Raw genomic sequence first — 481,998 nt, forward strand, 5'->3', positions numbered from 1 at the left:
GGAGGGCTAGGACACCAAAGATGGAGCTAAGGTTCCAGGATCAAAGGGGATAGGGGCAGCTCTTTGGATACCGGCACAAGGGTTCCCTCTTTATATGCAAAAGGTCACGTCTCAGACACACTTGAGTAACGATCCCATTTTCTAGTTCCCAGGCATCGTAGGGCAGGGATTGGATGGTGATCTGGGCTTAGGAAGGCAGAAAGCTGTTTTGTAGAGTCCCAGGAATGAGGGTGCTTCAATTGGGCAAAAGTGAGCAGCAGCAGCAGCATTTTAGAAATAGGGAGAGATCTTCCCAGGAGTTTTGGCTTGTGAGGCAAAATAATGAAGAGCAACGGATTGTATAGGAAAGTGTTAGGTTAAGCCTCAGATAGGAGCCCAATTCCTCATAGAATTCTTTTATGCTAAAAACCTTAGCCTTTGCCAAGGGGGATGGCCTGGAGGTGTGTTCTTTTGGAGGAGGGAGAATAAAGCCTTTGCTTTAAGAAATTATTAGTATCATAGATGTAGAGCTCTATCCTTAGGGGTCAGGTGGCTCAGTGGATATCGTCAAGCTTGGGAATCAGGAAGACCGAAATTTGAATCCTTCTTCCAACTCCTTACTAGTTGTTTGACCCGGGGCAAGTCACTGAACCTCTCTCAATCTTGGTTCTCCCATCTGTAAAATGAGGGAATTGGATTTAGGAACATAGATTTAGAAGTGGAAAGGGCCTTAGGACTCACTGGGTCCAATACCCTGATTTTAGAAATCGAAGAAACTAAGGCTGACATTCAATGACTTGCCCAGGGTCACATAGCTAGTAGATATCTGAGGTAGGATTTGAAATCAGGTCTCTCCGACTTTTAAGTACAATATTCTATCCATTAGGATAATTAGCTGCCTCCTAGTTTACAACTTTCCCTTGATAATGAGCTAGCATTTCCATAGTGCTTTAAGGTTTGCAAAGAGCTTCTACCTATACTATCTCTTTTTATCCTCAAACCTCATTTCAACTCCATGAGGTTGATGCTGTTATTTGTCCAGTTTTATAGATGAGGAAACTGAGGTTCAGAGAATAACAATAATAATAGGTAATATTTACATAGTACTTACTATGTGCCAGGCACTGTGTTGTGTTTTACAAATATTATCTGTTCTTTCATAACAACACTGAGAGATTGGTGCGATTATTTACCCCCATTTTACAAATGAAGAAACTGATGCAGACAAAGGTTAAGTGACATATCAAGGATCAGACAACTAGTGAGCATGTGAGATCATATTTGAACTCAGGTCTTCCTCCTACATGAGCTGATGCAACGTGAAAGGTACTGTATACAAAATAACAGCAATATTGCAAGATGATCTGCTGTGAATGACTTGGTTATTTTCAGCAATGCAATAATCCAAGACAACTCTGAAGGTCTTATGAAAAATGTAGTTTATCTACAAAGAGAAAATTGATGGTGTCTGAATACAGATTGAAGCATAATTTTTTTTGTTAGTTCCTTTATCTGAAGTTTTGTTTTTGTCTGTTTTCTTTCATAACCTGGCTAATGTGGAAATGTTTTGCATGACTACTCATGTATAGCTTATATTGAATTGCTTGACTTCTTGTGGGGGGGAGGGAGGGAGGAAAAGAATTTGGAAAACAAAGTCTTAAAAACATTTTGATGTCAAAATTTGTATTTACATGTAATTTGTGAAAATAAAATTCTAAAATGAAAAAAATAACACATTTAAGCAGGGCAATATTACTTAACAATCTTAAATTTAGTCTATATTTCTTTAAAATAAGCTTTACAGGGGCAGCTAGATGGCGCAGTGGATAGAACACCGGCCTTGGATTCAGGAGTACCTGGGTTCAAATCCGGCCTCAGACACTTAACACTTACTAGCTGTGTGACCCTGGGCAAGTCACTTAACCCCAATTGCCTCACCAAAACCCCCCCCCCCAAAAAAATAAGCTTTACATTATAGATTTGTGGTTTCATGTAATACTCTTTATGTTCTTTGTATTTGGAAATATTTATTTGTTGATGTTTGTTAAATTCATAATAAAAAAGATTTTTAAGTGAACCCAGGTCTTCCTGACTTCAGGTCTGGTGCTAAAGTGACTTGTCCAAGGTCATACAGAAAATAAGCTTCTGGTTCAAGGATTCAAACTTGGATTTTCTTGATTCCAAGTCCACCATGCCACCTAATCATCACATATCCAGCAAGCGATTCCAATTTATTTACAAAAAGAAAGACTAGCATTTGCAGTTAATAAATGCTTTTTTATTCATTCTTTTAAAGTCCTAATAATCAATATATCCACTGTATATATTTTAGTCAGAATCATACAAACCAGGCATGGAATGTATTTTTTCTTTTTTTTTTTAATACTATTTTCTTTTTTTCCCAATTACATGTAAAAACAATTTTAAATATTTGTTTGTTTTTAAATTTGAGTTCCAAATTCTCTCCCTCCCTCTCCCCCCTCCTCCCTGCCTGAGATGACCAGCAATTTGATATAGGTTACATAAAGGCAATCACACAAAATATATTTCCATATTAGTCACAGTCATGGAATATATTGTAGCAGTCAGAGTTGTTGGCATTTATACTTTAACAAAACTATGCCCAAGGTCAGACTGTTCTCCACTCTGCTGTCCAGCCTCCTCTATCTCTCCCTTAACTGTATTTGCCTTGGGCATAAGAATTCCTAGTATTATCTCCGAGTGGCATGACCAGATCTATCCATAATTCGTGCTTAGCAACTGTTTATTGATTCCTGGATTACTTCTGGCTTGAGGTGGGCAGTTGAACTTCCCCTAAGCTCTGAGGGTCTATATTCTTCTCTATTCCAGCAGGTCCCCCTGGAGCATCTGGAGCCATGGAAGAGGAGGGAATGAAAGATGCCCTGGGGTGGTGTCTCTGCTACCAACTGCTCAACACCTCAGAGTACCAACCATGCAGGCTAAAGGGAACTGACTGTCATGGGATCCTCAACAACTGGGAAAATAGCACAGAAGTCAGGGGAAAGAATTGTACACCCGGTGATAAGGGTCAGGACTTCCAAAACATCAATGATTCACTGAAGACTGTCCTTGCATCCTGTGGGGGTAAGACAGGCTGAGCATAGGACCAGCCTTGGCAATTTAGCAGTGTAGCCAGAGCAACTGATATGGAATCAGATAGCCTAGGTCTGAGTGCCGAGCCTATAACAACTAACTACTACTCGCATCACCAGTATAACTTTGGGAAAGTTACATCCCTTCTCTGTCTCAGTTTCCCTATCTATAAATCAAGTAGACAATCTCAAAGTTCTCTTTAACCTTTAAATCTCATAATAAATATGACTCCCTGGCTCATTATTCAATCTTCTCTCCTGGTGATCTTATAAACAACTTCTTCTCCTCTTCCTCCTCTTCCTCCTCCTCCTCCTCCTTCTTCTCTTCCTTCTGGATCTCCTCCTCCTCCAGCAGTTGGGGCTAAGTGACTTGGCCAGTCACACAGCTAGGTCAAGCTGATTTAGGAGCTGTTCCCTAAATTTAGCTTTCCAGTTTCCACCTTGGTGCTTTTGCATAGGCTGAGCCCAATGCTTGGAATGCCTCTTCTCCTCACCTCTGCCCCAAGAATGCCTTACCCTTTCTCATGACTCAGGTAGGGACCTGTATTGGCACTAAAGGGACCGCCCTTCTGAGGCCCTCCAGTTGTCAGTGGTCTTTTCCTCTTAGAATTCCCATATTCCTCTAAAGAAATGCTCTGTCTCTCCAAGAGAATGTAAGCCCCGTAAGCATAGGAAGCACAGTTTTTCTTGGACTATGAACATTGGAGATACTTTGTTGAGTCGAATCCCATTTAATCTAACAAACGTTCGCTAAGCACAGACGAGGTTCAAAACACAGTCTTTGCTTTTAGGGAGCTGACGATCTCGCAACCAGGACACAGGTACTGCCTTGCTAGCTTCATGCTGGAGTGCTCCGCTCCCACCCAGCCATTCAATTCGGTTAAACAAGCATAGATTAAGTTCCTACTCTTTGCAAGGCATGGTGGCTAAGTGATGCAGTGGCTAGAACACTGCTGGGCTTGGAATCGGAAAGACTCATCTTTCAAAGTTCAAATCTGGCCTCAGAAACTAGCTTGGGCAAGTAACCTTAGGCAAGTCACTTAACCCTGTTTGCCTCAGTTTCCCCATCTGTAAAAATGAGCTGGAAAAGGAAATGGCAAACCACTTTCGTACCTTTGCCAAGAAAACCCCAAATGGGGTCAAGAAGAGTCAGACAAAACTGAAAAACAACTAAACAACAACAACTGTGCTGGACACTGAGAATACAAACACTGCTTAGAGAAAGCAATTTGAACAAATAATAATCTGAAAAGATAGGCTTTAGCTAGAACCTGAGGGGCTGTTAATATCGAACACAGAAGTTTATACAAGGTGGGCCCAAAGTCACGAAGAGGTCTGATGTTTTAATAACTTTTGAAAATTATTTTTTTCTTTATTTTTTGCCATTTACAAGATTTTTGCACATGATGTAAATTCATTTCCTATATATACTGTATATGATGCTATGATATTATGAATAAAAAACAAAAAATAAAGGAGTTATTAAATATTTGTGACTTTGGGCCCACCCCATATTTGGCTCTGGATGCAATAGGGAGTGGCTAAAGCTTCTTGACTAGGGGAGTGACATGTTTTATCCCTTTACTATGGCCTTAGGAATATCACTTTGGCTGCTTTGAGGGAGATGGATCAGAGAGGGAAAGAGACTGAAAGCAGGGAGACCAATTAAAAGGCTATTCCAATACGACATCAGATTTTTAAAAAATTGTTAATCTGTTTTACTGATTTTTTCCTCTTTTTCTTCCCCCCCCCCCAAAAAAAATCTTTGTTATAAGGGATAACTTGGTGGGGGGAGGGGAATTCAGGCTGAAAAAAAGCCATTGGGATCATTTTTTGTAGCTCTATAAAGTATTCCTTTGGTAGTTTGATTGCTCTGCTATTACTGATTAAGTAAATTTGTTTAGGTAGCATGATCATTTTTATTATATTGGCCTGGCTTCCCCTCTGCTCTAGGTTCACAGAAATATAAGAGTAACTGGTTCAGTTATCTCAGCAGGGAGGCAGGAAAAGGGCTGGGAGGGATTATGAGTGACAGTAGTTTCAAAGTTGTTAAGGAAACAAAGGGCTCAGGCCCACTAGAGGCCCAAAGAAGGTTGGCGTTTATCTCCTGATGTCATTATTTCCTGATTGATCTTAGATGCCTTCCTCCCTTCCCAACAACTTCTCTATTCCACTCCACCAGGGCAGAGGCCTCTGAGCTAACTCATGTCTCTGAGGAGCCAGTTCCAAATACCAAAAATCTTGCCTTTCTATCTTATTGGAAAGGAGCTCCCAGCTACAAGGGCTAAATCATTTGCCTCTACTCTAAGAAAAGGAAATTAGATTGCTATTAGGGGAAGCTTTTTTATTGAATCCATGCCCAGAGGTCTTAGGATAAATTATATTGCAGTGTTAACAACCTGTCACAGTGAGTTATGGTCTTGGTACAGAACTTGTGGGAGATCAGACTCTCACCCCTTATTCTCCCTCTTCTGATCTCCCTACACAATAATGATAAAGAACAGGCATCAACTCCCACCAGAGCTGTAACTAGGATGGAGTAATAAGGGCTTTTCCTCAGGGCATCAAAATTTAGAGGACACAAAAATTTAATATATGCATTCATTCATTCGTTGAGAAAGAAGGTGCTATAACTAATTTACTGTTTTGCATACCTAAATTTCTCATAATTAGTTCTAGTATTATTTTAATATTTTGTATTACAAAGTTGATCTGAGGGCACTTTCTAGTGGCTTGCTCCAGGGACATTTCCTGCTACTTACCTTGGCACCAAATTTGCTAGCTCCGTCTCCCACACACCTTCCTTCCTACTCTTGCCAACTCCAAACCTTTCTGTGCTTCCAAACCTAAAAATCAATGCAACAAGCATTTATTAAGCACCTACTGTGTGTGGAATGCACCATTCTGGATGCTAAGGGAAATTTTAAAAAAACTATTTAGCTAAAATATGGTACTTTCCCTCAGGGAGCTTATGACCTAATAAAAAGACAAGATGCATGCAACAAATTTATTTAATTCAATGAAAAATCCTTTATTAAGAGCTTATTTTATGCAAAGTCTGGTAATAACCTTCTCCCACTGCACAGCTAAAGTGCTTTCCACACCCTGCCTAATTCCTAGTCAACCTTCTGCACCATTGTAGTTGTACCATCAGAGCTCCTCCTCACTGATGACACCAAACGACTCTTTGCCTAGCAGAAAGGGCAGTCAATTTACAGACAGAAGTCTTGGAATCTGATCTTGGCTCTTCCTCTTACTAACTGTGTGACCTTAGTCAAGTTATTTTATATCTCTGAGTCTCAGTTTTCACATCTGAAAATAGGGGTAAAGATACTTGTCCTAGCAACTTTAGCAGACAGTACAGGTGAATTGCTTCCTACGTGGCTGGCAAGGAAGCATTCGCTATTTTAAATGTGTGTTTCCCTTAATATGATTAGAAGAATGCTAGGCTTTTAGACCTGGGCAAAGATCTAGAGATTCTCTGTGCTTATTTAGGAGCTAACAGGCTGCCACCTTCTTTTCTTTCTCCTTCCAGGAGGTGACACGACCACCATACAACCAATGTATAAAGGGTATGTAAGAAACCAGCATGGAAGACTGGAGATCTTAAGGGATCAACCTTGGAAGAAGGGGCCATCTGCTATGCACAGGCTGAGGACAGATGGTCACTTTGGGGACTGGAGGAGAGAGAGGCCAAAGAAGTTGAAGTAGGGGAAACCCAAGGCAGGGAGCGTATGGAGGCTGGGCAGGGTAATCGCACGGAGTGGTTACTGACACTAAATGGGGAGGCTTTGCTCATTTATTCTATTTGTCTCTCCCCAGCCCTGACTTCTTCATCATCATTCTTGCCTCTTCTGCCGGTGTGCTCATGCTTACCCTGCTCTCTGTAGGTATCATGTCAATGACACTGAAGAAGTGGCGGAATAGGAGTGAGTTTCTTTGGCGTTCATCAACTATTTATTAAAGACTCACTGTGGTGGGCAAGGGATAGTGAATTGGATCAGCCTACCTGGGAAGAAGGGAAGGGAAGATTGGATTGACTGGAGTGGTATGCTTCTGTAGAGGATAATGGACATGTGAGCTGACTTCTAGACATGAATGTCTGACACCCTATTCTTCAGGGTTCTTGAGCACAGTGCAAACTGGTTGTGCAAATAGGTTTAGTACAAACACTAAATGGGCTTATAGTACAGAATCAAAAATTTTTAGGACTTTAATTATTATAGATGTAAGAAAATGATGGAGAAAATGTTAATAATTCAGGTTAAACTTAGAAGTATGTTTTATTTTTCAGAGATCTAGTTGTTAAACATTTAATAACACATCCCTGGTTGGACCACATGGTTTTTCTATCTTTTTTGTTTGTTTGTTTGTTTGTTTGTTTGTTTGTTTGTTTGTTTGTTTTTTGCAGGGCAATGGGGGTTAAGTGGCTTGACCAGGGTCACGCAGCTAGTAAGTGTCAGGTACTCCTGAGTGATGATGGCTGGTGCTTTATCCACTGCGCCACCTAGCTGCCCCTCTATCTTTTTTAGTACATTTTAATTTTTAAAAAATTTCTGATTAATTCTTGACATGTACATTTTTTAAACATTCTTTGATAAAAATTTTGAGTTCAGAATTATCCCCCTTCCTCTCTATTCTCCCCCACCTCTTAGAAAAATAAGCAATGTGGTATCAGTCACACGTGAAGTTATATAAAACATACTTCCATATTAGCAGGGCCAAATACTTATGTAGAAAACCACATATATGTATAACTGTTTAACTGAATACACTGAGGCCCTCTGGTTTTATTAAGGCCCTATAACTATCAAGGCCACAAGTAGTCAGTCAGTAAATATTTGTTAAACACCTACTATGAGTCTGGCTTGGGGCAGCTAGGTGGCTCAGTGGATAGAGTGCTGGACCTGTAGTCAGGAAGACCTGAGTTCAAGTCTGACCTCAGACACTTACTAGCTGTGTTATCTTGGGCAAGACACTTAACCTCTGTTTACCTTAATCCACTAGAGAAGGAAATAGCAAACCACTCCAGTATTTTTGCCAAGAAGACCCCATGGACACTATGGTTCATGGGGTCAAGAAGAATCAGACATAACTGAACAACTCAACAACAACAATGAGTCAGGTACTGTGATAAGTGCTAGAGAAACAATGAAAGGCCAGAAAACAATTCTAGCTCTCAAGGAGTTCATAGTCTAATGGGGAGACAACACGCCAACAACTATGTACAAACAAGCTTTTACTATTGTTGAGTCATTTCACTTATGAAATGTCTTTTTGACCCTATTTGGGCTTTTCTTGGTAAAGATACTGGAGTGGTTTGCCATTTCCTTCTCCAGCTCATTCTATAGATGAGGAACCTGAGGCAAGCAGGGTTAAGTTACTTGCCCAGGGTCACACAGCTGTAGTCGTAAGTGTCCAAGGGCAGATTTGAATTCAGGAAGATGAGTCAGCCTGCCTTCAAGCCCAGTGCTCTATCTACCTAGCAATGTACAGGCTAAATTGGAAGTGATCAGTTCAGACAGTTCAATGAAATTCTACTGTCAAAAATGTTGTTGTCTGGTGGCTAAGCATCTCTGGGGATGAATCATCCTAGCTTAATGTCTCAGTGACTTGCCCATGGTTCCCAGGACAGTATCTGTCAGAGACTGGATTTGAACCTGTCTTCCAGTTCCAAGGCTGGCTCTCTAAGCACTACACCATGCTGCCTCTCTGTATATAATAGACACTTAATAAATACTTATTGGATTGGAAGTTTACAATTTCCACCCATTGCTCCTGGTTCTTCTCCCTGGGACCAAACAGAACAAGCACAATCCCCTCATCCATATAAGACATATAAGTTGCCTGAAGAAAACCATCGTGTTCTTCCCAAGTCTTCTCTTGTCCAGGTTAAGTATCCCCAAGTTGCTTCAATCAAATGAATGTCATCTTGAGAACCTTCCCTATCCTGGCTGTCCATTCGGAATACTCTCCATCTTATCAATATCCTTCCTAAAATGTGGTAGGCAGACACAGTGAGCCATTAGAAATGGACGATGGTGGGGGATGTATGCTGTATTCATCAGTGATGATGGTTATATTGAAACCAACTCTTAGTAACTTATTTTAAACATTTTCCTAAATTAATGGATCCATGATTACATTATTATTACATGTATTATATTATAATGTTGTTATTATTGTTATACCTCCCCTATGCACATACCAGTACAGATGGAAACCACTCTGTCCCTTGTCATCTCGCATAATTATTTCTCATATCTTTCTTTAAAACCTCCACAGAAAGAGGCAGCTAGGTGGCGCAATGGATAAGGCACTGGCCTTGGATTCAGAAGGACCTGAGTTCAAATCCAGCCTCAGACCCTTGACACTTAACTAGCTGTGTGACCCTGGGCAAGTCACTTAACCCTCATTGCCCTGCAAAAACAAAAACAAAAACAAACAAAACCTCCACAGATGCTCTGAAGTCTTTCCCTGGTTGGTTGGTTAGTTGGGTAATTGGGTTTTTCCCCAGCATTTCACAAATGATAATGAAGGATCCAGTCTCTCTTGAGCATTTTAAATACTCAATATGACACAAAATGAAAAGAGAATTTATTAAGCACTTACTATGTATGAAGCCAATGGACTCTGTCCTGCTTAGTCTCCCCATGACACCTTGGGAGCTGAGCTAGATATCTACAGGGATGTTCCAGTAGCTAGTGGAACAGTTAGGCTGTCTACATGTCAGAAAGGCAGAGAGATGGCACAGTGGGGAGAGTGCTTGATTTTGAGTCACAGAGTCCTTGGAAACTTACTTAAGGAGAGACACTAGGCAAGTCACTTAACTGCTATGCCTCGATTTCCTCATCTGTAAAGTGATGCCATGGACAGAGCCCTGGGCCTGGAATTAGGAAGTTGTTTAGTCATTTTTCAGTCATGTCTGACTCTTTGTGACCCCATTTGGGGTTTTCTTGTCAGAGATACTGAAGCGGCTTGTCATTTCCTTCTCCAGCTCATTTTATAGAGGAGGAAACTGAGGCAAACCGGGTGAAGTGACTTGCCCAGGGTCATGCAGATTCTAAGGTTGGGTTTGAATTCAGGCCTTCCTGGCTCCAGGCCTGACATTTTATCTGCTGTACCACCTAGAAAGACCTGAGTTCAAATCCAATCTCAATCACTTAGGTCCTTTACCTCTATTTGCCTCAGTTTCCTCAACAGTAAAATGGGGATAATAAGTGTTACTCTAAGGGCAGCTAGGTGGCGCAGTGGATAGAGCACCAGCCCTGGAGTCAGGAGGACCTGAGTTCAAATCTGGCCTCAGACACTTAACACTTATTAGCTGTGTGACCCTGGGCAAGTCACTTAACCCTAATTGCCTCATTAAGGAAAAAAAAGTGTTACTCTCTTAGGATTGTTGTGAGTACCAAATGAGATAAGATTTGTAAAGCACTCAGCACCTTACCTGGCATATAGCAAGCACTATGTAAATGCTACCATTAATAATGGTACCATTGTTTTCATAATAATAATTTTTTAATAATGAAGAGATTGGATTCAGTGGCCTCCAAGGCTCTCAATCTATGGTGCCATGAGTCACGTTAGAATCCAAACCCAGACCCAGTCAGTTCTGGTCAGAGAACTACCTTCCTTCTGAGAATCAGGAATTAAGATGGGACGTTCCAACTTGGTCACACCCATGGGGTGGACCAACACCTTTAAGGGATGAGGTTGCCCTTTTTTGTTTGATTATGGGCTTTGTTTATTTTTAAGGGATATTTAAGAAACTGAAGAGATGGGACAACTTTCTCTTCAAGTCCAAGGTAAGAGAAAGCCAAAGAGTAAAACCAGGAAGTACCCCCTGAATATCCAACTCAAGCAAACCTGCTATTTCTTAGACTGACTCAGACCTAGACAGTGGACAAATACCTGCTAATCTCATGCAAGCCCTTACCTTGTTTTTAGAAATGATATCACACCAGCAAGTAATTATATTGGAACTATTTTACAAAAACATTCTAGTGACTGAACAATGGTACCTCAAGGTTTGGGGAATGTTATAACAGAGTGGTCGTTATTGTTAATTCTGGTCTAGAGTTGTCAGTGGTGGGAACTCTCTGTATGCAAACTCCCCACACTGAGCAAGTTAGCCACTCATCTATAATTTATAAGCTTCATTGCATAGGACAGTGAGAAGTTAGGTGGCTTGTCAATTATCACACAGATAGCTGAGAGTGTTGGATTTGGAATCAAAGGACTTGGGTTCAAATCCCACCTTTATTACTTACTGTTGTGACCTTGGGTGAGTCACTTAATTTAAGTTCCCTGGGTCTCACCTTATTTATTCATAAAATGATGTGGGAATGTGGGGTTATATGACCCTTGGGGGTCATTTCTAGCTCTAAACCTTTGATTTTAATATCAGGGGCAAGACTTGACTCCAGGTCTTCCTGACTCCAAGGCTGGCCCTTCATCCACTACACCTGGGTTTGATGATGATGTATTAATGATTCGATCATGAAATGACATGGAAAAGTTTGATGACATTCATTCATGAGCTACTTGAATATCATTAAGTACAACTGAGCATCCTGGAAACAAAAGGGATATGATTAATTCCCTTTGCCCAATCAAATTCACCTGCCTTTTCCCTTGCTCTTTTCCCCCAGCCCCAAAGTTAGCCTCATCCCTCATGATCTCACAGTGAGAAGTCAGCATTTCATTATCAAACAGATAAATCAATGTGTCTTTCCAGTGGTCTTTCTAACAAGCTGTTCTCTCTTGGAAGGCTGTAGATTACCAACCCGATACAATATATATCAATGTGATTAACCTGGTTGTGCAGAAAGAAGATGAGTTTGCCATTTATGCCAATGTACCTAGCTTCCAGTGGCCCAAGAAAACCTTACCTGTTATCACCTATGCTCCTGATCAAGTGGAGAATTCTTCCATTGTATTCCTCTGATGGGAAACCAGAAGCATGTTCTGGAATGAGGGGATGCAGAGATGAAGAAATACAAAGAAGATGGTGGAAGAGGATCGCCAAGCTTAGCACAATAAGATGAATTTTCTTTAACTTCCCCACATTACTCATGCTTATAGGGACAAAGATGAGAGCATGAATTTTTCTAAAATGTCTTGGAAATACAGGGTACATCCTTTAAATGTGACAGACAGCTTAAGCCTAATTCATCAGTGGCACATGAGAGAAGTGGGGACACTACCACTCAGCAGCCCCAAAATGTCCAAGCAAAATGTCATTCTGTATCCAAGCTGGAAGTAAAAAAATCAAAGACCAAATAGCTGATATGATTCCCTCCTCAATTCTTGCTATCCCAGGGGAAAGGGGTGAGGAATGGGGCTGGGGGCATTGGGAAGCAGCAGAGTACAGTGGGGAAAATGTTAGATTTGGAATCAGGAACCAGTGTTCAAATCCACAGGCACTTGTGTGACTTTGGTCACTTCACCTCTGTGGGTCTCAGTTTTCTCATCTGTAAAATGAAAGCATTGGACTAGATCTGGGATTCTTAACCCAGATTACTTTGGGAAGCCTGGTGAAGCCAATGGACCCAATTTCAGAATGATGGTTTTAAATACATAAAATAATTTGAGTTCATAGAATAAAATGCTGACAATTACAAAGGAAAGCAATGATATTGAAATTAAAACATCATTTTATTTTATTTTGCCATTCACATTCACGGATTCCCTACCAGCAAGACCTCAGGTTAAGAATCCTTGGACTAGGGGCTGCTAGGTGGTACAGTGGATAGAGCACCAGCCCTGGATTCAGGAGTACCTAAGTTCAAATCTGGCCTCAGACACTTGACACTTACTAGCTGTGTGACCCTGGGCAAGTCACTTAACCCCAATTGCCTCACCAAAAAACAAAAAACAAACAAAAAAAAGAATCCTTGGACTAGGTCAGAGGTATCCTGAACCAGATTAAAATGTCGTTGGGAAATATTTAAGAAAACAAATGAAAAAAACAATAAAATGTGGCTAACATTACATTTTGTTTGGTTTTTTGTTTTGGGGTTTTTGTTTGTTTGTTTTTGGCAGGGCAATGAGGGTTAAGTGACTTGCCCAAGGTCACATAGCTAGTAAGTGTCAAGTGTCTGAGGCCGGATTTGAACTCAGGTTCTCCTGAATCCAGGGCTGGTGCTTTATCCACTGTGCCACCTAGCTGCCCCCTCACATTACATTTTTAAAATAAGCTAACACACTTCCTGTAGAGATCCTTATGTATAGACAGTATCTGGCACATGGTAGACACTTTATAAAATGTTTTTGATTGACTGATTGATCAGAGGTTCCCATTTCTATTTGAGGTTGATACCACTGGACCAGAAGACTTTCAAGGGCCCTTCTAACTCTAGAACAGAGGGTCTATGTTCCCCACAACCATGCTTCTGCCTCCTCACCCTACGCCCTATTTCCTGCTATGTCCTGACAGGAGCCATATGAAATGAAACAACAAATGAAAGACAACCAAGTCATTGAATCACCCAAACTACCCTCCTTGAGATTTTTCCCTACTTCTTTTATAAGCCAACCCCCAGAGATGTTGGGGCGATGGCCCCCTTTCCTCTATTGCTGCTACTAGTCTTTACCCAACCTTTAGGGGGAAGGAAATCAGCATTCATTAAGCACTTACTCTGTACCAGGTGCTGTGCTAAATGCTTTACAAGTTGATCCTCACAGACAACCCTGGGAGAGAATTGCTATTATTATCCTATTTTACCATTGAAGAAACTGACACAGGCAAAATGGAAGTGACTTGCCCAAGGTCATGCAGCCAGGAAGTATCTGAATCTGGATTTGAACTCAGATTTTCCTCTCTCTAGGCCCAGAACTCTATCCACTCTGCCACCTATTGCCCTGCACTCTCTTAGCCTTGGTGTGAGCAAAGAACCTTAATCCTCTTAATTTACCAGAAAGGGGGGAGGGGAGGAATTGGATTTTTCTTTTTAAAAATTTAGTGATCTGTTTTATTTTTGTGTCACTTTTATTTTTGGACATATTTTTCCTCCTTACTACCAGTAAGCCATCTCTCGTAATATAGTTTTTTTTTTAAAAAAGAGAAAACAGTTCAGCAAAATCAACTAATATATCAAACTTGTCTGACAGCATATATATATACATGTATATCTGTATGCACACATACACATGCATGCAGGCAGGCAGACGTGCAAATTCATACACACGTATATCTATGTACTCTGCACCTCTGGAAGAAAGGGAGAGAGGTGGTCCATTTTCTCATCTCTCTGAGGCCAACTTTGTGCCTTCATTCTATAGCATTTAGCTTGGGTTTGAGCTCTTTCCATGTATATTGTCACAGTCCCTGTAACCTCTTGTATTCTTGGTTCTGCTTACTTCACAATGGATTGCTATTTTCGTGACTTCTACTCTGTCTCTACTCTGTCTCTATCATTTCTTAAGGCAATGCAAACATTTATTAAGCATTCCTCTATGCCAGGGAATGCTGAATGATGGGGATACAAATACAGGCAGAAAGAAAGATGTTCTCTGCTCTCAAGGAGCTGACATTCTGATGGTGAAGACAATACACAAAAGGGTGATGGAAAGCAGAGGGATGCAGGGAGGGGCAGGGCAGGGAGGGAAAAGTCCAGAGAGTCAGTGGCAGAGTCAGGAAGGAAATGAAGCATGGCCAACCTGGGCCTGTCCCTACAATGGAGCTCCCAGGAGGAACTTACTAATGGGAGAAGAGGGGGCCAGAAAGATGGAGGAATATTCCACAATGAGAAAGCCCCAGATGCTAAGGTAAGGTCCAAGGTGAGAGAGAGGCTGAAGCAGGGTGGAACAATAATATTCCATTACTTTCATGTCCCATAATTTGTTTAGCCATTTCCCAATCAAGAGGCATTTACTTTGTTTTCAGTTCTTGTCTACCACAAGTACTTCTGTAAATATTTTCTTTCTGTGTCTGATCTCGTTCTTCTATCAATTAACCAGCAAGCACTTAGGAAGTTACTACTATGTGCCAGGTTCTTGGAGATTCAAAGTAGAAATGAGGGAAGAGAACATGTACATATACAAATATATGTAAAAATACATACAAAATTGGGGGCAGGGGCGGCTAGGTGGCGCAGTGGATAAAGCACTGGCCCTGGATTCAGGAGTACCTGAGTTCAAATCCGGCCTCAGACACTTAACACTTACTAGCTGTGTGACCCTGGGCAAGTCACTTAACCCCAATTGCCTCACTTAAAAAACAAAAAAACAAAAACAAAAACAAAATTGGGGGCAGCTAGATGGCACAGTGGATAAAGCACAGGCCTTAGATTCAGGAAAACCTGAGTTCAAATCTGACCTCAAGCACTTGACACTTACTAGCTTTACTAGCTGTGTGACCCTGGGCAAGTCACTTAACCTTCACTGCCTGCAAATATATATGTGTGTATATACATGAATCCTTCCCTAATACCCCCAATTTTGTATGCCTTCCTTCTGAAATTGTCTTGCACTCATTTTGTATGTGTGTGTGTGTGTGTCAGAAGGAAGGCATACAAAGCTGGGGGTGTTAGGGAAGGATTCACGTACAAGGTGGTACTTGAAGTAACCTTTGGGGTACATGCCTGTTATCTATGGTGCACACACAAAACCAATTACTTATGATAACTAGTGCAACAGAAGCACTAATTAAACTTACTCCTCTCAATGCTAGCAATCAAACTTTACTAATCAAGTGCATGTAAAAATTAGTTTAAGTTATCTACCAGACAGTACAAATATCAGTCCCATTAGGGACAACCCACTAATCTGATTCATTAGGGTTTCCCCCTGAGCATGCGTCATACCAGTGCTCAATGACAAGATTCCCTGTCTACCTGGCCAGAGACCATGAGTCTCCTTGCTTTGCCTAGCAAGCCTGCAAATTTCCATCAGTCAATTAGTACTTCCCTCAATTGAACATGGGAGATGGTTATGTCTCAAATGCAGAGAATGCAAGAACCAGCCTCAGTGGCAACCTAAGGTCAGTCTGAAGATGGGAGATCTCCATGGGTTGCTTATAGTTCTAGAAATGGGAATTAGCTAGTTCTACCTAAGTTTTGACTGGTGATTGATTACCTGAGCTTATGACGAAAGGAATTACCAATCAAAGCTAATATTATTAGCAAGTGTCTAACGGTTCTTTACCAGATTTGGGGGATACACACATCATTGCCAAACTAAACAACTTAAGTCATTATCTTATTACTTACATGACAGCTACTGAGTCAAAAAAAAGAAGTCACATGGGTAACAAGTAGCAGAGTTGGGAGATCAAGCCCATGTCCTCCAAACCCCAATCCATCACCCCTTTGGGAACCATTGTAGCTTTGCTATTAATGCACTGAGAATCTAGCCTTCTATTCTACTTGTCACCATTTTTTAAAACCTTGAGACTCTATACAATATTTTACAAACAATTAGGCTTCTCCACCCAACTGAGAATCTTGAATATTGATATTCCTTACAGAGGCAGAAGCTAGGAAGGTTGAAAATAATGAAGAAATAAGAAAACAGATTGACTCATAGTAGGTCTGATGTCATGCCTCTGTGGAAAGGGAGTGAAGGGCATTTGGGTAGTTTATGTGCCTGAAACGGGAAGAGAAGGGGAAAAGCATTTATTTACCCCCTCCTATGCGGCAGGCACTGTGCTAAGCACATTATAAATATTATCTCATTTGTTCCTCACAACTACCTTTAGGGGCAGGTGATATTATGATCCCCCATTTTACAGTTGAGGAAACTGAAGCAGGAAGGTTAAGGGTCATGCCCAAGATCATATAATTGTTAAAAAAAAAAAAAGATCATATAATTGTTTCTGAGGTTGAATTTCCCATCTCTAGGACCAGTGCTCTTCTCCACTTCATCACCTAGCTAACGGGGAAAAGACCATGGTAAAGCAGAATGAGCACTGAAGTTTGAGTCATAAGGACCAGATTCTAGTTCTAAGTATCTGAATCTCTGTTGCTTCATGTACAAAATGAATGTAATAATATGTTACTGATTACTATATATTAAAAAAAGGATGATCAGGATGCTCTCAGAAAAACCTGGAAGACTTCCATGAGCTGATGTAAAGTGAAATATACTGTATACAAAGTAACAGCAATATTGTAAGATGATCTGCTGTGAATGACTTAGTTATTTTCAGCAATGCAATGATCCAAGACAACTCTGAAGGACTTAGGAAAAATGCGATACATCTACAGAGAAAGAACTGATGGTACCTGAATGGAGATGGAAGTATATTTTGTTGTTGTTGTTAGTTCCTTTTTTCTAAAGTTTTTTTGTCTGCTATGTTTTGCACGACTGCACATGTATAACTTATATTGAATTGCTTGAGTTCTAAAGGGGTGGATAGGGAGGAAAGAAGAGAATTTGGAACACAAAGTTCTAAAAATTGATGTTACAGGAGTTTTTTTTGAGGCAATTGGGGTTAAGTGACTTGCCCAGGGTCACACAGCTAGTAAGTGTCAAGTGTCTGAGGCCAGATTTGAACTCAGGTACTCCTGACTCCAGGGCCAGTGCTCTATCCACTGCGCCACCTAGCTGCCCACAATTTGTTTTTACATGTAAGGTGGGGAAAAATTCTAAATAAAGAATTTAATTTAATTTAAAAAGAAAAAATAATAATACACTACTGAATTCCTACAGTTGTTATAAAAAGTGTTTTGTAAACCTTAAAGCCTTCTGGAAATATGAATTATTATTATTATTATTATCACTGAATGTGAGGGGACACAAGTGCATGCAAGGAAGAGGTAAGAAAGTATGGCCTTACAATTTTAAAAGAGAAAATGAGTGGCCTCCTCCCCCAACTAGGTCATGAGCTATCAGTGGGAACTTCCTGTGGATGTTATACCCATATTTATCTTCTCCCAGATCTCCCCCATACTGATTCCTAATCTTACACCAAGGGGGTCTGTGTTAGTTGAGCTAGATGGATTTTTTTTCTTTAAACACAGTGATGGGGGTGGAGATGACATACCATTCAAACCAGCACATTCTATAGTTTTATTGATGACCATTGAGAGACAGCTTAGTGTAGTTTATGTGTAAAAAAGACCTAGGCTCCAGTTCTACTTCAGACACTGTCTGGTTGTATGACCTTGGAGAAGTCCTTTAACCAGTCAGGGGCACAGGCAACTCTCTTAAGACTAAATTTGCCTTACAGAAAGAGTTACCTCATTGACTTCCCTATGCTAGTGAAATCACAGGTTTATCCCCCCCTGCCCCAATCACTTTCCATCCATCCAATTAATACTGTTTGTTATTATATCACATTCGATCCCAAATATGTCTCCATTCTCTCCCCTGCCTAATAAGCCTTACTTCATAACAATAATAAAGAAATTAAACAACTCAGTAAATCCAATGGTCCATCAGTCAAGTCTGGTGGCATATCCAGTCAGCTTCCATAGACCAGAAAAATGGCTGACTTTTTTTTTACTCTGGACCTGTGATTCCATTAGTATAAGGAACTTCTGATGAGAAAACTCCCTCTACTAATGCAGATGAACTCTCTGCAATTTATAATCTTAGAGATTTACTTAAGTCTCTAATAGGTGCAGATAGGTGGTACAGCAAATAGAGTGCTGGGCCTGAAGTCAGGAAGACTCATCTTCCTGAGTTCAAATCCAGCCTCAGGCACATACTAGCTGTGGGCAAGTCAATTTAACCCTGTTTGCCTCAGTTTCCTCATCTGTAAAAAGATCTGGAGAAGGAAATGGCAAACCAATCCAGTATCTTTGCCAAGTAAATTCCTAATGGGATCATGATTGAACAAAAACAACAAAGAGGTCAAATGCCTTGCCCAGAGTCACATGACCAGTCTGTATCAGAATTGGAACTTGAACTCATGTCTTCCTGACTCCAACAAAGGCTTTCTGGTCATTGCCTACCATGTTGTCTCTTCCACATAGAAGACTGTAAATCACAAAATATCACAGTTGAGGGGGCAGCTAGTTGGCACAGTGGATAGAGCATCGGCCCTGGATTCAGGAGGACTTGAGTTCAAATCCAACCTCAGACACTTGACATTTACTAGCTGTGTGACCCTGGGCAAGTCACTTAACCCTCATTGCTCTGCAAAAAAAAAAAAAATCACAGTTGGAAGACCCCTTGGAGATCATAGTTCAACTTTCCCATTTTATGTGCTCAGAGCATGATCAGGAGTTCTACCTGTTACTGCCCTATGGGAGAAGAGGGATACAGGAAGTGAAGAGAAAAGACAACTGAGGTACAGTGGGGAGGTTCAGAGAATGCCCTCTCTAGGGTGTAGTTTCTCTGTATGTAAAATGAGGTGGTTGGACAAAATTATTTCCAAGATCCCTTTCAGTTCTGACATTCTATGCTTCTGTGGGGATTATTGTCTGGGGCTTCTCTACCCAGACACTTAAATGAACACAAGGGACATGACGCTTTGGATATATAGACATCCATGATGAGATCTTTTAAAGGACTAGTGAACATTCCAAATTGGTATTCACTCTGCAAAAAGAATGTAGACACACATCTGTACAGTGTGACAAAACCTGTACGTCCCAAACTGACTTTATGAATAGTTAGCCTATAGAAAAATTATCAAGTATGAGAGAGTCTATTCCTTGGATAAAAAAATCTACCATTTAATTAGCTGTGTGACTATGGCTAAGCCACTTAACCTTTTAAACCTCTGTTTATTCATCTACAAAATGGGTATAAGGATATCTGCTTTACCAGGCTGTTGGGAAGATCAAATAAGATCATATATATGAAAGGGAATACTAAGGGATCTATAATTTTATCATCTAGGGGAATTCCAAGTGTGGAAACTCTCAGGATGGGAACTCTCTCCACTATTGCAGATTGCATACTATGTATGATTTAGTATTATGTCCTTAAGAGCTGCTCTACCTACAGAGAGGTTTTGTCCAGGGACACCCAGCTAGTAAATGCCTGATTGAGATAGATTTGAACTCAGGTCTCTTTGGAACCAAATCTGGAACCCTAAGCACTATACTATGTGCTTTTGTATTTGAAATTATTCATTTCTAAATAAATGTTGGGCAGCTAGGTGGTGCAGTGGATAGAGAACTGGCCCTGGAGTCAGGAGGACCTGAGTTCAAATCCGGCCTCAGACACTTGACACTTATTAGCTGTGTGACCCTGGGCAAGTCACTTAACCCCAATTGCCGCACCAAAAAAAAAAAAAAAAAAAGCTAAATAAATGTTGAATGAACGAATGGATATTGTAGAGAGAGTACTTTCTAACTGTAAAATGCTACATAAAACTGATATATTATTTCTTTTCAATCACCTGAGAACAAATGCTCTAGGCCTCAGTGTCCTAGTCTATAAAATGGGGGTGGAAGAATCTTGAGAATCCTTGAATCTCTCATTGTTTCAAAAATATAAATGTGAATCCTAAAGAATCCTAATCTGAAAAGGAACAGTGGGACAAGACAGAAATTATTTTTTTGATCAGAATGTAACACGTGACCCTTGTCTTTCTCTGTGAACCTGTCTCAGGTTATGACTACCCTGCCTATTAGCTAAAATGGTATAGCGGTTGAGAAACATGTCAGCAAGTTTTCTGAAATTATCTCCCAATCTGACATATGTATATTTTTAGCACCGGAAGCCAAAAACCTCAAAGCCCTCCATTTGACTTCCCAAATCTGGGCTCCCTGGGACCAATGGTGTAACTTGGGGCCGATCATGCCCTGGGCCTTCCACTGCTGAGTGAGGGGGTTGAACTGGAGATATTACCTCAGGGTTGAACATTCCTATTCTTCAATCCTAGGAAATGGATAGAAAGGAGGGAATTTGGGGAAGATGTTAGTCATGAGTCACAGGTGGTGTTTACTGATAATTACTCTCCTCTTGGGAATGTTGATGTCCATCTACACAGAAGAAATCCATTAAAATACAGAGAATTAAGGGGAACACTTACCTTTCAGACAGCCTCTTAGTCAAAGAGAAATGTTAGAGTTGGATCTGGTCTTTAGTCAACAACCACAATAACAACGCTGTTTACATAGTTAGGGGCTGGATCAGATCACCTCCCAGGCATCTGGGCAGGAACTAGGGCCTCTTCTGATGACATGCTCTACAGCAGGGCTTCTTCAACTTTTTCCACTCATGACCCCTGTTACCTGACAAACTTTTACGCAACCCCAGGTATATAAAATAGGTATACCTAACCTTTTACTGTTGCCACATTTTTATGACCCCCACATTCAGTTATGCAACCCTGGGTAGAGTCTCAACCCATAGCTCAAGAAGTTTTGCTCTAGACCCTTGCTAAAGATCACATGTGACTAGAGAGGCTCCTGGTTCATCAGTTGGTCCCCCTGATAGGGGGGAAGGGAAAGAGAGGGAGAGGCCATGCAAAAGAGGACTGGTGACTGAGCCAAGGAGAGCCACCTGCTCTGTGGGCCCCGGGATGTGAGGGGAGATGGCCTCTCTTGAAGCAAACCAGCTCTCCCTGAGACTTCCAGCAAGGCAGGGAAAGGAATTCCTCTCCCTTCCCTGCAGTGGTAGTTATAGCAGTTACATGCACATGATATTGAGAACTTGTACCTGTCTTGGTGAGCCTGGGACTAGAGTTCAAACCCTCTTCTACTTTGTGGTCTTCTTCTTGAGCATGGGTGATCCAACAGTGATACTGAAAGATGACTATTCCTAGCCCTGGCAGTAACTTGGTGATCCCAAGTGGTCAGGAATTACTGGGTATTGACTGGCAGCAGGAGAGCCTTCTGGTAACAATACCCTTCCAGGAGAGAAAAATGATTACTGTCAGGAAGATGAGGTATGCCATGCCTGGCCAGAAGTTCTGGGTCTTGAGTTGCTACCTAGGAAAGATGAACTGAGAGAAAGTGAAATCTATTCTGCAGACCCACAAATCTCCTGGGCAGCTTCTCTACTGTGGACAATGCAGTGGACAGAGCATTGGGTCTGGAGTCAGGAAGACCTGAGTTCACATTTGATCATTACTGTGTGGCCCTGGGCAAGTCACTTAACTTGTGTTCATCTCAGTTTCCTCAACAGTAAAATAAGGATAATAATATAACCTTCCTCCCAGAGTTGTAAGGAGGATCAAATGAGATAATATTTGTAAAGTGCTTGGTACATAGTAGGTGATAGATAGATATATATATATACACATATAACATGACATATCTACCAACATATATATGTGAAATTACATATATTTATTTCTATAATATGTCATATATAAAATAGAATTTTCTGAGAAAACCATCCAGGAAAAAAAATTAATTAAAGTCTTTTCTGGTAATTTCAACTCTCTTCCTTACTGAAACCTGTGGACCATCCTACTATGACAGGGAAGGAGCATCTAGCTGCAAAGAAATATATCCAGTGAAGGGCAGTTTTGCCTTTGGGTTATACAGTATGGGCCAAAAGTCATACACCTTCATGACTGATGTTTAAATAACTTTTTGTGAATTATTTTTTCTTTATTTTTTGCCATTTATGAGATCTGATTTTTCATACATAATATAAATGTTTCCTATATATACTATATAAAATGCTATGGTATAGTAAATTTTTTTAAAAAAAGGAGTTTTTAAATATTTGTGACTTTTGGCCCACCCTGTGCATTGGAGTTGAGGGGAGGGAGTATTCTTCAGGTATGATTTAACAGCGTGATCAAGAAAACACATCTTAACTCTGAGATACGTATGCTATATAATTACAAAGTAATGAGACTGCTTCCCAGAAGCCATGGGGAAAAATTGGTTGTATTACTTTATAGTCATACCCTGTACAGAATCCTAGAATATTAATTCCTATAGTGTCTTTATACAGAGGAGGACCCTGAGATCCAGGGAAGAGGATCAATCTGCCCAAGGTCATGTATCAAGTTCATAATCAAAGAGAACGAGAACCCAGTCATTCTGTAGATGGAGGGTTACACTGTTTTCACTATATCATGCTGTAGCCACAAAGTTACAGAGAGCATGCCAGTTTGCTAATCTCTGCTATCTACCCAAATTGTGCGTAAGAGAGCCCAGTCACATATGAAGAGTTAAACAGATAGGAGCTTCCAGCCCTCATCTCTTCTTGCTTCACTAGACTTTCAGATTGCTATCTTCTCAAATTGCAGCAACATCCTTTACTCTAGGAAACTACAAAACACTCTGTGAAAGGAAAAGCTCACTCCAGGTAGGCCTCCAAGGTGGGAGAGGGAGGCATGTCCAGGAGGCTGATGCTGAAATGCAGAAATGGAATGAATTAGGGTGCAATGACGCTGGTCTCTGGAAGTGTTTTTGTAACATAGGGGAGAGCAGACAGGTGCCTAAATGAGACTCAGGGAGACCCCAAATGCTTCTTGTTACTGAAGTGCAAGGGAAGAGATTCTCGATACCTGAGCCTCAAATCTGCAGTGGGGATGCTGAGTTTGGGGCAAAAAAGACCAGGCTTTGAAACTATCATTCATTGGCTGTAATCTCTCTGGGACTCAATTTCCTCATCTGGAAGAGATAGCATGGTGTAGTAGACAGAACATTGAACCTGGGCTCAAAGCCAAGCATTGACATTCACTTGCTGTGTGTACTAAGGTAAGTGACTTAACTTCTCATAAGCTAGTGTCTTCATCTGTAAAATGAGGCTAATAATACTGGTACTACTTCCCTCAAAGGTTGCCATGAGCAGCAGGTGAGCTAATGAATGTATATGAAAGTATGTGGCACGTTGAAAAATGCCTTATGAATGACAGCTATTAGTATGAGGCAATCCAGTGAGTCTTCCAAAAATCTCCCACAGGCTGTCCTTTCCTACCATATGGCAGCTTTATTATGGGAGAGAGGAAGCATTTGCTCTGAATGGAGAACCTTAGCCTGGGTGGGAAGCAGGAGACCATATTCAGCAGAGAGTAGATATTCAATAACTATTTCTTGACTGGTTTTTATTCTATCTCCACCATTTACATGGCTGACCTAGCATAAATTATTTAACCTTTCTGAAACTTAGTTTTCTATAAAATTTTCTATAAAATGAGGAGGATAATCTCTGCCACTTTCCACTTCCACTGTAAGGACTGGCTAATGAAATTAGACAACAAGCACAAAGGAATACACTTTTTCCCGTTATTCCTGATGATTTACTTTCTGCTGGAGGAAGATCAGGCAGACTTCATGGAGGTGGCACCTGAATTAGGTTCTTTCTAAAATATAAATAAAAGTCAAGCTAGCTACGATATTAAAGGATTGGAAAACTCATTGTTAGAAGGACTGTGGGAAGATCCCCACAATAATTCACCTCTGATGAAGCTGTGAATTGATTCAACTGTTTTGGAAAACAATTTTGCATAAAAAGATACTTAAATTGGTTATAATTTTTTTCTTGCTCCAGAAATTCTCCTGCTAGAATGACAGTTTAAGGAAATTCTTGATAGCAAGAAATGACCCATATTCACAAAAATTTCATAGCAGCATTATTCATGATACCAAAATTAGGAAACAAAACATTGGTCCAATTATTGGGGAATGGCTGAACAAATTATGGTATATGAATGTAATGGGATATTACTGCTCCATAATGAATGGCAAATATGAAGAATTCAGAGAAACACAGGAATACCTGGATGAAGTAATGCAAAGCCAAAAAACAAACAAAAACCATATCAGAATGACTATAATACTATAAATGAAGTCAACATAGAGAAACAATGAAACATCAAATAAAATGGCCATTTTAGTGCTTTACTCTCAAAGTGAGACACAAATCTCTGTTCTGTTAATAATAAATAAGATACGGGCAGTGGGGATTTACTTGGTAATGAGCTTTGTTTGGATGTTTGTTGGGAAGTGTTAGTTATGTCCAAATAAAATATATCCACAAAAAAGATTGAATTTTTTAAAAAAGATGAATGACGGGGGGCAGCTAGATGGCACAGTGGATAAAGCACCGGCCCTGGATTCAGGAGATCCTGAGTTCAAATCCGGCCTCAGACACTTGATACTTACTAGCTGTGTGACCCTGGGCAAGTCACTTAACCCTCATTGACCCACTCAAAAAAAAAAAAAAAAGATGAATGACGAATGATACTGGGCAAGTCAATTGTTGCTTTCTGAGCTTTGGTTTCCTCATCTGTTAAGAAAAGGAGTTGAACTAAATGATCTCTAAGTTCCCTTCATGGAATTTGGGCAATTGGGAGGTACTGCAGCAGCAATGTATTCCAACTATTGCCATATACAATTATGGACATCCCATCTCGTGTAGGTCTGAAAACCTACAATGAGGGCAAACTCACTGCCTCCTGAGGCAACCCATTCTACTTTTGAGTAGTTCATTGTTTAAATATTTTTTTCTTACATAAAATTTATTTCTTTGTAATTCAATCCATTTCTGATGTTACTAAGGTCGGAGAAATGACCTTACACATACCAAATACCTAATAAATAAATTTGACCTCCAATTTCTTTATGAGCCTCTTTAGGCAGAAGTATCAAACACATAGGTTCCCAACTGAACCAGATTAAAATGTTAATTGGGAAATATTTACAAAATAAATAAAAATATTGTTTAAAAATTTAAAACTAAGTCAATAGGCAGCATCAAAGATCCTTATTATAGATTAGTGACCCCGTTTTAAAATTTTTTGAAACTATCTTTGTTCTTTCTTTTTTTAAAATAATAAACATTTTTATTTAAAGTTTTGAGTTTCAAATTTTATCCCTTTTTCTCTCCCTCCCCTACCCCTACCTCCATGAGGTGGTAAGCAATCAGATTTAGGTTATAGGTGTATGATTATGTAAAACATTACCATATTAGTTATTTTGTATAAAAAATCTTGAATAAGAGAAAAAATGAAAGTGAAAAATAGCATGCTTCAGTCTATGTTCAATCAATATCAGTTTTTTCTTTGAAGATGAATAGTATGCTTCATCATTAGTCCTTTGGTATTGTCTTGGATCATTGTATTGCTGAGAATAGTTGTCATTCAGTTTTTCATCAAATAATATTGCTGTCACTGTGCACAACGTTCTCCTGGTTCTGCTCACTTCACTATACATCAGTTCGTATAAACCTTTCCAGGCCTTTCTGAAACCATCCTGTTTGTCATTTCTTATAGCACAGTAATATTCCATCACCATCATACACCACAGCTTGTTTAGCCATTCTCCGATTGATGGGCATTCCTTTGATTTCCAATTCTTAGCCCCCCCCATTTCTATCTGAATTTGACACCACGGCTTTATAGGAAAAAGTGCCAGAGAGAACCCCATTACATATTGATTGGTGAGGATACTTATTTACTGATTAACTGACTTCTGTATGTGGGTCTATGCCAAGCCCAACCATAGTTGTTTGCATTGAATTATTAAATTGAACTGAAGTTACTGTAGATAATTCTTTTTGAGTCTTAACATTTGTGTGCCTCCTACAAGATGACTTGGGTGACTCCCTCAGGTATTAGAGCCCCTGAAATCATTTTGTATTTATTTTGCATAAATCTTGCATTTACTTATTTGTGTGGAGTGTGATACATTCTTGTGTCTATGTTTCACTGAATTCTTCAGGATTTGCCATTGCTTATGCAGCTGTAATATACTCGCTCAGCTACTGCCCAATCAATGGACATATATTTGGTTTCTCTGCGTGCTATCCTCCCCATGTAGGATATAGCTTCTGGAGGATGAGGATTTCCATATAGCCAAGCACAGTGCTTGACACATAGTAGGTGCATTGAATATAATTAAATTGAATTTTCATAATAATACCCCTTTTTTTTTTAAGTGAGGCAATTGGGGTTAAGTGACTTGCCCAGGGTCACACAGCTAGTAAGTGTTAAGTGTCTGAGGCCGGATTTGAACTCAGGTACTCCTGACTCCAGAGCCAGTGCTCTATCCACTGCACCACCTAGCTGCCTCCATAATACCCCATTTTTATAGACCTTACAGACAGGTGGAATATCTGCCAGTGGTAGTTAAAACTGAAGCTAAAGGGAAGCTAGCTGGCGCAATGGATAAAGCACTGGCCCTGGAGTCAGGAAGACCTGAGTTCAAATCTGATCTCAGACACTTGACACTTACTAGCTGTGTGAGCCTGGGCAAGTCACTTAACCCCAATTGCCTCACCAAAAAAAAAAAAAAAAAACCCCACACAAAACAAAACAAAACAAAAAACTGAAGCTAGTTTGGGGGATACCTGCCCTATGATCTGTATGGACAGGCAAATCCCTAATTTGTGGGCTTCTGTTACCATGTGCCTCTTACTTGGGTTTTATAGTGATTGACAAAGGATCATAGGATGTAGAGCTAGAAGGGGCTGTAGAGATCAAATAGGCCAACTTCTAAGAATGAGAAAACTGAGACCCAGAGAAGACATGACTTATCCAGGGTCATATAGTCATTAAATATCAGAGCTAGCATTAGAACCCATGCCTTCTGATTTCAAGTCCAGTGTTCTTTCTGTTATATCATATTATTACTATGCATCAGGGGCAGAGCCTGTAGGTTTTATATTCAGGGCCTTCACCACTCTTCCCTCAAGTCTCGCTTCATCTGGCTAGACACCTACCTATTTCTGTGTGTCTCCTGGTGTGTGAGCTTGGGGGTAGATTCAAGCATGGAGTGGGACCACTTGGAGCTGCTTGGGACTGATAGATGCATGAGGTGTAATGGAAAGGATATTGAGCTCGAAATAGGAAAGATAGAGGTTTATTCCTGCCGCTGACACTTACCAGCTCTAAGAAAATGGAGGTCACTTTAACTGCTCTGAACCTCAGATTCCTTAGTTTAGCAAACATTTAGTAAGCATTTGCTAAGTGTAAGAGCTAGGCTTTGGGAATACACAGATAAACCATCCTTGCCCTCAAGCAGCTTGTGTCCTAGAGAAGGGGGTAGAAGGAGGGGAATTGGGGAGAGAGGAACGGGGAAGGGGGGAAACGGTGCTGTGGGACCCACACAACATGTGCACAAATCAGTATAGTTCAAAGAAAGCTGAGGAAGGAGGGGAGCAACTAGGGGGATCAGGGACAGATTCACAAAGGAGGTGGCATCAAAACTGAATCATGAAGGAAGATGAAGACCCTGATAGGTGGACAGGAGGAGGGAGTGCATTCTAGGTAGAGAAAATAGATGTGCGAATGAATATAAGGAGATGGGGAATGGGGCGTCAGGTTTCGGTAACTTCTAGCTCTCCATGTTGGCTGTGACTTTGAGTCTATGAAGAAGAGGAGAGTAATACCAGGTAGGTCAGAGCTAGTCTATGAGGGGCCTTAAATTCTAGGCTGGAGAGGCTCCATTTTATTCTATGTGCAAGGGGTATCCAGTCAAAGTTTTTGAAGAATGGAAAAATCTGGTTAGACCCATTAGGGAATATTGTTTTAGTAGCAGTAGCAGTCGATAAGCATTAAGCATCTAGTATGGCCAGGCTCTGTGTTAAGAAGTCCTGAGAAGTTAGAAGCAAGGAGTTCAACCAGGAGTCTACTGGAATAATCTACGAGAGAGGTGAGGAGGGCCTGATGTAGGGTTGTGGCCATGTGAATGAAGAGAAGGGGAGAGATACCAAAAAAGTTGTGGAATTAGACACAGCAGAGAGAATCTTCATCTGTAAAATGTGTATAGTAATATCTATAGTCCATCTGCAAAATGGGGAGAGTAACAGCACTTACCTCCCACAGCTGTTGTGAGGATCAAACAAGATATTTGTAATGTGCTTGGTACATACAGTGCTTGGCACATAGTAGGTGCTTTATACATGTTGTTATTATTTAAGAATAAAACAATGGTGTAGCTAAGGGACTTTACAAACTTTAAAATACTCTGGAAGTGGCAGTTATTATTATATTTCACCCAGATCATTCAGGCCCATTCCTTGCATTTCAGGAAAGGGTATGTTTTTAGTGTTCTTCAACTCATATGGCTTCATGTCCATTGAAGTTGCATTGGTTTGTTTCATTTTGGAAAGGGTATGGGGGGGGGGGCGGGGAGAAGAGTATATGGGAAAAACAATCCATCTACAGAGAAAGAACTGGTGTTATCTGAATACACATTGAAGTAAAAATTTTTTTGTTAGTTCCTCTTTCTAAAAAAACTACAACAGAGTATATGAGGCATTTCTTTCTGTGATCCTAAACCATATGAATCCAATAATACCAAATGCATATCCTAGCATGTGATACAGATAAGTTATATCCTTTTTCTGAGTGTCAGTTTCTTTATAAAGAATAACATTTTAATATTAATATGTTTGATATTAATTTTAAAGAATTATTTAATATTTTAAAGAAAACTTATAAAGAGCATTCTTTTCACTACCTGCCTTACAAATAGGAAATCCTTTTCTAGAAAATAAACTGCTCCAGAAATGTGGGCTATTATTTTTGGTCCAGACCTGTGATTATATCAGTTTGAGGACCTGCCAGTTTAGAAACTTCCTCCACCGGTACAGACATGTCTATAACTTATAATGTTAGAGAATTGCCTGGGCCTCTGAAATTTTAAGTGACCTGCCAGTGGTTACAGTCATGGGTTCAAAACAGAACTGGAACCCAGATCTTCCTTATTTCAAAGCCAGCTAGAGCAGGTATTCCTAACCTGAGATCTGTGAACTTATAAATTTTTATGTTAAAATTTAAAATATTTTATTAAATTTTTATTAAATAATTAAAATAATTTGAATTTAATATAATTAAATATAATGTTAAATTTAATTTAAATGTAAATAATTAAAATTTTATATTTTAGTAGTTTTTATTAAAATTAACAAGGTTTTATAGTGATGATACTATAATTAATTTTCTTTGTAATCCTATGTATTTTATGCATTTAAAAACATTCTTTTGAGAAGGGATCCATAGGTACCACCAGACTGCCAATGGAGTCAGTGACCAAGAAAGTTAAGAATCCCTGTGCTAGTTATTATTGTCATTATTTATTATTTTGAGCAGAAGCGTTGAACACACCATCCCCTATCAGATGCATTTATTCCTCAATACTTCCCAGTGCTGCCTAAACGAGATTAAAATATAATGGGGGGGGGGCGCAGCTAGGTGGTGCAGTGGATAGAGCAGCGGCCCTGGATTCAGGAGGACCTGAGTTCAAATCCGGCCTCAGACAGTTGACACTTACTAGCTGTGTGACCCTGGGCAAGTCACTTAACCCCCATTGCCCTGCAAAAAAAAATATATATATATATATAATCAGGGGGTAGCTAGGTGGCACAGTGGATAGAGTACTGGCCCTGGATTCAGGAGGACCTGAGTTCAAATCTGGCCTCAGGCGCTTGACACTTACTAGCTGTGTGACCCTGGGCAAGTAACTTAACCCCAATTGCCTCACCAAATATATATATATATATATATATATATATATATATATATACACACACACATACATACATACATATATATACACACATACATACATACATATATATACACATGCATACATACATACACATATATATACATATATCTATAATCAGGAAATATTTAACAAAATAAAAAGATAATTCAACATAGACATTACATTTTAAAACTAAGTTAATGTGTGGCCACAGTGACCCATATGTAGGAATTAGTACCCCCCCCCCATTTGAGTTTGACACCACTGATTTAGAGCTTTTTAAGCAGATTTGATAGTTTAAAAACCTCCTACTTGATTTGAAGGTTACCGAGTGGAAACTCGATGGAAACATCCAACCTAATCTTTCTCACTTACCATTGATAAGACTTCCTCTTCGGTCAGATTGACTCTCCCCTGAATTAGGCCTCCACTGGATGACCTCTCACCCAAATCCCAATACAACTCCTTCTTCAACCGGCTCAGTTCCCATGCCCTTCATGATATTATCCCCAGTAGAATGTTGGAATCAGAAATTATTGTTGTTGATGTTTGTCTTTCGTTCTCAAAGAGGACCATGACATTGGGGTGATATCATGACTTGTAGTCAATTGGATTAAAGTGACGGAGGGCTGTGCAAAGTCACCAGCCTCACTTTCTTCTCCAGAGCTGTCTGGATCCAGTGGCAAGATATAGATCAGGACGATTGGAGATGGCCCTGGATGTTTAAGGCAATTGGGGTCAAGTGACTTTCCCAAGGTCACACAGCTAGTAAGTGTCTGAGGTGAGATTTTAACTCAGGTCCTCCCAGCTTCAGGGACACTGCTCTATCTACTGTGCTAACCTAGCTGCCCCCATAAAAATTAGAGTTTGCCTTAGAGATCATCTATTCCAATCTACTTTTTTTTCTAGTTGAGGAAACTGAGGCTCAATCAGGGGCAGTGACTTGCCTAAGACCCCAAAGGAATAAGGAACAAAGTTCATGCCCTCTGACTCCAAAGCTAGTGATTTTACCACTATATTATATAACATATTTCCCTTTCCCCTAGAGATTGGAAATAGTGTTTTTGACCTTGTATTCTCTGTGCTCAGCAAAGTGCTTAATTAACCATTGTTGATGGACAAGCCTCAGCAGATGTGGGTAATGAATGGTCATCCTGATTGGTGGGCTCCAGGAATATTGCCCAACAGCATCACTTCGATGGCCAGGATTTTCCTTTTCATCTGCCCATTACATAACAGAATCAAAGGTCAAACGGTCTTTGGCCTGGTCTATCTCTCTTCCCAATATAAACTCCATAAGCTGGGGAAGAAGGGCCCACTACTGTCAGGCAGGCCGTTGGGGGCTATGAAACCTAAGTAATCTGTTTTTATTTTCAAGTCATCAAGTTTCATTAGATTTCTCCTGTCTCCTCCCTTCCCCATCCTAGCCTCTTTCAGTGCTCCATTCTGACCTATTTTACAACCACTCTTTTCAGAAGCAAACTCAAAGTGAAACCTTCTGGGGCAAAGAGAGGGCCCATTTTGATCATTTTGACACAGACTGCAAATAAGACCCCAATCTTGTTCTTGAATCAAGGAAAGAGTTTTTATGGAAGTTTTGAATAAAGGCCGAAATTTTGGAATGGACTAGTTCAGGTACCAAAGGAAACTCCTATCCTTAAGGCTTCCAAATAACAAGTAATTTGAAGTACCCCATCAGGCAGGGCAACTGCACTACTATCAACCCAATTAATACATCTCAAGCATCCTAGAAGAGAGGCCTAAGTTCCCTTTCTTTCTTTCTTTTTTTGTGGGGCAATGAGCATTAGGTGACTTGCCCAAGGTCACACAGCTAGTAAGTGTCAAGTGTCTGAGGCCAGATTTGAACTCAGGTACTCCTGAATCCAGGGCCAGTGCTTTATCCACTGCACCATCTAGCTGCCCTAGTTCCCTTTCTTTATAATGGAATGGGGGGAAGGGGGGCAGCTCAATTGCAGAGTGGATAAAGCACCAGTCCTTGACTCAGTATTGACCTAAGTTCAAATCCAGCCTCAGACACTTACTAGCTGTATAACCCTGGGCAAGTCACTTAATCCCAATTGCCTCCCCCCAAAAAAGAAATGGAATAGGGGCCCCCTAAATCACATACATACACACACACACACACACACACACACACACACACACATTCTCTAACAACTTGAGTGCCCTTCAAATACTAAATTTGCTTTTTCTTGGTGGGTGGTTTTCGTACATTATCAAATGTTTATGCAATTGCATATGACCTTAATGAGCAGTTGGAAACTATTAAGTGTTGAAATAATGGTATGTTGCAATGTCTATTCCTCATCCTGTGTTGAGTCTTATCTCCACAATTTCCCCAAAATAGATATGTAGATCTGACCAAAAAAAACCCAACCCTACTCACCAATATTTCTGTCAACATCTCAGTATCTTTACCCTTGAATTCCATTGTTGAGGACATCGTCATCTTCCCAGCTCCCAGGCTCACAGTCTATGTATCATCCTCAATTCCTCTCTCATTCACTCCACATATTCAATCTGTTGCCAAATCTTGTCATTTTTAACTTCACAAAATGTCTCTCGTTTGTCCTCTTCTCTCTACTCCCATAGCCACCACCCTAGTACAGACCTCATCAACTCTTGCTTAGACTATTTCAATAGCCTTCTAATTGGTCTCATGCTAGAAGGCTTTGCCAACTCTAATGTATCTTCTACCCAACTGCCAAAGTGATTTTTTTGAACATCTAAGTCTGACAATATCACTCACCTATTTAATAAACTCCAGTGGCTCCTTGTTACCTCTAGGATCAAATACAGATACAGAGTCCTCCATTTGGCATTTAAACCTCTGTACAACCTGGCCCCTTCTTACTTTTACCATCTTCTTTTATCACAGTTCTTTTTTATTTTTTTAGTGAGGCAATTGGGGTTAAGTGACTTACCCAGGGTCACACAGCTAGTAAGTGTTAAGTGTCTGAGGTCAGATTTGAACTCCGGTCCTCCTGAATCCAGGGCCGGTATTCTATCCACTGCACCACCTAGCTGCCCCACTTTTACCATCTTCTTACACTTTGATCCAGAAACACTATTCTTCTTGTTGTTCAAAACTCAACAAACTCCATGCCTTTGTATCATCTGAACCCCACTTTTTGCTGCTGCCCCTCCCTGCTATTGGAGGAGAGTCCCTGCCCTCAAGGAGCTCACAGTCTATTGAGAAAGACAGAATAAAAGTAACTATGTATAAAGAAGACATAAACAGGATAAGTTGGAGATAATAAATATATGGAAGGCACTAACATTAAGAGGGAATCATGGGGCAGCTAGGTAGCGCAGTGGATAGAGCACCAGCCCTGGAGTCAGGAGGACCTGAGTTCAAATTCAGCCTCAGACACTTGACACTTAACTAGCTGCGTGACCCTGAGCAATTCACTTAACCCTCATTGCCCTGAAAAAACAAAAAACAAAAACAAACAAACAAAAAACATTAAAACATATTTTTTAAAAAAGAAAGAAAGTAAGTTCATTGATGGCAAGGACGACCTTTTGGGGCAACTAGGTGGCGCAGTGGATAGAGCAACGGCCCTGGATTCAGGAGGACCTGAGTTTAAATCTGGCCTCAGACACTTAACACTTAGTAGTTGTGTGACTCTGGGCAAGTCACTTAACCCCAGCTGCCTCATCAAAAAAAAAAAAAAAAAAAGGTAGGAGGGGGCAGGTTGTAAATGTCTTTGGATTGGGGCAGCTAGGTGGTACAGTGGATAAAGCACTGGCCCTGTACTCAGGAGGACCTGAGTTCAAATCCAGCCTCAAACACTTGATACTTACTAGCTGTGTGCCCCTGGGAAAGTCACTTAACCCTCATTGCCCCTCAAAAAAAAGAGAATAAAAATCTTTGGAGATTTTATACAGTCATACCTCATTTGATTGTGCTTCACTTTATTATGCTCTGCAGATCATTGTGGGGGGTTTTTGGTTTTTTTTACAAAGTAAAAGTCCGTAGCAACCCTGCATTGCGCAAGTCTGCAGCACCATTTTTCCAACAGCATGTGCTCACATCTTGTCTCTGTGTCACATTTTGGTCATTCTTGCAATACTTAAAACTTTCATTATTATCATATCTGTTATGGTGATCCGTGATTAGTGATCTTTGATGTTACTATTGTAATTGTCTGGAGGCGCCAGAAACTGTGCCCATATAAGATGGAAATTTTAACTAATAAATGTGTGTGTTCTGACTGCTCCATTGACCAGCCATTCCCCATCTCTCTCTCCTCCGGCCTCCCTATTCCCCAAGACACAACAATATTGAAATTAGGCTGATTAATAATCCTACAATGGCATCTAAGTGTTTAGGTGAAAGGAAGAGTCGATCTATAAGGCAAACTTCATTGTTGTCTTATTTTAAGAAATTGCCACAGCCACTTTAGCTTTCAGCAACCACCACCCTGATCAGTCAGCAGCCATCAATACTGAGGCAAGACCCCCCTCCCCCCAGCAAAAAGGTTATGACTACTTGAAGCCTCAGATGAGGGTTGTCGATTTTTCAAGGAATAAAGTATGTTTAATCACTTATTAAACTACAGCATGGCGTAAATATGGCTTTTATATACATTGGGAAACCAAAAACTTCGTGTGACTTGCTTCATTTTGATATTTATGGGGCAGCTAGGTGGTACAGTGGATAGAGTACTGGCCCTGGAGTCAGGAGGACCTGAGTTCAAATTCAGCCTCAGACACTTGACACTTACTAGCTGTGTGACCCTGGGCAAGTCACTTAACCCCCATTGCCTCACCAAAAGAACCCACAAAACCATTTTGATATTTAATTTACTACAGTGGTCTAGAATAGAATCTGCAGCATCTCTGAGGTATGTCTGTATTTGGGAGCCTCTGGAGTATATTGAATAAATGGTTGGGGGGGGGGCGGGGTGAGGTGGGGGGGAGGGACATGGTGACATAGTCAGACCTGAGATTTAGGAAAATTAATTTGATAGCTGAGTGGAGGATAGACTGGAGTGGGGAGAGACAAAGTAGGGAGACCAATTAGCAGGCTGTTGTAGTCCAAGTATGAGGCTACAGAAATGTGATCAGTTATGATGATTAGTGATTAAGTGAACTTTTTACAAAGCACCCTGAAGCAGTGAATGGTGTGCTAGGCTTAGAGTCAGGAAGTTCTGGTTGTCAAAGATAGTTTGTGATCTGCATTAGTGGCACATAGTAGATGCTGGCAGTTCCCTGTGTTAAAGAAATGATGGGGGGGGCAGCTAGGTGGCGCAGTGGATAAAGCACCGGCCCTGGATTCAGGAGTACCTGAGTTCAAATCTGGCCTCAGACACTTGACACTTACTAGCTGTGTGACCCTGGGCAAGTCACTTAACCCTCATTGCCCCGCAAAAAAAAAAAAAAAAAAAAGAAAGAAATGATGGATCCTTTGTGTAAAATAAGGTAGCCATGACCAAAGGCAGACTCCTTGCCTTCTTGGGAAACTAGAACCGAGGCCATCAAAGCATTTGTCTTTTAGCCAAAAATTTTAACATATCCAAAATAAGATGAAAGTCATGTGTTTAAAATGTATGCCTGGAGCACCTAGGTGGTACAGTGGATAAAGCACTGGCCTTGGATTCAGGAGGACCTGAGTTCAAATCTGACCTCAGATACTTGACACTTAACTAGCTGTGTGACCCTGGGCAAGTCACTTAACCTTCATTGCCCTGCAAAAAAAAAAAAAAAAAAAACCAAAAAAATATATATGCCTAACCTGTCTTTTAAAAAAAATAAGTTTTTATTGATTTTTCTGTCTGTTTAATCACTATGTTTATTCCAAGTATCCCCTCTGCCCCAGAGATCCATCCTATATGGCAAATAATATTTTTAGAGAGGAAAAAAATCAGCACATTGATTAATACATTAAAAAAAGTGTGGAAAGGCAGAGCCAAGATGAAGGAGAAAAGGCAGGGACTCAACTGAGCTTTTCCCAGAATCCCTCTAAACAACTTTAAATAATGCCCTCAAGGGGGCGGCAAGGTGGTGCAGTGGATAGAGCACTGGCCCTGGAGTCAGGAGGACCTGAGTACAACTCCGGCCTCGGACACTTAACGTTTATTTACCAGCTGTGTGATCCTGGGCAAGTCCCTTAACCCCAATTGCCTCACTAAAAAAAAAAAAAATAAAATAAAATAATGCCCTCAAATAAATTCTGGAGTAGCACAGCCCACAAAAGGATGGGGTAAAACAATTTTCCAGCCTAAGACAACTTAGAAGGTCAACAGGAAAGATCTGTTGCATCTAACTGAGAGTGGAGGCCAGCAAAGGCCGTGTCCCAACAAACCAGCAGTAGGCCTTGTAGGCAATTGAATCAGTAGTGGCGGTGGCTGTTTCCAGGCCTCTCAGCCCACAGACAGGGAGAGGGTCAGACAATTGGTCAGAAGGAGATTACAGGGATCCCTTTGCTGGTACCAGGAGCAGGACTCTGTTGCATTACCCATACTTGGATGTGGGTGGCAGTCCTGGGTGGCAGTCCCAGGGTGAGGCGCACACCAGAGATTGTAGCCACATAGAGCAGGGACCCTCATCAAAGTTCCAAGGCAGAAAAGAGTGCTTTTGTTCTCTTACAAACCAGAGCACAGGCCAGGAGGATAGTAAACACACCTCTCCCTAGATCATATCACCTTGGAAGAACTGAAAACTTTACAGGTTCCCAGAATTATCTCTGAAAACAGTTACACAAAAAAACTTGAAATTTAGGACAGTGACCTCTCCACTCCAGAAGCAGAGCTCCACTTTAGCATAGAGTAAAAGTCAAGAGATAGGCTGGAAAAGAAATAGCAGAAAAGGATTTTGACTATTGGAAGTTATTATGGTGACCAGGAAGAGATCTCATGCTCGGGGCAACTAGGTGGCGCAGTGGATAGAGCACTGGCCCTGGAGTCAGGAGTACCTGAGTTCAAATCCAGCCTCAGACACTTAACACTTACTAGCTGTGTGACCCTGGGCAAGTCACTTGACCCTAATTGCCTCACCCAAAAAAACAAACAAACAAACAAACAAAACCCATAAACATAGGGCATGGGTGTGAATTGAATATGATGAGATAATTATCTAAAAAAATATGAAGGGGTGAGAAAGAAGAATGCACTGGAAGAAGGGGAAGGGGAGAAGTAGAATGGATAAATTATTCTTATAGTCATATGAAAAAATGCTGTAAATTGCTTTTGATTACAGAAATACAAATTAAAACAACTCTGAGCTACCACCCCATACTGATCAGATTAGCTAATATGACAGAAAATGGAAATGACAAATGTTAGAGGGTATGTGGGGAAATTGAGACACTAATGCACTGTTGGTGAAGTTGTAAATGGATTCAAACATTCTGTAGAACAATTTGGAACTATAACCCAAAGGGCTATAAAACCATGCATATCCTTTGACCAAGCAATATCAGTACTAGGTCTCTATCCCAAAGAGATCAAAAACAAAGAAGAAAGGGATCTATACATATGAAAAATATTTATAGCAGCTCTTTTAATGGTGTCAAAGACTTGAAAATTGAGAGGATGTTCATCAATTGGAGAATGGCTAAATAAATCATGATATATGGTTGCAATGGAATACTATTATGCTATAAAAATGATAAACAGGATGCTCTCAGAGAAACATGGAAAGATTTACATGAACTTCTGCAAAGTGAAATGAACAGAACCAGGAGAATATTTTACATAGTGGTAGCAATATATGATGATCAACTTTGAATGATTTAGCCATTTTCAGAAATACTGTGATTTAAGACAATGATGAAAATGCTACCCAACTCCAGAGAAAGAAATTGATGGAGTCTGAATGCAGATTGAAGCATACATTTTCTTTACTTTATTTTTCTTGGGGGTTTTTTGTCTTTGTTTTCTTTCATAACATGGGAATATGTTTTGTGTAACGGCACATGTATAACCTATATCAGATTGTTTGCCTTCTTAATGAGAAGAGGAGGGGAGTCAGTGGGGAGAGAATTTGGAACTCAAATTTTTTTTAAAAAACCCAAATGTTAGAAATTGTTTTTACACATAATAGATGGAAAATAAAATACTTTTAAAAATTTAAAGGCTGAAAACATGTGCAATGTTTGGAACCTGTGGACTTCCCTTCCATCTCCAGGAACGGGTAGGTTGGAAATTTCTTCTCATATCTTTTCATTGGAGTCTTGTTTGATCCTTATAATTGGGGGAGTGGGGGAGGAGGGAACAAAAAGGAAGAACTGCACTCCCTTGAAGAGACCTATCTTGGAAGGTCTATCTTGGAGGAGAGGAAGGGAGAAGTAAGCATTTACTAGCATGGTCCTGTACACAACTACCATGATTGAAAGCTCTTTGAGGATCCTCAATAGCCTGCCTTTAATGAAAGCACCACCTGTTTTGAGATACCTGTTTTTTCTACAGAATTAATGACTGTCCCTCCTTTCTCCATCCTGAATCCTTAGCTTTTCTATATTTTGTTTCAAGTTCAGTGAATCTCTTCTATTTTTATTCAGGGCACATATGATTGCAGACACAGCAGTCTCTCTGGGATGTCATTCTGCTACTGCTCAAGAGATTGGATTTTTTTTGTCATTTATCTACAAGCCTGACCTTTCTCTAGGAGAAAAGAGATGGACAGCTCCATACAGTCACTTCCTGCCTAGTCTCGGTCCCTCTCGGCTTTCTCTGAACCCTTGACCCTTGCTTCATCAGTGAAACTATTGGACTTGTGATATAATTGAAAGGAGAAAGGAGTGGATCAAGATCGAGAATGTGCCCATCAGAGTTCCAGACAGGAAGAATGGGGAATAGGAAAGAGAAAAGGAAAGGAGAGGACAGGCTAGGACAAGGAAGGAAAGAAGTTAATGAGTGGAGAAAAGAGAGCAGAGGAGAGGAGGGGAGGGGAGGGGAGAAAAGGAGAAGTTAGCATTTATCAGCATGGCCCTGTATATAACTAACATAATTGAAAGCTTTTTGAGGATCCTTAATAATTTTTAAGAGTGTAAAGAAATCCTGAAACCAAAATGTTTGAAGCATCTCTCTTAAAGTGAATTGGTCATCAGCTTATGTACATATCTCCCCATGGTGTGTCACCCATCTTGATTGGTGTGTGTGTGTGTGTGTGTGTGTGTGTGTGTGTGTGTGTGTGTGTGTGTGCCTGAGCAAGCAAGCATCCAGCTGGCACTAATCCTGGAAATGCTTCACTTTGAAGTAACCTAAAATGGATGCTGGTGTTGTATCCTCCCTTAGATTAGGTTGCTAGGAGAAGCTCAGAATCACCAATACTCGAGCACATTTGTAATAATTGCTGGAGGTTACCTGGAAATGACAACAGAGCAAGTTCAGCTGAGGGCAGTGGGGTGGTCTAAGGTACACTGCATATAGGAGACACAAGTCATGGGACTTATGAGGAACAGGGAGGCTGGGGTGTTTGAAGGGGGAGGACTGTGAACCAGATGCCTTATTCGGGAAGAGGGAGAGGTCTGTAGTTGACAGCTACAACAAATTGCTTGAGTTCTTGTGGGTGGGGAGTGGGAATGGAGGGGGGAAGAGAAATTGAAACACAAAGTTTTTTAAAAATTGATGTCAAAATTTTGTTTTTACATATATTTTGGAAAATAAAATTCTATTAAAAAAAAAACAAGGGGCATAGGATGAAGTGAAGTTTAGAAGATGTGAGGGGATCGCTAGATAGCAGAGGGAGCCACAGCAGCAAGGCCTAAGCCAGTCTAGCCCTGTGTCTTTAGGTTTGGGAAAGGAGGAATAGCCAACCTCGGAGAGAATGCCAAGAGATATTGGCATGTTTGGGAGGACCATAGGTTTCAGTGAGTTCTTCAAGATGGAAAGAATGTGAACACAGAGGGATGTATTAAAGTTACGGAGAACCCAACAGAATAGGAGGGCAGGGGAGGACAAGAACCACTGAAGAATAGAGCTCAGTCTACTCTGTGTGGGGTGGGAGGAAGTCAATGTAAGCTGTCTTTGCCCTGTTCCCCAGTTCCCAGTTCCAATTTTGAGTCCTACTAAGTCTGGGTATCTCATGTGGCCCCAGTGTGGTGGGTCTGCAGAGAGGTTCATGGCATTTCTAGACTATCCAAGAGAGGCAGCAGGGCAGTAGATGGGGGAGTAGTCTAGCTTGCAGCCAGGGAGGGTCTCCAGGGAAGACCAGGCTCTCTCTCAGAATTATTAGCACTGATAACAAGGGTTATTAATCTGGGGTTCTTAGACCTCAGGGGACTGTAAATGTATTTTAAAATTGTTTTTTTTTACCCCATGAGGTATTATTATCATGCCCATTTTATCCAGCCTAGGTCCTCTGACCTCTGCTTCTTACGTTCCCTTCCTTCAAGACTCAGCTCAAATCCTTCCCCTTGCAGGAGACGGAGTTAATCATTAATTTGTGAAATTATGAAATGGGGACAGGTACACCCAGGTCGTTGGGAACTTGATCGGCCACAGGAAATGGGGTGGCAATCACACTTTAATAAGGCATAGAGACAAGCAGCAAAAAGTGGGGAGAGAGACACAGAGGCAGACAGTGTGGAGACAGGGAATTATATGGTGAAGGAAGGCAGTCAATGTGAGGAAGAGGGTAGGGAGGTGAGGAGACAGAAAGTATCATTTATGAAACCATGGATTAGTGTTGCGAGCACTAGGCAGCATGGATCCAATGGAGATAGAGGGCTCAGGGGCTGGAACTTTTCTCATTTTTAAAGGGTTTATTGGGGAAATAGATCAGCTCCTATTTGTGCCACTTGGGGGTTAGTTCATTAACATATCCAAATCATCCCAAAGTTATTAGCATCTTAGTGCAGTTCTGTTGGTCTAGAGCTGGAGAGGTCTGGATTTTGTCTGGAGTTTACATATCACTGGACCAGAAGCCTTGGCAAGCAATGTCTAGGTGGTTTCCCCTGATTTAGCACATATTACCCAGCATGTGAATTTTAATTAATACCTGATACCATTTGTAAATAATGCTCATTTGATCTTTGGGATGGTTTGTGACTTCCAGGCCTTTTATCCTCTTAAGATCTACGTAAGCTAATGTGGTGGGACTAGATGGCTTCTAATGACCCTTCTTATTCTAGATTTAGGATCCTGTGAACATCGAGAAACATACAAAGTCCAAGGAAGAGAAACTTAAATCCAAGTCAGTGATTTCTAGTAGTAACAGCTTTGCTGTGGGATAGTAAGTGCTTGAAGAGTCAGAAGGGTCAAGTGCCAAAAACCTGAGATCAGGAGTGAGAGCATGTAAAGTTTATCCTGCATACTTTCTCAATCTGTTTTTCTCTTGATTACATTGCTTTTTCGGAGGACAGAATTTATTTTAATGTAGCCAAGAACATATGTCTTGTTTTTAATAATTTCTTCTTTCTATTTAATAGAAAAAGTCCTCTCCCCTCTATAACCGAGGTAAATTCCTTAATCCATTTTCTTCCGTTTTATTTATGGTACATTTTTGAGTCAGTCCTCTGGCAGAAATTGACTGTTTCATTTTTGCCTTTCTTTGTATTCCCAGTATATAGCCCATTGCCTACCCTAAATAAGTGCTTGGTAAAAGCTTGCTGACTGAGGTATGTGGTTTAAGTAGTGTGTCTAAATCAGTTTCCGGTCAAATTGCTAACTGACTTTCCCAGTATCTTTATTAAAAAATGAATTCTTGGGGCAGCTAGGTGGCTCAGTGGATAAAGCACGGGCCCTGGATTCAGGAGTACCTGAGTTCAAATCCGGCCTCAGACACTTAACACTTACTAGCTGTGTGACCCTGGGCAAGTCACTTAACCCCAATTGCCTTACCAAAAAAAAAATTTTTTTTAAATGAATTCTTTCATCAATTTTTATTGACTATAGGATAACCAAACACCAATCTTTCTTACGTATCTGGTATCTCAAATCCTCATTAGCTTTTTTTTCAGGGCATCCCTTGATATTCTTGCCAATTTGTTTTTCCATATAAATTTCTTTATGATTTGATCCAATTCCATGAGAAAAAAAAGTAACAATCCTTGCCTTGGTGATTTGATTAGCATTAAATTTAGTATATAAATTAATTTGGGGATGCATTGTCATTTTATGTGCTTATTAACACATTAACATTTGCTGTCAGAAATTGAAGTTCAGTACCTATCACTATTTTTTTAAATAGAATTAATTTTTATCTTCTTTTAAAATAATTTAATACATCTTTATTGATCTTTTGTTTTCTATTTCACCACAATTTTCCTCAGTATCTTTCTCTATTCCCCTCCAAGAGAGTAATTCCATAAACAAATAGTATTTTAAAGCCAAAAAGAGGGAAAAATAATCATAACTGATTATACGTACATACATCAAAAATATATATATACATGTACATACATTAAAAAGTCTGAAAATATGTGTAATGTACACTTGTAGACCTACAGTCACTGTAAAGGGGTGGAGTTGGGGTATCTTCTTGCCTCTCTCTCTCTCATGTGTGCAACATGCTTGTTCTTTGTAACGTTCATTCTTTTAAATTTAAGGTTTTTTAAAAATTATTTTAGTTCCAAATTCTCTCTCTCCCTCCACTCCCTTCCCCATCCATTGAAAAGGAAAGAAATATGGCATTCATTCTAAGTAAGACATCATATAAAACCTATTTCTATGTTAGCCATATTCCAAACCAAGAGTCCTAACTGTGATGCTTTGCCTCCTGCAGATCATCCAGAGAGAGGACCCTGGCAGCAGCTGACAGTCTTCCTACCTGCTCATTCTGTCCCCAGAGAAGCCTGAGCACCAGTGAGGACGGCTATGGAGCCCATACTGAGGCTAGTGCTGGGAATCATAACCCCCCTGAACCCCTCTCCCCACTCCCACATAGCTGGGTCTGGTTTCTGGCTCCAGCTTGATTGGGAATGGGTTCTGGGCCAACCGGAAACCGTTCCCCAGCCTCTCTCCACTTAATCCTCCTTCCTCCTAGTCTCTGCCATTTATGAAGGGGAAACAGCTTCACAGAGGTTTTTAGATGACCTGTGCAGGGTCACAAAAGTGAATTAAATCCTGACACTTCCATATCTCATTAAGTAGCTCAGCAGATTGGCAAGCAGTCAGGGTCCGGGGGAATTGATGCAGCAGCCACGGCATTCAGTTACCCTTAAAGGTTCTAATTCTGATCCTCTTCCCCCTGCCCCTCAACCTGCTTTTGTTTCCAGCTCCATGAATGTTGAACTCTGGCACATCATACTGATTGAAGTGACTGCCTTCCTCCTCCAGGCTGCCCTCCTCTTAGTCCTATACATTTTACTCCGAAGGCAAATAGGTAATTTTCTTTCTGTTTTCTTTTTTTCCCCAATCTTTATAGTATTTTATTTTTTCCAGTTACATGTAAAGATAGTTTTCAATATTTGTTTTTATAAGATTTTGAGTTCCAAATTTTTCTCCCTTCCTCCTTTCTTTCCCTGTCCCCAAGGCAGAAAGTAATCTGATATAGGTTATATATGTACGATTACATTAAACATATTTCCACATTAGTCATAAAATGTAAAAGAAGAATCAGAACAAAGGGAAAAAACCTCAGAAAAGAAAAAAAGTAGAAACAGTATGGTTCCATCTGCATTCAGATTCCACAATTCTTTTTTCTGGATGTGGAGAATATTTTCCATCATGAGTCCTTTGGAACTGTCTTGGATCATTGTATTGCTGAGAAGAGCCAAGTCTATCACAGCTGATCATCACACAATGTTGCTGTTACTGTGCACAGTGTTCTCCTGGTTCTACTCACTTCACTCAGCATCAGTCCACTTAAGTTTTTCCAGGTTTTTCTGAAATCTGCCTGCTCATCATTTCTTATAGCACAATAGTATTCCATTACATTCATATACCACAACTTGTTCAGCCATTCCCCAGTTGATGGGCATCCCCTCAATTTCCAATTCTTTGCCAACACAAGGAAAGCTGCTATAAATATTTTTGTACATGTGAGTCCTTTCCCACTTTTTATGATCTCTTTGGGATACAGACCTAGTAGTGGTGTTACTGGGTCAAAGGGTATGCACAGCCCTATAACCCTTTGGGCATAGTTCCAAATTGATCTCCAGAATGGTTGGATCAGTTCACAATTCCACAAATAGGCAATTTTCAACAAAAACAACCCAGGTGTCTCTGTGCCCAGGACGGAACTTAACTATTTGGTATCCAGCAATCCCAACTTGCAGAGTCCCCTAGAGTGCCAAGGTCTTGGCACCAAACACTCTTGGCACCAAACATACTCTCCAAAGGGGCCCTCAGAAGAAAGACCTTGCTCCATTGCAGGGCCCTGACACAATTTCACCTGTTTCTATGTATGAGGGATGGGGTCAGCACAGAAGCCAGCCCCAACAGAGATATAGTTCATAACTCATCTTCCAAAGAGTATCATAGTGGCAGTTGTACCTCACATCTCTGGGAGATATTAAGGTTCAGCAATGGGGGTTATAGTAAGAGGAGATCATGGAAGGACACCCTACTCGGGAGGATATGACCTGGGACAAAGCCCTGTTTGCCCTGTACAGTTACAGCTCTTCCTAATAGTTAAGGACAGCTAGGTGGTACAGTGAATAGAGAGGACTAGAGCTGGAGTCAGGAGGATATGAGTTCAAACCCAGGTTCAGACACTTATTAGCTTTGTGATTCTGGGCAAGTCACTTAACCCCTGTTTGCCTCAGTTCCTCAACTATAAAAATGGGGACACATTGGAGAATGAAATGGTAAACCTTTCCAGTATCTTTGTCAATATCACAAAGAGTTGAACATGACTGAACGACAACAAAAAAAAAGAAAGGAAAACCAAACTAGGCAAATAAAAATTATAAAGATGAAATAAAGGAGACTGTTAGAAATTATTTTACCCAACCATATGCTAAAAAATTTCAAAACTTAGAAGAAATATATGAATACTTACAAAAGTATAAAATACCCAGATAAACAGAATAAGATATAGAAACTCAAAAAAATCCAATTCCCGAAAAAGAAAATTTTAAAACCATAAATGAACTCCCAACAAAAATAGCACCTGTGAGGAAAAAATGAAGGAGTTGTCATTGTTTAGCCAGTTGCTAAGAAATGGACTTGAACTGAACAAGAGAGTGTATGTCAACCACAAAGGAATACAGGCACCTAATGGGCTCCTAAGGGAAATTGTAGAAACACCAATAGAATAAATCTGTTTTGGGGGGGTTTTTTGCGGGGCAATGGGGGTTAAGTGACTTGCCCAGGGTCACACAGCTAGTAAGTGTCAAGTGTCTGAAGCCGGATTTGAACTCAGGTACTCCTGAATCCAGGGCCGGTGCTTTATCCACTGCACCACCTAGCCACCCCCAAATAAATCTGTTTTAACTCCTTTAGGTATCTGTTTGTTTGAAGGTAGGGGATGAGATGATATGACTTCTTGAGAACCCATCCCACCTCTAAATAACTAGTTTTCTAGTACTCTAAAGAAAGCAGTTGGGTAAAATACACTTGGATAGAAACAAGAAAAGTCTAAGGTCAGATATTAATCACCAAACATTGTCTCTCTAGCCAACCACTGTGGTCAAATGGTGAAAGCTATAAGTGCCCAGGTACAGGCGCCAAAGAAGCCAGAAGGCAATAATGATACACCTGCTTTGGAAAAGACAGGGTCTAAGAGGAATGTTCCAGGTCCTGCCCTGTCTTATAGGGGTGAGTAAGCCTACCTTGCTTTGGGGTCATTAGAAGTGCTAGTGTTCCCTCTGGATGCCTTGGAAGGGGTATCCCCTTTGTTTACCTGCACCCCCATCAGTCCCTCCCCCTTTTCTCAAGAAGCTGAGCCCGACCTTGATTTAATTTATGGCATCTAGCCTTATGTCTTACAGTAGTATACCAGTGTCTTCCTTCCTTCCTTCCTTCCTTCCTTCCTTCCTTCCTTCCTTCCTTCCTTCCTTCCTTCCTTCCCTTCTTTCTTTCTTTCTTTCTTTCTTTCTTTCTTTCTTTCTTTCTTTCTTTCTTTCTTTCTTTCTTTCTTTCTTTCTTTCTTTCTTTCTTTCCTTTCTTCCTTCCTAGTATATACTTTATCTTATTCCAAAGAAAGTATATAACACAAAGGACTCCAATCCAAGCTCACAAACAATTAAAACAACTTTCTTCCCCTCTCTTTACTTATAGTACTATCCTGAAGTTGAGGCTCCCCGCAAAAAGGAAAGAACTGGGTTACAGGGTGGGAAAGGTAGATAGGGGGCTTGCAAAGGAATTGTTCCCCTTCTAGCTCACTAGACTAGTTGATCACCCTCACTTTCCACTTCCTTCTTTCCTACTCATAGGCTGCTAAATAGAGCTGGAGGAAGTCACAAAACCATGTTGACTGGGTTCATGACAAATTTATGTTATCAGATCTCAACTGGGCTTTCACTATAGCAAGGCAATGCTTCTGCTACACCCTAATCAGTTCTCTTTTCCACTCATTGCAATAGCTGTCTCAAATGTCTCCTCTCCTTAAGCCTCCCAAACCACCAACCCCCCACCTCTCTACTCCACTCCCACCCCCTGCCCCAGCTAAAGGCCTCACTTCATATTACACGGGAAAAAATGAGGTCATTTGCCTCCAAATCCCTCTTCGCCCTTTTTTATCTCAAATCCCCTTGTCATCCTCATTCCCCACTATCTGCTCCTTTACTTCAATCTCTGATGAAGAGGTGCCCCTTTTCCTTGCCAAGACCAACCATTCTGCATATACCCCCTTGAACCCCCTTCTATCTTTTCCAACAGCCTCCCACTATTGTCCTCCCTACCCTAATCTTCAATTTGTCTCTATCTACTGCTTCTTTCCCTGCTGCCTACTAAAAAGTCTGTCTCTTATTCTTTTAAAAAACATTTTATTTTTCCCCAATTACATGTAAAAATAATTTTAACATTCTGTTTTTAAAAAAATTTTGAGTTCCAAATTTTATTTCTCCTTCCTTCCCTTCCCCTTCATTGAGAAGGTGAGCAACTTGATATATATTATACATGTTCAGTCATGCAAAACATTTTCTTATTAGTCATGTTGTGAAAAAAACACAGAAAAAAAACCCAAACCAAGAAAAACAAAGAAAAATGTTAAAAGTATGCTTTAATCTTCATTCAGACCCCATCAATTCTTTCTCTGGAAATGGATAGCATTTTTCATCATAAATCCTTCAGAATTATTTTGTACCATTGTATTGCTGAAAATAGCTGTCATTCACAGTTGATCATCATATTATATTGCTGTTAGAGTGTAAAATGTTCTGGTCCTACTCACTTCACTTTGATCAGTTCATGTAAGTCTTTTTAGGTTTTTCTGAGAGCATCCTGCTTGTCATTTCTTATAGCACAATGGTATTCCATCACAGTCATATACCACAATTTGTTTAGCTCTTTTCCAGTTGATGGGTATCCCCTCAATTTCTAATTCTTTACCACCACAAAAAGAGCTGCTATAAATATTTTTGTGTATATAGGTCCCTTTCCTTTTTTTTAAAAAAAAATCTCTTTAGAAAAAAAGACCTATTTGTCCCAAAGGACTAATGATGAAGCATACTATCCACTTCCAAACAAAGAACTGATATTGATTGAACACAGATTGAAGCATGATATTTTTCACTTTCTTTCATTTTTTATTCAGGTTTTCCTATACAAAATGACTAATGTGGTAATGTTTTACATAATTGCACATGTATAACCTATATCTGATTGCTTACTACCTGAGGGGAAGGGAGGGAAGGAGGGATAGAATTTGGAACTCAGAACTTTAAATAAAAATGTTCATTATCCAATAAATAAATTAATAAATAAAAATTAAAACAAAATCTTTTTGGAATACAGATTTAGCATTGGTATTGTTGGATCAAAGCACAGGCACAATTTTATAGCCCTTTGGGCATGGTTCCAAATTGCTTTCCAGAATGGTTGGATCAGTTCACAACTCCACCATCAGTGCATTAATATCCCAGTTTTCCCATATTCCCTACAACATTTATCCTTTTCCTTTTCTGTCATATTGTCCAAGGAGGGAAGGAAGAGAAGAGACAGAGGTCCTTCTCACTTTACCACAGAGAAGCCCAGAGAGATTAAAAGTTAGCAACTCCAGGTCACAGCTGGTAGAACTGGGTCTAGAATACAGATCTCTTTGACTCTCATGTACCTACTAAACTTGTATATGATTGTGTATGTGAGTGTCTTAATAAAAGATTATTAATGTTTATGTTGCTAATCAATTAAGCAAATGAAATAATGTGCCTATCATAAAATCTCAGCACATAAGAGCTGGAAGAGACCTTAAAGATCAGTTGATCCAGCTCCTTTCATTTTCAAGGGAGGAAACTGAGGTCCAGAGAGGGGAAAAGACTTGTCCAGGCTCACACAGAAAGTTAGTAATAAAGCTGGGGAAAGGACCTGGGTCTCCTCTGTCCCTACTTTTTAGTTGCTTAACATCATGGAGAATAGAAGAGGCACCACAGGATTGAAGACAAGCAAATGTTCTAGATTTCCAAAAAAGGTAAGAGAAGAGAGTTTGAAAATTATAGATCATTGAGCTTGATTTTGATCCCTGGACAAATTCTAGAAGATTATCAAAGAAATGGTGATTGACTATTTAGAAAAGATTTCCTTTGAAGAATTGTTGAAGAACTGGTCTTGCAGACTAATCTTAGTTTCCTTTTTGACAGTTACTACAGTGAAATACTATAGATATTGTTTGCCTATCTCTTCAGTGAAGCATTTGATAAAGATTCTTGCACTATTTTTATGGAAAAGACAGAAAGATGTGGGCTAGAAGATAAAGCAATTAGATGGGTTCAGAACTGCCTGATTGGTTGGATTCACATAAGAGTCCTTAGTTCAGTGGTAACTTGGCAAGAGTTATCTCCAATGGAGTATTCTAGGGAACTGTTCTAGGAAAGCTCTTTCACATTCTTGATCAAAGAGCATAGATAAAGGGATAGATGGTGGCCTCATCAATTTGTAGATGACACAAAACTGAGATGGATAGCTCCCACTCTGGGTGACAAGAGTCAGGATCTAAAAAATATCTTGAGAGGCTAGAACATGAGGCAGAATTAAATGTGATGAAATTCAACTCAAAAATTTTGTGATTCTTCAGTAGTTTCAGCTCCCTAGTGCTTTCCATTTGGCCAGGATGCTATCTTCTATTTTTATTGCTCTAGGGCTGGCAAATCTGGTGGCATGACAGGAAAATTCAGGAACCATCCACATAACGAAAGGAGCTCTTGCCTCTACAAATGAATGACCCACCCTCTGGTTCACTCTCTAAACAGTCACTCACTTTTCAACTCCCTAGGGGCTGATGAATCTGCTGGACACTTATGGTGCTATCTTTTCAGTTTTCCTGTAAGAGAAATATGGTCATCAAAATTATTTGGAGCTGGGGACAGCTAGGTGGCACAGTGGATAAAGGACTGGCCCTGGATTCAAGAGGACCTGAGTTCAAATCCGGTCTCAGACACTTGACACTTACTAGCTATGTGATCCTGGGCAAATCACTTAACACTCATTGCCCCATGCCAACAAAAAAAAAGGAAAAAATTATTTGGAGCTGACTCATATCTATTTGCTGGTGCATGAGGCTTTGCTTTGAGTAGGTAAGGGAAAGAATGGTCTTGGGACAGATGAGAAAAGAGGATTCCTCTGAGGTACCTTTTAGTCAGGGAACTCAGAGGCCATTGAGTCCAACTGCCTCATTTTACAGACGAAGAAACTGAGGTCCAGGGGAAGTTTAGTGACTTGCCCAATATCAACCAGGATAGCAGGATAGTAATCATAGAAGATAGATAGATAGATAGATAGATAGATAGATAGATAGATAGATAGATAGATAGATAGATAGATTCTCTCTCTCTCTCTCTCTCTCTCTCTCTCTCTCTCTCTCTCTCTCTCTTTTCCCTCCCTCCCCCCATCTCTCCAAGCCTCTCAGTTTCCTTCAGGCATTACCTAAAGTCTTACCTTCTACAACAAGCCTTTCCTTCCCTAATCTTACTGTATTCCCTCTAATATTATCTCCCCCTTACCCTGTATATATCTTGTTCATACATAGCAGTTGGCATGTTATCTCCCCTTGGTCTCTGAGCTCCTTGAGAGCAGGAACTGTTTTTTGCCTTTCTTTGAATCCTTAGACCGTAGTACACAGTAGGCACTTATCAAATGCTTGTTGACTGGTTGAAGTCAAGCCCTCAGTCTCTGGAGCCAGAGCTCTTTATGTGTTGTCTCCACCAGCTTTTCAAAGCCAAGTACGTCTAAATGTTTTTCACTAACCTCCAGGAACAGAACAAAATAGTACTAATTCATGTTTCAATATCTCTTAAAGACTTACAGAATAATTTCCTTACATAACCTTGTGAAGTGGAGATATGAGGGACTGAGATAATGAACTGATGGGCTGGAGGTGATTTACCCAAGGTCACAGAGTGAGTCAGCGTGTGTTCAAACTCAACCCTACATCTTGTATGTCCTAATCCAATGCTCTTTCTATCAAACCAGGCTGCCTCCTTTCAATCATCTTCCTGGTTTAATGCCCTTTACACTGCATTCCGGAAATAGGGATAGTCATAGTTGCCCTCCAACTTCTCAGTTTTGCCAATAAAGTCCTCTGCATGGGGGGTGGGAGCGGGGTGCTGTAGCAAACTGGAGCTGATTGTTAAATTTTCAGCATGAGCCTTTACATCTCAGAAAACACATTAGGAAATCGGGGCTTAATTTATTATTTGTTGACTATCTAGATTTAAGAGAGAAAATGTTAATAATCAGATTAAATTTAAAATTATGCAGTGGGTACATTTTCCCCCAGAGTCAGTTGTTACATATTTACCACCATTCCCCTATTTGTAAACCTTAAAGAGGGGCAGGTAGGTTTATAGCCATAATGCATAGAATATTCGTTCTGCAGTTAGGAAGTTCTGAGTTCAAATTTTGACATTTATTAGTTGTATGACCCTGGGCAAGTCATTTAACCTTGATTGTTTCCACCAGAACAAAAACAAAAACAAACAAACAAAAAACTTGAAGAGCCTATAATGTGAACTATAATTATTATTAAGATTATTGGGGGGGGCAGCTAGGTGGCGCAGTGGATAAAGCACCAGCCCTGGATTCAGGAGGACCTGAGTTCAAATGTAACCTCAGACACTTAACAATTACTAGCTGTGTGACCCTGGGCAAGTCACTTAACCCTCATTACCCCGCAAAAAACCAAAAAGATTATTTTTATGCCTATAGGGCTCAATCAGCCATTTGACCAGGTAGTATAACTGGAACTAGAACTTGGTTTTCTTTAGGTAGAAGTAGATGTCTGTGACCAGAGCCTGAGAACTGAAGTTTGAATCCGTGTTTCTACTGCTTCTTGTGTGACCTTGGCCAGATCACTTCCCCTCTGTGCCTCAGTTTCCTCCTTTCTTAATGGAGAGGGTTGGACTAGAAAGCCTCTTGTCCCAAATGGGATCCCAGTTCTGAATCCAACGTGCCACTTGATCTGCCGTCCTCTCTCCCTGCTCCCTCCCTCTGTTCTCGTCTCTTTCTCTGTTGTCATTCCCCTTCTTGCTCTCTCCGTCTCCCTGCCTCTCTGTCTCTTTCTCTAATTCACCCTCTGCCCTTCACTGTCATCTTTTCCAAATCACCACCCTCCATTCCCTCCCATGTCGATCAAGGCTTTGCCTTCCATTGTATCACCAGTACTTAGGATATAGGAAGTGTTTAACCAATGTATGTTGAGTGACTGTTTCTCCTGGAAGAACGACCCAAGTCCGTCATGCTTTAATCCTATGACAGTCTTCTCTCACCTAGATGCTAATGGCAGTGACAGTGATTCATCCTCAGACAGCTCTGACAGTTCAGAAAGCTATCCTCCAGCTTCCACCAGCAAGGTAAGAGGCTCTTCCAGGAGCCAAAGTATCTATGGGAGGAGCAAGTCCCCCCACCCCGTAGGGTGGGCAGAGTGGTTCAGTCTGAGAGGAGCTGGCATGGGAAATAGCTATCTCAGGATGAAATGGCCAAGGAGGTAGGAGCAGGGGACAGAAAAGAAAAGATCCTGTTGGATGTGGGTGGTCTGATTTCCACCTCTAGGTTTGAACAGAAAGAGACAGGAGGCAAAGGGAGGTCTGAGTTGACTCCCAAAATGAATATGCTAATGAAGAGACCACTGTCCTGCTCTCTGGGGTGCAATCAGGCCTGTAATCCTGGTATCATAGGGAGACAAGTTCCTGGGCTTCTCTCTGTCCACTCTGTGAACCACCCTCACAGTCCACCCCTGCTCACATACCACTTAAATAAATTACAGTTATCCCTTCCACATCACAACTTTCTTTGTCCCAGTTTCAATATATCACAGGTATAAGCAATTAAATGGGATTTGGGGGGAATTTTGTGGAAGTCCCTGATGACCCAGATTCTATGGCCAAACACAATGCAAGTTTTACAGTAAGGTGCTATACACACCCAATAAAAGAAAAAGAAAAAATTCAGACCTCTGGTATGAAGGGAGGGCCCAAAAATTTCACATGGGTTTTCCAGATCTCCAGGGCACTGTACCCCTAACCTCACAATGTGGAAGGGATAACTGTAATGTGGGTTTCGGCTTCTTTTTCTCTGTGTAATCATTCCATTGCCCCTACCCCGAATATACTAAGAGATGGAACTTTTATGCTAAGGTCTACCTAACCATCCCATTCACAATGGGAGTTGGGTTTGGACTCCCAGTTTTCTGCCTTCTTTCCGGTGTTCCTAGGCACTCAAGGAAATTAATTACAGCACCCTGGTCTTCCCAGCCACTGGTTGTCGAAAGACTCTGTCTCCTGAGGACTATGAGAACATCAAGGCAGCTGGTGATTATGTCAACGTGGACCCCAAGAAATGTAAAATTAATGCCTGGAATTTCAATTGCTCCTTCTCTGAGCCAGTGGAGTACACAGAAGTGGCGATGTGAATCCCGACAACCAAGCGGGCCTCTCTCCTCTACAAATTCTTGGATTTGAGTAGAAAGGTTTTCTTCACTAATGAGCACAAGGAAACAACTTATAGAAGAATTCAGGTTAGAGGCCAGGTAGAACGGCTATCAAGATGCTAAGACATGGAACTTTGTTTTTTTTTTGGTGGGGCAATGAGGGTTAAGTGACTTGCCCAGGGTCACACAGCTAGTGTCAAGTGTCTGAGGCTGGATTTGAACTCAGGTCCTCCCGAATCCAGGGCCAGTGCTTTATCCACTGTGCCACCTAGCTGCCCCCTACATGGAACATTTTATTAAAGAAGGTATTAGAATCCATTCCATCCCATCCAAGGAGCACATATTAAATGCCTGCTGTGTACAGAAAACCACACAGGGTGGAAGGGGAGATCCAAAGTTTCACGGTCCCTATCCAGCCTAAGCTCTTCTAATGGGATATAATGCCTACAGAGATAACTATGCTAGACAATAATGCTGCCTGTCTGGAGAAGTCAAACTAAGAAAAGAAAAAGAGATAAAGACAAAGAAAAGAAATAAAAGAGGGCCCTTGAGGCTTTTTTTAATGCAAAAAAAAGAGAGAGAGAGAAGGAAGGACAGAAAGGAGCACAGACAAGCAGGAAAGCTTTGAAAGCTGCAAGTTGGATTTATTGTATGCTAAAAAAAAAAAAACAAAAAAACCTCAGCTGTGCAGAGTAGAGATTCATAGTTCTGTGTCCAATCTTCTTTTTCTATTCTAATATACATATATGTATGTATATTTCTATACATATATACACACATATATAATGAAAATGCCTTTTTATTTTTTTGTTTGCTAAGTTCAAAATAAAAATAAATGATAATGCTTTTGATGCTACATAAATGCCTTTATCATTTTTTTTTTTGCAGGGCAATGAGGGTTTAAGTGACTTGCCTAAGGTCACACAGCTAGTAAGTGTCAAGTGTCTGAGGCTGGATTTGAATTCAGGTCCTCCTGAATCCAGGGTTAGTGCTTTATCCACTGTGTCACCTGCCCCTTGTCATTTATTTTTAAAAGTCTGTACATGGGACAGCTAGGTGGCACAGTGGATAAAAGCACCGGCCCTGGATTCAGGAGGACCTGAATTCAAATCTGGCCTCAGACACTTGACACTTACTAGCTGTGTGACTCTGGGCAAGTAACTTAACCCGCATTGCCCCGCAAAAAAACAAAAGTCTGTACAGTACTAGGTGGCAGGCAGTGTATACAGTGCCAGTTCTGAAGTCAAGAAGAGCTTGGTTCAAAAATGACCTCAGAAGCTTACTAGGTGTGTGACCCTGGGCAAGTCACTTAGCCTCTGTCTCCTTCTGTTTCCTCATAGTACCTACCTCCCAGAGTTGCTGTGAGGATGAAATAGGATGATATGTGTAAACTGCTGTTGTAATTTTTATTACTTATGCAAAATCAGATTTTTGGCATAAGCATGTGTTGTGCTTTGTCAGAGGCTTTTTTCCTACATCTATTGGCATGGTCACATGACTTTGGATGTTTTTGGTTTTAATGTGATTAATTGTGTTCATTTTTTTCCTGTGTTAATTGTTGAACCATCCTTGTATCCTGGGGATGGTTCCAACTAGATCATAGTGCATGGGGTGGGGTTGGGGAGGGCAAATTGCTGTAATCTTTTGGTGAGGATTTTGTTGTAATGTTTGATTTGATATTCATGAATGATTAAAAAAAGAAGTCAATTAAAAATTAGAGTTCTGAGGATTACTCACAAAATATATGGTCCCCATAGATGTCATAGAAACTTGAGAATATCTGATATAAAATGATTTGGCAAATGTCCCTGATGAGTACAAAGGTGAGTGAATGAAGGATGAGTCTTCTAGGGAGACTGGGCTAATGAAACTTTGGAATGGACTAGCAAATGAGTTGAAACAATTAGCAAAATGGCTGGAAAGCTGAACTAAGTGAAGCAGTGGGGTGCCTTGGGAAAAAATTGGAATTGGAGTCAGGAGAGATCCGGATTTGAATCCTGCCTTTGTTGCTTACAAGCAAGTATCTGACCAGGTGCAAGTCACAACCTCACCGATCTTCAGTTTCCTTTTCTTTAAAAAGGGGACAAGATGTATATAAAGTGCTTTGTAAACTCTAATTATATTCCTCTCTTGTGCATGTAAGTCGCAAGACCTAAATTTTCTCAAAATGTCTATAATAAATAGTTATATTAGGAAAGATTGAAATTACTTTCCTGAGGATACAAAATTATTAAATAGCTAGAGTTACTAATGAACAACCTATTAATTAAAATATTAACAATGAACAAACCATAACAATTTATTAACTGGTAAGTAGAAATAATTTATTAATGGATAAATATTAATGTTTTATTGACAAGTCTAATAAATGTCAATATTTTAGAAATAAATTAACATTGATTAGTAAACAATTATTTATTGATTAGAAATTAATAAGTGTTCATAATAAATACATGTTGATTATTTATTTATTAATAAATAGGGACAGGACCCTAAATGTCAAATTCGTAAATGGATAGGCAGATGGTACAGTGGATAGACCCTGGGTAAATCACTTTGCTGCAGCCTCAGTTTCTTCATCTGTCAAATCAGCAAATTAGGTATACAGTGTGATAGATACACTCTGTTCTGGGAGATGAGAGCACTTTAGGTACTAATAAAAAGCTTTCCTTAAAACACTCCTTTAAAGTAACTAGCATCTATTATGACTTCTGGATTATTATTGGGTTTGGAGGTGGTAGAATTACAAGCAAATGGGAGAATCCCAAAGGAGCAGATATTGGCTGGCTCATAAACAGTGAGGCACTTTCAGGACTATGGCGCCATCTGGTGACTGCAGGCTGAACTCCCAGCTCCTCTAGGAACCAATTGTTAACTCTCCTTTGGAGTGGGTTGAAAGGAGGGGGAGGAGGATGAATGTGCTCTAATTCCTCAGAACCTCCTATCCCATGTTACCATTCATGCTATTTCTGTATTTTTTTAGGTGAGGCTAGCCTCACGCCTGGTTATGATTTGGGGGTGGGCGGGAAGATGAAGCTTTCTTTGCCCATCCTCTCTCCAACAAAAATCTTCCCTAACTGCAAGATGATTCCTAAAATTCCTCTCAGTGGATTAAATGGGATTAATCAGGGACACAGTCTTTGCTCTGCAGAGAGTTTAGGCTTAAAATGAAAATATTGGGCAGCTAGGTGGCTCAGTGGATAAAGCACCATCCCTGGATTCAGGAGGATCTGAGTTCAAATCTGGCCTCAGACACTTGACACTAGCTGTGTGACCCTGGGCAAGTCACTTAACCCTCATTGCCCCACAAAAAAAAAAAAGAAAAAATATTCCTGGGAGCTGTAATACACTCATTTAAATTCACACAATGGTATATATAACTTAGAGGTGGGCCTTTGCAGAGTAAACTTTTATAGCATAGGGGAAGAAAGAGGAAGGACATTCGTTGCTGTTGTTGCTGTTGTTATTTGTCCTTCTTGTTCAAAGAGGACCCTGACATCTAGGTGATGCCATGACTTGCAGTGAATTAGATTTAAATGAGGGAGGGTTGTGCAAAGTCACCAGCCTCACTCTCTCCTCCAGAGTCATCTGGGTCCAGTGGCAAGATATACATCAGGATGACCGGAGATTGCCCCGGATGTTTAAGGTAATTGGGGTTAAGTGACTTGCCCAGGGTCACACAGCTAGGAAGTGTCTGAATTGAGATTTGAACTCAGATTCTCTCAACTTCAGGGCCAGTGCTCTATCTACTGAGCTGCCTAGCTGCTCTCATTAAGACCTTATTGTCTTATTGTCTTTTTTTTTTTTTTGCAAATCCATCAGTTAATAAAACCAACAAGTATTTATTAATTAAATTCTATGTGCCAAGCACTGTGCTAACAAGGGATACAAAGAAAGGCAAAAACAGTCCCTGCGTTCAAGGTGTTTACATTCTAATAATCAAGAAAATATGCAAATAATTAGGTACATACAACATATATACAAAGAAAATAGAAAGCATTTTAGAAAAGGTAATCAATTTAGGTAACATAAGAGTGGATTGTTTTTTGAATGTTTGATAGAATTCACTTTTTTTAAAATAAAATGGTCATTTTCACATACAATAGTAAAACAGAAAGCTAGAATTATACTCAAAACTTCAGACCTCTTTATTATAAATTGAATTCACCTGTAAATACACACACACACACACACACACACACACACCCCTTTGGGAGTTAATTTATGGCTTATTGATTTCTTTTCTCTAAAATCAGGTTATTCAAATTTTCGATTTCTTATTTTGTCGATCAGGATTTTTTCCATTTCTTTAGGTAGTCATTCACTTAATGGGTTGATCACTTTGTGTTGATATATAATTGGTTGAAATTGCTTTGTAACAATTTCCTCATCATCTGTTGTGAATTTTCCTTTTTCCTTTTTTATTTTGATAACTTGGTTTTCTTCTTTTTAAAAAATATAAAATACCATTTCTTTTTCTTAACTCCTTCCCCTCCTTTCTCAACCTTCTCCCTGCTGCCAAGGCTAAATTCCCTAGTTCCTTCAACATCCTGATCTAGCAAGCTCCTCATTTGACAGATGAAGGAACTGAGGCCCAGAGAAGAAAAGAGATTCTGCCTCTCTACCCCAAATAAGTATGACAAAACGACACACGAAGCCACATTCTCTGACTCCAAATCCAGTATTCTTTCTATAACACAACATTACCCCCATCATGATTTTGATGTGGGGGTCATGCTAATTCTACATTCCTCCTCTTCCTCTTTACCCAGCAGGATCCATAGAACTGTGGTGACCCCAGTTAGGTGCCTCCAGAGCCTGCCTGAGGAATTGTCCTCAACAATCATGATATCATAGAAAGCGTCCTGGGTTTGGAATGAATGGACTTGGGTTGAGATCTTGACCCTGTTATTTTTGTCTTTTTATTTTCGTTTTTAAATTTTTCTTGATACTTTTTGTTTTTACATCACTTTCATTTCCTAATCCATGTCTCCTCCCTTCTTTACTCATCCAGCTATATAGTCTTGCAGCAAAGAATGAGAGAACAAAAAACAGTTTGGGAATACTTCAACAAAGTCTAACAGAATATTCAATATTCCACATACATAATTCCCCATCTCTGCAAAGAAGGGAGGAAGGTACATCTTCTCAACTTCTCTTGGAGAAAAGCTTCCGACTTTGCTACTTATTACCTACCTGTGTAACTGGGCCATTCAATTCACTTTTCTACACCTGTTTCCTCATCTGTATCTCAACCCTCTGTTACACTAATGATTTCCTTTAAGCCTAGGAATAATGTAACGGCCCCCTAAAGTCTACGTGGTTCCTTACCTATAGGAACTTTATCAGAAGAAAAAAAGTTCATCAGTTCAATTGCCAATGCTCTGGACTCCCAGTTAGGAAAATTTCTAACATTTGGGCTTTCTGCCTAACTATTTCTACTGGTGTTTTTGTGGTAGAGGGAAGATTTAGTTACTGGAAACGTCTGGATATGAAACAGTAGGTTATATTATAGTGTCTGTCTGTGGAACAGCAAGCATGGGGAGGGGATGTTGAGGAAAGAGCCAGTGTTTTCTCAGAACTGATTTGAGTATCCTCCACATCTCCCTCTCTGTCACAGCTCAGTTCTATCTTTGCTCCTCAGGGGTTTGTTCTACCCTTTCAAATGAAAGACATCCAGCTAAACCCCTAAAAAGGACCTTCTTTCAGGGGAAGGAGAGGCTTTAATACCATCTTTGGCTTCCTTCACACCCCCCACACACACACACACACACTGGTCAGAAAAGGGGTGGGGGGGCAGCTAGGTGGTGCAGTAAATAAAGCACCAGCCCTGGATTCAGGATGACCTAAGTTCAAATCCGATCTCTGACACTTGACACTTACTAGCTGTGTGACCTTGGGCAAGTCACTTAACCCCTATTGCCCCACCAAAAAAAAAAGAAAAGAAAAAGAAAAGGGGGTGGGGGACAGCAGGACATAAATTTAGAGCTTTACAAAGTCAAAAAAATAAAACATGCCTATGGGGAACTTCTTCCAGCAACCAAGAACTATGAATCATCCTTTTGCCATATGTGCCCCCCCCTAAGCTAGAGCCCACTTTCCCCAGGATTCTGTAAGTATTCGTAGAAGAGTCTATCACAGGGGGCAGCTAGGTGGCACAGTGAATAGCACACCATTCCTGGGTTCAGGAGGACTTGAGTTCAAATCCAGCCTCAGACACTCGACACTTACTAGCTATGTGACCCTGAGCAAGTCACTTAACCCTCATTGCCCTGCCCAAAAAAAAAAAAAAAGGAAGAGTCTGTCACAGACTTTGGGGGGTATTTTGTACCAATTGTTTTTAATGAAAAGTACCTCCTAAAAGCTGCTTAGGGTTGGCTGACTAAATGATGGTCAATTGATAATCTTAGGGTGACACACACCAGTGGGGATTCAGGCCAATGGCATTAAAGAATCAGCTCCTATCCCTCAGGGATACCTACCCTAGAGTGCTGAGGGTGAGAAGTCATCTTGCTCTGGAACCCAAGACAAGAGCTTGGGACAAGAGCTAACACAGGTTATATGTAAAATGCAAGGGGGAAGTCAAGCTAGATCAGTGGTTTCAAACTCAGAAACAAATCTCTGGAGACAACATATTGGCTTAGAAAAAACAAATTAACATTATCTATGTTATATTGTATAAGGCATCTAGGTGGTACAGTAGATAGAGCACTGCTTGGAATCAGGAAAACTCATATTCATGAGTTCAAATCCAGCTTCAAACACTTAGCTGTGTGACCCTGGGCAAGTCACTTAACCTTAACCCTGTTTGTCTTTGACAACCACTTCATTATCTTTGTCAAGAAAACCACAAATGGTGTCACAAAGAGTCAGATGCAACTGAACATGGTATATTGTATTTTTATTTATCTTATTAAGCATTTTCCAAGTACACAGTTATTCAGGTTAGGCCCTTCATGGGCTGCATGCAATCTGCCCAGCAAATATGACACTTCTGAATTTGGTGATCTCTAATGTACTTTCTAACTCTAAAAGCTTGATTGAGCACATACCAAATATGTTCCCTATAGTGGCCCAGGGACACTTCAGTGGATGGTGGGGTGCATGATTTCCTAATCCTTGGTCCTGGGCCTTATTTTCAGATAGCTGAATAATATTGTATTAGTCTTGGCTCTCCTAGTTCTAGAGCAATTAAAGCATACCTCTTGGGAATGAGACCCGCCTGCCAGTAGTCATTAAATGTAGGACTTCTTGACCAATAAGAAGGAAAACTGTAGTTGAAAAGCAGCCTGGGGAGGTTGAGGAAGGTCAGGAAGGGTCTCAGAGGCTCGATTAATATGGGCAGAGACAAGAGATAAGAGACCCAATATGACCGGACGGACAAAGAGGATTACATCTCAGTGAGCAAATGTGAAAACTGTCTCAAACCAAGATTCCAGGACTGATGCAGGCCTGATACAACTGGCTTTTGGTATTCACACCATCCTCAGATGGAGATGTTGGGAGAACTCACACATACAGGGTCATACAATGTCTGATTCAGGAGTCAGAGGTCATCCAGTACCACTCTGCATTTTACAGAGGAGAAAAATGAAACAGAGAGGAAGAGTCATTAGAGCAATCACCCAGTCACTCCACCCACGTCTTATCTCTAAAGCCATGGATCTTTCCACTGCCCCATAAAATGAATTCAGCTTTTTTTCCCCTTTAAATAAAGCCTGAGGTGGCACTGACACTAAAGCTCCTAATTTTATTTTAAAAGCAATACCATCTGTAATCAAAATCTTATTGGAAAGGGATGGGAGGGAGCGTGGGGCAGAGGAGTCTGTCCAAAGAGTCAGGAGCTTCTAATTGTATTAGAGGCAGAATGGCTGATTCCTCTTTAATTCACAGCAGCCATCAACTGGCAGGCTAGATCAGAGCAGCGAAAGGTCAGAGACTCATCCTTCACAGTAGCCTTTCTAGCCCTGTCTACAGAGATCAGTTCTCCATGAACCTGGTTTTGTCAAGAAAATTTATTCTAATGACTATCTTTCAATATAAGCGGTTTCCTTTGAAGTCCTATGTATTTTAGTTTATACATTTTAAAATGGTATTCTACAAAGAGCTCCGAAGGCTTCACTAGATGGCCGAGAGGTCCAGGATAAGAACCACTGCTCCAAGGCAAGGTTGGCCAATCTGACCCAAGGAGGAGCCAGAATTATCAGCGCTGCTGACAGGGACAAGACCATTGTTTCCTCCCCAAACAGTAAGAGAGTTGTTACTATGAAAATATTTTTCTCTATTGCAAAGTTAGTTGGAGTAGCCTAGTGAATGTCTATTTTGTATTATCATTTCTGACCTTTCAAAGGTCACACCCATCTTAAATCACATCAGTACAATTCACAATGCCTTTTTTTTATCCTTCATAATTACTTCAAGAATCTTGATGTCCCACAGTTGCCCAGGCTTCTGGGATAGGATCTAGACTCCCTGCTTTAGGGGTAAGGAGATTATTCAGGGCAGACCCAGAGGTTGCAGTGACCCAGGCCCCATCAGGAACAAGCATGAGACAGGTAGAAGAGGTTCAGCTCAAGGCTTCCTTGACGGGAGCTGAAGAAATCCCTCTCTTTCTCTCTTGTGCTTAGGAAGTCCTCCTTACACTGGAACATAGCTCCCAAAGCTTAATCGTTATCCTTTCTTCCCCCTTGCTGCTCCTCAAAGTGTTTAGAGCATTGGTATCTGAATCCCTACTTAGAGTTCATTGGAAGGGACCTTTGAGGTCATTTATTCCCACCACCTCATTTTACAGATAAGTCTCAGAAAAGCAAATTACTTGCCCAGGGTCACACAGATACAGTTGTAAATAGCATAAATGGGGTTTGAACCCAGGTGTTCTGGCTCCAAACCCAGTGTACTTGCCACAATGAGCCTCTTGACCCCTTCATTTTTCCTCCTTCATCAGGGTTCCATTTCCCCACAGTCTTCTTTTCCTGAATGGCTCCAGTTCCTGCAACCACTTCTTTTTTTTTTTAATTTCCTTTCCCTTTTTCTTTTTCTATTTTTTTTGGGGGGTGGGGGGCAGGGCAATGAGGGTTAAGTGACTTGCCCAGGGTCACACAACTAGTAAGTGTTAAGTGTCTGAGGTCAGATTTGAACTCAGATCCTCCTGAATCCAGGGCCATTGCTTTATCCACTGCGCCACCCAGCTTTCCCCTCCCCTGCAACCTCGTCTAAGGAGAGAATCACACCAGGTTCCTCATTCCTAACTCAGGGTGGTGACGTAAAAAGATTGAATTTGGATATGGGACAGTAGAGATCAAACCCCAGGTGCACCACTGACTACTAATATGACCTTGAGCAAACCTTAAGCTCTCTGGGTCTTATTTTGTTCCTCTATAAAATAAGAGCTTTAGACTATGGTCTTCAAGGCCCCTTTCAGTTGTAAATTCCATTGTTAAAAGATTCAAGCAAGCTCCTTCAGGCTTCATAGTGGGCTGATTCCCACTTCATCTTACCTACTCCCAAGAATAAAGAATAGTGGCTCAGATGTTGGACCTGGAATCAGCAAATCCTACCTCAGATACTTACTAGGTCTGTGACTCCAAACAAGTCATTTAGCCTCTCTGTGACTCAGTTTCCTCATACATAAAAAGAGGGGGCTTGGACTTTGATGGCATCTAAGTTCCCTTCCAGATCTAAAATACCCTATAACCTTTCTAGTTTTATAAGTATAACGCCTGGGGGGCAGCTAGGTGGCGTAGTGGATAAAGCAATGGCCCTGGATTCAGGAGGACCTGAGTTCAAATCCAGGCTCAGACACTTGACACTAGCTGTGTGACCCTGGGCAAGTCACTTAACCCTCATCGCCCCACAAAAAAAATAAAATAAAATAAAAATAATCAGTATAACCCCTATAGTGCTAGCCAAGAGCCAACACCATTGAGTTTCTGGTCCTTTTGGTCACATTTAAGTTTGACATTCTTCCAGAAATCAGACCTGGGCTGATCTTTGGTCATGCCAACCTTGAGTCTGAGACAATGAGATCTCCCATCACCACTGAAGCTTGGAGTTGATCAAAGACACACTAACATCCTCCTCTACTGGAACTTCCAAATGGTTATGGGGTAGGGTCTACACAAGTTCTGGCAAGACCTAGCAGGGTTGTGGTTGTTTGTCCTTCATTTCTGAGGAGGACCTGTGACATCATGGGGTGATGCTTTGACTCATGCGTGAATTGAATCTAAGTGAGGCAGAACTGCACAAAGTCATCAGCCTTACTCTCTCTTCCAGAGTCACTGAAGTCCAGTGGCAGAACAAAAGTCAATAGGACTGGCAATGACCCGGGATGCAGTGGGTGACCTTGGCTTCTTTGATGCCTGACCAAGCTCTAAATGTTCCACAGCTCTTGCTTCAGCCATCTTAGTAGCCGTTGGAATAAATTGTTCTCATCTGCCCATTCTGCTGGGAGAAGTCTTCACATGCTTTGGGTAGACACCCCCTTACTCACTGACAGTTTTGAGGCCTGCTGGTTACCCTCAACCTAGTTTAACCCGTCTGTTGATAAGGTTTACTGAGGTGTGGCCCTTGTGCATGCTACAGCTTCTCGGAGCCACAGGTGAGAGTTGAGTGCTGGGTAGCCACCAGAGGTGGATGAGCAGCCCTCATACCAGAGGGGCTAGACCTCCCTGAACACCCCATACACCAGGGTAAAAAGGGTTTGAATACAGGCCTAGTGAGAGCTTGTATGTCTCTGATCTGGATGAAGTTTGGTGAAACTTGTCCTCAGGCTGACCCCAGGACAATGCATTCTTTCTTTAGCCAGAACACTGCTCAGATTGTCAACCAAGCTAAAGTGGAGGAAGGACCTCCATCAGTCAAACCAGAGACTTCTGGAAGTTTTGAAATATCAGTGAAGGAGGGGCAGCTAGGTGGTGCAGTGGATAGAGCACCGGCCCTGGAGTCAGGAGTACCTGAGTTCAAATCCAGTCTCAGACACTTAACACTTACTAGCTGTGTGACCCTGGGCAAGTCACTAAACCCCAATTGCCTCACTAAAAAAAAAAAAAAAATCAGTGAAGGAGAGGGTGGGGTCTGCTGTACAGGACTGAATCTCTAGGCTCCAGAATGGATGAGGGGAACCAGCAGGAACTAGGTTGAAGAGACAAAGTCACATCAGGTCATCCTAAATATGCATATGTTTGAAGCACCCCAGGAGGACATAGAACCCCTGGATGGTGCAGCTAGAATTTCTACCTGAAAAGGGAGTCCCTCTAAACTCATCCCTACCCTTCTCCCAGCTTGTACTAAGTAAGTCTGGGGGTGGGGCAGCTAGGTGGTACAGTGGATAGAGCACTGGCCCTGAAGTCAGGAGGACCTAAATTCAAATTCGGCCTCAGACACTTGACACTTACTAGCTGTGTGACCCTGGGCAAGTCACTTAACCCCAATTGCCTCACCAAAAAAACAAACAAACAAAACAAAAACAAAAACAAAAAAAAAGTAAGTCTGGGGGATGGACACATGGCTATCCCCCAAAATGAAAGGGTGCTGTCTGTCCCTCCGGGGATTCTTCTAGAGGGCTCTGGTCTCAGTAATGGTATCTTGGTTGGGAGCAAAGGAATCCTTCAGGTTCTCCTCTGGCTGGGCGCTCCCAACGAGGCTGAGGTGAGGAGGGTGGCCCACTCGCCGGCTGGAGAGGCTACCATTGGAGAGCTCCCTCTTCAGGTTGGTTCGAGACTGCCCGAAGCAGGAGAGGTTGCGCATTGGAGCAGGCAGCAGGTAGCTGCTAAAGCACATGTAGATCCAGGGGTTGCAGCAGCTGCTGAGGTTGCCCAGGAGCATGGTGATGGTGAAAGCCACATTGGTAGAGTCTGCTAAAGGAGGAGCACAGAGACAGTAAGGGGTCATGGTCAACAAGTGCTGGACACGGATCAGGAAGGCCCCAGGTCAAATCCTACCTTAGCCATTTAAAAGCTGTGTGAGGGGGCAGTTAGGTGACGCAGTGGATAGAGCACCGGCTCTGGAGTCAGGAGTACCTGAGTTCAAATCCGGCCTCAGACACTTGACACTTACTAGCTGTGTGACCCTGGGCAAGTCACTTAACCCCAATTGCCTCGCTAATAAAAAAAATAATAATAAAAAAAAGCTGTGTGAGCCTGGGCAATTCTTTTGAGCTCTCTACACTTCAGTTTCCTCATCTGTAAAATGGGAATAATAATATCACCTACCTGTAGGGTAGTTGTGAGAATCAAATGGGATGACATATGAAAAGTGCTTTGCAAAACTTCAAGTCAGTCAGTCATCAAGTATTCATTAAGGGCATACTATGTGCTGGGGCACAAAGAAGCATGTGCTCCTCTTCTTCCTCCTCCTCCTTATCATCGTCGTCATTATCATCATCATCATCGGAGGAGGAGGAAGAGCCAGAACTGTCAAGTTCTGGGGCTGGTGCAAACAATAATAATGACTACAACAACATTTGAACAATTCACGTTGATATAGGGTGTTCCCAAAGTCCTAGTAGGGTTTTAAGCTTTAGACTTTGGGGACCACCCTGTATGTGGCTTTAAGGTTTATAAAGCACTTTCCTGGTAACATCTGTAAGGTGTGTCAAGAGCAAGGATTATTATCCTCATTTTAAAGATGGGGAAACTGAGGTCACCCTAGCTAATAAGGGCTGAAGTCTAGTTTCATAACCTGGCCTAAGATCATGGAAGAATGGAGCTAGAGCTAGGAGAGAACTTGGAGGTCACCTAATCCAAACCCTTCTTTATACCAATGAGGAAATTGTCTTGTCCATTGTCTTATAGGAACAAAGTAGCAAGGCTGGGGTTTGAACCTCTGGCCTATGAGTCTAGGCCCAACACTCTTTCCACTACAGTGAAGTATAAAGTGAAGTCAAATAAAATAATTTATTTATAATAGTATAATGCAGTTACTAAATATATGTGTGAAAGAGTGTATGTATATATATTTATTCACTTATTTATGTGTATAGTTTGTATATTTGTGGATATATATGGTCTATATTTATGCATATAAATATATATAGTTTATATGTGGTGGCAGTGGTGTTATTGAGTTATTTTTCAGTCTTGTGTGATTCTTTGTGACCCCATTTGGGATTTTCTTGGCAAAGATACTGGAGTGGTTTGCCATTTTCTTCTCCAGCTCAATTTAGGGATGAGGAAACTGAGGTAAACAGGATTAAGTGACTTGTCCAGGGTCACACAGCTAGTTAAGTGTCTGAGATCAAATCTGAACTCAGATTCTCCTGACTCTAGGTCTGGCATTCTATCCACTGCGCCACCTAGTTGCTGGTGTAGTCATTTATTTTATATAAATTATATATTATCTTATTATTTATTATTTTATCATTTTATATGGTATACATATTATATATTATTATATTAGTCACTACCCAACATTGTTATTGTTATCAAATTATTTTATTAATGAATTTATTGTTTTATGTTCTATTTTGTTAAATTTTATAGTTCTATAGCTTTCATTTTCATTTTTATTACTACCATATTAATATAGGAACTGAGCAGCAAAGCCAGGATTCAAATCCATGTCCTCCAACTCCAGGTCTCATACTCATTCTTAATACTGATTATAACTATTTTAATACTTTAGTGGTTTGTGATTTTTGGCAGGTAGCATGATGCCTAGCATACAGTAGGCACTTAATAAATGCTTGTTGCCTGACTGATTTCATTGTGGTAGACACCTCCTCCACCAATCACAATTCCTCTAGTTTAGATGATCTTTCAGACTTCCCATAGCCAAAAAAATTCATCATCATGGGGCCAATCTGCCCTATGAACCTTGATGAGCTTAGCTAGACTGAGTTTTAGAATGGGAATGTATGCATAATGTATCCCTTAGCCCCCACTCAGAGCATGTTCAGCTTGGTAGGATCTAGCAAAACTCATGTTCTGCTTCTCTAACCTTTGTGAGCCCAAAGATACTTCCACATTATGTTACAGCATCCAAGGAGGGCTGCAGTGCAGGATGCGTTTATCATTATTAGCTATATTTTTGTATTGTATTGTATTGTCACATTGTGTCCTGTTGTGTCACAATACAGTATGGCAGATAGGTGGCACAGTGGATAGAGGGCCAGGCATGAAATCAGGAAGACTCATCTTCCTGAGTTCCAATCTGACTTCAGACACTTACTAGCTATGTGACTCTGGGCAAGTCACTTCACCCAGTTTGCCTCAGTTTCCTCATTTGTAAAATGAGGTGGAAAAGGCAATGGCAAACCATTCTAGTATCTTTGCCAAGAAAACCCCAAAAGTAGTCACAGAGAGTTGGACATGATTAAACAACAAACTATTTTTATCTTTATGCTATTTTATGTTGTATTGTGTTATAAATCATATTATACTATGCTATATATCAAGCAGCTAGGTGGAGCACTGGATAGTGCCAGGCCTGAAACACTTACTAGCTGTGTGACTCTGGGTAAGTCACTTAATCTTGTTTGCCTCAGTTCCTCATCTGTAAAATGGGCTGAAGAAGGAAATGGCAAACCACTCTAAGTATCTTTGCCAAGAAAACCCCAAAAGTAGTCACAGAGAGTTGGACATGATTAAACAACAAACTATTTTTATCTTTATGCTATTTTATGTTGTATTGTGTTATAAATCATATTATACTATGCTATATATCAAGCAGCTAGGTGGAGCACTGGATAGTGCCAGGCCTGAAACACTTACTAGCTGTGTGACTCTGGGTAAGTCACTTAATCTTGTTTGCCTCAGTTCCTCATCTGTAAAATGGGCTGAAGAAGGAAATGGCAAACCACTCTAAGTATCTTTGCCAAGAAAACCCCAAATGGAGTCACAGAGAGTCAGACACGACTGAACAGCAACAACATTCATTCATTCTCTCATTCTCTCAATCACTCACTTGCTCTCGATCTCACTCTCTCCTTCCCTTGCTCTCCATACCTACCTATCTACTTAACACTGTGACCTTAAGAAAATCACTTAACCTTCCCTAGGTCTCAGTGTCTTCATCTATAAAATGATGAAGCTGAATTAAATTGCCTCTGGAGTCCTTTCTAGTTCCAGATCTGTGATCATTTGATCCTTTAGTTGATCTCACAAACCCCCAGTTTTCTCATCTTAAAAAATGGGGGGGGGGCAGCTAGGTGGTGCAGCGGATAAAGCACCGACCCTGGATTCAGGAGGACCTGAGTTCAAATCCGGCCTCAGACACTTGACACTTACTAGCTGTGTGACCCTGGGCAAGTCACTTAACCCTCATTGCCCCGCCCCCCCCAAAATGGGGATAATTCCTATAGGACCTACCTCCCAAGATTGTTATTAGAAAAGATCAAATGAGATACTATACAGAAAATGCTCAATGAATGCTAAAGTGCTATCAGCTCTCATTATTGTTATTATCAATAGCCCCAATGCATCATAGTACCTGTCCCTGTTTAACTTCAAAGGCCTGAGGGAAGTGGAGGAAGGATATACTGAGGGGGAGGAGGAGGAGGAGGAGGAGGACCCTTGTTTTCCATCCTCCAAATGAAATTTATGCCACTCTGAATTCTACCCTTCCCAACACATACCCTCCAAACTCAGAATCCTGAGGTCTAGGGGACTCTTTTTCAATAAGGATGGTTGAACTTTCTTTTCCATAGAATATTGAGGCTTACAGATTCCTTTCCTCAGGAACTCTGGGAGGCAGCTATTGAAAGCATTATTATTCCCATTTTACAGATGAAGAATCTTAGTCTTGTTGGGGCAAAGTGACTGTCCCATGGTTACACAACTAGTAAAGTCAGAGCTGAGATTCAAATGCAGATTTCACCTGACTGCTAAGTCTCCTCTTTCCACTTTGTGAATTCACCTTTTCTTTTTTTTTTTTTTTTTTTGGTGAGGCTATTGGGGTTAAGTGACTTGCCCAGGGTCACACAGCTAGTAAGTGTTAAGTGTCTGAGGCTGGATTTGAACTCAGGTACTCCTCATTCCAGGGCCGGTGCTCTATCCACTGTGCCACCTAGCTGCCCCGTGAATTCACCTTTTCTAAGGAGACAGAGAGAGGGCATGAACTAAATCAAAAGTGTCAAACCATAAACTGGATCTACCTATATTAGATTAAAATGTAACTGGGGAATATTTAATAAAATAAAAGTACAGTCGAAGACAGATAATGTTAATATGTAGTTTTCTAAGTCACCATGCAGCTGCAGGCATCCTAATGTATGGTTTAGTCCTCCCCCACCCCACCCCTCCATTTTTGAGTTTGATACCACTGAACTAAATGACCCTCCTTCCCAGGAGTTCTCAGCTATGGGAGAGAAAGGGACTATGATATTTAGAACTGGAAGAAACCTTAATGATCACCTAGCCTAACTCCCTCATTTTGCAGATGAAGAAATTGAATCTCAGAGAAGTTACATGACTTGTTCAAAGTCCCACAGGCAGCCAGGATTAGATCCAGGTTCTGGGAACTCAGCTCCAGTGTTTTTGCACTTCTGGTTTATAAGGGGTCTTGAAAGGCCCTCAGGAGGTTCCTTTCCCAGGATCTCTTTCTTGAGGACAACTGCTGAATCCTATATGTGTAAGTGTACATTGTATTGTACTGACACAGTGTTGGAAAGAAGCTCAGGTGTAGTGGATAGTATGCTGAACTAAGAGTCAAAAAAACCTGGGTTTCACTCCCTCCTCGGACACTTGCTAGCTCCATGACTGTATCCATGTCATTTAGCTTCTCTGAAACCCAGTTTCCTCATCTGTAAAATGGAAATAAAAATGGTACCTCTCTCACGGTTGTTGTAAGCGTCCAATAAAATATAAGTAAGGGGCTTTGCAGACCTTAACCGTGATATATACATCTTGGCAGTAAATCCTTGGCTGCTTTTTGGAGAGGCCCACCATCTTGCCTCAGAAGAAAGCTTTTCCTTTGAGGCAATGGCCAGGGGAAGGGTGTGGTATCCAACCTTCTCTCCCCCCACCCAACAACCACACACATACCCACTTGCCTTCGTCAGGAGCATTCTCATCCCACACTGACCACATCTGGACACTGAAGAAAGGTGCCCAGCAGGCAATGTAAGCCAACACAATGACAAAGGTCATCTTCACAGTTCGGATCTTCGCTCGGGAGATGGCACTGATGCTGCTGACCCGAGATGGCAGACCCCGGCTGTCCCCAGCTAGAGCCCGAAATGAGGCACCCCCTCTCGGGACAGCCCCTCCTCCTCTTCCTCCTACTCCCCAACCCTGAGTCTTGCCCTTCAGGTTTTTACAGATCTCATAACAGATGAGGCTGTAACAGGCTATAAGTATGGCCACGGGAAGGACAAAGATGGCTAGTGTGGTCCATGTAATGTAGGCCTGAAGCCCCCAGGAAAAGCGGAAGTCAGCCCAGCAGTCCAGCACCCCAGTGCCTTGGCTCACCTCCCTTAGTGAGAAGATGAAGACCTGAGGGAGGCTAAGGGCAGCAGCAAGTAGCCAGGTGGCAATGATAAGAGGGTAGGCAGATCGGCTGGGCTGGTGGAGGGTCCGAAGTGGGTGGCAGACAGCTAGATAGCGGTCCAAGGTCATGACTAGCAGCATGTAGGTGGAGGCAAACATGCTCAGGGCCTGCAGGTACTTGACCACCCGGCAGAGAAGGTCAGACCCCTGGAAACGGTAGGTGATGTCCCACAGCAGTTGGGGCAACACCTGGAAGAGAGCCACGCCCAGATCAGTGAGGGCTAGGTGCAGCACAAACAGGTGCATCCGGGAGCGCTTGCGGCCTGGCCAGCCCAGGGCCAGGAGCACCATTGAATTGCCCCCAGTGGCCAGCACCAGGATGGTGGCAAGCACAGCGATCTCCACTTTGGCCAGCTCCTCATCCCGACCCAGCCAGGGTGTGGTGGCATTTGGGGGCAAGGGAGAGCTCCATGGGGTCGTGTTGACAGTTGTAAGAGGGAAGTTATCCATGGAATGGTGTATAGCAAAGTATAGGAGGATGAATGAAAGGAAGGAGAGGAGAGAGATGGAGGTAAGGAAGATGAAGGTGTTTGAGGGAGTGGGGGTGAACAGGTGGCAGGGGATGGAAAGAAAGCAGGATGGGAGGCTAGATGGGACAAAGGTGGCTCCAAATAAAGGACTCGTAAAGTGGGGAAGAGGAAGAAAAGAAATTAGGGAGAGGAAGAAGAGTTTGCGGATGGGGAGAAACTGCTACAGAAAGGAATTAGATGAAAGTGGAAATAGATGAGAAGTGGAAATAGAGGCAGGGTGTGTATTTAGAGGTTCAAAAAGGGAAGGGAGAGCTGGCTATGAGCTTGGAGATTCAAGGAAAGATAAAGAGGGAAGAGGCGCCCAAAGAACCATCAATGGACCAGTGGGGTGCTGCGTAAGCAAGCAGGAAGCAGAGAAAGTCACCCCCACCCCTAAATTCCACTCCCCCCCAACTTTCCTTGGGAAGCTGTTCCACCAGTGCCCAGCTCCAACTCCCTGCCTCCCGAAGCGGGGATCCCCACACCTCTCTCGACCCAGTGGGTCTCAGGCCGAGCCCACCCCCAGGTACCCACTGCTGCAGTCCGCGCTCTGCTGCTGGCTAGCAGAGCCTCCTGTCTGGACTCTGCGGGTCTTCTTCGGGGCGGGGCGGGGCGGGGCGGGGCTGGGTTGGGCTGGTTTATATATGGTCTTGGGGGGCAGACCCTCCTTCCCCTGGTTGGCTCCCGCAGCGAGAGGCGGGGGCGAGACTAATCAACCTCCTCTCCAGGGAGAAGGATCGGAAAGCAGAGCGGTTGGGGTGTCAGTGAAAGGGGACGCACGGATTGAGGCGTGGGTGGGAGGGGGAGGACAGAAGGTCGCGGGCAGAACAGATTTATATCAGCCGTCTTCTTCAGCGCAACACCAGGTAGCCTGCAAGGCACGTGAACGCGTTTTGAAAACCAAACACATGTAGTGGTCATACGTCACCTATGCACACAGGAACGACAGGGACAGCAGGCTCCTGGCCCACAGAGGCACAGGCCCCCCGAAATCGCCAATGAATTTGGAAGCTGGTTTGAAGGGGAGGCAGCTCAGTCCAATAAAGTTTCTTCTTGCCCTTTTGAGAAGTAGATAACATTCCTATCAACAATCCCCCCCAAGGTGGCAGAGGTGGGCAAGGGGGATTGGGGAGGGGGAAGTTGCTGTTCTGATATATCCCTACAGAGAATGGAGGTGTGAGGAATGAAACATAGGGGGCAAGGAGCAAGGGCTGAGCAAGGGGTGGTGGGGTGGGAAATAAGACTTGGGAGGTCTGGAAGGACAAAGAAAGGCTAGAAGCACATGGAAGTGGACTAGAAAGATTGAGGTACAACAACCCCAACAGGGAAGGACTGACTGGGGAAAATGTGTGTAAATATTGGAGTGTGTGTGTGTGTGTGGGGGGGGGGGGGTGTTGAAGAGAATGTCCTGGGAATTAAGTCTGGAAACATGGAAACTTCCACATGTTCGAGTCTGGTTCTTATATTTAATAGCTATGTGACTGGCTAAAGTTCTTTGCACCTCAGTTCCCTCATATGTAAATGAGGAAAATAATACTTTCACTATCTCTCCTAGGCTTGAGGAAGGTGTTTTGAAAGCCATAGGGGCTATAGAAGTAGGAGCTGATATTAATACTTCAAGTATCTGGGAGGCGCCCTGTGAGTGCCGTCAGCTGGGGGAGTGTTAGGAGTTGTCAAGGCCAATGTTCAGATGATGGGTCTTTCTGAATTCTTGTCCTTCACACAATCACAGACTCTCACAGGTGGAAAGGACCTCTGAGGTCACTGAGTTTGTCCTGTACCTGACAAAGTTGTTGTTTGTCCTTTGCTGTTGAAGAGGACCATGAAATTGGGGTGATGTCATGATTTGCAGTGAAGTGGATTTAAGGGAGGGAGGGCAGTGCAAGGTCACCAGCCTCACTCTCTCCTCCAGAGTCATCTGGGTCCAGTGGCAAGATAGACATCCGGACAACTAGAGATGTCCCTAGATACCTTCAGGCAATTGGGGTTAAGTGTGCCCAGGGTCACCCAGCTAGTAAGTGTCTGAGGCCACATTTCAATTCAGGTCTTCCTAACTCCAGACCCAGACTCTATCCATTGCTTCACATAACTGGCCAAGCTGCACAGTAGAGTGTGTGTGTGTGTGTGTGTGTGTGTGTGTGTGTGTGTGTATTTGTGTAAAAGCTTACCACCAGGCGGGCAGCTAGTTGGCAAAGTGGATAAAACACTAGCCCTGGATTCAGGAGGACCTGAGTTCAAATCTGATCTCAGACACTTGACACTAGATGTGTGACCCTGGGCAAGTCACTTAACCCTCATTGCCCTGAAATGAATGAATGAATAGATAGGTAGATAGATAGATAGATAGATAGATAGATAGATAGATAGATAGATAGATAGATAGATAGATAGATAGATAGATAGATAGATAGATGAATAAATAAATAAATAAAAACTTAGCACCAGAAGGGATGAGAGAGTGAGACAGAGAGACAGAGAGACAGAGACTGACTCTACAACTGGTCAGATCTCACCTTTCCTGACATGTTTATTGGATAGGGCTGTTATATTATTTTCAACAGAGGCTCAAGTGGCACAAGAGATTATTAAGAATCTACCTAGGGCATACTTGGAGCCAAGCAGACTGTCTTGTCAATAAGTATAGATGTGCCTGTTTGAAGAAAATGCATAACTAAAACCCAAATTTCCAAAATAATGAGGGAAAAAATGCCTGACACACAGTGTGTTGTAGTCAGTCTTTTACACACATTATATCAATTATATAAATTAATCTTTACCCTTCATGGGTATCATCTCCATTCTACCAATAACAATATGAGTTTCATGTAGTTTAAATGACTGGCCCAATGTCATATAACTAGTAAGTGGCTGGGAATTCAAGTTTTTTTATTATATTGATCTGTTCCTCAGAAACAAACAGAGCAATTTCACCAACCAATCAATAAATGAGTTGTTGATTTTTTTTGAGTACCTACTGTGTGCCTAGCACTGTGCTAGGTAGTACAGGAAAATCAGAAAAAGTATAAGACGTAAATCCAACCCTTAATTGGCATATGGCTGTAATTTGAGGAGTACCAAAAAGGCCTCCACTCTGCCCCCAGAGCATCTCACAGCACATAGATCACAGAATTCTAGAGACTTTGGACATGACCTAGCCTGTTTGGGACAAAAGATATACCCATTAAAACAATGATGAACAATATAAGATGGTATGTAAATGAGAGCTACAGGCTCTAAATGCTGAGAGAGTACAGAAGAAGAAAATTGTTGTTGTTCACCCTTCTTCCTTTGCTCTGGAAAATCAGGAGGATGATGACTTGCAAGTGAATTAGATTTAAGTGAGGCAGGGCTGTGCAAAGTCATCAGCCTCACTTTCCTCCAGAGCCATCTGGATCCAGTGGCAAGATATAGATCAGGACGACTGGGAATGGCCCCAGATGCACTGGGAGACCTTGGCCTTCAAGCACTGGAGTCTAGGGAGGCCTCACTGAGGAGGTAGGTAGTTATTCTCCATAGAAAGTCACTTAACCCCAATTGCCTCACCAAAAAAAAAAAAAAAAAGAAAAAGAAAAAGAAAAAAGAAAAGAAAAGAAAAGTAGCTCTTTGACAAAGAGGCTTAGGAGAAGACAACTGGGAAATCTAAAGCTAAATCCTTAGGCATCACTTCAAATTGAAGAACAAGTATAATTGGAGAAATAACAAATGAAAGGGAAGGGAAGATTTCATTTACGCAAATTTAATTTGCATGCCACTAGTTCAGGAACAGACCCTATTTCATAAATCAAGGTCTGCCTGTATAGAATACATACCAGCCTGCCCAGCTGCTTTTAGTATAACAGCTCATATTCATGCTGAGTAGTAGTGAGACAGAAAGACCTGGGTTCAAGTCCAGTCTCTGACATACCCTGGCTATGTGACCCAAAGCAAGTTATTTAACCTCTCAGTGCCCCTACCTCCCAGCCCAGGCAATTCTCTAGGACTATAAATTGCAAAACAAGGGGCAGCAAGGTGGTACAGTGGATAGAGCAGCGGCCCTGGATTCAGGAGGACCTGAGTTCAAATCCGGCCTCAGACACTTGACACTTACTAGTTGTGTGACCCTGGGCAAGTCACTTAATCCCAAATGCCTCACCAAAAAAAACCAAAAACAAAACAAATAAATTGCAAAACAGGTGTTGATCTAATTTGAATGGGAGTTACCTTCCCAAGAAAGAGCTCCTTACAAGGACGAAATCACAAAGATGGTCTCCTTCCCCTTCCTCCCTAAAGAAAAAGCTCCCATTCATGTCACACTGCTCCACACTTTGCCAGTAGCACAGATATTATTATCTTTATTTTACAGATGAAAAACATTCGACTCATAGGTTAAGTGCCTGGCCTGTGGTCAGATGGCTTAGTCAAAACTATAATCCATAGCCAGGTCTCCTGGCTCCTAAACCCAAGGCACTTTCCACCCTAACTCATTGCTTTTTGCTTTTTCCAGGCTTTCATGATTTGGAGGGAAATGAATGATCTCAACATTCTTTCCTACATTACAACTGGCCCAGGCTGAGTTCCAGCGAAGAAACTAGATGATTGATTCCCACAAAGATCGTGTTCTCTAAGAAAGAAGGTTGGTGACATTTCCCTCTTGCAGCCTTTCCTGGGAGCCGTAAATTGAGAATGTGTTTCTCTATATAGCTTTCTACCTGCAGTAAGCCTGTTCTTGTCTCAGAACTCTGAATAGTGTATATGTTGTCTCCCCCAACTAGACCGCAAGCTCAGTGAGGGCAGGGTCTATATTTTTATTAATCATATCCCCACTGATTAGCACAGTGCCTGGCATCTTTTGTTAAGTTCACTTTAGTCATGTCCAACTCTCCATGACCCCATTTGGGGTTTTCTTGGCAGAGATACAGGAGTGGTTTGCCATTTCCTCCTCTAGCTCATTTTACAGATAAGGAACTGAGGCAAACAGGGTGAAGTAACCTGCCCAGGGCTGGATTTGAATTTATGAAGATGAGTGTTCCTGATTCCAAGCCCAGTACGCTTATCACCTAGCTGCCACCTGGCACACAGTAGGCATTTAATGAATGTTTATTGGGTTATTGGATTGCATTGTTCTGATTAGATCTCCGGTCATCAGAGTTAGCATTTACTACAGACTCTGGGATAACTTCCAAATGAGTACATGGGTTAGTTATCCAGTTCCTCGGTCTGTCTGCCCAGGAATGGTAACCCCTAATTCACATCTCTATAAAAATCCAGGAGGAAGTAGAGTTGTTAGCATTGGGGACATTATAGGGACTAATGTACCTTTTACTGCCCAGGAGTATACATTGCTGACATCAGTATCCTTGCATTCATTGATTTAAACACCAAAAGGAAAGGGAGTCTGTCAACGGGAAACAGGGCAAAAGGAGTAGGGGGAGGAGAAAGATAAGAGCAGGGGAATGGTGGTTTTTTAAGCAGACAGCTAAAATTATCGCTATATAAAAGAGGCCCCTCAATTTCTGCCCCAAAATATCAAATAGTGTCTTTCACTGCTGATGTCTTTTGCCTCTGAGGTTACTTTGTCTCCTCTACATATATTATATGTACCTAGATCTTTTCATTAGGCTCATTACGTTCTCTACAATCTTTATTTTAGTTCTTTATATTCTTCCCCATTAGGATGTGAACTCTTTGAAGGCTGTTTTTGTCCACCCTTCAGTTTAAAGAAGAAAATAACCTGCATTGTCACGGAATAAACACCAAATAAAAGGTTGTTCACTGATTGATTGTCATTAGAGCTGGAAGTGACTTTAGAGCCCATACCTCCTCATTGTTCAGCTAAGGAAACAGAGGCCCAGAAGTTAAGTCATCATTTTATGGGGCAGCTAGGTGGTGCAGTGGATAGAGCACCTGCCCTGGAGTCAGGAGGACCTGAGTTCAAATCCGGCCTCAGACGCTTAACACTTACTTGGGCAGGTCACTTAGCCCCAATTGCCTGACTAAAAAAAGAAAAAAAAATCATCATTTTATACTGCCCTGTTTTAATTTTTCAAACACATGCTACAGCCAAGACTTTGGGGAGGGTGGGCAATGGGGATTAAGTGACTTGCCCAGGGTCACACAGTAGTGTCAAGTGTTTGAGGCTGGATTTGAACTCAGATCCTCCTGAATTCAGGGCCGGTGCTTTATCCAATGTGCCATCCAGCTCTCCCCCAGCCAATACTTTTAAAGGAAAAAAACAAAACAAGATCCAGAGAATCATAATATAGTCAAATTAGCAACTGACCTGGGTTTGAGTGCTGATCCCTATTGTTTTGTGATTATTATATGACTTATTAGTTGTGACACTTTATCTCTGAGATTCTATTTCCTTTATTTGGATAGTGGGGATAGAATTGTAGCATTTTAGACCTCAATTAGTCCAAATTCCTCATTTGAGTTGAGGAAACTGAGTCACAGAGAAGCAAAGTGCTTTAAAAGAAGTAAACAACTCATAAACAGCATAGCTGAAATTAAAGGGGCAGGTAGGTGGCGCAGTGGATAGAGCACTAGCCCTGGAGTCAGGAGGACCTCAGTTGAAATCCAGCCTCAGACACTTAACACTTACTAGCTGTGTGACCCTGGACAAGTCACTTAACCCCAATTGCCTCACCAAAAAATAAATAAATAAATAAAAATCAAGGTGTTCTGATTCTTAATCTAGAACATTCTCCATTACAACTTGCCAACTTGCCTAACTGAAGATCTTACAGCCTTGTGATGAGGGAAATGGTGTAAACCTTGAAGGTTTAAATAAATGTGAGGGGATTTTTTCCCTCCAGAAAGGCCAATGATTTCATTTTTGCAGGGAAATCTTGATGAAGAAATCACCTCTACCAATATAGATGGGCAACTCTGTAATTAACTGTCTTAGTTGTTTAAAGCCACTGGAAGAATAATTGATTTATCTAGAGGTTATGCAGCCAGTATATGTCAGAGGAAGAACTGGAACTCAGGTCTTCCTAACTCCAAAGTAAGCTTTGTATCCATTAAGAAATATTGCATATATATATATATATATACATATATATAACCTATATCAGATTACCTGCTGTCTAGGGGAGGGGGGAAGGGAGGGGAGGGAGGGAGAAAAATTTGAAATTGGAAAGCTTGTATAAACAAAAGTTGAGAACTATCTTTACATGTAACAGGAAAAAAATACTTTATTAAAAAAAAGAAATATTGCAAAAAAACATCAATAAGAAATATTGCATCTCCAATATGGCCTATTGATATTAAGATACATAAATTCTGTTGATTGTAAATTGAATAAAATTAACATGTAAAATTTTAAAATTAGAAAGAAAAACCTATGCTCACTAAATGAAATTGTAAACTTGCAGAAATGATAATATATGGTTTTCCCCCACCCCCAGCCAAAAAGCGCTTTATGATGTAGCTCAATGTTACAGTGGATAGAACACTATGTCTGGGGTCAGAAAGACCTGAGTGACTCATGTGTGCCTCACCAAGTTCTCTTTTAACTTGTCTTTCCCTTTTTCAATGTTTTTGCCAGGCAATGTTTCTTATAGCCTGACCACCATCCTCTTCTATAAGATCTTACAAATGTGTTTATTTTTTAAACAGGCATTGCCCTTGACTGGCATATCTACTGGCAAGGAAATTAAGCATTTGATGCCTGGGGTGGTTTCTGGCTTCTTTTGGATTCTTTGTGACAATTTATTTATTATATCAATTAAACCTCCTCTGGAAATAATAACAGTCTATGTTACTGTCTACTCTTTTATCTATTTCACATTCTACATGTCAAAAGGTTGTTTAAATAGGTCAGGTTGGGGGCAGCTAGATGGTGCAATGGTAAAGCACTGGCCCTGGATTCAGGAGTACCTGAGTTCAAATTCGGCCTCAGACACTTGACACTTACTAGCTGTGTGGCCCTGGGCAAGTCACTTAACCCTCATTGCCCTGCCCCCCACCAAAAAATTTAATTAAATAGGTCAGGTTGACATTACCTCAACTGCACATCATATGTTTGCCTTATTTTTATACTTAGATATTGATTTTGATCATTACTTTAACCAGTGGGAAGTCTGTCCATAGACAACTGATTCAGAAATAACTTCCACATCAGCAATCAGTCATTTTCTGACTGTTAAAATAAAACCAATTTCATGTTAATGATGATACTTGGTGCTATGTACAAAGCCTCCTGACTCTAGTTTTGAAGAAATTATGCAAAATATATAGTAACTCAGTCAATAAGAATATGAAGTATCTACTGTGTTCTGAGCACTGTGCCAAGTGCTGAATTTGTATAGATGTGAGGCTTCTATATAATCTAAAAGCTTTTGACCACTCACATTTCTTACTCCTGAATCATATTTTTCAACATGTTTTCCACTTTCCTTTCCTATACCTACCTTTGCATTGAAGTCACCAAGTATATGTTAATTTAATTTATTGGAGCATCTTATTAGGCCCTTCACAAAATGTCTCAACCTTCTCATTTTTGGCAACAGATGTTGCCACATAAGCCATAGTATTTTTTTTCATGGTGGTCTTCTTGCAAACGCTTATCCTGAGCACTGCAATTTAAAATGACTAAATGACCCATGAAATGATATTTCTTGTTGCCTTTGGATGCACAATAAAACCAACCCTTTTTTTTATTTGTCTCTCCAAGGAGAACCTTAGAGCTACCCTTTCATTTAAATGCAACTACCTTTTTGCATTCTAGTTTCAGTCATTTATAATAAGAATGTCAACTGTGATATATTTTAGATCCTCTAATAGTACGTCCACTGGACAAGTATGGTCACTAGACAAAGATCTACTATTTAGGGGACCAACAAATAACTTTATATTTAGAGATCATCTAAAAACTCGGAACCCTCTGCCCTTGTTCTCACTATTCTGCGACTGTCACACAAGGTAGATGCATAGAACGAGGACTGCTTTGTGTTTTCCTTTGTTTTTCAATCACCTGATAGACAGGTAGACTTGGATAAATCACTTAAACTCTTTGAGCATCAGTGATTTCATCTATCATATCGTATTATTTACTTGTATAGTTTGCTGAGATCCCTAGATTTTTTAAAAATAGGAATTGTTTAGTGATATCTCCCCCATCCTGTATTTATTTGAAGTTGATTTTTTAAAATTTCATTGACATCTTTTGTTTTTATATGACCTACATTTCCCAATACATTCCCCCCAGAGTACCATTCCTATGAATAAAAATGAATTTTTTAAAAAAGAATAAAAAACAGTTCAGCAAAAAATAAAAATGAATTTTTTAAAAAAGAATAAAAAACAGTTCAGCAAAGCTAACATCCTATCAAGCAAGTCTGACATTATATAATGCATTCCTTACCCATAATTTCCTATTTCTGCAAATGGTTGTGGTATATTCTCATAACCCTTCTTTGGGGTCATGTTTGCCATTATAATTTTATAGCATTTGGTTTCAGTTGTTTTGTTATTGTTTTTTTCCATTTACATTGTTGCATTAATGTATATTGTTGCCCTGGTTCTGCTGACCTCACTCTGTATCAGTTCATGTAAATCTTCTCATGCTCATCCGTATTCACTCTGTTCTTATAGCACATTTTATTCATGTACTACAACTTGTGATTCCCCAATGGATGGACATGTGTTTTGTTTCTAGTTCTTTGCTGCTACAAAAAAGTGCTACCATAAACAGTGGTATGTATGGTATTGACCTCCTTAAAATGTGAACATGATTGTTTGAGACCTACTTATACTGTCAACAAAGGAATTGAGATGAGTCCTGCATAACTCAGTCTTAATAAAGCCATGATGACTTAGTGATAAGCACTTCGCTTTCTAAATGTTCATCTACCACCCTTTTTAATAATATAGTCTAGAAATTTGGCAGGGATAGAAGAAAAATCCATAGCCTATAGACTCTACCTTCTTCCTTTTAATGAAAGGGTCTGCAGCACCTTTCCTTCTCTCCACAATATTCAGAGATTTCTGAAAGGACCTGAGCAATCTTATTTGCCAGTGTTTCTTCACTGCCTGGGAATGTAGTTAGTCTGGGCCCATATATGTGATCTCACAAAGGATAGCTAGATGATATGATACTTTGTCACTTCCTCTTTAACCATGTTTTTGCATTCTTCCCAGTCCACAGTCTGTACTCCTTGTAAAAGTGAAAAAAAATCAGAAGCAAAATAAGTTAAATAATCCTTAATTAATAAGAGTTCTTACCATTGTCTATTAACATCATCCTATCTATCCATGCAGTGGTCCCATCCCTTCTTTGATCTTCTTCTTGCCCTCCAAATGGTTTTTTAAATCCTGTTCAGGTATCCTCAGCATTCTAAGTCAGTCAAAAATCATTCTTTTTTAAAATAAAAATTTTATGTGCACAGTGACAGCAATATTGTTCTATGAGCAATTGTGAATGACTTAGCTACTCTCATTAATACAATGATCCAAGAAAATCCCAAAGGGCTAATGATGAAGCATACTATCCACCTCCAAAGAAAGAACTGATATTGATTGAACAGAGACTAAAAAAAAGAGTACTTGTGGATTGTACATATATAACCTATAGCAGATTGGTTGCTATCTTGTGGAGAGGGCAGGAAAGGAAGGGAGGGAGAAAAATTTGGAATTCTAAATCTTATAAAAATGAATGTTGGGAGCCAAGATGGCGGAAGAAAGGCAGTGAGCTCCCGAACTCATGACATGATCGCTCAAAAAAACATCCAAATTAATGCCATAGGAAAATGCCCAGAGCAGCAAAACTCACAGAAGAATGTGCTGAAATCATCTTCTAACCAAGAACGGCTTGGAAGGTCAGAAGGAGGGAGCTGCTGTGCTGATACAGGAGTCGGGCCCAACCCCACAGTCACCCTGACATAGATCCAGTCTCAGGAAGTCCTCACCAGAGAAGGAGACCCCCAGAGCCTCTGAATCAGCTGAAGCACCAGTGTCATCTGGAACTAAGCTCACAGTTTGGTGAGTGGGCTGAGCCCTGGGCAGGAGAGAGACTACAGGGATCTATGCTGGTGCTGAGGCAGAACTTGAATTTTACACCACTGCTGAGAACCAGGAGGTAGGCTCCAGTAGCAATGGCCCAGGTTGGGGAGGGTCACAGGCTCGTGGGAGTTAACAACCACAACACACAATAAAAATGAATGTTGAGAGGGCAGCTAGATGGCGCAGTGGATAGAGCACCGGCCCTGGATTCAGGAGGACCTGAGTTTAAATCCGGCACTTAACACTTACTAGCTGTGTGACCCTGGGCAAGTCACTTAACCCCAATTGCCTCACCAAAAAAAAAAAAAAAAAAACAACCCCACAAACAAAATGAATGTTGAAAACTACCTTTACATGTAACTGGGGAAATAATTAATTAATTTTTTAAAATTAAATTTTTATCTATATCTTTCTTTACCTTGCCTAATTTTTCCATTGTATCCTTCCCCATTCTCCCTCTCAGAGAACTATTCCATATAACAAAGATTTTTTTTAAAAAATGGGAAAACAGGGGCAGCTAGGTGGGGCAGTGGATAGAGCATGACCCTGGATTCAGGAAGACCTGGGTTCAAATCCAGCTTCAGACACTTAACACTTACTAGCTGTGTGACCCTGGGCAAGTCACTTAACCCCAATTGCCTCCCTTAAAAAAATAATTAAATAATCCTTGATTAAAAAAAAAATAGGAAAACAAAAATAAGTAAAATTAATAAATAAGCTGACAGCATATGCCATTTGCCTTACCTGTGAACTTTTCCCCAGCTTTTTCAAAGGAATGATGGGAAGGTCCCATCTCATATCCCTTTTTTGGAGCCAAGTTTATACTTTGTAATTTTTTAATATTCATTTTTCATTGCTTCATTGTGGTTGTTCTTTCCATTTAATTGGTGTAATCACTGTGCATGTTGTTTTCTTCACTCTGCTTGCTTCACTTTACATCACTTCATATGTCTGAGGCCAGATTTGATGTCAGGTCCTCCCTAATCCAGGACCTGTCCTTTATCCACTGTGCCACCTAGCTGCCCCCCACTTCATATATCTTTCTATGTTTTTCTACATTCATCATATTCATCATTTCTTACAGCACAATAATATTCCATTCCATGACAGCCTGAGGTGTTTGGGTTTTGTTTTTTTTTTTAGCTCTATTTCACTGGATGTTTCCAGTTCTTTGCTACTGCAAAAAATGTCTCAGCTCATTCTTGACTTGAGCACTTCTGACACAATTCTTACAAGATTTTGCATGGATAACGTGTACTCTTTCCTCGCCTCTGCCTCAAACTCAGTTTAAACATGAGAACATGAGGCCTTTCCTGAACCACTAGAGACACTAAGAACCTTTCCAGTCCTCAATCTATGAAACTATAATCCTTTGGAAGATTCTTGGTTAAAATGGCTACGAGATGACCTTGAGCATCTGATGTTCTTTGTGTGTGTTTGTTTTCCTTCTCCAGGTGCTTTGTTTGCCTGATGATGGATCTAATGAGAATCAGCTGGTAAAACCTAGGTGGGCTCTCATGTCAACCTGTTCATCTCCCATCAGCTGGATGGGGTCTGTTCCAAGATGAGTGGCCCGTTCAACATTATTGCTATTTTCATTTTCCTCAAAAAAAAGAGATTCTTGGCTCTGTTTAGGATATAGGCAAATGGAATATGACTCAGGTGGGATATTAGCCTCCCCTGGCCAAAAAAAATCTTCTCTAATGGCTGACAGCTGAAATCTCTCTATTATAAATTCATTATTAAAAATCAACATTACCCCCCTAACAGTCTAAGATGGTTAGTGGGCTATGTCACTGTCTCCTCTGGCATTAGAATCTCTTAGGAAACAGGGTCCTGGGACTGTGGGAGAGCATCCTGGCTGTTGCAGGCAAGGCTCTGATGATGCCTGAAAAAAAACTGAAAGTTGGAGTCGTGAAAACTTTCCTTGTCCTTGGCTCCCTGAGCCAGAGTTGGGGAGGGTTATTTGTCTCCAAGGCATCACTCTCACAGCTTTCCCATCTGGCCTGAAAGTTGTTTACAAGCTGTTCCCCTCTCCCAACACTTCTCAAGCCAGTTCAGAATTAGTCAGTTAGTCAGCTCCTGTTCTATACCTGTTATGTAGAGAGCCCTGCACAACTATAGGTAACACAGGGTGAGGAAAGAATCTGCTTTGGGGGTTAGAGGAAGAGTCTAAAGGGGGACCCCCAAGAGCACAAAAATGATCAATAATCATAGGTTTAGATATGGAAAGGACTTCAAAAGCTATCATTTCTTGACTATCATTTTTATAGGTGAGAAAACTGATGCCTACAAGGGATAAATGACTTTTCCAAGGTCAGACAAGTTGTTCAGTCATTTTTCAGTTGTGTCAGACTCTTTGTGATCCTATTTGGGGTTTTCTAGGCAAAGATACTGGAATGGTTTGCTGTTTCTTTCTCATTTTACAGATGAAGAAACTGAGGCCAAAAGGGATAAGTGATTTGCCCAGGGTCAAACAGCTAGTAAGCATCTGAAAGAAGATTTACTTGGGAAGATGAGTCTTCCTGATTCCAAGCCCAGTACTTAATCTACTGCACCAAGTTGAAAGGATCAAAGTCAGGATTTGAACCCCAGTCCTCTGATTTCAGGGTCAGCCATCTTTCCACTAAAACATACTAGGTGATAACGGGAAAAAAAACCACACAATTCAGTGCTATGTTTCAGTAAAGAGGAGAAAACAGTAAAAATTGAAGTGAATTTCTGAACACTGGACACTTTTCAGCTGGGAGAGGGAAAAGAGCAGGAAGACATTTTCCAGTCAACTCTAGACTAGTTAGGCAGAACTGTTCAAACAGTGACAAAGTTCCATGTTTTACATAGATGTCTAGGTTCTAAAAGAATTGGGGGGGGGGGAGGGGAGAAATTGCTTTTAAAATAATGCATTACTGGGGCAGCTAGATGGCGCAGTGGATAGAGTACCGGCCCTGGATTCAGGAGTACCTGAGTTCAAATCCGGCCTCAGACACTTAACACTTACTAGCTGTGTGACCCTGGGCAAGTCACTTAACCCCAATTGCCCCGCAAAAAAAAAAAATGCATTACTTCTGTCTGAAGTTTCTTTGGGGCAAGTATCTAGTTCAGTACCCCCAAATTATTGGAGGTTTAGGAGGGGGCTTTTAAACTTTATTTTTTCTTCCCAGAAATAGCATATTTTTTTACCTGTTAGGAGGTGTATGACTATAAAGAAGTCATTTCATTTCTCTCACTCTCATTAAATCCTGGATTTAGAACTTGAAGTGACCTGAGAAGTGGTCCAGTGCAACCCCCTCACTTCACAGACCAGGAACTTGAAACCTAGAGGAAGTAAAATGATTTGCCCAGTGTCACTCAGCTATTTAGTATAAAAGGAAGGTTTCTCTAAAAGGGGAAAAATACTTACTTTCACTAGTTGGCAAGATTGTTGTGGGGAAAGTGCTTTATAAAATTTGAAGCACTTTATTGATATTATTAAGGATACCTACTAGGGGGTGGCAACTTTGGAGGTGATGAATAGAGATTGGCAGAGACAAAGGCCCAGTGACGTGGGAGGATAGGGGGCCGTGGGACACCTTAATTCTGTTTTGGAACCAAATAAGTTGGGCACAGAGTATGAGCTCCTTTGAAGGCTGATGATTTGGCAGGCAGGGCTATTGTCTCTCAACTCTTGGCTATTATAGGTTGTCTCTGTTCCCCTTAGGCAACGGACTGAGGTATGAACAGTTATCATTGCAGAGCTCTTGGGCTCCTTAAGTCTAGTATTTCCAGTGGCCCTGAGTTCCATTTGAGTTCCGGGCTCTTAGACTGTCCTTTGTACATATATTAATGTGTTGTCATATAAAACAGTGAGTCCCCCCCGCCCCGTCGCCGTGAGTCACTAGAAATGCTTGAACAGATGCTGATCAATCACCTGTCAGAGGGATTCCTTCATTGGATGGGGGTGGAGGTGGGTGGACTAGATGACCTTTAAGGTCCTTTCCACCTCAGAGATTCTCCGAAGTGAAAAGATCCTATCTCTCTGTCCCTATGGTTTTCCTAGTAACAAGTCTCCTAGAATACCCAGATATTTGGTGGGGGAGGAGAGTGGAATCAGGATGCTCTCTGCAAACTTACCACCAAAGACAGGTCACTGTACCCAAACCTATTATTCATAATATAAGTCACACTTTCCCCACCTTCTCTCCAAAATTAAGCTTCAATAAAATTCAAATATCGCCTGTAATTGGGGTTATTGGATTTTGTTATCTAGTTATCTCTTTTCCCCCTTCAAAGAAAACTCATTTTGGGAAGGAGGATGATGGCCTATATTCTGACCAACAGGGAAATTCGGTGAAAAAAAAAAAAACAACCCCTAAGAAGAACATTTCTAACCCTACGGACTGGGCCAAACCCAGTCAAAATTGAAAAATAAGTTTGTGGTTGGCACTCTCTTATGTGTTGGGATCACATCCATGTTATTGCAGTGAGGTGGTGTAGTCATCATAAGCGCTGGACCTGGAGTCAGGATAGATCTGCACATCTAACCCTCTATGGAGCCTCAGTTCTCTCATCTGTAAAATGGAGATAATAATAGCACCTACCTCTCAGAGCCAGTTTCGTTAATAAAATGAGATGACTATTTCTTTTCTTTTCCTTTCTTTTTTTTCTTTTTTTTTTTTTTTTTGGTGGGCAATGAGGGTTAAGTGACTTGCCCAGGGTCACACAGCTAGTAAGTATCAAGTGTCTGGGGTCAGATTTGAACCTAGGTCCTCCTGAATCCAGGGCTGGTGCTTTATCCACTTCGCCACCTAGCTGCCCCCAAGGTTACTATTTCTAAAGCATTTTGCAACTCCTAAAGCACTAGATAAATGCTAGTTCTGATCATAATGATCAGAACCAATAAGAGCTAACACATACAGCCTTGTACTACTTCTGCTGTTAAGTCAGAGGTCCTAGATTCAAATCCTGCTTGTCAGTAAACTGTTTTGTCTTGGACAATCAATCAATAAACATTTATTAAGTTCCTACTATATGCCAACTTCTTTGAGCCTCAGTTTCCTCATCTATAAAATGAGAGGATTGGATTAGATGACTTCTAAGCTTCCTTTGGTTCTAGACCTATGATTTACATAGTGCTTCGTGTCTTGCAAAGTATTTTGTCAAAATTGTTACAAGGCATTGTCTCATTTGAGCCTCTTAACAACCCTGTGAGGTATTATTCCCATTTTACAGATGAGGAACCTGGAGTTGAAGGAAGTTAACCAAGTCACTGACCACAGAGGGTCACACAGATATTAAGGCACAATTTAAACTCGGGTCTTCTGATTCCAGTCCCAGCACTCTATCCTCCACACTACCCGGCTGCCTCTCAGGAGCTGGAGCTAGGTGCCAGGAATGTGGTTTTTCCTTTGGGGATATTAGGGAGGGTTGAAGGTGGTTTGGTTGGAAAGTTTCCATACAGGTAAGAGGACAGAATCATCCTGAGAACTGGATCAGGAACTGGGAGCAGCAATCATAGAGATGGAAGGGTCAAAGCCATAATTAATGTCTGGAACAAAAAGAAGGGCAAAAGCAAACAACCAAATCCAAGGGAAAAGGGCACAGGGGTATTGAGATTCATGGCCAGGATCTGGGCTGCAGGAATTCAGTAGGCAACAGGGGACCAGCCAAGCCAATCAAAGAGTGCTTTCTGTTGGTCCCCTACGCTCCATCATTATCTGGGCACATGAATGTTTTCTGCTTTGCTGGATTCCATGAGCTCTCGCCTTCCAGCTTCTGCTGAATTTGCTTGAGCTGGCAAGCTCCCACCAGAGCTACCCTCATTTTGCTCTATGGCTACAACCAACTCTAAGCCATGACAGACCCTGCCCTCCTTGGACAACCAGTGCCCATACCGCACGGCCGTTCCTCTTCCCTGGGCAATGCCCCAGGATCCCAAATTATGATTTTCTCTTTCCCATTAAGCTGCTTAAGTGTCCGGCTCTTAGCCACCTGTCACTGAAGAAAGCTCATATGGACAACCTACTCACATTACGAGTGATGTAGGGAAGGAGTGCCTAAACCTGCAGTCGGGAACACCTGGGTTTGAATCCCCACCAAAGACACTTACTAGCTATGTACCCTGCTGTCAAATGAGATTACATCTGACCTCCAATGTCCCTTCTAACTCTAATTCTATAATTGATGCCAGCATAAGCGTGGAAGAGGGCATAGAAATGGGAGTCAGGAGAACTGGATTCCACTTTGGTTTCTGCCATTAAATCGCTGTGTGACCTTTCTAGGCCCCAGTACCCAACTCCACTTCCTGGGCTACCTGGCCTCTTGTTGTTACTCAATCATTTCAATCATGTCCAACTCTTTGTAACCGCATTTGGGGTGTTCTTGGCAAAGATACTGGAATGGTCTGCCATTTCCTTCTCCAGCTTATTTTACAGATAAACTGAGGCAAACAGAGTTAAGTGACTTGTTTGGGGTTACACAGCTAGTAAAGATCCAAGGCCAGATTTGAACTCAGAAGAGTCTTCCTGACCTGGGGCCCAGCACTCTATCCACTTCACCACCTAGCTGCCCACACCTGGAACATAGTAACTGCTTAATGGCATACACTCATTAAGTGTTAAATGATTGACTCCCAGGTCACCAAGTCATCTTCTTCTTGACTTATTCTGTCACATCAGAGTCCTTCCTAAATTGTGGCCCCAGAACTGAACAGAATCTTCCCAATGTCTTCTGACCAGGGTAGGATAAAGTAGAACTGTGACCTCTATCATCTTAGATGTTGTTGTTACTTTAGAGTTCTTTGTTTGTATTTCATCTTCCCAACTAGACCAAGTTACGCATGTCCCCAGATGGTAGGCACTGTGTCTTATGTGTTTTGGGGTATCCTCTCACTGTCTAGCACTTCACAGTTGCTCAGTGCTCAGCACTCACCGAATTGAATTAAATTTAACTTTATAATTATTTATTAAGTGCTTGCATATGTTCTGTACAATAGGATAGGGATGGAACAAATTAGTTTGTGAATGAAATATTAGCATTTATGAATGAAGTACAGGAAGTAAACAGTCTTAAACCATGGAAAGGAATAAAAAGTGATAAAACAATCTTGGTGCTAATAAATACCCTTAAACACTAAGGAAAAAAGTAATAACATTCTTAAAATGCCAAAACCAATCTAATGGGGAGGGTGATGCCATGAAATAATCTGGCAGTGAGTCTAAGGAGATGAAAGAAAATTCACTAAAGACTAGGCAAGTGACAAAATTGGGTAGTGGAGGGAATGCTGGGCTTTAAGGACTGCATTCGAATCCCAGCCCTGACACTTTAGTAACAGTGAGAACTTAGAACTTAGAATAGCGAGAGTTTAACTCCTTGGCTGATTGGGGACAGTGTGCTATGACTGAGCCATGGAGTTGGAATCTAAAGGCCTGGGTACAAATCACTTATTTTTTATATGACCTTAAGAAAATGACTTGACCATGGGGCAGCTAGGTGGAGCAGTGGAGAGAGCACTGGCCCTGGATTCAGGAGGACCTGAGTTCAAATCCAGCCTCAGACACTTGACACTTAACTAACTGTGTGACCTTGGGCAAGTCACTTAACCCCAATTGCCTCACCAAAAAAAAAATATATATATATATATATATATGTGATATTTGGGGCAGCTAGGTGGCGCAGTGGATAAAGCACTAACTGGCCTTAGATTCAGGAGTAACCGAGTTCAAATCCAGCCTCAGACACTTGACACTTAACTAGCTGTGTGACCCTCGGAAAGTCACTTAACCCTCATTGCCCTGTAAAAATTTTTTTTAAAAAAATGACTTGACCATTCTGCATCTCAGTTGTCTCATCTATAAAATGGTGACAATAATACTTGCCCTCTACTAAAAAAAATTTTTTTTTCCTGATGAACTTTTGGCCACAGCAACTCAAGGAAGACTGCCTTCCAGGGCTTGAAGAGGTGGTTCACTGAGGGATCACTTATGCCAAGGAAATCACAGATAACAGGAGTAAATGAAATAGAATCATCTGAGCTGTCCGGGACATCAGAGGTGATCTCATCCAACCTGTACTTGAACTACCCTTTCCTTGACTGCATCCTTAAAAACATCCCCTCAGTCGGGGTTTGAAGATGGCCAGTGACAGGGAAGCTGCCCATTTCACTGCTGAGTAATTCTAATCATTAGCAAGGTCTGCCTGTGTCCTCCTGTTATCTGGCTGCCTCTCCCTGACTTCCATTCACTATCCCTAGCGCTGCCCTCAGGGGCCAAGCAAAGCAAGCTTAATCCTTCTTCCTCTTGACAGTCCACTTCAGATGTCTTTTCATCTTCCAGTTCTTCTGACTTCCTTCAGCTGAGCTTCAGATAGATCAGAGGGTCATAGACTCAGAGCTCAAAGGGAATTTAGAGTTCTCCTGTTCCAAATATCTCACCATACAGATGAGGAAACTGAGGCCAGTGACATACCCAAGCAGCACAGAGACTAAATGGTCTCTAGAGTCCCTTGTAGCTCTAACATTTTATGATTCTGCAGAAAATAAATAAAAACTAGGCACTGTGCAATGTAAAAGGGATGAGTACATTTGTTACCAGTGTTTTCTTTTTCTTTTTCAATCGGGGGAGGTGGGAAGGAGAAAAAAGGGCTTTCTTATTGAAAAAGTTAAAATTAATTTAAAAACTCAAGAGTTTGGGTAAAAGGGAGAAGGACAATGTGGTGTGGTGGACAAAGAATTGAATTTGGAACCAGCAGATCTGAGCAGAGGTTCAAATCTTAGCACTACTTTTTTTTTTTTTTAGTGAGGCAATTGGGGTTAAGTGACTTGCCCAGGGTCACACAGCTAGTAAGTGTTAAGTGTCTGAGGCGGAATTTGAACTCAGGTACTCCTGAATCCAGGGCCGGTGCTCTATCCACTGCGCTACCTAGCTGCCCCAGCACTACTTTTTAATAACAATTATTAAGCATCTATTATTTCTCTCCTCATTCCTCCCTCCTTTTCAGTTTTCTTTGAAAACTCGGGTAATGAAATGGAATGAGAGCCAGGAGACTTGGATTCCAATCTTATCACTTTCACTTACTATTTGTGTGACCATTGATAATGGGACAGCTAGGTTACAGCACTGGGTCTGGAATCAGGAAGACTCATTTTAATGAGTTCAAATCCAACCTCAGACACTAGCTGTGTGACCCTGGGAAAACCACTTAAAACTATTTACCTTAAGTCCTCATCTGTAAAATGAGCCGGAGAAGGAAATGGCAAACTGCTTCAATAGCTTTGCCTAAAAAATCCCCAAAATGGGGTCACTAAGAGTTGGACATGAATGATCAATAATAACAATGACCATTGATGAGTCAGCTACCTTCTCCCTCTGATCCTGAGGTCCTTTCTACCATAGGTGAGTTCTTCCTGAAACCTCCATTTTGAGGAAGGACCCAGACCAGCATATTCACTGGCCTGCCTCCTTCTCCCAGCTCTTTAGCTTCCTTTTTTATGTATTGTCTTCCTTCATTAGATTGTAAGTGCCTTGAGGGCAGGGGAGGTCTTTATTTTTGCCTGTATTTGTATTCCCAGGGCTTGTAGTATTGTGGAACATACTGCTTCCCTTCCAGGGTCACAATGAGGATCAGCTAGTGAGGTGGATAAAGCACTTCTTTTTTTTTTTTTTTTTTTGGTGAGGTAATTGGGGTTAAGTGACTTGCCTAGGGTCACACAGCTAGTAAGTGTTAAGTGTCTGAGACCGGATTTGAACTCGGATCTTCCTGACTCCAGGGCCGGTGCTCTATCCACTGCGCCACCTAGCTGTCCCAATAAAGCACTTCTAAAACCACAAAGATCTGTATAAATGCGAGTAAGGGTTATTATCATGGTACCCATTAGACAGATGACTGTTGAAAGTGCTTAGTCAGCACTCCCACCCCTCCATGTAGATGAACATGACAATCAGACACTGCATGGTTACCCAGACCTATCACAGTCATTCTTCTCTGTGGATTCCTTTATTTTTTTGTTTATTTTGAATTTTCATTCTTTGCCTCCTTGCCCTTTTGCCAGCTCCTCCTCTGCTCCTGTTTCCTACAATGATGGTCTTTTGCTAGTCTTTCTCCACTACTCTACTACCACTGTCATGCGCTCCAAGGTGAAATCTGGGGGCCTCAGGCTCTCTCACTGATTTACGAGGTATGGATAAGGCACAGGGATTCAAAGGAGAGCTAGTAAGACTATGAGTCCCCAAGCCTGGAAATAAAGGAAAGGAATAAGCTCCCATTATGTGCCAGGCACTGAGCTAAGCACTTTACAAATATTATCTCATTTGATCCCCACAACAGCCCTGGGGAGTAGGTGCTATTATTATCTCCATTTTACAGGTGAGGAAACTGAGGCAGACAGAGGTTAAAAGGACTTGCCAAGTCATACAACTAGTATCTGAAGGAGGATTTGAATTCAGATCTTCCTGATTCCAGACTTAGTATTCTGTTCACTTATGTCACCTATGGTACTATGGTAGCACAGTACAAGAATGAGCATATTTAATGAGCTACTGTGTATTTGGCACCTTAACAGCACTCAATGTTGTGGAAGGAGCTCTGACCGGGTTTGGGGGACTAACTCACCCAAAGAATTGGAGGCTCACAGAAAATCTTGCAAACTAGAGAGATTTGTTAGAAGAGAGGAACACATGACCAGGAGGCAGAATTAGGATGGAGACTGCCTCTCCAAGTGGAAAGAGAGTTGATCTTAAATCAACTTTATGTTAGCAGACAAAGAAGGCTACATGTCTAGTGAGAGCATTGCAAAACAACTGGGGAGTGGGTGCCTAGGGTTTGAATAATAGGCTATCAATAAGATATGCAGCACACATTCTGCTGACCAAGGACTCCATATCTCCAAGGTATGGAACTTGCATATCATTTTTGTTTCTTGCAGACCTTGGTATGCTTATCTGTGTTTATACCATAGATGGAACTGTCTCTTAAAGTACCAGGGTTGATACCAGGGTCAATGTGTTCCAGCTACACTACATTCATGAGGTAGGAGGCAGAGCCACTTTTTACCTCTTGATTCTTTGGCTTCAATGTCTAAAGTTTAAGGATAAGGGTGTTAGGGTCTCTAAGTGTTCTTGGGGTTCTTCATCCCACTACATCAGGACATGTGGGTCATTGATTCCCAAAGAATCTCAATCAAAAACCACAGTTTGAAAAGTGAGGAGGAGAGGGGAAACAATTTGTAAAAAATAAATCAATTCAAGTTTTTGCACAAACAAAAGCAATGCGGCCAAGATTAGAAGGAAATCAGAAAACTGGGAGAAAAAATCACAGCAAGTTTCTCTGGTAATAACCTCATTTCTTAAATATGTATAGAACTGAGGCAAATTTATAAGAATACAAGTCATTCCTCAATTGATAAGTGGTTAAAGGATATGAATAGGCAGTTTGCAGAAGACGAAATCAAAGCTATCTATAGCCATATTAAAATGCTCTAAATAGGGGCAGGTAGATGGCACAGTAGATAAAGCACTGGCCCTGGATTCAGGAGTACCTGAGTTCAAATCCAGCCTCAGACATTTGACACTTATTAGCTGTGTGACCCTGGGCAAATCACTTAACCCCCATTGCCCCACAAAAAAAAAAATGCTCTAAATCACTTTTGATTAGAGAAATTCAGATTAAAACAACTCTGAGGAAGCTATCACACCTATCAGATTGACTAATATGGCAGAAAAGGAAAATGACAAATGTTGGAGACAATGTGGGAAAATTGGGACACAAATGCACTATTAGTGGAGAACTGATCCAACAATTCTGGAGAGCAATTTAGAACTAAGCCCAAAGGTCAATAAAACTATATACCCTTTGACCCAGCAATACCATTACTAGGTCTGTATCCCAGAGAGATTTTTTTTAAAAAGGAAAAGGACTGGGGGCAGCTAGGTGGCCTAGTGGATAGAACACCAGTCCTGGATTCAGGAGGACCTGAGTTCAAATGCGGCCTCAGACACTTAACACTTACTAGCTGTGTGACCCTGGGCAAGTCACTTAACCCCCATTGCCCTGCAAAACCAAAACAAAACAAAACAAAACAAAAAAAAAAAGGAAAAGGACTTATATGTACAAAAAACTTTATAGTAGCTCTTTTTGTGGTGGCAAAGAATTAGACATTGAGGAGATTCCCATCAATTGGGGAATGACTGAACAAGTTCTGGTATAAGATTGTGATGGAATACTATCATGCTATAAGAAATAATGAGCAGGATGCTTTCAGAAAAACCTGGACTTACAGAACTAATGCAAAGTGAAGTGAGAAGAACCAGGATAACATTGTATACAGTAACATTGTATGAACAACTGTGAATGACTTAGCTATCCTCAGCAATAAAATGATCCAAGATAATTCTGAAGGACTCATAATGAAAAATGCTATCCATCTCTCAAGAAAGAACTGGTGGGGTCTCTATGCAGATTGAAGGATACTTTTAAAATATCTTTCTTTTCCTTTTCTTTTTTTGTCTGTGTTTTCTTTTACAACATAATATGGAAATATGTTTGCATCACAGCATATTATATAGCCTATATAAAATTGCTAGCCTTCTCAATGAGGGAGGAGGAAAAGAAGAGAGGAAGAAAATTTGGAACTCTTCATTTATTTTAAAATGAATGTTAAAAAATATAAAAAAACAAAAAAATTTAAAAATTAAGAACATTTTTAAAAGAATGTTAAAAAATTTTACATGTAATTGGAAAAAAATTTAATTATGCTCCCACCCCTAAAGAATAAATCATTTCTTACCATAGATTGAATAGGAAAATGCACAATTAAGAAAAGAAATAGCAACTGTGATAGCTGGCCTATTTGAAATTGAAAATATAGATGACTGTCTGGAAAAGATATGGCAATGATTATGGCCTTGTTAGCTGAAGTGAACAGTTCTGATTCAGAAGAACTCCGTTCAGAAATTCCTTTTGAAACTGAGGATGAGAACAATTTAACAGATGTCACCAGACGCAGCATTATGCATCTCAAACCAAAGAGGGGAAAACCAGACAGGATTAAAAATTCAGACAGTATAATGAGCAAATAGGTCAAAGGGGAAAGACATTTACAGCATCTGACATTTTTCCCTGATGTCTTATGAAATTCAAGTTTTTATATATCTTCCAAACCATAAAATGATGTCATTTAGTGCTGTCCATATTGTATGATATTTGTGCTGCTTATATGTTTTGCTAAAGATTATGTCTAAAAGGGGGTTTTTATTGAACTTGAACCACTAACCTTGACCCTTGACCTATTCTTCCTGAATACTTAAAATATTGAATTTGTTGGCATCCTCCTACCATATTAAAAAAAAAAAGTCATGCTCTATTCAAATGCCAACTTAAGAGATATTCAACTTATTTTTTAAAAAATAAAGTTTCCTAGTCTTGCACTGGGCTACACAGTTAAGTTTCAGGCCTGGAGTCAGGAAGACTCATCTTTCTGAGTTCAACTCTGCTCTCAAACAGTTACAAACTGTGAGACTCTGGGCTAGTCACTCAACCCTGTTTGCCTCAGTTTCCTCATCTGTCAAATGAGCTGGAGGAGGAAATGGCAAAGCACTCCAGTATCTTTGCCAAGAAAACCCCAAATGGGGTCATGGAGAGTCAGACATGACTAAAATGAACAAATAATAACAAAGGATCTGAGACAGGATTTTGAATTCTTACCTTCTTGATGCAAAGACCAACATTCTATCTACTGAGCCAGCTAGTTCTTTCTTCTGTGCTATTTTTGTATGTGTTATATTACATATGTGTGTGCATATATATATATATATATGCTATATGTGCATTCACATGTACATATACTCACAAGCCTATACATATATAAATGAGTATGTAAATGTATGTATATATACATATGCATTCATATGTGAAGCATAGAATATGCATATATGTTATAAGTAATTAAATCTATGGATCTAGCTATCAAAAGATTATGTATAGAGATGATCTAAAATGATAAAGTAGAAAGAAATAGCTATTTTGACAAGTAAAACTATATGTGGTGGCCCTATTACTGTCCCTAGTATAGGGAAAATTAGCTGGGGTTTCTAATATAGTTGTTACTTAGAAATTAGAGGCTACTGGGGGCAGCTAGGTGGCGCAGTGGATAAAGCACCGGCCCTGGAGTCAGGAGTACCTGAGTTCAAATCCGGCCTCAGACACTTAACACATACTAGCTGTGTGACCCTGAGCAAGTCACTTAACCCCAATTGCCTCACTAAAAAAAAAAGAAAAAAAATAAATTAGAGGCTACTGCACCAGTTTTAGGGCAATAAGCATTTATTAACGTATATTAAATATTAGTAAAGAGAGAACATGTGGAGTTCAGAAGCCCTACATACCTAAAACAAAGTACACGCCCACCACCTTGGAGTCTCAGGCCAAAAAGAGAAAGTTCCTGTGCCAGTGAGAGCGGAAACTACCTGTGGGTCCAGAAGAGAGGTGGTCCCTACTGTAACAATTGGAATGACGCCACCTGCTGGAGACTTGCTGTAGCAAAGCTCCACCATGAAGAGAAGGCGTCTGAGGACAAGCCATGTGGTCAAGGTCCTTAGCGTCAGGAAGTGATGTTTGCTTGTGGGTACTGTCTATCAAGGCTACCAGCCAATCAACTTGAGGAGCCTCCCATTTCTGAGAGGAGGACACGAAGTAGGAAGCGGATGCTGGCAGAGGGGTTCTGTCTCTTTTTGGTTCCTCACCTTGCCATGGTGGGTCGGATGATAGGGTCTCTTAGAAATACTTAGATTTTTACCTTTCTATCTGATCCTAATGCTCTTTAATAAATATTTAAACATTTAAATACTCTTGCTAAAGCTTATAATTTATTGGCGACCACTCATTAGACTTTAGATAGTTTAGCTAAAATTTTAGCCCCTTACACTACACACCACTCCAAGCTAATTGGCCAGTATCGCCCAAATCCATTGGTTCACTGGATTTGAGGGCAGTCCATGAGTAGAACGTGCTGAGGTCAGAGTTCAGATCCTCTGGTGGGAACAAAGCTTTCAGGTAGGTGTGGTTGTGAGTGAGGTAACTCCCTGACTGGGCTGACCTTAAGAAAGGTCAGGCCCAGCTCTATTATTAATAATTTTCTCACACTATGCTTCCTCAGAGGCAATTGGGTGCAGCAGAAGATAGAGTGCTAGTCCTGGGAAGGACTAGCTAAACCTGAGAAGAACCTCTGTGAAGAGGTTCAAAGTCAAGTATCTCCATCTTGCCTCAGTTTTGTCATCTGCACCTACTGTATAGGGTTGTTGTTAGGGTCAAATGAGGTAATATTGGGGGCAGCTAGGTGGCACAGTGGATAAAGCACCGGCCCTGGATTCAGGAGTACCTGAGTTCAAATCCAACCTCAGACACTTGACACTTACCAGCTGTGTGACCCTGGGCAAGTCACTTAACCCCCATTGCCCTGCAAAACAAAAACAAACAAACAAACAAACAAAAACAAAAAGAGGTAATATTTGTAAAGCATTCAGCACAGTGACCGGGCACATAGTAGGTGCTATATAAATACTCCTTCCCTGCCTCTTCCCTCTCCCTTCCCAGTGCAGCTCCACTGCCACTGACCCACCCCAACTACATGGACAAAGCTCTCAGACAAGTGCCAGACCAAGTAGTGATCAGAAATCCAAGTAGAAACCACAGTGCATCATTTTTCCAGCACAGGCTCACAAATTCGACCCACAGGAAGTGACCAGGGCAGAAACTGTGGGATGAGAGTGATCCAGGATCTTGTAGTCAGGCCCTGGGAGCAGCCCTTGGGCCTGGGAGATGCAATATGCATAGCTCTAACCTTCCATCTCCATCTCCAGATGGAATCTTGCAACAAAGAAGAGGTCCCCCAGATGCCCTGGGGCTAGCCCTTTTAGCCAGGAGAGGGAGCTGTAGGGAACCAGATAAGACAGGTGGGGATCAGCACAAAGCTTCAACTGTCCCAGCTGGCCCTAACCCAAAGTCCCAATCAGAGAAGTAAGGCTGGACAAAAAACACAAAGCTATTGTAATGTCTACCTCCCAGCACCTGCCTCCCAGGCAGGTTTAAGGTGTAAATGAGGTAATAATTGTACAGCACTTAGCACTGTGCACACAGTAAGTGCTTTATAAATATTAGCTACTGTGATGATGATTCCAGGAATCCACACTATATGAACCCAGAAAAGAGAAAACTCCAAAACATCCGTAAGCAAGAATTCAAAGAAAAGCCCATTTTAGGCACAAGCAGAGTAGGATGAGCAGGATGGGGAAAGGTCTGAAGGCCATGGCATATAAAGACCAGTTGAAATCGTCATGAATATTTAGCCTGAGGGGCAGCTAGGTGGGAAGTGGATAAAGCACCGGCCCTTGATTCAGGAGGACCTGAGTTCAAATCCGACCTCAGACACAACACTTACTAGCTGTGTGACCCTGGGCAAGTCACTTAACCCCCATTGCCCCGCCAAAAAAAAAAACAAACATATATATATATATATATATATATATATATATATATATATATATATATATATATATATATATATATATATATATATATATATATATATATATATATATATATATATATATATATATATATATATATATATATATATATATAAAATATTTAGCCTGAAAAAGGGAAGACTTAGAACAACATGAGGGTTGTTTTCAGGTAGTCAAAGGGCTAGGATTTGAAGAGGGATTAGGCTTGCTCTCTTTGGTCCCAGAGAGCAGAATTAGGAGTAGAAGGAAGCTCCAGAAAGGTAGATTAAGACTCGATGTGGGGGGCAGCTAGGTGGCGCAGTAGATAAAGCACTGGCCCTGGATTCTGGAGGACCTGAGTTCAAATCGGCCTCAGACACTTGACACTTACTAGCTGTGTGACCCTGGGCAAGTCACTTAACCCCAATTGCCTCACCAAAAAAAAAAAAAAAAAAAAGATGATGTGAGGACAAATTTCCTCTAAGTTAGTTATACTCAAGTAGAAAGGGTTGCCTGGGGGAGGGAGTGGTTTCCCCCTTCCTAAAGGCCTTTGAGAAGTGTCATATGGATACTTGTTGTAGATTCTTGTTTAGGCAGGTTTGATTTGATGGCCCAGGAAGCTCTCTCCAAGCCTGATATTCTATGATTCTGTGAAAGATGGAATGGTAGCTCTAGGAAGAGATTGCAGGGGTAGCCACATTGATATGGCTGCCGAGCTTCATAGAGTTCATGAAGTCACAGGAATAAGAAGGAGCAGGAGGGAGCTGGCCAGGGGATGATTTCTCTAAGCCTCTGTCTCTTCTTGGCTCTGCCTGAGCTAATTCACAAGATATTAATTTACAGCCAGCAGCTTAGTTTCTGGGTCACACCTCGTGTTTTAATGAGGGCCCAGCTTTACAGCTGTGTGTCAGCTGGAGGGGAAGTGTTTGTTCTGCCAGCCAGTTGATGTCCAAAATCTATCCTCAGGTTGCAGGGTCCTGAAAGAGCCAGGTACGGGGCCATCACCAGGTGCCATTTGAAAATTTCATTATGTGTCCTGGGGAGTTTTCACCTACTTGTCAGTCCCTGGCAGCTCAGCCTGATTGTACCTGGCAGGTAACTAGACACCTGGGGAACAAAAGAGCCCAACAGAGACAGGACTTAGGATGATGTCTGTTCTGGACAGGCAGGTGCTGATTCTCTCTCTTTCTCTCTCTCTCTCTCTCTCTCTTTTTTGGTGGTGCAATGAGGGTTAAGTGACTTGCCCAGAGTCACACAGCTAGTAAGTCACAAGTGTCTGAGGCCATATTTGAACTCAGGTCCTTCAGAATCCAGGATGGGTGCTTTATCCACTGTGCTACCTAGCTGCCCCCAAGTGCTGATTCTCTCAGGGCAGGGAAAGGGAGGTATCTCCCATCGCGTAGGTGATCTCTTTGTCACTCTGAACGGTGATTACAAAATATATTTAAGTGGAAACCAAGTCCTCCCAAACAATAAATAAAATGGTGGCACTGCTCTAAGATGGTCCTCTGTCCTTTAAACCACTTCCTTATGAAGAGGGAGGCAATCTATTTCTTGATTTTACAAAATGAAGAAAGTGAGGCCCAGAGAGTAGAAAAGGCTTGTCAATGATAGAGTTGAATTTATAGTCCAAGGTTTTCTCATCTGGTCTGTCCTGTGTTTCTGGCACTAAATCAGCCTGAAGTTCTTATTCCCTGGAACCCTTCTCCCATTCATGTTTCACACTTGCCCTTCTTGAATATCTCATTTATCCTGTATTACATTAACAGGAGTCCTCTGGTGTATAGGGTAGAAGTGGGGGCTAGACAGGGAAAATATGACATGGGAATTTCCTAGGACATGATGGGTCCTTTCTTTGTTTTTAAGTAGAGTCACAGAGTATTAGGGGAAATGACTGGGGAGGAGGGGTTGGGGGGAGCAGGGAAGGGAGAGGAAGAAGGAATGTTAAACTGAGATGTTACCCATTTCCTCCTATAATCCTTCTTTATTACCCTGAGGGGAGGGAGATAATTCTATCTTCAATTGGATCTGTGATCTCATCAATTCAGGAATTCTCTCCAATAATATATTTCCCAGGCCAGTCTCTTCCAGCCCACCCTAGAGGATTCTTGTCCATATCCTCTATAAGTCTGCCACTGGGGGAGTGGGGGGTGGGGAGAGATAACTGATGTGCTAGAGGCCTTCCTCAATTTGGACAAAATAATTTTTTTTTTTTTTTGCCTGAGGGTACCATGGAGTTTTCTGGCTGTCCATCTGTCATCATTTGCCCTGGCGCCTTGACTAGCCTATCTTATCTTCTTGTATTCCCAGACTAATGTGGAAATTTGCATTATCCTGTCCAGGTTCTCCTGCTAGTACCTACCTAGTGTTTTTGTGCTTTAAAAAATACAGTATATCGGGCGGCTAGGTGGCGCAGTAGATAAAGAACCGGCCCTGGATTCAGGAAGACCTGAGTTCAAATCCAGCCTCAGACACTTGACACTTACTAGCTGTGTGACCTTGGGCAAGTCACTTAACCCCCATTGCCCTGCCAAAAACAAAAACAAAACCAAAAACAATACAGTATATCATAGTCAGGGATGTTCTGGATCTAGCCATTAAGAGTTCATGAAAGTTGATTATTAAATTTCAGTGCGAGCATTTACATCTCAGAAATTGGCAACCACCAGAAATTTGGGTTTGATTTATTGTTTTGTCGATTGTCTAGACTTAAGAACTGATGAGAAAATGTTAATAATGAAGATTAAACTAAAAGTGTGCAGTTTTTGTTTGTTTGTTTGTTTTGGTTTGGTTTTTTTGAGAGCTGGTTGTTAGACATTTACCAGTACACCCCTGGTCATAGCAGAAAAAAACACAGACTTTGGAATTGGAGGACCTGAGTTTGTAGTCAAGGGATCCCAGCACTACTACTTGCTACCTGTGTAATTTTAGGTAAATCATTAACTCTTTCTAGGCTTTGGATTCATCTATAGAATACGCACTTTGGATTAGGTGGTCCCCAAGACCACATTCAGCTCTAAATCCTACAATCCACAGTCTCTGGCTCAAAAGAACCTATAAAGTATCAAGTGGCGGAGACCTTTATGAAGGTCAGGGGCGGTGGTGGAGAATGGGAGACTTGGCAGCAAGTTGTAAAGATCTAATACCCATCTTGAAATCAGAAGATATGTTCATAATCCCATATCTACTCTTTGCTAGCTGAGGTCAGAGGATCATCGCTCAAGAGGCCATTGAGTTCAACCTATTCATCTGACAACTGAGGAACCAAACCCAGGAGAGAGATTAAGTGACTTGCCCAAGGTCATGCAGTTTGTAAGTAGCAAAGCCAGGGTTGGCACCCAGCTGCTCTGATTCCAAACCCAGCAGACTTTTCTCTGCCTCTCTGTGACTATGGGCAAGTCACTTTAGCATCCATGAGCCTCAGTTTCTTCATCTGTAAAAGGGGATTATAATAATTGTGCTCTCTGTCTTACTAGGCTGTTTTGAAGAAAACACTTTGTAAATTGCAAAGTACTACATAAACATCAACACATTAATTAATTAAATATTATTTATTATCATCATTCATAAATGAAGGACAGAGGTTGACCTTTTTAAAAAAATATTATTATGAACTAGAAAATCATAAACAAACATTTCCACTCAGAAAGCAGGCCAGAAAGAGGATTGTATATGAATCTGTGGATCTATTACATACAGCTTGGTTTGGTTTTTTTTTTTTAATTTTTTTTTTGCGGGGGGGCTGGGCAATGAGGGTTAAGTGACTTGCCCAGGGTCACACAGCTAGTAAGTGTAGAGTGTCTGAGGCCGTATTTGAACTCAGGTACTCCTGAATCCAGGGCCGGTGCTTTATCCACTGTGCCACCTAGTTGCCCCCTAATCTTAAATTTAATGTGATAGCAACATTGTCCTGCTTACTCTGTCCCCTTCTATTCCTTTCCGTGTATTTCTTTAAAATGTTTCATTAAGATTCCTTACTTTGTTTTCTTCTCTTTTTATACTATCATGGTCCCTTCTCTCTCCCACCAATGCTCTATACTACTCCCCTCCCCCCAGCCAAATAAAAGCCTTTCCTTGTATCAAATAAATATAGTCAAGAAAAACCAATTTGCTTGATTGGTCATATAAATCCTACTCTGCCATGTGCAGACTGTCACCTTGCCACCAGGAAGTAAGAGGCATGCTTTCTCATAAGTCTTTTGCAGTGATAATTGGTCACTGTGTTGATCAAAGTTCTAAATCTTTCAGAATTGTTTTCCTTTACAGTATTGTGGTCATTATATAAATAGTCCTGGTTCTGGTCCCTTCACCCTGCATCGGTTCATACTTCTCTTCGCGGATCTCTCTGAATCATTCCCTTTGGCCATTTCTTATGGGGTAATAATATTCCATTACATTCATATGCCATGATTTCGTTCAGCCGTTTCCCAATTATTAGGAACCCACTTTGTTCCCAGTATTTTGCCGCAGCAAAGAGGGCTGCTATAAATATTTTTGCACATATAGGTATTTTCCCCTCTGTCTTTGGTCTCTTTGGGGGTAAATGCCAGTAAGTGGGATTACTAGGTCAAATGGTAGGCATCATTAAGTATCTTTGGGAATAACTCAAAATCGCTTTCCAGAACGGTTGGTTGGACCAGTTCATAGCTCCACCCATTGCACATTAGTGTGCCTGTCCTCTCATAGCCCCTCCTGATAGTGCTACTTTCCATTTTTGTCATCTCGGCCAATCTGATGTGTTTGAGATGGAATGTGGAGCTGACCATAACTTGGCTTTCTTCCTCTGGAAACTATGTGTTCACATGGTTTCAATGAGGGCAGCTCTGCGATGCCCAAGGCCTTGTTTCATGTCCATGATGGTTTTACCATTCCTCCTTAGTATCTGACATCGGAGCCTCGGTTCCTTCATTTCACACTGTAGTCATTCAAGTGAACCTCTGTCATCCCTGCCCCCCAACCTCCTTCTGACACCCTGATATCCCACACAGGGTGCAAGATCCCTGACAAAGAGGACTACAGTGACAACCCCTTTGACCAGAAATGCATCTCAAGGTAGCTTGGAGGCTGATGCTCAAAGTCAGGTGGTTTTTTTTCTATTTATTTTTTGTGCTCGATTGAAACCATCTAGAGGATGCGTGTGTATGTGCATGGGTGCACTTGAGCACTATCTTTTCCTGGATAATAGCTAAAAGGCTGTAGAAAGCTGTAGGCAGAAAGAGATCAAAGCAGTCTTTCTCTCACTGGCTCTTCAGGGAGTCTGATGTACTTTAGGCTGATTAGATTTCTCACAGCATGAGGGTACGGAGAAGGAAGACTGGGAATAAGAAGCCTAAGGAAGGCTCTAAGAGCATCTTTTACTGTGGAAAGGGTGGTGATGTGGAAGAGGAAGATTTGTTCCGGATGGTTCCGGAGGTCAAAGACATCCCGAGATACAAGTTACAGAGAGGCAGACAGCGGCTAAATATTAGGAGGAACTCCTTAAGAATCAGAACTACCTGATAACAGTGTGAGCTGACCTGGAACATAGCTCATTCTCCATCAAATCAAGCATTTGGTCAGATGCTGGGTAACCACCTCCCGGGGATCATGGGTCTAGAGTTAGATGGGACAGTGGAAAGAACCTCTCTCAGAGAATACTTCATGGGATGAAAATTAGACTAAATGACTAAAACTAGGTCTAGAGCTAGAAGGGCCTGCAGAGGCCACTTAGCACAACCCTCTCATTTTACAAGTAAGGAAACTGAAGTAGAAGGAAATTAAATGACTTGTCTAGGGCCCCACAGGCAATACTCTTCTGAATCAGAATTTGAACTCAGGTCCTTTAGACTCCTTAGTCAATTCTCTTTCCATTATACCATGCTGCCTCCCTAACATCCCTTCCAAATCTAAGGCCTTAGGAGTCGATGGTTTTAAGATTCTAGAATAAAGCCTAAATTATCACGTAAGATAATAATAGCCAACAATTCTATGATACTTAATATGTGCAAGGCCCTGTGCTAAGCACTTTATAAATATTATCTCATTTGATCTTTTTGTTTTTGTTTTTAGTGAGGCAATTGGGGTTAAGTGACTTGCCCAGGGTCACACAGCTAGTAAGTGTTAAGTGTCTGAGGCCACATTTGAACTCAGGTACTCGTGACTCCAGGGCCGGTGCTCTATCCACTGCGCCATCTAGCTGCCCCCCAAGATGCCTTTTTAAAAATTTTTACCAGTCGAGAGTGAGTTCTCTGAGCTCCTGGAGTACATTGTTAGTACCATTCATTTGGGATTCTTTATCATATCCTTACAGATGCTTAGAGCTGACAGATACGGAAACTGAGTTCCAGAGACAGGAAGTAAGTTATTCAAGATTACTTAATTTTTACATATATATATATATATGTATATATATATATATGACTTTTCATATACATAAGACTTCTGCCAAGTTATAATGTAAGATCTTGTAAGAAATGACAGAATGGAAAGAACTCTGAACCTGAAATCAGGAGACTTGGGTTTGAATCCCCACTCCAATAGTGATTAGCTCTATGACACTGGATAAATCATGATTATAATATATATATATATATAAAATAAGGACTTTTGAATTAATAGTTGAGGAATCAGAAAACTATGGCAGCCTAGCCAAATCCTGCCTGCTGTCTGTTTTTTTACAGCCACCCAACTAAGAATTGTTTTATGGTTTTAAATAGAGTTTTATTTCATTTATAAATATAAAAGCTGGGGCCAGCTAGGTGGCACAGTGGATAGAGCACTGGCCCTAGATTCAGGAGGACCTGAGTTCAAATCCAGCCTCAGACACTTGACTCTTACTAACTGTGTGACTCTGGGCAAGTCACTTAACCCTCATTGCCCCACCCAAAAAAAACCCCACCACAACTTTGCCAGAATCAAAGTAATCTTGTTGTTTGTCCTTTGTTCTCAAAGAGGATCGTGACACCACGGTGATGTCATGACTTACAGTGAATTGGATTTAAGTTTGGGAGGGCTGTGTAAAGTCATCAACATCATTCTCTCCTCCAGAGTCATCTGGATCCAGTGGCAAAATATATATCAAATCAACTGGAGATGGACCCAGATGTTTAAGGCAATTGGGTTAAGTGATTTGTCCAGGGTTACACAGTTAGTAAGATTTAAACTCAGGTCCTCCCAACTTCAGGGCGCTCTATCCACTGCACCACCTAGCTGCCCCATCTATATCTATATCTACATCTATAGCAATGGCTTAATCCATCCTGCTTAAGAAAAAATGGGCTTGGGGGCAGCTAGGTGGCACAGTGGATAAAGCACCAGCCCTGGATTCCAGAGGACCTGAGTTCAAATCCGGCCTCAGACACTTGACACTTACTAGCTGTGTGACCCTGGGCAAGTTGCTTAACCCTCATTGAACTGCCAAAAAAAAAAAAAAAGGAAAAGAAAAAATGGGCTTAGTTTTATCATCACCTATTCTTGATGAAGCTATGCTGGCTCTTAATGATCATGGCTTCCATTTTTAATACTCACAAAATACCCCTTTAACAATATATTATTGGGGCAGCTAGGTGGCGCAGTGGATAGAGCATCGGCCCTGGAGTCAGGAGGACCTGAGTTCAAATCCGACCTCAGACACTTAACACTTACTAGCTGTGTGACCTTGGGCAAGTCACTTAACCCCAATTGCCTCACTAAAAAAAAACCCAACAATATATTATTGGGGGCGGCTAGGTGGCACAGTGGATAAAGCACCAGCCCTGGATTCAGGAGTACCTGAGTTCAAATCTGGCCTCAGACACTTGACACTTACTAGCTGTGTGACCCTGGGCAAGTCACTTAACCCCCATTGCCCTGCAAAACAAACAAACAAACAAAAACAAAAAACAATATATTATTAATTGTGAATAGATTTTAAAAATATTTTTGAATGAATATATATTATTATATATTACATATTAATTTGAATATATTATTAAAGTTGAAATTAAGTTCATTGACTATAATTTGAACATTCTGTCCATATTCCTTTTTTTGAACATCAGAAACACTTCCCTTTCCCCAATCCTCTTCGAAGTCAATAATCATTGAATAAGCACTTACACTGTGATACTTACACTATGATAAATGTTGAGGATACACTTGCTGAGGGCCCCTGCCCTTAGGAAGCTCATGGTCTCATGGGGGAGATGATATGTACATAGGAATGCACAAGATATATACAGAGGAGATGCAAGGCAACCTCACAGGAGGAGGCAGTAACACCTGGGTGGGTGGGTGGGTGAGGTGGCCGGGGAGACATCAACAGGTGAAGGTGAACTTTGAGCTGAGTCTTGAAGAAAGCCAGGGAAGTTAAGGTGAGGAGGGAAAGCAGTCCAGGGATGGGAAAAAGTCAGCTCAAAGGCATGGAAATGGAGTTCCATGCTCAAGGACCAGTAGGCCAGTGTAGCTAGATTATGGAATGGATTATGGATCATGGGAAGGAGTGAAGTGTAAAAAGACTGGAACAGTGAGAAAGGGACAGGTTATAAAGAGCTTTAAATGCCAGACAGAGAACTACATATTTGTTCCTGGAGGTAACAGGGAGTTTATTGAGTAGGTGTGGTCAGACCTATGCTTTAGTAACTGCATACAGGAAAGAGGATGGATTAGAGTGGGAGAGACTTGAGGCAATGAGACTATTCTGATCATTCAGGCAAGGAGGGATGAGGGCCTGTACTAGGGCAGTAGTTGGATCAGTAAAGGGAAGGATATGTGCTTGAATGTGAAAGATGCTGTATAGGTAGAAACAACAAGATTTTAGTGTGTGAGATTAGTGAGAATAGAGGAATTGAGGATGACACTGAGGTTCCAAGGCTGAGAGACATGAAAGGTGATGGTGTTCTTAACAGTAGTAAGGAAGCTGGGAAGATGGGGAGGGTTTGGAAGAAAGTTTGTGAGTTGTTTTGGACATGTTGAATTTGAGATGCCTATAGGGCATCCAGTTCTAGATGTCCATAAGGCAATTGATAATGAGGGAATGGAGCTCAGGGGAGGGCCTAGAGCTGAATATATAGTTCTGGGAATTGTTTGTATAGAAACAATAATGGAACCCAAGGGAGTTGGGGAGTTGGGGAGATTTCTAAGTGAGAATGTAGAGAGAGGAAAGAGAAGAGGGCTCAGGATGGAGCCTTGAGGGAAACTCATGATTAGTGGACATGATGAAGAGCCAGCAAAGGAGACTGGAAAGAAGCAGTTAAACAGGTAGGAGGAGATTCAAGAGAGAGCAATGTCATAAAAACCCAGGAAAGAGGAAGTATCCAGGAGGAGAAGGTGATCCCTATGGTAGAGAGATGTCAACAAGGATGAGGATTGAGAAAAGACCATTAGGCTTGTCAACAGTTTCATTCTATTGCACAATAAGGGTGGAAGGGAAATGAGAGAGAGAGAGAGAAGAAGGAGGAGGAGGAGGAGGAGGAGGAGGAGGAGGAGAGGACAGGAAGTGGAGGCACCCGGTGATAACTTTCTCAAGGGGTTTAGGCAGGAGAAGGAAGAGAGATTTAATGATAGAGAGATAGAGGTGTGATAGCTAGTTGGGGATGGTAGGATCAAGTGAGAGCTTTTAAAGAATGGATGTTGGGGGCAGCTAGGTGGCACAGTGGATAGAGCACCGGCCCTAGAGTCAGGAGTACCTGAGTTCAAATCCGACCTCAGACACTTAACACTTACTAGCTGTGTGACCCTGGGCAAGTCACTTAACCCCAATTGCCTCACTTAAAAAAAAAAAAAAAGAATGGATGTTTGTAGACAGAGAAGAAGCTAGTAAATAGAGATTGAAGATAGAAGAGAAAGGGGATGATAATTGGGGAAATCTATTGGATAATATGGGAGGAGATGAGATCAAGGGGACATGAAGAGAAAGACAACCACTTCATCTGAGACTATGGAGAAGGAGATAGTGGAAGGAAATGCTGAAATGAGAGGAGAGAAGAAGAATTTTTTGACGAATGGCCTCAATATTTTTTGGGTGAAATATGAGGCTGGGTCTTCAGCTGACAGGGCAAGGGGGAGGGATGCCAAGAGAGGCCTTCTATTACCTATGACCTTTCAAAGAGCATGTTCCCCACTTCTTTCAGTACCCTAGTATACAGTTAATTAGAGTTTGGTGACTTGAATCTAAAGAGGGCTGCTAAATTCTCTCCTAATTTCTCACTTGACTGCCAAAGTCTTTCTTGCTTGTGTACCTTCTCTTGTGTACATAGGCTCAGATGCATATTTAATTTCTTCAACCAATCTGAATACATTTACTGTGTTTGCACATTGTGTACACCTTTGCTAGATTAATTCTGTAACTCTATCCAAGAGGCATTCTCACATGATAAAGGCATTAGGATTCAGAGTATCTTGTTAGTTATATTCATTAGTGTTGGAGTGGGGGACACCCCTCTTATACCTACTGTTTGCTGGTCCTTGATCTCAAGGAACTTACTTTCTACTAGAGGGTGGGAGAAGATACAACATAGTTACACTGATATAATGCTTTAAGGTTTACAAAATGAATTTTTCCTGTGCTACTTCATTTGATCCTCATAATAGCCCTTAGAGGCAGGTATAATTATTATCTCCATTTTACAGATAAGGAAACTGAAGCTCAGAGGTTAAGTGATGTGCCTAGATTCACACAGCTAATAAGTCTCTGAGGGAGTTGTTAATCAGGTCTTCCTAATGAAAGTCCCGCATTTTCTCCATTATGGATAACTAGTTCAGAACCAGTAAGCAAATAAAAAGTAACACACAGTAATTTCAAGAGAGAAAGGAGGCTGAAAACTAGAAAATCCAAGAAAGAATATGAAAAGGTGAGAAAGAGATTCTATGAGGTGGAGGTAAAGAAGGAGTCTTGCCTTCTGGATATAGGGACAATTTTACAAAGACACCGAGGCAGGTATTGGGATGTCATGTACATATAAGGAAAAGATTGCAGAACTGCTTGATTGGAACTGAGAGCAAGGGGGAATAATGGGAAATAAGATTGGAAAGGTAGGAGGAATATGAAATAAGATTGGAAAGAGAGGTGGGAACCAGACTGTGAGGGGATTAAATGCCAGGCTGAGGATTTTGCATTTATATCCTAGAGCCAAAAGGAAGACATTAATTTGGAGGGAGTCCCTATGTCCAGATTTCTATCAAATTCCCATTGGGGTGGGCTAATGCTTTGAGACTCCATTTGGCCCAGGACAGGTAACTTGTTCGGCTGTAAACAATGCTGCCCTCTACTGGCCCCACCAAAAAAGTAAATGAAAATGCTAATGGAATATAAACTCCTTGGCTAATGGGAGAGATTCATTAGAGTCATTAGTGTCATTTCATTTGTGGAGAAATTAGTGAAGACCCAGTGGGGAGAGTCCAAGGGTCTTTCTCCAAGTGCAACCAGGAAAGTGACCAGTAGAAAACATGGATTTAAACATTTTAAGAAATTTTTTACAAAGAAAGAGAAGTACAAATGCTGGAGTCCCTACAGAGTGCACTGACAACCAGTGAGTTCACCCATATTGCTTTGGAGAGGTTAGATCGCCAATGGTGTGTCAAACATTCTTTCTTGCTGAGTCTCCATAAATGCCATTCTTTTCTTTTTTTAATTAAAAAAAAACTATTTTGTTATTCCAGTTACATGTAAAGATAGTTTTCAACATTTGTTTTCATAAGATTTTTAGTTCCAAGTTTTCCCCCTCACCAAGACAGAAAGCAATCTGATATAGGTCATATATGTACAATCACATTAAACATATTTCCATATTAGTCATGTTGTGAAAGAAGAATCAGAGCACAAAGGAAAAACCTCAAAACAAAAAAACAAAAGCAAAATCAACCAAAAAGTAGAAAGAGTATGGTTCAATCTGCATTCAGAATCCACAGCTCTTTTTTCTGGATGTCAAGAACATTTTCCATCATGAGTCCTTTGGCAGAGCCAAGTCTATCACAGTTAATCAATGTTGCTGTTACTGTGTACAATGTTCTCCTGGTTCTGCTCATTTCACTCAGCATCAGTCCACTTAAGTCTTTCCAGGTTTTTCTGAAATCTTCCTGCTCATTGTTTCTTATAGCACAATAGTATTCCATTACATTCATATACCACAACTTGTTCAGCCATTCCCCAGTTGATGGGCATTCCCTTGATTTCCAATTCTTTGCCACCACAAAGAGAGCTGCTATAAATATTTTTGTACATGTGGGTCCTTTCCCCTTTTTTATGATCTCTTTGGGATGTAGACCTAGTAGTGGTATTATTGGGTCAGCTTTATAGCCCTTTGGGCATAGTTCCAAAATGTTCTCCAGAATGGTTAGATCAACCTGAGTTCAAATCTGACCTCAGACACTTGACACTTACTAGCTGTGTGACCCTGGGCAAGCCACTTAACCCTGCCCCCACCAAAAAAAAAAAAAAAAAAAAAGAGTGGGCCAGAATGGTTGTATCAGTTCAGAACTCCACCAACAATACATTAGTGTTCCAATTTTTCCACTGCTTCTCCAACATCATAAATGCCATTCTTTTCAAGGGTAGCAGAGTGTCAAGCAGGTGAGATCTGGGGGCAGCTAGGTGGCACAGTGGATAAAGCACCGGCCCTGGATTCAGGAGGACCTGAGTTCAAATCTGGCCTCAGACACTTGACACTTACTAGCTGTGTGACCCCTGGGCAAGTCACTTAACCCTCATTGCCGGATAACGAAGAAGAAGAAGATGGAGGAGGAGGAGGAGGAGGAGGAGGAGGAGGAGAAGCCAGGCAAGGATGTGCTCATGAGAGTGAGCATTTATACCTCAGAGATCATTAAATGACAGAAATCAGATATTGGTTTCTTGTCTTGTTGATTGTCTAGACTCAAGAAAGTGATGGAGAAAATGTTAACTGTGCAAGATTCAGCTGAAAAGTACATTTCTTTTCAAGGAGCCAATAGATCATTTACCATCATGACACTAAGTCAGAAAACCCGCAGTCAATTCCCAGATGTTATTTGCCAGCTTTATAACCTTAGACAAGTCACTTAATATCTTTGGGCCTCAGTGTCCTTCTCTATAAAATGTAGCCTGGTGCATCAGAAAGAGGGCTGGGATTGAACTCAGAGAACAAAGGGTCAAATCCTGACTCTATCCCTTACTACCTATGTGACCTTGGGCAAGCCTGGGGCAGTCTCATTTTAAAAATATATAGGGAACTGATTCAGATTTATAAGAATAAAAATCGTTTCCCAATTGAAAAGGATGTGACTAGAAGTTTTCAGAGAAAGAAATCTAAGCTATCAACAGCCATATTTTTAAAATTCTCTAAATCACTAGTAATTAGATAAGTGCAAAGTAAAACAACTCAGAGATACCATCTCACACCTCTCAGATTCGCAAAATAAGCCCAAAAAAAGGAAAATTGCTAATGCTGGAGGGACTGTGGGAAAACAAGCACATTAATACACTGTTGGTGGAGCTGTAAAATGTTCCAGTCATTCTGGAAAACAATGAAATTATCCCCCAAAAAGGGGATTACATTGTGCATACCCTGGGCCATTGTGCATGGCCCAGTAATACCATTACAAGGTCAATATCCCAAAGAGATCAAAGAAAGAGGAAACATACCTACATGTACAAAAATATTTATAGAAGCTCTTTTTGTGGTAGGAAAAAATTGGAAATTGAGGGCATGCCCATCAATTGGGGAATGGCTAAATAAGTTGTGGTATATGAATGTAACATTATTGTGCTGTAAGAAGTGTTGAAGGTGGTAGTTTCAGAGAAACCTAAGAAGACTAGTTTGAACTTATATAATGTGAAATGAACAGAACCAGGAGAACAATTTATATAATAATATAATGATTAATCTGTCTAAATAGTTCCCTGCCTCTCAGCAATACAATGATCCAAGACAATTCCAAAAGACTCATGATGGAAAATGCTCTCTACATCCAGAGAAAGATGTATGGAGTCTTAATGCAAATGGAAGCATACTGTTTTCACTTTTTGTTGTTTTTTTTGTTTCTTTCTTCTTTCTTGTGGTTTCTCTCTTTTGTTCTGATTCTTCTCTCACAACATGACCAATGTAGAAATATATTTAACATGATCATAATATATAACCTTTATCAGATTGCCTGCTGTCTTGGGGAAGGGGGAAGAAAATTTGGAACTCAAAATCTTACAAAAATGAATGATGAAAACTATCTTTACATGTAATTGGAAAAATAAGATAAAATACTATTAAAATGAATAAATTATTAAATAGATAAATGAAAATATCCCTGTCATATGGCATTTTCTCTCCCTCTCCTTCCTTCCTTCCTTCCCTTTCTTCTTCTTCTTCTCCTCCTCCTTCTCTTACTCCTCCTCCTCCTCTTTCTACTCCTCTTCCTCCTCGTTCTCCTTCTTCTTTGTCTTCTCCCCCCACCAACTCCTTCTTTTACAGGAATCATGGTAGAAAGAGAATTGATTTTGGAATCTGTGGGTCCAGGAAAGTATGGCATTATGGAGATACCGTTATACTCATAATCAAGAAGTTACAGTTTGATCTCTGGCTTTGATACCAGTTGGGTGACCCTTGGCAAGTTAGCTAACCTTTCTGGTTCCCATTTTTTCAGCTGAAAAATGTGGGTAAAAACATTTGCATTCCCTACATCATGAGGTTGTTGTGACAGAAGTGCATTGGAAACTGTAAAGTGCTATATAAATATGACCTCTTGGTATTATCTAGGTTCTTCTATTTACTAGCTGTGTATAATCTTAGGCAAAATATCTCCTATACCTGGGCTTCATCTCAAAAATGAAGAGATTGGGAAAAAATAAAATGAAAATGAAAAAAATAATTAAAAAAAAATAAGGGATTGGGCTAAAGCTCTCTAAAGTCATCCATCTTAATTTCCCTTCTGGGTACTAGATATAAACAGGCTGTTGTTGAGAGTATCAGGGTAGGATGCCCTTAGAACAGGTGCCAAGCTACTTCTTGAATGGATATAAAAAATGCCAAAGCTCAGAATTAATATCCGGGGGAAGATTCAGCTTCCTAGAGAGTGATAGCTCCTTCTGGAAGAAGGAATAATAGTGTTTCCCAATGGAACAACTTCTCCTGATCTTTTTGTCCTTGGTTTGTTCTCTCCTTGGTTCATCAATGTTAGATTTGACTATTATAGGTTCCATCAGTTTCTCTTCTTCCCTCAGGGACACCATCTACCAACCAGAGTGAATGTGTGATTTGCCAGAGGTTCTTCTGATAAATAGCTAACATCTGACAAATATGCATGACTTCATTTGTTAACTGTCTCAAAGAAACTGGGTCTAATTTAATAGCTCAAATAAATAATTTATAAATCACACTACCACTAGATTTTCTCCCTTTCTCCAGATTCTGTCACCTCCTTGAAGCATTCACAATTCTGCCTAAGAAACAATGAATGATCCTAGAACACTTTTTTTTAATCATCATCTCTTGGGATCACAGAATCAAAGGAGCAGTTCCTCTAATAGTGTGCCCAAGACAATATTTAGGTGGGTGGCACAGAGGATAAGAGCTCTGGACTTGGAGTCAGGAAGACCTGAGTTCAAATCTCATCTCAGGCAACTTACTTGACCTCTCTCCACCTCAGTTTCCTCCTCTGTAAAAGGGAATTTAAAAAAATAGCACCTACTTCACAGGGTTGTTGTAAGGGTCAAATGAAATAGCATGTATGTGTTTTAAAAACCTATACATATGGGCGGAGGAAAGGCAGTGAGCTCCCGAATTCATGACACGATCGCTCCAAAAAACATCCAAAAAACACCATAGGAAAATGCCCAGAGCAGTAAAACTCACAGAAGAATGTGCTGAAATCATCTTCTAACCAAGAACAGCTGGGAAGGTCAGAAGGAGGAAGCTGTTGTGCTAATACAGGAGTCAAGCCCAACCCCACAGTCACCCTGACACAGATCCAGTCCCAGGAAGGCCTCACCAGAGAAGGAGACACCCAGAGCCTCTGAATCAGCTAAAGCACCAGTGTCATCTGGAACTAAGCTCACAGTCTGATGAGTGGGCTGAGCCCTGGGCAGTGGGGAGACTACAGGGGTCTATGCTGGGTGCTAAGGCAGAACTTGGATTTTACACCCCTACTGAGAACCAGGAAGTAGGCTCAAGTAGCAGTGGCCTAGGTGGGGGAGGGGCACAGGCTCTTCGGAGCTAACAACCACAATACACAAAGCTGGTTGATTAGCACGTTGGTCTGGGGTCATCTAGGACCAGGAAACAGGCCGGGCGAGGGAAGAACCTGATCCTCCTTAAATCATACCACCTGGGACTTCTGAAGCTTGGGATACTGCAGCCTGGAAACAGTGCCCCACTTTAAGAGGCTAAAAGTCAAGTAAAAGAAAGGCAAAATGAGCAGACAGAGAAAGGTGAAGACCATAGAAAGTTTCTTCAGTAACAAGGAAGACCAAGGGGCACCCTCAGAGGAAGATGTCAACATCAGGGCCCCTATATCTAGAGCTTCCAAGAAAAATATGAATTGGTCTCAGGCCATAGAGGTGCTCAAAAAGGACTTTGAAGAGAAAGTTAGAGAGGTAGAGGAAAAGATGGAAAGAGAAATGAGGGAGATGCAGGAAAGGCATGAGAAAAATGTCAACAGCTTGAAAAGTCAAATTGGCCAAATGGAAAAGGAGGTACAAAAGTTCTCTGATGAAAATAATTGCCTAAGAATTAGGATTGAACAAATGGAAGCCAGTGACTTTATGAGAAACCAAGACACAATAAAGCAAATCCAAATGAATAAAAAAATAGAGGGCAATGTGAAATATCTTCTGGGAAAAACTGCTGACCTGGAAAATGGGTCCAGGAGAGATAATTTGAAAATTATTGGTCTACCTGAAAACCATGATCAAGGAAAGAGCTTAGACATCATCTTCCAAGATATTCTCAGGGAAAATTGCCCTAAAACTCCAGAAGAAGAAGCTAAAATAGAAATTGAAAGAATCCACTGATCACCTCCAGAAAGAGATCCCAAAAGGAAAACTCCTAGGAATATTATAGCCAAATTCCAGAGCTCTCAGGTCAAGGAGAAAATATTGCAAGCTGCCAAAAAGAAAGAATTCAAGTACTATGGAGCCCCAGTCAGGATAACACAAGATCTAGCAGCTTCTACATTAAAGGACCAGAGGGCATGGAATATGATATTCCAAAGGGCAAAAGAAATGGGATTATAACCAAGAATCACCTACCTAGAAAAACTCAGCATAATCTTTCAGCGGAAAAAATGGGACTTTAATGAAAAAGAAGACTTTCAGATATTTGTGATGAAAAGACCTGAACTGAATGGCAAACTTGGCTTTCAAATATAAGACCCTAGAGAACCATAAAAAATTGGAGCTGGGGGACATACCTGGGGTCATACAGTGGGTGACTGTCTTGTGTCTGAGGCTGGGTTTTGGTTGGGATCCCCCTGGGTCCAGGGTTGATGATTTGTCCACTGTGTCACTTAGCTAGGTGATGCCATCTTTAGGGTTAAATTGAGGGGTGAATGGGGCAACTAGGTGACACAGTGGATAGAGCACCAGCCCTGGAGTCAGGAGTACCTGAGTTCAAATCCAGTCTCAGACACTTAATACTTACTAGCTGTGTGACCCTGGGCAAGTCACTTAACCCCAATTGCCTCACTGAAAAAAAAATCTTAAATTGAGGGGTGAAGGGAATTCACTGGGGGAGGGGAAAGGAGAGGTGAAATCCTACATAAAAGAAACAGGAAAAGGCTTATGGAGTGGGGGAAGAGATGAAAGAGGAGCAGGGCAATAAATGAATTTTACACTCATCAGAAAAGGCTCAAAGACCTTAAACTCATCAGAGCTGCCTCAAGGAGGGACTAACAGACACACCCGACTGGGTGGAGTAATCTATTTAATCTGGGCAGTAAATGAGCCTAACACCCATCAGAATTGGCTCAAAGACCTCAATCTCATTAGAATTGGCTCAAGGAGGGAATAATCTACACACTCAATTGGGTGGAGTAATCTCTCTAACCCTGCAGGAAAATAGGAGGGGAAGGGGATAAAGAGAGAGGGACAAAAGAAGGAAGGGCAGAGTGGGGGAGGGGACAAACAGAAGCAAATCCCTTTTGAAGAGTGATAGGATGATAGAAGATGGATAATAGAATAAATATCATGGGGAAGGGAATAGGATGGAAGGGGAACAGTTAACAATAATAATCATGAAAAAGAGAAAAGGGGGGGAAATTGTACAAAAAATATTTATAGCAACTCTTAGTGGAGGCTAAGAATTGAGAATCAAGGGAATGTCCATCAATTGAGAAATGATGGAAAAAGCTGTGTTATATGATTGTAGTGGAATGGTCTTGTGCTACAGGAAATGACAAACAGGATGATCCCCAAAAAACCTGGAAAGACTAATGAACATCGATGTATAGTGAAGTAAGCAGAGATGGGAGAACATTGTGCATAGTGACAGCAGTATTGTTCAATGAGCAATTGTGAATGACTTAACTATCAGCAATGCAATGATCCAAGACAATCCCAAGGAACTAATGAGGAAGCTTACTATGCACCACCATAGAAAGAACTGATAAAAAGAATACTTGTGGGGGCAGCTAGATGGCGCAGTGGTTAAAGCACCGGCCCTGGATTCAGGAGTACCTGAGTTCAAATCCAGCCTCAGACACTTAACACTTACTAGCTGTGTGACCCTGGGCAAGTCACTTAACCCCAATTGCCTCACTAAAAAAAAAAAAAAAAAAAAAAAAAAAAGAATACTTGTGGATTGTGCATATATAACCTATATCAGATTGGTTGCTGTCTAGTGGAGGGGGGAGGAAAGGGAGGGAGGGAGAAAAATTTGGAACTCTAAATCTTATGAAAATGAATGTTGAAAACTACCCTTACAGGTAACTGGAAAATAAAATAAATGTTTGTTGCTGAAAAAAAAAACCCTATACATATGCTAGCTATTACTACCCCTCTCCCCCAACTTTGATCCCTTGATGTCTTCCACTAGAAGCAGTTCAGTGGTGCAGTGGATAGACTGTCAGTCCTGGAGTCAGGAAGACTCATCTTCCTGAGTTCAAATCTGGCTTCAGACACTTATTAGCTGGGTAACCCTGGGCAAGTCACTTAACCCTGTTTGCCTCAGTTTTCCTCACCTGAAAAATAAGCTGGAGAAGGAAATGGCAAACTGTTCCAGTGTTATCTACCAAGAAAACCCCAAATGGGGTCATGAAGAATCGGACATGACTGAAATTAATGAACAACAGTCTCTTCCACTATCACCTATATAAAACAAATAAGTTTTTCCTCTCATGAGCTCTCCCGGAGCACTGAAGTTGAGGGACAAACTCATAGAAATCAGAGTACATTGTCCAATAAAACTGCTAATCAGCCCTTGATTGCAAAATCCTATTCTTGGGCATGAGACACAATGTACTTCAAACATCTGGCAGGAGCCCATTCAGGTGCTGATCTCATCATTTATGGTACAGGTCTGAATCCCTGCTTAGTCTCCCCTCTTCCCCACTGTCCACCCCTGTCCTCGGTCCTCAGTGTGCTGTGCATGATCCTATGATAATCATAGCTATGCAAACATTGATCAAGCCCCATCCAGTGCCTTTTTTTTTCAGTGCCTTCTTTATAAACAGTCCAAGAACTATAAATCACCACAAAGCATTTCATCAGTATAGCATAGCAAAATAAAGCACAAAGGGAAAAGCCCATGGGAGTACAATCTTTTATAGATTCCCATAGGACTGGTGGGAGATGGGACAGTTCCTGAACTCCTCCTCCTCACAGGTTGAATCCCAGCTGGAAAATTTTTCATGGCACACTCCTTAAAACTCCATCTCCCAGCAAGCAGGGGCTCCTTCCTGTTGTGCTCCATGTCCCCTCAACTTTTTGTTTGTTTGTTTGTTTTGTTTTTGTTTTTGTGGAGCAATTGGGGTTAAGTGACTTGCCCAGGGTCACACAGCTAGTAAGTGTTAAGTGTCTGAGGCCAATTTGAACTCAGGTCCTCCTGACTCCAGGGCCGATGCTCTATCCACTTCACCACCTGGCTGCCCCTCCCCTCAACTTTTGACATTCCTCTCTGCCTCCAAGTGTGTCACCTCTGTTGCCTTTTCTTAGATTTTCTTAAAATTTTCTAAACTTACTAGCTGTGTGACCCTGGGTAAGTCACTTAACCCTCATTGCCCCACCAAAAAAAAAAATTAAACTTGGGAGTAGCTAGGTGGCGCAGTGGATAGAGCACCAGCCCTGGATTCAGGAGGACCTGACTTCAGGTCCGGCCTCAGACACTTGATACTTACTACCTGTGTGACCCTGAGCAAGTCACTTAACTCTCATTGCCCCGAAAAATCATCATCATCATCATCATCATCAAAAAGCACATCTTCATAGACATAATAGAATACAAAGAGAATTACATATGAAACCGTGAATCTCCATTTTAAGTACCTTGATTTTAAAAAAAGTATAATAAATTCTATATGTAACTTTCAGAACTATCCTAGTCTGTGCTCCCTTCTGAACTTCTTCCTATTGTCTTCTGTATATTTTTGACATCAGTATTTCTACCCCTTCCCCACCAAAAATAAAAACAAAAAACAAAGAGAAAGAAAAAAAATCCTTGTAATAAATAAGCATAGTCAAGGAAAATAAATCCACATACTAGTCATGTCCAAAAATGTGTATCTCTTTCTGCACCTTGAGTTCAGCACCTCTAGGTCAGAAGGTAGGTAGCATGTTTCATCACAGGGTCCTCTGGAGCCAGAGTTGATCTGGTTTTTTGTTTGTTTGTTTGTTTGTTTGTTTGGTGGGGCAATGGGGGTTAAGTGACTTGCCCAGGGTCACACAGCTAGTAAGTATAAAGTGTCTGAGGCCAAATTTGAACTCAGGTCCTCCTGAATCTAGGGCAGGTGCTTTATCCACTGCATCACCTAGCTGGCCCCAGTTGATCTGTTCTTAATGAAACCTGGACTTGTCTAGACATTCCCAAATCATCTAATGTCCCCTACCACGTAGTTGGGTATCGCCTCCTTTGATCGACTTTGTTACCTGAACAGGCGACCCCTTTGAAACTGGCGAGATGGAGGAGATTGCTTTCTCTTCCTGACGCTCTTTCTGGCTCCCACTCTTTTCCGCTGTGTCCATTGGGTGGAGATCACAGTTTACCTAAGGTAGAGGCCTCATGAACTCAGGGAGAGGGGAAGGACTTTCCTTCCCCTATTCTCCCTCTCTTTTAACGGGGATCAGAGATATGGGTCTGGGGGTATTTGTTTCTTTACTGGATTGTTTGTCATTTGTCCTTTTTAGGTTTGGGTGCTGGTGGTAACTTCTGCCGGGCACAGGAGTTCAAGCCTGGCTCCTTGGAGCCAGGATTCCAGGAGGGAAGGTACAGCCAGCCAGCCTTGCAGGGAAGCCCCGAGAAGCAAGAGTGCCTGGCACTTGAGCCCAAAGAGGGTTTTGAACATGGAACTTGGGACCGCGTGCTCTTTTGGAACTGAACTGAACTAAACGTTCCCCCCACACACACACACTCAGAGATTAAGATGGTACACAGGGAGAAGGAGATTATGCCTCCCATGTGTTGGGAGTGAGTTTGTATATTTGTGATTATACCTCCTGAAGTAAATATTCCTTTGTAAAAGCTAACAGTAATTAAATGGAATTTGGGTGCAAGGGACCTACCTGTACATATGAGTAACACCATCAGTGGTGGCTGGCGCCACTTTCAGAGAGCCTAAATACTCCCAAATTTCCTTAAGGATAACAGAGAACCTTGGGGGAGGGGTGAAAGCTAACCTATCTGGCCTTCCAGGCAGTGAGAGTCACAGGGGTCATTATTACATTTCCTTTCATAGTCGTCTTTCTTTACAGTGTTGTCTTTGTACAAAATGTTCCTCTGATTTTGTTCATGTCGTTCTGCTTCAATTCATACAAGGCAAGATTCTCTATGATTGAGATAATTTCTTATGTGTTATGGCAGGAAGAAAAATTTGTTTCATCCAGACAAATTATTTATTTGGCAATGCATGTAGGTGGGATCTTGGTAACAGAGGACCCAGAAGCTTGGTTTCTCACTGTTAATATACACTTTGAAGGGAGTGAAAAACTGGATGTAGAGATTAGGACATCTGGTTCCTTATTGGTGCAGGGGATTGGGAGACACAGGAAGAAGGGTATTCTTGTGGTCAAGTAACAGTGGGGAGGGGGATTAAACTTGTGCAGTCTCTAAAACCAGGTGACACATGAAGTTTAAAATTTAACTTCAAGGGGTAGCTGGGTGGCACAGTGGATAGAGCACTGGCCCTGGATTCAGGAGGACCTGAGTTCAAATCCAGCCTCAGACACTTAACACTTACTAGCTGTGTGATCCTGGGCAAGTCGCTTAACCCCAATTGCCTCACTAAAAAAACAAAAAAACTAAACAAAAACTTAACTTCACAAAATGGTGGATAAAAGACAAAATGGAGTCACTAATGCTAACTTTTAATATAATGTATGGCATAAAATATTCCATTACATTCATATACAGCTAGGTGGTATAGTGACTAGAGTGCTGGACCTGGAATCAGATCAAATTCAATCTCAGACACTTACCAACTGTATCATCCTGGGCGTGTCACTTACCCTCTGTTTCAGTTTCCTCAACTATAAAGGGGGATAATAATAACATCTACCTCCCAGGGTTAGTATAAGGGTCAAATGAAATAAAAATTGTAAAGTACTTGGTGCAGTGCCCAACACGTAGCAGGTGCTTAATAAAAGTTTATTCCTGGGGCAGCTAGGTGGCGCAGTGGATAAAGCACCAGCCCTGAAGTCAGGAGGACCTGAGTTCAAATGTGACCTCAGACACTTAACACTTACTAGCTGTGTAACCCTAGGCAAGTCACTTAACCCCAATTGCCTCACCGAAAAAGCAAAACAAAGAAGTTTATTCCCTTTCATTCCTCAATAATTTGTTCAGTCATTCTCCAATTGATGGTCACCTCCCTAGATTCTAGTTCTTTACTTCTCTCTCTGTCTCTCTGTATCTCTCTGGCTCTCTCTCTCTCTCTCTTCTAAGTTAAAGTGAAGACATTTTTTCCAGCTACCATTATAGCCCTAGTCACTAATGCTGAGATCCTGCTAATTACCCTGGAGTTTCAACAAGCTTCCCTGCAGCATATAGAGATACTTCAGGGGGTGGGGAAGAGATGGCCTCCTTCATGCAGCCTGTCTGCAGCTCCATCCAGGTTACCATGAGCCTCACGCATTTTAGTACTGGGAATTAGTAAGAATAAATCCAGCCTCCTTTCTTGCTTCTCTTCCCTATCTCTCATAACTGAATCTTCATGTCTTTGGAAGAAAGGTACAAACTTAGTCCCAAATCATATTAATAAGAAGCAGCATGGGTGGTGGGGTGGGGTGCCTGCTTCTCTCACGCAGAAACAAACTCAGCATCCCCTTCTTTTCCTCTGACAGGCCTGGGTTTAGGGTCTCAAAAATGTGAATGAGGAAATGTGGATAGTCTACAGCAAACAATCACCAATCAATGAGTCCTTCCATTGATAGGGAGCTGGTCTGGGGCATAATACCGAGCCACATCATGTCTGAATGCACAGGAACACAAACAAAGCATCCAGTAATCCAACAATGAGGCCAAATGCCTGGGAAGGAGATGAGGTCAGTGTGGTAGGGTGCAATCTTTTGTGCCTTAAAATAAAGCCTCAGTCGAGTCCCTGGCACCTGCTTTAGTGAAGCTTTAAGAGCAAAAAGGCCCTTAGAGTAGTGGAAAGGAGGGGGCAGCTAGGTGGCACAGTGGATAGAGCACCAGCCCTGGAGTCAGGAGGACCTGAGTTCAAATTTGACCTCAGACACTTAACACTTACTAGCTGTGTGACCCTGAGCAAGTCACTTAACCCCAATTGCTTCACTAAAAAAAAAAAAAAAGTGGAAAGGAGGGCCAGCATTGGGGGGCCCTCAAGGAGTCTTCTTTCAAAGAGTATTTAGATTGTTGCCAACTCCTCTGGGTGGGTATGACCTCATGGAAGGGAATATTATTTGATCCAGACTTAGGGTCCTACCACAAAGTCTACTTGCTCCCCATGGGAGCAGAGAGGAAAGGCATTCTGGTGCAGAGAACACTGGTCACAGACACATCCTGCATCTGTGCAGCCTTGGGACATTTATCTTCTCTGGGTCTCAGTTTCTCATCTGTATAGCAAGAGGTTTGACCTACACTGCCTCTGAGGTCCTTTTCGGCTCTAAATCTATTCTAAAAATGCTAGATTGAAGGTAAATAATGCAGAGAGGAGTGTGCTCTGGGGGTTTGGAAATCTTGTCAGCTTCAGCAAATCTCCATTTGTCAGGATGGTGGGCGTCTGATGAATGTTAATGAGCATGGAATGGAACGTGTGCTTTTGAACCAATTACAGAAGCTTTGCTTCCCTACACAAGTCCTGAGCTCCTTGGAGGGCTATAGAGGAAAAGGGGGTGAGGTGGGGGTTCCATTTATGGAGCAGATTTGCATCTGGGTACCCAGTCTTTCTCTAATAGCTGGTCCCTTGCTCCACCTAGTGGATTTCAGGATGGAAAGCTGATGGAGGTGAGGGAAGGTGGGGAGGAGGCCATGGCTTTTTTTTTTTCCCTTCGATTTTGTTTTTTCTTTTAAACCAAATCTGGACTTCTGACCATTATACTTCTTTATTGGATTTACTGGAATTCCCACCCATGCCTCTGTTCTCACTGGGTGGGCTCCCTCATTTATTTCAATTAGACCCAAAAGTATAGCTATGAGCATTTAGGTCCAATCTCTGCTGCATTCCTGTCTCCCTCTGGTTAATATACAAATTATATTACATGAGCAAGAGACCAATATTGGCCAGAGAGAGGCATATTCCAAACATAATTATGCCTTTTGATCACCAAATCCAATCAAATCAAGAGCAGGTCATTTGACTAAAAATAATTCTACCCTAATGGCCTGCCTACTGTTCAATACTTTGGGGGCTCCTCTGAATAATAATTAGTAGAATGGAGTCATTTGACTCCTTCCTAGGGAGTTGGGCTGTGTTTCATGTTGGAAGTTACAAGGCAATTTGAGCTGATACAATAACAAAGTAAAAAACAACAAGGCCAAGTCAGGAACTAAAGGAATTTAGCAAAGGCCTTTTTAAAAAAACAAAAACAGATTCCATATAATGAGAGATAAAAGCACACATCAGCAGAAGACCAAGTCAATCTTGCAAATAAGTCTAAGAAAACTCTGGCAGCCTATTTTTATATACCAACCTCCTCTATCTCCAGCAGGTGTAATAATAATTGCAACAGCATTTTGAGGCTTACACAGTACTTTCCTCTCCATAATTCTGTGAGGCAGGGGTTTTGAATAATATTAGCCCCATTTTATAGAGGAGGCTCAGAGAACTGAAGAGATGCATTCAAATCAGACAGCTAATAAATGTTAGAGCCAGGATTTGAACCCAGAGCTCTCCTCAACCCACATATGCTACTATTTCCACTAAACCAAGGCATATGGGCAATATACCAAGAGGATTTTCCAACATGGTGAGCAGGGCCTGCCCAGGAGAGTGATGAGACTAAAATCTCATTGTAAAGAATCACAGACAACTGAATTTGTTGTTGAGTTGCTAATGGGGCAGTGTACAGATACTCATTTGAATAGCAAGATAGGTAACCTGACCTAGGTATGGGCAGATAGGATTTGTCATCCTTCCAGACAGGCTCTTGGTTTGTTGTAAGAGATATATAAGAGATCCGCAGCTGTCCTCCCTGGGGATGACTTCATTGGATTGACTTAATGACTAGTCGGTCAGATGCCCAGATTCATGTGAGCAGCAAAATAAAACAGAGCCTAAGTAATGATTTTGAGGTGGGATATTTTTTTGGTTGCAATAATGGTAAGTGCATTGCTGATTAAGGTACATGAGACATGTAATTGCTTGAGCTCCCAGACCAGCCATCAGACCTGGATTATCCAGCCTTGATCTAATACCAGGCAGAGGGCCCAATTTCAGCTATGCAGCAGAGGCCTTTGAGAAGTTTCCAGAGCTAACTGGCATTTAATCAATGCAAACACCATTATAACACCTAGTTCCTATAGCTACAGGACATGACACTTTTCAACAGCTCAGCTCCACAAAGTGAGAAGTTGACTTGGCTGACAGAAAAACTATACGCCCAAGGCTATTGCCTCAGTTTTGGTCATAGGTTGGGTTGGGGTAAAAAACAAACAAACAAACAAAAAACCCAGAACAATCTTTTCAGATTTATGCATCCAAGCTGGGTATGGTGGTACATGCCTGTAATCAAAGATACCAGGGAGGCTAAGGCTTGTGGGCCTCTTGAGCTTAGAAGTTCTGAACTGGAGTAGACTATGCTGATTGGATGCCCATACTAGGTCCAGTATCAATATGGTGAGCCCCTGGGGGATCACCAAATTGCCTAAGGTGGGGTTGAATTGTTCCAAGTTAGAAATAGAACAATTCCCATATCAAAGCATGTCGATCAGTAGTGGGCTGGGGCTGTGGGTAGACCCTGCACCTCTAGCCCATGAGAGATAGGGAGGCCCAGTCTTTAAAAAACAAAAAAAAAGGAAAAACATTTTTTTAAATGTATCTCAAGGTATACCCTTTAACTATAGGTATTCCAGGGGCAGCTAAGTGGTGCAGTGGATAGAGCACCGGCCCTGGAGTCAGGAGTACCTGAGTTCAAATCCAGCCTCAGACACTTAACACTTACTAGCTGTATGACCCTGGGCAAGTCACTTAACCCCAATTGCCTCACTTAAAAAAAAAAAACTATAGGTATTCCACAGGACTCTGTACTGGGCCCTTTTCTCTTCTTCCTCTGTACTATTTCCCTGGCTGAGCTCATCAGCCCCCATCTCTGCACTGATCATTATCTCTCTCTCTGTCTCTGTCTCTGTTTCTGTGTCTCTGTCTCTTTGTCTCTCTGTGTCTCTCTGTCCCTCTCTCTCTCTCTTTACATATAACCTAATTTTACTCATGCTTGCTTTGGTATGGAGAATAGATCATTCAGTAAAAACTTACAGTACAAACCAAACATGTCTTACCATATACAACTTTTAGCCTACAGTAATGATGTACCTTATGTCCATTGTACTGATCATTCTCAAATCCACCTATCCAGTTCTAACTTCTCTGCTGACCTCCAGTCTCACATCTCCAATTGCCGTTCAGACATCTGAAACAGAACATCCAGTAGTCATCTTAAACTCAGTATGTTCATACCAGAACTCATTATCTTTCCCCTTAAACCTCTCCACCTTTTACCCTCCTTGTTATAGAAGGCAACACCATCCTCTCAGCCCCTCAGGCTCACAGCCTAGGTGTCATCCTTAACCCCTTACTATCTCTCATCCTCTATATCCAACCTGTTGCCAATGCTTGTCTATTTCACTTTTGCAATATCTCTCAAATGCATGCCCTTCTCTTCTCGGACAATATCATCACTCTGGTTCAGGTGCTCATCACCTTACACCTAGACTATTGAAATGGTCTGCTGGTGGGCCTGTTCGTCTCAAGTCTCTCCCGGCTCCAGTGCAATTCAGCTACCATAGTCATTTCCCTAAAGTGTAGGTTCGACCATGACACTCCCCTACTCAATGAACTCCAGCGGCTCCCAATTACTTCTAGGATCAAACACAAAATCCTCTGTTTGGCATTCAAAGCCTTTCTAACCTTTTCAGTCTGCTTATACTTTATTCTCTGCCACATACTCTTTGATCCAGTGACACTGGCCTCTTTCATAAATAAGACACTTCATCTCTCAGCTCTGGGCATTTTCTATGCTGTCCTCCATGAATCATCTCTGCCTATTGGCTCCTCTGACTTTCTTTAAGTTTCCTCTTCTACAACAAGCCTTTTCAAACCTCTCTTAGTTCTAGTGCCTTCCCTCTCAGAATTATTTCCTGTTTAGCCCATTTGTGGCTTGTTTGTACATATTTGTTTGCTTGCTTTCTCCCCATTTAAGCTCCTTGAGAGCAGAGATAATCTTTTGCTTCTTTCTGTACTCCCAGCACTTAGCCCAATGCCTGGCACATAGTAGGAGCTTAATAAATGTTTATTGACTGGGGGGAGGGGGCAGCTAGGTGGTGCAATGGATAAAGCACTGGCCCTGGATTCAGGATGACCTGAGTTCAAATCCAGCCTCAGACACTTGACACTTACTAGCTGTGTGACCTGGACAAGTCACTTAACCCTCATTGCCCCACAATAAAATAAAATGTTTATTGACTGCCATTAATCTTTTTAGGGGGCCAAAACTCCCATCTTCCTCTTCATTTTCTGTTTACAAACGTACTATGGCAGAACACCCATCTTGGTGTTTAAAAGAGAAAAGGATTCTTCTGGAGGGAAGGTAATTGCCAAACCTTTATCAAGAAAGCACTGAATCATGAAAACTCAGAGTTGGAAGGGACTCACTCCAGTGGCCATCTATTCAACCTGGATAGGGATTGCCTCTAAAATATTCCCCCAAAGTAGTCAGAAAGCTTTAGCTTCTTCAAGCTAAAGTGAGGGGAAATCTACTACTCTCAGGAAGCTGCCCATCCATTCCACTTTTGGACAGCTCTAGTTATTAGGAGGTTTTTACTTAAATTGAACCTAAACCAGTTTCTCTGCCACTTTCACACAATACTCCTAGCTTTGCCCTTTGGGCAGAATTTAGAGCTTTCTGCTCTGTTTCTAATGAAAAAGGTATTAGGTATTTTTTTTTTTAAGGCTCTGCCTCCCCTTCAACCCCAGAACGTTATGTGAAGGGCTCTTAAGCATAACAGTTGGGGGAAAAAAGAGAGAAACATTTCCTACTAAATGAAAATAAATTGTCTAAGTTGGAAAGTTATAATAAGCAGTCCTTAGGAAAGCTGGAGAGCTAAGGCATCAGAGATCTTTTCCACAATGTCAGCTCCTTCAACGGGTAGTCCTATACTGTATATGCTATCTTGTTTAAAGACTGGCTTTGCAGGTAGTTAACACAAGACTGTTTCTTTATTCATTCGAAAGATTTTATTATTATTATTTCTTTTTTTTTGGTGAGGCAATTGGGATTAAGTGACTTGCCCAGGGTCACACAGCTAGTAAGTGTCTAGTGTCTGAAGCTGGATTTGAACTCAGGTCCTCCTGAATCCAGGGCCAGTGCTCTATCCACTGCGCCATCTAGCTGCTCCAAAAGATTTTATTAAGACGATGAAAATTACTCTTCCAGAATGTTTCCTGAGGTAGACAGAGAGACTCAGAACAGAGCTCCATCAGCCTAGTGTTTGCTAATCTTGCCTATGACTGCACAGCTCACTCAAGTTTACCAAGCTTGGCCTGTGGTTTGTAATCATTTCCCATTAGACAGTTTGAGTTTTGAATTGGGGTGGGGAGGAGCCACTAAGGGCTGAGCCCTTCAAAGCCTTTCATGCTTCCTTTTCCTCCGGCTGCCATCTCTCTTTAAGCGAGTTGTTTTTCTTCGGGATACTGACAGCTTGAGTCCTCCGGGTAGCATCACGCGAGGGAAATTAGCTCAGTATGTCTCCTACTGCCTTCCATCTGTAGCATGGTGTTTTTAGGGATTTGTGAGCAAGCCTACAGAGCAGTTTTGATAAGATGGGGCAACACTCCAGTCTCTGAAACAGGAAAAGATCATTTCCTCTAAAGAGCATGTTTTAAAATACTTCCAAACAGCCTGCAGATTCACCCACGCATGTGCAATCTCCTTGTAACATACAGGAAGCTTTTTGGGTGTCAAAGTTAGACTAGCAGGTGGTCCATCCGTGCAGCAGAATTATGTCCAGGGGATAGAGAGAGCAGACTGCTCTGAGATATTTTGAGGACAGTTTCCAAAAATGAGTCATGCTCATGTGCTTGCCACTTTAGGCCCGTAATGGGGACAGGTAGGCATGGGGGAAGGGGGGAGAACTTCAACTGTAGCCATATCTGGCAGATCCAAATAGTCTTTAAATACTTGCTCGTCTCTTCTTCTATGAGTCTCAATATTTTTGAGACATGAGAAAATTACTCTGGTAGTTCTTTTCCCTCCCTCACAACACAAATAGGCCCATCACAATGAGGGAGTGACTCCCTCTAAGGCAAGCCTGCCTCAGCTCCCATGCCTAGTAGGAAGTGAGTGTAAGCACCAAGAAAACATACACCTTCCTACCTTCTTTAGAGCATTTAGCAAAAGCTGGACACTTAGGATCAAATATTTTCTGCTCAGTCAAGTTAGAAAAGGAAACCAGACTAACAAAAAGTATTTTGTGCCTAGAATGGAATACATTATCTTAGTAAAATGACTGATTAGCACAACCACCTACCTTCCCTAGCACACAACTGGTGTTCTGGGTTTTCTGCTGAACACTGATATGTCCCTTCTGCAAAGTTACAGAGAAATTCTTCATTTAGGAAAGACACTGACAAACTGAAGGCATACCAAAGAAGGTGACCTTGGTGGTGAGGGAACTAAAAATCACACCCTACATCTGAGCATCAGCTGAAGAAACAGGGAAGAAGGGAGGGTGTGATGACTTTCTTTGTGATTCTCTTTTTGAATATTGAAAAATCTGTCATGAGGAAAATCATTTGCCTGGCTGAGAAGGCAAACCTGCTACCAAGGGAGAAAATAGATGACATTAATGTAGGTCATTGTCATAGAGAAGTAGAGGTTAACATTTGTCGTTATTGTCATGCAGTCGTTTTAGTTGTGTCCATGACCCCTTGTGGGGTTTTCTTGGCAGAAATACTGGAGTGGCTTGTCATTCCCTTCTCCAGCTCCTTTTATTTATAGATGTGGAGACTGAGGCAAACAGGATTAAGTGACGAGCCCAGAAATATCTGAAGGCCAGTTTTGAAATCAGAAAGATGAGCCTTCCTGTCTCCAGGCATGGCGCTCTATCCACTGCCCCAGATTTTAATAATAGCTAGCATTTATATAGCTCTTAAAAATTTACAAAGTGTTTTATATATAATATCTCATTTGATCCCCACAACAACTGAAGTAAGATGCTATTACTTTCTCTATTTTATAGATGAGGAAACTGCGGTGGAGGTTAAATGACTTGCCCAAAATCACACAGCCCCTGTCTAAGGCAAGATTTGAATTCAGGTCTCCCTGATTTCAAGCTCAACACTCTCTCTCCACTGTGCCACCTAGCTCTCTAATATAAGGAAAGACTTCTTAATGGACGACCTTTGTAGGGATACTGGATTTCTTTAAAAGGAGGCTGAATGACCATTTGTTAGAGATATCATAGAGGGAATTCTTTCTCATGTACGTCTAGATGAGTCAGAGGTCTTGTTCAACTGGAATTTCTATTATCTTAAGTTGTATTCTCCCTAATTTAATAGAAAGTTAAACAGAAAACAAAGTATTTTTACTTATTTTTAAACATAAAAGTATTTTATTATTTTCCAGTTACATGTAAAAATAGTTTTCAACATTTGTTTTTATGAACTTTTAAGTTCCAGATTTTTCTCCCTCCCTCTCTTCCCTCTTCCCTCCCCAAGACAGAAAGCAATCTGATATAGGTTATATATGTACAATTACATTAAATGTATTTCTCCATTAGTCATGTTGTTAAAGAAAAAAACTCAACAAAAAAGTAGAAACAGTATGATTCAATCTGCATTCAGATTCCACAGTTCTTTTTTTTTTTGGATGTTGAGAACATTTTCCATTCTGAGTTCTTTGGAATTGTCTTGGATCATTGCACTGCTGAGAAGAGCCAAGTCTATCACAGTTGATCATCACACAATGTTGCTGTTACTGTGCACAATGTTCTCCTGGTTCTGCTCACTTCACTCAGCATCAGTCCTCTTAAGTCGTTCCAGATTTTCCTGAAATCTGCCTGCTCATCATTTCTTACAGCACAATAGTATTCCATTACATTAATATACCACAATTTGTTCAGCCATTCCCCAATTGATGGGCATTCCCTTGATTTCCAATTCTTTGCCACAACAAAGAGAGCTGCTATAAATATTTTTGTACATGTGGGTCCTTTTCCCTTTTTTATGATCTCTTTTGGATACAGAAATAGCAGTGGTATTACTGGGTCAAAGGGTATAAACAGTCCCTTAGCCCTTTGGGTATAGTTCCAAATTGCTCTCCAGAATGGTTGGATCAGTTCACAACTTCACCAGCAATGCATTAGTGTTCCAATTTTTCCACATCTTCTCCAATATTTATTATTTTCCTTTTTTGTGATATTAGCCAACCTGATAGGTATGAGGTGGTACCCCAGAGTTGTTTTAATTTCCACTTATCTAATCAGTAATGATTTAGAGCATTTTTTCATATGGCAATAGATAGCTTTGATTTCTTCATCTGAAAACTGCCTGTTCATGTCCTTTGACCATTTTTCAACTGGGGAATGACTTGCATTTTTATAAATGTGATTTAGTTCCCTATATATTTTAGAAATGAAGCCTTTATCAGAAACACTGGCTGTAAAAATTGTTTCCCAACTTTCTGCTTCCCTTCTAATTTTGGCTGCATTGCTTCTGTTTGTACAAAACCTTTTAAATTTAATGTAATCAAAATCATACATTTTGCATTTCATAATATTCCCTATCTCTTGTTTGGTCATAAATTGTTCTCCTCTCCTCTCCATAGATCTGAGAGGTAAACTTCCTCTCCTAATTTACCTATGGTATCACCCTTTATGTCTAAATCATGTACCCATTTTGACCTTATTTTAGTATACTGTGTAAGATGTTGGTCTATGCCATACCATCTTCCAGTTTTCCCATCAGTTTTTGTCAAATACTGAGTTTCTATCCCAGAAACAGTCATCTTTGGGTTTATCAAGCAGTAGATTACTATAGCCATTTACTACTGTGTCTCCTGTGCCTAACCTATTCCATTGATCCATCACTCTATTTCTTAGCCAGTACCAAATAGTTTTGATGACTGCTACTTTATAGTATAGCTTCAGATTTGGTACAGCTAGCCCACTTTCCTGTGCATTTTTTCATTAGTTCCCTTGACTTTTTGCTCTTCCATATGAATTTTGTTATTATTTTTCCAGCTCTATAAAATAATTTTTAGGTAGTCTGATTGGCATGTCACTGAATAAGTAAATTAATTTAGGCAGAATTGTCATTTTTATTATATTAGTTCGGCCTATCCATGAGCCATTGATATTTTTCCAATTATTTAGATCCGTTTTGATTTGTGTGAAAAGTGTTTTGTAATTGTGTTCATAGAGTTCCTGGATTTGTCTTGGCAGGTTGGCTCCCAAGTATTTTATATTGTCTACAGTTACTTTAAATGAAATTTCTCTATCTCTTGATGCTGAGCTTTGTTGGTCATGTATAGAAATGCTGATGATTTACGTGGATTTATTTTATATCCTGCAACTTTGCTAACGTTGTTGTTTCAAGTAGTTTTTAAGTTGATTCTCTTGGAGTCTCTAAGTATACCATCATATCATCTGCAAAGAGTGATAATTTTGTTTTCTCCTTGCCTAGTCTAATTCCTTTAATTCCTTTTTCTTCTCTTATTGCTAAAGTTAACATTTCTAGTACAATATTAAATAATAGAGGTGATAATGGATATCCCTGTTTCACCTTTGATCTTATTGGGAAGGCCTCTAACCTATGTCCATTACATATAATGCTTGCTGATGGTTTTAGGTAGATACTGTTTATTTTAAGGAAAGCTCCATTTATTCCTATGCTCTCTAGTGTTTTGTTTTGTTTTTTTGCAGGGCAATGGGGGTTAAGTGACTTGCCCAGGGTCACACAGCTAGTAAGTGTCAAGTGTCTGAGGCCGGATTTGAACTCAGGTACTCCTGAATCCAGGGCCTGTGCTTTATCCACTGCGCCACCTAGCCGCCCCCTCTCTAGTGTTTTTAATAGGAATAAGTGCTGTATTTTGTCAAAAGCTTTCTTTGCATCTATTGAGATAATCATATGATTTTGGTTAGTTTTGTAATTGATGTGGTCAATTATGTTGATAGTTTTTCCTAATGTTGAACCAGCCCTGAATTCCTGGTATAAATCCCACCTGGTCATAGTGTATTATCCTGATGATGAATTGCTATAATCTCCTTCCTAATATTTTATTTAAGATTTTTTGCATCAATATTCATTAGGGAAATTGGTCTATAATTTTCTTTTTCTGTTTTGGCTCTGCCTGGTTTAGGTATCAACACCATATTTGTGTTATAAAAGGAATTTGGTAGAACTCTTTCACCTAGCTTTCCAAACAGTTTGTGTAGTATTGGAATTAATTGTTCATTAAATGTTTGGTAGAATTCACTTGTAAACCCTTCTGGCCCTGGATATTTTTCCTTAGGGAGTTCATTGATGGCTTGTTCAATTTCTTTTTCTGAAATGGGCTTATTTAAGAATTTTATTTCCTCTTCTGTTAATCTCAGCAGTTTATATTTTTGTAAATATCCATCCATTTCATTTAGATTGTCAAATTTATTAGCATAAAGTTGGGCAAAATAGGTCCTAATTATTGCTTTAAATTCCTCTTCATTGATGGTGAGTTCACCCTTTTCATTTTTGATGCTGGTAATTTGGTTTTCTTTTTTCTTTTTTAAAATTAGATTAGAGCCAAATTAGATGAGAGTAAGGTCAAAACAATGCTCACCCCTCCCTTCTTTCCTTCTATTGTAATAGATCTTCTGTGCCTCTTCACTTGATGTGATTTACCCCATTCTGCCATCCCTTTCCTCTTCTCCCAGTATAATCCTTTTTGTTTCCCCTTAAGTTTTTTTTTAATAACATCACATCAGAATCCACTTATACCCACACCTTTTGTCTGTGTGTACTCCTCCTATCTGCCTTAATAAAGATACAGTCCTCAAGAGTTACAAGTATCTTTTTCCCATGTAGAGATGTAAACATTTTAACCTTATTGAATAACATGGTTTTCCCTCCCACCCCCACCCTTTTTACCTTTTTATGTGTCTCTTGAGTCCTGTAGTTGTAGATTTTCTTTTCTTTTCTTTTTTCTTTTTTGCAGGGCAATGAGGATTAAGTGACTTGCCCAGGGTCACACAGCTAGTAAGTGTCAAGTGTCTGAGGGCAGGTTTGAACTCAGGTACTACTGAATCCAGGGCCGGTGCTTTACCGCTGCACCATCTAGCTGCCCCCTAGATTTTATTTTCTGTTTAGTTATGGACTTTTCATTAGGAAAGTTTTAAAGTCTCCTATTTCATTGAATGTCTATCTTTTCCCCTGAAAGATTATGATGAATTTTTCTGGGTAGTACATTTTTGGTTGTAATCCCAGTTCCTTTGCTTTCTGGAATATCATATTCTAATCCCTCTAATCCTTTAATGTTGAAGCTGCCAGGTCCTGTGTAATTCTGATAGTTGTTCCTTGCTGTTTAAATTGTTTCTTTCTGGCTGCTTGAAGTATTTTCTCCTTTACTTGATAATTTTGGAATTTATCTACAATATTCCTTGGAGTTTTCCTTTTGGGGTCTCTTTCAGGAGGTGATTGGTGGATTCTTTCAACTACTATTTTATCCTCTGATTCTACAAGTCAGGGCAATTCTCCTTGATAATTTCCTGAAATATGGTATCTAGATTCTTTTTCTGATCATAGATTTCAAGTAGTCCAATAATTATCAAATTATCTCTCCTGGATCTGTTTTCCAGGTCAGTTGTCTTTCTGATGAGGTATTTCATGTTTTCTTCTATTTTTTCTTTGTTTTTATTCTCTTTGACTGATTCTTGGTGTCTCACAGAGTCATTAGCTTCTATCTGCCCAATTCTAATTTTTAAGCCATTATTTTCTTCAGTAAGCTTTTGTACCTCTTTTTCCATTTGACCATCCCCCCAACCCCCCCAATTTGGCCAATTGGTTTTTGTAGGGAATTGTTTTCTTCAGTTAATTTTTGTGCTTCCTTCTCCAAGCTGTTGACTCTTTTCCCATAGTTTTCTTGCATAACTCTCATTTCTCTAATTTCTTTTTCCCTTTTTTCTTCTACCTCTCATTTGATTTTTTTAAATCCTTTTTGAGCTCTTCCAGGAAGGCTTTTTGGTCTTGAAACTAATTCATCTTCCCCCTTGAGGCTTCACATGTAGGCATTTTGAGAGTATTGTCCTCATCTGAATTTGTGCTTTGGTCTTCCCTGTTGACACAGAAGCTGTCAATGGTAAAGGCCCTTTTCTGTTTCTTACTCATGTTGTGGCTTATTTTTTTACTTTGAAAGTTGAGGTCTGATTAAGACTGAAGATGGTGGAGGAAAGGCAGTAAGCTCTTGGAACTCACGAGATGATCACTCCAAAAAAACCAAAACCCTCCAAATAATACCATAGGACAATTCCTGGAGCAGCAAAGCCCACGAAAGTTGAGGTCTGTTCCTGAGGCACTGGGGTCACTGTTTCAAGGTTCTTATGCTGGTGGATAGGGGCCTGGTCACTGGCTTTCTGCTCTGAGGCTTTCATGGCTTGCAGATTCCTCACCACCCTAGACCTGCTCCCTGTGCTGGAATGGCTTGGTCTAGTTGCACCCATACTGTGAGTGGTTTTCTATCTGGCTCTTTGCCCACTCAGCCAGCTGGGGTTGGCAGGTCTCCCAACTAGCCTGCCGAGTCACCAGCCTGCTGAGCCAAGACCCATGAGCCTCAGTTGCTCATCTTAGCTGCCGAGCCCACTGCGTCTGTACCGTTCCCCATGGCGCAGGGCAGGAACAGGGGGACAGGGTTTGGCTGGAGACACAGCAGCACGCCTGCGCGTGCATGAGGGGCTCTGCTAAGAGAGTGGGAGGTGGGGGCAGAGTCCGAGGGAGGGCGGACCACACATTAGATTTTTTTTTCACACATTAGATTTTAAACATCACAATATATAACCCATATCTGATTATTTGCTGCCTCAGGAAGGGGGGAGGGTAGGGAGGAAAGGAAGGATAAAAATTGGAATCCAAAACTATAAATAAAAATGTTTATTACAGGGGCAGCTAGGTGGCACAGTGGATAGAGCACTGGCCCTGGAGTCAGGAGTACCTGAGTTCAAATCCAGCCTCAGACCCTTGACACTTACTAGCTGTGTGACCCTACGCAAGTCACTTAACCCCAATTGCCTCACCAAAAAAAAAATGTTTATTACATTAAAAAAAGAAATCATTCAGTACAACCCTTTTGTCTTATAGAAGAGGTTAATGGGTCCAGTGATATAAGCAGTGAATATGAAAAAGAACTTGAACCCAAGTCTTTGGACTCCAAATCCTGAACCTTTTCATTGAACCATGATGCTCCCTCCCCAAAGTAAGAGGCCATTTAGGAGAAGTGATTGCACATTTACATACTAAAACCCATAGGGATTTGTCAACATAATCCTGGAGATAATATCTGGAGCCTGCATTTTGCCTCACTTTGAATTTGGGGGCTATGCCACTCTTCTATCCCTCAGTTTCTTTATCAATAATCAAAGATATTCCTATTTACCCATACAGTATTATTATTATTATTTTTTTGGTGAGGCAATTGGGGTTAAGTGACTTGCCCAGGGTCACACAGCTAGTTAATGTCAAGTGTCTGAGGTCAAATTTGAACACAGGTCCTCCTGAATCCAGGGCCGGTGCTCTATCCACTGTGCCACCTAGCTGCCCCAACAATATTATTTTAAAAGCACAATTAAAGATATGGAAAGGCGGGAATTTTTTTGGTAATGACTTGACTCTCCAAAATATTCAATATTCCTAGTCATACCACAGGGATGGATTTTCCTCCTACAGATTTGACAAACAATTCTAAAAAAGTAAGTGAATATGACTTAGATCTCCATTTGAGGCAAGAAAATAGGGGATGGTTTTCTTTCATTCACATGAAGGTTAAAGTGCAAAGTCTCCTTTAGTGAATTCTCCATTGATACAAGCATGTTCCATCTATGTCATGTATGCTCCCTGAAAATCTACTAGTTTACTAAAAGTTTTTAAAATTCCAGTCATTTCCTAGTCACTAAAACAAGGCAACACAGATTCTTCATTATATGAATTACTGACTTTAAGAACAGCTCTTTCTATATTAAGTTAGTAATTTTTAAGGCCTGTTGATCATGAGAAAGTATTCATAATATTGGGCCTTTGAAAGTAAGTAGCAGCAGAGCTGAAATTGGAGGTTGGGAATGGAGGGAAAAAAATACAGATATAAAGGCACTGTGGGTGAGTTGATGATTCACTGTCTCTTGATCCTCAGCAATGACAAACTGCAATAGGGAATAAAGGGGCAGAGCCCCACTGCCAACCAACTGCTATATCTAAAGCAAAGGGCAGAAAAGAGAAGGTAAAAGGGGTAGAGGTAGGTTGAGGTTTTCCAGGGCAAAGGAAATAAATACAATTTCCACAATAATAGTTGTCAGTATATCACAGAAAAGTCCCTATCCACAAAAAAAAAAAACAACTAGAGAATATAATTTTAGAATAGGGTCAGACATGAGCTAGATGTTTTGGGGATAATTATAATGTACAGAATTATTGAAACCCATGAGTCAGCCAACAAGCATTTATTAAGGTATGTTATGTGCCTGGCACTGTAGTCCCTACAACTAGTGTTAACCTTTGAGTGATATTATTATATGGTTATGAATCATCAAAGACTAAGATCTCAGGAGAATCCCATTTAAAGGTGACCTTGTTATTGTTTTGTACTTCATTCTCGAATAGGCCCAGGACCCATGACTGTGAGATGATGGCATGATTTGCAGTGAATTAGATTTAAGTGAGAGACGGCTGTGCAAAGTCACCAGCCTTACTCTCTCCTCCAGAGCCATCTAGGTCCAGTGGCAAGATATAGATTAGGACAACTGGAGATTGACCTGGATGTTTGAGGCAACTGGGGTTAAATGACTTACCCAGGATCATACAGTTAGTAAGTGTTAAGTGTCTAAGGCCAGATTTGAACTCATGTCCTTCTGACTCCAGGGCCAGTACTCTATCCACTGTGACACCTAGCTGCCCCTGAAGGTGACCTAAAAGACAATGGAAAGATTTGTCATGATTGTAAATGAAAAGACATCATCAAAGATTTATATGACCTACATTTATAAGAGATGACTTGTCCATGGATATTGAGTCAAGGATAATAATAACTGACATTTATATAGCACCTCAAAGTTTACTAAGTTTCTTGCAATAATTAAATGAGGTAAGTGCTATGGATATTATTCCTATTTTACAGATGAAGAAACTGAGGTTGAGAGAGGTTAAATAATTCATTCAAGGTCACCCAGCTAGTAAATATCTGTGGCAGGATTAAAATTCAGTTCTCCCTAGCCCTAAGTGCAGGGCTCATAACCACTCTGTTGGTTAGCCTGAGTGTTGCATTATTACCCATGAAATACCAAAAGACCCAGAGGAACGTGTCCAGCATGTTGGCTACAACTTCTAGTAAGGATTTGTGGACAGGCACAGATAAGAGTCACACCAGATGAGATGGCCTGGAGAGGTTGCATCTCTACTAGTAGACAAAGTGGCCTTATTGATGAGTCCATAAATCCAACCACATCTACCAACTCACATTTGTATAAAACTTTAAGGTTTAAATGTCCTGTGATGTGATGAGTAAAATCTAATGTGTGGTTGCCTTTTTCCTATCCCAGGTGTGGGGGAAAACTAGCTAGGGTTTACTTATAAATTAGAAGCATTAGCACCAGTTTTGGGTATTAAGCATTTATTAGTGTAAAAGAGAACACCTGAGTCAGAAAACCAAGAAAAAGCCTATCTATCCTAGAGGAGAGATAAGGGTTCAACCTGGCCTGCTTCTTCTCCCAAGTTCTCTGCCACCACCAGCCTGTTTGGGAACTGAATTGAGAGAGGAAACAGCACTTCCCACTTCCTGCCTCCCTTCCCCAGAAGAGGCCATCCTTCAAGCTGATTGGTTAGCATCACCCAAATCCATTGGTTCACTGGACTTGAAGGTGGTCTTGTGTTGAATTCAAAGTCCTTAGCTTCTGAGAACAATACCTTATTGAGGGCCAGCCAGGTGTAGTTTCAATTTAATTATCTTTAAGTAGGTTAATCAGCAAAGCCAATCAATCTCAGTCTGTCTCACTTAATTCAATCAATCTAGATCAATCTCCTCTGGTTGGGCCCTTTGGGTGTTGGCAAATTCCATTATTTTCTCTATCACTACTGCCTTGGCCTTACTTTTTCTCTTAAAAGAGTCAGCCAACCATTGACTTTAAGCAGGACAGGGAGGGGCAGCTAGGTGGTGCAGTGAATAGAGCACGAGACCTGGAGTCAGAAGTACCTGAGTTCAAATCCAGCCTCAGACACTTGACATTTACTAGCTGTGTGACCCTGGGTAAGTCACTTAACCCCAAATGCCTCACTAAAAAAAATTTTAAAAAAGCAGGACAGGAAGCAGAGGGACTCGGTTGAATTATGCTCTTGCCACAATCTCTGCTTCTACACTGAACTTTTTATCTCCTCTAATCGAATCAGTGAGAAAGATTGTGTAAAGAAGCAAGTACATAAACACCCCTCATCCCTCTTATCTTCCTGGTGACACTTTGTCAAGTGCTGTAGTTCTGCATGAAAGCTTTCATTCCTTCCTCTCCAACCCCCCAGTCTTCTCTTCTAGGCCAAACTTCTTTAGTCTTTTGGAGAAGAGACATTGACACTATCAGATGATATATTTTAGGGGAAAAAAACAACATTATTTTGCTACTTGTACTATTATTTTGAAAAGCATCCTACAGCTTAGCTTGAAGCCAGTGATTCTGTCCAACATCACGGATAAGGTCTATGCTTTGGGTTCAATTCTCATACCAGTGGCATTATGAAAAAGATGTACAACTCATGTTCAAGCCTTGGCTCTGATACTTACTATGTAACCTGAAAAAAAAGGCTGGGGTAATAGAAACAGGGTTGGATTTGGACTCAGAACCTATACCACTACTTGTGTGATCTTGGGCAAGTCATTTCACCTGAGCCTCAGTTGCCTCATCTGCAAAATGTTTCACCTATTTGAACCTTTCTTCTGTAAAATAAGGTTAATGCCTGAACTACTACTCTCATAGGGTTATTCACCCTAAACCATTATAAGCCGTTATTACTGAAAACTATTTTCATTTTGCAAGGCAATGAGGGTTAAGTGACTTGCCCAGGGTCGAACAGCTAGTAAGTGTCAAACGTCTGAGGTCGGATTTGAACTCAGGTCCTCCTGAACCCAGGGCTGGTGCTTTATCCACTGTGCCAGCCCCCTGAATACTATTTTTAAAAAATTACCCATCAGCTGAAGTCCTACCCTCTTCAAAGCCTCATCATGGTATGGGGGTAAATCTAAGTTCTCAAGAAAGGCTGTGTCAACAGAGAGGAACTTGGAAGGTATAGTAACCTGAAAAGACTAGACTAATGGTCTGGTGACTGTTTTGAACTGAGCCTGTTGATACCCCACTACAAAGCTGTCTACAAGGTGAGGATTTTTTAACCATGACTGCTCATAACATCTACCTATTAAGTCGTGGAGGGGTTGTGATCTGTGTCAGAGGAGAAAGTACCAAAAACTAATGAAATTATAGACTTTTAAAATAGCAATATTATTATTATTTATCAGTTTATTCAACCTTGAAATTGAGAATTGAAGTCACATGTCCTCATCCAGGATAAGTTCCAATGTGTGCTGGATAGATAGTTAAGAATACTACCTCTTGCATTCTATTATTTGTGCAGCTCCAGGAGAAAGGACAAGTTTTTGTTCCTTTTTAAAAAAAAGGATGTTAGCATACAACAATAGAACAGTATTTATTTGCAAATCCGTAATTCAGTCTGTCTTGGAATTTCAATTGCCAAAGTGTCTCCCGTGCCAAACTTGTATGACCTGATGCAGACTGAAGTAAGCAGAAGAAAACAATATACATAATAAATACAATAAGGTAAATGACACTAAATGTACAATAATGTAAACAATAAAAGGGAAAGAACATTAACATGAAGGTGAATCCTGAGTAACTGTAATGACAAATCTTGGCTCCAAAGAAGAGAAGAAGGGCAACACCCTTCTTTCAGTAGAGAGAAAGGGAGAGGGATTATGAATATGTTACATACTGTCTGACACAGTGTCTAAGTTGTGTTGCTTAACTCTTTTTCTTTGTTACAATGAGGGGCTCACTGGTTCATGGAAGGGTGGATACCTGAAAATGACTGTGACAAAATAACAAAAGGCAACAATAAAACATTTTAAAGCTTCCCAAGGAGATATTTACAAAGGTATGACAAACATTAACTTTACTTACAACAAAAATCCAAAAGTTTCGTTACTTTTTAGTTCTGTGTGACTCTAAACATGTGCAATTTATTAAGGGACAGGCAAATCACTTCTTAGTTTTCCCTTCTTTGTGTGACTTGAAGAGTAAAATTATCCACCTAGATACTGAAATTGACCATTTAGAGAGGATGGCAAGGGAAGGGGAAAGAAGTGGACAGAAGCAATCATAAACCAGGATTTGTAATGGCTTCTGATGAAGCAGATATACAACATTTGAAAACAGGAGGTATTGAAACCCCTTAAACAAACCCAGTTAACTGAATTTCTTTGCAAGGCATCAAGATTTTTCCTCCTGAGAATGTTGCCACATGGAGCAAGTTTTCATTTACTTATGAACATAAGAAGTCTTGCTCTGGAGCAGAGAGATTCTTCACTAGAAGAAAATGTGACAGTTAATACCTATGAAAACCTGACAGCGTGCTTTATTATCACCTGTTAAGACTTGGAATATCTTTCAGTACCACTGTACTTGTCCTAGCAATTTAAAATTAAAATTATTTGGCATCAAAATCTCCTTAGATTAGGAGATGAGAGAGCACAATGACACTTGAAAGAGATAGAGAATTAACTCCTACAGGAATCTAAGAATGCATATGAAAAAATCTGCAGAAACAAATCAAACTAAGGTAGCTGTTGAGTAAATCAATGAGTATATAATCTTTTCTGAAAAAAAAAACTGTCTATAAATCCTTTGGTCTGTTTATTTACAGTTTTAAAGTCCATTCATTAATATATGTTTTGGGTTTGTTTCTTTTTTTAAATAAGAAAACGATTTCTAATACAATATACACATCACTGTTTCCATTCATCTGATACATTCCTCCTCGAAAATGTCTAATGTGTCTTCATCTGTACTTTCTTCTGCTTCTGGCAAGTTGCCCCAAAGTAGCAGATTTACACCTGAAAATATAATGTCATCAAATTACTTAAGGGTGGCAACTTTCCATAGGTTTTAGAGAGCTAGGATAGACCTTAGTGACCTCTAAGAGTTCACCTCCATCTCATTTTACAGATTAGGAATTTGAAGCCTACAGATGGAAAGTGATTTGCCTGAAGTTATATCAACAGAAATAAGTAGAGCAAGGATTTGAACCCAGGTTTTCTGCCTCCAATTCTAGGACTCTTTCCATTATAGCACATAGATTCTTTGGTCCTGATGCTTAGTATGTTTTTTTTTAAAAAGATTTCAAAATTGTGGTTTAGTCAATATAATTATCCTATATTTAATTGTTCAAAAGTAAATTTTACACTAAAATATAAAATGATAACTTTTTTTTTTTTGGTAGGCAATGAGGGTTAAGTGACTTGCCCAGGGTCACACAGTTAGTGTCAAGTGTCTGAGGCCGGATTTGAACTCAGGTCCTCCTGAATCCAGGGCCAGTGCTTTATCTACCGTGCCACTTAGCTGCCCCCCCCCTTAAATTTGAAGAAATATACTTAAATTAGGAATTACATTCTAAAATCCCAGTACTGGAAGGGATATGAAATAGTCCATTTAGCTTCACGCTAGGTCTCCAAGCTTAATAATCTGACAATTATCTAATTGATTTCCTTTGATTTTCAAGGCTGGAAATCTCCTAGGACCTTTTTTTCCTTTTTTTTTGGTTAAGTACTTGATTTGATGAGTGATTAAGTACCAGCACATTACTGACATGGGCTGGTTGGTTGGTTGAGTATATAGAATAGGACCGGAGCATATGCCTTCAATTAAAATGGAAATAGCTGCAACCTTTTCTTCTTATAGATATGGCAGGTTTTTGTGTCAGTTATAATATGATGCAATCTCAGAAAATGGCAGGTTATAGTTTAATCACGCCAAAGTGGTACAGTTTTTTTAGTAATTGTCATAGGATCAGATTGCAGCAATAGAAAAGGAGAAAAAATAGAGCGGCCACCTTTAAAACCCTTTTGAGACTCAGATTTCACAGAAATTCATACCTACACATATATCCACATGTTAAAAAGTGGCACAACTGGTAAAGAATAAGAATCATTCTAGACACAATGGGTACTTTAGATGTCATACATAACTTGAAAGTACTCAATTGGAAAAAATGTATACTAAAATTTGACTTCTAGAGAAGCTAATGGAGATCAACAGGAGAATAAACCAGAACAGTAGATCCTGGCTTGGTTCAGAATGACTACTAAGCACAATAATGCCTGGGCAGGGCTCTCAGATCATCTTGTTCAAAGGACCCCTTGAAAAAGGATTCCCTCAGAAGAGGGCAGCTAGGTGGTGCAGGGGATAAAGTACCGGTTCTGGATTCAGGAGCACCTGAGTTCAAATCCGACCTCAGACACTTGACACTTACTAACTGTGTGACCCTGGGCAAGTCACTTAACCCCCATTGCCCTCATAAAAAAAAAAAGGAGAAAAAAAAAAGAAAAAGGATTTCCTCTCTCCAACATATCAGATTCAAAGGCCTAAAGGAAGGGGGAACCCATTATCTATTTTGGGGGGGGGGGGTGAGGCAATTGGGGTTAAGTGACTCGCCCAGGGTCACACAGCTAGCAAGTGTCAAATGTCTGAGGCCAGATTTGAACTCAGGTCCTCCTGATTCCAGGGCCATCTAGCTGCCCCGGAACTCATTATCTATTGAGGAGACCCAGTCTCCTTCTGGACAGTTCTAAATCTTTGGAAGGTTTTCCTTAGAACAAACCAACATTTCCTCCTTTGCAGTTTCCACTCATTATAGTTATGACCTATGGCCAAGCAGAGCTCATCTAATTCTTCTTCAGTCTGACAGCCCATCATGTACATGAAGACAGGCATCATGTCCCCTGCTAAATCTCTTCTTCTCCAAGAGAAACATTCCCAGGTTCTTCAACTGCTCTTCACATGGTTTGAACTCAAGATTCTTCACTAGCTGTGAAAACAAGACTAGATTTGGAGTCTGGGCTGAAATCATAACTCTGCCATTCACTATCTGTGACCTTGGACAAATCACTCAACCTTTCTAGGCCTCAGTTCCCTAATTTGAATAATACTATAGACTACTGGGTGGGTTGATCTAGGGGACCTCTAAACCCTATGACCCTGGCTGCCTTTCTTTGAACTCTCTTTAGTTTATCCTTGCCCTTCTTAAGATTTGGTGCCTACATGAGATCGAATCTAATAAGACAAGATATGGCAGGAATCAATGCAAACATCTACATTTGGGTTAAAAAAAAACACCAGGTGCACAACCAGAAGATTGAGGGTATTGTTAAACAACTGCTCTGGGGAAGACCTGTGGGTTTCAGTGGCTAGCAATATTTAATACTACAGATGTGGTCTGACCAGGTTATGGTAGCACTATCACCCATTCCTGGTTGCTGGGTCTCTCTTGGTTTACCTTAACTTTCTTATCTGCTCTATTAATCACAATGTTGGCTCTTACTGAGCATGTGGTCATTTAGAACCCCCAGATCTTTTTCAGACCAGCTATTGTCTAGCCACACTTCATCTAAGGCTGGATTTGAACTCAGGTCCTCTTGAATCCAGGGTCAGTGCTCTATTCACTGTGCCACCTAGCTGCCCTAGTTTATTCGTTATTCTGCCTGGCTTTATATCATCTACAATTCAATAAGCATGACATCTATGCCTTTATCCAAATCATTAGTAAAAGGGTTAAACAGACAACGAAGTATTAACTACTCTTTATTTCTAGCCATTCAAACAGAATTTTGTGTAGTTTACATCTCTCTAGTTTTTCCACAAGAATAACATGAGACAATAAAATTTTGAAAAATTTAAGCAAACTTTCACCAGGTTAATAACCCTGTCCAAAAAAGAAAGGTTGGGGGCAGCTAGGTGGTGCAGTGGATAGAGCACCGGCCCTGGAGTCAGGAGTACCTGAGTTCAAATCAGGCCTCAGACACTTAACACTTACTAGCTGTGTGACCCTGGGCAAGTCACTTAATCCTAATTGCCTCACCAAAAAAACCAAAAACAAACAAAAAAGGTTGGTTGAGCATGACCTAGAGTTTAGAAATGGCACCAACAAAGTATACTTGAGTTTCACAAAGTCCTCTGCCAAAGGCTTTCATGAGATCCTTAGTAGAAGATGAAGTAGGGGCTAGATGATGGTATACAGTAGTTAGGCAGATCTGGAAATGATTGAATGAACTAAAGAATAGTGATAAATGTATCCATTCATCCTAGAGTGAGGTTTTAGTGGAGTGCCCTTATGATCTCTCTATAGAGAGATCTTTTAGGTGTTTATCAGTGTCTTAGCTCAAGGGATTGATGGCAAGCTCATCAAGTCGGTGGATGACCTGAGGCTAAAAGGGAAAACTAACATACAGATTGCCAGAATAGCCTGAGGGCAGCGAGGTGGTGCAGGGAATAAGGCACCAGCCCTGGATTCAGGAGGACTTGAGTTCAAATCCAGCCTCAGACACTTGACACTTATTAGCTATGTGACCCTGGACAAGTCACTTAGCCCTCATTGCCCTACCAAAAAAAAAAAATGGCCTGAATATAATAAGGTGAAATTTAATAGGTAAAACATGAAATCCTATACTTGAGTTTTTTAAAAAATCAACCATACAACTAGAGAACAGAAGAAAGTATGATTAAAACAGCAGCTTTGGTGGAAAAGATCAGGTTTTAGTGGATAGCAAACTCAATTTGCACCAACGAGGGGACTTGGCAGCCAAAAAAGTTAGTGACCATAGGCTGTATACTAAAGATATAATAATACTTATATAGTGATTTTAGGTTTGCCAAGTGCTTCATGTGTGTTATTCCATTTGATCCTTACAACAACCTTGGTGCTATTTTTATCCCGACATTACAGATGAGAAAACTAAGGCTGAGAGAGGTTCAGTGGCTTGCGTGGGATCTCAGAACTAGGAAGTGTCAGAAGCAGGATTTGAACTCAGGAATTCTAACTCCTGATGTCAAGTCCAATGTGGCCTAGTTCAAGGAAAATGATAGCCTCTTTAACCTTGTCAGACCACATGTGGAGTATCGTTTTCATTTCTGGGTACAAATTCAAGAAGTATATTGACAAACTGGAGTTCATCTAGAGGAAGGTAGTTAGACTTCTGAAAAGGACTAGAAGCCATACCATTGACTTGAAGGAAAGAAGATTTCAGGGGAAGATAACAACTCTCTTAGAGTATTAAAAGGGATGTGGAAGAGGCGGGGTATCTATCTGGTTCCACAGGGCAGAGCTAGGAAAATGTGTGGAAATTGTGGGCAGATAAATTCCTAATAATTAGAATTTCTAGAGTTTTTTGAGTAGAGGATGGATGACCATTTGTCAAGAATGGGTTAGACCAGATGACCCTTGAGGTCTCTTTCAAACTCTGAGATTCCATGATCTGATTCAGTGTTGGACACACTGAGCTTGGAGGGGTGGACATCCAACCGAAGCCATCCGGTAGTGAGTCAGAAATTGGAGCCTGTTGCTCAAGTGGGAGGCAGGGGCAGGGTGAGGGTAGAGATCTCAATTAGGGAGTCATCCACAGAGAAGAGATAGATGAAGGCATAGTAATCACCAAGAGTATACAGGCAGATGAGAGCTGAGGGCAGAGTTTTGGGGAACTTCTACATTTAGAGATCAGGATGAAGAAGAGGTAAGAGAAGTAGTCCTCGGCAGTATGAGAGGGATGCAAGGGTTCAGTTTCATAGAAACCTAGGGAAGAGAATATCAAAGGAGGGAGTCAACAACAGGGTTAAATGCTATTAGGTAGCTTCAAAAGGACTGAGAAGGTGCTATTAGATTGCCAATTAGGCTGTTATGACATTTGAGAGCAGTTTCACTAGGATGCAGAGGACAGTACGGTGCCGTGGAAAAGAACACTAGGTTTAGAGGTGGAGGGCCTCAACTTGAACCCTTGCTCTGCCACTTACCCCCTGTGCTAACTTCCACGGGCCTCACTTGGTGTCCCTTGTCTGTAAAAATAAGAGAGCTGGCCTAGATGACCTGCAGATGTTCCTTTCCAGCTCTAAACCTATTAAACCATTACAGAAGCTTGCCAGGGGTTGCGGAATGAGGAAGTAAATGGATGCTGTTTATACCCTTCTTCCTTGACCTCGACTGAAAGGAAGGAGAGATGATATAGTAGCTCAAGGAATTAGGAAGGTCTTAGACCTAATATTTTCTTTTTGGTCAAGGAATTGCTGATCGTGTTTGAAGTAGCCAATGGAGAGGAAAAGATTGAGATGCCAGGGTTGGTGAGAAGGGAATGGGAAGAAAGAATGAGAAACAGCATGAGTTTGAGGATGATCTTGGAGAATATGAACAAAGTGGTAGGTGGAGGGTTTGGCTTTTCAGAGGAAAGCCAACATCTCTTCTAAGACCGGAGAGCTGGAAGATAGAAGAGGTAAAGATATAGAAAGGTTGGGGCACACATGAAGGGGTTGAGGAAGTCCATTTCTGATTGTTTCCAATCTGAGAGCAAGGGGGTGAGACTAAATTTGGTTGTTTAGAAAGAGTGAAAGCATTCACTGTAGGGAGTGTGATAGGGAGTTGATCATGAGATGACTAAAGACTGCAGAGCAACAGTGAGGACTGAGTTAGGCTTAAACATCATAAAACTTGTAGAGGAATCAACTAAGTTTAGGAAAAGCTTCCCAACTTTACCAGTTGTGAAATATTAGGACAGGTTATCTAGGAAGGCTTTGTAAGCTTCTTTGCGAATCCTCCTTAAGAAGGGAAACAACAATCTTTCTTGGATGGGTTTTAGTCTAATATTGCCTGGAGTGGGGTTGGGGTTTGGATGAGACATCATTTTGAAGGCTGGGATTTTCTAAGCCTTCATGGATATTCCTTTGATCCTGCTACCCAGGAGACTTGCAAGGATAGTTTCCATGCCATCAGAAGCCGGTTTCTAGAAAAAACTTGCTTCAGTTACAATATCAGTGCTCCGAAGGATTCTTGGAGTCAATACTCAGGGACATGAAGTAGTTTAGCACAATTGTTTCAAAGGAGAAAAATAAACTAAGAGATTGGATCTGACAGAAGCAGCACCTTCCTTTCTCTGTTAAGAAGGGAGGAAGGAAATCCTGTGATACATCTGTTTCTCATGGATTAGATTCAATGTGAATGGAAGAATGCAGTGCTTTTATCTTTGAAAAATTAACCAATATTAAAGTAAAATTTTTAAAAGCCCTGTGTTTTGAATACAGGAAAAATGGTATCAAAGCAAAAACTTCCCTTAATGTGCCCCATGTGCCCCATGATTAGCACCAATATACATCTGGGGGCTTAAATTAGGAGCTTAAATCTCACATAAGGGAATTCAGATTGGCACTTAAGTGTAAACAGCCTGTTTTAACCACTAGATTCTCAATTAGGACCTTGAATGATGGCTTGGGAACCAAGGCTAGGTCCCAGGTGATGACTGTATCTCAGTCTATAGAAAAGTCATGTGGGGAGGGCTCAGGTTTTTAAACCATTTTTAAAGCCCAGTGTTTTCTTCTTCTAAAAATCCTCACCAAGCATCCTAAATACAAAAAATATATATTTTAAAAAACGAGCAAAGTAAAACCTTTTGGTGTTAGTGCTGGCTCAGACCATCAAGCTTTCTTCAAAGCCAAGATAACATTAGACAATTAGAACAAGGATTTACGTGACATTGAATGGCTCTAAGCAATACAAAATGTATCCATGTAAATATCCATAAAGCATTGGCAGGATAATTTCTTACCAAAATAATTAGTAAAGGTAAAAATATTTTTTACAGTCAAATATTTACATTCTCTTCACTTAAGTACCAGTCCTCAGTATGGGCAAATCATATCAAAATTGTTTTTAAATCTGAGATAATATTTTTTAAAACCCCAGAGGTAATCACATGGCTTTTTAAATCTAATGTTCTTTTAAAAATTGCTCTGGGCTAGAGCAATTAAAACATTAATCAATTTTTTTAAAATCTAGGCAACTTTGGACCCTTAGACAATAAGCACAAAAATGATCATGGACTTTTGCTAATACTCTCCCTAAGTGAATGTTTGAAAGGAAAGGATGTAAAGTAGTGATCTCAGGGTTTTATTTAACATAAGCAGGGAAATTGATATCTCAAAGTCCAGTAATTTAGGTTAGGGGGAGCTTCCTGAGAGAGGTCATTGTTAAAAATAGATGAATTTTCTATGAATGCAATATGCAATAACATTTTTACTTTATTAGTACTCCAGGAACATATGTTAGCTAGTGATTTTAAATATTTTTACCTAGCTTTATCCTAACCCTGCTAAGACACCCCAAAAGAATCCTTAAGCTGACAAAGGACAATTTGAATTCTGTTTGTGTTTTATAGTTAAGAGAAAGAAATCTGTGGATAATGTTTCTTACCAGTGGAGTCTAACCGGTTGATACCAAAAACTGCTTGACTATGAAACATCCAGAAATGCCCATTGTTGCAGGAAAGAAGGCAGGGTTTGCATGGAACGATCACATGGTAACCTACAATGTTCCCACTAAAACAGAAAAGAAGAATCATCACCTTGTGAGTAATATTTATTCAGTCAATAATGATTTATTAAGCACTTTGCTAAGAGCCTGAAACTGTGCCAAGTGCAATAAATAAAAAGACAACAATGAAATAGTCCTTGGCCTCAAGGAGTTTCCATTCCCTTGGACCTTCAATCAAAGCTACTTGTAGGGAATATTGTAGAGGGGAGTCTTAATTAAGCGATGGACTGAACTAGATGGCTTTCTAAACTCCATTCCCACTCTGGAATTCAGATTTTGTGATCTTAGTGTATTAGGCCTAGAAAGGCCCTCTGAATCTAACCAAATCCCCTTATTTTACAGATGAGGTAACTGAGGACATGGAAGAGCTAGGAAGTGAACTCAGCTATCCTTCTACACCTCCAAGGGATACAAAGAAGGAAAGTGTCTGGTAAAGGCATGACACTGGAGGGGCTATCTTATGGCTATGTCTACACTAGCAAAATTAAATAATGAATTGAATCAATGTAAACAGATTATCTGTATAATTTTGGTCTCAATTCCTACCCCTTCTTGTCTCCTAGCCCTTCGATAATACAAGTTTTGGGGGAGGGGTGAATTCAGAGAACCACATATTTAGAGCTGGAAAGGTCATTAGAGATTATCTAGCCTACACCTTTTTATATAGGAGAAAGCTGGGGTCCAGCCCCAATAGGTGTCTAGCCCATGGTCACAGAAGATAAGAAACAACAGTCAGGATTTGAATAGAATCTTTCTGGTTCCTAGTCAAATATTCTTTCTTTTTTTCTTCTCTAAACAGTTTCTAGATTTTTTATTTGTGATTACTAAATATTATGCAATAATTTAATAATACCCTTATCTCAAATACCTGGTTCCCCAAATAATGCAACAACATGAAAGCTCTAAAATATCTCATCATATAATGCTCTTCAATCATATCTTTTAATAATTTTACTTAATACATGCTGTGGAGAAAATTGTTTGTCAGTTTGTCAATGTGCCTCCAGGCTGAGTGTAAGCAGGGACAGAGATAAGAAGAGAATATATTCTGAGATAATTTCTAACCCCAAAAGAAGTTCTAGTGTAGTTTGAACTATAATCTGCAAATAACAGAAAATACATATAAAATATTAATTTAGATAAACCAGTCTTCTTTCCACTAAGTTGCATTGTTCTGATTGTCATACTTTACATAGATCACAGTGATAGGTACCATATGTAACAAGTTGCAGATTACATAAAATTGGGATCGACAGCTAAACACTTGGGATAATGAACTCAGCAAAAGCAGCATGGCACATCAGGCAGAATGCTGGTTTTGGAGTCAAAGATGGGTTCAAAGTTCACATCTGATCTTTATTGGCCGTATGATGATGGGCAAGTCCTTCATGCTCTCTGAGTCTCAGTTTCCTCAAATTTAAAAGTGATAATAATACCTGTAGTGCTTACCTCATAGTATTGTTTTGAGGTACAAATGAGATAAAATAGTAAATTGCTTGACATATTTACAAATGTAAGTTATTCCTAATATGACTGGCTGGAATGGCAGGTTAAAGACAACAAGACACAATTTAATAGTGATGAGTACAAAGTTGTAAACTTTGGTTTAAAAAGAAGTACTATGGGGCAGCTAGGTGGCGCAGTGGATAGAGCAACAGCCCTGGATTCAGGAGTACCTGAGTTCAAATCCAGCCTCAGACACTTAACACTTACTAGCTGTGTGACCCTGGGCAAGTCACTTAATCCCAATTGCCTCACTAAAAAAAGAAAAAGTACTATATGAATAGTTGAAGAAGATTGTAGGGGTGGGGCGATAGGGAGAATGGGAGAACATAGTTAGCACTTTGTGTGAAAAAGATATAGGGGTTTTGCTAGACCAGATTATTCAGTTCAACAAACAATTTAATTCAACAAACATTAAGTGCCTATTGTATATAAGGTACAATGCTAAGTGATGGAGAGTATTGTGCTAGGCGATGTGGAAAGAGACAAAAACAAAAAGTCCCTACTCTCAAGGAGCTAACATTCATGTGGGGCAGGGGAAGAAGGGAACTTACAAGACCAATATGAATCATAAGTGTGATGTGGCAGCTAAAAAAAGAAAACATGATCTTGGCCTGCATCAACAGATGTACAATATACAATTCACAGAAACCCAAATGAAATGTAGATCTTGGGTGCTGTGTACAGTTCTGGGTATCACATTTTAGCAAGAACATTGACAAACTGGACTTAAAGAGGGTGACCAGTATGCTAGAACTCAAAACCATGCTATATAAGGAAATTGCAGAGAAGGAGATTTGAGTTCAATTTAAGGAGAAACTTCCTAACAATTAGAGCTATCCCAAAAAGTAATGGGCTGCCCCAGGAGGCTTCTGGTTCCCACTGTGGGCTAAGGGCAAAAGGAACTGGGACTAATTAGCCCAGAGAAGAATGAGCTCAGCAGGAACAGATAGCAGTTTTTAAATATACTGAGTTGTCTCGTGGAAGAGATTTGACTTATCCTACTTGCCTTTAGAGGTAAAAAAAAGTTACAGGGAAGCAGATTTCAAATTGACATAAATAAAAACTTCCCTATGAATTAGAACTTCTCCCAAATGCAATGGACAACTGGGATGGGGGGTGGGACTAAGGAATTTTGGGAGTTCAGGAATCACTACTGTTTTTCAAGTAGATGAGTGATGGGGACGTCACAGCTGAAATTTCTAGACTAGATGACCTCTGTTTCCCTGCAAATTCTAAGATTCTAAGTAAAATAGCTGCAACTATTTTTATATTATTACATTCCCAAACTTCTGGCTAATATTTATTCATCCTTAATATCTGTTTAAAAAGCAGACTACCTTTTGTCTAATTTATTATTTATACCTGAAGCAATATTTCTTTGCTACAAGAAAGTTCTAGTATAGTGTAGTTGAACTATAATCTAAGAATAACAGAAAATACATATAAAATATTACTTTAGATACACCAGTCTTCTTTCCATTAAGTTGTATTGTTCTAAGGAGTGTCATAACTTTACATAATCACAGTGATAGGTACCACATGTAACAAATCTGCAGATTACATAAAATTGGGAGTGACTGCTAAACACTTTTGATAACAAAATCAGGAAAAGCAGAATGACACACTAAGCAGAATGCTACCCAACTAACTCATTTCTATTTTTATTTTATAGATGCTCCACTAAAATCCCACTCAATGCTTTAGCATGAGACATCTGGGTTGTATGGACTGGGTTCTTAAATGTTATCCCAAGTAGAATGAAAGCTCTGGAAGGTCCTACCAGGTTGGAAAGGCTCTAAACCCTAAGTTTGGAACCAAAGATTGTCTTCCAAGGAGTGGTATACACAGAAACTCATTATCAGAAGGTTGCTCACCACATAATTCTTCTTCTCTCTCTCTTTTTTTTTTGGGGGGGCCAACCCTATTCATAGAAGCTATCTATTATGATGGTTTGGAGCTTCACCAGTGGAAGAGACAGTTACACCAATGAAATGACAGATCCTTGGAAGTACTAAAGAGTCGCTTAAGATTCTACCTCCTTCAAAAGTATCCTGAGCAGGTAGACTTGAGTATATTCTCCGTGAGTAACAAAACATTCACTATGTCTTCTTTTGTAGTTCTCAGAATATAACTTTTTTAGAGACCCAGCAGTAAAGAGGCAGTATGGTGTAGTGGAAAGAACAACAGAATCGGCATCATAAGATCCAGGTTCAAGTATTGACTGCTTGGAACTAGCTATGAGACTTTGGGTAAGTCACTATGCTACACGGGCCTGTCTGAGGCTCCATTTCCTCATTTATAAAACAAGGATAATCATACCTCTACTATGTTTTTCACAGTTCTGTTGGGAAGATTAACTGAGTTGATGTGTATCATGGGCTATGAAAAAGTAAATTAATATCATATACCAGCAGTGCCTCTCACTTTGGTGTTTAGCTTTCAGAAGGCAGAGCCATGATTTCCATTTGTTCTCTAAAATACCAGGATACTCTGGATACTACTACTAACTACTGAAAAAACATCATTAGCCCTGTGGATCCAAGGTTTCTGCTACCTCGAGGCTCTAGTGTGATTTTGGGTCCCTGAATGTTCTAGTTTCCTGTTGCCACCCCACAACTGATCCACCAGATGGAGAAGTAGGAGGACATGTGTCCCTGCAAACCAAATACAAGCTGGCTACTCTAATTTTAGACTTCACTGTTTTTGAAAATGTTCAAAAGTAAAGAAAATCTACAAATGAATGGTGGAATTTGCAAGAATTTTCACCCTCCTCAGTGTTAGCCAGTTGATGATAGATCTGAATTTTTCACAAATCATTCTATTATCTGGTCATATGTTGAACTCAGCCAACATGGTGGAATTATTTCAATGACTACTTACTTCTCCTAGGATCTTGTAGTTAGAGCTGGAAAGGGCTTTAGATGCCTTATTTTACAGGTGACAAAACTAAGTTATAGAGAGGGCAAGTGAACTGCCCAGGGTCACACAGTCAATCAATAAATGTCTGAGAGGTAGGATTTGTATACAGGTGTCCCTGACTCCAAGTCTAGTGCCCTATGAACTTCACTCTGCTGTCTTTCTTTTCATGTCTTTCCACCATACTTCATCCTGAACTGAGGATAATTTAATAAACTTTCCTGTAGTTATTTTCTCTGAATGGCTTTTCAATGTGCCCTTCACAGGGAACAGGAATCCACAGTTCAACTCACAGGTGGCAACCAGTGCTAAGTTCAACCCACTGAATTTCACTGTAATTGAGCTTTAACACTTGTCTTCCCAATCCACAGGTAAAGTGAAACAGTGCCATAAATTACCATTTTAAACAGGCAATGTCCTTCAGTTTGCACTGGCAGATTTCAGTAAAATAACAGGTTCCAATGAAGTCCACAGCACTAGAAGGGAAAACAGGTAAGGGTAGTTAGTTGTCCTTTTGATCAATGAAGCAGCACTGATTTGGTAGAGTCAGAGGCCTGGAAGAGACCTTTAAAGAGCCAGCTAGTCTACCCCACTAGTGGCCCACAGGCAGAACTACATTGTATTTCACAAGGGCCATTTTTAACATCTGCCAACTTGTCATGAACTTCTAATAAATCTTTCATTTTTTCTCTTTCTAGTCTTCATTGATCCACATATATTTCAACACATTATTACACTCCCATCTCTCACGAGCTAACAAGAACAGCAATCAACATGAAGGTCTCTGATTCTGTTCCAGACCCTCTGGCACTAACTTGTAAGATCACCAGTAAGCCAGTTGTCTTTTTGAACCTCCACTTTCCCTGATTCTAATATCAACTGAGAGACAATGTGATAAAGTGGACAGAGCACTGGACCCATGAGTCAGAAGTCTGGCTTTGCTGCGGACTAGCCCGTGGCTCTGGAGAAGTTGAGGAACTTCACTGAATTTCAGGTTCCTCTTCTGCAGAATGGGGATAATAATATTGATACCACCTACCTCACAGAAGTATTATAGGAAAAATATTCTGCCTACTATAAAGTGCTACATAAATTTGAGCATCATCACCATATACTTACAATTATAATATATTTATTACCATGGTCACTATACAGATACATGGACTATATAGGGGATATAGCAAAAGGTTTTGTGTGTGTGCTTCTAAAAAGTATTAGATAATAAAACACAGAATTTATGGTTTCAAAGGCCAGTGAGAAGTAATCCAACCCCATTCCTTTGTCTGCAAGTAGGACCAGACAAAGCAAGACAGACAGATCAGAATTTGTCCTATTTTGAAATACAGATAAAAAGATTCCTTAATCCCATTTGGTTACCTTTTATTGCACTTGCCAATTATCATGAAATTATTGTTCTAGTAAATCTTAGTGGTTCTTTCTATTTTAATCCGTTTTCTTTGGTTCTGTCCTGAATGGGAATAAAGAATAGCTGTTTGCTACCCCTGAGGCCAATTATACTCTCAAAAGTACTCCTTCATCTTCGTGTTCAGTAAAGATCAAAGTTTAGAAAATAATGAGGAGCATCACATAGAACTTGTCCACTAAATCATTGAATACTAGATGCAATGAAACAGTAGGGCAGGGTGCCAGAGTTTAGACGTAAAGGCTATGTGGTCCACACAGCTGTAATTGAACTGGAGTCTTGAATCATAGCTGACCACTATGACTAAACCACAGACCATGTCCAGACATTTAGCCCACTCAGTTTTGCTCCAAGGGGATCATCAGATACTAAATCTAAGGTTGGGAGTGGCTGGCACTCCAAAACGATAACCTCATTTTTGTCTCCCAGAGGGCCGGTCTTAACTCTCCCCTTCTAGTTAAAGGGCTATCATTGAACTGAAATCTTCTTACCCCTAGTCAGCTTGACTTACTTGGTTGGAGGAATGTCTGTAGAATAAAGATCTATCTCAGTGTCTGCCAGCAAGACAGCCTTCATTCCCCTAGAGCTGAGCACTTGCTTACAGAATTTGCAGCACAGGATAGATACACACCGGTTCTTGAAGCTATAGTTGCTGGTAGACATGATGACTCAAGAGAGGATTAGGAGAGAGGGTTTTGGAAAAGGAAGCAGGGCTTGTGCCCTGTCCAGTCCAGGAACCCCAAACTGGAAGATTGGAAGTAAAGCCTTAGGCCTGAGCAAGAAATTAGACCTTTTACCCAGACTGAGGGAAAGGTACCCGTAGTTCCTTTCTCTGTGGTAGGAGCCAGGGAGGGGGTAAATTTTCTTTCCCCCTTAACTGCTGGGGGGGGGGTGCAGAGAAGATGAGCTGCTGAATTGTCAGTACCTTTTTTTCTTAGCTGTTTTCCCCCCTTCTTCCTAACTTAATAGCTTTCCTTTTTGTCTCAGTAACTATCTTTTCCTCAGATTTCTCTTCTACACTCTCCTTTATCTCTAAAGCTTTCTCCTCTCAGGCCTCCTCAGCCCCTGTTTTCTTAAAGCCTTCACTTCCCCCAGGGAGTTTTGCTCAGGGGTTTCAGATCACTTCCTCCCAGGGATCTTCTCTCCTAAATTCCGGTTTACTCCTCTTTTCAGGACTATCTACTCTCAGCTCTATTTCTCTCTAGGGTGACCCCCCTTTTTTCTGTGTCTTCTCTTTTTTGCCCCCAAATCTAGTTCTCCCCCTTAGGGTTTGGAACTTTGCCTCCTTACATGGATTCTTCAACACAATCTCTCTCAAGAGGTGTCTCGGAGGGTTCACCCACTCCCTGATGGGCCTGCCGGGAACTCCCTCTGCCTTCCAGGAGATACCTTTCAATACTCTCTCTGCTAGTCCTCTCTTTCCTTTCCAGGAGGGTCCTGCTCTCTCCCTCTGGCAGAGTTACTTGCCTCCCTCTGCGGGTCGCAGGATGGGTGCCCCTCCCAGCGTTCTCTCTGGCGGTCACCAGGAGACCCTGACTCGTTCTTTTCCTCTCTCTACCCACGTCACTCTCTCTTTCCCTCTGGATGCTTTCCCTCAGCTCCCTCTCCCTCCTTATGTTCCTCCTCTCGGCTCTCTCAGCGTCCCTCTGGATAGAGCCCCTCAGCTCCCTTTCCCTCCTTATGTTCCTCCTCTCGGCTCTCTCGGCGTCCCTCTGGATGGAACCCCTCAGCTGCCTCTCTCTCCCCGCTTGCCTCCCCTCAGCTATCTGTTCCTCCCTCTGAATGACCGCCCTCAGGTCCCTCTCTCTCTCGATCAGCCTGCGCTCGGACCTCTCCCTCTCTGGCTGGATAAACTCCCGTAGGTCGATCTCTCTGGAGAGCCGGCTTTCGCCTCGTTCTCTATCTCTTTGGACGCTGGCCCTGGACTCTCTATCCCTGAGCCAACTTAATTGCCTGCTGTCGGCCCGCTCCCTCCCTTCCTGGACGACACTTCTCAGCACCCACTCCCTGGCCCTGGCAAGGGTCTCCTCTACTCTCTCGCGTTCTACGAAGAGGAGCCCGCTGGAATTCCTCTCTCTGACGGGGGGCCTCGGGTAGGAGCGTTCCCTCTCTTCCTGGACGACACTTCTCAGCACCCGCTCCCTGGCCCTGGGGAGACTTTCCTCGTCTCTCGCTCGTTCGTCGTAGAGGAGCCCCCAGAGGTCCCTGTCACTGCTGGGGGGCCTCTCGTCGGGGAGCTCCCTCTCTCCTTGGAAGAACCTGATCGAGTCTCTTGGCCTGTCTGGGTACCTCTCTTCGGCTCTCCCCCAATCTTCCTGGGCTACGCCGCTTAGCTCCCTGTCTCTAGTCCTGGGGTAGCTCGGCTCTACCCTCTCCCTCCCTAGCGGGGCGTCCTCCCTTAGGCTCCTCTGCCGCTCTGAGTACCTGGTTTCGAATCTCTCCCTCACTACTGGGGCATCCGCCCACAGCTCCCTGTCTCTTCTCGGGCACCGCCACCGACTTCTCTCTCGCTCCTGGATGGCACCTCTGAGCTCTCTCTCCCTCCAGTAATGCCTCTCCTCGAATCTCGACCTCTCCTCCTGGACAGTCCCCCGGATCGCCCTCTCTCGCCCTAGAAGCCTCTGTTCTAGCCTTGCTCTATCTTCCTGGATGATCCCCCTCACCACTCTCTCTCTCTCCCTGGATAACTGCCCCCCCAGCTCTCTCCCCCTCGAGGTTTCCTCTCCTCAGCTCTACCCTCTCTCCCTGGACGCCCCCCCCCCCTTCCCTCAACTCGCTCTCTCCCCTCGAACTGGATGCGCCAGTCGCGCACGCGCTGGCGCGCGCCCTAAAAAAGACAAGGCAGGACGGGGCAGTTCGGTTCGGCTCAGTCCTCGCGGGATTCCTGTCACCGGACACGCCGTTTTCACTCTCCTTTGGTTTTCCTGACCGGCTGTCAGTTTGAATTACCAACGTCGCGCTCCTATTGGGGGGGACTGTGGGACACGCCCTCTTCCCCCATTGGGAGATTCTGGACACGCCTCAGGGTGAAAAATCTTGAGTGGAGGAGAACCTTGCGCAACCCGCCCTGGCAACGGTGTCTGTTCGGTCCTGCTTGTCAGTTGGAAGAATTTGGCCACGCCCCCAATTTTGATTGGTGAACTTCAAGGAGGTTTAGGTAAATCTTCGCTTTCGCCCCGGTGAAAAGGAAAGAGTACGCCCTTCGAGCTTCCAATTGGAAGACGTTAGACATTCCCCTCAGAGTCTTATTCTCTATTGCGAAAATTCCCGCAACGCCCCGCCCCCTTGTCACGACCCAATTGGTTCTATCTACCCTTTCGAGTTCGCGTGTAGTTGCTGAGCATCTTGTTCCCACCTCCCTAGTTTTTTTTTTTTTTTTAACTTTAGTTGGATGCCTGGAGGGGTAGGGCTCATCCAAGACTCCGCCCTTGCATGATAGGAGCCACGCCCTTTGATTTCCCCAGCCCAACCTTCCTCCTGGGTAGGTGTGGAGGGGCGGGATCAGCTTTTTTTGTAATGGCTCGGGCGTACGTCAGTCGAGAGGCGGCGGGCAATGATTGGCAAGCCGGTGCGTTTGCTCCCCCAGATCAATCCGTAGAGCAGGCGGAGGCTCGCCAAGGGTGTGGGGGAGGGAAGAGAACTGCAAAGTAGCGGGTGGATGGGCGGGCCCTGAGAAGGGAAAGCGTTCCCGGGGCCGGGGGACCCAGCCGCGCCGGAGCCAGGTAAAGGCTCCTTCCTTCTCCCCTTTCTTCCTCCTGGAATCCAGGAGGGAACCGGGGACTGGGGAGGGAAGGAGAGAGCGGCATCCACTGGCCTCTTGGGTTCTTCGCCATCCTACTGAGCGGCAGCCAGCTGTCCAGGCTCCGGGAGACCCTTCCAAAATCCCTCGTGCACAGCCCCTTGATCTCTCTTGGACGGCGTCCGCGGCGGTGCCCCCGGCGCGCCTCCTAAAGCCTCTTCCGACGTTCGCCGGCACCTGACAACCCCCCCAGTGCCTTCCCTTGCCGGGAGGCAGCGCTGATTAATTACCCACTGCCTCCCGAGCCCGGCAGGCGGCACCGTCAGCCCGTCGGTCGGCACTCGGTGCACGCACAGGGCTGGGCGCCTCGTGCCTCACTCTTCCCAGCGCGCTCCCGGGAATTGCTCCCTGGCTGCGGCCCCTTTCCTCCCTCGGTCCAGCCCTCTAACTTGCAGCACTCAGCTCCCCGGCCTGGCCCAGTCTTCCGGGATCGGGCAGTCCTCGCCCCAGGAGCGCGCCGCTCTCGGGGGATCAGCCGAGAGATCGCCCTCTCCCCCCACCCTCCCCCGCAGCCGCCTTCCCCCAGCCAAGTGGAGAAACCCACCTCGTTCCCCTGCATCCATTCCCCCACCCCCCTCTTCCTGCCTCCCGGAGCCACGCCGTCCCTCCTCCCTCCTTGCTTCCCTCCTCCTTTCCTCCCGCTGTCCTTTCCTTCGATCGCGGGAAGGGGGAGACACTGGCGGGCTTCTCTCGCGCTGCGGAGAGGGCAGGCGGGAGGGAGGAAAGGAAGGAGAGGGGCGCCCGAGGGTCTGCCTGCCCGCACGCCTCGCAGCCCGCTATGCGCCCTGGCTCGCGCTGGAGCCGGCTCGCGTCTCCCAGAGCCTTCCTTCTGTCGGGCACCTTTAGGGGGTGAGAAGCCGGGCCTGGAAAATGCGCCCCCCGGGGGAAGAGGGCTCCAAGATCTGGAATTTGGCGGCAGGGATGTGGCTGAGAGCGCTGGTGGAGGAGGGGGCTCCCCTGCTCGCGAGGGGCCGATCCCCGCAGGCGCGAATGGGGGTGGGCAGGGGCCTGGGGGAAAGCAGGCAAGCAGGCTCGGGGGGCGGGGGGGGGGAGAAGGGGAGGGAGACGAAAGCTGAAGTCAGGGCTGTCCTCCCGCGCTTTGCTGGCCGTGTCCTGGCCGGACTCTGCGGCCCTGTTTCCTGCCTCTGCCGGCCACATTTTTCCTCTAGATGTAGCCTGTGCTGAGTAGGGTCCCCCCCGCCTTTCCCTGCAGACCTCGCCCTCCCTCCGACATCCCTCTCCACCCCCCCTTTACATTTGCTGCCAAGGGAAGCTAGTAACCAAAAACAAAACAAGGAGGAGGAGGAGGAAGGGGAGGAAAAGTTGTGCGCTAGTAGCTTGTCCCTGCTGGGATCTGCATCCGCACCCCCCCCCCTTCCCCTGCCCTCGCCTTTTGATCGCCCTTTGATGTCTGGGGGAGATACTGGGGTTGGGGCGGGGTCCAATGGCCACCTCGGTTGTGAGGGGCCTTCGAGGTCCAGACCAGGAAGGCTTTGGCTGGGGCTGGGCACTGCTCAGGTTTGGCAAGATTTGGGGCGGGTGGGGTGGGTGGCTGCGGCAGTTTGGTGGGCTTAGGCTGAGCCTCTCTGCAGTCCTCCTCTGGCTGCAAGCGAGCAGATGCTTTGAAGTGATTTTGTCTCTTTAAATTCAGAGGGAGCTTCCCCTTTCTCTTGACCTTGCTGCATCTCTGTCCACCTCCCTCCTGCCCACCCCAGGAGCATTTTGTGGAGGTGAATGGGGCTTGGCCTCAGCCCTCCTAGCTTGGGCAAACGTCGCCTCCCCCACCCCTAGCCTGCGTATATGTATCTGCACTCCGGCTGATCCCCCTTTCTCCATCCCCCCCCCCCTTTTCCTGCATTTACAGGCAAGTGAACCGAAGAAAACGACTTCCGATCCTGCATTGCTGCTGCTCTCATTTGGGATTTGATTTGCATCATCTCAGGAGCCCGTAAAACCAAACAAAAAAAGAAGCAACCATCCAATCACCCCCCTCCCCCCATACACACACATACCTACAGACAGACACACAGACACACGCCCAGATACACACCCACACCCTCGCACTGACACTGACACTGACACAGTCAGGCGCACACAGATCCCCACACCCCCACACCATGTTGTTGTGCGGAAGGACTTCCACTCCCTGCCTGTGTCGTTGATGTCAGTCCCCAGGACAGCCTCCCGGCGCTGCGGCTCCCCAGGCTGATGCTGATGCTGATGCTGCGGCTCCGGGCTCGACACTAGGAAACAAGCCGCTGCTCCGCCCCGGCCCCCACCACCCCCAACATCTGCATGTTCCCGCCGAACTGGCCGCTTGCTGCCTCCCCAACCGGCAGCCTTCCTACGGACTGAAGCTCCCCGGAGCGCTGGATTCTGCTGGGAGACCCATCGACCCTTGGAGGAGGAAATCTTGAGGATTTTAATTTGAGTGGTCGATTTTTTTTTTTCTGGTGGATCTATCCATTCGGGAGCTGAATTAGGAAGGAAACATGACGTCTCCGGCTAAATTCAAAAAGGATAAGGAGATCATAGCAGAATACGATACTCAGGTCAAAGGTAGGTGATTTAAAAAAAATCATTGTACTTCTCTACAAATCTATTCATATGTATTTGTGTGTGTGTATCTATATATATCTATATACATGTATATTCACATATTTAAATATAGCCTATTGTGGCTCGTTGGGAACGTTTCATTTCCCTGGATAGAGCAGGTGGGGGAGTTTTATTCAGAGAAGACTGTCGGGGTGAGGGGCAGAGGAGGGTGTGTACCACCCAAGGATGGCAGGGCTTGGGGTCACAGGCACTAATGGAGATTTTCCAGAGCTTTAAGGTCTGCCCGGAGGAGCCGGGCCATCCCTGGAAGTGCCTCCTTTACCTTGGCTAGACTGGTTGGGGGGGGGAGGGGCACGTGGTCCTTGGAAGGATAAAAGGGGCAATCTGCCTTTGGGTTTGGGTCTTTAAAATGATTGAGATCTGACAGGTGTTTGGAAATGCATTTCACAGGCTGAAGCCTAATCTGAGCTGGAAACGTGTTCTCTTTGGAAAGCTCCTGCAGAGGTTGGGTTTATAAGGGTGGTTTTTTCTTTTCTTGGTGTTTTGTTGTTGTTTTTTTTGCCTACTGCAGTTATTTAAAACGTGTAAGACTTGTTATGGTATTAGAGACAGTCCAGGAACATCTTCTGCGGCTAGGCATACCTGCCTGGTCGCAGGTAGCCCAGCTACACCTAGGATTAGCCAGTTATCTTGAGAGTTGAAATCTAGGCACCCACCTCCATACTCTCACCCCCCCCCCCCAATTAGTATATGGTGCCTTGGGTTTTAAATTGAATTGTGCATCCCCCAGGGTTGTGGCTCTGGAAAAGAAAAAGAAAGGTATAGGTTTAACCCTTTGTTCTTTTCTTTTTTTTATTTTAAAGCCCCGAATTATTTCCCTGCAAAACAGGAATGAAAATGTGAACTTGTAGAGGCAAGTGACCAGTTCTCAGTTCTTCTAGGTCCACTGATAGACCTGACTAGTGAATCCCCTTTCCTGTAGCTCATTCCCAGATTCCTCACTTCCCTTCATTTCCTGGATTCCTGCCTGTTAATGAGGAACACATAACCTACATTTGTGTGGCTAACCCAACCTGACCAGCGAATCAGTCACTAGAGATAGCCATGTGCTTCAGTCTAGTGAGACATCAGCTGGGGGATGGGAAATAGGCCTTGAATGTTATAACACATGGCTGGAAATCTAGGTTTTCCTTTGTTTCAGGGTAGAGGGAAGTGTCCCCTCCTCCTTTCCCTGAATCTATGTTAGGAAAACCTTTTAACCACTGAGAGGACTTAGGGAGAGTTTTGTAACCCTTCCTTCCTCCAACCAAAGCTTGGGAGGGTTTAAAATGGGAAGCCAGTTGATCACTTCTGCTGGAGAGGACTTAATCTGCAGTTCCCACCATACTGGGATCTCTTTCTCTCCTCAGTTAGTTCGCCTCTAGAGTGTGCTCTGAAGGGGTAGATCGACTGACTGAAAGCCCTAGTAGGTTTACAGAAGGGATAGGGAGCTAACTAAATCCTAACCTAGATCCAGTTGTGCTGGGCTCGGGAGGGGTGTGGCTGTGAGTTAGAATAGAGTGAGGTCTTGGCCTCTTGTCCTGGTTGATAAGCCCTGACTCTTTTTGCAAACAATAGGGCGCTGGCCTTTTGTGTCCTGTCCAGATTTGGCTGCATTCTGCTGGTTGGAATCCCCCCTCTCATTATAACCAGGTCTGTCCCTCTCCTTCACATCCTGTTCAGACTGTTTCCAGACAGTTAATAACTCCCCTTTTCCAGGTTCTTCTCAGAAGCACCCCCATTTGACTAAGGGTGCAAAGTGATTTTGCACATGTATTTTTAGGAAGCTTCGGGACTGGAAAGGTGTTAATAGAGAACCATCTCAGCTAACTGATCCGGTTGGTAAAGGAATTCTGGAAATTCTCTTCTGTGTCTCAGAGAATTAACACTCGAATATTTACAAACACTGCTCTCTGAGATGATGTCATGCCATTGGATCTTTGAGGTTCTTTTAACCTTGCCATAGACAGAAGAGTTTTCTTTCCCTCTGTCTTTTCCCAATGACATTACATAGAATCATAGACTCGGAGAGCAAGAAGGAACCATAGGAATAATCCAGTCTAAACCTCTCACTTTGCAGAGAGGAAACTGGCTCAGAGATTAAGGGATTTACCCAGGTCACACAGCTAAATTAGTGGCAGAAACTGGGATCGGAACCCAGGTCTCGGAACTCTCTGTCCAATTCGCTTTTCACTATCAAACGCTGCATTTGATCTACTAGGTACTAGGAATCCAAAACCAAATGACAGTCACTGTCCTTTAAAGAGTTTACAGTCTCATCGTTGTTGCCCTTCTCTGCCTGCTCTTGTTTCAGAGTCATCTGAATGAAATGTGTATCTTTGGGAGACCCTCTCCTCTGCCTTCTTTGTGGCCCCCAACCCCTCCCACCTTGCTAGTCTTTGTAGCCATGTGGGGAGGTGCAGCACTTTTGGGGCTCATCAATCCCTTTGTGGTTTTTGCTGGAGGCTACCCTCTGAGACAGCCTAACTTGTCTCCTTCCTAAAGACAAGAGCACTGTTCTTTGGCTTGTTGGGATTCGGATCCCTTTAGTAAAATTCAGGTTTTTGGTGTCTGGTCAAATTCACAGCCGTGCCTCTTGGGCCCCTTGGTTTCCAGGATGTTGGTCCCTTTGCTGGATTTGAGCTGATACAATGCTGAGGTGTAGGTAATGTCACCAAGGCTGGAAAGGGTAATACTTGGATGAGTTAATATAACTTCATGTAGTCAGGCTCTTGTCATTTCTTTGCAGAGTCCTCTCTGCCCTGCCCCCCTCCCTCCTTTTTCATACTCTTTTAAAGTTTTTATAGTCTCCCAGAAAGCTCATATTGACAGTGAATGCAAATATTCCTGGAGGAATCGTCTGAAACAGAGTTGTACTGTTGTGCCTAGAAGTAAAAATTCTCTTTTTGAGAACATCGTGGGCATGTGTGTTTCTTTCTTTCTTTCTTTTTTAGGGTTTTTTTTTTTTTTTTTTGGCCATAGGAGAACAGTGTGTGTGCTCCATAGAGCTGAGGAGTGAAATTCTGCGATTTCCATCTGGAGCATTTTGATAGAATAAGCTCAGCCTTTTTGCCTGGAACAATTTAACTCTTTCAGAACGTGCCCCCCCCCCCTCCTTTTTTTTTAAACAAGCAATGGATGAAGCCCAGGCCTCAGTCATGATCTGTGTGGGTTTTCAGATGTGTGATCGATGGTATTTGAGCAAGTTAATTCCCCAAGGAGACTCCACTGCCTCTTGCCCATGCCAACAGAGGTCTTTGCTGAAGATCCTTTTTTCCCCAGCCCCTCTCCTCAGGGAGCTTTAAACATAATCAGTTTGTGTAATAAAACAGCAGTAAAACATCTTGCCCTGAATAGCCTGGTGGATGTTGTTGGGGCTGATTTTTCCCCCCACAGTGACTGAGGGTCTGGTCATCTCTTGACTTGGGAAGAGAGAGCCTGGTTGCACAGGCAGACTTTTCTTGGATGAAAATTAAACAGTTGGCAAAATTTCAGATGCTGTGCACCTTTCAGTAGAAACATGCCTGCTGGTGGGGAGGAGGGATAACTTGGGAGGGAGGAGAGGCAGTGACTGGAAATGGTGTAAGGCCCTTAACCTTTCTAAATTAGGGCGTTCTTCCAGGGAATGGGAACAGAAACTTGTTTTGGTGAAGCCCATTCAGTAGTTACAGTCACCTCTTCATACTTGCCCCATTTCATTGTAAGCTGCCTGCTTTAAAATTGGTTGGTCAAATCATTCACCTTTGTTCCTGCAGGAGTAGAATTTCTTTCTAGCTAGCGTTTGTCTGCTTTCATTGTAAAGTGTGGCTGACCTGGCAATGATTTGGCGGCAGGTGGATATCGATAAAGACTGCGGGTTTAGACTTAGGAGGTCTTGGGGTTCAAATCCTGACCCTATTCCTTTACAATCTTTGTTACCTGGAACAAATGACTACATCTCTCAAGGCCTCAGTTTTTTTCCATCTGTAAAATGAAGAGAGTGCAATAAATAATCTCTAAGGACCTATCCCAGTTAAAAATACTATATTTTATAGTATTTACCCCTATTTTGCAAGCAACAGGTACCCTTCCCTGACTTACATACATATGAAGGATGCTGACTGACCACTGGCTCTGTTTCCTCCTCCCATTCCCTTAAGCTTCTTTTCCTGGGAATTCCATTCCATTCAATTCATTCCTCCTTTTAAGGTAAGTTCTCTGCTTACCTTATACCTGGGTCTCTGGGGGCTTTATTAGGGATGTGTTAGTATGCTTGAGGGGAAAAACAATAGATATGTGGATATTTACTATTTATAAATTCAAGTCAACTAGTGTAACTAGCAGTTGATCCAGATTATCTGTTGTAGAATATGGTAAATTTCCTTTTGAAGTTGCTTGTTTTAAAAAAATCAATAATGGTTCAAATTGTCCAGGCTGGCTGCTGGACGGCTTGGTTCACCTTAATGAAAAAAGCCAATAGTGTCTCGGAGAGCTATGGGGTTAATGATTATCTCTTAGCTATTCTGTTTATTTATAAGGGAGGGCAAAGCTGTTCACAGGTTTGGCATCAGAAGGGACCTTAGAGTTGCCTCATTATTGTATAGGTGAGGAAACTGAAGGCCTTGGGGGAAATAAAGCCCAAAAAGAAAGAAGTAGCAGAAGCAGAGTTTGAACCCATCACCTTTTACTTAATCCAGACACTCTTTCCAGTAAAGTATCTGTTTTCCTATGAGTATTATTTATATAACCCTCAGACCCTTTGAGTCTCTTCTGTAGTGTCTGAACATGACCCAAATTGTTTGTTTTGTGGCGGGGAGAGTTATAAATCTAACTTGCCTTGCTTTTGACAGCCGTTCTTCTACACATCTCTTTACCCTGTTGAAGGCCTTTCACTCTGTGACCTCAGCCTATCTTTCCCAGCTTTATGGAAATGAGGCAGAGAGGGTTAAGTGACTTGCCCCAGGATCACAACAGCTAGTGTCAAGTGTCTGAAGCTGGATTTGAACTCAGGTCCTCTGAATCCAGGACCAGTGCTTTATTCACTGCGTCATCTAGCTGCCCAGTTTGCTCATCTTTAAAATGGTAATAGTAAATAATGCCAGCACTGTCTACCCTTCAGGTCCTGTGAGGGGAGGGCACTTCACATCCTTAAGTGTTTGCAGTTATTGCAGTTATTGCATTAGTTGTTCCAGACACTTTGGACCTTCCCAGAACACACATCTTTCTTTCTTCCCTAGTTCTGTCTTCCTGCCTGTTGCCTGCCAGGCAACATCTTACCAAAGCCCAAATCACGACTCCTCTTCTCTACAGTATTTTGCTTGATTGCCCCAATCGACGAGTGCTAGCTTCCAGGTTGCACCCCCACCATGCCAAGCCTGTGGTAACCCATGCACAGACTTTTCTCTTTGGATGGGACCTGGGCTTTCATTGGCAGGGGGTAACTCCTTTTTTACCAATGTAGGCCAGGACCTCCTCTGCAGCTGTTGAGAATGGCTAGGGAGTTGTGGGGGTGGGGGGCAGGGCAGTGCAGGGCAGGTACTGCCCTGGCTTACTTCACTAATATGTTTCAAAGGCTAGGCTTGAACTAGGGTCTCCTTGACTATTCACTTCCTGCATACTCTTATGTTAAAGAGATTTACTATACTTTAATTCCTTTTTAATTAGATTGTAAATGAGGGCAAGGACCCAGATCGGTTCAACTTTGTATCTCCATAGCACCTTAGGGTGCTTGGCTTGATAAATGTTTGTTGACTGAATGAATCTGTGCTGAGGTTTGGGTGTGTGTGCTGGGAGGGCCTGGGTGGATGGTGGACACCAAAGTCTCTCCCAGCCTTTGTCACAAATGGGGAACATTGATTTGCAGGCTCCTGAGGCACTCAGAGTTAAACTTTTAGAATTGATCAAAGGACCTGAATCACCTTTGAAAGCAAGAAAATCTGAATTGTAGTATTCCCAATAGCATTTCAGATTAGTCAGAAACTTTCTGTAGGCAGAGTGCAAAGCCTAGCAGATTTTGCAAGTGTGAAGTGGATCCCTTTTGAGAAGGAGTTAAAATAGGGGCGATCTAAAAAGAATGTTAATTCCCCCTTCTCCAAGTTGAGGATAATGTTGCTTGGTTAGGAGCAACTTCCATGATGTGCAGGAGGGAGAAATTGACAAAGGGAATCCTTTCCTTGGTTCTTCTAGTTATTTGCAACTAAGTGGCCTTGATCTTAATTTTTTCATCAGGAATTGATGGCTCTGGACTTGAAATATGCATATCCTTAAGGAAGGAGAAACAGCTGGGTAGTGAGGCTCCTCAATCTTGGTGGTTATTTTAGGATGCCATCTGCCAGGGAAAAAGGCCATCTTTTTTTTTTTTTTCTTTCCTCTTTGCCTAAAAATGTACTAAATGTTCGAAAAATCGTGGAACATATAGTTCATGTTGATGCATTGCAGACCTCAGATATTTGGTTTAAAATCACGGGCACGATGGGTAGGGCCTGTTCTACTGGGGAGAAGATGGATCCCCTCATCTGCTGTTGGCTGGGATGGTGTAGATTTAGAAAAAAACAAATTCCAGAAAACGATGGAGTACGTGGTGGTTTGGACATGACATCCTGTGATGCGACCCAGGAGCCTTAAAAAATCCATTCTGAATGGTCGGCAGCTACTTTAAAAAAATTTTTTTTTTTGGGCAATTGGGATTAAGTGACTTGCCCAGGGTCACACAGCTAGTAAGTGCTGTGTCTGAGGGCAGATTTGAACTCCGGTCCACCGGAATCCAAGGCCAGTGCTCCATCCACTGCGCCACCTAGCTTCCCCTGGCAGCTACTTCTAACAGTGAAGTCCTATGGTCCTGAACCATCTTTTGTGAGAGGATTGAGCCATACTTTCTGGGAGATGGTGAAAGGTGCTCTTTTGGGCTATGAGGCTCTCTTTTTTGTTTTGTTTTTGTGGGGCAATGGGGGTTAAGTGACTTGCCCAGGGTCACACAGCTAGTACTCTTCAAGTGTCTGAGGCTAGATTTGAATCCAGGGCTACCTAGCTGCCCCGAGTCTCTCTTTGCAGTAAATATTAACTGCACTGCACAAAATCCACATGGTACTCTAATAATCAAATCATTTAGTGTATTTTCCCAAACGTCTAAGTCCCTCATACCTGACTCATTTGGTAAGACTTAATTTTTCATGTTTTCATGTTGAGGATCTGAGTTTATCTCACCGTCAAAGCATCCTAAGAGCTGAAAGGGACCTGAGAGATCATCTATTCCAAATGGATTCCTCTGGAAATTGACAACTCAGGAGGTGAAGTGACTAGTGGCAAAGCTTCCACTGCACCTGAGTCTATCGATTCATAGTCCTGTGTGATCTTTTCACTAATTACAGTTCCTCTCAATTCACAAGCCTTGCTTTATACTCATTGAGTCCTACAACCAGTAGTTCATGACAAGGGTTTCCAGTGTTTTGAGGGGTGTGGAGCTACTTGCAGTTTCCTCAGACCCTAAATTGCTGTGGAAGAATGCTTATAGGACTGGTTGATCAGAGTGGAGGTGGGTCCTCCCTGAAAATTCTGCCCATCCCTGGAGAGGGGTGTGGCACATAGTTTGGAAACCTACCAGGTTGGTGATATACCAATAGGTTGATGTCCTAGTGGGGAAACCTGACCTAGTGATATGGTGAACTGTCAACATTGAACTGACCCAGGAGTAGAGTTAAAACTGAATCCCTAGGGTATTTTCTCAAAATCTCTTATCACTGTTATCAGAATAATTATGTGCAACCTTAGCCTTTTAGTTAGTACAGTGAGTTACGTAGTCAAAAAATTGTTCAATAATCAAATGACTCTGATTTCATTAATGTGGCTGCGTGGTGCAACAGGGGATCAGGACCCCTTGATGCCTGCCCATTTTATGTAACTCTTGTCCTTAAATAACCACAAGGGGGGGATCCTCCCAGTGTGCTTGGGCCCCCTCCCCCATCTATGTATAATCCATTCTTTTTCTTGAGCACATTCTGGGGTCTTCATTGTTCCCTTTTGTGTTGCAGCCCACTTATACCCATCCATAATGAGCCTTTCCATTGCCCTTTGAGTGAAAAGAATCTCCTGTTAGTTGTTGGCTTGGCCTTGTTCTTTTGGATGGGTAAGAAGAGTTTTGAGCAGTTTATAGTATTGCAACTGTTATGTTCAGGACTTGAATTAAAAGAAAAAAGGAAGTGTGATTACAAATATTTTTTTGAGAAGTAAAGAAATGGATTTTAAAAGCCATTTTTAGTGGTGAGTAGACTAATAGGGGCTATGGAGTTGGTGAAGATTTTAACCTAAAGCCTTCTAAGTCACTCAGTAAACATTTATTGTGTCCCAGGCACTGTGCTAAGTACTGGAGATTGAAAGAAAGACAAGAGACAATTCTTGCCTTCAGGGAACTCACCATCAAAAGGGGAGACAATATGCAAACAATTATGTACAAACAAGATAAAGACAGAATAAGTTGGACATATTCTACCCAGGAAAAGTGGGGCCACTGGTGTGGAGAGAGGATTTGTTTTAGGAGAGAGATTAGGAAAGACTTTTTATAGGGTGGTACAAATGTTTTGGTGTTCTTAAAAGTAGCTTGATAGTATCTTGGCTCAATTGTTCTTCAAATACCAGTTAGGTCTACTATGAGGATAGCAGACTTGAGTTCTGGAAGAGAGAGAGTGAGGCTGATTTTGCATAGCTCTGTCTCACTTCAAAAGCCAGTGAAAACATGGACCTTGTGATATCTTTGGTCTTCTTCCAAAATGAAGGATGAACAACAATACTTGAACAAGCTCCATCACTTACCAGTTATGTGACCCTACCTAGGTAAATCACTTATCTTCATTATGTATGAGTTTCCTCATCTGTAAAATGGAGATAGTAATTAATTTTTGTGCCTACTTAGGATTCTTACAAAGATAACGTGTTGTAACCTGTAAAGCCCTGTGTAACTGGTCTACATTGAGTAAAAATTAAGACATAAAAATGATATTCCATTTCCAAGCTTTGTTAAAAGTCCACATTATTTTCTCAAAATCAGGACCATTCAGGAAAATCCTCAAGGCAGGGTGCAGTAGAAAGAGCTTTGGATTTGGAGTCAAGGCTGGAATTTGAATATTGACTCTGCCACTTAATACTTGTGAAACTTTGGGTAAATTGTGGAACTTTTAAAATGTAAAATGTCAGGGTTGGACAAGATGACCTTTTGGGTCCTTTCACCCTTAAATCTATAATCCTATCATTTCCCTATACAAAATAGCTTCTGTGTGAATTATGAGGACCTATTCTAATACCACAACCTAAGTATTTGCTTTTATTTTCAAGGTATGAAAAAGATAATAGTCCTTTGTTCTGTTTCTAAGTACCTATTACCAGCAACAACACTAATAATAATAATAGCTAACATTTATATTGTGCTTTAAAGTTTGCAAATCACTTTACAAATATTATTTCTCATTTTATCTTCCTCTGAGAAGTAGGTGCTATTATTATGAAACCACTGAAGCCGGAGATTAAGTGAATTGTCCAGGGTTATACAGCTAAGAAGTATATGAGGAACGGGCAGCTAGGTGGTGCAGTGAATAGAGCACTGATTCCGGAGTCAGGAGGACCTGAGTTCAAAATGGGGCCTCAGACACCTAATAGCTGTGTGACCCTGGGCAAGTCATTTAACCCCATTCCCTGCCCCCCCCCCCCAAGGTGTGTGAAGCTGAATTGGAACTGAGGTCTTCCTGCCTCTAGCACCATCTGTCTTTCCAGCTCTCTCTATTTATGCACTATACATATGTACTGATGTGTGTGTGTGTTTATATCTATCTCTGTTTACCTATATCTGTATGCTCTAAGACTATGTCCTATTATACATTTTTTGCAAGTCAGGATGACGTGGGTTTCATTTCTGCCTCTGACATATGTTCCCTGTGTATCCTGCACAAATCAACAAAATTCTTTAGTGCCTTAAGCAACTTTCTAAAGAGCAGTTATTTGCTGATCAGCGCTGATAATCATTTTCCTCAATAGGAGTTCCCTGTACCCATCTAAGGTCCAGGTGTGCGCTCTCACTCTGTCTCTGTCTCTTTATATTTTTATATAAATTTTATATTAGTTTATATATATTTAGAGAGATATCTACATGCCTTTATATAGAAAATTACATGTATATAAATATACACATATGTTTATATATACACATACATTTGTCTTCATATATATCTATATGGAAATCTTGATATATAAAATTACATGTACATAGAGGGATATTTATGTGTATTTATATAGATATATACATATGGTTTTCTATATCTTTTTATATGTTTATATATATACACAGAGATGTCTTAATATATAGGTCTAATATGTCTTATCTAGAAATGCTATTATAACATTTCATTATAAAACATAAATAAGTTTATATGTATGTTTATACACATTTGTCTTCATATATGATTTCTAATATGGCTTTCTTTATATATGTCTTTACATATACAATTATATATGTGTGTTTATGTATACACAATATGTCTTCATAGATATATGTCTAATATGACTTTATATAGAAATAAATGCCTTTACATATAAAATTGCCCTGGGGGAAGGAAGTACGGAAGCCACTGCTAAGATACCATGTGATCTCCACCTAGTTATTTCTCCTGCTTAGGGTTTTAAGGCTTCATCTAGAAGCTAATGGGCTTTGTGTTTTCAGAGCTTGTTGGAGTCACCTGTATCTTATCTCTTGATCTCCACATCTATTCCATGATTTGTGGTAATGTAAATTATCTCAGCTTTGCCCTGTCAGCATTTCACTCCAAGCATTGAAGCATTTTGTATAGATTTTATCTGTTAGTTTGATTCACGAAATTCAGAGAATGGATGTTTTTAATCCATTTATAGCATCACCTTGAAACTCCTGTCCCTTCTCAAAAGGCCAAGACCGTCTTTGCTGGCATCATTGTCCTTACCGTAGACCACATAACCTTCCGTTCACATCTTGACTTCACCATTGCTTTCAGAATGCAAATGTCTCTCCCACCTACTTCTTGCTCTCCTAAGCATGGGCTTTTCTGTGTGCAAAATCGTGCTTGTTTTGTGTTTATTTTCCTCTGTCCTGGCCCTGGGGTGCCATGCTGTTAGTCCAGAAATCTTAGCTATTTTGCATTCAGCAGCAAAATAGTTAATCATTGATGTAGCCAAAACAGAACCTTCATTTTTAACCCTCATATTCCAAACCATGCTTCCCTTACCACCCCTCTGAGAAGGGGGAAAAAGCCACATTCCTGCAAACCTTAATGTAAAACGATCTCATGTTTATGAGAGCCAGAGTTATTTGGGAGTGATACTTGTGTCCTGGAGGCACAGTGGGCATGACGTGAAAGCAGGGCTATGTGGCCTGCAGAGATTGCAGATAAGGCTGTAATGTGTAATTGAGTAAGAATTTGAAAAATTACTCGATAACATGAGGAGCAGCAAATCACTGTTTGTGCTTTCTTGGGCTCGAAAACTATTTGGAGTGGGAGCAGAGGAGTTGGCATTGTCTGCAGGGCATGGGAATCCCTTCCACATACCCACGTAAAATGTCTCTGGAGTCACAGAATTCCCAAACAGGGCTTATGGGCATTAGAACTGGAAGGGACTTTGGTGGCCACTTCTTTTAGCCCCTTCATTTTATAGATCAGGAAGAAACAGGCCCAGTGAAGTTAAAGGCTCTTCCCAAAGGCACAGTAATAAAAAAGAGCAGACACAGGATTTAAGTTCAGGTCTTCTGACTAATGGCAGTATATTCTGCCACCTTATAGGCTTGTCATTAGCCAAAAAAAAAAAAATCCAGAAATGGGACTGTCAATGCTCTTCCTAAATTCTTGAGAGAAGAGGATGCCATCACTTCTCTGTCTCTTTCTCCAGTGACCTACAATCTTAAAAGTTCTGAAGATTTTATTGCGGTTTAACCTACACCCAGGGCTTGAGGTAGGATAAAAAAGGAAAGGGTGATGATTTCAACTCACTCATTTTTCAGCAGCTGCTGCCACCACACCCCCTGCACTTATATTTCCAGTCTAGTGGACAGAGATTGGGAGGGGACAGATGGAGGCAGTTAGTTGCTGATGACATTTTTTTCTCCCACCCAGCCCCAAGGGGTTGGCTCCCTTCCGCATCTTCTCCTCCCTACCTCATTTTCCTGCCCCTTAAAGTGCTGCTACATCTTACTGTTAAGTAGGACAGCTAACTGTAGAAGTACCATCCCAGAGTACCTTTCAAATCTCAAAATAGACCATTCTTCATTGTCCTACATTTCATTGTGGGGATTATCTGAGATAATCTGGTGTTGTCCCTTGTGTCCCAGGATATTGGACCTAGAGACAAGCCAAGGGAACGTCAGGGCCCTCTGTAGTACTAGTTCACCTTCAAAAACCAAATGGATTGCTGTGTTCCACATGATGTATCTATCCATCAATCAAGAAGTATCTATTGAACACATACTGTGAACCCAGTCTTGAAAGACAATTCTAACATCATAGATTGGAACTGGAGTCATCCATTATTTTATAGAGGAGGAAAGAGGTCTAGCAAAGCTAAGTGACTTGCCCAAAGTCATACAGATAGCAGAGAGAGAGAGAGAGAGAGAGAGAGAGAGAGAGAGAGAGAGAGAGAGAGAGAGAGAGTGCGTGCGAGCGAGTGCGCTGACCTTGAAACCTGAGGAGTTGTGGTTAAGTCTTCTCTGCCATCCATGTGACCTTGGGCAAGTCTCTTCAATTCTCAAGAATCTTAGCTTTGTCTGTAGAATAAGAGTTTTGAACAAACTGCCCTCAATTCTATTCAATTCAGCTAACATCTACTAAGTGCCTACTGTGGACAAGGAGGTACTCTGCTAGGTACTCTGCTAGACAAAAGGAGCTCTGGAGGAGATTGCATTCCACTGATGAGTTCTAGACATCTGAACGCTGAGAGATCTGGTTGATGGGGTTGTAAAACTACTGTCAGTGATCTGAAAGCGGTGGAAAATGGGATAGGTGTTATAAGGAAGTGTCATATCAGTTTTCAAAATAAGGAAAAGAATAGTCTACAAACAGTAGGGTCAGTAAGCTTGACTTCTATTCCTAAAAAATTCTAGAACATATTATCTTTTTTTTTTTTTTTTGCAGGGTAATGGGGGTTAAGTGACTTGCCCGGGGTCACACAGCTAGTAAGTGTCAAGTGTCTGAGGCCGGATTTGAACTCAGGTCCTCCTGAATCCAGGGCAGGCGCTTTATCCACTGTGCCACCTAGCTGCCCCTTAGAACATATTATCAAAGGGATGGAGAATGAAAATGTAGAAAAGGAAGCAGTGATCACAGAAAGCCAGGGTAGCCTCATCCAGAAAAGGCCATGCCAGACTAACCCAATTTGCCTTTTTGACTGGTATACTATGGATACTTTAGAGGGGATCAAGGCTTCTTAACCTGTGTAAAGGGTTAAAATTCTAACTATACTATCTAAAATCTAATGAGTGGTCACCAATAAATTATAAGCTTTAGCAAGAGTATTTAAGTATTTATTAAAGAGCATTAGGATCTAATAATCAGAGGCAGCTAGGTGGCACAGTGGTTAAAGCGCTGGCCCTGAATTCAGGAGGATTCAATACCTCCTGTGAAACTGGGGACCCCCCCCCCCACCCTGCATCTGAGCACACACCTCCAAGCTAATTGGCCGGTAGCCATGATTGACAGTATCCATGAGCAAACTTCTCTTCCCGACGCTAAAGAAAGCTGGCTTGCCCTCAGACGCCTCCTCCTCATGGCAGAGCTTTCCTACTGTAACTCTCCAGGAGGTGGTGTTATTCCAATCGTTACACCTGGGGTACTTAGACTTGTTTTTCAGAATATTTTGATAACTCTTTTTCAGTACAATTGGTTTCCTTTATAGTCACACATATTTTATTTTATGCATTTATTTAAAATCATTATTCTGAGAAGGGGCTCATGGGCTTTATCCTCTCACCAAATGAGGCCCATGTCACAAGAGATTTTTCATCAAGATTTTATCAAAGCATTTGACAAAGTCTTTTATGTTTTATATGTGGGTGAAATAAAGAGATGTGGGCTAGAACAGGGTTTCTTAAACTTTTTCTACTTGAGACCCCTTTTTGCCCAAGAAATTTTTACGTGATCCCAAGGCATCTAGGTATATAAAATAGGTATACATAACTTTTTACTGTTGCCAAATTTTTCATGACCCTCCACATTCACTTATGTGACCCCATATGGGGTTGCAACCCACAGTTTAAGAAACCCTGAGCTAGAAGACAGTAAATTCAGATGGGTTTGGGGACAGGTTGTGTGACTGGACTCAAAAAGGCAATTTGGAATTAAGACATAACTGTGGGGCAGTTAGGTGGCAAAGTGTATAGAGCACCAGCCCTGGAGTCAAGAGGACCTGAATTTCCAATCTGGCCTCAGATACTTGACACTTACTAGCTGTGTGACCCTGAGCAAGTCACTTAACCCCAATTGCCTCACCAAAAAAAAAAAGACATAACTGTGTTGCCACAGATATCTGACCTTCACCCTATGCTGTCTAATAGTTTTTATCAGTAACTTGGACGAAGACAGATGACAGAGTGAAGTAAAATAGCTGACATGTTAGATGACAGAGTCTGGATTCAAAAAGATGTCAGTTGGCTAGAACATTGGCTACATCTTAGATGGAGTTTAAGGGACAGATATAATCTTTTTTTTTTTTTTTTTTTTGGGCAAGACAATGAGGGTTAAGTGACTTGCCCAAGGTTACACAGCTAGTAAGTGTCAAGTGTCTGAGGCTGGATTTTAATTCAGGTCCTCCTGAATCCAGGGCCTGTGCTTTATCCACTGTACTACCTAGGTGCCTCTGTCACCTAACTGCCCCTATCTTTTTTCTAAATTTTAAAAATATGCATTGATACATTTTATTTTTACATGCTTTTCTACAAATACCCCCAGAAGGCCTTTACAAAGCACATTCTTCCCAAACAATTAGTTTATTCATTATGAACAGAGAAATATGTTTTTTAGCCTTGGTGATAAAGTATTGATGTTGATTTGTAGTTGATCAGAATTTTATCAGTTAGCCTTGTTGACTTGACTTACCCTTCTCGTCATTATGGACGTATTTGTTTGGGCTCGGCTTTTTTCATCCTATCTCCCTTCATACAAGTAGGTCCATGTTTTTATGAATTCTTCATATTCATCATTCCTTTTCATTCATTCATCCATCCATTCTACCTATGTGATTTTGTTGGTGAAGGACATGTCCCTTGAAGAAATTTCCTTTGCCAATGCAGATTGACAACTGTGCTGAAATTTAGATAGTCTTAGAGAATTGCCCGGGGCATTTGAGAGGTTAAATAGCTTGCCTGGTTCACATAGCTAGTATGTATATTAGGTGTAGGGCTTGAGCCCCGGTCTTCTCATTTCTGGAGGTCAGCTGCCAATCTACAGCCTGTCTTTGAGTATTCCTTTGGCACAGTGATATCGCATTATGTTTACATGCCATAATTTATTCAGCCATTTCCAATCTTTGGGAGCATATTCTGTTTTTGTCTTCAAGTATTTTAAAGGCTGGCTGGGAGGAGTAGTAATTAGACCTCATTGGCTTGGCCACAGAGAAGCCTAGTTAGGCTTAATGTAAGGAAATCTTCCAGCAGTTAGAACTCTCCCGAAGCAGAATGGGTCACCTTGGCAAGCAGCAAATAACCACTTGGCATTGTTGGAGAAGGGATTCTAGGTGAGGGGTAGGTTGGACTAGATGGCTCCTAAGGCCCTTTGCAAGTTTTTGATTCTCTGATGAATAGTGTAACAGGAGGTTGGAAGAGTAGTTGGAAGGTAGTGTTAAGAGTTTGGTGGTATTGAGTTTGGCCATTGTCAAAGACATTGGAGAGGTATTTGAGCAGAGGCATGACATGATGCAAGCTATTTTTAAAGATGAATTTGGTGGTGGTGTGTAATTGGGAATTAGAATAAGTGAAGTCTGGAGGCTGGGAGACCTGTTGTAATTAAGTGGTTGTTGAAATGATCCAATTTTGAGATGAGACGTCCTGGAGGATTGTGGGAATGGCAAAGGAGGGATAATAGTAGGAGCACTTCCTAGTTCTCCCCTGAACTCTGAACCCACATTTCCAGCTGCCACCTGGACATGGTGAAAAACTAATATCAAGCTCAGTATATCCAAAATGAAATTCACAGGGAGCTGTGGTGGGTTACTGGGAAGTATACTGGATTTGGATTTAGGAGATTTCCCACAAGACCCTGTTATGTAATGAACTCAATAGCTGTGTGACCTTGGGAAAATCACTTAACCTCTCTGACCACCCATTTCCTAACCTATAAAATTAAAAAAAAATTTTATTTAAAATGTAAATACAAGATGAGAAAAGAAAAAAAGAAGCCTTTCCTTGTACACAGCAAAACACGAGAAGATTCAATATTAAAAAAATAAATTTCCATTTCAAGAAAACCTATGCAATAAATACTACACATCGTTTTCATCTGTAAAATGAAAATAACAACACTTGGATCACCTACTATGGAAAACACTTGATAAACTGGAAAGCATTAGATCAACATTTGCTGACCCTGCTTTACTCTCCCCCAATTGCCTCTCTTCTGAACTTCCTTATTTCCCTATTTTGCTTTTGAATTGTTAATTTTCTGTTAATGGTGTCAGCATTAGCCCAGTCCCTTTGTGCCCTCCAAGTCCAAGTAGTTTCCAAGTCTCCGTTTGTGCTTTTAGTTGCCTAGCAATTAGTGCTTGTACTACCTACCTGAGAAGATTGTTCTGGGGGGGCGGGAAAACCAGACTCCAATCCCACACAATACAGGGTGTCCCAAAAGTCTTGGTATAATTTTAAGCCACTAAGTCCATTAAAGCTAAAGTTGTACCAAGATTTTAGGGACACCTTGCATAGACATTTTTTTTTTAAGGGCAACGGGGATTAAGTGACTTGCCCAGGGTCACACAGCTAGTAAGTGTCAAGTGTCTGAGGCCGGATTTGAACTCAGGTCCTCCTGAATCCAGGGCCAGTGCTTTATCCACTGCGCCACCTAGCCGCCCCTTGCATAGACATTTTAAAGTGGGGTTATTAACAACACGAATAGGAATGACTGACCTTGCCCCCATTGTCTCTACTTAGACTGTTCTAGAAGTTTCCTAGCCAGGTCTTTTGCCTTCATTTTTTCATCCCTTAATCTCTCCACCTCCCACCCCAAAAGTGTTCCAATCCATTCTACTGAGTAACATTCTGTGGCTATGAGTCCAATGACCTTGCAGGAGAACCTTGAATGACTTCTGTCATCCAAAGCCACCTATAAACTGACCCCAAAGGACCCCCTCCCCCATCCTTTACGTTCTGGTCCAAGTAGACTATGCACTAACCATGTCTCGCTCTTTCCCATGTGTGTGCCTGGACTGCCCTCCACCTCAGCTGCTCTCCATGTATGGATCTCTGAGCACGTCGCATCCAGTGTGCTTTTATTTCTAAATGTCAGGAGCCCTTTCCTGGTCATCACTGCATCCCAGCGCCCAGCACAGTTGCCTGTCAAGTTCTAGGCTCCCCCTGAATATTTGTGAAATTTTGGACTGCAAGATTGTGTGTGGTGATTTAAGGAAAGGGAAGAGTCCACAAGAGATGATTTTGAAGTCTGAGTGACTTCCTAATGATAGTGTCATCAGCAGAAGGCTGCCAATTTGGAGAGGCAGATGATGCTTTAGAAATGTAGGAGATGTCAGTAAGTAGTTACAGATGTCATTGACCCCCAAATCTCTTTCATCTGGGCTGTCTCAGTTTCCCTCCCACACAAGCTAAGCTGTCGAATGCTGAAGAATGAAGAAATACAAACTAGAGGACGGCCTGTGGAAATGGTAGGTAACTGGCCCCCCTCGCTGTCTCCCTACATTGCTGTTTCAGAAATGTTTTCCTTTGAAAGGAATTTGGTGATCCAGGGTAAATAGAACTTTCTCTCCTTGCTCCCTCCAGGGGGCTGCTGAGCAGGGAGTGGAAAAAGGTGAATTTTGTCCTGACAGCCTCCATCGATAAACTTCCTTCCTTCCCTCGTCGCTGAGGTTCTGTGGAAAGAGGTGGGAGGTCACCTCTCTTCTGTGGAAGAAGGGCATTGGATGAGGAGTCTGTAAAACTCAGCAAAACCAACAGCCTTTTGCCTTCCTCTCCTAAACACACACCTAGAAGCTTGGGAGAACATTTAAATAGAAGAGTTCCAGAAAGGTGAATAGAACAAAGAGTTGACAGGGAGATTGAAGAGGAAGGGAGCAGTGGGAAAGGCTGGGTTCAGTTGAATGTAACTGGGTGTTGCTGTTTCGGGGTGTGGGGCCAGGGAGTGGCTGATCATCATCATTTGAATACCTTTGGGCTGGTTTGAAGGAGGCTGGGGGTGCTGTGATGTTCTTATAGCTCTGTGTGGTTTGGTGAGGATGTCTGCTTGGAATCTCCAGTAATTGGTTGAGACCAATTAGGGGGAAAATAGATTTTCAGTAATGATATTGAGCAGGTCTGATGAATGCAACCCTTACAACGGGGTCATTGAACTTCTTCTGTCATCTTGGTTCATGGAAACTGGGTCAGAGCTTTAGAGCTAGAAACCACGTTATCAATCATTTCATCCCAGTCCCTCCTTTGTGGTGGTGTTCAGTCATTTTTTCAGTTGTGTCTGCCTTTGTTGACTCCATTGGGGGTTTTCTTGGCAAAGATACTGTAGTTGGTTGTCATTTCCTTGCATAAAGTATGGATGGTTAAGCTCATCAGATTTACATATGACACACAGTTGGGATGGATAGGTAAGAGTAGTTGACAGATTCAGGATCCAAAAAGATCTGGACAGGCTTAATCTACTAAAATGGAATTGGGCTTAATCTACTAAGATGAAATTCCATAAGGATAAATATAAAGCGTTGCATTTTGCCACAAAAATTCACTCTAAAAATATGGGATTGAGGGAGGTGTGGATAGTATCTGTTGTTCTAGGAAAGAGCTGGGATTTTAGTGGACTACAGACTCAGTATAACTTCAGCTCATTTTACAGATGAGGAAACTGAGGCAAACAGGGTTAAGTGACTTGAGCCAGAGTCACACAGCTAGTAAGTATCTGAGGCCAGATCTGAACTCAGGAAGACTCATGTTCCTGACTCCAGACCTGACACTCTATCTACTTCACCACCTAGCTGCCCTGCCCTTCCATTTACAGATGAGCAAACAGGCCCAAAGAGTTGAAGGTACTTGCTTCGAAGTCCACAGGTAATAAGCAGCAGAAGTAGGATTTGAATCCAGGTCTTCTGACCCCATAGCCAATGCTCTTTCCACTACAGCAAGCTGGTTACTTGTGCTTACTTATCATGCATGATATTGGAGCAAGACAGATTTATAAATAGCGTAGATCCATCCTTGCCACAGAGTCTAAGCCACAGGAAGCACATCTGAACTCTGTGGAGGCTTCCCCTGCGTAATGGGAGTCCTTTTGAAAAGGTTGTTTTAACCCAACCCATCCACACCACATTCATTCATTCATTCATTCATTCATTCATTCATTCATTCATTCATTCATTCATCCTGAGACCATTTATAAAGTGTTTTCTTTGTGCAAATCACTCTGCTGGGCACTGAGGGAAGGCGCTTGCCATGGGGACAAGTCTGACACACAAACTATTCAAACACTGAAACACAGAATAGAATGTGATAGGAGCCTGAGGGAACTGCAGGGCACCGGAAGAAAAAATATTTCTGATTGGAAACATGAGGGAAGGTTCCAGCAGTGAGATGGAGTTCAAAGGACGACTAGAGATGGGGGTGGGGTGGGGAGGCATTCTAGGCATAGGGAGGGAGGGGCTTAGGAAAAGAGGAGGGAGAACATTGAGCTCCAGGTGGCCAGACTGTACACATGGATGGTAGGTTCTTGGAGATGAGTCTTGGAGAGGCAGTGAGGACTAGGTAATTATATGTGGGAGGCTCAGGAGGGGACCTTTTCTCAGTCCTCATAGGATCTAATGAGATAATGTATGCAAAGCACTTGCAGACCTCAGAGTCCTGCTTAAGTGAGAATCGTTTAGCATTATTATGTTGTCATTATTATTATTGTTATCACCACTCTTCCCACAGCAGCTTTGTGATATGGGGAGTACCAGCAGTAGTATGCCCATTTTGCAGATGAGGTCAGTGAGAGGTTCCGACCTGCCCAGGATTGCAAAGCTAGAAAGCATCAGAGCCAGACTCACACCTAGGGCCCCCTGCCTCCCCAGCCTAGCGCTCCTTCCTATATACGACGTCGCCTTAGCTTTCAAGACTCCTTGTCCTCCTTCCTCTTCTCTGTATACTTGGCTAGATACATTTCCTCTTCTGGAAGCCTTCCCCAGAGTTCTCTTCTCTGCCTTCTTCCTCAGTTTCAAGCAGCTTCTTGCACCGATGAAGGGGAAGAGTCCAACATAACCCCCAAGAATAGGTGATGGGTCATGGACAGAAATAAGAAACTGACAAAAGGCAGGCTGTTCCCATCTTAACAAATAGATTTACAATAAAAATCTCTCAAGTAAACAGACTTCCCAGCTCTCACTGATGCCCATCTCTTTAGGCAGTGTTGAATACAACTAAGTGGACTAGTTGAGGTCCCTTTTCATGCTCATTCTGTTATTCTCAGGACAGTCTTTGGGATTTGTTCTGGGTCACACCTGAAGTGACATGCTACATCATGCTTTCCCCTTATTTGTCCCCCTCCAAGATCAAATTGCTGTCACACAATTTTGACAAGTTCCACTTACAGATTTAATAACAAAACCCTTTAAAATTTCTTCAAAACCCGTTTCACTAAGTTCCCCCAGAACCCTTTTTTTGACTTTTTTTTTTTAAAGTGAGGCAATTGGGGTTAAGTGACTTGCCCAGGGTCACACAGCTAGTAAGTGTTAAGTGTCTGAGGCCGGATTTGAACTCAGGTATTCCTGATTCCAGGGCCAGTGCTCTATCCACTGTGCCATCTAGCTGCCCTAGAACCCTTTTTTTGTTGGTAGCTACCTAAGCATCCTAGCAGAATATTTGTCATAACCTCCAGCTGGAGAGAGGAAGCTAACATCCTTTCGTAGGTCTATCTCGGGGATACTGTACTATAATGTGAAATTATTGTTTCAGCCCAGGCACAGGAAACAGGTCTTGCTTTTGGCAATCTTGAACGAAAGAGAAGTATGTGTTAGAACTGCCCACTCGATCACATGTAGGGCTGATTCCATGAAGACTAATATATTTTTACAGATCAAAGCCCCTTTATGCCATCTGAGGGAGGCAGGCATTCCACTCTTAACTCTCCTTTGCTTGGTTAATAGGGTGTTTTTTTAAACACTGGGACCTCAGAACTTTTTTTTCCAAGAGTCCTCTCCTTACTCAGTGAAAATCCTACTTCAAATAGCAGCTCTCTAATACCGCACCTTCACTTTTCTCCCATGTGCTGATGAAAGCTGATCTAAGCTCTACAGCAAGCAGGATTTAGGGTTGGCATTCGGAAGAACAGTGATGAGATAGATAGCTGTCAGACAGGGTGGCTCGGAATGTCCCACCCTAGAGATTTTGAAAGGAAAATGCAGCGTTGTCCTTTACTCCCCAGCCTCCCTGTGTGATCAGCTGTCGCATCCTGTCAGATACAGGTCCACAGAGTCATGTGCCCATCCTCTCTTTCCTGCTCTTGGAGAGTCAGTGGAAGGATGTGGGAGACCATCTTCTATGGGAAGGGAAGGTCATGTTCATAATCAGCCTGTGAAACCCACAATTCTGCCACCACACTAGTTTAAGCCTGGACTAGCTAGTCTAGTGACCTTTTCAGCTCTCTTCCCTGCTTCTGCTTTTTTATACAGTCCTATTCTTCTTGATACAGTCCAGTCTCCAAAATAATACTCACAGTGCCCAAGCCCGACTGCTCAAAAACCCCAAGGAATTCTCTCCTGTGGTTGTGTTACAGGAGAAGAAAGCCTCGGATTAGAAGACTAGATATCTGGGTGCAAGTTCTGGCTCTGAAACTTATTTAGCTGTGTGATCCTGGGCAGATCCCTTAACTTCTTTGAGTTTGTTTCCTCATCTGGAAAATGGGGGTAATGAAATGAAATTTACACTCTCCCCCTCTCCCAGAGTTGTGAAGAAAGTACTTTGTAAACCTTACAATGCATCTCAATGTGAGCCATTATCACAGAAAAAATAAAGCTCCTCAGTCTGTCATCCTGTCTGACCGGAACCTACCTTTTCAGCTTCACGACACATTATTTCCCCTTACTCCTATTTCCACAGCCAAGCTGGGCACATCTGGATATTCATGCAGGCTTTCCCCATGCTTAGAACTACCCCCCCTCCCCCCCATTGCCACCTGTTGGCTTCATTCTTTTCCTTCAAGGCTCAGCTCAGATGAGACTGCTTGCCTGAAGCTTTCCCTAATCCCCCTGCTAAAATCGACTTCTTCCTTCAGTTTACTCATAGCATTCTGTTTGGATTTCTTTTTTGCCTTAAAACCCCCCAACATTCTACTTCCTATCTTGCCATTATCCCCCTACTATTGAGTGTCACTTGATGGCAGGGGGTCCTGTCATTTTCCAACTGTATCCTCTATCAAAAAGAGCATTTCATATTGTAGACCCTTAAGAAATATCAGTTGACTTCCTAGAAATGTGTGAGTGGGGTCCTGGAGGTTGGAGATTCCATATTGGATAGTCTTCCATTTTCCACATATGATCTTTTTCATCAGGGTGGGATAGATCCTTCAGCTGGTTTCACTCTTCTTATTAATTAAAATGCCTTAAGGTCTTATCTGGTACTCATATCATCCTGGATACTTAAATCATTAACAATTCATTAAAACTCCTTTGCCCATACTCATCTTTGACCTAGCTGAATGCCGGGAGAAGCCTGGGTGGAGTGGATACTTGCACTGACTTGCAGGTCTTGGCCACACCTGCACAGCTCCCGGCATTCTGGCTGTCCAAAGGAGCCTGAATAAACAGACTAATTGGAATGGGGGACCGGGCTTTAGCTGGTCCTTGAAAGGAAGGGCGGTGGCTGCGGGATACAGGAGGGTTTTCAAGGACCTGTCTTTTCAACCTGAAGCACTCTTCAGCAATTGACATCTTGACTCATGTTCTTTGCTGAAGCATTTTTTTTTCTTTTAGGGGCTGGATTTGAATGAGTTCTTCTCTTGCCGGAGCTCTTCAGTTGTTTTCTTTCAGAAAGCTCAAAATGCTTTTACCTCCGGGTTTTTTTTTTTTTTCTCTTTTTTATCTCTTCACAGCATCTTTTCAAGGACAGGAATCATTATGTATATAATATATCAGTGGATCAGCCCAGGCCCAGAGAGGCTAGGAGATTCATCAGGAATCATAAGATCATTCCTGGGTGGGAATCGTCCAAATTCCTCGCAGATAGATCTGGGGTTCAAATCTGGTTTTTTTTTTGTTTTGTTTGTTTGTTTGTTTGTTGTTGTTGTTTTTGGTGAGGCAATTGGGGTTAAGTAACTTACCCAGGGTCACACTGCCAGTAAGTGTTAAGTGTCCGAGGCTGGATTTGAACTCAGGTCCTTCTGACTCCAGGGCCTATGCTCTATCCACTGCGCCACCTAGCCGCCCCTCAAATCTGTTTTTTTTTTTTTTTTTAGTCCAAATCCAGTTTGTCACAATTGTGACAGGAGCAGAACTGGGAACTTAGGGACCATGTAGGCCCTAGCTGCTCCTGCCGCTGCTTTTTTTTTTGTTTGTTTATCTATTTTATTGTTTTTTCCATTTTCCCCATTGTTTATCTTTTTTATTGTTTTTTTCCATTGTTTTATTCAATTTTTTAAAACTTTTGATTTTATTAGTTTCTCCTTTGACTTTCAGGATTTCCAATTTTGTGTGAAATTGGGGATTCTTAATTTTCTGTATTTTCTTTTTTTTAGATTATGATTTGTATTTTCTACCAAATATAATATAATGCAAGATAATTATAAATGTACTGATTACACATTTTAAATATTATATGTATTATATCCCAAGCTATTAAAGATTTCTGTAGCAGTGCTAAAGTACATAATTTGATCGATCAATCTATCTTATCTATATCTATCATCTGTCTGTCTGTCTATTGAATCTGAAGCTATTCTAGATGTAACCATTAGAATGACTCCACCTGCTGGAGAGTTACTGTAGGAAGGCTCCGCCATGAGGAGAAGGTATCTGAGGGCAAGCCATGCAGCTTTTCCTTGGCGTCGGGAAGTGAAGTTTGCTAGTGGGTACTGTCTATCAAAGCTACCAGCCAATTAGCTTGGAGCTGTGTGTGCATATGGATGGGATGCTCCCAGTTTCACAGGAGGCTTCTGGGAGAAAGGAGGAAGTTTTGGGTCCTTTTTGTTCCTGACCTCGCCATGGCAGGTTGGATGATGGGTCTCTTAGAAATAGTTAGATTTTTACCTTTCTCTCTGATCATTAGATCCTAATCCTCTTTAATAAATGTTTAAAAGTCTAAACTCTTGCTAAAGCTTATAATTTATTGGCGACCACTCATTAGATATTTTAGACAGTATAGCTAGAATTTTAGCCCCTTACATAGATTTCTCCAGAACTGAATTAGGCCCTAGCTTGAACTGTGGGTCATGACCCCACATAGGATTGTGTAACTGAATGTGGGGGTTGTGAGAAATTTGGCAATGGTAAAAGGTTATGTATGTCTGTTTTATATACCTTCATGCCTGGGGTTGAGTAAAATTTTCTCAGGCAAAAAGGGGTCGAGAGTGGGAAAAGTTTAAGAAGCCCTGACCTCAGCCAACCTCCCCTCATTTTACAGATGAGCAGACTAAAGGCCAAGGAAATCAAACAACTTGTTCAAGGTTACACAGCTACTAAATAAGTATTAATAATAATAGCTAGTATTTAGATAGTGATTTAGGTTTGCCTCTCATTTGATTCTCCTGACAACTCTGGGAGGGTAGGTGTTATTATGATGCTCATTTTACATTTGAGGAAACCAAGGGCAGACAGGTTGAATAACTTACCTAGGTTCACACATCTAGTGACTATCTGAGGTCAAATTTGAACTCAGGCCTTCCTCATTCTAGATCCAGCACTTTATCCACAGTACCACCTAGCTGCCTGATTAAGGGCCTCTCCTATGGTTCTCATCCTATTTCTTTTTTAACAGTGTTTACCTGCTGTGTGCAAAGGACTATGCTAGGCACTAATGGGTTGAGAAATTTAGATAAGGGCTGGCCTCTGCTCCTACTGCCACCATACTAGGTTAAAGCCTTGTAATCAATCTTCTGTGGGCACATGCCACATACGCACACTTACTTCAAGCATCTGTGATTTCATTACGTGAGTTCTCCGTCAATGTAGGTTGTGAACTCCCATTCACCTTACTTAGGAGATGGTCTTTATGAGTTTTTGTAGCCCCAGAAGCTCATTGGAAGGGAGCCTTTTCCTATTTTTTTGAGCCTGCTCCTCTTTGGAAGCTGTCCTCAAACCTGCCACCCCGAGCTGTCTGAGGAGGTCTCCAGTTGAGAAACATACCCATGTAATACGCATACATGATCAGTGTGTAAGCCATGTGGAAACAGAATGGTCTGAGGAGATTTACTTTTCCTGAAAGGACATTTCAAATGCTGGTAATTTTTGTGCACTTAAAATTCCTTTCATATGCCATATTCTTCATGCCTCTTAAAAAAAAAAGGCTGCCTACTTGAATTGCAAAACTATTTGTCCCTGTGTACGCTGATCAGCTGCTATTTGGATGGAGGGCAGAATGCTCAATCAATCAAAATGTTCTGCTGCATTGACATGTTTTGTAATGGAAATGAAAATGACAGCCCTTTTTTCCGTCAATCTAAATGAATCACTTTCTTGTAGATCAATGGTAATGCTGGTACTATAAGCCTTGCAGAAAATGAGTGCTGGTTATTAATTACAGGGTGTCTGATGAGAAACCTTTTGAGCTGACTTATGTGCCATGCAGATTTCTTTCTTTGTGATACATAGAGGGAGGGCTTTAAATTCTTTCGTAGGTACAGGTATATTCCAGACAGCCTCTGGGGGTGTCCGACCTCAGTGACATAGGTAGGCAAAAGTGCCAGGACAAAGGGTGTGAGTTCTGTAAACTGCACAGGTTAGGTCCAAAGCTATGAATCGTTTACTGAGTGCTTTCTATGTGTCAAGCACTGTGCTGGATAAGCACTGGGTATACAAAGATTTAAAAAGAAAAAGAAAGATTGAAAGAAAGAGAAAGAGTCCCTGTCCTCAGGAAACTTACATTCTAATGTGGTAAATGACATATATACAGACCTTGAATAAATTAGTTCATTTCTCTAACCCTCAGTTTGCTCATCTGTAAAATGCAGATATTGGACAGGATGATCTCTCAGGTCCCTTCCAACCTCAGGTTCTGCTCTTTGACATTTACCGTGCCTCATATACATGTGCGGATCAGTTTTTAAGTGTTCCTCATAGGTGCTCATCCATTTTCTATGCCAGTACTTTGAGGGATCTTTGGAGGCCAGTGGGTCTAACCCCCTTTTTTTGGGGGGGGGGAGTAATGAGGGTTAAGTGACTTGCCCAGGCTCACACAGCTTGTAAGTGTCAAGTGTCTGAGGCCAGATTTGAACTCGGGTCCTCCTGAATCCAGGGCCTGTGCTTTATCCACTACACCACCTAGCTGCCCCCTAACACCCTCTTTATACACTTGAGGAAATTCAGTCCCTGAGAAGTTCAGTGATGTGCTAGGTCCTCAGGTAAGCAAGTATCTGAGTTGGAAATTAGAAAATTAAGGTCCTCTAACTTCAAAGCCAATTTTCTTTCCACTCCTTACTTCCTCAGGCTGATGTGTTTTCAGCCAGTTCTACTTTTGGACGACATTAACTGTTAGGAAGTTTTTCCCTAAATGTAATCTAAATCTGCTTCACTGCACTTCCACCTATTGCTTCTAGTTCTGTCTCCCGGGACCAAACAAAACAAGCCTAATCCCTCTTCCACATGGCAGACAGCCTTTTAGATATCTGAAGACACAGCTTTTGTGTGCGACCCCTTTTCCTCTGCCAGTGAGTCCTTCAGCTGAGCCATCCTGGTTGAATGGTTTGGATGTATTCTGGCTTGTCAGTGTCTTTCCTAAACTATGGTGCCCACAACTGAATACATGACTCTAGATGTGGCCTGACAGGGCAAGGAACAAGATGATCGCCTCCCTTATTATCCCAGATGTAATTTTTTTAGAAATTATGGATTAGAGTGAGAACCCTAAAATGTAGGCTCTAGAGGTGTCCCTGAAAACGGATAAGTGAAATTAAGATTAGGTGGAAGAAGAGTCTGGGCCCCTTTTATGGCAAAATATTAGAGCTAAGATATAGAACTGGCTGACACATCTTGGGTGTTTTTACTCGAGTGTCCTTTTTGTAGAATAGACACCATGGGGTGGTTAGGCAGCCCTGCAAGGATGACAACTTTTCCAGGCCTACCTGAACTTAATTAGCAAAGTTTACAGCTTTATTACTGTAATTTTCTGGTATTACACAGTGTGATTTCAGGGCTGTTGGGGAAGGTGGCTCCTTTCTACCTCCCACCCACCAAATCTCCCTTATCTGCTTGCTAATGCCTAATATTAGGTGCCTTGGCCCTTGAGCATTGTCGAAATCTAAATTGAAATCCTTCTGAGAGTGAGAAGACAGTGAATCATCATCAGTCTTTCATTCCATAGTGGAAATAAGTTTCAGATCCAGTTTTAGTAACAACAACTTACACAATACAAAAACCGTAGTTTCTCAAAGGCAGTGTGGAGCCCGAATTTGGCCAGAGAACTCAGGTTTCAATCCTAGCACTTAGGGTCAGTGACCTCAGAAAAGTCACTTAACCTCTTGGGCTGAGTATCTTCATTAGTATAAAGTTGTAGGCTCAGCCAGAATTAGCTCTCTGCTTCCTTCCTGCTCTGGGAAGGTGCTTGTATTGGGAGAGAAGGGGATTAGGCCCAAGAAGTGTTCCAAAGGTGGAATGCAGAGGAATGGGTGATGCTAGTTTGGATATGAGATGAAGACCAGGAAAGTGGCTACAGTGGCCCCAGGAGTCGGACCAGGGGAGATAGGGGAAAGAAAGAACCGTGGGATCTCTGGCTGAAACAGTGATGTCAGAGGGAGGAAGGTAATTTAGAAGTAGAAATGTAGTTTCAATCTAGTCTCCTCTGCTGGGCAGGACCAAGAGCAGTGCTGTAATTCAGCAGTTTCCCCTTTGATCCTTTAGAAAAGACGCAGCTTCAATTTCAAAGACATGTTTCTATGTTTTTCCTCAGTGTTCTCTGGCAATGTGTACAAGGCCAGATAGTGCATTTCCTCAGTAAGGGCGGCGTGGATCGCTTCTCAGTGGCATCCAGCACGGCGTTTGCATCCTGTGGCTGTGCTGGTGCGATCTTGTGTCTATCACTGGGAGCCAGAAGGGCACCTCCTATTTCCCCCACCCCTGCTTCCCCACCCTCCCCCAAGTCTGCAGCATGTAGAGAGTGAAAAAGGGATGAGCAAGCAGAGCGGAGGGCTGCCTTCGGATTATTGAAAAATCAGCTAGTTAAACAGCAGATTTATTTTTTTCTCATTAAGGTCACCAGGAAGTCTATGGTTTTAGTAGCCTAAGGCCTAACCTGTGTGTAGCCTGCTAGTATGGGTGAGCATCTTTTTTAGTTACCCATGGCTCAGAAAGGTTACAGTGTTTTTAACTCTCTCCCTGTCACTGAAGGCTATAGAAAGATTCAGGATCTCCTTGCCAGAGGAGCTTGGAAGACACGAAATCACGTTCTTGATCCTGTGGGCCTCGTGGTGTTGGTTAGGAGGGGGGCATGATGACCTTCAGAGGAGCCCAGAAACACACACAGCCTGCTAAGTCTCCTCCTTGGAAACCAGATTTCCGCTGCTTAGTAACATTTCCCAAGGGTCTTAAGCAATCTCAAACCCGTTTCTGGTGAATGGATTCTGAAAAAGTGAAAAGCCCAGTGCAGAAAATGAAAACAAAAATTGCTGTCTCACCACAGCAGCAGCAGCAGCAGCAGCAGCAGCAGCAGCAGCAGCAGCAGCAGCAGCAGCAGCAGCAGCAGCAGCACCACCACCACCACCACCACCACCACCACCACCACTCAGAGGAGGCTCTGGACCCAGACTCTCCTCTCTGCCCTCGAGTTAGATTAATGAGCCATTTCACCCTTGCTGCCTCGGAATCCAGGCTTTTGATCCCCTGTTTGTGATGTGGCTGGGGGAGCTTGGAGGGGTGCTGGGCCACAGGTGTGGCATGGTGTGTCAGAATGGCATCCCTTGGTGTGGGGCCTTAGGCTCTTAAGTCTTTCCAGAAGGTTCTATCGCCCAAGCCCGCAAGCTGGGGTGTGAGCTTTCGGCATGGGTTAGATAGAATTAAGACAAGTCTGTCAAAGAAGTGGATGGCACCGAATGATGGGGCCCTGGCTTTGGTCTTCTCTACTTTTTCATGCCCTCTCTTCAGCCCCCTCCTGGTTTTTATTTCTTCGCTAGCCCTATGTTACTGTTAGGATCCCCGTTGGCATGGATCTGTTTATATGCCTCCTTAGAAATTTTCTTCTCCCTGAGTCCTGACTTGGGGTGGTTTCCACTTGTATGACTGGCCTGGGGCACAGATTTTTCTCCTGAATACTTATAGCTAGGGCTTACCTTGAAACTGTGGCCCGGGAGTATTGATTTTCCTCCAGTTGTCTGCAGCTTTCTGTGGCCTTGCCTACAGGAATAAGAATGGATTGTGGAGCACAAGCTCTCTCTTTCCTTGCTGACTACTTTAATCAGAAGTTCTTTTTTAAGACCTGAGCCTGGGATCATACCCCTTGTCTGGCCCTGGACAGCTGGTGGCCCTCCTTCCTTCAGTCTCTGATTTGCTGCCCAGGTCTGCTCTCTTGGACCCTGGTGGAGACTCTTTGACCTTCCTTTCCCTCCACGGCACCCCAACCCGGCCTCTGCATGGGCTCCCTCTACCACTGCTAGCTCAGAAAACAGTGGGCTTCCTGTATTTTGTCTGCCAGCAAAGCTGCTCGCCCCACGACCCATGTGACAGCTTCACATGGCTGATTCCAGTTTGCTTGCTACAGGAAGAGGGGAGCGTAGGAACAAAAGACTCAGTTGAGAGCCCCCCATGTGAACATCTGGAGTAGTCATCGGGAGGTGCGGGCAGGGGAAAGCTGCCGAGTCCTATGGAGGGAGAAACAATTAGAGGATTGCAGAGGTCACAGGATGTAGCAGTGCTGTTTAGATGGAAACCTAACTGGCGTTGCATAAGCATGCTCTCCTCCATTTCCCACTGGAGTTCCATTTCTAAAGGCCTTGTACCTCTGCATGCCCCCAGAGCTCTTTCCATAGCTGTGGAGGAGAAGCAAAGAACTGCAGGAAGTAGGATGGCTTACAGATGGCCCGGCATGGAGGAAGGGATGGGAGGGACAGACGTTTTTCCTCCATTTCTCTGATGCTCCCTCATTACTGATAGACACCTGAGGAGATAGTGACCTTGCCTGACTAGCCGATATTTTCACCCAGGACTGTGTATTCAAGCCCATTGGAACCATCCATGGGATTAAGTATCTCCCCAAGGCTTCGTGGCAGCATTTGTGCCACTCCTGGGCCTAACATAGGAGTCCCAGCTGGGAAGCAGATTGTCTCAGCTGCCCCTGAAGAACTCAGAGCTGTGAGGTTATTTCCTGCCCTTCTCCATTATTAGCATTTTCCTGTTCTCTACCACACATTTTCCTTTTCCACAGGAAGTCTCAGCGGCCTTCCTTCCCACATAGCATTACCTGGGCCCGGAGAGGCTGCTCTTTTGTTTTTCTGATTGGTTTGTGGGACTTGGAGATCCTCTCTGTTCAGTGGCAGACCTGGGTGAAAACCCCTCCCTCTATTCCCTTGCCTTCAGGTGGGTGGCCCCATCCTATCTTCGACCATCTATGGAGAGAAATCGCACAGCCTCTTTCAGTAACCTGTTTCACATTTGGCCACTTGCAGTCTTGGGAGGGTTTTCTTTCTGTCTGACTTAAAAACCCCTGCTGAGGTTACAGACCATTGTCTTCCATTCATAGACTATCCTTTTTTTTTTTTTTTTTTTTAGTGAGGCATTTGGGGTCAAGTGACTTTCCCAAGGTCACACAGCTAATAAGTGTTAAGTGTCTGATGTTGGTACTCAGGTACTCTTGACTCCAGGGCCGGTGCCCCAACCACTGTACCACCTAGCTGCCCTGGCTATCCTTCTTGATGTAGAATTTGACTTAGAGATCACCTAGAGTAGTAGACCCTAGTCCTCAAATCTGACAGTTGAGGAAACTGAGAGAGGTGAAAATAACCTGCTCAGAGTCTTGCAGTGGCAGAACTATTACTGGAACCCAGGGTTTCTGAATCCTGGTACAGTGAGTGTTCTTTCTCCATTCCTTCCCTGCAGGGCCTAGCCATCACGATGGGCAGCTAGGTGGCATAGTGAATAGAGCATTGGTCCTGGAGTCAGGAGGACCTGAGTTCAAATTTCACTTCCAACAGTTACTAGCTGTTTGACCTTGGGCAATTCACTTGACCCCAATTGCCTTGAAACACCCTGGACCATCTCCAGTCATCCTGATGTATATCTTGCCACTGGACCCAGATGGTGGCTCTGGAGGAGGGAGAGATTGGGCTGGTGATTTTGCACAGCCCTCCCTCACTTACATCCAATTCAGTACAAATCATGACATCACTGCAATGTCATTCATGGTCTTCTTTGAGCAAGCATTATTATATGCTCGTTGAGTGTTTGCAACTTAGGGATTCCACTTTTGAAGAGGCAGGCTTGGCATTGGAGGTCTTTCAGTGAAAGCCTTTTGGTAGGTAGGGCAGACTTGTTTCTGGAGTCAGAAATGCTGGAGTGCCCAGGGCTGGGGCGGGTGTGGGGTACAGATCAGCCAGCCCTTGAACTGTCACATGGGAGCATTGAATTGACCACCTCTATTTGGTTTCTAGCGAGAGAGTTAGGGATGCTTACACAACGTCTTTGCCTCTGATTGCCAAAGAGAGTAAAAATAAATGTCATCAGCAAAGATTTCCTTAGCCCTTTTCCCTTCTAACCCCTCTCCTTTTAAAAATATTGGATTGTTCTTTCCTCTTTCAATAGTGGTTTTTTTTTTAAATAAGTTTTATTTATTGCCTGAAACTGTCCTACAGCATATTTGGCAGTTTTCGTATCTGTAAAATGGGGATAATAATAGCATCTACTTCACAGAGTTTGTTGTGAGAATCACTTTACATAAATAGTGTTTTTCAAACCTTAAAGTTCTACATAAATGCTAGCAATTATTATTCTGGGTTTGGAACAAGTCTGTTAAGGCAGAGAGGCTGGTAGAGGTTGAGTTTAGGAACAGTGGGTAGTCTGATTGAGGTTGGAACATTGAATGTGTTATGTGGAATAATGTAAAATAAGTCAGGAAGGGGGCAGCTAGATGGTGCAGTAGATGGTCCTGGATTCAGGAGAACCTGAGTTCAATCTGGCCTCAGACACTTAACACTTACTAGCTGTGTGACCCTGGGCAAGTCACTTACCCCCAATTGCCTCAACAAAAAAAAAAAGAAAAAAAAAAGAAAGTTAACTGCTGAGGATCTTTCCAATTCTAAAACTCTATGTCTGTGTATTATCCAACTAGAAGGTACCTTTAGAGGTCATCTGGTTTATCCTGCTGTTTCAATTCAGTACTACACCTCAGCCCTCCTGGATGGCATGTTCTCCTTAATTTTATTTGTTTGTTTATCCGTTCCTTCATTTATTTATTTATCAGTCATAAAAGTATTTTATTATTTTCCAGTTACATGTAGACATAGTTTTCAACATTTGTTCTTATGAGATTTCTAGTTCCAAATTTTCTTCCCTCCCTCCCCTCCCCCCTTCCCAAGATAGCAAGCAATCTGATATAGGTTATATATGTACAATCGCATTAAAAATATTTCTGCATTAGTCATGTTGTGAAAGAAGAATCGGTAAGAAAAAAACCTCAAAAAAAAGAAAAAAAAACCCAAAGTAGAAACAGTCTTGGTTCAATTTGCATCGAGATTCCATAGTTCTTTTTTTCAGGATGTTTTCCTTATTTTTATATTCTTTTTTTTTTTTAAGTGAGGCAATGGGGGGTTAAGTGACATGCCCAGGGTCACACAGCTAGTAAGTGTCAAGTGTCTGAGGTCAGATTTGAACTCAGGTACTCCTGACTCCAGGGCCAGTGCTCTATCCACTGCACCACCTACCTGCCCCTTTTTTTATATTCTTTTTTTTTTTCCTTATTTTTCACCTTTAGTAAAGATTTTGTTGTCTTATTTAACAGTCTTCAATGTAAGCAGGAGATTCATCAAAATAATGTCCTCCTTCAGAACATAGAACCCCACATCAGGTTCAGGTGTTCCCTACCTGTATTGGAGGTGGGTTCTCTGTGTCTCTATGTCATCATGGTGACTTGGGGATCTGGGGTGTTGTAGTACAGCTGAGCATCTGTCCTCGGTGTTCAGCCTCTGCACACAAACATTGGGATCTCATCCCCAGAAAATATGATTAACATTCTGTCCATCTGTGGATTATGTGTGTTATCAGTGATGAGGTCACCTTCTTGGGTGTGTGCTCTGGGAATGCAAACTCATTTTACTCTCAACCTAGGCAGAATATCATGAGGACCTCCAACACAATATAGACTTGTCCTAAGGTAAATCAAATGTGGGTATGTGTCACACATTTGCACATGATAGGTGCTCTGCAGCAGTTTGAGCTGAATACATTGGTTGCACACAACTGGTGCTTTAAAAGACACAAATAGAAAGAAAACCTTTTGGTATCATCTGTTGTTGTAGATTTTGTATTCCTCCTGCCTACCTCTGTTAGCATAGAGAACAGAGGCTGGATCCCCTTGAAGATGGCTCTGCTGTTTAATTTCCTGTCTTTGTATGCCCAGAGCCTAGCATAGTTCCTGCCCAGAACAAGCATCAGGGGCTTTATCAACACCTGCTGAATCACACGGGTAGTGAGATGTTTAGGTTTTAAAGCAATATATCTTATTGGAAAGGTATTTTTAAGAATAATGTTGACTTGTCACTCTTACAAGTGTTGACTCCTGATATCCTGAAGTTTGTCCATAACATTTTTTCCCCTGGAAGATGGCAACAAAAGAGTGGATTTTTATTTTGGATGGATGGGTCAGGCCTTGTTTGTTCTTTTTTTACAAAGCCTTGGGATGAGGGGTTGAATATAATGAAGACTTTGGTCATGCCTGCAGCTGATCTTTTCAGAGTGATTTTTGTCCACATAGAAGGTGCACCATACCCTTGTTATAAGCTTGGGTGTTTTTTTTTTCTTCCTCCTTGGGAGACAAGTAGGCTTGACCCTTGGAACTGTATGGAAGGAGGCCTGAGAAGCATTTTCTGGGGGAAGTGGACGCATGCAATCTTGTTTCTGTGGGTCCATGTGGACACTCACCTGACTCCAGAATAGAGATTCCTTGTTGCTGTGCCTTGTCTGAATAGCTCCTAGCAGGTAGAAATGACAGTGAGAACAAGGCACTTCGGGACTTTAGATGATGCCCATCATCCCCCACTTCCACCCCTCCTGTGAGTTGGAGCACCCTTGGTAAACTCTTCTCAGTGTGTTACTCTGTGTATGCACAAGTCGCATGCTTATGTCAGAACAAACAGCCACATGGGGGGGCTCTAAGGGCCTCAGACAGCTCCAAAGGGTCAAGCAGAAAATAGAGGGGTTTGGTTTCTGGGTAATGTGCAAAGCAATGGTTTTTCTTGCTGTTGTTGCTTGACACTGGATTGGTTGAGAGCTGAAATTCAAGAAGCTTATGTGGTCTTTCTACCCCTCTTACTCCTTTTCTTACTCCTTGTGATTGAAGACATAGTTCTAGGATTTAGGGGTGAAGAACATCCTGTAGACCATGGGTGTTTAATCTTTTTATGAATCATAGATTCTTTTGGTGATACTCTGGTGAGGGTTATGGATCCCAGAAGAATGTTTGTAAATGCATAAAAGAAAATACTTCTTTTATTAGGATGATAGAGGAAACCAATTATAATTAGATACAGTTGTCAAAAAACCCCAAATACACAATTTCATGAACCTTGGGTCAAGAATCCTTGTATGGATCTTCTAGTCTAACCCTTTCATTTTGCAGTTGAAGAAACCAAGACTTTGAGAAGGCAGAGGACTTGCCCAAGGTAGCAGATAGTCAATACAAGGGCCCCGATTCCAGTCTTACAAATAATCATTTATCCAGGGAGAATAATGACTGATGTCAGATTTTTAAAGGCATGCTAGTTTGTGTCTTTCTTCCTTTGGACTTCCTGACCAAAGAGTGAGCATGGTTTTTTGTATTTTTTTTTTAACATGTGGAGGCTGGTAAATAAACACTGCCTTCCAAGACTGAATTAATGATTTGAAAGGCAGGCTCCTTCCTTTCTAGGCAGTCTGAAGGAGGGTAGGAACCCAGGAGTAATTGCCTCTACTCTGTAGTTAGTGATATTCTCCCCAGGCCAAGAGCCTTTCATTCAGGAGAATTAATGTGGGGTTGGGAAGAAGGATGCACCAGGAATGCTGATGGTGATCCAGTGTCCCTACTGGCTTCAGTTTTTTTAGGTGGGGTAATTTGGCTTGTCCATTAGGTTTACACCCAAATACCTTAGTCCAATTTAAGTAACATCATTAGCTAATTTTTTGTTGGTTGGAAAATCTTATCTACAAAAAACAGCCCAGATATTAAATTCAAGCATCTCAGCAATGTTTCTCAACAGAGACCACATAAATGGCCACTTCCCTATTTGCTTGGAGTGGAATTAGAATTTGTGACAGGTGTGTTGAAAAGAATGGAAATTTTAACCATACTTGGTGTCATAAATTTAGACCTTGAACTTCAGCTTCCCTAGGAAATGGAGGACTCTGTGAATGGGTGTGAGAGTGAGAGTGAGAGTGAGAGTGTGTGTGTGTGTGTGTGTGTGTGTGTGTGTGTGTGTGTGTGTGTGTGTGTGTGTGTGTGTATGCATTTATGTGTGGGGTATGATTTTATTGCTCATTTGTAAGGCTGAATTCTTGTCTGAGCAAGCTATTTGGGCGTTTCTTGGGATGCTCCCAATTCCTTGGAAAGAGAGAGTAGTTAACTTGATCCTGAAATCTCCAGATTTTACTCTGAGCTGGATGATACAAGGGGCACCTTTGGTACTTAGAAACTGGGGTGAGAGTTTCACAGCAGTGTCAAAGCACATCTATTCTTAGAAAGTGCTACTTATTTGTCCCATCCTTCGTTGGAAGTCACCTCCTGTCTTATCTCATGGTTCCTCTGTATGGGGCACCATTGGCAAGTAAGTGCCAAGCACCCAGCCAGGGAAGCAAACAGCTTCTTTTTTATCTGAGACCTCAGTTTCTGAAATGACACTTCTTTAGTCTCATACCTGGTTTCTTGCTGTAGAAGGCACTTAATACATTCGGGCTGGTTGGATGAATGAGCCAGACATTGCACAGTTCTCTCAGAACCTCTAGCCTAGTTCTAAATGTTAGCACACTCCCTCTGGGTGTTTATCATTGCTTTCAGGTATAAGTAGGCTCCCGAAGCAACAAACAAGGCCAAGACATAAACTGGGACAACTGTCCTGGCTTTGGAGTCTGTTTTTGTTTGAGAGAGAAACACAGGATCAATTTAGATTCAATATAGATTGGAATATGAATTGGTGCTCCATCCGTCTGCCTCTTCCTCTGTCATTGATAAGAACAACTCCTATCATCTTCACTTAGTGTGTGCAAAGACATGCTATACAACCTGCTGGTGTCCTCTGCTTAGTGGTAAGAGGGCAGGAACCTTCTTGAAGTGTGTATGGGGGTTGGGGAGAGGGGCGTCCTGTCATCTGTGCTTGCTCTCATCCTCAGCATGCATCTAAATACATCAGCAGGAGACAAGGGGAAAATGGTGTCATGGGAATTAAGAAATAAAATGAGAATCTTCCCCAATAGTGTTTTCCTGTTGTTGGTGGCCTAATTGAATGTCACCCCAGGGACAGCTTTACTCTGGGCCTCCCAGTGGCCATCAGCCCTCCAAGTGCTTTGGGACAAAATGTGCTGTAAATAACTGGAAGCGATTAATTAGACGAAATTCTCCTTTTTCCAGGCCTGGGTTCTTGTTGCCCAGCTTAAATCTCTTCCCATTGGGAAGATAGGGGCAGATGCAAACTGGTTTTATTAGGCAGAGATGCACCTCTCCCTCCTTCATAGCTTCAAAAGGTAGGACAGCTCTCCTGCACCTCTGTTGAACTCCTTGCACTTGGGAGAAGAGAGGATTCTTTCAGCGTTAGTTTTCCTTTAGAATCGACTCTTCCATAGTTAACAGATGTCTCAAATGTCTAAATCCTAATAGGTGCTTGGGGGTGTGGGGGTGTGGCTATGTGTATTTTCTTCCTTCGCCCTGCTGCCCCAACCCTTGGCAGTGAGCCCAGATGCCTTCCCCTCCTCCTGATCCTTTAATTCAACATTTAATCCCCTGCTTCGATGCCCATTTGAATGATTTCTTCTGCCTTTTCTTTGGCTATATCTATAGGAGGTTTTTTGCCAGGCCTCAGAGGGGGATAGCACTGTCTCTAGATAGATAAGTACCTGCCTTCCAGAAGACAAATGGAAAGGGTTTCCTTCTCTTACACAGAGTTGCTTCCATATTGTGGGGGTTTCAGTGTGCCCCTTTTGCTTTGGTTTCACTTCCTTTGGTCTCAAAGAGCTTTCTAGACACACCAAGTAAGAAAAATCAGTAGACACCAAGCAAATGTTAAATTGAGATGGGAAAAAGATGCCGCCAGGCTCTACAAGAGAGTAGGAGTTTAGTCTGAAATTATGGAGTGATTTTGATTATAAATGTTGAGTCCACTTTTGGCTTCTCTGCTGCTGTAAACAATGCCCCAGTCCATCCTGATGACTGTTGTGGTTCCAAAGCATGTTAGAGAAACTCGTTATTTACTGGCTCCATTTTATATGAGGGTAACTGAGGCCCAGAGATCACAGGATGATTTAGTGCTGGATGGGGCCTTCCAGATTGTCTAGTCCAGTCCCATTACCTTATCAATGGAGAAGCTGAGGCCTAGAGTGTCGGAATGGCTTAGCTGAGATCAAGGTCACGAAACCTTCAAAAAAGTAGCAGACAGCTGGGATTTGAATCTAGGTCTTCAGACCCCAAATGTGGTCCTCTTAACACAACATGCCGTCTCTCAAGTGACTTTTCCAGGGGCCCACTACAAGCCAGTGATGGAGACAGAATTCCAACTCTAGGCTCTTATTGAGTTCTAAGCTTGCCTGCCTGGTGTTCCAAGGTCTTTATGAGTCCCTCCATTGACAAATTAAAGGGGACCTGGGAGCTACACTGGAAGGTGTAGCAACTTGGCCAACGACGGATTTTTCCTTCTCCCTAAACAGAACTGACTGAGTTTGTGGTCCGAAAGAGAATGAGGGCATGGATTGAAATTCCTCCCTTGAGTTTATGGCTAGTCAGTGGCCAGAAGTGAGACTCAGACAGTCTGACATGTGCTCCCACCTTGTACCTCTGAGTATAATGCTCCACTTTAGGCTTAAAGAAGGGATCCTATGAACAAACTGCACTTGCTATGTTGTGCTCTGGCATGGAATTTATCCAGGCGTTGCCTCTTTGCAGTCAGGGCATGGAATTAAGACTGGTGCTCTGTGGCTGTTTGAAAATATTTCCATTTACCTTGGAGAATGTACAAGTACAAGGTTTCATACATACATAGGAGAAAGCAGTGAATGAAAAGGCTGTGTACACAACAGCATGAACGGGGGGCTATTCTTAGAGCTCAGATTTGGAAGAATGGGAAATGAGAGTGCTGCAGTCTGGGGACCATTTTTGCCCCCAAGAAAGGGGTAAGAGGGGTAAGAGTCATAGAGAAACTCAGTTAGTCTATGCTAGGCCTTCCTCTTTTGGTCAAATCTATGTTTTAGGTCTCTTAATTGAAAGAGACCCCCTTTTGAAAAGGGGGAGGAAAGGTTGGGGAGGAGGGAGGGAGGAAGGGAGAGAAATCAGATTTTTTTTAGGGCTTATAGAATTCTGAGATGGACCTCCTGCTTCCAATCTCCACCCCACTAAGACCCCTAAACAGGGAGCAAGTTCAGTATAGTACAAAATTACAGAGCAGCTTCCTCAGGCTCAGTTTTGTTATAATTTTGTCTACAGAAGAGCATCTAAAAGACACTAAGGCCAGAATAGGCCTTAATATGACCCTCCACTGTTAGAGGGGAGGAAAATTAGATCTGGAGAGGTTAACTAGCTTACCTAAAGTAACACAGATATTAAGGAACTGAACTAGGATTTGAACTCCGATTTCTCTAATCCAAAGTCAGGGTCCTTTCACCTTTTTTTGGTGTTGGTAGTTGGTTTTTTTTTGTGGTTTTTTGTGTTTTTGTTTTGTTTGTTTGTTTGTTGTTGTTGTTGTTGTTTTTGCAGGGCAATGAGGATTAAGTGATTTGCCCAGGGTCACACAGCTAGTAAGTCTTAAGTGTCTGAGGCTGGATTCGAACTCAGGTCTTACTGAATCCAGGGTGGGTGCTGCTCCTTTCACCTTTAACATATGCTGATCATACTCCTTTCATTCATCATCAATTTTAAGTGCTTTTTAATGTGCAATTTGGACTGAATTTTATGCTAGATTATATTTGCTTTGGTGTGTTTACTGGTTGGAATGATGATAAATGTCCCGTATAATAATACAGAATAGGCCACAGCGATGATGGACTTGGTGGATACTCAGTAAACCTTAACTATCAGTGCCTGGAAATGTAGAAACTGCCTGATGGCTTTTACATCTTTAGCCAAGACCCTGATGAACAGTAGGCACCTTATCTTGCTTTTCTTCCGAGGAAGCATAATGTTGGTGGTAGTGTTCATTCCTTAGCTGAGCTATGCAAAGCAAGTTACTTATAAACCTACTCTTTGTTCTGTAGGTAATTATAATCTAAACTGAACACCACCTGTGCATTCAGAATGACCTATAAAATTGGTACCTGGACATTCAGTACTTGGCGTGGTGTGGGATGAGAAGGAATGTCTTCAGGATGGCCTCTTGGGAGATTTCATTAAAAGGCTAAGATCAGTGGTGCAGAGGATCATAGATTTGAAGCTGGAGTACACTTGAGAGGTCATCTAATCTAACCACTCATTTTACAGATGAGAAAACTGAGGCTGGAGAGGTCACAGATTCAGGATTTGAACCCAGCTATTCTCACTCCAAATCCATGGTTCATTTGGCTACACGAGGATAAACCCTTCCTTATTTAAAAAAAAATTATTTATGTATTTGTTTGAGGGTTAAGTGACTTCCCAGAGGTCACAGAGCTAGTAAGTGTCAAGTGTCAGAAGCTGGTTTTGAACTCAGGTCCTCCTGAATCCAGGGCCGGTGCTTTATCCACTGTGCCACCCTAACTGCCCCATTCCCTATTTTTTTTAAGCAAAGGGTTGCACAGACCATTCTTCTTCTCATTCTTCCTCTCATTTGGGCAAACCTTTATTCACCCATAAACTATCCTCCAATTTAGAAGGAAGATCTCTTCTACTTTGAGAGATGATGCTTGGGAATCCTTCTTAAGCTTGCCATCTTCCCTTCTGATTTTTTTTTTTAAGTGAGGCAATTGGGGTTAAGTGACTTGCCCAGGGTCACACAGTGCGTATTAAGTGTCTGAGGCCGGATTTGAACTCAGGTACTCCTGACTCCAGGGTCGGTGCTCCATCCATTGTGCCACCTAGCTGCCCTCCCTTCTGATTTTTTAAAGAGGTATGAAATCAGCCTTGGGAAAGTGCAGGTGGTTGAGTCGACAGCCATTAGTCTGATACACCATGCTCTTACTAGTTAGTATTCTCACTTAGGTGTTGGAAACTCCAAATAAGTACATTTAACTGAAGGTAGGAAGAAAGTAGGGAAAAAACCAACCACCACAAAACAGCAGGACCTTGTGTTGTCAGCCCTTCCTGGAAAGCTGTAGCTCTGTCCTTGTACAGCCGTAGAGATGGCCTGCTGTGAATCTCTTGTGGACCTGGGCTCCATGCTGCCAACCCGAATGAGTTGTAAAGCCTTTTAATTGCTGTCATTTCCAGCCCAAAGGGATTGTGAGGACATGTCCATGTTAATTTGGCTGTCGTATTATTCCCCTTATCTAGGTATTATCATTGCACTGTATTTTCAATGATCATTTTTCTCCCCTCCTTTATGTTAGTTCTTTGAATGAGGTCAGAGGTTCCAATGAACATGTGTTTCAGTAGGGAGCAGAAGGGGGAGAAAACTGATCTCACACATACATAAACTTAGCAACTTTCTCTGTTGAATTTGATGAAATTTAAAGTTCTTAGGAGTTTGAAATTTGCCAAGAGGTGTATGCTCTGGAATCCAGACAGTGAGTCTTTTTTGACTATAGAGGGACCCCTGTTAATGATGTGCCCTCCCTCCCAAACTGCCTTGAATGTATATTTATTTAATTTATGCTGTATATATTTATGTGTGTATTTGCTGTCTTCTCCATTAGGATGGGAGCTCCTTATAAAATGGGATTGTTTCATTTGTTGTACTTGTATCCTTAGCACCTCTCATGGGAGGTGTTTAATAAATTCCTTGTTGATTGATTGATTTCAGCTTCTGGGCACCTGGGCTTTATGGATTCCCCTGTTAATGGCTTGTGGCTTGGAGCTACTCCATTTTCCTAGCCCACAAAATTAACAACACAGGTGGAGAGGAGTTGGTGGCTAGTATTTGGAGTGGCCGACTGAATTTTAGAATTCCTGGATTCTCTTTCAAGCAAAAGGACTTTGCTTGGTGGTGGGGTAACCCTGCTGCTCCCATTTTCCTTTTGTTAAAATGAGCCTGATTTTCTTTGCTCTATATTGCACAGGAATCCAAAATGGACACACGAGCTTTTGTTGATGAAAATGCATATTGAATAAAAAGAAGGGGTGCCTGATAGCCCCTACAACTGGGAAAAATAGGTGCCCATTGATTAGAGAATGACTGAACAAATTATGGTACATGAATATGATAGGATATTACCACACCATAAAAACCAAAGGCTTATATGAACCGATGCAAGATGAAGCCATCAGAACCAGGAAAATTATGTATACAATGACTATAATAGTGTACATGGGAAGACCAAAAACAGCAACGTCCAAAAAAATTGGAAACATGTCTGTGTAAGTGTAACAATCAATGGTAACCTCAAAGAAGAGATAGGAGAATGCATTTTCCCCTCTTCTTTGAAGAGGTGGAGCAAATGTAATAATACCATTGGACCTAGTTGTTTAGTTTTGATTTTTAGATTAGTTCTGATAAATTGCTTCTTTTTGTTCCTTTATTCTTTGTTGTAGAGGATGGCTCTCTGCAGAAGATGGGGAAGGGAAGAAGGTTATATGGGGAAATGAAGATGATATAAAAATAGATTGATAATTTTAAAGGAATATTTAGGGAAAATGCATTTTATTAAATTTTTTTTTTTATTTTTGTTGAGGTAGTTGGGTTTAAGTCACTTGTCCAGGGTCACACAGCTAGTAAGTATTAAGTGTCTGAGGCTGGATCTGAACTCAGGCCCTCCTGAATCTAGGGCCAGTGCTCTATCCACTGTGCCACCTAGCTGCCCCAGATTTTGCATTTTGAGATTCTAGGATCAAATTGTGATTGAGTATTTTTAGGTATTCTCTATTTGATTCCTCTTGTTGAAAGCCCCGTTTATAGCAATCTCCGTTTGCCTTGTACTCTACATAACCCTCATATGGTAATATGGCTAGTGAACAAACAGAATCCACGGGAGCCTGTTTGACTCTGTACATTTGGCAGTTCTATTATTAGATCACAATAACCGGAACAAAAAGCCTTTGACTTTGCATCCCATTTGAGCCATGTGTGTCTGGATGATGTGTTTCATTTGAGAAAGCGGGACAAAGGACTGGGCCTCCTCTCTGTAGTTCACTGGGCCAGTCATGCCATGGTCCACTGAGACTGAGTCTTCCTCTGATTCCATAGTTTGCACTGGGGCAGCCTAACTTAGGGTAAAAAAGCACCATGAAGGAGTGGAGAGAATGCTGAACTTGAACTGGAGGACCTCAGTCAGACTCTCAGCTCTGCCATGGATGCTTGCTACCTATGTGACCTTGGAAAAACCATTTAAGCTCTCTGGGCCTCAGTTTACTCATCTGACAACGAAGTCATCTCTAAACAGTGGTGTGCTCCTATGTGATCACCCTGGAAACTGGGAAACACTACAAATTCGAGTTTGATTTATTGTTTTGTTGATTGTCTAGACTTAAGAAGTGAAAGAAAATATTAATAGTGCAGATTAAACTTAAAAGTGTCTGGTGTCCTTTTTTCTTTTTCTTGGAGAGTAGTGGTTAAACATTTACTGCACACTCTTCCACTAAAAACCATTCTGGGCCTAGAGCTTTGATCCACAAGACTCAAATGTTGTTGCAGGGCCAAAGTTGGAAGAATACAGAGTAGTTGGCTTTAAGGGTAATTAAGATGTTTATTTTCTTTGTCTTTAATGGTAACCTCTCCCTGAAAAGTCATTTTCCTTCCCTTCTTTGCTCTTGAGATAGGCCATTGCAGCAGCAGCAGCAACATTTAATGTTTATTAAGTTGGATTTCTTTCCTAGAGTTACCCGTGGAACCTTTGTGTACATGCACTTAATCAGAGCAATCTTCTGGAAAAGCCTTTGATTTAAAATTCTCATTGTCTTAACAGTTATTAAATACCCACATGCACTTGCTATATATGTGGTGTACACTCAGTTTTGTTTTTGTTTTTGCAGGGCAATGAGGGTTAAGTGACTTGCCCAGGGTCACACAGCTAGTTAAGTGTCTGAGGCTGGATTTGAACTCAGGTCCTCCTGAATCCAAGGCCAGTGCTTTATCCACTGCACCACCTAGCTGCCCCCTTGTGTACTCACTTAGGACTGGGGAAGGTTTTTGTTCATCCAGAGCTCACATTTCATATTGTACATTAATTTCTTAATTTTGAAAGCCCTTTAGTAATAAGGAGATGGTTGTAAGAGCCCCAGACTCTTTAATAATCTTGGTTTTTTTGTTTTGTTTTGGTAAGGCATTTGGGGTTAAATGACTTGCCCAGGGTCACACAGCTAGTAAGTGTCTGAGGCTGGATTTGAATTCAGGTCCTCCTGACTCCAGGGCCAGTGCTCTATCCAGTGTGCCACCTATAATAATCTTAATAGCAGCCACATTTTTATTTGTTGTTGGTGGTATAAAAATAACCATCATCATCATCATCTGTAGTTGATGCTTTCTTCCTGGTATGGGACTAAGGCAGGTGGGTTGGGCAGTACCAGGTGACATAATTCTTCCCCATTTTAAGATGAGAAAATTAAGGGCAGAAATAAAGTAGTAAGTCTGAGGTCATTCAACAATATGTCCTTGACACAACTGGAAAATGGTCTGGTCTTTTTGATCACAATTTAGAACCGGAAGCAATCTCAACCATTATCCATTCAGTTTACGTTTGAGGAAACAAAGAGGGTAATGGAAGGGAAATGACTTTCCCAGGGTCACACAAATATGAAATAGCAGAGTCAGGCTTTGAAACTGTCCCAGATTCTAAATTCAGTGCTCTCTTTACTCTACTGCTTGGTAGATTACCTAACTGTAGTAGTTTGGTACTAATGTCCTTTTTACTCTTATTATTTTTAATTATTTTATCATTTGTTTTGTTTTCCAGGGGTGGAGAAGGTGGGAAGGAGGACTAATGGGATGGTTTTCACAATGCCACATAATTGATGTTGTATTGTTAGTTTATTCCTACAAGATTATAAATGATATAACCAAGTCTGTCAGCCACATGTAATTTATAATCTATGTAAAGTACTTGACAAGCAAATGGATATAGAAATATTTTCATAATTATTTGCCATTATTTGTGAAATCATAAGCACAGACCAAAAAAACTCCCTAATGTCACATCATGTGATCCTTACAGAAGCCCTGTGAAGCAGGTATTATTTTATTCTTATCTGTAAAATAAGAAAACTGAAGTTTGGAGAGGTGAAGGGGGCTTGTCTAAGATCTTAAGTCCAGGGGTTTTTCTAGTAAAGCTTCCTGCCTCCTGATAGAGGAGATTGCAAACCATAAAGTAGTTTATGGCATTACTGGCAAGACACATATGAAGAATGGATTGGGGGAAGAAATCTAAGCTGTTCATAACCACATGAAAATCAGAGAAATATAAATTAGAGCATCTCTGAGATTCCACCTCACACCCGTCAGATTGGGAAAATTGATTCAAAAATTGAAAATGATAAATGTTGGAGGGACCTAGGGGAAAACAGGCATGTTGATGCACTATTAGTGGAACTGTTCATTGGTCCATCCACTTTGGAAAGTAATTTGGAACTGTTCCCCAAAAGTTACTAAGCTGTACAGACACCTTTGACTCAGCAATACCCCTACTAGGTCTATACTCCGAAGAGGTCAAAAAAGGAGAGAAAAGTCTGACATGTATGAAAAATATTCATGGCAGCTCTTTGTAGTAACAAAAACTGGGAACTAAGTGGGAGCTTATAAATTGGGAACTGGCTGAACAAATAATGGTATGTGAAAGTAATGAAATACTATCATGCTGTAAGAAATGAAGAGAAGGGTTTCAGAGAAACTTGGGAAGACTCACCTGAACTGATACAAAATGAAATGAACAGGATCAGGATAACAATTGCCACTGTAACATCAGTATTGTAAAAAAGGGTCAACCTTGATTCTAGAGGGACTGATGTTGAAGAATGCTGTTTACCTTCTGACAGACAGTTGAAAGACTAATATGCAGAGAAACATTTTTTAAATTTATTTTTTGACTATTTTTTGTGGAGTTTTTTTTTGTGTGACAATGTTTGTTTGTTACAGGTATTTTTGTTTCTGTTATAGTGTCAAGGGGAGATGAGAGGGAAAAAATTAAATTCCTAACAAATGAAAAAGTGCAATTTAACTTCTAAAAAAAGAATATCTGGATAGGATTTGAAAAAGTGGAATGGAGAAGGCAGTGTCCCTGGTAGGGAACAAATATTCAATTCAATGAATATTTATTAAACCCCTACTATGTGCAGGAATTGCAGTTGTGTTAGTTGTTGGGCATACAAAGATGCCTAAAACACATTCCTTGCACTCTAGGAGCTTACAGTCTAGTTGGAAAGGTAAGATCTGTGTGCAATACAAAAATATAATGCAAAATGTGTATGTAGAGGTACACTGGGCTCTGTGAGATCTGTGGAAGAAAAGACCACTCTAAAAATTTATTTATTTATTTTTGAAAAGACCACTTTTCAACTGAGTTTTTCAGGGAACACTTCACAGGTGGTATAAGAGCTGGTGCCTGGAAGATTTCAGAGGACAGAGTGTTTATCTTTCTTAACTTTCTAAAAAGTTAGGTATCCCTTTGTGATGTTGTCCTTCCCTTGGACAATGTGGACATTGCCACCTAGCCAGATAGAATGCCAAGGAAGAACTAGCAGAGACTTTTTAAAAACATATTTGAACATTAGTCATATTGTAAGAATAGAATCAACATAAAGAAAAAAAACACCATAAGAAAGAATAAACAAGAACAATAACAAAAAAGCAACAACAGTGAAAATAGTATGGTTCAATTTGCAGGCTCCATAGTTCTTTTTCTGGATGTGAAGACCATTTCCCATCATGAGTCCATTGGCATTGTCTTGGATCATTGTATTGCTGAGAAGAGCCAAGTCTATCACAGTTGATCATCATACAATGTTGATACTATGTATAATGTTCTTGTGGCTCTGCTCATTTCACTCAGTATCAATTCATGTAAATCTTTCCAGGTTTTTCTGAAATCTATCTGCTTATCATTTCTTACAGCATAATAGTATTCCATTACATTCATATACTACAACTTGTTTAGCCATTCCCCAATTGATGGGCATCTCCTCAATTTCCAATTCTTCGCTACCACAAAAACAGCTGCAAATATTTTTGTATATGTGGGTCCTTTTCCCTTTTTTATGATCTCTTTGGGATATAGACCTAATAGCGGTATTGTTGGGTCAAAGGGTACGCACAGTTTTAAAGCTTTTTGGGCATGGTTCCAAATGGTTAGATCAGTTCACAACTCTATCAACAGTGCATTAGTGTTTCAATTTTCCCACATCTTCTCCAATATTAATCATTTTCCTTAGCCAATCTGATAGGTGTGAGGTGGTACCTCAGAGTAATTTTAATTTTCATTTCTCTAATCTGTAGTGATTGAGAACATTTTTTCATATGGCTGTAGATAGCTTTAATTTTGTCATCTGAAAACTGCCTGTTCATATCCTTTGGCCATTTCTCAATTGGGAAATGACTTGTGTTCTTATATATTTGATTCAGTTCTTTATATATTTTAGATATGAAGCCTTTATCAGAAACACTGTAAAAATTGTTTCCCAGCTTTCTGCTTTCCTTGTAATCTTGTTTGCATTGGTTTTGTTTGTGCAAAACCTGTAGTCAAAATGATCCAATCTGCATTTCATAATCTTCTATCTCATCTTTGGTCATAAATTCTTCCCTTCTCCATAGATCTGACAAGTAAACTCTTCCTTCCTTTTCTAATTTGCCTATGGTATCACCCTTTTTGTCTAGATCTTGTACCCATTTTGCTTTACTTTGGTGTACTGTGTAAGATGTTGGTCTATGCCTAGTTTCTGCCATACTTTTCCCCAGCAGCTTTTGTCAAATAGTTCTTGGGCAGCTAGGTGGTGCAGTAATCCAGCCCTGGATTCAGGAGAACCTGATTTCAAATCCGGCCTCATACACTTGACACTTACTAGCTGTGTGACCCTGGGAAAAGCATTTAACCCTCATTGCCCCACCAATATCTATATATCTATATATAATTAAAAAAAATAGTGAGTTCTTATCTTGGAGGCTAGTGTCTTTGAGTTTATCAAACAGGAGATTGCTATATTTATTTATTGCTGTGTTTTGTGTGCCTAACCTATTCCACTGATCTAGCTAGTACCAAATAGTTTTGATGACTAGCAGAGATTTTTGGTTTTAATGGTGCCTAGGTGACTTTAACATTGAGAATTCTTGCCTTAACAAATGCAGTACTCCTACAAAAAAAAAAAGCAACTCGGGTGCATGCTCTACAGATTTTAGGTCAAACATTCCACCCAAAGAATAGCATATTCAAGTATATCCCATTGATTTCCTGTAGGTTTATTTTGTAGCATTGTAGGCTTTGTATTCTGTGGTTATTAATAATTTTAACTACTTATAATAATACTTAGTAAGTCACTCTCTTCCCCCCCCCCAATTGTTAATTGCATAATATAGATATTCTTGCATGAGTTCATTATACCTATGTCACAGATGGAAATGCTGAGGCACGGTGAGATTTGGTGATAAGTCACTGAGGTCAGTGATAGTTCTGATTTTCATAAAAGTGCCTCATTAGCTGATTTTTCTTATCAGTATTCATGTAATTGTAATGAGTTATAGAGTGGTTCTTTGTAATGAAGTAGTCAGACTTAACCACATGGTATCATTACCAAAATCTACCCATTAACTTACCCTATTTGCCCTCTAGGCTCAAAGATGACTGCCAGGCTTCAGATTTCTTGGCTTTCCGATGTAACCAGCTCCCCATTACCTGTTAGGAAATCCACCTTGGAATTTCACCTTATAATTAAATTCTGTAGATGTTCTAAAGGGTTTTCTAAATAGGTAAGAGCCAGTGAACACTCACAGTGAGAGAAAGAAGATACAGAGGTCGGAGTATTTTTAATTTTTATTTTTTCAGAAAGTCTTGGTTTCTGGAGGAAGAGGAAAAAACTAGAGAAAGCCATTAAAGTGAGTTAAATGGATAAAGGTGCAGCCAGGAGATAGTCAGCCAGTGGTGCCTTCTCCAAAGCCGGTGCCGGTGCCCAGGATGACAAGGCAGAGAGGAATTCTGATCTCGAGTGGTAGAAATAACATCCACACTGTTGGATTTTTCACTGAGCCATCTACACTGGGCACTTTGAGACCAGTGATGCACATTCCTGAGATATCAGACAAGGGTTAAGATGCTTTTGACTCTTGTCTGTACCATCCATTTAGTGAGGCCGTGTGTGGTATGGGGAATGAAGAACTGGCCTTGGAGGAAGAGTTCTAGTTCTGCTTCGGATACATGTTGGCTCCGGGGCCCTCAGACAGATCCCCCAACCTCTCAGTGCCCCAGGCAATTCTCTAAGACTTAAATTACTGAGCAGCTGCTAGCCTGCACTGCTAGAGAGAGCTTCCTCACTGCTGGAGGTCTCTATACAGGGAAATCACTGGTCCAGCCTGTGATCTTGATACTGAGAATGTCAGCTCTGGGAGGACAGGGGACTAATTTTAATTTCCCCTCCTAGAATCCCCCCACTGCCTTGTATACAGTGGACATTTAGTTAGTAAGTGCTTCTTGAACTGGACTGAACTTTGTGGGTTGGGGCATCAGACCCATATAATTTTAGCCTCCTATAGTACCAGGTGCTAATCTGATCGGCCATGTGACCCAGAGCCTTTCCTGGAGTCTCCTCAGTAATGAACAGAAATCTTGAACTGCACCCTGGGAGCTGCTAGCAGATGGGTGGCCTTTGGTTGGCATGTGGAAGACAGAATTGAATTTGGACTATCCCAGATGTGATAATGTTGAGGGCAAGTGACGTACCATGTACCCTCACTCTGCTGCTGCTGGCAAGAGATGCGCTGGGCACAAAGGAAACCAAGAACCAGGACCCTTTGCTGCTCCAGTTGCTTCATTACATGTTACATTTTGAGCGTCCCCCATTTAAATCCAGCTTTCTTGATGAATGGCCAGACCAGCTGTAAGCCCTCTAGGCCGGAAGCCCTGATCCCATCTGCCAACTGTTCGTTTTTCTTGACCAACTTCCTTCTTTCAGGAGTCTGCATGTGGTCTGTGTATTGTGGAGCCGTCAGAAGGGTGTAGGGGCAGTTCTTCAAGACAGTTAGTCCTGGCTGTGCTGTGTGTGTGTCCTGAAGCTGGCCCCTTGTCTCTTTCCAATTACGGGGGAGCATTTTGTCAAACCAGGATGAAGCGAGAACACATTCAAATCATATAGAAAGGCCTTGTGCATCTGTCAGAACATGTTGTGTGAGCCAACTGACTGTGCTGTAATTGGCATGGCATAAAACACGGTTTTAAAATATATTTAGTTTCATGCCATCTGGTCTATGATATAAAGTGTGCTGATTTAAGTTTAAATGGCCCTTTGATCATATAAGAAGAATGTGTCATATTTAAATCTACTGCCTCCTCCTGGGGACACACAGCATTGTTCTCCTGGGCCGGACCAGCCACACAAAATGTAGATTCTTGGTTTCATCTGGTTTTAGCCAAGCAAAAACCCTGTCCCCCTTAATTCATGCAGATGTATTTCTGCTTTAGCTTTGAAATACTTTCTCTGGATGCTGGCTTCTAAATGCTGCCTTTGAGTTGTAAGGTACTGAGAAGTGTGGCAGCATCCTGGCTGGACTATTTAAATCTTGCAGACAACTCCTCTTGGCTCTGTAGTTCCATGTCCCTCCAGATCAGGCAGAACAGATACAGCTGAGAGAGATTAAATGCTCTCTCTTAAGAGACATGGTAAGTTTGTGGGGTTCCTGGCATTGGGGCCCTTCAGACTGTGCTAGTGGAATGTCCTAGTCCCTTCCGGAGCCTAGGACACTGCCCCATGGCCTTTGACCAGCTAATCAGAGCCAAGACTCAGCAATCCTCATAGCACTTGGTCAAGAGGAGACGTGGTGTCAGCAGCTGTGTCCACAGCCCACAGACCAGAATGGTCTGAGGGGCTTGCCCCACTTTGCCTTGCATATTTTCTTTCCCAAAGAGCTAGAGGAGCAGCCTCAAGGTCAGGAGCACTTAACCTGTTGTTTAGGGAAATTGGGGCTTGTCTGGCTGGACTGCCGAATTCCAGACTCTCGTTCCGGTCGCCAAAACCCCAGCCTACATTGATCTCAAGAAGCAGCTATTGAGTCTGTGGAGGTAAAAGGCCAGGATTTGGAATTCTTTTTCATTCTTTGTCTTCCATCCTGAAGCATATGCCATGTGGTTTTGGCCAGGTTTTTCTCCTTTTCTTTGCTGAGTAGCAATTTAAAATTGGCTGTTGACTTAGACACAATCACAAGGAATTTAATCCAACCTTGGAAATAAAGACAAGCATATTACCAGCCCACACTACTAGCCTGCCCTCACCCTCGCCTCCCTTCTCCTTATATCTTGGTAGGGAAAAGAAGGACATTCTGAATCTTTTCTTCTGGTCAGACAGTTGTTATGAGCTGTCCTAGGAGAGTAGGTGAATGGTGGTGTCCAGGGCTTTTGAAAGGTGTCCAGCTAGTTAGGCCAACTTAGGATCAGTGTTTATATTGCTGACATCTAACCCCACAGATACAAGTGACTGCCAAGTATTTTTTTGTTTTGTTTTGTTTTGTTTTGCAGGGCAATGAGGGTTAAGTGACTTGCCTGGGGTCACACAGCTAGTAAGTGTCAAGTGTTTGAGGCCGGATCTGAACTCAGGTCCTCCTGACTCCAGGGCTGGTGCTTTATCTACTGCGTCACCTAGCTGCCCCGTGACTGCCAAGTATTAACACGTTTGGGGTGACCCTATGACACCGGGGTCTGGAGTCTGTGGGGAGTATACCCAGGGACCACAGACTCATTCCTCTTCCACTCTATAAAAATTCCAATACCCTGGGGTGGGGGTGGGGGTTTCTGGCAGGCCTGCCTAATCATTTCTCTTCCAGGAGATGGAAGGAGACAACCTGTCCTTGTGGATTTCTATCCAGAGCCTTAGAGACATCTATGGAGTCTCCATTTGTAAATGCTGAGCCCCCAAAGGGCTGCAGGGTCTGAGTACCTGGCGGGATGACACTTTCCTTTCTTTCTTGTCCCTGCAGAGCTTTTCTTAGAGGTCTGGAATGAGACTCGATAGGTTGTGCTTTCTTTGCTGTAAAGCTTGTTTGGCCATAGTGGGTCAGGATGAAGTTTTTCTGAATCTTTTGCTAGCCGGTTATCCAAGTGGTGAGATTATGGTGCTGTAAAAATATGCACCAAGCCCAGGGCCTTAGGTGGATTACCAGGAGCCTTTTGAGCACAATGTTTTGGCCCCTCTCTTATCCTAGCTAGCTGCTGTTTGAGGTGCTTTGGATCCGTGAAGGTGGGATGACTTGATCTTGACTTATGTTTATTTCCTCTGGGGTAGCTGGTGGGTTGGAGCTGAACAAGGAGATGGGGTGGAGTGTTCTTGACCCAGGGCTAAGTGAATAACTTTCTTTTCCTTTCCATTTAAAGAATTCTGAACTTAAACATGAGCAAAAATGAGCACTTACATAGACTTAGTAAGACAGAGACGGTCATCTATGAACTGTGACTCCATTATATACAGCTTGCTTTTCTTATTATTATTATTTCTTATTCTTATTACAGTAATTGAATAACCTTCCCTAGGATTCTGTGAACTCCAGCATACTCTAGAATATAGTATTTTGGGCGGGCCGTCCTGCCCAGATGGATGCTGTAGCACCAGAGAGGTGATAGAGTTCTGAGCATCTGTCCTGAGTTTTGGTAGATGGAAGGATGTAGTGTATCCTTGAACATAGTCTTGGCAGTGGGGTTCTGGGTGGAACAGCCGGCTCTGGGGACCCTGGTTGAGCTTGGCTTATACTTGATGGGATTTCTTTCTGGTGCTTCAGAGCCTGAAAGTCACTTAGTCACCTTCATAACTGGGTATGAAGCCATGCTGAATAGCATCTCACATCAGTCCTTTGGAGGGGCTGTGCCTCTATAGAGTTGGTATGTTATGTTTTTGCTGCTTTATTCCTTTGCCACCTAGATTACAAAGGTGGGAGAGAGAGGAGTGCCTAGTAGGACCATAGAATTGATGCATGGAGATTGCCAAAGGACCTGAGAAGCCACCTAAACCTAGTCCTTCTCCCTCGTCTCCCGCTCTTGAGATAAGAGAACTGAACATTTCACAGGCTTGCTGGGAGTTTGTTCTTGTTTTTTCTGTTGCCCAAGATCATGTAGATATTACATAGCAGAGCTGGTAAACCCAGCTTCTTTGACTAATCCAGTATTTTTGCCACTCACTATGCTATGACCACTTCCAAATGTTGGGAGGTAGAGGAACTGTCATTTTCCTATCCCAGGAACTTTAACTGAGGATGCTTAGGGGAGTCTGAGGTGGCAGGCTGGAGACAGAGCAAGCATGGATGCAACGGTTCGTGGGCTGTTTGCTCAATTCTTGCCTAGTCCCTCAGTTAAGTCACTTTATGCAACAGGAGAGTGTGTAGTCATTCGGATGACTCGAAGTTGCATTTCATTTGAGAGACTTGGTAATTTATAGTCTATCAATTCATGATGTTGGAGATAGCTCAGCACAAAGTCTGCTAAAGCAGAGTCTATTACATTAGAAGAGAAATCCAGACAGAGCAGTCACAACTAGAAGCAAAATAACCTACCAACACAATCCAAGCTAATGAGACCTTGCAAAATGAAAAAAACGACTTTGGAAACCAGCCCCGACCTGGGGGGAAAAAAAGGATGAGAGTCTCCTTTCATTTCCTCTTTGATTACCAGAACTGTCCCCTCTTTAGCAAAAGCCTTGGCACATAGTAAGATCTGTGTGTGTGTGTGTGTGTCTCTCTCTCTTCCTCCCCCCATCCATCTCCCTCCTTTCCCTCCATCTCTCTTTTTCCTCCCTCTTCCTAGTGTAGGAATTTGGGATTATGTGTTCCCCTAGAAAAGCTTGAATCTTGGATATCTGTCTGAATTAGAGGAAAGCTTTTCACCCTTAATGGATGTTGAAGGATTTCAAAGGGCAAATGGTATGAGTGTCAGCATTTTCACCTGTGTTGATGAGACAGGTAGGCCTGAAACAAAAATCCCAGATTGTGCAGTGTGGACCTATATAGCTGCCCAGATAACACTGCTGTATCAGTGAGGGCAATCTAAAATGGGTAAGTCTAAATATAAAAAATACTTATACCTTTCACAGTTATGGAGGGGGGAAATCATAACTAGATTTAAAAAGATCATAGACAACAGAGTCAATAATACTGATGATTATGTAAAACTTAAAAGCTTTCACATTAAAAAACCAATGCAGGGGCAGCTAGGTGGCTCAGTGGATAGAGCACCAGCCCTGGATTCAGGAGGACCTGAGTTCAAATCTGGCCTCAGACACTTAACACTTACAAGCTGTGTGACCCTAGGCAAGTCACTTAACCCCAATTGCCTCACAAAAAAAAACAAAAACAAAAAACCCCCCCAAAAAAACCAATGCAGCTTGAACCAAAAGAAAGATACATACAGGGGCAGGTGGGGGGGCGGGGGGAGGATCTTCACATTGAAAATCTCTGATAAAAGTCTGACATCTTAAATCTGTAAGAAATTACCAAAATAGAAGACTGAGAGTCGTTCTTCAATAGCCAAGTAGTCAAAGGACATGAAAAAATAGTCCTCAAAAGAGTTAATAAAAACGACTTATAAATGCCCGAAGATATTAAAAATAAGAAAAAATCTGAGGTTAACATCTCACACTGATCTAACTAGCAAAGATACTGAAAGATGGAAAAAGTCACTCTTAGAAGGGTCCACGGAATGACAGATTTGCTAATTTACAACTAGTAGAGTTGGGAATTGGTTCAACCATTCTGGAAAATAATTTGGAATTATTCAGCAATTCATTGAGCATTTACTCAGCACCTGCTGTATACTAGGCACTTTTTCATATTGAGGATGCTTTGGGGACAGCTAGGTGGCACAGTGGATAAAACACTGGCCCCCTAGATTCAGGAGGACCTGGGTTCAAATTTGACCTCAGACTCTTGACACGTGCTAGCTGTGTGACCCTCATTGCCATGCAAAACAAAGCAAAAAAACAAACATTGAGGATGCTTCAGTGCCCCATTGGATGTGGATATTCCCTCCTGTGACACAGATTACAGCCCATCCATTACTGCTGATCAGTCCTATGTGGCTCCTACTTCTGTCTTCCTCTAAATTCACCATAGAGGGTCCACCCCACATACTGGAAATTCTGTTCTTTTAACATGTGGCTACCAATGGAACATCTCTCCATCTGTTATCTCTTATCATGTAACTTGTGCTACATGGCCAGCCTATCTTGTTTTTTTCTTTTTCTTTCAGATCAAACATTTCTCTGATATCATTCTGTATTCTTTTCTGTATGATTCCTTCTTTGTAATATTTTGAAGCTTGTTCACTCTTACCATGTACTATCAGCTGTGAGGTTACCCCTGTGGGTGATCTTTGCCTTCCTTTTTTCAGGCTGCAATATGCCATGACTTCTGGCCATACAACCTCAATGGAAGAATGTCAGTATTAAAGAAACGCATCTCTCATGCGGGAAGAAGCTTGTTAATCAGGCCTATCTTCCTCTTGGTTAATTCTGGGCCTGGCTTATTGTCCATTTGTAGTCTATCCAGGATTATGTGTTGATGGGCAAACATGTACAGTTGAATCCTCAACATTTAAGCACTTAATTTTTTTTTTTTTTTTTAGTGAGGCAATTGGGGTTAAGTGACTTGCCCAGGGTCACACAGCTAGTAAGTGTTAAGTGTCTGAGGCCGGATTTGAACTCAGGAACTCCTGACTCCAGGGCCGGTGCTCTATCCACTGCGCCACCTAGCTGCCCCTAAGCACTTAATTTTTAAACTTAAAGCTTTCCCTTGATTTAATTAGTAACCTTATTTTCACTTTTGTGTTCTTTCTTTTAGGTTTAATGTATCAACATTTGCATTTTTTACTTTGGCACTCTTTTCTAGGAACAATACCAACATGAAGGTTGAGGATTGATTGTAGATGCTGGGGATACAAGGATTAAAGGGGGGGGGGAGGATTACTTCTCTCCCCCCCCCCCAATTAGAAAAATTACCAAATCATTATGGCTCTTGACCCAGTGATCTCACCTTAGGAATTGTCTTGCCTTATTACACTGTGAGCTCTTTGAGAGCAGGAACTGTTTTTGTTTTGTTTTTGCCGTTTTTTTCATAAACTTAGAACTTAATAGTACAGTGCCTGGGGCATTGTAGGTACTTTATGCCTGTTGACTAACTATATCCTAAAGGTGATTTACAACAAGAAAAGACCCCTGTGTTCAGAATGTTAACATGGAGCATTATTTGGGACAACAAAGACTGGAAACAAAATAATTGCTCAGTTGACTGAGCAAATTAGAACATATGAATGGGATGTGAGTATGCTGTAAGGAGTACAGACTCTTGGGAATCCAGGGAACCATCAGAAGACCTGTATGAAGTGATGCAGAGTCAGGAAGGTAGAGCCAGACGAGCGACATGCCCAAAGACTGCGGCAGTGTAGATAAAGGCCGAATAGAGAGGCAGCAGAATTCTGTTCAGGGTAACACACTGCCAGAATTAAACGATGCATCCCTCTGTTGAGAGCAAAACTGTCTTCATGGTGAATGTACTTGAGTATTTGGGTCAAAACAAAACAACTCAATAAATATACTAGAAAAATATCTGAGGCACAGGAAGAGCCCGGAAAGTTGAAATGGATGGATTTGGAGTCTGAGAACTGGGGTTTGGATCCTGGTTCTGCCACTTAATTTCTTTGCTACCTTGGTCAGATCACTTCATCTCTCTGGACCATAGTGTCCCCATCTGTAATATCAGGGAGTTGTCCTACGTAGCTCATGAGATTTCTTTCAGCTCGAAATTGACAACCCTATGTTTTTAGACTCATCCTATGATGTTATTGTCCCTATGATGTTATTGTCGTGGAGCAGGCCAGGAGATAAGCTTGCTCTATCTATGCAGATCAGCTCTTTTCTCTGCACTTTATGGTCTTAGAGAACTGCCTGGGGACTGAGAGATTCCCTGACTTTCCCAGGGTTACACAGCCAGTGTATGTCAGAGGAGCCACTGTTTAGGTAGATAGAGAGATACAGACAAATAGATTGATGGATAGAAAGAGAGAGAGAGCTGTCTCTAGACATAGAGATAGGAAATACTTTTCAGCCCCCTTTAGGCAGTAATGGCTTTGAAACTCAGCTATTACTTGGGAAATAGGACATGGACATTGAAGACCAGGCCATTCACCAAAACTTTTATCTGAATCATTCACAGTAAACAGCCTGGATGGGTTGGAATTATCCTTATCCCTTCTTACTTTGAGGAATGTAAAATTCAACTGACAAGATCAGAATTTTCCTTTAAATTGGGAGTTGCGTGAGAATGTCTGCTTCCAGGATGACAACAATAGTAAAAACCAATAATCACTAGCCTTTATAGTGATTTAAGGGCTGCAGATCACCTGCCACTCGTCTCATTTGGATTTTAGTGACACCAGACAGTCTAGGTGACCCCTGCAGTTTACCTCAGAGAAAGTTTGTTGCAGAGAATGGATGCCTTGCGTGGTGGTGGGCTTGGAGTGTATCTTCTCTCCCGGTGATCATCGTCCTCTCTGTAGGATCGCTAGTGCAGCTTTGTGGGTCTAGTGCACCAGTCAGCTTTGGATAGATAACTCTGTCTACCTGGTGATGCAGTAATGTTCCTGGCCTCTGAGCTCTGCCGTTAGTCTTCATCTGAATTGATCTAAGGAAGGATGTTGTTACTCAGGAGTGGCTTGTTGTGTTTGGGGTTTTGTTTGCAGTGGAACCCTCTGAGATTAGGGGTAAGTGAAGGGCTTAATTTTCTTCATTTTGGTTCCAATCCTCTTAGCACACAAAGCTAGATTAAATCCTTGACATGCCCTGAACAATGGCCAACCTCTCCCTCTCTGTTCATTCTTCTTGTCCGGGGAAGGGGAACCACGGAAGTGATTCATAAAGGGCATTCATTTCCAAAGTGGCCTTGAGACAGTTGTAATTCTAGACTTGGGCAAAAACTTTCCCCCCACCCTTGACAGTAGCCCATTATGAAAACAGAGGAACAAAACCAAAATTGTAATGGGAGCCAGGAGCCTTTCCTTGCTGTGGCGCCCGGACTTTTCCTTTCATAGACTTTGAGAGGGACACGCTAACACAGCTTCATAAGTCATCGACAAACTTGAACAGCCCTTGGTTTTCTCCCGCCTATCCTTCCTTCAAGAGGAGGCAGGGAGTATCAAATTAACGCAGCCTTTTTAGCTATCCTTCTGGTTGAGATCGTTAATCTGCAGGTACATGAATATTTGCAAAAGTGACTTAACCTTTGCATCTGTAATCATAGCAAATATTGTTTCTTAAAGTGTGCTGTTGTGTGATGTGTTAATTATCAGGAGATTGTTTCTTTTTGGGGCCCCTTGGTTGATAGATTCGAGGTATATGCTGTTTGTGAGTAAAGAAAACTGGGTGAATGGGAAAGTGACTGACCTCCCTTCATAAGCGTTAGTATGAAGGTGAACTGCTCCTTCTGTCAGGTTTCTTTACAAATAAATCCTCAGGAAATTTTAAATTATGAAACCTGCTTATGGCCATTTGCTCAGGAAGCCTGAATTACTGATCACTGCAATTACTGCCGTGGCAGCTGTATAGCAATTTAACAGGATAATAGTGTATAAGATAAATTACACTTTAGGTTCTTAATGGCTTGGTGCTCAAAAGCTGCTGAGGGAAGGAGGAGGAATCTCAGAGCCCGGCTTTGTAAAACAAGGCAGTGGGCCAACGTAGCCATTACAAGTTGGAATGAGTCATCTGGTAACAGCCTCCCTAGTCTTGTGTTGGGTAGACCATCCTGTTTATTATAGACACTAAATTGGGTTAATTCTCTTGTTTGTCTGCCTGCCCCAGTGGGTGTAAGTTATATGTGTATTGCTAATTGGCTTATTTAGAGTATATCCTCTTTCTCCTATACCTATGGATATCTCCATTCCGGTCATCCTGGCCTAGACATGGCCTGCCATCATTTGCCTTCATGCTTTTGAACAGGTGGTTCATCTTTCGTGTCTGGAATGTTTTTTTCTGTTTGTTTGTTTTTGCAGGGCAATGAGGGTTAAGTGACTTGCCCAGGGTCACACAGCTAGTAATTGTAGAGTGTTTGAGGCTGGATTTGAACTCAGGTCCTCCTGAATCCAGGGCTGGTGCTTTATCCACTGCGCCACCTAGCTGCCCCCTTGTGTCTGGAATGTTGCTACTCTTCTTCACTTCCTCACTTGTGGAATCGATGTCTGCCTTGCTAAGAAGCCCAGCCCAGGGGCCACCTGCTACATGAGCCTTTCCTTTTTGCCCTCCCTCCACTTCCTCCCCTTACCCCTGGCCACTCGAGACATCCTTAGTGTTCTCTCCTGAAAACTTTGCATTTACTTGTCTGTATCCCTCAGTAGATTACAAAATAGTGTTTGGATTTCACAGACAGATCCGTGCTAGGGAATTAGTCAGTGTTGGCTGAGTTTTCTGTGGAGACACAGAAGTGACAGAATAACTTTACAAAAGTTACTGCTAGCCTCTGGGGGACATTTTCACAAAACTAGATAATATCATAATTGGAACCTCAGAAACCCGGGGTTCTCACTCTGGGGTGTGTCCTGGACCTCTTTGGAAGGCTGGTGAAGCCTAGTGACCCCTTCTCCAAAGCCTGGATTTACAGACACAAAATACAGAGGACTACAAAGGAAACCAATCATGCTGGAATGTAGTTAGCAAAATGTATTTTGAAAAATAAACTCACGGAACCCAGGTAAAGACCCCCTGATGTAGACTAACCTGCCCGTGAACAGGTGTCCACTCTGTAGCATCTCAGACAAAGGGCCATCCAGTCTTTCTTGGAATGACTCCAGTGATAGAGAATTCATGACCGCTTTCAACCTTTCCTCCTACATCAATCCTGTGGGGCCAAGTAGGAGAAATCTGATTCTCCATTCATATGACAGTTCTTCAGATCATTGTAGGATTTAGCATTTAGTATAACCTTCTGATTTTAGAGATGAGAAAACAGAGACTTGCACAGGCCTAGGGACTTGTCTGTGGTCTCACAGCTAGCAAGTAGAGCCCCTGAGATCCAAACCCACGGCTCCTGACTCTTTCCAAAGTAATTCAGCTGGCTGGACCCCCTTCTCTCTTACATGCCTCTCCTCTACCACATCACATCCCTGTCCTAGGAGGGCCATAGAGGATGGCATCTCTTGAAGATAGTGATCATGTGTCTCCCTCCTGTGTTTTTTCTAGCTAAACATCTATAGATGATCCTTGGAGTCTCCTTCCAGATTAAGATCATTATTCCTGGGGTCCCCAGTTCCTTCATCCTCCAGTCATCATATCCAATCCGAGCCTCTCTTCTGAGCACCAGTCATGCGTCCATAATTGTCTATTAGACATTTCAAACTGGGTATCCCAGAGACACCTCCAGCCCAGAGTGTCCGAAGCAAACCTTGTTATTTTGTCCCCTTCCCCTCTGCAGGTGGGAGTGGTACTGCCATTATTCCAGGCTCCTGGGTTTGTAAAACTTGGCATTATGCCAAGCTTTTTAACCTCCTCGCCGGGAGGCCATAGTATGTTATCAGCTAGTTGGCAGATCTCCTTGCCCATATCTCCCCAACATCTCTCATACCCAACTTCTCTCGACTTACACAGCTTCCATGTGAGTTCAGGCCCTCATCACTCCTCACTTGGCCTCTCTCTTGGTTTCCTAATGGGATTCTCTTGCCTCCAGTTCCTCTCCATTCCATCTTTCCTCCACAGAGCTGCCAGTGATTTCCTGAAGCGCGTATCTAGTCATGTTGTTGTTCCCCTCCTCAGTAACAGGAGTTTATTGAATGCCCTATTGCCTCAAGGATAAAATACAAACCTTACCCTTTTTGGCTCTTAAAACCCTTCATGTGCTGGTTCCAAATTATCTTTCCGGCTTTGATATAATATTTCCCTTCCTGAATTCTGCGGTCTGACCAGACTGGCCTTCTCCCTGCTCCTCACACACAGCCTTCCCCCATGCTGGTCCTCACTCATGCCTGGAATGATCTCTTTCTACACCTTGGCCTCTGGATCCTTGTTTTCCTGATACTGCTCAGTGCGCAGCACTTGATCCCCAGCACTGCTGGTCCCCTCCTTTCCTCAGTACCTTGTTTTTGCTTATATATGGATGTGCTTGTTCTCTTCTATATAATGTAAGCCCTGGGAGAGCAGGGATGGTTTCACTTTTTTGCCTGTCCCCTCAGAGTGCCTGTAGTAGGTATTTATTATTAAATACTTGGTTGATTATTTCTTGTCCACTCATCATCACAGTTGCCTTCCTGCGGTTTGTCAATGTCCTCTATAAATTGTGATGCTCAAAAAAGAACACAATACTTCAGATGCAGGGTAGCCTTAGCAGGTTGTATGATGGGACTGTTACCTCTTACCCCCTCATTTTGTACACTATGTTTCTGTTCATATAGCCTAAGCTTGCATTATCTTTTATGGTTGCTGTATCATACTATTTACTTCCATTGAGCTTGTGATCCACTAAAACCCCCCAAGATATTTTTCAAACGACCTACTCTCTAGCTCTGCCTCCCTCATTCTCTTTCTGCATTAGTCATGTTGTGAAAGAAGAATCAGAACAAAAAGGAAAAACCTCAAAAAAGACAAAAGAAAAACCACAGAAGTAGAAACAGTACATCAACCAGTATTTCTAGCCCATCACAATCCTTCTCATTGGTCATTTTATCACCTAATGGATTAATAATTTCTACCAGTTTCCTCATTTCCAAATTTGATGGGCATACTGTGGCTATCTTTATCCAAGTCACTGACTAGAGTGTTGAACAGCACAGGCAGGACATAATCAACCTGCTGTGAATTCACCCAACTTCGGTCTTATCTAGCTCACATTGCTCAAATGTGAAATGTCATTAGAGACACTGTCTTAATGCTTTGCAGAAATTTAGGTGCATAATGTCTAGAATTCACTTGATCTCCTCCTGGGCCACTGCTAAACTTGTGTAAAAAAGAAAGACATTTTTGTTCAGTCAGCAGTGAAAATAACAGATTGATGAAATAATTGTGTTGGTAAGAGGTCAGTCAGTCAGTGTTTATGAAGCTAGCATACACATCAATCTCTCAGCAAAGAGAGTAGAACTTCTCAGTGTAGGAATGTGAGCTTTGTTTTGTACTCTGTTCCACCCTGTAGTTAGAGAAGAGTCATTGGGCCCTGGGTGACACATGGGGAGGTCTTTGAGGCATCCAAAAGAACCAGATTTAGAAGAATCGGTTACACCCTTACCCATATTTTGGAAAGTGTTTCATGCCTGCTCACATTTTGAAAGGCTTACACATGCCTGTTATTGATCTGGTTCCCTCATTTTGCAGAGCTCAAAGCACTTAACACTATTATCTAGTTTATTCATACCAAAGCCCTTGGAACATAGTAGGGAGCAATCACCTGAGTAATTTTTCTCTTTCTTGAAGTTTAACCAGCATTAAAAAGCCTTAATTGCCAGTGTGTTGAAAGCACAACGTTAGTACTAACGTGAATTAGGATGACTAGAAGCTCCCGTTGGCAACATCAGAAAATTGTAAACTGCAGAAAAGAGAGCTTGGAGAAGGCAGCCCAAGGGTTAATCCTTATGGCCAAGCAACTGAAAGACAAAAAAAACCCCAACCCCAAACCTGTGACATATAAAGATGAATTTGAAAGTGCATCTGGTGTGACCTACTGGAGTTAATCCATCCAATTGAAGGGAAGGAGGAGACTCCTGAATAGTGTGACTGGTACTTGTACTTACAGTTCTAGCAAATCCGTGGAGCTGGGCTTAGAGGAGGCAAACATATTGGCTGTATTGGAAGAAGGTGTTAGTTACCATGGCAACTTCAGAACTCATTTGGAGCCAGCTTTGTGGCTGGAGGTTATCTCACTGTGTCCAGGTAGCAGACTGTCAGATAAAGAGACCTGTCTGGCAGGAATTGAATTTGCTCTAGTATATTCTTAGGAAATATCTAGGTGAATCCGTCCCCGGGCTGTTCTGCATGGGTAGATTTCTCTTTATTGGGACCAAATGTTGTCTCCAATTTATTGTTTAGAATCTTTGGTCACATGTTTTAGTGGGTGAATATGTAACTATCTGGAAGTGGCTGCACTGAGTTGCTCTTTTTTCATCCAGAAACAAGACATGGATAAGAAAACTATTAGAAAATTTCCTGCTCTTGGTTTCCTTCATCATTTCTGGGCATATGGTAATATCAGGCACTGAGTACTCCTTGGGTAAAGCAAGATCATAAACGTACATTAATCATTCTGTTTGTGCCTTAATGTAAATTGCATAATTAACCTAGGGATTTCCTCTTGATTGGGCAATTAAGACATATTACTTTTCTGCCACTGCTTATGCTAGTGCTATCTCTTTATGATAGTTTAAAAAAGCTGTTCGTGTCAGGGTGTGGTTCCTACTGCTATTATCTTTGTTCCTTTTCCCTATGTACAGTTAAATAGGGAATCAGAGGTGGGCTGGAAGGATTCTCATTGAGTCTGTCTTTGGGAGGAGCTGCTCTTAAATTAAACTGTAGTAGAGAAATAACATGTGGAAAAGGAGAATTGCTCACTGGTCCCAAAAAGCAAATGAGCACTTCCCTCGATCCTTGTTAAAAGTCATGGATAGTCCTAATGTATCTGTGGAATCCAGGATTCTGGCAGTGCGATTGCAACTGGAGTCCAGAGATAAAAGGCATTGTTGCACTGGATTTGAGCTTGCTTGTTCCCTGGCAAAATCTAGCACCTGGAATATTTCATTCTTTGAAATATTTTTCAAAATTCTTTGAAATTTCTTATGCACCTTAGAATGACATTGATATGCTTTACATTTTTGTAAACTAATTAATATCTCCTCGTATCCTATAGAGAGAAAAATTTTTTTTTTCTGGATCTTGTCCCTTTGAAGGGCATTCATTAGCTCATATCTCTCTATCCAGATAAAATATTGGTTAATTTGATTAAAAAAAAGAAAGAAGAAAACCAGTATCAAATTACCAGTATCAAAAATGAAAAGGGTGATGTTACCACCAATGAAGTGGAAATTAAATCAGTAATTAGGAATTATTTTGTCCAACTGTATGCCAATAAATTTGACAATCTAAATGAAATGGATGAATATTTACAAAAATATAAACTGCCCAGGTTAACTGAAGAGGAAATAAAATCCTTAAATAAACCCATATTAGAAAAAGAAATTGAACAAGCCATTAATGAACTCCCTAAGAAAAAATCCCCAGGGCCAGATGGGTTCACAGGTGAATTTTACCAAACATTTAAAGAACAATTAATTCCAATATTATACAAATTATTTGGAAAAATAGGTGAAGAAGGAGTTCTACCAAATTCGTTTTATGACACAAATATGGTGGTGATACCAAAACCAGGCAAAGCAAAAACAGAGAAAGAAAATTATAGACCAATTTCCCTAATGAATATTGTTGCTAAAATCTTAAATGAGATATTAGCAAGGAGATTACAGCAAGTGATCACCAGGATAATACACTATGACCAGGTGGGATTTATACCAGGAATGCAGGGCTGGTTCAACATTAGGAAAACTATTAACATAATCAACCACATCAATAAGAAAGCCAACCAAAATCATATGATTATCTCAATAGATGCAGAGAAAGCTTTTGACAAAATACAACACCCATTCCTAATAAAAACACTAGAGAGTTTAGGAATAGGTGGAGCTTTCCTTAAAATAATAAACAGTATCTACCTAAAGCCATCAGCAAGTATTACATGCAATGGAGATAAATTAGAGGCCTTCCCAATAAGATCAGGGGTGAAACAGGGATGTCCATTATCACCCCTATTATTTAATATTGTACTAGAAATGTTAGCTTTAGCAATCAGAGAAGAAAAAGGAATTAAAGGAATTAGAATAGGCAAGGAAGAAACAAAACTATCACTCTTTGCAGATGATATGATGGTATACTTAAAGACTCCTAGAGAATCAACTCAAAAATGACTTGAAACATATCTATCTATCCATCAATCTATCATCTATTTGTCTGTCTATCTAATATTTGCGAAAAAGCAGGGCTCAGGGGAGGTCCCCTCTTATAACTCTTTTCTGGGCCTGACCTTTGTCATTATACTTTCCACAACATTTTCAGTTTCTCTTATTTTGTTGTGCCTTCCATTTATTCTGTAGTCAGTGCTTATTTTGTCCTGCTTCTTTGCTTCACTTTGGATCTGTTCATGTCTTCTTATGCTTCCCTCTAGTCATCCTATTCATTGTTTGATTTAGTTGTGCTTTATATCTCCTGTAGTCGTCTGTTCTGAGCTCTTGTTTGGTGGCCTCTAAGGTGGTCCAAGATTGGTGAGCTATGCTGGCTATACTCACACATGTGGGATATGGAACAGAAATGGATGGGAAATATTTATTTCTTGCATAATGTGATTTTAGTTGAAACAACATGACTTGAGACTTTATTCCTACTTTCTATCTATGTCCACAGTAAAAGGCTTGAGAGACTGGTTAGAGCTTTTTGTAAGAAAAAAATTAAGGGTGGGACAGAGCCAAGATGGCGGAAGAAAGGCAGTGACTTGCCTGAGTTCTTCTCAGGACCCCTCTAGATACCTTCAAATAATGCCATAAGACAATTCCTGGAGCAGCAGAACCCACAAAAGCACAGGGTGAAATACTTTTCCAGCCAAAGACAACCAGAAGGTCGGCAGGAAAGGTCTGAGAGTGGAGCACAATCCAGTGCTGTCCTCACCAGCACAGACTCAGCCCCAAGGAAAAAAAATTAATGAAGGGTGAAGTGTAGACATAGAAGTACAGGGACTTTGGTTGATGGCTGTGTGTCCCCAAAGGACCCTCTCCACAGCTCTGCATGGCCCACACACTTCCCTCTTGGGGGAAATGAAACTGATCTTTTGAAGTAGTAGAAGGGAAGGGAAAGTAGGCAACAGTTTCTATTTCCCCTTCCTTGATTTTCTATAAAGCTGGCTGGATGTCCAATACGGTGGATAGGATACTCAAATACCCAACTCTGACCTCAATCTGGATATTCCCTCCAGTGATCCAAGTCATAACCCATCCATGCCCTCCTGTCTTGGGTCACTTATCTCCCTTTCCTCCCATAATTTCTCCAGAGAGAGTCTGTCCAAAGTGCTGGAAGAAGGGGCTCCTCTCAGTCAGTGAGGTTTTCCTCAGTTTCTCGATGTCAAGAGAATAGCAATAAAGTATTTGGGCTACGTCCCTATCATCCTTCACCCTCACCATGAGACCCAGGAACATCTTTTACTCCTGTCCTCCCTCTTTTATCATTCCTCATTGTTGATACACTGTTACAGACTTCTCACCCCCTTTCCTCTGCCCCAAGGTGCTTCTTGCTGTGGCATGCTCATTTTTAATTTTGGGAGACTTTCTCCCATGCCATGCAGCTATCATACAACAACACTGGGTATTGGTATTAAAATACCCATCCAAGTGGCCCAGTGGGAAGTCAGCAAAAAGTTCCAATCCAGCTTCATGTACTTACTAGCTGTGTGACCCTGGGCAAGTCACTTCACTTCTGTCTGCCTCAAAGAAGAGGGACACTAGGCAATCACAGTTCTTTGAGGGGACATGTTATGGTTATGGGGGTTGGGTTTGGGTCCTGGCCCTGACGCTTATTGTCTCTGTGTCCTGTGCACTTCACTTGGCTAAATTTTAGCTTCTTCATTTGTAAAGTGCCTCACTTACCCACCTCACAGGGTTATTTCAGGGAAGGGACTTTATCAATCCTACAATTTTATATAAGTTTGACAAAACGCATCCAAAGAGTATGGACGACATACAAATTTCCACAATGTTTTGCAAATGAAAATGAGTTGTGTGGATACTTGCAAATGAGTACATGACTGGTCACTTTTGAAAGAATCGGTCTCCGGCCCATCCCCGGAAATGAACTGACAATCTCTTTGCTAGAGTCATAACTTTTCTACCCTAGATTTGCCAATGAATTCTGAGGCCCACTTTGGACATTTTGTCTGGAGAGAGCTCTGGGGGAGTAAGAAACATGGGTAGAAGAAATAACTTAGCACAGGAAACTAGAACATCTTTAAAAATATAGTGGTGTGTTGATATATTGTAGATTTCCATGCAGAGATGCATGCCAATAATTTAATGATGTGTACAGAAAAGTTCCCAATTCAGAAGCCCTAAAATGAGTTGCAAGACAAAAAGTCTCAAAGGTGAAGGCCAAAAATAATGATCATGTTACCTAAGGTCTCATGAATAATTCAGCTTGGCTTAATGCTTTTTCCACCTTGGAAATAAAAGCTGAAATATTTGGCATAATGCTTGCGAGTTATATCCCTTCCTTTTGGGAGAGGGGAAGGGGAGGAGAAAAAAATAAAGAATCTTTTCATATGTCTTTGATATATGGAATCTGTCAGCATTCCACTTCTCTGGCAGAGTGAATATACAGAGTCCCAAACTGGAACTCTAAAGATGTTGCTTTAAAAAATCACTACTTGGTGGGTGTGGAGGCTTCAATCTGACTTGAGAATAGGTTGAAAATTCTCTCCAAATCATCGGAAACTGTGAAGTTAGGGAGATACCAAATGAGAATGAATGCTTTTTGTGATCTCCTTGAAGGCAAGAAATATTACACCCTGTTTCAGGATGTGGTTCCCTGGAGAAAAAAGCATGCTAGCACTAGAGATGTGTATCTTGGTTCACGCAGTGTGTTTGTAAAAAGTTATGTGTAAATCTAGATTTTTATTAATTTGATATTTTAAATATGCTAAGGAAAACCATGAAGTGAAGGCAGCCTTTTGCAAACCTAAAGTTTGCAAAGAAGAATAAAGAAGATAATCCCTTTTGTCTCTCTCTTTCCTTCTCTCTCTCTCCCTCTTTCCTTCTCTCTGTCCCCCCCCCCCCCAACCTCCTCGAGGTTCACATGGAATTGGATCTGTCTGAACTGCACTCTCAGCTCACTTGCCTGTGCTAGAATCCCTGGCTGCCATGAAGGCTTAGATCCTATGGGAAGCTTTTCCTGATGTCCCTAATTATCAGTCCTCTCTCCTGCCTCAGACCATTACACACATACTTATCCATTCCAGTGTTTCTAGTCTCCCCTCCTTTTTTTTGTTTTTGTTTTGTTTTTTGGGGTAATGGGGGTTAAGGGACTTGCCCAGGGTCACACAGCTAGTGTCACGTATCTGAGGCCAGATTTGAACTCAGGTACTCTTGAATCTAAGGTCGGTGCTTTATCCACTGTGCCACCTAGCTGCCCCCCAGCCTCCCCTCTTTTAAAGGTGTGGGTTGGTTTGTGTTTGTCTCTGTGTCCCCAGAACCAAGCAAGAGTATTTTGCTTTGAACAGTGGCTTAAGAAGTTCTTGCCCAGTTGGATTGGCCTGCCTCTTCTCCTTGCTGCTCCCTTAATTTTGTTATTACTTTTCCCTTGCTGAGAAAGACTCTGGGTGGGGCAGCTTGGTGGCGCAGTAGATAGAGCACCGGTCCTGGAGTCAGGAGGACCTGAGTTCAAATCCAGCCTCAGACACTTGACACTTACTAGCTGTGTGACCCTGGGCAAGTCACTTAACCCCAGTTGCCTCACCGAAAGAAAGAAAAAGAAAGAAAGAAAGAAAGAGAGAGAGAGACTCTGGGAAAACCTCCTCAAGGCTTTTCTTCTGCTCTGCCCCTTAGGACTCTGGCAGCAGTAGCCCCAAGAGGTTCACTTGACAAGTGGATCTCAGTGACCTTCTTCTTTCCCAGTGACTGCAATTTGTCCAGGTTTTAGGGGTCTGACTGGGGAAGGGGTCCAGTCAGCTTTGCCACCTTGGCTCCTCAATGAATCCATCTGGGGAGCTATAACTGACTTAGGGAGTTGAACACTTGTTCAGAGGAGCTGTGGGTATTCAGGCGTTAGTACCTGGCTAAGGTTCCAGGAAGCAGCTATGACTTCTCTTCCCTTTTCAACTCTCCCAGGAAGTAGAGAAGGTTAGTTACTTCCTAAAGAGATCTGTCCCCCCTTCTGTATTGTGCTTTTAAATTTCTTTAAAAAAAAAACAAATCCTGCCACACTGTTCTCTGCCGTCGGATTTCCTGAGCTGGAAATAACAAATGTTTGCCTTGGAAAAGCATACCTGCCTCTCCCTGCACTGAATCCTGGGTTTCCTTAAAGCCTCAGCCCCAGTAGGACAGTGATAACATCCTCCTGTCAGGACCAGTTGGGGGGGGGGTGCTATTCCCAGCCATTCTGAAGTCAAGGAAGATCCCAGGGGGCAGCAGTATAATGTTCATTTGATATACCCTGGGGTAAGAATTCCCCAGTGGGCTCTACTGCCTTTATATTAGAAAGCTCTAATCGGTCTTCCTCAGTGTGTCCATATTAATATTCTTAATCAATCAAATCTTCAAGGACTCCCTTTATTGAGTACAAGGTACTGTACTAGGCCTCTAGGGACAGAAGTGGCATTTTTTTCCCTCCACTAACCTGTATGCTAGTTGCATTCTCCATTCCACCCCCACCCCCCCAATTCCCTCTAGATTTTCAGTCGGGGGGGGGGGGGCAGAGGCGCATAGTAGGCACTCCAGGAATACTTGCCCAGATGTCATTGAGCAATAGTCATGGGAAGGGAGGGCAGGGGTGTGGTGAAACTACTGGAGATTTTTGCCAGAATCCTGGTTCCGGGGCAGGTCCCAGTGTGGACAACAGTTTGTTACAGCTTGCGGGCCCAGAGGAATAAGGGTAGTGGTCTCATGCTGACTGTGGGGCAGCCTGGTCACTATATATCTGTGTTTAAGGACCAGACGGACCAAACATTTAACCAAACAGTTAAACCACCGCAGTGAGGCTGTCTTCCACCCCAGGACAGACTTTCCCTACCAGGCACACGGAAGTTGCCACCTCCCTTGCTCTACTTCATCTCTGGACATTCTGTTCTCCATTCCCACTGACCTCCACGAAGGTGAAGCCAGAACAAGGCAAGAGAGGGTCGGTGTGACATTTTCCATAGTTCTCCACTTTCTCTACCTAATTCATCTCAAAGCCAGTGACAAGAGCAGGCCAGGCCTCTTATGGTAGCTTGTAAGTGGGTGTTAGACTGGGTGTTTAGCTTCCCTTTCTATATGGAAATGTGCATTAGCTATTCAGAGACTTAATCTCCTAATGATTTGTGTGTGTTGGTAAAAGGGAAAGACTTCATTCCTGCCTGGTATACTCAGATGTTCCCTTTGGTACACTGATGGCAGGATTTCAAAAGCAGAGGACTATTTAATTTAATTTTGCAGATGGCAGGAGGTTCTGCAGGAAGCTTGGTCACAATATGCCCCCTCCCAGGAGGCTAGCTTCAGTAAATTCCTCTTCAGCCCCAGAGGCTGAGTTCTCTGAAGCTGCCAGAGGACCTTAGATGTGGCAGAGCCAGATCTTTATGCCTACTTAGCCCCCTCCCTCCCCCGCCTTCCCCTTCAATTAAAAAAGGGAAGAAAATTGTTTGGGTTAAAAAACCAATGGCTGGAATTGCCATGGCTGCTGACATATGGATTATAAGCAGCTACACATTAACCCGTTCCCTCTTTAATTGTTTTATGGCCATTATCCTCCCCAAAGTGTCCCCCTGTGGCCAGAAATTGTGCCTAGTGTTGTCCTCCGGCTACATGCTGTTTGTGCTTGCTGGTGAGAAGTCGACCAAAGATATCTTCTCTGGAAGATGTCTTGCCACATCGTTGGCTGAGGTAGGGAGTTGACTGGTGAGGAACCTTTCCACCTTTCATTCTGATTTACCTCTTTATCTCAGCAGATGAGCACAGTTGACATTTTATTTTAACTCCTTGTCACGCAGCAGTAGAAATACTTCTCAGCTGAATATTTGCTGTCTTATTCTATCTGGATTAGAAACCCAAAGTAGCTGGCCTTTGGGACTCAGCTGGGCTCTGAAAAATGTTCCTTACCAGTTCCCTAAATGCCTCCTGGGCAAATTGGCACACAGAAAAGGTCTAAGATATATTCACATCTGACAGTACAGTAAACCTTCCCATTAAACTGCTATAGGAAGAGCCATGATTTGGAGTCTGGGGACCAGAGTTCCGAAGTCAACTCTGCTCTGTCACTTGTGTGACCGGGGCATCCTCAGTTTCCTCATCTGTATAATTTCTCACCTGGATGTACCACTTCAGGGTTTCTCTGACATTCCCACCATGGCCCCAGAAGCTCATTATTGGAAAAATATCATCATCTTGGAAAATCCCATCAGCTATGGGGTCATGAACTCCAGAACCTCCCATTTAAATAATAAGCTCAGCTCAGCACTTCTTGTTGCTCCCATGGCCACACTACTTGGGGCCTTCTCTGACTTCTTCCCCCATACTCGGGCACCTTCCTTGACCCTCCTCCTCTTTTCGGCTTCCATTTGTGCCTTGTCTTCCCCCAGGGCACCGTAAGCTTCTCCAGGGCAGAGACTGTCTTTCTTGTTTTTCTCTTTGTATCACCTGAGCTTAACACAGTGTCTGGAACATAGTAGGCACTTAATAAGTATTGACTGACTGACGGATTGGATGTGATGATCTGAGGCCTCTGCCAGCTCTAAACGCTGCAATCCAAAGTCTTGGCAATGGACACAAAAGGAGCTTCTTCACTCCTTGATAAAGAAGGCTTTGTTAACAAACAAACAAAAATCTTTATAAATCATCCAGATGCAGTTGCAGGGGCTTATTTCCAACTTCTCGCAGAATTTATTTGCTTTTATTTGGTTGATAAACAGGGTGCTCCTTGGCAAAGTTGTAGAGTCTCCAGAGTTTGCCCCTAGACTCGTTTCCTCCCACGCCTCACCCCCTTTCTTACAGACAGCCTTGTTCAGAACTGGGAGTTGGCCATGGCTCCAGTGGAGGTTCATTGTTAGGTGCCCTCTCTGGACCCTCCCCATCTTCTCCTGTCGGAATACGGATTAGCTTCGTTGGTTGTATTTGGAAAGCACGGACTATGTCTTGGTGTTATTTAATACAACATCCTTAGTTAATAGATGAGGAAACAGGCCCAGAGAAGTTAAAAGATTTGCCCAAGATCATAAAGTAGTTATCAAATGAGAGGACATACATGTAAAGCACTTCGCAAATTTTAACACATTATACAAATGTAAGCTGTGATTATTGTGATTATTGTTACTATTACTACCACTGTTGTGATTGTTAGCCATAGGTCGGATTTGAACTCAGGTCCTCTGGCTCCAGAACTGGCCCTCTTTCCACATCTCCTCCATTGGATACGTATTTATTGATTTCTTGTACTTTTGATAACATGATTTTACCCTGAATCTAATGATATATTTATTTGTTTGGCCTTTTTTTGGGGGGGGGTGGGGCAATGAGGGTTAAGTGACTTGCCCAGGGTCACACAGCTAGTAAGTGTCAAGTGTCTGAGGCCAGATTTGAACTCAGGTCCTCCTGTATCCAGGGATGGTGCTTTATCCACTGCGCCACCTTGCTGCCCTTTAATGATATATTTATAAGGCAACTCTCTTTTACTCTGCCCTCACATCAGACAGCCTTCAATGTATCCCAAGGCCTCCTCTGTTATTTCTGCCTCTGACAAAAAGTATCCTTGGAACACATCTTCATTAATAGGAGCATTAACGTCTTCTTTCTGTTATTTTTATCACCAGCTCCAGTACTCCAGTACTCCAGTAGCATCATTTTTGGAGCATTTTGCAAGATGTCTTTAGAGACTGTAGAAGTATGTAGTGCATTCTCTTTCTGCATAAGGCAAACCTTCTTTGGAAACCGCGGATGGATAATAGGCAAACCCGGATTCGGCACAGCTGCTCACCTCTTTCCCAACTCCTTGTGCTTCTTTGTGCTGGGAAATAAAGTAAATGGTGTGTTTTCCCCAGGGAAGATAAGGGATCGTTTCTTCCAGATGAGCATTATTCCATCATTTCTGCTTGATTTTTCCAAAAGAATACAGATGTTGTCTTTGTGATTTAAACAGAAAAACAAACTCCAAATTGCTTTGTGAAACATTAACCAGAGAATAGGTACCTGGGCTGTCCTGGAAGCTGAAATTGCTTATTGTCAAGTTGATGAGAATAAAAGAGACATGAGGGTCACAGAGAAGCATTTGACTTTGTGGTCTTGGTGGGAATTCAGAGTGTAATGTAGAGTGACAGATTTTGGTCAGGGAAACACCATTAATGATATTTGTAATCTTTCTGTGAGGGAGAGGACATTCTGCCTGAATATTTTGTGGTTCAGCTCAACAGGAACTGGGCTTGTTGTTTCTCTGCTCAGAGAATTGTGCAATTTTTAGCGGGAACTCCCCTCTGGAGGCTGCTGAATGGGTGGGGCAATGGATAAGAGAGCACACTGGGCAGAAATCTTTCTTTAGGTAGTGACCTGGTATTGCTGGACGAAGAGATAAACATAGTTGGCTCTCTTGGGAACTGAACTGAGTGCAGATTCAGCATCAGAGATAATGAAAACACCGCTCAAGAATTCATTAGGAATTAGAGGAACTTCTTCCCCCAAAATGTAACAATGCCTTGTTGGTATGAAACTTAACTCTCATGGTGGGGAAAACCCAGTCTATTGGAAAGGAGACTGAAGTGACTCAGGGAATCAGAATGGAAAGAGACATGTGAGAGGCTACGTGGTATAGTGCAAAGAACACAGGAGTCAAAAGACCTAGGTTCGAATTCTGATTTGGTCACTTTCCTATCTGTATGGCCTTATACAACTCAGCCCCTGTGGGCATCCAGTTCCTCATCTGTAAAATGAGAGGGTTGAACCAGCTGGTCTCTAAAGGCCCTTCTGGGTTAAATATTCTGATTCTGAACAAATTTGTTCAGTACCTTGTACTTACATTTGATTCAACACAGCCCCACCCAGAGGATTCATGGAGATGCGGAACTATGCTCTTTGATAGCTTTCAAAAAAATATGGATAACTATAATGTGAGGGTCTTTTCTGTGATCGATCCCAGAGCCTTTGAGGCTGTCAGCTTCTTGAACCTCTTCATCATGCCATGAGATCAGTAGAAGGCATAATTACAACTACCTGTACTGGAAGGCAAGCCAGAGTATTCATCCAAGATCTAGAATCCAATCTTCTTGACTCCTGGCCTATATCTCTTTGATCTCAGACTATGTTGCCTTCCTCTAGATCTTTACTATTGCTCAGGGACCATGAATTTAGACAACACTGATAGAGAACCTGCTCTGTGTAAAAAAGTATTGTTCTAGGCACCAGGAAGGGAAAGGAGCTACATAGATCACAAAGATAGGGGTTTCGTCTAGACTGTGTAATGAATGTGGTTTCAGTGTTTTGTTTTTTTTTTCAGTTAGCTGGCCAACACTGACCACTGGTTTTGCTCTGGATTTTGATTTTACTCCAAGCAGGTTTCAAATGTGTCGATCTCTGAATTTGGAATAGCAGAGTCATTTCTCAGAGGTGTGAAACAATCAGGCAAAGCTTGCAGCTGGAGACTCACTGCATGTTTATGAACATTTTACTTGCTCTTCATTGTCTAGTTCCTTTGACCTGAGTGAAAACAGCTGGTTGAGCTCCCAGCCCCTCCTTGTGTTGGGAGCCTCAGACATGCCCAGTATAAATTGGGCATCTGGTACACTGTCTAGATCTCTCCACCCACTCATCCACCAAATGACATTCAGAGCCACCTTGCCTATTTATGCTTGCTGGGGATTTGTACAGATTTATTTGACATTTCAGTCATTTCAGCTGAGGAGGTTTGACTCCTTGAATGCTGGCTGGGGAAGCTACTAGCTGGGTGTCACAGGCAGGGAGTAGCCCTGAAACTAGAAAATCATCCTATTTCCCAGGATCCTCCCTTTTCTTTGGCTTTGCTCTTCCTTGGAACAGTTGCCAATAGCCTTGCTGTTCTTGAGTGATACTTAGAAAGTGGCCAGCTGAAGCGGGCTCTAAGGCAGATGGTATAGCCTAGTGGAAAAAATCTTGGACTAACAGGCAGACTTGGAAGACCAGGTTTCTAAACCCAGCCAGCACTGGAAAACTTCCATGCAGCAGGCCATTCAAAGTCCCATAATGCCAATCTACTAATTAGCATTTCCAGGACTGGTGGGCCATATTTTCTTCCATCCCCTCCCCTTTCTTTTTTTTTCATCCAGACCAGTGATTTCATTGTTACAGTATTCCCTGTAAAGAAACTCTAAACCAGTAGAGATTGGCAGTTGCTATGCAACTGTGAGTCTTTGCCTGGGATACTGAGAGACGTGTGTATGTACATATGTGTGTGTGTAGACATAAGGTGTATGTGTATGTGTGTGTGTGTATTGTGTATATATTGTCTTTCCCCAAAGAATGTAAATCCCTTGAAGGCAGGGATGGGTCCTTTTTTGCTTTTGTTTCTCCAGTGCCCAGTTCAATCCCTGGCTTGTAGCAGGAGCTTAAGAAATCATGATTGATTGATCCCTTCTCCATCCCTACTACAAAGAGTTCAAAAAGTGGCAAGTAGCTTTCCTAGCCTAGCAGACCACTCCTGGAAGCAGGGGGTGGCCATCAGACCATGGTCCCGGCTTAGCTCTGTCACTTATTCCCAGGATGTCAGAAGCTTGTCACTTACGCTTTCTGGACCTCAGTTCCTCCATCTGTGAAATGAAGAGTAAGCCTTCTACTCTCCCTGCTTCGTCGGCAGCTTGTATATGTAAAATGACATCCTGTAGTGGAAGACAGATGGCATCATTTACAGTCTACAAAGACCCTTGCTTTATTTGAGGTTCCTTGATAGAAATCGACTTCCCTTGTAAGTGCACTGCTGTTACTGGGCCCAACAGTCAAGCCTTATTACATCCTTACTGTGCTGTGTGATTCCAGTGCCCACACCCATAGTTGAGTCTAGTTACACTATAATATCTACCTAGAAACATGCAATTTATCTTCAGATGAGAGCTTGACTTCTCTCTGTCTTAAATAGAATTAATACAGATGTGATAAGCACTTTTTGGTTTCCATGCCGGGAGGATTGCTAACAGTGACTGAATCCTAGCATCTCTGGCTTTCGATCTTACTTGAGAAAAAAGTGGGAACTGAAATTCATTGAGGCCTCACTCACTAAGCCTCATTTTGTCAAGTTGCCGATTCTCACTCTCACTCTGGAAGCCTGGTCTTCATATTCCTTTGCTCAGCTCTAGGCAATTAAAACCTTTGCTCCAGGGAAGCTTCCTCCTACTAAGGTTTCATTAATTTTACAAATTGCATCAGGGGACATTACATTGTATACTCTTTGAGATGGTCATAAATAATGAAAAGAAACAACACTTGTCAAAATAAAGCAAGCTGGCTGCCTAGAGAACATTCTGCCTTATTTTTTTAAGTTCCAGGTTTTTCCCCATTTGCAGTTGCCTCCAATTTCACCTCTCCCCTTAATCTTCTCCATCACTAATGTGTGCCAGAGAGGACCAAAATTTAAAGAAGTCATAATTTGATCACTGTGTGTACTCTGTCCAGGAATGTATATAATAAGCCTTCTCTGACTTACTGGATGATCTGGGAGAGTTTTATGAGAGGCAGCTTATAGTAGTGGGGAGACCCAAGTTAGAATTTCACCTCAGACAGTGATATTTTGATCTTGAGCAAGACACTCAATCTGGCTCACCCTCAGTTTCTTCATCTGTAAAATGGAGATAATAATTCTTCACTTTATTTTTTTCTTCCTTTTTTTTTTGGTTTGAATCTTCTTGAACAAAATGACTAATATGGAAATAGTTTTACATGATTGCACATGAATAACCTATATTTACTGTATCAGATTGCTTACTGTTGGGCTGGGGTGGGGGAGGGATAAAATGTGAAACTTAGAACTTTAAAAAATATAACAAAAGCTAATTGTTTTACATGTAATTGGGGAAAATAAAATATTATTTTAAAAAATTTTCAAAATAAAATGGAGATAATAAAAACCTACTTCATAAGGATGTTGTAAGGCACAAATAAGAAAATATAAGTGAAATGCTTTCCAAACCGTAAAAGCTATAGAAATGTTAGCTTTTATTGTTATGAACCCCAAATTAATTACCATATAAGCCACTTGGTGATGAGATCCTTTGAACTTAGATTGCTTTTCACCTAACAGGCACCCTTTTCATCACCAGGCCCATCCTCAAAGCCTTTGCAGACCCACAGCTGTCAGGGCTTGTGTTTCATTGGCATATCCTTCTTGGAGCCCAGGGTCACTTGGGCACCAGGCCACAGCAAGGCATCAGTCAGAGGAGGCTAAGAATGAAAGGTCTACAAATGCAAGCTGCTCAAGAGAAAGTGACTTTGCAGAGCGGTAGTTTTGAACTATGGGCAAGCACCTTGAAAATTTGATCTATTAAAAGCTTGTACTTGATGAAAAAAAAAACATAGAAGAAAAGATCAGTGGAGCAAACTAGACAAAGAAGAATCAGAAATAATGGAATTCAGTAATCCAGTGTTCAATAAACCCCACAGCATCAGTTACCTAAGAAACAATACCCTATTTAGTAACAACTGCTCAGGAAATGGGAAGGCGCTTTGGCAGATGTGGGGTTAAACTAACGCCACACTATATTTCACGATAAATTCAAAGTGGACATGTGATCTGAATATTAAAGATCATACCCTGAAAAATTTAGAAGAAAATTAGGTCATATATCTTTCACAGCTATGGCTGGGTAGATGGGGGGGGGTGAATTCTTAACCAGACATAGGATAGTGGCAATTAATTACAAAAGATAACAGATAATTCTGAAATTGAATTTGTAATGAAATTGAAAAACTATTGCATGAACAAAATTAATACAACAGCTTAAGAAAGGAAGCAGTTAACTAGAGAAAAAAATCCTAGTATCAAATATTTGTTATAAGGACCTAATATCCAGAATAAACAATTAGCATAATACCAAGGGCTATTCCCCAGTAGAGAAGTGGTCAAAAAAATAGGAATAGTTTTGAAAAGAATAATCTCCTGTTGTTTGGACTGTTAACCCCATGAAAAAGAATACTCCAAATTACTAATAGGAAAAATATAAATTAGAAGAACCCAGATTTTGCACCTCATACCCAGCCAAATTGGCAAAGTTGACAAAAGATGGGAATCCTCAATGTTGAAGGAGTCATGGAAAGATGTTGTTGGTGGAGCTGGGATTTGGAGTGGCTATTCTGGAAAACATTCTAGAATTAGATAAAGAAAGTGACAAAAATACGTACCCCAAGGAAGTCACTGACAAAAGGAACAACCCCTTGTACACCAAAATATTTATAGCAGCATTTTTTTGTGGTAGCAAACAGTAGATACCCATTGGCTAGAGAATGGCAGTCATCATGAAAATGATGAATCCTTAGAGGCACGGAAGGACTAATATGAACTGTTACGAAGTACACAATGACTATGATGGTGTAAACAGTGGGGAAAGGAGGAAAAGGTAATGTGAAAACTATATGTGTGTGTGTATGTATACACACATATACATACATATATATGTGTGTATCTATATAACATATATATTTAAAAAATAAAATGTAGAGAAGAAAAAACTAAAAGATAATATGGTCTATTAAAGAAACCCATGGATTCTTATGGTACTAATTTCTAATTTGTCTAGTTAATTAGCACATCAATGTGGTTGAACACTTGTTGCCTTTCTTGATAATGGTTTCCTTTGATCTCCCTGTCTCTTAATTCTTTCCCTGACATTCCTGTTCTGTGTTGAGAAAAGACACCCAGTGCTTTCCATTGTCATCATTTGAACAAAAAAATCCAGTTTTCCTTCCATTGTCCATGAGCTTTCCTGGGAAAATGAAAATTTTCTTTGTCTACTTTGGAAATCACCATTACCACCCCGACTCCCCTCTGACAGCCCTGTCCGAATGACCTTCGGAGGTTTACTTAGGTTGACTGTTGTGAGTTTACTGCTCCCAAGTGCTAGTTGGTGCAGTGAAAGTAACCTCTGGGGCATTTTTTTATCAATAATAATTCTCCCTCTCCTCTTCCCCCATATTGACAGGAGCTGTAATTTATTATTATAGGTGAGATTTAACAAACAAGACTCTTGACACTAGCTTAATTTAGCAGCCGTTAGATATCTGACCCTCTGTGATACGTGGATTCCAGCAGCAGCATCCAGTTTTGCCCTGTCCTTTCTCAGCAGCTCCATCAGAGCAGCAGGGCAGGGTGGTTTGCACTTCTACTCCTGTATTATCTGTTCTCCAAATCTCCCATCAGATCATTCTGAAGTTGAACCTTTTTGGAGTCACTTTCAGAAATCCCTTTATAATTAGGTTTTGTCCAGCCTTGGTTTTTTTCATCTGTGATCAAAGCAGTAGAATGGCCCGTTTCCTGTTCCATTTGAATTTTTAAAACAATGTTATTTCTTTCAGTGATTCCAAACATTTACCTGATTAGACTTGTACCTAGAAACTTCCTGACCAATGGATTCTTTCTGACTTCTTCCCCAGACACTTTATGCTGTAGCTTTTGTTTCAGTGGAAGAAAATTAGGATTGTCAATTCAATCATTAAATACTTACTGCAGGCCTACTATATGCAAGGTACTCCAGGGGCCATGATGATATCACCCTTACCCTCAAGGGACTTATCATCTAGTTAGGGAAATAAGATATGGATATGAAAAGTTAGTAATACAAGGTAGTTCGTATGATAAATGCTAAATGAGTGGCATAGGTAATAATTATTTATAGTTCATAAAACAGAGAAATGAGCCATCTAGTTTGACCAACCATGAGGAAAAGGCCCAGAACAATAAAGTTTGCATTTCAGCCCATCGGGACAAAGTAAGCTTGGGGAGGTGTCTCCTTCAGAGATGCAGTCATATTTCAAGGGGATCAAGCTCTAGATTGTTTCTCCTAGGTTCTTTTGCCTTGAACCTCTGAGTTATCTTTGGCTGTGAGGAGGCTGTGAGGAGGCTGTGGGTGACCACAGGAGGTATGCAAAATTAGGAAACTGAAACTTGAAAATGAACTCTTTAAGACTCTTTTCCAAGGCAGTCCTTTCATTGGGCAACCCTGTTGCACAGACTGGAATGCCTACTAGTTCCTGGGCTCCCAATGATTTCTGTAGATTTGTGTGACTTTCAGAGGGATGATTCAGTGTGCATTTTTTTTTTCCCTTTCCAGCAAGAAGTGAAACTTAGGCTTTGTCAGATTCAATAATAATCACAAAGAAGTGGGTGAAGGTGGTTTTGGGGACTCTGGCTCTTTATTCTTTATTGGTCATGGGGTTTCTAGAGTCTTGGAATCCTAGCCCTAGAGAGAACCTCAAAGCGTCTAGTCTAACCTAGACCTGAAGCATGAATTTCATCTGCAACATTCTTGATCAGGTGGTCATTAAACCTCTTCTGCCTGAACACTTTTAGTGAGGAGGACCCCATGATTTCCCAGGACACCATTCTAGTCTGGGGTAACTCAAGTTGTTAGGAAATTCCTCCTTTCATTAAACTAAAGTCTGCTTCCTTGCAATTTTCAACCATTTGTCTTTCATCAGAGTTTAGAAATCTTGGCCATTGCATGTACAGAATCTTAGCTTTGTATTTGGTATCACCTTTCAGAAGACATTACAAACAATGTGACCCATGTTTAAAAAAAAGGAGTTGGGGCAATTTGATACAGCCTTCATTGTCATCTCTGTCTTTGGAAACCCTTTCCTTCTGGTGAGGTACAGTTCAGGTTTTACCTGCTCCGTGAAACCTTTCATACCCCCTTGGAGCTGGAAGTAGACCTCTCCCTCCCTCCCTTCCTTCCTTCCTTCCTTCCTTCCTTCCTTCCTTCCTTCCTTCCTTCCTTCCTTCCTTCCTTCCTTCTTTCTTTCTTTCTTTCTTTCTTTCTGGCAATTGGGGTTAAGCGACTTGCCCAGGGTCACACAGCCAGTAAGTGTTAAGTGTCTGAGGCCGCATTTGAACTCAGGTCCTCCTGACTCCAGGGCCGGTGCTCTATCCACTGTGCCATCTAGCTGCCCCCAGACCTCTCTCCTTTCTTGAATTTCTCCTAATGTTTTGAACCTCTTTTTTTGTCTTATCATATTCTAATTTGGCTTAGATCATGATGAGGATCAAATGAGATAATATATACAAATGAAACTCTCAATTATATAGAGCTTTAAAGTTTCATTTGTATATATTAATTGTGAGTTGTTATTACAAATGAGAAGTGGTGTTGCTGTACCCGAATTTGAATCTTTCCTCAGACACCTGATTTTATATTCTTGGGCAAGTGGCTTAAAGCAGTTGAGAGCCTCAGTTTCCTCATCTGTAATATAAGTATCATAATAGCACCTGCCTCACAGGATCAAGAAAATAATGTGTATAAATAAAGGGCTTTGCAAAGGTTGAAACAGTAAATAAGGTGGTGGTTGTTTTCATTTCATGTCTGTCCCCACTGCTGGATTGTAAACTCCAGGGCAAGGATTGTGTCTTTCTTCTTTGAATCTTAGTCCTGTTTCAGTGTAATTCAAATTGGCAGCTTGAGAATCTGTTGGAACTTTTAAGACTTTTCTGAGGGCCAGTTTACTATTTTCTCCCAATTAGTATGGCCTGCCTACCACCATAGGATTCCATTGTTCTAGAGAGGCATAATAAAGCCTTACAAACAAATATGTCAAGTTTGCTGACCTGCAGCGTTTGGGGGAGAGGGGAGGGTTAGGTAAGAGATTTCTTACAGGACCTACACTCTAGAAGCTGTCAGGTCTAGGTTCTAAACCGTTTTTACATGTGTGTTGCAGTGTGGCTCTCTTTGGCCATTTGAAGCCAATTGGGGTTAAGTGACTTGCCCAGGGTCACACAGCTAGTAAGTGTCAAGTGTCTGAGGCCGGACCTGAAGTTAGGTCCTCCTGAATCCAGGGCTGGTGCTCTATCCACTGCGCCACCTAGCTGCCTCTAGGTAGACATTTTAAATCTATAAAATAAAATACATAGGATTACCAAGGAAAATACAGTTATCAAAACCATTTTTTAAAAAAGTTCTGGAACTCCAGAACTCACTTCCTGTAAGAGTCGCCTGGGGTACCAAGAAATTAGGTGACTTGCTCAGGGTTAAACAGTTATATGTCAGAGGTGGACATTAAACCTGGTTCATGTCTCCCAAGGCTAGCTCTAGGTCATCTTGCCTTAAGGAAAAGGCTAGTTAAATGAAATCAAGCTTTATTACTAATCTCCTGCCGAGAGAGTTTTTCAGAGGGGAATCAAAGTTGGACTTCAAAATGTATGGAATGCAAAATTTGGTCCTAGAATATGGATGGCCCTTTTATATTTTTATCACGGTGGGGGTAGGGACTCTGTGCTTAGGTTTCCCATTCTCTCTAGCCTACCAGCAACCATCTTGTCACAGTCCGGGTCCGTGCAGTTCTGTGCTCGATGCTTTACAAAATGAGTTAAACACAGTAGCTACCTGCCAGGAATTTATGATCTCATTTTCTCCCAAATCAACTCCACTATAGCATTAAACAGCTAGAAATATAGTTTGTTTTGGCACCATTTTCCTTTACCTATTTGGGCATCATTCAGTAGCTTGGTGTAATGGAAAGAGAGTTGAACTTGGAGTCAACCTTTTGGAGTCAAGTTTGTTTTCTAGCTCTGACCACGAGGGAGTAAATCAGTCCCTTTCCCTCTGTTACTATTTAGACAGTGGGCCCAAAGTTTTATGTTTAGTTTTTTTCCTTCTATTTTTTTTTCCCCTCTCAATGGAGGAAGCTGAGCAAAGGAGGAAAATTTTTGTTGTTTGAAAAAAATCAAATTAAATTTTCAAAAATAAAATGGGATCCCTTAAACGTATTACCTACTTCAGTGTTGTTGGGAAGAAAGCATATTATCATTAGTAGGTAAAATATTTGTCGCTTTATTCATTGATTTCACTTTGGTCTTTAGGGGTACCCTGCTTATTCAAGCCTCTAATAGTAGATCAGAATAATTACATTGGGGTACATATCCCAAAGGAGCAGCCTGTCATCCTCCAGATGGTTGGTTTGTTCGACAGGTTAAGGCTAGATTTTTTTGGTTTGGGGAATTTCTTTCTTAAATATCCCAGGCATGGCGGTAGGGTTAAAATGACTAGTTGAGCATTTGATGTGACATCTTGTTCATTTGGGAACCATTTGCCTCTGACTTGATATTGAGTCACTTCAAAGAGCCTGGGGGCAGTAGAGATGATGAAAGTTCAGTGAGAATTCCCCTTCATCCTAACGTCTCCCCAGTTCTTACCCTTTGATTTCAGTTACTTCATTCCACTGCTTTGCAATCACTTGACTTAGGGGCCGTAAAGAAAGAAGGGAGGAAAGAAGGAAAGAGAGAAGGGAAGGGAAGGACTGTCTGCATTACCAAGAAAAAGGCACTGCGTTGTTGATAATGATTAATGTTATTTTGTGTAGTGATTTTCCACTTTTAGAATTCATTTACTTGCTGTTGCCTCTGCACTATTGCCTGAAAAGAACTTGGGAAAAAAAATGTTTTCCTGTCTGTTAATTTAATAGACCCCGGAATCCTTCTGCATAAATCTGTAAGACTAATCTTTCTTTTTTTTTTTTTCTTTTTTTCTTTTTTTTTTTGCGGGGGCAATGGGAGTTAAGTGACTTGCCCAGGGTCACACAGCTAGTAAGTGTCAAGTGTCTGAGGCTGGATTTGAACTCAGGTACTCCTGAATCCAGGGCTGGTGCTCTATCCACTGTGCCACCTAGCCACCCCCAAGACTAATCTTTCTTAAAAACCTTTTTCCTCCCCTTTTCAACTGTCAAAAACTATCAATGGTTCCCCATTGCCTACTGCAAATCTAACCTCCTGGGCTTGACTTTAAAAATATATTTATTTTATTTTTTTATTTAACAAACACTTGATCTCACGCTTACCTCTCTTCTTCAGTAAGACAAAAACCATGGTAATGAATATGCATAGTCAAGCAAAACACATTCCTCATTGATCAAGTCCAAAATCTCAAGTCTCTTTACATTTTGAGTCTATCACCTCTCTGTCAGGAGGTGGATAACACACTTCATTGTCAGTCTTCAGAAGTTGTGCTTGGTCATTGCATTGATCTGAGTTCAATAAGTCTTTCAAAGTTGTCATCTTTACAATGTGGTTTTTGTATACATTGGGAGCTCTTAACCTTTTCTGTGTCACAGACCACTTGGGCAGTCCTCTCAGAATGTGAACTCCTTCATAGAATAATGTTTAGCATGCTAAATACATAGTTTTATAAAGACATTGAAATATAACCATCAAATATTAAAAGAAATAACTTCACAGATCCATCTGTAAAAGCCCCTGGTATAAATCATTCTCCTGGGTTTGCTCACTTTACTCTGAATCAGTTCATACAAGTCTTCCCAGGTTTCTCTGAAACAGCCTCTTTTGTCATTTCTTATGGCACATTAGTATTCCATTAAATGCACATGCCACAGTTTGTTTATCCATTCTCCGATTGATGGGCACGCCAAAATTTCCAGGTTTTTACCACTACAAAAAGCTGACTAAAATATGGAGCCATCGAATTAGAGCTAGAGGGGACTTAGAAATCATCTAATCCCACCCCATCATTTTACAGATGAGGCAGTTGAAGCTCAAAGAGATTAAGTGACTTGCCAGAGGACACATGAGTGTTTAAGGGGCAGAGCCAGGATTCAAACCCAGATTTTTAAACTCCAAATCCAGTGTCCTTTCCACTGTAGGACGTAGCCCTGATTGATCGCCCTCTCTTCTGGGGTCCTGTAGAATTTAGAATTTATACTGTATAAATTGGCATTCAAATATGGATTTATGTATGCATATGTATATATACATGCATATATACATATATGGGGGAGAAGCACCTGTGTTGTTCAGCTTTGTGCAAGGGATACTTTGGAGGATACATAAAAGCAAGGACCCACAATTCCTGCCCATAAGTTTTACTTTTTTTATTTTTATTTTTTACTTTCTTTTTACTTTTTTAAATTTATTTTTTAAATTTATTTAAATTTATTTTATTTATTTTTATTACTATCTATCCTGGAAGGTAAGAGTAACTCACAAAATAATCTAATTCCCATCCTTTTTCCCAGGGTATATGAAAAGGGGATGTAGGAGGAAAAAAAAGAGTTAATAGAAAAACCTAAGACCCAAGCTTTTTTTTTGGGGGGGGGGCAATGGGGATTAAGTGACTTGCCCTGGGTCACACAGCTAGTAAGTGTCAAGTGTCTGTGGCCAGATTTGAACTCAGGTACTCCTGAATCCAGGACCAGTGCTTTATCCACTGTGCCACCTAGCCGCCCCAAATTACCCAAGTACGTCTTTTTTTTTTTTTTAAGTGAGGCAGTTGGGGGTAAGTGACTTGCCCAGGGTCACACAGCTAGTAAGTGTTAAGTGTCTGAGGCCGGATTTGAACTCAGGTCCTCATGAATCCAGGGCTGGTGCTCTATCCACTGTGCCACCTAGCTGCCTCAGATCCAAGCTTTAATTCAGATATTAGCTCTCAAAGGGAGTCAGACCCCAGTTAATGGATAACTTACAAGTCAGGATGCTAGGTTTTCATACCCACAGTAATCAGTACCCATAACGGGAACAGAGGGAGCTAGGCCTAAGAATATAAACTGACAGGCTATAGAAATTCTAATGAAAAATGAAGAGGTTTTGAAACTAGGCATGGAAATCAGAAAGGAACATGCACAGAAAAGGCCAAATTTGTCCCTGGATTTACCTTATGAGGTGTAAACCCCAAAAACACACCTCCAGAGAAAAAGGTATCCGCCTTGGGGGTTGGCTTAGGACCCCAGCAACTCCAAATTAGGATACTATAAATAGAACTGTCTTCCCTTTCAGTATTTGAGAGATACCTTTCTACTATTTTGGTTCTCTCCCTGTGGTCACCCACAGTATTGCAATAAAACTTGGGAAACTGAGTCACTGAGTCTTGTAATTCTTATGGGACAACTCAGGATCAATTTGACCCCAAATTCCAGCCCATATCACACTGAGGCTTCTGGGACATTCTCTCCAGGTACTTGTCTCCTTGTCAGGTGCCTCCCTGATAGAGCCTAAGACCGGAGCCTGAATCCTGCATCTGGTATCTCTCTTAGCAGTGTGACCCTGGACAAATTGCTTACCCGATCCTTAGCCTCAGTCTTTTTTTCTGGAAAATGGGAATGATAGCAGCTTTTACCTCCCAAGGTTGTGAGGATCCGATGACATATATAGCCAAGTCCGGATAAGTGCCAGTGGTGACTCCCCTGAAGCGGGTGCATAGATTTGAATTTGAAATCATTTTTCTGGGGAAATTCATTATTCTTACTAATCAGGAAATATCAGTAAGTTCCAGAGAGTCAATACTTTTCCTTCTCTGTGTTTGTGTCCCCAGAATCTAGCTCTGGTGCCTCTCCCAAGGTGCAGGCACATTGTTGATTGATTGATTAAAGGCATTTATTTCCTCTGAGCTTCAGTTTCCTTATCTGTAAATGGGGATAATCATGCTTTGACTTCCAGTCTACATCACAGTCCTGATCAGAGGATCACATGAAATCACATCAGTCACAAAAGCTTTGCGGACTTGGCAGTGCAGTATCAATGTCTGCTGCTCTTACTGTCGTGTTCTCAGACAGTAAACTCGCTTCTGGGTGGGAATTGTGGATCCTTGCTTTTATGCATCCTGCAAGGTATTCCTCGATCGAATATCATTGGAGTGGCACTCCAAAAGCTCCAAAAACCAGACCTGGGTTCAAATCCTCTGTAACTTCGGATGAGTCATTTCCCTTCTCTGATCCAATTTCTTCTTAAAAAGAGGGGCTTTGGGGGGCAGCTAGATGGTGCAGTGGATAAAGCACTGTCCCTGGATTCAGGAGGACCTGAGTTCAAATCCAGCCCCAGACATTTGACACTTACTAGTTGTGTGACCCTGGGCAAGTCACTTAACCCTCATTGCCCTGCAAAAAAAGCAAAAAAACCCAAACAAAACCAAAAACAAAACAAAAAGAGGGACTTTGAGTAGATGAGCTAGCTGGTCCTTTGCAGTCCCAGGATACTCTCCTGTAAATAAAGGGAAAGAACCCTTATGTGTTTGGCAGAGTATGTTTAGCAGTTAGATGTAGTTTTGCTGGGCAATGAGGGTTAAGTGACTTGCCCAGGGTCACACAACTAGTAAGTGTCAAGTGTCTGAGGCCAGATTTGAACTCAGGTACTCCTGAATCCAGGGCCGGTGCCATGTAGCTGCCCCCTAGATGTGGGTTTTTTATAGGAAAGAATAGATAAGAATGTGGATCATAAGATTTAGAGCTAGAAAGGACACTCTACCCCCCACTTTTCCCTATACACACACCCCTGGTCCTCTTCCAGATGAGACAATTGAGGTACAAGAGTGACTTGTCCCAAGGTCACATAAATAATAACTGACAGAGCAGGAGGCATTCCCGCCCAGGCCTGGCTCCAGATCCAGTGATCTCTGTGTGGGTTACTGGTAGATACAAGATGGCAAGCCCGAGGCTCAAGTTCTGTAGAAAGGGAAACCTGCAGTAAAAAGGAGGGAGGCCAGACTTGGCAGCTCCTTCGGACCTTCTTCTTCCCTAGGCACTGTTTTGTAGAGGAGATTACCGATAAGAACGCTTAGTAAAAGATATGCAAATAGAGCCTGCTGAAGGCCTCAATTGTGCTCTGATTTGACAGATACTAGAAAGGTAATGGGATTTAATTTTACTTCTATTACTGAGGGACAGCAGGTGTTTTTTGAAAAGACTTAAACCAGCCAAAGCTGGATTTGTGAGGAAAAGCCTTTGATCGTTATTATTAGAGATATTAGAGACAGATATCTTTTATTTATTTTTATTTAGACCATTTATGAACACTGAGTGAAAGACTAGGTGATGTGCTATATACAAAACACATGCCTTCTAGGGGTGGGGTGGGGAGAGAGAGAGAAAAGTTTAGGTAGTGCTATAACCTTTGAAGGAGAAACAAAGAAGAAATAAAGTCTTTTGTTTCCTTTTCCCCTTGCTGGGTGTGTGATTTGACAAAGCCTGTTCAGAAAGGGGAAGGGGGTCCATGAATTCAATTATGACGAATTCAAAGGGTTTTTTGTTTTTTTTTTTTGGGGGGGGTTGGGTTTTTTTTTTTGTTTGTTTTATTTTTTTTTTTGCTGGGCAATGAGGGTTAAGTGACTAGCCCAGGTCACATAGCTAGTAAGTGTCAAGTGTCTGAGTCTAGATTTGAACTCACGTCCTCCTGAATCCAGGGCCTCTGCTTTATCCACTGCGCCACCTAGCTGCCCCATGATGAATTCAAAGGAGGGAAGAGATTGTCCTGAGTTGAGCAGGAGCCCACCGAAGATTTCTCCAACTGTAGGAATGTCCTGGCCTTATTCAGAAAGTAAAGAACAACATTCAGAAAAAGAACTATGGAGTATGAATGCAGACTGAAGCATACTATTTTTCACTTTTGTTGTTGCTTTTTTGTTCTTGTCCTTGTTTATTCTTTTTTTTTTCTTTTGTTCTGATTAGTGTGGAAATATGTTTAACATGATAGTAATGTATAACCCATATCAAATTGCTTGCTGGCTTTGGGAGTGGGGAAGGAAAGGAGGGTGGGAAAAAAATTTAGAACTCAAAAAAATATCTTTACATGTAATTGAGAAAAAAAATTTAAATTAAAAAAATAATATATTAGAAAGGAAGGAAGGGGGGGGAGAGAGAGAGAGAAAGAAAGAAAGAAAGAAAAGGAGAGAACTTTTACACTGCTGCCGTCTTTAGGGCCTCTGACTTTATTTCTGCTGAATGGTTAATGTCCTGAAGAATTGGGCTTCCCTTCTTCTGTCTCTTCCCCAAAAGGAATGGTGGTAGCTGGGTGTGTTTAGTAACTCAGACTTGGCCAAATCTAGAATTACATTTTCTCCAGAATGCTGTGCTAGCTCTGTCTGGTGAGCACAGTTCAGGATGGGGGATGCCCAATGAACATTGTTTGCCATGATGTGCTTGATGTGGATGCCCCTCTGAAATGATGAAATGGTCATTAGCCAGTAGGGTTTAATGGCCGAGCCAAGCCTGGTGCCTCCTGGCTCCCACAATTTGTCTTAGGCATACTCAAGTGCATTTGGAAATTGAGGCACACCCGTACAAAGAAAGAAATGGGAACCATAGATTCTTTCCTCATTTTTGGTCCCCATTTTCTTACCTTTGGGGTATTTCCCTCCTAACTAACAAGAACAAATCTAGTTTCATTATTGACCTAAATATCTGTATGAAACACTAACCACAGATTGGCTCTTATGCACAAGTATCCCCCTCTTCCTCCTCTCAACCACTGTTGTCCCCTTTTCTGTTTCACAGAGTGTTTCTGTAAACGAAAGCCATTTTCCAGGAAAAGCCTTTTAAACAGAACAGAAAGGAGAGGCAGGCAGAGGACAATACACTTGTTTGCAGTGTGGAGCTTGGTGTTTTCTCCTGCCGGGCTTTCCTTGGGCCCACCTGGGTCCGTGGCTTTATTGGCTGTAGCCTGTTCTCACGACTTTGCTAACTTACCGAGTAGCTGAAGCAAGGATTATAGACATGGGCATTGTCCTAAGAGTTATTAGTTTTTGGTATAATGCTTGAGGCTGGGATGCATAGGCAGGGAGAAATACCCAGGTCACCTTCAGGCCAGAAACGTCACGATTCTCTGGGCTCTTTTACCCTTATATAGTTGGAGCTAGTCCTGCGGCACCTTTGGGCTTGGCTTAGTCAATGGTCTGGGAATGGAGGGTTGGTTTTTCCTGTAAGATATAGCTGCTTCTAGACACCGATTTGATTTTCGTGAGCTGATTGGCTTCTCCAAATATAATAAGAAGGGCAGACTAGGACCCCAAAGCCCCTCATGCTTCCCTGGAACCCACTTCGATCAGCTGTGAACTAGATTTGGAAAAAAAACCTTATATGAGTTGAACCCGTGTTGGGACTGAGGCAAGGGAAAGGAGAGGAGGGGTTACAGGGAATCCCTCTAAGCTTAGACAAGCCCCTCTTTTCTTCTCTCCTCTCCCATCTCCACCCCTGAGTAGAGCTGCCTCCTGCTTGGGCATGAGGCCCGTGTGTGCTGGCATTCAGCGGCCTATTGTGTGCAGAGACAGAGAGCTGGCATGTCTACCATGCAGCACCCTCCTTCTCTCTCCCCCACCCCCCAACCTCCTGTATTATTTTTCTTTGCAGCAGCCATGAAATCCTGAGGCAGCACATTCTGTCTTGTGCAGAGCTCAGGCCACTTTCTGTCTTGATACAACCAGGTGCAACCAGAAGGTCTAGATTTCGATATGTGTGAAGTGATCATGTTCGTGTTCTGAGGGAGAAGGCAGGGGAGGCTAAGTGCCTCTGACCTTCAGGAGGAGGGGAACAGGACATCTCCCAGGAACAGGCGGAATGCTTCCTTGAGTTTTTCTTGGCGGGGTGGTGGAATTCTCTTCCTTTGCCTGCCTTTAACCCAGTGCTGAATGACCTAGGGCTGTCTTTCACATGATTTAATAAAAAAAAAAAAACACATTACTTCCTCTAAACCCACCCTTCAGAGCAGCTCTAGGAAGCGGGCACAGACAACGGGCAGGGAACTTCCAGAGTGAATCAGTGGGTTAGGTGAAACCTAACCATAATTAGCCCCCAAACTGGGGGAGTTGAAAAGGGGCAAGTGCCATTGTTCTTGAGATACTGCTCTGTGGTCATTGTCATTTACCCCAGGAATGGCGTCTACATCAGTGCCCACTCTCCTTTAGTTCCCTGTTCTACTGCCAACCCCATGAGACTGGATACAGAGCTGACTCATTCTGGGTTTTCAGAGCTACCTAACCATTTTCCTCCCTTCTTTCTCCCTTGGAGCTGCCAGTGCTAACTGGCCGCAAGATGACCCTGTCTGGACTGAAACTGCGCCCCAGGGCACTCCTTGGGGCCTTCCCTACTGCTGCCTTCCACACTCTCTTCCAGTCTTCGCCTTGGAATAGGCACACAGCCCAGAGAGGACACCCCTCTCCCACAGCCCTCAGACCAGCCTTTCCAGGGGTCTGAAGTGAAGGGGTTGGGGGGACGGGGATGGTCATCAGCAATATTTCAGTGGCTGTTCCCTTCACCCTGTCTCCCCCAACTCCACCCTGCCAAGGCACAGCAGAGAAGGTGACTAGTTTAGGCCAGCTTTTACCTTCTTGCAGCTCCAGGGTAAAGGAAGGGAGGACCCCTGACTATTTCTCTCCATTCTATCACTAGCTTGATGTTGACTGGGCCAAGAGGCAGGCAGCAGATCAGCCCCCTGTATGAAAGCCTATTTGTCTGGATGGGTACATGTGCACTTGTGTGTACTTGTACGCATGTGTTCGCACATGTAAGTATGTGTGGCTATGGGGGAAAGCTAGCCAAAGGTCTGTGAGGGGCCCCAGTGTGCCCAGGGATTCTCTTAAAAGCAACAGCCAGCCCTGCATAGTGAGAATATGTTCCAAGAGACACCTGTTCCTCTCCTGTATGTTAATGAGAAGTTGGCAGTAACCCATTAGCTGAACTAGCTGTGGACTAGGGGGAAGGATTGGTCAGCAGTTCTAAGGGTTCACTGCTGCCACTTAAGAGTCACCAGTTAAAATAAGAAACTGAAATTCTTTAGGCTGAAACAGTTCCCTGGTCACTTGGTCAGCAGATCAGCAGGTGGGATTAGCTAGCTGGGCCATGGGCTAAATAACTGTTGAACTATTAGAACTGATTCATTGGTGGGTCTTAAGACTTTGCTCCCTGGCCTGAGAAGGTGAGAGGAAAAAGCTGGCTGGCTGGCTGGTTGGGGGGGAGGGGAGGACTACAAACTATAATTCCCATAATGCCAGACCACTAACTAGACAATTCAGATTTTCCAAAGGGTGGGCACTCATTAAAAGGGCATATTCCTGGGGCAGCTAGGTAGCACAGTGGATAAAGTACTAGCCCTGGATTCAGGAGGACCTGAGTTCAAATCCAGCCTCAGACACTTGACACTTACTAGCTGTGTGACCCTGGGCAAGTCACTTAATCTTCATTGCCCTGAAAAACAAACAAACAAAAGGGCATATTTCCTCTGTTCTAGTTTTAGCCTAGGAATAAGCAAGCCAGAGAGGATGCCCCTGGGTACACTAGGAAATCTCCTGGTGCCCTCAGATCAGCTTTTTCAGGGAGGTACCAGGGGCAGGGATGGGGGAAGAAGGAAGATACAGATAGTAATCAGCAATATTCCAGCCCCAGCTGGAGGGCGGGGAAAGGCAGGACCCCTGGCTATTTCTCTCTGCTCTACCACTAGCTTGAGGTGAGCCAGACCAAGGTCTTGATCAGCCGAGAGACATTCCTAGGAGAAGGTTTGGCTAGTGCTTTGAGCAGAGCAGTGCCAGATGGGTGCTTTCTGCCCTCACCTCCTTGCTGGCTAGAAGGCATCGCAGTCAGCACGTGTCTCTGATCCTGGATTTATTTGCCTGCCGTTCCCCACCGCCCCCCTGGCAGCCTAGGCTCTCCATGCAGACACAGTTCCTGTCCTCAAATGACTTATCAGTGCAGTGGCAATACCGTTCCAGAATTGCGGCAACGAATACCTAGAAAAACTTGGAGAGTGTATGGGGAAAGGCAGAGAAGATGGGCCCTGATTGGTTGATTTCTTTGGGAATGGGCAACTCCTTCCACTTCCTAATAGGGCCCAAGGGATGGATCCCTGGTGAAGATACTGGGGTTGGGTAGCCAGGGAAAGGTGGAGAAGATAAGGACTGCAGTCTCTGAGGCTGGGATGGGGGAGAGATTGGATGCTGCATTGTATAGCCCTGCAGTCCTTCTGTAAGCTGGAAAGCAAGGTGGCTTTGGCAGTATCCACCTTCCCCAAGGGTGTCAGAGCCGCCTGCCACACTGAGATGTGATTGACTTCTGTGACAGTGAGGGATTTATTTGCGGCCCTGCTTGGGCAGCAGGTCAGTTGGCATCTGGAGCCACCAGTATTTCAGGTCAGGAGGGATGGTTTGCCAGTTCTGGCTAAAGATGGTCAGAGATCTTGCCAAGCTGTGCCCTCACCTAGCAGTTTGCCGAGGCCTGATACGATGGAAGAAAGGAGGCTGTAGGGGTTTAGGAGACATTCGTCAATGCATTGACAATATCCCTTTCGGACTTGGTGACTTGACATTTCTTCAAAGACCCTGCAAACAGTGAATGAGTTTGGACAACAGATAAAGCAGTAGACTAGCATGTTTGATTCTTGGATCACAGTTTTCAAAGTATCCTGGATCTTGAACTGGAAGTCATAGACCTATCCTACCCCCTTTTTGATTACTGAGGAAGCTAGACTTTAGGGAAATTAAATGACTTGCCCAAGGTGACATAGGCTGTAGTTGTCTGAGGTAGAATTTGAATCCATGGCCCTGGACTCCAGTTCTAGTATGGTTTTTAAAAATCATACCATCCTATCTCTAAATTTCATTCCTTTTTTTTTTTTTAAATAATAAAGTTTTGAGTTCCAAATTCTATCCCTTCTTCCCTTCCCCCCTCCCTGAGGCAGTCAGCATTCAGATATTGGTTATACGTCAAATTTCACTCATCCTTAGTTGTATCTCTGTATCATCTTGGGCAAATTCTCTCCTTTCTCTGTCTCAGTCAAATAGTTCTATGGCCATAACTATTCCTTTTGGCCTCTCTGGGCCCCAGTTTCCTTCTGAAAGGAATGAAGGGGTTGGACAAGACGGTCTTCTATGAATCCCTTTAACTCTCTCTCAAGTGGGTAGGGATAAAGGTCTAATGTGTAGACAGTATCTACACAGTTGATCCTTCTGGCTCTGTTGAATCTTGGTCGACTACATTAAATGGTGCCCCAAAAGAAGAAATGGTGTTTCTGGAGGTTTTCCATATCTTAGGACTTCTGGGATGACAGAATTTATCTCTTACCTTAATTACCTTTGACCTCTCTTGGGGACAGATAAATGCAAAATGTTGACTGAACTGGAAGAGTTCTCATTTACTAAGGGTCTTCTGTGGGTGGGTAATGTGCTGGGCCTTGGGACAGAAAGATAAAAAATTCTCTTGTTCTGCCCTCAGGGATATTATGTTCTCCTGGGGGGTGAGGGCTAAATGGGGGAGAAGTAGAGTCTGCACTGAACCTCAGAGGAATCTGAAAGGCAGAAATGAGGAGCTTATGTATCTTGGGCATTTGGAAACACGTTGAGTTTGGGGAATGGTGGCTAAGTATCCACTTTATCCAGAACCTAGAGTATGCAAAGAGGGGTAATAGGAAACAAGCCTGAAAAAGTAATCATTGTCCCTTTGGAAGATACTAGGCAGCCCTACACAGAATATTGTGGAAGCGGGGAGACCTGTTAGTGGAAAGAAGGGGACAGCAATAAGGTACGGGAAGGTGCAATCAACAAGCCTTGGCAGCTGATTAGATCCAGGAGGGCATGGTGAGATGGAAGAAAGGATCAAAGGTCACTTCAGAATTTTGAACCTGGGTGCCCTGGAAGTGGTGATGCCATCCATAAAAATGGGCAGGTTTGGAAGAGGGATGGCTTTAGTAGGGATAAGGATGATCAGTTCAGTTTTGGTCACGTTAGGTTATTGGGGGTTCTCGATCTAACCTTGTTCATCTATTTCCATTGCAGAGATCCGTGCCCAACTCACGGAACAGATGAAATGTTTAGACCAACAGTGTGAGCTACGAGTACAGCTGTTGCAAGATCTTCAGGACTTCTTCCGAAAGAAGGCTGAAATAGAGATGGACTACTCCCGGAACCTGGAGAAGCTCGCAGAGCGCTTCTTGGCCAAGACTCGGAGCACCAAGGACCAGCAGTTCAAGTAAAGTGTTTCCTAGTTTCCCATTTTGGAATCTCCTGGGGAGGCTGGGTTTGTTGACCCCTGGTTATTTCAGATGATTAGATCAGCATAGAAAAGTGCATCAGAATAAATTATGAGCTATGAGAATGATGCAGTGTCTAGCAATTTATGCTTGGTGTATCTTATCTGCCATGTTTTTTACCTTCAATGTTTGTTCTGAATTAAGAATATAGAGGAGGGGTGGCTAGGTGGCGCCATGGATAGAGCACCGGCCCTGGAGTCAGGAGTACCTGAGTTCAAATCTGGCTTCAGACACTTAACACTTACTAGCTGTGTGACCCTGGACAAGTCACTTAACCCCAATTGCCTCACTAAAAAAAAAGAATATAGGGGAGACAAAAGAGCCCTTTATCTGCTTCTGAATGATGAATCTAGGAGTCACGCTGGATGAACCCATATGACAAACCTGATCGAGTTAGCCTGAGAGTTTTCTTCAGATATTATCACATCAGGATCTCTTCTTCATAATTTACCTTGGATTTGTTTTTGGTTTTAGCAAATCCAGTATAGGTAAATTTAGCTTTTTCATAAGCGATCAATTTGAGAACAGATATGTGTGGCAAATTTTGATAAATATGGAGGTGGGTCTCAGGTAGTATAGGTTGAACTAAATACCTTTGACCTCTCTTTCAACTGTGACATTCTCTTGTCTACTGTATAAAAAGATTGAAAGTGGGATTCATTTAATTACAAGGATTTATTAGTACACTTATAAGAAAAAAGATTTGAGTTTTAAACATCTGTTTGTAGAGCATACCTTTCCTTTATTTAGTAGCTCTCATAGATGTATGGAATGTTTTAGGGTTGGAAGAACACTTTTTGTTCCTACAGTTCAGCCATATTACTTTATAGATATAGAAACAGAATGACAGAGAGACCCTGAGAATCCCCTAGGCCAACGCTCAGGCACAAAGGATGAACCTGCTTGTTGAAGTCTTCTATAATCACTGTAGAGGATCCTGGGCTTGGGAGCCAAAGGAGTTGGGTACTTTATGAAATCTGGCTCGGGCTCTACAGCTGTGGACAAGTCACTTGAATTCTCTGACCTTTTTTCCTTCTCTTAGCACCGTGCTTGGCACATAGGAATTGTTTAATTAGTGCTTCTTAATTCCTCTACAAAATGGAGATCAGACCGCTTTGACTGTTGGCCTAACAAAGATTGTTTGATGGATCAAAGGAAATTGGATAGATAGATAGATGGATGGATGGATGGATTGATTGATAAGTGGATAGATAGATATTAGCCCTTTGTACTTGGTGAAGTGTCACATAAATATAAGATTATGGTTATAATTGTTAATGCACCATTTCTGCCTCTCCTCTTGTGTGCCCATCTTTGAGGGGTTACCTTGAATGAACTCCTTTGCCAAAATCAGCCATCAGGGTGTGTTCTCCAAAGAGAAGGAATGAATATTTACTCAGTGATAAGGTATGCTATTAAACTCTATTTTTATCAGCTAATCAGTGTGTCCCAAAAGTTTTAGTGTAGTTTAAAGCTTTAATAACTTAAAAAATATTAAGGCTGTTTTAAGCTTTGGTAGCTTAAAACTTTGGTAAAACCAAGCAGTTGGTTATATGGGACTGGAATTCAGGAGGGAAATTAGGGTTGGATTTCAGAGTTATCTGTCATGCCAAGGGATGCTAATCCACTCATGGGAATGAGAGAAGATGTGGAGAGAAAAGAGGGACAAGGACAAAGAGTTGAGGGAAGAGATACCCATAGTTAACGGGAAGAAGATGGATGATGGTCCAGTGAAGGAGATTAAGGAGTGGTCAGATAGATTGGAAGAGAATTAGGAGAAAGTAGTGCCAAAGAGGTCAAGGGGACACAAAGGCAGGTAGGAAGAGGGGGGTGATGACAATGTAGAAGCAATAGAGAGGTCAAGCAAGGACCAAGAAAAGGCCAGCAGATTTAACTGTTCAGAGATCATTGGGATCCTTTGGAGTGTATTTAAGTCAAGAAGTTGGGTCAGAAGCCAGATTTTAAAGGGTTGAGAAGTGAGTGGGAGGTGAGGAAATGGAAGCAACAGATATAGGTAATGTTTGCAAGGGGTATGGCTCTGGAACAGAGATGATATAAAAGATGGCACTTTGAGGGGCTAACAGGGACACACGAGGGTTTTTATTGAGGGGAGGAAGCATGAGCATGTTTGTGGCATCAGGGAAAGAGCCAGTGGAGAGGGAGAAGTTGATGATGAGAGAGAGGAAATGATCAAAGGAAAAAGGTTTTGGAGATGTTGAGGGGGCTGGGATCAAGAGACCAAATGGAAGGCAACACCTTCCTCAGAGACAGGAGCAAGGGACGAGAGGATAGGGGATAATGTAGCATGCTTTTGAGGTATGCATCAGAGGATGAGGCACCTCATGGCAGGTGGCCTTTATTTTATCAGTAAAGTGGGAGATGGCACAGTAGATAGAGTGCTGGACCTGTAGTCATGAAGGCCTGAGTTCAACCCAGCCTTCAGCACTTAGTGACCCTGGGCAAGTCACTTAACCTGTCTACCTTGGTATCCTCATCTGTAACATGAGGATGATAATACCCACCCAAGGCTGTTGGGAGGGCAAAATGAGATCATATTTATAAAATGCTCTGCAACTTGAGAGTGGTCTATAAATGCTAGTTATTATTAACAATGATGATAATAGTATTGTTGGGAAGATAGGAAAAGAAGAGAAGATTTGGAATAGCCAAAGTGTCTTGTATAAGAGAAAATCAGTCAATGAAGAATTAAAGTTTTGCTTTGTAACAGTGAGAGCCCAGTCGATAGGTAACACAAATTTATAATGAAACTGGTTAGTACCAGTTAGTGTGATTGTATGACTTTTGCAAGCAGCATTCAGCATAAATAGAAGACAGGAGGCACCAGCCAAAGAGACAGTGAGTAGAGCAGAAAAACCAGTGGATCTGGAACCAGAGAATCCAGGTTCAAATCCCAGGTTTGCCACTTATTAGCTGTTTGACCCTGGGCAAGTTGCTTGGCCTTTCTGGGGGTCAGTTTCCTCACCAGTAAATGAAGGGAGTTTAGATTAGGTGACTTCTAAGGTCCCCTTCAGTCCTAAATCTGTTTTCCTAAAGTGGCTGGGGGCTGTGGGAGGCAGGTTCCCAAGGCTGGTAGTACAAGGGGGGAAGGGGTACAAAAGTAGAGAATAGTATATAGCTGAACTAGTCACCTAATGTTGTGTTGAGACTGTGAAAGAAGACAAGTGAACGGGCCAGAGAACAGGGAGGGATGGTAGGATGCCTCAGATGGTGATGGTGGTGGTAGTGGTGATGGTGACGACGAAGATGATGAAGTTTGTTAACAGCTGACATATTTATAGGGCTTTAAGCTTTGCAAAGCACATTTTATTCACTAACTCATTTGATCTTGATAATAACCTTGTGAAGTAGGTTATTATTATCCTCATTTAACAGATAAGCCTCTTACATAGTAGATAGATGTAGTGCTTGGGGTTAGGAAGATCAGGGTTGGCATCTTGCCTTAGACAGTTATTAGCTGTGTAACCCTGGATCTGACATGGCCAGTGGGTAATGAGGTAGGCCCAGAATCAATGAGGAGGAAGAGAGTGGGGCTGGATTGCTTTTGGGAAGTTTAAAAGAGCTTTTAATGACCTGAAGCTTCTCCCTTGTGAGACCAACAGTCTTCTGACATTTTTGTACTGTTCTGAGTCATGGAACACCACTGTCTCCAAAGAACTGAAATTGAAGATTGCCCAAAGGGCAGCAGAGAGGTGCATGGAGGGCGTGAGCAGGATGCAACCTCTTACCAACAAAGAATTAGGAATTAGAAGTGGTGTAAAGGATGCCATCAAAATACTGATGAGCTAAAAAGATGGACTAGGCATATGGGGGTGGGGGTCCCCCATGGAGACCCCCCCAGGCCTCATGGGTATCCTTGCAGTGTTGAGAGAAAGCAAGGAAGCCCTCCAGCACGTTGGGTAAACTTTAGGGAGGACATGAAGGAGAGGTCCACAAGGTGGATGATAGATGGGTTGCAATCTGTATCATATGAAGGAATATTAACACTGACAAGATCATAGACCCATTTCAGAATAATTGGCTTCCTGAGGGCACACTGGAAAGGGAGTCTAGGAAACTTTTCATTTATTTCTTTGTTGTTGCTTTTTGTGGGGCAATGAGGGTTAAGTGACTTGCCCAGGGTCACACAACTAGTAAGTGTCAAATGTCTGAGGCTGGATTTGAACTCAGGTCCTCCTGAATCCAGGGCCGGTGCTTTATCCATTGTGCCACTTTGCAGCCCCGGCTTTTCATTTATTTCGTCGGTCTTCTGTATTTCTTTATCTGTGAACGTGCTGCATCCCCCCAAAAGAATGGATGCTCCTTGAGGCAGGGACAATCTCACTTTATATTGGTTTCCCAGAGCTTAACACAGTGCTGGGCACACAACAGGCACTTAATAAATAATTGTTGGTTGATTTATGGATGGCCTAGAACTGGTAGGACTGAGATGATGCCAAGTGACATTTTCAAGGGGAGCTTGACAAGACTGGAACCCCATCTCCAGGGCGCGGTCATGGGAAAAAGCAGAATCAGTGCCTTCCTGTCAGCAGTGCCTCCTTTTTGCTTGGGTGCTTCTGAGTCATGGAAGGCTGACAAGGAAGAGAGCAGGATTTCCTCTGGTGAGGGAAGGACTGGGGTCTGTGGATGGCAACTAAGTGTTTGAGTTTCTTTATGGTTCTAGACTTGGGATGTATGGAGGAAAGCGTCGGCCTTTGGGGTGTGAGAGGAAGAGGGGCATTGTGTCCCAGGGGAGAGGCAGAGCAGTTTCCCAGCCCCTCCCTTTACAGTGTAGCCCCTAGAGCCCCGTTATTCTGAAAGGGCTCTAGGACCATGTCAGCACTGACATTCCCTCAGATGAACCAGACGCATCTGTGTCTGCCCGCCACGTGGAACTCAGGTTCCTGCCTTCCCCACAGTTCACCCAGAAGCCCCCTGCAGGCACCCACTACCTCCTTCCAGAGCTGTAGCAGCTGCTGGCCCAGCAAGGCCACAAACATGCCGGTTGTGCGGTTAGGAGATCAGCCGCCAATCTCAGGGGAGATGGAGACTGTTTGCCCTTGGGATAGAGCAGCTGCCTGCCAGGGCCAAAGTCAGTCCATGTGGGTCTGCCCCACCCTCTGCAGAACCCATTTCTCACCCTGGCTGGGTTTCAGCCACACATATTGGGTCAGGCTGGGTGTTTCATTAAAGCTTCTAAGTGCCTGCATTTTAGGGCATAAGCAGCTGAACTGTCTTTTCCCTCTTTTCTTGGAAAGCTTCTTTCCCTGGAAACCGCTAGCTAGCGGGTCACCTTGAGGCTCTGCTCCCTGCTCTGCTTTGATCTAGCGCACCCTTTGTCCTCTCCCACACTGAGCTCAGTTAGGGCATCCTCATTAAAACCCCCTTGGCTCAGTCTCCATCGCACCGTCCTTACCCTGTCTTCTCCTCTCCCTCTCATTCCTCCCAGAAACCAGTTATTTATAAGATGTTGCCAGCTTGGTTGCAGACGATCTTCTTATTCCCCCTCGGCAAAGCTAGAGATGGTGGCTTCTCCTGGCCCCTTGACCTGGGGCCCTGCAGTCTTTTGTTGTCTATATGTGCCGACTGGGTAGATGACTAGCTTTCTATCCTCCCAGATTGATTTGTAAAAAAGAGACAGCCTGTTAAATGGTGGCAGAAACCCTCACCGTGAAGATGTGATTGCATTTACATTTGGCTCCTCTTTCATTCCAAGCCTTTGATTGTCTCTTTAAAGTAGGAGCTGTGTTAATATTGCCCAGCAGGGCTTTAATTGATGCTGTACTGCATTTTTTTTTTTCTGCTGCAAATTACCTTTCAGTGGTCTCTTGCTTGATTTGATCCCCTACTTTTAATAGCTCCTCACTCTCCTTTTTCTTGAGTTTTTAAAGGAATACTCCTGCTATCTCATCCCTTCTGTGGCTCTTACCACTCTTGTGCTGCTTTGTAACCCATTAAGGACACCTCCATCATCATCACCATCAACAGTTAATTAGCACCCCTGGTGCAAGGCATTTATACTAAGTATGAGCCGTCATCCCCATCCTTGAGGGAACGGAGAAATAAGAAAAATAGCAGAAATTGACAAAGCGCCTTAGGGTTTGTGAAGTGCTTCACATTCATTATCTCATTCTATGTTCACATTCCCCTGCAGTATGTACTATAAGAAATTATCGGGGCAGCTAGATGGCGCAGTGGATAGAGCACCGGCCCTGGAGTCAGGAGTACCTGAGTTCAAATCTAGCCTCAGACACTTAACACTTACTAGCTGTGTGACCCTGGGCAAGTCACGTAACCCCCATTGCCTCACTTAAAAAAAAAAAAAAGAAAGAAATTATCCCCTTCTTACAGATGAAGGAAATGAGTTAAGTGATTTGTTCATGCCTATAGAATTAGTAAGGTTTTTGTTGTTGTTCAGTCCTTTTTCAGACATATCCAACTCTCCACGATCCTATTTGGGGTTTTCTTGGCAGAGATACTGGAGTGGTTTGCCATTTCTTTCTCCAGCTCATTTCACAGATGAGGAAACTGAGGCAAAAAAGGTTAAATGACTTGCCCAGGATCCCACAGCTTGGAAGTGTCTAAGGCCAGATTTGACTTCAGAAAGATGAGTCTTCCTGACTTCTACTTCTCTGTTATCTAGTTGCCCTTAGTAAGTTTTAGAGGGGCAGTGTTCAAACCCAGGTCTTTTTAGATCATAGTTCCCCTAACTCCTCAGGAATTTATGATGCAGTTGAGAAGTGAGATGTACATATGGGGAAATAACCATAGTACAAGGCAGGACGAAATCAGTTGTAGAATAGATGAGTACTGTAGAATTTCAGAGGACAGAGCAATGAGCTTCCAGCTGGCCTGGTCAGAAAATACTTCATGGAAGAGGTGGGATTTGGCTTGGGCCTTGAAGATGGGTAGGATTTCAGGAGGTGGGGAAGGTGGGGAGAGACTGGGGAGAGAAAGGACATTCCAGGCATGCCTAGAGGCCAGCTATTGCTCTGTAATTCATCTCTCCTCAATTTAGCTCCTTGAGAAGATCTTGTACACTTGGTGCTTACATTTTCTTGCCTCTGACCCTCATCTAAACCCTCTGCAATTTGACTTCTGACCTCATCACTCAGCTGGATCTGCTCTCTCCGGCACTACCAGTGATCTTAGTTGTTAGGTCTAATGGCCTTGTCTCAATCCTGCTCCTTCTTCTTGACCTCTTTGCAGCATCTGGTACTGATGGCCCCTTTCCCCTCTCTAGGTTTTCATGCCTTTGCTCCTCCTCCTCCCTATTTCACTATTTCTCCTCAGACTTTTTTTTTTTTTTAATGTTTTTGGTTTTGCAGGGCAATGAGGGTTAAGTGATTTGCCCAGGGTCACACAGCTAGTTAAGTGTCAAGTGTCAAAGGTGGATTTGAACTCAGGTCTTCCTGAATCCAAGGCCAGTGCTTTATCCACTGTGCCACCTAGCTGCCCCACCTCAGACTCTTTTGCATGACCTTCATCCTGGTCATGCCCTCTCACTGGCGGTGTCCTCCAAAGCTTTGCCTTGGCCCTTTTCTCTGGGCCCGGTTTTCTCATTTATAAAATGAGAGACTTGGGCTAAATGACATGGCTTTACACTTGTGAGCCTTTGAAAAGTGAGGAAACATGCTCTGGATACTATTTCTAGACAAACTAGGCCTGAGCATAGACATGTTCTGATAAAAGAAATAACTCACATTTATATTATGTTTCAAAGTTCTTAACAGACTTTGCTCACACCCATCCTGTTGGGTAGGTACTTCATTTTCTATGTGATCCCATCGATGTGTATCTTTTCTAGAATCAGAGAATTTCAGATGTGAAAGGAACCCCTGAGGTCATCTAATCCAAAGCTTCTTAAACTGTGGGTCTCAAAAAATTTGGCAGGCAGTGTTTGATTTGTATACCTATATACCCAGGGTCGTATAAAAATTTCTTGGGCAAAAAAGTGTCATAAGTGGAAAAGAAGTCGTGATCTAGTCCTTGCACAAAATACTCGAGCCATTATCCAGTCTTTTCTTAAAGGCCTCCAGTAAAGGGAACCCACTATCCCTGGAAGTAGTACATTCTTTTAATTAAAAAAAATTTTTTTGGGGGGGCATATTCTTTTTTTAAAGACATTTTTATTTAAAGTTTTGATTCCATCCCTCCTTCCCTACCCCTTCCCCAAGGCAGCAAGCAATCAGATACAGGTTATACATTGTAAGGAGCTAAAAGTTACAACATGTGCAATTATGTAAAACATGACCATATTAGTCATTTTGTATAAGAAAACTTGAATAAAAGAAAAAAGTGAAAAACAACATGCTTCAGTCTGTGTTCCATCAATATCAGTTCTTTCTTTGGAGGTGGAGAATATGCTCCATCATGAGTCCTTTGGGATTGTCTTGGATCATTGTAATTGCTTCATCAAACAGTATTGTTATCTCTGTGCTCAGTGTTCATCAGTTCATACAAGTCTTTCCAGGCCTTTCTGAAATCATCCTGCTTGTCATTTCTTCTAGCACAATACTATTCCATCATCATCATATACCACAGCTTGTTTAGCCATCCCCCAATTGATGGGGGATTCCTGTGATTTCCAGTTTGTAGCTACTACATAAAGAGCTGCTAGAAATATTTTGGAAGTAGCACATTCTACTACTGAACAGCTATAATTGTGAAGTTCTTTAGTCAGTGAACTAACATTTCTTAAGCACCTACAATGTAGCAGGCACTCAGCTAAGCTCTGAAGAGACAAAGAAAGGTAAAAAACAGTCTCTAAGCTCAAGGAGCTCACATAATACTGGGGGAGACAGCATGCAAGCAACTAACTGTGAATGAAGGATCAGTTGGATCAGTTCGGGGGTGATCTCAGAAGGAAGGCACTGCAATTGCTTCCTTCAGATTTTTCTGAATGATTACTATCTCTTGGTGGCTCTGCACTGTTCAGGGACATAGAGATAGTCATTGTAATGTCATCCCCAGGACTTTGTGTGGTGTATTCTCCATGACAGTGGTCAACAGCTTTGGTGAGCGTGCCTGTTTCATACACCTCACGGGTGGGATATTAATAATGAGAAGACTATTGATCAAAAGTCTCTCATTGCCTCTTTTAAGGAATCTTTGCAATTTTAACAGGTGCAGATGAGACACTTTGAAGAGAGCCTGTAAGGAAGCATCTTGTTTTACTGAATCAAAAGCTTTTTTTAAAAAGTCAACTAATCATAAGCACAATGGACTCTTCTTTTCTTGGTACCTTTCAGCCAATCATGGGACTGCACAGATGTGGTCTGCTACATAAAATTATTTTTGAAACCCTGCCTGCTCCTTTCTCATACATTTTTCTAAACTGCTCTTGGTGTTTAGATTGTTTTCACAAAGATTTTGTAGAGATGGCAAAGTAGGCATATAGGCTAGTAGTTATTGATACTTTTGATCACCTATTTCAGGAGTAATAATGTCCATGATTTTTCCTAAGCATCTATTCTACACTCCTTTCAAGCCTTGAGAATTAATTCTTCCACCTCATCAAAGCTGTGCTCAGCTTGGGGCTCCTCTGCTTTGGATTATTTGGTTTTATACAGTGCTCATTCTGTCTTTGTTTTCTTTAATGTCCTTTCTTTTCCCTCATGTGACACCCCAAGAACCGTGATGCTAGAGTCCAAGTATGATGGAGTGAGCGGTTTATTTTAGAAGTTTTGACCCATCTTCTCCATCTTTAATTTTTCTGTTGTCCTCTTTCCCATCTTGACTTTTTTTTTTCTTTTGGGTGAGCCATTTGGGGTTAAGTGACTTGCCCAGGGTCACACAGCTAGTAAATGTTAAGTGTCTAAGTCCGGATTTGAATTCAGGTCCTCCTGACTCCAGGGCCGGTGCTCTATCCACTGTACCACCTAGCTGCCCCTCAGTCTTGACTTTAAATGCCCTTGGAATGATCTAGTTTGAATGGGTCTTTCACAAAAATGTCTTTCATTTGTTTTTTCTTCCACAGCTTCTCACTATTGTATTGCTCATATTTTTCTCTTATTCTCCTCCATAAGATTTTATAAACAAATATATATATTTTAATCTCATTGTCTTTTGCTGCAATATTTCTGTGATGTATGTAGCAGAATATTATTATCCCCAGTAAAAGGTGTGTGTGTATGTTGGGGGCGATGATTGAAGGTGTTTTAAGGAGGGAAGTGATATGGTAAAAGGGTATTTCAGATAGACTTACCTGATGGGGAAGGGGAAGAGCATGGCTCTTAGAGGTGAGGATACCCATCATTAAAGAGGCTGTTTCAGAAAGCCAGGTGTGAGGCGAAGAGAACCTAGATTAGGCTGGTGACAAAGGTGATGGAAAAGAAGGAACAAACAAGAAAATACTGTGGAATAAGAAGCTGTAGAACTGTTTGTAAAGCTCTGGGATGAGCCCTGAAGATAGAAAGACCAAGTGGAGAACACAGGAAGGGAAGGGTAAAAAATGATTCCAAGCTTTCCAGTCCGGGTGATTGGAAGAATTTTGGTGTCCTTAATACAACAGGTAATTCAGGAGAAGTAGCAGGGTTATTTTTTTTGGGAGGGGGGGGAATGTGACTTGCCCAGGGTTACACAGCTAGTAAGTGTCAAGTGTCTGAGGCCGGATTTGAACTCAGGGCCTCCTGAATCCATGGCCGGTGCTCTATCCACTGCACCACCTAACTGCCCCCTGAGGAAGTAGCAGGTTTGGGTGAGAGAGATGGGGGTGAATTAGATTTTAGAAATGTTGTTTGAGGCAGCAGCAGGACTTCTAAATGGAAATGCCCCAATAGATAGTTGTGAATTCTAGTGGAAACAGAGTGAGTGGAGGAGGCAGAGAAGGGGGAGGGTGGAGGGAGAGAGATTGCAAGAGGCAAGATCTTGCTTTTATGTCATGTATGGCATTTGACCTGTTGGGAGGGAGAGAGGCTTAAAAAACAGAACCATGTTGTTGATGGGCTATTTTCATTAAAATCCCAATAAGTGGTGCTTTAAAGGTTTCCCTGGAGTGTCCGCTCATTTGGGAGTGCTAGGGGGAGGCTCAAGAATCTGGTGTGCCATCCGGCTTTCCTCCCTCCCCTCTATTGGGAGGATGCATGTACTATTGAAAGGGGGATTCTTGAAAATTCTGGGTTCTTGGTCCTGTTCCAGACAAATAAATGGGCACATTCTGTACAGTCACTTTGTTCCACCACTGATGTGCTTCCTCCTCTGAAGCCAGGCTTGGAGCTATTCATCAACCACACCGGACAGCGTTTGACTGAAAAGCAAAAAACCTATTGGCCTAGGGAGTGCACTACAGCTGTGATTGCAAAATAGGAAAGGGGTGGAGGGCCAGAAAATTCCCCTCAAGTATGGGGTGACACTGGATAGGGAAGTAGGCAGCAACATGTGGCTTCCGGGAGAACCCTTGATTTCTTGGGACTAGCGTGTCAGTCATCCGTTTTGGACACGTTTTTGGAATGATTGGTTTCCTTGGGGAAGGTTCCCCCAGATGCAGCATCTGGCATTGAGTGAGGACTCGATTCCCCTCCCCCTGTTCCAAGATGCCTTCACTCAGGCACAAAGTAAAGGTCCCACAGCAAGGTGACTTAATTGGCTTGGCCTGGATTAAAGAGTGCAGTGTGTCTCTTAGGTGATAGACGGATCCCTGGGGATCCTTGTGTGGGTCCTGCTCTGAGCTGTTGGAGAGTTGGGAAGGCTCCTCAGATGGGAATGAGTTATGATGAGACATTGAGTCATTCAGTTATTTAAAATAGTGGGTGGCTAGCTGTTTCTTTTCAAATGATTGGGGGCCAGACTGGGTTTTTCTTGAGGGCGGTCCATATTAAAATGAGCTGTACGGGGAGAACGTCAAGAGGTCTAGTGGAAGACACACCGCCTGAGGGCAAAGGCACATTAAAATCACTGTGGTTTTAATCCCCTCACTTCTCTGGTCTAGATACTAAGAGTCTTATCTCCATTGTACCTTTGGGCTGGTTCTGAAAGAGACCAGCTAAATTCCTGAACTAAACTCTCAGAAGTCAGGGTGAAGAGAAAGTGTCCCCCCAAAAACCCTATTATTAATAATTTTTTTTCACAATATGAAAGTGGAAATGTGAAGGGACCTTGGGGGCCCAAGAATTCATCCAGTAGCCATTGGCTGGTTAGTCATAGCTTACACGTCACTGCCATTTCCTTCTTCAGAAGGAGTTGGCTCTGAACCAGAGTGCTGGTCCCCTTTTCACCTCAAGGACCGTATCCCCCTCCCCTGGCCTCTGTAGCAGTGCTTCATTGCACAGACATACTGAGAGGCATGGGGCTTCTCCTGGAATTGTGTGGCTACTGCCACTCCCAACCCTGGATGGTTATGCTATGAGGTGCCTTGTAGTTTAATGTTGGTTCCCATGTCACTTTGGAATTTTTATCCTCATAACACTTAAAGGTAGGAAATTGGTCAGATAATTACCCTCTCCTTTCCTTTTCCTCGTATAGCCAGTAGTTACTCCTAATTACCAAGTTATTATGTTCCTGTAAAAGCGCGAAGTGGAGGCTAACAGGTCCCAAGTGTAACCTAGGAGAATGAAAGAATATCAGTCCCACACAGCCTTTCCTCAGCAGACGGAACCTTTGTAGAAAGCTGGAGGCAAATGCAAGGCATGCATTTCTCTCTACAGAGAGTGTAATTGCAGTTTTCCCCATTCTCCCCTCACCCCCAAAAGCTATTTAGATGTTTTCCTTTGGCATGTGGGATGATGGAGGGTTAGTTGGAAACAGTCTGTTTCAAGAAAGATGAGTATGAGGTTAGGTATCTAGTGGAATCCCTTGCCCTGGAGTGTTAGTAGGCCTCCAGCTTGCCAAGGCACAGAAACAAAGCTTCCAAGGCCGTGGTGGGGAAAATGCCAGGGAGAAGGTTTGCCAGAAGGGTTTTCAATATATGTCCTCCCAGTTCTTGTTAACCTAAATCATTCCATGACGTCTTCAGGAAGAGATGGGGTGTGGGAGCAAATAGCTCTGGATTGAAAGTAAGTGGTTTGGCTATGATATCTTCAATTCTCGATAATTTGCAGCCAGTAAAATGAATTGACCTTGTTCTTTAAAAGCAAGAGCCAGGTCATCTTTCTTAGTAGCTTGGTGTTTAGTTGTGTTGGGTTTAGAAAGCAGGGAAGGACTTGATCTTTTTTTTTTTTTTTAAGGATGTTATAATTAAAAGGGGAATTTAGGGCTATTAAAGTAACAAACACAGGGATTTTTAAAAATACGAATGATATGTATAGAAAATCACTAAGGGGAAAGGAAGGTGTATTTGGGGTTAGTTGGAATCAAGATCATTTTAATTAAGGAAAATTTAAAGAGGCAATAAATATTTTTTCCATCAGAAATTGTCCCCAAGATCAGACAGAAATAAGGACTCAAGCAGCTAATTCATCCGTTTTCAGATCATGTGTTTAGTTAGAGACTGTAGTAAAACATTCGATCTTCCATTCTACTGCAGGGTGAAGGTTGGGGAGGGTTAGGGTGGGGGATTTGGAACATGTGCAATTCTAAGGATGTGGTGATCGTCTGAGAAACCTTGGAAAAAACAAGGACGATCATTTTCAGGCAGATCAGAATCTTTTTCACTGCTTGTGTCACTTAGCGGTTACCAAATCTTCACCATCCTGCCCACAAAAGAATCGCCTCATGGTTTAAACTCAGGAAGGATCAGTGCAGATAGACCTTTTCCTTAATGTATTCTGAGCACAGCTGGATCAAGGAACAGGATTAGGAAGTGCCCCAAACCCACCAGATTATCTTTTGCAGTAGGATGCTAAGCACTTTGCCGATTTCTGCCTAAGCAGGCTGGCTGGGGCATCCTAGCATTCAGTTCAGACGTCGCTTCCCTGGCAGCCTCTGTGTTAAAAGTAGAGGTTGCCGAACAAGTCTGGCAGCTCTCAGCCTGAGCCCTTGTAAACAACAGATGTTCATAACTAAGTTCTTGGGGGTGGAGGGGGGGGCAGGATAGAGCCACATATCTGTCGATGCTTGACATTCTTTGAATTTATGGGCTGCATCTTGGAGAATTAGTGAAATGGGGAAGTCAGCGTTGATTTGAATCTGCCCATGTACAGGTGGAAATGAAGTCTGGAGTTCATTTCTTTAGAAGACAAAGTACAGGATATTGAACTGGGTGTATGCTGAACAAGAGAGGATAACCCAGTCAGCCGGCAGCACCTCAGCTTCAAGGCACATTTTATGTATTAAATAGCTTTGCTGGGCTATGATTTCTTAGCTCTTGCCTTATTTCAGCTCAGCTGGCTGTGGGTGGGAATGTGGGTGTCCTTCCCGACCACAGACAGACACACACCTATTTGCATGCAGAGCCCAGTCTCCTCCTAGTTATTATTCCCAGTCAGACTCCTAGGTTGTTGTTGGGGGCTGGGGGGTGGGGGGTATCTAATGATACTTTTTCCATTGTTTATTTTGAGGGGAGAAGAGGGGACTGATTCCAGGACTTTTGCTGCTGCATGCTCTTTTTTGTTTGTTTGTTTGTTTGTTTTTAAAGACCAACCAACAATAACAAATAAATACCCAGGAGCCTTCTACAAGAATTTAACTCCCAAAAAGCCCACCACTTCTGAGGTCTGTGTTGGAAATGAAGATTTAAGAATACAGTCGCCAAATTCTCAATGGTGAATTAAAAAGTTGGGATTTCCCAGTAAGCTGAAATCAGAAAATATTCTATCATCTCTTGGCCTGATTTGGGGCTCCTGGTTACATACAGGAAATGGGGTTGAAATCTTCACCAAAACCATCCTTGATTTTGGGGTACCAAAAGCCTAAAAGCAGAGATTTTGTTCTACATTTTGTTCTACAGTCAGATAGGCAGGCAGTAAATTTATACATAAATTTAATACATACATTTATCCTAAGTACTTATTATATACCCCATACCCTAATATGTGAAGATTGTTTTAAGAGAGAGGTGTATGTGTTTGCAATCTATGTACCAGAACTGCTTAATTGTCCCTTTTGGCAGGACCTATGTATTATATATGTGAATAAGGCAAAAATATATTAGGTTCTACTAGGTCAGTCATTACCATTACCAACAAACATTTACTGAGAATTGGGATACAGCCCTTATCCCTAAGGGGACTTATAGCATAGTTGAGGAGTTAGGAAATACACATAAAAAGGTTAATGGTATGTGATAATGCATAGTGTCAGATTAATTTAGTAAGTTTATCTAAACTTCCACCACCACCTGAGTCAAGCTTTGTCAAGCATTTCTTAGTAGTAAAGTCCCTTCAGTTTCTTGGGGACAATAAGAAGTACTTGACATGAGAGAAGATAATTAGCTATTGTTTTAGGCAGTGAAAAGGTAGCCTCCCCACGCAGAGATCTTCACAAAGACTCCTACATGCTGGGGAAGATGGTTCGAGAAAGACCAAATGCCCAGGAAGGGCCAAGAGGCATCTTCCCAGGTGCCCCTGCTCCCTGGGTGGGGTCTGGCACCACACAGTCCATCACATGAGATTGAAGCCTTTCCAGTTCTTTTCCCAGCCCCTCCCACCTCTCTGTCACTGTTCTCTGGCTGGGAGTGGAGCTGAGGGAACCAGCAGCCTGCTTGGTCTCCATCAGAATTGTGGTTTGTGATGCTAGTGACTGTTTACTAGCAGCTGATCTAACTTGCTTCACGTGGGACCCTTGGATGAACTTGAGCTGGGCTCCCAGAGGTGAAACTCCCGGGCATACTCACTGCTTTCTGAATTCTCGGAGCATTAGGCTGTTGTTGAATTCTCAGCTAGCTCCGTGTTCCAGCTCTCCTGCTGGTTCTCTCTCCTTTGCTGTCTTCACTCTGACACTTTGACCTCTTTCATAGTTGTCCTGCCTCAGTTCCAGCCTGGCTATTTTCTCCCCTCTTTTAGGACTTCCTTTCCATATTCCTCTCATTCGGTGACTGGCCTCCCAGTTCCCATCTAACCCTCTTCCTCCAGCTCTCACACACACCCATTCTCATTTTCTGTTTCCCCAGGCACATCTTAACATAGACCATGCTGCTGATTCCAGCTGTTCTGAAGCTTGCCTATGGTCTAAGCTCAGGAACAGATGGGCCCGAAGCATCATAGACACCTTGTGGATTTCTACCCCATGAAAACAAATCACTGAAAAGCATCAGGAAACTAGCGTATTTTTTGGTTATGTTTCTTTTTCTCTTTTCCATCACATTCTCATTCCTTCTGTGCTTTCCTTCTCACTGTCTTCCATGGACATTTAATCTGGCAAGGGTTGATTGTCCCTGATTTTTCCTACCTCTTTGCATATGGGATGGATGGATGGAAGGCCACAGTCTTCAAGATAGGAAATTATTGGTTAATCTGAGATCTCTACTGGTTGTTTTTTTTGTTGTTGTTTTGTTTTGTTTTTTTAAGTGAGGCAATTGGGGTTAAGTGACTTGCCCAGGGTCACACAGCTAGTAAGTGTTAAGTGTCTGAGGCTGGATTTGAACTCAGGTACTCCTGACTCCAGGGCTGGTGCTCTATCCACTGTGCCATCTAGCTGCCCCTCTACTGGTTGGTTTTCTTGATTTTTTTTTTCTTTTTTCCTTTTTTTGGTTTTTGAAATTGCCTGGTCTGATTCTGAAGCTACTTGAAAGATTTAGGTTTGCCATTACAAAGAATTGCCATTACAAAGAAAGAGGAGCTTGGAATCTTGGAATCCTATATACTAGCTACTGCCAAGAATTGACAGATAAAAGAATGGACCACACTCCCCTTCAGAGTAGGGACCATACTTTTCATCTTTACATCTCCCACAGCTATATGCAGGTGCATGCACTCATTCACATACATACTCTCTGTATATATCTACATCTGTATCTATATCTACATCTATATATATCTATATATCTACTAAATAAATAGCATCAAAAGCTTATGACTAAGATGTTCCTTGAGCTGAGATTTCAAGAACACTAGGAATTCAAAGAGGGATCCTATAAGTATTGTTTCATCCTTTTGGTATTTGAAGGCCCAGCAGCTAGCATAGTCCTTAGCACATAGTAGGCTTTTAATAAATGCCTGTGGATTGATTGCTAAGTAATCCTATTCATTTCTGAATAGTACTGGAAATGCTAAAGTTAAAGGATTTCAGACCCCGCTTAGATTGGATCATAGGATCTTCTCACTGTTTGACCATCATCTACCAAGTAATTAATGAGCATTCATTAGCTTCGAAGCACTGTACTGGGGATTATGGGACTATTATATATAATGTGGGAAAGACTCGGTCCTGATTTTCTAGAAACCTGAGTGAGCTAAGCTGCTTAGATAAGATCTCTCTCTCTCTCACACATACACACACAAATAAAACAAGGACCGGTGGTTTACATCAGACTGGGGTTGTGGGGAAAGCACTTTGTAACCCTCAAGGCAGTATAGAAATGTGATTGTGCATCATCTTTATTTTTATCAAAAGGAAAACCTAGAACAAACCATTTCACTGCTCATACTCTGTTCCCCACTGCTAACTGACGTGTTTATATATTTCTCACAGGCTCAAAGGCTTGTGGAGCTGCCAGTGAGACACTTTAACAAGGCATAGAAGGAGTTAACCCGGGCCACTAAGAATTGGAGAAACTCTAGGGCCCTTTAACAAACTGATGGCCTGGGTGTGGCCTGGACCTTCACTAGGTAGCCAGGGCCAGTCCCAAATTAGAATAGGGTGGGATTCAAGACTGTGTTTTTCCTACTCTCTTGCCTTTCATGTGTAACCACATGCAGTGTGTCAACATGCTTCCCGGCGCCATTAGGCACAGGCAGTTTGCTCACTCTGGTTTCATGGGCTCTTGGTATTCCTGCTATGTGTTGTCTTAGAATAGCCTTGAGCTTTGTGATACAGGAGCTTGGACAGCTGAGCACAGTGTCCATTAACTATTTCAGTACCAAGAGTCTCTGGATTTCAGGACTGTTTTTTGTTTGTTTGTTTGTTTGTGTTTAAACTGGCAACCTCAGTGAAAATGACCCTGGGCTGAGAGGAAAGAAATCTAGATTCTGCTCCTTTATGTGATCTTGGGGGGAAATCACTGGACCATTTTGGGTCTTATGGAATGAAAAGTTTAGTTGGATATTTCTAATGTCTTTTCCAATTCTACGATTCCTTGATCCTTTCACACCCTCCAGTCTTCTCTTCTTTACCTCTGAGTAAATCCATCTCTCTTCCCTGTAAATTTCCAACCAATGGACAATAGAAATCACTGGTTATGATGTTATTCTCTTGGGTATGGGAATTTTAATAGAAATAACTGTTAAATCAGTAGCTCAATCACTATCAAAATTGCTTCTATTTAGTGTACTGAGAAAGTGGAGATTATATTCTGTGAAAATTTAGTAATATTGTGGCTGTTGCACTTTTGGGTAATCACAGAACTGAAAAATGCTAGATTTGGAAGAGACCAAACTCTTCCCCAGTTCTAAGGGTAGCATTATTTGCAAAGGTCAGTGATTGAGCTCAGGTTAGATCATGTGCTTTCTGATCCCTGGTCCAGTGCCCTCTCTCTTGTTCTCACATGGCTCAAGAATATCATTACATGCTTCCCTGATTAGAGGTAGCCTTAGTATTTATGCATGTGGACACTTTGGAAGCTGTCAAATGGAAATTCCATTGTCTCTACAAATTAGCTGCAGCTTTTTTTTTTTAATAGTTCTACACCCTACCCTACTAACTTGAGAGTTGACCAGGTCACCCCTTACTTCATCAAGCCCATTCACATCATACTGGTACATCTTTGACAATTAACACACTTTGTTCAGGACACCCAAGCCTATGGACTATGGACATAGTCTTTTACTCAGTACCCACCCAAAGGAAGAGTAAGACAACAAGAACACTGATAGAAGCTAGTTAGGCAATTTTGATGAAAGCTGTGGACATTAAGTATCCAGTGAACGGTAGCCTATCATGTAGGATTTCAATTGCTGTGGCATATACTGTTCATTCACTACATTTAAGTACCCACCTCATACATGATGATAAATATACTAACAAGCCTACTAAAATATGGGCCTTGATCTCAAGAAACTAAAAAAAAATGATAGATAACATGGGTGGATGGCATGATATGCCCAGATGGTTGTTTTGACTTCATTCCATAAAACTACCCTGTCAGGGGCAGCTAGGTTGCAGAGTGGATAGAGCACCAGCCTTGGATTCAGGAGGACCTGAGTTCAAATGTGGCCTCAGACCCTTGACACTTACTAGCTGTGTGACCCTTGGCAAATCACTTAACCCCAATTGCCTCACCAAGAAACCCTAATAAAACAACAACAACCCCGCCCCCCCCAAAAAACCCAAAACAAAACTACACTGTTAGATGGAATTAAGTCAGATTACTTCTTTTGTCCTTCCCCTTGGTTTACGTCTCACAAAGTGTGTTGAAGCTTTTCTCCTTTCTAGAGGCTTGTGGAAGGGCAATGGCAGAGTCTCAGAGATATACCCACCCTTCTCACATACTGGTTGGTACTTGGTACATTTTGACCCAGCTTGCCATCCAAGAGTAGTCACTAGCTCTAAAGCAGACTTTGCAGCTGGGGTCTTATGCTAAAGAGATCCCTGCTCCTAAGGTGATGGATATTCACTGTTTGGAAATGAGTGTGTGAATTTCTGAGTGACTTTTACTTCTTTTGATTCAGTCCACTGGGGATGAGCCAAGTTGTTGACTGCAGTCCTCTCCATGGTTTAATTCATTTAAAAAATCTGCTAGTATGACTATACTCTTTTCCTTTATGTTTGTCGTGTGGTATAATTACTCAAAGGGATTCTAGTGACATCTTAATTAACCAAAGAAGGGAAATTAAAGATATAATTGTAGAGTTGTAGAGAATAAGTTATTCTATGGAATGTGTGGATCCAGCTGCCAGCCCAGTATATAGGGCTTAATTTCTTTTAGGTGAAATATGAATTTAATCCTGATGTTTCTGAGTTCTTTGGTATGTCTGCTGCTCTTCCCAGAATGGAGATATTTGAATTAAATTAATTGTCTAGCCCAAACCATAACAATTTCATTTCAGGATAGGAGCTTTCAGGGAAAATATTTCTCTTACGTTTATATTAGATTCTTTCTGTGCCCTTGAATCTGCTGGTCTTGCTAAGCTTAGAATGCTTGGTCCCTCCTCTCTAGCATTTAGGGCAGAGACATCTTTGGCAGTCTGCTGTAGTCTATGAGCTTCTTCTCAAAATAACATTTTTTAAATGTGTAGAATAAAATATGTGGGCTAACACAAACCGGCCTGGTAGTCTGTCTGTCAACAAACCCTAACCTTAAAATCTATTCACCAGGGATCTATGGACTTCTTATTAAGAATTCTTGATGTAAGAGTATTCCTAGTTAGTCAGTCAACAAGCAAATACTAAGAGTTTACTTACTATGCATAGGCCAGCTATGCTAAGTGCTGGGGACACAAAAAAAGGGCAAAATCCATTTCTGCTCTCAAGAAACTCCCATTCTAATGGGGGAGACAACATGTAAGTACTTTGGTACATACAATAAATAGACTGAATCTTCAATCCTGAAGGAGAAGGCATTGGCAGCTTTGGCATGGGGGGGGCAGGAAGACAGGTTAAGGAGGTAATAGGGAGCCACAAGAGCTTCTTAGCACACAAACATGGTCAGCCCTACACTTTAGAAAAATAATCTTGCCATCAGGATGTACAAGTTATAGGCAGAGACCAGTTAGATAGTTATTGTCATCCAGGCCAGAGAGTATGAGGGCTTGGACTAGAGTTGTTGCCCTGTGACAAAGAGGAAGCAATGTCTACAAGGGCTGTCGTGAAGATAGAAATCACAGGTTTGACAACAGATTGGCTGTGTGTGGTGAAGTGAGAACATTAATGGCACCAGGTTAAGAATCCAGAGAGATGATAATGGAAGCCATTGAAGCTGATGAGCTTATCAAGGGAAATAGAATAGAGTGAAAGTAGAAAGGGGGGTGGGTGCACAGGGCAGAGCCTTCCAGCCCTCCTACATTTAAAAGGTGTGATATGGATGAGGAACCAGCAAAGGGAACTGAGAAGGAACAGTCATGCAGGGAGGAGGAAAACCTAGAGAGGAGAGAGTAACTGACAGTGTCAGGTACCTAGAACATGAGGAATTCTTGGCCTTTCTGTTCTTCTCCTACCATAGTTCCATGTGACCATCAAGACTATGTAGGACAAGTTGGCATGGGACAAGTAACCATGTGGGACTAAAGACACCCCAGGCCCAGGTCTACTAGAGAAGGCAGATATTAGGATTTTAGGTAAAGGTCAGCATTTCACAATCAAGGATTCTTAACCTGAGGTCCGTGAACCTATGGAGAGTAGATTTTAGGGGTTAGGATTTGTAGGTAGGTAAGTAAGTGTGTGGGTAGATAGATAGATAGAACATAGGACAGTTAGATCAAAGAGTATGCATACAAGTAGAAAGATCAGCAAAAGCTATAGGTCAGAACTGACAGCCAACCTAGGAATAGGTAAATGCAGTATCAAAAAGTGAGGCAGGCAAGTGAACTAAGAGGCCAGGCCAAAGAATGAGGAGCTAGGATATCTGTGAACATGGGCGAGGCAGGCCAAGAGTAAATGGAGGGCCTGGACAGCAGAGTTTAGGAACTGTGGCAAGATGTTGGGGCAACAGAGGTCAAAATCCAGACCAGGACTGGCAACAGGACAAAGTAGAGCAAACAACAGTAATCGTTAAAATTTCAAAGCAAAACATCACACTTAAGTAAGGTAGGGAAGATTTTATACCAAAGTAGGGTTATCCTAGTGTTAGTGGTATGGTTGTTAATCCTAGCCATTTGAATATATGACTGGTAACTTCTGTCCTTGAGTACTGTTTTGGTAAATTTAAATGATACCTTTGATTGAGACCCTCAGAACTCTTCTTTTGGTTTTGAAAAGGCAAGCAAAGGTCATGTTGTTTTCCTGCTATCCTAACCTAGTCACAAAGTGTTCTTCTAAAAGTCATGCAGATTAGGCATTATTTTCTGTGCTCACAGGGTACTGCACGCGGGATTTTCCCTGGAGCACTTACACAGGGTGAATGGAAGACATTCTCCCCCACCTATGTAAAGTTATAGAGGAATTTCCTCCAAGTCTTTAGAGTAGCTCAAGCTAGGTTAGATTTTGAGTTGGAAGACCTGGGTTCAAATGCTGCCTCTTAACTTCAGGATTCCAGGCTTCATTGTTCTTTCCTGTAAAGTGAGGAAATTGGACTAGATGACCTCTAGAGCCCTTTGAAGTTCCAAGTCTATTCTCCTATCCCATGATACTGTGATCTTAAATCCAGTTTCTTTCCTCAAAGCGAATTCCCTCGGAGTGACTTTAAGACATCCCATTTTCCTTGGCCTAGGGCATAGCCACAAGAATTCTGCTGCTATTCAGTTCTTCCCCCAAACCTGATTACAGAGGTTAGCTTAAACTATTTCTGGGTGACGTGGGTATACCAGTGGTTTGCTCCCTTCTAATCATTTGCCTGGACCACTGAAGGCAATTCTTAGCATTAACTTGTTCCTAAAAATGAAATCTCTCTTCACCAACTGCATTGGCTCTAATTGTAAATCAGAGTAGAAGCGTTTTTCATTCGTACTCTCTATTGTTTTATTTTTCCCTCGATTCAGTAAATGTTTATTAAGTACCTATTGTTTATAGGGCATTTGTTAGACAGTGAAAATACAAACAAGTCTCTATTTTAAGGGGCTGATGATTTAATGGTGTTACATTGGTAGATATGTATAATCAATATGATATGAGGAAGAACATGAGAAGGGAAGAGGGGGTGAGGTAGTACTATAGGAAACGGGAAGAGGAATAAATCACTTTCATGGACCACCTGGGTTGGGTTTGAAGAGGCTTGAAGCAGGTTAGAAATATGGAAGACATTCATTCTAGGCAAGGATGCTACATAGTAGAGGCAAGACAACATCTGAGTAAAGCTCATAGTATAGTTTGGTTGAAACATGGACTGTATGAAGGAGAATTATGTGGAATAAAAATGGAAAGGTAGCTTAGCACCTAACTGAGCACTAACAGAGGAGCACTATAGAACTGGACATAGACTCAGGAAGCCCTAGGTTTGAATCCTGCTTCTGACCCAATAGTTGTATGACTAAGAGCCAGTCTTTCTGCCAGCTTCAAAGCTTTATATCAATGGCAGTCATTACCATTGTTGCAGTTATTGTTATTATCTAGAGGATCCCAAAGGCCAGGCCAAGGATTTGGATTTTTGTTCTGTAAGGAGCAGGGAGCTGGCCAGGGGTGGGGTGGGGTGGGACACATTTTAAAGATGATTTTGGCAGCAATGTGAAGGATAGATAGATCAGAGATGGGAATGGCTGGTTATTACAGTAGCCCAGATGAGAAACAAGGAGAGCCTGATCTAGGGTGCTACCACTTGGATTGGAGGAAAGGGATGGATGAAAGATTATATTGTAGAAGTCGTATAGATGAGACTCACAAATTGATTGACTAAAGGGAACAAAAGAAAAGGAAGGAAAAACCAGAGATGCCTTCAAGGTTTTGACCCTGGGTAACTGGGAGGAGGTTGATGCCCTCAAGAGAAACAGGGAAGTTATAAGGAAGAGTGAATTTTGGGAAGATTATGAGTTCAGTTTTGTATAAGCTGAGTTAGGAGTATTGGTGGGAGATACATTTCAAGTGGAGATACATGGCAGGTAGGGGTGTGGTGCTAGAGCTCACAGGATAGATTGGGGATAGATATCTAGATTTGCAGAGAGATTCATCGAAGGCATGGAAGTGGATGGTATTAACAAGGAAGAGAATATATAGAAGGGGAAAGGGCTAAGAATGGGGTCTTGAGGGCCACCTACATTGAGGGGTCAGAAAGAGCAAAATGTATCACTGAAAGTGATCAGACAAGCAGAAGAGATCCAGGATGGTGTTTGTCATGGAAACTTAGGGAAGAGAGACTATTGAGGGAGGTGGGGTAGCAGTGGGGTAATGAACAATGGCAAATGCTGCAGAAAGGGTAAGGGGTTTAACAACTAATAAAAAGCCTTTAAATTTGTCAGTCATGTCATTGGTGACCAAGATAAGAGCAAGTTCAATATTGTGGTAAGGAAAGAAACAGATTTCAAAGGGGTTGAGCAGTGAATGCGTGGTAAGGAAGTTGGGGATGGGAACTTTTTCTTAGAAATTTCACAGTAAAAAGATGATAGCTCTAAATCACTATTGATTAGAGAAATGCAAATTAAAGCAACTCTGAGGTACCACCTCACACCTATCAGATTGGCTAATATGACAAAAAAGGAAAATAATAAATGTTGGAGAAGCTGTGGAAAAATTGGAAAACACTAATGCATTATTGGTGGAGCTGTGAACTGATCCAACCATTCTGGAGAGCAGTTTGGAACTATGCCCAAAGGGCTATAAAGCTGTGCATACCCTTTGACCCAGAAATACCTCTATTGGGTCTTTTTCCCAAAGAGATTATAAAAAAGGGAAAAATATTTGTAGCTGCTCTTTTTGTGGTGGCAAGGAATTAGAAATTGAGGGGTTGTCCATCAATTGGGGAATGGCTGAACAAGTTGTGGTATATGAATATAATGGAATACTGTTGTGCTGTAAGAAATGATGAGCAGGCGGATTTCAGAAAAACCTGGAAGGATTTACATGAACTGATGCTGAGTGAGATGAGCAGAACCAGGAGAACATTGTACACAGTATCAACAACATTGTGTGTTGATCAACTCTGATAGACTTGATTCTTCTCAGCAATACAATGGTCCAAGATACTTCCAAAGGACTCATGATGCTCTCCAAATCCAGAAAAGAAAAAAAAAAGAACTAAGGAATCTAGATGCAGATCTATTTTTTTGTTTTTCTTTTTTGAGGTTTTTCCTTTTTGCTCTGATTCTTCTAGCATAGCATGACTAATGCAGAACTATGTTTAATGTGATTGTACATATATAACCTATATCGGATTGCTTGTTGTCTTGGGGAGGGGGGAAGGGGAGAGAAAAAAATTGAAACTAGAAATCTTATGAAAACAAATGTTGCAAAGTATCTCTACATGTAAGTGGAAAATAATAAAATACTTTTATGGGGAAAAAAAAGATGATAACTTACTGGGGACAGGCGTTGTTAGGGTCAAGGGAAGATTTCTTTTGAATAGGGAAGTCTCATTTTCAAGATATATAACAATAAGAACCATTGCCCAAGAGATAAGTCATCTAGAGATATAAAAAGGCAGTTTTCAAAGGAAGAACTCCAAGCTATCAAGAGCCTAATAAAATGCTCCAATCAATACTAATTCAAGAAATACATATCAAAGCAATTTTGAGGTTTCACCATACACCCATCAGCTTGGTATAGTTGACCTAAAAATAGGAAAATAATGAATATTGGAGGGCTATGGGAAACATACACATTAATACACTGTTGATGGAACTGTGAATTTGGTCCAGACGTTCTGGAAAGCAATTTGGAACCTTATGCAGAAAGAGACAAAGCCATGTATCCCCTTTAACTCAGCAATACCATTATTAAGCCTATACCCCAGAGAGATCAAAAGAAGAAGAAAAAGACCCATACATACACAAGATATTTGTAGAAGCTCTCTTTGTACTAGTAAAGAACTGGAAACTGAGGGAGTGCCGCAACATTGGGGAATGACTACACAAAGGAGTATAGTGTGTAAATGGAGTGGAACACTCTTGCGCCATAAAAAATGGTGAAAGGAAGCTGAATTGTTGCAGATGAACAGTTTAGAACCAGTGGAATAGTTTGTACATGATAGTCTCACTGTCAAAACAAACCACTTGTAAAAGACCTGAGAACTCGGATGAATGCAGTGATCAACTGCAATTCCAGCAGAACCTCCGGATAGACAGACAGACAGGAGAGTGCAGAGTGAAACGGGTTTTGGACATGGCCAGTTCAGGAATTTGTTTTGCTAGACTGTGCATATTTATTTTAAAGGGAGGCGAGAGGTTGAAAAAAAGTGATTTTCATTCTTTGAAAAAATAAAATTTAATTTTAAAACATAGACATATAAAAGCAAGTATGTATGTATGTATGTGACACCTGAGACCTAAGGCAATGGCGGGGGGGGGGGCAGCCAGCAGAAGGGTTGATTATGAGAGAGAAGGGAAGAGAAAGTGGGGTAGGGGGAGAGATTAGGGAAAGAGGGAGGTTGAGAGAGAAGAAAAGAATAAATGGAATAAGGTCCCAGAGTGAGAGGAGATGAGTTCAAGGGTCCCTGGAAGTTAGCCCTGGAAAGGAGGAGAACCCCCTCCTACTCTGAGACTAGAAGCAAAGAGGAAAGGATGAGTGAAGAGATTTTAAGTTGTAGGAAAAGGGAGGCCACTCATGACAAATGGTCTTCCTTTCTTGGCAGAGTGGAAGGTGAGGTCACCTGCTGAGAGAGAAGTGGGGTTGGTGTTGAGGGCCTTCGGAGGAGGTGTGGAACAGCTGCTGTGAGCAGTGTAGTAAGGCCTCAGTAAGGAATGAACACAATTCTTTTCCATCCAAGAGGGCTGAATCTGTAGGGGTCCAGTCAGTCTGGTTTCATGACTTCCTGAAGCAGTGTTCAGGAATGGCAGCAAGGAGAGGTGATGGAAGGAAGAGACGATCAGATCAACAGAACCGGGGTTAAGACTCTTGAGGAAGGTGGTGCACCATTGAACAGGCTCACTGTGGAGTTGAGCCTGCTAAGGCATAGGGAACTGAAGCCAGGGGCAGGGGAGCTATTGAGAGACAGACCCTACTGAGGTCCCAGTGGAGGTGTAGAGCAGGCGCTGGCATCGGCTTTGTGTGAAGGAGGCTCCAATCAGAGGGGAAGTTCAGAGTCTGGGATCTTTGGGAACACTTGTAGGTAATGGACAGGAAAGGTCTGCAGTCTGGTCATCTCTGACTGACTGAGGTTGGGTGAAGATGGAGGTTATGGGAACTGATAATGAAAAAGAGACCAAGGTATTCATCGATCTACATACTGAAGTCACTGAAGATGGCAGGGGGTGAGGTGGGAGAGGAGAAGGGACACTAAACTAGGTGCAGAAATCATTGAGGAAGCCAATAGAATCAGGTAAGGTCTGTAGTCACCAATAGCCAGGATTAAGGGGCATATCACTATATGGCCACCTTTTCCTTCTTTGTTGCTCTCTTGGGAAGAGATTTTGTTACTGGAGAAGCTAAGGAGAGTACTAAGGAGAGAGAGGGCTTCTGACTGCCCGTCCCTGAAAGATGACCTATCGCAGTCTCTGGTAGGGCCATATTGAACAATCCAAACAGGCAGAATTTTCTCGGTACCACTTCTCACCTCTGTGGTTTTCTTTGCTTCTTCAACACATGCCCCCACAGAGCCAATCACCATGCTAGGTTATCTGGGTCAGCAAGGTATTGTACTGTCAAACCAGAAATCAGCTCCAGCTTTGCATTTCTATCAGGCCTGTCTGCTTCTGTCAGCAAAATGCATAATAGAAAAAATAAGCCAGCAAGGCTAATAGCACTCATCTGAATAAAATCAGCCCCTTGGCTTCCTCCTTTAGTTTCATTTTAATCAAGGTATCCAGAGGGAATTAAAAGTTTTTTTAAAACCCCAACTACTTTCCTTCTCAACTCACCCTTCGGAAGTGCATCTTGCAATTCTCCCTCTCCCTCTTTTCTCTCCTCTCCTTATCTCTCTCCCAACCTTTTTTCCTTTCTCTCTCCCTCTATTTCACTCTCTTTCTACTTCCCTCCCTGTCTCTCAATCTTTTTTTTTTTTTTATAAATTCCCCTTCCTCATGCTGAGCCTAATCCCAGCCTCTTCTACACATAAATATTTGTTGAGTGAATGAAAAAAATGAATGTCCTTTGGTCTTTTTTAAGACTGCGTGTCTGTGATACAAAGGGAAAAACAACATACTTCTCAGTGTGTTATGTTTCCCCTCCGGGTAGATTAGTTTATGCTATAGTCATTCTGGGAAACAGAGGCACCAGGCAGGTGTGTTGGGCAGAGCAAACCATTCTGGGGTCCCCTTTGCATTTCTGTCCACCCTCCCTCACACTTTCCAGGGAGGGGCCCAAAGCTGGCTCCTGCCCCCTAGTCCTTTCGCTTTCTTTTTTTCTTCCCTTTTTTTTTTTTTTCTGTGCTGGGAAATGAGGGTTAAGTGACTTGCTCAGGGTCACACAGCTAGTAAGTGTCAAGTGTCTGAGGCTGGATTTGAACTCAGGTCCTCCTGAATCCAGGGCTGGTGCTTTATCCACTGCGCCACCTAGCTGCCGCCCCCCCCCCCAAGTCCTAAAGGAGAAAGGCAGTGGAAGATTAAGCTCTGCTCTACCTTTGGCATCTCTTTCACGTCTTCCCATAGACCTACAGCTGCTTTGTGAATTGCCTGTTGCTGCTGTTTTATCCTAACCATTATTTTCTGAGAGGCTGTGCATCTGTAGCAGCCTGTGCTCTTGGCCTTGACCCAGCAACTGGGTAAGGCCCATGTTGGACATTGATGGAAGCCGAGCCCTGGTTTGTTTGGAAAGCGCAATCAAGCTTTAATGTAGCAGTGCAAAAGTTCAGGAGGAAAGCCTATTAAGAAAGCAAGTCCAGTCACACAAAGCCTGCACCACACAGTCCGTCTGCAAAGCCAAAGAAATAACAAATAGTCATTCAAGGGCACCTCACACTTAGAGATCTCTCCTGCCCAGAGTTTTACAGGCACTAACTCCCCATATCTTATAGCTCCCCCAGGAGGAACATGGACAGTGAGGAGCAATGTGTCCTGTGGGGCCTTGAACAAAGGCAGAGAAAATGAATTGTCGACAAGTATGGTCAGACTCTTATCCATTCAATACCTCGATCTAATCTTGTGCCCTAAAAATCTTAGAGCAGGCTGTTTGGGCATTTGCCTCCAAGTTGGGTTGAGTCACTGGATCATTGAAGGGAGAAAAAAAATGAGCTAATATATTCCAAGATAATACATTTCAAGCTTATGATTCATTTGTGCAGTGTCTAAGCCCATCCGGTGATTCCTTCCAGGCCATTTATAATCTCTTCCTCAGAACCAGCTTGTGACTTTCTGGGTCTCTTTCCTTTTGTCTCTAGCTTCATTTTCTCTCAATACAGTATTGTGTTTTCCTGATCTTGCTGCGGAATTTTTAAATTTTACTAAGAAAAAATACTTCTCTGATTATTTTGTCTGCTTTTTAGGGATTAGAGATTGAAGAGGTTTGCAGCTGTTCGACACATTCCTGAGGGATGCAGACTTTTTCCCTTTAAATGCCCAAGCATTACACAATGTAAAGCTCTGGGGGTGGGGAGAGCAAAGAGGCTCTGCAAATACATGCTAGCCGGAAAAGATAGAAAGACAATTGAGTGCCCTTAATCAAACCCCGATCCCTCAGCTTCATCCACACCAAATGCAGGAGGGCCCCATGGTCACCGCAGTCAGAAGCTACTCGAGCAGAACCTCCGTATGTTCTCTATGAAATCACGTCTCACTGACACGCTCGCTTTCCAGCCTGCTGTGTTCATCTCTGGGATTTATTCTGAGACTCACCTTTGCTCGAACTGGCAGGCAGATCGCCTGCCTTTGTGGTTTCTTCCTCATGCGCCCCTTGCCCCTTTGTCGCTTTCATTTCCCACTCCCCCAGCTCTTGCCTGATCTGTCTAAGAAAGGAGCAGCCTTGAAAAACCCAAAGCATTATATGAAAAGCCCCCTGGCTCAGTGGGGGCAAGGACAGAGCAGCCTGTGAGAGGCTTCAGGAAGCAGACAGCAGAGTATCATGGAAAGGTTAATCAGTCAATCCATATGCCTTTATTAATCAATGTGCTGGGCTCCTTGCTGGGGGACACAGGGGCATTAATGAAATGCCTTCAGGAGCTGATGTTCTATCAAGGGAGGTGACGTGGCACATGAAAAAAGATAGGCACCATAAGTGTATTCAGAATAGATACAGAACGAATGCAGGGTCAGTTCAGTGTGAAAGCACTGGCCACCTGGAGCATGAGGAAGGGGCCTGGATGGGAGGCATAGCCCTGGAGCTGAGCTTTGAAGGGAGCGAAGGATTCTGAGAGGAGGTGTTCAGGTCTTCTGGGCGTGGAGGAACAGACCTAGGAAACAGGATGCCATGTGTGAGGAACAGGAGGCAAGACAGTTTGGCTAGATCAAAGAGTATAGGGAAAAAGAATCGTGTATAATGAAGCTGGAGAGGCAGGCTGGGACCATCACAAACTCCCCTGTACCAGAAAAGTGATACCCGCCTCCCCAGCCTAAACCCTGCCCTCCCCCCAACTGGAGATAGCAGCAAGCATTGCATCAGATGCCTGAATGGGGAGGAAGAACACACTTAAGCCTTACTGCTCCTTTGGTTGCCTTGGGATTATGTCAGCATTGATTAAGTGCCTACTGTGTGCCAGGCATTGTGCCAAGCGCTGGGGATGCAAGAAGAGGCAGAAGACAGTCCCTGCCCTCAAGGAGTTTGTAATCTAATGAGGGAGACAACATGCAAATAAAGTGAGCTACATATTAAGAGGGTAAGGGAAGGCTTCCTGTAGATGGTGGGGTTTTAGTTGGGGCTTAAAGGAAGCCACAGAGGTCAGAGCTTTCCAGGCATGGGGGACAGCCAGAGAAAATGTAATGTCTGGAGTCCAGAGATACAGTGCCTTGTTTATGAAACAGCCAGGAGGATTGGCATATGAAAAGAAGCACACGGAGAGAAGAAAGAGGGATCAGAGGAACATAAACCATAATATTAGGGGGATATTAGTGGTGATTAAATCTAACTCCTTTGTTTTATGGATGAGGAAACCAAGGGTCAGAGAGGACTTTGCTAGGGGTCACACAGGTGACCTTTGGAAAGTGCTGTGCTCTCTGCTATAGCAATGTTCAGGGAAGGATACCCAAGGAAAAGAGGGCTGCAAAGTCTCTCTCTCTCTTTTTTTTTTTTTTTTTGGTGGGGCAATGAGGGTTAAGTGACTTGCCCAGGGTCACACAGCTAGTAAGTGTTAAGTGTCTGAGGCCGGATTTGAACTCAGGTCCTCCTGAATCCAGGGCTGGTGCTTTATCCACTGCACCACCTAGCTGCCCTGCAAAGTCTCTTGAGCAGGAAACGACTCCCTAGGAAACCATAGCTCATTGATAGGCTTGTTTTTGAACCCCAAGTGTGTTCTGTCCTTGCAATTCATTTTGGTTCTGTTTTTTTGGTTTTTGCAGGGCAATGAGGGTAAAGTGACTTGCCCAGGGTCACACAGCTAGTAAGTGTCAAGTGTCTGAGGTCAGATTTGAACTCAGATCCTCCTGAATCCAGGGCCAGCGCTTTATCCACTGTGCCACCTAGCTGCCCCCTTGCAATTCATTTTGAAACTTGCCTTTGCTCAAGTTGGCAAGGAGAGTTTGCAGCATGGCATCAATTTGGCGTCCCCCTCTGAGCATGTGCCTTTCTCCTCTGTCTCTTCTCATCCCCCATTCCTCCAGTCCTCTGCCAAAAGAAGGGAAAAAGTAGATTGGTAAGAAAATGTGGCAGCACACTCAGGGGTGTGATAGAGCGGTGATAGACTAGGTGGAATGACCAACAAGGGAGCTAGCAAAGCAGTCGACATGAGGAGAGATGAGAGGATGGTTGTCATGGTGAAAAGAAAAGAATGGACTCAAGCCAGAGCAGAGGGGCAGGGCTGACTGGATCATAGGCTCTCAGAGCTGGAAAGATTTAGGCTGCCCATCGAGTTGAACTCTGAGACACAGAGACTTTGTGTGATCCTGGAAAATTGTTTAGATTTGAAGTGTAAAAGACAGGATTTGATTCCCTCTCCAAATCCATTGCTCTATCCATTCTACCCATTCTACTTCCAGCAGAGTGGATGTGTGAGACTGAGCAGAGAAAAAAGTCAAAAGATGACTCTGGAGGTTATGAGTCTAGGTGATCGGTTCCAGAGTGTTCCCACCACCACCAAAAGATCCGGCACTGTCCATCCTCACCCCGGCCATTTTATGGTTTTATGGTTGGCTCGGCTTTTTATATGGTAGCCTAGCATTTAAGCACCCCCCCACACACACACACACACTCCAACCTACGCTTCTAGCTGTATTTCACACCATTGCCATATAAGTCAGCAAACATTAAGCACCTACTATGTGCTGGGCACTATGCTAAGCCCTAGGAGTAGGTAGCCTCTATTTTCTCAGAAAAATAGGAGGTGATCAGAGAAAAAATAAAGGCATTACTGTGTACCAGTGAGAATCTGGTGGAGATTAGAGGGTGTAAATCTTTTGGCGTGGTTGTGTGACAACTCCAGCTAAGAGTCAGCAGCACTCAAGTAGTCAGTTGGTCAAGCAACATTTAAATGTTGACTCTACATCAGGCATTGTGCTAAATCCCCGGATACAAAGAAAGGCAGAAGTAGCAGTATAGAAGATGGGTGGGAGGGGTCTCTGGAGTTCAGTTAGAGAAATGCTGGGAATAGTAGCCTCAGTGCTAGCCCAGGAGTGACTGGCTGATCCTTAATTACAGGGATTAGTAAAGGAGGGGACAGATACCCTGTAAGAGTTATGGAGGTGGGGAAGAGGGTGCAGTAAAGAGAAATTCAGGGAACAGCTATGGATTAGACCATAATAGAGAAGCAATAAGGGAGGGATGCAAGAACTACAATGCAGCAACGTTGCGGAATTTAAAATAACATGGATTTGTAGCAATCCGATCATCCTAATCTCTGCTCTCCCTCTTCAGTTTTAGTGAGAGATGGTAGGGGCAGTAGATTATCAAGGGCCAAGAAGTCAGGATTAGAAGAGATATCATTATTGTAGTGGTTGGGCTCTAAGGTCTAGTCTGGGTTGGGAGAATAACACTGATAGATTGGAGAGTAAATGGTAGACTGGTGAGATGGGGAGGTATCATAGGGCCAAACACCATGAGCATGAGCATGAGCATGCAGAACTGGGATGGGAGAAGTAAGGGAGTAGAACGTGGGAGCACAGGAAGCCGTGATGAGAAATCATTATCTAATTGTGGTTGCTTTGAAGATGGGGATTATAGAGGCAGATATACATTGAGAATTTAAAAGGTATAAATATGAAACATTATTATTCTCAACAATCTACTATCTACTTAGAGTAACTGCCTTAAAAAGGCTCATTGGATATAAATCTGTGATGGTAAATGAGGGTAAAAAATATAATATTTTAGATTCTCTCTGTCTCACTCAACCTTCTCTTTCTCCCCTCCCCCCTTTTCTTTCTTTTGGTTCCAATGAAGAGAGGTAGGAGAGAGAAATAATAGATTTCTATTCATTTACGTCACTATGAGTGGAAAATGTACTGATTGATCATAATCATTACCCATTCATAGTGGGAAACTATGGAATGGGCCATCACCAAAGGGTGATGGGCCACCCCTTCCGACTAATGGCATCTGTTTCTGAGACATTGAGATAGGAATAAGGATCTCTTTGGCTCTGGAACATTTTTTCTCTGTGTGACACTAATTGGCCCTCATGGGAATAGAATCCCCAATCATGTCTTCATCATTCTCATTCTTTCATTCATTCAATAGATGTCTGTTAGGATCTTCTCATATTAAATAGCACAGTACTGGGGTCTGGAGGAGATCGGAAGATCCTTAAGGTGTGGTGCTTACCTTCATGGAGCTCACAATCCAATAGACTTCATGAATAAATGATGTATTTATTTTTTCCAGAGGAGAAATCCATTTGAAACCCAAATCTTTCTCTTTCTATGAAGTAGTTTACCAACTGCTGTCTACGACGTGGTTTATTTGGGACAGGCAGGGAAAGTAGCAGGAGCACTGAATTTGGAGTCAGAGGATGTGAGTTAGAAACCTGGCTCTGCTTATTATCTGTTAGGTGGGCTTATCACTTTGGGGCAACTCAGTTCTCCCTGTGCCTCAGTTTCTTCCTTGGTAAAAATGAAGGACTTGGGCTAGGCAGTCGTTAAAGCCCTTTTCAGTTCTAAGTCTGTGAAGCTATGATAAAAGTCTGTGTGAAGAGGCCGGCCCTTCAAATGCATTGGTTACCTAGGTCTAAATTATTTCTCTCTTGGAACTTAGGATTTTTCCAAATTCAGCCTTTTCAGATAATAAACACTTTGAAAGTGGTGATTCAGTGCAGGAGGGGTCCAAGAAGTGAGTTAATTATATGAATCTGTGACTCCCAAGTAGTATTTCGTGGACGATATTGGAGCTTTCTATATTTTAGTTCCCAGTGAAATTCTGTCTTATATAAGTGGTTGGTGATACGAATGGATCCAAATGCGGCACCTTAAGTGCCCCGCCCAGGAGGAGGGACAGATACAGGGGAGTTTCCATTTGGGCCCTGTTTTCTGCTATGACCCAGATCTGGGGCTCCCTGGAGATGATGATTTGGTGATCTGGTTTGTCCTGAAGTCCATTTGGGTGGGGAGCCATTCTTTGTTAATTGTTATTTACCCAAGGTACTTCCAAGCCAGATTTCCTCCAGTAGAAATCACAGGGTACTCAGCACACTGTATTTTGGAATGGAGGTTTACCTTGACTCAGACGAGTAAGCTCTTCCCATTGCTGTTTTCTTTGCATTTTGGAGTCTGAATGAGGGGTGGAGGGGGAGGAGGGGGGAGAAGAGGCCAAAGGGGAGAGAGCAGCTTGTGAACCATTTCAGAATTCCTGTCCAAAGAGCAGCCCACAATCCCTTGCTTTCCATGTTTTTAGAGACATCCAGATTCCAAGTGGAGCAGAAGTTACTCATATTCTCTAGAGTATTATATTGCCCAAACCAGTACTGGAGGAAGAGTAGATGTTCACTGTTGCCTTTAAATGGTAGTGTTCTGCTTAATACATATAGCAAAATTATTCTCAGTTGTTCTTGATCCTCCAATAGAGGGTTTTTGTTTTGGTTTTTTTAGTGGGGCAATTGGGGTTAAGTGACTTGCCCAGGGTCACACAGCTAGTAAGTGTTAAGTGTCTGAGGCTGGATTTGAACTCAGGTACTCCTGAATCCAGGGCCGGTGCTCTATCCACTGTGCCATCTAGCTGCCCCTCCAATAGAGTTTTAGAAGTCTTAGGATCATCCTTTAAATGTGTGTGAGAGGGCAACTAGGTGACACAGTGGATAAAACACCCACCCTAGATTCAGGAGGACTCACACTTACTAGCTGTATGACCCTGGACAAGTCACTTAACCCTCATTTACCCCCCCCCCCAAAAGTGTGTGAGTATATATGTGTGTTCTCAAATCTAGTTTCTGTGCTTATTGCCCAAGAGCACAAGTATGGATAGCTTCATTCCACCAAGTACACCTGAGTTCAGGTATGATCCTTTAAAAAGAGGAGAATTTTCAGCTATTTTCTTCATCAGAAGTCTTATTCTTGGCTCATAATGTATCATATTTTCTTCTTTGTGTAACCTAAAATGGATAAAATAGCACTGGTTCAGTACCTAACACTTATCTGGCTCTTTTCCTTAGAGTTTTTAGAACAAGGAAAAAAAGCTCAAGATATCTCCTCTCACAAAGAGGCTAAATTTCTGATTTGGTTCTGGCTGGTGATGTCCTGGTAAATGTTTAACAGCTAGCTAGGGACAAAGGGAGGGAGGAAGACAGATGGGGAGAAATATAGACAAGATACACTAAGTTTAATCTGCTTGCTGATTTCCAAGCACCCAAAATTTAATAGTCTGTGAGAGCTCCTACAAGCTGACTCCAGCCCAGGACTGGTTCTAACCCTTGTGTCCATGTGGGTTGGGATCCTTGATATTGGCTCAGCCTTTCCCAACATTTGCTCTCTCTCTCTCTCTCTCTCTCTCTCTCTCTCTCTCTCTCCAGGAAGGATCAGAATGTTCTCTCACCAGTTAACTGCTGGAACCTCCTCTTGAACCAAGTGAAACGAGAGAGCAGGGACCACACCACCCTGAGTGACATATACCTGAATAACATCATCCCCCGCTTTGTCCAAGTCAGTGAAGACTCTGGAAGGCTCTTTAAAAAGGTAATTAGATGGGGCTTTATGTACAGATTCTTGAAGGGTATTAAGCATAACATGTAAGTAAATGCAAAACCCAAACTGGGCCGACCCTTGTTAGCCATCTCCTCTATCTAGCAAGTCCAGTTATAATGAAATAAATGAAATCTCCATTCTTTTCTCCTTGCCAGGGATGAATCAATATCAGCCATGGCATGTGGCCATCTGCAAAGTTGTTACATAAAAGACACTCACTCCATCGTTGTTTGCTAGTGGGTGGGTTTGCAGCACAAGTCATAATTGACATCATTCATGTATTGATTGCTAGTTCTGTTTTGGTGATTTGCAGTAGAACATTACTTTATTTGGGAAACTGTTGAGACTTCAGGACCTGGAGTATGATTTCATGTTCTCTTACTCTAATTTGCTTTCCAAGCCCACATACTTCTTGGTTCAGCTCTCTTTCAGAAACTTGATCCAGGAATTGTTTGGCTCTGATGGGCTTGGGAACTTGATTATCTATTAATATGGCAACATTTTTTTACCTCCTGGGCTTAGCATGATTTATGTACCTCACTTGGTGATCCTTATAATTCCCTGACAAAGGTGAACCAATTTAACAGGAGATTTTGTCCAGTATCACCTAATAAATTAGAGGTGGACTCTTGGGGACCAGAGGATATCCAAGAGCTAGAAATGCCTTAGAAATCATTTTCCACCTGAAGACGTCGGGGCCTGAGTGACTTGCCCAAGTTCTGGGCAAAGCTAAGATTTGAAACAGTAACTTTGGGTGCCAAGAGCAGTGAACTTAGGGCTGCACTGATCTCTAAGCTCTGGTACCTTGAGCTCCATGGGGAATCATTTCTTGAAAGAAAGCAAGTAAGCTTTCTCCAGTTTTGAAAGTGGTTGTATGTGGTCGCCAATGCCTTGTACATCCTTGTACATCACATACTGTCAACCTTAGGAGGATTTCAGAAGGGTGGTCTTCCTAGGAGTCACTGGAGGAGGGAAGATAGATCAGGCTAAGAATTTATAGGTTTCCTGTTGACAAAACTCTGAAAAAAACAACTCTATTAAATGTCCTTGTAGTAGGGATATGTAGCCAGAGTTTTCAGTCATCTGGTGTTTTCCATCCTTTTAAGGTAAAACTTTTTGGCTCTCTTCCTGGTTTGGTCTTGGTTCAGGAACCATTTTTTCCTCTTCTCACCATCTTTTTCCCCCTCTGTTTCTTTCCTCATATCTTCAAGTCCTCTAGAAAAAGCTTCAAGCATACCTACTAGGAGAACCAGATGAAAATGTAATTAACAAGACAAATACAAATACAATAGAACATAGTGTCAATATGACACCTCCTTTCTATATGAGTTTATACCATCCCTGCTCAAAAGCTTAGTAAATTGTGATCCCTGAGATAGCAAATGGAAGGAGAAAATGTGTGGCTCCACGGAGGTAGTGGTCATTTTGGAAAAGTGCTGCTACACAATTAGTCCACTGGATTTTTTTCAGCCATGGAAAGGTGCTATCACACAGTCCATAGATTTGTGGCTTCTTAGAGGCGTGACATGGGGGATATGATCCTCCAGCCAAGAAAAGGGAGATGCATTGACCATTAGGTGTGGTCCTCTTTGATCTGTTTCAGTCTCCTGACTGTATTGGGTAGGTAGCCATCTTCCATTTCAGGAGTAAGTGTGCCAGGGAGGGCTCCTTCCCCTGGATCTGTTCTTTCTCTCCTGCCCCCCCCCCCCCCCCCCCCCGCCCAGGGCAATAGGGGTTAAGTGACTTGCCCAGGGTCACACAGCTAGTAAGTGTTAAGTGTCTGAGGCTGGATTTGAACTCAGGTACTCCTGAATCCAGGGCTGGTGCTCTATTCACTGTGCCACCTAGCTGCCCCTGGATCTGTTCTTAATGGTGCTGAGAAGCAATTACAGGCTGCACCAGAGGATGGTCTTCACCCTTTTCCAAACTGCTCCAGTTCTGTTGTTCGCATCACTTTTCATTATTCCCCTCTACATGGTGACTTGAATGGAAGTCACATTCAAAAGTCGATTCAAGTGAAATCTTGACAGCAATTGGTAGTGCTTCAGTGCAGCCTTCAGATATGCTTGAGGTCTCTTGGGGAGGAGAGCAGTCAGCTGGCAGTCCTAGCCTCAGTCCTGTCTGTGATTGGGAGAAAAGCCCTTTAGGACACCTGTCCTCTCTCCATTGTTCTCCCATACCTTCTTTTTCCTCCAACCAGAGAAATTGTCAGAGAGGACTGGGTCAAGAGAAAGTCCTGTCCAGACCTCAGTGCTGCTTCCTGGTGCTTCAGGTGACCCCTGGGGGCCAATGCTCCAAGCATCTCCAGGCACTAGAGTGCTCCCTCAGCCCATGGCCATCAGCCTGCTGACATGGTGCTGCTGCTGCAGCATTGACATTCCTAGCCCTGGGCTCTGGGTGGATTTCCCTGAGCTATGTCTGCATTTCCATTCCTGGAAGTATAAAGGAGAGGTCCTTGTTCCTCACAGGGCTTCTTTGTGACCTTTTCAAACCTTTTTCAGCAATTAAATTGTGGTCAATGAGAGGGTTACACAAGATTGTTGACCATCAGCCAAGCTTCATTCTCACTGATCCACTCAAAGGAGTGGTCATTTCTTTTCCTTCACCAGTGGGGTCCAGTGTGGGCAGGGGAGCGCCAGGGGAAAAGCTGGCTTGGAAAGTCATAGGAACAGATCAAGTCTGCCTAAGCTAGATGTGAGCTCCTTTATTTTTCACTGTCAGTTCCTTCTCAATACCCTTCCAGTGGTCCTCTAGAGCCTAGCTTTTTTTTTGGGGGGGGGGGTGTGGGACAATAAGGATTAAGTGACTTGCCCAGGGTCACACAGCTAGTAAGTGTAAAATGTCTGAGGCCAGAATTCAAGTCCTCCTGAATTCAGGGCCAGTGCTTTATCCACTGTGCCACCTGGCTGCCCCAAGACTACCTTCTTAAACTGTGGGCTTTGACCCCATATGGGGTTGAGTAAATGAACGTGGGGGTTGCGAAAAATTTGGCAGTAAATGTTTGATTTGTGTACCTATTTTATATACCTATATACCCAGGACCATGTAAAAATTTCTTGGGCAAAAAGGGGTCATGAGTGGAAAAAGTTTAAGAAGCCCTGCTCTGAATCATTTTGTTAATGGTAAAGTGTAGTATGTTGGCAAGTATGAAGTGGCACATGCCCATTTCAGAAGCTACTTACATACCTGTGTCAAGACCCTGAGAAGGATGGGAACCCCCATGGTTAGAATTTCATAACCAGACTTAGAGGCTCCATTGGCTTGCCCCTACCAGGTATTTGTCAGACTTCTGTCTGCATCCTTTCCCAGAAAGTCTCCCCATTAGGTCGATCCCTTAGCCACTATCCAGCCGTGTCTGAAAATGAGCAGGTGATTTCTCATCTCTGGGCCTCCATTTCCTCATCTGTCAAATGAGAGAGTCAAATCTGATCATGAGTTCTTTTTTTTTGGGGGGGGCAGGGCAATGAGGGTTAAGTGACTTGCCCAGGGTCACACAGCCGGTAAGTGTCAAGTGTCTGAAGCCGAATTTGAACTTAGATCCTCCCGAATCCAGGGCCAGTGCTTTATCCACCGTGTCACCTAGCTGCCCCCATGATCATGAGTTTTTAACCTGGGGTCCATGAAATTGTTTTTATTTTTAGTATAATTGGTTTCCTTTCCAATCCTCTGCATTTTATTTTATGCATTTAAAATGATTTTTTTTCTACGAGTGGGTCTGAAGCTTCGCCAGATTGCCAGAAGGGTCCGTAACACAGAAAGGTGAAGAACTCTGCAATTCAGTGATCTCCAGAGGCCTTTCGAGGTCCAGCATACTTGGGTTCTATGTGAAGAGGAGCAGCTTGTATTCAAAGCTCCTGCCTCTTTGTTGCAAGACCCTGTAATGCCCAGTAAATTGTGATAGCAGAGATAAAATCAAATGAGAGCAGAGAACAAGCTGGGCCAGGAGAGAAAATAGTTCTTTTGTCAGAAATTTTAGATGGAAATGTGGCTTCACAGGCTCTCGCAGTTGGAATGGACCTTGGATACATCCTTTTCCAACTGGTCCTTGAATAGAAAACCCTTCTCTGGCATCCTCAGCAGTGCATGTCCTGCCACTCCTTGAAGACCTTTGATGATGGGGAGCATGGCTCCTCCTGGGGAAGCTCACGTTCCTTTTGGATAGCTGTACCTGGTTGATGCCAGGAGGGAATGCTCTTCCTGAGTTCAAGGCTTTTTTTTTTTTTTTTTTGGTGGGGCAGTGAGGGTTAAGTGATTTGCCCAGGGTCACACTAGTAAATATCAAGTGTCTGAGGGTGGATTTGAACTCAGATTCTCCTGAATCCACAGCTGATGCTTTATCCACTGTGCCACCTAGCTGCCCCGAGTTCAAGGCTTTTTATGGTAGCAGAGCCCATTTTTGCTGGCTGGCATGCTTATTTCATGAGGTGTCTCAGAACCCAGAAGTTAGAATTGGGTTCACTTTTGCAAAGGTCTGGCTCCTTGCTTTTCTAGTGGATTTGGATCCAGCAACCTAAGGGCCAATCCAGACCTCTTCTCTCTCATGGTAGGAATGGCCCATAGAGACTTCTATGCTGCAAATGAACTTCAATCCATTGCCTAGTTTCATAAGCTTAAAAAGATTATGATTTACTTACTAGCTGTGTGACCCTGGGCAAGTCACTTAACCCCCATTGCCCCACCAAAAAAAAAAAAAGATTATGATTTGAGAAATCCATTTTCAAATCTACTTGAACCAGTCAGTAATTTTTTCCAACTGTTTTCCAACAGGAAAATCCTTATATGAATGATATTTTTGGAATTTATAAACCAGAGCACGCTAAGATTTTTTTCATATCTTTGTCAGCAATTCCAGGTATTTCACACAGTTGTAGAATACCTGGCCCTGGATTTTTTTTTTTTTTGGTTAGTTACATACCTTTGAAGGAAAGCTTAACAGAATTCAATTCATTAAACATTTATTGAGCACCAAGTAGATAGAGATGAATAAGACACACTCTCTCCCCTCCAGAAGCTAACATAGAAGATGGGCATAGCATGAAAATGAATTCTGGATTCATCTTCTGGCAGGAGAAATCTGGAAAGGCTTCATGGTGGTGGCATTTAGGCTGGCTCCAGAAGGATGGTGGGATTTCAGCTGTGCCAAGGAAGAGGGCATTGTAAGCACTGAGAATGGCACAAGCTGGCAAAGCCTAGAAGCTGCAAAGTAGAGAACACATTTGGGGAAGACAAAGAAGTTCAGCTTTCTCGGAAGATTGGCTATCTAGAATTATGGGTGATGATGACCTTTGAGGTCATCTAGGTCAATCCTTTTGTTTTGCAGATGAGGAAACTGAGCCTGAGGGAGGGTAAGTCACTTGACCAAGGTCACGTAGAAATTATGGCAGGATTTGAACTCAGGTGTTCTGACTCAAACCACCTAATTGCTGTGAAAGGAGAGTAGTGGGAGATAGTGCTGAAAAGGTGAATGGCAATAAAATTGTGGAAAGGCTTAAATGCCAAGCTTGTTTGGACTTGATTTGGTAGGCAGTGAGGAGCCCTTGAGCGTATTTGAGTAGGGGAGTGATGTGAGGAGTGCTATGTATTAATAGGCAGTGATGTATAGGATTGTTTGGGGGAGGGAGAAGGGAGAAAGGGGAAGGGGCATGGGGAGGAGGAAAAATTGAAATGCAAGTATTTGAGATAGTGGAATATTCCAGGCAAAATGGAATGAGGCCCATCTCTAGGGTGTAAGACACCAACATTTGGCAGCCCTTGGACTGTTATCCATACCAGGTGATTGGATGAGCAGCTGGAAGTCATAGATGAAATGGGGCAGCATGTTGTGTCTCCCCAGAGTCAGAATTCATAGCGAGAGGGAGGTCAGGGGCTGCTTGAATGTGGAAATTGGCCAAGAATCTGAACCACAGCGAATGCAGACAGATTTCAGGGTAGCAGCACAGGAGTTTTGTCTGTGTTGCTGGGCCCCTCGAGGGATCCCCTCTGCTGCCCCCCTGGTTTGCGGTTCTTGCTGCTGAAGCAGCTTTTACATTTTGCATGAGGCAGCGGCAGAGATTCCTCCAGCTAAATGGGACATCTGGGAAAATCGGCCCCTCAGCCTCAGCCCAGAAACAGACCTGCTTTGTGCAGGGGCTCAAGGGAAAACTCCTCATTTGGCGTCCCAGTGCCTCTTTTCCATGTAATGAAAGCTAAATCTGTCTGACCCCTTGGAGCCAAGGTTTGGGCAAATATTATTGCTGCCACCTTCGTTTGTTTAGCACTATTTGGGCTTCAAAAACAGTGACCGAAGCTGCCGCACTGACTCTAACTGCCAGCAGCCTGGGCTTTCTGTTCTGTTTGGTCTCTATAGGAGTTGTGTGTGTGTGCTGAAGAACCCATTAGAGAACAGAAATAAATCTCCCTCACCCCCAAATCCCAGCTAAAATACTCTGGGCCATGGCTGCTCTCACAGTTGGGAAGACAGGCCTTTACTCCCCATCTCTGACCCTCTGTTGGAAGCTATAAAAATGGGCATGAGTTTTATAACCTCCAATAGCGCCTCAGACTTCAGCAAAGAAGATCGGGGGTTTAATCCAGCAGCCTCTGGATGATTTCTGAATCATCCCTCCTCCAAGCCCTCCTTTCCTACCTAACCTCTCAGTTCTCTTGTCAGGGACTTGACCCTTTGGTTCTGACAGTTCCTTTCTGGATGCTCAGGCATCATAGATTTGGGGCTGGAAGGGATCTGACATCCTCTTACAGATAAAGAAATGAGAGAGAGGAAGTACTTGCCCAAGGTCACAAGGTCTGTGGTAGGAGACAGAGCCCAGATTCAGACCCAGGTCTGTCCTCAGAGCTACAATTCTTTCCACTGGAGTCACTGAGGTCAGGGTCTAGGTAAGCATTCTCACTTGTTTCAGTCTGGATGGAAATCCTGCCTGTGTGGGTTGTGTCTGCCTATAGGCCAGGTTGAGGAGGCCAGGGCAAAGTGGGCATAAAGCAGAGTCATGGGATCCTAGGACCTCCAAGATTTTCTCCTCCCCAAATTTTACAGACTAGGCAGTTGAGGTCCAGGGTATTAGTGATTGATCCAGAGACGTGCCATAGGGCCTAATCTGAGGTCCTTTGGCTGCCAGCATAGGGCTTTCTGCTTCAGTTTGGGTGATGGTTTGGCCTCTGACCAATAAGCAGCCCTGCTGGAAGAGAAGGAGCTGCAGCAAGGAACACACACTGAGGAGAAAATGTCCCAGACTGTCAATTAACATCTCTCCCTAGGCACCCCCGCTGACACACTCTCAGATTGACGTCGGTAAACTCGTGGCTATTCAGGTTTCCTCGGCACATTCTGAAGGGCACTAACCCTAGTGAAGAAATCTAAGAGATTGCAGAATAGAGACATCCAACCCATTCCTTCTCCCCTTGCAACTAAGATAAGGCTTCCCACTCACTCTTTTCATCCAGCCACTTGACATACACAGAACAGAGCAGGGTGGTCTCCGAAGAGCTGCATCTTCAGTGACATTGGGGATGACCAAGGAAAAGAGTAGAAGTCACCGAAGCACCCAGCAGAGTGACACGTCACAAAGAGCTCGTTTGTTTGATAAATGGTTAGTTGGGTGGGGGTGGGGATCAGTGCAGGGCGATATGTGCTATGCCTTCACGTGCTGTTCTCGCGACGACGTAGGTAGGGTGCAGAGCAGAGCTGGCACACCTTTGAAGGAAACGGTTGTGTGGCCAATTGTGTCCTCTTTTCCCTTCTCCCTGCTTTGATTTCTATTGATGGAATTTCCATGCGATTCTAACGGGGTTTCTTGGTGCTCTGTAGCCAGCTGCTCCCTTTCAACGCAGTTGTTGGGCTTGCCCGGGCAGTAGCAAGGCCTGCATTGAGCCAATTAAGCTTTGCTTTTCCTATCTCTGCTGAGGAGATCCTCTCTGGAGAGAAACAGTGGGATGCGAGGTCTGGGTCTGTTTGAGCTGGGATGGAAGGCTGCCAGATACTTCAGAGGTATCTCCGCTGATAAGGCGAGTCAGATTTCCTGCCAAAGCTAACAGTGGGCGAGCCTCGTAGAGCATCAGAAGCCATAGTTGCTGTGACATCGTGCCCACAGCTCCTGACAAGTCCTGCCCCTTGGTGGCTCCTAGTCTTTCCTGGAACTTGGGGAGATAGAGCACAATGAGAGGATTTTGCCCAAGTTGGCTTTTTATTGTTTTATCCGTTAGATTTCTAGGGCCTTTCTGTTAAGTTATGTCACACCCTTCAGACTCAGGGGAAGAGAGGCCTTGAGGAGGGGGAAGGACAAGGAGAAGCATTCACCAGAATGGAGTGGACCAAGGACAAAATACCATCTGACACATCAGACAAGTAAACCAACCAGATTCACCAGAGGCCCTGGGCCTTGAGGATGCAGGGAGGGGTGAGACAAAGTTCTTGACTTCAGAGAGAGAGCTTCTAATCTATTTGAAGAAATCTCTCTCTCTCTCTCTCTCTCTCTCTCTCTCTCTCTCTCTCTCTCTCTCTCTCTCTCTCTCTCTCTCTCTCTCACACACACACACACACACACACACACACACACACACACACACACACACACACACACACACACACACACACGAGCAACAATCCAAAGACAGTAAGTCTTGGGTGTGTCGATTTCTGCTCCAGTTGATTGAGGCATCTCTGTTTGTTTAAACCTCCCCAAGAGTGCTTTGGAACTCAGTAATTTCCACTGCACACAAAGCTGTTGGAGGAATCATAGGGCAATGACGACTGTCTGCATGGTAAGGCAGGTGCTGGCTTAGTTATGGCTGCCCTGTGGGGTTTGGTTTTGTTTCTGAGCACTTGACTTGACTCTGTCCCTCTTGCAGGGATGGGGCAGGAGGAGGCAGTGGGATGGGTTACACATGGCTTATTGCCTCCCCAGAACTAATAAATCTCATCCTCCAGGGCCTACCGGCCTAAGTCCATGTGTAAATACTTACCACCCCGAGCGGGAACAGTACCAACAAGGGGGGAAGCCCTGGAGTAGAGCCAGTTGCCGATCACAGGATCGACAGCAAGGCTGTCGCTCTGTATTGGGGAGCTGGCCGACTGGCTGCCTTGGGAATCTGGTGCAGTCGGACCCTGAGACCAAGCCTCCCAGTTGGGGCCAGAATTCCATCATGCACCTTGGCTGCCCTGCCAAGGGAGAACAGGGAGCCTGCATCTGTTCTGGGGGGCTTGGCTCCTTTGCATTCCACTTGGCTTTGTCAGGAGGCTTCCTTTGACAGTTCTTTGCTTGGTGGTGCTGAGGACAGTTACTCTTCTTTTGAGATGGCACCTTCATTTTGTTTGATTTCATTTCCTTCATCCTCTTCTACCCTCCCTCCTGCTGATGTTTGTATTGAAGCTCGTTTCTCAACTGTTTTGGCCTGATCTACGTTCTGCTGATCCTGCACGAATGAAGAGGCCATTGCATTCTACTGGAAAGGTCGCTGCCCTTCAAAAACTTAGACTCCGGCAGCCGCTGACTTGTTTGTGATCTCTGGCAAGGAACACCTGTGAACCAGACCGCTTAGAGCAATGGGAAAAGCCCTGTATTTCGAGTTGGAAGACCTGGGTTCAAATCTCTGTTCTGCTTCTTACAGGCTGTGAGACCACCTCCTGGCCAGTGTCCACAGGCCTCAGTTCATTCTACAGCTGAGGTCTCCCAGGCTTCCTGGATGTCTTGGTAATACTCAATTGGCTCTTTGAAGGGTGGCATTCTACCCACTGGTTGGTATAGTTCTAGCCTTGCTTGTGGCTTCTTTTTCTTAGGGTGTTTCTGGTCCATCAACTAAGTCATCTCTTGGTATTAGGCTCTGGGCAATCCAGGGTTGTGGTCTAGGGATAATCCCTGGGCGGGATTCTCCATGGACCAGATGGAATATTTGAAGATCAAAGACACAACAAAGTTAGATGTTGAAGGTACTTTTCACCTTCTAAATTCTAAGCTCTTATGTTCCAGTTTCTTCATCTGTAAAATGGGGATAATAATAGAACTTAACTCACAGGGTTGTTACGAAGAAAACTTTTTATAAAAACCTTAAGATAATAGTTACATTTGAGTTGTTGTTGTTGTTTGTTGTGCCATCTTAGGAAAATCTCAACTTCTGGGAACTTCAGTTTCCTGAGGCCTAATTATATCAAAGCTTGATGAAGCACTTTGCTATTTCCAAAGTGCTTTTCCCACAATACCCCTGAGAAGTAGGGAGTAGTGCCAGGCCTGCCTCTTTCGCAGGGAGTTCAAAGTTGTTATTGTTGAGCTAATATTCATGCATCCATTAAAAACATTTATTAAATTCCTTCTGTGTACAAAACACTGTGCAAGGTGGAGGAGAGTCAGATTTTAGATAAACTATTATAGTCCCTAATCTCATAAAGCTTAGTAGCACTAATTTTTCTCTCTTCTTTGGCCATTTTATTTTAGTTATTTTTCAAAGTTTTGTTGATTTTTTTTTTTTTTAATACCAGTCATCTCCCAGTATACTATCTCCCAAACTGCCCCAGAATATTACCTTACAACAAAGAAAAACTGTTAAGTAAAATGAGCTGAGCCTGGGCCCACATCTAATAGTGGGTGTACCATTCTCTACCCCTAGTCCTCCACCCCTGTCCCGGCAGGAGAGCAGCATTACACTAATGGGATGGTGGTGGGGGCAGTTAATGAGACTGTAAGGACCCAGCAGATACTCTAGTCTTGGCTTTTCCTGTGGTGAAGAGAACATCTTGGGATGTCCCTCGTAGAGCTAGGAGCCCTTAGCCAAGCACAAGTCAGGATTCCTGGGATCTCTTTTGTGTCCTTTCTTTTAGTTTTTCTTTTTTAATCAGGATCTGTTGGGCAGTGGTTGGTTTCTAAGTTCAAGAGGACTTTGTAATGTTCCCGTGAAAGATCCTCCATAGGTTCTGCATGATGGCTAGCAAGATGGCGCCCTTTCCCCCTTCTTTCCTTTCCTTGAGAATCCAGATTCTTTGGGGTCATTTCTGCAGTGGTTTCTTTAGAAATGTTGAGAATGATCTGGGATATTGAGCGAATGAATGATATTGTGTGCGGAAAGTGCCTTGAATTCCTCAGAGCCAGGGGATTGGTCCGGTGCAGGATGATGTCTGTGTAATGCTCTTGCCTCCAAAGTTATAGCTTTATCTTCTTGGATGGAGTGGTACTTGTGAGGTCCTGTCAACAGCATCTGATCAGATGCGGTGGAAGGAGAATGTGCATTGGGAATTGGGAGTCCAAGGCTCTGGCTTTAATCACTTTTTCACAGAAGCCAAGAGAATCTAAGCGCCTTCTCTACAAATGGGCTCCACTTCCTTTCCTGTGTTGCCTCTTCCCATGACCTTGTTTTCCTCTTGGTGCTCTGCTAGGGTTGGAGAGTAGCAAACAAGTCTTCATTTTCCTCTGCTTTCTAGCAGCTTGGTCCTGGAACTCTTTGGGGGGGGGGGGGATACATGGCCCATTTCCCTTCCCTCTTTCAAGGCCTTTCCGAGAAAAATGAGCACTACTTTAAAACCATAGGGGCCAGATTCCTGCCTCAATTAAATTCAACAAAAAATTTTGAGCACCTTTAGTGCTGTTTAGCATTGTTTTAGGCTGAGTTGAGTACAAAATAAATGTAAAACACAGTTCCTGGCTTTGATCTGCTTACAGCCTAACATAGTCGCATGAAACCCTTGATAATGTATCTCTTACCTGATATTAGTTATCAATTAAGTATTTATTAAGTGCCTTCTCCATGCCAGGCATTGTGGGAGGTACAGGTACAAAGAATGAAACAGTCCCTATTCATAAGAAACTTCCCTTCTGATCAGGGAGATAAACAGTATATATGAAAACATATAAAATTAATACAAATACAAAGTAGTTAAATACAAGGTCATTTGGAAGGGAGGTCATTGGCATTTAGGGGGAAATCAGAGAAGGTCATAAGAAAGAATAGTAAATACTCCTTGTTGTTGAATAAGTAACAGAAGAGCAGGGCAGACCAGAAGGATTCTAACAGGGAAGGCTTCATGGGAGAGGTAGGAATAGGTCATTGTCTCAGAGCCTACCTTAAGTCCACCCATATCTTAACTGATTAAAACCTCTTTGAAATGGAAAATTCTTTGATGCCAGTCTTCTTTGGCCCCTTTTTGAGTACAGAATAAAATTTAACCTCTTGAGCCTGGGATTCTAGACCTCTGATAATCTGGCTCCAGTCTCCTTTCCCCTCCATTCCCCCTTCACACTCTATGGTTTTCAGCCAAACTGGGTCACCCATCCTCTGTTTCCAGATCTTGTCCTTCCTGTCCTCACATCATTGCCATACCACCATTGCTTCTGGGAAGGGCGTATCAGCTGACTGCCCAGTGGATCAATCTGCCATTCCCTTGACTCCCCAGACACTCCCTTCCCTAGCCACCACTCCCATATTTATGTAGTCTGCTATTAAAATGTAATTTCCTTGAGGAGAGGGACTAGGATACTTTCGGATTTATATCCCTAGCACTTAACACAGTGCCTAGCACATACTTAGTCTATAAGTGCTCATTCATTCATTCATTCACTGGGACTTCTGTGCCTCCAGTAAATCCCCTCCATATCTCTGCCTCTGTCATTCCTGTGACTTTAGCAAGCCATTTTACCCTCTCTGGGCCTCAGTTTCCTCCTCTGTAAAATGAAGGTATTGGCTCATGCTGCTAAAATTCTTTCTAGTTCTAAATCTATGATCTTTTATCTTGTGTGTGTGTGTGGCAATTGGGGTTAAGTAACTTGCCCAGGATCACACAGATAGTAAGTGTCAAGTGTCTGAGGCTAGATTTGAACTCAGGTCCTCCTGACTCCAGGGCCGTTGCTCTATCCACTGCACCACCTAGCTGCCCCTATGATCTTTTATCTTATCCCATATTAGACTGTAAGTTCCTTGAGGGGTCGGGACCATGTCATGGTTCATTGCATTCTCAGATTCCAGCCCAATGCCCGCCATATCTTAGGGACTAAATAATATATATTGAATTGAAGTATTGCCCCTCAAGGCCTGTTGATTGAACTTTGAGGAGAGTGGAGTGGCTAATATAGCAGAGGATTTGGGGGGAGGGGTAGTAGGGGCTGGAGTTGAAAATTGAAGCTGAGGTTCCATTGGGAAAGGCCTTGACTGACTGGTTTATTTTAGGAGTTTGGATTGTTGGTAGAGTTGAATTTTTTTTTTTAGCCAGAAAGTGCCATGTTGAAAAGTCATCATTTTAGAAGGTTCATCTGGTGGACATTATTCACTAAGGTTTAGAAGATAAACAGATGGCTGAGAGGTTAGTTGAGATGTTATTACAGTAATCCTTGTAAGAAACAATGCGGGCCAGCACCAGGACGGCAGTAGAAGGAAGGGAAAGGGGAAACGTGATACAACGGGAGGTGCTTGAAATTTGAGTCCTCAGACCCACATTTGAATCCTCATTTTGGAATTTCCAAACTGTGTAAGCCTGAGTTAGTCACTCAACTTCTCTAGGTTCCTCTTTCCTCATCTGTAAAAATGAAAGGGTTGGACTAAAAGATCTTTAAGGTCTCTAAATCCTGTGACTCTGCCTGGGCCTCAGTTTACCATTTACAAAAGGAGAATTTTCACTGTCTTTCTTCCCAGGGCTTTTGTGAAACTAAAAATGAGATGAGTCAAAAAAACCTTTTCACTTTAGCAAGCAATACTAGAAGATTACTGATAAGATCAATAAAAGAAAAGAGCTTTACCTTCATACATTTAGTTTACAAAACTTCATACCCTTGGGGCAGCTAGGTGGCACACCCTGGATTCAGGAGGATCTGAGTTCAAATCCAGCCTCAGACACTTGGCACTTACTAGCTGTGTGACCCTGGGCAAGTCACTTAACCTTTATAGCCCTGCAAAAACAAAATTAAATTAAAACAAAACTTCATACCCATTAAAAAATGCTCTCCTTTAAAATAATATGGAGTTATTCATGGTAATTGTTATTCTCCTTTCCATTTGGTGTGAGTATCAATATTGCCTTTTTTCTCCATTCCCACCTCTACCCTAAAGCCACACGCTGATGACTTCTTCTGCCTTCCAACTATACACCTTTCTAGCAGAAGGTGGGAGGATGTCTTGCATGCTGAATACTAAGTGGTCTGTGCACATCACCAATGGAGCTGTTGGCCGAAGCCTCAGTGGACTTTTGTTCTGCCCTTCTAGTCCCCTTCACAGAATTGTATATGGAGAAGAGGGATAGAAATTAATTGAACCTCCTGGAATTATCAAAGTTATCAGTGCATATCATCTCCTGGGTCAGGAAGATTGAAAAGGGTGTTGTAATCAGAGCAGATGATTCCTTACACACAGGATGGGCCTCCTACCTGGGTCAGATGTAATGATGTGATCAGAGCCATGGCCTCTGGCTGGTTACTGCATAGCTTGGGGCTGTATGGAGTCCTTCATCCTCCCCCTAGCCTGGGTCCCTGTGGGTCCAGCTGTGCACTATAGTCAGGCCTTTTGGAGTGAAAATCAAGTCTTCTAACTTCCGGCTCCTGGGTTCAGGCTACAAGGCTTTTTTCCTGAAGGATGCAGCAGGATTTCTTAATGCGATACAGCTTTAGGAGGTATTAAGTCATCCAGCTTGAACCTAGATGAAGTAGAGAATTACAGAGCTCCCTGGAGACTAGAGGCTCAAGGCAAGAGTCGCTTTCCAGACATCAGTGCTAGCCCCAGTATTGAATGCAGAAGTGGCATAGGAGTGTCAGGTCAAAAATGCTCAATGATAAGAAATTTAGAAGAAGGGAGATTTGGGGAGGGGATAAAGATGATGATGGTGATCGCTAGGGTTTCTATGGTGCTTTAAAGATTGCCAAGCACTTTATATATAATCTCATTTGATCCTCACAACAACCCCAAAGTAGTTGTTGTTATTCTCCCCATTTTGCAGTTGAGGAAACTAAGGCAAACTGAAGTGGCTCCTATGCTGGTTGACTGGCACTCTATCCACTCCCTAGCCTGTTTGAGTTTGAGATGCTTACAGGATATCCAGTTCAAAATGTCTAATAGACAAGCGAGGATTCGGGACTGGAGTTCAAAAGAGAGAGAGAGAGGTTTGGAGAGAGGTGTGTGTGTGTACATCTATACATATGCATACATTTATATTTATAACATACATGTGGATGTACACAAACATATTTTAATCTATATGGATATATAAAATGAAAGGCAGTGTGGTCTAGTGGATAGAGAACTGGTCTTGGAATTGTCAAGACCTGGGTTCTAGTCCTGAATCTTAGCACACAGTGACTGTGGGACCCTGGACAATTAAGATCTCAGTGCTCTGGGAATTTCTTCAGGTCCTACAGAGCAGAGAAGGTGCTGGCAGGCACTGGTAGAGCATCCTGACAGGGAATCATCAATTCTGTACCTGTCACCACATACAAAACAAATGCCAGGTAATGGGGGGGGGGAGGAGTGGGGAGGGATCTGGAAAGACTTCATGTAGAAAGTGGCATTTGATCAAGCATTATCTCAAGTGCAAAGGATGTCGCGATTCATTTGGGATAGGAAGTTCAGTAAGTACTTTTGACTGAAGCTGGTTCCTTTCTTTCGTCTCTCTTCTTTTAACTGTTTTCTGCTTGGAGGTAGTTCATGTTCTGAAGCCTGCTGCAATTCTCAGTAGCATTCTTCCTGGGGGTTGGCAGTGTGCTGGAAAGGGTGGACTTTCAAGAAGCAGCTGGGAGAGACAAGCCTTATTTTGGCTTTGGGGGCTTGCCTGTTGTTGAGTAAGACAATGGAAGTTTTCAGTATTTGTACAATCATAGAGGGAAAAGAGAGTGGGGGTTGGAAACGAAGGGAGCAGGCCCACTCCTGGGTAATGGTCTAGCTCATGTGCGACATCAGGCTTCTAGGGACCATGTTATGGAATTCAGAATATGGAGCACAAGCTCAGGGTCCGCTTGTATTTTTTAAGTTCAGCATACTTGTCTAGGAAAATAATTATCAGCCTCTGAGGGATGCCTAGGGTTAATAAATGGGTATAGCATGTCTGGCAAGCCCAGTGTCCTCTTTGATGCCAAGGGCTCAAACAAAAGTTTGGCACGCTCTAGCTTAGACACCCTGACCCCATCCTCTCGCTTGCCTTGCTGCTCATCACCCCGACAAAGCTGGCTGCTGAAGCCCTAATGCCTCGAGGAATGCGGAACCACTGAGGGAGCCCCCTCTGAAAGCTTGGAGAATGTCTTGATTAAATTAGCGTCTAATACACGCGGACACAAAGGGAGTTTTGAGGAGCCCGGCTGGGCCTTCAGAGGATGAATGTTCTAGTCAAGTGTGGCCATGACCTGTAGCTCTCCACATGCCAGAGACACAGTTCAGTTGTCGGCACTGCACCGCTTGCTGGGGAGTGGGGGTGGGGAGCTGGGACACACTCAGTGTATACACCTCTTGATTCTAGCATGAAAATGCTAACTCGGTTTAGCTGGCCTGCAGGGAAGCTGCTGCTCCTGTCATTCTCCCCTAGTTTCAGCAGACAGCCTTGGCCTTTTTGCTCTCCCAGAAAGGGGTGGCAAGATGGTTTTCCTCTTCTTGGGTGTCCGGTCCTTGCTCCTTTGCCCTTCCCATCTCCTCTGGGTCCAGCAGCACTCCTGAAAGCCCCCTTTGTCCTCCACTTCTTTCTATCCCTTTCCTGGAGGGCCCCCCAAGAAGAATGCTGACTGTGCTCTTGAGTGAGGGCAGGATGTCAGGCTAGTGCTCCCTACACAGCGCCCTCCGTTGTCAGTCATGCTGGCCTCAGACTTCTATTGGTCCCCCCAGGGGTCTCAGACTGAATTGAGGACTAGACAGATTAGTGGAGGCTCAAACAGAGTAGCACGGGGCGGTACTCAGGACAGTACATGGCCACTTGGCTCTTCAGACTGCCCCGCTAACTGGATAACATTGAAACTTGCCCTATGGATCTCCTTCCTTCATCATTATTTAAGGAGAGAGCTCAGCTTGGACATCCCGTTTCTCACCTGGTTGTACTCTGGCTGACTTCTTTACCATGCTCCCCACTTGGGTACCTTCTCTTCCTCCTCTCTTCCTGCCCCTGTGCTTTCCAGTTTCCATTTGTGTATTGGCTTCCCCCACTAGATGTTCCTTGAGGGCAAGGACAGTCTTCCTTTTTTCATATTTGCATCCCCAATGCTTAGCACAGTGTCTGGCACAGACTATGACTGACACTAAAATTTTTTAGTTCCAGTTTTTACATACATGGGTTTCTTTGAAACACAGTAAAAACAGCTTTTTTTTTTTTCTCCAGCAAGATGTAACACTCATTCATCAAAGAGATTTTTCTGTACTCTATTTCATTTTTTAAAAAAATGTTCAAGTCTGGTCTTTTCATATTAATTTTCTAATTAACACAATTTTACTGGGACCCTTCTTTGTATAGGGCCTGGTGCTAGTGTCATTATGGTGGATGCTCCATTATGATCTCAATTAGTCAATCAACAAGTATTTATTAAGTGCCTACTATGTGTCAGGCACTGTGCTAAGTGCTGGGGATATAAGTATGAAGACTGAAACAATCTCTTTTTCAAAGGTTTTATATTCTAATGGGGTAGACCAACAAGTACATATAAAACTATTTGCCACATAGACTTAATAAATACACATATGTGTCTATATGTACACACACATATATTAGTTAGATACAAGGTGGTTGGGGAGGAAGGGCACTAGCAGTTGAGGAATTGGCAAAGCTTTCATGAAGAAGATGGTGCCTGAGCTGCCACTTAAAAGAAAGGTGGAAGCCTCCGAGATGTTGGGGGGCAGCCGGTGCCAAAACACAGAGATGGGAAATGGACCATTGTGAGGAAGGAACAAAGAGAAGGCTAGTTGTCTGGATTGAACATGTGGGAAAGGGATTAATGTCCAGTGATACTGGAAAGATAGTTTGAGGTGGAGTTTTGTGGGGCCTTGTGGGGAAATAGAATGTCACTGGACTTGGTTGGGTAGGGGAGTCATGTGGCCAGATCTTCCCTTAAGGAAAATTCCTTCAGCATGTGTAGGATCAAAGAGACCTTAGGTGGAGACCATTTTAGGAGGCAGTAATCCAGGCAAGAAGTGATGGGGGCCTGAGGGAAGGTGGTAGTTGTATGAGTGAGTTGTGTAAGTCAGTGAGTGAGAGAGTGTAAGGAGTCTGATGAGAGAAATATTACTAAAGTAGAAATGGCAAGATTGGGCAGCTGATTATTGGGTATGTGGGGGTGATGGAGAGCGGGGAGTCCAGGGTAATGCTGAGCTTATGTACTGGAAAAACAATAGTGCCTTTGGCAGAAATAGGCAAGGTACTACTGATCGTCACCCACCTATGCCTGCTCGACCTGGGTGACAGTTGTACATGAATTCTCCAAGGTGGGAGGGGCCTCCCTTGCATTCGCTTCACATCACATTCCCTGCTTTTACTTTATTACCAGTCTCCCATTTTTCCTGATTAAACATTCCTCTGATGACAGACATCCTTAAAACCACTGCACTTTCAAAATGGTGTTGGTAATGTCCCACAGTCTGCTGCCCTGTGTGCTTCCCCACTACCCTTTGGATGCTCCTGTATTTCAGCTTTTCAGAGACTAGTATTCTATGACTTTCAACCACACAAATTCTTCCTAGGAGAATATGTATTCAAGAGATGGAATTTAGTTGGGGGGAAATGATCAGGACCTTAAAATCAGGTTCACAAGAGATAATGCATGAAGATACGGGAAAAAGTGGGAAAAGGGAATAAATATTGATATAGCCCCTGCTATGTGGCCTGGCTTGTGCTAAGTGCTTTTACTAATATTATCTCATTTGATCCCCACAACAACCCGGGGAAGTAGGTGCTAATATTATCCCTCCTTTTATAATTGAAGAAACTTAAGTAAGAAGATTAAGTGACTTGCCCAGGGTAACACAGCTAGTATCTGAGTCTGGATTTGAACTGAGGTCCCAGGTAGACCGAGGTCCATCCTGGCCCACCTCCACCTCTACCACCACCACCAGCTGCCTATCAGTTAAAAATCAGTACAAGATTAGGCAATATGTAAGGCAGCATTATTTTGTGGAAAGAAAGTCAGATTTGGGCTCAGAGAACGTGTTACTATCATCTGAGCATGTAGAGTTTGAGCTGAGTTAGATGAAGTCTGCAAGCATTTATTAAGCATGCTGGAGTCTTGAAGGGTGAGTAGAATTTCACCAGATAGAAAGGGTCAGAGTATATTTTAGGACAGGGAGACAATAATAATGTTGTAGGCGTGTGAAAGTATAGGATGTATCTGAGGAACAGCATGTGTTCAAGTTTCCCTGGCTCCTGGTCAGAGGGTAGATGTAAGGAAGGGGGCACTAAGTTATGGTTATTAAGTTAAGGGGAAGTTATGTCCAGGTTGTGTAGGGCCTTGAATGCTAAGCTAGAGTTTGGGTTTTATTTGGAAGGCAAGAGGGGGAGTTATTCATGTTTTAAAAATTAAAGTTGATTCCCTGCCCAAAATGAGCAGAGAAGTTGCATGATACTCATAGCACTATTTTGCGAATGCCAGTCTGGCAGTAGTGTCTAGGAGAGATTGAAGGAGAATGAGATGGGAAGCAAGAACACCAGGGGCAAAGCATCTAGTGGCCAGTGCAGGCTCCAGTTAGGATTGGGGGGAGGAATGGAAATATTTGAAAAATACTCAGAAAAAAATAATCAGGACTAAATGAGGAAGAAGGAACCACAGTATTATTCCTTTCCATTGTGATACCCCTGTCCCAGTGCCCACTGCTGGGTACTTTTTCTTTGGAAAACTGGGGCTAAGGTCAGCTAGGATGATTCCACGAGGCATTTGGAGGCCAGATCTGAAACATTGTTTTAGTGTCACTAAGCTTTCCCTATCTAAACACAAAGGGAGAAAAACCCAGACCACTGTACTGTTCCTCACAGCCTCCACTGTCTCACTCCTCTGAACTCATGCCCCTGACTCTCACTAGACACTCTGTTCCCCACTGGGCATAGGTCAGTCTATTCAGTGATTGTTGTTTTCAGCCATTTTAGTGACCTCTTTTGGGGTTTTCTTGGCAAAGATAGTGGAAAGGGTTTTCCATTTCCTTCTCCTGCTGACTTTAGAGATGAGGAAACTGAAGACCACAGAGTTGAGTGACTTGCCTAGGGACACACAGCTAGTAAGTATCTGAGGTCGAATTTGAACTCGGGTCTTCCTGACTCTAGGCCCTGTGCTGGCTCTATCCACTGCAGCTCCACTTAGTTTTCCTCTATTCAATGAGACACTAGCTCATTTCCCACTATCTGGAGCTTCAAAATCAGTGCTCCTTAACCTGAGACCCAATGGAGTCCCATGAAATTAGGCTGGAAAAAAAATACACTGTTATTTTCACTAACCCCTAAACAAAATTAAACCTTTCCTTCATTTTTTTTTTTAAGTGAGGCAATTGGGGTTAAGTGACTTGCCCAGGGTCACACAGCTAGTAAGTGTCAAGTGTCAAGTGTCTGAGGCTGGATTTGAACTCAGGTCCTCCTGAATCCAGGGCCAGTGCTCTATTCACTGCGCCACCTAGCTGCCCCATTAAATATGGTTTTAAAATGAAGGAAAGGCAGGGCTATATGACCCTGGGCAAGTCACTTAACCTCTGTGTGACTTAGTTTCTTCATCTGTAAAATGAGGATGTTCTAAGGAGAAAATGAGATCATAATTAATTGTTAAGTACTTTCCGAATCTTAAAGCATTGGATAAATGCTAGGTATTACTGCCCTGCCTAACTTGTATTGGGTTTATATTCATGCTGTATATCCTTCTCCCTCTATCTCTGCCTCTCTCTGTCTGGCTCTGTCTCTGTCTCTCTCTCCCCTTTGTCTCTCCCCCCCCCCCATCTCTGTCTGCTCTTTCTTTCATCCTATAGAATGTAAATTTCATTCCTTTTTGTATCCCCAGCACTTAGCACAATGCTTTGCACATAGTGGGAACTTGCTGGCTGCTTTTTGACTGATGGGAGACCTGAGTGATTTGGGAGAGCTTCAATCTGCTCATGCCCATGTACACTGAAGCACTGGAGTGATGCTGGAGAAGTCTTTTTGGGCCCCCATGAGGCCCTGAGATTTGACATGGGGTGGGTGCCTTGTGGTAAAAGCACATTTCAAAGATGCTTGTAATCAGTGTGTGGATATAGTGGCCCCCCCTACCCCATTGCCTCCTTGGTGGTTTTTGGTTTCAGAAAAGGCCCAAAGAATGCCATGAGGGGCCTTTGTGTGAACAGAAATCTTAGTTTACCCTATCCTGGGAGCTGTGCAGTTCTAAGCTGCAAAGCCCAGCATGACTGGGCTTATGTGTTAATTCATCCAGTGGATTTTTTTTTTTTTTTTGGCAGGGCAATGAGGGTTAAGTGACTTGCCCAGGGTCACACAGCTAGTAAGTGTCAAGTGTCTGAGGCTGGATTTGAACTCAGGTCCTCCTCAATCCAGGGCCGGTGCTTTATCCACTGTGCCACCTAGCTGCCCCCCATCCAGTGGATTTTTATTGAGCCACTGAATACCTTACCTTTATAAAGGTCCTTAATGGTTTTTTTTTAATTAATAAAGTATTTTATTTTTTTCTGTTACATGTAAAGATAGTTCTCAACCTTTGTTTATACAAGCTTTACAATTTCAGATTTTTCTCCCTCCCTCCCCTCCCTTCCCCCTCCCCTAGACAGCAGGTAATCTGATATAGGTTTTATATATATAAATATATATACACACACACACACACACACACACACACACACACATACACATACATAATAACATTAATCCTATTTCTGCATTAGTCATGTTATAAGAGAAAAAAATCAGAGCAATGATGGAAAACCTCAAAATAGAAAAAAAACAACAGCATCAAAAACAAAAGAAATAGTATGGTTCATTTAGCATCTATACTCCATAGTTCTTTTTTTTTTTCCCCCTGGATTTGGAGATCCTCTTCCATCCTCTTCTCACCAATGCAATGGCACAGAAGAGTTCCAGGGAACTCATGATGGAAGAGGATCTCCAAATCCAGGGGAAAAAAAAGAAAGAAAGAACTGTGGAGTATAGATGCTGATTGAACCATATTATTTCTTTTGTTTTGGGTGCTGTTGTTTTTTTTTTTTCTTTCTATTTTGAGGTTTTGCATCACTGCTCTGATTCTTTCTCTTGTAACAGGATTAATGCAGAAATAGGATTAATGTTATTATGTGTATATATATGTGTGTGTGTATATATATATCTATATGTATATGTATAGAGATATATAGATATAACCTATATCAGATTACCTGCTGTCTAGGGGAGGGGGGAGGGAGGGGTGGGAGGGAGAAAAATCTGAAATTGTAAAGCTTGTATAAACAAAAGTTGAGAACTAAAAAAAATAAATAAATAAAATTTAAAAAAAAAGAATATAGTCCATCATAGTAGTTCTTCTAGTTCTGCTCATCTCACTCATCATCAGCCCACACAAGACCCTCCAGGTTTCTCTGAACTCCTCCTTATAGCACAATAGTATTCCATTGTATTCATATACCACAACTTGTCCAGCCATTCCCCAATTGATGGGCACCCCCTCAACTTCCAATTCTTTGCCACCACGTAAAGAGCAGCTATAAATATTTTTGTACATGTGGGTCCCTTTCCTCCTTCCATGATCTCTTTGGGAAAAAGACCCAAAAGTGGTATTGCTGGGTCAAAGGGTATACACAGCTTTATCGCCCTTTGGGCATAATTCCAAATTGCTCTCCAAAATGGTTGGATCAGTTCACAGCTCCACCAGCAATGAATTAGTGTTCCAATTTTCCCACAGCTTCTCCAACATTTATTATTTTCCTTTTTTGTCATTTTAGCCAATCTGATAGGTGTCAGGTGGTACCTCAGAGTTGTTTTTATTTGCATCTCTCTAATCATTAGAGATTTAGAGCATTTTTTCATATGGGAATAGATAGCTTTGGTTTCTTCATCAGAAAACTGCCTGTTCATATCCTTTGACCATTTCTCAATTGGGGAATGACTTGGATTCTTATAAATTTGATTTAGTTCCCTATATATTTTAGAGATGAGGCCTTTATCAGAAGTACTGGCCTCAAAAATTGTTTCCCAGCTTTCTGCCTCCCTTCTAATTTTGGATGCATTGCTTCTGTTTGTACTAGTACAGTAATTTAATGTAATCAAAATCATCCACTTTGTATTTTATAATATTCTCTATCTCTTGTTTGGTCAAAAACTGTTTTCCTTTCCAAAGATCTGATAGGTAGACTATTCCTTTCTCTCCTAATTTACCTACGGTATCACCTCATGTCTAAATCATGTATCCATTTTGACCTTATTTTAGTATAAGGTGTAAGATGTTGGTCTATGCCTAATATCTGCCATACTATCTTCCAGTTTTCCCAGCAGTTTTTGTCAAATACTGAGTTCCTATCCCAGAAGCTGGAGTCTTTGGGTTTATCAAACACTACATTACTAGTGTCATTTATTACTGCATTTCCTGAGCCTAGCCTATTCCATTGATCTACCACTCTATTTCTTAGCCAGTACCAGATAGTTTTGATGACTGCTGCTTTATAGTAGAGCTCCAGGTTTGGTACCACTAACCCACCTTCCTGTGAATTTTTTTTCAGTATTTCCCTGGATATTCTTGATTTTTTGTTTTTCTAGATGAATTTTGTTATTATTCTTTCTAGCTCTATAAAATTATTTTTAGGTAGTCTGATTGGTATGGCACTGAATAAGTAAATTAATTTAGGCAGTATTGTCATTTTTACTATATTAGCTCTGCCTATCCATGAGCAATTGATATCTTTCCAATTATTTAGATCTGATTTGATTTGTGTGAAGAGTGTTTGGTAGTTGTGTTCATAGCCTTAATGTTTACAAAGCACTTTGCTCACTGATCCCATGGGGCCAGTGGTACAAGAACTTTGCTATGGGAGGTGTGCCTCTTCACCTCTCTGGGCCTCAGTTTCTCCATCTGTAGTTGAAGAGTTTGAACTACATGATCTTTAAGGTTCCTTTCACCTCTTTTTTTTTTTTTTTTAATGGGGCAATGGGGTTAAGTGACTTGCCCAGGGTCACACAGCCAGTAATTGTCAAGTGTCTGAGGCCAGATTTGAACTCAGGAACTCCTGAATCCAGGGCCAGTGCTTTATCCACTCAGCCACCTAGCCGCCCCCTCCTTTCACCTCTATAAGCATTCTCATCCCGACTTTACAGAGGAGGTAAATGAGGCTTCAGTAGATATGGTGGCTTGCCTGTGGCTGCCCAACTAACTAGAAGATGACAGAACAGGGAGTCAGACCCAAAGACCAGCAAGTTTGCTTTACTCTGTGCTCTTTTTAATTGTCAAGGAACAAATAGTATGTGTGGGGAGACCATGCATACCTGAATAGTCAGTGAGCTTGGGCTATGGGTTAGGACAGAGATAATACAGAGCAGGCCAGAAGTCATTAAGGGGTCTGATGTTTTAATAACTTTTTGAAAATGATTTTTTCTTTATTTTCTATATATACATGTATCTATTTCCCATATCTACTATATATGATTCTCTGGTATTATAAATTAAAAACAAAAAAGGAGTTATTCAATATTGAAACTCCTTTGTGACTTCTGGCCCACCCTGTATATGCTTCCCCCCCATCCCCCTGCTCCCCCAGCTCTGGGTGCTGCCCTCCCATTGCTGAAGAAACCTGATCCCTTTCTCCAGAGACTCAACTAAAGTGGAGCCCCAGGGAGACTGGGTGTAGGCAGCTAGTAGCAATGAGCCCATCCCTTCCCTGGGGCTTTCTGCTTGCCCTCTGCTGGTCCCTGGGGGGAGGGCAGGGAGTTGGTTTACACAATTACTACCCTTCTCCCGAGGCCTGGCCTTGCAGGAGGATTCTCTACCAGCAGCTCCAGAGGCACCAAAATGGCCAGGCCCCTCCTCAGACCTGGTTCCTCTTCTTTAAAGTCTTTCATCAGCAGTTTTCCCAGTGCCCCAGGCATTTCCTGGGCTGGGGTTCTGCTACTCTGCTTCCTACTGGGCCATCTTCCTCTTTTCAGCCTTCTCTCTCCCAGCTTTCAGAGGAGCTCTGTAATCCCTGGCCGCCCCAGCCTCCTCCAGCCCTGACTCTGGGAACTACAGATAGTCTCCTCAGGTGCCGCCCCCCCCCCTTCCCCATAGCAAGACTGAGGCGTGCTCTCAGGGTCTTCCTGTTCATCCCCAGCCATGATTCTCAGTTTATGTTTCTGACTTTCCTTTCTCATTGATCCCAGCTCCCCACCCTGCCTTGTGCCCACTAAAGGACCGAGCCCCACCCTCCCAAGGGTCTCATTTCCCTTTCAGTCTGGCTAGCCCTTCAGCCATCAGGACTAGGAAATGGTGGGCGGCTCTAGGTAGTAGAAAGAACACTGAGTCAGAGAACCTGGTTCTAAATCCAGGTTCTGCTCTTCCTGCTGATGAGCCTCCACACCTGTGTGACCTCAGGCAGATCATTCCTCATCTGTAAAAGGAGGGACTTGGCCCACGGGATTTCCAAGTACTCTTCCTGCTCCAAATCCTGTGCTCTCCAAGGTAACTGAGTCCCTGGAATGATCTCGGGAGCCAGAAACCTTCATCCAAGAAGAATTCTGGGCACTGGAGTCGTCCGCAGCTCCTGGCTGCAAAATGCCCTTCCCCAGGGAGGGACAGTGGAGCACCACAGAGCTTGTGGAGGCTGACTCCACCACCCATGGACCCATCATTCTGGGAAAGGAAACTGTGGGCTGTAAAAGACAGTCCAGTTTGAGGGGGTTATTTGCCCTTTCCCAGCAGTGACGCACACTCCCCAGCGGAATGGCTACTCTGGGCAGAGCTGGCCATCCCCAAGAGGCGGCAATGTAAAAAGCAGGAGGCTATGAGACATGTGAGGATGGGCAGGGAGGAACCAGCCCCTTTGCTGCCTCTTCCTGTCTCCTTTCCCCACCAAGCAGAGCCCCACTATGGTGGTGCTGCTGCTGCTGGTGAGCCAATTTGGCTGCATGTTGATCAGAGCCTCTGGCTGGGTAATGGTCCCAGCTCGGAGAGTCAGGGAAGGCAGGCCTGCAAGGGCATCGCTTACTGACTTGTTAGGCCAGAGAATGGAGCTCGCTCCCAGGGGAATGGCCAATGTCATGCTTTACCAAGTCTAACAGTTCACACTTTCCAGAGCAGAGGGGAATCCTTCTTTGAAATGGTTCATGGATAGACACAAATGCACTCCAGGAAAAGGGCCCCACTTTTCATTACACTGCAGCCCATGGGTGAATAGTCATAGCTGTTTCTAACCCAGACAGGCTCTGCTCCTACCGGAAATCTTCCTGATCCCTTTTCTTTTTTAGAGCTCCCTCTGTTATCTGTGTACAGTTTCAGGGCAGCCAGTGGTACAATGGATAGGGCATCAGGCCCACAGTCAGGAAGATCTGAGTTCAAATCTGACCTCAGATGTTTACTCTCCATGTGACCCTGGGACTTGCCCAGGTAACCCTTAACCCTGTTGGCCTCAGTTTCCTCATCTATAAAATGGTCAACCACTCCAGTATCTTTGCCAAGAAAACCCTAAATGAGACAGGACTGAACAACAACAGAGTGCAGGTTGAATTCCCCTTTAGGGCAGGGCCCGTGCTTCGTTTTTTGTCTTTGTATCCCAAGTGTCCAGCTCACTACCATGCCCATAGGAGGTGCTTAATAAGTGCTGGTTGAGCTGAATTGAATTAAGTAATGGAGAGCTTCCAGCTCTATTACATTTTTCCCCCAGTAGAAATAGTCCCCAGTTGCTCAGCCAATGTCTAAGCTCTCTGAGTGATGAGAAAATAACTCTCTGTACTAGAAACAACAGGACACATCCTAAAATACTCAGACCCTAGTAGGCCCTGTATAAATGCCAGCTATTACTATCTGAAGGACGGAGCTTGCCCATTCACTCCATAAAAGAGGTAGTGTGGTACTGTGGACAGAGCACTGACTCTGAAGGTGGAAAATGTACATTCACCTCTGAGGATGATGACCCTGTGACCTGGAGCAAGTCACTTAACCCCTGTAAAACAAAGGAGCTTGACCAGGGGGCTTGTGAGGTTCATATTCAAGTCATGAGCCAATGAATTCAAGTGGAAATTCCTTTCAGCATAGAAAGGTGATATCTCTATACTCAGGATTTTTAAGTCAATGCTATTGACACTTAAAAATGTACTAAGATTTTTAAAAAATCCTTTATATTTTAAGCTTAAAAACTTCTGGGACACCCCGTATATAGACAGGTGTATGTGGGTGTGGTGGGACAGTAATTATAGAGGGAGAGAGCTGGGATTGGGCCATGCACCAGTGATTGCATTGGCATAGGGAGACAAACTTCCTCTATGGGCTCAGGAGATGACTTGTCCAAGGTCATGCAATTTTTTAATTAAAAAAAAAACTGTAAAAGTGACGGACATGGCTGGAAATGAAGTGGTTTCCTCTATTACTGTTTCTCTTTTTAGCCTGGGTTCTACAGACAGCTTAACCATAATTGAGGGCCTAAAAGCTTCATAGGTTCTTTCTGAGATAGGTCAAGGGCATCCAATGGTACCACATTCTTGAATATTTTCTTCAAAAGTATAGCTTTTGGGGGCAGCTGGCACAGTGGATAAAGCACTGGCCCTGGATTCAGGAGGACCTGAGTTCAAATACGGCTTCAGATACTTGGCACTTATTAGCTGTGTGACTCTGGGCAAGCCACTTAACCCTCATTGCCCAGCCAAACGGGTTTGTGTGCGTGCGTGTGTGTGTGTGTGTGTGTGTGTGTGTGTATGTGTGTTGTGTGTGTGTGTGTATGTGTGTTGTGTGTGTGTATTTGATTCTGGGATGCTGGATGTAGAACATAATCAAGTATTCATTTAATCAATCAACAAGTATTTTTTAAAAAGTTTTTGCAGGGCAGTGAGGTGTCAGGTGTCTGAGGTTCGATTTGAACTCAGGCCCTCCTGAATCCAGGGCTGGTGCTTTATCCACTGCACCACCAGCTGCCCCTTCAACAAGTATTTATTAAGTGTCTGCTTTGTGTCAGACACTGTGTCAGGCAATAGGGATACAAATACAAAACTGAAATTATTCTGGCTGTCAAAGAACTTATATTCTATAAGGTGAAACATATATATGAAATGTATACAAAAAATAAATACACAGTAAATTTGGCAAGGTAAGCACTTGCTGCTTAGAGGGAATCAGGGAGGGCTTCATATAGGAGGCATCATTGAAGCTGAGCTTTGAAAGAAACCAGGGATTTCCAGAGATGAAGATGAGGAAGGCATGGGTCTTTGCATCCTCTGCCAAGGCAGGTGGAAGATGGGAGATGACGGAAGGTGGCATAGAAGGGAATAGCCAGAAAGCCAGCTTTGTTGATTCCACAGTGTGTGAAGGTACTTCAGACACTAGCCTGATGACAAATGTGTCTGTTTTGTGTTGCTTGACTGTAACAAGGGCCAGATGGAAGAGGACCTCTATGGGTGTATATGTGTATGTATGGGTGTGTATTTTATGTGTGCACATGGGTATACACATACATACACGTGTGTATATGTTATGTCCACAGTGTATGGTATGATTTCTATCACTAGATATACATGTGTATGTGTTTAAATATACGCATATGCATATATTTTATATACATATGTATATTTATAAATAGATGTATGTCTATGTATATTTATGTATTCATGTTTACATATGTTCTTGTGATCCAGATGTGTACATTTATATGCATGTACACATACATGTGTCTACATGTTTATATATATATACACACACATGTGTACACACCACACACACAGGCCTCTGTCATGTTTTCTCTGATCAGTACATCCTAAGGCAATCTACACAGAATCTGGATGTGCTTCTGAAGTTCTGAATATGCCCCATGAACCATTTTTCTGCCCCATCTTTCTGCCATTCCAGTTCTTTTCTGTTATTGGACCTTGTACAGCTCAGTGGCCTTATCACTGCTGATTGAGTCCGAATGCCTGGAGAGGGGAGAAAAGGGAGCAGGTCACAGTAGAGACAGGCATGTTGCCCACAGATCAGCTAACACTGGCCCTGCCAGGGAAATGTCTATGGTTTGTAGGCCCTTCCTTACTCTGGAGTGGGTCACCAGTCTGTGAAGTCTTAGCCATTTTGAAGCAGTGTCCCTCTTCTTCTGGTGTTACTTTGCCCAATGGTGGTGACTTAAGAGAGGGCCCGAGCCACTTTCATTTTTGTTTTTGTTTTTTTAGTGAGGCAATTGGGGTTAAGTGACTTGCCCAGGGTCACACAGCTGGTAAGTGTTAAGTGTCTGAGGCCGAATTTGAACTCAGGTCCTCCTGACTCCAGGGCCGGTGCTCTATCCACTGCACCACCTAGCTGCCCCCTGAGCCACTTTCTTATGAAACTTGTAAAAGTCAGTTTAGTTCTAAAGTGGAAAAAACCCTGGTTTTGCTGCCAGGCTCAGAAGCGCATTTTCTAAAAGCCCAGCCCTGGTAGAGATGTGTGCCCTTGAAAACTGGATTCCATTTTGGGAAAATGCTGACACAGGCTAATGGAGCAAGACCTAAATGGCCTCACTGTTTCTACCTGCTGACAGCCTCAGCCTTGGGACTGAGCTGAAATTAGCTCTCACCACAGGCCGAAGAAAAGGAATCTCCTTTCTTCTTTCACATAAACAGGATGTCATGGGAACTACCTACTTCATAGTGAGGGGAGTTATGGAGTTGTAAAGAAAGTACCTTATAAAGCACAAAGCACTATCCTTAGAAAGGTGAATTAATATGATTTTTTTTTTTAAGTGAGGCAATTGGGGTTAAGTGACTTGCCCAGGGTCACACAGCTAGTAAGTGTTAAGTGTCTGAGGCCGGATTTGAACTCAGGTACTCCTGACTCCAGGGCCGGTGCTCTATCCACTGCGCCACCTAGCTGCCCCGAATTAATATGATTAATACCTGAATTGGAAATGATAATGGATGTCAGATGTTACTAGGACCCAAGCCCATATGTGGGAAGGGAGGCGGTATGTCGCTAAAGGGCTGGATTCCTTTCACGTATGGGTGAGACTAGCTCTAGCTCTTGAAACCTGTGATTGGGTGATCTCGAGATCTCAAGATCTTGGAATCTTGAGCCAACATGCTCCCTTCCTTGGGTTTGAAATGTGGCGGCAGCAGGAAGGTTAAGGAGGAAAGGAGAGCCCCACAGAAGTGGCCACTTTGGCCAGAAGATCTCCCAAGAGGAGAAGCCCACCCCGTCCTGAGGCAGCCTCTTCCAGGACTGGGCAGCTCTAAAGGTTCAAGTGTTTCCTGACATCAGACCCAGGTTTGGCCTTTTTGTCACTTGTCTGCATCTCTCCCAGCCAACAGAGATGGGCATTTGGTGCCCTGTTTGTTGAAAGCCCATGGGCCTGCCCAAGCAAAGCAGCAGAGGTGGCAGAGGGCAGGAATCCCAAGAATACTGGGAGTGGCCTTTTGTCTGAGATCTCAGGTGTGTTCACAGGGATTAGAATTCGATCAGGCTGGACCAGACTGGATAGAGCCTGGAATTTGTGAGTGGAGGAGAGGCATCATGGGAAGATTACGGGCAGTAACTGATCAGAGAGGGGGTAGAAGGTAAGAAGATCAGTTAGAGGGGCTTCTTTACCTTTTTTGTGTCATAGACCCCTTTGGCAGTCTGGGGACCCCATCTCAGAAGCATGCTTTTAAATGAATGAAATAAAATACCTAACATTACAAAGGAAACCAATTATATTGAAATACAACGATCAAAAAATTAAAGAAAATGCAAGCTCATGAACCCCAGGTTAAGAATCCTGGATCTAGGTGGACAGGAATGAGAGGGTGGTAGAAGCATGAGAGGAGCAGGGGACAAAGGAGCTATGATAGAAATAAAACCAGCAGGACCTGGTGACTGGCTCCATATAGGGAAAGCCAAGAGAAGAGTGCTGATTGCCCTTGCCACCCCACCCCAGAGAAGGAAAGGGTAGAGAGGAAGATGGTGAGAACTTTGGATAGGCTGAGTCTGAGGTGCCATGGGGCATCCAGCTGGACATGTCCAACAGGCTGCTGGAATATTGAACATCATGATGACTTTGTAGGAGGAGGTGAAATTTCTGGGGGAGGCTGTGGGAGTTGGGAGCTAGGCCCCTTCCCTGCTCACACAGCTGAGCGGCAGCCTCCTAGTCAGCCAGCCACACCTCAGCAGTGAGCAGCGGAGCGGCACAGGCCAAGGCCTGCACTTGGCCAGAACTGGCCCAACACTTGTGAGTTTCAGAATAAAAGACTCTAGTGCCTCCGCATCATTTCACTTCCTATCCCTCAGAATGAGCATTGTTAAATATTCCACATCTTCAGCTCTAAATTTAGGCTCTTTTTTCCCCCCAGGCTAAGGTTACTACAAAAACATGCAAAAAAGAGTTTTGCCCAAAGTAATTTTTCCCCTCCTTCTTTTTGGTTTCCTGCAATGTTTAGATGACTCATTCTCTTCCAAGAAGTTTGAAAAAGAAAAGAGATGCATGTTGTATGATAGCAAACAAAGACAGTTCTGTTTATTCTCCTTTTCTTCCCTGCCTAATATTCCCTTCCTTTCTTTTTTTTTTTTTTAATGGGGAAGGAAAAGGGCTTTGCAACATTCATTGTATTATAGACGAGGCTTCAGCAGGTTTTGTTGGGCAGGGGGATGGGCAATAAATACCCCTCTTGTGTTTGGGTGGTGTCCCCTTGCAGCCTCTTTATCAAACCCTCAGCTGTGGCCAACACAGAAGCCTGACTCCAGGACTGTGGGGGGAGGGAAGCCACTGGTGGTTTCCCCCAGTGCACAAGTCTAAGGTTTCTGATCTAGCATACTGCAGGGCCCTCCCTTTATCATCTGAGAAGGAAGAAGCTTTGGTTGTTTCCTCCTAGTGTCAGAAATCTACACACACACACACACACACACACACACACACACACACACACACACACAATCCCCCATTGCTGCAGGCTTGCATCTACCCTGGGCTAAAGTTATCTAAGCATCCCCCAGCCCAGGCCTGTAATGTACTGTATGGGGCACTGAGGAAGGGGAGCACTAAGTCACAGTTGCTCTGGGCAAGCCTGTTCACATGAACAGGGATAATTGTTGGGAAGGTTCTTTCCCCAAGTAGTTCGGACACAAAAGGAAACATCTGCCTGGGCTTCGGTGCAATTTTATTGGTTCTACTTTTTTTTCCCCCTTTCTTTTTCTCCACTATTGGAACCACAGGCTCACATCACAACGTAGAAGGAACGGGAGCCTTTTTCTATAGCCCCCACTGGCCAGAGGTGACCTGGAGCTTGGCAGGGGCAGTGGCCCCTGAGGCCGGGAGAGATGGGGTGGGAAGTGATACTTGTGGTTCATATCCTGACCCTGCCTCTGACTCTGTGGCTACAGATGGATGAGTCACTTGGTCTTGCTTCCCCTCTCCAGGCTGAAGATAATGATGTTTGTGGAGTACATCGAGATTCCTTGTCTATATAGAATGCTTTACCCACCTCAGTTTACTTGTCCTCACCACAGCCCTCTGAGCTGGCTGCCATTCTCACCCCTATTTACAGAAGAGGAAACCAAGGATCAGAGAGGTTAAGTGATTTGCCCAGGGTCACAGAGCATATAAGCATCAGAGGAGGGATTTAAACCCAGGGCTTTCTGCACTCAGATCTGCCATGCTAAGACCTCTCATAGATATGAGACGTCTAGTTGTGTGACCTGTTCTTGAGACTGAGACCCTCAGAAGAACAATAGGAACAATAGCCATGTGAGCCTGGAAAGACCTTCCCGAGGCCTTCCTACTTGACGAGCAAAGGAAACTTGTTTGTTGCCTCCCACTGCAGTGTTGAGAAGTAAATCAGTTGATAAAGCAACATTGACTAGTGAATCCTGGCAGCAGATCATACAGTCATTGGATTTTCGAGCTGGAAGAGCTCTTTGTCCAGCCTCCTTACAGATGGAAAAACTGAGTGGTTCGGAGACTTTTGCCAAAGCACATTCACAGTCGGCCACAGAGCTGGGTCCCTTAGCTCAGAGGTATCCCAGGCGAGATGCAAACCCAGGGCCCCTCCTGACTGCAGGTTTCATCCTCATTTTATTATACCATGTGAGAGCTCCCTTCTAATGCCATCCGAAAAGAATACTCTACCTAATGAATAAAGGAAGTTAGGGTCATGACTTGCCTTGTTCCTGGCTCACTGGGCAGCTCCCTTTGCCAGGAGCATCCTCTGTCTGGGAACTGAGCTGTACAGAGAGTGTACTGGGTAATATTTAACTGTTAGTGGGAGAGGCACTGTTAGGATGTGTGTGTGTGTGTGTGTGTGTGTGTGTGTGTGTGTGTGTGTGTGTTTGTGGAGTGATACAAGAAGAAGCTGGCAGAACAGATGAATTGAGGACTTTTCCTTTCACTGGACCTATTCATATAATGCCAACCTGTCTTAGCTCCTGCTCCCCTGGATTTGGCATTAAATGGTACAGAAAGTGTGGTTTTTATTTCCTCCCTTTTCCTCTCTGGTTCTCTATTCCTCCCCCTCCTCCTCTCCCCTCCCTTCCCCCTTTCTCCTCTCTCTCTTTCCCTTCTTTTCTCCCCCTCCTTCCTGCCCTTTCTCTCCTGTTCTTCTTGTATAAATGCCCACATGGGGATAACTGCTCCATAAGCTACCTCCTACATCATCAGGTGCTTCCCTCGCTTGTCAGAAGAATAAATTAAGAAGAGCTGGGATTTCTAAGTGGAAGATCTTGTAGTAATGTGGTACTAGAACTCTAGACCTGAGTTCCATGGTCTGCTGCCATCCTGGCTCTGAGAGCTTGAGGAAAGGAGAATAGAGAAAAAAGAGAATAGAGAATTAAGAAAGGAGATTCCTAGTTGCTTTTTTCTCTGTTTGAATGGGACATAAGGCTTTAAACTCCCTCCCCTTCCTCCTGTCCCTGAAAAACACTAGCATATATGACTAGTGGCTCTCAAGGCTCCCTTGCTTGCTTTCTTTTTTAAAGAAGCACAATAACCCCTGGAGCAGTAACCCCTGGAGAAATTCAGCCAATAGTTGGATATGACCTGCAGTTCAGGAAAGCTTGAGTTTGGCTGTGGTCATTAATGAAGGGTCAGAAAGTTGGATCAATACAAAATACTGTTTCATTATCTGTGTTACCCAGGGATCCCCCCACCATTTCTGTAGTGAGTAGTAGATGTCTGTATGACCTTCAGCAGGGTGCCCAAGCTCCCTGGGCTTCCACCTTTGCTCTTCTGAACCATGAAAGGCTTGAACTACACCATCCAGGCCCATCTCGGCTCTAAATCATTTGTATTGTCCTTTGGGATTAAGTGTAGTGTGTGTTGGGGAAGGCAGGGGTGGGGGGTGTCCTGAGAAACTATAGGGAGAGGGGTGCTATCCATTAGCCATAGAGAAGGGTATATGATCTGCTAGATGGCACAGGGCATAGAGTGTTAAATATGGAGTCAGGAAGACCTGAATTCAGATCCTGCTGTGGACACTAACTGTGTGGCCCCTGAGCAAGTCAGATTGTAAAGTGATAATAATGGCTCCTACTTCAGGAGGATTGTTGTAAGAATACATTTGTAATGGGCTTAGCAAACCTTAAAAGTGCGGTATAAATGCCAGCTGTTATGGATTGAGTGACAAGACACTGAGAAGAACCATGCCAGGACATGGTTTGGTTATAACCCTGGCTTATGATTTTCCCTAGGTCTTGAGCAATATCTGGGAACTCCTGAACTAATGGGGTCTAACACTAGCCCAGACGCCAGTCGTTCTTTCTGGAGATCTTGCTGTTGACAGAGCCTCAGCCTGAGAACTGAGCTGAAACAAAGCAAATAGACATGGCCCTGTTTCCCAAGGTGTTTTCCTAGCTGGGTTTAGGTGCTCAGAAGCTCTTTGAGAATAGTGGTTGTTTCATTTTGGGAGCGTGCTGTCTGATGTGTTACCTGGCATTGCGTAAATCTTATCGACAGATCAATTGGTTGAAGAGTCCATTTGAAATCTCCATGTGTTTATATGCTCCCTAGAGTGCAGCCCTCTCCTGCTTCTCTCATGGGGCCTCTTGGAGGCTACCCAGTGTAGGGCAGGGGGAGCTAGTTCTGCCTAACAGTAGTTCCTGGTAGGATGTGGCTCTTAGCCTGGCTCCCCAGGGACCAGCTGGAAAATCAAAAGCTGAAACCCATTTCCCCTCCACTCTTATCACCTCTGCTCTGCTCTGGCTAAGGGCACATTTCATTTTATTAAAACTCCTTGAGTAATCTGACCATAATTGGGTCTGATCGGAGTGGTTATCCGATTTGCTAGGTTAAATAATGGGCCTTAATTGAGTCTGTGTTATTTGTAGAGCCTGCGTTGTTCTTCCCTTTGTTGCCGGCCCCTTCCCCCCACTTCCCAATTAACCTGCGTTTTTCTTTTCCTTGCAGAGCAAAGAAGTCGGCCAGCAGCTCCAGGATGATTTGATGAAGGTCTTGAACGAGCTGTATTCGGTAAATCAAGCGGTTTCTTGGCCCTTTGTCAAGCAGAAGGAAGCAGCCTTTGGCAGCTTGCTGCTGCAGTCACGTCCTGGCATCAGAATTGATTGTGGCCTTAGGGGTTGGGGTTGAGGACATATTCCCCGTTAGGCATATATAACACCACCCTTCTCCCTTTCCTGGTTCTCATCACTTCCTAATCCACCTTCCCACCTTCCTCACAAGATCCCTTACCCACGGTCAGTCCCAGCAGTGGCTCCACAGGGGGAGATGGAGCTAGGAGGATGGTTTTTAGAGTCTAGCAGGGACCTCCAGGATAATTGACCCTCTTCCCAGCAAACTAGATCCCCTGGGCGTAATGGTATGCAACCCAAGCTGCATTGCACCATGATCACATACTGGCTGGGGAGTTTCAGTGTAGCATCCCAAAAGGAACTGCAAGTTTGAGACTAGGAGGACTTCTATGGAGGGAGGCTAAGACCCTGATCAACCCTTAAGGCAGCAGGCCAGTTACAGAGAGAAAGCTTTGCACTGACTCGCTGTGTCTCAAGGCTGGAGTCCCAGTGAAAAGACCTATTGCCAGCCAGGAAAAGAGAAGACATTCTGTTTTGAAATGACATCCATTTCAGCTGTGTGATGCCTGTTGCTGATAGATGTTCCTCTGTGCCCCGAGGGAGGTCGTGTCTCAGTGTGTGTGTGTGTGTGTGTGTGTGTGTGTGTGCACATGCATGCTCGAGTGTGTCTTCCCAAGCTGTGTTTCATTAATGGTTGTTTAATTATTTTGTAACACACCCACTCGAGAGAGCACGCGCGCGCGCGCACACACACACACACACACACACACCCTCAAAACCAAGGAAATCACTGCTGTTGTGCAGACACCATCTTAATTGCAGGGCAGGTTCCCTGGCTCTTTTCCAGAGATCCCTTCTTCAGACAGGCGATGCCCATGCTCTGAGTCAGTCCTTGAGGTTGCCCCATCCTGATTTGGGAGGGGATTGGTGTTCCAGATTTACTTGTTTATTAGTTATGCCTCCTTTATCCTCCATAGAAAATGCAGGGAAAACACCAGTAACTGCATTTGGTTTCAGAATGCCTTGCTTGGTCATGGGCATTTAATAAATGCTTGTTGCATTGACTTATATTGAATCAGGATTCTATTCATCTAAGAACATAGGTGTGGGCTCTTAGGCTCTTGTAATGGACGGTGACTGCTCAGCCAAGAAATAGGGTAATGTAGTCAGCAGACGCAGTCCCGCTGCTCTTCCCAGGGCTTTGAATTCTTTCCCTCCTTAATGCTGTGTGGAAGCCCCGCAGATAGAGACAGTCTCCTTGGATTGTGGGATTATCTGCTGAGTCCCCTTCCTCTCAACTTAAATGAAGGCTAGTTTGGGAGTTTTGTATTTTGTTTTTTGTTTTGCTTCTTGTTTTTAAAATAGAAGCATGTTGATGTGAACCATCTTCAGACTGGCTGGATTTCCTGGACCTTTTGTCTGTTGAGCTCTTTACTTCTGCCTTTATTTTTAGAGTGTCTTCTAGGCACTAAGAAGAGCTATTACTCCATCCTCCTGGCAAAGTACTTGCCAAGATAGAAAACAGGCCATTTGCTCAGTAGCTGAGCCCTTAAAAAAATCATTGAAAATATCTTTGTTCAGCCACCCTGGGAATAATCTCCCGACTTGCCTCTCACCCTGGGCAGGAGCGCTTGGATGGCTGGGAGAAAAAGGCTTTGGTTTTCATTCCAGGATGCCAGCTCAGGGGCAGTAGGACAGGCAGTTGAGAAAAAAGCGCATCCAGACTCTGTTGACCTTGCTCCCTCCCCGTTCTGGGCCCATGTCTTCTAATGGGAGCTCATGAAGAGCCTTGTTTAAGTTGGGATTTTCTTTTGGCAGGAGGCGCAGGGGAAAGGGCGTAAGTGGAACTTGAGCCGAAGTGAGGAGAAGCCTGGGTTTTGCCACTTGGGTTTATGGAGAAGCTTTCTGGGCTCTCGCTTCTCCCGTCTCTGTGCTGTCCAGCCTTAGCCAGCTGTTTTGTTGGCTGCTGGGAAGACCAAATGTTTTAGTGCAAATTATGGAGTCCAGCCACTCGTCTTAAAAATTAGAGCCTGTTGGGTGTAGTGTTCTCCTGAACCAGATGCAGATTGTTCTAGCCAGCCTTGGGCCAAACTCAGAAATTTCTCTACAAGCAAGCTGAGGAGCCCGGGACCTTTTCTGAGAGGCTGTTATCAGATGGATCAAACACCTGATAATCAGGAGCTGGAAGACCTGAGTTCTAGCCTTGTCCTTCCCCTCTGGCTCTATTGGCTAACCCTGGGAGAGTCACTTAAGGCCCCAGACATCATTGTCTCCAAGGAGCCGGGAGCAGTCAGTCTTCCTTCTTGAAATCTGAGGAAAGTTAAGGATTTGAACTAACGAATGTCATTGTTCTTTAGAAGTTTTTGAGAAAAGAGGCTTGTTTACTCCCAAGGATAGAACTGGGTTTGGGACTGGCCCCTCCCAGCCATATGAGATAATAATTGCCTAAAGTTGAGGGGCTGGGACTCCAGCCACTACATCCCCTCAGAGGATAAGCAGGGAAAGCAGAGCCGAAGGCTCCATGGCAGAAGTGCCCCTCCTCACATTCTTTTTCAAGAAGGGGAGGGGGCATTCGGGTCTCAGATTTCAGGGGCTGTCTGAGCCAAAGAACGTGGTTTGTAGGGATAGACAATGGAAAAATAAAAACTGGAAAGAGTATTTACTGGCCTGGACCTCCATTTCCTCATCTATAAGAACCAGATATTTCTGAGGTGCTGTCCAGTGACTGCAGCCTCTGATGTTCAGGTTAAAGAAGTCTAGTACATCTTGGACTTTGTGGCTGCCCATGGTCTGGTAATTGATATATCTGTGTACCTGGTGATGTGAGGAGAGGAGGTTGGCACTGTTTTTATTCCCAAGGAGAGAGAGACATTGGAGTTGGAGGCCCCAGCTTTAGGACACCCCACTTTATATGGCCAGGTTTTGTGAAGGATCGTTTTCTGTGGATGCAGTATTTGGTGTCAGAGGCCACCATCCAAGCACTACAGTTTTGAGCCACCCCAGAGAATATTTTTCTCTACGTGCCTTTTCTTCCAAATGAACTGATCGGTCCTTACACTTTAGCATAAGTGGTTTTCATTTTCTGAATGATTCTCCAAGAACGCCTTTGAAGTCAAAGCTCCCTTCTCCCCTAGGGAGACCCCACAGTCTCACTGCCTCAATTACCATGCAGAAGGGGGCATATCTTTAAAACTGAGTGCCAGGCAAGCCCCCTGAAGGCCCTCAGTGAGAGAGCTCAAATACCACAATTGTTGATTGAGTTGAAAGATCTGTGAAGAGAAGGCCCTGGTTCAGAAAGAGATGGTGGAGGGACAGCCTCCGTCCCTCTGTAGAGATATTGGTATCTGTTCTTTGGTCTGGGGGCTTCATCTCCCAAGACAGGGATCATTTAGCAGCAGAGGAAAGGGAACTCTTTTTCTACCAAGGCAGCTTAGCACCTTCTCTGCAACACTGGGTCATTGGCAGGTTAATGGACGTACCCACAGTCACACAGACAGGACGTGTCAGAGGCAGAACTTGTACCCAAGGCTTTCTGGTTTGGGGGCCAGGTCTCTAGCCACTAATCTGTGCTGCTTCCTTCCCTCACAGCCCATGCCCCTTACTTCCTATTTTGTAACTAGTTATCCATGTATACGTTTCCTTCAAGTCAATGTCAGCGTTCTTTATAGGTCAAGAGAGACTCTTGGCTATTTGTCTTTCTAGAGACCTCAGTCAATCATTACAAATGTCCACACTTGGCCTTGGGTGGTGCCTGAACCCTGGGGGGTGGGGGTTGGGGGGCTGTGAATTTAGGTCTGTCTCGGCCTATGCCATTGCCTGCCGATGGAGCCAGGTCTGGTTTCACGGTTTGTACAGTGCAGGTGGTGGGGGTGCTGATCTCCAAGTCTCCATCACTGATTTAGTGCAGGACCACCCCACCTTTGTAGGCCCTTTTTCCCCTCTTCAGTTCAGGCTCACAAGCATTTCTTAAGGGTCTGTAGCCAAGCCAGGCGCTGCAGCAGGCACTGGAAATACAGAGGGTACAACTTATCATCACATTTATTTGGCACTTTAAGCTTTGCAAAATCCCTTAACAAATATCTCATTTTCTCTTCATAACAACCCTGGGGAGTGGGTGCTATTATCCCCATTTTAGAGATGGGGAAGCCAAGACAGACAGTAGTCCAGTGACTTGCCCAGGAGCACAGAGGTAGTAATTCCTAAGGCTGGATTTGAACTCTGGTCTTCCTGACTCTAGGCCCAGAGCTCTATCCACTGCAGCACCCACCTAGGCCTGGGAGTGAGACGTTCATGAATTGTTATCTGCAAGGCTCTTGTGTTCTACTGATGGGAAGTAACATGTACACAGATAAATAAATGCGAAATGTGTATCCAGTAAATACAAATTAAGTAGTGAAAGAGAAGCTGCCTCAGAGCGAGGAAGACCCTGGTTCAAGTGTCACCCCTGACACAACCTGGAGGTGTGACCCCAAGCAAGTCACCCCTATGAGCTCTGGGCAGCTCTGAAAGTTGCAACAAAGGTGTGGGCCTGCATTCATAGGCGTTCCCCATACCATTGACATTGAAGGTCTGATCCTTCTCTTCATCCCTCATTTGGAGTGAAGCCAGGAGAAGGCCCTTAGAGGAGGTGGCACTGGATGGGGAGGCTTGAAGGAGCCAGGGGCTTTCTGAGAGGCAGAGGAGAGGAGGGAGAGAGTTCCAGGCTGAGCACAGCCTATGCCAGACTGCAAAGGGGCCTGCCACATGGACAGAACACAGAGGGGCTGTGTCAGGTGTAGTCACAGAGTGAAGGCAACACTGGCCGTGCTGGGGTCAGACAACCGGGATTCAGATCCTGCTGCATGCCTTTGGCCTACTCTGTCAGAAAATATGGTAGGGGGAGGGGGGGAGGGGGTGGCTTGGACTTGGTGGCCTCTGGGATCTCTTCCCCCTTGGCTTCTATGAACTTCTGATCCTCTGAGTCCTATATCCCCTTGCTGTAGAAAAGCTAGTATGATAAATGCCTCTTTCCCCATTCTAGTCTGCTGTGAGACTTGGAGGCCTAGATAAATTATTCAAAAAGCCTTCTTAATGCCGCTGCGCTTTCTGCTATTTAAATATAGCTTCTTCTGTAACAGAGCCCACTGTCTCCATTGCTTCACAAGCAAAGAATAGCTCGTGCACTTAAGGAAAATGGTGCAAAAGTTCAGAATGAGGTGAAGCCCACATTAGAACAGCAAGCATCAGAAATGAGATGAGACCTAGATCTTAATGTGCTTTCTGGCCTCGGCGCGAAGCGTCACAGGCCCTATACTTCTTTGACTGACTCATCCTATTCTCTAGACATATGAGGAGGACTGAAATTCCTGCTCCTTCCAGCCTGCAAATGAGTCCTTCTCTAGATGTCCCCCAGACCTAAGTCCCCCAGCATTTCCAGATGCCCAGCCAATGTGCCTTTATATTCCTGATACCCAGTGGCTTCTGCTCTCTTCCTGGTTGAGAGATGCACAGTGAGGTCTGCCAGGATATACGGAGGTTCTTCCCTCACCTTTGCCATTGAAATTGAGGAGGTGACCTGGCTCTCCTTGATTTCCCTACTTCTTCCCATAATAGCTCCCTTGTTTTATGTCCTTAGAATCTCTCCTCTCCTTCCCACCTCTTTATTCTCAGCCATAGTCAGACCCCATCTAATTCCATTCCATTGCTTTTGAGCATCAGATTACAGATTTATCATTCCTCCTCCAGTAATTCCTGTATATTATTCCTCCAACAATTCTGGCTTCCAAGAAGAAGGAAACTATGGAAGCAGTGTAGTGTAATGGGAAGAGAGCCACACTCAGAAATATTCTGGTCAATGTTTAACAACCGGCTTGTGGGGGGGAGAGAGGATGATGCTGACACTGTACCCAGCACACATTTTTAAGTATAGTCATCAGCATTTTTTCCGTCGCTTTCTTAAGTCTAGACAATCAACAAAACAATCCAGCCCTAATTTGTAGCTTGTTGATTTCTGAGGTGTAATGCTCCCACCAAAAATTGAATGATAGGTTCCCATTGATTCAAGCTGACTCCAGTGCCCCGCTGATTGCACCAAACTAGAGATCTTACGATCTGGCAAAATTGTCACTCTGTGGTCTCTTCCAGCTTTTCTTTTCACAAGGCTGTGAAAAAATAGTTCTAGCCCAAGATGCACCAGTTATCAAGGGTGTGACCTTTAACCTCTCCATTTCCTCAGCTGTAAAATGAGGGGATTGGACCGTGTGATCTCCGAGGTTCTCTCCAACTTTAACAAGCTCTGAGTCTGAACTGTGACTGTCTGGAAACAGGAAGTCCCAGAAGGGAAGAGCCTCGGTGTGGCTCAAGGTAGCAACATGTTTGGGAGGATATGAGATCAGCACCAAGCCTCCGCTTCCAGGCTCCTGGGCTTCCTAGCCTAGATCTTTGAAAAGGAGAAGGGCGTGACCTTCACAATCCTGGACAATTGCCATGATGCAAAGTTGTCTCCTGTCTCCTCTCCCGGCCTCCTCGGCTGTCTGTGAGGCTGAATGGTTGTTAGGCTCAGAAGGGGTGATCTCTCCACAGTATGTGAGGCTATGCAGAGGGGCTGTAGTGCTTAGGTGTGGGGGAAAGGGTCCCACACCTAGGTTAGGGTCCTCATTCTGTTGTTGACAGGCTGTATGACTTTGGACGGGTCACTTGATGTCTCCAGCTCCAGGTGATGACTAGATAAACTCTAGGGCCGAATCCTACGGCCCTTTGCCTCTTAATATTTATCACCTTAATCCCAAATTCAATCCCTGTTCCTCTCCCTAATTAAGAAGAAGGCCTGCAAGTGGTTGGGGCCAGGTCCACAGATCAAAGTCAGAGCAGATTCAGGGGATCCTGACCTGGAGATAGGAGAGGAAGGAGGCAATCCATCGGACCTGTTTGTGTTGTTAGTGGATCGGACCTAGGATCTCTTTATCCAGGAGGTGACTCAATTTCCCCAACAGATAACCGTGATAATAATTATGTCACATACCTATATATAGATTGATAATAATCATTTAGTTAACCACAGGGCTCAGATTCAGGTTAGTTTTTGTTTTTGTTTTTTTGCGGGGCAGTGGGGGTTAAGTGACTTGCCCAGAGTCCCAGCTAGTAAGTGTCAAGTGTCTGAGGCTGGATTTGAACTCAGGTCCTCCTGAATCCTGGGCCCGTGCTCTATCCAGTGCGCCACCTAGCTGCCCCCCAGGTTAGTTATTAATGAGATGTATACATTAATTCATTGATATTATCAAGTTAAATTTTGTTTTTTCATGAAAAAAAAAATCCATTTTCTCTCCCCTTTTACCACCTTTGAAAACAAAACTCTTACAATAAATAGGCATGATCAAACAAAACAAATTCCCACGTTGTCCATGTCCAAACACCATATGTCTCCATTCTATGCCCTATCACCTCTCTGTCAGGAGGTAAATCACATGTTTCATTGTGAGTCCCTGGGATTGTGGTTGGTCACTGCATTGGTCAGAGTTCTGGAGTCTTTGTAAGTTGTTTTGTTCTCCTGGTTCTGCCGGCTTCACTCTGAATCAGGTCATACAAGTCTTCTTCCTACTAAAACCATTCCTTTCATTCACTGACACTGTTTTTACATAGGGCTTTCCATTTTGACCCCCATTTGTGTAGCCAGGCCACTGCTCACATATAGTGACAGTCATAATAATAACAGGTAACATGTCATGCCCTGTGCTTTACAATTATCTTCACAACACCCTGGGAGGCGGAGGATGTTACTGTCCACATTATATAGTTGAGAAAACCGAGGCAAACAGAAGTTAAGTGACTTGCCCAAGATCACAGAGCTAGTAATTGTCTGAGGCTAGATTTGAACTCCCAGTGCTTAGCACAGTGCCTGGACACAGTAAGTATTGAATACATGTTGATGGATTGATTGACTCCAGGCCTAGCACACTATCCACTGCCCCACCTAGCTTCCCAAAAGGAAACCAGACATCAAAATGAACAGAATCTTGATAAATTCAGTAAAGGTCACTACCGAAACAACAATCAGTCAATCAATCAGCTCTCGGCCAATTCCCTTGATGCTGTTGGAATCCAAGAGGAAGTTTCTGGTCCCTCAGACTATTGCTGTTTCTTCTCCCTTCTTCCCCACTCCACAGCTGGAAGAGTGTACCAGGCATAGCTGACTCTGCAGCCTTTGACAGATACTCACCTGCCCTTGGTGGACTTCCCAGCCCAGATCTGAGGGATTTTCTCAGAGTGACTTAGAGCATCATTACATATTATACTTCTCTATACTTACCTACCTGGTATCAGGAAGATACAAGTGGGTTATAAGTACTTTGCCAAGATAAGGAGTAACATTTACAAATGATTGTAAATAGTGATAAATAATAAACAATGATCGTGAATAGTCATCATCGTAGTAAGATATACGGGCCAGGTTCAAACACTACCTGTGTATGCTGTGGAGTGGTTGTCAGAGTACATATTAACATGTGTTAGGCTCAGCCCCCCTGGGATGTGGGCAAAGGTGTTGCTTGGGGTGGAAGGGGACTGAGCTGAGCCCGAGATTGTGATTGACCTTCTGGATTTGACCTCTGTTGGTCGCCTTGCAGGTAATGAAGACATATCACATGTACAATGCTGACAGCATCAGTGCCCAGAGTAAACTGAAGGAGGCCGAAAAACAGGAAGAGAAGCAGATCGGCAAATCAGTGAAGCAGGAAGACCGGCAGACACCTCGATCGCCAGACTCCACCTCCAACGTCCGAATTGAGGAGAAGCACGTCCGAAGGAGCTCAGTAAAGAAGATTGAGAAGATGAAGGAGAAGGTGTGTGGTCAGCAGGGCCCAACGAGGGACTGAGGGGTTGGGCTGCCAGAGGGTCTGTCTGTCATTTGTTTTTCCCATTGGAACGGACTCCTTTCCGTTGGGTGGCCCCTGCTCCTCAGTCGAGAGGTTCGTTATTTAGCTAGTAGTTGTTCAGTCTTCTTCCTGGCTTTGCCCCGATCCTCGCGCCAGCCGGCTCCACCACCACCACCTTCCTCACCGTTGGAGCAGTCTTGCAAAGATTGACAGGGCCAGGCCAGGCACTGGAAGGGTGAATGGGAAATGTTAAACAATGGAGATTTCACTTGCTTTAGTCTTCATCCATAAGAAGTATTTTGGGGCTAATCAACTGGTGTCTCTTTGCTAACCTGTCCAAAGGTTAGCAAAGCCTTCCCAGAGTCACAAGGTAACCACTTTGCTGGTCTTTGTGTCTCCTTCCTGGCCTGCCACAGGGCAAGCAGGGACAGCTGTCTCTCCCCCCCCACCCCCCGACTCCATCTGCAAACATAGCCAGATCTTCTAGTCATCAGATTAAGATGCCCAAGGGGTTGGAACACCTGGAGCTTGGCTTCTGGGAACATCAGGGTGGCAGGGCAGAAAAGGACCAGCAGAGTGCTAACTCCTGTGAGGTAGGGGGATTATATTAGCAGGTAGAGCCCAAAGGGGGCATGTGTCTGAGATGGGAGCCTCATTAACCTTTTCAGAGTGATCTACATTATGCCCTTGAATTTTCATTAAGTAGAATTAGAACCCAATTTAAGGAAGAAGCGCATTGGGAGTAGCAGCTTAATTGTGCCTGCTTCCTGAATGTACCGTTCCTTTCATCTCTCAGAGAACACACTCTCCTTTTTTAAAATAATTTTTTTATTGAACTTCTGTTCCCTTTCTTAGCGCCAAGCCAAGTACACAGAGAATAAGCTGAAGGCCATTAAAGCCCGGAATGAGTACTTGCTGGCTCTGGAGGCCACCAACGCATCTGTCTTCAAGTACTACATCCATGACCTCTCTGACCTCATTGATGTAAGTGTCTGAAACTGGGGCTCTCAGAGGGTACCTCTCCACCATTGGCCAAGATCCACGGGGGCCCTTCAAAATAGACAGCAGCCTGCAGGCCTAATGAGCCAGCACTGGAAAGATAATAATATTGTATCTTGTATTTGGATAATGTTGCTGCACGTGTGTGTGAATTCTGTATGTATTATTTCATTTGATCCTGATAACAACTCCAGGAAGTAGGTTCCATTATCATCCCTCTTTTACAGATGAGGAAACTGAGGCAAACAGGGTGAAGTGACTTGCTGAGGCCAGAGTCAGACTCCTGAAGCCAGTGTTGCATCTGCTGCAGTCTCACTATATTGTTACGTTCAATCCCATGGTGTTCAGTCCTTATAAGAACCGCATAAGAGAGGAAGGCACCTATTATTCCCATTTTACAGAGAGAGGAAATTGTTCCACAGCGAGGTCCATTGGCTTGAGGGACAGAGTCCAAGTATTTTGATCCCGTGCCCTTCATTAGGACATGGCCAGGAGGAGAACTGAGCATGGACCTGGGCGGGGGGCACAGGGGCGTCCTATGAACAAGGCAAACTTGAAAGCTCTGGCTCCTTATGTTGTTCTCTTCCAATTTAACTAGATGGGAGAGAAATGAAGCACATGCAGAAGGCAGAGCTTTGAAAAAAGAGAGAGACAGGCTGAGCTCAGAATGCAGGCCTCTTAAAGTACAAAGCCCCTTACCCAGTCGGGTCAGTGGCACAGTAGAGAGAGTACCAGGCCTGGAGTCAGGAAGACCTGAGTTCAAATCCCACTTCAGACACTTATTAGCTATATGATCCTATCAGCTGACTTCTGCCTCAGTTTCCTCATCTGTAAAATGGGGGTGACAATAGCCCCTACCTCCCAAGGTTGTTGTGAGGATCAAATGAGATGTTATTTGTAAACCTTGTAAAGCACTGAGCATGGTACCTGCTACATAGTAGGCACCTACTAAATGCTTGTTTCCTTCCCTGGGCAGGTCACTTAATTCCTTTGAGCCTCAATTTAAAAAAAAAAAAATTTTTTTTTAATCAGATTTCCACTTGTACCTTTATTTTAAGAGTGAAAGGCAACCTAGGTGAGAAAAGAGAAAAACTCTGAGGCTCAGTGATGAGTGTAGGGGTGAAAACAAAGGGAATGATTCATGAGGAGAAAAGTAGAAAGAAGAAGGGGTGATGGCAGGGGTAGGGGGGGAGATGTCTGAGGGTAGCAGGGTCAGAGGCACTCCAGCCCGCCTTCCCCACCCCCAGCCCTCCGCCAGTCCCTTTAAAGGCCTGGGTTTTGTTCCCTGCTGGGGTGTATGGAGTCCTCCGTGCTGTTCAGGCACCTCTTTGTCTGGTGATACCAATCTGAGCGCCATTCTCTCGCCAAAGTCAAAGTGAAAATCAAGATTCTTTCTCCATCCTCTGGGGAGGCTTGTCCTCAGTGCTGCCAGGATCAGCTCTCTGCCTCTCTGCTCTGACATGCCATGACCTCCTCCTCAGTGGAAAAGCAAGCCTGCCTGGCTGATAGCTTCTCCCCTTGGTTGGTGGGGAGTGCTGTCTCCTCCTGCCTCTAGCCTCCATGCGTGCTTCCCCACCAAAGCTGACCTGTTGGCTCTTTAGGGCTGAGCAGCCACCATTGAAGAGCCCCCTCTGAGCCTCTCAAAGACCTTCTCACTGCGATGAGAAGACTCATCTCAACACAGAGTAGTAGACCTCAGAATCCTTTCCAAGAGCAAACGATTTGGCATCTAATTCTCCTCAGTCGTTTTTATAAAAAAGCATTTGCTAAGTGTCTCATTGCTTAGGAGAATTATTCTAGGTGATGTATGAGAGAATCCCTCAGAGTTCTCAATTCTAACAGTACAGAGCAGGTTGCATTACCCTGGTTGTACCCTGGGTGAGGGATGCTTCATAGTGAGCAAGGGGTAAAGTATGCTCTGCTTTCTCTGACTTCCTGTGCTTTTTCCAGTGGGCGAGAGCAGGCCAGTAAAGGCCCCGAGTGGGCTGATAAACCCTTAGTGAGTCGCAAAGCTGGAACAAAGGGATTTGAATGAACTTGTCTTGGTTGTGTATTTATGCGCTGTGTGCTCATGGTTCCGGCATGAGAAGGTAGCGTTGAAGAGGCCAGAAATGCTGCTGCCTCAATCCCAACTGTGGGGGGATGGACTTTGGGACATGGGACAAGTCACGTTTCTCCCCATCGCCATCTGTGACATGCACACTATCTATCCTACCCACTTTTCCAGGGTGTTGGAGCTTCACGGGAGTGTGAAGCAGTTATTTTTGTCGGTGCTGTGTACATTGCCACGAGACTCCTTCCTCCCCCTTCTTATAACACTGTGAGAGATTGAACCCCAGATTGTCAGAATCCATGTGAAGCATCTGACACAGTCAAGGAAATCCTTGATTTCAGACCAAAAAGACATTCTGAGCTCCCTTAGCTGTGTGTGACGGCTGTCACCTCTCTGGAATGTCATTTCTTCTCCCCCGTGCTCCTATGGCAGATGGATGAATGAAGAACGGGGCATTGTCCCCATGTTAATAGCTTGAATATTACAAGGAGAGCTTGAAAGTCTGAGACATCTGTGGGCCAGAGGCCAGTTCAAGGCTGCACATGCGTATTCTTCCGGGTACAGCCTTTTTTAAAACCCAAGAGAGTTGAGCAGGACTCTGCAAGAAGTTTCTTTTAGAGGAATTCTTTTCTCTTTCCCATAAGTTAAAAGTATATATGATCAAACACTCATTTTTCCCACCTTTCCCCTCCTGGAGGTTTTGAAAATCTCCCAGCTAACAAAGGGTTAATGAGCTGTCAATGTAGGCAAACCACACATGTGGATGAGCTATCATTAAATTCTTATAAAAAATTGATTTCCCCAGAGAGGTTTTCCATCAAACATTTATATAACCCAGAAAGGGCCAGGGGAGCCTGGTACTCTTATAACCAGAATCATTTGGGCAATGAAATTCTCAGAAGCCCCCGGAAGCCCTGTTTGAGGGAAAGATTTCACTGTCTCTACTTGCCCAACCTCGCCCAGCAGCGGGAATGAAATATTCAAATTCTGTTTGCCTAGCCTTGCCAGAAATTGCTTTTTTTTCCTCCAAGGCTCAGTTTCCAGCCCTTAACTCTAGAAGGTCTAAGGCCAGCCAGGCCCAGGATCCTCATTCCCATTCCTGTAAAGGTGGGAAAGAAGGCTTCCTATATAAAACGAACCTTGGTAAAAGGAGACATGAGATCAGTCTCCCTGATAAGCACAGACAATATCCCCAAGATTCGTTGTTCCTGGTTTTTTTTGTTGTTGTTGGTTTTTTTTTTTAATCAGCCAATTCACCCCTCAGGAAACATAGAAAGTAAAATGAATGGCATTTTATAAGTAAGACATATTTCATATAATAACCTGCATAAATTGTTACTCAGCCTATATATCCTGTTACTGAGTCAGCCCCAGTCTATTTATAAGGTTGCTTAAAGGGAGGGGTCAGAGCTTCTCAAATTAATTCTAATTCTAGTCATGATATAGAAAGTGCTGGGTTTGGAGGCCAGGAACAACTTGAATTCCATCTCTACTTGACTCTCTCTCTCTCTCTCTCTCTCTCTCTCTCTCTCTCTCTCTCTCTTTGATTTGGAGGCAGTAATCCAGGTTAAGTGACTTGCCCAGCACATCTACTGAGTGTCTGAGACTGGATTTCAGCTCTGGTCTTCCCCATTCCAGGACTGATGCTCTATCTATGACGCCACCCAGCTGTCCCCATCCCGCTCTGCTTTTTATACCTGTGGGACCTTAGGAAAACTGTTTAAGCTTTCTCAACCTCGGTTCTGTAAAATGATTATGAGGGGTCTGGGGGACCGAAATAGCACACCAGATTGTCTCTAACTTCCTTTCTAGCTCTGAATTGTCTCATCCTCCTTACTAAATGTCTACTATGTGCAAGAAACCGTAGAATGATACAAAGAGGTCAAAGACCATGGGTCTCTGGCTGTGAGGAATTATATTCTTGTCAGTCAGAGACTGATTCATTCAAATGAAAAATTAGCTAATGGTTTAAGCCAATGCCTTACAATACTTATATTGCCCTTGGAGATTAGTCAAGTGTTTTTTTCTTACAACCACCCTGTATATAATAGATATTCTAAGTGTTATGATTACTTTACAGAAGAGGAAACTGAGGAGTGGGTGAGTTGGCAATGGAAGCTTGACTAGTAGTTATTAAAGTCAGGATTCAGACCCAATCCTGGAGGTTTTCTCTGCCCTGCTGTGCTAGCCCTCAAGGTATATGCTTTGACAAATTTGTGTTTTAGACAGTAAGTATCATCAGTATCATTTACCTGGATTCTAGCAAAGCTTCTGACAAAGCCCCTCAGATTGTTCTTGTAGAAAAGATGGGGGCAGCTAGGTTGCACAGTGGATAGAGCACCGGCCCTGGAATCAGGAGTACCTGAGTTCAAATGTGACTTCAGACACTTAACACTTACTAGCTGTGTGACCCTGGGCAAGTCACTTAACCCCAATTGCCTCACTTAAAAAGAAAAGATGGAAAACTCTGGGCTAGGGGAACATCCAGTGAGGTTGATTCAAAGTGATCCCAAAGAGCAGTCATTAAATTCCAGTAGACTAGCCCAGGGAAGAATGCTTGGCCCTGTGCCATTTAACATTTTTATTCACAATTTAGATCAAGAATGGTGTGCTAATCAAATTGGCAGATGACACAAGTCTCAGGTGAGAACACTGAACTCAATTCAAAAAGAGGAAATTTAGTAAAGATAAATGTAAAGTCTTATATCAGGTTAAAGAAATCAAGGTTACAAATGCGAGATGGTAGAAGGATATAGAAGTAGCAGTTCATGCAAAGAGGATCTGGGGTTTTCAGTGGACTACAAGTTCAATATAGTACAAGTTCAAGAAAGTCAAAGCAGCATTGTGTTCTAGGACTGAAGAGTCCATGCCCCCCCCCCCCCAAAAAAAAAAAGCATTATATGAGTAAATACTGGCTATTGGTCTTAAAGGTCAAAACTAGGACAGTTGGTACAATCTCCTGAGAGGCTGATGTAAGCTTGATGTCTGGGGGAAAAAAAACCCAAAACAAATTCCTAGCAATTACAGCTTGCCAATGGTGCAATCCATTCTGGGGAGGTAAAAGGCTCCCTCCCTCTCACTGGAAGCCTGCAAGCACAGTCTGGCTGTCCAGTTGGTTAGGATGGAGAGGAGAGTCTCAATAATAGTCATAATGATAACAATAATAATAGCATTTACGTAGCACTTTGTGGTTTGCCAAGTGATGTATATGTTTTATCTCATTGGACCCTTGAGTCTTGTTCAAATATGGATTGGCTTGCCTGGCCCATTAGGTCCCTCCCTATTCTGAGATTCATTGATTGCAGAGTAATGATAAGCCAGCATTTATGTAACACTTGAAGGTTTGCAAGGTTCTGTACAGATATCTTATCACTGGCTGGCTCCTCACCTGTAAGATAGGTGCTATTATTATCCCCATTTTGAAACTGAGGCTGGGGAGTTAAGTGACTTGTCCAGGACATAGCTAGTAAGTATCTGAGGCAGGATTTGAACTCAGGTCTTCCTGACTTCAAATCCAGCACCCAATTCACTGCACCACCTAGCTGCCTTCCTGTGAGACTATTGGATATTAGATCATAAATCTTCCCTCTTTAACCTTTCCCTTAATTTATCTCCCAGACTAGTAAATGAGTTTCAGCTGTCTAGGCTTAGTCTATATTCCGTATAAAACTCACCAAAAAAGCCGAAGGCCACCTTTGGGGAGAGAGACCAAGTCAAGCGCGTGCTGTTAACCGAGAGCCGGGACAAGTCAAACTCCAGTCCGCGTCTGTCTGTGCAGCGCAGCCAGGAGACCAGCGGAGCAGGAAAAAAGGCCCCACTTCCATTCTCTCCTTGCCTTTTAAGCTCCCACCCCAGAAGTTGAGTGCTCAGCAGGCAATCTGGCGTGTGTCGCAGGCGGACTGGTGTGCGTAGCTCATGCTGTTGGTCTCCTCCCCAAAAGGGTGGTCTTAAAAAAAACTGGCGTCTCTCCATTATCTAACGGACTGTTAAAGGAATTTGCATTTTATCCTACAGGCCTTAGAAAGCTAGTATAGACTTTTTTTTTTTTTTGGTGAGGCAATTGGGGTTAAGTGACATGCCCAGGGTCACACAGCTAGTAAACGTTAAGTGTCTGAGGCCAGATTTGAACTCAAGTGTTGATTTTTTTTTTTTAATGGGGCAATGAAGGTTAAGTGACTTGCCCAGGGTCACACAGCTAGTAAGTGTCAGGTGTCTGAGGCCAGATTTTAACTTAGGTCCTCCTGAATTCAGGGCCAGTGCTTTATCCACTGCGCCACCTAGCTGCCCCCTTAGTATAGACTTTTGAATAAGAGAGTAACATGATTTTTAGAAAGCCTGAAGTGGTAACAAAGTAGATTGAAGCAGGGAACCAAAGGTAGAAAGACCAATTAATAAACTAATGGCATGAATGTAAGGGGCTATAGTAAGTTGATGGCAATGAGTTGTCAATTACAGTCAACAAATACACAAATACCTCTTAACTCAAGTTGAGCGACATAGATAAAGGAACTATAATAAGCCCTTAGGAAGAGCCTGAAAAGGATGTTGCGAACAATTGAAAGGAAAGACCTTACAAAAAGCAAATACTTACATTCCCGTAGTGCTTCAAGGTATTCTCTCAATCCTCTGAGAGAGGTATAGGTCATACAAGAAAAACATTAGTGCCTCACCCTGCATTTTGTAGTTCAGAGAGTTACAGTGACCACGAATAAGTGTCACACAGGAACATGACTCTATCTCCCGATTCCAAACTCGTGCTTTCCATGCCATTGTAGTCCTTGTGGAAATGTCCTGGGGACACCACCTGAGTGCTGGAGGGCAGCATGTACAAAGAAAGAAAGGCACCGGGGTGGGAAGCAGCAAGCCAAGGCCAGGGAGTGATGAGCAGGCCATTCTGAATGACAAGCAGTATACAGAAAGGAGGGTTGTATGCAACAAGTCTGGCTTGAGTCAGGTTGTGGGGGCCTTGAATGCCCACCCGAGAGTTTGCATTTTATTTAGCAAGTAATGAGGAGACACTGAAGGTTTTTGAGCAGGTGAGTGATGTGGTCAGACCTGTGCCTTCAGAAGATTAAGACAACAATGGGAAGAATGAGGTGGAGTGGGAGAGCCCTTCAGCCTGGAAACCATTTAGGTAGTTCTGAAAATGGCAATTCCAAGGGCAGTGGTGTAAGCTAGGTGGTGACAGTGGTAGTTGAAAGGATGGGCAACTGATTGGATGGGGTAAAGGGCAGTGCCAGAGATGCCCCTGAGGTTGTTAGCATCCACTGCATATGTTTATGGACAATGCCTTCCATTCTGGGGCTCCTTCTTCCTCTTTTATTCCCCTAAGCAAAGACCTCATTTGCCCCACCCTGTGGTTGACCCAGTGGCTGGCAGGTCCATAATGAGCTCCTCAGGCCTGATCCTCCCAGGCCCAGAGGAGGATGGTGGCGCATCATCCCAGGGAGGAGCGACTGCCTGCACGTGCAGCTCAGCAATCAGCCCGCTTTTGTCTGGCTTCCGTTTGTTCTCTGCTCCCAATTGAATTTAATGTCCTTTAATTCTCTGCTTCTAGTTAGGCCCTCCACTGCGGTTCCTGTGCAGCAGCCTTGCACCTGCCAGGGCCTGTTGGCACTGTCCCAGGGCCCAGCACACTCTCCAATAATAGCTCACATTTCTCTTCTGCTTGACGCGTTGCAGCGTGTGTCAGGCGCATTTTCTCCTCTGAGCCTCCCCGCAGCCCTGTGAGGTAGACAATGCCCGTAGTCCCATTTTACAGGCAAGGAAGCTGAGGCTCAGAGAAGTGACGGGGCCTGCCTATGGTCCCATGCCAGCAGGAGGTCTCCCAGCTCTTTCCACCGCACCGCACTGCCGCATCAGGATGGATTTATCAGATACCCAGAAGAGGAGCCATCCCTGATGGCAGCCACTTGGTGATGATGTGCTATAGATGCTGTGGGCAGAGGGGTGGGTTAGTGAGGGGTCTGCTCGAGCAACAGAGTCTCCATCCAGCAGACGTTTACACACAAACCTTGAAAATACCCATCTAGAGGGCTCTGTCTTTGATACTGGAGCTGGGAGCTTAGTAGGCTGCTGTGCCTGTCTTCCATAACAGTCACTAAACACGTCCAAGCTCCTACTATGTTCCAGGTACTGTTCTAAGTACTAGGGGTACAAGAAAGGCTAAAGCCAATCCCTTCCCTCAAGGGAGAAACAGCGAGCATACCAGTGTGTGTAAACAAACCATATACACTGGAAATGTTCAACAAAGGGAAGGCAAAAAAGGAAATTGGGAAAGAAGGTGGAATTGTAATCGGAACTTCAAGGAAGCCCATAGACGGAGATGAGGAAGCAGAGCATGCCAGGCGTGCGGGACAAACCAGGGGAAGTGCCCAGAGCCCGGAAATGGACTGCCTTGTTTCTGGGGCAGGGGATATGGGGGAGTCAGGGGCGGGGGGCGGGTTAGGAAGGGCTTTGAACACCAAACTGAGGGGCTTGTAGCTAATCCTGGAGGAGACAGGCAGCTGCTGGAATTGAGTAGGGGAGTGACACGGTCAGACCTGATCTTTAGGAAAAGATCACTTTAGTGGCTGGGCTAAGGAGAGGCCCCCTAGCAGGCTACTGCAGTCGTCCAGGTGAGAGGGGATGGGGGTCTGCACCAGGATGGTGGCAGCAGCAGAGGGAAGAAGGGGGTGAATTCAAGAGATTTTGCACAGGTGAAATCAACAGATTGGATCTTGGATGGGGGTGAGAGATAGGGAAGAGTTGAGGTTGTGAGCCTGGGGAACTGGGAGGGGGGGTCGGCCTTTGCTCTCAAGAGTAACTGAAGGGGCAGCTAGATGGTGTAGTGGATAAAGCACCGACCTTGGATTCAGGAGGACCTGAGTTCAAATCCAGCCTCAGACACTTGACACTTACTAGCTATGTGACCCTGGGCAAGTCACTTAATTCTTATTGCTTAAAAAAAAAAAAAAGAGTAACTGAAAAGTTTTGGGGGGGGGAGACAATGAGTTCCATTTTGGATGTGTTGAATTTAAGATGAATTTAAGCCTGGAGGTCAGCAGAAATGTTAGGGCTGCATAGGCATATTGAGAGTCATCAGCATGGAGATAATTATTGTTGAAATTATTGGTGAAATCATCAAGTGATATAGTATAGAGGGAGAAGAGGCTCACTGTGTGACTGAAGCTCTTAGACCTAGGAATCCTTGACCCAAACAGGAACCTCTGACCCTCACCCCCCAAACTGGAAGTTCATCCTTTTCCCATCTCTCCTCGGTGTGTCATTTATAACCATTGCTTCCATTTATATAGGTTTTTTTAAAATTTGCAAAGCACTTTATATACATGGCCATATATATATATATATATATATATATATATATCATGGGAAGCTTACACTAGCCCCATGCAGTAGTTGGTGTGAGTATGAAGGAAATGAGGCAGCCCCCAAGGGCATGGAAGGTATCCATGGCAACTGAGGGGAGAGAAAAAGTAGGAGGACAGAGAGCTGTGATCTGTGTGGCCTTATGCTTCAGGACCGTTGCCCTGGGCTGACCTGGTTTGCTGGTCCGGTGTTGGAGGAACAAACTCTACCTTCTGGCCAAACTTGGCTGCTTGTTACCCCCTAGTACTGGGCACCCCCTACCTTTACTATTGTGTATACCCCATGCCTGGAATGCATCCTCACCTCTAAGTCTTGGAATCTCAAACTCTGTCCAAGGTTCAGATAAATTACCCCCACCAAGAGACCCTTCCTGATGCTCCCAATTGTGAGCACTCCCCTTCAACCTCCCCTGATTGATTTCTATTCACTTAGCATAGATGATCTGTGTAAATATCGCTTCCCCAGGAGAGTGTAAGCTCCTTGAAGACAAATGCCACATCTTATTGCTCTTTGTAGCCTCCCCCAGGATGCTTAGCATGACACATTTGCACATTGTTACAATGACACTCACCATATTTTCTGAACCAAAATTGGGACACGCACTCTAATAAAGATGTTCCTTTTGCAAAGTCTCATTAAAAGTCCGCTGACTGTCCCAGAAAATCTGGGCTGTATGGTGGCCATGTGCATAGCGGGCTCTTAATAAATGTTTAAATAGATGCAGGAATAATTAAGTGTTTCTTGAGTCATCAAACGTTGGGGCTGAAAGGGATCTTGGATCTCATCTAACCACACACACCCTTCCCCCCATCACTTTGCAGATGGAGAAACCGAGACCTAAAAAATGTCAGCAGTTTGCTCGAGTACACGGTGCTCACTCTCTCTCTCTTTTTTTTTTTGTGAGGCAACTGGGGTTAAGTGACTTGCCCAGGGTCACACAGCTAGTAAGTGTTAAATGTCTGAGGCTGGATTTGAACTCAGGTCCTCCTGACTCCAGGGCTGGTGCTCTATCCACTGCGCCACCTAGCAGCCCCAACAGTGCTCACTCTCAAACTCCAGACTCCTCTTGCTGCCACACTACCCTTCTTCCCCCAAACGCGATGCTTTTAGCTTTTGTTGTGAATACTTGTCCTTAGGACTAATGTTACTACAGCCATCAAGTGTATGAGGTTTGGAGCTAAGCTTGTAGACGGTGTCTTGGGAGTTTATTGTGTATGGTGGGTGTCAGATACTGGTTGTATTGCATGGTTGGTCTCATCAATATTGTTACTGTGCCTGGCACTGTACTGCATGAACCCTCAAGGAGGCAGCTGAGACTGATTCTTCAGTGTTGAGTTTTGGTGGCAGAAGAGAAGTAGATGTAGAGGACCTGCCCCAGAAGCCTCCCAAAGCATCTCCATTCTGTGCTCCATGTCCGAGCCAAGCAGAGGTCCGCTGCATGGTGCTGTAAGCCAGAGTGACTGCCTAGGGGATTCAGTCTGGGCCTCCTTGCAATGGGGAAGTCTGATAGAGATTTTGTGTCCTAAAGTGAAAGATAGGCAGTGTGATTGGGCGAGGTGCCGTCTCAGGTGCCGTCTCAGACTCCACTCGAACTCTTCCCTCATTACATGACTCAGCCATTCACTTAAACATCCCGTTTTGTCCAAGGAAGCGTGAGGCCTCAAACCTGGACCAAATCCTTATTGTATCTCAGCCCTATCGTTCCTGTGGCCTCGGGAGGCGCCAGTTCTGATCCACTCCTTAAAAGCAGCTCACTCTCATCGGGTCTTTGTATCTTTCCACAGCAGTGTTGTGACCTAGGATACCACGCCAGCCTGAACCGGGCCCTGCGCACTTTCCTGTCGGCTGAGCTCAACCTGGAACAGTCAAAACATGAGGGCCTGGACGCCATTGAAAATGCTGTTGAGAACCTAGACGCCACCAGTGATAAGCAGCGACTGATGGAGATGTACAACAATGTCTTCTGCCCACCCATGAAGTTTGAGTTCCAGCCCCACATGGGAGATATGGTGAGTCCTGCCCCTGCTGCAGCTTGGTGGGGGGCTCCTGGCCAGATTCCTGTCTTTTCTGGGGTTTGAATGGGTACGTTTTTTCCCCTGTCTGCTTAAAGAAAACTGAACTATTTGCAATTTGTTTCCATGACGATGGGTCAGGAAATAGGAGCGTCAGAATAGATGGCCTCATTTTGGGGTGAGATGGCACTACCCCATGCAGGGTTGGAGGTGAGGAGAGGTGTCTAGGAGTCCCTGGTTACCTTGCCCAGTTCTTAGCCAGCCCGTGGCCATCCTTGGCTGAAGGCTCCTGCCTGGAGCAGGTGTCACCTGAGATTTTCTTATGCCCAATAGCTTCTCTCCACCGAGGAAGTTGCAGGTGCCAGGGATTTCATCCTGGCTGTGTCAGGAACTTCACTCTCCATTTTCTAGAGCACAGCTAGACTCTATTTTAGCTGTGCCAGCCACCCTGATGCTTCTTCTCAAAGAATCAAGCCCCACTGCCTTAAGATCATTCAACAGCTTTAGTTCTTCATCCTTTCCCTCCCAAGGAGAGGAGCATCCCCTTCTGATGTGGCCTCGCCAGGCATCCTGCAGCCTCTGAAAGGACCTACTCCTAGCCTGTTCTCTCCCCTTCATGGCCAATGAGAAGAAACTGTGGGAAGAACAAGGGTCCCTCTTTTATAGCTAATAGGGATCCTCCCCTCTGGGTAGATAACTGCTCTTCTTTTGTAGAATGAGACAAAGGATAAGAAAGAACTGGATGCAGTCTGATGCAGCTGGGGCTAAAGTGCTGGTGGCATTTTAACAGGAGGCGTTGAAGTTGGCAGAGAACCCACAATGGCCCTGGAGTTCTGGAGAAGCTAGGCCCCCAAATCAGACGCCAGATATACTCCAAAATGCTAAGAGGCGATCGGCTCTGCTCTCTGTGCCCCCAGTGGCTTCTGGGCCTTTAGATGCCTGACTGGTGACATCAGACAGCTGGAGATTCTCAACCTTGGCCGTGGCCTATTCTGGCCGCCTCGCTTTCTCTATTGTGTCTATTCCTTCAGGAGCCAGAATGAAGTCAGCCCTTCAGATCTGAGAGCCGGCTGAGGCCAGCCTCGGAGCCGGGGGAGGAGGTCAGCTCAAAGAGGGGGACTGAAAGGCAGCGGAGGAAAAGGTTCTTGCCCAGCCCCCTTTCTTTGAAAAGTGGGTCTGTTTCCCCAAGCAAGAGAATGGTCCAGTGGGTGTCTGAACACTCCCACTCTTTAGGAGGGGAGAAGGGATCCATGGCTATTCATAGGACGCTCTGTGTAGGGGCAAAGCAAGTGAAGCTGCCTTGTTATAGGGGCTGCTTCCCTGGCTCCCCTCAGCCACGGCAGGTGGGATCAGTGCTGGATGCACTTCAGGAGGCAGTGACAGAGGCCCTAGTATTCACTTGTGCTTGGCTAGCCTCATCAGCCTGATCCTGGTGAAAGGGGCCAGGCTTCTTTCTAACTCTCACACCCAGACTGAGGAAAAAGCAGGGGAAAAGTTGGCCCTTTGGAAAACCCCAGCCCCCACCAGATTCTACAGTTATAGAGCTCATGGTCCAGCACCAGACTATGAACGTTTCTCCATGACTGCCTCAGAGAGTCTGTGCATGGCCTGGGTGTATAAACACCTGCTGGCTGCCATGATGTGCTGTGTTAGCCTCCTGACCTTGGCCTTTTATACTTTCTCTTGGGCTGAAGTTATGGGGGGAAGGGGAAAGTGGTCACCTGGACCTCCAGAAGGAAGTCTTTGCCTTGCTGCTCTGGAGCTGGGCCACTCTCCCTCCTGGCTAGGCCTTTCCTATGTAGAGGCGCTAGATCTGAGGTCACCAGTCATTTTCATGTCTAGGAAGAAAGAGAAGGAAAGAAAGAGGGATAAAGGAAGGAAGGAAAAAAAGAAAGGAAAAGGAAGGAAGGAAGGAAGAAGTGATCCCACTGGCTGAAGGGGTTTCCTCTTCCTCTTCCTCTCATGAAGACATTGAATTCTGCAAGACTTTTTCTGGAGTTGGTTTTGGAGTTTCCACATGGAAACTTGATGGGTTATGCTTGGATCGACTAGTTTTATGACCGGGGGCTACACCTCTCGAACCCTCAAGAAGTGTGGCCTCCCACTGACCCTCTCTTTGGTACTGCTTCCTCTTGGCAGGCCTCCCAGCTCTGTGCCCAGCAGCCGGTCCAGAGTGAGCTGGTCCAGAGGTGCCAGCAGCTTCAGTCACGACTATCCACCCTGAAGATTGAGAATGAAGAGGTGAGTGTCCTGGCCCTGGAGGGTCACCCCCTTGGCTCGCCTATCCTACCTACTTCAGATGCTTTGCCTAGGGATGGATGGTTGGAGGAAGCATGCAGAGGGTACCTCAGGCCCTGGCAGGCATTTCCTTAGCAAACAGAGCCTTGTACTTTTCTCTGGTCCTACATCCTGCCCTTGAACTCCAGGAAGTCACTCTGGTATGGCTAAAGGCTGAGCTCTATTCTAAGCCTCTGAGAAATGTCTTTTTTTTCTCCCTCTACACGTTTCATTGAAATGGCACTTGGCAGCTGTGTGAACAGTATTGTATCTCTGGAACCGCCCCCTCGTGCCTGGCTTTCTCTAGCATTTTCAAACAAACACGGGCCTTTGGCTTTGTCAATTCAGATGTCTCTGCCCTGCCTGGAGGAGGCCTGCTTCTGTGCTTTCAATAATAAAAGGAAGAAGGAAGGGAAGGGAAAGAGCATTTACATAGTGCCTACTATGTGCCAGGCACTATTCTAAGCTCTTTTAATCTCATTCTGTCCTCCCAACAACCTTGGAAGCTATGTGATGTTACTATTATTCCCATTTTCCAATTAAGGAAACAGAGGCAAACCTATTTTTTAATAACTTGTCTTGGGTCACATAGCCAATAGGTATCTGAGGTCAGATTTGAACTCAGGTCTCTAATGAATTCAGTTAATTATCCAGCTTCTCAGCTCAAATGGCTTCCCATTTTTCATCCCACTTTCATATTTTTTCTAGGAAGATCTGGAAGGGAACCTTCTTATTGTACAAACAAAAAAGGTTAAATGGTTATACAATGAAGCCTAGGCTGGAACCAGGTCTTAGAACCCCAATCCCCAGACACTTAGTCTGATTCATCTTATCCTAGACCAACCAATTAAGAAGAAGAATAGCAATAACAGCTGGTATTTGTATAGTGCTTTAAATTTTGCAGTGCACTTTACATCTCATTTGATCTTCATAAAAACTCAATAAGGTCATACTGTCATTATCCTCATTTTACACTCCAGGAAACTGAGACTGAGAGAGGCTGAATGATTTGTCCAGGGTCACACAGACATTGTGTCCGAAGCAAGGTTTGAATTCAGATCTTCATGACTCCAAGGCCAGCACTATTATCCATCTAGCTTCCCCAGTCAGACAAGTACTTATGAAGCACCTCCTCTGGGCCAACACTGTGTTAGGTGCCAGGGATCCAAAGACAAAGCTTCTAAGGGCGTACCCTCTCTCAACCCAACTTTATGGGTAGTGCAAGAAAATAAATTGCCACCTAATACCTCCTTCTGAACTCATCCTCCCCTTGGCTTGGATTTCTTTCTTCCTCCTCCCTTGGCATTTCTCAGAAACCCAGTAACTATGTCGAGTGATGGGAAAAGCTGAGAATGCCCATCTTCAGGCCTTGGTTATGGGTGAGCTGCACACTCAGCCTTCTATTCCAACCACATGGTGCCTCTGACCCAAGCCTTCTGATTACTCTCAGATGGTGCTCAGGTTCCCCCCTTCCCCCCTCTTTCTGCTTCAGTATTCTTCCCTCCCCAGTTTGATGCCTTGTTTCATCCCCTGCCTTGTCCTCCTTCTCCTGGAATAACAGGTGAAGAAGACGATGGAAGCCACCCTGCAGACCATCCAGGACATCGTCACCATTGAGGACTTTGACGTGTCCGACTGCTTCCAGTACAGCAACTCCATGGAGTCTGTCAAATCGACTGTCTCAGAAACCTTCATGAGCAAGCCCAGTATTGCCAAGAGGAGAGCCAACCAGCAGGAGACGGAGCAGTTCTACTTCACAGTAAGGCGTGTCCTGATGCTGACATCCAGGCTCCCACTCCCCAAGGCTATGGAAACCTGGAGTCTGTGCTTTACTTTGGGCTCCTTTCCCTCTCCAAGGGCTTTTGGATGGGCAGGCCTTGTCCATTTGGTGATATCCTCTGCATTTAAAGCCATGAATGCTTACCAGCTAGAACGTAGTCCAACGGCTAACTCCAGAAGAGCAAGGCATTCCCCCAAAAGTTCACCTGGGAAGACAATCATTTTCACAAGCCCTTTAAGTAGCCAGCAGGTTTCCATTTAAAAGATTTCCTCCTCATCTACCTAGGATTGTAGGGATGGACTAGATCTCCGGAGGTCATCCTGTCCATTCCCTTGGCTCTAAGGAGGATTCTATCCAAACTCATCTTGGTCAAATGAAACTCTATCCTGTTTTTAAAGTCTGTGGCCAATGCCAATGTTGTACAACCATTGTCAGGAAGTTTTTCTTTGTGTCTCCCCTGCATCTTTCATGTTAACAGTTTAAATGCATCATACATATCACCTTTTTTTTTTTTTTTTTGCAGAAAGTATCCAAAATATTTTTTTATCTATTTATTCCAGTCTCCTCACAGCCAAACTGACTTTTTTTTTCAAACAGACTCTTTAAAAATTATATTAACAGTCCTTTGAAAGATGACTTGGCTTACCATTGGCTTGGCTTTTTTTTTTTTTTTTTGGCTTTGCTTTTTAATAATTAAGTTATTTTGGTTTTGCCAGATAGAATTTGATGCTTGGACTAAAATTTTTTTTCCTAATCTTTTGACAACCAAGAAAGGAGAAATTAAGTTTGCAGATGTGAGATGAAATATAACCAGTGAATCTGCATGCTGAGACTGAATGAAAAGAATTAACTTGTTTTGCAGTCTAGAAACACAGTCTATGCCCAGTAAATTGAATTTCTTCTCCAACTGGAATAATTTGTGTTTAATTCCGCATTAAATACTGTCCATTCTCCATCAAGAACTAATGGTTTGCCTTTAAAAAAACAACAACAAAAAACAACTGGGTTGTTTTTTAAAGAATCTGGGTTTTTTAAAAATTAGTTGCCCAGAACCTTTTCCATTTTGTGTTAGCCTAGAGTAGAGAAGACAAATCAGGAATTTAACTTATTAATACAGTAATGAATTCTTATCTACTTAATTGTTCAGTTGTATGAAAAAACATAACATGGAAATCCATACAGGGAAATTGTGCTGGGTTTACATTGAAGTAAGAGCAGATTTGGATTAAATATTAGAAAGTATCTGGGTTTCTGAAGGATTTTCACACCCCAGACCATTTTAGAAAGAAGTCATAGAATCTTTTCTGGAGATTTTCAACGAATGACAGATTTCTATCTGGACTGTTAAGATGTATCGTTGCTTTAACTGACACAAAGATCTTGGGATGGTTCAAATGGTTTTCTTCTCAGATTGTCTTTTAAGTCAGAAAAGTTAAATCAGCATCTTCAGAGCATCAGTCAGTCAATCAATCAGTCAAAGTTTTATTAAGTGCCTACTATATATGCCAGGCACCGTGCTAAGTGCTAGGGATACAAAAAGAGGCAAAAGGAAGTCCCTGTCCTCAAGGAACTTGTAATCAATCTAATGGGGGGAGACAACATTCAAACAAAGACATACAAGACAAATAGGAAATAATTAACTGGGGGCAGGCACTGGAATTAAGAGGGGTAGGGGCAGCTAGGTGGCACAGTAGATAAAGCACCAGCCCTGGATTCAGGAGGACCTGAGTTCAAATCTGGCCTCAAACGCTTGACACTTACTAGCTGTGTGACCTTGGGCAAGTCACTTAACTCCCATTGCCCCACAAAAAAGAAAAAAAAGAGGGGTGGGGGGAGGCTTCTTGCAGTAGGTGGGATTTGAGTTGGGACTTAACGGAAGCCAAGGAGGTCTGTAGTCAAGGAGGAGGGAGCATTCCAGTCCTGTTTGGAAAGGTTGCATTTCAATTTAGAGATGAAGTTTGTGTTTATTCAAGATGATTGTTGCCAGAGAGGTCGGTCAGTTTTCGTTCATACTCCTGCCTCTGCCTTTAGGAAGAGCGCTGTCTAAAAGGAGTCCAAGCCACCTCACATGGGGGCCGGCGAGGGGCCTCTCTGACCCTTTGTCAGAATACGGTGCCGTCCAGCTTTCTTCCTGTCCTTGTAAAGAGGCGGCTGCTTGTTTAAAATGCTATGTCTTACAAGTCTTGACCTGGAATATGTTTAAGAGGGAGTTTATCGTTTCCAGAGACAGAATGCTCCACATAATTCATAGAATGATGACAGGGAAGCGGAAGATCATGCTGAGAGGTGGGGGTGTCCAAGCAGTGCCCCTCTCTGTATTAGGGGCATTAACACGTTTCCCTGTGAGTTCCAGACACCAAAAGCCCACAGTTGTGCAGAGGTGGATTCTGCCTCTGCTCCCTTCTAGGTTGTCCATGTGCTTCTCCTATGGCATTATTTGGAGGGTTTTTTGGAGCGATCATGTCGTGAGTTTGTTTTTTTGTTTGTTGTTGTTTTGTGGGGCAATGAGGGTCACACATCTAGTGTCAAGTGTCTGAGGCCAAATTTGAACTTAGGTCCTCCTGAATCCAGGGCCAGTGCTTTATCCACTATGCCACCTAGCTTACCCCACCCCCCACTCCGTGCACTTCTCTACTTTCCTCATTCCCCCCAAACACATGTGCACTTGTGTGCATGCACATACGTGCAAGACAAAGCAGTCCTGGTAGAGTCGTGTGTCTGTCAGAAAGCAAGGGAGATGTCATTTGTTCCAGCTCTTGCTTTTTGACTGCTTGCCTCAACACAGAATGAAGCCCTTAGGAAGGATCCTTCAACACTGGTGAATGTTATCTGCTGGATCTACCCAGGTGGCATCATGGGAATTAGAAACATGTTCCACGAAGGTCATTTATTTGTAGAAATAGCCTTCAAGGAGAATGTGGGCTTGTAGAGCTGGAAGGGGGAACTTGGACATCATCCAGTCCACTCTCCTCATTTTACAGATGAGATGACTGTGGCTTATGAGAAATGATGTGACTTAGCCCCATGTAGGTGATAGGGTCTAAACTAGAAGCCAGGCGCATAGAGACAAAAGGAGGGTGGTTCTAAACAGTGTCTCCAGTGTGAGCCATGTCAGGTTCAAGGGAGACTGACTACACAATAACACCCCCCACATTTCCAGTGTTCACTTTTTTGAAGACCCGGGTTCAAATCTTGTTTCTGAGACCAGGAAGCATGTGACCCTGGGCTAGTCCCTTACCATCTCTTTCCTCAACTGTAAAATAATGAGGCTGGACTTGATAGCTGCTGAAGGCCCTTCCAGCTTCAAATTTACAGTCCTGTGATCGAGTAATGACGAAGGACATTTCTTAACCCATGATTGAGCTGAAAGTCTGAAATTCACTAGCCTGTAAACATGTCTTTACTACACTCATTCATATACACATTTAAATATACAGAGTACTGTGTGGGGAGGTCTTAATAATGCCTGTTAAATGGAGGACACCTGTGCACCTATGCAGCTCCACAGAGCCAGTATGACTTAGTGAGTTCAAGAGGAGGGAAGCAGAAAGTGATGGGGACAGACCACGCCAGGGAGATGAGTGACTTCCACCTGGCCCAAGTATGATCAAAGTAACTTGGGTTCTGCCTTCACCTCTTCCTGTGCCTCTCAAGGTACTTCTGACTGTTTACCTGAAGTCCTGTGGGGTTCATATCCTCTCCATAAGTGGGGGAGAGGGGGCAGCTAGGTGGCGCAGTGGATAAAGCACTGGGCTTGGATTCAGGAGGACCTGAGTTCAAATCCAGTCTCAGACACTTGCCACTAGCTGTGTGACCCTGGGCAAGTCACTTAACCCTCACTGCCCTGCAAAAACAAAACAAAACAAAAGTCGGGGGGAGACTTAAAAAAAATTAATTTTTGAAAAGCACTTCAGGGCCTCCATAATTCATTAAGCAAAGGGTCACCAGCTTCCTGCTTTGATTCCATTTTCTCCAGTCAGTGTGTATTCAGGGAGGAAGCTGAGACACTAGTGGAGTGTGAAGTTTGATAGAGTAGGTGATGGGACGGATTTAAAGATGGAACATCTCTAAATACCAGAATACCCCCAGCTTTTCTCATCCCTTCAGAGGAATTGAAGTGCCTGCCCTTTGAGCAGATGTGGATCTAAGCCAGCTGCAGGGATAGCCATGCCTGCTGGGTGGGAGCTTTTCTCTTCCTTCATTTTATTACCAACATAGCTTCCACTCTGGATGACACACTTACTAATGTTTAAATATAATCCTTGCCTAATTGATGCTTCTCAATTGAGGGAGAGAAGAAAAAAACAATCTCTTGCCTTGGAGCCAAGTCTGATGGGGGTAACACTGAGGTAGGGAAATCTTAAGTACAGAAGCCTCTCATCTCAATGACCTGAGGCTTGTGGAATTAAACAACTTGCCTAGGATTAGACAGCAAAGTACCTCAGTGCTCTTGCTCCCAGTCAAGCACCTTAAAAGGGACTTGGACCTTGATTAAACCAATTCTGACCATTTTTAAATTCACCGTGGTTAAAAAATTGTTTAGAATCCACTTAAAATGATGTCAAGATCACAGTGTCCATAGTTTAGTTAGCATCACGTGGGAAAATCCTTTCCTATCCCCCAGAACTGCTAGCTCTTTCAAATGGAAATCACATGGGGGTTGGGGGGAACTGCTTGGAGATGGGGTCATTGGTCTCACTGGATTCTGGGAATTTCCTTTTATTTTTGGCCGAGTGACCTTGAAGACAAGGCTTCCCCCTTTCTTCCTTTGTTCTTCCATTCAGGAAGAGGAAAACAACAGATAGCAGTAATATTTCTCAAGAGTTGGGGAAAATTAATTAGTTAATGTTGGTAAGGAGCTTGGAAGAGAGAAATATCAAGAGCTTAAAAGTCACTTATAATGAAAGTCTCAGTGGGGGCTTAGAGATTGGTCTTTGTCATTCTCTGGAAGATGAACCTGCTATAGACACAATGCTGTTCCTGGTTCTCTGACCTCTTTCAGAAATCATCTGAAAATCCATCTATTTCTTTTATGACTTTGACAGTCCCTGCTTATTCAATCTGTTCTGCATTAAAAAAAAAAAAATCCAGCGGCACAGCTCCCAACTCAACTCCTTGGGGTAAAGGCATGATTATTCATCTCAATCTTCTTTCTCATATAGTGGAGAGCTGGTTGCATAGAAAAAAGTGTGGAGATTTTAAGTAAAATGGCTGAAAACCATTTATGGAGTAGAATATGAACCATTGCACTTTTCTTCTAACCGGCTCACCTTAAGGAAAAGCTGCCCAGCCAGAGTTACCAGCCTAGTCCCCTGGTATTAGGGATGCAGGTCATACTTTGACACTCCCCGAATCCTTCGGGATTTAAATGGAATGTGAAATGGTAATCCATCATAGCTCCTTATCAGATAGTTATTTATTTTAATGGGCTACTGACTGACAGCTGGAGCTAACGAGTGAACTGTGAACACGAATTGAAACAAAAGGTTTCCGGAATCACAACTATCAGCATGAGTGAGAGCAGGGAATTTGCATCCAGCCCCTTTCAGGATTCTGGCTCTGTTTTCTAAGCAAGTCAGACTGGTTAGGGCTTCACCGTCTTGGTGCACATTTCCTCATTACAGAGCTTTCCCAGTCTCCCGGGTAAATGCCTGTGAGAAAGGGCACGGGGGGGAGGGAGAGAGGGTGAGCACCGGGATATTTGCTAGGATATTCCTCACCCCTGAACCCTAAACTGCTCCTCTTAGCCTCACAATTAGGCACCAGTTGATGATTAGGATATCACCCAGAAAAGATTGACAGCAGGTGGAAGAGTTAGAACAGATGGAGCCGGAAGCCAACATCTTGCAGATGTTGCTCTGCAAGAACACAAAAGGGGCCTGGGGGCACAAATAGGAAATGATCATGGCAGCACTTATTGTTGTTGTAGAGTCATTTTCAGTGGTGTCCAACTTTTCCTGATCCCTTTGGGGGTTTTCTTGACAAAGATACTGGAGTGGTTTGTCATTTCCTTCTTTAGCTCATTTTACAGATGAGGAAACTGAGGCAAACAAGGTTAAGTGACTTGCCCAGGGTCACACAGCTAGGCCAGATTTGAACTCAGGGCTGAGGCTCTATCCACTGAACCACCTAGCTGCCTCATGGTGGTGCTACAGTCTCTAAATCAGGTGAGGGAAGGATAGGAGTTGGAGGATTCTTGGTTGGCTTGGAATTACTGAGAAGGTCTCAGGGTGTGCTATGGTGGAAGGAGCACTGGGTCTGGCTTTGGGAGGATCTGGCTTCACATCCTGCCTCTGCCCCTTGGTACCTGGGTGAGCTTGTGAAAATCATTTGTCCTCTCTGGTCCTCAGTTTCTTCTACAAAACGAGAGGGTTGGATTAGCTGCCTCCTAACCCGCTAATCTATGAATCTAGGAGAATTTAGGTAAAATGGCTCTGGCACTCTAGTGGCATATAACAGCTGGCATTAAGAGCAGCTCTCCTGGTCTTGAGGTCTGAGCATGGCCCTGATCAGAGACTGGCTTTCCACAATCCCCAGTGTCTCGTTGGGACTGACTGCAGCAGGGACAGACTGCAGGGATCCAATGAACTTGGATCCCAGCTGATTGCTGGCCTTCCTTGTACTTGGGGACACAAGCTTACTCTAAATCAGTGTGTAGTACACTTCCCCACAGACTGATGCAGCCATTCAACCAATATTTATTTTGTGCACATAGCACTGTGCTGGGAGGCCCTTTGAAGATACAAAAGGTGGGGAGAGGTGACCTTCTTTCAAGGCATTTGTTGGAGAAAATCAGAGAGTAGTTTTAGGCTCCTTACTGTCTTAAATATAGATTCCCTCATCACCTACACTAAGACCCAGGGAAGTTAAGGACCTTCGCCAAACTCACACGTACAGCAAAAAGCCAGGAAGAGGACCTGGTTTGTTTTACTCTGTATTCAATACTTTGTAAGGGGCTGGAGGTCTTCTTCAAACCCTCAACTTGGGCCCCTTTGGGAGTCACGCTGAATTAAATAACAGGGTTGTTTAGAAGATGCTGATCATGAGGTCAAGATCACTAGTTTCCTCTACCTGTAAGCTAGTTAGTTTGCTAGAGAAAAATTCTGTTCCCAGCTACTGACTGACTGGATCTATGCTAGTTGATATTTAGGTAGTGTGTTATCTCATCACGACAGCTTTCTGAGATAGATGTTCTTATCCCCGTATTACAGATGAAGAAATTGAGGTTGAAAGGTCAATTGACTTGCCCAGGGTCACACAGCTCATAAGTTTCTGAGGTAGACTTTGAGCCCCAGGCTTCCTCACTCCAGATCTAGCACTCTCCCTACTGAGTCCTGCTGCCTTTCTGACCCCTGAACTGGGACAGATCTACCCTGTCAGGTACAAGGAGGGGAAGAGTGAGTGCACAATTTATAAAATACTTTCAGTTCAGTCTACCCTCCTACAAGCCAGGCTCAAGTGTTCACACAAACACAGCCTGTCCTAAGGGAGCTGATGTTCTACTGGGCTGGGGGTGGTACAGCATGGAGCTAGTTGGCAAAGTAGAAGACCTGAGCAGCTAGCTATGCTGTTCTGGAAGAGTCACTTATAACTCTCAGGGGCTCCAGGGAGCCCTTTAGAAGCCATCATTGCCGCCCCATATTAGTGGAGAAGGTCCCCTGTGCTCATGAAATCTGCATTGGCAGAAGAGTTTCCTCCCTGGGAATTCCTTATACCCATGACATTGCACAGCCCTCTCCTCCCTGCTCCCTTCCCCCCAAAAGAGGCTGCTCCGTAAGAGCAGCCTCATTCAGTGAAAGAGGGAGCAGGATTTGGAGGTACGAGGTCTGAGGTTGAAGCCCAGATGTACCACTTACTGCATGTGTGACCTTGGTCAAGTCACTTAAGATGGAGGAGAGGAAGCCCAAGATCCCATCCAGCTCTAGCGCTATGACCCTATGAACTGAAACTCTGAAAGGTTAATACGTAAGCTAGGACTCTGTGAAGCAAAGTCAGCACAATTCACTTCTGTGGACATTTATTCCAAGCCAGCCTAGGAAAAGGTACCGACCCCAGGATTTTTGGTCCCAGATCCAGGGCTTTGCTATATTAGAGCTGCCTCAGTTCCTTAATGCAAAGCCTGCTGAAATAAGCCAATGTCACCATCTCCAGGTAACAAGGACATTGCACCAAAAAAAAAGCCAACGCCTTTTTTTCCCCCTTTTCCCTTGCCTCTACCTAAATACTCAGGCAGAATTTTAGAAAGAGCTCAATTCTTCAGCCTGGCTAAGAATCCCAGGCCTGTCCCACCGGGCCTGTGCCCTGTTTCCTTCTTCCCTTTTCCCAGCTCTGTTCTTGGAAGTCAGGAGGGAATCTGAGAAGTAATGAGCAGCCCGTTTTCCCAATGCTTCAGAGCAAAGCCTGTCATTAATACCTCTCCCTGCCAGCCAGCTCCTGCACTAGAGCCTGCAGGGGAAGGAAGCTGGAGACAGGGATGTGGGTGACTTCAGAGAGAGAGGGCAGAGCCTCCCCGGGGCTCTGGAAGCTGGAAAGTAGTTCAGGGACAGGTTCCCAGCTGAAAGACGACTCAAGGTGGGTAGGCGGGGGACAGCAGCTGTCCGTCTAACTCAAGAGCATCCCTTATAAACACAGAGGCCAGGAAGGGTCCGACATCTAGAAGGAGGGGCATCTAGAACGGTGCCGGTAGGGGAAAGAAAAAAGAAAACCCAAAACAGGGGACTGACAGCCATAGGCCCAGATTGGGAAGAAGTGATCAGGGCACATGTGAGTGAGCCCCAGGTTTGGTCCCAGCCTCACTCTAACTTCTGGGGCTCAGGGAAATGTACTGGTGGTTGGGTGGTATAGGGTGAGAGAGGGTGAATCTGAGTATCCTGCGTTTGTTAGAGGAGAATCCATTTCCATAACCTCATCATGTGTCCCGGACTGGGGGATGGGGAGCCCTAGGCCCCTCCCTGTTAATGCTAAGAAATTCCAAGCCTTCCACAAAGAGTCTAAGTGGAGGCCAGGGGAAGGAGGAGGCCAGGCAGGAGAAAGAAGCTGATTGGGATATGACCTCAGAGGAAGATGCTTTTCATCCCAAGCTTATAATTGGGGCAGAGGCTGGGCCTGTGATTGGGGTCCCTCCTGGTGCATTGGAATGTGTGCTTTGGAAGTTGTGCTGGGGTGGAGTACTGGATTGCAGCAGCTGTAACAAGTGACAGATGTGTGTCCTCACTCATACATGGAGGAGATTGGCTGAGTCCAATTAGGTCTTTCTGCTCTTTCCTCTGAAGAAGCTGAAGAAAGAGATGGAGGAAAGAAATCTAAGAGGCCTGAGAAAGGGAGGGAATACAGTAACCATGGGCCCAGAAACTTGGAGCCAAACAGACCTGAGCCCTATTTGTGCCATGTAAGCATGGGCCCCCGGGGCTCCTAGGACCTCAAATAAGTTAGAAACAAAACAAAACAACCCCATGACAAAGGGTGGCTTTTGAAAGTGATTCATGTAGCTGGGCTGGTTTGATTGTACCTCTTCTCCTCTTCTTCCTCTCAGAAAATGAAGGAGTATTTGGAGGGCAGGAACCTCATCACCAAGCTTCAAGCCAAGCATGACCTTCTCCAGAAAACCTTGGGAGAGAGTGAGTACAGCAAACAGCAGTAGTCTGGGGCTTTGGGCATTGGGGAGGGGAGGGTGCTAGGCCTCCCTGAATTAAGCAGCTAAGCCCGGCAAAATGGGCATGTTCATGTTGTAGGAATATATGTTTTTTTCCAGTCTGTTTGATACAAGAGAACCCTCTCCTCCCCCCACAGACCCCTTGCAAATGACTGCTTGAGTAATGGCAAAGGGGGAATGCTTAATGAAGCATTAATGGGCATCATCTATTTGTTTAAATGGAGCGTGCTTGCTCTCCACCCACCCCCCTTGGCCTCCTCTGCCACAGTTCTGGCAAGGAGGCTGATTGATTATTTATCATCCCAGAGCCTTGTTAGAGAGGAAGTTTGCGATCTGAAGCTCTCAAATGCACATTTCATGTCCCAGATGATATGTTTTGGTACAGAGAGAGCAGGGGAGAATGCTCCATGCTTTGGGGCAACCTGTGTATTAGCAGGAAGAGAACAGCACTTTGCCAAGCATCACTGCCCCGGCCTTGGGTCCTGGGGCAAAGGCAGCAGGGAGCCTGGGTTGTGTCATCGGATGACCCACGCCAGATCCCCAGAAAGTAGCAAGGCTGCATTCTGGGCAGACACTCTGGACTTTCTCCACAAAACTGACAGGCCAGGGAAGGGAAAGGTGAAGGAGTGTCCTTGGGGGTGGCAGGGCAGGGGATGTTGGCCTTCTGCCCAGTTCCTCGGCCTTGCTTCACGCTGGCCCCCAGCTTCCTGTGACTAATAGGGATTCCTAGGTTTGAGATGCCTCTGAATGCCCTGCTCCATTCCTCCTCCCCCCCCCCCATTTCTTTACTCTCCTGAGTTAGGAATAGATCAGGAATAAAAAGGGTAGATCACAGCAGATCACAGAATGTGAGGGGGTTGAATTCTTCACTCCTATCAAGAGCGAAGCTGCATTCATTCATTTATTCATTCATTCATATGGGTCTTCCTCTGAGTCTTTCCTGAGACTACAGAATGTGACTCCATTCATCACCTGGGCAGTAAGTGTGTGTGTGTGTGTGTGTGTGTGTGTGTGTGTGTGTGTGTGTGTACATATACATACACACACACACACACACACACACACTCTCACTTCAGCCACCCCTAAATAATTAAAGGCATTTCCACCTCCTTTGATGAAGATTTTTAAACCTCTTCCACCCAGGGACATTTAGTGCCCTCCCCACCCTCCGCACCCTCCCCACCCTCTCGCTGTCTCACTTTGCGCCTACCCTTTGCTCCTAGGATTTCCGATTACTCCTGGGATGTCCGAGAGAAAGAAGGTTCAGTCCTATTTTCAGCAGGCACCGACTGTGATTTCCTTGGGGCGGGCACATTCTAAACAGTCTCTAGCTAGCCATAGCCTTATTGTCCGAAGATGTCCAAGACCCGAAGGCATGTGTCCGCACACATGCCCAGTGTATCGAGTAAGGGAAAAGGACGGGTGACCATTTATTATTTTTACAAATTACCTTAATCTAAGGATGACAAGTTCCAGCAATTTGAAAAAAAATAGCGAAAGATTTTCCTATCTGCAAGTCATTATGTCTCTGGCTTCTGCATGTATTTGTCACCATAAATGCAAGTGCTCTGGTTGTTGCCACTGAGGGATAATTGATGTGTATGAATATTCCAGGGTGGAAATGGGACAGATGTTGAAAATAATGGCTCAGAATAATATTTTTGCAGATGAGAGGTTGGTGTCAGGAGGGGGAAGGGGTTGTGCAAGACATCTTTAACTCTAATCAACAATTAGCAACCTTTAAGAGGGGGGAAAAATTTGCTCTCAAATCCCCCAGCCACCCTTGCTCCTTTCAGAAGCTTTTCTTAGAGTGGGAAGGAGTGTAGGAAGTGAATTGTTTGGGGCCTTGCTCAGGCATGTGCTTAAAGGGTCTCGTCTCCTCTCTCCCCAACAGTCTAGGACATTGTTTGAAGTAGAGCTTCTCTGACCATGCTGACATTGCCTTTTCCCACACATCTCATCTGGGTGTTGGATTGAATTGAAGTCAGTGTAGAAACTAAAAACTACACCCCACTCCCTCAGCTGCCCACCCTGGCCAACAACCTAGAATGCCCCGGTGTTGACCAGTCACCAAGGCCTCCCACTCCAGCATGAGTTTCTGATTTTTCTTCCAGCCACATGGAATCTATCTGTCTTCACCCCCTCCCCAAGCCCCTCCTGTTTAGCTACGAAAAGCAGAGATTGGCAGACTGAGGACAGCGGGGCTCACATCCTTGGAAGCCCATCTCAGGGGCAGAGGAGCCCGGGCTGTATGTCAGCATTTCCAGCCCTGGAGGAGGCTCCTTGGTGCTAGAGAGGGTGGTCCTTCTTCATAGCAGGGACCCTAGCAGGGCAGCAAGCTCAGAATTTTCTTTCTCCCCTCATCTACCAGCCTTGAACTTCTCATTCAAATGGGATTCATTTCCTTCACCAGAGTCTGGCTTCTGACCTTCTTCCCTACCCAGCGCCTCACCCTCCAATCTAGATCTTTTGTCTTTCCTACAGGTCAGCGGACGGACTGCTCCCTGGCCAGGTAGGTGTGGCTGGGGTCAACCCTGGGCCGGGTGGGTGGGGAGGGGGAGGCCGGGAACGTTGGTGGGGTGGGGAGTGGACTGTTCTTGGTCTGAGAAGGAGCCAAGGAGCTGTGCTATAAAAACATGGGATGACTTTACAAAGGAGGGCTCTTCTTCCTCTCTGTCCTGCTGACCCCCTCTGGCCTGAAGTGGAACTGGGATTCTCGACAGTCTTAGGTAGAGAAGGATGAGCAGAACGTAGGCTGTGAAATGAAAGGAAGCCCCAGGAATAGCTTGTATAGGAAAGTCGAGGTGCAGAGCATCCTGGAGTCCTGGCATCGGCCTCAGGATCACAGGCCAGAGCCATGGGTCACAGAGAAGGTAGATCCGGAGAGAAGTGCTTGTTGAAATCTTCTGCCGAGCAAGGCAGCAACTTTGAGTCCAAGCCTGGCTTCCCCTGGAGAATCCTTCTCAGTGACTCCAGTGCCCCAAGGAAGCCCTTGTGATCCCCTAGGAAATAGCCCTTTCCCAAGTCACAGGACACTCTGGGTCCTACCTTTCCCACTGCTGGTAGTCCTCAGATGCCCCGAAGCAGGCTGATGGAAACAGCAAAAAGAGCTTTAATGGGCAGGCCTCCTTGGGGACTTCTGTTTCAGCCCATCATATCCGCTTCTAGGATCTGCCAACACAAACAGTCATCCAGAGGCCATTTGTAATTATGGACCCATGATTTAGAAATCGCTTCATTTGCCTGTCATCTTTTTTCAATATGGATTATGGTAAAGATGCCATTAATAACACTAATCTCTCTAACTGGAGGGAAATAGGGTGAGGGAGTTTCTGAAAATATATTGTGAGAGAGTGATCAAAGATTCGAACAAGCCTGACTGAGCTCCTTAAACCAGAGGGGACCCTCTGAGCGTATTCCTCAAGGATGCCCAAGGCCCTCAAAACTCTGGACTTCTGCCAGAAGCAGACTAAAATGCAATTGGGAAATGTTTCACAAAGTAAATAAAAATACAATAAAGCAGTGATAATGTTAATTTGTGGTTTTCTAAGTCAGTTTGTGGTCAGCTGGGATCTCTTCTGTAGCTCATTCCCCTGCCTTCCGGCAGCATTGACAACCAGGAACACAGCTGCCTGTTTCTTTAAAATTCCCAGAGAAGGGGATTCTCCAGTCTTCTTTGGTGACAAAGCCCAGGGTCTCCCAATTCTTACAAATGTGAAGTTCTACTCTTGCAAGTTGAGCTTTGCCTGTTTTCTCCTCTGGAAATTAAAATGATAGCTTTTTAGGTCATGGAAACAGGAGAAGCCTAGTCATATCTATAGTCAGTGAACATTTATTAAGCTCCTGAAATGAGGGGGTGCAGTGGATAGAGTTCTGGGCCTGGAGTCAGGAGGGCCTGATTTCAAATCCAGCCTCAGATACTTACCAGTTGTGTGACCCTGGGCAAGTCATTTAACCCTGTTTGCCTCAGTTTCCTCATCTGTAAAAGGAGCTAGAGAAGAAAAATGGCAAAGTACTTTAGTATCTCTGCCAAGAAGACCCCAAATGGGGTCACAACTGAAAAACAACAACAACAACAACACTGTGCTAAGGGTTGGGTGGGATACAAATACAAAAAGAGAAAGACAGTCCTTGTTTCCAAGGAGCAGGGTGGAGAAATCTGTCAGAGAAGTCCCAGGGTAGAGCAGCCAAGTGAGAAATGGGATGTCTCTCCTTCAATGGAGGTTAGGAGTCAATGTCCCCACCTTCCCATCGGAGGGGCAGAGGGTTGTGAAGAGGTGGGGGTGCTGAGCCTGGTGAGCCCCTGCAGGCCTGGTGGAGAAGTCGGTCAGAGAATTCTGAGTAGTGAGTAGAGCGAGAAGGGAGCCCCGTGCCTGTGGAGGGTCAGCAACAGCCCAGGGCACCCCATAGACCTTGGCATTGGCTTGTCCCTGACCAAGCTGGATAACAGCTTTCCCCTCAGTGATAGAATCAAAGTTCATACCAGCCCTTGAAATAGCTCAGCCTTCTCACCTTTCCCTCTTTCTCCTTTTTCTTGCGCTACTGGATTGGTCTCTTCGGCTCATCCGGCACCACAGCCGCCGGAGCTCCACAATAAGGAAACAGGTGAGGACTCTGGCAGGGGCTGGGGGCTGGGGCCTGGGGGCTGGAGCCTGGGGGCTGGGGGTGGCTTCTGTCTGAGCTCTGCCCTGGAATTCGTGGGATCTTCCCTTCCTGCTCAGGCAGAGCAGGTCACCTATACTGCAAATGTTCACAGTCATACTAAACTCCAATACTTAAAGGACTGGTGATTTTAGTGGTGTGGGCACCCCGATGATGACGACAACAGCGATGATGGTGGTGATGATAGGTAGCATTTATTTGACACTTCAAATTTTTCTTCTATTTTTAATTTACGGGATAAAACAAACATTTGTATAACAGTATACTTTTTAAAAGCACTTTATGTTATTTCATTTGATCCTCACCACAGACCTGTGATGAAGGTACTATTATTATCCTTATTTTACAGATGAGGAAACTGAGGCTCTAAGAGGTTAAGTGACTTGCCCCCAGGGTCACACAGCTCATAAGTGTGGCAAGATTTAAGCTGAGGTCTTCCCAACCCTGAGTACAACACCTCACTGCCAACTACATTTCTATTCCCAGCTAATAGATGCATTGCTGTGATGCAACATTCAACCCATCTATGTCTTAGTAGATTTTTTTTTTTTTTATCGATTACTATACTTGAAAAATCCACTGTGTGGTAGCCACATCCCTGGAGATGAGCATTTCCCAATGAAGCAAGGTCAGTCCTTGGAAGGCAGAATGACATTCTATCACTGTACTCAAAGATGTCCCATTTGGGAGGACTTTGGTGTGCTCTGCCTACAGTGGTCTTTAAAGGACCCACGTCCAGCCCCACACCGCCATTAAACATCAGAGGAGAGCTTAGTGCAGCTCAGAGTTATGGGATATGGTTATATTTGCCGTGAAATAGTGGTGCCGCTGTTTTTTTAATGGCTTTAGTTGCAGTGATAATTGTGCCTGGGTCTGTCCACCCTGATCTAGATCATTTTCTCTGCAGGCACGGTGAACTTGATTAGATGATTAAGTACCAGCAGTCCGTCATGCTAGAACGTGTGTAGAGCATGATTGTGATGTGTGATGCACAGGCTGCACCTCTCCTGAGTGCCTCCAGCCTTCTGGGGGACCTTGGGCCCATCCCTTGGCTTTGAACTTCTCATCTGTGAAATGAAGGGGTTAGGCTAAATGATCCCTGAGGTCCCTTCTAGTGCCAGATTGTGCATGTGTACAAGTGTGTGTGCGCACGCATGTGTGTGTATGTGTGTGTGTGACCAGATAGCATCTAAACACACGGTCAGGGTTTTTATATTTAGTTTGAGGTTTGTGGGCTTTTTTTAAGTTCTAATTTTGGTGGCAGGCATCAAGGGTATTTTTAAGCATGTTAGGTCCACAAGGAGGAATGGGATGCCAGAGTATGAGGCAACAGCTCTTTAACTTGGAGCTGCCTTCCTGTCAGACTCAACTTTGCTCTCAGTTGTAATGACCATAAAAATAATAATAACCAACAACTCGACTACTACTACTACTACTACTACTACTACTACTAAAAGCTAGCATTTCTATAGCACTTCGAGGTTTGCAGAACGTTTCACATGTGTTATTTATTCCACTGGATCCTCATAACCACCATGGGAGGTCGGTGCTCTTATTGCCCCCATTTTACAGATGAGGAAACTGACGTTAAGTGATTTGTTCAGGGTCATGTAGCTAGTGAGGGTCCTGAGGCAGGATTTCAACTCAGGTCCTCCCAACCCTTGGTTTTCGTATGAGGAGGCAGTCATGTGGATATTCCAAAAATTCATTTATTTTTGGAATATGGTGTATTATTATTATTATTATTATTTTTTGGTGAGGCAATTGGGGTTAAGTGACTTGCCCAGGGCCACACAGCTAGTAAGTGTTAAGTGTCTGAGGCCGGATTTGAACTCAGGTACTCCTGTCTCCAGGGCCGGTGCTCTATCCACTGTGCCACCTAGCTGCCCCATGGTATATTATTATTAATTGTTGTCGTTATTAGCATTATTCCAGAAGAAGCAGACTTATCACCACCATCATTTTGAAGGCTAACATTTAAATGAATTTGGTGGTTTTGGCTCTGAGAGTCAGAGAATCTGGATTCAAATTGTGGCACTGTTACTTACTACCTGTGACCTCGGTCAAGTCACTTAATACTTTTTGGCCTCCCTTTCCTTATCTGTAAAATAAAAGGGTTTGATTAGATAGCCTCTGTGGTCCTTTCCAGCTATGTGTCCATGATCCTGTGATCCACAGAGGTTCAGTGAGAAAGGAATGAAATTCAAAAATTAAAAAACCACCTCACCACCCCCCAAAAAAACAAACTTTCCTTGGGGTTACAGAAAAAAAAAGAAGGTTCTAAATGCTAGTAAGTAAATCAATCCAAAATGGATTATCTACCCACAGGTAATTGAGAGTTGTCCATATACAAGGTGTCCCAAAAGTGTTGTTGTGGTTGTAAGCTATGATAGATATTATGGTTTAATAGCTTCAAACTGCATTAAGACTTTGGGGACCCCCTCTGTAGTTCTTTGGGGCTGACACTCTCTAACAGTGATTTCAGCCCATCCTGGTTAAAGCTGGGCCATGTGTAGTTAATCTGACCTTATTTTTTCTTTTTCCAAGTATGAATTGGCAAGCCAAGTGTGGCCTTGGGATAAGATAAGACCCATTCATTTGTCATATCTCTGCCACGACTGTTTTCTTTTTCTCCCTTGGCTCACGATTTAGTGAAAATACTATCAGATAGAAGAACTCAAATCTTTTGGGGAGAAGTGCTAAAATTTTTTCACGGTGTCATTATTGTAAATTATCCTTCCCAGGCCCCTGCATCTTCAGTTAATGGCAAAATCTGGGGTGCCTCCTCCAGGGGTGATCGATTGCATTTAAAGTTCAGAGGGCTAGGTGGGCTATCTGGAAAGAAGGAAGGACAGGAATGCATTTGAGGTTTCATTCCATATGTGCAAGAGCCCTTTAGACACAGTTGTGACTGAAAGCAAAAAAGCCATCACAGTTTCAGTTGGATCAGGCTGGGAGATAGCGTGTGCCACTGGTTTGTTGGCTCCCTGTCGTGGGAATGTCACCCATCGAGTTTTCATCATGCTGTGGTCTTAGCACTCAGAGGAGAAGGGTGTTTGTGTAGGGCTGGGTTTGCGTAAGAATTCCAGGATATACCCCAAACCCCAGACAAGTCAGTGCCTTGTTTTTGTTCTTCTGACCCACTTCCTGTATGACAACTCAGACCCAGTGGTGGTTTCGTGAAGCATTTTTCAGAAGTGATTTGTTTGATCTAGTTAAAAAGGCAAACAAGTAAAGACTAAGGACAGACTGTGCAGGATAAGGAACAAACAGGAGTAAGTTCATAGCTACTCAGCCAGCGAAAGAGTAAATGGGTTTGGTTATATTGAGGAACCTTTGTAGACCTTTAGTGTCTTAGAATCCAGGCAGAGTGAGAAGGGAGGTCATTTCGTCCATTCTCCTGCCTTTAGCTAAACTACCTTCACACTTTCAGAGACAAAGACAGCTTTTACTTAGCCCTTTCTTAAGAATTTCTACAGAAGACAATTGCAGTGTTTCTCAGGCTTTGTACTCAGGAAGTTCTGCCCAGGGCCCTGAGATACCATTCTCATGTCGAACTTGGATCCTTTCTGATTTACTGTAAGCCCATTGCCTTTGATCTCGTGCTCCTTCGAAATAGGAAACACTCATCCCGGCTTTCAAATTCAATTTGCTCCTGATTTCTCAAGGAGCTGCTTGAAACATGTATAAATATTCAGTTGGCCATCTTTATATGCCTCTGGAGAGGATCATTTTTCTACCTGGGCAAAGGGTTGGTTTCTCAATATACATCAGCAGGTCGGGAATGAGAATTCCCATCTTGTAAGTGTTGAGGGTTACTTTCAGTAACCCTCCCCCCAGGTCCTTTTAAGTCATATGGAAGCATTTCTGTTTTAAAAACTTCCATGAACTCATCCAGATTCAGTTCCTAATCCCTGGCTTGAGTCAAAGATTCCCTTGTTGGTCAACTCTCAGAATAACTAATGGAAACCAGAGAGACCTCCAAATTTCAGCCACCAACACATGCTTCCTGGTGACTGAGGCCTACTTAGCAATAGGCCTGGTAAGTAGTGTCCCCTGCTTGCCCAGGCAAATTCTAGATGGTGCCAGTTGAATGTAAAGGATGAGCATTTGAATTTCTTAATAGATTTCTTTAGGAACAGTAGCCTGTTGAGAAGTATTTGGGGTCAGGGGCAGCTAGGTGGTGCAGTGGATAAACCACCAGCCCTGGAGTTAGGAGGACTTGAGTTCAAATCCGGTCTCAGACCCTTGACACTTACTAGCTATGTGACCCTGGGCAAGTCACTTAACCCCAATTGCCTCACCAAAAAAAAAAAAGAAAGAAAGAAAGAAAGAGTGAGAAGTATTTGGGGGTCTAGTAAACTCCAGCCTATTTGGATAGCTGTCAACCATGCTACATGGTTATCTAGCTGGGAATTCTGGGCAATAGCCCTGGTTTTGAAATAATATTGACTTTTTTCACAACTTCCATGTGAAGGAATACCTTATCTCTCCCTCCCCCTCAGCCCCATGTCATCAGCAGCAAGGTCTTCATAAGTACCTCATTGCATTTAGCATCACCCAAAGTATCGTGACAACAGTTACATTAGGCAGAGACCCTAAACTCCTAGGGGACATGAACAGAGACAGATACACTGACACAAATATACAAGCAAAGTGGGTTCAGACAGCAGAATGGAAATAGCAAACAAGCATACATCAGAGAAGCACACCGGCTGCGTGATCAGGATTAACGCACGCCTTTGGAACCGAGGAGCCCGGCAGATAGAGGAAGATAGATGTGGCATGGGAAAGCCATCCAGAGCCTCAGCGACTTGGGCACTGGACTCTTCTCTTACTCTCCCTCAAGTGTGTGCTGGAGAACAAGGAATGTACAGTCACTTCAGGCTAGTCGGCAGTCCTCGGTGATGCAGACATGAAGCACAGGTTGGCCCCTGGAGCTGGAAAGCTATAGGGAACAGATGGGTTTTTCAGGTCATGAATATAAACATTTGCTAGGACCTTCTTGACTCCTGCTCCACCTTGGCATAGGCAGTGTACCCTTTGGCAGGGTTGCTGGCACCCTGGGAACTGGGAGCCATGCCAGTCCATCCCTTTGCTTGACTCCCCGGAGCGACCCACCTGCTACCCTCCCGCTGCCCAAATTCATGGGTAGAGTTGGTATCTAGAGCCAGAAGAGAGGAGTAGGCAATCTCGTGAGATGGATGGAGTCCATTAGGTCCTCTTTGGCCTGAGCTCTACTTCCTTTATTTCTCACTGGTCTTCCCAGCTAGAGTTCTTGAGCCTGGCTCCTCTTTCTCTTAGGCTTGCCTTTATATGCTTTAATTTCTTTATTCATTCAACAAGTATCTATGGAGCACCTGTTGTATGGTAAACGCTGGGCGTGATACAGAGAGCAACAAGATCTGGTCCCTGCCTACCTGTAGATAAGGCCTACCCAAGTCATGGGAAGACCCAGCGGAATGTTATTATATGGTACAAAGGGATACCCAGAGGAGTCTGAGAGCACTTCTGGCTCAGGAAAACTGGGGAGTGTGTTTAGGGAGAAGTCAGCGTGCTGAGCTGGACTGTGAAAGAGGGGTGGTAATTAGGTAGAACTAGGGAGGAGAGGGAAAGGTGGACGCCATCCTGAACAGAGTAACAGCACAGAGACGAAGGCACAAGGCAGGTCTGGGGAATGACCGGGAGGCAGCTTTGGCTGGGGGATGGAGTGCGTGAAATAGAACAGTGGGTGATGCAGATGAGGGCTTTGGATGCCGTGATAAAAAAAATGACTGGTTCATAATGCCACTACCTTTGGGGTCTCTTTCTATGCAGGCATGTCTCTGCATTTTGTGTATACATCTACGTGTGTGTATGCATGCATGCATGTTTGTGTCCAAGCATTTTCTCTTCTCCTAGCCTTACAAAATCCCTACGCCAACATTTACCCCACAGTCTCTTGGCCAACATGCCACAATTTGTAGGCCAAAGAAATAAAATAACATGGTCATTATCGGCTTAAGGACTGGAGTCCAGGCCTCCTGAAATCTCATGTATGTATATTGGGCTCTTTTCTGACTCTTGTGATAAGCTTCATGACTCTCTTTATACCTTAAGAGAAGCAGTGTGGTCTAGTGGATAGAGTCAACCTCCTTACTCTCAGGAAGAGCTGAGTTCTGATTTAGTCTCTGTTGACCCCGAGCAGGTCACTAACTTCTCAGTGCCCCCCGGAGCCACCTCTCTAAATTGTTAAGCAGTTGCCAGTCTACATTAGTAGGGGAAATTCTTCACCAAGAGCTCTCTTATGCCAGTGCAATCACAAGTCTGATTTTTTAAAAAATGACAAGTGGCCCCTTTTGGTGTGCTGCTATTGACACGTCCCCTGGCTACAAGTGATCAGCAAGGCTCTGCAGAGATAAGGGGAGAACATGCTGGACTCTTGGCTTGCTTTCCTCAAGCCTCTTGTGGCCCCCCCTTCCTCCAGCCCAGGAGCCAAGGACCTTTCCTCATTCTTCACCTAAAAACCTGAGGCTGTTCACCAAAAGCTCACACCACATCATTCAGATACATTCGCTCTTTATTTCCTGTGCCGCTCCAGTCTCTGTTAAGAGTGGCCCTTGGGGCAACTAGGTGGCGCAGAGGATAAAGCACAGGACCTGGATTCAGGAGGACCTGAGTTCAAATCCAGCCTCAGACACCTGGTACTTAGTAGCTGTGTGACCCTGGGCAAGTCACTTAACCCTCAGTACTCTGCCAAAAAAAAAAAAAAGATGCGCATGAGCAGTAGAACTATGGGGCAGCAGTGGATAGAGCACCGGCCCTGGAGTCAGGAGTACCTGAATTCAAATTCAGCCTCAGACACTTAACACTTACTAGCTGTGTGACCCTGGGCAAGCCACTTAACCCCAATTGCCCCGCAAAAAAAAAAAAAAAAAGGGAATATAAGCACAGACCTAGACCCTGGGGTTCAGAAATAAAAACAAAACACAAAAAAAACACACAAAAAACAAACAAAAAAAAGAGTGGCCCACCTCCTTACCAAAGCCAGATCACTGTCATCTCTGTTCCCTTCTTTATCTTTAGTCTTTCCCTGTCTGCTGGCTCCTTTCCTCCTGCCTACAGAAGCCCCTCTGTCTCCTCCATCCTTAACACCCCTCACTACGCCCCACTTGTTACTGTCCTCCACCTCTCCTCCTCACCCTGGCCAAACCCCTTGATAAAGAGATCAATATTCAGTTCCTCTGCTTGCTCTCAGTCTCTTCTAAATCCTCTGTGATCCGGCTTCCAGTCTTTTCATTCAACTGAAAGTAGCCTCTCCCCAACTACCAGTGATCTCTTAATTTCCGAGTCTAATAAGCTTTTCCTAATCCTGATCCTTCTTTTTTTTTTCCTTCGGGGCAATGGGGGTTAAAAGTGACTTGCCCAGGGTCACACAGCTAGTAAGTGTCAAGTGTCTGAGGCCGGATTTGAACTCAGGTACTCCTGAATACAGGGCCGGTGCTTTATCCACTGCGCCACCTAGCTGATCCTTCTTGACCTCTCTCTGCAGCATCCAACACTGTTGGTCACCATCTTCTCTTGGATACTGTCTCTTCACTGGACTCTTGTTCTTATCTGTCTGACAGGGCTGATCGCTCCTTCTCAATTCCCTTTGCTAGATCGTCACCTGTGTCACCCTCACTAATGGTGGCGTCCCCTCTGTATACTTTGTGATCTCATCCACTGCTGTGGCTCCTGTTATTCTTACAATGCATGATGGTTACTGGTCTATCCAAGCCCAGTCTGTCTGCTGAGGTCCGGTTACGCACCTCCAGCAGCCTTGGGGCCTCAAAAATCTCACATACTGTATCCCAACATGTCCAAGCTAGAACTCTGTTTCTTCCCTTTTTCCCAACTTCCCTGTGGAGAACATCATTTCCTCCTGGTCCCCTGGGCCCACAACCTTAGTGTCATCCTGACTCCTCATTCCCCCTCACCCCACCTGGGCTAAAGGTCGCTAAATCTTTTCGTTTCCATCTTCACTACATGTCCCACGTACAGATTCCTTCCCTCATCACCTCACATCTGCACTATTACAATCACCTGCTGGTTGGGCCTCTGTCTCTCTGAGCTCATCCATCCTCACCTGCCAAGGCCATTTGTCAGAGCGTAGATCTAAGCACAGCAGCCCACTGCTCACTGGTCTTCAGTGGCTTTCCATTGTTTCCAGGGTAGAACAGTGGATGGAGCCTTGGACCTGGAGTCAGGAAGACTTAATTCCAGATCTGACCTTGGACATTTACTAGATGTGTTTCTCTGTCTGCCTCAGTTTCCTCATCTATTAAAAAAAAAAGTGGGATAATAACAACACCTCCCAGAGAATCAAATGAGATAATAATTATAAAGTGCTTAGCTCAATGCCTGGCACAGATTAAGTGCTATATAAATGTTAGCCATTATTATTATTGGTGTTTGTTGTTGTTGATGATGGTGGTAGTGGTGGTGGTGGTGAGGTTGTTGAGAGGATCAAATGAGATAATATTTGTAAAGTGCTTTGCAAACCTTAAACTGCTATATAAATCCTAGTTGTTGTTGTCGTTGTCAACAACAAAAAGTCCTTTGGTGTTTAAAGTTCTTTGTAACTTAGTCCCTTTTTACCTCTCTGGTGTTCTTACACTTCAATCTCTTCCACAAACTCTCCATTCCAGAAATACTGGGACTGACCTACTTGGGATTTCTCATATGGGACACTCTTCATCTCCCATCTCTGGCCCTTTGCATTAGCTCTCTCCCATGCCTGGAATGCTCTACCCTCACACCTCTGCCTCAGTTTCCCTGATTTTCTATAAGTCTCCACTCAAATCCCAAATATTCTAGGACTTTTCCAGTCCCCATCCTCCTCACCCTGCAGCTACTAATGCCTTCCCTTCTCAGAGTATTTTCCTTCTACTCTGGGTATGTCTTGTGTCCCCCTAGTCATTTGCAGGTTTTATCCCCATTTGATTATAGGCTTATATTCTTGCATTTTTTTATGCCCGGAGCTTGGCACAGTGCCTGGCTCAGAGTAGGTGCTTAAAAAATGCTCATAGACTTGTTTGTCCAGGGTGCCTCTGTCTGAGGATCCTAAGCAGTATCTGCCTTTGTTCCTTCAGGATTCAAGTCAAGCGATTCCTCTCGTGGTGGAGAGCTGCATCCGATTCATCAGCAGACATGGTAAGTGCACTGACAACCATATCTACTTCTGCCTGCAGAGGGGGAGGATCCCCCAGAAGCACTACCGAACTGCTGCCTTGGATTCTTGTTGTCCAGAGTGGAGAGAGAACCATTTTGTACTTGCTTGCATCATGGCCTCTACACAGAAGGGCAACACTCAAAGTTTGGGCTCAGCCCAAAGTGGCCTGCCCGAGCATTCTCCTAAGTAGTGACATTCCTTCTTCCACCTAGAAAACAAAGGTTGATGATTGCACTTGTTAAGTGGGTAAATATGGTTGATTTGGTGTGAGTTTTAGTCATTACTCATTGGCAGCCAGGTAACCCAATGGATCAAGTTCTGGCCTGGAGTCAGGAAGACCTTGGTTTAAATTTGGATGGAGACACTAGTTTGTCCCCCTGGACAAGTCACTAAACCTCTGTCAGCTTTGGTTTCCCCAAGCATCTATCTCTAGTTTAAGAGATCATCTAGCGATGATCGAATGAGATAATATTTGTAAAGCACTTAGCACAGTATCTGGTACCTAATAGGAACCATATTATTATAGTTACTATAATAATTTTTTTATGGAAACATTTCCCACTGAGTTACACTGATTTTCATTTGACAATCACCATCAGACTGCTCTGAAAATAATTCTCCTGAGGTTGACCCCTATCAGAACAAAACTTTTGGCTGCCTCCCTCATTGAATGATTCCCCAAAGAACTCCCAGAAGCAATCAGTCCTGAAGTTCTAAGATAGAGAGGCTTCCCCTGTGCCCTGGGGCCAGGGAGAGCCTTCTGGTTCACTCACATATTTAAGTCAAGTCATCCTAACTCTTCTGTCTGGGACAAGTTGAATCTTTGAAATTCTACCCCTAATCAATCATTGCCGGGGGAGGAAAACAAAGGGCTGTCGATTGTAGGGGGGTGATTTAGGTAAGGGAGAAAAACTTGCCATGTGTAAGGATGGTTACACAATCAAAAGATTCCCCAAGTCCCTGTGATTTCTAGGTAGGAACAGGACCCCAGGGGTAAGGAATGCCCCGTGCGTGATAAGAGCTGTTCTTCAGGGGCTCAGAGGCAGGCAGAGTGAATATCTAGCCTCTTCCCCCCCACCTTCCTCTAAAGGCGACTTTAATGCCTGCCAGGAGGAGGAGCAGGAAGTTGGGGCTAGAAGCCACTCTGCTCTCCCCAGAAGAGGGAGTAGGGAGGTAACCAGGCTAGAATTATTTCTATCTGATCCTGTAAATATTATCCATGTAGGGGACATGATAGGGTTCAATTTAACTTTTAATTATTTTGTCATTGTAAGGGGACACCCCCAGTTCTATATCCAAGACTTTGACCCCTTTCCCACTGTGAACACATGCAAAGAATAGCAAAGAAACCCATTTATCCAAATCAGCAAAATAGAAATCAGAGATGGTACAGGGAAGAGGATCTATACCAGACAGTACAAGGTGAAGGAACTCTCCCACAGGAGCGAGGTTACTTAGCCTCACCAGGAGTCCCAGATCTCACCCAAAGGAAGATTCCCAGAATCTCTAGAATAGAAAGCTGATCTTCCCAGAGTCTTTGTCTCTCAATATCGGAAACCAGAGGCCTCAAGGTGACTCAGTGTTGTAAGAATACTAGAGCCCCACAGGAAGGGCAGAACCCTTATGTTCCCCAATGAGGAAGAGTCCCATACCAATGGGCTTGAGGACAGGGGTTACACACCTTGAATGTGGGGGAGGGGTGGAAGGCTCTCCCTGAGGGCAGGAAGGAAAGTTATTGAGATCATCCTATGGACCTGGGAAAACTTGGCTGGGAAATGCCAATCACAGACTCTCTGGCCTTCACAGCTTGGATGACTCTTCCTCATCCTTTAAATCTTCCCCAGGGGGTACGGCCAACCTGTTGTCCCTTCCGAGTTGGAAGGGTCCTCAGCGGCCAGAACAGGCCTCCCTACAGTGCTCCTGAAAAGCAGTTCCCAGGGCTTTGTTCAAAGCCCTCCAACAGGGGCAATCTGCTTCCTCCCCAGGCATCTCCTTCCATTTCGGGCTTGTCCTTGTTCTACCTCCAGTTTTCAAAATACTCGATCCACAATCTCAGTGATTCAGGAATTCCTGCCAGTGATGCACATCAGAGCCCACCAGACCTGCCTGCCCTGTGTACCCATCATCTGTGTTCTCCAGAATGTTTGCCCCTGGGGGGGGCGGGGTGGGGGTGGGGGGTCCGCCCAGCAAGCTGGAAGTCTTCCTTGCTTTCGCCCCACATCTCTCTCCTAACACCAAGCCTGCATTGCTTCTTTGCCTCTTCCAGTCATTGCTCCTGATTGCACCTTTTCAGGACAAATCATGTGGGCAGCCTCATCTGAGGAGCAGCCCTTCACATCTAGGAAGAGAGCCTAATATCCCCAGGTCCTCTAGGCTTCCTCGTTTGGCCTCGAGTCCACTCTGGGTGCTCTCCTCTGAGCATTCCCAACTCCATCATTTCACAGACGAAGAAACTGAGGCCACGAAAGTCCTCACAGTTATTCACAGTCCTAACTAACAAGTAGTTAGTCACAGAGCTGGGATTTGAATTCAGGCTCCAGTCATCTTACCAGTACCTTCTGTACTTGCAGAAGATACAGCACTCTACTTGGAGCATGGAGTAAGTGATGAGGTCTGAGCATAGCAATGCCATTGCCCCCTTTGTCTTGAAATTTATGCCTCTTGTAATGCCGCCCAAGATTGAATTAGCCTTATTGGCTGCCAGATTGCACCTCTCACTCTTATCAAGCTTGCAGTTCACTAAAAGCGCCAGATCTTTTTCAAATAAAATGAAATCTATTATTATTTTTTCTTTAGTGAAGCAATTGGGGTTGACTTGCCCAGGGTCACACAGTTAGTAAGTGTTAAGTGTCTGAGGCCGGATTTGAACTCAGGTACTCCTGACTCTAGGGCCGGTGCTCTATCCACTGCGCCACCTAGCTCCCCCTAAAATGAAATCTAAACATACTCCTTCATCTTGTACTTGTGAAGTCTATTTCTTGAACCCAATTGTGTACCTTTATATTGATCCCTATTACATTTCATCTTATTAGATCCAGCCTGTCTAGGTCTAGCCTGTCAGAATCTTTTTTGGATTCCAATTCTTGCATCCACTAGGTTAGCTCTTTTCCTAATTCTGTACCATTTCTAATTTTAAAATCTAGTCCGGGGCAGCTAGGTGGCACAGTGGATAGAGCACCGGCACTGGAGTCAGGAGGACCTGAGTTCAAATTCGGCCTCAGACACTTGACACTTACTAGTTGTGTGACCCTGGGAAAGTCACTTAACCCCAATTGCCTCACTTTAAAAAAAAAAATCTAGTCCATCAAGCACATCTCAAATAGCAATACCATCTGTACCTTTATCCATGTCAAAATGTTAAACAGGCCAGGGAAAAAGCATAGGCCACTAAGATGCTTTCCTGGAGACCTCCTTCCAAGCTGATATTGAGCCAATAATAATCACTCTTAGAATCCAGCCTTCCAACCAGTTTCAAAACTTTCTACTTGTTTTATAACCCACATCTCTCCAGCTTTTCCACAGTCTGAGAGACTAGTAAAATCTAGATGGACTCTACCTATCAAGGAATATAGCATTCCCCTGAGGATGGTTATTTAACCCTGCTGCAAAAGGAAATTGAGTTAGCCTGGCATGGCTCTTCTCACTCAGACTATGATCACTGCATTCTTTTCTAGGTGTTCACTAACCGTTCTTTTAGTATGCTCCTAGACTTCTGTCAGAAATCAAAGTCAAATTCTCTACTGACATCCAATTGGAAGATGCTGTTCTTGTCCTCTTTTTTAAAATCTAGGCAGTATTTGCTCTTATCTAGTGTCCTGTGGTACCTTTCCTGGTCTCCAGTATCTATCCACATAGTGTGGAACATGTGGGCTCTCCCATCACTTACCCTTCTCATCTGGACACATGACTAGCCCACATCTCCTTCTACAGTGATAAATCAATCTCTCTCTCTCTCTCTCTCTCTCTCTCTCTCTCTCTCTCTCAAGCTTTTGTTTATGCCTTTTAAAAAACATCATTGTCATTTCCCAATATGCCCCCCACAACCAGAAAAAAAACACCAGCTAAATAAAACCAAACAACACAGCAGATGCATCCAATAGCGTATGTAGTAAGTCCACAACTCTAGTCTCCGCCAACCCTAGCCCTCATTGCAAGGAGGGCTGTGTGCTTCACCATCTCTGATTATGTCCTTTAAATTACTGCTCTTGTGGAATTCTGGATGGGAGCTATATTGTGGCCTACTCCTGCCTACTGTGTATGTCTTAATCTATGATGACCCTCAATTTTAATTTTTCAGAGATCATTGGTCTGTGATTCACAGTCATCTTGATTGCCACAGGAATATATCAATTTTTTAAAAAGATTATCCTTTTCTTCCAGGAACAACTTCGGCTCAGGAAAAGCTCAGTAAAGTCACCCAAAGTAAATCCAGCCCTTTGCTTTCCTTTCCACTTCTTGTTTTATGTGCAGGGCTCCTTAATCTTTTTAGTGTCTTTGACCACTTTGGCCGTAGTCTATGGCCATAGCCTGATGAAGCCTATGGATCCCTTCTCAGAATCATGTTTTTAAATGCATAAAATAAAATACATAGGCTTATAAAGGAAGTGAATATATTCAGATAAAGATATAATTTTCCCATACAAGTTCCTAGGTCCCCTGAAATCGACCAGCAGACCTGTGGGTCTGTGATCCCCAGGTTAAGAACCACTGATCATCTGTATAAGATGTGTGTGCTGATGAACCAACTTTGTGGGTTTTTCATCCAAAGGATTCTTATCATTGTCCAGATGATAGGAATCCTTTCTAGCTTTTTTTTTGTTCTTTTTCCATATGGATAGTTAGGTCCTACACTGCCTTTCATTATTTAATGTGATGCTTTTCATAATCTTCCACTAAATTTTGAATCTTATCTAGGAAGTTCTTAAAATTTAAGGCTTGGTACAATCAGCCTTGGTACAATATTTTATTTTATATATTTAATCAGCACAATCTAATCAGCAAGAAGCATCTGGAGAGTCCCACCTTGTTATTTATTTATTTATTCAGTCATTCATCCATCCATCTATTTACTTTGTGGGGCAGTGAGGGTTAAGTGACTTGCCCAAGGTCACACAACTAGTAAGTGTCAAGTGTCTGAGACCAGATTTGAACTCAGGTCCTCCTGAATCCAGGGCTGGTGCTTTTTGTACTGTGCCACCTAGCTTCCCCCCAAAGATACGTTTGTTTGTTTTGTTTTGTGGGGCAGTGAGGGTTAAGTGACTTGCCCAAGGTCACACAGCTAGTAAGTGTCAAGTGTCTGAGGTCAGATTTGATCTCAGGTCCTCCTGAATCTAGGGCCTGTGCTTTATCCACTGCGCCACCTAGCTGCCCCCTAGTGGTTGGTTTTTAATAGTCAACAAGCTATAAGCATCGTGGGCTTTTGTATTCTCTCCACCTTTCAGCCAATCATATGACCATAAATGGACGTAATGACAAAAAACATGATTTACAATATGATATCATTTATAAAAGCCTCTGTTTCTTTCTCTTCATCAAGGATGCCTTTACTACAAGTGTAGATTATTATTACAAAAAATTGACATACAGAGGAAGGTAGGGGTATGGGTTGATAGTTATTGATATTTTGTTGGTCTGCTTTTGTCACCACTAATAATGTCCGATTTTTTTTTTCCTCAAGCATTTAGCATCCTCCCTTCTTTAATGAATCTTAAGACCTGATCTCCAAGGACCCTCAAAATCATCCCCTCTTCTGTATAGCCTAGTAAGCATACCGGGGACTCCACTATAAGAAATAGAGAAGACAACTGATTATAGGAATATGTACAGATATTTGCAGTTTTTTGACTGTTATCCTTCTGGTTTTGTCCTTTACTTTTCGTGGTTTTCCACTATTATTCTCTTAAGATTTTACAAGTTGGTTTATTCTGAAGCATTGTTGCCTTTGGCTGCTGCCTCTCCCCACACAACAAAGAAAAGAGTTAGGAAAAAACAACCAGTACAGTAACCATATCTGATATTTATATCCATCACCCCATATCTCTCCACAAATAGGAGGGGAAGTGTGTTTTATCATCCCTGATTAGATCTTTTATACGGTTTCTTTTGTGTAATAAAGGAAGATGCTGTTTTGGTGGCTAAAGTTTTCTAGGGTTTTCTTTTGGTATGGTATAGTAGTGATTTAATGATTAATTAATTTAACTAGTGGCTAAACTTCCATAGGAAACTGGATAGTTTAACGTCTGTTCTCTTATCCATTTTTCCAACATGTTTAAGTAAATCAGGTGGGATTTGCCTCACATTTGCCTTATCTTCTAATTTTTACTGTTTTTTTCTAATATCTATTGACTTGGATCTTTGCTATAACAAGTTGATGGTCTCATTGGCAGCTAATCATTTCTTATCGAAATATAATCAGTTTTTATTTTATGGCATTATTTGTTAGTTACCATGTCCATTGCTTCCAAATTTTTTTTTGTCAAAGTATTTTATATAGTTATTAATAGAAGGAAAATTCATCTTCTGGATAGCCTTAACATCAAAGAAGCATCTACCACCTCCCCCATAATCTGTTCTTTTCCTCAATGTTCATTATGAAATATTAATACCTTAAGATGCCTATGGCATGTCCTACTTTAATCAACGTTGATTCTTTTTGAAAAATACATTTTGTAGGGGGCAGCTAGGTGGTGCAATGGATAAAGCACTGGCCCTGGGTTCAAGAGTTCAAAGCCAGCTTCAGACACTTGACACTTACTAGCTGTGTGACCCTAGGCACATCATTTAACCCTCATTGCCCCACAAAAAAAAAGAAGACAAAAAGAAAAATACATTTTGTTTTTGCATTTTGTCCTTACATCACAGTTGTTCTGGGGGCTAGAGGGAAGAACAACGCCCCCCTCACTCCTACCCCCAGCTGAACTCTCCCTTATGACAAAGGAATAACAATCAAGCAAAGAACATAGGATATAATGACAAAATCTGACAGTGCATTTCACATTCTGTCCTAATAGTCCAGAGACCTTCATTGATTTATTAATTACTCAACGTTTAACTTGTTTTGGGTAATATTTTCATTTACATCATTTTATCTCTTTGTGTCTGCTGATATTGCTATGCAGCAACAGTTCGTGTTTCTTGGAATTCCTCACATTCGGAATTTTTCACATTGATAGTTCATTATATTTCTGTACCGTAATTTTTTAGCCATTCCACAACTGATGAGCATTCATTTTGTGTTCAATTCTTTGCTGCCACAAATATTTTGTTTGACTTTTGTTTTTCTTTTCCATGTTGGAAGTCAGAGGGTACTTATTTTCCTTGAATAATCCGAAATTTGCATCCAGAATGTTTGGACCAGTTCACAACTTGTCTTTTCATGGCTTCACCAACAATATCTGTTTCCATTTTTTGTCACCTTTGCCAATCTTCATGATGGCAATTTTCAGAGAAAACAATATTATATTTGACCACTCCAACTAACAGTTTTGTGACCTCTTTTCTTACAGCAGGTATGTTTATCAAGTTTCTGTTCTGTGGCAAGGCACCATGACAGGGCTTTATGGGAAACACAAAAGATGTATGAGCCCCTCAAAGGGCTTACAGTCTTTGAAAAAAGGTCTGAAATAATGTAAGATATTTTAGTTCAGCACAACAATATACAGACTCTCACAAGGCGGTATATGATTAATGGCCAAGTAAATGGCAGCGACATTAACTGCAGCAGGAGTTTAGAGGAGAGCTAATGCAGGGAACAGATGATCTCAGAGGCTCCATGGAGGAGCAAGAATTTGAGAGCAGTCTTTTGAGGATGTTGAGAATAGCATATCAGGAAAGCAAGTGTGACCAGTACCAGGCCTAATGAAATCAGTTGTTAACTGTCCAATTTGATTGCCATGAGAAATGAGTCTTAAGAGGCACTCTGGATCTGTTTGCTCCAGATCAGATCTTGTGTTCTGACCTTATGGTGATGATGAAGAAAATTCCATCATAACAAAATGGCTCTCTTCCCCAAAAGAAGGGAGAAAATGAGCTACAGCTGGTACCAGCTGAAAAGTGATAGCACGGAGTTGCTAGGCTGCCTTGGCGAGCTCCTCAGAGTAGCTCCCGCAAGTTTGATCCTTCTCAATTTTTTAAATTAAATGTGCACTAAGGAGGGAAAAACAGGAAGTTTGGGGGAATTTATCCTCATTATAATGGAAAACCCATCTGGTTTTTCTTAATTTTGCAGAGGACAACCATTTATTTATTCTTGTTACTGATTTCATCATCCCAACCATCATCATCATGGCAAGAACACACATGACCCTGCCCATAGCAAACATGCACGAGATGCATTGGGATTCTCATGGAGACCAGCCTTGCGGAGGATCTGTTGCCTCATTTCCTTTCATTCTTTTCCTGATTTACTCTAGCCCCTAGACATAGGAGCCAGGGCCAATTGCCCCTGCTACTTTACCCAAGCTGGCAGTCCAGAGATAGACATCTGACAGAGATTAGATAATTGCAGGATCCTCCAGGAGAACATGGGGTGAAGGAGAGATGTCTCATCTCTGAAGTGATGTTTCTTTATAGTATAGAGTATATTTTATATATTTATATATATATATACATATATACATACATGCATATAATATACATATATTATAGGGTATATATAAAATATAATAATATACATGTATTACATTGTGTTTGATAGAGTTCATTATATCAGAGTAAGAGTGTGTGTGTGTGTGTGTGTGTAAGTCACTTGATATTGGGGTGTTTCTGTCAGAACACCTGCTGTTTACATTCTTTGTTTGAACAACATTATCAGGCTGTTTCCTCCTATTGGTAACTAATACAGCCCTATTACATCAGTACTAATGGTGTTTTAATGTTGCCTCGTGTTCTGTGGGGAATATTCCACAGATTCCCATGGAGGCATAGACAACTTAAGTCCTATTAGAAGTCAGGTAATTAGATTCTGCTTGCTTACTTGCTTTTATTGTTTCAATTGGATTCAGAATTCCAGCCAGGGACTTATACCACTGGAAACGGTTGATATAGCACCTGCTTCTTTGAACCCCCTGAGGAGTGATTCCTTTAGTTGTGGCTGAAGAGTGTGGTTACTCTGCGCCATTTTCCTCATGAAACAATTTAGCATCCTTTGCATCGTCAGGGCTTTGTGAAGATCACGGGGTTTGAAAGAAAGCCAAGTCTGAGATACCATAGGCTTGGTAAATGAGAGATGAGAGGGATTGGGGTAAGGAAAGGAAATAATCATTTTTGAAGTACCTGCCATGTTCCTGGCACTGTCCTAAAAGCACACTGTACAAATCTCACCTCACCTGATGTTCACAACAACTCTTTAATAAAGGTAGGTGCTATTTTACATTTGAGGAAACTGAGGCAGACAGCATCAATGACTGGTCTGGGATCACCCAGTAGTGAGTGTCTGGGGCTGGTCTTCCTGACTCCAGGCCCACCACTCCATCCACTTTGCTACCTGGCCACCAGAAAGACAGAGTGATGTCCCTAAGGCTGCAGGAACAAGCCAGGATGTCTCTCAGGCAGGCTCAGATGAGCATTTCCTGGATTTTCCTTCAAGGAGGGACTTAGGCACACAGCTCCATTTCTAAGTGCCATTTGTATTCAAACTAACAGATTTGTTCCGTCTTCCCAGTAGAATGTCTGACAGCCACAACCATCCTAGAGCCGGCTTTGTGCCAGAAGGGGGGGGGGGCAGCAAGAGGGGATCTTCACTCACATTTTCAAGCCACATTTCTGTGTGATACTAGGCCCTCTAGCGGCCTGAATACCTTATCAGGAGGCAGAAGGACTGGGGTCAAGGCCTGCTTTGAATTCTTTGTGGCTGGAAAACCCTCCAACCATACAGTCTTCAGTTTCCTTGTCTGTGAAAGGAGAATAATCATGTTTGTGCTCCCTCCCTCACCAGGTTGTTGTGAGGAAGCCATTGCCATTTTATAAACTGCACAGTCATTACTAAATGTGGGTTTACTGCTGCTCTGGTACTGTAAGGAGGTGGCATCATGTCATTGAAAAAGTACCACTCTTGGAGCCAGGAGAGAGCTGGCTATGAATCTCGGCCCATCAGTCAGTGAGTCTGTCTGTCACCAAGCATTTATTAAGGGCCTGTTGTGTCCAGGCACTCTACCAAGCACACAGTAGGGGCTGCAAAAGGCAGTCCCTGCCCTCATGGAACTTGTGTTCTGATAGAAATGATGACATGTAATGAACTAGGTCCGTACAGAAGAGAGAGAGAGCATCTGAAAGGGGAGGCACGTTAGCCTCTGGGGAACCAGGAAAGACCTAAAAAAGATGGGATTTCAGCCGAGTCTTGGAGGAAGCCGGGGAAACTAAAAGGCAAAGGAGAGGAAAGAGAGAGTGTTGGGTTCGGGGAAGAGTACGCTGGCCAGTTTAGCTGGCTCCTAGAATGCTTGGGGAGGAGTACGGTGTAAGGAAGCTGAACAGGCAGGAACAGGCCGGGTTGTGAAGAGTTTGCTAGTCATAGATCTGAAGGTCTCTGAGCACTCGTACTTCCTGCCAACAACCAGAGCATCATTATTGGAAAAACACTTTGTAAACCTTAAGCCCCAGATAAGCAAGTTGTTGTTACTATAAGATAGGTGCAGTGACACCAACATGTCTGTCCACTTTTCTGGGTGTTGCATATGGTGCCCAGTTAATTATGCTGCTAATAATGACACCGTGTTGATATAGCAGTCCTCTCCCTGAGGCCTTACATAAGAGGCTTTGCAGAGCTAGAAAGCCCTTTAGAGGTCATCTAGTCCAGCCCCACAGTTTATAGATAAAGGGTGCTGAAGCCCAGGAACATGAAGGCGCTCGCCTGGGTCAAAGTGAGGAGCAGAACCCAGAGCTGGGATTCAGTCAAGCACACATCCTCTGACCACGAATCCTGTGCTTTAGAAATAAAAAACCTTGTCTTTACTATTAAAAATGTTTTAGGGGCAGCTAGGTGGTGCAGTGGATAGAGCACCCGGCCCTAGATTCAGGAGGACCTGAGTTTCAAATTCAGGCTCAGACACTTGACACTCACTAGCTGTGTGACGTTGGGCAAATCACGGAACCCTCATTGCCCCACAAAAATGAAAAGAAAAACAAATTAAAAACCATGCTTCCCCTACCAATTCCTCTCTAACTTTCTCCCCATGTCTCAGGGATAAGAGAGTTAGAAATCACTTCTCCCACTTCACAGATGCAAACTCCAAGACCAGGAGAATAAGGTTATTTCCTTAGAGCTAGAAAGAACCTCAGTGGTGATGAAATCCAGTCCTCTCCTTTGACAGATAAGAAACCTGAGGCTGGAGAAGGGAAGTAGCTTGGCCTCGGCTTATGTCGGTGAATCCCCCTGATTCCACGTCCTGGGCTCTCTTGATGATCCCAGTGGCCTCACCATAAACTCATCGTGCGTCTCAATAGGACTCTATAAGGGGGAATTACCCGTGTCTCTGGGATGCCAGAGCAGAATGGAGTCAGGTCCCTGACTTCAGACTGTAAGCTCTGTTCGCCTGGCCTTGCACCGGTGAGAGAGGAGCCCCTTGTCCCTAACTCTGTGGCATGTTTCCCCTTCTCCTGAGTCTCTGCTGCCTCCTCATACCTAGGACGCATCCGTGCCGGTCACCAGCTCCCTGCTTTACCTGACTCTTCCTCTCCCCGTGTTTCCCAGGGCTGCAGCATGAAGGCATCTTCCGGGTGTCTGGATCTCAAGTGGAGGTGAACGACATCAAAAATGCCTTTGAGAGAGGTGAGGGAGAGGCTGCGAAGGAAGGGAGGACTGTCAGATGGCCTGGGAGGGAGGCGCCCAGGGCGCACCGGAAGAAGCTAGCCTTCTCTGCTCTGTAGTCAGGGAAATTGGCATTTTTCAAGCCCTAGGCCTCTATCCTGGGCAGGCAGGAATCTAGGGCTTATACCAGTCCCGGCCCCATTTACCTCGGTCCTTGATAGCTAACGATCCACCAAAACCAAGAAGTGAACTGGGATCTCTGGGCAGTTCATGGCTCCATCGGCAGCCTGGGCAGCAGTTAACATCAAAGCGAATGCGCCCATTCATTGTAGCCCATCTATTGTTGGCTGCTCAGGTAGTGGGTGAGCTTTGGTTATCTCTCTCGCTATAACAGATATATATATAGTTTCAATTTGAGCTTGGTCCTATCATTAAACTTAATTACATCTGATGGGAAATCTTCCACGGGGAGATGGGATGATTGTTCTCCTCTAAGGAGGTGCCCTTTGTTCTAAGTCTGCGCCGTCTGGGGAGCTGCTCCCTGCCCTTTTTCTCCCTCTCCCCTCCAGGCCTTGATGCCCAGACGGATTCTGTGACTTGTAAGAGGAGCAGATGCTAATGGTGTCACTGCCCGTCTCCTTTATTCTCCACCCCGTAGGAATTGGCCCCTGTGCCAGATTGGCACCCAAAAAGCTTGCATGGATGAACTCTCCCTTTCTGGCCTCTGGGCCTTTTGAGGCTGAGGGGTCTGTCTGTTCCTGATGCCCACTTTGTATCCACCTGTGACCTTCATGCTAGGCAGAAGGCCGCATGCCTTGGGGCAGAGATGGATGGCCCCACCTCTTGGATCTTTTGAACAGATCACTATCTGAAACTCCTTTACCTTGTTTACTGACTCTTAGAAATCCTGTTTTGAGCATACCATTCATAGAAGATACAGGACTTTTTAAAAAGACCCACCCCACCTCCTTCTTTAATAGCACATTTGTCTTTGCTTCCCATTTGTTGTCCCCAGGAGAGGACCCGCTGGCCGGAGACCAGAATGACCACGACATGGATTCCATAGCAGGCGTCCTGAAGCTGTATTTCCGTGGGCTAGAACACCCTCTCTTTCCCAAGGACATCTTCCATGACCTTATCTCCTGTGTCAGTAAGTAATACACTGTCAGACTGACCAAGTGCCATCTCTCCTTAAAGTTGTATTTCCCCATCTCTATTAAAGTCTCTCTTCATTGTCACCTCTACATCTTGGAGCAAGGGAAGGTAATCGATCTTTTTTGTTCCTTAAGAGTCTGGTGAGGGGGGGGGGGCAGCTAGGTGATGCAGTGGCTAGAGCACCTGCCCTGGAGTCAGGAGGACCTGAGTTCAAATCCGGCCTCAGACACTTAATACTTACTAGCTGTGTGACCCTGGGCAAGTCACTTAACCCCAATTGCCTCACCCATAAAGAAAAAGAGTCTAGGAGAAGATGCATCATGGAGAGGATACTAAATGTAGAGGCCAAAGATCTTTTCTCTGTAACTTACCATCTGTGCGACCTTGGGCAAGTCTTAATCTCTCTGGCCTTTGAGTCTCCTCATCTGTAAAATGAGGTTAGATCTGATCACCACCAAATTCCCTTCGAGCTCTCAGACTGTGGTTCTGGAACTGGAATTCAGGAATTGTGACTTCTTTCCTCCCTGGTTCTGCCTCAGCCTCAGACCTTATTGTTGCTCTGGGCTTTATCATCTTTTTGCCAAATGTTTTTTGTATATTCCCATAAAAGGTAATCATCTTCAATCATTTGAGGCTTTAAAAATAGTATCTGTACCTTCCATGACACAGAGGAAGAAAAATCCCCTTTTTTCTGCCTATTTGTCTAAAAATGGCATGACAGTATCTGTTAGATATATAAACATGGTACCTTCTCAGCTAGGGAAACGGGTCTTCTGTGTGTGTAAAAATGGCAACAGATAACCCAAAAGAGACGCGGAGAACCAGCAGTGTCAAATTCAAGTAGAAATGGATCTCTGTGGGCTGCATATTGACTCAGAAAGTCTAAAAAATGAAACCTATAAAACTTAGAAAATTAACATCTGCATTATATTTTGAGTTATGTTTATTAAATATTTCTCAATTACATTTTAATCTGGTTCTCTAGAATTTTGAAGACAAGTTTGCTGGTAGTGATTTTGACGCCTCTGGTGTAGACCACAGAACTAACACCAGTTCTGAATTGAATTGAATTTTAGTCCAACAAAAAGGAATTTTGGCATAAGAAGACTTGGAGCTGGAAGAGACTAAGGAGATCGCTGACCCCCTTGCTCTACAGGGGGGGATTCTGAGGCCCAGAGAAATTAAGTGACTTGCACAGGGTCACACAGGCAGTAGCAAACAGAACCAGGATTTGAACCCCAGTGCCCACATTCCATGTTCAGTGCTCCTCCCTCTCTACCATGTTGCCTCTATTAAATGCTTACTGTGGGGGGGGGTATTACTGAAGCCATGCATATTCACTGTTTCATCTAGCCCATAAACCCTCTTTCTGAGAGGTACACTGGACTCAAACAGTTCTCAACAGTGTCTTTAGCAGCTGGCATTGGCACCTGTTCTCATTGGCTTCCCAGAGAAGCTGGGGGTTAGATAGGTAGGGTCATCGTTGCTAAGGATTCTGGGAGCTTTGACTGAACGATAGACATCTCCTGGGGGCAGAAGTGGTGATGCTTTGGACAAAGAGAATTCCTCCCCAGAACACCTGAGGCTTCTCCTCACATTTTGAGGCTCCAGGTTTGATCCAAGCACACACATGGAAAGTCGGCTCCAAACCACAGTAGCGGCTGCTGCTTCTCTTGTTCCCTGATGCACGGTCTTCACATCAGGAGGTTGTTGGCCCTGAGACCTTTTGCCTCGCCTGACTTCTGTTCCTTCGCCCTGGGGGAGTGTGAAGGTCATCCCTTTAGCTTTTTCCTGACTCACCCGTCTGTAAGCGTCAAATTCAAGAGTTTAATCCTACTGGACATCTTCACTCCCCAGACCCAGGCTTTGATCAGCTGCCTAGTATGAAACACAGAGGGGCATAAACCCAGACACAAACCACTTTGACTTCCTGACCTCCCAGACAGATTTTCTGTTCCCTTCCTCTTGTGTCAGGGTAGCGTTGTAGATGCCACTTCCTGGGCCTGAGTGCCCTGTCGGTCTCTGTGGGCATGTCACAGCCGCCTGGCCTCATCAAGCAGAGCAGGCCCTGGGGGCTGCCTTCCCTACACGGCAAGTGGTAGAAGGGAAACCGACCGATTGGCTTTTGGTTTTCTGTTGTGGGAGAAAGCTAACTCCTCATGTTCTCTTTTCAGGTATGGACAACCTTCAGGAGAGAGCTCTGCACATCCGCAAAGTCCTCCTTGTGCTGCCCCAGACGACGCTGGTCGTCATGAGATACCTCTTCGCCTTCCTCAGTCAGTGAGTAGTCTTCCGGGGAGCAGCGCCTCTTGGGGCATGTGTTAGCGGTACTGATTTTTACAGTGTGACCTCTGGAACCATCTCATTCATTTCCTTCTCATTGTACCTCTCTCTGCCCATCCTCTTCCAGCCAGCCAGGTGGCACTGGGGATAGAGCCCACAACCTGGATGCTAAAGACCTGAGGTCAAATCCTACTCAGATACTTACTAGCTCTGTGACCTTGGGCAAGGCACTTGACCACTTAGACTGTTTTCTCATCTGTAGAATGAGGCTACCTCCCAGGGATATGAAGAAGATCAAATGAATTAATAGAGAGAGAGAGAGAGCTTTGCAAGCCTTGACATGCTATAGAAAGGCTAGCTAATTTTTTTGGGGGGGGGGGGCATTTGGGGTTAAGTGACTTGTCCAGGGTCACACAGCTAACAAGTGTCAAGTATCTGAGGCTGGATTTGAACTCAGGTCCTCCTGACTCCAGGGCTGGTGTTCCATCCACTGTGCCACCTAGCTGCCCCAAGTTAATGTGTTTTTTTCCCTTTTTCCCTCTCCCTCTAACCATTTTTGACACTTTGTTTTTCTTCCTTCTGGACTATATCTTGGGCTTGCTGATGGTACCCAACTTAGAGTCCCAGCAGCTGTTCCCTTCTAAGACCTATCTTCACTGTGGCCATACCCACTGTCTTAACTGTCCCAACCCTGACCTGGCACCAGGATTTGCTTGTGGATAGAGGCAGGAATTTGCAAGTGGCCTGATGTGGAGGCCGGGAGGAGCTGGGGACCTCTTTCCACCACTCTTAAGTGAGTCAGTCTCTTGAGTGATCCACTGGTCAGCATTGCTCTGATCCTGGCCTCACCCCTCCTCCTGAAATGAGCCGTGTCACCCCCAAAGCAGAAGGGGGAATCTGCCCTGTATCTCTAGCCCCTTGGTGCCACAGCTAGAGTGAGACAGTGGGCGGGGAGGGGATTCTGGGGATGCAGGCCGGACACAACCAGAACAGTCTGCTTCTTTTGGCCATGATTTCCAAATGGGGAATGTGTGTCTGTTTATGAGAGAGGGGGAGCTGGGGGGAGGTGGGGAAGGTAGGGGAGAGACAGGGAGAGAGAGAGAAGAGAGAGAGAGAGTGTGTGTGTGTGTGTGTGTGTGTGTAGGGCCTGTAGAGGAAGTGAGCCGTGTAAACATGTCACTGGGAGATGTGTCTGGGGCCTGGATCCTCAGGTCTCAGGCTGGTACTAGATCATTGCCCACCATTCAAGAAAAGATGGGAAGCACACAGGTTCAGCGTCAGAAAACCATCTCAAAGCAACATTAGTAACCAAAACGTTTCCGAAAAATAGCAAGTGGAAAGCAGGTGATAGGCCCTTTGTCACATGAACATGGACCTTTGGAAATTTTTTTGTGAATTCCTGTTAGATATAGCAATGGTCGGCAGCTCCTAGTGAAGACTTGGCTTGTGGCCACACTGTCTATCCCTTCTCCTTCACTGGAGGATTTAATGTGTGGTCTTTCCTCAGAAAAAGGGGAAAAGAATACTCATTTATAAAGAACCTACTACGTCTGAGCACTGCGCTAAGCATTTTACAGATATCTCATTTGACCCTCACAACAATATTGTCCCCATTTTACAGTTGAGGAAACTCGGCAGACAGGTGAAGTGATTGACTCAGGGTGACACAGCCAGTCAGTGTCTGAGGCTAGATTTGATCACAGGTCTTTCTGACTTCTGGGCAGATAAGTGGTACAGTGGATAGAACCCTGAGCCTGGAGTCAGGAAGACCTAAGTTATCCTATGTGACCCTGGACAAGTCATTTAACCCTGCTGGCCTCAGTTTCTTCATCTGTAAAATGAGCTGGAGAAGGAAATGGCAAGCCACTCTAGCATCTTCACTAAGAGAATCCCAAAAATGGGGTCCTGAAAAATCAGACACAACTGAAATGACTGAACAACTATTTTCTGACTCCAGGCCCAGGCCTCTATCCACTGTGCCACCTGGCTGCCTCTAGCTGTGCCTCGGGCCTTAGACTGGCTTTCAGGGGCCTGTATCATTTCCATGATAAGATCTACTGCTTATTCATTCTTGGAGAAGCAGAAAAAAACCTGACTGGCCAAGACCCCGTAAATAGAGGAGGAGACCCCTTGTGTGACACCCTCAGGTGGCTGCCATCCCTCAAGTCTACATCCCTTTGTGGCAGCCTCCAGAGGTCGCTCTGCAGCTCCCCCTAGGGCTTGTGCTATGGAGCCTCTAGAACTCAAGAAAGGCAGCACCTGCAAGTCCTGGCCTCAACTCTTGGGCCCTCCTGGGGTCTTGGGGCAGCTCCCTAGTGAGAGAGAAGGAACCAAAAGCTGAAAAGGGACATGGCAGGGGAGGGGGGGCACAATGGCAGAATAGACACACGGTGCTGCTGTGGTTTGCAAATGGCCAAAGTTAGGTGGAGGCCTGGTCTTTGGTCAGGGTTCATCTATCCAAGCTGAGGTCCCAGGGCCAGGGTGGAGGTGACGTGAGGAGCTCTTTAGGTGCTTTGTGAAGGTACATTATGCCATCTCTCCTGCCCTGGAAGTTGAGGGGCTTGGTGGGGTTTTTTTGTTGTTTTTAGCTTTTCTTTACTTTTTTTCAATTAACAAATGCTTTTCTCTCTCAAAGAGGTTAAGTGACTTAGCCTGTCATCATCCACCTGATGAATGTCAGAAGCAGGATTTGAATCCAGGTCTTTCTTGCCACACAATTCCTAGGAGAACAAAAAATTTAGTAGAACCAAATATATCCTTATCCAAGTGATAGCAATGCTGCCTTCTTGTTCCCAGCTCTACTTCAAGGACAGTAAATTTAAAGAATGTGATATAGATCTCACAGGCAGGCCACCGGCCAATTGATCTGACTTATACCAAGCAGCAAAGAGTTGAACTTTCTTTCATCAGAGTATCATAGTTGGACGGGACCTTAGAAAGCATTGTGTCCAACCCGCCCATTTTACAGATCAGGAAACTGAGGCTGAGGGAAGTCAAGGTGACTTGCCTCAGATCACATAGTAAGTATTTGAGGCAGGTCTTCCTGACTGCAAGCTGGCATCGTTTCTACTCCACTACACAACTTCCTCCTAAATATGTAAAGAATTGACATCGCAGACATGCAATAGAGAATCAACAGTATCTAGAATTTGGGTACACTCTGGTAAGGATGTTAGAGTTAAGAGACACACAGTATCTCAGCACAGACCTCAGATCTTAGTTTGGGAGAAGAAATAGAGGAAGGCAGTAAGAAATGCTACCACCCTATGAAAAGCTGCCTGGCCTCCCCCTGCTGGGTTCTAGATCTCATTCTAGGTGAAGGCCTCTCATCCCCTCCAGTTATTGCTCACAAGTAGGCCCTGGGGATTCAGTGCTCAGCCTATGAGGGGACCTGGTGGGAAGCACTGAAAAATGAAAGGGGTGTCTCAGAAACTAGCCTTGGTCTGTCTGGGAGTAGTGTGGGCTCAGCAGGTGACGGCAGCTCACTTAGGGATTCAGCTCCATGGCCAGGTTGGAGATGTGGCTACAGCAGCTGTTGGGTGAGGGGGAGACAGGTTGGGAGGGAATTCCCAGGATAAGTAAATCCCCAATAATGAAGCCAGTCTCCATCCAGCAGAAACCTCCTTAGAAGCTGATCAGCATGCTGACCTATTCCTGAATAAATCCTGGATAGACTAGGGGTGTGTGTGGGTGGGGGGGGGGTATAAAAATGAAAAGCAGTTGCCTCAGCTGTTCCCAGAAAGAAATGCGCTGGCTTGATAGAATAGGAAAGCTAATCACTCGCTCATGTGTGCGCTCTCTCTCTCTCTCTCTCTCTCTCTCTCTCACTCACACACACACACACACACACACACACACACACACACACACACACACACACATAAGCCCAGGGCTTGGAGAGAAGGCAGCCCAATAATGTGGTCATTTTGCTGTAAAGCAAGATATACAGTGGCCTGTGTCTTCAGTCCATGTGATTCCCAGGGCACCTTGGGAGGTCCCTGTATACTCTATCAGCCCAGAGGCATGCCCTGGGCAGTAGCGATCCCAGCTCACACCTCAGGCTTCCTTCTGAAGAATGAGCTTAGAGAAGCCTTCCAAAGAGGAGATCCTGCGCCTCTCAGACCCCTCAGCCCCTCAACCACTGGTCTCCCAGGAGGTGGGAAGGGTCACTGAGGATTGCCGAGGGGCCAGTTGTCCTCCCGTCTTTAGGAGGCAGAACAAGCAGTTCTGGAGATGGAGAAAGGAAGGCCTGTAGGCCTCCAAAGGCACTTTGATGAGTTTCCTGAATTGTGACTTCACTGGCGTCACCTTCTCATCTTAGCTGAAGAAGCTCAGGGGGAGCCCAGAGTGGGGCAGGTGGCAATTTGCAGACCTTCTGTTTTTGCTCTGGGCCGTGCCTTCTGCGACGGCTCCCCCCTGCTCGTCCCCTCGTCCTGACTCCCTCTCCTGTCTCCTGTAGTTTATCACAGTTCAGCGAAGAGAACATGATGGATCCCTACAACCTCGCCATCTGCTTCGGGCCTACGCTGATGTCGGTGCCTGAAGGCCATGACCAGGTCTCCTGCCAGGCCCACGTGAATGAGCTAATCAAGACCATCATCATGCAGCATGAGAACATCTTCCCGAGCCCCAGGGAGCTGGAGGGCCCTGTCTACAGCAGGGGAGGGAGCCTGGAGGACCACTGGTAGGTGGGGGGGGAGGGGACGGAAACCCCCGTGGTCGCCGGGGAAGGAATTCCACACCCCTTTTTTTCTGTGACTGAGGCAAGTCAAGTCATTTCCTAAATCATTCCCATATACCCAGTGGAGTACTAGAAACTATGGAAGATACTAAGGAGTATTCTCCAACTAACGGGCACCCTCTCATGCCATGAACAGTTTTGTCCGTGTGGGCCCTTTTCCAGAAACATGATGTTCTACTAGAGGTGGGGAGAGAAAGCATACATAAAGACTTTGTTGACTTAAGGGTTGTGAGATGCCCGAGGCTACATAACACTCTTCTTCAAAGACTGGAGAGAGGAGGGTAGACATCCAAGTGGGTTAATTAAACGCAGTCCTCTTTGGAGACAGTGGGTTAGACTTCTCAAGAATTCAGAGTGGCTATGGAATCGATTCTGTATCTAAATTAGATATAACTCTAATATGATGTTACTGAATACATGGAATCCTACATCTGAGATCTGAAAGGAACCCCCAGAGATCACCTGGGACAGCCCTCTGATTTGGGATATTACTTTTCCCCTTTAAAGCAAAAACAGCCGAGGCCTCAAAAACTTCAGTGACTTGACTAGCCACTGAGTGGTAGAGGGAGCCATTAGAATGCTTGAGGGTGTGATCTCCTCTATCTCCCATGCATCCCCTCGGCAGCCTCATTGGCATGTTGTCTTCCAGCCTCTCGCTTAAAGCTCCAGAGTGATGGAGCTCATTCCCTCTGCAGACAGTTTGTCCTACAAATCAGAGAGCTCCAAACTTTGTATTGTGCCCAAATCTGGGACCCTAGACCCTAGAGTCCTTGGTTCCAACCCTGCATGCTGATGCCCTTTCCATATAACAAACATCTGGGATACTTGAAGACAGGCCTCTTGTTCCCTCCTCCCTCTCTTGGACATACATCTCTCCTTTCCTCTGGGATATGTGCCTCATAGGACGTGGTTTTGCTACATCCTCATCCTAGAACTCTGGTCTCCTGCCATGAAGTGTGGTGTTCTTTCTTTTGTCCATTGCCGCCTCCCCTGAGACCACTCAAAAGTGTCCAGCTAATGCCGAGTGCCACAGGGACAACCTGTGTTTCTGCTACTTTCAGGTTTCTCCTTCCTCTCACCCCCCTTACCAACCCTTCCCTCTTGCCCTCCCTTCCTGGAATAAAAAGCACTCGAGCCTCAGCTGAAAACATAAAGGAGCCCAGCCCAAGGAGGCATCTGGACCCAATCCAGCACCAGTGACCAGCTCAGTTAGGGGAGGACAGGAGAACGGGTTTGTCTGGGGACCACCCTGATCCAACTTGCTCCATGACTCCCATGGGCCCCAAAGGGTCACACGTCTGTAGTATAGAGTAGTCTCAGTAACACTCCTCACCCGGGCTTTGCTCTTTCCTGTGCTCTCACCATATCATGTGATAACCTATTAACTTTTCTCAAGTATGTGGGTAAAAGAAAAAATGGGACAAGCTTTGCCAGCATAAACAATCATTGGAGAGCGATGTTTGTCCATTTTCTCAAGATTATTGGTAAGTCCATACATTGGGCCATCAAGAAGCGACATCTGTCTCTGTGGTCTTAGGGACCTGATTGTCTTCTTGACTCATCCCCACCCCTGTGGGTGAGGGGAGATCTAATTGTTGGAAAACTTTGGAACAATGCCTTAGGCCAGAGAATCTTAACCTTTTTTCTGTCACCTTTGGTAGTCCACTGAATTCTGTGGACTGCTTCTTAAATGCATAAATGCATGGGATTACAAAGGAAAGCAATTATACTGAAAGACAGTTATAAAATATTCACAAAACAAATTCACAGAACCCAGGTTAAGACTCCCTGCGCTTGACCCTAAGTGTGTATGGCCAACCAGGTTTCACCTGCCTCAAGGGAATGGGAAAGAGAAGGGCCAAGGGTCATTCTTCCCCAGAGTGCCCGGGCACACCCTTCCCATGTTTTATACACGCCTGGACTCGCTCTGAACCTTTCTTTGCCCTTGTACTGGGAAGGGTCTATTCTTTTGTGCTCAAGCCCCAGAGCAGGATGCAGCGGCTCTCTGCTCATGATCTCAGAAAGAGGACATTATCAGGGAGGAGCCAGCAAGTACAATGTCTGTTTTCTCCTGGTCGCTCTCCCTAATTTCCCTGTTTGCAGATTTTACTAGCCATTCCCTGGGAGGAAACCATAGGATTAAGCAGGAAACAGGTGGAAGGGCCCCGACAGCATCAGACAAGACCCGGGACTGGAGCATCTGGTGGATCAAGAATCAGTTGCCTCAAGAGGGGAAAGGCAGTCTGTAGACCATCATCTCTCCTCCCTTCCTCAGCCTTTCTTAGAAAAGGGCTTAGCCACCATAGATCAAAACAAGAGGCATCTCGTTTCCAGGAGGAGGCTGGAGGGAGTGCAAAAGGGATGCTGGAGAGAGGCCGGAGGAGACAGGGAGAGCCGAGGCTTCTCTGCACTCCTGCAGTGGCAGGGGACTGGGTCCCATTTCGTTTTTTCTTCCTCGGGCTGCATGAAAAACCTGGTCCTCAGTGTTAGCAGAAGAAAGTATGGGTCTTCCTTGGAAGGGCCCACTATGTGGCATGGGGTGGAGCGGGGGTGTCTTTCTGATGCAGAGGGAGGTTTCTGGCACCCTTTGTCTCTCCCTTCTGGTTTTGTATTCTCTCCAGACATCCTCAGACCCAGCTGATTCCATACCTAGGGAGACTTCAGAAACCCTTCAATGTCTGTGGGTCACGGGACCTTGTCTTGTGGTGCTTCTCTGCCAGGGTGACCCAAGAGTCTTCCTCCCTTTCTCTACTTTCAGAAGAGCTGGGTTTGTTCGAAAGAAGGAAAGGCCAAGAATGGACCAGATTTCCTATGCCTCTGACCGTGTAGAAACTCGATGGTTGTGCTGAGGCTTTCTATCCCTCAGCGGCGTGTTCATCAGGGTTGAGCTGAAACAAAGGGTTTAGAGAGAGTTTTCAGTAAACCATCCGGAGTCCAGAGCCCAATATCAGCCAAGGGCTTTCCTTTTCAGTCACCTTTCGCTCCCCCTTCTTTGCAGAGTCCCCTCTTCTCCCTGCCTCTGTTCACACCCCCATATTGACCTTCCCACCAGGGGAGATACCCAAAAGCCACAGAATGGTATCGAGCCTGGTGGGAAGGGAGAGAATGAGAAAAGCTGAGTAATTTACATGGCAGCTTATTGAGAGCCACCTCTTTGTTGCTATAAAGGAATTTCTCCACCAGCCCCGGAGGGGCTTGCCTAAAGTCTGTCCTGCTTGTCCCTTACAGTAAGAGGGGTGAGGCCAAGCTTGTCTCAGCTCGTTTGTCTAGTTCTGCCTGGAGCAGATGGGTTGGCTCAGATGACCTCTGGAACCTACTTGTAAAATGTTTATTAGGAACACATATTGCCTGCCTGCTATGTGTAAATCACGGGGCTGAGCATTTATGAGACAGAGGATGTGCAGAGGCCCCGGTCCCTGCTCTCCCCTGAAAACCAGCAGGTCCTCCCTACATGCTGATGTCTCCCATCTCCCGGGCAATTTCCCCACTCTGAGATGCTTTTGGTGACTTTGATTTGGTTCTGCTGCAGTGAAAGCCCCCACGGAGAGACTACCTCAGCTGAAGACTCCGCCCAGGACATAACTGTGGACCACCACACCAGTGATGATGGTATGTATGTGGCCTCGGGGACCCCAGGGCGGGGGTGAGGCTGCTCACACGGCCTGAGCCCCTCCTGTAATCTGGTGTTGCCTGCCACATGCCAGAGCAGTTAGTAACAACTCCTCTACTTCCTTCGCTCCTCTGGAGGGAAGCGGCTTTTATGAGAGGCTCAGTTGTAGTCCTATGTCCGAACGAGGGGATGGAGAGTCTAAGCTACGTAGATTTCTTCCCACTCCATAATCCTGTGGCAGTCCCAAATATAGATCCAGTTCCCTAAGCCCGCCCTCCACCCTCACTCTGAGTTCCTAGTGATTTCCAGCTAGTCACCAGTCACCAGGCAGACTCAACGCCAAGTAACACCAAGTAAAAAGGCATGGAGGGTTCATTTAAAAAGCAAAACAAAAACAAAACCCTACATCCCAGGGAATGGAGACTCTCAATGGCAAGAACAAAACAGGGTAGGATTGGGAGCCAAGATGAGTTGACCACATGCTCTTGAGGCCACCGACTGGAAAAATCGAGGCATGCAAGGGTCTCCAGCTGGTTCATTGGCTTGGTGTGGCTTGAAAAGCGGAATGCTTAGCTGTCATCTGAGGGTCTCTGCATTACCTCTGATTTATTAAGACCTGCCGAGCCAGGATATCTTCTCTCTCCCCCGCCCCCACCTCCTTCTAAGAGTCCCCCATTACCCTGTCTGGCTCACTTGGGCTCTGGAAGTTTCAGCAGCTACATAGAGCACATTCTGCTTCATAGAGCTCAAAGAGACATTCTACTGAGCTCTCTGGGCCTCTTACCTTGCTGGGAATTCCGTTCTCCCTGGCAAATGGTTCAAAGCACAGTATTGGGGGAAGAGTTCAGAGGAACTCATAAAACCTTTAGTTCCTCTCTGCTTTGGGGACATGTCTGTCTTCCAGGAGTAGAATCTAGAAAGCCCTCTCATGTATAAGTAATCATCTTCCTTTTCACTCAGCACTCAATGTGTGGATCTGGAGCTAGGAAGAGAGGTCAGGGCTGGAAATAGAGATCTTAGAAGCCCTCTGCCTAGGGAAGTCAAGGAAGGGAGACAGCAGGGAGAGAAGAAAAGAGCACAAGGACAGAGGCTTGGGCAACATCCACCCTAAGGGTCAGGAAGAAGATGAAGTGTCAGTGAAAGCTACAGAGGAGGAGTTACATGGTGTCCCAGCTGCCTGGGGAAGAGAGAGTGTTCAGGGGAAAGGAGTGGGGTCAGCAGGGTTATCATAGACTGCAAAGAGTTCCAGGAAGAGGAGTCCTGAACAGAGTCCCCTGGATCCTGGTCAGTCAGCAAGCATCTTTACTGAGTGCTTCCTAGGTACCAGGCACTGGGGTTACACAGGAAGACAAAGATAACCCAGCCCTCAAGGAGTGACATTCTTTTTTTTTTTTTTTTAGTGAGGCAATTGGGGTTAAGTGACTTGCCCAGGGTCACACAGCTAGTAAGTGTCTGAGGCTGGATTTGAACTCAGGTCCTCCTGACTTCAGGGCCAGTGCTCTATCTACTGCGCCACCTAGCTGCCCCAAGGAGTGACATTCTTACAGGGCCGAGTACATACTGGCTATGTACAGGGCAAATAGAAGGGGGTGTATTGTGGGTATTGAGATATTTAGTTATGTATTTACAGAGGAAGGCACCAGTCACAGAAAGGCCTTCCACAGAAGGTTACATGAGAACTGGGTCTTTCTGAAAGCCCTCTAAACTAAGAGGCCAAAGCAATGAGGGAGGACATCCTCCCTGCCCTTAGAGACAGCCTGCGCAAAGACGTGGGAGAGCTGGGAGGTGGAAGCTGGAGTGTCCTGTGTGAAGAACAGCTGGACCATAGTGTGTATGAAATCAGGTCTGCACACCTGGAAAGGTTGGAAAGAGTCAAGCTATGAAAAGCTTTAGAGGCCAAACACGGCCTTCAGTTTTGTTGTGGAGGCCATAGGGAGCCACTGAAGTATATTGAGTGGAGGGCTACTAGGGCAGGGGCTTTAAGAAGGTCATATCAGCAGCTGAATAGAGAATGGATTAGAGTAGGTAGAGACTTAAGACAGGGACACTAATTGGGAGGTGGTAGTCCAGGGGAGGGCTGATAAGGGCCTGTACTGGGGCCTGTGAATGGGTTGTGAAGGTAGAAAAGCAGCAAGATGTAATAATGGATTGGGTATGTGGAATGAGTGTGAAGGAGGACTTGAGGATTGGATCAGGGTTCAAACCTGGGTGACCAGGATGAAGGTAGTGCCTTTAACAGTGGGAATATCTCTTTTGGTGAACAAGGGAAGGAGAAGAGTAGTCAGTGATGCTACACAGAAGTTTGGAGGAGAGAGTCGAGATTGTTCCCATTGGATGTTCTCGATCTCCTGAATCAGAGGCCAAGATATCTGCTGTACAAGAAGGAAGTGAGGGGCTTAAGGAGAAAGGAAGAGATCTGAAACGGTTGCTTTGGAAAAGTAGTCAGCAAAAATAAAATGAAAGACCTGTTGAGATTATGCACCTCAGCATGTAGCAAGGAAAATGAGCTTAATTATGAGACTTTTCCCATTGATGCTCAGTTGTCCAGAAGTGAGAGCCTTTGGGTGGTGGGGTTTACCTAGGGATCAGGATTAACAGGTCAGAGGAATGAAGGGTTCAACAACAGTGGCCAGGCATATATTAATTTTTTATTTCATTTTTGGGGGGGGGGCGGGTAATGAGGGTTAAGTGACTTGCTCAGGGTCACACAGCTAGTAAGTGTCAAGTGTCTGAGGCCGGATTTGAACTCAGGTCCTCCTGAATCCAGGGCCGCTACTTTATCCACTGCGCCACCTAGCTGCCCCCAGGCATATATTAACCTTCTGGGCTAGGGGGGTGTAGAATCTGGATATGGAGGCAAGTAAAGGTAAAATGGGGGAGATAAAATGAGAGAATCGGGATAAGTCAAGTGACTGGAAATCACAATGAGGGCAAAAAGCAGGTGAATTGGGAGTGGGATAAGAGGTTGTAGTTGCACAGGGAATGTCCAAATACTGAGTCTTAGAGGTGACCAGTTCCATGAGATGGTGAAGTCTCAGGGTGTGACCATGCTGGTGTTGGACTGGAAAGAGATAGAGGAGGAAGCCATGGACATTGGGAACATTTGGAGTGTCTGAGTGGTCGTCATTGTGAATACAGATGATCTGTTGTTTGAGAGAACAGGCTCCAAAATCTGAAATAGCTTTAGAAAGAAATTTAATAGAGCAGTTGGTAGAGGAGAGAGAGCCAGAAAGGAGGCGTTGGCACCTTCTCTCCATATTCTGGAAGACTGACATTATATAGGATTTTGTCGAAGGCTTCCCACACAGAAACCCCACATATGCAGTTAAGCAATTTTGCCAAGAGGGCAGCCTGAAAGCAAGGTAGATTGATAGATATGAGTAACTGTAGCCCAAAACAGAAACTTGGAGTGGACCACTCAGGAGTTCCTAGGCGTGGTAGCTCAAAACAAGAATGGATGGATGGGTGCCAGCCTGGGGGAATCAGAACTACCTTGTAGCCATCTCTGGCATGCTTTGGGAGTTACTGGGGCCCATCAACATTCTGGAAATGTACAACCTTCCATCACATAAGGTTGGATTGAAACAATATCATTTTTCCCATAAGGATGATGGGTTTGAAGTGGAATGGAAAAACCATGATATGGGTACTTAAGGTCATTGACTAGCGAGACCCAGTGATATGAACATTAAGAGCACAGGCTGCATGAACTGCCAAAGAGGAAGGGTTATGGAGAGGCCATTGGGGAGCAAAGAAGAGTTGTCCTGGGAGAGCACTCGCCCCAAGGCTGCCCTCTGGGGCCTCTGCGTTCATTCCTGAGCCGAGGTTCTGAAAGCCTGTCCTGCCAGCTGCATCTCCCTCAGCCTCTCTCACTAGGGCCTGTGGGGCTACTGGATGGTTCTAATGGAAGAAAGATCCATTCGCTAGCATCCACCGTTCAGATGATCGGGAGTTGGGCACCAGCAGTCTCTGCAGATTAGGGGATTCAGAGCCTTATGCAGCCCCTAAGACTTGATGAATTTTGTTCGTTGCCTTCTCTTTTGTCCCTTTCAGAGTGTGAGCCCATTGAAGCCATTGCCAAGTTTGACTATGTTGGCCGGACGGCCCGAGAACTGTCCTTCAAGAAGGGGGCCTCCTTGTTGCTGTACCACAGGGCTTCTGATGACTGGTGGGAGGGCCGACACAATGGCGTTGATGGACTCATCCCTCATCAGTACATCGTGGTCCAAGACACGTAGGTTGGGCCCACAGGCTATGGGGCCAGGGTTACCGGTGCCACTTCCAAGATGAGCCTTTGGGATGGACTCTGAGGGAAGGTGGCCAGAGAGTGAGAGGCACGAGCTGTCAGCCATCTCCTCTGGCTGGGGACAAAGTTCTGGAAGCCCCCGGAGTCACCATCCCACAAATTGATCCAGTAACTAATCCTCCGAGTAGCCACTTGGCATGTGTGTGCCTGATGAGTGCTAAAGGAGGCCAATGTTACTGTGTGACTCCCTGGATCCCCTTCCCAGTCTTGGAAAACATTTCCTTTGGGGTCTGGACCATCTTCATCCTTCCAGGGGGAAAAGGTGTTTGGTTTTTAGCAAGTAGGCAGTAACTCAGTCCAATGAGCTGATTGTAGCGCTTTCCTCACCCACAAACAAAAGTGTATCTTGGCTAAAGACATCCAAGCCAGAGACACGAGCCTTAGTGATGAAGGTTCTCCTTGCCTTTCTAGGAAGAACCTAGAATAAGGAGCCTTGTGGAAAGAACCCAGTTTGGTTCAGTGAGCTAGATGAGGCTGATTGGGGCGAGGGAGGAGTAGCAAGGAAGGAATCGGGTTGGCCTCAGAGAAGTTCTGCAGACAGGCTCCACCTGTGAATGGAATGGGCTCAGAGGGGAATGGCCTTGTCTAGAGATGCCCCAGCCCTGGCCCCCGGGTTGCAAGGCCTACCCGACCTGGAGCCCAGCCTGAGAAGGATGTCTGGTGCCCCACTCCCATTGCCCTCCCTTGGGGATTGTGCTCTTCATAGTCCTTCCCTTAATATTATTCTTTAAAGGTTGATATCCTGAGTGAGTCTTCACCCTCCCAGCCTATCCCCGGCTTGTTCTGCAGGGAATAACCTCCCTCTGTCGATAGCATCGCAGATCCGGTGGTGATCCGTGCATCCAGAATCCTCCTAAATTCAGTGTTCTGACTTCATTACAAGATCAAGCAGAAGATGAGCTGAGGGGGAGAAGGGGCTTTCTTGTCCTCTTCCTATCTGCCCATTAGCCAGAGGGACCTGGGAGCAGTTTGGAAGCTCTCAGTGGGGTTAGCCTGGCTCCGATGGAGCCTGAGGGTCTCCTGCCTCAACGCCAGCATCTCCAGAGCCTCAGCAGACAGACATGCAGCAGCCTGGACGTGCGTCTTCCTCCTCTGGGAGGTTGTCCCAGCCCAGCCAGCCCAGCCTTGGGGTCAAAGGCAGATGCCTCGGATCCAGATTTCCTCTAGCTGGTTCCTGCCATGCTTTCCTGAGGAGCCAAGGGCCTACAGAACTCAGCTGGATTATTTATTGTATTTAAAATAACTCAGATCAGCTCCTAGGTTCCTAACTCCCCGCTTTCCTGCCCCTCCTGTCCCTGCACAGGGCCAACCCGCCCAGGACCACTGGGTATTGCCGCCATCTTGGAGCTCTGCTGGGGAGTGTGTGTGTGTGTGTGTGTGTGTGTGTGTGTGTGTGTGTGTGTGTGTGTGTGTGTGTGTGTTGGGGGGGCCATCTTGCTAATTTAACACTGCTTTTTGTGTTGTTGTTGTTTTCCCTCCTCCCTCCCTGCCCGCTGCTTCTCCGCCAGCGAGGATGGTGTCTCGGAGAGGTCGAGCCCCAAGTCTGAGATTGAGGTCATTTCTGAGCCACCTGAAGAAAAGGTGACAGCCAGAGCGGGGGCCAGCTGTCCCAGTGGGGGTCATGTAGCCGATATTTATCTTGCAAACATCAACAAGTAAGCGCTGCTTTTCATTTTCTGCTCTTCTGACCGACTATTAATACCACGCTTCACCCCTGACCTAACCCTAACCCTCCTCTCCATCCCTGCGCTGCATGTAGGGAGGTTGCTAAAAGACACTCAGCCTTCCCAGCCTAATGATCTGCATGCATTCATTGCTGCTGCCTAGACGGATGGGGACGAGGAAGCTTCCGCAAGCTTCAGTGATAGGTCGAGGCTTCCTGCTGGCCAGCGCCATGCTACAAAGGGCCGCTCTCTTTCTCTGTGTCCCTACAGCGTCTGTCACCAGGAACCCACCTGGGAACCCTAGGTCCGAAGCTGTTACCCAAAGTTCAAGAATGGCCAGTGGCCAAGTGACTGAGTTTGTCATAGACAACACGGACCAAAACTGTTCTGCCGAGGGGGCCTTCTGGGGTCCTGTCTCTTGCCTAATTCTTACCGAATAATAGATTTTTTTCTTCTCCAAAGGTTAAAAGCCTTTTGAGTTTTGTACTAGGCTGATGTTAATGATGGGCATGTTTGATTGAATATGATTTGTTTTGCTCTCTGCTCTTTTGGTATTCACTCCTATGGAGGAAAAGATCACTATTGCCTCTTTCCTGGTCTCCCTCTCCACAGCCCACTCCCATATCATTCTGCCCCTTCACACCTGAAGAAAAGATGTGCCAGTTTTCATGTGGTTTTAGCCTTCTCTACCCTCCTCCACTACTCAGGCTTATTGCAGACTTCTAGTTCCTTCCAAAAACAGGCTTTTGACTGTGATCCCCAACTTCCATCGTCACACTGGCAGTAAGCTAGGGTCTTCCATTTGCCCATCCCGGGCTTCCCTGTCTCTGACTCTATATCCGGCCCCTCGGCCTTCGCAGGGGACATTCTGCTTGTTGGACAACTAGTCTCATCTCTGCCTCCTCAAGGGGCATGACACGAACTCCTCAATCCATCACCTCTTCTACTAGACCCTGAACCTTGGGACAGTGCCACTAAGATGGCAGCAGGGCCCTAGGCTGTGATCTGTGAATATGAACTAGCCCTGATGCATAGTTTTTATTCCCCTGTGGCTTTGGAAGAATGAGATGATCTGCACAAGGAAAACTTGTTAACTGTAGCCTCTGGACATTGAAACTGGAAGGAGAATAAATGTGCTTGTTGTTTCTAAACCATATCAGGTCGCCCAGATCTTTCTGCCTTTTGTTTTTGTTTTGTTTTGTTTTCTCCAGTTAGTCTTTATTAGAAGGGGCGTGGTCAGGGGACTTGCTCAGCCCTATGGTAGTTTTCTCTTGAATTTCAAGTTGGGGAAGTCAGTTGTGTTAATTCCGTCTTAGAAATATCCATTTACCTCCTTATTTAGAACTGTTTGTAATTGAAGCCAGTAAGTGAAAAACAATGAGGATTTCATTCATTCCCCAACCCAAGGGGCAATCCCAAACGCACTCCCCTGGTGAGAAGGCAGGCTAATAAAAATCATGATGGGCTAATCCTATTTTCGTTCTTTATTTACAAGGTTGTGTTAATTATAAGGTTCTAATCACAATAATCTCAGCCTGCAATTAAGCCAATAACAGGGAGGAAGGTGACTTGTGTAGGTGTGTGGGTTTTTAAGCCACCAGCTTAGTTGTTGCTTTTAGTATAATAGAATTCATGGAAGAAGAAATTCAGTAGTTGGACGTTTGCCACCAGTAGAAAAATGCTAGACCAAACCCTCTGGGCAGTTTACTTGAGCTCCCTCCTTCAAAAACTGGCCCCCAAGATGTGTTTGGGGGTGGAGGACGACCTCCAAGTTTTATCTCCCTTCATCATAATATCATAGATTGAGATCTGGGAAAGGACCTTCTAAACCACCCACTGTTCCCTACAATCTATGCAGTCACTGATTGCATAGAAAACTGAGGCCTAGAAAGGTGAAGTGGTTGCCCAGTGACACCCCGGGAACAGGGGAAGAGGATCAGAGCTAGGACTCCAGCGGAGGTCCTCTCAGTCCAAATCCAGCATCCTTTCCCCGGTACCTCTCTGTGCCCTGACTTCTCCCCACCCCCAGACAAATAGGGAGGGAGCAGAGTAGGCATTGGGGGGTGGCGGATTAGCCTTTACAGGAAAGGCCCAAACGGCAGCCCTCTCACTCAGACTGCATGAAAGGCAACCATTAGAACAAAAGCAACAGTCAGGATCCAGATCTACCTGAGGGCCGCTATCAGAACCCAGGAGCAGAACCCTCTCCGTGTAGTGAAGAGAAAGCCGTTTAGACTTGGAGTCTGAAAAACCTAGGCCCCAGTCCTAAGACACATCCTGGCTGTGTGACCCTGGACAAGTCACCGAACCTCTCGTCATCCCAGATGCTAACTCTCCAAGGTTATGTATGCAGAGTAGTTGCCGATTTGTTCTCGTAAAATGAATTTTCCTTTAACGGACGTTCCCAACACCAATGAGATCACAGGGGAGGACAAAACAAAACAAAACGAAAAAAAAAGCCAGCGAATCATAAAATGTTGAAGTTGGAAAGGACCCCAAGGATCATCTGGTCTAGCCCCACCCCCATCGCAGCCCTCCCTCTTCCTTTATCTTACTGATAAGAGCCCTTGAAGCTCAGGTTCCTGCAGCTCTCCCAGGGCCTGGGCTAGAGCTGCTCCCACCAGCCTGAGCTTCCTCACCCACAGATGTGGCCCCAAGCCATGGCACCACCCCAGGAGACCCAAAGCAGGGCCTCTTCTCCTCGCCCATATTCAGTTCTGTCCCTTCCCAGCCCTGCTCCAGCGTGTCCAACAGTGCAATCGGGAGCAGAGCCGTGGAGCTGCCCTTCTGACCCAGAAAGAGATTTCTTTTACATCTCTGTATAAATCTGTTTTCCCCATTTGGTTCCTTTGTAACCACGTCCAAGTGAACGCCAGCTAGTTCTAAAACAGTGCCCAGTAACCACAAGATTGCCAGACCGTCTAATTTCATCGTAGAGTTTACACAGAGACTTAAGTGGCCTGAAATGAATTGACCACGAGCCAAAGTTTAATCTCATCCTTGGTGATTCAATGAGTAAAAGAAAAAATCAAAATTCATAAGCTTTGTCCCTAGCTCCTCTTTGTCTTCACATCATAAGCCTTGTGCCAGATCCTGTAATGATTCACCCTTCTTGTGTTGGTGATTTGGAGGAGGAAGACCCTGGAAGTTGTGGGGGAACATTCCCTTCCCCATGTCTGTGATAGCAGAGGAAGGTCTTCCAGTTCAAACCTTGTCTCCGCTTGAATAAATAAATGGATAAAAGACCACAGTAAGGGCATCTCTAGGACTCCAAGTCTTTCCTCATTATCATATTTTACATAATCAGACTTTCCCTTTGCATAGCCTTTTGCATCTCAGGAGCTCAAAGCACACCACCAACCAGTAAGTATTCATTTCTCCTTTGCCAAGGTTGGGGGGCAGGGAGGGGAGGGTGGGGGTAATGGAAGCACTAAGGAAGCGTGGGACAGTGGAACCTTGGCGAGAACCCACTCCGTGACCCTTTCCCCAGTCCCTGGAAAAATGCTGGATGACAGGAACTCATCCCTCTTCCTCTTCCCTCCTCTCCCTGGAAATGGGCGTGCTGGGACCTGCGCCAGCTATTGCTCACACTTGTCTTTCTGTTTGTGACTAAAGGCAAAGGAAGCGGCCAGAATCTGGGAACATCAGGAAAGCTTTCCGGCAGACTGAGGGCCATGGGCTGAGCAGCCCCCTGCTGGACTCCTCCTCCCCGGGGGTTGGGGGGGCCAGCTGCCGTCCCTCTTCCCAGCCCATCATCAGTCAGAGTCTCCCCAAGGAAGGCTCCGATAAATGTTCCACCAGTGGGCACGGGGGTCTCAATTCCATCAGCCGACACTCGTCTCTGAAGAATCGGCTGGACAGTCCTCAGATCCGGAAGACGGTGACAGCCGGGAGGTCCAAGAGCTTCAACAACCATCGGCCCATGGACCCCGAGGTCATCGCTCAGGTAAAACCTGGGGTGTGGTGCGAGTGTTGGTTTGGGAGCTTTCCCTTGTCACTCACAATAGCCTCCCGCAGAGTCAATCCCCATCTTGGAGCAAGGAGGACAGTGGATGCTTAGGGGCTGCCCAGCGCTCATCTGGAGGTGCCGCACGCCTTTCAGACAAGCGTTTGCTGGCACTCCTTCCCCCAAGGGCCACAATGGAAGCAGAATAAAATTGGCTCCTTAATGTATATGTGCAGATTAAGCATGGGCACAACTGTTACCCATTTGCCACTTTTCCTTGCCAGTGCCTACACATGTAATGCCCAATATATTGTCCCCCTTTGGGGTTTTGTAGCTCCAGAAAATTAGGCTACCGAGCCTCCGGTTTCGGATTTCTACCTGATCATGTTCCTTTCACTTTGTTCCTCTCCTGCTTTCCCCATCCATACCCGAGGGCATTCCCTGACCCTGCTGCTGTCCAGACACTGCCCAGAGAAACCTAGCAATGATGAGCTGCTCCTTGGGCCTAGAGGGGATGAGACCTTGGGGTGTAGACAAGTCTTCCAGGAGGAATGGAGGCCAGTTCCCCCTAACAAGGGGCCTCCTTACACCTCTGGTCCATCCTTTTGACTTTTTGTTTTCCATGAAATGTTAGAGGGCTAACCCCATCTTTAAAAACCCGACGGCCGCGGCCACTCCAAGCAGTGCACTCAGACGTCTCCCTCAGCTCTATAATTTTCATTAGTCCAGGTGGGTACCAGGGGCTTCCCGTTGCCCTTGACTGTCCTGCTTTTAGCAGAGCCAAGACCCCTGCTGCCCCCCGGGGAAGGCAGAGGCGCAGTCTGTGTTGGCTGGGCTGTGGTGTGCTCTCAAGGAATGTCTTCTCGGTCAAGCCCAGCGCAGCTGGCCGCCTGACCCGTCTCTCGCTTTGCTGGGCCTCTAGCTCTGTCTCTGTGTGTGAGGTCACGATTGTAAGCTGCCTGCCCCCATGGGATTCCTCCCGGCTCCCTTCTCTGCACAGGTGTCCATAGGAGTGGAGGGGCATGGCCACAGCTGGGAGAGTCTGGCTGCGGAGATTGGCTGGGAGAGAGCGGGAGCTCTGGAGCCTGTTTTCCAGTCTGGGAGCATCTTAGAACCGAGCGCTGTCGGATCACTTCCGAGAGAGAGCTCGTCTCCCTCTGCGGCAGAGAGGGGTTTAACGGGGGCCCTGGCCCGGAGCAGACGGCCTTCCTGTGGTGTCGCAGGGGTGCCGGACACAAGTGTGCCACAGGGGAGGGAGCGGGGAATGGGGAGCTCCCGCAGGGAGGCAGCTGGCTTACAAACAAAGGTCCTTTGGTTCTCTCTTGAGGCCCTGAGCTAGTGATGCTGCTTGTTTGCGGAGCTGGTTTCCGTTGTAACTTACAGAAGGCAATTCACCTAAGTGGGCTTTGGCTCCCCCTCCTGGACAGTGCCCTCTTGACAGTGATGGATAGAAGAGAACAGCATGCTAAGGCTGGCCTCTCCTGCCATAGTTGTCCAGTCCCCAGGTGGTGGGCAGGGAGCAGAGCTATTGGACCTTTCCTCAATCCCTCATGGGTAAGACCTGTCCTTCTTTAACCAGGGTTGGAATTGGGCACCTTCCAGTTCCAGGGGACTGCAGGTCAGATCTCATTAGTACCAATTGTGTAATGGTGACAAGTCACACAAAAGAGAAATCTCTCCAAGCCCCAGCAGGGGGCGGACTTACTCTGAGTGGTATTGGATAGACTCCAGAATTTCATCGCCATCATCTAGATGCCCCCCCCCCCCCTTGAAATTGGTTCTTGCAAGATTTGACCTGTAGCCGTAAAACGGGATCTTTGGCAACGTTTCACAACATCAGACTCATCTTCTCTTCTGTATTTTTCAGGATATAGAGGCAACAATGAATTCTGCCCTGAATGAACTCCGGGAGCTCGAGCGGCAAAGCAATGTGAAGCACACGCCCGACGTGGTCCTGGACACCCTGGAGCCCCTAAAGACCTCCCCGGTGGTAGCACCAACTTCAGAACCCTCTAGCCCCCTGCACACCCAGCTCCTCAAAGACCCTGAGCCCGCCTTCCAGCGGAGCGCCAGTACAGCTGGGGACATCCCGTGTGCATTCCGGCCAGTCAAGTCAGTCAAGATGGCCGCCCCAGTCAAGCCACCAGCCACACGACCCAAGCCGGTGGTCTTCCCCAAAACCAATGCCACCAGCCCTGGCGTCAACTCTTCGGCGTCCCCACAGCCCACCGACAAGTCTTGTACAGTCTGATGGACACCATTCGATTGTTCCAGACAAGGGGACTTGAGGAACCAGAGACTGTTATTAAAATCTTCCTATTTAACTAGCTTGGGGACTTCAGCCGAAAATTAGATTCTAAGTTATTCCTGCAGGAATAGACTTCCCAGCAGCCCAGACCCTTGAGAATGAAGCTCTTCCTGCCTCCTTTCCTGCCCACCCCTCGCCTCTTCCCTGTCCCCCTTCCTTAGCTTCCCTGGGTCAGTCACAATCCAGCCAGCTACAGTATCTACCAGTCTTAGGCAATAGCCAGAAATAGAGCTTTCCATTATCAGGTCACTGTGAAATCTGGCAAGGCAAATGCTAACAACGGGGCTCAAATCTCCATCCTCCTCAAGTCACTGAGGATGCCTTGCCCAAGTGCTTGGCTGCTGATCCACCCACCTCTCAGTAGCGCCATATTTGGGTACTGGTTAAAACGAATTATATAGTCTCTGCTTCATCACACACACACGCACACGCGCACACACACACACACACACACACACACATACACACACACGCCAACAGTTGTAGGTTACCGTAGTCTCTGGCATGTGTAGACACTCCTGGTTCCATGGCCCGTGGCTGTGTGTCTCTTTGTAAGTTATTGTGACAGTTCACACAGTGACCACTGGGGTCTGTTTCCGTTACAAACCTTATTTTGTCTGGGACAGGAGAACTCAGCCATAGAAATCTCTCTTATTAAATGAAACTTATCAGGATGGGACTCAACCCCAAAGCTCCCTGTGGGCTCGGGGAATTTCTCTCTTAGGCCTCTTTTTACTGATGCGGTTTGGTTGGTTGGTGTTTACATTTGTCCCCTTCATCCTCCATAACTACAGTCAAACTCTATAGTAAGCAATTCTCCCTTGTAAAATGTACCTGAATGATACATTCACATTAGGTGGGAGAAGGGGTATCCTACTCCCATTTTCTATCCTAGAAGGAAGGAAACCCACTGAAGTTGGTTTCAGTACCTGGACCCTTGAAAATTGTTTTCAGAGTTTCATTATATTCAGGGCAGGTTTGGGAATGTTAGCTAATGGGTTGTAGCTCCTCTCTTGCTCCTTTTGGGCACTTATGACACACAGTCTTCTTATCCTGAAGTCAGTCATCAATCAAGTTATTTGGTTCCAAGAAGTCCAGTGAAGTTGGAAAGTAGGATTGGCCCCTAGAAGAAAGGTGCTTTTAAGTGGCTGCTCACTGTCCTTCAGCCTGTGTCTCTTGGTTCTGATTACCCAATTCCTCTAAATGGAAATAGATTTGGGGGTGGGGGTGGGGGTTAGACTTTGTCCAATCACTCATTGCTGAATCCATCAACAGCTATTATTTACGACTTGATTGTATTTTGACTCCACAAACTGAAAAGTCTTCCCGATACTGAAGTCTGAAGACACTGACAGCAACTAAACCTATGAATAAGGGATAGGCTGATGGGCTAACAGGTTCCTTCCTGTTGATGCTCTTTGGTCCTTCTGCCTACATAAAGGTCAAGATGATTTCCCCTTCTGCTTCAACCCAACCTCCCAAGTACTGCCCACTATTTACCTCTCCCCTCATATCATACTATGCCAGGAATACTAGGGTGAAAGGCCAAGCCACTAATTGCTCCTAGGTCTCAGATAAAGAGACTGAGTTAAGGCCAAAACCCATGTGTCTTTCCTTAGAACCACAGACACTGTGTTTTCTGGTTTGGAATCATATCCTTTACCTGATAACTTTTCTGTGATTTAAGAGAGATATATGGTGGTTGTCTTTTGGGAGAGAAACCTAAATTTTCCCATCTTTGGCCCAAAACACCCATCCTAACCTTTTTAAAAAAAAAAAATTTGGAGTCAGATCCATCAGAGATAGCATTTGTTTATCCTGCATAAAGAAAAGAGCTTCGTGAGGAGGCACTTAGTAGAAAGAAGCTTTGGAACATGGAGGGCAAAGGCCCGAAGAGGTAGGAGGGGAGACCCAGTGGATTCCTTCGGTGACATGACCAAAGTTGGAAGAGGTGACTTAGAACCACTGGCCTTGTTAAGTAAGCAGTTAGCTGCTCTGTTCAGTAGCTCCCAAAAGGGAAGGCGTTTGTTATAAGCCCATAGCCTCCAATGGATCTCTCACCCCTGGGGATCCTTTTCCCTTGGGGCAAGGAGAGCCATCCTTCACTCTACATTCCTTAGGTGACAGCTTGGAGATCCTCTTCACCCAAATGATCTGAGTTGTAGTCCACACCTTACATTTTCCTCCCACCCCACCCCCAAAACAAAGTCTTTGGATCTGTTCTGTTATTTCTTGCCTTCTTTGTGGGTCCTCTACATCCTCTCCATTCCCTGTCCCACCCAGCCAACATCCATCTGCTGATTGGCATCATGAGCTGAGCAGTGTGTGAATGGGAACCCACAGTTCAAAGTCTTAGTTAGCCTTCCATACCCCCCCAGGGTGGGGGGGTGGAGTTGTCTTCCCCATCATCTCTGGTGCTCCTGACACCGTGGAGATATCTGGTCCTGCCAAGGGGACTCGGAGCCAATGGGGAGAGAACCCACCTTGGCAGGACACAGTGCAATCAACTGGAATGGAAGTGGCACACTGTGATTTTTACACCGAAAAGCCAAACTGGGAGCCAGCAGTGCAAGGGACCCTGCAGAGATAGACCTCTGCCGAGTACCCTGGCCCAAACCAGCGGTACATACTTGAGAGAATCCCACCCTGCCTCTGTGGTGTGAGTTGTGAACTCTGGAGGGGGTGGACAGGAATTAGGCTTTGGGGGAAAAGGTTGTACAGTAGGGCCTGCACCATACCCAAGAGAAAAGAGAGAACAATGAATTTACACCCAACAGCATGTTGGCCCCAGCCCCCATCCTCCAGGGAGCCATGGCTCCTCCTGCGGGGATGAGATGATGCCAGCAAAGGGATGAACAGACCACTTTGGAAGGGCTGGTATAGATGTACTTCCTATTCAGAAGAGATATTAGATCTTCCAGGGAAATGCAATGTTGTGGCGTATGACTTGTATGTAACGTTTGTGTAAAATGGTATATTCTTTAAAACAATTGTGTTGATAACTGGAATAATGTATGTATGTATGCTTGGAAATGCTTTGTATGAACATAAGGCTGTCACTCAACAAAGGTTGGATTGGGGAGAATCCAAAGCACAAGTTCAAAATAAAATACGTTTTTAGGTTATGAGGCTGTAGTTCCTACACTCCCTCCCCTGGGGACCACATGCTTCCCTGCAGTTTTTCTGAATAGGAGCTAATTAGATTGGTCTGGGCTGGTGGCATCCGTGCTGGAGGCATGGGGTAAGAATGGGGGAGGGGTGTATGTGTAATTCGAAGTCAGAGGTGTGAGAATGCTGCATCTTCAGGGGAGAATTTCAACATCTCCTTTTTGTCTGTGGAACTAAAGATGCTTCACAGAAAGGGTTGGTTGCTCGGCATTGGACTGCCTGTTACCTTGACAACCGTTCCTTCACTGATTCTACCTTCTCGGGGTGTGATTGGTAGAAGGAATTCTCACTTCCTTCTCCAGTTTGATGCCAGGGAGAGAAAGGAGAATTAGGGCAGGGGGAGGGGGAGGGATCCAAGGAAGATACTTCAGGAGCTTTGCCAACAACGTTTTCATTTCGCCTAAAAGGAGGACCTAAGATTGGCCCCTGGCATCCGCTTAGCCCCCGCAGATCCAATTTTACCCATATGTGGTATGACATGTCATAATGTAGGTTTCAAAGGAATTCCTCCCAGAATGGGAGAAGTTTTATTCTGAATACAGTAACCTGTCCTCTGGCCAGGGGATGCCTCATGAGAACAAAATCTGAAAGGAATTTTGAGGCTCAGAACACATCCTAGGACCTTTGGGGGAGGTCGAGAGGATGTTTCAGGTCCTTAGAACAGGATGACTCCTGTGTTTGAACCCTACTCCAGAAATAGATGGCTGCTCAGGTGTGTTTTGTTGAATCCTTTCAGTTCTTGTCCTTCGTGCTGAAGAGGTACGGGTGTCCAACTCTAAGCGGATTAGATCAATACCAGTTCTGAAGGCTCTCCCACGGGTTGGGCACAAATGTTCTATACGAGCATATGGAGCGAAGTCTCTCAATTTGTGCATCTCACGTTTCTTTTGAGCTATTCCGATTCTGCTTTGCCCAGAGAGCACAATGCCTTCTGGCACGCCATGCTGGCTGGTCCTATGCCAGTGTCTCCCATGTCTCTCAATTGATTCCAAAGTTCTTCAGAGAGACCTCGAGTGTGTTCTTGTATCTCTTCTGACCTCCGTGTGAGTGCTTGCCCTGTGTGAGTTCTCTGTAGTCGTCTTGTAGGCATTTGAACAATGTGGCCAGCCTATTGGAGTTATCCCCTCTGCAGTAGAGTTTGAACGCTTGGTAATTCAGCTCGAGAAAGCCCCTCAATGTCCGGTACCTTACCTTGCCAGGTGATCTTCAGGATCTTCTTAAGACAATTCAAATAAAAACGATCACATTTCCTGGCATGGCATTGGTAATCTGTCCAGGTTTCCTAGCCATTCAACAATGAAATCAACACAACAGTTCTGTAGACCTTCAGTTTGGCAGGCACCTAATAATACCTCTGCTCTCCAACACTTTCCTTTGAAGCCTCCCAAACACTGAGCTACCTCTGGCAATGCATGCATCAGTCTCGTCATCTGTGTGTACATCCCTGGAAAATAGACTGCCAAGGTAAGTGAACTTATCCACAGCATTGAACGTTCCTCCATTAGCTGTAACCAATGGTTCCATGGAGAACTTCTTTTCTTGGTGTTGTCAGGCTAAAAGTAGCCTAAGCAGCAGAGAGAATTGATCCATACTCTCTTGCATCTCGGGCTCAGAGGATGCACTGAGTACACAACCATTTGCGAACAAAATGTCAAGAACCAACTCTCCTTCCACTTTAGTCTTGGCTTGTGGTCTCTTCAAGTTAAATAATTTGCCATCAATATAGTAGCTGATTGAAAATATCCCACATCACAGAAAACATCATGCTAAAAAGCATGGGAACAAGCACACAGCCCTGCTTCCCTCCACTGGTGACTGGGAAAGCAAGAGAGCATCGTTCATTATCCAGAACCCATGTGAGCATGCCTCATGAAATTCATGATGCCTGGCTTTGAGCCCTGCCCCATCTCTTACTCCAGATAGATAAGACTGCTCAGGTGTGGCTTGTTGAGTCCTTCACGTATTCCATGACCAAGGCAAGAAATAGGCCCCAGGAATCCTTTCCTCTCTGTGGAAGGCAAGACCAGCCCCGTAGTTTGAATATCTCTACATTCACTTAATTATGCTTAGCATCATCTATTTAAAACAGCCTTTCCTCCTCCTTGCTGAGAGAATCTTGGATACTTGGGGTCATAGATAAATCATATTGGAAGTTTAGGGACAGCTAGGTGACACAATGAATAGGGTGTTAGAGAAGACTTGAGTTTGAATTCTGCCTCCAACCCTTATAAGCTGTGTGACCCCAGACCTCACCTCTTTCTGCCTCATCTATAATAGTATCTGCCTCTAGAGTGGTTGTGAGTTTATAGCTCTAAATAAATGCTAGCAAATATTATATAAAGCTTGAAGGGACCTTCGTTTTTTTTTGTTTGTTTTTGGTGGGGGGTTGACCCTAAGGGCCTCATGCTGTCCTCAAGTGATGTATGTTGATTCTGACTCCCTGTGGAAGTTAGGAAGTTTGGTTGGAACAATCTGGACAGCCCCTTGTTCCCCTCATGTGAATTAGAGTAGGAAGGAACTCTACTGAAGAGGTCTAGGGATAACAAAGCCCTGAGGACAGAGATAGGATTTGTCCCCCTTAGTTCCATTACTTCAACTACTCTGGCAAGAGCTTGATAAAAAACCAATAGTTAAATAAATTTAAAAAACCCAAAAAACCAAAAAACAATAGTTGGGGGCAGCTAGGTGGCACAGTGGATTGAGCACCGGCCTTGGATTCAGGAGGACCTGAGTTCAAATCCGGTCTCAGAAACTTGACACTTACTAGCTGTGTGGCTCTGGGCAAGTCACTTAACCCTCATTGCCCCACCAAAAACCAAAAACAAAACCAATAGTTGGCAGTGGACACCCTCAAAATTTGTTCCATCCCCATACAAAATCCCATGAAAACCAAACATAATGGGATTAGCAATAGATGGAGCACCGGGTCTAGAGTCAGGAAAACCTCAGTTCAAAGTCAACCTCAGACACTTACTAGCTGTGTGACCTTAGCCAAGTGACCTCATCTCTGTAAGCCTCAGTTTCCTCATCTGTAAAATGAGCTGGAGGAAATGTTAAATCACCCCAATATTTTTGCCAAGAAAACCCCAAAAGGAGTCACAAAGAATCAAACACAACTAAAAAAATGACAACAGCAAAAAGGGAAAAGAAAAATCCTCATATCCCACTGTCTCCAATTTTAGAGTCATTGATATTCCAAGCTAGAAGAGACTTTAGAAGTCATTTAGTACAACCCCTTCATTTTACAGCCGAGGAAACTGAGGCCTACAGAGATGAGGCAACTTGGCCAAGGTCACACAGGTGATAGCTGACAGAGCTAGATATGAACCCACATCCTCTGACTCGTTCTTTCCACTCTACCACAACTTCCTTCTCTATCTGTCCTGGATGTATGGGGCGTAGGTGCTGTCCCTCTGGGCCCCTCTACTTGCTACACTATGTAGAGGGGTCCAGAAACTCACAAGGGAGTGGCCAACAGGGACTGCCACAGATGGGGGGCGGGGTAAGAAAATGGTCAATTTTTACCTAATAGGATTTTTTCTTCAAATTACATGTAAATATTATTTTTAACATTCATTTTTGTAAGATTTTGAGTTCCAAATTTTTCTCCCTCCTTCCCTCCTCTCCCCATTCCCCAAGACCGGAAGTAATCTGATACAGGTTATACACATACAATCATGTTAAACATATTTCCATATTAGTCATGTTGTGAAAGAATCAGGACAAAAGGGGAAAACCATGAGAAAGAAAAAACAAAAAGCAGCCTTGATCTGCACTCAGACTCCATAGTTCTTTTTCTGAATGTGGAAAGCATTTTCCATCATGAGTCTTTTGGAATTGTCCTGAATCTTTGTATTGCTGAGAAAAACAAAGTGTATCCTAGTTGACCATCCCACAATGTTTCTGTTACTGTGTTTAATGCTTTCCTGGTTCTGCTCACTTCACTCAGCATCAGTTCATATACATCTTCCCAGGTTTTTCTAAAAACTGCCTGCTCATCATTTCTTACACCATAATAGTATTCCATTACATTCATATACCACAACTTGTTTGACCATTCCCCAATTGATGGGCATCCCTTCAATTTCCAGTTCTTTGCCACCACAAAAAGCTCTATAAATAGATGTTCGGTTTTTAGTGAAGGGGAATAATAACTCAGCAACATCCCCACCCCTGCCAATCTATTTGTCTCTGCAACAAGCTCCCTCATCATCCTCCCTCTCCACCCTGCCCCTAGCCCCTACTCTAATTCCCTGATCCTCTTCAAAATTTCTTTAAAACATTGAACATGTGACAGAGAGCCTCCTTATTGCTGTTAAAAACTATATTCTTATTAGATGTGAGGAGTGAGTTCAATCCTGAGGGGTGCCAACAAAGACATACTTAATCTCCTGGGGTCTATGCATCTTCTTTGAATTGGAAAGGGTGAAAGGTCAGAGAAAGGGTCAGGAATTTGAATACAGTCCTCAGCACTCAACCAGAGAGCAAAAATAAGACCTCCCACTGGAGTTTTAGCCTCTGTATCTCCAAAGACAGGCTCTGTATGTTTTGTGTGTGTGTGTGTGTGTGTGTGTGTGTTTGCCACCCCTCCACCCCCATTGAATGGGACTTTCACCAATCTGCAAATCTGTTGCTAAGTGCCTCAGTAAAGCTGGTCACAACAGGCAAGGCACAGCCCAAATGGTTCAGCAAGCACTTATTAAGCACCGACTGAGTGTCCTGCCCTTGCCAGCTTTCAAGGAATTTATAATCTAATAGAGTAAAGACATGCTACACAAAGAGCCATGATTCAAGAAAGAGGGAGAAGTTTTCTATCTCTGCAGTTATCTATCTCTTTTCTCTCCCCCTTTCATCCTCTGCAATCTGGTTTCTTTTCCCTCAACTGAGGTGGCTCCTTCCAGAATAGTCAGTGCTATTCAGTGTTCTCCTAAGCTGCCCAACCTGCTGACCTTTTCTCAGGGCTTATTCTTTTTTTTTTTCTTTTTTGTGGTGAGGCAATGGGGGTTAAGTGACTTGCCCAGGGTCACACAGCTAGTAACTGTTAAGTGTCTGAGGCTGGATTTGAACTCAGGTCCTCCTGAATCCAGAGCAGGTGCTCTATCCACTGTGCCACCTAGCTGCCCCAGGGCTTATTCTTTTTAACCTCTCTGTTGCATTTGACACTGTTGTCCGTTTTCTCCTCTTGAATATTCTCTCTTCTCTGCGTTTCTGTGATACTGCTCTCCTCATGTTCTCCTGCCTGTCCCACTGTTCTTTCTCAGTCTCCTTTGCATCATTGCATGTCATGCCCCCTAACTGGGAGTATTCCCCAAGGTTTCTTCTGTCCAGTGCGCTCTCCTCTTCCTTTATATTCCCTCTTGGTAACCTCATCAGCTCCCATGGATTTAGTTATCATTTCTATAGAGATGACTCCTAGATCTATATATACAGCCCCAGTCTCTTCCCCCCGAGCTTCAGACCTGCATGAATCAATCAATCAATATTTTTAAGTGCCTACTATGTGACAAGCCCTGTGCTAAATGCTGGGGATGCAAAAAGAAGCAAAAGATAGTCTCTGCCCTCCAGGAGTTTACAATCTGAGTTCAAGAGCTCACTGTCTGTCCTCCACCATCTAAGGAGTTTACAATCTGATAGGGGAGACAACCTACAAACAAATATATGTCCCAAAAAAAGTGAAAAGTGAAAAGACAAATAGAAAATAATTAACAGAGGTAAGATGGGATTTTAGTTGGGATTTTAGTCAGGGAGGTCAGTTGCTTATTGGACATTTCAATCTGAATATCCAGGAGATTCAGTATATCTAAAACTGACATCTTTTTTTTAACTGACATCTTAAACTCAGTATATCTAAAAGTGCACTCATTCCCGCCCCCCCCCAAACACGCTGTTATTCCAGATTTCCTTATTTCTGTCCAAAGCACCACATTCCCGAACACCATCTTCTGCATGAAACCTTTCTGCTTCCCTACCACCAGCATTGCTAGCTGCCTTCCTCTCAAACTACCTTGCGTTGAAGTACTTTGTATTTTTTTACTTATTACCTTTTTACTATTTATGCCACTTATATTTTTATAAGTACTTGTTACCTCTCTCCTTGATGTCTTCTACCCCAGCCTCCCAGCCCCATGAGAACATAAACTCATTTCACATAGAAATTGCTACATTCTTTGTATTTGTATCCCTGGCATCTAGCATGGTGTCTGGCACATAGTAGATACTTAATAAATACTTGTTGATTGATTAGACTTATTGAAGAAGACTTGAAAGGTTGGAAGGAACCAGGTTGTGAGGAGCTTTAATAGCCAGACAGAAGTTTGTGGATGGCTCTCACCTGAATCTTTGGCAGCTAGGTGGCGCCATACTTCATAGAGTCTGGAGTCAGGAAGACTCTTCCTGAGTTCAAATCCGGCCTCAGATGGGTCCTAGCTGTGTGACCCTGGGTAAATCAATTAAGCCTGTTTGCCTAAGTTTCCTCATCTATAATATGAGCTGAAGAAAGAAGTGGAAAACCACTTCAGTATCTTTGCCAAGAAAACCCCCAAGATCTGTACATGACTGAACAACAACTCACATGAATCAGGTGAAAAACTTGGAATTAAAAGAAAAGAAAAGGATCTGAAGGTGCAAGAGGGAGAGGAATAAGGGTAATGGGGAGAATTATCACTAGGGAAAATGGGGCAAATACAGAGAGACGTTTCTCTATGTACTAAAGTGAGAAGCTGACCCAGAAGGAGGGTAGTATAATAACAATTCACTTTTATATAGGTTTACAAAGCACTTTCCTAACCCTACCCTGTGAGATAGAGAGTGTATTATCCCCATTTTACAGATGAGATCAGTCAGTACTCCAACAGGTTAAGCCACTGGTTTATGGTCACACAGCGAGTACATATGTGTCAGGATTCGAACTCAGATTTCCAACCCAAATTCAGTACCAATCCTAGATCACCTCTAAGGAGTTCATAGATAGATTTCAGGGGGTCTGTGAACTTGGATAGGAAAAAAATTACATCTTTATTTTCATTAATCTCCAACTTAAATTTAACATTTCTTTCAATTATAAATGTTGGCAACAAATATTATTCTGAGAAGGGGTCCATGGACTTCACTTAATTGCTAAAAGTGTTGATGCCAGAAGAAAAGTTAAGAATCCCTGAGATAGAGCAATGAAAGAAAGGAAGGGAGGGAGGCAGGGAGGGAAGGGGGAAGGAAGGAAGGAAGGAAGGAAGGAAGGAAGGAAGGAAGGAAGGAAGGAAGGAGGAAAGAGGAAGGAAAGGAAATGAAGGCAGGAAAAAAAGAAAGAAAAAATTAAGAAAGAAGGGAGGTAAGGAAGAAAGGGAAGAAGAGAGAAGAAAGAAAGGATTAAGGAAAAAAGAAAACAGAAGGAAAGAAAGAAAAAAAGGAGGGAGAAAGGAAGGAAGGAAGGAGGGAGGGAGGGAAGGAGGGAAGGAAGGTGACAAAGCATTTACTGAGCCATTACTATGTGCCAGGTACTGTGTTAAGTGTTAGGAATACAAATACAAGCAAGCAAAATAGTCCCTGCCTTCAAGAAACTTACATTCTAATGGGGGTGGGGCCAGGTTAGGGTTGTGGAGTCTGCAGAGAAGTGACCTGGAGGCCTAGTTTTTAGTCAGGGTTAAGGTGAAAAGTCACCTGTGAGTGCCCTCATGCCAGGGTAGAGTCCAAGGTTTGGTGGCGGTGTGCTACGGATAATGCTGGGAATGTTGGGACATGTGCAGGAGATGTCCCGAGAGAGGCTGGAGACCTGTTTCAGGCTGGGTGACTCCAAGCCTCTATCACTAGCCTCTTGAGTAGAATGCTTGTGCATAGGAACGGCAGGCTCACTTTAGTGTCACCATGGTAGGGGAGGGGCTGAGAGAGGAAACCACCAGGTGTGGCCCTGGGAAAGTCCCTTCCTCCTTTCTACAGAAACATGGAATTTCCTGGGTTTAACCGCCTTCTTGTCCAGATCAGACTGAAGAGCTGGCACTGGGTCTTGGAAAATGGCTCATGCATGGGGTGTTGGGACACCTGGGTTTGATTCCCAGCAGAGTCGTTGCATAACTGTGGATCAGTCACTGCCTAGCTTTCAGTTTCCTATCAGTCAGAAGGAAAGTAGCATCCCACCAACGCAAGGCCTTCAGGGAGAATCAATCAGAGGAGGGGGAGGAGGCCACTGTTCAGGTCCTCTGGGACGCTTTGGGTTCAGCACTCTCCCTGGAAGCCGGCTGAAGTGAGGTGAGCCGGGGTGACTGGGACACCTGCCTTCTGAAGGCAGCCTGTGATTTCAGTTGGCTAAGTTAACTTGTCAAACCTGCCTAAGCACCCTGGCTAGCAGGCTGGCTCAGTGAAACAGGGCCGAGCCCTGGGCTTCCCTGATGCCAGGGAGCACAGAGCCTATAGGACCTCCCACATCTGGGACCTGGGGACAACCGGGCCTTCCCAGATGCCTTGGCAGGCTCAGACCGGGCTCCATCTCCTTCCTTAAGGGACAGAGAAGTTTCTCCTTTTCCTTCTGGTTAGGGTGGGGACCGACCTCTGAGCAAGGCCCCTGTCTCTTTAAGAAAGAGAGAAAAAAAATCAGGAAGTACTGGAGAAGAAGAAGGAGAGCCAAAGTTCTGAGCTGAGCTGAGCTGAGGGGCCGGGTCCTAGGGCAGGGCTGGGGAGAAGAACGTCTTCAGTTCCTCAGCTGTAATTGGCCTGGCCCTCCTCTCCCCACTCTGCAGGGGCCTCAGGTGAGCCCCCTCCAGGCATTGCAGCTGCCCTGCAGCCCCAGGGCTGGGGGAGGGGAAGTGGGCCCTGCACTGATGCTCTGGGTGGTTAGTGGGCTGGCTGGGTGCATGGAGGGGAGGGCCTGTGGGGGGTGGCTCCGCATCTCAGGGGAGAGAACACGAACCGTCATGCCACGCCAGTGGTCCGTGGCTGGCTCTGGGACAAGGTTGCATCTCCTGACACAGGATGTTTAAGAGAAGATGGTGCCCAGACCCCTGCCCCTCCTGTACCATCCACCTCTGAGTCCCACTTTGGATGAACAGGGGTCCTTGTGCCCAATGGGGCTTGGGAGAGCTCCCTCACTTCTCTCTTTTGAACAGTGAGGAAGGGTTGGATGGGATCCCAAAGGTCCCTTGCAGCTCAGATGTTCTGTGATTCCCTTATCTTCCCTGGGGGGTCCCTGGGAAGACACTGGTGGGAGACCCAGGAGAAGACAGTGCAGATACATCCATGGAGCTTACATGTTATTTCCTTTCTTCTGTTGTCCCCAAACTCCTCAGGACACTAGGTTTCCACCTCTTCCGCTTTCTGTTCTCTGCTCTGGTTTCTAGTGTCTTTGTCTCTCTCCCAGGTGAATGTTGTGTCTTTGGCCTAGATCCGCATTGGAGGAAATTGCTTTGAGCTTCTGGGGAGTAATAGGTTTTGGAAACCCCCAGTCTGGCTCCAAGGGCCCCAGCCTGTGGGGAGCGTGACAAACAGGAAAGGGTTAAAGAGCTGGGGCAGGCAGCCTTTGAGGAAGGATGAGGAGGGCCCAGCCTCTTGCTGCAACAGGCCAGGTGGCACTGAAGCTCTGCCCTCGATTCCTTCAGGTGCACATTAGCTTCTGGGCTTCCTAAGACAGAAAGTCTAACCTACAGGCTGGCTGAGAACAATTAGGTTACCAGGCCGAGCTGAGTGTGTTTGGTAAGTGCGGCCCAGAGCCCTGGCATGGGGGGGGGAGGGGGCCTTGATTCAGCTGATTTGCAACCCCACTTCCCCTGTGCTTAGTGCTACTATGTGCTGGCCATGTGGGAGGTACTTGTTTTTTTTGCATTTATTTATCTGTGCAAATGCTGCATAGCTCTACCTCCACCCCCACCCCCAGAATGTGAGCTTTGTGAGGGCAAGGGCAGTTTTTTGCTTTGTCTTTGCATCCCCGGCCCTGAGGCATGATCTTACCCACTGGGCATCTTGCATGCTCATTGACTTCAGAGCTGACAAAAGTCCAGGCATTAAATGATGAATTCAGCAACTATTTACCGAGTACTGACCATTCACTTCACTGGAATTTCCAGGCTTAGTTTAAGCCTAACAGGGTCAGGAGAGAGCAGGGCTCAGGAGTTTAACTTCATCTTTCCTTCCTCAGGACCTTTTGAGGTCCCCTCGAACCTTTTCAGGATTCCTCACTTCCCAACCCTAAAGCAATCAATGCTTCCCAGCTGATTCCTATCCAGTCTTGTTGGGAAAGACCTGATCAGTTCATTTCCATTAGATTTTGGAGACCTAATGAGTTACTTAGCCAAGTGGCCGTCTCTCTGGACCCCAGCTGCAGTTCTAGATAACAAAAAGAAAACTTTCCTTAAAGTGGGGAAGTTCCTCCCAGCTCTAAGATCTGTGATTCCCAGAACTTTTCCTCATTGCAGACCGTGGTAGATGCTGAATTAAAGTCCCTGGGGTATCTGCTCTCTTAAACAGCAACTTCAAGACAGGGTATTTTGGGAAAGACAAATAAGGTCTCCTTATCTTCTCCCCTATCTGGCTCTCTATCAAACCACTACCTGGAGAATCTTCTTGTTACATGCACTGAATTTAGTCTTGGTTTACCTCTGGATCTACCCGAAAGATGTTCCAAAAGTAATGACTTTGGAAGAAATAGCCTTGAGGGATATAGTAATGGATGCCCAGATTGGGATCGGGATTGGAATTGAGGTCGCTCAGGTACCCGTCTCCTGCTATCCCTTTTTCCCCTGGATGTGTTACATCAAACTCCCAGGCTGGCTGCCAGGGAGGTGGTGGTTTGCTGAAACAGGAAGTAGTAGGTTCCTCTGGTGAGCCAATGGGGAGGGGCTCTAGGCTCATGTTGAAATTTTGGAGATTTTTGGTGTTGTGGTTTAGGCTGCCTGACCCTGGGGCCCCTCCCCCGTAATATGTAGTCCTTAAGGGCCTGCAAGAGATCAGAGAGGCAAGAAGTGTCTCTCTGCACCGTGGTTCATTTGGTGAAAAGTTCTTAGGATGTAGGTGCATGGTGGGCAGATGCGCAGATTTTAGGGAGATAGGAAGTCCGAATGCTTGCTCTCATGGTGCTGGGCTCTGTGACCCCTCAGGAAGTCACAACCTCTCTGTGTATCCCCCTCTAAAAGGTGGTAGGTAACTACTAACCCAATTAGCCATACAAGGTCATCTCTGGAAATCAGATTCTCAGATTGGTGAGAGGCACCCATAGATTTGCTGAATACCTTTTCACAGCCCTTGGCCTTTCTCTTCTCTTGAGCAGAAAGGGCTGGGCTGCTAGGAACGTTGGAAATGCAAAGCACGGCCAATTACCTTTGGCACATGGATGATCTCCTGGGCCAGGGAGCTACTGCCAGCGTGTACAGAGCTCGAAACAAGGTATCTTCGTGGATGGGGGGCTGGCAAATTGAGTGCTGAGGCTTGTCTGGCCTAGCAAGCGTCTACTGAACCTTTGTGGAAAACATTAGAATATTTACATAGGGGAGGAACCGTGGAAAGCTTTAGAGTCAGGGCTGTTACTTAAGCCCCAACTTTACCTGTGTGACTTGGGCAAGTGACCTGACCTCCCTGGGCCCCAGTGTCTTCAACTCTAAAACTAGGTGACCTCCAGATCTATGATCCTATGGCCCATCCAGTCCAGTGTTCCATCTGATACGGGCACCATGGGATGGCACTTAGCATGGTACCTGGCACATAGTAGGCACTCAATAAGGATTGATTGGTTGAAAGACACAGAGATTTAGGCTTTATTCTCTAGAGGAAGCCAGGCTAATGGTGAAAGAGCACTGGTCATTGTCAGAAGACCCAGATCTTTGTGATGTGACTGCTTGACAATACAGTTGACAATCCTAAGAAAGAATCTATAGGAAGGGATTTGTTCTTTCATCGATTTGTCCTAAAGCTCTCCTGGCTAGTAATAGGTTGGCCCCCCAACCTGGAGCATCCACTGTGCCTCATTTTCCAGGGCTGGAGCATCCCATTTCCCAGGGGAGCTTGGGAATCCTCCAACAAGCCTGTCTGGCCTTTCCTGGTCTCTTGTGCTAACTCAGAGTAGATAGATCATTGTGTGAATGGTTGCTCCCTAGCCAGAAGTGGGACTGAGTGGGGTCTTCCCTGCCACCTCTCTCCCCTCCCCCACAGAAATCTGGGGAGCTTGTCGCTGTGAAAGTCTTCAACAATGCCAGCTACCTACGCCCTCGAGAAGTGCGCGTGAGGGAGTTTGAGGTCCTGAGGAAGCTGAAACATCAAAACATCGTGAAGCTGTTTGCTGTGGAGGAGATGGTATGTTCCGTAAATTAGCCAAGGGCTCTTTCTCCCACTCTCTTCTCTAGCCTCCCCATGGTTGCCAAACTGATTTTCCCAAAGTACAGATCTGACCAAGTTACTCTCCTGATCAGTAAACATCAGTGGCTCCCTATTGCTTCCTGGGCCAAATACATTCTCCTGTGTTTGGCATTTTAGTCCCTTCATAGCCTGGCACCAACTGACATCTCCTGTCTTAGTACATGTCTTAGTATGTGTCTTCTTACTCTTCTTCACACAGCACCCTGTCTCCCACCTCTGTCCTTTTGCACTTGCTGTCCCCCTTGCCTTCATGCATGTCCTCATCACCTCCACTTCTGGAGGCTCCAATTTCCTTCCAAAACAGTTCAAGTCCCCCCTTTTATGCCAAGGTTTTCCTCATCATCCATGCCAGCTGCTAGCACCTCCTCCCCCTATAATCACTTTCTGTTTATTATGTATGTAATTACATATGTCCATGGCTCTTAAGGGCAGAGATTGTTTCATGTCTGCCTTCTGAAGTCCCAGTGACTAGCATTCCACTGGGCTTAGTAGTGCTTAGCACAGTGCCTGGCATATAGTAGGTACTTAATAAATGTTTATTGACTGACACAGCAGGTACTTAATAAATGCTTTCTGATGTTGTTTTGGGGCATTTCAGAGGGAAATAAAGAGAAGGGAGGAAGTCTCTTTAGGTAACTCTGAGGCTGGGAGAGTCGGGACATAAAAAGGAAAGATTTCAAATCATAGACAAAGTAGCAAACCAGTAAGATGGAGGTATGGCTATATATGGGGTAAAGGAACAGTGAGAACCAGCAGCATTATTTACAGAGGACTTCCTCTTCTTGGGTGGAAGAATAGGAGTAGAGATTGGGGAGGGAGGGTTCCAGTCCGGGTTGGTGGGGAGAGTATCTTTTTCAGGGTACGGAGAGGACGGGATGAGGCAGAGGGTAGAGATGGAGGACTATTAAGTCAGATGGGAACAGGAAAGAAGGGCTGGGGGAATAGAGAGTGAGTGGCCTTTCCTGAGAAGATCCAAGTCCTAGACGCAGAGGGGGCAGGAAGGATCACAGAGGGTTTGAGGAGGGGTCTTTCTGGGCATCCTTTCTCTCAGGGCAGCGATAAGGAGAAGGTTCTGGTAATGGAATACTGCTCCAGCGGCAGTCTGCTCACTGTGCTGGAGAACCCCGAGAATGCCTTTGGCCTAGCAGAGGCGGAGTTTCTGGTGGTCCTGCGCTGTGTGGGTGAGTTCCCAGGGAGAATAATAATTGGGATTGGGTGGATGGGCAGATGAAGTCCTGGGCTCCCACCTTCTTCCACTTTCTCTTCACTAATGGAACTATCAGGCAATATATTAAAAATGATGTTTGGGGTGAGAAGACCTGGGTTCAAATTTCAACTCTGCTTAACAATAATAGCTAGCATTTATATAGTTCTTTACAGTTTGCAAAGCACTTTGCATATATATATATATGTATATATATATATGTGTGTGTGTGTGTGTATATGTATATATATGTGTGTGTGTATATATATATATATATATATATATATATATGTTATCTCCTTCAATCCTTATAACAATCCTTTGAGGTAAGTGCTAATAGTATCCCCATATTACAGATGAGGAAACTGAGGCAGAGGGTAAATGACTTGCTTAGGAGCAGCACACAGCTAATAATTGTCTGAGATGGATTTGAACTCTGGTCTTTCTGACTCCAAATCCACTGTGCCACCACCTGTGTGACCTTAGATAAGTTACTTATTCTCTCTGGGCCTCAGTTTACTCCTTGGTAAAATTAAAGAGTTAGACTCTAAGGACCCTTCTTCTAGCTCTAGTGTTAAGATCCTAGGAACTTTGTCACCTGGGGACAAATGCAGACCTATGAAATGAGGTCCCCCTTTTTTTTTTTTCCAGAGTAATGAAGGGTAAGTGACTTGCTCAAGGTCACATAGCTAGTAAGTGTCAAGTATCTGAGGCCAGATTTGAGCTCAGATCCTCCTGAATCCAGGGCCAGTGCTTCATCCACTGTGCCACCTAGCTGCCCCCCCAAATGAGGTCACTTTTAACTCAGAATCCATTAAGTCTGAACACAAGGCTCCCCCCCCCTTAACCTCCCATAGCTGCTAATGTCATCCCCTCTAAGGTTACCTTCCCTTTAATCTGTATTTATCTTGTATGGTTTTATATATTTACACATTTAGGTATGTTTTAGGACATACATATACTTACATACATACATACACATGTGTGTATTCTCACCCCCATTAGAATGTAAATGCCTTGAGGGTAAGAGCTGGTTTTTCTTCTTCTTTGTATCCCCAATGCTTAGTGCAGTGCCAAGGCGCTTAATTAGTGCTTGTTGATTGATTGATCAAACATTGGATCATAAAGCTAGATTTCAACCTAAGCATTTTGCAGATTGAGAAACTGAGGCCCAGAGAATCAAAGTGACTTACCCAAGATCACACAGGTAGCAAGCGTTTGAAACAAGATTTAAACCCCTGTCTTCCTAACTCCAAATGCAGCGTTGCATGCTACCTTTCCTGACATCCTATGGTGCTATGAGATACACATCGTGTTCACAAAAGGCTTTGCTGGACATCCCTGCCTCCTCCCACAGGCAGTAGAAAATGCAGAGACCAGAACTGCCAAATATTGGATTACAAACTGTTCAGTTTTAAATTGTTTTAAATCCCATCCTTTGCTCCTGTTGCAGTCTGACTTAGCATCTTGGGGTTTCAGATCTGGAAGTCTAGCCTACTGGTGCCTCTCCCTCTAAACCTGCTACAACATTCCTTCTTTTTGGGGGGGTGGGGTGGGACAGTGGGGGTTAAGTGACTTGCCCAGGGTCACACAGCTAGTAATTGTCAAGTGTCTGAGGCCGGATTTGAACTCAGGTCCTCCTGAATCCAGGGCCAGTGTTTTATCCACTGCACCACCTAGCTGCCCCGCAAAGTTCCTTCTTAAAATGAAACCAGAGCCCCTGAGTTCACTAGAAGGACAAATGGGGAATTTTCACTCCATTTTCTTCTGTATGTTTTCCTAATTATCATCATGAAAACTATGGGGCAACTAAGTGGCGAAATGGACAGAGTGCTGGACTTGGAATCAGGAAATTGTTGTAAAGTCATTTTCCAGTTGTGTCTGACTCACCATGGGGTTTTCTTGGCAAAGATGCTGCAGGAGTTTGCTATATCCTTCCAATTCATTTTGCAGATGAGAAAACTGAGGCCAACAGGCTCAAGTGACGTGCCCAGGGTGGAACAGCTTATAAGTGTCTGAGACCAGATTTGAAATCGGGTCTTCCTGGCTCCAGGTCTGACACTTTATCTACTGTGCCACTTAGCTGCCCCGAAAGTTTCTTCCCTGACCAGGAGTCAAACCTGAACTGATGTGGTGAGAGCAATGAATCCTAACCCCTAAAACAACAGGGAGGACTTCCTGAGTTCAAATACATCCTCAGACACCTACTAGCTGTGTGACCCTGGACAAGTCATTTAACTTCTGTCTGCCTCAGTTTCCTCACTTATAAAAGGGGATAATAATGTCACCTATCTCCCAAGTCACTTAATCCTGTTTGCCTCGGTTTCCTTAACTGTAAAATGAGCTGAAGAAGGAAATGGCAAATTACTTCACTATCTTTGCCAAGAAAGTCCCAAATGGGGTCACAGAGTTAAACACAACTGAAAAAGAACAACAACCAATCTCAGTAATCCTTTCTGAGACCCTCATGCCTCAGCCCCTTGGGGAATCCTCGCCACAAAGACACGCATCTCCCCTTGTTTTCAGTGGCTGGCATGAACCACCTCCGAGAGAATGGCATTGTCCACAGAGACATCAAGCCGGGGAATATCATGAGGCTTTTGGGAGAGGATGGGCAGAGCATCTATAAGCTGACAGATTTTGGGGCTGCCCGGGAGCTGGAAGATGATGAAAAGTTTGTCTCTGTCTATGGGACAGAAGAATACTTGGTAAGTTGTGCCTTGAGTACTCTGAACTGGGAACCTCTTCTACAGCCCCTTCCGTGGAACTTCACCAGAGTTCAGTGGGGTACTATGCAATTCATCCTCCTATTTGTGAACAGGTTAATAGCTGACCTACTATTACCTGTAGTATCGATATGTACTGTATCATGTATTATATTATACTATAGTATCAGTGTGTATCATACTGTATATCATATTATACTATGGTACCAATGTGTATCATACCATGTATGATATTATACTATGGTATCAGTGTGTATCATACCGTGTATCATATTATACTATGGTACCAATGTGTATCATACCATGTATGATATTATACTATGGTATCAGTGTGTATCATACCATGTATGATATTATACTATGGTATCAGTGTGTATCATACCATATATTATATTATACTATGGTATCAGTGTGTATCATACCGTGTATCATATTATACTATGGTACCAATGTGTATCATACCGTGTATCATATTATACTATGGTACCAATGTGTATCATACCATGTATTATATTATACTATGGTATCAGTATGTGCTATACTACTATAGGGTAATATACTAATAATGGTAGATGAACTGGCTTGTTGGGGGGGAGGGAATTTCCATTGTCTTCCCTCCCCTTTCCCCAGACTGGGTTGGGCCATAGGCCCTTCATCCTCCAATCTGTTTTTGTTTTGACTCCTCCTATCCTGGGGACCATCTTTAGAGGTCTGTGGTCAGGAAAGAGAAGTTAGGGACCATGCCCAGAGAAGGTACAGAGTCCCTAACCCATATTCAAGAGTCAAGGCCCATTGGAGAGTAAGATTTGCTCATCTCGTAGAATGGTGGGACTTAGAAGTGGAAGATCCATCCCCTTTACAGGGGAGGAAACAGAGAAGCAGAGAGTTTGTGACTTATGGAAAGCCACAGTCTGAACACACTATTTCTGAGTCACAATGTCTGTATCATAGTATCATAGATTTAGAGCTAGATGAGACTTAGAAACCGTCAAGTCCAACTCCATCATAGAAACAAGAAAGCTGAGGCATAGAGAAGGCTTTGCCCAGGGTTACACAGTTAGTTAAATGGCTGAGGCAGGACTTGAACCCAGGTCTTTTCTGACTCCAAATCTAAAGTATTATCTACTCTGACATGTTGCCTCATTGTGTCAGCAGCTGTCATGGTGGGCAGATCCCATTCTTAAGATGAGGGGGTGACTTAGATGAATTGCAAATTAGTTGTATTTTAGATTGAGGAAGCCGAAGGAGGCATAGAGGCCATAGGTACGAAGAACATCTGAGCCCCCCCAATTAATGGACCCCTTCCCACCCCATCTGCCAACAGTGCTCGTTCTCTTTTGTTCCTTCCACAGCACCCAGATGTCTATGAGCGGGCAGTGCTCCGGAAGCCTCAGCAGAAGGCGTTTGGGGTGACAGTAGATCTGTGGAGCATTGGGGTGACCCTGTACCATGCAGCCACGGGCAGCCTCCCTTTTGTCCCCTTTGGTGGGCCTCGACGCAACAAGGAGATGATGTACGCCAGGGGTCAGGGAGGGAAGGAAAGACTGGCAGCAGTGTGCCCCAGAGGGGTGGGAAGGGACCCCAGAAACCAAAGAACTCGACTCCCTCATTTTACAGGGGAAGAAACTGAGGCTCAGGACAGTGAAGTGATTTACTCAGGCCACACAGGCAGTAAGTGTCAGAGGTGGGCTTTGAACCTAGGGCCTTTGATTAGAGTCAGCACAAAAAGTGGTTCTTTCTTTTTTTTGTGAGGCAATTGGGGTTAAGTGACTTGCCTAGGGTCACACAGCTAGTAAGTGTCAAGTGTCTGAGTCCGAATTTGAACTCAGGTCCTCCTGAATCCAGGGCTGGTGCTCTATCCACTGCACCACCTAGCTGCCCCACAAAAAGTGGTTCTTAACCCTTTCATCCCAGTGGTTCCTCCATCCCCCCTCCTAATAACAAATCTTCCAACAAGAATTAGTAATATTCTCTCCTCTTATTCAGCAGCACCTTTCCCCTCTTAGCCCTCCCACCCCACCTCCTTTTTATGGTGAGTGATTCCCAAGTGTGCACCCTAGACCTACCCTTAAGCAGCCAGTCTGTTTGGTGTCTATAACTAAATTCAACAAGCACTCATGAGGTGTCAGACGCCATCTGGGGGCTGGGGACATAAAGAATGCCATGGATGATGCAGCCCCTGACTCAAGCAGAAGATGGTGTAAATTACAAAGGAAAGGCTGAGACAAGGCTCCCCACTCCCTGGGAGCTTTTAGCCCAGTTTGGGCACCTGTGGAACCATTAGAACAATTGAAACCCAATCGAATTCAGGACTAAAATTCTGTGGGCCCGACTGTGGGGGCTGGAATGATCAGAGAAAGAGTCCTTGGGACCGAGAGTAAATGGGGGGAATAGTAGGCAGTAAAGCACAGAGAAGGATCCGGTATGGCTGGTGGTCCAGAGAGACCGGGGCCCATGAGGAAGCTTACCTGGCTAGAATAGGAAGGTTAAAGGGAGGCAGGCTGGTATTCTACTTGTGGGGGGTGGGGGGGAAGGACTTCCGAGTCTTCTTTGTCAGCGTCACCACTGACAGTTATGTGACTGTATACAAGTGACTTAATTTCCCAATCATTTGATTAATACGCATTATTAGGCTCTTATGTTTAAGTAGGTTGGGGATACAAAGACAAACATCTAACAGTACCTGCCCTCTATTATGTGCCAGCTAGGTGGTACAATGGTTAGAGCACTGGGTCTGGAGTCAGAAAGACCCAAGTCCAATCTGGCCTCAGACACTTAATACCTGTGTGACCCTGGGTAAGGCACCTAGCCTATGTCTGCCTCCCTTTCCTTATCTATAAAATGGGGATTATAATACCCAACTCCCAGGGTTTGTTGTGAGGATCAAATGAGATATTTTTCTCTGTCTTTGCCTCTGTCTCTGCCTGTTTTCTCTGTCTCTCTCCCTCTGTCTCCCCATCTGTCTTCCCCTCTGTCTCCCTCTCTGTCTTTGTCTATCTCTCTCTCCCTCTCTCCCTCTCTCCCTGTGTCTCTGTCTGTCTCTGTTTTTCTCTGTCTCTCTCTGTCTCTCTCCCCTCCACCCCTCTCCCTCTCCCTCTCTGTCTCTGTCTCCCTCTCTCCCTATGTCTCTGTCTCTCTTAGAAGTAGTATTCTCTCAAGCTTACATTCTCTGTGTGTATACTTTCAGTATTCTACAGTGGCATAGTAATCTGGGAGTTTCTCCTGACCTTGGGTTCCCCTTCCTTCCAGGTTCAGGATCACCACAGAGAAGCCAACTGGGGCCATCGCAGGCACGCAAAAACGAGAAAATGGGCCCCTGGAATGGAGCTACAAGCTGCCTATCACCTGCAGGCTGTCTCTGTAAGTAGGGATCCTGGGGCTGAGGAAGGCTGAGGCCTGCGTCTGTCCTATATGTTCCCTTCTTCCAACTGGGAGCTAAGACTTCTGCGTCCTGGTCCGGGTCCTGGCCCTAGTGCTGGTTGGGTCAGGCTTTGTCAGTTCCTCAGTCAGTTCAATGTTAAGTTCTTCCTGGGGCAGCTAGGTGGCGCAGTGGATAGAGCACCGGCCCTGGAGTCAGGAGTACCTGAGTTCAAATCTGGCCTCAGACACTTAACACTTACTAGCTGTGTGACCCTGGGCAAGTCACTTAACCCCTATTGCCTCACTAAGAAAACAAAAAACAAACAAAACAAACAAAACAAAACAACAAAAAAAGAGTTCTTCCTGGTCTACCCTCCTTCCCTCCATCCATCCTCAGCAGGTCAGTCCTATGGTATGATAGAAATAGTTCTGGCCTTGGACTCAGAAGAAACCTAGGATGAAATTTCCAGCTCCTAGCTTCACCCTTCTAGCTGTGTGATGCTGGCAGCTTCCTCATCTGTAAAGCGGGTCTGGTAATACTCGTACCACTTACCTCATAGGGCTTGATGAATCAGTCAACAATGATCAAGTGCCTCCTCTGTGCCAGGTACTGTGTTACCAAAGGCACTGGGAGCAGAAAGATGATAGGGGTTTAAAGAGAGAGAGAGAAGAGACAAAGTGGAGATCTCTGTTGTAATAATAATAATAATAATAATAATAAATAATAATAATAATAATAAAGTATTTATATAGCACTTACAATGTGGCAGGCACTGTGCTAAAGCACTTTACAAAGGTTGTCGCATTCGATCCTCACAACAACCCTGGGAGATAGGTGCTATTATGATCCCATTTTACAGATGAGGAAACTGAGGCAAACAACTATGAAGTGACTTGCTCAGAGTCACACAGTTAGTGTGTGTGTGTGTGTGTGTGTGTGTGTGTGTCTGAGGCTGGATTTGAACTCAGGTCTTCCTGACTTCAGGCCTGGTGCCCTATCCACTATGCCACCAAACTACACCTTTTCAAGAAGTTTAGATACAAATGACAGAAGAGCTGAAGGAAGAAAGACAAAAATAGTCCCTGCCCTCAAAGAACTCACAGTCTAATGGGGGAGACAACATACAGAGAAATGGGTGCATACAAGACATATGGATCTTGGGAGGGAAGGCATTGAAGAGGATTGCAATGGTGGAGAGGGGAGGAGTAAAAAGAGGTCAGGGGAGGCCTCTGCTATGGTAGGATGTGAACTGAGTCACAAAGGCAGCCAGGGAAGCCAGCAGGCCCAGAGCTCTAACTATACCTTCAATGAGAGTCATTGTTACTTTCCTGCATGCAGCTATTCATTTACCAGCATAGAGAGTACAGGACTAAGGGGGAAGCATGCTTTGAGCTTGGCCACTGATGGTTCTTTTTTTTTTTTTTTTGGCGGGGCAATGAGGGTTAAGTGACTTGCCCAGGGTCACACAGCTCAAGTGTCTGAGGCTGGATTTGAACTCAGGTCCTCCTGAATCCAGGGCTGATGCTTTATCTACTGCACCATCCAGCTGCCCCCTGCCACTGATGGTTCTTGTCCTTGACGGTTTCAGGGGGTTACAGGCCCAGCTGGTGCCCATCCTGTCCAATATCCTGGAGGTGGATCAAGAGAAGTGTTGGGGTTTTGACCAATTCTTTGCTGAGACCAGCGACATCCTCCAGCGGATTGTGGTCCATGTATTTTCTCTGTCTCGGGCTGTCCTGCACCATGTCTACATTCATGCCCACAACACGTAAGTGAAAGCACTCCTAGTGTGCAGGGGAGGGTGGGAGAGATCTCCCCTTCTCTTCCAGTGATAGAAGAGAGACACGGCTCTCACTGAACATGAGAAGGCTTGAGACGGCTCAGTGCCAGAAGAAGGTTAATAGAAGTTTAGGGATTTCAAGGGAATGCATTCTTTTGGGGAGGGAGAGGAAGGTTAATTAATTATTTTTAAATAATCAAATTTTAAAAATTAAGCCTTTATTTTCTCTTCCCTATTAATAAAAGAAAAAGAAAACCCTTATAACAAATATGCGCAAACAAAACAACCTGCACATTGGTCATATCCAAAAATGGAATTCTCATTCTGAATTTTCAGTTGATCACTTCCCTGTCAAGATGTAGAGAGCAGGCTTCATGCTTCCAGTCCTCTGGAATAGTGACAGATCATTGTGTTGATCAGACTTATGCAGTGTCTCAAAGTGATTTGCTTTTATAGTATTGGTATTGTAGAAATGATTCTGGTTCCGCTTGCTTTCCTCTCCATCAGTTCATACAAATCTTTCTAGGTTTCTCTGCCCCTGTCCCTTTCATCAGTCCATCAACTAACATTTATGAAACCCTTACTATGTGCTAGGTCATGTGATACGTACTAGGGCATGGGAAAAAGACGTGGGATTCTCTGCTCTCAAGGAGTCCACAGTAAAGTTCTCATCTCTCATGGCCCAATAGTATCCTGTTATATTCACGTGCTTTATTTTGTTCAGCCATTTTTTTTTTTTGCCTTTTGGGGGTCCCCAGTGCTTAGCATAGTGCCTAGCACATGCTTGATAAATGCTTGTTGATGATAATGATTCCTGGGATATTAGGCTTTTAAGGTGAAAAAGACTTTAGAGATTGTATAATTCAACTCACTCATTTTATACACGAGGAAACTGAGGCCCACATAAATTGCCCCTGATTACACAAGTAATAATTGTCACACCCAGGTCTCTTGACCTCAAATCCAGTGTTTTGTTTTTTTAAACCATGTCTTGACACCCTGCCTGGGTTCTGTTCCTAGCTGTGCCTCGTGACCAGAGGCCCACCTCTTTACTGCTCTGGGCTTCAGTTTGCCTCCCCATCTCTAAAACAGACCCAGTACTGTTGTTTCCTCCAGAACACATCAGGGATGAAAGCTCCAGATAAATGAAAGGTGGGAGGGTCTTATACCCTGGACTCTTCTTCTCCCATCCCACCTCAGGCTAGCCCTTCCTCAGCCTCTTTCTCCCCTGTCTTCTTTCTTCAATCATGCTTTTAGAGAAGTTGCAAAGAATCCTGGACTTGGAGTTAGCAGACCTGGGGCTCTGGGGCTCTACCAGATCCTGGCTATGTGACTGAGCTTCTGATTTCTTCTCTTTGGAAAGGGGACATTCCCACCAGTCTTACCTGCCTCCCTGGGCCTTTATGAGGAGGGAGCTCTGGAAACCTTGAAGCTCCCAACTGTGGTCTATCTCTCCTGGGTCTAGGATAGGCATCTTCTTGGAAGCCGCTTCTAAGCAGACCAGTGTGGAGCCTGGCCACCAGGAATACCTCTTTGAAGGGCACCCTTGTGTCCTGGAGCCCAGCCTCCCTGCCCAACACCTGGCTCGTACCACTGAGGACAGCCCTTTGACCCTGCTCCATGAGGACAGTGAAAACCCCACCGGGATGGCCTTCAGAGACCGTGAGTGGCCATGAGGAAAGCGGAGACTCGGCAGCGTCTCCACTCCCTCTTCTCTAGCAGGGGTGCTAGGAGCCGAGGGCTTGGCTACTTCTTTTCGCCAGATCAATCTGCAGGCTTCTCAGACACAGGAGGCATGAAGATAATTCTGGATCTGCCTGTGTTTGGGTGACCTCTGCCTCTACCCCTTTGAGCTCACAGTCATCTAGGGGTGAATGTATGAATGATTGTAACAGCTTAGCTTGGCTTCTGGGTGTTACCTGCATCTTCTGCGCTTGCTCCCCTGGGATCAGTGGTCAGAGCCCCAAGGACAGAGATGACATGAAGAGCTAACATTTAGATCCTGCTTTAAGATTTGCAAAGTGCTTTATATATATATTATATTATTTATTATATTATTTACATATATTATATATTATGCTAATGTAGATAACTACCCTAGGCCAAGACCTATCCCAGCCTTGCCCTTGAGTCCATGCTGAGGACTGAAATTTTGTGCCAGGTGGGAGGTGGGTGTGGTGGGGGCAAGGGTGGGAAAAGTGCCCAGAGATGGCCACTGGTCTTAGCATGTTAAGTCAGGCATGTTATTCTCCAGAATAACCACAAGAGGTCACCCTCAGAATACAAATGTAAGATCAAAGCTTCATTTGAATTTAAGAAAGGTAGACTGATGGGAGCAGTTAAAGGACAAATTGAGCCGATCCCAAGAGACTGAGATGAGTGACAGGTCAGAAAGGTTATAGGGTAGACCAGGGGCAGGTAAGAGAGGGGGGTGTATGTGTGAGTGTGTGTGTGAGATTAACAGAAGCTGATGGAAAAGTGAATTGGAGTAGAAGATAAAAAGGAATGTAAGAAGGTGAGGTTGCCCAGTGGTTATAATCAGGTCCTTAATCTGTCCCCAGCATCCCTGGATGTTCCCAAGTTTGTACCCAAGGTGGACCTGCAGGCTGATTATAACACAGCCAAGGTGAAGACAAGGGGCCCTCTGTGGTCTGAGGGGGGGGGAGGGGGGAACCTCCCTGAAAGGTGGGAGGGAGGGGTGGGCCCTGAGCCCACCTGTCTGTGTCACAGGGTGTGCTGAGTGTGGGGCACCAAGTGCTGAGGATCTCCCGGGCACTGCAAGACGGTCAGGAAATGATGCTTCGTGGCCTGCATTGGGTGGTGTAGGTACCTTGGGGTGGGGCTGATCTGGGGAAGGGGGGAAGGGACCAGATGGGGCAGGGGACCATAATCTTGGCTGAGTAGAAGGGGCAGAAGCTAGACCACCAGCCCCTTTCCCCTTCCTCTGGGCACTCACCCCAGACCCTCCCAAGTTGAAAAGCTCTTACCTAATTACTTTGGAGTTTTTTCTCCCCTAGCCCTCTTCTCCCTCCTTGTCACCTCATCTTGTCCCCTCTCTGCTATCCCTATCACTGCCCTGATCCCCTAACCCTAACCCAAACCATCCCCTAGATGTGCCTCCTAGAATCCTAGTCCCCGGAAGACTTGAGGCCCTGAGTTCAGGGTGCTGGCACATAGAAGTCTCTAACCTCCACTGGTGTGTGGGGTGGGGCTTGGATCTTATACAGGGAGGAGCTCAAGGCCACATGTGGCCGGACCCTGGAGACCACCCAGACAGCCCTCTTGTTCCTGAGCCCCAGCCTGGGCACTGCGAGGTAGGTGTCTGGACTAAGGCGGTTGGGGGGAACTCTTTAAAAAACCCGGTACTGATGCCCCTGACTCTTCTTGACTCCTTCCCATATCCATGCCCTAGTCTTCCCAGCAGCCCCCCCTCCCCCCAGGCTTCAGTTGTTTCCTTGCTGTTTTAGGAATGGGGCGTAAACCCTGGTGGCCATGGCTGGGAAGCCTGGCTTCCATCCTTTTGATGACTGGACCCTGCTGGTCCTCCGGGAAAGGGGAAGGTGGGGCCCCTGGCCCTTCCTGGCTGGATTCCTAGCTCACTGCTGTCACGAGAAAACTCTTCTGTCCAAAGGAAGCTTAGACTTGGACTTATTGGCATTGCTTAGGCTTAGCTTCGCCTGAGAGGGAGTTCTGGGAGTCACTCTGTAACAACTTGCCCCAAAACACACACACACACACACACACACACACACACACACACACCCCAGTCAGTACCATGGAAGAGTGGAAAGATTGTTGGCCCTGAACTTGAGGGCTATGGGTTCCTTATCTCTGATGCTTGTGTCACCTCAAGGTTCAGGCTCTTCATCTGTCAAATGACAGCTGAACCAGATGACCAGATCTATGGTCCTGTCACCTTAAGATGGGGTCTTCTTACTAGTCTGAGGGGCACTTTCCCCTCCTTCATCCTTGATGCCACAGCCCAGGGTCCCCTAACCCTACAGGCTGCTCAGAGGACAATAGAGGGGGCGGAGTTGAGAGGAGAAGGAAGGGTAAGGTAGGAGATAAAACAAGTAGAAGAGTCCTGGGAGGTCTCAGACAGGAGGCTGCAGCCAATGTCTCCGGGCTCTCTCATTCCCCCAGCGCCTTACCCTCTGGTCCCGAGCCGGGAAGCCAGTCTAGTCTCCTCCAGGCTGCTGGCAGTCCTGGCCTTTTCCCAGCAATGGGAGACATGGACTGAAAGAGAAGCCAGGCACGTCTAGGGATCTCTCTGCTCTTCCCCTTGATCCCAGGGAGGAGTCGGGAGTTTCCTTGGCAGGGGGTGCTGACTCACCGACTCCCGACATCCTTCTTTCTGGGGCTGTAGAGCAGGATCAATATTAATGTGGGGGGGGGGTAAGAGAAGAAAGGGAGGGCCTGGAATAAATGAGGTCACCACAGCTGGGTGGCCACACTCCAGAGCCACCCTTCTTTGAGGAGCATTTGAACCATCCACCAGGAAGTCAGTTCCTTGTGCAGCAAATGGGGTCGAGGCTTTAAATTCTCTACCTGGCTTGTGCTGCAGATTTTCTGTGACCTTGAACAACTTAACCACTGTGGGGAAGGGGGCTTCAGTTTCCTTATCTGTATAATGAAAGCATTGAGTGCTCGGCTTGCAAAGTCCCCTCCAAAGCATCGGGTGATTCCATTCACTTCTGAACATATTCAGCCCTTTGTGCTTTCCTCCCGGAGTCTGAAACCACCAGCAATTCCAGTAATGAAAATTGAGATATTTTAATGAGTTGGTTTGGACTTGTGGGGAAAGCCAATGCCCTAGGCGGACAGGTGATGATGCACGAAGGCGTCTGTGTGGGGTGGTTTCCCCTACCTCCGGCCGGCTCCTCCTCCCCCTCCTTCCCTCCAGCTGCTTCAAGTCAAGCCAGCAAGTATTGATTAAATGCCTACTGTGTGCCAGGCACTGTGCTAAGTGCCAGCAATAACAAAAAAGGGCAGAAAACAGCCCCTGCTCTCAAGGAGCTCAGTCTGATAGGGAGAGACAACATGCAGACAAGCGTGTACAGACATTCTATATACAGGATGACTCAGAGACAGTCAGTGCAGGAGAGGCGCTAGAATTAAGTTGGATTCAAAAAGGCTTCTGTAGAAGGGGATTAGCTGAGACGTGAAGAAAGCCAGGACACAGAGATGAGGAGGGTGAGCATTCCAGGGACAGCCAGTGAAAATGCTAGGAGCAGAGACACAAAGTGTCCCAGGTGAGGTGACTAGACCCTATGGATTTACAGCCTTATTTTAAATCACTCCCCTTTCTATAACATTTTTTTTTTGGTGGGGCAGTCAGGTTTAAGTGACTTGCCCAAGGTCACACAGCTAGTTAGAGTCAAGTGTCTGAGGCTGGGTTTGAACTCAGGTCCTCCTGAATCCAGGGCTGGTGGCTTTATCCACTGTGCTACCTCACTGCCCCCTCTTTAACATTAAAAAAAAAATCTTAAAGCTCTTTCCTTGCAACACACTTGTGAGGTAGGTTGTGTAATGGTTCCCAAATTATGGATGACAAAACCGAGGTTAAGAGGAATGTCCCTGGTCACACAGCTAATAAAGGCTTTCCAGTGTTCTTCCCACTTGGTGCGCTGCCTCTTATGACTGGGAGAGGAGAGGAGGAGGCAAGAGAGGGAAGGCTAGGCTGCTGCTGCTTACTTTCCTGTGCTCTCTGCCCTTAGCTAGGCTAACTGCTCATTCTCTTCTCCATGTCCCCCATCCACTCCTCTACAGTCTCTTTATTTATTTATTTATTTTTGGTGAGGCAATTGGGGTTAAGTGACTTGCCCAGGGTCACACAGCTAGTAAATGTTAAGTGTCTGAGGTCGGATTTGAACTCAGGTACTCCTGAATCCAGGGCTGGTGCTCTATCCATTGTGCCATCTAGCTGCCCCTACAGTCTCTTAGCTCACCTTGGTCTAAAATTCAAGACTCCAGACAATATCCAAGCACAGTGTGTGTATGTGCATAGGGGGTACTGTTCTTTAGGAGACCCCTGATCAATCAAGTCCCCTTAACCTGAAATTCTGGGTAACAGAGGCAATGAAATATAAGGACTGAGCCTTTTCAACTTGGAGTGGCCCATTCACAGCTTGTAAAAAGGAATGAATGATTGTATCTCAATGGTCTCTATTAACTGCACATTGCAGCCTATGATTTCCTCAAATGAATGAACTGGGTTGAAGTCATTCAGGTGATCAGAAAGGAGCCCCTTGATCAGGAATTTCTAAACCCCACTCCTTACTCCAGAACCCCTGCCCCAACCTCCTAGCTAACCATAAATGGGTATAACTTTCACACTCGTGTGGCCCAAAGAAGGAGAATTCAAAAGACACCTGGTGAATGTGTTCTTCCTCGTCTCCAGGTTCACCTCCATGCCTGGGGAGTCAGAGGTGCCAGAGCTGAAGGAGGCAGCAGAGCTGAGATCCAGGTTACAGACTGTGAGTGCAGTGGCACTGTGGGGTGGGTGGGTGAGTGGGGCAAACCCTGGACTTGGAATGATTTGGGGAGGCCCACTGAGTCAGGCCTCTGCCTCCAAGTGGGCATCTCTGATGAGCAAGAGAGCTACGTGAACACTTTCCTTTCCGCTCCCTAGATTAATGAGATCCTTTCCAGATGTTCCCAAAATATCATGGAGACTCAAACGAGTCTAAGCACCCTGTCCTCTGAGCTGGTGAAGAACTGGGATAAGGTACATGAAGACAGAAGGTCTGTAGGATTTTCCTTTTTTGAGGGGTTGGTCGGGAGGAGTCATAATTCATAGGATCATAGATCTATAGCAGAAAGGGACCTTAGATATCATCTAATCCAACCCCCTCCTTTTACAGATGAGAAAACTGAGGCCCAGAGAGGCTAAGTGATTTGTAGGTTTTGAATTCAGATTCTTTGACCCCAAGTTCAACATACTATGAAAATATGAAAAGTCCCCAGATCCTTTTGAGGCTCATTCTCTTCCCTATATGATGTCTTGTTCCACTAGCCCAAGTAGTGCATTAGGGGTTTAGGGAGATGTACATTGGAATGGGGGAACTAGGGAACATGAGTGGCCCCAGTGAGGAGAGACCAGAATAAGTTAAGCCTCAGGACGGGGTAGGATAGGGGAGGAGGGGAGGGCATGGGCAAGAATTAAGGCTGGGTTATAGATAAGAAAAGATCCCCTTTCCTGGGTAGCAACCTTGTTATTCCTTTTCCCCCAAACAGGAGATGTCTCCAAAGAAAACCTTCTAACCAGCCTTTTCTCCCTATCCCTAACAAATCCCTCTTTGGCATTGGTGTGCATGGTGTCCCTCAAGAATTAGAATTCAGGTCCTAGTGGAACCAAAACCCCACCCCATCAATAGTTCCAGCTTTGGCATTATAATCAGGATGGGATGGGAAGGAAGTGGGCCTCAGCTTAGAGGGTGGAGTGAGACCCCTAGAGAGTCTTTAAGGCAAAAATAGGACATTGTCTCTAGTCTAAATTAGGGAGAAGGCAGATCACTTAAAATCTTGAAATGCTCAGGGTTTTTATCAAGAAACCTTGACAAAGTTTGCTGTTCATCCTGCCTCTAGGAGGTGCTCTCACAGCCATTAAGATTCACTTAACAATCTATCCTTTGTATGAAGATCTGATAGACAGGTAGGTCCTTAGATACATAGGGCATTTATTTGAGTACTTCCTATATGCCATACACTGTGAGCAGTAAGGATACAAAAACAACCAAGATGGTCTCTTCCCTCACGGAGCTTACATTCTGATGATGCAACATCCCACAAAGGAGACCTGGAGAAAGATGATGAGGCCGATTAAGAAAGCCTTGCTGCTCTCTTCCTCCCCCAATTCCATTGCCACTCCTGATATCTATCTATCTATCTATCTATCTATCTATCTATCTATCTATCTATCTATCTATCTATCTTTCTTTCTTTCTTTCTTTCTTTCTTTCTTTCTTTCTTTCTTTCTTTCTTTCTTTCTTTCTTTCTTTCTTTCTTTCTTTCTTTCTTTCTTTCTTTCTTTCTTTCATTCTTTGTTTTGGTGAGACAATTGGGGTTAAGTGACTTGCCCAGGGTCACACAGCTAGTAAGTGTTAAGTGTCTGAGGCCGGATTTGAACTCAGGTCCTCCTGAATCCAGGGCCGGTGCTCTATCCACTGTGCCACCTAGCTGCCCCACTCCTGATATCTCATATGCCTCAATGTTCAAAAGTATCCTCCTTGAGTCTCATAATCCTAAATGCCTCGTGTCCTATTTGGAGTATATGACATTTGGGGGAGGCAGGGAAGGGGGTACCTTTGCTAAGTCTCCTCTGTGTGATAACAGGTATGGTTGTGCCTTTGCCAGGGTGGGTACAGACGGTACCAGGATAGGCTGGTATGGGAAAGCTCTTGGCCACACCTCCATGGTACCTCCTCCTTGATCGTGTGTCTTGGAAAAGCTAGAGTGGGGAGGGTTTCCTTTGGCCCCCAAGGCAGACAATCTCCTACTGTTGTTTGACTTTCCCATCACCAGGCCTTTCTCTTGACCCCCAGCACCCATCGGATTCAGTGCTGCCTGGACAAGATGAATGTCATCTACAAGCAATTCAAGAAAGCCAGGATGAGGCCAGGTGAGCAGCTGTGGAACAGGACGAGCAGACTTTTCAGCTTTCTTCATTCACTTAGTTATTGAGGTCTCTTCCGCCCCTACTCTGATGGGAGGCCACAGAGAAGCATTAGAGGCTCTTGCCTTTGTGGTGCTTCTAATCTACTTGGCAGGGGATCAAGGAGGGAGGTGATACTGTGCTGTGGCCTTGTTGCTCAGATATAAGCACAAAATGAATGATGTGGTCGCAAAGGGGAGTGTAGAAGAGACAGGAGATCAGCAAGAGTCAGTGACCAGTGAAAGCTTTGTGGAAGAGGTGGCCTTGAAACACAGATGAGTGGGTAGAATGAGAATAGGAAAGAAAGGCATTTGGGGAGAGATGGCAGCACAGGCAAGGGTGAAAGAGGTTAGAACAAGGGTAGCACAATCAGAGGGGTGTAGGATCATAAATTTAGATAGACGGGACTTGCCCAAATCATCTAGACCATCTCCCTCATTTTAAAATGGAGGAAACTGAGTCTGATGAAGTTACTAGCCTCTGATCATAAGTGGCAGAGTCAGGATTTGAGCCCAGTCCAAGCTAAGTATTGCATAGACATGGACCTAGAGTCAGAAGATCAGAGTTCAAATCCTGCCATAAACACTAGCTGTGTGATCCAGGGCAAGTCACTGAAATTCTCTGGGCTTCAGTTTCCTCATCTGTAAAATGAGGGGGTTGGACACAATGACTTGTTATTACAGTGTTTGTCACATAGTAGATGCTTAATAAATGGTTATTCCCTTCCCCTTCTTTTTCTAAATCGGATCCCCGTGACTCCAAATTCAGCCCTTTTTCCTTTAATCCCAGCTGCTTCCCTTGTACAAATTGGAGATTGTATTAACTGTTAGAGAACAAGGTCCTGAGGGTATGGGACACAAGACAGGGAAGTGGGGGGTTGGGAAGGGACATGAAAATGGAGGATGATGGGTAACCCCCAAAGACAGCACTATCTATTCACTGCTGAGAGTCTGTTAACCGGGAAAGAGTCATATTCTCCTAAAAGACCAAGAGGGGGCAGCATTTCCTAGGGGAGGGACCAAGATGACCCTCCCAGTGTCTTCCATGGAATTCAGGCCAAACCACTGGGAAGATCAAGAATAATAAATAAATAAAGACAAGCTCCTGGAGAAGGAGAATTTCATTTTTTGTCTTGCTATCCCACGGGCCTGCCCCAAATGGAGCCACTGTAGATGCTTACTAACTGCTTGCTGATAGATTCAGCTATTTCAGACTGAAGTGATTATTCTGCTGGGCTCTGCCCTATCTTACTAAACACCTGAGTTCCTAGTTAAAATGAGTGCTCTTGGCCAAGGCCCAGGGCCCACTGGACAGTTACTTTGATGAGAGCTGATTCCCCCTCTTGCTGTTGTTTGTTTTTAGGGTTGGGCTACAACGAAGAACAGATCCACAAGCTGGATAAGTGAGTAATGCGATTATGTGTGGGCCAGGTGGTTGGGAGGGGAACAGATGGCCCAATATTAAGGGTGTAAACACACCCGTTCTCCCCAATTCCTTGCTTGGCCAATGGCGCCACCTTGAGGTGGTGCAGAGCCTTGATGTTACCCTTTCTAACCAAGGAGGGGCTGATTTATGCAATGGCAGGTTGTCTGGGGTTAAGTCAAGTGTCTGGGAAGTTCTATTTGCAGCCCCATTGAAACATGGGACTTTTTTTATGGCCGTAATAACGGCAGACATTTAAATGGAACTTAACAATATACCAAACACTTTATATATGTTATTTCATCTGATCCGTAAAATAGCCCTTTGAAGCAAATAGTCCAAGTAGAATTATCCCCATTTTGCAGATGAGGCAACTGAGGCTGAGAGATAAAGTGATTTATATTTTCAGAATTTTAGAGCTGGAAGATCTGGATAAGCTCATTTAGTCTAACAACTTTGTTTTACAGGTGAACATGGTGAGACTCAGTGCAGGGAAGTGATTTATTCAATGTCATACAACTAGTTAATTACAGGGCAGGGTCCCATAAGGAGGCCTCAGGGACCCAGGCCTCCTTACTTCCAGTCCAGTGTTCTTTTCTCTAGAATTCCTGTCATGGTGGTGATTGTGGGTGAGGCTCGTCATTGCCCTAAGTCTCTGGTACAGCCATACAAAGTCCTCAGTTTCCCCCATGGCCAATAGCTGAAAGATGCCTCCATGGGGAGGTAGTTTTACTCAGTTACAGATCTAGGAAGCTCGGTCTCTGGCTCTCTATTCTTCTTCCTCCTCCCAGCCCTTTGCTGTCCTTCCTTCCCTGCTCTGTTCTATTCATTTTTTTTTTTTTTTGGTGAGGCAGTTGGGGTTAAGTGACTCGCCCAGGGTCACACAGCTAGTAAGTGTTAAGTGTCTGAGGCTGGATTTGAACTCAGGTCCTCCTGACTCCAGGGCTGGTGCTCTATCCACTGTACCACCTAGCTTCCCCCTAGTCACTTTCTCTAGGAAACCTTCTGGTATTGGAATTTATGTGTTGGAATTATAGTCGGGAGATCTGGCTTTGACACTAACTAGCTGTGTGACCATGGGCGTTAACCTCTGTGAGTGAGCCTCAATCTCCTCGTCTGTTAAATGGGGGTAGTAATACTTGTCTTACCCCCCTTTCATGAACATTGTGAGGAAATTGCTTTTGTTGTTGTGACTGACTCATTTCCAACTCTTTGCGACCCCAATGGGATTATTTTAGCAAAGATACTGGAGTAGTTTGCCATTTCCTTTTCCAGCTCATTTTACAGAGGAGGAAACGGAGGCAAACAGGGTTAAATGACTTGCCCAGGGTCACACAGGCTAGTAAATGTCTAAGGCCAGACTTGAACTTGGGAAGATGAGTCTTCCTGACTGGAGGCCCAGCCTTCTATCCACTGTGCCACCTAGCCATCCCCAGGAAATTGCTTAGAAATGAGAGCTCATTTTTTTGTGTTTTTTTTTTTTCTTTTGGTGCTACTATAGGGAAGTAGATGTGTCAGCCTGATTCACCTTCCTGATTTAGATTTTTGGCCTTTTTTTCTTCCTCTTAAATGTAGTACCCATTTAGGGAGAAAGATTTAGATAAATGTGCTTTGACAATTCCATTTGTTGTTGTTGTTGTTATTACTATCACCATGATGATTACTGTGACAAGAGATTCTAGGGCTTAGGGAGGGGACCAGCTATCTTTTGGGTGATGACTGATAAACCTCTTTCCATGTTTTGCTCTTTAGGGTGAACTTTGGACATTTAGCCAAAAGACTTCTGCTGGTTTTTCAAGAGGACTGTGTGCAGAAGTATCAGGCAGCTCTCCTCATTCACGGCAAAAGGATGAGGTAATGGGTGAGCCCAGGGTTCCTTCCTCTCCCCTGAAGCACCCCTTCCTTATCACAGTGCTCCAACATCTGCAGTCAATCATTCCAGACCAGCAGATACTGTTCTGTGCTCTCAAGGGGTCCACCCCCTCCCCACCCACAACACAATTCTCATTAGGGATTTTGTCAGAAAGGACTTGAGTGGAAATCTCCCATCAGGCTGGAGCTCAGAATCCCTGAGTCGGAAGAACAGAGTGATTAATGGTCTCCCTGATAAAGTTGGTGTCCAGGGAGTCAGAGAATGAGGTGTGGCTCTTCCTCGCCCTCCCCAGCATGCTGTCCTCTACTCTCAAGGGGCCTCTGGTGTCAGTCTGGTACCTTTTAGACTCTGCCCTCCCTTTTTCTCTTTTTCTTTGACCAGACATGATTTCACACTCAGCCTGAATTTGGTGGGAGAGGGTTCCATCAAAGAAGTGACACCCATCAATAGGACTTAAGAGCTGGAAGGATCCTCAGAGGCCCAGAGAGGTTAAACAGAAGAAAACAGAAGCTCGGAGAGGTTAAAGTGATTGACACAAGGTTACACAAGGAGTTAGGTGGAATGAGAAGTTAACATGATCTTGAGCAGAGAGAGAGAGAGAGAGAGAGAGAGAGAGAGAGAGAGAGAGAGAGAGAGAGAGAGAGAGAGAGAGAGCTCTGGACCAAGAGACAGAACCCCTTAGTCCTGCCTTGTTGTGCAACCCTGGGAAAATTCAACAACTCATTAACCCTTTATTAAGCACTGGATAGAGTGCCGGGCCTGGTGTCTCACCTTCCTGAGTTCAAATCTGGCCTCAAACACTTACTAGCGGTGTGACCCTGGGCAAGTCACTTAACCCTGTTTACCTCGGTTTCCTCATCTGTAAAATGAGCTGGAGAAGGAAATGGCAAGCCACTACAGTATCTCTGCCAAGAAAACCACAAATGGGATCATGAAGAGTTGGACAGGACTGAACAGCAACAGCAGAATCAAGCTTGGGATACAAAGACAAAACCTCTCTGCCCTTAAAAGCTTACATTGTGCTAGGGACTTTGGTGTCTACCACTACAATCACCTCCGCCTCTCATGCCCCTGCTATGTGTATCAGTCAATCAAAAAGCATTTATTAAACACCACTGTGTGCCAGGCAAGGTGTTAGTCACTAGGGATAAAAGAAACTTAAATCCTTATTGGGGAGACAACATATACATATAGAAGATAATTAGCGGGGGACACAAAATGAGGACCAAAGGCAAAAACAAAACAACCTCCCCCCTTCATGAAATGTGCATCCTCATGGGGGAAACTGTATATGCACACATATACATGTGTACAGCATATCTATACACATGTACATACAATATACATGTAGTATATACAGACATGCATATATACCATATTATACACATGCACACACATACACATAACCAACATATTTCTATAGAAAGAGCATATGTACATATACACGTATGTATGTATAGATACATATATGTGTGCGTACATATATACATGCATAGACATATACAGGATACATCAATATATACAGTATATAGACACATGCATACAGTATATCTATATATAGTATATATACACACATGCATATATACCTTACAGTATACACATATGTGCATGTATTTACATACTTATATAAATGAGGGCACAAATGGGCATCAGGAAAGGTATCTTATAGGTCTGCCCAAGTCTCCTTCCTCTGTGGGAGAAGTGAGGGCAAAGCTATGGGATTTGAACATTCTGGAAAGAAGAAAATCTTCTAGAAATCATGCATGTACTCTGCTCTTGAGCATTTCTCACACACACACACACACACACACACACCCCAAATCCCCATTCCAGATCTGTTTAAACTGAGGATTAACGTATAGCCTCTGCACATAGTGGTTCTTGCTGCAAGAGGGAAAACCTGTGAGGCAAGTAGGATCCCTGTTCCCCAACATCCTCATCCTAATGGGCTCCCTACCATACGATGATCATGGGAACAGTCTAGTATCGGTCAGAATTCATCATCGTTATCACACTGGGGTCTGTCAATGGAGTGCACATCTGGAGGGGCAAAGGCATTGAGGAATGTAAATGGCTAATTAAAGGGAAGCCAACCCCCCGGGGCCCAGTGTGGAGTCGTTGGGACAGATGTGGCATGATTGGTACCCTCTCCCCTGGGCATCCTTTTGGCTATACAGCAGTGAAAAATGGGAAGGATGGCTGGAGTAGACCTGGATGGGAATAAGGCATCCAGCTCATCCTTAAGTCTTATCCTGGATCTTGCCTTCCCTCTTCCCCAGGATGGTGCATGAGACGAGGAAACATCTCCGACTGGTCAGCAGCTCAGTAACCGCTTGCAAGACAGAAGCACAAGAAGCCCAGGGGCAGCTCAGTAAGGTGAGATGCCCTTAAGCAGTACCAAGGGATGCTCGACAGGCAGAGACTCCTCTGGTCATTGTGTCCATCTTCCTGCCTTGGACTGCCCTTCAGTCAGACCAGATAGGTTTAATTTAGGGGGGACGCTTACCAAACCTAAGGCAGTGCTGGAGTTGGTGCTTCTAGACGTGTCTTATGGGTGGTACCTGAGCTGGGGGTGGGGAGGAGTGGCACTTCCTGGGAGTGCTTTTGTAATGCTGTGACATCTCTGAGTGGGAGCTGGCTGGGGCTGCTACCACAGCCCTCTTCCAAACAGATGCCTTGTGGCTTCACTTATCCTGGTGGATTCTACTTCAGATGAGTAATACTCATTCCTTCATTATATACAGGGAAGGGGGGTACAAGGGCTTCCACCCTTCCCTGGCTGCTTGGCATTGGGTGTGCTCGAAATGATGAGACCAAAACAAGGATGAGAACCTTGATGAGCTATATAAAGTCTAGATAAACGATGAGTTCCTTCCCTCAAGAACATTACCACCCCCACCCTCCAACAGAGGCAGCCAGGTTGCTAGACTTAAAATCTGGAAGATCTCAGTTTAAATTGGGCTTTAGGCACTCAATAGCAGTGTGACCCTGGGCAAGTCACTTAACCTCTGTCTCAGTTTTCTCAAGCATCTACTTCCCAGGATTGTCATGCGAATCAAAGGAGATAATATTTATAAAGCATTTCACACAGTGTCTGGCCCACAGTAGATGCTTAATAAAGGCTTGTTTCCTTCCTACCTTCATTCCAGCAGACACAGGTGTATATCCACAAACATGTACACACATACTCTACTCATTTCAGAGGCTGGAGATTTTCCTGACTTGGATATTCTCGATTATTCCCATTCTGCTTTTCTATCAGATTGTATATGTTGTAGCAAGAGGCATTTAGGTTAGGCAGAAGAAAGAATTTCCCAGAGGTCTGATGACTAAACTTGGGTGATGGCAGTGGCCCACTCAACAAAACCTCCCTCCCTGGAGGCTTCTGAAATAGGGTGGATGCTCATCTCTCCAGGATGGAGGTGCAGGACTGAGCAATGTGGTCTCTTGAAGTTGCTCACTGTGATAGGAAGTGGGTATATAGAGATCACCCGGCCAGCTAAGGACCCTAACAAATGTTTGTTTGTTTGTTTGTTTTTCCTTTCAGGCCCTGGACCAGTTGTCTCATCGACTTTGGCAGGGCAGAATGAAAGCAGCTCAGAGTTCTTCTCCTCCTTTTGCCACTTATTCCAAACCTGTACCAAAGGACCTGGTTCTCCAGTAAGTTTGGGAGGGGGGCACAGTCGATGGAGCACTGGGCCCTCAAGTCAGAAGGACCTGATTTCAAATACAGCCTCAGATATTTACCAGTTGTGTGACCTTGGGCAAGCCACTTAACCCAATTGCTTCCTCCCAAAAAAAAAAGCAAGGGAGGGAATACTATTGTCCTACCTAAGGTTAAGTCTGGGTATAGGGGATCTCTCATGGCATGGCAAAAGCATACAAGGCATTGGACTTGGAGTGGACCTGGATTCAGGTTCTGCCCTAGATATTCACCAGTTGTATAACCCTGGAACTCATTTGAGCTTCATTTTCCTCATCTGTAAAATTAGGGGGTTGGACCTAATGACCGTTAGGATTGCATCCAGCTCTCAATCTGTGATCCTATGATCTAAATCCCATGATCCTTTGAGACTAGCTCTGGAAAGAGCCTTCACGGAGGGCGAGTGGGGAAACACCACGGGAAAGATGGATCCTCCCAACCTGCCCTTCTGGTTGTGGGATTGGCTGGTGTAGATCCGGGCGAACCTTGAATCTTTCTCGTTGGTGCCTCCAACAGCATTCAGGAGCTCCGAGAGGAGATGAAGTTACTGGCCTTTGATCTCCAGCACAACAATCAAATCATTGAGAGGTAAGGTCATAAAGATACACAGCATTTGTTTTCAGATAGCACGGCCACACCTACCTGGTCTGGAAATCAAGCACATCACAGATTTCCCCAGCAGCCAGATAGCAGTGTTGGCCATTTCCAGGTTATCTTGCTATCTCTGATGAATGGGTGACCTTTCTTTTTAAAGCTTTAAAATCTGGCAAACCATCCCAGAGTCAGATCAGAGCTGGGCACTTGAGTTCCAAGCCAAGCCTGGGCTGCTTGCTGGCCGTGTGACCCATCTTACTCGTTTCCTAAATTGTAAAATGAGGGCAATAAAAGCATCTCCCTCCCAGGGTTGTTGTGAGCCTCGAATGAGATAATATTTGTAAAGAGCTGACTTAGCACAATTCCTGACACATAGTAGGTGTTATAGAAATGCTGGCTATTTTTTTCTTATTACTTGAATTATTGGAATGTATGTCAGGTTGTACCTCAGTCTTCCTTCAGGATGTCAGGAGCCACCCCACCCCCTACCAGCACAGCTCCCAACAAGCTGAGGACAATCCGTCTTTGCTCCTTAGACAAGACCCTCTGAGGGTCCGTGGAGCAGTCGTGTGGGGTTGTCATCTTTAGATGAACCTCTTTATTAGGAGTCAGCATCATGTAGTGGTGAGAGTACTGGGCCTGGGTCAGGAAGTCCTGGGTTCAAATTACACCTCTTATGGACAAGTTACTTCGCTTGGAATTCTCCCTTGTCATCTCCACTTCCTGGCTTCCTTCAACTCTTAGCTCAAATCCTCTCTTCTGCAGGAGTCCTTTCTCAGTCTCCCCCTCTTGTCAGCATCTTCCCCTTTCCATTTACACAGTGTCTGTGTTGTTCCTTGAAAACAGACACTGGCCTTTGTCTTTCTTTGCAGCCCCATCACTTAGCCCAGTGCTCACAGTAAGAGCTTAATAAATGCTTGTTGATTGACTGGCTGCTCATGACCTTGTCCCTCCCCTCTCTCCATTCTGCTAAGCTTTGGGGGAGCAGAAATGACCTGTAAATTGCTTATCTTCTGCACAAGAAAATCTAAACTATGCCTTTTGTTTATAGGTTAAGTGGAGTCCCACCTGCCCCTGGGTCTTTGAGAGCTGAGAGTGATGTGGTGGAATCCTGAACCCCAAGAGGCTCTGGGTTCATCAGCATTGTAGGGAACTGTTTACAGGGCAAGGTCTGGCCCCATCTTTTACCTCATCCTCCTTCCCTCCACACCATCAATCACCAGCATTACCTCTCACTAGTCTTGCCCATGGATTTCAGTGACACTATGAACCTACAGCTCCAGGGATCCATTTCTTCATGGAGCTGGGATTCGCTGGATCTCCATGTACCAAGAGGGGCCTACTTAAGACTGACCTCTGTGTGTCATCGAGGTTTGGTTCTTGTACAGGCCTGACTTGTGCCCGTCAGCTTGCACCAGGGCCTGGGAAACTGGGGAGGGGCAGCCAGGTGGCACAGTGGATAAAACACTGACCCTGGATTCAGGAGGACCTGAGTTCAAATCCGACTTCAGACACCTCACACTTACTAGATGTGTAATCTTGGGCAAGTCATTTAACCCTCATTGCCCTGCCAACCTCCCCCCCCCACCACCACCAAAAAACCAAAACAACAGCAACAAAAAGAAACTGGGGAGAGAAGCTTGAGGCAGAGACTCCATAACCCCTTCAGGTTCCCCTTCAGGTTCCCCTTCAGGTTCAGAGGTCTACTGTCCAGGGAAGAGGGGCAGAGACCCCTAGAGGTCTTCTGTGGATGTTGAGCCAAGCTGCTGTTTTCCTTCCCCTGAAAGTATCTGATGATGGGCAGTGCATCATTCTACTCTTTCCTATTTCTCCATGAGCCTATTGTGTTCTGGGGAAAAGAAGAACCCAAGCTTCCTGGCTATTCTCTGGCCTTATTCCAGGTTGGCATGGTCAGGCTGTAAGAGGAAACATAATCATCCCTGTAGATAGATTCCTGGGTTGTCCCACACACATCTCTCTGGGAGGCTTCAGAAGGGCCAGCCAACCCCTACTGTAAAGATAGCCTTGCCAGCCAGCAGAAGCCCATGTGCCCTGAGCCTGAAGGCTGTGGGGAAGTAGACCTGAAGGACCTCAACCCCACTGAATAAATATGGCTTCACTTTTCTGTTTCCTTGTGTTTGGTGGCTAAATGCAAGACCTCTGTTTGCTGGAGACTTAGAGTCTCCAATGAGCCAAAGGGAAGAGGGGTAGGGGTGGGGAGAAGGGAATGATGGCGGAGTTGGAAGCCATGAGAAATGAGGGTGGGGCCCCTACAAATAATATCCAGGGACTTTTCCTGACATCACCCTTCACCCCCAGTGGCAGCCTCTCTCCAGAATGATTCCTGCTTTGAGTATTCCCTCAAAGAAGGAGCCTTTCAGGAGACTGACTGCCCACTGGTCTACTGATGGGGGAGCTTGTGAAGGATTCTGTCCTAATTTGTAGGCCTTGTCATGCCTAGCTGGCTCCTGTTTCCGTGACTGGCTTCAGCTTGGTTGTTTAGTTTTGTTCATCCCGCCAATAAGCAGCAATGTGTGAGAGATTCAGGCCTGAAACTTGATTCTGAGGCCTCGCTGAGAGCCAATCCAGGGGATCTTGTGCCTGCCCCCCAGAGCTTTCTCCTTTACTAATTTAATAAGCTTTTACTGATCTCTGACCCCTGCTTTGAGACATGGAACCCACCCCTTTGGCATTTTTTAGTCCATAGACTAGAGTTGGAAGGAACCTCTAGTCCAATCTCCATCATCTTCCCTGCCCCCCTTTTACAGATGAAGAAATTGCCCAAAGAAGCAAAGCCTTTCCCATATCACCCAGGGTAGTTGTCACGGTAAGGTTTGAACTGAGAGGACAGCTAGGTGGTGCAATGGATAAAGCATTGGCTCTGGATTCAGGAGGACCTGAGTTCAAACCTGGCTTCAGACACTTGACACTTACTAGCTGTGTGACCCTGGGACAGTCACTTAACCCTCGTTGCCCCTCAAAAAAAAAGATTTGAACTAAGGTCCTTTGACTAGAGAGACAGGGTACTCTCCATCAAATCATAATGCCTCCCTTAGTCAGACAACTATTGTATCTGATCCCTAATTTTCCTAGGTTTTCTGCCTCCTCCTTTTCCCCTTCCCATCTAATACCTATTCCTCCTTTCCCTTACTCTACTTGGATCATATTGTTATTTGTAAGTTTAAAAAGATCATTTAATTTAGAAAAAAAAACCATACCAGGCTAAAGTAAATGGAAGATCATATAAAAAATTCCAATACCGAGTTGAATTGCTAAGCTATTCTAGCTAGCCTAAATATCACTGGATCTAGTTTGACCTCCATGATCCTCTTTAGGTCTGCCGGTGTCTGTCTGGTGGTGCCTATGACCTCATTAGGGATCCCAAAAGATATGAGTCTTCTACTCCAAAGTATCCCAAAGTACTCACAAACCTGGGCCCTCTGGACTGAGTTCAATCCCAGGCTTACTCTCTTTTTTATTATTTTTATTTTATATTTATTTTAATTTATTATTTTTTTTTTTTTAGTGAGGCAGTTGGGGTTAAGTGAATTGCCCAGGGTCACACAGCTAGTAAGTGTTAAGTGTCTGAGGCTGGATTTGAACTCAGGTCCTCCTGACTCCAGGGCCGGTGCTCTATCCACTGCGCCACCTAGCTGCCCCCCAGGCTTACTCTCAGCCAGTCAGGAGACTGCCTGATTGCTGGCCAGATTTTGGTAATCTACCTTCACTCATAATAATGTGGCTAGCTAGAAAACTCTACATCTATCCAAAGTTGATCCAGAGATGGAGGAAGGAAAGAGATCGCCGTTATTAGAATCATGCAATTTAGATACCACAAATCCATCAAACTTTTCCTATCATCCAGAAAATAGAATGATTCAACCTGACTCAAATTTTGCCCCTAAGGTTCACAAAAATGCCTTTATTACCTTTAGCTACTAAAAATAGCTACACACATCTAGTGCTTTGGGTTTTTCAAAGCACCTTCCTTTTTTTTTTTTTTTTTTTGGCAAGGCAATGGGGGTTAAGTGACTTGCCCAGGGTCACACAGCTAGTAAGTGTCAAGTGTCTGAGGCCGGATTTGAACTCAGGTATTCCTGAATCCAAGGCCGGTGCTTTATCCACTGTGCCACCTAGCCGCCCCTCAAAGCACCTTCCTTATAACACACCTATATGAGTGATAGTAAAGGTATTTTTCTCCCTATCTTGTAGAGAAGAAATGAAGCACAGAGAGTCAGTTTAATTGCTCATGGTCACACAGCTAATACACATCAAATTCAGGAGTCCAACCAAGTATCCAAACTCCAAGCTCAGTGCTGTTTTCCCTTCAGTCCTGTTATTCATCATAGTGCCACCTATGAAAGAAGAAGCAAGGACTTGCTTCCCTTCTCAGCTATGGAGGGGGCTTGGAACCTTGGGAAGAAAGGATTTGTTCTCTCCTATCCACCTGGGTATCTGTTCTTCTACAGACCAGCAAAACTACATTAAAAAACTCTTTTAAAACAATTAGGTCAAGTTTTAAACATTGGGGTGGAATAATGCTTTAATTAGTTGCTTGGGTTTCTTCATTTTATCCAAGAGGTATTCAGGTCCCCTTGTGTTCAGGATCCAGAAAACCACCACATTTGGGAGTTGGATGAAGGGACTTCAATGGCTCTCTAGTCCAACCAATTCAAACTTGTGTAAGCTTCTTGCAAATTCAGGAATTCCCAGATTTTATGGGGAAATCCAGATTGGCTTCAGGCTAAGGTCTTCTGCTAACAACTACTCCTTCCCAGCATCGATTTCTCCCTTTTCTTAAAGGAACCCAGGCCCTAATTATCCCTGAGTACTCTGAAGTAAGGTTGAGAATGAGGAGAGAGTAGAGAAGAGTGGTATATTGATTGAGAAAGATGGAGACCTAAGTGAGAAAACTCACCATGTTTGGTATGGAAAGGAAAGCACCTTGGTAAAATATGAATCCAGATATTAGTTGTAGTAGCATTAATAATAATAGCAGTTCTCATTTACAAAGAGTTTCCAACATACTTTATATACATTATTTCTTTTGATCCTCCCCATAATCCTCTTGGGTGGGTGTTATTTTCCCAATTTTACAGTGGAGAAAACCAAGGCTCAAAGGGGTTAGTGATTTGCCCAGCACCATATGGCTAATAAGTGTCTAAGATGGCATTTGAACCTAAGGCCTTTTCAGCTTCAAGTCCATCCAAACGAAAGCCCAAAACAAACAAAATAAACTCCTCACAAGACTATTCTTTTGGGGTTTTTTTGTTTGTTTTGTTTTTTTAGTGAGGCAATTGGGGTTAAGTGACTTGCCCAGGGTCACACAGATAGCAAGTGTAAAGTGTCTGAGGCCAGATTTGAACTCAGGTACTAGTGATTCCAGGGCTGTGCTCTATCCACTGTGCCACCTAGCTGCCCCCACAACACTGTTCTTAAAAATGAACATGCCTGGCTATTCCATCTAAACAGCAACAGAAGTATCAGAGGAAGATCTGGAGAATAGTGGGGGCCTGACTTCTATGTCCAAATCTACTCATTTGTTTTATCTTTGGAAATCCCAACTTTTATGCACTGATGAATCTGTGATCTTATTGGAGTGGGGGAGGGTCTTCTCCACCTGTACAAAAGCTTTTCACCAGGGGCAATCCTTATCTGTCTTTGGGTAAATTCTGAATAGAGAATCCACCCAATGTGCTAGAGGCCTTTGTCTGGTTCTTTTGACACTTGAGGGGGGAGAGGAATGGTAACCACCCTCAGGAAGTCTGTTCTCCATCACTATCTTACTTGGCATGTACCAAGCAACTACCTTTCCTGTTGCTTGGCGGTGTTGATGTCTTTCACATTGCTTCTTTTTTGTTTTTGTTTTTTTTTTTGGTGAGGCAATTGGGGTTAAGTGACTTGCCCAGGGTCACACAGCTAGTAAGTGTCAAAGGTCTGATGCCGGATTTGAACTCAGGTCCCCCTGAATCCAGGGCCAGTGCTCTATCCACTGTGCCACCTAGCTGCCCCCACATTGCTTCTTGCATCCAAGTCATCATGGGTGGTGTCAGATTCAAACAGAATGAGGGTCACTAATGCAGACATAAAGATTCCTTTGGGAATTTTGACTTAAAATTTTTCAATTTTAATTTAGTTTTAAAATGTAATATCATCTTTGTCTTATTATATTCTTATTTATTTTGCTAAATATTTCCTAATTACATTTAATCTGGTTTGGGCAACCCTTGGGAATGTTTCGGACCTCATGCAGCCCACAGGCCTCATGTCGGACACCTCTGTTATAGCGTACTTTACCCACCATGCATTTTTCCACAATTTAAATAAGCAGATAGAAAGATGGATGGATGGATAGATAGATATATAGATACATCAGTGGACATGGATGATAGATGATAGATAGATGGATGGATGGATGGATGGATAGGTAGATAGATGATAGAGGGATGGATTAATGGATGATAGATATAGATAAATATAGATTATAGATAGATGATAGGTGAGAGAGAGATGGATAAGTGATGGATGATAATAGATGGATGGGTGGGTGGATGGAGAGATAGGTGTAGAGAGAGATATGATAGACCATTTATTAAGTTCATACTATGTGCTAGGCACCATGCTAAGCACTGGGGACACAAATACAAGCAAACAAGATTGTCCCTAACCCAAAGGAGCTTACATTCTGATGGGAGAAGAGCAAATAAGTCATTTTGACTTTTATAAATATCCAAATTAACTATAAAGGACATATAAAGGAAGACACTGTTAGCATCTAGAGAAAGAATTGATAAATAGAATTGTGTATAGCATGATTTTACATATATATATATATATATATATTTGTGTCTAATGGTAGCCATCTCTTGGGTAGTGGGGGGAGAAAAAAAGGAAAAAAAGAATTTACATAATAACTATTACATATTTTAAAGGAACAGCAATTTCTACATAATAGTTTTGCAGTTTCATGTGAAATCATCTTTTTAAAAAATATTATATTATTTTCCCGTTACACATAAGGATAGTTTTCAACATTTGTTTTCACAGGATTTTTAGTTCCCTCCTTCCTCCCCAAGATAGAAATCTGTCTGTTATAGGTTATATATGTACAATCACATTAAATATATTTCTACATTAGTCATCTTGTGAAAGAAGAATCAGAGCACAAGGGGAAAACCTCAAAAAAGAAGGAAAAAAAGTCCAAAAGTAGAAACAGTGTGGTTCAATCCACATTCATAATTCACAGTTCTGTATTCTGGATATTGAGAACATTTTCTATCATGATTTCTTTGAAACTGTTTTGGGAATTATGCCCAAAGGGCGATAAAGCTGTGCATACCCTTTGACCCAGCAATCCCACTTTTAGGTCTTTTGCCCAAAGAAATCATGGAAGGGGGAAAGGGACCCACATGTACAAAAATATTTATAGCTGCTCTTTACGTGGTAGCAAGGAATTGGAAGTTGAGAGGGTGCCCATCCATTGGGGAATGGCTGGACAAGTTGTGGTATATGAATACAATGGAATACTATTGTGCTGTAAGAAATGATGAGCAGGAAGAGTTCAGAGAAACCTGGAGGGTCTTACGTGAGCTGATGATGAGTGAGATGAGCAGAACCAGAAGAACATTGTACACAGTATCATCAACATTGAGTGTTGACCTACTGTGATGGACTATATTCTTCTCACCAATGCAATGGTACAGAAGAGTTCCAGGGAACTCATGATAGAAGAGGATCTCCAAATCCAAGAAAAAAAAAGAAAGAAAGAACTGTGGAGTATAGATGCTGATTGAACCATATTATTTCTTTTGTTTTGGGTGCTGTTGTTTTTTTTTTCTATTTTGAGGTTTTGCATCACTGCTCTGATTCTTTCTCTTGTAACAGGATTAATGCAGAAATAGGATTAATGTTATTTATTATGTGTATATATATATGTGTGTGTGTATATATATCTATATCTATATGTATATGTATAGAGATATATAGATATAACCTATATCAGATTACCTGCTGTCTAGGGGAGGGGGGGAGGGAGGGGAGGGAGGGAGAAAAATCTGAAATTGTAAAGCATGTATAAACAAAAGTTGAGAACTATCTTTACCTGTAACAGAAAAAATAAAATACCTCATACATTAAAAAATAAAAAAAAATTAAAAAAAAAAAAGAAACTGTTTTGGATGTTGCACTGCTGAGAAGAGCCAAGTCTATCACCATTGTTCATCACACAATATTGCTGTTACTGTGTACAATGTTCTCCTGATTCTGCTCCTCTCAGTCAGCATCACTTCATGTAAGTCCTTCCAGGTTTCTCTGAACTCCTCCTGCTCATCATTTCTTACAGCACAATAGTATTCCATTAGAATAATATACCATAACTTGTTTAGCCATTCCCCTATTGATGATCATTCCCTTGATTTCCAATTCTTTGCCACCACAAAGAGAGCTGCTATAAATATTTTTGTACATGTGAGTCCTTTTCTCTTTTCTATGGTCTCTTTGGGATACAGACCTAGCAGTGGTACCACTGGGTCAAAAGGTATGAAAAGTCCCATAGCCCTTTGGGCATAGTTCTAAATTACGCTCCAGAATGGTTGGATAAGTTCACAGCTCCACCAACAATGCATTAGTGTTCCAATTTTTCCACAGCTTCTCTAACATTTATTATTTTCCTTTTTTTCTCATCTTAGCCAATCTGATAGGTGTGAGGTGGTACCTCAGAGTTGTTTTAATTTTCATTTCTCTGATCAACAGTGGAAATCATCTTTTTTATTATACTATGTTGTGGAAATGCTTGTTTTATTTCATAAATTTAAAAGTAAATAAATTTTAAAAAGTGGGCAGCTAGGTAGCACAGTGGATAGAGCACTGGCCCTGGATTCAGGAGGACCTGAGTTCAAATCTGACCTCAGACACTTAACACTTACTAGCTGTGTGACCTTGGGCAAGTCACTTAACCCCAATTGCCTCAAAAAAATAAAAAATAAAAAATAAAATAAAAATTAAAGAAAAGGAAGGGGGTAACTAGGTGGCACAGTGGATAGATCACCGGCCCTGGAGTCAGGAGTACCTGAGTTCAAATCAGGCCCCAGATACTTACTAGCTGTGTGACCCTGGGCAAGTCACTTAACCCCAATTGTCACACTAGAAAGAAAGAAAGAAAGAAAGAAAGGAAGAAAGAAAGAAAGAAAGAAAGAAAGAAAGAAAGAAAGAAAGAAAGAAAGAAAGAAAGAAAGAAAGAAAGAAAGAAGGAAAGAAAGAAAGAAAAGGAAGAGAAGAGAGGAGGAAGGGTCCCTCCATGTGCCTGCAATACAGCAGGGGAGAAGGAGCTAGAGTCTGGAGACAGTCAAGCTGAGAGGAAAAGCATGACAGGTCCTTCCCAAGCTGTTGTTCTCCAGGGAAAGAATCATCAGTGAGGAGAGGAGGGCTATAGGCTGGAGCTTTCCCAGAGGCAGCCAGGTGGTATAGCAGACACAGCTCTGGACCTGGGGTCAGATCAAATTAGATCATGTTTGTAAAGTGCTTAGCACAGTGACCAACACACAGTTGCCACTTAATAAATGTTTGTTTTCTTCCTTCCTAGGGTAGTTTCCATCGCTGTTTGAGTCATCTGTAATCTTCCCAATGCTCCTCCCATTCATTTCTAAAGCCAGATCATTCTTGCTCTTCAGCATTTGTGTGTGTGTATACATATACATATATCTTTAGGTCAAATATATGTTTCATTTTAAATTTATATTTATATATTTGCATATATATGCTTAGGTAAAATACATATTTCATTTATTTACATATATAAACACATACACACATATATTTACACATGTACACACTGATGAACTAATTTAGTGTCCAGATGTATGTCTTAATCTGAGCACTATGCATTCATCTCTTCAGAGTGACTATGGATTTCTTTGATAAGATTTTGTTGTATTCTGGGGCTCCATGCAATTAGTATGTCATCTAATTGATGAATGATGGGACCAAAGAAGTGATGATTAATGGGTGAATATCTTCCCTGGAGAGAGGTGTCTAAAGGAGTGTCCAAATGATTTGTCTTTGGCCTGTGATGTTCAACATTTTAATCAATGACTTGGATGAAAATATAGATAAGTGTACTTTTCAAATTTGCAAATGATATAAAATGGGGACAACAGCTAACAGGCAAGGCAGAAATAAGTTTCTAAACCACATGCTAAAGCAGTGGTGCAATTCTAATAGAATAACATTTAATAGGGAGAAATGTAAAATTGAAAGCTGTTCAGTTGTTTCAGTTACATCCAACTCTTTTTGACCCCATTTGGGGTTTTGATTGGAAAGGATACTGGAGGGGTTTGCCATGTTTTTCTCTGGCTAATTTTGTTTAATTATTCAGTCATTTTTCAGTTGTATTGGCCTCTTCATGACCCCACTTGGAGTTTTCTTGGCAATGATACTGGAGAGGTTTGCCATTTCCTTCTCTAGCTCATTTTACAGATGAGGAAACTGAGGTAAACAGGGTGAAGTGACTTGTCCAGAGTCACACAGTAAGTGTCCGTGGCCAGATTTGAACTCACAAAGATGTGTCTTCGTGGTTCCCAGCCCAGTGCTCTATGGCACCACCTAGCTGCTCTACCCAAGCATATTCTTTTGTATTAGTTGTGTATACATTTAATACACATTTTAAAAATGTTTCTGATCTCCCCTGAATGAATTTAAGTATTTTGAGTACAGGGACTTTTCCACTTCATTTATGAATCCTTAGGGCTAATCATAGTCCCTGGCACACAGTAAGCACTTAATAAATGCTTGTTGATTGATTGCTTGGTTCTCAAATTAGCATCAAACCAGAAGGTATGGAAGGTCCTTTCCAGCTCTAGATTTTATTTTGGGGCTCACACCAAATTCTCCAGGTTCATTTACCCTCTGGTGGCTTTTTGCTGGTTTGAGAATCATAATTGTTATCATCTTCTCAAGGAAAAGAGAAGTAAAAAGAATGAGCCACTCCTCTGGCACATAAGGTGACAGGATACCAGCTGAGTTGGGAGGGAAAGCGTTGGACTGGGAGACAAGGCCTAGGTTCAAATCCAGGCTCCAAGTGGCTATATATCAATGGACAAGTCAACTAACCTCTGTAAGTACCAGCTTCCTCATCTATGAAATGGGGACAAAACGCTTGTATTACTTTTTTCAGAGAGTTATTGTCAGTCAACAAGCATTTAGTAAGCAAGGCACTGTGCTAAGTGCTGAAGATGCAAAGAAAGGTAAAAACTACCCCTGGTCTCAAGGAGCTCACAGTCTAACAGGGGAGACAACTTGCAAACAGCTGTGATTTCTGTAATCCTTAAAATGCTGTATAAATGGGAGCTATGAACAATCAGAGAATTGTTCTATTTTATAATCTGTAAGATGGGTTAAAAACAACTTTGCAAATCTGGGGGGGGGAGAGGGGACAGCATGGCTAGACAGTTGCTTCTATGGGAAAGATCTGGGGGGTGGTTAGTAAACTGCAGCTTCACTATGAGTTAACTGGGTGACATAGTCTGTAAAAGTAAATAAATAAATGAATGAATGAATGAATAAATAAATAAATAACGGTAATGGGGTCTTAAGCAGCTGCACCAAGAGAAGCATAGTGGAGACAGAGACAGAGAGAGAGATAGAGAGAAGGACAGAGAGACAGAAATACGGAGACAGAGAAAGAGATAGAGAAAGACAGAGACAGAGAGACAGAAATACAGAGACAGAGAGACAGAGGGACAGAGACAGAGAGAGACAAAGAGATACAGAGAAAGAGAAAGATGGAGACAGAGACAGAGAAATACATGCACACACACACACACACACACACACACACACACACACAGAGATGCAACAGGTTTTGCCCTGGGTCAGACCAGAAGTACTATGAGTACATAGTAAGACATTAAGTGACTTGTTCTAAGCACATTTTAGAAAAGATATAGATAAGTTGGAGTATGTCCAGCACAGTGAGAGGACCAAAAAATATGCCACATAAGGGTCAATGAAAAAAAAATGGAATTATTTAGTCCAGAGAAGAGAAGACAGTGGGGGGTGGGGAGGGGTGGGGGATATAAATTGACTCCAGGCCCTCTAACTTTAGAATCAGGACTTTGCCAATTACACTACAAGGAGAAGATGGATTTGATTTACTCCCCTTGGCCCCAGAGAAGAGAGACGAGGAGCAATGAGCAGAAATTTCAGAAAGGTTGATTTAGAGATGATGTACATAAAAACTTTCTAACAACTGGAGCCAAACACTAAAAATGGTTGTGGACTGATGTGGCTGATGGCATGTTTCCCTTCACTGGAGGTCTTCAAACACAAGCTATCTGATCACTTGTCAAAAAACAGTTATAGAGGGGATTCCTGTTTGGGTGAATGAATGAATGATGAACAAATGAGTGATAGAATGACTGCGTGAATGAATGAAGGAATAAATACTTTCATAACTGTACTTTAATCTAATTGATTTCCTTGGTAATGCCTTGTATTTTATTTTCCACATTTAAAAAAGTTTTCTGAGAAGTACTTCATAGGTTTAGCAGATTGCCAAAGGGGTCTATGACACACACACACACACACACACACACACACAGGTTAAGAATCTCTAGTATAGAAGGAGAAGAGAGGAAGGCATGGGAGATAGTCTTGGGGAACACTGAAATTAGCGGGCATGGTCTAGATGAAGAACCAGCAAAGGCCACTGAAAAGAAACAGTCAGGTAGGAGGAAAACCAGGAGAGAGTTTAGAGCTTATTCAGTTGTTTGTTTAGTTATATCTGACTCATTGTGACCATTTGGGGTTTTCTCAGCAAAGATACTGGAGTGGATTGCCATTTCCTTCTCCAGCCCATTTCACAGATGAGGATACTGAGGCAAACAGTGGGAAGTGACTTGCCCAGGGTCACACAGCTAGTAAGTGTCTGAAGCCAGATTTGAACTCAGGAAGATGAGTCTTCCTGGTTCCCAGCCCAGTGTTCTATCCACTGGGCCTACTAGCTGCCCAGGAGAGAGCAGTGTCACCTAACAAGGACAGGATATCTAGGAAAAAAGGTTCATTGTGTCAGAGACTGCAGAGCGGTCACAAAGGATGAGTATTGAGAAAAGGCCATTAGATTTACCAATTAGGAGTTTCCTGGCAACTTTGGAGAGAGCAGTTGATAGTCTGAAGCTAGACTGCAAAGAGTTAAGAAGCCAATGAGAGGAGAGGAAGTGGAGGCACTGATTGTACATGGCCTTCTCAAGGAATTTGACCAAGAAAGGGAGGAGAGATATGGGATGATATCTATCAGGGATGGTTGGATTAAGTTAGAATTTTTTTTTAATTGTGTTTTTTTTTTTAAGGATGGGGAGACATTGGGCATATTTCTAGGTGACAGGAAAGGAGTCAGTAGATAGGGAGAGATTGAAGATAAGTGAGAGAGTGGGAATGACAGAGAGGGCAACTGATAAAAAAAGAGGGGATGGAATGGGGTCACTTGTGCACCCAAAAGGATTTGCATTGGTAAGGAGAAGGGCCCCTTCTTCATGTGAGACAGATGTGAAAGAAGAGATAGGAAGAGAATCAGAAAGGAGAAGGCGGGGGAGGAAAGGGAGATCTTGGCAAATGGCCTCCATTTTTTCAGTGAAATATGAGGAAAGATCCTCAACTGAGAGGGTGGAGGAAGGAGAACCATAGGAGGCTTGAAAAGACATGAAGAGGGCAGCTAGGTGGCGCAGTGGATAGAGCACTGGCCCTGGATTCAGGAGGACCTGAGTTCAAATCCGGCCTCAGACACTTAACACATACTAGTTGTGTGACCCTGGGCAAGTCACTTAACCCCAACTGCCTCACCAAAAAAAAAAAAAAAAAAAAGAAAAGAAAAGACATGAAGAGGTTTGGGAAAACTGCTGTGGAGGATAGGATAGAGAATTAAGGGGGGCAGCTAGGTGGTGCAGTGGATAGAGCACCAACCTAGGATTCAGGAGGACCTGAGTTCAAATCCAGCTTCAGACACTTGACACTTACTAGCTGTGTGACCCTAGGCAAGTCACTTAACCCCAATTGCCTCACACACAAAAAAGAAAGAACCACTTTTTGTGCTGACTCTAATCAAAGGCCCTACTAGATGTGTGACCCTGTGTAAGTCACTTAACCCTCATTGCCCTGAAAAAAAGGAGAGAATTAAGTAGGGAGATGTGAAAAGGTGGAATATTTGTGGGTGATGGCAACATCAAGGATATGAGCATTTCTATATGTAGCTGTGGTGGAGGGGAGGAGTATGGGAAATGAGTAAGCTAGAACTGGGAAGTAAGGATGTTTGAGGGAGTATTAATATGCATATTGAGGTCCCCTAGCACAAAGGCAACAGTTGGGATGGAGAGAATGGGAGCCAGGTGCTACCCTCACTGAAGAAGGAAGGAGAATGTGGTGGGGGGGGTGGCAATATATTACAGCTACTGGAATCTTGAATTGGGTAATACATTTGTAATGAATGGACCTCAAAGGAAGAGACATTCCTTGATGATAGAGACACCGTGAGAGTCTGAAAGTGACAGTAGGGAGCAAGGAGTCTTCCACTTCCACCACCATGACCAGTAAATTGGGGGCAGGGGTCTGCTGGAGTCAACTCTGCTCATGAGTCAATTGTTAAATGTTCAGTGTAAGCACTTATACCTTCAAAACTGGCAAAGGCTACACATCAGGGCTTGATTTATTTTGTTGAGTGTCTAGACTTAAGAAAGTGATAGAGAAAACGTTAATGCAGATTAAACCTAAAAGTGTATTGTTTGATACTTTTTTTTTTCCAGGGAGGCAGTAGTTAAATATTTACCAGCACATCCTTGGTTAGGGGTATGAGTGAAATTGAAACCAATCCTGGGAATGATGTCTAAGGGTGTCAGGTTACCTTGAGGGAGCCAGATCTCAGTGAGAGCTGGAATATGAAGAAAGTGGGAAAGGAAAAGTCTTAAGGTAAAATCAAGTTTGTGAACTCGGATCAGGCATTCTAGAGAGCGTAATGGAGTATTTTGGGCTTAGAGTTGAGAGGGATGAGGGAAAGGGGCGAGCAGTTTGGGGGATGGGGAATGGGGTGACAATAGCAAGGGGATTGGAATCACTTCAGATGGGGAGAGTTTGACAAGTGGGAAGTATGCTAATGTTGAGGAATGAGTCCAAGGAGAGTATCAGTGGCTAGAGAGATGATTGTTAAAGGAGATGGATGATTTGACTCTTCAACCCCCTCCTCACACTATCCCCAATGTCTAACCTTGTGGCAGTTGGTGATATCGTGCCATGTGCATGCCAGAGAGCCTGACTTACATCAGGAAAGAGCATTTAATATAATGTCTTTCTTTTTTTTTTGGAGGGGCAATGAGGGTTAAGCGACTTCCCCAGGGTCACACAGCTAGTAAGTGTCAAATGTCTGAGGCTGGATTTAAACTCAGGTCCTTCTGAATCCAGGGCTGGTGCTTTATCCACTGTGCCACCTAGCTGCCCCCCAATGTCATTTCTTTTTTAAAAAATTTTTTCCATAAAAGTATTTTATTATTTTCCAGTTACATGTAGAGATAGTTCGCAACATTTGTTTTTATAAGATTTCTAGTTTCAATTTTTTCTCCCTCCCCCCTCCCCAAGACAGCTAGCAACCTAATGGCATTTCTACTGAGAAAAGCATATCTATTTCCAACGTTAAGCCATTTGATAATTCCAAGGTGCTCGATGGGAACAACTTCCTTTTTCAGGAGTTCAGTAGCTGTAGCTAGTGAAGAGACTAGGGCTGTAACATCAGCAAAGGCAGTTGACTCCACAAGGGTTGCTCCCTTTGCAATAGCTGCAGGTTCTGGGCTGGCAGCTGGGTTGATGGGCAGAACCTGTGACATGAGATTGCTACAGTTCTGGGGGCAATGGACTTGAGTGTAGAGAACAGTGTAGAATTTATCTAGTTCTTCAAGGAGTCAAGATAGGGAAAGGAGAAAAATATAGCCAGTACAGGACTCTGACTAGTCTGTCTCCACCAGGGTCTGAGGGATGAAATTGACCCATGCTGTCTGCTTGGGACCCCTTGATGCTTCAGCTGGGTTGGCTTGTCTGCCCCACAGGTAGCAGCTGTTCAACAATCGGTGATGGTTCATTCCTGGGATTTGGTTTTCCTTACCTATCTGTGGCAGGTGATTGGTGAAGTTAGTTTCAGGGGAGTGTTCCTCAAGTGTGGCTACCCTCAATATTTGGAGGGAACAATGCAATTCCCAGGGCTCTTGGTCTCTGGGTCCTGAGAGGAGATGGCAGTCAAGGTGTTAGCAAATGTTGCCTCTTCTCTCTTCCTCAGAATACCTTGCTGCTTCAGACAGGCTGGCTCACAATGTCGGGTATATGTTGAATTAGCTATCTCCTGAGCTCTCTAAGAGTTGGAAAATTCTTAGGAAATATAATATTAGCAAATAAGCTGCAAGGATCTTATCCTTGTATCTCTAGCTTCTCTATGTCTCCTGTTCTCATTTGTCATAAGAATGACAAAGGAACATGATTCAGTCACTCCAAGAATATGTCAGCTCCTTGATCATTAGACAAAGATCATGCATTATGAATATGAGTAGTTAGATTAATATTTGACCACAAAGTGTGAGTTTTAGCTCCCTCTTGCTCCCCTTTCCACTACCCCATCATTGAAACTGCAGAAATAGAAGCCCCCTCTCCCCCCAAAAACCCCTGAGAAACATTTTGTATTTTTATCTGATTTATGAGGGGCATAATATGGTGTAATGAACAGGAATCTGCCTTCACAGTCAACCAGTGGCCAGAGTCATCGGAAGACTGGAATCAAGTCTGGTCTCAATGTTCTAGGCAACTCTCTAAGGCTATAAATTGCAAACAATGTAGAACTTGATCAATTCGATGACCAGCCATGATTCCAGAGGACCATTGTGGAAGCATACTACCCACCTCCTGCATGATCAGTAATGGACTCAAGACACAGAATGAGATACATTTTTGGATGTGGTCGATGTGGAAATTAATTTTGCTTGATGATTCATATTCATCATAAGGGTTTTGGTGTTTTTCCCCTTCTCAAGGGGTGGGTAGATGGGAAGGCAATAAAAATGCTTATTCATTGAAAAGAAATAAAATTTAATTTTTAAAAATTGCAAATAAAGTTACAATCAATGTAGGTCAAGGGAGTTCCCTCATTTGGGAATTCCCAATAACAATAAAATCATGAGTAGAGTCCTTAATTGATTCATAAGCTGCCATGGCCAAAAAATGTATCATCTAGTGAGTGGCCAACCTTCTGGTTATGAGCATTAGGATTAGGGTTAAGGTTAGGGTTAGGTTTAGGGCTAGGGTTAATGAAGTTGGTTCTCAGACAATCAGCAGTCTGTCACTGGGGCCCATATTCAATGCCTTTCCAGCTTGGTAGGACATGCCAAAACTTGGGGTCTACCAGCAAAGTCTCAAGGACCAAAGGTCATTCCATGTAACACTGAGGTATGAGGCATGCCATTTTGGGGAAACCTGTTTGTTTTCCTTTAGAAATACCAACAACTTCTAAATACCCAGAGAATGGTTTTCTCTGAGCTTGTACCCCAGTCTGGACTACCGCTTGAATGAGGGACTTGAATCTAATCTCATCTGGATACCTCCACGTCCATCATCATCACCACCAGCATTTTAGATATTGCTTTAATGTTTGTAAAGCACTTTATATGTGTTATCTCATTTAATCTTCACAATACTCCTATGTGGTAGGTGCTATTATTATCCTCATTTACAGAAGAGGAAACCGAAGCTGAGAAGTTAAAAGTCTTGCCTAGGGTCATCCAGTTATTAAGTGTCTGAGAGAAGATTTGAATTCAGTCCTGGGGTAGCTAGGTGGTGCAATGGATAGGGTGCTGGGCCTGGAGTCAGGAAGACTCATCTTCTTAAGTTCAAATCTGGCCTGACTCTTCCTAGCTGTGTCACCCTGGGCAAGTCACTTAATGCAGTTTGCCTCCGTTTCCTCATCTGTAAAGTGAGCTGGAGAAGGAGATTGGCAAGCCACTCCATTATTTTTGCCTAGAAAACCCTGAATGGGGCCATAAAGAGTTGGACATGACTGAAATGACCAAACAACAACCACAACAATTCCTGACTCCAAATCCGGGGTTCTTTCTTTCCACTGCACAACCTAGCTACATCTAGCAAGGGCAATGAGGGGGGGAGAGGCAGATATGTTTGGTCTCCTAGTGCTTTGCAGTATGGTTGCTTCTGGCGGCTGGTTTGTCACTGCTGAATTTCAGGCTGAAGCTGCTGTCACCCCGATGGCCCTGAACTCTCTGTAATGGCCTCCCTGGGCACCTGTAGCTATTGCCAGACATCCCATGTTTGGTCTCAATGAGACCAGGTAAGACTCTCAGTGAGAGTTCAGATAGCTTTGAAAAATCAAATGCAAATATTTAGTAAGTGAAATGGCCAAGCCTCTTACATCTCAGGCGCAAAGCTTATAGCTGAGTAAGGCCTTCTCTGTCCTACTAATCCTACTCTAAGTGACCCCAAGGCCATGCACCCAAGGCTAACAGAACTTCTTCAGGGAGAGAGGTTGATAATAATAATGCCGTGGGTTTTAATAACTTTTCTCTTCAAATACCTAAGCATACTTATATAAATTCTAGTTATTTTTTTTTAATGCTTTAAGTTTTATAAAGCCCTTGCTAGAGGTCCTTCCTGGGTGCAAATCTCAGCTCTGTCATTTACCACCTGGGTGACCCTGGGCAAATCATTCAGCCTTTACATGTATAAAACGAAGGGGTTTAACCAAATGACTTCTAAAGTCCCTTCTGGCTTTATGGGCTTATGGTTAGTGACTCTATAGAATCACTTTGTTGTTATTGTCATTGTTGAGTCATTTCAGTCATGTCTGACTCTTCATGACCCTACTTGGGTTTTTTTTTGGCAGAGATATAGGAGTACCATTTCCTTCTCCATCATATTTAACAGATGAGGAACTGAGGTCAACAGGGTTAAGTGACTTGCCCAGGATCACACACCTAGGAAGTGTCTGAGGCTGGATTTGAACTCAGCTCTTCTTAACTTCTGGCTCAGCTCTCTATCCACTGTACCACTTCACTGCTTCCCTAGAATCACTGTCCCTTCTACTTTTCTAAAGTGTGTCTCAGAAACAGAGAAGGACACAGATGACAGATTCGTGTTCTAGATGAGGATACTGAGGGCCAGAGAGGTTTAGAGATTTGATCAATTGTACACAGCCAGTTTGAGAGGGACAGCCAGGGTAAGGTGGCAGGAGGGCAGTCAGATCCATATCTTCTGAGCAGTGTCAAAGATTACTTTACATGTGACCTTTTCCCTCTGCATCATCCTAAGTGCCCTTGATCAACACCCTCCCCACTTCCCCCAACTGTAAGCTATCGAAGAGCAGCCCGGCATGACTGGAGTTGGTCCAGTTTGCCTTCTAGTCTAGCTTCCGGCTCCTGGATCCTCATCAAAGGCAGCAGCACTGCCCCTCTCCCTGAAGCCTTCACCCTCCCCCGCCTGGGACTGGAGGAGAAGAGTCGGGGGAGGCCTTTGTGTCTTCACAGGCTCCCTTCCGCCAGGGTCCTGCTCATGTCTCCACTGCATTCCATGGCTTCCTGCCCCTGTGGTGGGGTCAGGAGCTGAGCTGGAATGCAGGGAGCCGCTGAGAGCTCTCCCTCTCTAGCCAAGAAAGGAAAGTTGATGTAAATCCGGATGGAATATTTGACTTTTTCCAACTCGGAAAGAAGAAAGAAGAAAAATAATCCTTATCGTGAATTTAGCTGAAGTAGCTTAGAATTATCAGTTCCAAAATTGAGGTCAGCATAGGGATGGCGTCACTGAACTCCTAAAAATAAACGCTTCCCCCACCCCCACTTCTCATGACATGGTCAAAGAAGAGCAGAGTCAGAAGATCTGGACTTAAATCCTGGCCACTGGCACATAGTGTGACCTTGAACAAGACACCTCCCCACTGGAGGCCTGTTTCCTTTTTTGTAAAATGAAGAATTTAGGCTCATTCGGGGTTCTCCAATGTAAGCCTCTCGTCCCTAGGTCATAGGTGCCTACTTGGTCAGATGGCTCTGTTCCCAGAGGGGCCAAGGAGCCAAATGAACTAAGGTTTAGAGTCCTAACCCAAGTATATATAGAAGGCCGAAAGAGCAAAAGAGGGAGAAAATGCCATAACCTTGGCCAACAACCAGAGCCGGAATGGTAGGTAGGGCAGTGTGAGTTCGGCCACAGAAAACTACCTCCAGGGCCAGTTGTGACTTGGGGCCCAATATCCCCCAGAGCAGCACAAAAGCCCCCTGAAACTGGTTGTCTGCTGGGGTGGCCCCTACCTAGCCCTGACCTCTCTTTATAGGTATGCCTGAGGACCGGGACCAGCCAATTCCCTCAAGCCTCAGGGTTGAAGGAGTCCCAAAAGACAAGCCTTTAAGTTTTGGTGATAGGAGGGCATACCCACTCACTCCAGATTCTGCTACTTTAATAGAGAACTTTTACAGAGGGAAATCCAAGACCTTCCCTTCCTTTCCATCCAGTACCTTTTGGCTGTTTAGGGAAGATTAGTTACTTGGGATCTTTTTAAAGTCTTATCTATGTGGTCCTTCTTGTATCACTGAAGTTTGCAATTCTATAAAATTCTAATGAACATTTATTAAGTGCCTACTATGGGTCTAGGCAGGGGAGATACAAAGACAAAAAACAAAATAGTCTTGTTCTCAGGGAGTGCCACTCCTTAATAGATGGTCTTTGTAAGTTTAGTTCAGTAGTTTTCAGTCATGTCCCCATCTGGGATTTTCTTAGCAAAGATACTGGAGTGGTTTGCTGTTTCCTTCCCCAGCTCATTTTACAGATGAGGAAACTGAGACAGACAGGATTAAGTGACTTGCCCAGGGTCACACAGCTAGTAAGTGTCTGAGACCAGACTTGAATTTGGGAAGATGAATCTGACTTCAGGTCTGGCACTCTATCCATTGGGCCAACCAGTTGGTGGTGAAGAGTCTCTCTTTAGACCCATTCCCTAGCCAAGTTAGCCAGTCTGTAAATTTGCTAGCTCAAATTCAGTAGAATAAAAGCTCACTGAGAGCAGGGGCTGTCTCATTTTTGTCCTTGTACTCCCTAGACCATAGCCTAGTCCACAGGAGGCACCTTAATAAATGCTTATGGAGGGGCAGCTAGGTGGCGCAGTGGATAAAGCACCAGCCCTGGAGTCAGGAGGACCTGAGTTCAAATCCAGCCTCAGACACTTAACACTTACTAGCTGTGTGACCCTGGGCAAGTCACTTAATCCCAATTGCCTCACAAAAAAAACAAAAACCCAAACAAACAAATAAATGCTTATGGAATTAAATCTAGAGGCAGTAGATACAGCACCAACTCTGGAATGAGAAGACATGAGTTCAAATCCTCCCTCTGTTCCTAACAACCTGTGTGACTCAGGACAAATCATTTAACATCTCTAGGATTCAGTTTCCTCAACTGTAAAAATGATTTTAAAGGGGGGCAGCTAGCTGGCAAAGTAGATAGAGTACTGGCCCTGGATTCAGGAGGACCTGAATTCAAATCCTGACTCAGACACTTGACACTTACTAGCTGTGTGACCCTGGGCAAGTCACTTAACCCCAATTGCCTCACCAAAAAAAAAAAATGACCTTAAAGGTCCTCTATGATCCTTACTCTTGGTTGATAGCCCCACAGTCATTGGGCCTCTACTCAAAAGCTTTTCCAGTTAAGTGATACCTGCCAGGGCTTACACACTACAGTCTTAGCCCTTCAGAATTTGGGGTCAGCTCTACACTGAGATGAGGCATCCCAGTAAGCCTTGGTGGAGTTTGGTTACTGAGGATTGTTGAGGCTCAGTTACTCACAGGAAATCTTCTGTATGGGGAAGGGAAGGGGAGGGGAATCCAGTCTTTCTGCCAGAGAATTGCTGACTTTGCAATGAACTAAGTCTGAGGGGAGTTTTCCTAAAAAGTTTGTGTGGGCCCCCCCTGAATTTTGACTGTGAACCTCCACCCTCAGCCTTTTTGTTCTCAGAGCTCTGCGACAGAGTGCTTGTGAGTGGAAGTCACAGGGGATCTCCAGTGACCCTGGGGATTTACAGGCTGCTTAAAAGTGCCTGAAAGTAAAACAAAAACATGACTCACTTCTTTGCTACAGGCTCTTCTCTGGGCAACAATCTGTCCTTTCCTTTCCACTCTGCTACCTACCTGATAAGTGACCCTAGCTAAGTCACTGGTCCTCAGTCTCATCACCTGTAAAATAAAGGGGGGTTAGACTAGATAGCCTCTGAAGTCCCTTCCAATTCTAGAACTATGATCCTCTATGTTTCCTTATAGGAGGCAGCTAGGTGGTTCAGTGGAGAGAGCACTGGGCCTGGGGTCAGGAAGATCTGAATCCAGAGTCAGGAAGATCTGAGTTCAAATCCAGCCTCAGACATTAGCTATGTGACCCTGGGCAAGTCAATTTAACCTGTTTGTCTTAATCCACTGAAGAAGGAAATGGCGAACCACTCTAGTAACTTTGCCGAGAAAACCCCACGGACAGTATGGTCATGAAGACTCGGACACGATTGAATGACTGAACAACAACAGCATGTTTCTTTATGATCTTCTTCGGCATTTCAATAATGGAAGAAGTGGAGGGGTGTGTGAAATCCCCCAAATAGCTTTATCTTATAGGGTCCTTGACCATCTCAAATGATACCCCCCTCAAGGAGCCTGATGCATTTTCTCCCAGCACATACACATAAAGACAAAACCTCCTTACCCCTCCCACCTCCATAATGCCAAAAGCAGGTCGTGCTTGGGGTGAGTCATGGACAGAAAAAAGTCTACAACTTAGAGCCAAGAAGTTTTGCCAATTTGGAGAAAAATTCCCTCCTGAGGGTGCTGCTGCCAGCAACCCCAGTCTTATAGGCTGAATGGCCAAAGATGATTTAGCTAAAACAAAGTATCCAGGCAGCAGACACAAGCGCTTTACCCCCTTTCCCCTAGTCAATTGTTGTTGTTGAGTCATTTCAGTTGTTTCTGATTTTTTGTGACCCCATATGGGGTTTTGTTGGCAAAGATACTGAAGTGGTTTTCTGTTTCCTTCTCCAGCTCATTTTGCAGAGAAGGAAACTGAGGCCAACAGGGTTAAGTGACTTGGGAAGGGTCACAGCTTTCAAGTGTCAGAGGCTAGATTTGAACTTAAGTCTTCTTGACTCCAGGTGCAGTACTCTATCCACTGCACCACCTAGCTGCTCTACTCTAGTCAGTACTTAGTCCTATCCCACCCCCCAACCCCTTTCAATGGAGAAACCAGGTCGCAGTAGATTATGGTCCTGTTTGGAGAACAGTGGCATGGTCTTGACTCATGTCACCTACCCTTCTAGTAAACTTGATAAGCGTTTAAAATCTGCTGCACTGAATTCTTTTTTCTCAAGTTTTCATCTCCATTCTCATTCCAAAGGAGGAGTCTGGGGAAGAGTCCCTTCTAGGAGGAGCAGCCTCTTCCTTCAAAAATGCTCAGTGCGGGGCAGCTAGGTGGCTTAGTGGATAAAACACCGGCCCTGGATTCAGGAGGACCTGATTTCAAACCCGGCCTCAGATACTTGACACTTATTAACTGTGCAACCCTGGGCAAGTCACTTAACCCTCATTGCCCTGCCTGCCCCCCCAAAAAAACCCCACCAAAAACTGGGGGGGGGGGAATGCTCAGTGATAGCCACCCCTGGCTGGGACATCTATTCAGACAATTGGTGGGATTGAGGGGGAGCACTGGAGGAGGGCTTTTTAAGGCCTGAATTATGCACACAAGTCTCTGGTTCTCAAGGTCAGTTGAGACTTTGTTCTGTCGCTCCTACAAGAGTGTAATCTTCAATTTCCCCCAAGGGATTCATTATACTGGATTGCATGCCCCAGAAGAAGGGGACAAAAGAATCAGCCCTGGCTGTGATTTTCCGGGCCTCCTTCTTCTCTAATCCATCCTTCACAGAGAAGTCAAAATAATAATATCTGACATTTACACACCACAGGGACTTAAAGTTTGCAAGAACCCTTTGCAGCCTTTATATCATGTAATCCTTATGACAATGCCAGTGAGGGAGGTGCGGGTATTATCCCCATTTAACAGAGAAGACAACTGAGGCTTAGAGAGGTCAAGCCAATTGCTCAGACTTAGAGGTCTAATATGAATCCAAGGCAGGATTTAAATCCAGCTCTGCCTCCAAATCTTCCCAGATCAGGACTTTCTAAGTGGAGAGTTGCCAGGATTACAGTGTGGCAAACATGGAACCCAGCTCTTCCCTGACTCCAAGATTTGTCCTCTCTTTGCTATGACACACTGCCACAGTTCCCATTAACTGTAGAAAAATAAAGAAAATTCAAAGAACAAAACGAAACAAAGCACCAAACTCCTCATCCTGGGGCTGCCGCACTCTGGCTCCCTCCCACCTACTTTTCCAGACATTTCACATTATACACTCAATCTTCCAGCCAAAGTGAAAAACTAGCTTTTCCCCTGAGCTCGCGATTCCATTTCCTTCTTCCCTGCACTTCTATAAGCCACCCCCATGTTTGGAGTGCCCTTATCCTCATCTCTGCCTTTTGGGACTCTTCTCTTCTTTCAAAGATCGACTCAGAGGCCATTTCCATGAAGTCTTTACTTATCCCCCGGAAATGAAAATGTCCACCCTGCCTCACATTTTTCTAGAGCATGCTGTCTGATTTCTTCTCCGACCCCCATCACATGTTGACTGGTATTGTTCTTCTCTGCACATGTCATAACATCAGCGATTTAGGGCTGGAAGGAACCTCAGAGGTCATATATAATCCAACCCCCTCATTTATTTTATTATTATTTTTTTTTGGCAGGGCAGTGAAGGTTAAGTGACTTGCCCAGGGTCACACAGCTAGTAAGTATCAAGTGTCTGAGACCGGATTTGAACTCAGGTCTTCCTGAATCCAGTGCTGGTGCTTTATCCACTGTGCCACCTAGCTGCACCCCTCCCCTCATTTTATAGTTTAAGAAATTATAGCCCAGGGAAATGACATGATTTGCCTAAAGTCTCACAGGTAGAAAACACTAGTGGCAGGATTTGAAACTAGCTCCATCCTTTATCTGTTTCTCCTTCCCTCTAGTCGATTGTTAAATGTGGTTGTGCATGCCTGTAATCCTTGCCACTAGGGAGGCTGAGGCTGGTGGATCCTTTGAGCTCTGGATTTCTGAACGGCAATAAGGCTAAAGCCAATAGGGTATTGTCACTGTCTGGTGCCAATATGGCACGACCACATATTGGGGAGTGTGGGGCATTACACCAGACTGCCTAAGGAGTGTCTAACTGGCCTGGGTCGAAGCTTCTGTGTCCATCAGTGTAGTGGGATCTGTCCCTGAGTGGTCACTCAATTTCCATCCTTTTCAAGATGAGACCGGGGGGCAGCTAGGTGGCGCAGTGGATAAAGCAGCAGCCCTGGATTCAGGAGGACCTGAGTTCAAATCTGACCTCAGACACTTGACACTAGCTGTGTGACCCTGGGCAAGTCACTTAACCCCCATTGCCCCGCAAAAAAAAAAAAAAAAAGATAAGGAGACCCAGTCTCAAAAGAAAAAAAAGAATATAAGCTTCCTGAGGATAAAGTTTGTGTCATTTTAAAAAACCTGTAACCCCTGTGACTAGCACAGTTCTTTGCAAAGAGTAAGCACTGAAGAAATGCTTATTGTTGAATTGAATTGAAAGGTTATTTCAGAATTAAATTTGGTTATCTAAACTTTTACTATATGGGGAAAAAAGATGCATCCTCTGCAGGGACTAGGAAACTAGATTAAAACCCTCCCCAAATTTTGTTCTTGTAATTCATCCAGTTTGATTACTATACTGTGATCCTATAATACTAGGTGACAGCACTGGATGGCAGAATTTAGGCCAAATCCATCAATCTGTATGGGGAGATGTAACTCCCTTCTCTAAGACACCTTCAACTTGTCTCTCTGGGCTTGGTTTAGACTAATCTTTCCTGTAAATCAGAGACAGGACCTTCTTTACCCTGACCTAATCTGGTTGGGCACCCCGTCTATTTATAAATGGCTATTTCCTTCCACATCAGAGCTCCCTGCCTTTCTGGAGGGGAGTAATCGCCCTCTATATTCCCTGCCTGGGTGGATCAAGTGCCCTAATGACTATTTCCTAAGAAGATGGATGGATAACAGAGGGTTGAATAAGGGCAAACATATTTATTAGGTATGCAGGCCCCCACAGGTGCGATGCTTACAGGAAAAATGGGAAGGAGAGCATGACAAAACTCATCCCTATATTGAGGTTTCCCTTTATGGATTTAGTAGTAAAAATCTAGGAATAACACTACCTCAGCAGTTTCTCCCCACCCTCAAGAACCACCCACAATAGATCTGAAAGTTCCCCTCAGAACTGGTCTCTGATTTTACTTCCCACTAGTTCTTTTTTTTTTTTTTTTTTTTTTTTTGCGGGGCAATGGGGGTTGAGTGACTTGCCCAGGGTCACACAGCTAGTAAGTGTCAAGTGTCTGAGGCTGGATTTGAACTCAGGTACTCCTGAATCCAGGGCCAGTGCTCTAATCACTGCGCCACCTAGCTGCCCCCCCCCCACTAGTTCTAAAAGGTAGAGAGGAGCCAGGATGATTTCCACCCCTGCTTTACAGAAAAGGAAAGGACAATTAATAGCAGCCAAGGTCACATTGAAGATTTGTATCCTCCTCCCCCCCCCCCCAACCCCTCTTGCCCCATAATACACTTTTCCCCCAACCAGATGCCCTGGATCACTGCTGGGCAAGCATAGGAATGGAGATTTTAGAGTTCTGAACAAACTCAGAAGCCATTTAGTCCAACACTTTCATTTTACAGAAGAGGAAAGTGAAGCTCACAAATGGGAGGATAATAGATTTAGAGATTTAGCCCATTAGACTGTAAACTCCTTGAGGGCAGGAACTTTCTTTTTCTTAATTGTATTCCCAGTGCTTAACACAGTGCTTGGCCCATTGTAGGCACCTAATAAATGTTTATTGAATTGAATTTATTGAAGTTGGAAGTGGCTGCCCAGACCAGTAGTGTCAAACTCAAATAGAAGCAGGGGCCACTAATTCGTACCTAAGGAGCCCTGAGGGCCACCTATTGACTTAATTTTAAAATGTCATTTAAAGCGTTCATTATATATATTTTTTTACTCTGTGAAGTATTTCCTAATTACATTTTAACCGAATTCAAGAACGCTCAGGAGTACTGTAGGCCGTCACGTTTGACACCTTTGCTTTTTAGACTAATCTCTTTGTTTTACAGAGGAGGAAACTAAAGTTTAGAGATGTTAGGTGATTTGACCAAGGTCCCTCAGGCAGTAACAGATGGGATTTGAACCCAAGTCCTGTTACTCCAAATCTGGTGCCCTTTGCATTGTACCATGTTGCTATAGCATCTTCCAATATGGGCGGTAGCCCAGTTCCTGTGATAAGGAGATCTCCTTTTGCAAGGATCTCAGGGCCCCAGTGACATCCCAGCTCATGCAGAAATGCAGGCTGGAGAATCTTCCAGGGGAACCTCTGACTCTGGGCAGGGCAGAGCAGTTTCTGCAAAGCAGACTGGGAATTTCCCAGAAGAGTCCCAGGGAAATCAGGGCCACTCCAAGAAATGAACAAGAATGAAGAATCCTTCACAGGACACCAGGAAAATGCCCAAATAAATGTATTTTGGGGGTAGTCTGGGACATGAAAGAGGAACATCCCAGAGGGATTCCATGGCACAGTTGAGATAGGGACCTATTTGAAAATGGTTGAATCTGCCGGAAGACAGTCATCTCTCTTGTCAGATGGCAAATGTGATGCCTAAATTAGAAGCCAGGTTGGCTTCTACATCATTTTCTACCTCCAGGAAGGACATGGAGAGGATGGAGGTCCCCACTTCCTCAGTCTTACTCTTCCCTCAGCTAGGATGCTATGGAAAGAAGACAACCATCTGGTTGCAGAGGACTTTAAATTTCCCAGAAATAAAAGGTGCTGGTGGACAGCACAGACTGCGGCTAATTCCCATCCCTGGATTTGGAGTCCAGGAGATCCCCGGCAAATCCTTGTGCACCTCAGTTTCCTCAACTGAGAAAATGGGGATAATAATAGCACCTACCCCACAGGGTTGTTGGGAGAATCAAATTATATGAATGTATATAAAGATTTTTATAAACCTTGAAGAGCAGTGTAAATATTAGCTGTTGTCATTGACTCCTTGGAAGTTATTACTTTGGCAGCTATAGGGGAGAGGTGAACCTAGTTTGGGAAGGGAAATTCCCCTCAGCTCAGACCAAAATTGTTGTGGGGATGAAGGGTTCTTCCTGTTCAGGGGTCCACCTTTACCATTAATATTTTCTTTTCTTTATTATTTTTTTTTTGCAGGGCAATGGGAGTTAAGTGACTTGCCCAGGGTCACACAGCTAGTAAGTGTCAAGTGTCTGAGGTCACATTTGAACTCAGGTCCTCCTGAATCCAGGGCTGGTGCTTTATCCACTGCGCCACCTAGCTGCCCCCTTACCATTAATATTTTACTAAAGTTGCCCTTGTCTCTTTGCCTGGAAGGCTGCTTGACGACGTTGAGGTGGGGGCAGGGAGGGGAGAGAAGGAGGGAAGGGAGACTTCAATCAAAAGTGAAAGTCTGGCCTTTACAAACTTTCCTGCAAGTTGAGACACTTTCTCCGGCTAAGAAAAGGAAGCCTAAGTAGGGACGTGACAGCTCCGGGAGTCTCTCAAGCGTCTTGGGACTTAGTGTAGGGGTGTGGGGGAGTTGAGTTTGGCTATATACCCACCCACTGGCTCTTCAGGTTAACCTCTGCCTTTTCTTTTGGGGTAGGGGGTGGGGAGGAGGGGCCAGTGATTTTAGGCAAAAAGAAAATTTCCCAGGGAGAAAGAGAAATCTCTTCCCTGACTGTAAAGTGGGGGAAGGGAGGGGGAGACAGCAGGTGATAAATTACTCT

General features: G+C 43.6%; 5 protein-coding genes across 14 annotated transcripts; 3 read left to right on the top strand and 2 right to left on the bottom strand.

Moving 5' to 3' along the window:
• The first annotated feature begins 34,978 nt into the window (after positions 1-34,978).
• RHEX (regulator of hemoglobinization and erythroid cell expansion) lies at positions 34,979-53,308 on the top strand. The gene is made up of 5 exons (XM_044003152.1): positions 34,979-34,983; positions 43,578-43,684; positions 45,922-46,062; positions 52,171-52,250; positions 53,111-53,308. Exons 1-5 carry the CDS (start codon positions 34,979-34,981, stop codon positions 53,306-53,308), a joined length of 531 nt encoding a protein of 176 aa, XP_043859087.1.
• An 11,571-nt stretch (positions 53,309-64,879) lies between these two features.
• Positions 64,880-71,259, bottom strand: AVPR1B (arginine vasopressin receptor 1B). Its single transcript, XM_043964033.1, has 2 exons — positions 70,314-71,259; positions 64,880-65,178 (listed from the first exon to the last, which is right to left on the bottom strand). Exons 1-2 carry the CDS (start codon positions 71,257-71,259, stop codon positions 64,880-64,882), a joined length of 1,245 nt encoding a protein of 414 aa, XP_043819968.1.
• A 68,996-nt stretch (positions 71,260-140,255) lies between these two features.
• Positions 140,256-155,993, bottom strand: FAM72A (family with sequence similarity 72 member A). 2 transcript variants are annotated; one of them, XM_044001839.1, is made up of 4 exons: positions 155,836-155,993; positions 154,180-154,257; positions 149,240-149,364; positions 140,256-141,851 (listed from the first exon to the last, which is right to left on the bottom strand). In XM_044001839.1, the coding sequence occupies exons 1-4, from the start codon at positions 155,865-155,867 to the stop codon at positions 141,757-141,759; spliced, it is 330 nt and encodes a 109-aa protein (XP_043857774.1). In that variant the 5' UTR covers positions 155,868-155,993; the 3' UTR covers positions 140,256-141,756. The 2 variants fall into 2 exon arrangements, with proteins under 2 accessions (XP_043857774.1, XP_043857773.1); XM_044001838.1 differs by having other exon boundaries at positions 155,716-155,993.
• Positions 155,994-157,967: 1,974 nt separating this feature from the next.
• On the top strand, positions 157,968-415,361 carry SRGAP2 (SLIT-ROBO Rho GTPase activating protein 2). Of its 9 annotated transcripts, none has more exons than XM_044001834.1 (24): positions 158,809-158,926; positions 160,868-161,562; positions 255,993-256,185; positions 291,969-292,131; positions 327,514-327,576; positions 336,236-336,451; positions 337,340-337,468; positions 348,689-348,913; positions 351,056-351,157; positions 352,755-352,952; positions 362,506-362,590; positions 365,110-365,137; positions 367,203-367,230; positions 376,401-376,461; positions 388,167-388,244; positions 389,239-389,373; positions 391,553-391,658; positions 396,121-396,345; positions 399,932-400,011; positions 404,066-404,246; positions 405,827-405,973; positions 409,598-409,928; positions 410,563-410,657; positions 411,796-411,931. In XM_044001834.1, exons 2-23 carry the CDS (start codon positions 161,496-161,498, stop codon positions 410,650-410,652), a joined length of 2,931 nt encoding a protein of 976 aa, XP_043857769.1. In that variant the 5' UTR covers positions 158,809-158,926; positions 160,868-161,495; the 3' UTR covers positions 410,653-410,657; positions 411,796-411,931. The 9 variants fall into 9 exon arrangements, with proteins under 9 accessions (XP_043857766.1, XP_043857767.1, XP_043857769.1 ...); XM_044001835.1 differs by lacking the exon at positions 411,796-411,931 and adding an exon at positions 410,929-411,725; XM_044001831.1 differs by lacking the exons at positions 158,809-158,926; positions 410,563-410,657 and adding an exon at positions 157,968-158,361 and having other exon boundaries at positions 411,796-415,361.
• Positions 415,362-424,027: 8,666 nt separating this feature from the next.
• Positions 424,028-455,156, top strand: IKBKE (inhibitor of nuclear factor kappa B kinase subunit epsilon). Its single transcript, XM_044004890.1, has 22 exons — positions 424,028-424,139; positions 424,986-425,079; positions 426,650-426,765; positions 427,528-427,668; positions 428,783-428,912; positions 431,462-431,643; positions 433,014-433,174; positions 434,911-435,021; positions 436,611-436,790; positions 438,268-438,464; positions 439,364-439,428; positions 439,533-439,624; positions 440,030-440,116; positions 443,203-443,278; positions 443,434-443,546; positions 445,346-445,422; positions 446,818-446,857; positions 448,630-448,731; positions 451,030-451,126; positions 452,298-452,410; positions 452,970-453,041; positions 454,099-455,156. The coding sequence occupies exons 3-22, from the start codon at positions 426,679-426,681 to the stop codon at positions 454,160-454,162; spliced, it is 2,187 nt and encodes a 728-aa protein (XP_043860825.1). The 5' UTR covers positions 424,028-424,139; positions 424,986-425,079; positions 426,650-426,678; the 3' UTR covers positions 454,163-455,156.
• Positions 455,157-481,998: the final 26,842 nt, after the last annotated feature.

Source organism: Dromiciops gliroides, chromosome 4 (assembly GCF_019393635.1).
Source record: "Dromiciops gliroides isolate mDroGli1 chromosome 4, mDroGli1.pri, whole genome shotgun sequence".
NCBI lineage: Eukaryota > Metazoa > Chordata > Mammalia > Microbiotheria > Microbiotheriidae > Dromiciops > Dromiciops gliroides.

Coding starts and splice junctions, on each gene's coding strand:
- RHEX (XM_044003152.1), top strand. Junction 43,685..45,921: donor TTTACTCCGAAGGCAAATAG/GTAATTTTCTTT, acceptor TTGTCTCTCTAG/CCAACCACTGTGGTCAAATG. Junction 52,251..53,110: donor CTCCAGCTTCCACCAGCAAG/GTAAGAGGCTCT, acceptor CGGTGTTCCTAG/GCACTCAAGGAAATTAATTA.
- SRGAP2 (XM_044001831.1), top strand. CDS start 161,496: ATGACGTCTCCGGCTAAATTCAAAAAGGATAAGGAGATCATAGCAGAA. Junction 367,231..376,400: donor GCTCCACAATAAGGAAACAG/GTGAGGACTCTG, acceptor TTGTTCCTTCAG/GATTCAAGTCAAGCGATTCC. Junction 404,247..405,826: donor TACATCGTGGTCCAAGACAC/GTAGGTTGGGCC, acceptor CTTCTCCGCCAG/CGAGGATGGTGTCTCGGAGA.
- AVPR1B (XM_043964033.1), bottom strand. CDS start 71,259: ATGGATAACTTCCCTCTTACAACTGTCAACACGACCCCATGGAGCTCT. Junction 65,179..70,313: donor TGAGAATGCTCCTGACGAAG/GCAAGTGGGTAT, acceptor CTCCTTTAGCAG/ACTCTACCAATGTGGCTTTC.
- FAM72A (XM_044001838.1), bottom strand. CDS start 155,867: ATGTCTACCAGCAACTATAGCTTCAAGAACCGGTGTGTATCTATCCTG. Junction 154,258..155,715: donor ACAGACATTCCTCCAACCAA/GTAAGTCAAGCT, acceptor TTTCCCTTCTAG/TGCTGTGGACTTCATTGGAA. Junction 149,365..154,179: donor GACATTGCCTGTTTAAAATG/GTAATTTATGGC, acceptor TTTCTGTTTTAG/TGGGAACATTGTAGGTTACC.
- IKBKE (XM_044004890.1), top strand. CDS start 426,679: ATGCAAAGCACGGCCAATTACCTTTGGCACATGGATGATCTCCTGGGC. Junction 428,913..431,461: donor GGTGGTCCTGCGCTGTGTGG/GTGAGTTCCCAG, acceptor CCTTGTTTTCAG/TGGCTGGCATGAACCACCTC. Junction 451,127..452,297: donor CCCAGGGGCAGCTCAGTAAG/GTGAGATGCCCT, acceptor TTTTCCTTTCAG/GCCCTGGACCAGTTGTCTCA.